Source organism: Lasiosphaeria miniovina (genome assembly GCF_030549165.1).
Source record: "Lasiosphaeria miniovina strain SMH2392-1A chromosome Unknown B0T26scaffold_2, whole genome shotgun sequence".
Lineage (NCBI taxonomy): Eukaryota > Fungi > Ascomycota > Sordariomycetes > Sordariales > Lasiosphaeriaceae > Lasiosphaeria > Lasiosphaeria miniovina.
In genome coordinates, this window is record NW_026848221.1 from 5,959,055 (window position 1) to 6,482,594 (window position 523,540).

Below are 523,540 nucleotides of genomic sequence, written 5' to 3' on the forward strand. Positions count from 1 at the left end.
GCACTTACACACACACACACACACACACACACACACACACACGCACACACACACACATACCACGCCCCCTCCTTTTTCATTTTATTTTATTTTCGCTCCAAGCACTAGAGCCATCTCACCTATCCCCCTCTCCCTGAAAAAAAAAACCAAACCATGGCTATCCAAAGCAAAACAGCCGCGGCCGCGGTGGTAGCAGCAGCAGCAGCAGCAGTAGACCTGGACGCGCCCTTCACGCGCGATACGCTGCTCGAGGTGCGCGCCGGCAAGATGCGGCCCATGCCGGGGCTGCCCAACGTGCTGTCGGGCATCGACAAGACGGTGTGCGGCAGCAGCCCTGTACACATCTCGCGGCTGGGCATTGACGGCGACGAGCACGACCTGACGTTCCACGGCGGGCCGGAGAAGGCGATTCATGGGTGTAAGTCAAGTCCATTTACCTTGGCCATTCTTGTTTATTTGGTTCATTCCCATGCAATTCCCCTGTCTTTGGCAGAAAAAGAAAAAAAAAGGGGGGGAGAACAGCGAAGGGTTTTTTTTTTTTGGTTTGCTTGGTTTGGGTTTTGAGCGTGCGTGCGCGCATCGTCGCGACAGATTGGCATTACACTACACACACACACACACACACACACACACACACACACACACAAACAAACAAGACAAACCACCAACCAACCAACCGAGAGAAATAAAATATAGACTGCTCCTCGCACTACGCCGCGTGGAGGGCCGAGTTCCCCGCCGCGGCCGACCGGTTCGTGCCGGGCGCGTTCGGCGAGAACTTTGTCACGGCGCAAATGAACGAGAGGAACGTGTGCATTGGGGACGTGATGGCCGTGGGGGGCAGCAGCGATGACAACGCCGTGCTGCTCGAGGTCAGCCTGCCGCGGCAGCCGTGGTAAGGGCCCCCAACTTCTCTTCTAATCGCTACGTACTACTACTACTACTACTTAATGGCACACGTCCTACCCCTATTGTCTTTTTTTGTTTCATTTTCGTCTGACGTACCGTGTGTATGTATGCTTTCTCCCTCTCATGTTTTAATGCTTTGCCGAGGTAACCGCCCTTTGCGAGGCACGAGGAACGTGTAACGGTACCCGAGCGGGGGAGAGAAAAAAGGGGTACAAGGAGAGAGTGAAACTTGCGGCTGACGCGCACACGCGCAAATGGCACAGCTACAAGCTCAACCACCGCTTCCAGCACAAGAACTTTGCGCCCAACACATGGAAGACGAGCAGGACGGGCTGGTACTTCCGCGTGAGGCGCGACGGCACGGTCAAGGCCGGCGACGAGATCAGGCTCGTCGAGCGCAAGCACCCCAAGTGGACCCTCGAGCGCGTGCAGGAGTACCTGCACCGCACGCAGGACGACGCGGCCATGAACGAGGAGCTGGCGGGCATCGAGGCACTGGGCCCTGAAAGCCGCAACGTCTTCAAGGGGCGGATGGAGAAGCAGCAGAAGCAGGCCCTCAGGGACAAGACGCCGGCGCCCAAGCTGCGCGACTTCCGCGTGGTGGAGAAGAAGCGGCAGGCGGCGCGCATCTCCTCGTTTGTGCTCGAGGCCGTGGAGCCCATAGCCGACGAGGAGGACGCGGACCTCGACACGGGCGCCCACGCCAGCATCAAGCTGGGCAACGGGCTGGTGCGCGCGTACTCGGTCGTCGACGGAGACCGCAACAGGTTCCAGCTAGGCGTCGCGCTAGCCAGTGGCCCCGCGAGCCGCGGCGGGTCGCGATACATGCACAACGAGGTCGAGGTGGGCAGCGTGCTGCAGGTATCCGCCATGACGGCGGCGGTGCCCTTTGCGGGCGACGCCAGCCACCGCGTCTTTGTGGCCGCGGGCGTCGGGCTCACGGCCTTCCTGGCGCAGGTCGAGCTGTGCAAGAGCATCAACTACAGCGCCACGCTGCACTACGCGGTGCGGTCGGCCGAGGACGTGCCCTTCCGGGAGCGCCTCGACAAGCTGGGCGACTGGGTCGTGCTCTACGACAAGTCGGCAGGCCAGCGGCTCGACGTGGGCAGCATCATTGCCGACCGCAAGTGGAACTCGAAGCTGTACTTTTGCGGCCCAAAGCTCCTCATGGAGGAGGCCGCTAGGGAGACGCGGGTACGTGGCATCCCCGAGAGCGAAGTGCACTTTGAGGCCTTCTCGGCAGATGTCTCGGGCGACCCGTTCGAGGCCGTGGTAGCGAACAAAGGGGGCAAGGTTCTCCAGGTCGGAGAGGAAGAGACACTGCTCGAGGCTCTGCAAAAGTGCTTCGATGTACCCTCAAGCTGCTCAGTTGGGAATTGCGGAACGTGCAAGATCAGCCTTCAGGGGGGGCGTGTCGACCACCGCGGAACAGCGTTGACGGTAGACGAAAAGGCCACTTCTATGCTGTCGTGCGTTAGCCGCGGCATTGGGCGCATAACTATTGAAATATGAATATGTCGGTCTGGGAGGACTAGGTCTGGGACTCGGGTGCAGGGAAGCAAGGCACTGCGAAGGGTGTCTCGATGAAGTGAGGGCAGAGCCGACGGTTCCTGCCACACGAAACTCCAGCCTTCCCACCACACCTTGCTGCCGGGCACACTTGTACGCCGACTGACCTGTCGTTCCTTGGCTTCTGTTCTATATGAGCTTGGTTTGCACAGCATTGGGTTGCTCGGGTTTCGACACATCCTTAAATATCACAGCCGCTCTTGCCGCGTACTAGAGGGGGAGGCTTGATACTACCGTTCCTGTGAGAGATGAGGATTCCATCGAAATCACCTTGATGGTGCTTTAGGCTGTAGAGGGAATTTTCTCCTGGATGGGGCATTCTCTTGGCTTGCGGATTTCGAGGAAGCAGGAAGCGAAGTTGAAGCATACCGTCGACAGCCACGCAGCCAGTGTACTGTGCCGTATGTACACTGCGGGCCCCCGCTCAAGCGGATGCCATGCACTCGGATAGTCAATAAGCTGTAAGAGACAACGCCAACACAAGTCCGTGACAATGAGGGGGCCAGGAGAGAAGCTATGAGCAAGACTTACCCTATAAGTGCTAAACCGGCATGGGGCTAGCGTGCAGAGTGCAGGACTAAGGCAAGGGTCTCCTTACACTTTCTCGACTATTTTACCCTAGTATAGACGACTTTGGGAGGAGCGGGGATTCAGGGCGGCGGTCTCTGCGCTGCAGTATGCAATGGGGCTCCGGGGAGTGCAGCCGGAAGCCGTCTCAACTCTCAAGAGACGGCGAGGCTGGGAATCGGGTTCAATACTTACTTCACTGCCGCGCACTCACTCACACCTTGGACGGTCTGGGCCCGACTAGCTCGACCGCTTAGGCACCATTCATTGATCGACCCCCAAAGGTTGATATCCTTGGTTTCAAGCTATAGTCCAGAGAGTATTCCTGTCAAGCGAAAGAGCCGCAGCAGTGTAGAGTAAGGTAGGGTAGGAAGAGAGGCTTACTCGAGCGATATCGCACAACCAAGAGTCAGGACTAAGAAGGGAATGCCGTCTAATGCAGGGAATGTCGTTTAACTAGTGCCCCGTACGTACCAATAATCTGCAGGTGCATGGCGTTGACAAGAGTTGATTGGCCATCAGGAGCCGAACCCTCTGAGGTAGCCGATGAAGCTTCTGTCCAAAGACCATTCGTACACAGCACACAGCACAGAGATCGCACCGAAAACTCGAGACCGAGGCCATTGGAACGACGAGAATGCCCAACCTCGTCCCTCACCCCGGAATTGTGACTGTAGCACAAGCCAGCTGCGGTGAGAATGCCGAGGGTGGCATAACGGTCGGTCTGAGTAACGTGAAAATTGAACCACCCACACAGCCGGGTGCGTTGTACCCCAATCCTTCCCTAGTTGTCAAAGCCTCAGATGGAGACACCGAGGCTCGGCCGTAGCACTTCGTTGCCGTCTAATGCTGCGCTTTGTCCCCGAGCACACCCACTCACCAGAAGACAGCTGGTGGCTCAACGAGAGTCGGATTGTCGGTGAAGTGAGGATTTTCAGAGTGTTACACCAAAACAAACAACTTGTGTGAGATGTGACAATGTCTTGTTTTATCGCTTCTCGCGACTCCGAAAACGGACGCGGGTGCCATTTATCTTGTCCGACTTGTCTTGTAGGAGTCCATGTTGTACGAGGAGGAGGAAAGCGAGGGAGGAAGAAAGGTTCTGCCTTGGGATGGACGCCAGCAAGCTCTGGAACCGATTGGCGCTTGCTAGCTAGCCTACAATGGGCTGTGGTGGGAATCAACGGTCAGTGCTTCGAGTAGGCAAGAGTAAATCGGCAAAAACGAGGGGGGAAGGTGATTCGGTGGCGGAAAACAACATCAGTAATTCAAGAAGAAGAGAAACCGAAGACGAGAACAGGATACGCAAAAATTCGAAACAGAGAATAGGCGGACAAGAGGAGCAAATGCAAGACTGAAGGAGGGAATTGAGAACCTGCTATTCTTTACATGGACGCATGAGGCAATGACAGACAGGAGGGATTGAGACCTGAATGGGCAATTGCCAGCGGGACTTGTCTGCGGCACTGTTCCGCAGCCCACTAAACCTGCCGGGGAAACCCCACCATCAGCCTCGCCCAGCTTTTAGCTGGAAGCGACCACTTAACGACCCCACATCTCGTTGGCAGTCTGCAAGGCTGATTAATTCCGTAGGTAATGAGTGGGGCGGCACAAGATTTGGGGAAGTAATTCCTTTTTTTTTTTCCTGCCGTTAAAAATTAAGATTTTGCGACGAACCTTTCATCAACAAACCCGCAAAAAACCGCCCAACATGGTCGTCTACTGTCCTGCCACAATCAGCGACTTCTCCGTTCTCCCAATCTCAATACCGCCGTTACCTTCATTCCCCAAAACCGTTGTGCACCATGTCTATGTGCGGCGGAACTCGCCCAAGGTGCCGACTGCCGACGACTCGAGGAGTCTGTTCCTGACAAACGTGCCCGTCGACAGCACCGAACTTCACCTGCGCGGCCTTTTCACCGCGCTGATCGGCGCTGGCCGGTTCGAGAGTGCCACATTTGACGACGAGCGCAACGCGTTGCACTCTTTAGCGGACGCGACGCCCGCCCAGCTCGCTCGGCAGCTGGTGTTTCATATGAATAACAACGGCGGGGCCAACAAGAAGCGAAAGCGCGAGGAAGACGCCGAGGCGGAGCGGGCCAGGGAAGAGGCTGCATCGCGGCTCCCCGGCACGTGGACGCGGACGCTGCGGCGAAGCGGGTCGGCGGCCGTGGTGCTGCTGGCCGACGAGAAGAGCGTCGAGCAGGTGCTCAAGGCCATCGCCAAGCTGCACAAATCGAAGCGGTACCCGACGTGGGGCGAGGGCGTGGGCGACCGCGTGCCGGCGCTCGGCTCCGCGTGGCTAAAAGCGCACAACCGGCTCTCGTACCCCGACCGCGACGCCGTGCAGGCGGCCATCGACGCCTTCTCGACGCTGTTCGCCCGCAAGGAGCAGGAGGCGGCCGACACCGCCAAGCGGCTGCGCGGTGAGCCCGACGAGGACGGCTTCGTGACGGTGACGCGCGGCGGCCGCAACGCGCCGGCCAGCCGCAACGAGGCCGAGGAGGCCAAGAGGAAGATGCTAGAGAAGGCGGAGAAGAAGAAGGCCGAGCTTACAGACTTTTACCGCTTCCAGCTCAAGGACCGCCAGAAGGACGAGCAGGAAGAGCTGCTGAAGCGCTTCGACCAGGACAGGAAGAAGGTGTGGGCCATGCGCGAGCAGCGCTCCAAGTTCGTTCCCGAGAAATGAGCGCGCAGTGCCACGACGACGCAGTGCCACGACGACGCATTGCACACTGGCGAGCCGCGAGGGTTCCTTCTCGTCTTGGGTTCTGCCCTGCGCAATGCTTTTTGCTGCTGCGCACAGGCATTTGGCTGTGCCGTACCTACCGGCTCACAGGCCGACATGGCCCTTGAAAGAACAAGAAGCGGCGGGTCTATGTTCGCGTCTGTACTGCAGCAGAAGCCACACCCCCTGGAGAGAGATTTCCAGTCGAGATACTGGGGATGGTATCAAGAGTCCGCCGTACCGCAGTTTGGTGAGTCTTTTTTCATGTCCATGTTACGAGCCTTGTTCCATGCCCGCTGCTATACATATCATGATGACGCACGCGGGGCCATCAGAGCAATTGGTCTTGTTGCTTGAGGTCCTCTCACATGGGGGTTCTCTTTGCTTGGGGATGTCTTCCTTTGGGAGGCCCCTCTTTGCTCGGGATACTCTCGCAATGGGGCTTGAGTGCTGACAAACACCGCGCTAAAAATAATCTTCTCACCATGTCTGAAAACTGTATCTGGGTCTTCTGTCTCGAGTGTATCTCCAATACTGTTACAGTGATATTGTGCTGACACAAGATACCTATCAGGATTGGTGGGGCGTCAGCCCCGGTGGTGGTTTTTAAAGAGAGGCTTCAGCTACATATACCGACGGCATGGATTTACAGCCTTCTTTGCAGGTTAGGTGGGGTAGCCTGATCGTAGATGGCCTGAACTTGAGATGACCGAGATAGGGTCCTGACATGACATGCAAGTTGGGGAGCTCCCTCGTGGACGGGACAGCACAGGAGGGCTAGAATAGGTCAACATGCCAACTTTTTATTCAAGTTGCCCGTTGATAGGCAATAATTGATGCTGTCTAGAGCATATTCTGGGTGTTCGTCTGCACAGTATCTGTCGGAGCAAGTGTCCAAGCAAGTGAAGGAGGAGTAGATGGGATCCGAGGGTTAGGGTTGTAGGTAGGTGGGGCCCCTCAGTGCCAGCTGTCACGGATGCTACAGCAACGCCCCGCCAAATAAACAAGGCAGCGGGCCGAGATTGCGCTGCAGTGCGAATTGGGTCAGCAAACCAGGTCACACACGCGGGGGACGGTAGACCAATCTCCAAATAATGATAATAATAATAATAGTCGAACACGATAATTACACCTCTGGGAAAGCGTCGATACTGTACATTGGTGCACATGCGTTGCAACTGACTTTGGCGCAACCGACTTGTCGGCATTTTCGCAAAATATCGCGGTCTTTTGTTTACTTTTAACTACTCTTTTTTATTTTTTCCTAACTTTGGTCTTTAACCTACCCTAACTTTGTCCCCTCCACCTCACCTCACCTGCGTCGCCTCTCTCATCGACACCGACACCGGGAATGCCACCGCCATGATGGAGACGGAAAACCTGCGGACGGCGTCCCTGTACATCAACAACCAGCTGCTCTCGCGCGGCCTCCTCCGCGATGGCCAGACCATCGACTTCACCCACCCTGGCGACAGCCCCGGCGAGGTTGCCACCACCATGAGCCGCGTCATGGCCGTGGTCAACGACCTGATTCTACGACGCGATGTGCGCATTTTCTTTTTTTCTGTCTTCTGTCTGCTCCTCCTCTGACACGGGTGTCTTGTGCTAACCCCTCCTGCGCACTTCCAGCGCGACGCCGAACACCGCGAGGCCCTGGCGACGACGCTGCGAACGGTGCGGGCCGAGTCGCTGCGGCAGGCCAACGACGTGCAGCGGCTGCAGGAGAAGCACGCCGAGGCGCAGCGCAAGGTTGGCATCAGTGAGGCGGCCGAGGCGGCGCTGCAGGCGAGCCTCAAGACGGCCGACGCCGTCATCCACCGCCTCAAGGACGAGGCCGCGCGCATCAAGGCGCTCGCCGCGCAGACCCGCACCGCCTGCGCCAACGAGGTCCGCAAGCGCGACCGCCAGATCGACGGCCTGCGCAAGGCCGTTGTCGATGCTGGCAGGGCCCGCGGAGGCGCAAAGAGCATTGGTGTCACCTCTATTACTGTTGCCGGCGAGATCTTGGGTGCTGCTGCCGACGACCATGCCGAGGGCGGAGGGGGAGACACGACTGCTGGCGACAGCGGCTACGACCTGCGCGCCGAGACCAACGCGTTCCTGGCCGAGCTGGCCAAGGGCCTCAGCGCCGAGAATGAGACGCTGCTGGGCCTAGTGCGCACGACGACGGAGCAGCTGTGGGAGATGAGCGGGTGGGACAGTGACAACACCAACAGCAACACGGACAACGGCCAGGCGCTGGGCAGCTGCGCGGAGCTGGCCGGCGACCTCGAGGCGGTGGTGGCGCACATGCGCACCATCCTGACCAACCCGTCGTTTGTGCCCATTGAGGAGGTGGTGGTGCGCGAGGACGAGATCCACCGCCTGCGCGACGGCTGGGAGAAGATGGAGACGCGCTGGCGCGAGGCCGTCCACCTCATCGACGGCTGGCGCCGCCGCATGCAGGCCAGCGGCCGCCCCGTCAACGTCGAGGATCTCAAGATGGGCCTGCGCCTGAGCCCCGTCCGCGTCCACAACGTCGAAGAGACTGCCCAGGGCCACGGCCACGGCCACGGCCTCGGCCTCCTCGGCCTGCGCCTGCCTGCCGTCGGCGAAGACGTCGAAGACAGCCCCAGCGGCATGCGCCACCGCCACCGGCAGCAGTCGCCGACTCCGGCTGTGCCGCGGCAGCAGCTGGACTTGGTCCCGACACTGGATTTTGCCGACGACCTCGACCTCGACCTTGACCTCGACGACAGCGACTGCGCGTCGAGCATTTTCATCGACGACGACGACGGCGACGACGACGACGACGACGACGACGACGACATTGATGTCGACGAGCTCGACGTCGAGGAGCCCAACGTCGAGATCCTGCAGCAGTCCACCATGCTCGAATCATCACCGCTGCCTGCGCCGCCACAGCTGTCGCCCCTCCGGGACTCGTACACGGCTGGGAACCGCGGCCCGGCAGCCGGCGTCAACCCCCGGAAGCGCGCGCGCGGCGAATTTCCTGCAATCGCCGAGGAGAGGACGTGGGAGGACCTCGCGCGCGACGACGGCGCCCCACTGCCGCCGCCGCACCTCGAGAAGCCCCAGCCCCAGCCCCGGCAATCGCCGCGCAAGAAGAGAGTCCAGCCGCCGCCGCCGCCGCCACCACTGCATCGCCCGGTGCAGCAACAGGAACCCGACGCCGAGCGTGACCTCTCGGCGTCCGAGTCGCCGCTCGACAGCATCCTCCTCGTCAAGCCGCCAGCTAGCAGCGAGCCGGCCAAGACGGGGCAGAGGGTTCGTAATCGCGTGTCCCCCGCGACAGCCCAGCCACGCCGCGACGAGGCGGCAGCAGCAGCAGCAGCGACGACATGGTCCAAGCAGGACCGCGCCCCGTCGGTCAAGAAGCTCCAGCGCTCGCCGGGCACAGCACCAGCAGCGACGCGGAGCAGGCCGCAGTCGCGACAGGACGGCGATAGCGACAACTCTACTACCAAACAGCAGCAGCAGCAGCAGCAGCAGACGGTGCGGACCGTGTCCGGCTCGTCCAATGCCAGCGCCAGCGCCAGCGCCAGCGCGACAAACACAGCCACAGTCACAAACAGCATGCCGCCGCCACCAACACCAAACACTGGCGGCGCCAACAACAACCGCTCCCCGAAGCGTGTCAACTCGCGGCTGCCGCTGCCCCGGCCCGGCCCCGGCCCTGGCAATGTTCTCCCGCCGCCGCAGCAGTCGCCGCTGTCCATGGCCACCATCGCCGCCAAGCTGGCCGCGTCGGAGCGCGAGGCCGATGCAGCCCGCGTTCGTGCAAAGCTCAAGGCTGCAAGGCTTGGGAGGCAGGGACAGGCGCAGGCGCAGGCGCGGACTGTGTCGGCTGCTAGTAGTAACAGTAATGGGAACGGGAGTGAGGTTGCTGGGTCGGGTTCCAGCGGCGGTGGTGGGCGTGGGCGTGGGCGTGGGTGTGGGAGTAGTGTGGAATCTCGGGACGAACCACCGCAGCTGCCGGACCAGGACCGTGATTGTGACCGTGATAGCCATGACGCGGATAATGACCACCACCAGCAGCAACAAGCGGTGCAAGTATACCCAGAACGAGACCAACAACGAGGCCGCGAGAGAGAAGAAGGAAGAGAAAGAGAAAGAGAAAGAGAAAGAGAAAGAGAAAGAGAAAGAGAAAGAGAAAGAGAAGAAGAGGAAGACGAACTCGCCGGCCCCGCCGCCCTAGTCCCAGTCCTCCCACCACCATCACTGCAGCCACGGAAACGCGACCGCGACCGCGACCGCGGCGACATGAAAACGCGGCGAACCAGCCGCGTCGCCTCGCGGAGGCGCAGCACCCTCAACGCCCGCGAGCTCGAGACGTTGATTTCCCAGGGGGCTAGGTAGAATGTGAAAACATGAGGGGCATGAAGAGCATGTAGTTAGTCAGATGTGTGATGGCGATGGCGATGGCGATGGCGATGGCGATGGCGATGGCGATGGCGAGAATAGCGAGGATTGCGCTGCCTTGGCTAGGATGGGATGGCATGGCATGGTTTTAGATGCAACTACAATGCCCTTTGGAGGTGGATATGGTCTGTCTGTCTCCTTGTCTGTTTAGGAGATGGACAGAGATGGGGAGACAGACGAGCACCTCCCCTTTTAACCCTTTCTTCCTTATTTTTCTTTTCTTTTCTTTTGTACACGTCAGGCATGGTTCACTTTCTTCAAGATGCTGTCCAAATTCGTTCTTCGTCCATAATATATATACCAGGAGGACCGGTCAGTCGAGGGAGAGACGACGAGAGGCGGAGAGAGGGAGGGATCTGAGAACCTTAACTGCCATGTAATGACACGGGGACAAGTCTGGGGGTCTTTTTTATTTATTCTTCTTTTCTCCTTTTTTCTGTTCCTGTTCAACGCAATAAACTGCAGTTTTTTTTAATAATAAAAACAGACGTTGAAGATGAAAAACACTGCCACCAAAACATGGCAGAACCCCCGACCGCAGCTACAGTTTTTTAGCCTTGTGATATCGATCACCAGTCACCGCTTCCTTTCTATCCCCGTTCTGGCATACACGTAAGGGGAATAGACCATATATGAAGTACGCCGTAGGCCGCGATGAAGACAATGTTCTGAATCGAATGGACGGCCGTAACAGCATCAAAGGCAAGATACACATAGTCAAGCGTCTTCGGTCTCGAAACCGCGATTGAGAATGGGACGAGTGATAAACATAAACCCGAACTAGTAGACCCAATGTAACTAACTCGTTACCCTGCCTGATCAAAGCATCAACATTACTAGTTGCGATATCATAAGACAACAGCATCGATCCCATCCAGCCACAGTAAAACACTACAGTCCATCCCTTCTGAATTTCAAAGTCGACGAAGTTTTAGAGCCCCCACTCGTTAACTTTTTCTGAAGCCCCCCTTGGCATGACTCGACGGCAACGAGACTGCTCTGGCAGAACATCACCCGCTCGCCGGCACACGTGTGTGCGTGCGTGCTTGCTCTTCAGGGATTCAAGAGACTGGGACGGGCATGGTTTTCTTCAGGTGGTTCGTCCTCGTATCAATCACTCGACGGTGTATACGGAGCACATTATCGACAAGTCCAGCCACCAGTAAAGTCTATTTCCCCGTGGAAAGCCTGAGCTGCGTGCGCGCGCTGTCTACCACACTCACACACAAGAAGACAATGCCACACAGCTACGACCTTACAGCGAGTGCACACCGAGGAGATACTCGGTCAGGCAACCAACAATCAACCAACAATCAGCCAGCAGCCAACCAACCAGTCGAGCAAATAGACAAACTAGAGGCGAGGCAGGTTGCCAAATTGCATTTCCCTACCGCTGGTGCAGCTACCTGCTCTGTTCAATATACCCTCGACGCCGACGCCCCAGCTGAGCCCCCTTTCAGTTAGGACGCAGAGACATGGAAAACGGAACATGCATTATCTAGACTAGCAGCAAAACGGTAGGCGGCTATAGATGTCTACCTGGCACACACATGTGCGTGGCTGGCGCGCGAGGCCCCCTACTTCCCGAGTGACATAGCCGATACACGTTGGCTGACGCGAGGTCTGACGCGCGATCCCTCCTCCCATCCCCTTGCTAGTACCGTTCCGAGTATATAGATCCTATGGGTACTGGAAGCGGCACTGCCGCGGCCCTTGCGAGGCAGTCATATGTTTTCTTCCTTCCCGTAAGGGTTTGGGGGTGGCGCCTTCGACGGGGAAGGGGGCCGCACGGGAATTCCGTCGGGATCAAGGACATTCGTAAGGGGAAATAAACAAGATGGGGAAGGACGAGGGAAGCCCCCTAGGCTTCCCCTCTCACGGTCCGGGCCGCCTATTGCCAACGTGTCGTCACTTCCTTGCTCCTCAACGGGGAAGTCAGCGGGGGTCAGCAAGGGGTTCGGGGGTCAGCGGGGGCGCTGGAGGCAGAAGACGGCCCTTAACAAGAAGGTCCTCAGGATAGGGGCCCCTCTCGCCACTCGCGAACTCGGGCTACGGGAGTGAAGGGCAGGGAAAAAGGGGTAGAGCCGACAAGGGGGTTAGCTGACGCGTCTGCCTCACGGAGTGCCTATGCTGTTTCGTGCCTCTCCTCGCACCTTGGATCGCCATGTAGCAATATGGCAAAACTCAGGAGATTTCAGATAGACTACAGCATGCCCGTCGCTTCTGAGGTAGGAGGACAAAGACCGAACCAAAAGTGACGATGTCGAAACGAAGGCCAAGGAGCCATGACGGGTCAGCCGCAGTTTCGAATCTCTATTGATAGACTAGGCAGTCGCAAAATCCCAGAGTCCATGCCAGCCATGGGGTCCGCATTGTTCTGCGATGAAAGGTTTGGGTCCAAGATGCAAAGCCCTTTTGCGACAGGTCTATTGCCTCGTGATTTTGTCTTAGCACACAGGTCAGGTCGGCTCAAAGGCGGGTAGGCGACTTGGAAGACGAGCCCCTGAGATGCTTAGCGCTAGGCTTTTTTTCTCTTTCTCCTCCACCTCTGAGAATTCTGTCAACAAGACTTGAGTTCCGTGAATCATCCATCTTTTGGCCCCATAGATGCCGTAAAACTGGCCCCGATTGCCCACCGTCCAACGGCGGGACACGGCAACACATGGTCTGTGGGGGCAGGATTTGGGGGCTGATGTGATGGGGGCGGCTTGGGGGGGCGGCAGACGACTGACTGAACCACACCCCAAGAAAATGCGCCTCACTAACCTAGATCCCCCCGAGGGGTTATTCGCGTGCGCCAAGACACGGATCAGCTTGATCCAGCGCAGCGCCATACTGACGCCAAGGTAGTGTAAACATTTGGAGGGTTGGACGAGTTCCGCGAGTTCCGTACTAGGTTGTGAATGGCGCAATCTCGAGTTCCCAACCAAACATCAACCAACATACGAGAAGCAACCAGCGCACTGCGGCTACGAAGGAAGAAGCAGCACCGGCAGCGTCTGTTTCAACGGCTTGATGGTTGTGCGGGTCGCTGTCCCTCCGACAGGGTTCGGAGGCGAGTGATGACAACCGAGTACTCGCTCGGTAGGTATCTGGTCTGGGTCTGGGCTCGATCCAGACTCTCGGAATATTGGCAAGGGGGGCGTAAGATGGGGGGAGGGAGGGGGGAGGGTTCGTGATAGGGTGGGTTGAGAGGGAGCCCAGTTTGGGCCCCGACACGCCACGCGACAATCGTCAACGGCTTCACGCCGGCACGACGGTGGAATCTGGGGCAGACACAGGGGGGGGGAGCAATCGGGAGGGAGTGAATTGCATCCAAGAAAACCAAGGATGGATAGACGTCTTTGGTCAGCACAAGATGACTCCTCCGGGGACAATGCCTAGCCCCAGCCGCGCTGCGCTGCTCTGCTGTTGCAATCGTATTACACGTTATTCCAGATAATCATCGCTGCTGACCGAGTGTCGCCGTCGGTCTGCGAGAACCGGAGAAGTAGGAAACAAAAAATGACGTCTTGCCCGCGGGCAGCCCAGTGCCTCGGGCCTACTTCATGTCGCTGATGCTGCTGCTGCTGCAGATGATGATGCTGATGGTGATGCTGAGGATGACTCGGTCTTGGTGAGACAAACAACCGAGCGAGAGCGGGATATGGAAGGTGGCTCAGAGCACTGCAAAACCACCCAAGGTAACGGAAACAATAACGGAGCTGGGTGGAGTCGAGTGGAATCCTTCCGTTGCGAGTCAAGAAGATAAACGGAATAATAAACGAGGGAATGGACTAGAAGTTCAACTAGTAGTCAAGGCGACATTGCTTGAGGTTGATTACAATGTATGTGGTGATTTGTCAAGTCTCTCCAAATGTGATGGAAGAAACCAAAGGTGCTAAGCTGTAACCTAGCAGCGGGGGAATTCGCTAAACCACCATTCGAATGGTTACCGTCAGGCCTAACCGCACCCACTCACCGAATCCGAAGTCCCCAATATAGCGCGATTTAGCGGTTTACTCACTATAACAAATCGATGTTGGTTCCCGTGTTCTTCCAAGTCCACTGGATGGAAGGTCCAAACCTGATTTTGGGGGCATGGAATCTAATTACTGAGTCAATGGCCTGAGGCGGAATTTGGAATTTGGAATTTGGAATTGCGATCCCGGGGAATTCCAGTGGCCTCGAACACAATCGTATCTCGGGCTCTCGGTCAAGTCGCTCCTTCCAGACTCTTCGAGTCCTACTCGGGCAGTCTCGGGGCAGGAATTACTCGGTGATCCATGGAATCTCCAATTGAAGTCTAGGGCCTAGAAACTCGGAGGGCGGGACTGCTGCCTAAACTCTAACAAACTAGAAGCCACCTTAGGCATCTCCTCCGTAGACGCGGAAGGCGCTACCGCAGCCGCTGGTCTGGCACGATGCCCCATGCACCGTGAAGTCATATTCTCGTGAGAATAACGCGGTCGTGATGCAGTGCAGTGCCTGAGGTGGTTTCTCACTCTACCGGCCACTCCGTTGTCTCGCGGCAGCGCGCGTGTCGATTCGTTGCAGCGACAATTGATGAGGTGAGTGATGGTGAGGATCGGGCGGGTCAGTGTCAGCCATCTTGAGGCGGTGCAGCCCGGGGGGGCCCCTCGAGTGGGCGGGCATGGGTCGGGGTGGGCGGGTCTCGTAAGGGCGGGAGACCAAGCGATTGGCTGGCGTGCGAGACAATGTCTCGCGAGATCCCGCACCGTCGCATCCCGACTGGCACGCTGGTCCGATAGTACAAAAGCACCCCCCTACAGTACCCCCCTCCATCGACAACGGACACCACTTCACGTGCAGTGCAGTACACTACTGCAACTGCGAAGTTCCTCTTCCAACCCACCGAACCCCGTGCTCGCATATCATGAGATGTGTGTAGTCCGCCATGCTTTCTGAGCGGATAGACTTGAGAACTGCAGCACCCCACCGAACTTGGTGGGCTTTATGGGGCATCGCTCGTCGGGCGTACTGCTGGGCGAACTGCGAACTGCTTCGTCAGAGGAAGCAATATAGGACTGCCCTGTATGTCTTGCCCTCCCGAAGCCCTCCGCCCAGGCACTGGATACCTAGGACCTAAGGCCCTGCAGCTTGGATACCTGAGCAGGCAGAGGCAAGCATCCAGCGGGCTTAGGTGCAGTATAATACGGAGTATGCTGTAAGTTTCATGTCCTTGGTCCGCTCGGTGAGTGATGCGGCCGACGCGCGTGAGGTGCCAAGGGAAGTACCATTGTAGTCAGTCAGTCACATGTTCTCGGTCTGATGAATGTCTGCCTTTTGTACCACGTATGCCGTATGAGGTGTCCTTTTTTTTTTTTTTTTTTTTATTGCCCGGGTAGTTTAGGGGTGGGGGGATGGACGGTTCCAATCGAATCGCCAGGCATTATTTTGCCGGCTTGGAATTTGAAGAGCCAAGTTAACGGGCTCCGAAAAACATGGCAATGTTGTCGGCTCGAGGTGCGGACGGGCGACCACTTACCACCTGCCGCGCTTCATCGGTCGGCCTGGAGGCGGGCCTCCGCTATTTGCGCCCCGCCGGAGACCCCCCAAAAATCATACCTACCTTACAGCAAAAGGTGCTCAGGTCGCATCACCCATCACCCAATGAATGTGCGGTACTTTTGTTTGACGCTGTGCTACCTCCCCACCAGATGACTCCCCCTGGGACCTACCTGAGGGATGTGTCTTTACACGTGTAGATTGGAAATTCCGCACTCGCCAATTTCCAATGGCGTGGCATCGCAACCTAATTACAACGAAGCCCGCTCGCAGCATCGTTCAGGTTCCTGGGGAGCGAAGTGTCTCGAGTACTGCATGTACATACATACATTATAGTACCCAAGGTACTTCGTAGGTTCAGCAAAATGCATGGTCCTGAAAATAGAGCCGAATGGCACCCGCCTAGCGACATTTCTTTTGCCCTGATGTGTCTCGAATCCCTCCTCCGAACTTCCATTCCCCCCCAACCCCCAAACCTCTCTAGGCTGGGGCTGAAGAAGTTGCTATTTCTTGTGCGAAGCACTCAGCGAACAAATTCGTGGCGTTACTGGCCCGGATTTGAGGGTCAATCGCCCCTAGTGAAATGTAGCGCCTATACAAGGTATCCGGACAGGGGGGAAACGGAATGGTGCCAAAAATGGAAGCAAATGGGGACGGCGGGGACCTGGGTTTTCCCAAGCGTGTGGTCGAGGGGAGAGTCGGGCAGCCACACTCACTGGCGATGGTGAGGAACTGGTTTCACACATGGAAGCAATGTAACCTTGCGCAAGTGAGTCTTGACGACTTCCAGTCTCAACTGCATATACCGTAAGGTAGGTAGATAGGTAAATCGGATCCTGTGGCTCGTTCAATTTATTATTGGGGGTTTGCTGTACATACCTTAGTTAAAATCCTCCGTGCCTTATTGCTGTTGTGCGTAGCTCCGTACATGTGGAAATTTCCCGCGTTTCTACGACTACCTTACCTTGTTCTTGTTCTAGGCAAGGGCCAGACATTGCATGGAACCAAAGCCATGCAGCACCTTGAGGCTGTCCGAGTGTCAGACGAATACTCTGTAAGTGCAAACATGATTGTTGGATTAGCAACCTCTTGCCAAACTACCTACCTAAGCTTCACATGTCAAATGCAGATGTTACATCGATGGGTTGAATACGCGCGGATATTGCAGAGGCAGGTAGGCAGTAAGGCAGGCATGGAACTATGCTAGAAGCTAGGTTAGCTAGCGCCATCCGTGGACTTGTCTCTGTGTTGATGTGATGCTAAATTCATCCTCGTTGACTTGATTTGGATAGAGCATGCTCACGACGACCACGAAAGCCCCAATTAACCTGGCATCTTATTGCATTAGATTGAGGGCTCGTCCTCCGCTTTGGGATTACAGCTATCCACGCGCAAACAAGCCATTCAACTAGGCCGAGGTCCGTCTCCTCTCGTCTCTCTGGTGCAGGGGTGGTATCGCGATGCTCCCCGTCTGATAGCCACGGGCCTGATCCCTTGGCCACCCTCCACGATCGTTTGGGGACGTGCGGACCGTTGTCGATGCTTGGGACGACTTGCTACTGGCCGAAGACATGGCGTGGCTATCTGCCCGGCCGCCGTAACATACCTAATGAAGCCATCTTAGTGGTCTGTTTGTCTGGTCCGACACGGCCGGGTTGTCAGTCCTCCGGCATAGCCCTACCCGCCCTTGTCGTCGTGGATGTCAGCAGAGGCCGCCGTGGTCTGTGAGGGACAAGAGTGGCTTGCCTTCCCCTTGTAACTTACAACTGCAGCCGACTAGCGCGCCCAATCACATCCCCTACCGACCCACTTTACCCGCTCTTCGATCTCTTGGCAACCGTTTCCATCTCGCCCGTTTTGGCCTTTCCCCGGGCCCCAGGTCCTTGTTTCGCCATTTTCCCAATTGGCCTCCGTTTGATCTCCCCGAAATCTCACATCTCACCCTTCAATTCGTCCCGGCATTGAAGATCGCATCCATGGCTCATCGAAGTCGTCAACATCCCTGTAGGACGCCTGGGCCCACTGATGATGTCGTCCCGTCTGCCCCGGCCGGATCGTAGGACGCCCAGGGCAAAGGGCCTTGGCCGTCCGGAGAGCCCACCGCTCTTCGACCTCCACTCAACTCACCTTCGCATCAACTCGAACCCGTGCTCACTGCTCATGCTCGCATTCAACCTTGTGCTCGTGCTAGTCTTCGTCTCTTGCTGCGTCTACCCTTGCTGAAGCGCCCCGCCTGCACTGGAAGGAACTGTCTTGACCGAGCCAGCCACGTCTGCCAAATTAAAGCTGAGGCGCCAATACGGGATTCGCTCTCGTGTGCCTGGCCGGTGAGGATACCGCGCCACAATACGGTTGAATCCGGGGCTCCAGCGTCGGGAATAGCGCAGCAGCAGCATCACCGTACAATAAGCTGCTGATGGCTTGCGCGGAAAAGCTTACCAGACCGAAATTGGAAGGCGTAGATGCTGCTGCTTGAGGTACGAAGTACCTGGGCAGGTACGGTAGCCACAACAGGGCAGTTCCATCTGAGCACTTGTCCTCGCTTTTTGGCCGAAGGGCGCCGAAGGGAAGGGCCGCTCCTTCCCCCAGCGTGGAGACACGGGCTTCGGGAATCACCCGTGTCACGTAACCAGGTACCTACCTTACCTCAATGTCAAGCAAATTGGCTGCTGCACGGCGTCGGAATGTGTTGCTAGTCTTGTCGACGCCTGTTGTGAAACGAGCTGGAAGCCAACGGGCTCGCCCTGCCTGTCCCTTTCTGGCGGGTGCAGACTGCCATCTTGGGTACATACCAGGACCTGCCAACCAAACCGGGCGCAGAGCCATTGCGGTCCGTCGGAGATACGTCGAATAGGCTCTACGTTGTTACCTTAACTGCTTGCCTGCCTACCCAGGGACCTGAATTTCATTGTCGCTGCCGTCACGAGTACTCGTCAAAAAAGACCAAAATCGGAAGTACCTAGGGAAACAAAATAGTCCGTGTTTCAACCACTCCTCAGCGCGGCGTTGCTGTTGCAACTGTCGCTTTCTTTAGAAACTCGTAACTCGGCGGCGCGCCTCTCGTCAAGTAGCAAGGCATCCATGGACATACTTGGAGTGACGCAGATTTCGCGTACGCCGCTTCAGTCTCTCGTCCGGATCCTCCTCTATCCTCGCGGCGAGTCCTGGTGAGATCTGAACTGGGAATGGCCCGGACGGTCTGCAGCAAGCTGACTCGGGGCCAAGCCCAGACAGTTGCTGGGCTTCGTTGAGCGAGAGGTCGCAGCAGAGCAAAACAAACACACGTCGAAATAAGACGGTGACCCAAGGATCTCTGTACACGGGTGAGATCGACGGTTCGACACGCTGGCTTCCATGCATCCCGCCTCCGTCCACAGCCCTACGAGGACGTTGCAGAGTGCAGGCCCGCCCGCAGGTAGGTCTCGCTCGAGGGCACGGTACATTACAGTCCTAATGGTACGACACAGTACAGGTCGTGTGGTGCGAGTTCCACAACGGCCGGAAGTCGCATTTGGAGGTGCTTCAGGTTGTGGAATGCCAATTTGACGTCAGCTTCTGGTCCTGAGGCAGGTGTGCCCTTGCCAGACCGGGAATCTTGCAGCTCGAGATGGAGGGGTGGAGTCGTGGTTCGCTGCGTGGGAGGGTTTGGAGAGAAGGTACGGAGGGCATAACATTCAGAACGGGCTCCAACGGTAACGGCAAGTGTTAGTCACGCCGCCGTCCAGCGCATCGAGTCCGGCCCTCCGTTTTTAATCGAGGGTGTATGGAATTGGGGGACTACTGGACCTAGCAAAAACGGACGATGTGGACATTTCCAATGACATTTGGGTCCCGTCGTCAGCCCGTTGGGGGGAGGTGCGCATTCCACCAGCACCCGCCGCCCGCGGCTGCCCGGTCTACTGGAGCACTACCTACCTACCCGACATTTGGACGGTGCGTGCTGCCGCTTGCTCGCAGGCAGGCCCGGGCTACAGCAGTAGCACCTCACCCTCTGGACCGCCCGCCCCCAGCGCCGTTTTTGGGTCCTTTGGGCGGGGGCGTTTGGCGCACGCAGCCCAGCCCTGAGCACTTCCTAGACAGGTCCCCCCCTCCACCACCCTTGTCCACTAGACCGTTTAGCCCGCTGGCCGACGCCGACTTTTTCGCAGGTGCGGCGAACGAAGCTGCACGCTGTACACTTAGGTCTCCCTTGGAGCCGTCGGTTCCTGCTTTTCGAGTCACGCCCAGTCGAGTGGACGGGCGGGCTGCGCCTTTGGCATCCGCAGAAACACCAAACCATGCCAAACAAAGCAGTACCGGTTGCAGGGCCCCTCCTTCCCAGCCTGCGCCTTCTCGCAGACTGCATTGTGCGCATTAGCTTGCATGTACACCAAGATGAGCCTTAGTCACTCTGGACCTGCGGTGCAGTGGTGGTCACTCAGTCGCGGTGAGAAGGCCGAAAGGGCCCCTGGCGTCACTGCTGCCTCCACGCCGCAAGGGCTGTCAACCACTCCTGTCCCGATGACGACGGGGAACCACGGTTGCCAGGCTGCAAGGCCTATAAGGCTGCCATGATGCCCTCTCGTTTCGGAGGCATGGATGAGTCGATATCCAGTTCACTGCATGACCGGTGTAGTGCCTAATTACTTTACTCATTCTCTCTTGGTCTCCATCTCCATCTCTCTATCTCTCGCTCGCAGTCTAGCTTGCTTCGGTCTCGTTAGTCGCTTCTTTTTTATTCCTTCCTTAGGTTGGCCTTGCTTGCCTGGGCTTGTCCTTTTCGGCCGGTGGCCTCGAAACCCTTATTGCTCTCATATATTTCCTTGTTTGGCACGTCTGTTCGAGCTCTTGACTTCTCCGTTTGTGCTCTTCACAAGCCTGTCTGCATAAGAACATCACATCACCCCGGACACCCAGTCGACCATCGTTTCGTTGTTGGATATTGTTCACCTCGCCATCCCTCAAGGCCCCCCCGCCCTTGTCTATCACACCGCACCACCCACTTGGCTCTTGGTCACCCTAGGACTAGACTGCCGCCGCCGCACATCACCTGACGACATCGACAGCAACAACAGCAGTCACAACTACCTCTTCCAAGGCGGTCCTCGACCCTTGCCTTGCCCACCAACTACCCTAGTCGTCAACCCAACACAACAGTCACCATGTGCTTTCAGCTGGTCGAGCTTTACTCGGCATGCAGGTGTCTTTACTACCAACACGCTGTTGATCGGTGTGCTGCGTACGGGCAAAGTGGCCATGGCATCCAGAGGCGGACGTTATTAGTCGGATATGCATGCTCCGATCACTCATCGTCCCGCTCCGGCGGGTACGACTACGCCCATGCACAATACTCCGACTCGGGCTACCACTCGAGCCGGTCCCACAAGAGCTCCTCGCGCGGCCATTACCGGTGAAACATATTGTCTTCGAAGATGGGCTGCTGTGCTTGGCATTCACCGCCAGTCGAACGCTTTGACTTTACGGACTGGGTCGCCTATCTCTACTCGTTCCGAGTGAGATCCTCATCTCTCGCCCAGCCCCCGTCCCAGCTTTCCTACCTTTTCGTGGGCCACGATCGTCTGCTGTCCTCGTCGGCGCCTCCCGACATCCGTTGACTAGGGGGCACCGAACCCGACAAACCGACGACCTTGGCCCTGCTGTATTTGTACCCGACGAATGCCAACCTGCCAACCGGATCAGCGGAGCTATCATCGAAGACGACGAGCTGCACTCGGAGGATAACAAGAAGAGCCGACAACCGCGCAGCTAGCTACCTGGCGCGACCGAGTCCACTTACTACACCTAGGCTGGCGACTTTTTTCTTTACGCGGGTCCGACGAGGTACCCTCTCGCCCCGCACATGAAGTCCCAGCATACCCTCGAACTTGACATTGGATGATTGCGCCGACACTTTTCTTCTCTTGACGGTTCGATCTTTAGCGATTGGCTTTTTTCCCTTTCATTTTTCTTATTACTACTCTTTTTTCTCTTTTATTTAAAACAGAAAACCTCACGGAAGCATGGCGTCGGCTTGGGAACTGCATTGGGAACGGGGCATAGCGCGTATTGTACAACATTTCGTTCGACATATACCATCCGCCACAGGTCTGGATTTTGGTGGGGGACTCCCCCTTTGTCTCTACTTACTTTGCTTCCTGGCTTTTTTTTCCCTACGTTTCTGGGATATCATTTGGGCACGGACGGGAGATGAGACAAATCTTGCATACAGGGCACGATACCAGGCGTTTTTCTTTTTGGGTGCGGAACACCGGGCGACCGGGAGTACCATTACCTTCGGCGGGCAGCCTTGCAGGCGCTCTGGATTTTTGTCAAGTTTATTTTCTTTTTATTTTCTTTTTCTGCCAAGTTTATTCTCATCCACCTTTTTCACTATCCCAACTCATCAAATCTGTCTTGGCTTTCTACTGCCGTTTGAACCTTCAATCTGTGTCCGCTCGTCTTTTTATTGCGAATCATCTCCCCCTTCACATAAATCCCTGCGCTGGCAGCAGCATGTCACGTCACTCAGCCTAAGGCAACACCGAGACTAGGATGGAATTGAAGAGGAGCAGTGGGCCGGGCCATTCTACAATAAGGCAGGGCGTTGGCACTATGAGATGAGGCCGAGTTAAATTGTTTCGAGGCTCATCTCGATCCTAGCCAGGCTGGTTGTCCACCATGTTGGGCGGGAACACCGCTGGTGGCTACTGGGGATGGATCTTGATGGAAGCCTATTGAGTATTGGCGAGTTTGGGAATCCATAGCATAACTCACACACCATAGAGAAGGAATGAAAAAAAAAATCAGAAGACAAGGAATACCAAAATACGACCAAATCTCGAAAGATGAATCCCGATTTGGCCTTTGCTGATGTGACATTTCCTTGCCGAGTGCACCAACATTGGATGTCTCACTGACACGACCACAACAAGACTAGCGAGACAGGGGTTGGGTGCACGGCCTAGACTAGACTTTCGGCGCTGTCGTCGTGGTCTAACGTGTGCGGGTATTAAGCGCGATAACTGCGCGTCTTGCGGGAAACAGAGAGTGGGGCCCTGGTAAGTTGCAACAGTTGCAATGCCATCCATGGATGTATCCCGCCGGCTGCCAGGGGGGGATTTCCCGGTGTCAATGCCGACCAGCGTGGTCAGCTCGACATGGGACAATATTACACTTACTGCGTGGGTTGGGAGGGAAAAACGTCGATTGACTGACAAGGGGTGCCCAAAGCCTTGTTGAGCCGTTGCCAACTGTTGTGTACAGCCTTGCAGGTCAGCATCATAAACCACAAACCAGCCGCGAATCAGAACAACCCCAGGTTCCTGGTCTCGGGTCGATAAAAATAGAAGGGGTGGGTGGGTGGGCGGGGGGGAAGATCTCGGCATGCTCGGGGCCAGGGTCAAGGAGCCTTTCAGAGGGCCGGTCAAGCTACTCCAGCGCGTTGATAGGCTGCTCGCCCGCAGTCTTTTGACTTTCTTTCTTGAGAGCTGGGGTCAGAAATACCGACTTTTTTTTTTTTTCCCTCGCCAAGCAACCGACTTAACACGCGCGTACTGCCTACACTTTACGTACGCTCACTTTTTAAACAACACGTAATCCGGACAATTGCACGCGATGCAGAAGCAGATGTAGTTAGTAGATGGACAAAAGTAGAAATGCCCTTCCAAGAACGGCCTGCCATGTGCTCTTGCACACGTCCCGATTGGGGACCCCGGCCGCCCGTCCCCACCCCCCCTCCCCACACCCTCTTTCCCGGAGTTTCCTCCTGGGCCTGGGATGGCGTCAGCCGTCCAGCCGCCCTGACGCGATTGCCGCGCAACCCCGTCCAAGGGTTCTTCTGCCGAGGTGAGATAGGTAAAAGGGCTATGCATAATTCCGTCCCGGTTAAGTTGTTAGATACCCTAGCCTAGGCCATTCGTTTTGGGTGCTGTCATGTCATCTGCGAGCCCGGCTGGTTGGGCGCAGCCCGGCTTGCGGCTTGCGCAGGTCCCGACCAGATGTCGTCAGGCGTCAGGCGGCAGGCATGACTGAGGTGACTGACTTACCTTACCTTACCTTACTTCCGTCTAATTGGTATGACCTACAGGCAGGCAGGCAGGCAGGCAGGCAGGCAGGACCCAGGACAAGCCGTCGGGACCTGCGGACCACGGCAATCGCACCCACACCCACACCACCCTGTCCACCCTGTCCCTAGTCCCCTGGCATCCGCAGCTTTCCATGAACATGGACAGCATGTGTTGTACAGAGCGCACACTTCCGTTGCACCTTCCGCTTCCTAACGTGACCCGCTGCGGCCAGCGGCGCGGACAGTCGATGAGATCCCTTCCGCGGTCTACACAGTGCCCGATCAAGCAGCGTTAGGTACCTTTGGGAGGTACGTAGCGTATTAAACACGAACCTTCCACTGCCCCCCCAAGGATTATCTACCCCATGTTTTCCGGAACGGGTTCCTCCTCCCTTAGGTTCTTCCCCATCGAAGCGTTGCGGTAGGGCAGATTTCCCACGTTACCCAAGGTTGGGTACTAGTCAAGGGAGATGCCGAACATTCCCGCCCGCAGTTCCCTTCCCGGTGAGGGGCCACCTCAGACAGGCCTGGGGGAATCGCCTGCCGTTGCGCTGCGCGCGCGCGCCGCTGTGTGGGTGTGTGCGCGTGTGCAACGGCCTGGGAGCCTTCAACCCACTCACACACCGAAGTACGTAGGTTGCTCGTGGCACACACGACGTCGTAGCTCCATGTACGGAGGACACGTACCTTTCTTCTCTTTGCATGTATGTACGTCAGAGCTGCAAGGTCCCATTCCCCACCTGCACACCACCACACACCACTACACACGCACTCGCATACACAGTACATACACACACACGCGCCACTACACACGAAGACACACACACATACGCACACACACACTGGGACAAACAAACCACTCACATGAGCGGGTTCCGACTTTCTCGCTCTCTCTCGACTTGGACGAGCCCCGCTCCCCTCTTCCCCTTCCCCCCCTTTCAGAAACCATCCCATCTTCTTTCTATCTTTCCTCTTTCCCCCTTCCTTAGGGAGACAGCGAAAAACGGCGGCGGGAGGCTGCTGCATGATGCGTGCGCATCTGCCATGCCATGCCATCGGGAAAAAAGCTACCTACCTTACGTCTCGTCATGCAATGCGAGATGAGATGAGATGAGATGTGCGACGTGCATGCTGCTGCCGTTTGCTGCTGCTGGTTGCAAACATTTGAAAGAAGAAAAAGAAGAGAATACACTCTGCGTATCTGTGTGTATGCGCGCCGATCGCTTTCATATCTCTCCGTTCCGTCCCGTCCCGTCCCGTCGTGTCTCGTCTCATCTTCGGCTCCAACGGAAGGACATTCGAAACGGATGGAATGTTGATTAAGTTTGTCGTTACTGCATATGTACCCATGTTATGATTTGCTTGGTTGAAAATTGCCATTATTGCTCGTTGGTGGTTGACTGAATGTAACGCGTCGTCGTACGACTTACCTGTTCGTTGGATATTAGATGTGATGAGAATGGCGTTGGTGGTGGTGACGGGCGAATTAAGAACCCCGGTGCCCGTCCCCCACCCCTCTCCCGCCCGAAACACCCGCCAGCCGCCGCGGCCGCAGTGCAGTCGGCTAGGCTGTCAGTAAATATGGAAACTCCGTAACCTCGACCTATGGAGAATGCCCCGGCGAATTGTATCCATAGTAGCCCGCGCGATTCTTATACCTCGTCCGAACGAAAAACAACTAACGAACAAAGTAGAGCCATAATAATAATAAAATTGATTTGAGAGAAACGGCCCTTTTATTTGCTTTTTGACTTTACAGCGCGGCTGCGGCAACGAACCCGAAAACGGGAAAAGGAATCCTGGAAGAAGAAGAAACGAAAAGCCCCAATCTCTCCTCTCCCAATTGCCGCGAAGCATGGATCATACCCGATCGACCTTATGCTTGAATGTGCCGCCCACCGGCGTCGTCGCTCTCTCGCTTTAACTTCCTCCTTTTCTTTTCTAGGCAGCTCTCTCTCCTCCGTCACTCGGCCGAGTGTACGGAGTAGCCTGTAGCTTGTCTTGTTTTGTGTTTTCTTTTTCTTTTCCTGTCTGCCTGCTTGCGCATATCGCATCGCATCTCTAAAATATGTCAAGTAACCGAAGGTATAGATACGCATTAAATTTTTATTTTTCATTCGGGTTTAATATAGTTCGTTTTGATTTCTCGAGACGGAGAGTAAGTGTTGAAATCCGATTATTAGTCTTGTCAGGCAGAGCCGCGTGCCCTGTCCGTACTAGGTGATAGGGAGTTCAACGAAGACTGTCTTGCCCAAGGCACAAACGGTAAATGTCCAACTTCAAACGGAATTGCCACCATATCGGGTTTGAGAAAATAATAACCCCTTTTCTCAGACAATCAACTTGCAAGTGACGATAATAAACGGAACGGAGATGCGGGCCTAAGAAAAAAAAACAAGCATTGCCAAACACACACACTCTCTCACAAGAACCGTTCGTCTTCGGGTAAGGTAAACGAAATGACAAGGGTAACTTAAAAAGCGCCGGCAGCCGTGCCGCGGGCCCAGCAGCTTAGGTAGCATTAGGGGTTTCCGGCGGAAAGGGACCGCTTAAGACGGAGAGCGCCGCGGCGGCACAAACAAACAACAAGGAAAGAAAAGCCTTCTTTCACGGTGCCGCGCCGCCCAATTGCCGAACGCCAAGGGATGGAACTCGACACCGACGGACCACACCACACAAGAGCAACAGCCAGCCCTAGGAAGCGAGCTGTAAAAAACCGCCTCACCCTTACACGCCGTTTGAAACAGCTCACACATACATGCACACACACACACACCAGTACCTTGCATCTTGGGGGCCATCTTTGCCTTGTTTCAAGTTGTTCAGCCGCCTTTTCGTCTCTTTTTGGGTAAAATTTTCCCCTTACTTCTTTTTATTCTTCTTCTTCCATGCAGTGGAACAGAAAACAATGCAGCACGCACCTCGTTTCTCTTGCAGCAAGCAAGCAGCGTTCCATGCGGTGCGACGCTGAGAACCAACGTCTGAGTTTTTTTTTGCTCTTCTTTTCTTCTTTTCTTCTTTTCTTCTTTTCTTCTTTTCTTCTTTTCTTCTTTTCTTCTTTTCTTTTTCCTCTTACGGCCAAACAACCTACCTACCTAGGTGCGTGACACCGTCGTTCCGTGGAAGATCCCCAACGACAGCGTGCGCCAGGCTGCTGACTTTTTTGGAAGGAGAACGAGGAAAACGGTCCGTTGATTTTTGTCCCACCTCATCCATGTCACTGGGCTGGGCCTGGGCTGAGCTGTAGGAATGAGGCGGAGGAAGCTGATCAACCTCCCCCTACCTACTACTTGCCTTACTTGCCTAACTGGTGGTCGCGGACATGGCCGCGTGGTTTTAGGGTTGATTGTTTCCCGAAAGCGTCGGAAAGATGTGAGGTACGGTACTTGCTGCTAGACGGTACTTGCTGCCAGACGGTACTTGCGCCAGACGGTACTTGCTGCCAGGTGATGTTATGTTCATACGTACGGGGCTGGCATCGACTGCGGTTTTGGCGAATGCGAGGTCCGACGCCGTAGTGAAGCGTGCGTAGTCAACATGCACTAGTGTAGGCAGGGACAATGGGCCCTTTCAATCATGCAGAGCAAGATATCTAGTGCCGCCGTGGATTTTGAGAAACGTTGCACGAAAAGGGCTGTTAATCAACTCAGTCGGTGTGGCGGAGGGAGGTTCTGTAAGTGAGGAAGGTGCCCTGGTTAGGTAAAGACTCGGAAGGGGTTCCAGGGCACATGACATCCTGTAATGATGGCACCCAATTGTCGCGTCTTGCCCCGCCCACTTTCGACGCCTCCCACCCCTCGACGCGTCTCCCGACCTGACCACGACACGACGCGTCCAAGACATTTTTTATTGTCTTTGGTGAGGCCGAAAGTAATCGATATTGCATGATTGATTGATTGATTGACCTGCACGTGCAAGACACTTAATCACCACTTCAGTGATCAATCGTGGCCTCTTTTCCTTCTCCTTGGCCCCCTAAAATCCAATATTTTCCTGTTCCGCTTTTGACTTCCCGCTCCAGCGACATTTGGTAGAGGGACAGTACCTGACCTCTGATATATTTCCGTCTTCGCAAGTGAAGTGACCGACAGCCGCTGCTATTGCTGGGCCGCGATGGAATCAAGGCTCAGCGCGGTGGGCGTGCAAATGGCAAAGGGCGAGTACTCGGCCGCCCTAACCCCGTTGCTGCAGGCAAGTTTCCGTATCCCCTTTTGGGTACCAAATGGCCAAAACACACAACACACGCTGACCAGCGCAACGCCGGCGGCAGGCCATCAGTGCATGCCAATGCGCCCCGACCACCCACGGCAAGGACAAGTCTTGCAACATGCTGCAGTGTATTGAAGCCGCCAACGACCCTGACCGTCCCGATGCACTCGTCATCGTGGCCAAGAGTCCCTGCTCTTGCGGCTTCTCCTGGCCTTCCTGCACCGACCCCCTTCACATCAAAGCCGTCGATCTGTTGGCCGAGTGTCTGGGGCGGGCCGAGCACTATGCCGCCGCATTCTCCACCGGCCTGGGCCTTATCCGTCTGGATCCTGCCTCGCCTACCGTAAGTGTCTTAATTTTATCTACCTCGTGGCAGCCGACTGACTAGGCCACACAGGGCTACTGTCGAGTCATCAAGATTCTCCGTCACCTCTTAAGAAACTACCGTGGCTCCAATCCCAACGTGGCTCGTTCTCTTGCCGTCGTCCTTCGAGACGGCAAACTGTCGTCGGTGAACCAGCTGCGCGAGTTGATCCGCTCCTTTGTCAAGGCTGGCATCTACAATATGAACAAGTACCGCTATAGCCCCGACGATAAATATCATGTAAGCTCCTGTCGTGTGGCACACAACTGTCTGCCATCTTGAGCTGACCGTCGTCTCAGTTCATTATCCGAGCAATGGCCCACAAGCTGGACATGCCCGAGGCTCGGCAGGATCCCGTGAGCAAACTTCCACGCGAGATTCTCGGCATGGTGCTCTCATACCTAGATTCCACCGCCGTCCTGTCAGTGAGCCCCCTTTCCCTATCTATGCTGGGAGACATGAACTGAGCCTGATGTGCGCCCTGCCCTAGCCGCTGTGTCCGTGTCAGCAAGCAGTGGAACGAAGTATTCGTGTCAGACAAGACGCTATGGCGTGAGTTTAGACTCGGGAAACCACGAAGTCCAGGGCGCTTCCTCGGCAACTTTCTGAAAAATCACGGCCAAATCAGGACCCTTGTGATCAATGACGCTGCCAAGTTTGCTCCGACATCGCTCAAGATGAGCATGCTCTGTCGAGGGCTGCCCGACCTAGAACGCTTATCCCTCGGCTGTGACGTGCTGCCCGCCGAGTCGATAAAGTTGGACTGTGTTGCGGGAAAGCATTTGACCAAACTAACTCACCTCACCTTGAAGGGGGGGGCACTCGTCGTGGCTGTATTCGGAGCATTTGCTCAGCTTGCAAGTCGGACTCTTGAGGCGCTACACCTTTTCGAGTTTGAAACCCACATTGATAGCATATTTGCCAGCAACCCGATGCCCAGGCTGAAGAGACTACGGCTCAGTCATCAGGTTAACCTGACAAAGAGCTACCTCAACGAGGCAACCCTCAGACTAGTTCGTGACTTGGCAGCCTAGAGGGTGGAATAGTAATGTGGTGCTAACTTCTCCAGGAATGGGTTACGAAAGCCACACCCAATCTTGAAGCCTTCTTCATTGACCACTCGCTCTTCTCGGGGTGCCAATCAACTTCAAGCTTTGACGGCGCCCAGGGCTGGCCTTGCCTCCGGTCTCTTGTCATCGGCTCCGGCACCATCTTGATTCAACAACAACGCATCCAGCTACGCTGCCTTCCGCCGTTCCCCAAAAACTTGCGGTCCTTGGAGATTCTCTCGACAGATGTTCCTCTCACTCAAAACATGCTCTTCACCGCCCACTCGGCAAATGGCCTCATGTACAAGCGCCCGGGCTTGTCTGAAGAAAGCTTTCCGTCCGAATTACTGGGCTTACCAGAGCTGCAAGTCTTTCGATGCAGGGTCGCAATCACCCCGGAACTTCTTGAGCATGTTATAGGACCAGCGGCGAAAAGCGGCATCCTCGAGATTCTCGAGCTGACTGCGTCGTCGAGCGGGAACAGCTCGACTCCCGTCTTTGGCGGCGGCTTTCCGAGTCTAGGCATCGACAAGCCGGCCGTCGAGCTCGCGTTTACCTACTCGGACAAGATCCGCTGGCTGGGGCTCAGTAACTTCAACTGGTCTGTCTACTACTCGGGCTTCGACGGCCAGCCCTTCCTCGACTGGCTGGCCGGCTTCCCCAACGTCGACACCGTCGCCGTCTACCCCGGCAACTACGGAAACACGGCGCCCTTCATCCTGAAACTCATCAGCGCCGGCGGCGCGCTGAAGACGGTCTACCAGGAATGCTGCAGGGGCACCGACTTTGACGAGGCCCAGAAGCTGGCCGCTGAGCGCGGCGTCACGCTGTACCACGTCGCCGGATACGTGCCTCCCGAGTGGCCTACTGTCTAGTGTCGATCTGTGTTATATCAATGTGCATAATGAGGATATGGCTAGACGGTTGGTATGTATCTCTTGGGTCTTTACTTGGTCTGGAGGAATGCAGAGGAACTAGCGTCATAATGCAGCTCAAGAATACGCTAGTTTAGATGGACGATATTGTGCCAATGGAAGTTGATAATTCTGAAGATGATAAAAACGAAATCAGGAAGGGGATATTCTCTAAATGTCTAATAGCAACACTAAAATGCCCCCTCCTCCACGCCGCCTTCCATATTATTTTATATTCAAGGTACGTATAGAATATATTTAGCATTCATACAGGCAGAAAAAAGGGACCGGAAAGAAAGAAGACCACTCTGATTGGAGGTCAGCCGCCGGGAACCAAACGTGTGTGTAAGAGAGAAAGAGAAAGGAGGAAGGGAGAAAGGTATCTAAAAAAGAAAGAAAAAATACCACCACCCTGTACAAGAATCGCGGTAGTAGTAATGAAGATGATAATACGGTGTTGGGAGGAGGTTGGGGGTTCCTTGGTTCGTTATTCGAACTATGTATACATATACAAATACACAAATACACAATCAACTCTGCCATCGTTTGATCAAGCCTTACAAGCCTTACAAGCACTCAAAGACGTTCGATACAACACAACTTGGTGCCCGCATCGACACTCCTTATTTTCTCTACATCCATCCACCAATCAACCCATACAGACACGGAAAGCAAGAATACACATGACCACAACTAAACAGTACAGTTGCAAGGTAGGTAGGTAATCGCGGTGTGCACGAGACAAAGAGACAAAGAGAAGTGATGTGAGAATGAGAGAGCGAGGGATAGTGAGAGTGAATATAAAGGTGAGAATGCCAAAAGACCAGGGAACAATCGGGGGACGAAAGACCAATGGACAAAACAGGACAGCAACACGCGACGCCATGCAATGCAATGCAATACCATGCAAAAAAAGATTGTGTGGTATCGTGCATCCATCAATCAGCCCACCCCCTATCCATCGTCACGTCAATCTCATAAATCACCGACTGGCCGACTGACCGACCGACAAAACCACGCACATATACACCAAGGCTGGCTCGCCGACATGACTTTCTTTCCCCTCCCACCCCCTTTATACCGTCTCCTCCGGCTCTTTTCTCCTCCATCTCTATGCCACCCCCCACCCTTCATATCTCCCTCCTACGGGGGACAAGACCTTCAAAAAAAGAAGACACCATTTCTTCATCACTGCTCTTCTCTCTAGGGGCTCATCTGCCACTTTTGCTCAAAAATGTTGGTCGTTAGGGTTTTCGGTGAGATATGGCTAGCGCTGAGCAAAAGACAGACCAAAAAGAAGAAGAAAAGAGAAAACAAAAACAAGAAAAACAGAAAACTAGGTCGACTTCATTCGTAACATATCGGTCCATTCCCCCTATCCTGATCGGACCTATTAATCATCCCCAGTCGTCCCGGTACCGGCTTGCGCGGAGGGACCATACGCGTCCCTATCCCAACAGCACCAGCTCTCGGTTGAATCCTGCCTTCGTCCAAAACCTTCCAGCCACCACTAGCCTGGCCCGGGTACCGCACGCGGGGAACCGGGGCTGGAGATCTCAGCGCTGTTGTTGGCGTCGCTAACACATTTCCTGGCGCCGGGTGCCCCTCCTAGGCCCGTCTGCTCATGGCAGCCGTAGCACCGGCAGCGGCTAGGTCCTGCTTCGCGCTCACACTACGGACGGCTGCTCTGGGAAGGCTGCTGCCGCCAAGGGAGCCAGCAGCGGGGGTGAAGCTGGCGGTCGTGCCCGTGCTCGTTCGTTTTGCGCCGACCGTGTTGCCCGATATGCTAGACGTAGTGCTCACGCCCGACGTCCTTCGTGAGGCGGGGAGGACTGGCGGCTTCATGGGGCTGATGTTGGCGACTCCCGACGCATCGCGCGGCCGCAGGGAGGTGTTGGCTTTCGCGGCTGCCGGGGGCTCTGGTAATGGCCGGGGCGCCACGCTAATGCTATTAGATCGCTTGCTGGGGGACGAGTCGCGGACCGAGGCTCGGGGTACGGGAACCGAAGTCTTCTGGCCTGTGATGAATTCGTGCCGGATGGCCTCATCAGGTTTCATGCGGCGGTCGGGGTCCCAGCGCAGACAGCGAGAAAGGAAGTCGAGGAAAGCCTCGTCGTCGCACTTGAGGACCTGCTGGAGAGTCTTCGACGACGGCCGTCGGCGTCGGCCCTTGGACGAGACTGTGAGGCGGGGCTTCCCCATGCTGTCGAAGAACAGCTTCTTACGCGTCGATTTTTCGATGAGATGCTTCTCTGGCGGCCCGAAAACCTCCATGATGCAGGCCAATTGCTCCTGCTCATTCTCGCCGGGGAAGATGGGCACGCCAGTGTAGAGTTCGGCGAGGATGCAGCCAAGCGACCACATGTCGATCGGCATTCCATACGTCATGCCGAGGATGACTTCAGGAGAGCGGTAGAACCGAGACTGTATATAAGTGTAGACCTTCTCGTTTTCAAAACAACTCGACCCAAAGTCGATAACCTTGATTTCAGAATGCAGCGGATGCCGTAAAAGAATATTCTCTGGCTTCAGGTCACAGTGGATGACCTTGTGTTGCTTCAACAGCATCAAGGAGCTGAGAAGCTGCTTGGTAAACCGTCGAATCAGTTTCAAGGAAAACCCGCGGAAGGCGTTAGACTTGATGAATTCGTAGAGGTTCATGTCCAGGAGCTCGGTAGAGATGCAAAGATGTCCACGAAAGTAGAAGCTGTGGGTGAAGTTGACCATGCTGTGCTTGTTTTTGGGGTCCTGCGCAGTTTGTCAGTAAAACGGATAATAACAAACGCCCAGAGGGCTGCACCCACCCATTCGCGGAGCTTTTGTAGAATGTTGACTTCGACAAGAGCCTGTTGATGGAACCGCTTCTTGTTGCGGATGATCTTGACGGCAACAAGCACGCCCGTCTTGTGGTCGATACACCTGACAACCTGCCCAAAGCTGCCCTTTCCGAGGACATCGATAATCTCGTACCGGTACGAGAGATGGTCGCCGGGGACAATTGTGTAGTCGCCCCGCTCGTCGTCGTAGCCGAAGTTGGGGCTGTCCGACTGTGCATCGCCCACGACCTTGGCTGCGTTCTGGGTACCACAGAAATAGACGTCCTTATAATCCACAATCTCGCCACGCTCGTAGATGTTGAGTACGGCGATTCGAATGGCATCCTGGGCGCTGACACGTTCCTTAGCCGTGGCACGCTTCCGGAGCGCATCCAGTGTTCTCGCAGCTAGTTCTGTCTCCTTGCGCCGCGCCCCTAGCTTCTTCATCTCGTCCTCGGCATACAGGTCGTCCTTGTCTAAGTCGGCCGTCCAGACGTCGTGGTGACGCAGCGTAGCCGTCGAGCTCTTGGGCTTCAAGATCTTCTGCACCACTGACGAGTTGTACGCAAGCGTTGAGCGCTCCGCCACAGTGTCGAGCATTGTCTCTCGCTTGGCCATGGCTTGCCCGTCGCTTCGGGTACGGTCCTGGGCGATGATGGCGTTGAGACTCGAGGCCGAGCTCTTACGCCTCCTCGATTCTAAGTAGGTTCCAGTCCCGCTGGACTTGGCGGAGGGGGTGGGGCTCGGGGGCTTCGACGTGCTGAGGCTGTTCAGCGTTGCCGAGACGGGAATCCTGGGCGGCGGCATAGAGTCATGCCTAATGCTGCCTAGATCGCCTCGTTCCCCCGTGGGCTGGCTGATACTGTTCTTGGAAGCGCTTCGTTTCCAAGACAGGCTCAATTTCCTTCGGAGGGAGCTAATGGACGAGGGTGTGGGCGGCTCGTCCGGGCTGGAAAGCGGAGGCGGAGACTTTGATGGTGCAGGCTTAGTTGCGATAGACTTCGGTGCCCGCGGTCCCGAAGGTTTATGTTGCGGCACAGGCACATCGGCAACTGTGTCTAACGGAAGAGTAAAGTCCCCGCCCGTTTTCGATCGCTTCATAAAAGCGCGTTCCATATTTCCTCCCTTTGGCACAGAAGACGACAAGAATGGCGACATTCCAGATCTCTGGTACCCGGGCTTAGGCGCAGCAGCCATGAACGACTCCGAGGAGCTGGTGGCGTCTGCCGCAGACGGGCTCTCCCGCGTCGCGTGGTGGACTGAGCTGCTACTCCTGAGATGTTGGACGTCGGGCCTCTCGTCGACTCGGTTTCTGGTGAAGAAGGAACCCTTGGACGCCGTCATTGGCGTCGTGGGGGTCTTGGCCATCTGTCTTGCTGGTGGAGGGGAAAGATTTTTGTCCGAGAAACCCAGATCCTGCAAAGCTGCTATCTTCGCAGCAGTCGGGGTGCTCAGCGGCCCCAACGTTATTGGGGGCAGCCTCAGCGGCTGCAAATTCTTCTTTGTCTGTGGTCCAGACGCCTTCTTATCCATATCCAGCTTCGAAGTATGAACCGACTTACGATTGCTAGCCCTGCGCTGGACCTTGGCGGGCGGCGGATCGGTAAGCTGCATCCCCGATACGCTTCCCGTCGAAGTGCTATTAACACTGCTTGCATCGAATGCAAGGTTCGACTTTCTCTTGTCTAGGAATGTCATCTCGGCGGGTGAGTCTTTGGGCGATTCATACACCTTGGGTATTGCTGGAACTGGCGGGACGTCCTCTTCGTCTTCAGCACTTGTGGGGTTATGAAGGTTCAGGGCCTTGGGCGCGGGCAGCCTGGAACTTCCGCCTTGCGAGATCCGCTGCTGCATCGAGCCGGTCGAAGTCCGCACCGTATTAAAGCTGTTGATGGAGCCAACCGAGAGGCCCGAGCTATACGATTTCCGATTCAAGTCGGGTGTGGTCCGAGACGAGGAAGGCGTCGAGATCTTGCGGGGAAGCATTGAGGGAGAGCGCGACGAAGAGCGGACTTCGGTTGCTGCCGGCATCGGGTCTGCCGGCACCTGGGGCGTGCCCATGGTCTGGTGCATGGCCGACATGCGCTTCATCCGTCTGGTGTCCGTAGGACTGATGGTCCTCGCACCTAGCCCCGTGGCATGCGAGGCATGGGGGACCCCTGGCATCACCGACATGCGTTTCCCAGAGCCGGGGGGGTTCGAGACCTTGGTGCTGAGACGCGGCGACCTTGGGAAGGTGATTGTTAACTGGCTGTGATCTGGCGTCAGAGTGCCGACGTCGGGAGACAGCATGGCCTGGCTGGCCCGTGGTGGCGGTTGCACGGATCTCGCCTTTGCTGCTCGCGAACCCGTGAGGTTTCGAGTCGTATCCCCCACAATGGGACGGGAGCCTCCATCGACCGAAGAGCGCGTAGACTCTAGACCGACTCTATCGGATGCCACGCTCGGTCTCCGCTTCCGAGCCTCATAGTCACCTCCATCAAAGCTACCCGGCCCGACCGACTTCCTGGGCGGCTGCTTCGCAGCGTTGGGATTGGAGACTGGGGGATAGTGGCTCTGGCGGCGCGGACGCATGGCGGCCGGGGCGGTGGGAGCATTCGGCACGCCAGAGTTGCTTGACACGGTGGACGACATGCTCGTCTGCCTGCTCGACGAGCTCGGCCTCCGCAAGATGGATCCGGCGCGTGCGGGCCGTGTCGCGAGGGGCTGCTGAACAACGGCACGCGTGGCGCCCACCGTGTGGGCAACATCTGGACGCTCAACCATGTTGTCGGACGGGAGACGGCGGTCGCCCAGAATCGAGCCCTGGCCGGTCGGGTTGGGAAACTGCGTGAGCTTGAAGTCGGTCGAGGCCGACTCGAGGCTGCTCTGCAGGTCGTCGAAGCTGACCGACGGCAGAAAATCGAACGAATTAGAAGTAGTGTTGCCTATGTCGTCCGACACGCCATCCCTAACCCCAAAGGAAAACAATGAACGGTTGTTGGAGGCTGAGGCGCTGAGCATTGGAGCGTCGAGGGTGGGCCGGCGGAGAGAACCGAACTTGGCAGAGCTAGTAGTGGCCTTGCTCCTGTATGCAGAAAATAAACAATGTTAGCCTGCTGCCGCTAGGGGCATTCCGGGGACGCGAAGGCGACGAGGGCGACGAGGGTGACGAGGGCGACGAGGGCGAGGCGGCTGATAGAGCCAGAGAGTCGACAAGAGGACCGCAGGGCAGAGGTAACGCGCCCAGGATGCACTCTGTCCGCTTCAATGTGCACGGCTCGGCTCGACTCGATTCCAATGTAGGCACTTGGCTCGAGGACGGGGCAGGAGGTAGTGCAAGGCAACGAGGGGGGGGTGCAATGGGGGCGACTACCTGGTGGGCGGCTGGTTTTCCCGTCTGGGGCCAGTGGGGACGCGATGCTCCTTGTTCATAGATGGGTTCGCGCGACCTGACTGTCGGCGAGCGGAAGACGCGCCTCAATGAGCCGGAGTCGACGGGGTGGAGATGCGACAGACGGCGAGAGGCTGTGGATGGGGGGTGGCCGCTTCCCTTCGGAAGGCCTGAGAATTGAGGGCGACTTGCACGACGACAGGACGTGCCAAAAAAGAAACCCAGACTCAGTCCGCGGCAGGGGAGCTGAGAGCAGTCCCAGGGTTACCTCATTCCGGAAAACGCGATGGGTGAATCGGACGTGTCTTGGACACGTTTGGAAACGAACAGGTCCGGCGTGGCACTTCGCGCTGCTCGGTGACAGTCGAGTCGGGTTGTTCGTTGAGTTGCAATGGCAGTACAGTGCAGTGTCAGTCGGGTGTGCAGCGAAGCGGCGGCGGCAGCGGCAGCAGCAGCAGCAGCAGCAGCAGCAGCAGCAGCAGCAAGCAGCAACAGCAGGCACTGGGGGCGTGGGCTTGGTGTTTTCGGAGTGGGAGATGGGCTCTAGCAGGTGGCAGATCCACCTATGGGTGCACCAGCAACAGCGGTAGGGAGGATCCTGCACCTAAGCGGGCCCGCAATTATGCATATATCAAAGCATCTTGCACTTTACACAACATGGGCAAGACCGCCTAAGCGCATCTTTCACTGGGCAACCACTGCCCCAGACCCCTAAACTGGCGAGAACGTGCTGGCTCGCGAGGTATCGCTGGCTGGCCAAGGGAAACTGTAGGGCGGGGCGACTGGAAAAGGGGACAGCCGCTTTCTCATTCAGGACTCCACGATACCACCACCAGAGCCCACCTTTGATCTCCGCGTGGCTATTGCGAGAACTCCAGGAATCAACATTCGCATCCCGTCTCGTGGCCTCCACAATCTCGCGGCGCACCCAACAAACACATGGGAGTCGCCCTTGCATGGCAGATGCAAAAATACCCGACCTTGCCTGCGCTTGAGCCACGTCAGAAGTTCAAACCGCGTGTACGAAGTTGACTCCAGCAACGGGACTTAGGCGCTGCGTTGGTCCACAATTGCGTGCAACCAGAGCCATGTATATAAGGTGTCTACTTCCATGGCATGTATGTACAGTACGCCGTGCTGTGCATACCCTCTCGTGGTGTTTCCATGTGAGCCTAGACGCACCGAATACCCGTGGACATGCGCACATCACCACCTCTTTGAAAGGCATTGGCTGCATGTATGTACCGTAGCACCTTCACACCATACCTCCTGTACTTCGTACCTTGCCTTAGGGCGGCCACCACTAGGCGCTTTCGTCGGATGCAGCAGCCGGCCGCCCCTGGCAGGAGCTCTTTTTTATTTTTATTTTTTTATATAAGGCTAGCTGCAGCCTGTCGTTGAGCGGCATCATCTATCGTGGTGTGCGGAGATACTATGTAAGTTTCTGCTCTCATGACGCCGGCGAACTCTCTTGTTTTGGGCCGTGTGCAATCAGTTTAAAAAACGAGGGCGCGACATGGCATGGCGAACCCATTTCAAATGCGTCAGAGGACGCATGCAGCGCGTTGCAGCAGCGGAGCCAAAAGACCGGGGGGATTTGCCAGTGTTTCGCAAACGACCCGACGTTCCTGTCTGCCCGTCCGTCCGTCTCTGCCCGTCTCGTCTGCAATTCTTTTTTTTTGAGGATTCTGTTGTCCTGTTGGTCCAAGACCGCCAGGCAGATGAACGCTTGGCACCTGTCAATTTCCCCCCAAGGTGCATTGTCCAGGGCGATTCCATCTTATTGCCTTACGGAATACGGATATTCGTGGCTCCTTTCGATTCACCACGGGCAGCTCGTGCGCCTTGCAGGATGCAGCCAGCCAACATGGAATGCCGTTCGTAATGAGCCAGTTGCATCACGACGTCTCCGACTGCCGGCAGAAACAACCCAAGGTGAGGAAGTCATCCAACAAAAAACAGACGGGCCATTGCGACGAGCTCGAGCTGGGCGAACCAACCACGATCCAAGACTCGAGCCGCCAAATAATGTTATTGTTTGCTTAACAGACGGGCATTGCGATGGTTTAGTCTAGGGAACCGCCCCAGCAACCCGCCCCCCCTTGTAGTACATGAAGTTTATTAGGTGCATATCTCGCGCATCTCTGGGTACCTGATTAAGTACGCCATATGCGGCAATGAAATCGGGACCAAAAGCCTGAATGCCGGGGTTTTGGCCAATAAGTATTGATGCAGGAGCCGCCCGCCAGCCGTGCGAGGTGGCGCGCATATGGCGTCTTCTCTTCTCTTCTTTTGATATATATTTCGGAAATGGATGAATCCCCATGGCATGCGCACGTCTTGATGTGTGCAGTACTCCGTATATAGTAATAATACGGGATTATCGCACCGAGGGCCAGGGATGCAGTGAGAGAGGATCTGCTGCAACTTTGCGCGCTTCTGCTTTCCTCCTTCTGCAGCTCGGCCCCTGCTGGTCGTTTTTCTGTCTCTTCTACAATTTCGGATTTGCCACTCCTTTTCTGTCTCTGGATCCATTTTCCTCAATTCCCATTTCCCATCTGACGCGCGCCCCTCCACCGTCTCCTTTTAGCTGCAGGCGTCACGGAATATTAGCTAGCGGCTCTCATTTCCAGCAACGTCACGGTTTCTCTTTGTTTCCTGCCCTGCCCAGTTTACAGATATGTCTCTACTGATATCTGCCTCGAATCCGAGCGAGCGACGGCCCCTGACAAGGACCCTTTGGATAGGACACGACGCATAGGATGGACATAGGACGGCATTGGCGCATGGGGTGTGCCGGCCTGCGCAATTAAGCTGGCGAAGCCCACATTTTGTCCGCTGGACAAGGACGGTCACTTTTTCAGACTCCTATAGATGAATGCGGACAGAATGTCTATAAAGGAACGTCTCCCCCATCCTGCTTGTCAGTCGTCTTGTTCGTGTTCGTCACGCCATGGCTTGTATTCGACGACGAAGAAAAGCTGGCCCGGAGGCCGTGATCGCGGCAGCCCTGTCTAAAGGGCTGTCGGACCGGTCGACGATCGATGCAAAACCGGTCTGGCGAAAGCTGAGACCAAAGACAAAGGCGCTGTATAGGCAAGAGTTACAGTTGTGGGAAGCGTATGTGGCTATTGTCTCTCTTTTTTCGTTGCCGTAGTTTGGATCCCTTTTTTGACTCATAGATACCTAAAGCAATTCCCCGGCGCTGATCCGCGAAATATGGTGATATTAAAGCATTATGTCGAGACGATCTGGCTGGGCATCGAAGGGCTGCTTGACCAAGAGAAAGGACTGGCGACGCCGCGGACGATGCGAATCAAGACGCGCCGTTTTGGCAATGCCTGAGAGCGCAAGCACGACACGCGGATCTCCGACGACGTCAAATACTCGATGGCTCCAGTAAGTAATAGCCGCCTTTTTTTCTGGTTTTTTAATCTTCTTCTGACCAGACAGTTCATCGAAGGCGAGCTTAAAGACAAGGTTGGAGCGCGCAACCTAAAGCGGCCGGTGACGTTTTTGACGATCCAAAACTACGACCACATGCAAGAGTTTCTTTGGCTGCCGGACTGCCATGCCTACGTGCACGAGGGCGAGCGCGTCGACAATGCAAACTTGTTAAATACGCACTGCTTTACCTCTGCTCGACTCCAGGAGGTGTGCCAAGCCCGGTATCAGGACCTAAAAGTGTTGGTGGCCTGGAAACTCGGCATCGCCTCGGCTTCCGCCGCGAGTACTGCAAGGGGATGGACGAAAAACAGTAAGTAAACCAAGGTAAGACCAGGAGAGGGTAACCGGTCTAAAGAGAAAAAGAAAAAGGGAATAGAGAAGACCGCACAGTTCCTCGCACCTAGTTTTGTATCTAAATCAACAAATTAGCTTTCTTTTCCTACGATTCAATTGCTTGACTCTTGACCACGACATTTAACTGACGTTCTCAGCGTGGTAGCGTACTTGCCTGTAATCGAACGAAAAAGCAGATATTACAATCAACACGGCAATTTGAAAATGAGCTGACGACTTCATTAGGTCGAACAACAAGATAAAACATTATAAAGCAGCTACTCGAGGGCAAGGGCAGACGTGAAATATACGTGGCTTTCGATTAAACGTCTACGAAGAAAAAAAGCATCCATAACAAAAATCAACTTTCTATTAAAACCAAACCCACTGCATCTCTCAGCTATCTCAAGTACGGGTCTGCGAGGCGTGGTGGCCCCAGGCTGGCGTTGGACAGCCCTGGCCCCGGCGCGCCGCCGGGTAGGCGGCGGCCGCCTCCACGTCGGCGATGGTTTTGCGCCTCGCCTGCTCTAGCGTGCGAAGCGAGCAGGCGAGCAGGCGCGCCTCAGCCAGCGCGCCTTAAAAGTCGAGGCCCTCAAAGGTGTCGCGCGCTTGCTGCAGCGCCGCGTGAACGTGGGCTTGGCCCACGGCTAGCCGCGCTAGCTGACAGGGACCATTCGACAATGAATCACGTCCGCTGCCGTTTCATAGTATCATACTAGACGGCAGCGTCTTCGCGTATCCTCTTTCCCAGAAACACCGCTTTGCCCACCACTTGCGTGACCGTCTTCGACGGCAGCGGCGACACCTCGCACGGCCCGTCCATGAGAAACGCGCGGTCAAAGTCCAAGGCCATGACCTGCTTGAGCTCCTTGTTCCACGCCAGGTTGGCCAGGCGAATGTCGGCGTGAACAATGCTGTGGCGATATAACGAGTCCTCAATATCCTGAACGATGCTTTCGACGTCGTCGATGGCCTCCGGTATACGCCGCTCGAGCGAGATACCAGCCCACGACAGCAGCATCAGGTGCCACACGCAGGCGCCCGAAGGCAGAATGTAGGGCCCTCCAGCTCCACCCAGCCGAGGTAGACGGGGATCAGCACGCCCTGCACGCGCTGCGTGACGGGGCTGGCGTAGAAGGCGGCCTCGCGTTTGAGCGCCAGCTCGTCGGCGTCCTGGACGCCTTTGGCCACGAAGGTGTAGCCATAGCCGCAGAGCGTAATATTGAATAGCGTGCCGATGGCTCCAAATAGGCCGAACTTCATCAGACACTCGATGCCGGCGCTGAGGCTGCCTGTCAGCTGCTTCAGCAGTATCGTGCAGAGCTCCGCCGTGTTGGTAGCGTGGTGTTGCTGTCGGCCGTCTGCTCCGGTCCTCTGGCGCTCAGCACGTGCGTGCTCCGACGTGTTCGGACAGGCTGGGTCGAGGGGGCCGCCGCGGCGGAGGCCGAGTAGGCATGCCTGTGTGCAGTATTCTTGCCGGGCATGTTCGATAAGCACAACCGGCCGGGACGACCTGCTGTCTCTGTTTGCATTGCCGCCAGCACCACCAGCACCGTCAGCATCATCAGCACTGCGGTCTGGTGGTGGGGGTGGTGGCATATCGGTAGAGCGATCATTTCCACCACCCGTGTTGTCGTCGTCGCCGTCTCTTCTCGGCGGCCTTCCGCGTTGTGGAGGCTTTATACTGAGGACTTTTTTTGCGGAGACGGCCAACGCGGAAGGTCGGTGAATAAGGCCGTAGTAATTCCCTGGTCGCGTAAATCCGTAACAAGCGCCTCGAGAATCAGCGTGGCCATTTGGGCGGCTGGCACGCGCAGTGGGTCATCCTCCGTCTGCAAAAATACCGCGTGGTCGATAAAATGATAGAGTAGGGCATCAGGGCTCTTGGGCACGATCATGAAAAAGACCGTGCCCTCGCCCGACGTGACGTAGCCGTACTTGGTGCCGTAGACAATCATATAGTGGTAGGTCTGGCAGATAACTTCGGCAATAGTCATCTCGTCTTTTTGGCGCCAGATGGCTGTCAGGGCGGCGTCGGCGGTGGCAGCAGTTTTTTGCTTTCCGTCGACGCTGCCGCTGTTGTCGCTTTCGTCACCGGTATCACTGCTGATACCGATACCGCTGTTGCCGGCAATGCGACGGCGTTCTGCGCAAACGCCGACGAGTGCCTCGGCCGGAGGCACGTCGGGGTTGCCCAAGATGTTGCGGATGTGGTCACCGCGGATTTTGTGCGCAGCTTTGTACTCGCCCGGCAGAATGCTCTCGGAGAACTCGGCGTCGTCGTCGTCGGACTCGTTTCGTCGCAGACGCAGGCCCCAGCGGTCGGGCACCAGCGCTGTCGCACTGTCGAACTTGCGTTTGGAGGGAGACGGGCTGCTATGGAGGCTGTGGCTGTGGCTGTGGCTGTGGCTGCGGCTGCGGCTAAGGCTTTGGCTGCGGCTACGGCGTTCGACGTCGGGTTCGTCGACGTCGGGCACGCTGCTCGTCTTCTTCCGCGCAGACGTGCCGTAGGCATTGTTGCCGAACTGGAACTCGAGCCCGCGGTACTGGGGGTCGTCGGTGAGCCGTAGGAACGTGTTGACAATCAGCATTGAGGGCGTCTCGAGGTACGCGCGCACAGACGGCCGGATATATTGCTCGTCTCGCCGCTTGCCGGGCGACAGGTTTTTCGCGACGGACTTGGAGTCGTTGAAGGACGGGAAGTGAAAGGCGTCGCCGAAGAGAATCTGCAGCCTGGCAGCGTGGCGGCGGTGCAGCGCAGAGAAGTCCTCCCACCGGCGCAGGACCCGCGGTTACATCTTGCCGTTCGCGTTGGCGGCCTTGCCGAGTGCCGCTCGCTGGCGGTTCGTCTCGACGCGGAGGATCGGGGGGATGTGCGTCTGGATGTTGTGCAGGTACCTTAGGTAGGCCGTGTTCTCGTTTTTTGCCACTTCGTCGTCGGCGCGTTTCTTTTCAGCCAGACGAGCTGCCTCCTCGTCGTCGGCGCGTTTTTTCTGCCTCGCGATCTCGGCACGTGCCTCCGCCAAGTCTTTCTGGAGCCTGCGGGTTGTTTCTTCGTCCATATTGTGCTTGGAGAGTCGTTAATGATGATGTGTTGTGAAAGACTTGGGGGTGTTATACGATTGTGGTGGGATACGTATATTTTATCTCAGCAAGCTCAGACCAGTACCGTGGGTCAAAGAGGGGCCCCCAGTGGAGGGCCTGCGGCCCCGATTTTTTAGATTTGCAGGGGGGTAGACCCACAAATACACATTCCAACCAATCACAACACATGAAGAAAAGAGCCACTGTACTGGTCTGAGTGCATAATGCGCATCGAACCGTCAAGGCCTCCTCAGACCTGCAACCGGCGGTCGAATGCGCATGCATAACAACGGCAAAAGCGATCATAACAACACGCCGTTAGTACTGTTCGAATGCGCGGGATTTTCTGATCATTTTAGTACTAATAATTTCAATAGAACATGTCGGGCGCGTCAAAAAATGACGAATCGGGCCTTTCTGGTGGCAGCCAAGCATTGCCCCTGCGTGGGCATGCAGGGTCGAGCTCACAGCTTACTAGCCTGGGCAGCACCCCTGACCTCTCCTCTCCTACCAAGGCTATAGAAGCCTCACAACAAGAAGACTATGACGAAGATGACGAAAATGACGTTGAAGACGACGATTCAGACGAGTCTGTACATCCAGCAGACGATATTTTACAGAAAACAATCCGATTTTGGGAACAACTGCGCAAGAACAACAACAACCAGGTACGACGGCAAGGAGCTGAGCGTCAGAGGTACAACCTCGATGCCTTCCTCTTCAAGCTCACGAGCGAGGGCACCCCGAATCACATTGCCATGAATTCCCGGCGGCTTGGAGAAGTTCTGATGAGCCCTTCTGTTCGTGATGCCCTCAAATCACAAGGCATTACTATCACAAGTGACGATCATGTTGCCGAGGCAGGCTCCTTCAGCCACGTTATACGTAAGGAAATGAGGGTTCTTATCGATTAACCGGCTTTTGGAGTATTTGAGCCATTCAAGGGCCAGGCTTCAGTGCGTGCCTACGATTATTGCACAAGTCTGTGACACTGCTTGGCTTGAAAATACCCTCAAAGAAGCCTGGCCAACGCTCAAGAAATACGCCCCGAATTTGGTCACCTTTTTATCACAGGTCCTCCAGAATCAGGTACGTTTGTTTCCCCATGGGTCTTCATCCTATTCCTATGGGTCTCTCTCCTATTCCTATAGCTCTTTCTCCCATTCCTATGAGCCTCTCTTCCATTATGGTACTAATGTTGAGACAGCGTACGACCCAGAAAGAGCTGGCCAATATGGACTTTGACGATGACAAAAGCCCCCAAATCTTGCTACTCGCCTCCCTATTTACAGGCGGCTACGCACGCAACAACAGCTCCTTTTTGAGAGATATTCTCGGCCTCTATATGCTCGCAAACGGTACACCAAGGCGTGCGGTAGAAACCCTCGCTCATATCGGCTTGATTCCTTCGTATTGGACCCTGAATAAAATGCTCAACGACATGGCAGCTAGAGCGAAGGAAAATATCAAGAAAGTCGCCAGGGATCCGAACGGGCTTCTTGTTTATGATAACTTCAACTTCATGAACCGTACAAGAGAGCTAGTTGGCGGGAAGAAAGACGAGATGATCAACCTTACAACGGCTTGTATTGTTTCGTGCCCAGAACTCGGGGGAGCGGTGCAGAAGGCCAATTTCCGGCCTCGAACGAAGGTTACAAAGGGAATGGTCATCGATTACATCCTTCCACGCCGCCAGACTATCAATAACGCGTCAAAATGGCTAGTCAAACAGGCCCTCATGAAGATATTCACAAAGGACAATATTCCCGGCATGCCTGTCGTCAAGAGAGTTGTATACGACAACTCCCCATACCTATAGCTAGGGGCCATATTTGAGGATGAAGGAACTATCGACGGCGTATACAAACTATACGAAGAGCTCTTCAAACGCAGGCTTGGACTGGATCAACAGTCTGACATCGATGAACGCCTCACCCTTGTTTATGGCGACATGAAAACAACCTCCTTTATTCGCCGCATTAAGCTCTCGCAGCTAGAGGCTAGCGAGAAGTGGGAGCAGAAGAAGTGGCTTGTCCCTGTGCCTGCTTTCTTCCATATTGAACTTAATTATATTAAGTTTCTTTTCCCGGTTTTTTGGGACACTGGTGACGATAAAAATAACGTCACAAACGCTATTATTTCTTCTGATGTGCAATTCTTCCACCGGGGCAAGAACATCAAGAAAAGCAATATCAAATATCACCAGGTCATGCCTCTATTGATGCACGGCTATAGTGTACGAATTCTGGCATTTGTTCTTGGTGAATTGGTGGAGAAAGAATATATTAACACCAACAGCCTCAATGTCGAAACCGTCCTCGAGAAATTGAAGGGCCTAGACCCCGATATTCTTGACGATGCCGTCAACTCTGTTTGGGAGAAACTATTCACATATAATGCCTGGACTGGGCGTTATTCAGACCTTGCAGAGGGCGAATTCGTTGACAAGGAGTTCCGAAGCCAGTGCCGCCTTCTTCAATGTACTGAGATTCTCTTCGTCATACATGAAGCTATTCGCTGCCGCGACTGGGGAACTCTCAGGGACATTATACCGACTTTGCCTTTGTTATTCTGGGGAGGAAAGTCGTCAAATTACGGCCCTGAGATGTTGTATTTTGCCTTGCTTCTACACCCTCGTGTCAGCGAAGATCACACAATGCGGGCCATTCCGAAAGGCGGCCTTATTCGCTGTACAACAGCTGGAAGTGGCTACAAAGCCATAGATCTAATGCTTGAGCATATCAATGCCTCATATGCCCTTGATATCAAATACAATAAGAATTCCACGCATGACGTACATGCTACCTTCTCGCGCCTCGCCCTGAACGGTAATTTCCTTACAACTATTCGCAAGTCGGTCAAGACTCTCTTTGTGAGTAAACAGAAGGGAACTCACAAGGCTGGCGACCCTACTGCAGACATTATTTTGTACGCATGTAAGCTGTATAACGATGGCATTACTAAGCGGAATAATAAGGAGGAGCGCCCCGAAGCATTCGATGCCCCTAATGTCTTCGAGAGTGGGCAAAGAATACTGCTAGAAAAGCTTGATAACCTCAATGAAGCTGTTGTTGAGCCTGAGGACCTTGTAGACCAGCGTGTTATTCCGGGAACTGTACTAGGTGGCACAGAGGATGGAGAGGTTGATTGGGGCGAGGAGGGCTTGCGTTTATTTGACGCCGAAGACGACTTCTGGGTACAGGCTGTTGATCTTACGAGCGATTAATTAGTAGCGGTTAGCAGCGGTTAGTATGAAGTTATGCTATATGTAAATAAGCTTAACCGGCCACTTTGAGACGATTAGTAGCAGTTATGTGTAGGGGATCCCTTTTGGCGCCTAGGGAGCCCCTTTTTACACTCAGGGGCTCCCTTTTGGCCCACCCGGAGCCGCATTTTGATCTATATAGAGCCTCATATTATGGGGAATTACATATAAAATTGACAATCTAATAAGCTACAGAGTTGTGCTCAAAGCAGTTAATTCAGCTAGGTAGGTAGCCAAATATATAGCCGCTTAAATGCGGCATTCCTGCGTTGCATATGCGCCCACGCAGCGGCATATATACGCCCTATGTGCGAGACCGCGAGGCAGGAGGGGAGTCAATAGAGGGCTCTCTAAACTGCTTACGTGAGGCATCAGGGGAAATGCTGGCTTCTGAAGCCCTTGAGGCCATACGAAGGTCTGCTTTCTTCTTCTTTTGAGCACCCCAAATCTCATGAATCTTATCAACAGATTCTAGTAAAAACATATTACAAACCACTCGACTGTTAGGGTCGTCTGTCTGTAAGGGAGCACGGGCTCCACAGAATGCTGGGGTTGGTAATTATGAAGATAGAACAAAGGGCAAGCTCCTATCGCACGGGTAATACAGTCAAATTGGAATGCCACTCAAAGTGTATGAGTGCAGTGAATGTGTATTGCTTGCTTGAAGAACCAAGCAAGAACTATCTAAGACCGTGGATACGGTCATCGTATTTATTTAATTATGGCTGGCCAGTAAGAGCGCAGCTCTTACTTGCCCGACAGGAAGGAGCTGCCCGGCGCTGGGCACTGCTAGCGTGCCGGGCCATTTGCCTGGTGCCAAGACCCTTCTTGGCACCGGGCCACCCCTGATTGGCCGCCCTTCCGTTTGCCTTGTGCAAAGAGCCCTCTTGGCACCGGGCACCGTCTGATTGGTCCTCGACAAGCGGGGCCCCCTGTCTTGCCTGAGGCGCCCGCCTTCTGCAGCCGGTCCAGTACGAACCAGGCTCGTCACAAAACATCACTAGTTGCTCCCCGTGTTCGTCCTGGTGCTCCCAGTCGTTGAGCGCCGGAACCTTTGTAACCAGGCCCTCCCAGTTAGTAAAAGGAAGCTCCTTTTTACCTCGGGCCTTATACAGCCTCGTAATAGCAACCTGGAGCTTCTCATCCATCTATATCTCTGAGATTACATCAACCCGCTTTCTTTCGGGAGACACGAGGGCCTGGGCCTGCTCCTTGCACCACGTAGACAACTAATCTAACGCAATGCCGGAAAAAGAGCCGGCTTGAGGTTTATTTTCGCCCTGTTGGCGAGGGGGCAACGGAGCGATTCGACCAAGGGATTGGTTACAACTGTTGCAGCATAATTCTTTGTTGACTGGGCGCTTGTATTCGAGCTGGGGGGCTTCCATAGGCTCCTGAAGGTATTTGAGTATATAATCCCGGAAGCATGTGGCGCTGAGAAAACCGAGGATATTTTGATCCATTTTTTCCCGGGCAACGATGTCAGGTTTGGACCATTTTAGCCGCTCACGGTAGTCGAATAAACCCCTGAATTCCTCATCGACTGGCTCAGGAATAACAGCTTGAGAGACATCACTAGCCTGCGAAGTAACAGATGCCTCACTGCCGGCCTCGCTCATGGCATCGTCATCCCGTTCAATAAGCTGTAGTTGGTTCTGAAGACGACTAGGTATAGCCGGTATGTGAGGCTGACGACGGCCTCTTCCTCTCGGCTTCGGGAGTGGTTTATTGAGGGTTCCAAGCTGATCAAATAGGTAGTACGGCGCAAATAAAATTGCCTCCCCCTGACCTTCACACTTTCGCATTGCTCTTCTAAAACGCTGCCAAATATCTGAAAGGCTTTGGCCCGGTGGAATGCCGAACTGAATAACGCGCTCAACATCGGGTATGTCCATCCCCATACCTAGGGATACAGAGGCGAGGACAATACGGCGGTCGGTATCTCTATTCGGGAAGTCTTTGAACATAATCTCTTGGTCGGTAGGGCTCACATCTGCATCATACCGGCGTATGACTTTGGCTGCAAACTAGCTTGTGAAGCCACAGGACTTTTGAAGGTATTTGAGAAGAATATACCGGGCTAGGATGAGCTTGGGCTTACTATTAATGTAAATGATTGTCTTTTTAATCCGCCGGGCTTCGTTAGGCTTTGATCCCTCTATAAGAAAATGTAGGCGCCTAAAATCCGTAATGACCTTTCTCATCAACGGTAGTAGGATGACTATAATCTCGGGCCTGTCGATTGATATGCGGATTATTTGGAGGTTTCTCTGATCGAAGCCGGCATGCCTGAGTATGTATGCCTGGTTATCCTTGTCCAGCGTTGCCGTACAGCCAAAGAACGGAATCCTCCTTGGCATCAACGCCCTCAACGTGTATATGTGTGTAAATTCCTCCCGGAACTCTCTCCATTCGTTAATCATGTGAAGTTCGTCTATGGCGAAGAGTCCAAGCTTGCTGTGGAAGTCAGGATCACGAAGGACCGCTTTAAACTTCGGGTTTATAGCTTGTTCGGGGCTTAGAAGCATATGAATGTATTCGCCAGCTTTGACTTCATTCCAAACGTTAGGGTTCTAGATAAAATTAGTTAGCCGTACATTCAGGGGCCAGGGGTAAGGGGTAAAAGGAGCCAACCTTGAGGAATGTATTACTGTCAATCCACACAGGCTTCGAAGAAGCGACAGCCCGGGCGATGTCATCGCGCTGATTCTTGCCCAGCTTCGTGAGAGGTACGATTTGTATCGTAGTGAGCTTCGTAATCGCTGAGAAGGCGTAGAGTACAGCACTTTTTCCGTATCCTGTAGCTGCAACAAGCACTGTATCGTTCCGCTGATGAACAAGGCGATAAACCGCGTCGATCTGACCCTGGCGCGCTTCCCTGGCGCCTGTGATCTCGCAGATCACATCATTGATGCGTTTTTTCTGCTTGTTTTCTTCCATTTTAGCGCGCAGGAGGGCTTCTGGAAGGGCGAAAATGAAAGGTAGGTTATAGGAGGAAAAAATTACATGCTGAGGATGCCCCGCGCGAGCGTATTCTATATACAAATTTTCAAATTTTTTGGCCCTTTTTTGGCTGCATAGTTGGGATGAAGCTGTCGATAAAAAGACGGAGAGGTCTTGATCTTTTTTCGTTTGACGCTAAAAAAGTCACTTCCAGACAAACGTGCATAATAAAAACTACACCATTAGATTTCTGAGCGTCTCAGCATCTTCAGACATATATTTATGTAGTTTTACAATATGCGGTTGTTATACAATTGAAGGAAAACAAATCTGCATTTTTTCCATTTGTATGGCGGTTGACACGCCCTTGACGACTACCGCAACATTACTCTCTCAGACCTCTTTTTCAGGCGTTCTGTGCAATGTGGGTCCAAGTGGGTCTATCTGAGCCACAGCAAAAATTTGCGGGTCACAGGATACGAATGCGGTCTAGGGTGCCTTCTTTTATGGCGGGGCCGCAGGCCCCAGGGCTCCTTCCACGCCTGAAAAAGAGGTCTGAGCTTGCTGAGATAACGTATATTGAAGTTGCGTAAGAAGTGAGAAATCTCTGCGCAAAGCACGGCACTTCAAAGGGAGGAGCAAGCCCTGATTACGTGGATCCACCGGCCATACCACGTGATGTGACGGATAATTGTGGGCCCGTAATAAGGGGCTCTCAATCAAAACATCTTTTGGTCTAGAAAGGACCTTAGTGCGCAGCTGGTTCTATACCGGCTCTTACGTCAGCTAGCCCAGCAGCAACGACAGCGTCCGCCGAGCGGCTGCCGATGCTCAGATAGTACTTCAGCGCGTTGTTGACGTTGGCCTCGTTCTCGAGCATCGTCTCGTACACGTAGTTGCAGCTCGGCGGCAACATCATCTTGCGTTATACCGGTCACTCGATCTACGACAACGCCCACGGCTTCAGCGTCGACTCCACCATGTCCGTCAAACACAACGCGTCCTCCTTATCTATATTACCGTACACCGGGCCTCCGGCCCATCATAAAACCAAGGATTAAAAAGAAAGGTCCACTGCGATTGGGGTATGCGACGTGCTCTGTCACACGCCTGCTTTTTTTACTCGACCATTTTTGACAGCCTTCTTTTCTGGGATGGTCTAAAAGCGGACCCTAAAATAACCGCGCGAGAACGAACGAAAACAAACGTTTTGGCTAAAGCCTATTTCGCGTCTCTTATAGCTTGTGTCTTTCGTGCCTGGGACAGAGACCAGTTTTGGCCCCTTTATGGCTTACGCGTGGGACCAGATTTGGTTCTTTCCAATCGAGGCAGGATTTGATCCGTCAGTGTGTTAAATATGACGTGGCCCCCAAGGCGTATACGTAAAAGCGAAGTGTCAGATCGATATAGCCCAAGCAAGACGGAGCACGACGGAAAGACGGCGCGAACGAGATAAGTGCCGCGAGGCGCTTTCCAATCATATCCGTAAGTTATGCCTGGGTCAGAATTTTTTAGGTCTCGTGTGGCGCTAAGAGCTTGTCAGAGGAGAAGTTGGGCGTGACAGTCGAACCGCTGGAGATTCTTTGAGCGACCACTCGATCAGCACCTACCGATGTTTGTGTAAAGAAGTCGGGAAAACATTTAAAGTAGTATTCTCAGCTATACAATGCCCGGCACGTTTAAGCGCCGTTGCTGTAGCGGGCTGTCACGGTCTGGCAAGCTGATCAGCAGGTAGGCGGGGACGAGCAGGTAACGGGCGATAGATCAACAGAAGATAGTCTTGCAGGTAGATATCGGATTGAAGGCGAAGACGTGGCCCACTTGTTTTTTCCAATCTGTTTCCTTCCCGGTCTGTTTTCCATTTTAGGCTTGTGTGAGAATCATGTATTTAAAAGCTTAAATGTACCACCATCTGCATAAAGCAACCGAAACCGTGTGATAAAACAAAAACAAACCCAACCAACCCCGATGAATGCAGCATGGTCATAAACAGAAAAGAAACCAAGAACCCAAATAACTAAAAAGAAAAAAAAGAAAAACCAAAACCAAAACCAAAAAAAAAAAAAAAAAAAATCATGTCATATTGGTATAATAAAGTACACAAATATTCTGGTAGAAAGATGTACTGGAAAATACAGTGACTGGTACAAAGATATACTGGTACACATAATGGATGGTACAGAGATCAAAGTACTGGTATGTTTCCACGTCCGCAGCACTCACGTGCCTCCTTCCCAAGTCTGGTCCCAACAAGTGACAAAGGAATATATCGATACAAGAGAATGGAAATACGCCCAGGCATGGTAAGCAGCTAGAGGGAAGAAGAAAAGAAAAAAGTGAAAGGGACGTGTCTGAAAATGAGAAACTAGCTTCACGGCTTTCAAGAAATAAATACAAATTCCAAGCAAGATCAGCGTCCGTCGCGAACACAAGTCTGTTTTGATAAACTCGAAGAAGATTGCCGTGTCTCAAAACAAAGACAGGTTCACGAGAGCGCCGGCAAGAAACCATACAGTGTAGGGCCACCGAGACCAGACGCCGCCTGTAGATAACAGAATGATGTTGTATCGGTACGTGGTCAGCCGCCACCGTATGCATTTGCGTAGAAATGTAGACGGCTCGCCGAAGTTCGTCTCTACCGTGGCATCTTCTGTATCGAGATACTGGGTCAGATGCTATGGCGAGATGTAGTTCGTGATGAAATTGTCATCGCCAATCCTGGTATACTCCGGGACGGAGAAACCCAAGCAACCGAGGCTAGCACGCATACGAGGCCAGATGACACTCTCGTAAAGAAAAGACTGACGGAAGGCATCTGTCTGGACGAGCGAGGTTCGAACAGCCAGAGCGCGACCAGAAATCACAAAGACTCCCCCATCTAGACTACTGGTGCCACGGAGCTCAAAGTTGTGCCGGGCGAGGTAGGCGATACCAAGAAAATTCCAATAGGCAAGCCAGTATTGCATGGCAAGACGGACAGGAACATCCCAAAATGCATGCCACGACGGCCGCGGAAGTGAGGTGAGGGCACGCGTCCATCGAACTCGTTTTCGTGTACCGCAGATTCCTACTTTTGGATTGTTGAACACTGCCGTAACGGCGGAGAGAAAACAGGGCTTGAGAAAGACGTGGTCGTCGAGGAGGATGAGAATCTTCGAGTCGGTCTGAGCTATGCCGCGTACAATTTGAGCACCTTTGTTGGCGGCACCTGTAGTGATGACTTCCACCAAAACACCGCGAGCAGATGTAAACGAGCTACCCCGGAGCGTATGTTTGATTTCCGCACACCGAGCTTCCGCCTCGCTCGCCCGTTCTGCCGTGTCGGTGACAATGACAACCTTGGCCGGCAAGTTGAATAAGCACGACGTAAGGCACTCTTCAAAGTCCCAGTTGCTCAGGATAGAGATGGTCGTTAATACAATCCTTGAATCTTGCGGGCATAAGTCGGCAGAGAGTGGAGAGGTTGGACGTTTGTAGTGGCAGTGTCCGCACAGGCCGATGGCAAGTCGAAAGTAACGGCAGATAAAGAGAAGGGCAAAGCGAGATGAAGAGGCATCGTACGTCCGGACAACAATGTATGCTGCACATACCAGCGCAGGTGCTAAAAGTGCAGAAATTGGGAGACTCAAAAACAGCATTTGAAGTGAGAGACGAGGCTGAAGCCGTGCTTGATATGAGTCGTCTGTGTTGACAAGTCTGGAAGAAAAGTTGGTCCTGCCGCACAAAATCTAGGCCACCAGTTCGACGGACAAGAAATGAGGCCCTATCTGTTAAGCTAAACAAAAAGCAGGACGATCAAAAAACAATTTCCCACCAACTACCTTTTTAGTTCTTTCACCAAAAGAATCATGCATTGCACACGTGGAAAACAATGTTTTTATCGGAGAGGGAAACCCCTCTTTTTTTTTTTTTTTTACGAGTTTTTTTTTCCGTTTCGTCCAAGCCTGAGTACCGTATCAAACTTGTTTATTTACATGTTTAATCGGATTTCAATCTTTTCAATTTGTACATTCGCTAACAACGACAGTTGCCAAATCTTCCAGTGTCAAAACTCTCACGCCCTCGACTCCCAAATCTGCAAGCTGACGCAGAAGCCGATCCTTGAAAGTATTAGTTAATAAATTGCAGTTAATGATCAGCCTAGCCAGACGTAAAAGAGACTTCTCGACACTGTGAAAGTCGTAACCCGCAGTCGTCGACATATAGCGTTCTTTTCGTAGGGCAGGGCTTTTCAGCGCATTGAGAACTTTCTCTTTCGGTGGAAGCGAGCCAAAAGGTGGAATGGGTATCGTCCAGCTATACCGTACAAGAATTAACCGCTCGTTGTCCGTCACGCTCACTTTGTCAAACTCCTCTTGCGGAAGAAAAGCGAGAAGTCGCCGAAACGCAAGCGTTTCGACCGGGCTGCCAGTAATGGTTGTTCTCCTTTCAACGGCCGCAATATGTCTTTCCATGGCTGTATTCTGCTGCGCGTTGTGTCTTACTGTGTTTGTGGTGTCTCGTTAAAAATCCTACGCGTTACGAATAATCGGCAGGGTAAGGTACACGGTCTTTTATCTTCGCCCGGTGTGCGGCTTAAAAACTGCTTTCGTCTCGCTCTTTCCAGCACTCTAGCCCTTCCAAACGACCAAAAACGTAAACCCTTCATGCCAATCTTCTCGTGCTAGCTGTCAAAAGAGTTGTAAAACACCCGCTGCTCGTATTTGACGCTATTCTGTAAGGGTAAGACCTGGCTCCTCCCGCCTCTTTACAGTCCACCTCGGCCATTTCAAACGTCGTCTCTATTAACTCATCGTATATAACGAACACACACGCCGCCACGCCTTACTGGCCTGTCTCCGTACCGGAGGACGATTTTCTCTATTAAAAAGACATACTTTGCTTTTTTGAACGGTTTTTTGCGTTTGATGCTTTTCATTATTTAAGCAATTATGAATTTCACTGAATTATTCACGTCGCGAACGATTGTTATTTACGGGACTTATTTTACCGGTAGTTATTTGTTGTATTCTAGCCCCTTTCTTCTCTTTCCTCATCTCTCACATTTCATCCTTCTTCAACTTAGGAAAATCCTCGACGTTATGTCGATGGCACGTTCGACACGGAGTACTTCACTACTATAATAAATACTTTTACGAGAGGCATTCATTATAAAAGCAAGAGTATGACAATACAATTTGTCGACACCGCTGTTCTTCCTGATATAGATGAATACAGCAACCTCGACCCCTGTCATATCATAGAAACCCATAGCTGTATGCTCGTTTACTCCGTCACATCCAGGGCATCCTTCAACATGATTGAGGTTATTTATAAAAAGTTGAAAGACAACAGGGGTGTCTCGATTCCTTGTGTGATTGTTGGTAATAAGAGCGACCTGGAACATCAACGGAAAGTCACTGCTGAGGAGGCCAGAAAGCTTGCAGAGAAGCTGCGCTGCTCCTTTCAGGAGGCGAGTGTAAAAACCAACACAAATACAACGAGTGCATTTAAACTTTTATTTGAACAAATTAAAGACATTTGAAGCTTTATTTCGTTTTTCGAAGCTATGACAAAAGAAAGAGTCTTTTTGTCATTTTATATCTGAGATAACAAAAGCTGCTGGTGCTAGACTTAAAAAAAATTGTGTTTTGGGCAAAGAGTAGATGAGAGAGACTTTCTTAAATAACTACTTGAATAACCACTTCAAACGACTCCTGCACTTATATACTAGGCCCGTCTTTTGTTCTCATAATATAAAGTGCAGCTGTTACTTGTCCGACAAAGGTCACTCGGGCAGTTTTACACGCCATTCGTATTTTATTTCCAATCACCCTTCACATTGTTATGCCGGTCCTCACAGGAAAAGCGGCTGTGGTTATAATAATCTTTTAAACAATGAAACATTCCGCGCGCGTTGTAATTCTACTCTTGCTGTGGCAGCTAGTCGTTGCAAATGCTTTTGATTTTTCCGCTGCACTCTTAGACAATTGTGTTTGGGCCCACGTTTTCCCTCACACATCAAAGACTTTGAACGCCCTTAGGTGTAACGTAACGTAGCGGAAAGTACTCGTAGTTCAACATAAGGTTATTTTGGGAAGACTGGTCTGTAATAAAGGAGCCTGAAATCTTATTCATAGCGGCGGGTGAGTTTGAAAAACAGCTAGAGATATACACGCCGCTGTATAGTTCATGTGCGTGTAACAAAAGTGGAAAATAAGGCTTCTGGATTGTGAGCCCAGAGAACTCAATTGCTTCTGTTGTGTTGAGATCGGCCGATGATAAGGTCGAGACAGAGACGGTGAGCGGGGAACCGTCACGGACAATGTTCAGAGACACAGGCTCGGAGTCCTCAAACCGTTGTAGCAGGGAAAGATCACGAAGCGGCAGTTCACCTAGACGCAAAACGATGTCTCCTGGTTGTATGCTGCTGGTCCCACAGGCCACGCGGGAAACTTTGTAAAGGGCCGTGGCGCCATGCCGAATCAGAGCGGTCCATTCCTCTTGTGGAACGTCAGAGGCAGCATCCTTCAGCGGGATGGCGGTGAAATCCAATGGTAAAATACGGATGTCATAGCAGCCCGTCTCCTGCACCATGCGAAGGGGAGTCGCCACACGCGAGACGGGGATGGCACCCGACGAAGAAGAGAAAAAGCCCAGTGCAAGTCGTTCTTCATCCACAATCACGCCAGCAAAGCCCTGTTTGCCGATAGAGCTTCCATTCGAAATCTCAGCAACGTTTCTGATCCTGTTCTGTGGAGCAGCAGGAGGCGTCCAATCTTTTGGCAATTTTATCCCCGTGATAGTTGTTGCCTCGACAAAGACACCGTCAGTTTCGTTTGCGACACCAGCAACAAAGACCTCGCGATTGATGTCTGGGTCTTCTTTCGCCAGTCCAACCGCCTGGATCGGAGCCTTGACTCTAGATGAGTCATATTTTATGAGGACAAAATCGCCCAGGTGGTCAGTGTGAGCCACCGAAGCTTCGATGCTGACTTGTGCGACCTTCACATAAATCTTGGCCATGCTATGGTGAACGATGTCTCTATGGACAAGCACGATACCTCTTTGTGTGTCTAGGACCACTCCATAGGCGGAGCCACTAATATTGGTCCGGCAGTCGACGAGGCTGCCATAGTAGCATTCGACCAGAACAAAGCAACTTGGAAGAGAGCATAGTGCAGCCGGAAGGTTCGGTAAAATGGGGAAAGGAGTTTCGTAAGTTGGCACGTTCTCGGTGATAGAGATCATAGAGCCGAGTGTTTCTTGCTTTCACTGGAACTCGGCATTGCGGAGGCCACGAGTAATTGGGGAGAAGACTGAGATATATCGAAAGACGGTAGACGCCAGCGTTCTACACCCATCCAGTTTCATGAAATCAATTGACACCTTGGTGCCGCTGGCGATATTTACTAAGACGTCCTTAAGCACCTCTATCGAGGTGATGGGCTTCCCGTTGATTGATTTCACGAGTCCAGGACCAACTTTTGCAGACTTATGGCAGTAGACACCCTCGAGTGGCCAAAAGAAAGAAAGGGCCTGTTGGTATAAGAGGAGATGAAACATGATCCTACCGGCGTGCAAAGTCCTGGTGGGCACCATGTCGAACAGATCACAAACATAGATCTGACATTCTTTCTTTGTCTTGTGACCGTTTTCGAGGCTGAAAATGGTAAGACAGGCTTTGCCTCAGACAATTTCGTCGAAAATCTCGTCCAGCTTGAGTAAGCTATCGACAAACTGGCCATTGATGTTGAACAAAATGTTGCCTGTGCGCAATTTGTCAAACGAGGGGCCACCTTCCACCACCTGTTTAACAGTAACCATTTGTTCCAATGTAAAGTGTTCTAAGCGTATTTGGGTTTGAACTTCGTCGGGGAGCCCGAGTGCGGAGCAGTCTGAGAAGCCACGGTAAGAGAAGGAACACTGGATATCACCACGTGTGATTTTTCTGTCGTCAAGGAGGAATTAGAGTGCACGATTTATCCGGTTGGTCGGTAAGAAAAAGGCAGATCCATTGTTGACACTCCCTACCGCATTGAGAGCGACCACTTGCGCATCGATATTATATACCGGGCTACCAGAGCTTCCTCCAGACGTGTTCATATTCGCCAGGAAGTAGGGCGTGTTGTGGTCATTGTAGACGCCACCGCAGTCGGGGGGATTGCGATCCAGATGAGCCAAGACACCAGAGATGACGGTGTGTGACTTGCAGTCGTCGTTACCAGCTATCCGGATCTCGAGGTGAAGATATGCCTTTTCCGGCGAGAGCTCTAGTTCACAAACACTAGTATGTTTGAGTTCGTTCGGCTTGAACTAGATAATAGCAAAATCATGCAAGGGATCGACATAAGACACAGTGACGGCTGCGTCTTCCCCTGATTTGAACTTGACCTTTCCGAAAAACGATCCCTGGGAACAAACGTGCTGATTTTTTACGATGTACCTATGTGCTGTAAGCGAGTGGAAGAATACAAATGTTTCGGGAAATGCCTACTCATTTTTCGCGCTGGCGACGAATCCTGTCGCCTCGCCCCATCGAGCGCTCTCACAATCCGTCCGTTTAGGCCGATAGAAGTGTACTGAGACAACGGCTTGGTAAACCCTTCCATCCGCAGTTTCCCAAGCAGTGCCTGGACCGGCTGGATGTCATTCGTTAGCTGTCGTAGGATTATTGGATAACATTGGATGGGAGATCATACCGGGAAGCGGGAGAGTATCTGATGTCATGGAGATGGACAATTTGTTAAGTTTTAAGGGCAATAAACAGTAAAAAGGAGAGTCTGTGCGTTGTTTCGGCTGAGTGATGACAACTGGGGCAGGTGTGCCATTTATAAATCACACTGGCCAGACTTCTTCTGCTTCGTATTATTTGTCACCCAATAGGGGATTCTCTAAAGTTGTACACCGCTTGTCTATTAAAGGGCACTTGTAAGATGCCCTAGAAAGGAAATCACGTCCTTTCGGCTGCAGCCGGTGTAATACGTATGCTGAAATTTTGGGCTGAAAACGCATCAATTGCCCAACCATGCGAAATAACCTTGCTCTGAGTTGAGCTACACGAAGACAATGTTTTGTTTACCGGGGAGCGAGACATGTCGGTTGCGCAATTCTTGGTTTTGTATTACTATTCTACTTTTGATAGATTGTTAAACGTAACGATTTCTTGCCTGATGAATAAATATGGAAAAATATTTGCTATATATATTATGTCGGCAATTCCTAGCACAGATCTAGTAATACACCTGTCTTTATCACTCGAAGTTAACGTCGAAATTGTTTCATATTTCGATAAGAAAAACAATTCAAACGCATCCTTGTTCTATTATACTCCGAAGAACTGCCTCTACTTTCTTTTGAATCATCGCTTGGGCAAAGGCAAGTTCTGGTTTTTGATTACCAGAAAGTAACGACGCCGAAAACAAATCGCGGCTGAGACTACATATTTTCGCAGAAACAGTGCCGTGTCTAGGGCACACCTGATCGTTTGGATACACGCGGAGGTACCTGCCAAGTGTCAACTTTCAAGTTTGTGAATAATTCAGTAGAAATAAAACTCACATTACGAAGCTTTGGATGTGGAAACAGTGCTCTCCAGGACTGATGTCTGGCACAACAAAACCTTCAAATGCTTGGGGTAAAGGAGAACAAAGAAGCGATGGGGCGATTGGAGCAGTTAGGGTACTGCCACTTATAAAGTTGTCGCCTGTGCGAATGATTATGTAGTCGTAGAACAGATCTGGTTCATCCGAGACTAATGGTTGTAATCCATAAGCAAAATGGCCGAATGCCGAGGGGTGAGAACCAGCGCCCGTTGACGAAAAGACCGCCCTTTCCATGTTTGCGCGTTGGGTGAAGAGCACATAGCAGTTGTAAGAACTGCGGAACCGGTCTATTATAGTTTGTAAGCCTACCACCCTGAACAGGTCGGCGACTATACACTGACACTCGAGTCATCTCGTTTCCGTCGTATACCGCACCTCCTTGCCAGCCAACTCGGTTTTGGTTGCGATCTTGAGACACACGACGTAAGCAATACGAGGGACTGCCACGACGACGGAACTAGCGAAACGAGCCTTCACCTGGCCAATAATACAACCAAGGGATGGCTGCCCACGTCTTCGTCACAGCTGCTAACCAATAAGGGGAGTCCTATAGACGCCGGGTAGCCACTTTTTTGTGATATGAGTCCGAGAATTTTCTCAAGAGGTGGTTGGCTGTAACTGTTCGTATGTGTCCGAATAGGAGTAGCGATTTTGACTAGCGTGGGGTTCATGACAAGTCATGATACATAGACAAAGCTTTATTAAGTATAGACTACGACTAATTTTGAGAGTAAAGTAAAGAAAAATAAAGTATAGCTACAAAAATAATGGAAGAAAATAAAATACTTGGGGCGCCCCAAGCATTTATTTTCAACTCACCCCGTACAACATTTTTTTTGATTTATTTAACTACTTTTACTTCTTCATTACTTCTTCTTTTTTTCTTTTTCATTCTATTCTTTACACTTTTTTCGGCTCATCATTAAACATGGCAAGACGGAAACACACGACTATAAAGACGTCGGTGAACGAATTTTATCTTGATGATTTAAGTTTTTTTAACCCTCGAGTGGTTGCCGCGATTAAAGAAGAGAAGAAGAGAGCACAAGAGGAACGAAAGGGTGCTGAAGCAAGACTTGCCCGTGTGTTGCCACTGCTGGTCGCTGCCCTCGCTGCAAGACACCTCCTCGGTAAAGCTTCGGACGATACAGATGGAAGTAACATTGGCGAACTTGCAATCAACTTTGTCTACCGCCGGCGGGTTCGCAATGAGTGGGGATCTGAGGTTGTTTTGTTCTACGAGTGGTGGCGTCGTGGTAAAGAATTTTGCAGTGAACTGCGTTCACTGGCGGTGCAGATGAGATTGCTAATGTTTTTTCCGTGCGCCTGTCGGGTTTTGTTGCAAGAGGATGTCGCTGACAATTCCAAACTTGACTTCGAGACCAAGCTGAAATTCAGCCTACAGCTTCGTCATTTACAAAAAACTCGAAAAAACCTCAAAGACCTTCCGCCTCTCAAAAGCCTGGGCGATCTGCCGTCAAGTCTCCGTGACAATTACGAATTCGACGAGAACAACCTCTTACGGAGGTCACCAATCAGGATACGAAGGATACTGCAGCAAAAGGAGCTTGGACTTGTACGACTAGGACAAACACACGTTAATCACTTGACCAACCTCGATTTCGCTGAAGCGGTCGTCAACCTCTCTATGAGAAGGCACCTTCGGAAAAACGCAAAACTTTTGTTTCGAAAGGCGATAATGAAGAATATAAACATTACGAGTGTCTTTGCCGTTAGCGACATTGAAAAGAGCTCTATAGACTCTATCGCCGTACCGTTTCGCTCACATGGCTGGTGGGATGTCGCTGTCAGGCCTAATATCCAAAAGCAAGAATGGCTTGTCTTTCTCCTTTCTAGCGATGCACCGAGGCCACCAAATTGTCGAGGCGCGGAATTTCTCCGAGTCCCCAATGCTCACAACAAAGCTAACAAAAACTTCTTCATTTTCCCTTGTCTACGGGCCATTTCAAACGACCTGTCTCAGTTATGCAACACGATACGACAACGCCAGAGTTGTTTTAATACAGACGTGCAGACAGTGGCGGCAGAGGTTAAGAAGATGGTGGAAACCACTATTTTAAGATCTCGACATAGCAAGACTTCAGAAAGCAAAGGCCTCAACGGAGACACGGTGGACACCAATCCGAAGACGAAGGATTGGGGCGGTGAGAGTGGGGACAAAGCAAGCATGGTAAAGAAGACACAAGAAGCGGCAGAAACACTGACAGGTTTACACGGCTCGTTATCGAAGCAGTCCGGCGCTGTCAAAACAGCTGACGTGGTGAGGCGGGAAGACCATCTCAGGCTTGTTTCGCGTATGCTGTTAACCGAGTGCGACATTAAGACGCTCGACAACGGTGCGTTTCTAAACGACAACATTATCCAGTTCTGCCTCTTCACTTTGAGTGAAAAATACTACTGTCGCAAGGTCTATATGTTCAACACGTTCCTGGTCAAAAACTTGAGACAAGGTATATCTTGCGACAACTGGTCGAAAACTGCGAATCCAGCCGAGTACGAGTTTATTTTCGTGCCGATTCACAACAGAGGCAACCACTGGAACGGCGCGATACTATGGCACGACGCGTTGGCTACCGCCGGCTCCGACCGGCGTACGTTTTCTCTCGCCTTTGTTGATTCCCTTCACAGGTTTGCGGACAATCGCGATAGCCGTTTGTTGCAGGACAATTTTTCGCGACTTCACATCGATGTCATCGTCAAAGCACCCCCAAAAGACCTGCCCAAACAAGACAACGATTGTGATTGTGGAGTTTTTGTCCTTGCCTTTTTTGAACATTTCTTACAAGATCTGATCCAGTTTAAACGTGCAGTGGAAGAAGAGACGAGCCTCGACTGCGTTGTGTACGCCGACATCTTACGAAGTGTCATCAGGGAAAGGGCAGAGGCGGCAAAAAGAGCAAAAGATGCGGAAGAGTCCAAAAAATTGGATTCGGCCTCGCCAGCTGATGGTTGGGAGGAGCGGGGCGTATCAGCTCCCCCGTCTCAAAGACTGCTGACAATAAGCTCTGAGGAGGCAACTGTTCAATTCGGTACGCAGTTTTAAAACACAATTCTCGTCCCTTCATTTCAATGACTAACAATGCCAAGCCCGCTTTATACGAGGTATCCAGGACCAAATGGAGCCTACTGACTGGCCAGTCTTCGTGCAAAAAGTGCCGGACTTGGTCAGATCAATAGATCCCTGTTTTGTGCCAGACGACAGCCTCATCGCAGCCGGCGATCGTTCCCTGTCCAAAGATGCTCAAGAGTCCAAGCCATGGCCCATAGACATAAGCTCCTCGCCTCCGATTATCACCGAACCCCTTTTCGAAACGCAAGCCTACCACGTCGTCGCAAGTACGGTTCCCCTACCGCCCATCGATACACAAGTTTCATGTACGCAGTCAAGTATATGGGCTGCCGGCTTCAACGAAAGCGATATCTTCTCAGGGCGCGATTCTAAGACAGACTCATACGACACCCCTGCCACTAGTGTCAGCTCCCCAGATTTTACGTCAGTCGCCGTTAGCTTGAAGCGGAAGGCTCCCGAAGAGCCTCTTCTATCTACGCCGTCGCCAAAGAGGTTTGCGGGGTCCGCTGCCACGGCGAGAGACGTTTCTTTCTCTCTGCTCAGGACACCGGACATGGCACTTTTGGACGTGTTCACAACGGGTTTTAGCGACGCATTATTCGTAGGCAGGAGAGGTAAGGAATTTCACTAAAGTTTTTATCAACAACAATGCTGACGAAGATAGTCTTAGGAGAAACCTCACCCATGACAGACGCGCATTTACCACCGAACGCCACCATTCAAGTAAGGACTAGTTTCAACGCTCATAGTCTTATCTTGATGCTGACTTTTTATAGCCAGTCGACTTTTACCACTCGTCTGCCCATAGGTAAGATATTACTATGTTTCGTCTTGTATTTAACGCCCGGCTAATAAAGTCAGGCTTTGAGAACAGTCTGCCAAAAGCCGGTCGGTTTAACACCCCGCATCCGATAACCGACACAACACGTAAGCCCATATTCAATTACCCCTCAGTCGCTTTTAGCCGTCGCTCACCGCTTTAGGATCAAATGGCACAATCCTAGCAGAACTCTACAAGCCACAAAGGCATATTCTTCAACATAACCACAACACCGAGTTTCTTATTTCCCTACCATACAAATGGGAAGACGAAGTACAAAACTGTTTTTGTACCAATCTGTCTACTAGAGTGCCGTGCTCAGGTGTATCTTGTGTAGTCAGCGCTTGCGCAGGCTGCGAGAGCTGTTGGTTTTGGCAACGTAAAAAAGAACGTATGCTTCCATACCTATAGGGTGAGCTGCAATCCGCTTTGGCTAAAGCTAAACTCTACTGTTTTCATGTCAGCATTCAACCAGGTATAATCCACCTGTTTTTGCGTCTCAAAGACACAGAACGAAAAGTGCAGAAGGCGTTCAAGGAACGGCCTAAGAATCAGTTTAATTGGGAGCTTAAAAGATATGTACAGGGCCATGAATGTTGCGTTAAGGGCGATGTCTTCACCGTCTGTTTGCATTTACCTTTATACAGGCAGTCGATAAGAAGGTTTGTAGTTGGTTTATGTCTTAGACCTCTATAGCCTTTTTATACAGACCCATGACTATAAAATAACGACTTCACATCCTTCAGCAACTTGAACTTATCCATCCACACGATCATAAGGCGTGATCGACTCAAGAATCGACTCCTCGTTTAAAACCTGTATGGTAGCCAGGAATGTGTATTCGATGATTATATCGTAGGTCGTAATAAAAGCAACATCCGCCCAACCCCATTCGTTTTCTTTCGGCCGCTGGAGGGAGAAGTTAGAGAGAGGTATTAGATGAAGCGAAATATCTTACATACCATAGCTGTGTGGCAGAATTCTGTACGGCAGAGTGCACCATACACGCCTCATCTGCAGCGAGGTTCGTTCTTAGAGTCTTAAGACTTTGCGTTATCAGGAAGGGGAAGAGGGGAAAGAAAATAATGCCAACTCGGTTGAAAAAAGTAAGTTTGTTTGAGAGGGGTTAAGTTGTCTACCCGACGGAGCCCGAGTCTTTAGCTAATTAGGCATCAACGGCTTTATAGCGGGGCAGTCCGAAATTCCGAACCTCGGAAAAACTTCAATTTACGAAAATGGTCAGTTTGAGCTGTCAACTATTTTAAAGCAACAGTAACGAGGCTTTTGGGAATAAAAGATGTTTGTAGTATCTCACGATCTGTGGTCAATCCGCTGCTAGCCCTGTGTATAGTTTGCCGTTCTGCGGCTGACTGGCAGTTGCTCGTGCATTGCATAATGTCTTAGACATAGGCGGTGAAATGGTCGCAAGGGTGGTTTAATCCAATCGGGTCACTTGAATTTATACAACCTGGGAACTGCCCAGATATATGGGACATGTCGACTGGGCGCCAGAAGGACAAAATGTACAAATACCGCTGGTTCGCACCAGTTTGCACACCGCTCGAAACTGCACATTCCCATGCTTGTCGCCTCGTCTGCCTTTTTGCAGGACTGTCTACGCAACGTAAAGCATCTTTTTCGGCCTGATGCCCACTTGCTCCCTGTACTCTCTTTTGATCATGCGGTTCTCTCGTTCGCCTTCTCCAATAGGAACGTTTGGTCTCCCACCGTCCCCTACCTCGACGGTAGAAACCTCGACAGTATTTTTAGATGAGGTAAGTCAAAATGAAGACGAACATGGTGCAAGATAATATTAAATCTCGTCTCGGCTTATTATATAGAGTTTGCTTGAAACAGCAAACCCACCCTTTACACTGCTCGATGAGGAAGAGTGGATAGGCTTCTCTTGCCGGCCGAGTGCCTCGCAGACACGCTTTTTGCGGAGGCGATCAACATCCTGCCTTCTATTTATGTGGTCGGCCAGACTCCCCGTGGTGAGAGTTACGTCGTAGTTCCTTGGTCTCGTCAAAAGGGCCTTCGTGAGAGCGGCATTTCACTTCAGAATCTGCCTGACAACGTCCTCGCAGACGCTTGGCAGGCCAGCGAAGGGGCGATACGAATTCACGGTATAGTGGAAGCGGAGCGACAGTCTCAGATTGCATTTGCCAGCAGTGCAGCCGACACCGCCAGGTCTGGGTGTCCCAAGGGAGTCATTCGATTTTACCGGTACCATGTGGACGCGGAGCACAAGCACCTCTTGGTGGGGATGGTTTGGGCGGAATAGATTAAGAACCTTGAAGTACGTGTTGCTTGAAAGAAAACCCAACTCTGGCACTATCAAAAGACTAACATGTCTAGGATTCTTCTATCGACGTTCAACATCGATTTACGACGTTCTGCCGCTGTCTTGGCCTGCGTCTCCTTGAGCGTGTGGACAACTTGACCACGGCGACGGTTGAGGTGCTACTGAAACGGGAACCGAAAGAATGGATCGAGAAGCTTAAGGTCAGAGAAAGCTTGCGCGCGACGATATTGAACGGAGTAGATGCAAAACTAGAGCTACACGTCTGCTTTCTGGTTCGTATTATAGTGGAACTCGCCGGCGGTCCACACAATGAGAACCATAGCGACATGGACGGAGAGAGATCTGCAAACGAGAACCTAGCTGCTCTGGGAGCCCTTTTCGGCGTCGATACCGAACCAGGGCCGGTGTCCGTTGGCGGATCTGACGCAAAGCATGCGAAGGAGCTTCTTTTACAACACCTGGAAGGGGCGAGAGATGAGGATGAATTGGACTTGGACAAATTGATGCACTGGCTCGGGTTTCCCATAGACTAGAGCCTACCCTAGGGCTTGCTGACCTGTCTGCCGCACAATACAGTTGAGGATTGCTGGCCAAGGTAAGAACCTTCCGAGCCGGGCTGTTGTTGTTCTTGGACTAACAGAAACAAAACAGAGACCTATCCTTCATGAAAACAGACGGGCTTCAAAGCCTCCAAAACGGGGTACTGTGGTTTCTTTGTGAACATGCCAAGCGGAGATTGAACGACGCCTCGCTGAGAGTATGGCTGGACACAAAGGAAGGCAGGAGCGAGGAGAAGCAGATCACAGAGACGCTATGCAAAAGCGAGAGATGGGATGAGATGGCGCTGTGTCTCTCGGCCTTGTACTACATACAAGTTCTTCGAAGCACAGATACGCACGACGAACCTGCGCACGGAAGCCACTTTTGCGACTTTGTCTGTCACTTGAAGGGCTATCACTTGGAGGGCCATCAACCGGGCAGCCGGGCGATGTGGGAACATGTCGCTTGCTCTTTCCTCCGTGTTACTACTGGCCACAGTCTAACCGGGCCAGCGACTCGCGGCGGGCGCGGCTGCGGCGGCTCGACGACAGCATCGGCGACGCGGGACCCCGGCAAAAGCCTGCGGCTGTGTCGGGCGCTGCTGCGGGACCTGGCCGACGAGTTCGGCCCAGGAAACGCCTTGCTGGTGCGGGCTTACTACGACACCTTCTAGGTCTGCGTGGCCCATGGCGACTGCGCTAGGGCCGCCGTGTTCGCGCGGCGCGCGTGCGAGGCGCGCGTCGTGCGAAGGCTCGGACAGCCCCGACACGCAGCGGGTAGCGGCGCTGGCGTCCGACCCGGCGGGCCACGCCATCTTCAAGGCGTTCGGCAGCGCGTGGCAGACGGCGAAGGACTCGGTCCGTCCCCCTGAGCAAGACGAGGCGCGATTCAACAAGTGGTCGTTTTGAGAATAGATAGAGGGATTTGAAAGTACCAGTCGATTTTCCAAATGAAAGTCCTAAATTGGACAGATCTAGAAGCTCGGTTTTGGTGTCATGGCGGGAAATTCTCCGAGCGTTGACTTGACTCACACCAGCAGGACCCGGCTCTCTGGGTCGGAATTAATCACTAGCATTCCCGGGCATGGTGGGCACACCTTTTGGGGCCATCGTGGCACAGATGGGAAACCTGAAACCTCTCGACCGAGAATTGCAGCTGATGAGGGGAAGGGGCTCTGGATCCTAGAGGTTGTCTGGTACATACCAAAGGTACCTAATAAAACTTTGGAATGCAGACTGGACATGATGCAGTGGGCCGTGCGGCGGGCGGCAGTCAGTAGAGTAAAGTGGTTGCGCCGCCTTGACCACCCGCCCGTATTAGCATGTGACGCAATCGCCGTGGCTGGCTTCGGAGCTAGCTTACCTACTAAGGTGAAGCGATCGTTCCTGCGCCATCAGATGGCTCCCATCACCAGCCCTCCTTTCTGCAAAAGGCCATCCTAATGTTTTGTTGGCCGAGGGCTTGCGCATTTTCTACCCTACCTGTGCTGCGATACAAGTCCACGGCGATTATTTCGAGTGCGCAGAGACAACAGCAGCCTCGAGACTTGGTCGGCGGCGCATTCCAAATTCGATTGGGTACCCGACTTGCGCCCCCCCCCCCCCAAAGTTGACCTCCATGGTGGGGCTCGGGTGACGCTCTCTCGTGGCAAGGCCTCGCTCTCTCTGCCTCTCTTCCTGGCGGCCACTTCACTCACATGGTCCCCCTCCACTTCCACTGTCGTTGCCGCTACACCAGCTCATCGCCATGGAAGATTTAGCCTCGGAATTTCTCAGCACGGTGGAGGAAGCCGTGCTGCGCGGCGCCGTTGATGACCGCGACGATGAGACACTGCACGAGGCCGTCGCGGCCACCGACTCGGCCAAGAAGGGGACGAGCCTCCGCCAGAATTTGTTCAAAGCTGCCAGCCTGCAAGACAAGCTTTTAGAAAAGTAAGATGCTGTCCTGCCGTGCCATACCCGCCATGCCCTGTCTTTGCCATGCCCTGTGCCAATCTCACACCATGCTCTCTCTTGCCAGGCTCATCTCCCAGATGATACCCGTCGACGATGCGGCGCCCGACCAAGTCCCCGGCATCGCAGGCGCTGACGACCACCACATGCCCACCTTTGGCGAGCGTCCGGGCTTTACCGTGACTGCCATGTCCAACAACTTCCGCCGCTTCAACGCACGCATCGGCGTCATGTTCAAGTTCCAGGCCCGCGTGCTGCGCGTCTTGTCCTGGCGCCGGCCCTCGCACACGCTGTCGCTGCTGGCCGTCTACACCTTTGTCTGCCTCGACCCCTATCTGCTGTGCGTGCTGCCCTTGGCCATCGCCCTCTTCGGAATATTCGTGCCCTCGTTTGTGGCTCGCCATCCCGCCCCCTCCTCGGACCCCGACCGCGTCCGCAACCTGGGCTACTCGCCGCGCGGCCCCCCGCTAGCCCCCGCCCGCACCGTCAAACCCGCAAAGGAGCTCTCTCGCGACTTCTTCCACAACCTCGGCGAGCTGCAGAACACCATGGACGACTTCAGCGTCGCACACGACAAGATTGTGGCCCTGGTGGTGCCCACGACCAACTTCTCAGACGAGGCTCTGTCATCGGCTATCTTCGTCCTGCTCTTCGCCGCCTGCGTCTTCATGATGCTCGCTGCCCACCTCCTGCCGTGGCGTCTGCTTGCCCTGGCCGGCGGCTGGGCTGCCATCTGGTCTTTCCATCCGAGCGTGGCACGTCTGATCCACCAGGCGAAGCGCCACTATATGCTACCCGGGGACGGAAAGCCCGGCGACGGCGGCAAGACCGGCAAGCCCGACATCACCAAGCCCATAAACAAGAATGTAGAGGGCATATTTGACGACTGGGTCCGCTCCGACATCATCCTGGACGAGGCGCCCGAGACGCGCGAGGTCGAGATCTTTGAGCTCCAGCGCGTCGACAGTTCGAGCGGCGAATGGGAGCCCTGGATGTTCAGCCCATCGCCCTACGACCCGCTCTCGGCCCCGCGCATAGCCGGCGAGCGCCCGCGCGGCACCCGCTTCTTCGAGGACGTGCTGGCCCCCGACGGCTGGGAGTGGAGCGAGAAGAAATGGGCCCTCGACCTGTGGAGTCGCGAGTGGGTCGAGGAGCGCATCATCACGGGCGTCGAGGTCGAGACGGAGGGCGAGCGCTGGGTCTACGACATCTACAGCGAGAGCGACGCCGCCGCCACCGCCGGCATGATCAGCGTCGTCGTCGACGCCCAGTCGCCGCCCGTCCGGAATCCGAACGGCCACGGAGGAGCCGCCGCCGCCAGCCATCATCACCTGCCGAACGTGAGCTGGGAGGAGGGCGAGGAGGGCATGGGCAGGCGCGGCGAGTGGAGGAGGCGCCGCTGGGTGCGCATGGTGAAGCGTAAGAATGTGAGCTGAGGTACTGTCTATTATAATATGTCTAGGTATCTTGTCTGGAGCACCAGGCAAGTGTGTAAAAGAAACCCCTAAAAATTTGAAAACAAAATTATAGCAGATAAGCAAATGCACACCCACTGTAGAAACATGTATTGTACATGTATCGCACAACTTGCTGTAACAGCACTGGCTCGGGCTCATCGATATATGTTCTACCACCAATCGCTCATGACAAGTCCGAGAATGCCTGTCAACCGATCGGGTAGATATGAAGCAGATCTGGTTTATAGGCATAAGAACAGTTAAGATGGAAGCGTGGATAATGTATCATTTAGCCGGTAGTAATAATGGGCAAAGAGGGAGAAAAGCTTCTCAGGAGAAGTACAGAGAGAGAAACAAAAAGATATCAACAAAACCTTAAAGAACAAAAAGGAAGCGAGGATCACCAATAAAGCAATAAACCAAAAGGGACTGGGAAACCATGCTCGATATATTTAGATACCCAACCACTATCGCTCCAACTACGGGCTACATATAAATACCCTGCTTTACCCAATGACCAAATATCACATAACCCACTCCTAGTAGTAGCACCCGCCATCGCTTCGAGAAATGCATCTCTCTTCTTCTTCAAGAGGCTAACTGGAACCCATCGCGAAAGAAAAGGGCCCCTGAATGGTTGCCCAGACTGACTCGCTAGAACAAAAAGAAATACCAGAAGCTCGCTCTTCCATTTCCCATGCGCCGTGCGCCGTGGACAAGCTAGACGAAAAGGGTATTCGTCCACAGTGGCACCGGCAGAAAGAAAGGGGAGTTTAAAAAAAAAAGAAAATAATCCATGCTTGCAATGAAATGCTTCAAGTTGTGTCAGAGAGAGAGATGGATAACCGGAAAAGAACCCCCCGAGATGAACCAGCGCGGCCAAGGTTATTCCTTTAGAACCATGCGGTCGAGAATCTTGTGGACGCCTTTGCTCTTGCCCCTGCCGTCGTCAATCTCGTCGGCCATCTTGCGGGCGCGCTCGATGAGGGTGGCGATGACCTTGCGTGTGTACTCGAAGCTCTTGGTGCTCTCCATGTAGGCCACAGCATAGCGCTTGATCTCCTCGTTGCTAGTCTTCTGCTTGAGGATGTTGAGCAGCTGGAGATTGGTCGGGTTGCAGCGGATGCTGTGGATGACAGGGAAGCTGAACTTCCCCTCGGTCAGGTCCTCGCACATGCCCTTGTTGGCCGTGTACTCCTTGCTGAAGAGGTTCTGGTAGTCGTCGGCGATCTGGAAGATGAGGCCGATGATGTTGACCAGCGGCACGCAGTCGATCAGGCTCCGCGACTCGGCCTGCATCAGCTTGATGCCCAGCCGGAATAGCCCGCCCGTCTTGTTGCTCACCATCTCCAGGTAGTCGTCCTCGGTCGGGCACGTCAGCGTGTCGCGCCAGAACAGATCCATGCCCTGCCCGCGGTGCAGGTTCACGAGCTCCTCGCAGTAGACGTTGATGGTCCGCTGGTTCTTGAGCTTCTGGAGCTCCTGCAGCGCGAGGAAGTAGACGTAGTTGGAGCTGTTAATAGTCTGCGGCACGCCAAAGATGGTGTGTGCAACTGGAAAGCCTCGCCGGAGGAGACTGTTATCCTCAACATCGTCGACCAGCAGCGAGGCTGAGTGCAGCATGCCCACCACCTTTGTGATGACCTCGAGACTATCAGACGGCACCTCGAGCCAGGCGTCAAACGCCTTCACCAGCATGGACCGAAAGTCCTTGCCTGGGTGGTCGTTCAGGTAGTCAAACGGGCCTGTGAGCACCTTCTCCTTCTCGTCCGACCATGTCCGCCTCGAATGAGAGAAGAAGTCTTCCGTGGCGAAGCGGCTGGGGTCGGGCGGGGGCTGTGCCATGGCGCCTGGGAGGAATGAGGTTGTCGATATTGACGTCTTGCGGCTCTTCTGTCGTGCGTGCCCCAAATGTGACGGGCCTGCGGGTGACTCGCCTTCAGGAACCGTTTTAAGGGGTGCTTTGGACTGGAGGGGCTGGTTTAGGAGAGACTGACTGAAAGAGACTGAGTAGGTGGACGAGGTCCGGGGAGGTATAGAGGCAGGCAAGACGGCAGGGTTTGGGTTTGGGTTTGGGTTCGGTGTCGGTGTCGGTGTCGTCGGGTTGGGGGTTGAGCTTGATGAAGACGGATCCGCCATGGTGACGCGGTCCTTTTCCGACGACTGCCTACCTAGGTAGAGACGGTCGCCGACCGCAGCGGGGTACTTTACCCAAGGTTCGAAGGTTGACGGGTCGGGCGGCGGGGCCAGAGTCTATCCGTATCACCTGGTAACGAGGTAAGGTTGCAGTTGTGATAACTACCGACGACCCAGCTCTATTAGCCCCCACCCAAGTGGACAACTCGACCTCTGGGGTGCATGGTAAGTAGAGAGGGAAAGAGAAGGCTGCGTCAGGATATGTCGGTGAGGTGAGGGGTACAAACGAGGTAGCTAGCTATGAGTAAGTGTAGTGCCTAGGGCGAGCTTGGGAGCCTGCTCGTGTTTGACGGGATGGTGTTGTGTTGTGGCCGGCGGGGCTGTTTGCTGCCGAGAGCTACCTGGAGCTTGCTGCCTACGACGGTAGCGTGCCTTGTGGTGGGGAAGATCGATGCGGGGAGCTTTATCGTCCGCGGCGATAACCACTGGCGCGGCGATGGGCACCAGGTCGACAGCTGCTCCAAATCGCAATCGCCAAAAAGAGAGAACGAGTGCGAATGCAAGAGCGAAAGCTGGTCTTCTTCACGTCATGGAAACCACCCCGCGTCAGATGGAGCAGTCCTGTATTGGCCGCGAAAGCAATGCTGGAAACGGTAATGAAGGGCGAATCCGACAAGAAGGAAAGTAAGCTGGCCAAGCCTGTGGAATAGAAGACAAGAGAATGAATATGCCAATTGCATGTAACTGAAGAAAGGGAAGACTCCTAGCTTCCAATGAAGGTGTTGGTTGAGGCGAAGACCCGTCCTGGCCGAGGCTGCCTGCCTGGAGATTACTACCTTGACATCCAACGATATCTGCGGAAGGTAGTATGGAGGAAAGGCAAGAATAGCAAGAGTACTCCAGAGCTGTTAATGTGTTCACTACCAGGTACGATAGGATGACAGGAGGAATGATCATTCCTGAAGAAGGCCCCGCCCGTCCGGTCTACGCCGTCGAACAACTTTGACCACCTCAACACCGCGGTATCCGTGACCTACATTGATGCAATCTAGCTAGGGGTTGGCTGTGTCGACTGGGGTCCCCACCAAACCGAGAACTTGACAGTTTGATAAGCAGAGGGGCGGGTAGAGCAGAAGTTACAACGAGAGGTAATCATTGAAGAAGTCTAAAAGACTTTATTGGGCGTTTTCTCGTTTATTAATGTATTAATGAATGTATATCATTATTTGGTCAAGGTGGAGCAGTTGGAGGCATGGAAGTTGGCAGACAAGCAATCTTCAGCCTCGTGTTACCTGACACTAAGCAGTGCTGGATTGTATCCTCAGGACAGAACGGAGCACACGTGTACTTTCCACGATGAACGCCGCCGCGATCTGGTTTCAGGGCCTAGGGATCTATGCATGTGTCGCCTTGACTGTTGTATCGGTTCCAAGGAAAGGCACCTTGCGTTTGCATGTCCAGGCTGGGACGATGTTTCGAACCTTGTCTATGAACCTAGTGTCGGGTCCGCCCATCACTACCAAGCGAGCCTGGAATCTAGCAGCTCAGGCGAGCGGTGCTAGTGCCTAAGCAATGAGCACGAGCGCACCACTTTCCCCGGTTTCATCTCTGCCGATTTCCAGCGCGCCTGCATGTGCCTGCGTGCCTGCGTTGCGTTCCCGCGCCATCTTTTATCGAACGTTGTTATCAGCGACCGGGGTTGCGCTTATCGGCGCCGTTGCTGTGGCACCGCGTGCAATAGCGGAAATGGTAAACCAGCCCAGTGGTATCGCTGAGTCGCTGGCTAAGGGGAACAAAAGGTCTAACGGGCTGGTTTGGGAAATCTCGAGTCAATACTCTGCCGAGACAAGATTGACTGTTTGTCCATCGACGTAAAAAACCCCACTCCGGTTTTTCCTTCTCTTGTTCCTTGTTTCTTCTCCATTTATGTTAGCACATCCCGCATCGGCAACAGCCTTCACCATCACATCTTCAGCGTGCCTTCCATTCCCGACAGGCCAAAAACATCGCCAGCTTGCTGCGCATCTCGTTTGCCCCGAACCGCCGCGACACACTGTAAATTGCACGGGGACCCCAATTGGCATCCTGACGTGAGACAGGACACTAGACAGTGGGAACTGATTGAGCATTCCGGCATCTGGGCGCAATCGATCGCATTAGATCGCATCGAAGTCAACAGTGGACGGGCGCATTGCGACGCAGAGAGCGCAAAGAGTTGCGACATCGGGATCGCATCGCGCACCTGGCCGCCCTCGTCTTCTATTCTCAGCTCGCTCTCCACAGCAACACTCACACACATAACACACCTCCACAATGGAATCTCTCCTCTCACTCGCCTTCGACAACCTGTCGTCGTTTGACGGCGCCAAGATCAAGAAGGGTCTCAAGCAGGTGGAAGGGCTCCTCGCGCAGATCTGCCTTTCGGGGCCGAGCAGTTCGCGGAAGCCAGCAGCAGCAGCAGCGCCGGCCACTGGACAGCAGCAGGAAGACAAGACGTCGTCGGCGGCCCCAACATCGCCGCCGCGCAAGGTGCTCTCGGACCTGCCCGGCGACCCGGCGTTCCGGGAGTTCTTCAAGCTGCAGGAGGGCTTCGAGTGGAACGTGGCGCAGCGCGTGCTGACGACGCTCGACTGGCTGGTCGCGCGCGGTGGCGACGGCAAGTACGACCTACTGATCGTCAACGCGCTGGACCTGATCCAGGGCGTGCTGTTGCTGCACCCGCCGAGCAAGTCGCTCTTCTCGCGGAGCGTGCACATGAATGTGTGTTCTTTATCTCTACCTACTCTGAAGAAACCTGGGAAACCCCCCCCCCCCCCCCGCTGACATTTCCCTCAGCTCCTCCTCGACCTCATCGAACCCATCAACTGCCCGGCGATCCAGAGCGCGACCATCATCACGCTGGTGGTGGCGCTGCTCGACGCGCCGCACAACATCCGCATCTTCGAGCAGCTCGACGGCCTGCTGACCATTACGTCGCTGTTCAAGAGCCGCGACACGGGCCGCGAGGTAAAGTTCCGCCTGACCGAGTTCCTGTACTTCTACCTGACCCCCGAGACCCCGTCCATCCCGCGCGCCAACCCGGCCGCCGGCCCCGGACTGCTGCAGCGCAGCCCCAGTAAGCTGGCCAAGGTTTTCGGAGGTGGTGCTGGCCGCGTCGCTGCAAGTTCCAATTCCAACGCTGCGGCAGAGGCCGCCGCCGGCCGCGACAGGGCCGCCAGCGAGAGCAACGGCAACACCCTGTCCGTCGAGACCAAGAAGCACTACGTCGACCGCTACCTGCCCGGCGTCGTCGACGAGCTGCTCAAGGACCTGGATACGTACAAGCCGTTTGACGGGGTGGCGCTGTGAAAAAATTTGCGGAGCAGAAAAGAAATCAAGGACAGAGGGGCGCTGGTTTTGTGTGTGTGTGTGTGTAATACCCGTTTCTTTCCTTCTTTCTTCACTTCTTTCTTCACTTCTTATTCTGTCAATAAAGCCCCCTTATCTGCACATACCTCCCTTATTTCTTCTTATTTCTTATTTCTGTCACGGTTCTGGCGCGGCGCATTTTCCTTTTATTCAAGACGAAGAAATAGAAGGGCAATAGGGAGAAACAGGGCGGTAGGTGATGGGGATGGGGATGAGGGTAGGCAGGCGAAGGGGGTGAAATGGACTGCTCTTTTTTTTTTTTTTTTTTTTCAATTCTGGAGTCATCATGTCCGTGTACAACTATTGTATTTCTCATCTCTCTCTCTCTCTCTCTCTGTCTATCGTCATTCATCTTTCATTTGTCAGCCAGGCCTTTCCAAGCAGCAGCAGTGGGAGTCTACAAAAAGTCCAAGGGCATACATATAGAAGGGATAACGGCGTTTGGGCAAAAATTGCTTTCACAGGAATAGGTCGGTCCGCTATCGATAGGTGCGGCGGCGGGGGGGGGGCTGAACACAGTTCCCTCTTGTACTTTTTACAGAGAGGGTGTGTGTGGTGTGTGTGTGGTGTGGAGTATATGTCTCTCAGGAGGAAAAATCAAGGGGCGTTTCTCTCTCTCTCTCTCCCTCAAACACGAAGGCGTGATACACTCACTGTTTTGACCATTCAGGTGTCTCAAATCTGGCATGTATGGTATTTACTTTTATATTCACACATTCGAGAATGCATATATGCAAGCCAACTATATTCATGAACGTCATCAGACAGGCCCAGTTGTGACGCCCGCCCTGAAAAAAAAGCACCCGCCTTGGATCCTCGCCTGCACCCTCACCGCGCCCTGTCGTCGGGCGGTTCCGGCGAGGTTGGAGACACGTACTCCGTCGGGCTGGAGCCGTACAGTTCGAACCGCCCGCCGGAGGGGTAGTGGGGCTGTGGCACAACAGGCGGCGGCGCCGCGGGGGAGATGTCGCCTGGCGGTTCCGACGGCAGCGGCGGCAGCGGCGGCGGCTGCTGCTGCTGCTGCTGCTGCTGCTGCTGCTGCTGCTGCTGCCGCTGGGACGGGCTGATGCGCGAGTCGATCTCGACGGGCACGGCGATGTCGTCGGGGTCGTGGGGCTGGAAGGCGCCGAGCCTGTCCCTGTGCTCGACGCCCGGGGTGGTGACGGCCGACGTGTCGGGCGGCGTGTTGTCGGTGTAGGGGCCCGGCACGGCGTCGGGGCCGAAGTAGTCGTGCGCCATGCCGGGCAGCGGGCCGCCGCGCGACACGATGTCGGTCGTGTCGTTGTCCGACATCTCGCCCCTCCCGACTCCGTTGGGCCCGCCGCCGACCAGCGCGCCGATGACGCCCGTCGGCCGCGGCCGGTGCGAGCTGCTCGAGCTGTCGCTCCGCCGTCTTCGTCGCAGGCACCACCACGTGGCGGCGCCGATCAGCAGCCCAAAGGCTACGACAACGCCGACGCCCACGCCGGCCTTGGCGCCGGTGCTCAGCCCGCCGGTGCTGCCGGGCTCGACCTCGGTTATGCCGCTGCCGGTTGGCGTCGTGGTGACGTCGGCGCAGTGGGCCGAGGAGCTGAAGAGGGTGCACGACTGTGTAACGGCGCAGCAGCCTCCCCCGAGACTGGAGGCGCACGAGATCTGGCTGGTGGTGCAGCCGGCGGGGATCATAGGCACCAGGGGGCTCGACGACGAGGTCGGCATGACGGTGGACACGCACTGGCGGTTGGAGCGGCACACCGAGTCGTAGGAGCAGCAGCCGCCGCCGAGCGACGAGGGGCAGCCGTACATGGACGTCGCCGTGCACTGGCGCGAGCAGCACGCCGGCTCCACCGACGTGATGGTCGACCCGGCCGACGTGATGGTGGCCGTGCTGGCGCAGATGTACTGGTTCTCGTTGCACGGGGAAGCGCCGCACGTGGCGCCGATCTGGCAGCATCCCGCCTGAGACGTGGCGGTAGGGTTCACGATGCAGCTGTTCGGATCAAGTTAGCGCTTCTGATGGATGGATGAATGCGTGTATCTATTCCGTAGTATCGCACTCACTATTCGGTGTTGGCGCAGCAGAAGCTGTCGCCGACAGCTCCAATCTCGTTGCCTACACGGAGTAAGGTAGTTAGTGAGGGGGCGGCTCATTAGAAGCGGCAGAAGCCGTGTGGAACGTACATGGGTGGAGGCCGGCGGCGCATTGGAACTGGCGGTTCCGGAGTGGGACGGCCGGCGAGGCATGGTAGAGGCGCGGCGACAAGGCCGGGCCCGTCTCCATGGCGCCGAACTGGAAGCGGTCCTGGACAGCCGCAGCACTGGCAAGCAGCCACCAGCCGACCAGGACTCGAGGAGCGAGGGCGGCCATGGCGAGAAGCGAGGCGCGCGGCAGGTCCTCGACGAGGACTGGAGCAGGAGGCCGGTTCAGAGGCGGGCGTGAGGCGAGGGCACGGGCGGGTGAGGCGCACGAGGCGACGAAACCATGGCTGGCGATGCGATACGATGCGATGCGATGCAATCGATCAATGGGTGCAGCGCAGCGCAGTCAAGGTAGGCACGGCACCCGTCGAGCTGAGGCTGAGGATGGGGATGGGGATGGGGATGGGGATGGCCAAGCAGGACAGGGCAGGGCAGGGCAGGGCAGGGCAGGCTGGTGACAAAGACAAAGACGGCGCCTCCCGTCTTTCTCCTCTTTGCTCTTCTTCACACAAGGAGAAGTGAGCAGTGAGCGAGAGCCAATCCGCCCGCCTTTTCGCAATGTTGCAGTGCTACCCTTGGCACGACAGACTTGACTGTCGGCCTGGCCTGGGATGGATCGCCGACTGGGGGGGGGAGTAAACGCATGCAAACTACCTAACAAGAAGGCACCGCCGATTTGCGCTCGTTCGCCCGCCTACCCAGTGTTGTCTGCCTATTCATGGTGCAAGTCACCACCCTCCCTTTGGGAACTCTTGAAGGATCGGCATTATTAGGATGTACTTCATAGTATACGTGTAGGGACCAGGTGCCATCCCGCTGTGCGGGGTTGCATTTTCCTGGCAAGCTCAGCTGCCCTTCGCCTGCTGATCGCCCGCTTGCCCCAAGCAGAGCAGAGAACGTACCCGTGGGATGCTGCTTGTCATCATCGACGGATCTCTCGGGAGACCTCCCCGTAAAGAGCCGCATCCTAAATGCTTCCTGGTTACCTCCGTTTTTGTTACCAGTTACCAGGTCGAGAAACCCACAGAGAAGGAAGGAGGTCCCCATGGCCGAGTACTTATCTCTTTCTTTTTATCTTTTTGTTCACCTTGTCGTTTGTGGCACTATCGGTCTCGCTTGAACCAGTGTAGCTAGAGCTAATGCCCCACATCCCGCAATCTAAACCATTCCCGGCCAGAACACAAGGGAAGGTGTAACCAACTCCAATCCGAGCACACCACCTCGGAGGGGAACTTTTCAGACTGAGTTACCTGAGTATTGCTGCAGGTGTGTGTGTGCAACAACATGCCGCCAGCTCCCGGCCACACCCATTTATTATCTTCTTAGGAATTTGGCAAGACGTGAAGGAAAGGCTGACATTACAAGGACGGAAGGTGTTCCCTACGACGGTGTAACGGTGTTGAAATAGCTAGGGATCTTATTGGGATTTGTAAGGAAGGCGCTGGCGATTCCATCAATTAAGGTGGAGAGAGGGTCGAACGGCTCGGGTCAGACGGTGGGACTGCATACACGAATGAGACTCTTGCTTGCATAAGATACAAGTGCGTGATTCTTTCCCGTTGCGGAAGCTGCTCCCCAAGAATGGCCCAAGTTCTATTTGTTGGAGATCCTAGTGAATCCTTGACCGTCGCCCCACAGAGCTTCTCAACTAGATAGCCAAGTCTTGTCTAAATCAAAAACAAAGCCTTCTTCTTTCATCTTTTTGATTTCTTTCTTTCTTTTCTCCGTGGCTTCACCCTCGCTCACTTGTACTTTTGATATACTCTCACAACTTATCATAACTACTCAAGGTATTTAGGCATGGCCACTTTTACCAACCTGGCAACATGTCTTATAACATCCCCGACAGGTCCTCGACCCGCTCGTGCTCAAGCACACCTTTCATCAAACCCCAGGCGCTGTCGAGTCTCGCTCGACATGTTGCCACCCCGAGTTTCCGCGCGTAGAACACATCGCGACGTCCTCGACTCCCTCAGTTCATCGGATCCGACATCCTCGGACGACTACCCCCTAATTACCCGCGACCCCTCTCACAGCCCACAGGAGCCAGCGTCCGCGAGGGACAGACAGACCCTGAGCAGAAGCTGCTGCTGGCCAGAGAAACACGGATTTCAATTACTGGAAAGAGGCTATGAGACGTATGGTAGTAGATAATACCTCGTCATGACCCCCAACAATGACATCACGACGAGATTAATTAATAAACAAAATTCCCCTCTGCCCCAGGCGGCGGCCACGCATTCTCCGGCTCATCCTCGTGGACGATCATCTCGTCCTCCTCAACCACTGTTAACTCGCTGCCCATCAGCATCTCTCCCAGCTCGTCCATGGCCATTGCAGCCACAACATCGCCTCGGGCTCTCGCCGCCCCCAGCCGCTCCCGGCGCTCCCCAGTGTAAGCCGAATTTCGGAACTGTTCCTTCATGGCTCCTTGAGGCTGGGGGAGGTAGTACGAATTCGCGCGCTGCTCTTGGAGAGTCAAAGGCCGGGTGATACTTCCGGTGTCGAGGTCAAGCTCTGGCCCCATATTTGTCTGCTCGACGGGCGTACTATCGGGAGTATCAGCCGTAGTAATAGTAGGCGGGACGGCGACTAGGGCTAGTCCCCATTTAGGGGTGTGATAGGTACGTGTGCGGTTCATGTTCGCGGCTTTTCCTTTATCCGAGTCCCAGATACCGATGAGCTCGTCCTCGTTTGAGCCTTTGGTATAGACATGGTCCGTGGTGCGCCGCAGCCCAGGTTCGATTTTCGTTGGCCTTGGACTCAGCAATCCAAAGCCAACAGAATACATGTGAATGACTATGGTGCTGGTCTTGTATGGGCGAGGTGAGGCTGATTGCACGGCAACACGACAGCCTGTCACCAATTTACTTTCTTTCTCCTTGTCTGAATCTCGAGATAGCACACACAGCTGAATGAGAGCGTCCATTCTCACGTGTTATATTCCTATTCCCAATCTACGCATTCTTGCCATGGGCGCGGTAAGTTGAAATTGACGAAGTGCTCCTAAAAGAGCCCCCTAGTAACTCTTCGTTCCCTACAGCAGCGCATCAAACGCTCCCAACACAAGCGCCGAGCGTCCCGCAAGTCCGATTTCAACTCCAACCTCCCAAGCGTCTCCGAGGACAGCGTCAGCGCGGGCATCTCTAACGACAACACGGCCGCTGGATCTGCAGACAGCGCCGCTGACCAGGACAAGCCTCGCTCGGATGCAGACCGCGAGTTTTTCCAGGGCACGGGAAAAGATCCAAGCTGCGTTGAGACTCTGCAGAAGCAGGTGACTTGTATGGAGTGTCTAGGGGCTCAGAAGACCGTTCGTCAACAGGAACGTGTCACGACAATAGGGATTAGTGAGCAAAAGAAGGGCCTAGAAGCTGCCACTTGATTCTTCGCCACCAGATTTTGCATCAAATGCTTCATTTCCGTTGCCCTGTGAATGCGCGTGACAGAATGTCTAAGATGTTTTGGAAATAGATGCGATTATTGCGATTTCATAGGCCAAGTGCAGGTTAATCGCCCTTGTCAAATATGCAAGGGATCCGGATCTCTTATTACGACAGCGAAGGACGAGTTCATTTACGAGGAGGCCTGTTGATGCCTTGATGAGAACTTGGCGACGAGTCAACGGGCTTGAGCTGGTACCTCATTGCACGTCTTGTCTGTCTTCCATTAGGTAGTTAGTTACCTAGTTAGTTCAACGAGTCAAGAAAGTCCAGTCCAAACCCAATTTATGGAATAAACGTGTGCCATGAAGTGCTTGTATCGTCGAAACGTAATTGTTTATCCTAGATCAGAAACCAAACCTGCGCCGCTTCGAACGGCGTCACATTCAAATAGCAAGAGCTCTGGATGTACCGTGCACATTTGTGTACACACTATATCCCGTACAGTGCGCCGCGAGACTCGTACGCGACCGCCTCGCCTAAAATGGTGGACCACAACCAAATGTCCACTCATCCGATGTTAAACCCTAATAATCCCGCCTTCTCCCATGCTTCTATCGCCTGCAACGCAACGCAGACGCAAGCGACAAGGCAAGGTGCCGAGCCAAGAGACGCTTGCTCACTCTAGTCGAAGCACCCCAGATCAGATCTGCAACATCTCGCGGGAGCGACACATCTATCTCTGGCGCGCCATGAAGGTGCAGGTGGCGCCTTTGGGATAGACTATATCCCGTTTAGGGCTTCTCGCACCCAACACACTCTCTTCAAATATACCGTCTCGCCGTCAAGCACCTTAGGGCTTGCCCCTTCCCTTACCTGATTATAGTGCAAGCAGTGACGCCCAAAGCAAGTGCCATGGGGGTTTATTCTGCAGATCGCCTTCAGGTCTTGGCACCCAGCTCTCGACTGCTGGCAGCGGGACTTGCGACTCCGCGTGCATGTCAATGCCGGCAAAAACGGCACTCGTATGCCATCTCGCAGCCTTCTGCCTCTTCTCCCTCTTTCCCTGCGACCCGAGAGCGGGTGAAAACCCAATCAATCGACGCGGCAAGCCCACCAAAGCGCGGTCCCAGATAAGTTGCATAGATGGGGTCCTGGTAAGCCTAGGGCGAACGCGGTTGGTCGTGCCACCGGAGTTCGCGATGGCACTCCGCCCAGCTGCTTAAGCAAACGGACCACAAACAACAAGAAACAAAATACCCGACTTGTGCGCGCTCGACTCGCCCTATCCGCTTGCTTGGGTCTTATAAGGTAGGCAGAGACATCTGAAGTCGGACGAGTCCCCCCCCCAAATCCTCCCTTCTCGCGCCTGGTCTTGCCTTGACTCCTTTTCCTTCCCTCCCTACCTCCCTGGATTTCGAAATTGTGCATCATGAAGTTCAGGTAGCACAGAACCCCCTCCCTCTCCTGGTACATTCGATCCGTTTCGAGGAGTTCGAGCGAGATCAACGACGGCCACCCAGTCTCTTGCTTGACCCGGATATTCTCGAGCGGCAAAAGTGGGAACGCTGTCTGTGCTTGCACTCTGTCCCTCCTTCCGTCATCCCGGACATCAGAACGGCCACCGTCAACCAGGGGCTGCTCATCGGCCCCCCCTCCCAAGCGAGCAGACTGGCCTCGGGCAACGATGCGATCTTCTTGCCCCGGATTGCCGGTGCTCCTAATCTCCATCTTCGCCTCTCAAACGCTTGCGTTTCCCAGTCCCAATGGTGCAGCGTCGTCGTTGTCGATCCTCTTCCGTTCCGACTATGAGGACGAGGTGTGCGACCCAATGACCTTGCGCGGCTCCGACACCGTGCCCCCGTGTCTGGAGATCCGGGCCATCGAGACAATATGCACGCCTAACGGGACTTCGCCCTTGGCCCTCAAGGCCCATCAGGAGTGTAAGTAGATTCCGGCAAAGCTGGGGCCTGTGTGCCATCTTTGCTCCCCCCCCCAGAAGAGGACGTGGGGAACATGCCTCAAGGAGCCCCTCGACACGAAAGAAAAAAAAACCCATTTCACTGACGTGCTGGCGTGTCCGTGGGGGCGTATTAAAGGCATGTGCGAAGGGTCCTTTTTTGACGAGTGGCCGTTCTGTCTGCAGTGCCTCTACCTGCACGGCCTGCGGACGCAGCGCGAGGTAGCCTTCTACGAGAGCGTGCTCTCGGCGGCGTCGACAACACTCTGCCACGTGCCGACGCCGGCCGACGTGTTCGCGTCCGTGTTCAGCAGCGCCAAGGCCGCGGCGCCGTCCCCGACGACGGGCGACACGGTGAGCAGCGACCAGGCCGTCGGCCAGACCGCCGTCAGCCTCTACTTCACGGCCCCTAGCGGCCACAGCCAGGGCCCCGGCCGCATCACGGGCGAGGCTGCCGCCGCGACGGCGACGCGGCTGTTCACCGCCCCGCCGCACACGCCGACCACTGCTGCCGCGTCGCAGCAGTCGTGCGCCGCCGCAACCACAGCCCGGCCATCGGCGACGGGCGCGGCATCTAGTGCAATTGCAGGCTCTTCGGTTGCTACGAGCCGGGGGCCCAGGGCCCGAGCCGGAAGAAAGGGCTTGTTGTTTGCGGCGGTCGCGGCGGTCGCATGTGCGGCGCTGTGAAAACAGCGCCCACGAGAGAAAGAGAGAGAGAGAGAGTTAGACTGACTACTACTGCGATCGATACCATGAATTGTTCTCATTTTCTTTTTGTATATACAACACCCACCCAAGCCTAACCTGACCTGACCTGCAATATGATATCCCCCCTAAATTTTCTTTTTACTTTTTTGCCCCCACCCCCCAAAATGAATCGTATGATAAAGAATAATGCAGTGCCATAATCCAGTGTCACGTGGCACACATGGTACCTACGGGATAGGTATCTTGTTAGGCACAAGTGCACACATACACAAGGGGGGGAAGGAACACGGCATTTGCCTGTCCAGATCGAGCGAGCAGCTGCATGCATCAATCCATCCATCCCACGATATAATAAGACATTCGACACGACGTTGGTTAATTTGGCGATAAACCATCCATACATACATGGCATGCAGAGTGAGATATGTCCATGGGCCATCGTTTAAAGCAGGTCTCGTCTCACCTCGCAGCGAGGAAGGAACAAAAAATTGGATTCTGTATATATTGCCGAGAGAAAGAAGACATCTCCAAGAAATAAGTTGGGCATGATGCGTGATGATGTGAACGAATATGAAAATATCTACGTAACCTCGTTATATCTCTCCTGTTCTCGTTTTTTTATGTCATGTTCCCGAAGCCACCTGTCCATGTCCATGTCCATGTCCGTGTCCGTAACCCTCGTCTGCTCCCCCGGTCCCCGACGTCATGCCAAATCAGCCTGTGTGTATGAACCTGACTGTGAATGGTTCCTAGGACGGCATCATTGCGAGCTAGCTATCCCCTACAATCTCTCTATCTCTGTCTCCTTCTAGTGACAGACGTCTAAGGTGAGGGTTTGTAGGAGGCGTCACTGGTTGTTGTGCTGCTATGCACGAGGATCTGCTTTCACTCTGATTGTCGTATTCGCCGGGGTCGGGACGGGACAGGACGAAAAGGCTCGGAAGGACTATGGCTTTGTTTCACGTCTGATGGCCATCTACGAGGGGGGCATGTGCTCGAAGGGGTGGGCCAGGCTCTCCTGGCAGAAGGGGAGCTTGCCGACGGTCCAGATCTCGACGTCCTTTATTGATAGGGCACAGATCATGTTAGTGTTTATATATAAAGTTTACGGCTTTTTTTACACCCATAAGGGGGAAAGGGGGTGGAGGGGAAGGGATCAAAACTAACAGGCTTCAACGTCTTCTTGATCTCTGTGTCGAGCGAGCCGCCCTTAAGGGCAATGATCTCGGGCGCGGCATCGGGGTCGTGGGCAATGGGCGAGCCGCACTCCTCGCAGAACCAGCGGTACACGGCGTTTCCGGAAGAGCCCATGCCCTTGTACTTCTTGACGGGGCCCTCGACCTTGAGCAGCGCCTTGGGGACGACGCAGACCAGCGCTGGAGGGGACAATCGGTTAGTTTCTTGTCCTGGCCATGCTCAATTGCAGCCGTTTCATTTTTATTTTGCCATGCGTCTTGCCGTCCTTGTTATCTTCGTGGCAGTTTCTCATCTTCACGTGCAATAGGGACGGAATGTGGTATCAAAACGGAACATTCCCAATCCTTCTAAAAAGGTGACGTCGTCGGTGGCGGTGCCCACTTTAAAGCTAAGATCGGACGGGTTGCGGATGTAGGGGCGGGGTAGACGAAGAGCTCTCGATCTCACTTGGGGGGAGAGCGGGCGACACGGCATTGGCATTGATTTGGGCTTGGTGGTATCACGAAGGGCGAGGAGAAATAACCCACAGTAGGTAGAGCCAGACTGGCGCTGGCAGTCGTCACAGTGATCGTAGCCCGTCACTAGAGGGGCATCGATGTCGACCGTGTAGGTGACGGCCTTGCAGAGGCAGTGGCCCGAGAGAGGCATCTTGGACAGAGTTTGGTGTTGGGTGGGTTGAAGCTAGGTGGATGGTCTGCGATTGACTGATCTCGAAGTATGTGCGGTAGAGTGAAGTCGGAGTCTGTTGGAGTTGTTGGTCTGGAAAGTCGGGAGAGTCTTGTTGGCAAGAGGGAGATGTTTAAATACTTCCGGAGAGGGTCTGTGGTTCATCCGATCGAGACTGGCAGGGCAATTGCAAATAAATATCCATGGGTGCTATTTGATTTTGGCCCTCTCATTACGCATGCGGGCGGCGTGCTAGCTCGCCTGCACCTGAGGGCAAGGTACCTGAGGGTGGGCGACGCTCTCCGGAGCGGAGGGAAGGTACGAGGCGGGGTTCATTCAGTCCGGCTCGATGCACGCCGCATACTTACCATCCAGGAACTTGGGTGGGGCAGCCCCACTATCCCCTCCGAGACCCAACAGGGCCGATTAATAAGGCAAGAGGAGGCGGTCGGGTCCTCTGACGTGAATATCCTGCCTTGCAGGTGTCCGAGCCTCCGATAAACGCAAGTTCCATGTTGTTACCGAGTCCGCCCGACGAATACGTAGATAGGTCCCAAAACAGTTCGAGCCTATCTCGTCTGGTTAGATCTTTGGTCTTCCCCACGCGGCCAGGATCGGGTCTCTTACTCAGCCCATCCCGCTAATATCCAGGTAGAGAGCTCCAGCCGAGAGCAACAGCTGGGTGATATGGCCTCCCTTGCGATTCTGAATACGCCGGAAGGTGCTACAAATCATCCCGTCTCGTTACTGAGTGCCAAGAGATGCTAGCTAGTGCTAGCTGACTTGCCTAACCCGGCCCTGCGACAAGCTCGTCTCTACTTAACGGCATCGGGCTACCGTATCTCGGCGTTGTCACTGGGGATTACTAAACTCTTGCGGGGGGGATCTATGGCGGGGTCAAGCAAGCGTCACTACCCAGATTGTGCTACAGCTTCGATAGCTCCCTGAAATGTTGGCCAGACTCGTCAATTGGGAGATCAAACAACAAAAAGTGTACGATGTAGCCTATGGCATGCCGGTTTTCAGTGAGGATCAGGGAGCTGCGGGTCTTGGAGTTTGGTGGTTAGGAAGTGTATTTGGAATTGCCCCCCCTCCCAACCACAGCAGATTCGTTGGTGCTTCCCGAATTCCCAGAGCTCCAACCCGCAATACCTCCATACCCTGCTCCAAGCGCGCGCGCGCGAGGTCGCCGAGGTCGCGTATTTGGAATCGGGTAATGCTCGTACTACATGTACCTACGCCCGACGACAGATAGTCTTTGATAAGAACCTAGACTAACGGCACCAACAGCATCCCGCTGTCTTTGTCACTCTCGTGGTGCTACAGTACCATACGAAGTGTGCTTTGCGCTTTCAGCGGCATCGGGCCACATCGGGGCCGTTGCGGCCGGGAACACCCTGGTAGCCGCCATAGAAGAGTTGCAGCCGAATTTGCGGCATATGGACCTCGCTCAGCCCTTTAAGCCTAGAACAACCGAATACATACCCTCGTTTCGCAAGCAGCCCACATCAGACTAAGTTTAGGTTCGGAGTCATGTTTCTGGCTAATAAAAATTAAGCTCTCACTGCCAAGGCCGTTGGCGTCGCTGCCTATTCCTTCTATATCCCTAATGTATGCATCATCCCCTTTCTCGCTTGGATACAACCCAGTCCTGATTCAACTCCACGTAGGCTGTTAACGTCCAATACTTACAGCTGGACCTTGGGACTTTTTTAAGCTTCGTCTTGACGGACGAGATAACCACGTTGAATCTAGAAACAAGAAGACGCTGGTAAACCCATTTGATAATCTTTTCATTTTCCCGATTTAGATGGCTCTCAAGACTAAAAACTGCGAGGTCCTTTATCCTAGGAAGTGACCTACAGGCCCCCTCGCCAGATCCAGGAAACTGACCAAAGCCAGATTGTCTAAATTGCCGCCCCCCTGTGATGGTCTGGGACGTGCTAGTTGGGTGGGGTTTATCAGTTTTCAGACTAGTACACGCATCTCTCAAGGACTCCTTGATCAAAAGACAGCAGGCTTTTGCCATATTCTCGTTAAGCACACCGCCGTGTTGCTGTTGCCGGTTGTTGGCAGTGAACTAACATGTGCCAATTTGGAATAGCTTAAATAAGCTAAACTCTGTGACGCGCGCCAATGCTCACCAAGGCAATGGACAGGCTCGGGAGGGATAGACGTTACACCCATGGCATCCGTGCTTCCGTCAACGTTCTTTCGATTTGCCGGAAGCTTGGGGGACAACTCGTCTTGCCGTGTATGATAATAGCAGCGCGCATGTTGCGAGGTTGGACGAAGAGACAAGCCAGGCCAACCCTGCCTGTAGTATGAGACGCTGAGACTCAAGCAGCGGCACAAGGCCCCAAGCAACCCTGTCTGCAAGGAACAGTTTCAGAACACAGCTCCTGTAAACCCTCTTGATTTGAGAGCTCTCATGGGCCAAAACGTAGCCATCCATGGAAGAGATGCGAAAGCCCCGGATGTCGGTGGCTTGAGGCGCCAGGTTTGGCGCTGCGCTGGACGTCAATGGCCGCTCAATCCGCTCAGGTCTCACGCGCAGGCTTTGTATAATCTTAAAAATGGCAAACTCTGCAGGGCTTGATGACGCCAGTGTTGGCGAAGGCTTTTTGAGAGCAAACTTGGGTAACAGATCGGGATGGGATACCCAGATGGTGCAGCTTTCGTTAAGCTCACAAAAGAAGGCCTCGAGATCATGAGCATAGTGGATGAACCTCGAGTAGAAGACGGGGGTGAGGACCTTGAACTCTAGTTCTTCTGCCGCCGTCGTTCCCTCCCGAGCTGTTGGCGAAAGCATAAACTCGGACGAACCTTGCGATAGCCCGCCAGGGGTGTACTTTACTGCGAGCGGTGCGGTTGACTGCTCGACAAGATACCGCAGATAGCTCTTGAATATAGGCTCTAGATCGCGCTCAATCGGGTCTGCCTCTCGGCTGATGCTTTCCTTCAGGGGCTCTGGCCTGAACCACACGTGGAGCTTGCGCCTAAAGAAGAGAGCAGCGGCCTCCTTGACAATTCTGGGGAACGTGAGAAAACCCACCCACCACCAGGCACTCAGGAATTTGAGTTTCCCAAACATGGTCATCGAGGACGGGTCAATGGCATCACCGTCCTGGATCAACCTGGCGACTAGCTTCCCATGCCCTTTGGACGAAACCAAGTTGATTGTATTGGCGAGGGGGCCCATGCCTTGCATGGAGGGGCTCAAGGGGTCACTTGCCGTCAATGAATAAGACCCTTTGCGGGAGTTGAATGGCGACACATGAAAGTCTTTTGGCCATGACTGCTTCAACGCAGTTCTCAGAGGGGCACTTTGGCGCTCACTCGCCGCCTGCTCTGCCACGCCAAGAGCCGGCCGTGGGGTAAGGTCGATCCGGGCGGCCAAATCATCGTCTGGAACCAACAAGTACATACGACGCTCGCCAAAGGTGTTGTTGACCTCGAGGATCATGGCAGCCAGTGACTTTGTGGCATCGTACAAATACCAGAAGGAGACGGGATTGAAATGATAGCCGAGAAACCGAGCAGCAGTGACCAAGTAGGCATGCGGATACGTTCTCGGGTCGACCCCCTAACAGAGTTAGCCGAGGGGAATAGTTGGAGGGATGCAAATGGGGGCTCCGGCTGCGTACCTGATTTCGGAGATATTCGTCCAGCTTTCCCCGCAAGCCGAGTCTGGCTTTGCCGCGCTCGAGGTAGTCACCGGCGTCAATACTGTACCACCCCTTTCGGGCCGATGAAAACGGCGACAGCCATGAGAGTGTCCAACCTTGGTCGACTCCGACCGAAACCATGCCCCCCGCAGTGCCCTCCCAGCCCACAGGGACCCCGACAGCCAGGTAGGAGTAGGAGAATGAGTGCTTCTGCGGGAACATCCGAGAGTGAGTCGTCCGGCACGGGAAAAAGAGGGCCTTCCCAGGGCCATCCTGGCGCGGTGTGGCGGACCCACTTGCCGATTTCACCGGCCTCAACGAGACCACGAGCAGTAAGACAGTGAGAGCCCCAACTACTGCAGCTGTCGTCGGTCGGTGAGACATGACGATCTTATCGACGAGATCGACGAGCGCGTGGACAAAGATGCGGCCACGGCCATGGCGAATGGTCGTGAATAGAGCCAGCAGGATCGCATCAAGGAGGCCCCCAGAGAGGGCCGCGAAGCAAGCGGCCACGGGTAAGAGGGCCAAACCCAAGGAGGACGTTGATGGACCAGCCATCGAAAATGGAAAATGAAGATGCGGGGAAGGGGAGGGGAGGGAAGAAAGGAACCTGGAAGGTATCCGTAGCGTAGTGGGGCCCTGATCTGGTATGATCTCTCATTCTCCCATGTTTTACAGACTATCTTTGCTCGCCACTGAGAACAGCTCGAACTGGCGATGCTAAAAGTCTGAGAGATGGGAAGATTCCCTGGATGCGGTGAAGGACGGGGAAGTCCAGCATCTGATGTTAAGGCCCGTGGTGCCAGAGGCAAGTGAAACTAAGTGGGCCGGAAATGGAAGACGGGAGACGGCGCCACAGTGCACAGTGCATAGTGCCCGGGCGTCGCCAGGTTACCGTGGCTCGTTCAAAAGAGGGATGAAGGAATTCTTAGCTAAGCCAGCGCCACGGCCCGGCACGGCGATCTCGCGCGTTCCAGGTTGGCCAGCCCCAGGGGGCCGGTTTGCCCAACGCCGCAGGCAGGCAAGCAGGGATTCCACAGGGGAGGCAACCCGCCTAAGTTTCCTCTCGTCCCCCACACAGCCCAAAGTGTGGCGCGGCGGTAGCGGTCTCGGGCTCTCGCCGCTCGAGTCATCAGCCTGGGCTTTCGCTGGCTTCTCAATCCCGCCCGGGCCTTTTTCGACAGTGGCCCATCGCCTTCCAACACCCCTCCACTCCACCGTTTTGCTGAGGTACTCCGCTCTTTTAAACCCCTCCGGTCCTCCAGCCTTCCTCCCACCGAACTGCCACCCTACCCACTCGCCCAGTCGACATCATCAAACCCGCTCGTCACAAACAAGCAGTTTTCTCTTCGCATTTCACTTTTACGCCCTCTTCCCTCATAAACAGTCGCCAACTCGCAAAGCTACAAAAACTAGCCGCCAGCAAAACCTGCAAGGAAACCCGTCATCTTGCCACCTCACCGATTCGCTTTTGCAGCAACCAGCTCACTCAACGATAGCCAAGCCACCCCGCAACAACAAAAAGAACAAACCGTCAAGATGTCTGGAGCCGCCTGGGATACCGAGGCTGTCAAGATTGGCAAGAATGCCCACAATGGCGCCGGCGGCCCGCGCGAGAAGGTGATCAAGAGCCAGTCGGCGCTCAATGCCGCGAAGCGGTCTGGCGCGGCCGTGGCCACGGAGAAGAAGTACACAACCGGCAATGCGGTATGTCCCCCCCATCCCCAATCCTAAAGAGCAAAATCAAGAAAAAAAGAAACCACCCCAATCCCAAAATGAAACTAACCACCCCCAACAGGCCACAAAGCCCGCCGTCGAGGGCCAGCGGCTGACAATGGTCGACCGGTCGGACGACGTGGTGCCGGTGAAGAAGGTCAGCAAGGAGGTGTCGGACGCGCTCAAGGCGGCGCGCAAGGCGTTCGTGACGGCCGACGGCAAGGAGCTCACACAGAAGGAGCTGGCGACCAAGGCCAGCACGGCCGTGGCCAACATCATCGCGATAGAGTCTGGCAAGGCGACGCCCGACCAGAAGGTGCTGACAGCCCTGGAGCGCGCTCTCAACACCAAGCTGCGCGGCAAGAACATGGGCCAGCCCCTGCACGCGCCAAAGGCGGCCCCGGCCGCGGCGGCGGCTAAGAAGTGAAAGGGGGGGTTATTTTCTAGCACTTCTCCCTCCCTCTCTCACGGTCTTGGTCAAACAGGGCGGGGGAGATGTTGGCAGGAAACAGTAATGGGTACGAAGCAGCAGCAGCAGCAGCAGGCAGCGGCAGTACCACAAAGCGAATGGTTCTGTTTTGTTTTTTGCATGATGGATGAAGGTGGGGGAGGGAACGGAAGGCCCGGTGGAAATGGTACAAAACAGAGGCATCACAACTAACGCAGTGCTTTTTTTCTGTTTGGCCATGGTTTTGCTTCTAAACGCACATTTCAGCGAAGAACGGGTAGAATATGGTACTCCTGTGTTTCCCACGGCTAGATGACTGGACTGGACCTTTTTCCAAGTCAACGAAACGGCTTTTGGGGGAGTGGTGGTGGCGTTTGCAAAGAAAGCCTGAGAGACTTTTTTTTAAATTTTTTAAAGAAACGGTTCTTTATTTGCGAATAGACATGACGCCTGGGCAAAAAAAAAACAAGACAAAAGTGTGGACAATAAGGTCTTCAAACCTTGGTATCCCTCTTCTCTTGATTCCGTCCAACCCCTCCAACCCTGATCAAAGAAACAAGAAACAAAAAAACAAAAACAAAAGACAGAATGTCTTGTAATGCAGTGCTAAACCCCCTTCCCTTCCCCAAACTCGTGCCAGACAGTGTGACGACATTAGGTATATACCCATCTCTGCATAAAAAGGGACCGTGTCCAGGTTTCAACTCTCACAAACCAACAACTCTTACAAACTAACAACTCCCTCAACTCTACAACTCGTATGTCCGCCTGCAAACATGCCCGCAAACACCAGCCAAGTAAGATAATCATTTACCCCAAAAGGGCCCTGACACGCTCCTGCACCTGAGCCCTGCTAGGCTGGAACCCCGTCTGCACGACCACGTTCTCCCTGCCGCCGACCGTGACAATACGCAGCCACTGGGGCGCGATCTCAGAGGCCAGGAGCCGCACGCACGCGGCGCCGTCTTCCTGCGAGATGGCGTTGCGCAGCGAGTCGTTGAGCTTGATCAGCACCGCCGCCAGCGTGAACGAGATGCGCGCCTGGCCGTGGCCGCCTGTCGCCGTGCACAGCATGCCGACCACGCCGGCTACTTCGTCCACGCGGTGTAGCGCCGCTTCGCGCTGCAGTTGTGCGGCTGTGGGTGCCGTCTGTCCGCTCTGTGCGGCCGCTTGCTCCTTGCGCCGGATGCGGTCGAGGAGTGTCATCTTGGTGCCGTCGGGGTTGAGGAGGGCGGGGATTGCTGCTGTAGTGGTGGTGGTGGCCTGCTGCCGCGCCTGCAGCTTGTCCTGCTTCTCCTGCAGCTTGCGGACGACGCCGTTCTTGAGCTCCTCGAGCGTGCGCTGGCCGCGGGCGAGCATGGGCGCGGCCTTGGCGACCGACGCGCACGTCTTGACGGCGGCCTTGGGCAGCGTGGCCAGGAATAGCTGCGTCGCTTGGCCGCGGCCGCGGCTTTGCTGCCACAGCGCCCGCAGGCCGGCCTCGAACATGGCGTTGAGCGCCGCCTCGCGCAGCGGGCCGCGCTCGGCGTCGGCGTGGAACTCGACGCAGATCTTGCCGCGGCCGTAGTCGGAGAGGAAGAAGGGGAGTTGTTGTGTTGTGGTTGTTGTTGTCCGCTTGCCCACTGCTGGGGGCCACGTCATGACGCCGACGCAGATGCGGATGTCGTCGGCCGTCACCTTGCGCTTGCCCCAGGCCTGCGTGGCCGATGGGCAGAGCGTGCGCAGGTCGATGGGCGAGTTGCTGCTGTTGTGCGCGTACTGCATGCTGAGCGTCTTGAGGAACGCCGCCTGGAGGTCGACGAGGTCGAGGAGCTCTCGCGGCAGGCTGAGGTTGCCATCGGGCCCGTCGCTCTGGGCTACGCAGGTCTTGGTCCGCTTGCGAGAGGGCGAGGCTTGCAGGTTCAGGCGCTCGAATAGAGCCTCGGCTTCTGAGGAGTCGCTGTCGGGTGGCGTGAGCTGAGCAGGCTCGTCTGGCTGGAAATGGCGCTTCCTGCTCGACGAGGGTGTGCGTGTAGGGGTGTGGTGAACTGGCGAGCTGGTGACGGCTTCGGGCTCCGCAAATGTCACCGTCTTCCTCTTGCGTGGTAACAAAGTGGCAGACACGACTGGCGTCGACTCGGCCTCTTGGCGGGGTCGCTTGGGAGCTTTGTTCGTGATGGAAGGCACCAGCTCGAAGTCATTGTCCACCTTCCTCTTCCTTGTCGACAAGACAATCTCGATTGAGGATGTGCGTCGAGTCTCGAGCGAGGCTCCCTTATCACCGGGCTCCTTCCCGACGTTCTGGGCCTTTGAGACGCGGGTGAACTTGGCGATGCCTGCTGCGGGGAGCTTGGAGGCGGCCAGCTTTCCACGAGCTGGCCGCGCGGGCCGGGCAATCGCGCCTGGCATGGTTGCAGGGAACCGATGATTTATTCTTCTTGAGGTGGAGGACGGGAAAGATCGAAGGGGCTGGCTGGCTGGGTGGACCGGAGAGAAGAAATGGAAAGTGCAATTGCAGAACTACGGCGATGGAGTTGTGGAAGCAGGAGCAGACAAGCAACAAGCAAGACGCGGGAAAAGTCGGCCTGGAAAGGGCAACCTAAGAGGGACCAGGATTGCTGGCTGGGCGGGACGCGTCCTAGCGCGTAAAGTGCAACGCGAAAACGCGCACAGTCTAGCGGGGCTCCACAAACGCCCCGTTTGGCCTCCATTTGCGGCTTTTCAGTGGACGGCGACCAATCGTCAGGGGCCCGCCCACTTGGTGCTGTTAACATGGAAACGGACGGGGCCCTCTCGCGAGCCCCTGTAAGACGTGAAAATGCCTCCATCGTGAAGGAGACCATCGCAGCGCTTGCACTGGCCGGTCCCACCAAGTCACGCGTCAAACAGCAGAGCCTGATGCAATCACATGGTTACCCGGAACTCCAGGATCAGAGGGATAGCAAGCAAGAAGAAGTGATGCCATTGCCTATATTTGTTGGGTCGGACGGCTTTTCGTCGCGGCTTTCGTAGGGCAACAAATAAACTTGAAGCTTCCGGACAGCGGAGTTAAAATCGAAGTATCCGTGCCTCGGTGAGACTGACTCGTTGATACGTGGAGTTTACACAGAGCCCTCACAACAAAAGCCTCGGAATCGAGCAACAAAGGCGTGGTGGCAGAGTAGAAATCTTGTTCCTTCGGGAGAGTCTGTTCAAATCAGGCCCACGTCGACACCCTAACCTTTTGCCGTTCTTGCCAATCCCGCGTGAACTTCTGTTTACATTTTTTTTGGGTCTGCCTCACCCCCTGAGCATCAGATGCCTCGTCATTCCTCATGCACACAGGTTCCGGCTTAAAACAGCAATCAAGTATATATAGATTAGTGTTGGCCACGAAAAAAATCCAATACCCGGCGGAAGCACGTAGCACAAAGTCCAACAAGGTTCTCGGATCCGGCTGCAACTGTCTGTTCCTATTTACGTACCTAGGTCTAAATCATACATGCCGTGCATTAAATGCCATGGGCTGCCCCTCCGCCTATTTCAGAGAGGCACACCACATGACAAAGCAAAATGAACGTCGACGGCATGATAAATCGCCACGATGCAATGTTCACCCCATCCCATTTCATCCCTAAACGTTCATTAGCTTGATCAAGTCAGCAAGCTTGTGCGCTTCGGACTTGTAGTCCAACAACGAGGCACCAAGAACTTGGTAGCGAATCCTGCACCACATAACGTCAGTATACATGTCCAGCCGATACGGGACGAGGACAAATCAAAACAAGACAAAACATACCGCTGCTGGTCGCCATACGTGTCCATCTTGGCGCGGCATCGAAAGTTGAGCTTTCTGCAGTTTGCCGCCTCAAACTCGGCGACAAAGCGGCCGTCGTCCAGTTCGCGGAGCTCCACCATCTCGTCGGCCGACCTGCCGCCCATGATGAGTCTGGCCGTTTCGTCGAAGCAGCTGAGCCACAGCTGGCCGGTATGGTCGTTGATGTTTACACTCATAATGTAGCGGTACTCGGGCCGGTCGTGGCTGACGTTGCACTTCTCGCAGCGCCATGTGCCGTCGCCCATGTCTGTCACCTTCTTGTTGCAGCCCTCGCTGCGGCAGGCCGGGTAGCAAAAGTTCTCCTGCCGGATGTGAACAACGGTCGCCTTGAGCGAGAAAAATGCCGGCTCATCCATGCCCAGATTCTCGTCTTTCACCTCCGAGATTGTCTTGAGGTCGTCCTTGCGGCCGGTGGCGGCGCCCATAGATGCCAAGTTGCTGTGCGTCGCGTAGCTGTTGCTCCGGCCCGAGGCATCGTACCAACCCTTCAGACGGTGTGCTTCGGGAATGTCCGGGTCGACCGACATGGTGCCCGACGAGAGCAGCGACAAGCTGCGGCCGCCAAAGTCGCTGACGCGAGTGCCCTTGAAGGCGACGATGGACTCCAGGCCGGCATCAAAGTTAGTCGCCGTTTTTCCCCAGATGGTCACGCGCACCGAGTAGCCCGTGTCGTCCACCAAGACGAGCTCCCGCTTGTCGTACGGCTTCTGCGTCGTCTTGGACACGATTTGCGTCACATCCTCCACCTCCTTCAACACGCCAACTATGTCAACCGTGGCGTCCTTCTCCACATCCTTTAGCTCCTCGATGTTGCAAAAGTTGAAGCGGATCTGCGGCACGTTGGCTTGATCCTCGGCCTTCTCGATGACCGTGTCGCGCTCAAACGTGAGCTCGTAGTCGTTAGGCAGATTGCTGAACTGCTTCTTGGCAAGCTGAACCTTGCACGGGCTGGAGATGTAGTAAACATTACCCTCCTGCAGCAGCTCGTAGAACGAGTCCAGTTGGTCGTTGAAGCCCGTCGCCCGAATCTCGCCGCTCTCGTCCAGCAAGTTGACGCTGAAGAGCTTGCCTTCGCCGCTTGCCTTGTGCCATGTCTTGATATCCGATTTGCTCGTGACCCGCGCCTTGATGGTCCACTTGTGTGCATACGGAGAGAGTGCCTCAATGGGGTAGATTACGTTCGCTGCGCCAGGGCCGCCTGCGCCGCCTCCTCCAGCGCCGGCACGCGAGGGAAGCTGCTTCGGCACTTGCGGCTTCACTTCCTGTGTGGTAGACTCCTCCTTCGCGCCGTAGAAGCCGGAACCGCCGATGGTGGTGGTATGCGGCTCGGTGGCTCTGGTCTCGACAGCTACCGGGTCGCCGATCTTTTCCGGCGCGCCGAGGGACTCAATGATGTCGAGATCCAGGATGATCAGGACGCTGAAATTTGCTTAGTAAGCGGACTGGGCAGACGGGGCAGACGGGGCAGAAGGGGCAGACGGGACAGAAGGGGCAGACGGGGCAGAAGGGGCAGACGGGGCAGACGAGTGCTCGGCGACGTACTTCTTGCCCTTGAGAGATTGCGCCTGGTATGACTTCATGCGCACAATGCATCCACGCTGGAGAAGGCCGTCATGCACGACACGGTTCGCCTGCGTCGCCAACATGCACTGCACGTAGTTGCGGATGTCGCTGAGGACGACGCGGTACCGCTCAGCCGGGCCGCCGCCCTGGGCTTTCGCCTCGAGCGTCTTGATCTGGAGGCATTGCAGAATGGGGACTGGGAAACGCGTCGTGGCATGATTGGGATCGTTGAATATGGCGCTGGTAGAGGCAGTTTAGTCAGATACCGTCAGAGTTAAATGGCCGAGTCTGGAGGGAATGGTACTCACTCTATCGCGCCCTGTGTGACTTGTGATTCGGCCATCTTGTCTGTATGTGAAAAGATGGATATGCGAATTCCGCTTCTTCTTTTGGCAACAACAGCGGGTCAAAAGTGTAGGTCGGCACGGTCGCGATATTCGTTCTTGTCGCAGCGATGCGAGGGTGGAAACACAGGTAGTTTGGAGGGGTCGCGTTAGGTTGTAATGGCACTGGGCGCGAAGCGCGTCGAGGGGCAAGGCCATTAATTGCGGTTTAGTCACGGACAGTACATATAGTGGTTCTACACTGTATTTTCACACTGTTCTTCTATCTCGATCCTTCCTGCAAGTTCCTGGTCCCGCCGTTTAAAGGTGGCTCCTCCCTACGTGGTTCTCTAAGTAGGTAGGTACCTGGGTAGTAGGCAGCTAGCCTTACCTATCTTGCAACGGGAAAATGCTACAGCATCAGAACGAAAGACCCATCCATATAGGTACTAATTACTAGATTAGATTTAGATCGTTACTCGGGTGATATGTTCCCGAGCGGGCTCAACTCCTTCCATTCCGCCTTGGGCAGGAGTTACCGGAAATGGTGTGGGGTTGATTGGAGTTCCTCACGTTGATGAAGGGAATTTTTCCCAGGAACCGCCAATTCCATCCAGTCTTCTTTATTTTCCATTTTAGTCCCTTGCCTTAAAAGTTGTTACTGAACAGTACTCCACAATATACGAGTTATTTGGTCGAGAGACTACATCTCGTGTTGTCTTGCTTCGCGCGCCAAGAACTCGCTCGCGTCACTATATACCTAGCACATCCGCCGAGGAGTCAAATAAGAGACTTCTAGTTTCCCAGTCCACTTCTCCGCTTCTTCCTCTTCGCCTCGTTGCCGTCTTTGCCGAGTTCATCTCACCGCCATGAGCCGAATCTATATCTCCGCCCCGGGCTCGATTCAAGTTCCAGACGATCGGCCAAGGGCCCCCATCATCGACTCGCACGTCCATCTTTACCCTGCATCCGAGCAGACGTCGCTCGCATGGTACATTCCCGGTAGTCCGTTGTCAGGCCAATACTCTGTCGAGCAATATCACCAAGACACGTCATCGAATGACCCTGCTCCCGAGGGGCTGATCTTTATCGAGGCTGATCGCAGGAATGACCACTCGAAAAACTGGGCACGTCCTCTGGACGAGGTTCTCTGGGCACGGCGCATCGTCACCGGGCAGCCGAAGCCCAATGAAGGCCACAATCTCGGGGACGCCGACTTGTGTCTCGCCATCATCCCCTGGGCTCCCATGGACCAAGGCCCTGAGGAGCTCGAAAGATATCTCAATTTAGTACAGAATTTAGCTGGGCCTGCTTGGCCCAAGGTGAAGGGCTTTCGGTTCCTCCTACAGGACAAGAATAACGGCACTGGTCTGACCGACAAGTTCATCGGCAGCTTGAAGCTTCTGGGAAAGAAGAAATTCGTGTTTGAAGTGGGCATTGACGCTCACCAAAGGGATCTTAAGCAGATGGAAGAAGCGCTGGAGATGATAAAGCGTGCTCATGACGTGGAAGAGGGCAAAGAGGATGAGAAAGTAGTCTTCATACTAGGTAAGGATGCCGGAACTCCCACTATCACCTCGCTGACATGATCCCTCAAACTTGTGGCCTCTCGTGCGAACTTTAACCCATTACCTCCTGATACATTAGACCACATGTGCAAGCCCGACTTATCCGCTTCCGATGAATGGCGTTATAACTTTGTCAGAATCTTGTGCAACCTCAGCGATTGCGGGGGGAGCAACATATACATGAAGCTAAGCGGCGGCTTTTCCGAGCTCCCCGTCGACGAGAGAACATTGCCGGACGAGAAAGTATACGGCATCCTCTCAAGATGGTTACCCATGTACAGTGCATTTGGCCCAGCGAGAGTCATGTTCGGCAGCGACTGGCCCGTGTGCAACTTGGGCACTGGCCGCGGCGCATGGAGGAAGTGGTAGGTTTCCCGCAATCCATATTAAGGCAACTATTTTCTCACATCATTTAGGTATAACATGATCCGGATGATGTGTTATCACTCGAAACTGTCTTTGGAAGAAGAAACGATGATTTTCAGCGGCACTGCGAGAAAGGCGTACAAGCTCGACGATGAGACCCCAGTTGTGGTGGTCTAAAGCCTTGTTCTTGTGATTTTTGTGACGACTTTTTAGCCTAGCGTCTTCTTGAGTCGCGGGCATAGCAAATAGAGCTTACCAGCGGGTGGTTAACAGGATACACACTCGTATTGAGTAAGCTTATTAGCACGAGAATACGTCGTAAGAGGTTGAACCAGCACCCCTGTTCCGATATGTGCTGGCCGGAGAAGAGTTTTCTTATCCCTGACTGTCCACAGTGAAACAGCGCAAAGCAAGGAATCGGAGACCGAGGGCCACTGACGTGTTGCAAGATAATTGCCGACGGTGTAGTTTCAGCCGCTCAGAATTCACGCAGGGTGTTGCTGATACAAATAGCCGGCCCTGACGGTCGCCGCCTCCGCCAAACGACGCCGTGGCAAACGGAGGACGCCGATCTCTACCGGCCCCCAAACCGGCCGCGTGGCCCGGGCCGAAACACTCTCGTTTTGAAACAAAAGCCTCTCGGCGGCACATCCCCACAGCCACAGGCAGTATTGGGCCAACAAGCTCATAGGAACGGCCGGGGCCCCGTCGGTCATCTCAGCGAGAAGCTTACTTTCTTCAGTCCTGGGGCGGCTGAAACTACGCACAACGTTCTGTACCACAGCACGACGGTGAGTCGAGGTAGTCGCGCAGGCTTCCTTACGCCAAGCCATGACTGTACACTAGAATCTTCTGTTCCCCAGCGAGCATGGCAATGGCAGGCCGTGATTTATCCGTTATTGGCCGGGGCCGCAATGGGCCAGGTCCAGTGGACCACGGGCGACTCGATTGAGAGGCAGCAGGGTGGGTCGTTAGGCCGGCAGCAAAACCAGGAATTATTAGGCTTCATGCTTCGGGCGCATCATCGACGGAGCCGGAATGGTGCAATCATTCCAACATGACACACGGTAATTGCGTTTGCGGGAGCCATGGCGGGCTAGTCACCTAGTGTAGCAGTCTCTTCAATTCCGTTCATGTTCTGTGACAGACGAAAAAGCCTTGGAACGTACAGAAAGCAGCTGCCGGTGGCTCAGGCTTTTTGACTAACGAAGCGAAGTCAAATGACGTGGCGCTTCTGCGTGAAGACACGGGATCACAGCGATCAACCGCCAGCCGTCGCGGGCGGGCGGGCTGGCATTGCAAGCCTCTAGATCTGATTCTTGGCAGCGCTACCACGAGGGCGGAAAATCTGGGGAAAGCCAAGCCCTGAAATAACTAGCCGGAAATCTGCGCCGATATCCGAACAAGGATGATCAGGGGGCTGCAGGCCTTGCAGGGAGCCACCTGGGGCCAGCGGGCAATTGCCTGGTTCCAGAAGGTTTTTTGAAACGACCGAGCAACGGGACGAAGCAAGGATGCGAGCGGAGGTTGTGGACATCGGACGACGGAGCGGTAATGAGACAGCCTCGCCTAGAAAGAGCGGTGGGAGCAAATTCGTCCGTGTGTCATGATGGCATGAAGGCATGCGCGCATTTCCTTGATGCAAGCAGAGCAACAGCAGAGGCAGAAGGAGAAGCAGAAGCAAACATTGGCGGCACATCCAGACCTAGTGCAGCTACCAGTCCGAGCAGCATGGCCACGCCGCCTCAACATGCTCAGCTCATCGGAAACGATGACTCAGATCGATCGAGAAACTTCGAGAGCAGCGAGGGCAGCGAGGGCGGCCAGGCGGTAAGTCGGGTTGTAACGAAGACATTCGGCAGCCCCCACGCAGCTGCGACCTCCGGCCGCACACAACTCCGACGGTGGTGGCAGTTGAGAGCCAATTGTTGGGTTGCACGGCGTGGCCTAGTATGCTTCGCCGCCTTCAGAACACAGCTAGCATTGGCACAGAGACACAGGTGCGGAAACCCGCCGTACGAGTATGACTTGGAGCGTTTTGGGGCCGGCCTGGGCGCTAGATCAAGGTAGCATCACCTCTGCTTATGCAAGGACCCTTCTTGAATGGCGGATGGATGCCTGACATTTTCGACACCCTGTTGCTTTGTTTGTCCTACAAACAACGAGTGAGCACCTACTAAGTAAGGTACGTGAGAGGAGGCAAATAAAAGAAACAAGCGGCCCGGAGCAAAGGTTCCACTAGACGGGAAGACCTCTAGACCGCCTCGACGCCCTTGGGAATGGAAATGATAGAAAGGGAAAGAGGAGAAGGCAAGCAAACAAGAAAAAGAAAAAAGAAAAGTGAGGCGTGAGCAATGGGAAGGAACGTATGCTAATGGAGCTGGCAAATCTCGGCGGTATACTCGAAACTTTGACGCCGCGCGACAGGCAACGACTGGGGCTAAAAGAAACCCCAAGGGGAAGTTCCCGTTGGATTTCTGGTGTGATGTGATGTTGGGAGGGAAGCTGAGTCAAAAGTGGGTACGTATTCAGACGAATCGAGCCAACATTTACCCCACACAACTCGACCCCAGCAGAGATTTCCGTGGGCGTGGGCTGGACTCTCCGTGGAGCCCCAAACGGCCCCCCCCAGAGACAGTGCCCAAACAAGGAAAGTGCGAGTGTGCCCCACGGGGAGAAATATTGCAATCGGTGCCCCAAAGGTACAGCACTGTAAGGAGGAGTCTCGCCCTGTAGCTGCCCAGCCGGCACACCACACCGGTGAGCGACCAGAGTGACACCTTCTGCGGGCGGGATTGGGAGACGGACGGGGGGGCAAAGCACTTTGCACCTTGCACCATCCTCTTCCCGTCGCGTCCGTCGCCCACCGCTTGTTCAAGTTGCCATGACCAACGATGATGTTCCAGGCTGCAATAAAGGAGCTTACCACCTGGCTTCTTGGCATCTCGCCGTCCCCGTCGTTCCCGACGGATCCTAGCTTGGGAGCCGATTACCACTTATCTCCCTTTTTTTCCCCTACTGAACACGTAATTTCCCAGCGGACCAGCCAGTTCTTTGTCATCCCACGTAATCTACGGCCTTGCTGGATATTCTGACGCAGGTATCCCCGACGCCGTATCCCATCCACGGGCCTAACAGGCGGGCAGTCTCACACACAAGGCAGAGGTGCAGTTCTGCAATTTGGAAGGTGTCGGCCGCCAACGAGGCGTCTCCAGCCTTGTTGGTGAACGGAGTATTACCTGGTACCTTAGTGCCGGGTGTAATCCATCCATCCACGGATACACATTAGGGTACCTTGCTAGCGGGCCCCCCACAGGGCCGCGGCCCAAATACGCCAGGGGGGAGCTGACAGGTACTGAGCGTATTCTGGTATCGGCCACTTTTCATTCTTTTTTTTTTTTTGCGGTAGGAGTATCCATACCTCCCCGTCTTGGTGCATTGCTTTTCCCGAGGTAGTTCCTGGGGGCATTCCTCTGCCAGGCACTGCCCGCTTCTGGGCCGATAGACGGCGAATTTTATTACATGCCTCGTTCCCGTCTTTGGCACACACGTCAGTCGGCGTGTCCTTGTCCTAGGCTTGTGGTTCGTCAGGGATGGAAATGGCAAGCACTTGAGGAAGTCCACTGCCCCGGGCAAGCAACCAAGCAAGCACGCACGCACGCAACACATGGAGGCCAAGGGCCCGCTGGGACACGCCACGCCAGCACCGTGCCTTGCCTGTCTTTTTGTCCTAGGTTGTTGGACTTTCGTCCCATTCTCACGCTCCCTAGCGGTACAGCTGGAGCCCTGCCCTGGCTCGGCTCGTCTATTCGTTTGCTTTCCACGCCCTCTCCGTGCGCACGCAGCTGAGCGGCATGTGCCCTCAGCATTTATCAAGCAAGGCTCCCCCAGCGGCACTTTGAGATGTGCCAGAACCGCCCACGCATCCTTTTCTACAACCTAGACACAAGCACCTCAGTCTCGCTCCTCCCAAAGTCCGGGGTAAGGCAGGTGCCGAGTTGGTTGTACAATACTGCGTACAAATACCTTGGGTTCCCGCCTTTTCCCCAGAATTCTCCTTGGGCCGCACCCAAGGTTGTTGCTTCGTTTCGTCCGCACCCCTGCTCCTGGCCGCCTTCTCCCCCTTCCCCCTTCCCCCTGCTCCTGTTAAACCGCCGGCCCGGTCTCTCGGGCTCCCTGGTCTAATATCCTGCCCTGCTCTGCTACACCTGTACTTAAACATCGAGTCGGCCTTGCAAAGACCTGCCCGCCTGCCTTCCTGCCCGCCTGCTTTCCTGCCCGCCCGCCTGCCTGCCCGGCTTCCTTCTCTGTCTCCGTCTTCCGACTACTGGCGTCATCGCTCACTCAGTCTGCCCACTCCGAGGTCTTGTTGACAAGCACAAGCCGATTCTCCCGGCCATCCCCCGGGAACGAAAACCTTGGGCAGCAAGTTTCACAGCCGAACGCAGGCCAACAGCCTCTTCTCGGTGCGCCGCGAGCTCCCGAGTATTAATATCGCCATTATTGGTCTTGCATTTGCCCTCCGCCTTGGCTCCGTGCATATATCTTGCCAGCCCGCCCGCCTGCCTTGGAACCTCGGCAGACCTCGAACACGCAACCTCACGCAGCCCACACTCTCACACCAACCAAAAGGCCTTTGCCTGTGCATTCAAATACTCGACCATTCCAAACACCGGTCTGACCCGACCTCGACCTCACTCACAATGCCTTCTACCCAAGTCGCATCGCCCATTCCTGTGCCGGCCCCTCGCGAGAGCCTGGCTATCATCACCTCGCAAGACCTCTTCGCCAGCCTGAACGCGACCCTTGCGTCCAAGTCGGGACAGCTGGTTACCCCCATCCACGCCATCCAGGAGGACGACTACTCGGTCCCGGCGCCTCCGCCGCCGAGCCCCGTCAGCTTCCGGGACCACTGGCCCGCGTCGATGCGCCGTTGATCACTTCTTCGAGCTCCGTCCTCCAGCATTCCATTTTCAGGCGTTATATTAGCAAGGGCATGGGTTTTCATCATATCACCAGCTCTATGTACACGGACATGTACTAAGCACGTTTTTCTCGGCGCGCGCGTTTTGCATTTCTCTTTCCGCGTCCATCTCCGAAAACGTTTGAGCGAGGAGGTCAGAAAAGCAGGGTCAGGGGCGCTACACAAAAGTAACGGGGGCATTTTAGGGTAACCGCGTTCGCATCACATCACTTGGGAGGCTCATTGTGTGTACGGATGGACCAAAGGGGAAAAAAGCAGTATCTGTTGTTTCTCTTCTCTTTTTTCTTTTCCTGAATTATTACTGTACTTTTACGTCGAGGGTCTGTGTGTGTAGTTGGAAAAGGGGGGAGCGGGGGTGGGCCCCCTCCCCTGAATATTCGATGTGTTGCTAGTTTGACACGAGAGAGCTGCTGTCTAGTCTGGCATGGCATGTCACGGAGCTCTCGTGAAAAAAGGGGAATATATCAGTTATCGCCCGTACTTACAATCAATCCCCGTGGCTTTCATTTTCATTCTTTTTTTTCTTTTTTTCAGGTGAGAGCTAGCGTGCCCTTTGCGACCTATGACTAGTGTATCACAGCCAATTTCATCGCTCGGGTTCTTTTTATCGTGGTTGAGCGGGCTGCTAGTACGCGCATGTGATAAGGCGCTGGATTGGTTTGTTCTTAACGAGATGCGCGGAAACTAATAAGGCAAGAACCTATCAGAGACCAGATAGGGGCAAAAGATTGCGGGTGATGGGCGAGCGAATTGGGGCCGCCCGTCGCTCCGTCCGTCAAAAGAAAAGAGGAAAGAGAGAGTGTGTATGATTGAGGTGGTGTAAATAAGCAAGCAAGGTAAGTAACCGAGATCTCCGAGCCCGGGCCGGCGCGAGCCCGTCCTTCTGCGATGGGTGTGTGTTACGTGCGAGCCCTTTTCCTTTTTTGGCTCTTGGTTCTTGGAGGGGAAGAATTGGAGAAGAGGGTGGGAAGGGGAGCTAGCTGCTAGCGTGGCTAGAGGAGGTGAGGTACGGGACGGGATGGAATTGGTTTCCTGTTTCTGGAAACAATGAGTTTCTGTCGTCTTCTGTTTGGATGCTAGCCATGCCCGTATTTCACGACAACATTTTCGACAACTTGGCTTTGCACACAGCATGCGGCGCGCACGTGGGAAAAGGAGAAAGGGGGTATACGGATGTCGGGATAGGGGGACTAAGGTAGCTGGTGTCTAGCGGGTTGCGTCTGGCTCACTAATTCTAGAAACAAAAAAAAAAGTATTATTTTCACTACTTGTGTAAGTAGGTGTGGCGGTACAGAACTCTCTCTCTTTCTGTGTGTGGGGATGTTTCGGACGTAGGGTGCGGACGACGTGGCATGTGTATATCTAGTGTGTCCTTACATGCATACCTACATGCATACCTACATGCATACCTACATGCCTAGCGAGTAAGGCAGTTTGCTCCGTGTGTAACACAAAAAACCACGGCTGCCGTACAGGCACTTATTACTTACCCATCGGGTTTGTCAGGACAGAGAAATAAGCAATACCTACCTTGGCCTTTGGAAACTGCCAGGTAGGTAGGTATACGGAGGGCGTCGCGGTATTGTAACCATGCAACAAACAACCCGGGTCCCTTAGTACGCAGTATCTAACGGCGTGAGTCATACTCCGTATAAGCCCACACCCCGTCCTTCGGATCCGAACGGTGCGAGCCGGAGAAAGAAAGGAAACCCGAAACAGGTTTGCCATTTACATATTGTCCGTTGCCGGCCCATGCTTTTAATGGGAGATTCGCACCACTAGGTACTCACAGCAGCACAACTAGCTCCCATGCGCGCGGCTCGGAGGGGTCGGAATGAATGGATGGATAGATGAGTAGAGTCGTTCCCTTGCAACATCACTCCCTAGGTACCTATGTAGGCAAAGCTATGACCATGCACGGATGTAGAAGGGACCCAGAAGAAGCAGAACGCTGCTGGCCCGTTTGCGTGAGTGAGTCGGTGTGCAGTCGTTAACATGTCACAAAAATATTATCGTCGGTTTTCTTTTAGACTGGTCTCACCTTAATGATTATTATTGGCAAGAAAAGCGGCTGGCCGGGCTTGGCTTGGCTACATGTCTAACCAAAACAAGCAACCAGTCCTCATCGTCGAGGAAGGCTGAGAAGTGAATGAGACAGGAAGTTGACGGACAAACTTGTTTCTGCATGTGAACAGCAATCCGAGAATACGTACATGAAAAAGGGGGTGGGAGGGTGGTGGGGGGCGTCTTTGTTTCCTATCCCGCGCCGGGTTTGTCCTGTCCGTGGTGCGGGCCAGCCCAAAACATTTCAGCCCCAGCTCTCACAGCACGCAATCCTTGTGTTTTCTTTTTGACATGTAACGTTCAAGTTCGGGCTGTTTCTTCTAGAACCGGAGCACTGCCGCGCAGTCTCGCTCACTGCCAATGAGCAGGATCCATTCCGCAGTACCGAGTACCCAGTTAGAACACCGAGGCCAAGCCGTGCTGGGGACCCGAAGAGAGGGATCAAATGGTCTCTTTGGGCTACCTTGGTTCTGGGTTGTGGGCAAGAGTTAGAAATCTCAGGTATGGACACAAGGTAGCTCAAAATACGAAATCTGCATTGCTGCAATGACATGCAATAGTATCAACGCTATGCTGCGCTTCAACAGCCGGCGAGCCTCTAAACCAGCTCCGCTCCCATGAACCAACCGCCTCTAAATAGCACACACGAAAAGAAACTATGCAAGCCCGACACTGCTATCTATCTGCCCACCAGCCAAATATTCAACTCCCAGATAGCTCCGCGTCTCCGACTGCAACGCCCGCTCGGGTATACACACACACACACACATGCACTCCCTCCCTATGACGTCAGGGCTGCTGACACCGAGGCTCAAGGCCCCCTCCCTTTCCCCGAGGCCTCCCTTTCCCCGAGGAGAGAAAACATGCAATCCCTTAACCACGGAATCCCCCCACCTCTCAGACAGAGACAGACATAGCCACCAGGTAGGCAGGCAAGGCATCTATAACTTGGCCGTCTCGGCGAGGGTGCCGACCTTGAGCTTGTCGCCGTACTTGTCGAGCACGTTCTTGCCGTGGTATTTCCAGAACTGCTTGGTGGCGTCCTTGCCGGCCATGCGCTTGAGGATCTTGGCGCCGCCGGGGTGTTCGTCGAGGAAGCCTTGGGAAGTGTTAGTCACCCATACGCATTACATCTACAGAATAGAAACTGTGCGCGGGAGGGAAGTACCTGTGATGTCGTATACGCCCGTGTCGACGATAATGTACAGCCCCTCACTCTCGTCCGTGTGCTTGGCCACGTCGGCCTTGGTGAATGTTTTGGACATTGCCGCGTGATGTCTGGTGCTGGCCAACAGTCGGATCGGATCGGATGAACGGAGGGAAGATGAGAGAAATAGAGGTCAATTGGCTTCGTTGCGGCGACGAGCAAATCAACAGTTGCGGGATTCTACCGGCATGTACAGTTCAGCGTGTAAGTGCAGGCGTGGGCGTAGGCATAGGCGCAGGCGCGTGAAGCAACGGCAGCGACAGCGAGGATGACGACGGGGAGATGATGGGATTGGGGGCCATGGTGGAGCCGGCGGATTGTCAATTGTCGACTGACAAGTGGTCCGTCGCCCTGCTTGAACCTCGGCTCGTTCGTCGGTGGGGATGGACAGGGGGAGGGGTTGGGGTTGTTCCCCGCAGACGTCATTCCCGACACTTCGGGGTGCGGAGGACGCTAGACCGATTTTACCCTAGACTGACTGTCGTAGGTGTGTTCTCGTATCGTCAAAGGCTAGCGAGGAAGTGAGGATGAATGTTGAGTTTCTTTTTTTTTCTTTTTTTTTTTTGCGGGCTACACAGGCTCTTTTCTCTTATCGACTCCCCATAAACCTGCATTATACATAAGAGAAACAGACAGTAGACAGCATACAGCATGCTCAGCAGCGCTCTACGCTTCGAGTTCTCGCGGCATGGCAACCGCTACGGACGACATCCATGCTTCAAGTTACAACAACCCGGACCAAGTCTGCGCCTAGGTTATATTCATGAACAAGCCAAGGACCTAACCCGACAGATATAACATTGTGTCTTTCTTGACTAGAAAAAAACATAGACACATTGTCAAGGAAATCCCATCCCGACAAATAGCTAGGTAAGGTAGGAACTGCAATCAGTTCTCCCAGGCTGCCGGGAGGCAGACACGGCACCTGCAGTCACTGTGGTACCCCCCCGCTATATTTCACGCATTAGAAGCCGCTTCAATAACTTCTTGCGGCCGAGGTATATAGACGCCTAGGTACCTAGGGATGGGGGGATTTCACAAAGAGGCTGGCTGAGGTGGCTTACATCTGCAATGTCTGCATTCGCAACCTTCGATGCAGCCTAGAACTGGACATCGGCGAGTGCTTTCCCGCAGGAGTCTCTCAAATCTTGGGTAATTGTGTGATAAAGGGATTATGTCAGGGCGAGACCCACCGTTGTCGTCCTCCTGCACCGGCTCTGGCTTCGACTCTCCACTGCCGCGGTTGCGAAGTTCCTGCTTGGGGCCTTGCATTCTGTCTCGAGTTCTTGGATTTTTGAGTGGCTGGGTAGTCGAGGGCGGGTGACCGACTCGAACGGGAACAGTCTGTCCCTGATTTGTCACCTCGAGATGGTTGATTAGGTCTTGTCAAAATGGGATTATTTCGTCAGAGACCAACGGCAGCAGGAGCTGAGCGCCACGCTGCTCATCAGCCTAGCCCCTATAACGCAATATCTGTAACTACATTGTGTTAACATCCTTCAAAGCCACTCCGTGACACAAAATGACACACGGATAACTGGTCTCAGGATGCTGGCGATAGATAAGAGGGCACCACTTGGGAACAGGCCCAGAGCACGTAAACTTTGGAAAACACCCAATTGTTCAACCTCTTTCCGCAGCTAGCTGAGTCGTTCTCTCAGTAGTAGTTGCTCAGACTGAGACTTGGCAGTGCCGTACTGAACTGGCAAATATTCAGGGGCTGGAGTGTGAGCTGGAAAGGTAGGTAGGTACCTGTATTTAAACCACGCCGCCTCCTTCCACAACCACATCCTCAATCACGTCGTGGTAATAACTATACTATTTTAAGGCGCGTAACTGGGTATTTACAGTGTACGATTTGGACCTTGGGGCTACCCACAACGGGGAAGAGAGGACATCACAAAGACTTTGAGGCAGCACAGTATTTCTTCAAACTACGAGGGCCGACATATAAGAATGCTGTAGCTCTGGCAATAACCTGGCGTGCCCGTGCCTGGTATAATGGTCATGCGGCTATATATATAGCGTTTTTGAAGAGAAAAAAGCCTGGAAGGTATCTAGATCTTTTCCTGGTTAGCTCAAAGTCACTCTCTGGACCTACGGTGCGGAATGACGCCTCCTACGGTCCGAACAGACCTCCTATGTATCATATTAGGTAACCTGAGCTCCGCCCCCAGCACCTCCTAACTAACCGGGTATTGTTTTCTATTTGCACATAAAAGGAGAAACAAGTTAACAATTCAACCACGCCGTAAAAACCGTCAACGCCGCGCAATGCTCCTCATATCCACCGGAAATGGCCTGCCAGAACAAAATAAACGCATGAAACACGCTAAACCATCGCCCAGAAGACGGCCGCCCACGCCAAAGATGCGACCCACAGCAGGGGAGACACGGCGGCGGCCGGCACCCTCGCGGCAGCCGACGACTTGCCGCAGCAGGGCCTGTTGTACGTGACGTTGTTCATGCGGGCGGCGACCTCGAAGACGCTGCCGGGGAAGCCGCCGTAGTTGTAGTAGTCGACGTTGAGGACGGTGGGGGGGCGGCCCCAGTCGGCGTCGCAGCCGGCGGCGGCGGCGCCGAGGCTGCCGTAGCCGGTGGCGTTGTTGGTCTGGTTGAGCTGGGACACCGCGGGCACGAGGACCGAGGCGCCGAGCAGCGAGACCTCGACGTTGAGGTTGTGGTTCATCAGGTACAGGCGCTTGCGGGCGTTGGCGGGCGCGAGGTCGGGCGGCCGCTGCACGGTGCACGGGAACGTCTGGTTGGTGGGGTCGAAGGGCGTCTCCCACATCTGCGAAAACTCGTCCATGAGCCAGGGGTACGCCTTCTGGTCGGCCATGTAGTCGAGGAGCATGACGACGCGCTGGCCCGACAGGATCATGGACGCCAGCGTCGGCCAGCTGTCGACCGACATGGGCACCACGGGCGGCGTGTACACATACTGCAGCAGGCCCGTCGACTCGATGAAGGGCACGTAGTGGGCCGGCGTCGAGTAGTTGCCGTTGCCCAGCAGGATGGTCACGACGTCGTACGGGTGGGCGGCGACCCAGTCCTTGACCGTGGTCAGCCAGTCCGTGATGGGCCCGGCGTCGAACAGGTCGCAGGTGGTGTGGCAAAAGTGGGGGACGGAGCCGTTCTTGGGCCACTGGATCTGGGCCTGGAGGAAGCGGACGCCGTCGTTGAGCTGGTCGACGACGGTATACTGCTGGTTGGCAGCGGCGCTGCCGGGGCGCACAAAAGGGCTGTTGTGGCAGCCGACGACGGTGATGTTGCTGTACTTGCGCTCGCAGAACTCGGGGTAGTTGTTGCAGGGCCGCGTGTTGGTGGGCTTGGGGGCAGGCGACTCGACGGTGGTCGAGACGTTGCCTGCGGCGGGGCTCGAGGTGGGGACGGAGCCGGTGAGGTATGTCACTGTCTGCTCGGGAGGAGCAACGGTCGACGTGGACACGGTGCCGTTGGCGGCGATGGTGGTTTCGAGGGCCGACGACAGCGACGTCGTGGCCAGCGTGATTGTTGTTGAGAAAGTCTGGTAGGAGCCGGTGGGCGTCTTGGCCTCGGACGTGGTCTCTGACTGCGACTCTCCCGCCTTGGTTCCCGTCAAGACGGTCAGGCCTGACGATGTTGTGTCCGCCGAGGCCTGGCAGCGGGCCACGCGGGCGCTGAGGCCGAGAGCCCAGAGCAGGCAGCCGAAGCGCCGAAGCGATCTCGACGCCATGATCGACAAGGGCGAAGAGGGAGAAGGAGAAAAGAAAGAAAAGGAAAAAAGAGCAGCCCAGCACTGCACTGAACCTTCTGCACTATACTACACAACGGCGAAGAGAAAAGCAGTTGCCAAGATGGAGCTTGGAAAGGGAAAGCACAGAAGCCAAAAGAACGATCGATTTGATTCACCCTCCAGCAAGCTCAGGTCACGCAGGACCCGGTGGCTGCTGGGCCCAGTCCCCAAGTGGATATAAGAAGTGTCAAAAGCAGCTTCAATAAATGCATGTTCAGCCAGCCAAGAAATCCTCAAGCAGGTGCTTGGCATGGCCTGCCCAATGATTGCCGGCCCCACCCACCCCGAGACGCAACGCTACCTGCGCTCTGCCGCAGTCTCGAAAAGGCAAGAGCTGACCTAGGCCCTGAGGTGCCCTGACAACCGCGCACTCTATCCTGCCCTCAGTCCCAGCCCTAGCGGCAACCCAATGGCAAGCACAGCTGACGCGCGCTTGCAACCAATCCCAGTCGTCACAGGATTCCCCAGTCTCACTCGCCAGCCACAGAAGACTCTCTCTCGCGCTCGGCAATTGCTTCAGGCCCCTTCTCTCAGAAGGCATATCGTGTGTAGTCCTGTGTTTAGTCAAGACTCTTGTCTGGGGTTCGATTCCAAGTTCACGTCCTCGACGTGGGTACAATGACGTCTGGACTTCAGACCAAACCCGCCTTTCGTGTAGCAGCTAGCGATGCCAAGTCGCAGTTCGGCAGGCCGGGACTCCGCGCTAAAGCTCCTAGCTAAACCCGCAATCCGAACAATGCTCCGTCCGTTGTGGCACCACTGCCGGACGGACGTGTAAAACCGTTTAATCCATCCACACTGACTTTTCCAGAATGACGACGGGAAGAAAGGAAAGGGAAGGGACGCAGAGGATCGGATGGCCGGCCAATTTTGAACTTTGAACTTTGTTTCCGCGGATCGCTTTCCCAAAACGGAACCCTCAGCTGTCTCCACTGCCATCCGGCTCCCGTCATGGTGAAATGGTAAAAAGAGGGTGTAGGGGCCCGGGAGCTAATGGACGCCCAGTCTAGGCACGACTCCTCGACTCCGCCAGATGCAGGCGCTGCTCCCAAGCCCAGCCAGAGCCAGCCCAGCCCAGGTCCCACGCGCGCCAAAAAGGCTCCAGCTGGGCGCAGATGTGTGATGGGTCCTGTAAGGTCCCCTAACAGGCGACATCATTCATCGCCTCCAGGAAGGAATAAGTTTTTTTTGGTATTGACTTTGGGAATCCTTGACTTTTTCTTTCTTTGAAACCACGATATCCACATCTTTGTATCCGGGTGTGCCTGGATCTGTGTTTCTCGACCACCCTGCTATGCTCTTGGCTGGCAGTGCCGAGTACCTGGCAATAAGTCATTGCAATCAGGAGCAGCGGCTTTAGCTTCCCCCCAATCTCCACAAACACCCTCCTGGATTGCTGTGGTGATCTGTGATCTGATCTGACCTGATCTGATCTGATCTGGTCTGATTTGGGCCGGGCTGGCCCTCTCGGTGACCTTTTTCGTATTGGATACAAAAACGGCCAAGAAAAAAAATAAAGGCTAAATAGGAGAAAGCCTAACATGGCTTTGCCGTCGATTCTGCGGATCCGGAGGAGAAACCAAACAGAAAAGGCGTCTTCGCCAGCGGCGAGCGCACCTCCGCCGCCGCGGCCGTCAACGTCAAAGGAAGAAGAGCTGCAGTCTCCAGCACCACCACTCAACCCACATGTCACCAAGGACGACATCAGGCGCGCGACGAAGCTGCGTCGCGGCTTCGCCATCAGCGCCTCTGTGTCCTATGTCCTGTCGTTCATCTTCCTCATGCTTGCAAGTTGACCTCCCCTCCCCCCGGTTTACTGGCTCCCAACTAACACCAACCACAGGTCATCATCGGCAACACGTTCAACAAGCCCGTGCTGAGGGACATCTACTTCTACACGCTGGACCTGACCGACATCGTGCCCAAGTCGGTCCCCAATGCCAGCCTGATCAACAGCATCGCCCAGAGCATCGGCCTGCACGACTTCTACCAGGTCGGCCTGTGGAACTTTTGCGAGGGCTACCAGAATGAGTGCGCACCCCATCTGCCCCCCTTTCATATCCTCAGCCAGCTGATATGTGCGTCTCAGGGGCATCACGTACTGCTCCCCGCCGCAGAACCTGTACTGGTTCAACCCCGTCGCGGTGCTCATGAACGAGCTGCTGGCGGGCGCCACCATCGCTCTCCCAACACAAGTGCTGACCATCCTCGACGTGCTGCGCATCACGTCGCAGATCATGTTCGGCTTCTTCGTCACGGGCGCCGTGCTCAACTTTTGTCTTGTCTTCGCCTCGCCGCTGGCCGTGCGCTCGCGCTGGTGGAGCCTGCCGCTGGCCGGGTTTGCCGGGCTGTCGACCGTGTTCGTGGTCGCTGCCGCCATCGCCGTCAGCGTCATCAGCTTCGCCTTCAAGTACGCCGTTACCGCCCAGCAGGACCTCAACATCCGCGCCCATGTCGGCGTTAGGATGTTTGTCTTCATGTGGCTCGCCGCCGGGTTTACGATCTACTCGTCGCTCGTCCACGCCGCCATGGGCTGCTGCTGTGCGTCGCGCCGCGATATCGAGACGGGCCGCAGGGTCCTGCGCAGCGACGGCGTCATTGTGCAGGGCGGTTAGCAGCCGCGCGGGGTTCTGTGACCATGTTTTTGTTTGTCCTTTCCTTTTCGAATCAAGGCGTCGTGGTCGTGTAGATACTGCCTTTCTGGTTCGGCACATAGACGGCGGGCTGGCTTATATTGACTTGGTAGACTTTGGTTTGGGTCTCGTTTCTGCTGGGTATTGTTTGTCATGTTGTTAGCTGCAGGGTTTCTGTTACTAAAGCACACTCGCCCCCCTTCTTTATGATAGCCTCGCTCACTTGAGTAGCGGCATCTATAAAGACAACAGAACCTCGCTCAACCAACCCGCTCAACCTAGCAAGGCGACATGCACTACACCTGCAGGGCACTTCATCGGCCAAGCATGTTCACAGTCATCTATATAGGTGAGCCAATCAGCGATGTCCCCTGGTCCCGAGGCCCCGGGCCCGAGCTCTCGGCCGTTCGCCCTCGTCCCGGGGTCCCGCGTACTCCAGTGTACGGGGCCCTGAGACCCTCCTGATTAGGCAACCCCAAATAGAATGTGCTCTACTACCGTGCATTTCTCTAGGGACTCGTAACATAGTAATCTAGTTTGATTATATTACCCGCGCGATAGGAGCTTGCTCTCTATTTACTATATTACACTAACCTAGCAACCCCTTTTGTGGTGCCCGTGCACCCTTATAGATAGACGACTCAAACAATCGAGTAGTTTGTAATATCTTACTCGAATCTTCTAAATAGTCTAGTTCCTCTAACCCCTATAATCCTTCTAATACCCCCGGGCTAGTATCTTCGTCCTCGTCCTCGTCCTTATCTTAGACGTTAAGATTATCCATTATATACGTAAGCCAACCTTCCGAGGCTAGCCGGTCCGGGTGCGTCTCGATAAGTGTTTGCTCCCGTATCGCTAAGACCTTCTCGAGAAGGGCCACCGCTTCCGTAACCTGGCCGTTAGCCTGGTAGGCGACGGCAAGCGTATGCTGCGATCCAAGCCGGTCCGGGTGCGTCTCGACAAGTGTTTGCTCCCGTATCGCTACGACCTTCTCGAGAAGGGCCACCGCTTCCGTAACCTGGCCGTTAGCCTGGTAGGCGACGGCAAGCTCATGCTGCGATGTAAGCCGGTCCGGGTGCGTCTCGATAAGTATTTGCTCCCGTATCGCTACGACCTTCTCGAGAAGGACCACCGCTTCAGTAACCTGGCCGTTAGCCCGGTAGGCGACGGCAAGCGTATGCTGCGATGTAAGCCGGTCCGGGTGCGTCTCGATAAGTATTTGCTCCCGTATCGCTAAGACCTTCTCGAGAAGGACCACCGCTTCCGTAACTTGACCGTTAGCCTGGTAGGCGACGGCAAGCGTATGCTGCGATATAAGCCGCGACGGGCGCGTCTCGACAAGTGTTGTTTCCTCCCAGAAACAACACCTCTCAAGACAATCTACGCTTTCCCGGATCCGACCATCTACCCGCAAGTAACGGCCTATCTAGAAGTAGAGATCGTACCGCTCCTCTATATCGAATTCTCTATTCCCTTGAGCAAGCTTTAGCGCGTGCGGCATATACTCTCGCCACAGGTTACGATTCTCGTAGTCGTCCGTCGGAAACACCTTAGCAACATGCCGGATCGCTTTCGCCACCGCTTCTTCTACAAGCCTATGCTTCTGTATCTATACCCGTGTCGCTAAGTGGACTAGGCTATGTATATCGTAAGTCTCACCCTGCTCGCGCCGGTTAAGAAACGCGTATGAATATAGGGTTCCGATCGCATGCACCATCTCCTCCTGTGACTCCGCACTCGGTAGGATCGACCGCGGTATGCCCTTAGGTTCGATATGCGACATGAACATCAGGAGATCGGCCGCCGCGGTGTCCAATTTGCGGATCTGGTCGAACGACACGAGCCACGTAGTAGCCACAGCATTCCCTGTGCCCCTGTAGCGATTGTCGTCGTGGAAGTCCCTACTCATTAACCGTATCGTGTCTTGTGCGGTCCCTCGTAGAAGTCCTAGGTATTCCGAAATAGATTTCTGGTTCCGATTTAGGTAGGCCGCTGCTTGCGTGATTGCAAGGGGTATAAGCAAGCTCTTTTAGAAGCTCGGTTGTGGACGTCTTGTCGGAAAGCAGGTCTCGTCGCTGGAGGCACTTTTCTAGTAGATCCAGCGCTTCTCGGCCATCCATATCCGCCAGCTTAATCACGCCACCCTCGGCAACCGCCTCCGCCACCTCCACCGAACGTGTTGTGAACATAATTTTGCCATGCTCGCTTCGGGGCAAGCAGTCAATTAATCCAAGGCTATCCAAGCCCCCAAGGACCATGTCCAAATCGTCGGCGTTATCTACAACAAGGAGCCACGGCCTAGCCTTGTCCGAGCTCAGGTACTGCTGCACCGTTTCTTTGATATCCCAGTCGTCGGCTCGACGGATGCCTAGCCTCTTCGCAATCTCCGTGCAGGCTTGCTCGAACGTGGTGTTGCTAAGTGCCGGCAACCAGAGGACCGAGTATTGCGGGCGGTTCTTCTTCGCCCAGTTCGCCACCTGCAGCGCAACCTGGGTCTTGCCGATGCCGCCGAGCCCGACGACGGCGATCCTGCCGCGGCTGTGCGCCGGGCCAAACAGCCTCTGCTGCACGTAGAGCAGCGCGGCCTCCCGTCCAACGAAACGGCTATTCTCGGGTAGCGGGATGTAGTGGCAAGGCGAGGGGAAGTGGTCTGCAGACCGTTAACAGTTGAGACGTAGCATAAGTCTATTTTAATACTAACTAGTACTTGTTCCGCCTAGTTCGGCCTGTCCTGCCTGCACGTCGTTTGATGCCGATGGTGGCGCTTCGTGAGGAACTCTGCGCCCATTCCCAGCTCCAATAAGAACTGCTCTCCCCGGCAGTTCTTGGCTTCCTTCGGCAACCGCAGCCTGCTCAGCCGGTGCTATGCCGCTGCGGGATCCATATTCGGTCTCCACCAAGAAGTTCTTCACAAACTTCTTAACCGACCGCTGGTTCTCTCGGAGATAGTTATGTGTATGAGCCGAGATCGTGCTCCGCTTTTCCCAATCTGACAACGTAATATCCTCGAGGCCCCTTTCGACGTTAAACCGAGAGTACTGGCTAGTGTCGCCAAATTGGCCATCTAGCCTCTGCGCAACCTTCTTCGAGGACGTGGCCATGTCCTTCAGCGCTTTGAGGATCGATAGTCGCTTATCTTTGATGGCCACGACGTCACCGAGTCCTGTACCAATGCTAAGGACGCGCATCTATTCTCGGCTGGGGAACTGCCACTTGGCCTCATCGATGAGGATTTCGCATGGATTGTTGTATCCGAACCCGGCGTCAACGAATTCAATGTCATCACGCCCGATTTTGATCGACTTGAAGGTCGCGGCCGTCGATGTCGCCCGAGCCACCTGCCAAATTTTACAACCCAGGAAGGAGGAAGACGTGTCTTATGTTGTGAAAAGCGTAGGAAGCGTATCCACGTTGTCCTTTGTAATGGCCAACACGACCCTGCAGTGCATTAGCTAGGCTTATCTGTTGTCATGTTTGTCTCTCGCCAACGTACGTCTTAGAACAGGTCTCACTACGGAATTCCATCCCGCTGTGCAGACACGTCTCGACCGTAGTGTGCCCCTGCTGCCGCCTTTCGGCACACTCCACTTCGCTACAAAACTCTCGAACGGTTTGCTTGATCGCGCCCTCTAGGGCCGTCGCAGAGAATGCGCCGCTGGGGCTTGCCGGAAGTTTGAATAATCTCTGCTTGGGTGTGAAAGCTTGTTCGGCAATTTTCTTATATGCCGATATACACTCTTCGACGGTCATGCCTAGTCTCCCCAGCATGATCGCGGTGATGCTTCGCAAGGGTTAGCCGAATCCTCCACGGAGTAACTAACACTTACCCCCCCGTGCTCGTGCCGCCGATGAGATCGAAATGCTCGCATGGCCTCGGCGTGTGCTCGAGTCGGCGAGCTTCGCGAATCTTTTCCATTATATCGCCGAGGATTTGAAGGCTAGAGATGCCGCGGATCCCCCCTCCATCTACGCCCCGTCAGCGTCAGGGCCAGCGTCAGCAACCGAACGTCGGAGCCTTACCGAGCGAGAGAATCCTCAGAGGCCGAGAGGCACTAGCGCTATTTCTTTGCTCCATAGTCTATCCGCGGAGCTCTGTCCGAAGCAGGAACTAAGGTTTATTGGAAAGTTTATTTTATGGATCGCGGGGCAAGAGACAATTGCGGGATTTCCAGCCAGCCAGCCTCAGCCTCACATTCTACTACAGACGAGTTTTGCCGAGGTTTTTCTAGGTCGAGATACTATCATATGAACTTATTCTGCATTGCCTTTGTTTTTCTTGGAACAAAATAAACAACTCCACCGCCAGCACGGTCCCGACCGCACGCTTCGTGAAGCTGGCGCGATGCTCGTCGGATATCGGCGCAGTCGTCGTCAATTTGGGCTTTTCGGTCGACAGCTAACCGGAAGACCTGGTTTTATTGATTACTATTATAGCGATGTGGCTTGTGTGTGTGTGTGCATGTTCACGTATGTAAGTTTTGGCTAAAGATGGAGAAGGAGCGGATACAACAATAGTAAACCCGTTTATTTACTACGAGCAAACTACCAGGGTAAGAAACGCAGGTTGTTGTATTCTTGGTTTCCGGAGGAGTACTTGCTTTCTCTAAGTGTCTTCAACGGGCATCTATCTATCTGCCTTGCCCACTTCCCGGGAATATTTAACGTAATTCCTAGTTGGCTTGTCTTACCTCTCTTGTACAACTAGAGGAAATATATAGAGGGAAGATATAGAAGAAAGACTCTCAGCCCACTGAACTAGTCTGTCTCACACGAGCAGGGGCAGCTACAAGCACGATACAGTCAATACGCCGATCGACACCACCTTGCCCAACCTGCTCAACCCAACAAGACGACATGCCTGCACCTGCAGGACACTATTGGCCAAGTACGTTCACAGTCATAGCCACATCTAGTCACACGCAGAAACAGCTCGAGCAAATCAGTCGAAGTTTTCCAATGAATAGATTCAATTATCGTCATCTACCCATTCTTCTCTCCTCCATCCTCGTCGACGGCAGTTTAGCTTCCTCAAAGGTGAAAAAGCCCCGACCTGGCCCTCGTGGATCTTGACAATAGAACAGTAATGGCTAGGCTTGGACCTTCCGCGTCATCGGGCCAGTCCAAGGCCACCGAGCTTGACAAAATTTCCCCCCAAAAAACAGGCTGTGCGTTCCTCCTGAAAAAGAGCTGGACCCCGACTCCCCGCCGGGAGGAGCCAGGGTACTCTGGGGGCATGGGCTATACAACAAAAAAAAGTTGGAGTGCATGCAAAGTAAGTTATACATCTCAAGAAAAGTTTCGACACGAGCAACAAGAGTAAAAAAGGGGAAAAGTTCCCCCCTAACCCTCGCTGCTCGGGGCCGCAGCACCGACCCACTAGTGGATTTCAAGCAGGCGGACAAGGGCCAAGTTGCGAGCACAACCGGCTCGACTCTCTCCTCTCTCAAATCTCTCTCGGCACGAACCCAGACCAGCCAAGCTGTGTCGGGAGAGATCTGTTGCGGGAATCGAGAGAAGAGAGAACCGACGTCGTGCCCAGCAATTTGATTTTGCTGAAAACCCTTCGTCCGCCCGCCCACATTCAACAACAAAGTGAGTGAACGGCCATATTCTCTCTCAACATTCCATGGAGCAGGGGCCTGGACGTCGATACGTTCTCGGTTTCCGGGCATGGAAGAAAGGGGGGCAATTAAAAAAAAAAAGGCAGATTGCCTAGGGTTGGCCCCCCCCGCATCTCCCACACCAAGTTTCTTCGTGAAAAAAAAGTTCTTCCCTCACCCGAGGCTAGGGGTGAAACTCAATCAGTGGCGGACGACGATACCGTTGCGGCGGGAGCTGCGCTCGACGTATTCCTCCTCCTCGGACGAGCAGGAGTCCTCGTAGCTGCAGCGGGAGCCGCCGCAGTCGATACGGACGCGCTCGCCCTTGCGGGTGATTCCGTAGCGCTCGCAGGTGCACGAGGAGCAGTCTGAGCCCGGGGTGCTGTAGCCCGACATTGACGAGTTGGGGCTGGAGCTGTCGGAGCGGTACGAGACCGAGGAGCCGGAAGAGGCGGACGAGGCGCGGCCGAAGTCGGTGATGACGTCCTCGTCGTACTCGTCGTAGATGCCGGTCGAGGCAAAGCGGGTGCTGAGCTCATCCTCGTCAAAGTCAACATCGAGGATGTGGCGGGTGGCATTCGGCGACACGGGCTTGGGAGCCTTGATCTGAGAGACGGACAGGGGACGGCCCTTGGCGACGTCGCCCGAGAGGCTGGAGCGGCCCTTGTGGGACGAGGTCGACGACTTGTGGGACTCACGGGAGTGGCGGGACGAGGTCTTGGAGGAAGAAGACTTGGAAGACGACTTGGCGACGTCGAGGATGTTCAGTGAGCGGCCAGTGGTGGGCTCGACGGTGAAGTCCTCGCTAGGGTTGTGCGAAACGTGGTAGCCATCGATGATGAAGTAGTACCAGTAGCGCTGACCCGGCTCGACGACGTTGGACTGGAAGCGGAAGGTGCCCTTCCACGAACCCTTGGAGGAGCTACGGTCCTTGGACAGGGGAAGCTGGCCAGAGTAGTTGTCCCAAGAGCCGAGGAGATGGACGGTCTTGACGCCGGAAGAAACACGGAGAGAGAAGGTTTGCTGAATAGCGGACGACATGTTGAAAATGTGATGGTTATTAGGCGAAAGTGCTGAAATATTAAAAAGATTCCGAGATGTAGAGCTTTGCCGTGCAAAAGCGCTTGAGCAAGTAAAACCAGGTAAATGTCCTTGTGAGGATAATCGTGGATGGATTAGACAGGAGGGGAGCAGCGAGACCAGCAAGCCACTGTTGTTTTTTGGTATTAGTTTTTGATTTGATTAGTAGAGCACAGCTCTATAAAGGGACAATAAAAAGAAGAGGGAAAGAGGAAGAACAGGAACTGGTTTTGGAGATTGAGAGCTTGCTGAGGAAAGAAAAAGGGAAAGGATGTAAAGAGGCGCGAGGAGGCAGAGCCTTATATGATTTGGACCCCATCCGGGCATCCATCGAGGGAGCGGGTGGGCGTGGTGCCTTGGTTACCCAAGCACCAAGCCGAAGCCCAACTGCACCGCTCGCTGCACCGCTCGCTGCACCGCTGCATCGCTGCACTATCGGACTTGGACAGGGACTGGCCACCTCAGGTCGAGGGCGGGACGTGCATCGACTTGGGGTTGCCCTGACGTCCCTCGCCATGCTGCTTCCATTGCTGTTCGCCCGCTGCTTGGCGCACACAAGCAATGGAAGCAAGCCCCCTCCCGCAGGGCCAATTACGAGGCCAACTTCCGGGGAAAGGGGCTTGAGTGGACGACGGCGGAGACCACCTCAGGCAGGTGTGCGCGCAATGTGGGCAGCAGCCAATATCACGAACCGGGCAGGCGTGACCCCAGTAAAATCTGCCAGCCCGCAGCCGGCTCTCTCCCTGGCTCCCTGCCTCGTCACGTTGGATACGTGCAGCCGTCGAAGAGAGCACTAAAGCAGCAGAACCAGACTGCCTCCTGCAAGATGGGCGGTTAAGCAGCACGGACGCCCGCGCTGTCTTTTGCTGAGATCAAAGTACCGGAGTCAAAAGGTTACGATATTCTGAACAATACAGGTTTTTGTCTGTCTGCCCAAGTCGTCCTTTGTCTTTTGCCTGCCGCCGGCTGCCCACATCTTCTTTCCATGTTCCCACACTGAGGCGGAAAAGTTGCAGTGGTGTGTAGAAGCCGGCGCGAATGTGTGGCAGGCGCGCAGAGATGCAGGTCTGCAGGTGTGGAGGTACAGCACCTCAGCAGCAACAAGCGAAGAAAGAGCGTCGTGTGTAGTCGTCGACTTTGGCAAGGGTCGAGGGGGGTCGGTCCCCCGCAGACTTCAACTTGTCGCCCGCTCTTCTCCACTCTGTAGCTGAGGGGCACCGCACCTGTGGGGACGGGCTTGCGGTGATCACTGAGGGCGCTAGGCGAATTCGGGGATGGCCGGGCGTCTAAATCCCTGCGCCAATTGGCGAATCATGGCAAACCAGGCGCCCCGATTTCGCATGCTCCATTTTTCTCTCTCTCATCACACCCGCCGTCACCTTGGGCGGACGGCAGCCAGCTCCCGCCAATTATCGCAATCTTCTCTCCCCGGCATGCATGACGCCGGCGGCCGGTCGATCTCGTCACCGAGCCAGGAGAATTTTCTATTGGTTCGACGTACCAGAACGAGAGTCAAAGGTCCGGCTGTCACCGAGAAAATAAGAAACTCGAGCATTTCTTTTTTTTCGAGAGAATATTCGAGCCGAGTCTCGCGGGTCGAGTGACATAATGGAAATGGCAGAACTTCAATACTCCTGAATCGTGCTTGAGTCTATTCGGATGGTCTCGTCAATTGTCTGACTTAGATCTTACACTAGGCGTTGCAGCAGCAGCAGCAGAAGCAACACCACCCACTCAACCACCGCCATTGCAGCACAAGTGGCCGCAGTTTGGGCCGGCCTGGCTGCTGTTGCTGGCCGGCTGGCCTGCTTTCTCTCCGCTCTCGACCAGTCGAGCACATGGTGGAAAGTTCGAAAGCTCCACCCCTCAATCGGAATCGGCCGAGTCTCTTCCCAGTTGTTCCGCCATCCATCCCATCTCTCCGCCTTGGAGAATGTTGCCGTACGGCGCAACGGTGCAGCACGCACTGGGCATGTCCTGCAAGGCGCTTCCTTCGAAGCAAGGTAAAATGCCCGGCTGCCGGCTCCCTTGTTACGGGCCGTCCTGGTGGGGTTCGGCGCTATGATTTCTGTCCATGTCGAGCGCGTCCATCAACCAGAGAGGGGCCTCGGTCAGTACCCACTTACTACTCTGTAGAGTACGGAGCATGTCTGCATGCACCCTGTGCCATCGTGACCGCTCTCTGCCTGTTTGCCTGCCTGCCAGTTGCCTGCTAGCTACTGTCGCCTTCCATATCAGCCCTCGCTCCAGCGGGTCCCAGGCGCGTTGTCGGTAGAGTCGAGCATATACCCAGGCGAGGACAGCCTAATGCATGCAAGCGATTCACCACCTTCGCACTCTGTCCAACTAGCTCCGGCGGGTATGTGAGGAACGGTCACAGTCGCATTCGGAACAGAGCATCGCCCCACGGAACTCAATATCGAGAGAAGTGTCTAATTGATTCAGATGGTCAAAAGCCCTCGTTCTTGTCGATGTGATGTAAAGAGCCATCCGTGATGGGAGAACAGGACACGTCCGCCACATTCTCTCTTCTACGTCTCAGTGGCCGGAGCTTGCACGTGGATTGCTACTCATGCCCCTGCGCCGCCGCGTAAAATAGCCGCCGAGCATGGATGCGCATTGAAGGGTACCCTGACCAAGGCGGAAGCTTAACGGCACAACCCCAAGAGTCTCGAACAGCAACTCGTCATCTGCCAAGAGCGAAGTTGATCAGAGATGGTACTCGCCAGTCTTCCCCCTATTCACGAACCAGGAGTCTTTCTATGCCCCTGACGCGAAAGGGACATGGAGGGTTGGAGAAACGCCCATCCCAAAATGAAGCAAGGTATTGATTGACTGCTTCAGCTTTGCTTCAAGTTCATCGATATCCAGCTACCCTCCATATCTTGACCAAACGATTGACTCGTATGTGATTATGATAGATATGGTGAGAGGGGAGCCGAATGAAAAGCAACAAGCGAGCCTATATGATCGTGACGGCCCGGGTTTCCCACGACGTGCAAAACTTCAGTCCTCCGTGAGGAAAATGCTTGGCGGGCTGAGAGTTGAACGTGCCAATGCGATAGAACGTGCCATCTCGTGCCCGGGCCGGGCAAAGGAGAAGGCCGTAGGCGGTTCGGGTTTCTACTGGTTCAGAGCATTTGGTACAGTGCCGATCACCGTCTCCATCCATAGCCTCTTGAACATTGCTGTCCTCTTGGTCTGGCGGGCGACTGCCTCCCCCTTCTGTAGGCAACGGCCTTGAATCCCCTCCACAGATGCAACGTTCAGCTGAATTGTCGATGCAACATCCTAATAGAAGCAGAAGTGGCTCATGGTGGCTGACAACTTTGCTGGACGTAGTCCAGTCCAAACCAAACTCTACCACTGGCACATCATCTATGTGAGCTTGCCACATTTGATAAGCGAAAAGCTGTTGGTCGGTTTCGGCCAAGTCGAGTTCGAGGGTTGATACCTTGGCAGAAACGATTATAAACCCCCTCTCTACCTCTCCAAAGGGATTTAGTCCGGTAGCAACACACCCGGCATCAAGTATTTTGCAGAGAGGTTGTGGTTGTCTGGTCCATTCGCCGCTTGGGCAGAAGGTGCTAAACGAATAGGCCGAATAGCACATGTCTCGGGCCCAGCTCCAGGACGGCGCCAGGTATGGATTAGGTGATTCCTGTGAATCTACCAGCGCAGAGAGGCTATCATGTTTCAGTGGTTGCTTTTTCCAGAAGAGAGAACTCCATAGATCTCTCCTCCACATGCCGGCGAGATATTGGTCTCCTGTGGCTTCGGCAAAAAATCTGGCCACGCCAGATATTGCCTGAAGTCTGTCCTTGTCAAATGTCAACAGGCAAGCGCTGTAACATTCCGTCACTCCCCGCCAAAAGGAATAACTGACTGGCGTCTCTTCGCCCAATCTCTGGAATATGGTGATCTTGCTTCCGAACTCGGCCCGTATACTGGTTGCACCAAACAGCAGTAGACGACGTGCCAAAGTTTTTTCTTGAACCACCTAACCACGTTCCATCCACGATCCCTCGATATCCTCGAAACCTTTCTCCGGGATGTAGGGTACCAAACTCACGCCTCTTGCCACAGCTCTGTAAGTGCCCTTGACTGCAGGATTTATGGATGACGAAAACAGGAACTCGATGGTCGAAAGGGTCTCGAGAGAAAGCTGTCGTGACACGAATTTGAGGAAGCCACGCATTTGGTAAAGTAGGCGTTCCTAAATATTTTGCCCATTACAGCCGACTCTCGCTGCCAGTCTTGGCTGCCATCTTGAATGATGCAAAGTGCATCGAGCCAGAGGTATCGCATCCGGAATTTCCGGCAAACAGCCACTGCGTCTCGGATGACCATCGAGGCCGTTTGCAAGTCGATATCTGACATCCTGGCCTGGATGTTCCCGCTTCTTGTTATTGACTGGGTTGAAGCTTGTTCAGGAGGGCCCCAGCAGTAGCTCAAAGCTACATATGGTGGCTGTCCACTCCCCTCCCCGAGCACCTCTTCTCGAGGTGCTAGCCTCACTCGGCTCTTCACAGGCCCCTCCTCTTCGTGCTTTGGCCGGTACTCCAAGTCTAGGACTCTGGTTGGGAAGAATGACGTGTGTTTTGGAGTTTCCGATTTTGGCAGAAGCGCGGTGATCCTGGAGACATTCTCTTCGCTGAGAAACTCATTGGGAGATGTGGGCTGTATCCTCAACCACTGCCGACACGGCCCGTCATCGGCATCGATAACGAAGCGAAGTAGGGCCAAGTGCTGTGTCTTCTCTTCCTCGCCGTCTCGGAATCCATCTACAGCGGCGTTGAGACCAAATAGGGCAAAGCGGCGGCCAATGCATCTCCAAGCATAGCTGAGTTCGATGCTTATCTTACCAGATTCGAATTTGACCTTGATTGCGGCTTCCCTCAACGACTGCCGCAACATGTGGCAGAATTAACATACTGCAGTGGAGGCTGAGAGCACTTGCAGGTCGGGCCATGAGTCGACGAAGTCAAAGTCGACGGGCAGAAATTTCCATTCGTCGTCGTGGTCCAATTTGAGGTAGTCAAATCCCAGATCTGATCGAGCTGCAAAGCCCCCGTACTTTGCATCTTCGAATGGTACGTTCTGGCATCGTTCACACAGCTTTGCGGCAGCGCCTGCTTTGTCAAGCGACGGCTGTCTTGACGCCATGACGCTGAGCTGGGGAAAAGTGTCAAGAACAGGCCGGCAGGAGTGTTAAGCTAAAGAATTTATAAATATTGGGGAATTTCCGTCAGCCCGGATGTTGCGATGTAATTTCTAGCCTTGGAAATCCCTCTTCGCGACTGCCAAGTAGTTCAACGGGAGAAGTCAGGCTGCTGCCTTACACACCGCCGGATCTAATTGGTCATCACGAACTCTTCCTTCCTTGTGGATACCTACCTAGGCAGTATCAAGAGACGAACTACAGCAATGCGGAAGGAGCAACCTGCTCACTACCGGAATTCGGGCGAGACCTTGAAATGATGCGCTCGCTGTCAGGTCAGTCCCTTCCAGGTTGGGAATTAAGCCAAATAGATATGCCCTTGAATCGGTGTCGACTTTCCATATTCGGAGTTCAAGTCATAGGATCTTCCACTGCAGCTAGACTATTGAGCTAACGGCAGGTCGAAAAAGGATACTAACATAGTCTTTCACGCTGTGATTACCCTGAAAGAGTTGCCTGATAACCAGGTAAGTACATCCTCTGGAAAACAAGATAGAGCCACGTTTTTGTTAAAAAAAAAGAAATTTACAGATTGCAAATATCGGAGTGAGCGAGATGCTAATAGCTCGCGGCCACCAAGCACCACGTCCACACTAGTGGGTTCTCGCCACGATGCCAACCAGCTAGTCCTCCCTCACCCAGCTGGATACGTATTAGTCTTGTAATTCCGAGTCTTCAGCAATGTCTTTAGCTAGATACCGCCCCAGCTCCGAACTCTGTCCCTTGCCCGACCGCCGGTGCATCCAGAACGAAACCCCGGTGACTCTTGAGGCCCTCTTCCGGACAGCCTCGACCGTATCATCCGAGACGGCAGCGCCGACGCGGGCACTCCACAGCTCGTGCAGCCCGTAGAGCACAAAGTGCTGGCAGTTGTTGGTGAGCGGCCGGTACGGCTGCAGCTGGCCCGTGGCCGGGTCCACGAAGCGGCCGTCGAGGATCTGCTTGGCGTCGGAGAGGCTGATGACGGCCCCCGGGATGGCGTAAGTGTCTGCGACGGCCGGGTGCGTCGCGTGATCGATGCGGCTCACTTTGGTCTGACGCATGTCGCCGTGGGTGCGGCGCGGCCCGACGTGCAGGAGTGATCCTTTGGTATCCCATTTGTTATCGGGGTGGATGAGGCCCCAGTGGGTGACGCCAAGGCTGCTTGCTTCGTCTGAAGCAGACATACTTGAGAATCGTCGCGCGGTCTTCGGTTGGTGGAGGGGGCTTGACTCGGGGGATTGCGGGACGCTGCTGGAAGAACATGGGCTTGGCCAGAGAACGAAGACTGGAAAGTAAACGGCGAGACGACTGAACTGTTAATTAAGCTTCTGGTCCAAGATGTGTTTTCTATTGACATCAGGTCGATGTGAATCCAAGTCGGTAGTCTCAATGCAGACAAAAGAGCCGAATTATAAGGAACCCTTGGTCTTGTATTTGGCAGCACACGCCTCCTGTCAGTCTTCAGTCTAGATAACTACACGCATCTCTTGATCGGCACCGGCGAGACGTCTTTCGAACAAGACAGGAACTTGTAAGACTAGGGCTTACCGAGATGGAATGGCTCCTGTGCCCGGCTATTGTGAAGAATGGCAGTCGGGAGACCAGACCGAACAAAATATTACAAGTAAGTAGGTGGATAGGTACCTACCTAGGCATGTAAGTGATGACAAAGACACATTCCTAGGCGCATACCTACGTGCAGAGCAACCGAGTCTAGTTATATTTCCACGACAATGTATCCTGGAGGTTGTGCCGTGCCTGGATAACTATCGTTTGGCTTGCTTTTCCGAGGAAGGCCGGACGTCGATGCCGAGACCGAAAACAAGGCCGGGTGGGGCCGCGGGGCAATAGCGCCGGCCGGGGTTAACGGGGCGGGCAATAGCACCGGGCTTATACGGAAAGAGAGCTAAACAGCCGCAAATCTCGCTGGTACTGAAATTTTCCCGGAGACATTGCAGCATCGCGTCATCCACAATTTCATATGTAGCTCGTTGTGGCAGATTGGTCAAAGCATCGCTTTCTAATGCGGGAAACTGCCCGGCTCGCAGCCTTCAACTTCCCTCCCCCTAACTGGGCAACTCTCGACTGCCGTTCTGACCGAATACGGCCGTCTTTCTGATCCTGCAGCAAAGCCAGCGCCGCCGTGAAGGTGTGAGTTGACAAATGCAAAGGGTTGTTGTTAGGGGTCGAGTCGGATCGTCGTATTGTGAGATGCGTGCCGGATTGGCGCCCCGAGAGGGGAAATGAGCAATCCGATAACAAGAAGATTCGTCTCATCATCCCGAAACCCATCAACCTCGTTCCCAGTCGACGTTGGGACGGAAGGGGGACCGTTGGTCGTTGGAGGATGATGGCGCCCCGCAGCACGTCCTCGGCATGACTCACCTCACCGCCTAACTGCTTGTGGCAGGAGAGTAAACACGAAACATGGATGGCCTGTGTGAAATAAAATATCTTGGCCCTCTCTCTCCTATGTATCATCATCTCGGGCTGTTACCCCTCAAACTTTTCGTTCCCCACGACGAAATCACCAGACACCTGAGAAAAAAGTCAAAGACAAGACTCCGCAGAAACAACACCACCGCCAACCCACCAATTTAGCCCAAAAAAAAAGCACCAAACCCGCAGCCATGGCCGCCGCGCTGGACACCTTCGCCGACGACGCGCTCGTGCAGTCAATAACAACATACGTGCAGGCGTACATGGGCAAGTACGACGCGTCGCACAGCTGGGACCACATCGAGCGGGTGGTCGGACTATCACGGCGCATCTTCGCGGCCGCCGACAACCAGGCCGCGCTCGACCTGCGCGTGGTCCAGCTCGCGGCGCTGCTGCACGACGTCGGCGACCGCAAGTACCTAGCGCCCGGTGAGGACGGCACGACCATGGTGGCGGCGGTGCTCGAGGCGCACGGCGCGGCGCCCGCGCTCGCCGCCCGCGTGCAGGCCATTTGCTTGGGTGTCAGCTACAGCAGCGAGGTCAAGGATCCGGCGCGCGTGACGGCGCTGGTTGCGGAGTATCCGGAGCTGGCCATCGTGCAGGACGCCGATCGGATTGACGCTATTGGTGCTGTGGGGATTGGTCGCGTGTTCACGTTCAGCGGTGCCCGCGGCGCGCCTGCGATGGCTGATGCCATGGCCCATGTTGATGAGAAGTTGTTGCGCCTTGAGTCTATGACTAAATCGGGCCCCGGCCGCGCCATCGCCCGCGAGCGCACCGAGCGCCTGCAGACGTTCAAGCAGTGGTGGCTGGACGAGGTGGCTTTCTCTGCGGGCGGCAGCGAGAAATAGGGGAGGAAAAAGGGGGGTTGCTTTTTTTGTCTTGGGCATCATTCAACATGCGGAGCACGGCGTAATAGGGGGGGGGGTTGTATTTTAGGCGGATAAGAAAATCGCAATCTCAACATGTTTGTCTTTATTAGCTTCCAAAGCGGTCGGAGGAATATGAGAAGCTGTCACTGGGCTGGTATCATCCTTACGAGCAATACCGCTACTTGACACGGGCACAATAAGAGAAGACGGGGCCGACGTTGTCAGTTTACACTCCGTAGTTGATTTTCCCTATTTCAGCTACCTGGTTGATAGCCACTCGCAACTCTTCTCATCCTAAAAGATGGAACCCGTTGGGAGTACGCCAGACCCGAATAACAAACTCCCTATTTCCCATCCCGGCGCCCCAAACAAAACACAGCAACCAACAAGCTCTGTGCCTTTGCTGAAAGCACTGCCGCATCATCATTATCATCCATCTCACATCTTTGCCTCCCTGTTACCTATCCAACCACCCCGTACCCCCGACCAAAACAGAAAGAGCATTAAAAACTCCAAACCATCCCCTTTTCACTCCTTTCTTTCGTTTCACCCTTCCGAGTAAAAAGAGAACAGGAAAAGGACATCCAAGCCCACCCATAACCACCCCGGCATAAATTGCCCTCCCAACACCAACCAAGATCGACTGACTGTATAGAAAATTAAGGGTATTAAACAATATGACAAAAGTATTAAAAAGAATCTAAGGTATATAGAGCCTGTGCTGTGTTGTGCATGCTGTCCATAATGACAACAACAACAACAACAACAACAACAACAACAAGAACGAGAACGACTCGTCTAATCTCACTCGACAGAGAAGAAGATTGGAGAAAAGATGTAAGATGAATGAGAGACGTGAAAGAGGTTGATGTCAGGGTGTGTAGGATAGAGTCAGATGATGTAATAGGGTGACAACAAGGGAGCGCGAATGCTGCTTCTTTATTTCTTCGGTCTTTTTTCCTTAGTTCTTGTGTACAGATAGAGAGAAAATGAGGTACTATGAGAATGATCGAGCCACTTCAAGCCAGGCAAAATCTAGAAGAAAAAGGCAACCCCGCCGACCAGAGCCAGGGCGCCGGCAGCGGCACCGCGGTGGTTGGCGACGGCCGCACCGGCAGTGGACACGGACCCGGCCTGCGTGGTAGTAGTCGGGCCGACGGGGATCGCGCCGCCGCCGCCGCCGTTGGTGGCAGTGGTCAGCGTCAGCGTGGTGTCGCCCCGGGTGATGGTATAGGTGCCGTTGCCGTTGGGCGGCGGCACGACGGTCGTGCCGCCGGTGCCCGTACCGCCGGTGACGGTTATGATTGAGTGAGGAGGGTGGGTCCTAGTGGAGGTGGTGGTGAGGGTGGTGCTGGCCGTGGTGCTAGCCGTGCTGGCTGTGGTGCTAGCCGTGCTGGTGGTGCTGGCCGTGCTGGTAGTGCTGGCCGTGCTGGTGGTGCTGGCCGTGCTGGTGGTGCTGGCAGTGCTGGTGGTGGTGGTGCTTCTCGTTGACGTCGTTGAAGTCGACGACGACGACGAGGCCGTGTACGTCGGGGTGCACACGCTGGCGGGCAGGGTGAAGGAGCCCGTGCTGGCGTAGACGACGCAGTTCTTCTCGCAGGCCGCGTCGCCGCTGGTCTCGGACGTCTGCCAGCAGAGAGCGGGCAGCACGCCGAGCGGAGGCTCGCCGGCGAGGTTCTGTTTTCATGTAAAAATTAGCCGTGGCACTTGCTGTAGGGGTTAATATGGAAAGGGGGGCGTACGTCGGAGCAGCGGCCGGGCTGGCCTGTGGTCCCGGTGCAGCGGATGATGATGTCGGTGCCGAGAGAGGGGCCGGCGCAGTAGGCTGCGTTGAGCCGCGCGCAGGTGAAGTTCCCGTTGCTGGATGAGACCTGGGCACTGGCGAGAGCGGCCGAGGCCACGAGGTAGCCGAGGACGGCCGTGTTCTTCATGGCTGGATGGCGGTAGAGGGTAAGCAGGGGGGGGCGGGTTTGGTCAGGTTATACCGGCGGACGATACGATATCACGCAGCAGCCAGCAACAAGCAAAGCGAGCGACTTGACGAACAGAAAACGGCTGTTTCGGCAACTGACACAGAATGAGGTGACGAGGGGATGGCAGAGTGGAGTGGCCACGGCTTTAAGCGGCCCCCTCTTCTCTTTATACACACACCAAAACACCACGAGCTCGTGCGAGGACGCCGGGAGGCTGCCTTGGACACGAACTCAGAGGCAGTTCTTGCCGGCTAGCTAGCACTGGACCATTAACTGCCAGGTCGGTCAGGCCATGGCCACAAAGCACAGTCGTCGTGAGCGGAACCCTAGTCCGCAAACGTTGGGAGTGGTCGTGGGGACAAAGCCACAGCGGGCAGACAGGGGTGAGAGGCTGGAAACTTCTCGTGTTCGCCCCCAGCCCAGCCTTTTCCGCTGCGACGCCGTGTGTAAGTACCTATCCTCATGTACCTATCTTCACAGATACACGCAGACAGACAGACACAGACTAGCCGGGCAGCCGAGTGACACAGCACCTTGCCATGACATGACATGCGAGCATCCCGAGGGCGCCGTACCTACTGAGGTGCTAGACACACGGATAAACTAGGTGCTCACACCAGATCGTGTGGTGTGTGTGTGTGTGTGTGTTGTGTGTGTGCGTGATGAGTTGAGCGAGGAGACGGGGAGGGGCAACACGAGCCAAGAGGCAAGACACTCCCGTTCGAGGGTTGGCGGCCAATTAGAGGCGGCGGCTGGCCCCAAAACCACGGCAAGCCACGATTTTCCCTGAACGAATACACCCCGTATTCCCACGTTTATCCCAGCCCGCCCAGCAGAAACCTCTTAAGAGCAAACAGTAGCCAAAGACACTGGGAGAGAACGAGAATTGCATCGAGACATGTCTGACCGAGCCTGAATCATTGGTTTGGATTAGGTTTGGGCGAAAATAAAAAGAGGGGAGCATGCAAAATCGGAAGCCGGACCCTCGAATACGAGGATGGTCTGGTCGTCGGGTCGACTGGACTGCAGCCAGTCAGGCAGTATTGGGAAAGAATCCCTCCTTGAGTGATCGAGTTGCAGGGGAAAGAGAGAGGGGAGAGGGAGCCGTTACGTGACGTTACTTCCCATCCAACCAAGCCCCCGCGAGAACCCCTCCACTCCTGCAACCGGCCACTCGGGAAGCCAAAAGGGCGGGGTGGCGTTTGTGGGGTCGTGGACAACCCCACCACCCCTCTGCGCAGTAGTGTAGTAGGCCCTTTGCTTCACTGGAATGTTGTTGGAATGCATCCAATGTATTTCCAAGAGGTTGAAAAAACCTTCTTCATTGTCCCACGGCGCTACTGCGGCGGCAGAAAAAGGGCTCGACAGTTCGCTGCGGAATCCTGCAGGAACCAACCGACCCGCGGCCATCCATGTCCATCTAGCGGGCGGATGAGGTGAGGTGAGCCTACCTTAGATCAGACAAACAGACAGTCAGGTCAGGTCAGTCAGTCTGGCTTCACCTCAGCGGCCCTTTAAAGGGCCGGCCCACAACCCAAGCAAAAGCACCAAAACCAACACGATGGGTGCCTGTGTGTGCCTGGCAGCTCAGACGACGGTTGCGGGCGGCTGCTGGTTCTAAATTAAGAGCCCGGGCCGTCAAGGACTCACTGGACGTCATATAATGAATGCTAGCGGCACCTCGGTAATGTATGTACGGAGGAGACGAATATGCACTCTTCCACCCCGGCTTTCTCAGCCTTGCCTTCTTTGTCGGAGGCGTTAGTTGCGGAATACTAGTATACGCGCCAGCCCGACCGAGTCTGATTCAAGACAAGACAAGATGGTCAGGGTAGGAAAGGTAGGTAGGTATACGGGCTTGCTGGCTCGGTGGGTGCTCGCTACGACGAGGCAAAAAAAAAAGGGTTACTCAAATCACTTCATTGACTGACTCACTCGCTCGCTAGTCGGTGATAACGAGCTCCTGAAGAAGAAATGAAAAATAATTTAGGGCAAAGGGGGGAAAGTTCTAGATCATCAAGATCTCCTCTTGATCCTCAAATAATCTGAAAGCTCTCAAATCACTCACTAGCATATTCCCAAACCCCTCCAAATTGAACCAAAGTTGCCCTGTCATGCTTTCCGATCTTGGCCCTCGTGTTCCAAGACACTGGGACAGACGTACGAACTGGCACAGAGCTGAGCTCGCCTTTGTCATCGAAGCCGAGTTGCCTCACTCATCTCATACATGCGCTTCGCTGTTCACTCTGCCACCATTCATCCACACGATCTGCACTATACCAAGACATGGATATGCCTTCATTATAATGGTATTTACGTAGGTAATGTAGGTAGCAAAAAAAAAAAATCATGAGCCCAACCATCGCCGGGTCTAGAATTTCAAGAAAAGAGAAGGACAAAAAAAAATACATGCATCGTGACACGCGACCCGACCTTCCATCTTGGTAATTTTACTGTACTGTATGTATATCCTCTCACCTTGCCTTCAAGAGGATACCCTCGCCCCTGCCGCCCTCCGCGCTCCTCGCCCTCACGCGCGATGGCCCGGGCTGCATGGCGACCCACTCGCCCTTTGCGTTCCATGTGCCAGCTTTCGTGTAGTCCTCGCTGCCGCTGCCCTGCATCCACGCAAAGCGAAAGTACTCGTTCTCCTCGAGCCCGGCGCGGCGGGTCCAGGTGAAGTTTGGCGAGCTGTCGAACTCATCGGCAAAATACGTGCGGAAGCGCTCGACGTCGTTGACTAGCACGCTGAGCCCGTCGAGCTCGGGGCCCGGCGACAGGCCCCACGTGAAGGTGATGCTCGACAGCGCGCTGCCAAGCGTGATGTTGGGCGCCGGGATCGACGGGAGCGGCGACCCCAGCTGCGCGTCCCCTTGCAGCGCGGCCGCCGTCTGCAAGAACGAGTCCCACCCCCAGCGCGCGATGCCGTTGAGGAACAGCCCGACCAGGATGCCCTGGTACAGCAGCGACGGGCGCGTCTGCATGCTCGTGCCCGGCAGGAGGAGCAGCGCGAGGATGTAGTGGTGGATGCGCAGCGAGAGGCCCGGGAGCACCACCGAGATGACGATGGCCGCCACTAGGAGCGCGTAGAGCTTCAGGTACTTGACTAGCCGGCCCTCCTGGCGGAAGAACCAGATCTGCGAGACGGCCACGACGGCCAAGACGATGATGATGATGGCGAGGGCCGCCCTAGCCCCGGGCTGCTGGTCCAGATCGTGCGGCGTGAGTCGCTGGATGGGGATGAAATCGAACGTGTAGTTGGTCAGCGCGCCGACCCAGCAGCCGCCGAGCCACAGCACCGACTTTTCGACCTGGGCTGTCAGGCCCTTGAGCGTCCGCCTCACGCCCATCTTGTCGTACATGACCCAGGCGGTGAACACGGCGGGCAAGAAGTTCCCGAGCTCGTTGGAGAACAGGCCCGCGATGCTTGAGTAGCCCGGCGGGTCTGTGGCGAGGCCAACCGTCCAGTAGATGCCCGTAAAGACGGGAAAGAAGAACAGGGCCGGGGACGTGACGAAGAGCGCCAGGACGGTGGAGAAGACCACCGAGACAGCGAGCAGCGGCCACCTCGTGTCCCGCGAGACACACTGGGTCCCCGTCTCGAAAGTGAACGAGAGGGGGAAGTACGAGTCGAAGCCCACGCTCGATATGCCGTTCTGCGTCGAGCTGTTAAAGTCCCTCTGCAGCCCGATCAGCTTGACGACCCCGCACCCGCCGACCGTGTTCGAGATGACGCCGGCGTGTATCGCGGCTCCGCAGATGAACGAATCCCCCCGGTATACCGCGCTGCCGTTGCTCCCCGGCCCGCCGATGACGAGCGGCTGGTAGACGACCTCGGTGGCGCCGACGGCGTGCGGGTTGAGCACCTGGTAGCTCTCGCAGCTCGCGGGGCACTTGAAGGCAAAGCCGCCGCCGTCAAAGGGGCGGCAGTCGTTGCCGTCCAGGCCGCAGCCGTTGTCGGCGGCCCAGTACGTGTTGCCGCATCCTATCGCGCTGGGCGTGCCCCACCCGTCGATTTCCGTCGCAGATTGGCCCTGGCGCATCACCAGCGCGAAGGTGACGATCCAGATAGACAGGTAGAAAAACACGAGCCATGCCCTGTGCGATTTCCGGGGCAGGAACTTGTCGAGCAGCCGGACGGGGGCGCGCTGCACGCTAGGGAGGAGAGGTTGGATCTTGAAGTTGTTCGGGCTGGGCGGTCCCTGGGCCCATTTGTAGACGGCGATTGTGAGGCGGCGCACAGGGTACGGCACCCATTTCCACCTCTTCCATGACCGCTCGTCCTGGATGAAGCGCGGCGTCGGCGGCCTGCTATCGTCGTTCTGGTTCACGAGGGCGGCTTCGACGATGGGGGCATCCGGATGCTCGGGTACTACGACGTTGGTGGAGCTGGCGCTGGCGCTGGTGCTTGTGCTCTCTTGGCCCTCGACATCGCGGGCCTGTGAGCGCACCTCGGTGCCATTTTCGCCCATGGTGCGGCCGGTCCCGAGCGGGCGCCGGCGGCGATGGCTGGAGTTGTCGCTGGGATCGCGATGACGACGCGCGTTGGCTGGGTCCCTGGGCGTTCTACTGCGGGGAGAAACGTGGGAATGGCGGATGCAGATGCAGATGCAGGTGCCGATGTGGAGGCGGGCGTTGGAGAGTTTGACTCAAAAACTAACATTCATGAAAGACAAAGTAAACGAAAGTAGCCCAAAAAGGGAAAACAGACAAACCAACAATTGCGGCACAAGAGAATGGGGTGGGCAGTCAGAGAGAGTCAACCCATGAGAACGCCAAGGCCGTGATGATGTGGACGGTTGATCGTAAAATCGTCTGGAACTCCCGCCTTGTTTCGTCTCACCTCCAGCACCAGAAGGGACTAGCCGCTCGGCCTCCACTGCCCTGTGGAGCCGGCCCACTGCGTATCCACGTCTTGGCAATGTAGGTCTAACCCGATTAAGAACACATGGCAAGCGTTAAACTCGTGGGGACCTGCTTGCAGTCGCCCTGTGGTCGTCCCATGTCGCAGGGCACCACGTCCCCAAACGGCTGTACGAGGACCTTATTTCGTAGCCCAAACTTTGGACGTGTTTTACAGTATAAACCCTTGGAGAAACTCGGACCGCGAACACTGCGGTGCTATTTTCCGTGTAGGTCTAAGCTCGACAGTCACCACCCCATCGCCTCGAGCGTCTGACTTGGCACCTCTCCAAACTGCAAGAGAACATGCGGTCCCCTCCAAACGTCTTGTCCACAGCAGATCTTTGCGCCATTTTAGCAAGGCTAGGTAGCCACTGCCATCCACCAAGTCGGAATCAGGCTCTCGACTGAGGTGGTCACGGATTCTCGAAGTCGGGTGTTCCGAGGACGTATTCGTGAGCCCTCGATCACTGGACCTAATAGGAGTCGGCGATAGGGACAGGGGTTCGATCAGCACTGCAATTTTTAGCTCCAAGGAGGCCTTGAACGCTCCCTTCCGCGCCGCTCCCCTATCAAGACTCAAGGCTTGTTCTCCTATTGACGATATGTATGTTTGTGCTGGAATTTTCGGCTCCAGGTTGGGGAAACGCGAATAGCATCTTTATGCCCTTTTTTCTCTATATATTCTATCTACTGTCGTTGGACCCAATAGAGGCGATTCCAACTAGTGATGGGATATCGCTTCCATCTTCTGTCGGATGCTCATACCTGTGAGTAATACAGCGGGCGTCGCAAGTTGTGATTTCACGTTGTGGTGTACGTTGAGGCTTGAGGAAAGTAGCTGGGATTGGTCATCGAATATAACACCATCACCAAATGGTATATGAATAGATAGGGATACAGCAACTCTGGATGGTCAACTCTATCACTAGTTCTGTTTACCACCTGCTTGTGTGGCATAGGCCCGGGGGAGTGATATTCATTACGATGCATGCATGTCCGACCCTCGACCCAGTATTGCAGCGGTCGTAGAACTACAGAGCTTACCCGGGGTATGTCTCCGTTCAGTCTCGGGGGACTGCGGTCAACGGTTTCCCCACTTCCCCGGGCACGGCAGCTCAGTCTACAGGAAAGGAGCATCCGACGCCGGCACGTCCACCGCGTCGCACGCTAAGTCCTTCGGCCCCCGGGCCGCATGTGGATGCCGGATTTGCCAGCTTGACCGATCCTACCCTGCAAATGGCAGATCTGAAAAAGTGAATGGTAGGCTGGTTGTCGGCGCGGGGGTAAGCGGGCTGGTTCATCGCACAGTTATTTAGTGGGCCGGCAATTAAGCCGGTGCCACTCCGTAACTCCGTATAGTAGTTTTCCCCATTTACCCTAATATCCTGCCACATCCCCCAGGTGCCATTGTTAATATCGAGACATGAACCCTCTTGGGCGGCGATACGACGGATCAAAGCCTCGGACCCCCCCAGAATTGGCGTGCTGTTTCCTGTAACGGCGGCTGGTTTCTATGCACACGCTGATTGCAATGCCGCCTTTGTGCTGGCCACGAGGACGGCTCTTGATGACACCCTCGCCCCGAACCGACAACGTATAGCGCCAGTCTTGGCGCCGGGGTGATGCAACACTCGCTGCTTTCGTCTCTCCCCATAACCCGGGGAGTCCCCAGACCAGGGACGCGGAATCGTGGACACAACCTTCCTTGTTACAAATTCTCTGGGCCAGGGCCAACATGCGGCGGCACCCGCATCCGCCCCTACGATGACGACGAACTTCCGGGGTCTGCTTGCTAGCCTGTGGGCGGTCTTGTTCTTAGTCTTTGGCTGGGCTGAGGCAGACTTTACAAACTCGTTTGACGGCGTCGCGGCCGGGTCGACGCTCTCGTTGGCCTGGAGCGGAGTAGATGCCCAGAGCTACCCACTGTCCATCACCGTCCAGCTCATCGACAAGAGCGCAGACGGCACCAAGGCGAACGCGTATAGGGCGAACATCACCAGTACGTTCCCACGACTGCATGACATGACAGCAAAGGCTTGGGGCCGAAGCTTGGCGCTCAGATACAGCTATTGGCTCAGCTCTGCCGTGATGCCGTCGAGGCTAACTATGAAAAACAGCAAGTATCAGCAGCGATTCCTTCTCATGGACAGGCATTCCATACCCGGTGCGCTGGATTGAGACTGGGCTCTACCAACTCGAGCTGCGCCCATCGACTCCAACAAGCGGCGGCGATACCCCGTTGTTGGCAAAATCACCTTTCTTCAAGGTGCAGAACCAGGCTGTCGAACCGGCGACGTCTTCGTCGCCCTCGCCATCACCGGTAAGCCTGGCTCTCTCTTTCTCGCTCGTGCCTTGACTCTCTCTTTCTCGCTCGTGCCTTGACTCTCTCTCTCTCTCTCTCTGTTCTTGCAGGGCGTTGTAACCAGTGCACTAACACGGAGCTTCGGCAGCCCCCAACCTTGATACAGGTCCCGAGCAGCGACGCGTCCGGGGTGAACAAGCCCTTGGCGATCGGGCTCGGGGTGGCTATCGGCCTCCCGTCGGTGGTGGCGCTCGTGGTCGTGAGCTGGTGCTTCAGGAAACGGCAGCGCAGGGCGGCCCTGGAGAAGCGGAGGTTAATGAGGAGGGACTTCATCATACACTGAGAGGCGCCAATCCACCTTCCGCCGCCGAGCGTAGGAGCATGATTGAGCGGAAATGATTGAGCGGAAAGAGGAGAAAGACGGCCTTCGTGTTCGACATATCTATTCTGTCGCCGTTCCGAGTCCCTACTACACTACCTAGTTACCACATACTATGTAGGTACCTAACAGCCCGTCCTAAAAGGAACGGTTGTCTTGTGCGATATTCCGCACTTGGGTTGCATTGCAATGATACCTATAAACCGTTTAATACTCATGCCTCGGACTGAAAGAGCTTTTAGGTTAGCGTAACGGACCAACTGCGCTTTCAGTTACGCAGCAGACAACTCTGACTCCACTTGTGGCCGTGAACGACTGACCTTCTTCTGAAGAGTGGCAGGTGGGGGCGGTGACACGGAAGGTGCGGCTTTGAGGGTTACTCCTTGTGTTTTCCGAAAAGCGCGATAAGAAAAGTTTGCTAATTACTAGCAGTACTTGGCAGTTGCTGTTTTCGAAAGGGGTATCTCAGTAGTGGCCCGTACTTGGTTCGGCGCGTCACTTGGCTTCCAAGTTGTGCCCAAAGACGTCAAGTTCTCTTTCGCTTTCGAGGAATAAAATAGATGCAGGACGATCCTTTTGTCTATTCAAGTACGTATTGGCCCGCCACCAAGCAAGCCACCTGCAAGCCTCACCGTTTTACTCCTTCGTCCTTGGATTAAGGTTAATCAGCCCGTCAGACGAGGCGCTTGTTCTAGCAATGATCTGGGAAATCATCGACCTGGTCGGGAGGGGCGGCGCCACGCCCCCGCTGCGCGCAACACAGCGCGATGTGGAATTACGCTAGACCCTCCTGCCAGGACACGTAAGCTATCAGCACTCAGCAACACGGTCGAGAGCATCCCGGGCAGCAGCAGGATCACCATCACCACAAGGCTGAGGGCATCCATCCGATGAATGGCGTTGGACCTCTAACCAACCGCCTTTCTCGGTCGCGACCTGACGGTCCAACGCGATCTCGCTGGACGCTACCTGTCTCCGTGGCGAGGCGGATTGTTGGAGAACCGGAAATTAACATGGTTCGAAATCTGCGCCCGCCGCGATCCAATGAGACCACAGAGAAGCCATTTTTTACTTCTGGGTACCTGCGTACACCGATTCCTTCCCCTGGGCCGCACAGCCGCGCTAAAAGGCCTAGGGTGTTTGGGAAGGTCGCGACCCCGGTTCGGACTCCTCGTCGCCCGCGTCGTACAAGAATTCTGACATCGATTTTTGCTCGCTCGCCCATCTTGTCTAGGCGGCCGAGAGGATTCTGCGTTACCAACACATTTTTTCTGCTTCGGTATGGCACCAGAAGTTGAAAATTTCGAAGAAAGCCCCAAGGTACATCGCACTGGACGCTGGGCTCTGGGCGCTGGGCTCTGGGCGCTGGGCTCTGGGCCCTTAGCCTTGGGTCCAGGCGCTGGGGTTGCACAAACCATTGCGATCTTAGCATGGGGGGGATCCCTGCCATCTCCCCTTTTGACGATTGAGTACGGATACGCACTGGTATGGCTCGTGGGAACCAATTACGAGTCTCAATCCCGCGTATTTAATCTCGACAGCACATGGCTAGTAGTCCATTCCTGACTAGACGAAGCGAAGGAGCCAAGAAAGCTTGGAGTTAGAATGCAGATAGACAGCTGGGAACATGGCAGGCCCATCGTCTAACAGCCCAGTATTCTCTCACTAACGCTAGCCCAAGCTCTATCGATTCCCCTCTTGGGAACATGCCTCCACGGTGTCGGACCCGGCGCTACCGAGGGCGTGGCCAGCATGGCCCACGAGCTTGTCCACGGTGGTGGAGGGGAGGTTATGGGTACGTGAGTGGCAGATCTGCGTCAGTGGCTGCCCGGCTGGCTGATGAGTGCCGCCATAACAACAAAAGTGCCGCCACCATGGCCATGCTCCCCTTCTCCTTCTTCCCTCTTGCTTGATGTTCCTCCAGCCAAGCCTTCCATGCTGCTTCTCCAGCCTGTTTAGAGCATCTTTTTTGCTCGTCCTCTGACGTATCGCACGTCGACTCACTCGTTACTTCACCCTCATTATTGTCATTCTTTTATCCCCTACTAACACCCCTAATTTTGCCCTCATGGCTCCGTCTTTCGTTAAGCTAGGCGCGGCCGCCTTGGCCTATGCTTCCGGCGTCGCTGCCGTCAAGTCATACCAACTCACCGAGCACTACGACGCTACAAACTTCTTTGACAAGTTTGAGTTTTTTGTGGTAAGATACAACCGGGCTGGACGACTCGACCCGACCCGACTCGACAGGGATATGTACAGAGTATAGGGACTGACAGGCCATCTAGTCTGATTATAACAGCGCCGACCCTATGGCCATTGACCCAACGCATGGATTCGTCGACTACAAATCCCAGACCGATGCGTTTGGTTCCGGCCTGATCTCTGGGCCGGGAGAGGCCATCTACGTTGGTGTCGACAGCAGCTCGAATGACGTGAGAGGAAGGGGCAGTGTGAGGCTCGAGAGTCACAGTCGCTACAACTCGGGCCTGATCATTGCCCACTTCACCCACTTTCCTGAGCCGGTTTGCGGAGCGTGGGTGAGTCTATGGATATATACGAGTCCATTCCTTGGAGCAGGGCACACGCTGACAACTCTCTAGCCGGCTTTTTGGATGTACGGGCCTAACTGGCCAACTAGTGGCGAGCTTGACATCTACGAGCAGTGGAACTTGTCTCCTACAAATTCCATCACAGCTCACACCGACAACCCCAACAACGTTGGAGGCTGCACTATTGACAATTCTTTTCATCCCAACACGCCCGACTGTTGGGTAGATTCACCCACGCAGTGGCCTAACGAGGGCTGTGCTATATCCGAGGCGAACGGTCAATGGGGAAAATCAGATGGTGGCGTGTGTAAGGAGTCTCGTGCCTGGCTCGCTTGGTTGGGTGCATATGCTAATTGAGACTCTACGCAGATGCTACCGAGTGGACTGACACTGCCTTGAAAGTGTGGAGCTGGCCGGTTGGGAACATTCCTACTGATATTAGCTCGGGAACCCCAAACCCGTCGAGCTGGGGAACGCCTCATTTCCTCCTAGGCGACGGCGGATGTAACGTCCATGAAGCTTTCAAGGATATGAGATTGGTCTTGGACATCACCTTCTGCGGAGACGCCGCTGGCAACTCGGGGATTTGGGGCAGCAACCCGCTCGACAGTGACAAATGCTTCGCTCAGACCGGCTACGGATGGTGCCCCGACTATGTCAACTCGCACGCCGCAGCATACGATGATGTGTACTGGGGGATCGAGGACATCAAGTATTATCAGTTCCAGGAACCTGCACCCCCTGCTAGCTCGTCGGCCCCTGCCAGCTCGTCGGCACCTGCCAGCTCGTCTGCCGCCAGCTCGTCTGCTCCTATCAGCTCGACAATTACAAGCTCGACCATTCCAAGCTCCACTGCCAGTTCGTCAACTTCAACAGACAATGATGAGGACTGCTCGGATGAGCCGGAGTCGTCTACTGTCCCCCCGAGCTCATCTGCTGCTTCGACCGCGTCGTCTACAACCGACGCGAGCTCGGCCGCTTCTTCAACCCCTGCTTCTTCAGCCGCATCATCGATTGCGTCTAGCACTGCCTCGTCTGCTGCCTCGTCTGCTGCTTCGTCTGCTACCTCGTCTGCTGCTTCGTCTGCTACCTCGTCAGCTGATCCGGCTGGCGGGTCTAGTGCTCCCGCTTCGTCTACGGCGAGCGTCCCGGCTTCTTCGGGAGTCCCCAGCTCGTCATTGCCAGCTAGCTCTTCGTCGCCGGCTAGCTCTTCGTCGCCAGCTGGATCTTCCGGATCTTCGGGAATCCCCAGCTCATCATTGCCAGCTAGCTCTTCCGGTTCTGCGTCAGCCTCGAGCGCATCCAGCGGTGCGGACCCAGCCAGCTCAGGCGCGGTGTCTTCCACAGCCGCAGGCTCCTCAGGTAGCCCCGGCTCCGCTTCTGCTTCTGGCTCGTCGTCAGAAATTTTGGCCACATCGACCATCTACTCGACAACTACATACACGATCACGTCATGCGCTGCTACTGTCACGAACTGCCCTATTGGACAAGTAACGACAGAGGTGATTGCTGTCACGACGACGGTCTGCCCCGTAACCGCTACAGCAACGGCCTCTGCGACAGCCTTGGCCAGCTCGTCGACCGAGTCATCACTTCCCGAGGGCTGGACGACTTCGACCATTTACGCAACCACAACGTACACGATCACATCGTGTGCACCCACCGTCACCAACTGCCCTGCCCTCGTTGGGAAGGTGACTACCGAAGTCATTGCAGTCACGACAACCGTCTGCCCCATTGCAGACGAGACGGGCAGCGTGACCGTGAGCCCAAGCGTGGTTCCCACCACATACATCACGAGCTACACAACACTGCAGCTAGTCCCCACAGTCTCCAAGCCGGCCTCGGTGGCCACTGGTTACTCGAGCTATTATCCGGCTGGCAGCAACAGCACTGCGCCGGTGAAGCCTCTTCCCGTGAAGTCTAGCTCGGGTACCGCCGCCGCCGCTGCTCCGACGAGCACGCTGGTGACCGTGAACGGCGGCACCAGAGTCGGAGCCAGTCTGGTGCTCATGGCCGCCGGAGTTGCGTTGGTGTTCGGATTGTGAAGGTGCTAGTGTCTTGCACAACACGCCAGGGGGGACGTACCGAGTTGGGTGGAAAGAAATTAATTTAATGATTGGACAAGTTGACGGCTTTTGGATACCGATAGATAATCTTGGGGTTGTATAAGGGTCGGCTATTTTGATTTACGGATAGCCGTCGTGGTTTGGTGGCTTCTTCGCTTCTTTAAACGGCTTCTCGCACTCGAGGTCTCATTGCTCGGCGTTATGGTTTCTTCGGTCATACTAAACATATATTGACATTTATACTTTGGTCAAGCATGTATTAACAACGCCGCTGAGCAAAAGGAGGATCGAAGTGAAGCTGGGATATCTTGTTTTGCATATGATACCTACCTAACTATTCTTCTACTTTTTTGCTCTCTTGGATACTAGAGAGAAGAGAGTCTCGGATCAATGGTAAAGAAAATTACGGACGGGGATAGGGATGACAAATGTTGGATATGACATGCGGTGCAGGTACCTTGTCCAGTAGACCTGCTTGCCTTTTGTCATGAAAAGGGGAGCCTCTCCCCTCCCTCCCTCTTTCCAAGACCCTTTGACACTAAAGGCTAGTGGATAAATGCCCACATTGGTTGGTTCATTGCCACTCCCTGCCAGGTGCATGACAGACAACAAAACCGTATAGTGGAAACTGGGAAAGCAAGGCTAGAATGTCTCTACTTCCCAAGGAATGGGTGGCTTTTGAAGATGCCAGCCAGCTAGTTAGGGTATTCTACAGTCGAGAAACAAACAAACAAAGCTAGTTGTCATTTCAGAGTCAGCTTGGCATCTGGGTAACCGCCTGGTAAAGTGACTGTAATACGGAGTACATCACAAACACTCACATATTCTCACACATAACACACACTCACGCTCACACCACCCACACTCACGCTCACACACACTCACGCTCACACACACCCACACTCACGCTCACACACACACACACACACACACACACACACACAGAGGAGAACCTTAGTCGAATTAACCAAATAAATATTTCTGTCTCTATGTCGCCCGCCCGCAACCAAACCCGTTTTGCTCTCACAAGAAACAAAATATACACAATCCCCCCCGTTGCTGACAGCTATGTTTTGCTGACACCCGACAAGGAGAAAAAAAACCGCTCTCGTCCCCAGTCCGGCTGTTGATGTTGTTAGTATTGTTGCCATCATCCAGATGGGTATTTCCCTCCCCTCCTCCGTCTCTCCATTCCTTTTCCGTATGCGGGGAGTATATACACGAGAGGTTGGTGGGCGGCGTGGCAGGTGGATGGGTGCAGACCGCTCTGCTTGGGATCCCTTTGGAGACTCACGAAGACAATAGACACAGACTACGGAATTATAAAAAAAAAATGAATATCGTGGTTTTGTGAGCTCGAAAGAATTGAAAAACCGGATAGCCCTATCCCTGCCTCTGTTGTCATCTGTTCCTGTTGTAGGACGCCTTGTCATGCCTTGAAGTGACAAAGGAAAAGAAATGTGAAAAAGATGCTGATGTGTAGCAGACAGTAGCCGACAGCGCGTGTATCCAACACGGCAACCTGTAAAACAGCTGAGGTGGTAGATGATGACGTGCCGGATAGCTCGTTCCGCTGCAGGGCCTTGTCGTTCCGTGCCGAACCAGAATGCCACCTCAGTTAAGAAAATTGTTCGTGAATGGTAAACCCCGGAAAAGACAAATTAACACCGTATCCCATTGGTCGTGAGTGGGATGATGCAGAGATAAGGACAAGCCCTGTTAAGACATGTCTCCCAAATGATCCCATTATTAATCGTAGCCGGCACCTCGTTGCCAGGGACTGGAAGAATGTTAGTTTGATGTCATGGCAAAGAGCTTCGAGTCTGCTTACCTCGCTGACCTGAATCCTGCCGGACTCGAGTTGTTCTGTGCTCTGAACGCAGGCGTCAGATTCGCGCCCTGGTTCCCAAACGGGCTGGGCGCGCGGTCCTGGTACGCCCGTGGATATCCGGGTGCCGGACTGCTGCGGCCATCTGCAGGGAACAGAGGCATTGCAGGGTCGATCGGGGACCGCGGTGGGTTCCCGTAGTGGCTGTTTACCGACGCGGCGCCAGCCCGTTCGTTGCGACGGATGGATTCGGATGAAATAGAGTCGGCGTCATCGTCCAAGTCAAGGCCGGCCTTGGCGCCACGTGCTGTTGCCGCGAGTGCGTCCAGCTCAGTCGTCGCCGTAAGGTGCGTCTGGGACTTCATGAACGATGTGCGGTCGTCCATCATGGACTGATACCGGCCGTCGGGGTTCTCGCGGAAGAACACAATAATGGTAGTAACAATAAGCATGATCAACAGGACTAGCGCAAACGCGGCGTTGGCAATCCACAAGACGACACCTACGACTCCTGTGACGAGTGCTGGCTGGTTAAACACCTCGGTGAAGATCAGGAGGAAAATCGAGTTCAAGAAGTTCATGACACAAATGGCGATATTGAACGTGTTGGTGCTCTTGTCCATCCAGGGGCGCAGGACACTGGCCCCTATCAGGGCAGCGGCTTCAACGATGATGAAGCCAACTGCCTGGGCAGTGCCCGCCGACTGCGCGAAGGCGATGAACATGGACTTGACGAGGATGTAGATGAGGAATGGGACGATAAAGTAGTAGGCCGACGCTCGGAATTGGACGTAAAGGAAGCCCCACTTGTTCAGAGCCTGAGGGTCTGAGAACAGGATGTAGGCCGGGTTCCTGTGCATCACGACGGAGCGGCGCGCAATTAGAATGACCTTGCTAGCAGCCCAGCCGAGCGTAATGCTCATGCCAAAGAAGAAAAACACGGCCAACACCATCTCGGCGGCCGAGTCGTTCTGAGTAAACTCCCAAAGACAAAGAATGGCCATTTGCGGGAATCCGATGAGGGTGATCCGGAACAGAATACCTTTCAGGACGGTGAACCAGCCGTTGCGGAAATCAAGGAACGTGTCGCCCTTCATCCAGCCCCTCTTCACTGCCAATTCGCAGAGGCCCTTAAACGCTGCGACGCAAAGCGTGGTGAAGATGACAAGAATGACAAAGAAGATGAGGCTGGTCATGAACAGGTTCGTCGACTCGATGCCGGCACGGAAGGCCACGCGCTGAATGCCTTTGACGATAAAGCTACCGGAGCCGGTCTGGATGTTACCGCGCTTGGCCAAGCTGCGCGTCATAACCGAGACGGGCTCGGTGACGCTGCGAGGCATCATGGCGATGGAACGCTTCGCCAAACTCATACTGATATCGGCAAAGTCAACTGCACGCTTCTCGACCTGGACTGAGACGGTCGTCAAGGAGTCGAAAAGTGTCGAAGGAGTACCACCCGTAGCCCGCTGGTACCACGTGAATATATCCTGCATGAACTCGACGCGAATGATGCCCACGCTCCATTGGAAATCCTGGGTCCAAGACATCACCACGGGCGGCAGAGGAATGGCGGTAAGCCCGAGCATGGCCTGGGCCTGGAAGTAACCGAAGAGCGACAGTGCGTTGGCAGCGACGTGCGAGGCCGCATTTGCATGACCTAACCCGGACACAAAAGCTGACGAGGTCAACGCGAGGCCGGCAATAAGAGCAGTGGCCCACTTTACGCCCAGCAAGTCGACCGTCTTTCCGTTGGAGATGTCCGCCTCCACGCAGGCGACACTCTGCCCGGCGTTGGTGCCGTCCGTCAGGTTGATGAATACCCTGACCTTGGCGTCCAGGTCCGGGAACGAGTAGGCAATTCCGGGGATCTGCCTGGCGGCATCGGCGCTAACTGGGAGGTTAAAGTTGAGGGGAATCTTGCCGGCCGTCATGGGACACAGGCCGGCTAGGCCGACTTTACACGGGTCGACCTTTTGCCGAATGAACTCGTAGCCGTACGCCGAAATGGCCACATCGAAGATGACGCTGCCCTGAATGGACGAGACGGCCACAATATCGACATTTGCCGTGTTGTTGTTTGGTGTGTACACGACGTTGAACAAACTGGCCCTGAAGCCCGAGTTGTCCTGGCATGTGTTTAGAGAGTTGGAACTGAGGATGGGTTCGGCAAGGACGGGGGAAGCGAGAGCAGCGAGCGATGCGATGGCCGCAAGAGGCCTCGCCGCTAAGAACCGCATCTTGAACGAGACCGTCGGACGAGCGACGACGTCTTGGAGTGTCGGGGAGGCGGTGTTGATCCCCACGAGAGCGGGTTGGACGGACGGTTCGCGGTCGGATCGGTCGGTAAGTCACGTCAGTCGACGACGCTCTGCGTGAAAATCGGTGATGCTTGTGGATGAAGTAGCGACAGCAGTTTAAAAAAGGCAGCGAGCGAGTCGATGCTGTTGATTCTCTTGTGCCCGTTGGAGAACAATGGCAGGAATGGACCGAAATACAGAAGGGAAATTGAATGTAAGCGCGGAATATTGGTCTCGGGAGGCACGGGGGCCAGGGGGTGGTCGCCTTTGTCGCGGCGTTGGTTCGAGTCGTGGCAGGAAGAAAAAGCGAGAGTATTCTGCCGACGACGACGAGAGACGGGATGTCAGTAGTGCAGATTCAACAAGGCCCAGATCCAGCCTTTGCCACGGTGTGTGCAGCAAACGAAGGCGATGAAGAGATTCCTCTGGCTGGAGAGAAATTGCAGATTTGGGATGCGGGAGCGTAGGCGGCACAGAGATAGGGAGGATTGCGTGCCGGCGTCGAGGTGATGCAGGAGCGCCGTGGTAGTGCGTCGTCCACTGGGGGGGTCCTGGGGTCCTCGTGGAGAGCGAGGCAGTGCAGCGGGACTGGCGTAATGATGGGAATGGCCAAGCTGGGAGGACGGGGGTTGGACACACCCCCTTCCCCTCTCCCTGGCATGGAGGAGGCCAGGTCACGTCAGATAGTGCGTACAGGGGAGATGAGGTCAACGCGCTAGCACAGTACATTTATTCATGCGCTTCGCTGACCGGATGGCAGGTACAGCTCTATGCGGTTAGCCGTGCGCTCCCCCACTGAGACAAACAGTGGCACTTCTAGCGTTGAACGGATGGCCCCAAGTCCATACGGGCTGCGAACTACGAAATACCTCGTACTCCATGAATCACCACTTGGCTAAAATACACTCCTGACTCAGGCCGCTAGAACGAAAGATGCATTCCACAGAGAGAGAAGGCCTCTGTCAAAATCTATCAATATTGTGGACGATGCGGGCCCGGAATTCCGGTGGAAAACCGGGCTGGGAAAGCGAGAGAAGAGGGCGGCCGGAAAGTGTTGGCCAAGCAGGCCAGGTCGGGTCTTTGCCTGGCGGTTGCCGCCCTGAAGAATTTGTATTTCGTCACCTCCTTCAGTCAGCAAGGAAGGTGGGTTGAAATCAGGGTCCAACGCGTCTGTTACGTAGGCGCTGGGCTTGCGGCAAACCAGTTCCGATCGGCGACTTTTCTCTTTTTCGTCAGGTTCGATTTCACCTCGAATCGATAAATCAATCGGTTATGATCCGCCGGTTTGCCACAACGCACAGAAAGAAACAAAGCTGTCCTAACACCAGTAACATTTGCACATTGGCATCATCTACATTACTTACAGTGGTGCGACGTATTATTGCCTGGGCTCTTTCTGAAAAAGGGTCGCCACGAAATAGTTAAAAGGGGCGGGGAGCCCAAAGTGTCAACCGCCCTGGGCAGAAGCCGCCGAGCCAATCGGCAGCCAGCGGGCGTTCCTTGTCCTGGGAATGCAACGGACAGCGTTTCCTCTGTTAGGCCGTGGTAGAGAAAGCGGACTGCACAGCCTCCCTCGCCAATGAAACCCGACACGGCGTATGCGGACTCCTGTAACAGGAGTTGTGGGGTTGATGATTGACACTGGAACTCAGGTTCGGCAATCAATTGAGGAGGGGTTCTGGTGATGCGCGCAGCTGATCGCAGGCAGGCACGCGGGTGCCAGAGGTTGGCACACAAAAGGGTTTAAGGGATGCTGATTTGTTTGCCATTCTTGGATGACTGACTCTGTAACGCTGTGTTGTGTTGTGTGTTTGTGGCTTGGAGCTGCAGGCGAGCGTCCTCATGACAGCCGGGAAGCACGGGGCAACGCGCGATGCAGCGTTCGTGTTTCCTTTTGACAGATGGGTGCGGGAGATCCAGATCTTGGGCAGCTGCGGGATGGCCCATGGCAGCTGGGAGAAGATCGCATTAGGCTGCGCACTTGCATCGCGGGCCAGGCACACAAGGCACGTTAACGGTGCGACACGACGCCGTCAAAAAGGAGGGAAGCGCCAAGCCTTGGATCTACATCGTTTATCTAGTCCGTCGGGAGCGCAGCGGCCTTGATCCTTTCAATGAGGAAAGAGAAATGCTCTCTTTCTGTCTCAAACACCGACAAGAAATAATCTTGCTTCTCGTCCACAAAAAGAGTAAAGAGCAGCACCCAAGCTGCGTGTGTTTTGCCGATCTGCTCGGTTCGCGCAACTGAAACCCAAACAACTGGCGCCTGTGTTGCAGTTGCGAAACATCGCCTACCTGCTGCCCTGCCGTCTATCGCCCTTTTTTGTATGTTCATACTGTACGCACGTGCAGTAATGATGGACAATAGACAAAGCCAAAATCCATCCGACGAACACGTTCCATTGCATGGCATGTCGCATCCTCAAGAAAGAAGATGAGAGACAACCATACCACCAAAAAGAAAAGAGAAGTGCCAAGTTGAGAGATACGAAAAGAGAAGACGAAAAAAACCGTATACCGTATACGGGAGAACCCAGCCACACACACGTCAAGCCCATTAAGGTAAGGTAAGGTAACTCAACCAAATAGCCTCAATACATATATACGCATGCTCCGTACTGCGTTCCGTACACGAAGAGCCACCTTGCTTGGCCAACTTGCTTGGCTGCCAGAGAGGGACGCGACCTGCGTGCGTATTCGGTGCAAGTATCCAGCAAAGAACAACGGACGGGGTGGCCCAACAAGACGGAGACGGAGACGGAGCGAAGAGCCAACAAACACTAACAAAAAGATCGGATGGGCCGGACACCAAGAATCGCCAACGCGCCAGCCCAGTCGGCCAAGCCAAGCTAAGCCAAGGCATGGCATGGCATGCGGAACGGGCTCTGGACAGGTCCGGTCAATCGGTTCACTGTCTGTCTCTTGTATCTCTCTCTCACTCACACATTTAGGTTCGTACATCCAGTTGCCGATCAGGAACCGTGTTGCCTCTAGTTTGATTCCGGCTGCACGGCAGTTTACATCGGTAATAACTTGCTCAGGTTTCTGTAAATTTTTCCAAAAAGGACCATGTCTCTCTCTCTTTCAACAAATAGGTAAAGTACTCTGTTCAAGTGCGTATCTACCGACCAGCAGGCATGCATATGCATATATAACGTATATGTTTACATATTTGGCAACTCGACATTACTCGGTGTTAAACTGGCCCGTCCCCCATTCCCCGGGCGCCAAAATGCAGAATGTATCCATCCGTCCATCTATCTAGCCAGCCAGCTGAATATAAATGCCCAATCCATTCAAGCGCTCACAACACCACCATGTCATATCATTCGTAGGTAACTTGTTGTACAAAGTAATACATCATCACACCCCAAACCCAGGATCGGTTCTTAAGGAGCAGAAGACACAGCCATCAGAGCCAATCGACAGCCGTCTCCTCCCACGGCTTGGTGGCGCGCGAGTAGTCGTAGCCAAACTTGTAGCCGCTCAGCAGCTCCTCCTCGTCGACGCCGCAGTGCGACTGGCCGTCGCGGCCCTGGAACCAGCCGAGGCCGTACGTCTTGCCGAGGCCGGCGAGGCGGTCGGCCATGGCGGCGTTGGACAGCTTGGCCGTGTTGACAAAGTTGTACAGCATCTTGCTCTGGTGGATGAAGGCGAGCACGCTGGCAATTGTGTTCGGCTGGCGCGGCAAGAAGACGCGGCGGCGGCGCACGTACACGACGAGCGCCACCACGCCCATGTACAACAGCACAAAGTCGGCGAGCGCGAACGAGATCCAGAAGCTGGCCACCGTCTCCTCGCCGGCGTTGATGTCGTCGTCCATGCCCGAGCTATTGGCCGGTGACGGCGATGAGTCTGGAGCCCCGACCTTGTCGACAAACACGCGCCCTTCGACCGTCGCGAGCGACGTCACGAGCACCGTCAGCAGCTCCGTCAGGACGGTGCCAAAGCCGACAAAGAAGACCAGCCAGTGCCGGTTCAGCAGGCCCTGCAGCGCGACCCACCCAAAGGGCATGGCCGTGTAGTCGAGCGTGAGCGTCTTCGGAGGTGCGTGCCGCCGCCAGAGGATGTAGTAGGGCTCCATCATGCGCACGTCCGTCTCGAGGGCGCCCCAGCTGAGCTTGATACAGACTGCGAGGAGCGTCACCACCCACGGCGCCCGGTCAGTCAGCACGTTGGCGGGCGTGAATAGAAAGACGGGAATCAGCGCCGAAAACATGACGATGCCGAGGATGAACGGGACGGCGCCCTTGGCGCGCAGCATGAGGGGGTGCGGGTTCTCCGAGAGGTAGTTCTTTGTGTACTTTTCCCGCTCCTGTTTCGAGGGAGGGTTGAGGTCGTCGGGGGTGAGCGACGAGTTGCGCAGGGCATAGCGGTGGTCCTTGAGCTTGTGATGGATGTCCCCGTGTGTGGCGACGTCCATGTCCTTGAAATCCATCAGAATGTGGCTAACGGTAGCCATGGATGCGAGGCCAGCGATGCCTTTGACGTCGCCCAGCAGGCCCGACCGCCGCCTCTGGAGCAGGAAAAAGAGCACGCAGCCGAGCAAGGCGATGACGAGGAAGGTGACAGTCAGTAAACGGGACCAAACGGCGTGGACCAGGATGAACTTTTCGTTTCCGGGATACCTGATGCGAGTATCTCTGTCTGGCGAGAGGATGATGGAGGCGGCTCCGAGGGTTGGGACAACCGTGTTGGCCAGCAGAGTCGCGATAGATGACACGGCTACGGCGTAATGGCCGCACCTGAAGGCTCGGATTGGCCGGAGGAAGCTGAAATCGGTTATGTAGTCGACATTGATCGACTCTGCGGCCAGGGCCCCGGTCTCCTTTGACAGCTGGTAGAAGGCCTCGAGACGTCTGACTTCGAAATTGGTGAGCTGCCACAGCACACCGTACGAGACGGTGATGAGAGTGGGCAGGAACTTGAAGGCAAAGTACTGAAACGTCGGGATTTCCGAAGGCGTGCGGAAGGTGACAAGCGGGCTGCGGGCAGATGTCTGGTACAGGACTTCCTGGCCGCCTCCCAAGACCATGGACAGCAGGATTATGAACAGAAGATACGGCCACCTCATGGAGAAGGGCTTCCAGTCGGGCTGCGGGTAAAAGACCTGTGTCAGGCTCAGGCCCGTCTTGGTAGAAGTGATGGTTGGCCACGTGCCGGACTTGATGGGAGGAAGCCCCGGCTCGGGGGCAGCCATGATACTCAAGTCGTCGTCGGAATCAGCCGGGGTGGGGAGCGTCTCCATGACGACCTCGATAACCTCGCCCCTCTTGTTCGCCTCGCTCTGTCCGAGCTGCTTGACCGTGTCACTCAGGGGCCGGCCGGGGCGAGAAAAGGAGAAGGAGCGGGCCAGTGGGGAGCGCTCGACCACCGGACTCGTGGCCAACAATGCCGACTCGGTCAAGACGGCGTCTGTCCTGATGCCGAGCCCCAGGCCGCCCGTCAGCTTCCCTTGGGCCTCCTGCTGCTGTAGAGCCCTGATAAAGTCCTCGTCTGCCCGCGTGGTTGGCCCCAGGGTACTGCTTAAGTCGAAAGTGAGATTGGGGGTTACTGGGGGATCTAGAGGCCGTTGCACCTGGTGCTGGATGGGGGCGGCTGAGTAGATGAGACTAAGATCGATGCCCTCTTCCTCTTCCTCTTCCAGGATGGGCTCGTGGTGTATCCGTGACGTTAGTGCGCGCTGAGCAAAACTGCGGCCCTGTTGTGGCTGTTGTTGTGGCTGTTGTTGTTGTTGCTGCTCTGGGAGTGGCAGCGGGAGTGACGTGGGCCCAAGCGGTGGTATTGGGCCGTGAGCCGGACCGGGAGAAGAGGTTACAGGATCGGGCCATGCGGCGGCTGGGAGCCCGGGGTAGGGCTGTCTGGCCGTGGCCGGGGCCGGGCTGGAGTCGGAGCGGGCCCGTGCCTCGTCATCGGACCGAAGCGAGACGAGAGACGGGCGGCCTAACAAAGGCGTAACCGGGGCGATATCGGGGAAGCCCTCAAAATCGGTAATGTCGGACACGGTCGAGATGCGACTCAGCGAGCTCGACGAGACGGCGGACTGGAGAGGCGGCTGCTGCCACCTCGGCGTGTTGGAGTAGGACATGGCTGCTTCACCGCATGGCTATGGCTATGGCCGGCGACAACGAACAGTACCTCGGTATTCGGTCGGTGCTCGGTGGGTGTTGATGAGTTCAAGAGACGGGATTGTACACAGTAAAAATGGAAAGAGAAGAGGCCCGACGAGGCTCTGGAAAACGCTAGAACCAGGATCAAGCAACCCTTGTCTGGTTGCACATGTGCTCCGGACGGCTGAGGCGGGGAGTGACCAATGCCATGCACCGACAGCAGAGGACTTAAAAGTGCCAATGCGACGAGGCTGTGGAAGTGCTGGCGGGCGGGCGCTTGAAAGCTAATGCGCTCTCGTCGACGTCGGTCTAGAATTTCGGAATAACTTGATTCGACCCAACTTGAGGCGGACAGAAAAACCAAGAGAGAAAGAAGACGAGAGCGGCCCGCAATTAGGATGAGGTAGGTATTAACTACCTCGACAGCCTAGTAGATACTGGTAGAGAGGCGGCCAGATGGCTGGGGCTGGCACCTACCTATTCTTAATGGGGTCCCGTCTTCCCAAGAGCCTGGCATAGGTAGACGGACCTAAGGTAAGGTAATACCATGCGGCGGCGGCGGCGTCCCATCGCGGGGGCGGCGAAGGCGGCAAGAGGGTCCGTCCACGTTGTAGTCTAAGGCAAGGTGGTGTAATAAGGCCGTGCAGCACCCGTCGTCCCACGCGCTTGGCGCTGACGAGAGCTGGGAACTGACTGCCACCTCAGTGGAAGCTGCCGACTCGCCGCCGACTTGCCTGAGACCTGACATGAGGTGGGAGGTTGGGGGCTAAGGCCCGGGCCTCTTGCTGCCTTGTCCTGCTTTGCTTAGTGCTCACCCACGCCCCCAAGGCATCCACCATTCGCTCCAGGAGGCCTAGGGCGTTCCTTCCCACAACTCTCCTGCCCCGCTCCCGCTCGCTGGCAGAGAAAGAGCAAATCCATGGATCCCAGATCTCGTCGTTGTCAGACTTTCGGGTGTCTTCAACTACGTACATCAAAAAAACCTCACCGCACCGAGTGTAAACACAACATGGAAACAAGAAGCAACTGCCGATTCTCGTCAACCGAACCGACGAGACCAAGACAGTGGCTGTGCCTGGGCTCGCCCGAGTTAGGCTCGGTCGGCAGCGTCTATCCGAATCGTAGGTACTTCCCTCGTAAAGGACGTGCTCTTCTACCGACTATTAATAGCGACGAGGTGGAGGATGCAACCTGGAACCGACTGGCTTCTCCACTAGCAAGTGCCGCTGAGAATAAGGTTCCCTTCCCCGAGCGCCGTGGCCCAATGATGGCGATAGATCCATGGCGGTGGATAACGATAACCTACCCTTAAAACATGCCCGCGCTTGCATCCGCCATGCATCTTCTCTTGCTGCACCTTGTCAGTTGGCAGACAGCTTGACCCGATGCAAATATAGCTCATGAAGGCCTTACCTACACAGGTCATTGTGCCCTTTTGGGACGATTTTACACAGTAGCTGGGAATGTCGTCCTGCATACCTAACCATGCACAGCAGCTACAGGGCTGCTTCGCTTGTCGGCCTCGACCTGGATGGACCTGGATGGACGTAGACGACGGCGTCAGGAGCATCGATCGAGGTTCGAGAAGGCGTGCATGCCTACACTAGTCCTGGGTCTAGACTAGGGTGCAGTCTTTGCCGGTATCAAGTGATGCAGGTGTGTGGAAGAGCCCGTCTTGTTCCTCCTTCTGATTACTCTTGCCCTACGGATATTGTGCCGCCCTCTCCTCTTGTGCCATCGCCGATCCCATCAACCCAAGTGCGGGCCTTGGCAACGGCGCGCCTTACAGTAAGGTTGTGTGGTACTGTGACTGTGGTGGCCATGGATTCCCGCCGACATGTCTCCCAGCGCGCGCGTGGGCATCCATGACGTGAGCGATCGTGGCTACTACCTCAGCCAAGGTAGGAAGGTATGCCGTAAGTAGGCGAACTTGGGGTATCGCGCCACATCGCATCGCATCGCACCGCATCTGATCTGATCTGCCGGCACCCAACTCTTTCTGCCCGCTAGGTACTGGTCGCGCGCCAGCCAACGCCTCAAACGCTTCTCTCTGGTTCCGTGCAGGTATATACTCCGTGCCTGGAGTGCAGTCAGTCGGCGCTGCACATACATATTCCAGCCGAGGCTGATCACCTGCATCTCGCTGTCCATCAGGAACAGTATGTGCATCCACACGGCGGCCAATCGAGGGTGTAAACCTTGAGCTACCTTCGATTCTCTCGCGAGATTCTCGACGCAGGCTAGCCAAGCGGATGCCGGTTGCCCGAGTCGGTCCCTAAAATCGCCCATGAGCTCTCCCGTCTTTTTGTTTTCCCTTCTCTCCGCAAGTACGGAGTAGCTCGTTTGGGACGCCATGATAAAACGTATCTATAGCGCGGGCGATCGTATCATCCTCACCCCTCGGAAAACCACCCAACTTGTGACACAGTTCACATTTTGCCAGAATTCGGGGCCCAGCCATTCTTTTCTCATGTTCATCCCACGATGACGACTGGCCCTGCCTCCATGGCGAGGGCGAGCCCATCCATGGCTGAACACCCGCCATAATGCCCTGCTCTTTATCTACTTTTGTCATGCCATTTTTTTTCTACTTGCACTTCTAGGCCAAAAAGTAAGCCGCTGACCTCCTGCGCTGGTGCTTACTTGGGTTCACGAGCAGGCAGCCAAGACAAGTCGAGAGCTTTATTTATGTTGGCCAGCTTTCCTGACCATCTGCCCGCTGTTGATCACATGAAACAGCCGTCTTTGCGCACCAACTAGTTTTGGGGTCCCTTGGGTTTTTAACTGCTGATTTTACTATTGTTGCAAAACACCTTCAATTTCCCTCTCGCGTTTTCATCAGTCGAGGCCATTCCCGGACTGCCAAGCATGGTGAACTCCGTTGTCTGGACGGCAGAAGAAGCGAAGTACCTCAAGGCCCTGCTGCGTTGGCAGGATGCTGCGCCGCCTCGTCACCCTGAAGACGACAGACGACCACGGACGGCTGCAGCAGCACCGGTCACGGCATCCGAGATGGAGCGAAGGAGGCAAAAGCAGCAACAATCAGAACAAGTGCCGCGCCCGATACCACAGTCGCAGCAAAAGTCACAGCAACCAGTCGGCGAGTTCCGCGTCCTGGTCGTCGGCGCCAGGGGCACGGGGAAGACGGCAATCCTAACACGGGTGAGTTCTGTTCACTGGAGCAGCAGCTCTGAAGAATGCGTGGAGCGATAGCTGTCTGGGACGTATACGCGTGTGTCCGTATAAGCCACATGCGTACTAACACCACACGCCTCCAGTTCGGCCAAGACACATTTCGCGGCTCCGGCAAGCCGCCCGACCCCTTCTATGAGCGTGGATGCCGCCACCCGTTGACCCTCGAGGACGGGCGCGTCTACGTGGTGGACGCCCTGGAGATGCCGTCGAAGCACTTGCTGAGCAACCCCATGCTGGCGCAGGCAGTCGACATTACCGAGGCGGCCGTGCTGGTCTACGACGTGGGCAACGCGGCGTCGCTCCGGCTGGCCGAGGGCCTCGCCGAGTTTGTGCTCGACCACATCACGTCGTCCGGGCCCGGGGGGCGGCACTACGGCCTGCTGCTGGTGGGCAACAAGAGCGACCTCGACGACAGCATAGCCGTCGACGACAAGGACATCGGGCTGGCAAGCGAGCGCGAGCTGTCGCTGGCCGACGGCACCGCCGCGGCAGCCAGGATCAGACTGCCACCGCCGTCGCCGCCGCCGTCCTCGTCGGCCTTCTCTCCCGAGACCAAGACCGCGGCGCCGTGCCCGTTCCTCGAGGTCTCGGCCAAGACGGGCGCCAACGTCGACGCCATCTTCAAGCTCGTCGCCTACGACATCCTGCGCCTGCGCCGCCTCAACATGCTGCGCTACCACGAGCGCGCCGAGCACGACCGCCGCCTGAAGCTGCTCACGCACCAGTCGCAACTGCCGCAGCCGCCGGCGCCGGCCGCGCGGCGCACCGCCAGCAGGGGCGCCGCCAGCACCACGCCGAGCAGGAAGCGCGCCGGTCTGTGGAAAGGGCTGTTTTCGCGCCGCCGGAGCGAGAGCGCTTACTGAGCGTTGGGTCGGGCCGAGTGCGTGCCGGGGGCCTTATTTAATGATTCCATTTGTCTTGTGTCGGGTTGGTCGGTCAATCATCATCTTCGGGGCCAGGTCGGTTGCGTGCTTTGAGGAGCGCAACAAGGAAAGAAAGAAGGGGAACTGTAAGATAAAGAATGAAGAGAGAGAGGGGGCAGGGCTAAACAAAATACCGGGCTGTCAGGTTAGGTTCCGGTAGGTGGGCATGATATCCAAAATTTGCTTGTTAGAAGGACGAATTAGTAATGAGACATGAGGCTTTTTTATTGCCAGATCCTTGTATCAGCTACTTTTTCTCAGGTCGTTTCGATGTTTGTTTCATGGTTATTTCCCCGGCGACGCTTGGGAATACCGTCCCATGTGGTGCGATCGACCCGATGTGAGCGAGCCAACAAACCAAAATTAATGGTGAATGGAGCTTTCGTAGGTAGGTAGTCAATATCCCATCTAACGCCTAACCCCCAAAAAGTCATGAATGTGTGCTCCTTGGTGTATTCCAATCCGTCCCGTTTCCTTCTGCCAGAAATTCTATGCACCTCATGCAGAAACCTCACGTAGGTCGGTAGCTAGACCTTACCTAACCACGATACATTGTGCCAAAACAAGAACGAAAATCAATAAAAACCCCCCAAACATGCTATGAGCCGCCAGACATCCATCCGACCGGTAGGATATTCGGTCTTCCCAACCTCACCCACCCTTGAAAGTATGTAATCCAAAGAAAACACCAAACACCAAACACCGTAGGCACCTAGAAAAGCCCCCAATGCTATATATATATGAGATGTGTGTGAGATGTGAGATAAGATGAGATGAGACGTGAGATAAGATGAGATGAGACGTAAGCTGAGATATGGCATATACATGTTCGATACTATATCATATTACCTCCCTACTCAAGACAGCAAGAGCTCAAGGCAGCAGGAGCAGGAGCAGGAGCAGTTTCTCGTTCTAGACAACCACGATGCCCAGCGACAGGGCGCGCTTGAAGCGGTCCGCAAACGCCGACGTGGTGTAGCAGTCGCTGGCGGCGCGCTTCTCAAGGGCGGCGGGCAGCCAGCCCTGGATCTTCTTGATCCGTGTTTCGTTCTACGGCGGGTCTGTTAGTTGGGATGTTCTTCTTCGTCTTATAATACCATGGACAGTAACTCACCGAGGGGTGGGTGCTCAGCCACTCGGGGGGCTGGCTGTCGCCGGCGGCGGCTTCCATGCGGGCCCAGAAGGCGGGAGCCTCTTCGGGGTCGTAGCAGGCCTCGGCCATCATCATCAGACCGATGTAGTCGGCCTCGGTCTCCTGCTTGCGGCTCATGGGATGGGAGAAGACGACGTCGAGGACGCGGTTGACGAGGGCGCCGGTGAGGACGGGCAGTATGCCGAAGGGGGCGAGGGCGATGATGGAGGCGTACAGCAGAATGTTAGTGCCGATCTGCTGGCTCATGCGCTCGCCGACGTGGCCGGCGACGTTGTGGGCGATCTCGTGGCCCAGTACCGTGGCCACGGCGCTATCAGAGCGAGCGACGTTGAGGATGCCGCTGAACACAAAGACCTTGCCGCCGGGCAGCACGAAGGCGTTGGCCGTCTTGGGGTCCTCGATGACGAAGATCTCCCAGTGCTCGTCGTCGCCCATGCCCGAGAAGGGGATCAGCTTGCGCATGACGCGCTTGACGCGGCGGGTGCGCGGGTCGTGATCGGGCAGGAAGCGGGCGCCCTGGCGCTGCAGGTCGGCGAGCATAGCGCGGTACTGCAGGTCGGCCGTCTCGCGCACTGTCTTGGCGCTGTAGGCGTTGAAGCGCGTGCGCCCGCTGACGGGCACCGTCTCGAGGTTGGCGAAGTAGAAGGCCAGCGCGGCGCCTATGCAGGCCAGCACGAAACCGTGCGTGATGGGGCTGCGCACGAAGCGCACGACGCGGTGCCGGGGCAGCAGGGTCTCGGCCTGGCGCCGCCGCGAGCCATCGGGGTCATGGTAGAAGTGCCCTTGGTGGTATACTCGGCGCTGCTGCTGCTGCTGCTGCTGCTGCTGTTGTTGTTGTTGTCGCGACCGGGCGGGGAGAGGCCAGGCGGGTCGGGAGAGGTTGGCACCTGGCCGTGTTGCCGTCGCCGTCGCTGGCGCCGCGGGTATCCGAGGTCTCGGGTAGCGGCAGGTAATCGGGCGGGCAGTAGAGACAGCTGCAAACGGCCGCCGAGCGGGCACCCGTAGGACCAGAGCACGGGCCGGGATGGGGATGCGGAACAGGCTGGCCTTGAACATGGCTGATCCCGTCATTGACCCTTTGCCCAAGGCAAGGCACGTAAGGTGGCTGGCTAGCTAGGCCAACGGTACGTAGCCAGCCCCAGAGCGCGGCCGTTGGGGCGGATTAACGGCGTGGCATCAAAGTCGATTTGGAACTGTTAAATTGGTGGATGTCGGTGTTCGGTACCTAACTCGAAACTAATGTACGTGTAAAGTTCTCGGTCCGGATGACAGACAGCTGGACCCTTGAATGAGGTCATCCTTTTAGCGGCCCGGGTGGGCCGGGTGGACCCCTGCCTGGAGATTGTTCCAGGCCCCCACCCCCGGCACCTAGGGGAAGCGGGCGCCTCGAACAAACTCCATCAGGAGTGGGAACAATTCCATCCACCAGCCTCGGCCAAAGAGTCATCCACAAAAGAGAGTCTCCCACCCGGATTTTCAACAAAGAAAAGCAATAAACTCCCTGTGGTGTAGTTGGATATCACGTTCGGCTGTAAATGTCTAGTTTGTTTACCGAAAGGTCACCGGCTCGATTCCGGTCGGGGAGAGTTTATCCATCTTTTTGTCTCTTTGCCATTTCTCATCCTCTTTCATTTTTTTTTAAAAAAAATCTTTCTTTTATTTTTCCTTAGCATTCTTGTTTGTCTGTTGTCTTTTACCCCTTCAAGTTGCGAGCCTCCAATTCCTTCCTATATATGGGTACCTAGGTAGTAGGAAGGTACACTTCCTCTGTTTCAGGCTCTTTGCCTCTTACTTTACCTGCTCGAGTGTTATACCGCACTCACTCATCTGTAGATGTAATTGTTTCATTGGCGTTGTGGTGGTGCTGTGGAAATATGGCACTTGGCTTGTAGCATAGATTAGAACAACGTTGGATGAGAGTAAACAGGTGCGTTAGGCGTCTAATGCGTGAGACTTGGCCATGTCACTCCCGGATTTGATTTCTTGTAAAAGACGCATCCGTGTTAATTCACCGCCGGCAGGATATTGCTGCAGTATAGACAGGTAGGCTGACGCGGGAGAGTAAGTTCTCTGCCATGTTAAAAGACAATAGTATTGTTGTTGCCGTTTCTGACAGCTGCCACAACGCCATCCGTTGTGCCGAGGCGGCTGGCTGTCTTGATCCTAATCAAGGTACGGGCATGGTTGGGGGAATTATAGACATTCATGGATCACCACGACCGTCCTTACAGCAGGAGGGAGCAAAGTGAAAGGCTGACCACAGCTGATGGCCCCTTGATGCATTGCTCGCCTGTGTCTTTGGCCCAGGCCTCCAAGACTCTTGCCTCGGCACGTTCTCCCGGCCTCACAGAGAGCCCCCAAACGTGTTTCCCCTGTTCCCGCTCGGCGTCCTTACCCAAGTGCCCAGCCCACTCGCCCAGCCCACCCACAGGGACAGAAACATCTAGTCGGCCTCGTCACGGCCAGCCGCTGTTCAACCTCTCGGCGAAGAACTGCATCAGCGGCAGGACCTCGTCCCTGCTGCGGGGCATGCCGTCGTCGGGGCGGGTCCAGACCACGGCCTTGACGTCGGCGAACTCGCGGCGCAGCAGGTCGACGGCGTCGTCGTCGACGAGCTCGCTGCGGCTGCCGTAGCACACCAGCACGGGCGTACGGGCCTTGGCGCGCGCCTCGAGCGTCGGCACCATGGACGGCGGCAGCGGCCCGCCGATGGAAACGACGCCCTTGAACGCCGTCTGCTCTTCTCTGCTGGGCTCCGCCTCCGCCGTCTCTTCCAGGACCTCGCTCACGCGCGGAGACGAGGGAAGGCGCACGCGCGACGCCAGGCCGAGGGCAAGCGACGCGCCCTCGCCGAAGCCGAACAGCAGCATGTCGCTCAGGGCCCAGCCGCAGCGGCGCACGAGCACGTCGTGTACGAGGCGGTCGAGGACGAGGCGCTGGGCCTTGGCGAAGCCCGGGTCGGGGTCGAGGTCGCCGCTACCGTCGGCGGCGAGCGTGATGTCGTCGCCCCAGTAGAAGTGGCGCGTGCCCTCCCCCGTGGCGGCGGCGTCGTCCTCGGAGAGGCCGAGCAGCGCCGGCGGCAGCGGGCTCGTGCCGCGCACCGCGATGCCCAGCACGCCCGGCAGCGCCAGCCCCCGCGCGAACCCCGCAAACGGCTCCTCCCAGTCGCCCAGCCCGTGGAACAGCAGCAGTAGCGCCGTCGTCGACTCGCGCGGCGACGGGTACGCTAGTTTTACCACCAGCCCATCGATGCCGGCAAAGTCCTCCTCGGTCGGGATGCGCGTCGGCGGCGCCATCTTTTTCTTTCCTTTCCTTTTTAATTGTCTGTGGATAGAAATGTTAAATAAATAGGACGGTAGAGGGCAGTAGTTAGTTCGGGGTCGTACAGTACCTTCCCTGGCTGGAAAGCGTGTGGAGTTTGGGTGCCGTTGCTGGAAAACGTAATGAAATGAATTTAGAGTTGAAACTCTTACTTGTGAATGCATGCATACATGCGCAGCCAGCCGCCACCGCGCCGGATCTGCAGCCAGCCATCTTCACTTGGTATCTAGGGATCAACACCGCGGCATTCACAGACAGGGGCAACTGTCATGCAATTTGGCGAATTGTAGCAAATGCAGCTTGATGTTCATAAGTAACCGCAACGCCAGGCTGGACAGAACCAAGAGCCTTCAATGCGCCCACTGAGTACTCCATCAACAAAATTGATCATTACCACTCAAACCTCATGACTACCTCCACACTCCGCAAATACCTTGAGAATCACGCGAACTCGCTCTCAAAGCCTCGAGTAAAAAGCGATATTTGCAAACCGCCTACACAGGAAGACACAAAACCCGCCTTTCCCACGTCCGCACGTGAAAAAATCCTTGTCGCCAGTCCCAACCGACCAGCTCGCCCGCTCATTTATTGCCTACTTGCCTGCCAGCTATCCTAGAGATCATCGCCGGCCTCAACCTCAAGCCCGCTGAGGGGTCTGTGGATGGGGCGAGTTCGTTCGTGTCAGCAACTGAGTAGGCGCGTGGCACCCTTAGCTTGTGCAAGGGGCAGAATGGAAACCAACTCACCCCTTCTTGACCATGATACTCATGATTTCGTACAGGGCGTCGGCGGCGGCCATGGTCGTGAGCTCGGCGTTGGTGTCGTATGCGGGCTATAATAATTATTAGCACCGATCTCAGCTTCTCGTCAGGTATACGTGGTCAACACCAGTCAGTCGCAAGATGCCCCCGTGTCTTGCAGACCGAGAATACCCTTGCGGGAGAAAAGAGAAGAACAAAAAAACTAACGGCAACCTCGACAATGTCAGCCGCAACCAGATTGATGCCGTCGAGCCCTCTCAGGATCGTCCGGAGCTCTCGCGTCGACCAGCCGCCAGTCTCAGGGGTGCCGGTTGCCGGGGCAACTACAACCATCCAGACCGTGTCAGTCAGTCTCGTGTCATCACGCCCATCAGAAGCAACGCGAGTCCCCGACAAATCACATACAGGCCGGGTCCAGCGTGTCAATGTCGAGCGACAGGTAGACGGGATTCTCGGTGCCGACGCGGTCGCGGATCTTCTTGATGATGCCGTCGGTGCCGATGGTGTCGATCTCGCGGGCCTCGACAATCTCGAAGCCACAGTACCCGTCGTTCTCGTAGTCGCTGGGTCCGCTGAGCGTCGTGCGGATGCCCGCGTGGATGTTGGAGTCGTTGCGCAGCAGCCCCTCCTGCGCCGCGTGGTAGAAGTACGTGCCGTGGTTGACGCTGGCCACCTCGGACGGCGAGCCGCCGAACACCTTGGGCCGCCCTGGTTGGTGGTGGCCACCTTCGTCAGCTGCTGGGGAGAAAGGGACATTACAGGCAGACGGCGGTACGGCCCGCCCGCCCGCCCCTCGGTCGTCTCCAAGACAAACGTACATGTGTCAAGATGGCTGTCGAAATGAATCACCGTAACCGGGCCGTACGCGCGGTTGATGGACCGCAGCAGCGGGAGCGTGATGGTGTGGTCTCCGCCGAGCGTGATGACCCTAGGCAGCGTCTTGCCCTGCAGCGAGGGGCCCTTCTTGTCCGCGTCCGTAGCGGGCGATCTCGACAGGATGCTGTAGTGGCCCTCTTCGATCTGGTGGAGCGCATACGTATTGTCGTACCTTGGAAGAGACTTAATAAGTAACGAAGTCCCTCGGCCTATTGGAGCACATCTCTCTTCGATATAACCTACGAGGTCACCGGAATGTCGCCACAGTCGATGACAGTGGCCCAGCTGTTGAAAGGGTTCGTCTCGAGGGGCACGTTGTACCCTCCGCTGGAGAGAGAGAGAGCCTTATCAGTATACGCGCCGGCCAAGCGGACAGTTCATCACCAAGGATGTGATGGACCCGGCATACTAGAGGTTGAGACGCCGGGACCCCTGCCGGATTCCCGAAGGGCCGAACCGGGCACCTGGCCTGTATGACGTGCCCGTGTCAAACGGGGCGCCTAGAAACAACAAACCCGAATCAGCCACGGATAAGACGCGCCGCCGGTAGACGCCATCAGCGAGAGCGTGGTGGCAAACACGCACCAATGAAGGCAATGTCGTATGTGATATCCTTGTGCGAGAGGCATGGCAAGTAAGGGAGGCGGCCAAAGGTTGATATTCCAGAGAAGACGGAATCAGCCTGCTCGAGCCATCAGTAACCAAACACGGGCCGGGATTTTTGTGCCCCCCCCCGCGAGGACGGACCTGGGTGCCTCCGTCTCCGGGCAGCCTGTTGTACCACAGCGACTGGAGGGGGCCGGCTATGATCTTCTGCTCGCCGTGATCGCCGTGTGCTGCAGCAACGGCCGCGAGGCAGAGAGCGAGCAAGCTTCGGGCCACCATATTCAAGATTGGAGTTTTCAGAACACGTCCCTGGGTGTTTTCTACCTACTCTAGCGAGAATATCAAAAGAGAGAGAGAACCCCCAAGGCGAGGACATTGGGACGGGCTATGAGGCCTATATGAGGCTTATGATTTTAGATTTCCTGCTGCAGCTACAGCATGCGGCGGGGCGGTACGATATGGGATTGGCAGAGCGCCCGCCTTTCCATCATCATCATCACTTGCAGTAGCTTCATCGGCGCGATAGGCATCCCTTCGCCCCGGCTTATCGCCGACGGATCGCAGGCATTTGCCAAAAGGTATTTCCGGACCATCTACTGGCCAAGTCGACCGGCGGACGACCTGGGGCCTGGGGCCGGCATGTCACGGCAGTGGTTACTCTTAGGTAACGTTCTGCGTGCCCGGCGTGATGGGCGCTCGCTGCTGTTTCGATATGCGGGAGGCGCATGGGAGATAAAGCAAGAAGCCTAGTTGCCAGTTGGCGACGCATGGCCCTAAGCCAATTGAAGTCCCTTTTGCCGTCAGCAATTGCAACCTGCCTTCTTGCTGCCTCGGCGTCCCACGCTGCGGCCGTGCTGTGGTGGTCATTGGCACCACTAATGAAATCTCAAGGAATGAAGACATCAGATCGGACCCGGCGAGAAAGAGGGGGTTACGGGGGTCCCTCGTCCTGATTCTGCGTGGTCCGGAGCGGGGCTTTTCAGCCATCAACGGCGTCCATTCCCGACTTGGTCTCAGGTTCTGCATTTGATATATCGCCGGCAGACGGCCTCTCTTCCTATGTGGTTGGCTTGTCCTGGACAAAATTTTACTGTCCAGGAGCCGCTGGCCAGATCTCGTCTCGTTTTTATCTCGCGTGGTTCAGACCGGCCTCAGTCGAGATTGTGCAGCTTGAAGCGGATCGCAATTGGCTACAGTGAAAATGGGAATGCACTCGCTTCCGTTACTGCAGACACCCGTGTCTAAAGCCAATGGGGACTGTATGTACGCGGGCTCTTGTTCCTTTCAACCTCGGCAGCCTACTCTACATTGCGTTGGTACTGGGCTGGCTGTATCGAGATGTGTTGGGGCTCCCAGCGTCGTTCAAGTTCAAGACGTGAACTTTGGTTGGAACACGCAGTGACCGACGTCTTGCAAACCCAAGCTGCTTTACTGTAATTTCTTAAGATGCTTGACTGAGACTTTGAAAGAGAAAAGTGCGAAGGATCAGTTTTGACCCCCTCCATAGACCGCCCGGTTTCCTTGTCACGACACCTGACGCCGGGTTGGGTCTTCTTCAAGTTCCCAAACTTCAGACCAAAAAGTGCCAAGAAATAGGGAAATGGAAACAGAAAAGAGAGTAGGCAACGGCTGCTTGCCATCAGTCGCGCAAGGAGGACTTTGGAGCACTTAGAGCACTTGTTCCAATTGGAAAGAGGGCCCCCGAGAACACTCAACCAGCCGCAATTGAAGTCATGACGTGGGCAGAGGGACTCAAGTCGCCCGAGTCGGACAGGCGTGGGCCGCTGGCCCCAAGCCTCTCCCCCCACTCGGCCAGAAGGGGCCTGGGGGCAATCAGGAACCACTTGGGAAAGCAATTGCACTGCAATTGCCCTTCTGGTATGTGCTTGGTACGAGTCCCATACGTAACCCACCAAGCAAGCAGGAGGCAGTCGGTGATTCGCCGCAGTACATACCTACTCATGCGGGTCCTGTCAAGGGTCGAACAGGAACAAGCGGCCAACTCGTCCTCTGATTTGGCCGTACTGTATCTGTATAGGTACTGCTGCGCTGCACAGTCGTGTCTCTCTTGGGGTCGATTCTTGTCTTGCCGTCGAAACCGTCTCTCGTCAAAGGCCGAAGCGACAGCAGCCTGCAGTGTGTTCAGCAGCTCGAGTGGCCAGTGGCGCGTGCGGGACAGTAGAGGCCCCTTTCTTGGTCGTCTTGGGGCGGGGTGAGAAGCAGGCAAGACGCAGGCAAGATGCAGAGCCACGGATCATGGCCGGGCAAACTCATGTGCCGAGACAACGCAAGCCGCGCAGGGCACAGCAACATCATCGGGGAGGGGAGGGACAAGTTGAAAAGGCAGGCGAGCAGCCGAAGCTGTCGCCTTTTATCTTTCTTGCAGGGTCCGAGAATCTCTCCGTTTCCCCCTGCCATGGTATGTGGACGGTGCGCAACATCCATGGAATCCCAGCCCCCCGGGACGATGGGTATGGGAGGGAAAGGTAGGTGGGTGGAAGAAGGAAGGGATGGGCAAACAGTTCGCATCCTACCTAATTCCCCGCCCGCCTGCCTGCCCACCAGCACCAGCCCGCCAGTATGGGCAAGCCATTGGATGGATGCTTGGCGCGGAAGGCACTCTCGATGCGTACTGCAATTGCGGTCCCATCTGCTCTTGCCTTGCCTCTGCTGGCGGGTGCGGATACACATCGAAGGTACTGCGTAAGGAAGTGGAGGCAAGCATTGAACCTGGAGGACACGATGGCACCAGGCAGGTAGGAAGTGGACCTTCCATTCCTTGCTGCTGCAAGTGCGGCCAGTCCAACAGGAGGTCCTCCTTCCAAAGTTTTCGTTTTGAGATGGTACTGTACCTTTATTAGAAGGGCCTGCAGAGAAGGGACAAGCGAGCCCAGCCCGCCTATTTTGTGCTGCATCTGGGCCGGGCCAATCGTTAGCGATAGGCCCGCCAAACCCCCCTACCTGCGCCAGGTCGACGCTTCCTGATCCGGCATCCACTCGCTGACCGAACGGCGTGGTCCCTTCCTTGTGGCCATCATCATCATCGGCAGCGTCTCTACAGCCCAGGTCTCTCTGTCTCTGGCCATTGCAGGTGTCGCCAGGCGCTGGCAGTTACTTGGCTTCCCCCTAGGTAATCTCATCATCGGCCATTTCCACGCCGCTCGGGCTCAAACCTGTCCCCCCCCCTTTCGCGCGCCAGAACAGAACATCAGATCAGCAGACCGAGCCCTCTGGAGTCTGCGGTCCCCCGAACCATGTGCCCGAGTCTCGCTGTCTCGTCGAGTGCGACATAATAGCTCCGCTCAACCCCAAGCGCTAGCCTGATTGGTGAATAGCCGCACACACCAACCGTCAACCGCACCCGCCTGGAGCAGGGAATGCTAGGTAGGTAGCCTCTTTTGCGTGCCCGGGACCCAGGCCGACAAGTCGAGTCGGGACGTGACAGCTGCGATACCTGCCAACTTGCGCCCACTCGCACAACCGCTCTCTCGCTGGCGGACAAGATCTCGGAGGCCACTTGTCGATGTCTCAGATAGCCCGCTGGCATTTGTTTCCTCGCAATCCGGCCGCAACCCCACGTTGTACCACAGCCAGCTCTGACGCTCTTTTCTGCTTGGCCACCCGCACCCGGCGAAATACTCGTGACCTCCTTTTCGATCCGCCGCTTCTCGCCGTTGTCGCTGTCTCCCAGTCTCTCGTAACCGCCACCAATATGCGAAGTCCCTTGCGCCCGCCGCCCCCTTCAACCTGTTAGTAAATAAAACACTGGAAGATCCCCGGTCTGCCAGGTATCGCGGGCCCATGCCGCCGCCTTCAATGACGACGGGCGCCGAGTTCAAGCCGGCGCTGTCCAAAATGGGCACGTCCCAGCTCCGTGACCCTTTCGGCGCGGATTCGGGCCGCCTAGGCACCCAGCCGCGCATGTTCAAGAAGCATAAGGTTCTCCCGCACCCCCGGAAAGATGGACAAGTGGGGATTCAACCATCGGGGCCGAGAAAGTTTGATGTTAGAACCAAGGCGCCACTGTCGCGAAGTTCTGGCCCACCCGGCTCAAGCCCTCAAAGCCAGAAATCAATAAGGGCAGGGGGAGGCCCTGAGCCTCCTCCGACGCCGCCAGCGCATTCCCGAACATCGTCGTCGAGTCATTCTGTCAAGCTTACGAGCCCGACCTATGTTAGCAGTCCTCTGCAAAGCGCCGAGAATGTTTCGTCGCGTCCGCCGGCGACGCCAACAAACCAGGAAACCCCGCCGACCCCTAACCTGACTCCCGACCGAACGCCACCAGGGCCCTCTGAGCGCCGCGCTAACAAGCCACGGCCGCCGATAAGCGATCGCATACCGTCAAAGGTGACCATCGACTCGAGAACCGAGTCGTTCAGAACCGCCCCCGAGAACCCGTATTCGTCGGATGATGAAGACGATGGCAGGTCGACCTTGCGTCCGATAATACCGTCTGCAAAGACGTCCCAAAGCACCGTGCGCCAAGTCAACGCAGAAGTAAAGACAAAACCGCAACCGATAGGCCTAGGGCTCGGGCTAGAATCGAGTCCGGGAGGGGAACTGACACCCAAAACCGCAAAGGAATTTAACACTTTTGATGGTGACTGGGGCGAAGGCGGAGGCTCGAGTAGCGAGGTGGAGGAAGAGTGGGACTACAACTTAGGCCGGAACGTAATAGTCAAGAAACGACGACCGACAAAGCAAGCGAGCGGGTTTAAGGATGAGGTCTTTGAGGACCAAGCGACGGCCACTCTGACAAATGCCACCAAGGCTCTGCGGTCGATCTCTCTACAAGAGAGCCCGCTAGTCTACCCTTCTCGCAGGGTTGTTTCGGACCAACTTCCAGCTCGGACTGCTCCCTCGAACTCGGAGTCGTCTATCAGCATCGACTTGAGACGATCTTCAATCATGTCCACCAAGTCAACAGCGTCGACTGTAGTCGAAGCAATTCTCGTCGAGACAGTTCCTCAACGACGCAAGACTTTGCGCCATGTGAGAAAGCAGATTACGTTGCGAGACTCGAGCTCGGACCTGTCTCCAGCCAGCTCCGCTCCAACTTCCATCTCAGCAACCGTCGACGACAATCGTCGGCCACGCCTATCGAGCACCAAAGTGGGAGAAGCCCCGAGGCAAAGCTATACTTCCATCAACTCGGTCAATTCAGTCTCGAGCCGCAAGGCGCGAAGGGAGGTATGGAAGAATGGCGGCATACCTGTTGTAGTGGTCCCAGACCGCCGCTCCTCGGTCAAATCGAACAGCAAGGAACCCTCTCTCCGGTCCGTGAGTAGCCGGAAGTCTAAGCGAAGCCAGAGCTTGAACTCTGTCTCGGTATCACAGGTTTCAAAACCCAAAGACAACGTTCCTATATTCGAGAGGCCCGTCCGCCGGAGTCGGACACTCTCCGAGTCGGACGGGTCTCGCTCAGGGGATCAGCGGACAATCGATTTCCCACCAACTATCCCCACGCGCTCGTCCTCGCTTTCGGCTCCCACAAGCCGAAACGCCTCTCGAACAGGCTCTCTGACCACGGAAAGCTTGAGGGCTCATAATGCTTTCCAGGTGCAACAGGCGCACCATGCGCTACAGAAAGCTCATGAAGAGATTGAGACCCTCCAAGGCGAAACACCACTGCTCAAACGTGATGACAACACCCATGACGACCAGCAGTCTGATCGAGAGTCCACCGAGACGCCCCTGCCCATTCAGGTCGAGCGCCCCCAACCCGAAGTTACGATTCAGCGTGTTCCTTCAACTGAATCAAAAAAGTCCAGAGATGAACCTCAGCCGCAGTCTTCCAATGAACCTGAGGTTAATGAGGATCATGGGCACCGGCTTAGCGTTGACCGTTATGGAGACCCCTTTTTTGGAAAGAGGCTGTCTGTTCAGAACACGCCCTTTTCTCTAGCTTCTGTGGACACGACTGGGACTTCCCACGCTGAGGTGTCCGAGGCTATGGCAGTCAACATCTATCCGCACCAGAACAAGTCGCTTATGATAGTCGAGCACTCTGCTCGGCCATCAGAGAGCTCCTCCCTCGAACGCTACAAGACATCGGAGACTGAGACTCCCACGATCCGGGCGATTGACGTAGACAGCGGCAGCGGCATCCCGGTCACTCCGCCACAAACCTTTTCGATGGATGATGTGGACTCTCCTCTGAGGAACCCAAGAGCACCTCCCGAGCCGCCCTCTCTTCAGTTTATTCCAGCAACCCCATCTGGACTGACACCCACGACGGAGAAGGAGAAAATGCTAGGAAACTTCTTTGAGATGGCCGAGGAAGAGCCAAAACGCGGTTTATCGCTTTTGCGGCGTACCCTGGGCCGTCGCCGGACCTCGGAATATGGACCTTCTCCTCCCCGTCCCGTTGGCCTTCTCACGAGAACCTTTTCTCTGTCTAGGAGTATTAGGAAGGGCCGCGAAGGCGAGAAAGACGAAGGGCCCGGGCTGAGGAGACACTCTACTACGGACGACGGACCGGCAGACGAAAACAGGCTCCATCCTTTCTGGCAGCCGGCCTACATTGAAGACTCCGACTCTGACCCGGAAGATTGGTATGAGGAGACACCCGTCGACCGAACGTACAAATACCCGACCATTGATAACCGCCCGGCTTTACCCCGCCGGGGCTTGAGCGCTCGCATGAAGAAAACTTTCGCCATACTACCCTCTCGAGACGAGTACGAGGACACCAGTGCCACACGCGATGCCCCGGAGCGTAGGACGATCCGGCGCACGCCGAGCGGTAATCTGCGTGTGATGAAGTTTCGGAGGAGCATGGAGTCCCTGACACGACCCCCGTTGCATGACGAGAGGCCGTATACAGCGCCGGAGCAGAAAGATGGCGGCGGCCGACACCTTCGTTTCTGGCGATCGCCAAGTCTCTCTAGGGCGGCAAGGGGCCCAAAGAAGAGGGCGTCAGCTGAGTCGGTGAAGAAGAGTGGAAGCGATTTCTTGCCTTCGCTCGGCAAGCGCATCAACTTTCCCCGCCGGATGAGCGAGCGTCGGCGTGTGAAGAGAACCGAAGAGCTGCGCCGAATGATAAGCGGGCCTCGGGAGGTTAGGGACGGTGTAGGAGACGTGATTCGCCGGACTAGCTACCGGGAGACGTATTATGAGCAGCAGCAGAAGCAACAACTGCTACTGCTGCAGGAACAGCAGGAGCGACGTTTCTGAATGTCCCTGCCAGCCGCGGAGGAAGAAATGGTGCAGAGAGTGTCGAGCTGACTGGACCTCACTCATGACGAATTACGCGTAAATGACTGGAATTTCATGACGCATTTCCGGACTAGCCAAGAGGAAAAGATTACAGACTTGCCGATTATTTTGTATTTCTCCCATTCCTGTTTCTCTATATTACGTGGTGTTTAAGCTTGATGTTGTTGGTTTACTTTTTGTTCCGATTTTTTTCTTCGGATACCACGAGACCTTGTTATGAGCAATGATTTTATGCCTTTGTTGACTGCGAGAAGATGACGAAGAGGAGGTGGAGTGGAGGAGTGTAGGAGAGATGAAGAGAGAAGAGATGTATTGACGATTGAAGACGAATGAGATAAATGAGAAAAAGTATCAGCTTGTTCACAACTGTGCTGTTGATTATGGTTCGCTATTGGGGCTGTATATGGTAATCAAGGGAGGTAGGGAGGGCTCGTAGAATGTACAAGAGGAGAACGTAGTGGAGCCAGGGGGACATTTATTTACACTATGTGTGTTTTCTACCTGTCTCGCTCAACCCAGAGCTACCTGGGCCACTCGGTTGACCTGAGATCATATATTTGACATGTAAGAACCAAGTCACAGGTGTCAGACAGCATGGCACACCACCTGTGGGGAGCATGGTAGTGGTAGCGGTAGCAGAAGAAAAACTCGTGGGCAGTAACACTTCGTAATAGCACAGGGCGCTCCTGTGCGTTTGTTTAAGAGGCACGTATAGATGGATATTCACGTAAGAAATGAATTCTCTTTTGGGCTTGCATTTTTTTTATTTCGCTCTCTCTCTGTGTCTCTCTCTTCCAGGACATGTATATACGCACGCACGCACGCACGCACGCACGCACGCACGGATGTACTAGACCGGGTGGAAGAAGACGCCAGGGCTACCCAGAACTACGGTGGAGGAGAGTAGAGAGAACATCCCCCCCCATCCCCATGTAGTAATAATAAAATAAAACAAAGTAACCGGAAACGCCCGTTTTGCGCCACCGCAGTGCCCACCTTTTTGGTCCCGCCCAAACAAAAAGAAAGCCAAATAACAGCTCGAGGGCCAGTAGAGTAGATACATGAAGGGACACAAGGTTGCTGAACCGGGATTTTTTTTCTTTTGCCGATTGCGGAATTTCTGGGGATTTGGTGTCCATTCTTCGTTTCCTTTGATCGCTGGCACGACGTTCATCTGTTGTCGTTGCCTCCTCCAGGTGGACCAAGCCCGAAAGGCGGCGGCATCGGCGGGAAGCCACCAGGGGCGCCGCCTGGCGAGGCACCAGGCATTGGAGGCGGGAAGGGGAATGCGCCGGGGGCTCCAGGAGGCGGGGGGAACGGCAGGCCACCTGGCGGGGGCGGGAACGGGATGCCGTTGGGGGGCATGGGCGGCATTCCAGCTGCGCCGCCGGGGAAGGGCGGCATCGGCATGCCACCGCGGCCGCCGGCAAAAGGAGGCGGGATCATGCCGGGGAAGGGCGGCGGTATCGAAGAGGGCGGCGCGCCGCCGGGTCCCGATGCTCCTGGCGGGGGCGGCATGCCTGGGAAGGGAGGCATGGGCATTCCGGGAAAGGCGCCAAAGGGTGGCGCGCCCGGGGGTGGGAAGCCCCTGCCGGGTCCGCCGGGGAATCCGCCGTCCATGCCGGGCGCGCCGCGGGCGCCGGGCTGGTTCTGTGGCAGCATGGGGTTGTTGTGGGCCTGGCCTTCGGCAGCATAGGATGACGTGATACTATCAATGACGGACTGTGCCTTCTCGTGTCCGACCTCTGTTGTCCGGCAACGAAGCAGTTAGTATACCTTTCTCGGCGGGGGAGAAGATGAAGGGCAAAGAAACGGGCGGGACACGTTATCGCGGACTGGAAGCCAGAGAGAGGCTTCTCTGGGGGCGCGGCGGCTTACGTTGGTAGTACTCGACGACATTGCGGAGGTGGTTGCGGCCCGTGTTGTGCGCCTTGCGCACGCTCATCGAGTCGTGCGTGAGGTAGACATCGCAGTAGTCGCAGAAGACTGTGGGACACGTGGGTTGTTAGCACAGAGTCTGAGGAAGCGCGACCTCAGCTTCAGCCCCTCCCCCGCTGGATTTGTTCGACGCCGCGGAGGGGAGGAGAGAGGAAATTGATCAGGAAATGAAAATAACGCTTCGCACATTTTGGCATCTTGAACTTTGTTGGTCAGTCCTGTCGCCGATGCAATCGAGATGCGTGCAGAGAGAGTCCGCCTTTGCGGTTGGGTGGTGTGGACGAAGGTTGCGGAATGCGACGGCGACAGCGAGGTTGGAAATGGTCGAGGTGAATGAGGGAGCTGCGAATTGGTCAAAGCTAGCAGTTGTTCCCGTCAGTCGCGAGGCTGAGAATTTGACGCGCCTACCTGCGCTGTGGGGCTTGTGGCAGTTAGAGTGGAGACGCTGCAAGGCTCGCATCTTTTTGAGTCGGCAGCGGCCGTTGATTGGCCCCGTCGACGGCTGCGCTAAAATCCCAGGGCAGGAGAAGGCGACAGATTTCCCTTTTGCCAGGGCAGTGGAGAGCGAGCACGAGCAGTAGATGCCTGTATCCATCCAGTGCCTGCTCTCTGCTCGCAGCTAGCATCTGCATCTGGGCAAAACACTCTCGCAACCAACGCTCGCCCCGTCGACGACATTCACATCCCAGCCAGCCAGCGACCATGGCACGGCTGCAATTGTTTCTGGGCCATGTGTCGAGCCTGTTGCTGCTCTTGGCGGCCGTCTCGCACGCGCTGAGGTTCGACATCGCCGCAGTACCCCAGCACACGACCCACGGCCGCCGATGCATACGCAACTTTGTGAGCAAGGACACGCTGGTCGTCGTGACGGCCACTGTCGACGGCTTCCAGGGCGATGGCATGCAGGTCAACATGCACGTGAGTATCTAGTACCTACTAGCTAGCTGGCTACCCAGGCCGACCCCAGAGAGCGGTCAGCCCGCCCGGGCCCTGCATCGACACCCCATTGACGAGCTGGACAGATCACGGACGCATCGGGCAACGAGTACGGAAAGCCCAAGGACATCGCCGGCGAGAAGCGCGTCGTCTTCACATCCCTCGCCGACGCTGCGTTTGACGTGTGCTTCGACAACTATCTGACTGGTTGTGTGTGCCCCTTTATCCTTGGTGGCGGAGGGCCGGTTAGCTGACGGGCAGCGCAACAGCGAAATACGTCGAGAACCCGTCGCGCCACATTGAGCTGGACATCGACATTGGCGCCGATGCCAAGGACTGGTCGGCCATCCAGGCCCAGGAGAAGCTGAAGCCCGTCGAGACGGAGCTGCGCCGCATCGAGGAGCTGGTGGCCGAGATTGTCGGCGAGATGGACTACCTACGCATCCGCGAGCAGAAGCTGCGCGACACCAACGAGAGCACCAACACGCGCGTCAAGTGGTTTGGCTTCGGTACCACCTTCCTGCTCATCGGGCTCTGGGCGTGGCAGATCATGTACTTGAGGGCGTACTTCAGGTGGGTAACCCTCCACCCTCTCGAATCTTTCTGGCTGTCTACTAACCAGGTGCGGCTGCAGATCGAAGCATCTCATCTAAGGAACGACGTACGCGAGGACGCGGCATGGCTGCTGTCATTTATCCTAGAATTTGTTTGGCTTTACAACGAGCAGGAGTGAGCTCTCGCTCAGAGTTACTGCAATTACGCAACGAAAGCGAGCATGGGATTATGAGGGGATATTCGGTGTACTGTACATGGGACTATTATTTTTTGGTGAAAGGCATGGAAAATTGACTTGCATAACCACCTCCTCGGAGCTTGTTGTCTGGTGTCTTGGAGCATATAAAGGGGCGGGAAAGGGGTGAGGCTTCTCGTCCGTATCCGTGGTATGTAGGCGCAAACTCGACATTCTAACCAGTAAACTACAGAAGATCCCGGCGGCGTGGTTGACCCAAGGTATTCTTTATTGTCAATGAGGCCTAATTCCAATTCGATAATGTGATATGGATCCGCAGATCTGGTTCTAGCGTGAACGCACCGACCGGAGCTCGCCCCCCTGCACACGCACACAGTTCGGCAACTATTTTTCGGCCTCGGCTCAGGTGGTCCAGCGCAGATCCGCCGTGCTAAACCGCCTGAAAACGAGCCGGCGCCGGACTTTAGTGCGTAGTGACAAACTCTCAAGACGGCATCTTTCCGCCACATCCAACCGTTTCGAGAACAAGACCAGCAATTCCCGCCCCTCCACAACCTGGGCTCTCCACCAGCCAACCCATCAATTGCTCTCTACTCTTCTTCGCCCAGCACAAGACGATTTGACCAGAACGACAGCACCACTACCGCCTCCTCCAAAAGCCAGCCGAGTCGGCGATTCCATTCTATTTACCATGGCATCGCCATCCTTCTCCCTGCGGCCCGCAGCCCGCGCCGTCGCCCAGGCAGTCACATCACGCACCGGCACCGGTAGCATCAGCAACGGCAGGCTCGCCGTCCGCGCGTGGGGCGGTCAACACAGCGCATCACGGTACCAGAGCAGCAGCACCAGCCAGCCGACCCAGAACGCTCCCGGCGCTGCCCGGCAGGACCTCGAGGTCGGCGAGCTGCAGGGCGCCTCGTTCAAGGTCGAGCCGCTGCGGCGGACGGGCGAGACCCCCGCGACGATGCGCGCGCGCCTTCTCTGTATGCCTCGCTCTGTCCATGGCACTGTGAAACCAGCGACGAATCACTGACAAAAAGAATCCCAGACCAGTCCCGCAAGCGCGGCATCCTCGAGTCGGACCTGCTGCTCTCGACCTTTGCCGCCGCGCAGCTAGAGCACATGACGCCCGCACAGCTGGTGCAGTACGACCTGTTTCTCGACGAGAACGACTGGGACATTTACTACTGGGCCACACAGGACGCACCCCCATCTTCATCCTCGGAAAAAACACCGCCAGGCGTGCACCACGAAGGCGCTAAGGATAGCAATGATGTCGTGGCCCCGCCGAACCCGCGCGCCGGCGAGTGGGCGCAGACGGTCGGCACGTTCAAGCCGGCGTACCGGCCGGTGCCGGCGCGCTGGGCCGGCAGCGAGGTGCTGGCGCTGCTGCGCGCGCACGTCAAGGCGCGGTCGGCGGCGGGCCGCGGCGGCATGGCGTTCATGCCCAGCTTGGATAAGTACGGCGGGCCTACCGTCGATGGTGTCTAAATCATGATGTGGCAAGGTTAATGGTTTTTTGTTGTTGGCTGTGAGGTGTGTTTGTACTGGTGTTATGACTTATATAATACGCACGGCGGTGTACCTTATTTCTCTCTCTCTCTCTCTCTATATATATATATATATATGCGTGTGTGTGTGTGTGTGTGTGTGTGTGATATGTGTACGAAAATATAAAATAGCTTCTATGGATAGGATGGAAGCAAGAAAAGGGGGTTAGATTCTCCATTGACCGCCAAGTATTTTGGCCACAGCTAGTTGCCTCTTCAAATGTATCATTTATATATATAGCAGCAAAAGACGAAAGTCTATTTATATTTTATTTCGTCTGCTTCAATAAGGCTCTGCTCAAGCAGGGACTTCCACAGTTATATTTATCGCAAAAGTGAAATAGCTCATATCCCTGAAGAGATGATGGGAATGGGACCCCGAAGTTTGGTATTGACCAATTAAAAGGGACCCACAGACCCGGGCAGTAGGCACGGGTCACCGGGCCAAAGAACGAGCGGCCGTGGACCCGGTGGCGGGTCCCCGGGTCCCTGGGTCCTCGGGTTCTTCGTGAATGGCTCGCTTATATAGATATACGGTATATAAAGACCGTGTCTACGGTCCTAGATAGAGCTTGCTTGGTCCTTCAAGCAAGCAATACATATTCTTTGTACTCATACCCGAAATAGTGGCCCCGTTGGTTACTCTTTACGCGCCTCGCTCACCCCGAGCTTCAGATAGCGTGTCATCTTAGGAACCAACCGCAGAGGTGAAACTACGAAGTCCCCTATTTCACGTACCTATTGTATATCACATGCAAACTGCAAGATTGTATTCGACGCTGGATATCGGCCGACTCGCTCAGCATTAGTTTGATAGATGTATACCTTACCTCCTATATACTGGCGCCGACACGTTCGACTTACGACCTTGCACCTCTGCCGCTGTGCAATAGATGGAGCCGGTGATGTAGCGCGACGGCCCCAGCGGAGCTTCACCTTCTGTACCAGGGACTTACCTATCACGTGCGCGTTTTTCTTAGTACTAGAAATCTCAGGAATGGTACGTCTCGCCAAGAAGGATATAGGAATCAAGCTGGCCGCGACGCTTTTATAATTTGCTAGAAACTGTGAGCAGCCAGCCAGGCTGTAAGGAAAGAACCCCAACCCACACACACAACCAGCGGGCCAAGACCTCACTCCTTTGTCATAACCTCTCACCCGCTGGCCCAAGCACTCCGTCATGTATATAAGTAGTGGCCCTCGTGCCCTTCCTTTGCGAGGGCCAGGTTGAAGTCTCACACCAATACCAGTCATTGCCCACATCGTGACCGCCTTAATCAGGCGTACCTGCCCTCACTTACACAGGCACTTGCCGGCAGAAAGGCATCGAAGGCACTAGAAGGTGCTAGATAGAATAAGATGATGCCTATATAGTAACCCGCCCTCCCAGAGCCTTCCTGTGGCGCGCTATGAAAAGAAAAATAAAGAGAATAAGAGAGAGCAAGTTAACCAGTAGATGAATGTGCCTTAGGCTAGGAATCGGAACTAACCCTTCACCTTCTGGCTCTGAGACAGGCAGCAAGATTATTCTTACTGGTAAGCGTCGAGGGATGCTCCTTGCCCAATACCTTCTCCTTCAGCTGCAGCGCCTGCCGATGCATCTGCTCGGCCTCTTCGTACTTCCCCTGCCTATCAAGTACAATCGCGAGGTTATTCATGCTATCAAGCGTCGAGGGATGCTCCTTGCCCAATACCTTCTCCCTCAGCTGTAGCGCCTGCCGATCCATCTGCTTGGCCTCCTCGTACTTCCCCTGCCTATCAAGCATATTCGCGAAGTTATTCATGCTATTAAGCGTCGAGGGATGCTCCTTGCCCAATACCTTCTCCGTCAGCTGTAGCGCCTGCCGATATATCTGCTCGGCCTCCTCGTACTTCCCCTGGTTATCAATCACAATCGCGAGGTTGCTCATGCTGGCAAGCGTCGAGGGATGCTCCTTGCCTAATACTTTATATAGTTGTAGCGCTTGCCGATGCATCTGCTCGGCCTCCTCGTATTTTCCTAACATGTAAAAGCTCCATCCTACTTTAAACAGAAGACTTGGTAGTGCCTTATCATCTGTCCTCTTCCGTAGTTGAAGAACATGTTTCGTATGTGGAAGATACCTCATCTATTCTTCTCTGTTGTTATGTTCCGGAAAAGGAAACACATCGTCAAGCCGTTGGAACACATTAGCGGTCCATCCACTGTGCTCTCCATTTCGAGCTAACCAGCTTAGCATCGATATTTGAACCAGCCGATGGATATCGTAGGTATCTGACTCATTCCGTTGGGAGATAAATGCGTACGCCTTCAAAGTCCCGATTGCGTCCACAGCCTCTAGTCTCCCGGCCGGCGGCAGCAGAGATCGTGGAATATCCTTCCCAGCTAGGAAGCACATAAATTTGAGATAATTAGCCGCCAGCGGGTCGTGATCCGAGATGTTCCGGAATGAAATCAGCCATGTTGTAGCTACAGGATTTTGAATGCTTTTGTATCGGTGTCGGTCCTCAAAGTCCCTGCTCAACAGCTCGATCATGTCCTCGTCACTAGATTCGCACAGCTCAAGGTATTGCGCAGTCGAGATCTGCTTTTTGGCCATATAAGCAGAGGTCTGCTGTATCGCCAGAGGGAGGTTGGCAAGAAACTCTAGCAGCGCTTCGTTACTTCTTATATCGCTCATCTGATCACTCTTCAAGTTTTTCTGTAACAGCTTAAGGGCCTCGTCTTTGCTCATTTCTTCAACTGAGATAATATGACTTTCAGACTCAACTAGCCTTACTCCAAGTTCGTGATCTCGCGTTGTGAATAGGATAGAACCTTTCCGGCTGAATGGAAGATAGTCGGTAAGGGCAGTGTTGCCGAAGAGTAGCTCTGTGTCGTCGGTGTTGTCGATGATCAAAAGCCAGTTGCCCGCACTCTGGTGGCTTAAGGCAGCCTTAACAAGTGCCTTGACATCTGCTTTCTCTTCGTCGATTCTCGGTACCTTAAGCTGCTGGCCGATAGCGCGGTACGCATTCTCAAAAGTGGTGGCATCCACAGCGGGAACCCAAAAGACGGAGCAGTCCGGATGCGCGTCGCCGATGCGAAAGGCGGCCTCGAGAGCTATCTGCGTCTTTCCAATCCCTCCCAGACCTTCGATGGCGGTCCGCTGGCAATCATGTTCGTTTCTACTAGGGAGGATCCTCGCAAGGAGATCGGTGAGAATCGTTTCGCGGCCGACGAATTCCTTGTTACGTCCGAACGGGACGATCCAGTGCCGCTCCACGGCGGCTTCACCATGTTGGCAGGACTCTGGGCGTAATAGCCCGCCTAGGAGAGAGATTGCCGGCTTATAGTTCGTCCGGCATATCAAAAGGGCCGATGCGTTTCCAGCGAATTGCTTGACAGCATCTTTAACGAGTTTGAAGCTGGGGCATTCTGGACCCTGGAATTTATTCATGCCCGAATGCGTCGCGTCAAGGCCTTTCCGTGGAAAGGTATCAAGGCAGGCTGACAACTCGGTAACGAGCTATAAAAGGTTAGCGCCGCAAGCATGTCTAAGAAGGGCGGCGTACGATCTTGTTGGTAAGTGCATTAGAAAATCTGTTTGCTAAGCTTGGCGAGAGCAGCCGTCTCATCATCTCAGTCTTCTTGGTTTCGTAAAAGCAATAGAGAGGCAACTAGACCAAGTCACTCCTGGCGAGTTCGGCAAAGGACTGGGTCAACTTCTGGAGCTCTCTGTCGCTCTTATTGAGGGCGGCGATGAGCCGTTTTGATGTTTGCTTCCCCATAATACCGCCGACGACGACTTGCCACTGAGCCAGTTCAGCCGCATCACTACCGCGGAATGGAGTGGCAAGAAACACAGCTCCAACTGTAGAAAGCAGAATTTGTCTGTAGACGCTGCCTTCTTGGGCCGCTCGGTTCATAGCCTGGAGATGTCAACCGCCGTCCGCCGTCGTCGATACATCTGGGGGGGGGGGCCATACCTCGGCCAGGATAAGCCCGCCAAAACAAGACGCGACGAAGATGATAGGTCGCGTTTGAGAGCCACGACCTTCGGCGATGAGACCGAGCAGCGCGTCGGCATGGCCGAGCAGCGTTTGCACGGACGCATTTGCAAAGTAGTTTGCATTCCAGTCGTAGGTGAATATGCGGGCCTTTGGTAGGGCTGCTGGCAGCATGTCGCGGTCCGACAGCCACTTCACAACCCTGCCTCCTCCTTTCGTCTTGAACTCCCATGTCCGCGGCGACTCGGTGCCCAAGCCGTGGATTGCAATAATACTGCCCGGTTAGACGTGCTTCGGAGCGTTAGACTGGGTGGAACGTACTCGATGGTCGTATCGTCGGGAGCGTCGCCGACTGGGGCGATCTGGCGAAGTCCCGTGCGAGGCTAAGGACGGAATGGCGGCAGTTAGCGTCCGGTCGCCTATTACACCTCCGCCGGGGTTTAAGACCTTAGTGCGGTACAGCCAAGCCGCTAGGCAGGGGGGTAGTCATGGGGGGTCTCCTATAGAAAATAAGGCTTTTGACAGCGAAGAATTCATATATATTGTACCGAAATAAAGAAAGATTAATTGCAAAAAAATACAATAGTTAAAAATTGATGGTTTTCCCCCTGAAGCAATACACAATTCCAAGCGCTTAGGAACCGAATGAGCCAAACGTAGTAGTGAATCCTCCGGTATTTCCTCCCAAGCTTCTTCAACCTTGACCTTCAATTCTCGAAGAGACAGGGCTTGAAGATCTGTATTTTGTTCAAGCCAGGCTTTCATCCAGGGCCATAGATTCTCAATAGGGGAGAGGTCAGGGGAGTAGGGCGGCCATTTGAGCATAACGATGCCTCTGTCCTGAAGGGCTTTTGTTGTCTTCTTAGACTTGTGAGAAGGAGCATTATCCTGTTGGAAAATGACTCCCGGATTCTCGGTCACGAAGTCATCGATCAGGGGCACGGTGTGTTGAATATATTTAGCTGAGTTAATACCCCCGTAATCCTTCTCCCAGACGAATGAAGGACCCTTTCTTCGGCCAGCGAACATCCCCCAAAACATCCAACCAACGAGCTTTCTTTTCCTCAGAGGGAAATCGGCCTTGGTTTCTTCTTCCTGAAAATTCATAACCCTTTTCTTCCACATAGGGTCATTGGTAGCCCAGGTTTCGTCAGAAAGCCGATTTCCTCCCAGTCTTCCGGGCGAGGGCGAAGCTGTAATTGATGACGGCACCAGGCGACTCTTTCTTCTTCATTCTCTCTGGTCCGGACTATTTCCCGGGGCCGGATTACAGAGACGATGCCAAGCTCACGAAGTGCCCGGTTAATAGCCGCATCACCGTAATAACTAAGAGGTGGAGGGAGGAACTGGCGTAAGGAATACATAGGCTTAAAGCGGTTATTTCCATCCTTGAGTCAAGTGCTTAAAAGGTGCCGTTCAGGGGTACGGATTACTCCTTTCCTCTATCTTTTCTTTGGCGTAGCTGGCTATGTGCAAGTGGACTGTACCTGCCACCAGGAAAAGCCTGTCTTTTTCATGATCTCTTCGTAAGACCAACCGGTATATTGACGTAAAGTTTGAACGATGAGCCGCTGATCACGCGTGAGGTGCTTCCGAGGCGGCGTATAGGGCGTTGTGGAAGAAAGAGAAGAAGGTAATGTTTGTTGACTTAGTTGTGTTAAAAGGAGGTCTTCAGGGTCAGGGGATTGGCTGAGTTGCAAGTCCACTAATAAGGACGCAGGGGGTACCTGCCAGGCCTGCAACTGGCTCTCAGTCACCTGCCTGTTAGGGGACTCAGGTGCCTGTAAGTCCTGCCAGCCCTGTAATGGGCTGTTAGACGACTGGCTGGCAGTTGACGTAGTTGATTGAGTGGCCATTGTGGTTTTTTTTGGCGGATTTGGCGGATTTGGTTGTGTTGACTTGGCTTGTGGTTGACTTGGTGGATTGACTTGATAGATTTGGTGGACTTGGTGGATTGAGTTGGTGTAAGACTTTGAGGTTTTTGAATTTAGGTACAAATATACTAGAAACTACTAGAAAAGGTACTTCGCTTCGAAAGTTGCGTATGTAGCTGACAAAGCTGAGAAATCCCTGTCCAGAACCCTGCCAACCACCCCTGTAAGTCACCGCACTAAGGTCTTAAACCCCGGCGGAGGTGTACTTATGTGGAGAGGGGATCTCACCTCCATCGTGGTCATCCCGGGAATATTCTGAGAAGCGGGGCTTGCATCGGACCCACCTGCGCATCAGGCTAGCAAGGGTCCGGCTCGATCGGGGCACAGATGGACTACTGTGTAAGTATATTAAGCTCGCCGTCAAAGTAAACGGGATATGGAGAGGAATGTTTAGACTAAGCGGGTCCTGAGTGAGGCGCTTCGTGCCCTTTGTGTGCGATGGGTTGGCAAGGGAAGAAGAATATCAATATCGATCATTCTTATGGACGAAATGCCCGGCGCTCGAAACGCCACGAAGCGCCACGAAGCGATCACATCCAATTACCTTGGCCCCCCCCCCCCCAATTTCAGACAGCAACACCAGCCGTAGCCAACGGTGTCTCGCGTCAGAGACACGACGCAACTAGACAAGTGTTCACAACGCCCAACAAACCGCAGACGATCAAGCGTCAAGTCGTGCCCACGAACGTGGAACCCTTGGCTCACGTTACGACGCTCCCAAACGGGTCAAGACCAACGGCGGAGAAATCAAAACGGAGGGGGTAAGGTGTGGCAACAGGACTGAGCAATCTCCCACAGTCATGGCTGGCGGGTTTGGCTAACAGAGTGCGTACAGCGGCCTCCGTGTGTCATCTGGCTCCGAAAAGCGGTCGACGTGCCGACCCGTCCCGTTCCGACAACCGACCTTCCGTCGCTCCTGCGTCTTACATGGCCCCACCACATCCCCCGCTCTGGCCGGTGCGCTAGCAGACCACCCGCCGTACAAGTGTGCATGTGCATACTCTCTGACAACAGCATATGTAGCTCGAGACCAAGGTGCTTGGGAGCCGACAAGAGAAGAGCACTACGGATGGCTTGCCGGCTATCTATCGCTACTACGAGGCCCCTCGAAAGCGCGTCGTCGGTAACCCGGCCGATGACATACCGGCCTTCTTACGGAGCGAACTTTCTCTCGGCGGCCTGGCCGACATGCTGAAGCATCTATGGCTTGCTGGTGCAGAGCGTCCTGCCACCCCGCTGCACTTTCATGCCGCCATGGGCCGGGAGATCGCCATCGCCGACCGGATGGACCTGCACCTGCTCTGGGCCGACAAAGGGAGACTCTTCGTCAAGCCCGTCCCGCGCTTTCTTCTTGATCTGGCCCTTTGTCGCAGCAACCTACGGTGTCCTGATGGCTGTGCGTGTTGCAGCCCTCTGGCAGACACGTGCCGGGGGATCGCGCGGAAAGTCGCCTTGGGTTTCCTCTACACGTACGCCTGTCTTGTCTCGTCCGAAAGCGACTTCCACGTCGCCAACGAAAAGCGCCTCCTGCCTCGCAATGAAGACGGCACGCCAATCGAATGGGCAGACTGGAAGACCTTGGCCAGGGAACTCCTCAGAATGCACGAGCGTGACCCAGATGTGATCCACCCACGCTTTCTGCGCGCCGAGCTCCGCCTCTCTCGCGTCAACATGATCCATCGCTTCACCCGCCTCCCTCCCTTCCGTCCCTACCTCCGCGGCCGGCACAACTATAGCAGCCTCTTCCGCGATAACCTTGCCTGGTTGGCCGCTGCCGCCGTCTTCGTGGCCCTGGTGCTTACCGCGATGCAGGTTGGCCTCGCCACGGAGCGGCTCCAAAGAAACGCCACATTCCAGCAGGCGTCGTACGGCTTCACTGTCTTTGCCATCCTAGGACCTATCTGCGCGTTCGGCCTGGTAGCCCTAGGCGCGCTGTTCAACCTCGCCAATGACCTACCGCCGCTCATCCGAGGACAGCGCAACCGCACATCCGAGGACAGCGCAACCGCACATCCGAGGACAGCGCAACCGCACAGGCGCGAGATCCCGTGGTGAAGTTGGCCAATCGGCGCCCTGACTGCCAAAATGAAAGACATCGAGCTAGAGTTGAAATACTTGCTAGGCAGGAGTTAGAGTGCGTGTCATCCTTGGAGCAACTCGATATGCAAGAGCGAAGGCTCAAACTTACCGTCGAAGAGCTATTTTCCAAGGTTGAGTAACTCAAAGTTGATGAAAATACTATCCAACTTAAAAGATTGAGCAGTATTTACCGGCGGAACTGGGTATGCTAGGCTCCGCTTCCTCCTTATCACTCTCGGGTATCTCACCTATTATTCGGCACCTACACAACCTCGCGTCCCCCCGTGAAATCAAGCTAACAAGTTATTACTACGGGCAGGCCACGCAAACCGGCCCATCTGTCCGGATAGGCTAAGCCGGTAGCAAGTACTCGTTAGTTTGTCTCGGGACCCAGTCGGGATTGAAGATTTGCGTAACGAACCGGTACTTACCTTTATGATCATAAGTTAGACTAATAGCCTGCAGTACGGCGACTGCACTATCTTGGCAAACAACCGAGAGCCTCATAGCCTAGGAAGAGACATCCCATAAGATGATTAGAGACGTCTAGAATGGTGTTCAGGTACGCCTCAATGTAGCGATCAATATGGAAGTCCACAGCCCTCGTCGCCTCGTCCGGGTCGGCGATCGCCAATGGGATGCCGTATATCTTGTTGCTCTTTGTGATCTTGTGCCTGAGATATGGAGGCCTTGCTATCCTGGGAGCCGTTCTTATGTGGGTAAGGTACGGCCTATCAAGGTTATGTGGGTTGGGAGGCCTGGGTCATGCACGGTTGGATGCGGTACTTGCAAGAGACTTGTGCGATTGGTGTTAAAGTCGCCGAAAATGGCAGCATGCGCCAGCTAAATTCGGCGGCCAGAACACCGCTTTCTCTGTTTCTAGTGAAAGATGAAAGTATATCTACAAAGACGCGCTTTTTCTCTCTGTATATATACGGATACACCTACCTGACATAGAGTGGGCAGGTACTCAAAAGACGATGTCTTAGGGGAGGGGATATCGAACCCCCCCGTCTTAAATTCACAAGACAACCAAGAAAGCGTCTGCAACCAAGTGTTGATGGATTCTCTTTACAACCCGACAGATATTCTACCTCTAAGAGTCCCTAGGTAGGTGGGTAGCTCAGCTCATGCACAGCAACATCAACAACAACGGCAACAGCCAAAGACCGCCTCACTCGCCGCCATCATATTCGTCTGCTCTGCTTACTTTGATTTGCTTGATGGGTATATAACGTGCAATTGCCTGCCTGCCTGCCTGCCTGCCTCTTGGTGCGCTCCCATAATGCAAGCATCCTGGGCTCTTTACGAGTCCGGTTCTTTTCCTTCTGGCCGGGCTGCATTTCGCACCACGAACCCAACCAATGAGCCCATGCCAAACCTCATTCCTTCCCTAGTCCCGACAATCAAGGGACCAGTCCTTGGGCAAGCAGGTGAGGTAGGTAAGGTAGGTGTAGGCAGTTTAGAGCATTCATTGCCCACACGAACCACCACCACACATGCCACCACACACACGCGCCTCCCACGCCGGAATTAATCCCTAGAATCAAAAGAACAAGAAAAAGAAAAAGAAAAAGGATATACAACATCACACCCACAACCTCCCGGCCGCCAAACCTCCATGGAAACCCCGGACCCAAGCCCGTCCGTATAAAAACGCCCCAAGATGATGAAGGAAGGAAAGAGAAAAGACGAGGCAGCGTTTCCCTCGTCTGCTGTTCTTCCTCTCTTTCCTTTTCACTCCCCCTCTCCGCTGCTCCCAACAGTATGGCAAACAAGAAAAGCAAAAGTGAAAAGAGAAAACAGAAAACATCATTTCCCGCATGTCATTATGTCGTAGCCGGAAAAAGGAGAGAGAGACAAGGTTAAAAGAAAACAAGGCAAAGTTTAATCCCCCCTCGTCATCCATCACCCGCCCTCGGGCAGTATCCTGCCCAGACTCCGCAGGACCTCCATGGTGGGCAGGTCTCTTGTGCCGAGGGCGCGCTTCTCCCTGTCGTCGCGCTGCCTGAGGCGGGCGGCGCTGGCGGCGAGGACCGTGTCGGCCTCGCGGCCGGCCGTGGCCACGCGCTGGTCGAGCTTGTGCACGCCGTCGGCGAGGTGGTCGACGGCAAACTCGAGCGCCGACTGGAGGTTCTGGAGGCGCGCGCGCGTCTGCCGGCGGAAGGACGCAAACGCCGCGTCGGGCGCCGTGAGCGACGCCAGGATCTTGGCGTCGTCCGCGTCCAGCAGCGCCTCGTCGGGCGCTGTCTTTCCACTGCTGCTGCTGTCGCCTCCGACTTCCGGATACAGTGGTTCCACCTCGGGCAGGGGCTTCGCCAGGGCTTGCCATGCCTTCTTTTCCTCTTTTAATCTGTATAAAAACAAACTGGTCAGCGCAAAGAACACGCGGTGCCCCGGAGAGCGAAGAAAAGGATTTACCTTGCGATCTTGGCCTCGTATTCTGCCACCCTGACATCGTGCTCGATATTCCGCGGGTTGGGTTTCAGCACCACGGGCGGCCTGGGCGCATCCTCTCTGGAGAACCAGTCCGAGAACTCGGAGCGCGCCCCAAAGTCTTTTAGTAATTGGTCTTGTATTGCACGTGCTGTTGACGTATACATCGTTAGCCATAGGAGAAACAAAGCAAGCTTGCAAGTGGCTACTTCACTTACCTCCGAGAACTGCGCTCGACCCGTGACTCCCGTGCGGCGGTTTCTCACTAAGAGCCCGCTCTCCACACCAAATCAGGAGCTGCTTCATCCGCCGTGGCTCACTAGGGCCGTCGGCCTCGATATGCTTGTAGAACTCTGCCGGGTCGACCTCGCGGTGCGGTAGGGCGCTGTGCCCGTTGTCGATCAGCGAGCTCGCCCTCCGGCCTCGCATCCCCAGACTGCTGCGTCGGCCGCCACTCGCCCCGCCCTTCTTCCTCAGCTCCTTATTTCGATTGATGATAGGAGTGTCGCTAAAGGGTAACGCAATCTGCCGCGACTCGAAGCTTGCTTGGTCTGGGTCAATCGCCTCTTCTGCTGCCGCTGCCGCTGCCGCTGTTCCCTCTCTTCTCCGATCCACATTCTTTGGCGTTGTCCTTCTCGCGACAAGATCAGGCCTTCCATCGCTACCATCGTCGTCGTCGTCGTCGTGATCTTCGTCGTCCGGCCGCCTATCGCCTCTCCCCCTGGCGCTTACTCCGCCGTTGGCTGGTTTCGGCTTGGGCTCGCCGCGCGCGGAGGTTCGCGTGTCTGCCGAGTCGCGCGCCTTCCGCCGTCCTCTGTTCTTTGGGACGACGAGCTCCTCGTCTTGCGCCGGCGCCGGTGGTGGGGCAGGACCAGCCAAGCTCGACGTCCGCCTCCTCCCTGTCCTCCTCGGTAATGGCGCGGCGTTCTGAGAGTGCGCAGAGGCTGCAGCCGGAGGAGGTGCAGGCGGTTGCGGCGGTGGTGACGCGCGTCTTTTTGTTCCCGCCTTGGGGGGTCGGCCCGCGGTTCTCTTTGGAGGCGCCAGCGGCTTCTGCTGCTCGGGGGTTGCTTCATCATCGGTCGCCGTCTTCACCCGTTTGGACCCGCGCGTAAAGAGGAAGTCGCCATCCTGCTCGTCGTACACCGATGTGGCTGCGAGGGTCATTCTTGTCAGTACTTGTCCGTCTGCTTGCCTATCGCTGCCGCGCAAATCGTCCAAGGGGAAGGGGGAACAGTCCGTACCGGCGAGGCGTTTGCTGTACCGGCGCTCGGGCTGGTTGCTCATGCTCAGGACTTGTAGCGGTTGACGAGTCCGTACAAGAGTCGTCATGGATGGCGGGTCGGGGAGTGCATCAATGAGGTGAATGCGTAATATTTTTTTAGTGGCGGCCGTCCAAAAGTCTCGTGTCGCAGTATAATGCGCTGATCGGCCGTGCCCAGGAAGTAGCAGTGGTGTTTGGATTAAAATGGAGTGCTGTTTTGCGACGGATGAGCTGGCCGGGCGCGTCGTCGATTTCGACGGGTTGCGGGTGCAGGGTTCGCCAACAAGGCCAAGGACCGGACGGGGCAGGGCACAGGGCGCAGGGGCGACGGACGGGCTTGCTGCGACTCAAAACGCGTCAATTCGGCTTCGATTCTCGTGCTGTGCCGCGTTGTCGGGCGTTCGGGACTGAATCGGCGAGAGGGGCGACGAATTGACGGCTACAAGGCCCGCGTAAGTGATGCTATCTGTGGTGTGCTGTGGGCGAGCAGAATAATCCCTGATGCGGACCGTTCTGTTACTAGGCAAGTCGCGAGGGAAGTTGCGCCTCGTTTGTTTACCCGTGCGTGCGTGCACGCAAAAGTCGATGCAGAAACGCACGGGCCCCACATGCTGTCCCCCTCACCCTCATCCTGAATCCTCATAGCTCGGCCCCTAGCCTGGCCCACCCGCCTCAATGGCCCCTCCTCGCCTCTCCGGAGCCCAGCCATCATCACAAATAAATACACAATCGATAAGAACGCTCGCTGTCTTTTTGGGCCATGTCTTGACTCTCTATGTCATATAAGTTGTAACCGCAATAATGAGCCTTTCTTTATTAAAGGTCTCCTTTTTTTTTAATCTCCATTGTCCATGGTACTCTCGCGGCGACGAATGACATTTTCAAGTCCACCTTAACAAAACATGAATCTGAAATTGACATGAAATATAGCCGTCTCAACTACACTACCACGCGGTTATTTTCGAGATTTACTGTAGGTGAGGTAGGTGTGGTCCATGTGCCCAATGCCGCATCACTTGGAGGCTCCCTCGTCACCCGAGCTTCTCTCGAATCCGTCTCACTTGCCATACCCAGCACCAAGACAGACTGTAAACAATAGCAATAGCCATCAGGTGGCCGTTGCAATAGTCCACATGGGACGATATATATCTGCACTGCTGATTTGACCGCTTTGAATTTTATTCCTATAATGTTTCCTCGTTATCAAATGTAGCGATATTGTTGCCTTGTTAGCTACATATTCCCTCCTCCCAGTCTCGTACCAGGGGACGACGATTGGCTTGTCCGACTCAAAGATAGCTTCGTGCCTCTTGTTCATCTCCCTGTGCTGTGTTGCCCAACGCCTCCACCGGAGCTTAAAAAGAGAACCCCTCCTCAACCCAAAAGCCAAGCCAAGCCAAGCCAGCCCAGACAAAAAAACCCAGAGCGCCATTTTGATGTATGCCCCTGTTGCCAAATATACAGACGAGACACCGAACCCACAGAGGGACGAGCCGCCATCTCGACGCCGCGCAGCCCTTTCGCTCCATCACGGAAGCAAAGACTGTATCCTCTTACTGTACAGCCTGACCCGTCTTCAAAATACCAGTCGTGTTCCCTATCCGCCGTTGCGAATGTCGGCGAATGACAGCGACGAGAGAGGGACCCCGGATCCTCCACGGAACACCGAAACAACCCATGGATTTCCAACCGTCGCCGTGCCATAAATCGTGTCGTGCGCCGTCCGCATTAACGACTCCTCCAAAGCATACCCGAGCCAGCCAGTAATGCCTGGCATTCAGGCTTCCCAACTCCCAAATAAAATCATTACATGTCATCAACACATAGTCGACGCATACGCAAGGTTGTTTCCGCCGCTGTAAAAGATTGCCACCCTTAGTCTTCGGGCTTAACGGCAGATCTAGTCATCACGGTGTCGACGCCGAGGCGCAGTCTATGAGAATCGGCGATTGACGCCCTGGCCTGCTATAACCGGTTGGCTCTGGACGGGTCCGCCCAGGCCATAAGAGTTCATCTGAGGGTTGAAGGGCTCCATTGACTGTTGCATATATGCCCCGTGGAGGCCCTGCTGTTGCGTGACAGGGCAGTCTTTGTGCGCGAGCAATAGTGTTTTGAGGTTGACAACTTCGTCGCGAAGCTGCGAGATCTGTTGCGTCAAAGCATCATTTTCCGAGCTGAAAATCTCAACTTTAGTCTGAAGATTGGCTAGCCACTGCTTTTTTCGCTGACGACATTTCAACGCAGCAACCCTAAAAGGTGGTCAGTACTTGGTAGTCAAGTGGAACTAGAATAACGAATGAGAGTTTACTCACCTGTTGCGCTCAAGAAAGTTTTTACGCTTCTCCTCGTCTGTCATCTTTGTTCTTGTGCCATTTTCGTTGATCTTCATGTCGTCGTCCGAGTCACCCATATCCATACTGTCGATAGACGGCGCACCGCCGCCGTTGGTCTTGGCCTTTTTACTTGCAGGCGCCTTGGCCGGTGTATCGTCAGCCTTACGACGCGTCCCGGCACCTCCAGAATTCCTTTTTCCCTTGGTGCGAGGGGGCGGGCGCACTGCAGTCTCGCTCTCGTCCGAACCGGCGCTTAATGCTTCACTTACGCCACGCGCCGAACTCCCTGCAACCGATCCGTTGCCATTCATCTGTGGTGACGTATTTACGGGCTGCACGGCCGGGGCGGGCTGGGCTGCGGGCTGGGCGTGTATCTGGACCGGAGGTATCACGGCGAACTGCTGGCTCTGCTGTTGCGATCCGTTTCGTCCCTGTGCTAACATGAAAAGGCCATTCGCTGCGTCGTTGTCGTGCGGGTCGAACGGTCCTGCAGGCGGCTTTGTCTCGAGCTTCAGAAGCGCAACACCATTGCCGTTCTCCTGAGGCTGTGTATTGGCCGGCTGTTGCGCCTGCGCCTGCGCCTGTGCCTGCTCGCGCTTGGCGGCGGCTGCACTGAGGGCGGTCCGATGGAAGTCGAGAGTGCTTGGAGTAGGGGCAGAAGCGGTGAGCTGCGCAAATAGAGCCTGCGAGTTTGGGCTGGGGGCCGGGAACATAGACCCGCTGCCGCCTGGAGTAAGTCCCGTCCTCAGAGAAGACTCGTTCGGGGTGGGAAATCCGCCACGGATGTGGTGAGTGTCGCCAAAGTAGTCATTCGTCGTCGGCCCCGAGAGCATCGCCGGGCTCAATGGACCCGTCCTAAGAGAACTAGGTCCCCAGGGGAATGGTGTGGCGCCGGGGCCGGGAAGCAGAGACGAGGGGGACGTCAGGGCGGCGACGGACGGGAGCTTGGTGGCGCCGGGGGTCTCTGGGGGCGCGCCGCCAAAAGACTGCTCGAAAGGGTTTGGTTCCAGGCTCAGTGAGCCGCCGAGGGGGTTTGAGAAGTAGTCGGGAGTGTTTGCGCCGAGCTGCTGGCCGGGACGGGGCGGAGGCGCGAGCGGTTTGGTGGCTTCGGCATTGGACGACGAGTCGGGCTTTAGGGGGGCATCGTTTTTGGACTCAGGCTGGGCGTCTAGGAGAAAATGGTTGTTGGCAACGACATTCCCAATGCAATTACATTGCTAGAACTTAGGCGACGGCGACGTGAAGGCGCGAAAAAAAGTATATACTTACCGGTTTGGGGTGGGGATGGATTGCTGAATTGTTTGGGCGACTTCGACTCACCTCGGCCGGACGCTCCAGAGGACGACCCCATGATGTCAATCAAAATCTTGCGGCGCCTTCCTGCTAGGGCGGGCGAGGGCTAGAGGAAAGGCTAGAGGAAAAGGAAAAGCGACGATTATGAGGTCACAAAAACATAAAAACCCATAAAAAGATTGCTGCTACGCTACTATGCAGCGTCGTTCGCCTCGCGCGGGCTGCTGGCGTCGAACGACGGTCGTAAATACCTTACGTCGTTCCTGAGACAATGTGGTCGTGGGTGTGTGGCAGGAGAGAAGGACAGGACCGGGAAAGACGTCAGGTATGACGTTGGGGAAAAGAGATGGCGCAAGAGAGGAAATAATAATGGGGCGCCCCAGCGCTGCTGCCAAAGAAACCGAGCACACGCTCCGGGGCCACTGCGCGGCCCCCCCCTCCATGTATCTCCACCTGATTGTACACACATAATATAGGAGACTTGCTCCCTACACTTACACTCACCAAACTCAAACCCTCTCTTGTTGCCCTCCCCCATCTGATTCTGCGGGCGAGCATTATCGATCTCGGGCGAAAAAAAGCATCGCTCAAAGTGAGGGAGGGTGTAATTACCAAGCAAGGCAAAAGTTTTTCTCTCCCCTCTCTCCGCCCAGGCAAAGCGATCTTCGTATCTTTCTTTCTCGCCCTTTTCGATCGCATCCAACCCCGACGATTTAGTTCCCAAGGCGGCTTTACGTTACAGACGGTCTCCAAGATATTCAAACCATTCTCGATTCGCCGCCATTGTCCCTTTTCTTTCTGTTCTTCCATGCTGGAACTGCCAGTGTGTGCCAGTTGCCATTCACAGTTCGTCCTTTCCCAGCACTGCTGTGGAGATGCGGCAGCTAGGTAGCTTACTGTGCTGGGCACTGTGCAGGCTTGTCGCATTCAAGCATCCGACTCCACTCTTGGCTGCAGCGAAAGGGGAAGGGGGAGAACGCAACGGGTTCAAGCTTCATTCACCGTGCTGCCCCCTGCATGAGGTGGTCGAGTCGCCTGTAAGTAGTGCGCCTGTTGAGGGCACGCGACGGCATTTGTTTTCGCGAACAGCCACCGCGATACCAGCTATAACTAACCAACGCCAGTTGCGGTGCGAAGATTCAACTAGAGAATAATAAACAACAGCAAAATCCCGTCATGCAAGCACCCCGCCGGTGTGAGCCTCCACGGCGCTTGTCTGTGACTCTGTGTTTCCGAGACTGAGACGGAGCGTGGACGGGAACGCTTGGTCTCGTCGATCGGGCCCCATCTCAACACCAGTCTAGACGCCTACCGGAGACGGACTCCGGCTAGTCAAGATCAAAATTCCCCTATCACATATCACCTGCTAGTCAACCGGTCCGGATCGGCCAACTACATCTGACTGTCAAGAAGCGGCGCCTTATTTTCAGGTGTTTCTGGACTCAGCTCATCCGATCGACGCGGACCTAGACTCGAAACGCTGAGGGGGATGCGTGCGCGTCTCCAACATCGTGTGGTGTGTGTGCTCGTCTGCCGCCAACAACGGCGGTCTCGAACCTAGACGGATCAAGAAGGAAGGGCTCGAGCCGGCTGTCAAGGTCACCCACCTCACCGCTTTGGGTGGATGAATGGAACGGAACAATAATTATTGGTGAGTGGGGCTGTTTGTGGCAAAATTGGTCGCCTGCGTCGAATCACAACGCTTAAGTCGCTTCCCCGACTCGCTCACCTAGCAAGCGAGGAGATATTGCGTCAGAGCACTAGGCCGGCCGCAATCTGACATGGCCTGAGTGCGGCGTCCTATTTTTCCCACCCGCTAGTCGGCGCGAGCCCACCCAGCCTGCACCTCCCCTGTCACGCAACCGTGCCCCATGCCCATTTTTTCTTTCTCGCAAAGAATGAAAAACGAAGGAAATGGCATTCGACACCGCTTGACAGCTCGTGCCAGTTGCCCAAGGCGATCGCCAGAGCATTCGCCCCTAGCGCCAGATCAGAAATGGGCCGTATCCGGTGTCGGGCATTGGAGAGAAAGGGGATCGAAGGCTGGGGTAGGGGCTCGATTGTCCGACCTTTTCAGTGCCGATGACGTAACTGTGAGGATGGATGGAATGATGTCTCGGTGGGCGGGAGGCTGCTTATGTAGCCAGTACGATGTTCGTACTGTGCTGGCAGGTTCTCCGCCGATGCACAATCTCTCCCACCCCCGTTTTTTGTTCTAGCGGGTGCGACGGCGCGGCTCTTTGCTCCCTTGAGCAATTCGTCCCATCTCCAGCACTGGTCCATTGGATATCAGCGCAACGATGCCGGCTTTCTCGAGAGCTGATTAGAGTGTCGCGGAGTTCTGGGGTGGCGGTGTTGAAGCTGGCAGGCTGCACACGTGTTTCCTCCCTTTCTAGAAACTGTAGTGTCGTGCTCTGCTTCTGCAGTTCCCCTTGTCACGGTCCCAAAGCCCCCCCCAATGACGCACTTTGGCCAGGACCAGACGGCACAGGAGGCGCCACCTAGCCCGTCCCCAGGCTTACCCGCGCCGCCGGCGCCTCTCCAGATTCCAAGGTTAAGCACCAATCTGAATCCCGAGATAAAGAGAAAGGGATAGAAATTATTGCATGTCGATGGTCTGTTTCGCCGAGTAGAGAAACAGACAGTCAAGGCGTTTGGTAAGGCGGTAAAAACCCCCCCCTCTCCCCCGACAGATTCGGTTAACGCTGTTGCATGAGCCTAGCCCACAGTGTGATAAGAATCGGAAGGCACTACGGGAAGAATCCCCGGGCATTGAAGGGGGGGAGTGGGCCGGCCCAGAAAAATGGGTTAGGACCAGGGGGTGTCTTTCTGCCGACCAGCCAGTTACAGTAGCCAGCAAACACGGCGGCGAAGCCAAAACCTCGTTTCTTTTTGCAACAATTTTTCTTTTCGACGCGCTCGGGACCCATTGGCTAGCCGGGTCCTGTTTGCGGGGGGGAGGGATATGGAGTTATCGACCGGCTCCCCGACCGCAGCCAACCTTTTAGAGCCAACAAGCAGCCAACGAGCTACAGAAGGCGTTAAACACGTCAACAACCTATTGCTGATGTATATACGGATACCTCTTTTTCAATGTTGTTCCCCCAACCAAAATCACACCTTACCCGGGCTGCCGAAACAGGTGGCCAGTTCCGCATTGGGAGATAAGGTTTTTGCTGAGGATTGTTGTACTTACAAATCAAAAATCCTTCCCCCTTCGGTTCCTAGGTAGGTACTGCAAACCTTCAATGTATGGGATCTTTCCAATCGTGAAACTCGAGCTCACGTCAGACAGACAGAGAGGAACTGATGCATTGCTGTGTAACCCTGCCCTCGCCCCCCATTCATCTACTTACATACGATCGCGCCATCAACGCGATGGGTTTTGATTTGTGGTGACTGGTGAGATGCCTATCTTTTCTGTCAAGATGGGGGTGCGTATCAATATTGGCTGCCAAGCCACACACATCTGAATCCAAAAGCCGTTGCTAGCGCTGCCTATCAGTTCCGTCGGGGTTATGTTTGCTTCCGGCGCACACAGTTACGTTTATTGTTAATTGGTGAGGTATCTGTCTCTTTTGGAAATATTGTAGAGTATTAAGTCCAACAGAGAGGAAGTTTATTGGTTCAGTGACTTGCCAATACTTTTTCTCTCTTCCGACACCCATATTCCGTGCTCTCAATGTATTCAAATAGCTGCTTAACATCGGAAACAAGACCACATCTCATATATCCATCCATATGCGCTCAGGTGGTGATTATGCTCTTCACGATCCTTACCTACCTTAGAAAGAATAGAGAGGTAATCCTCCGTCTCATGCCCTAATAATCCATGGATGTAGAGGCTGATCACGAAAGGGCGAAAATAAAAGTATGGAGTACCGCAGCGCCAATACCAGTCAGTCCACCAAGCCCGGCATGCAGTTACGGTGCGGGGGAGGCGTCGACAAAAAAGAAAGTGCTGGGGCGGGCGCGCAGAAGTGAGACATTCGCTGCGCCTCCATAATCACCCCCGCTGTCCGGGGATTTGATCGTGAGGGGCTGCCTTGGAGCAGAGCCGCCGGCGTGAACTTTGCTTTACTCTACTTTTTGAGGCTTCAAGATATGTACATAGCTGCGACGGGCGAGGGCAAAGGAGGGTTTGTGGTCGCGTCATTGACGCCCGATACTTTTCTTGTTGATTCCTCTTGTGTGGGGCTCCCTGAGCCGATGGCTTCCTGTTTGTGATGTTTGTTTTGGTTTTCCTTTTTAGATTCTCTCAACATGCTTCAACAAAACCCAATGCCTTACACTATCTTAGACAACTCCCACCATTCATTCCCCTCCTTCTTACTTACAGCCATGTCAACAAAAACAGGATGCGTTGTCTGTGTCAACGGAAAAAACCTCGGATACTACACCTCACTCCCTGGGTAAGCACCTCCTTGTGCTGAGGGTATGAGCGAGCTACTACGCGCATGTGTGTAAATTGAGTTTCTGGCTTGCAGCTCGCATGCAAAAGCATACACGCAAGGTTTATACAGTACTCAAAGGGTCCAAATTTCCACGGCGCCCGTGCAGTAGTAGTACCTCAAGTTTGAGAGCCAACGAACATGTCGAAAACAAAGTTGCACTGTTTCGTGACTAGTTGACCAAATGAAGCTTAGGGGGGGGGACGTTGCAAGGAGGGAAACCAATGTTCATTAAAAATCCTTGTCTATACAAACAACACACGGCATCCCTATCTCTATTTACTATTGGGATGTGAAAGAGGCTGTTGCGAAAGGCTACAGAGAGGCCGTCTGGTCGGCAGGGCGAAGCCGGAAGCCGTGCCTCGGGGCGTGCAGCCGCACTCCGGCGTCTGTCTCAACGACAACCTCCTTGTCGCCCAGCCCCGAGAGCCTGCCCGTATCTCTGTGGGCCGTGCCCGAGTCTGTGGGCCACAACTCCACTTGCCGGCCCCTGCTGAGGCCGTGGAACTGCGCGGCGGGGTCGCTGCAGTCGACGTCCATCTCTGGCTCGTGGAATGGGGACTCGAGGATGAGCCGGCGCGCCTCTTCCCCGGACACGGCCTTTGGGGGAATGGCTGGCGCGGGCTGCTCCTTCGTGGCCTTGTGGAAGCGCGAGATCCACGCAAAGACGCGCGGGAACTGCTCCGCGGAGACTTGGTCGGCGGGGAGGGCTCCGGGGAGACTGTTGAGCCAGTGCAGCGGCCACACGGCCTCGATGTCGGCGAGGCTGGGCTGCGCCGTCTTGAGGATCCAGTCTCGGCCGTCGGCCAGGAGAGTTGTCTCGAGGAGTTCCATGGAATTCCTGACCTCGTTGACGGCCTCGGGCCGCAGCGCCGCGGCCGCCTCCCGGGACACCTTGGCGCCGAAGTAGTCGGCGCGGTCCTTTTGGAACCTGGGGTCCCGCAGCAGAGGCAGGTCCGTGGGCAGGAGCTGGGCGGCCCTGACAAACAGGCCGCCGTCGATGGCGTAGGCTTCGAGCAGGCGCTCAATGGCCTTGTGCTCGGTCCCGGCGGCGGCGCCCAGCTTGGGGCGGCCGGGGTACAGGAGCTCGAGCTTCTGGATGATTAGCCGCGTGTCGAGGTAGACATCGCGGCCGATGGACAGAATGGGGATCCGGCGGTATTTGATGCCCAGCTGTGCAATGTCTGGGCGCGGCATGATGGGCGGTTGAAGCTGTGTGTTTACGTGCGCGCGGGGCTCGAGGGTTACTAAACTGGCAAAATCACATGCGCGCCCTCTCACGAACTACCAATACGTACACATTGGAAATATGGGATGCCGCGCAGGCGCAGATACCAAACTACCCGTTTCGCATAGGGCGAGTAGGGGTAGTGGAATAGCACAACGGGAAGTTGCTCGGCGTGCGAGTCGGCCATGGCTCGAGTGTATTGGGCAGTCTGTAGTCTTGTCGGTGAGATGTCAGGCCGCCGCTGTGAGACGTCGTCGTGTGAGATGCGGGTACTTATGAGTGAGGCGTGATACGGATACTTTGTACAGGAAGGAGATCAATGGGTTGGCAAAGCTCTCGTGAGATGTTCGTCCTGCCTCTCGGAACGGACTATAATAATAGTATTGCACATTACGGAGCAGACGGCTCTGATATGCCACCGACATGGCATGTTGCCTCGGCTCCTTCTGTCGGGCTGTCACCGTAGCGGGGCTCGGATTGAATGGATGGGGAATGGAAGGGCGCACGCTTGTCTTTCCCGAAAGAGACGTTTTGACGGGACGGGAGGGGGAGGTGTGGGCGGCGAATTGAATGCGAGACCTCTAGCGCACAATCTGAGGCCCAGAGGCCCCCTTTTCCCCGCGACCAGCCCAGACCAGGCCCTTAACCCAACGTCGGTTCAAAAGCTTGGCCCGATGTCCCGCTTGTTGACGACGTGTTTACCTGGTGTTATTATTGTTGCTAGCGAACGTCAAAAACATGCTGCCGCCAACTGCTAGTGTCAACTGAGGGCAACTCGAGACTGGTAGTTGGACAGGCACGGCTCGCACCAGCGAAATGGAAATACAGAGGACGGAAGCTATTCATCCGTTGTGCAAAGTTGCACAGCACCAGCATTGTATGATACATGGTTTGTAGTTGATACGGTAGTAGTATCTCATTCGCAGTTGCCCCTGGACGGCGTTTGCTGGTCAAAGTGCTCCTTCCTCTGCTAGCCGTCGAAGATGGCATCGTACGACCCATCAAGCCGAAACTCTATTCCTGACATGTCAAGACTGCCAGGTTGGAAATTGCACCAAGCTCAGGCACCCTGGTTGATTGCCTAGATCGTGCTTTCCCTTGGGCCTTCACAAAGAGAGATGGACACTCATTGAAGATTGGTAGCTCTGCAACACGCGCCAATTGTGCAGATACTGGGACTGTAATTATCACGGGCATGCATGGCATTTAGATAGTGAGCAACGAGCCGTCGGAGCATATCTGCTTCCATGGAGTCGTCTACCAGTCGCTCTTTTCCTCCCCCCCCCAATCGCATAGAATGGGCATCTAGACAGGCAACCCGAAGTTGAGGGGGCCTCTAGCAGAGGGAGGGAAAAGATGGAAGGAGGACAGGCGGGACTCAGGCTCGGCTCCTCCTCCCACTTGCCATGGCCGCCGCGGGCTGTACAGACAGATAGATGGTTCCTCTAGAGGGATAACAACGTCTCGAACCACACAGCCTGACCCGCTCGGACATCTGACGCGACATGGTGATACCTTGCCCTAGACTGGACGGTGTGAAGGAGACGTGGCTCGCGGAATGGGTTGGTGCTCGTAACTAGCCGCCTTCGTCCTCCTCTGGCTTGTATTCCTGGCGGCAGCCGTCTCCCGCCCCCTTTCCCATCCCCTTTTCTTCCTGACCCTTCATCGCTACCTGGTCTCCCTCTTGCGGCGTCCAAAGGCCCTCCATAGCAAGAGCTTCGACGAACAAAACATAGGCCAGTCTCACCTCGACGAGGAAGCCAAGATCGAGGGCGCCGATGGCGAAGCCCTCACCACCACCACCTCCGACAGCTCGCCAAGCAATGGGCCGGCTGTAGTGGTAGCAGAAGCAGCAGCAGCAGCAACAAAAACACGGCCCGAGGGGATCCTGGCCAAGCTGCGCCGCTACGAGGCCATCCTGGACGCCAAGCTCGGCGTCGAGGCGCACGCCGTCGACCGCAAGCGGGCCGAGGACCGCGATCCCAGCTTCGCGAGCTGGCACAACCAGGCCGTCATGTTCCTGCTGTGGATGAGCTCGACCCTCAATTTAGGCTGCTTCGCCGTCGGGTTTTTGGGTATGGAGATGGGCCTGGACCTGCGGCGGACCCTGGTCATCATCGTCTTTGGCACCCTCGTCGGGAGCGCCGTCACTGTGAGTTTTGAAGACGCACCCAAGATGACTCGCTAAACCCCTATCGCCGAGCAGGGCTGGTGTGCCACCATAGGCCCCAAGACGGGGCTCCGCCAGGTGTCCATCTCGCGCTATTCAATGGGCTGGTGGCCGTCCAAGCTCATCGCGGCGCTCAACGTCGTCGAGCAAGTCGGCTGGTCGGCCATCGGGTCCATCACGGGCGGGCTGGCGCTGTCAGCCGTGTCGGACGGCGGCGTGGGCTCGGCACTCGGCGTCGTCATCGCGTCGGTGCTGGGCTTCGTCGTGTCCTTTGTCGGCCTCAAAGCCGTCTTCCAGTACGAGAAGTTTGCCGGCCTGCTGCTGGTCGTCGTCTTCGTCGTCATGTACGCCGAGACGGGCCGCTTCGCCGACATGGCCGCCACCACAGAGCTCCAGGGCCCCGCGCTCTCGGCCGCCACCCTCAGCTTGTTCTCCGTCGTCTACGGCTCGTCGGCCTCGTGGAGCTCCATCGTAGCCGATTACTACGTCGAGTATCCCGTCGACACGTCGAGCCTCAAAGTCTTTGTCTTGACTACCCTAGGCATATGTACACATACCCCTTACCTCTTGTCCCATTGTCTTGCTATTTTCGCCGACTAACTCCCCCAAAAAGGCCTCCCGACGGTTTTCGGAATGTGTCTCGGCGCGGTCGTCGCGTCGGCGCTGCACAACCACCCGCGGTGGGAAGCGGCGTACGCAAAGGGCATCGGGTTCCTTGTGCAGGCGGCGATCCGGCCGACGGGGTTCGCCAAGCTGCTGCTCGTGCTACTGGCGCTGTCGGGCATCGCGACCAACGCCGTGTCCATCTACAGCGCCAGCCTCTCGATGCAGCAGATGGGCCGGCCGCTGGGCGTCGTGCCGCGCTTCTTCTGGACGTCGCTCATGTTCGTCGCCGTCGTGCTGCTGTCGCTCGTCGGCCGCGACAAGTTCGTCGGTTTCCTCGAGAACTTCCTCTCGCTGCTCGGCTACTGGGTCACGTCCTTCTTCGTCATCATCTTCTGCGAGCACTACGTCTTCCGCCGCGGCAGCTACCAGCTCTACGACCTCGACGCCTGGAATACGCCCAGCCTGATGCCTGTGGGCCTCGCTGGTGCCTGGCGTTCGCCGCCGGCGTCGGCGCCTCGGTGGCCGGCATCTCCGAAGAGGGCTACGTGGGCGCGCTGGCCGCTCTGATCGGCGACCCCAAGCACGGCGGCGACCTGGGCAACGAGCTGGCCTTTGTGTCCACCTTGGTCGTGTACGTGCCTGCACGGTGGCTCGAGTACCGCTTCCCGAAGCGGTGATCACGGCCAGGGACTAGAGGGTCGGAGGCAACAGGGGCGGCGGCGGGTATTTAGAGAAACAAGGACGTCGGATGCGATTCTCATGATGAGAGAGGCTAATTCATTCTCTGTTAGCGACTTCTGCTAAATTGTAACTCTACGAACCGCATTTCTTGCTTCTCATTAGGCATTGCCGCATGTAGCTATCTAAATAGACAAATAGAGCTCAAACAACAAAAAAATGGGGTATTTACTGCCCGAGGTTAGATAGCTCAGGTAGGTAAGGTAGGTTAGGTACCCAAATGTCTGTCTTGACCGAGCAAATCCGGACTTCTCTCTTTTTTTCTTCTAGAAGACGCGAAGCAAGAAAAAACCCAGACAATAATATTCACTATTTTGCTGCCCTCTCAAGGTTTCATTTTAGAAAAGAAAATAGAACTGTAGACACAAAGCTATGTTTCGGATGGGTATCTCGAAGAATTAAAAGGGGAAGATAAACTAAAAGAAAATGAGTGGACGACTGGTTAGCAGCAAAATGCCCCAGTCATCTAGGAAAGACCCAGTCTCGAGACGAAATATTAATAGGGCGGATAGAAATGCGCAGGTACATCTGTGTAATATCTTGGTATTGACAAATAGCTAAATAGACGTTTCTCATAATCGTTCCAAGCTCTTGGGGTTTGTTCCGAGCCGAATATTCATCACTACAAGCAAGGAGTGTACCTCTCTTCTTCAACGGCTAGTTCGCTGCGTAGAGCTAAACCCACCCAAAAATACCGCTTACATTGCTTAGTGCTAGACACGAATCACCCGACAGCCTGGCCGGACAGTTTTTATTGATGATATCGATGTTGATGTCAGTGCTCCCAGACTGTGGTTACTGAGGAGCCCCAGCTGTACTCGTGGCTACGACAGGAGAGACAGGGGCGGGCACGGATAAAGGTGCCTGCATAGGTGCTGACATAGGTACTGGTGCTGGTGCTGGTGTTGTTGTCGGTCCAGGTTGCGGTGACGGTGCAGGTGCAGGTGCAAGTGCCAGAGCTGGTGTCGGAGCTGGTGCCAGTGCAGGTGGCGGTGCAGATGCAGGTGGCGGTGCAGATGCAGGTGGCGGTGTAGGTGTAGGTGGCGGTGCAGGTGCAAGTACCGGCGTAGGGGCTGGTGCCGGTGAAGGTGCTGGGGCTGGAGCTGGTGCAGGCGGCGGTGCGGGATTCATATATATCAACTTCTGGTGTTCGCTTACGACCTTCTTGATGGCAATGATGAGGGCACTTTCTGCACTCTCTAGTTGCTTCTTCTCGGCCTCGGTGCCTGGGACGGTGCTCTTGTCTGTAAAGCCCAGTACACGATCCACGGCTGACAGTATCAGGCGTTCTGCCCACAGAGGGCCCACGCTTGGCTCCAGTGTCTTTATCATAGAATGCTTGAAGGCTAGAAGCGCCTGAACCAATTTTGGATGGAGGAACTGATTCACGCCGAGCTTCTTCCCGCTGTGGTTAAAGACACCAAGTATGGTTTTCTCTAGCCCCTCGTCGCCGGGGACCATGGTCTTTGCCGCTAAGCCTAGACCTCGATTGACAACGGACATGGCGACGGCCTCGCCCGCCGTCGTCCTGTTGGCTAGCATCCCGGCAACTAATCCCTTGAACTCGATTATATAGTTGAAGAGGTCTGGGTGTACGGCTGGCTGGAGAGGCAGTGTGTTGGGGGTTGGCTGTGGCGGCTGAGGGTGTCTGGTAATAGGGGTTCTAGGGGTTCCTGAGGTTGGGGGTAGTGTAGCGACCCGGGGCAAGCCATTGACTGGGCTTATCCCGTTGGGAGGCTGGGTGGGCTGCTTTGCCATATTATGTAGAGGGGCAATAGGTTGCCCCCCAACCACTGGCGGAGGCTTTGTTGCGTATGGCGAAGAGTATGATATTAATTGCGACGGTGTTGGCTGGGAGCGTGCCGCACTTGGTGGCGCTCCGTGCCCAGGAGCTTGGGCGGGCAAAGACCCCTGAGGAGGATTCGGGTATGCCTGACGGAGATTCTGCTGCTGCTGCTGCTGCTGCTGGGCCTGGACTCCGGTGTGCTGGAGGTTGAGATGGTGCTGGTACGGCTGTGTGCCAATGCTAGGCTGGCTGTGGCTAAGTGAAAAGGCCGGCCGTGGGGGCATCGAGCTAGGGCTTCGCGATGACCCGTGCCCGCCGTGGAACATGGCCGGATGTGGGGCCGAAGCCGCTGGATAGTGTTGACCAAAGCCGTGCAAAGATGCCGTCTGGTCGGGCGAGGCTGCCTTGCGCTTTTTGCCAGCGTCGATGTCTATGCCAGGCACCCTGCTCCAGAGATGGGTCTCCTCGTTTTTCTTGAACGCGTCATTGCCGATGAGATTATGCCGAACACTGCTCTCCCACCCTTTCGTGTCAACCGTAAAGTAGTAGAAGGGATATTTCATCTGAATCCTCTTGTAGATCTGCTTTAGCGTAAGCCCGTCAGGTGCGGCAGTCAAGACCTCGTCTATCAGGACGCCGTAGTTCTTGTTCGGTTTTTGTAGCCGGTCCTCGGTATAGTCTTCTCTCCTCAGCTCAAGCGGCGGAGTCTTTGGTTTTTCTCGTCTCTTTTCCTTGACCATCTTTTCGACATCGGACATGTCCCCGCCCTCTTCGCCGCTCTTGATCTTACGCGGCTTGTATTTGCGTTTCTCGGGCCTTTCTTGGGAGGCGTCCTCAGGCAGGGGGTGTTTGCGAGGCCGGCCGACCTTCCTCTTGACGGGCGGCTCTCCCGCGGGCGGTTGCGGCATCGTCTTCTTGGCCAACTCCATGGCAGCCTTCTTGCGCAGCCTCTCTTCTCTCTTGGACATGATGCCATTCTTGGGCGGCCTCCCTGGCCCTCGTTTCTTGGGTGGCATTGGCGGAAACTCCACGTCGCCAAAGTGCCCAGCCCCCGCTTCTGGTTTGATGGATTGTATCTCTCCAGGATCTCGTTCCACAGTCTCCCTGACTTCGTTGTCGCCGGTACTATCGTCGCCGTCGTCGTCGTCGTCCTGCTCGGGATCCTCGTCCTGTTCGGACATGTCGCTTTGGCTTTCTTCGTTGGCAACCGGGACCGGGACATCCTCGACGCTGGTGCTCCGCCTGTCGGCGTTGTGCGAGCTCTCAAACTCGAAACTCATCTCCTTTCCGCCTTCCGAGTACTTTCGGCTGGATGGAGCTCCATCTTTGGACGCGGTTTCGTTTTCCAAGACCTCTCTCTCGGCACCCGTCTTGCCGCGAGGAACGCCGTTGATAATGAAGACGAAATCAACATCCTTGATTTGAAGATGGCAACCGCTTTTCAGCACAACCTTGTCCTCTTTATAGTGGACGTCTTCGTAGAAGAAGCCGTTTTTATGCAGAGGAATTGCCTCGAAAACGTTGGTCGCCTGGTTAAACTGGATTTTCAAGTGCTCTCGGGAGATACCCTTGGTCCTACTTGCGATATTCGGTCCCGGCGAGTGAATCCCGATAAAGGGCACATGGTAAGGCGAGGGCCGGAGAGCGCTGAGATTAACAGCTGCAGCCCCTGGAGTGTGGGATATGTACTGCCTCTCGACAATAAGGTTTGTGTCGTCCTGCGCGGCTTGCTCTACGGCGGGTGCGGCCGCCTCTTGGGCGGGTGCATGCGACTCGCCCGACCCGGAGCCAGCACCACTTGTCTTCAACCTCTTGGATGGGCGCGGGTCGGGCTCGCCATCTGACTCGGGTCCCAGCATTCCGCCCTCCTCGCTAACGTACGACTTACTGTACTTGCCTCGATCCTGAGACGGGGGAGAAGGGGGCGGAAGGCCCTGGGCCGCGTGCTCGTCCACCCTGCGCTGGTACTCGCCATTGCGACGCTCGTCTCTCCTGGCCTGTTCCAACGCCCGCTGGTCACGCCCGATGATGACGGCGTACGTGGTCATCTGAAAGGTGCTGTCGGCAAACTCAATCTTGGCAAAAGATTGCAGGGAAGGCTCAGCGCCTTGGGTGGGATATATCTGGCCAGTATCGTTGGCATGCGATAGGGAGCTGTTGTAGGGCAGCGTGACCTGCGAGGGACGGACGGTTGATGGCGGGAGCGGCACGATGGGCTGCTGACCCTGCTGTTGCGAGATGTGGGCAAGCGTCATGAGCAACTGGGTGGTCTGCTGCTGGTATATCTCAAAATCCATTGAGGGGTGGCCAAAGCCATAGCCATTGCTGCCATCCATGGCGACTCCGTTGACGCCGTCGGCAGCAGAAGATGCTGATGCTGGGAACCGCGAGGCGAGCGCGTCGGCCGAAGTCAGGGTGGACAAGGCATGCTCGGGAGCGGCGGTAGATGCAAAGGCAAAAGTCTGAGTCTGGGCCGGGGATGGAGCTTGGTCGTCAAGAAGTGGTAGATTAACCTCGGAAAGTTCGCGATTTTCAGGGTCGGCAGGGTCTGTAAGGGGAGAAAAGGCAGGCGGCGCCGGCGACTGGGCGCCAGCGCCGTCCAGCACGGACGAGCTCATCGCTTGCTGCTCACGGCGCACTGCAAGCTCCTTCGTCAAGCGGCGACAGGCCTGGGGGGAGGGGGCGCGACCTCTGGCAGGAGGTTGACAGTTGCGATGGGAAGGCAGAACGTAAAGTTCAACACTTCCCAATTCAGGGCGGTCACAAACCCAGGAAGCCCGAATGCGCCTACCTGAACCGTGAACAGGACCTACTAGCGCAGAGCCTAATTTTTGATGGCTCGCTGCAAGCGCAGATGCTGGTTGGCCACAAAGCTCCTTAGCCCCGCACTGTCTCTACCCCAGCCTGGCAGGTTCGAGCCTGGTTGGCTGGGATGGCTGAGATGGGTTTTTGTCTCTGACTGCGGCATCCGCTGCGCTGTGGCATCCACCCGTGCCTGTGGAGTCTGGACCTCTCCTCACTGTGAACGAGCAGGCAGTTGGCTGGCGGGCAGGTGCGGTGCGCCTGGATGCGGTGCTGGGCGACGACTTCCTCTCCTCGACAGACAACCGGCGGCGACAGCCATTGGACTCGTTGGAACCTTGGAGCAACAGGTACTCCGCTCGATTACAATAATGCAGGGAAAGGGCAGTTGCATATTGCGTCATCCTTCCATTCCCGTTCAACCTGCAAGTTCACGTCTCCTCCTTTACCGCTCTCTTGTCATTGCATCGTTGCTGCTGCTGCTGCTGCACCCACCACTTAGCTCTTAGGAAGCTCCGAGTACCGTCTAGTCCAGCTGCCTAGGTGGAACTCGATCTTCTTTCTCTCTGGCCAGGTAAAGTTGGCCGTCGTATTTGACTCTTACCGCGCGCGCGACGTGGCATTTGGTTGTCGTCTTCTATTTCCTCCAAATGCCTATTTCTCGCAGAGGCAGAGAACGAAAAGGGAGGGAAGTTGGGGGGACAAAAGGAGCAAAAGAGAGAGACCGATACACGATGCACGATGCACGATGCACGACGCTCGACAGACGACGGTCAATGGCCAAGGTCAATGGCCAATGGTATATGGTCAATGAAGGCCGAACAAAGCTCTGTTTCTTTTTCGTCTTTTGTCCTTCATCCGATCAATTGGAACCAACTCTTCTCTTCATGAGCCTGGACCTGGTTTGGCTGGGCTGAGTCTGCCTATGCATGTTCATGTGTTGGCTGGTAACGAGTATTGCTGCTTCAAAGAGCAGAGGCAGAAGCTGCAAAGACGAGATCGCCTTGGGCAGCAGTAAAGACCATGTCAAGATGGGTTGGGTCTGCGCCGGTTGAAAAGGTTTCAAACACTGCGGCTCAACGCTATCAGGTAATCACTGTTGACCAGCATCCATGGCCGGGGCCGCGTCTGCGCCGCCCGCGAAGACGATCGGCGTTGTGTTTCGCACCCGGCCCAGGGCAGGCCGCCCGCCGACAGTTGGGCATCTCGGCCACGCAGCCGTTTGTTTCTATTGCTGTGCGTCTGCTGCGTCCTTCTGGCCCGTGTTTTTGCTGTCCTCTGGCCCTGTCCTGCTTCCCCCGTGAACAAAACGTTGCCTACCAGGGTCATTCACACAGGGCCGGATGGTGTTTCTGACCCGGCCCGGAGCCATGGCTACGAGGGCCGATTTGGCGGTTTCTACGCCTGTCGTTTGTTTGGGCCCTGTTTGTTCTTGTTGCTGATCTGTGTTATATTGTGCCTGCGGCCGTCCGGACTGCTTCGTTTCTGTCCTTTGCGACTCTTGCCTGCCGACCCATCGCCCAAGGTAGGGGGCTGTTGAAATCTTCGTTCCCGCTCTTTGTCAGCGAGCGCGCTCGAGGCCCCGGCAAACAGCCTCGACATGAACTCGTCGTCGACCCTCCAACCAGGAGGAGGAGGTGGTGGTGGTGGTGGTGGTGCGGGAGGAGGAAATGGGAGAGGGGAGGGAGCGGGAGATGCTCGTCAGCCGTCTGCAAAGCAACCACCACCCGCAGCAGAGGTGTCGCCAGTGTCGCCATGGCCCTTTGTCCAGAAACAGGGCCCGCCAGTGCAGGAAGCACCACCAAAGGCTCAGCTCAGTGTGCCAAAAGCAAGTCAGAACCGTGCAGCTCCTGCCCAGAAGGGGTCCGGGCAGCCTGGCGAGAGGACAACGGCCCGATACTCGTGGATCCCTCCTCCCCGCCCGGATCCGGCATCACGGAGACCGCCTCCCGTCCCGGCGGTCCCCGTGGCCTCGGCTTCGGACCGCCCGACATATCCGGGTCCACTCCGACCGAGACAAGGCGTCGAGCAGTCTACCGGAACAGCCCGAGCAAACCCAGCAAACTCACGCTCTCCGAACCCGCCTTTCTTCTTCTTGGATCCTTCGTTGGATGGTAGTTTCATGAAAGAAAGCTCGATAAAGAGCCCAGAGGGTCTAAAACTCAATCTTCCCGGCCCGCTCTCTCTTTTGCCATCACCCGTGTCCTCGGCACGAAGCGAAGGAGAATCCGAGGATGGCGCAGAAAAGGACCCAAACAGCTTGGAGGCTACATTTTCATTTTGGAACCTTCCCGCACGGAATGGCCCGTCGGGCACGGTTAGTTTTAGGCCGACTCCAGAGGCGCTGTTCTTTTCGGTGCCAATAGCGCCGACACCTCTTCTCACTACGACCGAGCCATCGCCAATTCTGGAGTTTCGCCCTCAGCCGGTTGGAGATCTTCCTCGGCCATTAGCAGCTCGCCCTCCGCCGACAGCGGAACCCCCTTCGCCGGTTGAAGATCTCCCTCTGTTGTCTGCATCTCGCTATCAGCCACCCGAGAATCCCCATCCGCCGGTCACCTATCGCCCTCAACGGGTTGCATCTCCGGACCCGGAGCCGTCTCCAGCTCCAGCTCCAGCTCCAGCTCCAGCTTCAGCTCAAGCTCCAGCTCCAGCTCCAGTTCTAGCTCCAGCTCCAGTTCTAGCTCCGGCTCCAGCTCCCCCTCCGCCGAATCCAGATGCCCCTGCATCTAATAAAGCTCTCCCCCCGCCTGATAAATCTCGCCGTAAACCTGCGCCGGCTCCCCCTCCACCGACTATTAGTATTCCCCCGCCAGCTAAAGAAATCTCTTCGCCGGCTGAGGATGTTCCCCCAGCGGACAATGATGCTCCCCCGCCGGCCGACGATGTCTCTTCGCCGGCTGAAAATGTACCTTCTCCAACTAAAGATGTCCCTCCTCCAGCCGAAAATGTCCCCATATTGGTTGAAAATGCCCCTCCGCTGGCTAAAGATGGCCCCTCGCGGGTCAAATCTCGAATCCCAACGCCCATACGCCCTGCCACCCCGTACCGGAGAGCGGCCACCCCAGTTCCTCCACCAACCACGCCCCTTCCGGTACCGCCTACCCCGGATCCGTTCCGTGATCCGTTCCGTGCGCCGCATTCCAGACCGGTGACTCCTACTCCTCCCACTCCCCCACCAACGACTGCGCTCCCGCCGCCACCAGTCTCAGGCTTAGCCCGCTCAGCAACGCCGCCGCGCAAGCCAGTCGCTCCAACTCGCCCTCCGCCACCTCCAGCCATTCCAGCGCAGCCCGTAGAGGACCCTTTTCGCCCAGTCCCTCCACAACGCAAGCCTGTTGGCGCACCCCATGCACGGTATATGCCACAGCAAAATCCTGTTGATCCGACAATTGCTTTTCCTTTCGCGAACCAGCCACAAAGGACGGATGTCGTTCAGCATCGTATTTCTGCCAGATCCTATTCAAGGCCTGTTCCTCCCGGGCAGTATTCTGAAGTGCCCGATGTCCCCAAACTTCCACCGCCGGCGGCCTTCATGGTCCCGCCTAACGAGAACCCGTTTCAGCAATACTCGTCGGAGGGTGTCCAGGACCCAAACTATATGGTACAGCAAGCGTATTCCAGGTCGCCTCCGAGGCGTCCGCGGCGTAAAGATGTTGCCAGGGCGAATACGACAGCAAGCCAAGAAAGCCAGGGTGGGAATAGAAATCCCCAGAGCCCCCCGCGGCGCAAAATGCCTCCGAACACGCAAAACACGACGTTCCCATTTTCGGATCTTGTGCCTGGAAGAGGTACGGCGATACCGACATGGGACCGGAATCGAACGTATCCGCAGCCGCAGGCACCGCCGCAATCGCAGCAGCATTCCCAACCACAGCCGTACCCGCAACAGCAGCAGTACCCGCAACAGCAGCCGTATCACCCACCGCAGCTATATTCTCAACAGCAGCCGTATCGTCAACTGCAGCAGCATCCTCAACCACAGCCGTATCCGCAACCACAGCCATATCCGCAACAGTCGTATCCGCAACCGCCTATCCCTTCGTTTCAAGGACCGGTCTCTTCCAACCCTGTGTTGGGTAGGGATGCGGCTCCGTCTCAAAATCAGGCACCTTCGAGTTTCCCCAGTGCAGATACGATTATCCCCGACACAGTAGACCGGTCAAGTAGTGTATACCGCCAGAGTGTATACCGCCAGAGCACCAGTCCGCCCAAGGTGCAGCCTCCTAAAGGATCGCCTCCCGATGAATCACTCGCCAAGGAACCGGTACCTGATAGTTCAGCCCCCCGAGAACCTGCTGCTAGAGGATCACCTCCTAGGAAATCACCTCCTAAACCACCCCCGCCAAGAGGCTCACCACCAAGGCCGGCGCCCCCCCAAGGGTCACCTCTCCAGTCGTTGCCCCTTAAGTCAGCCCTTCGGTCGTCACCTCCTCGGTCATCACCGCCGGTTCCAGAGGTCAAGCACTCGCCTTCAAACTCGGCCGACTCGTCTGCCACGGCCGTCAGCACGCAGCCCCTTCTTGCACAATCACGACAAGACAATGGCTTCTCCAACCCGTCGCGGCAGACCACCGGGGGGTTCTCTAACCCGTCACGACAAACCACTGGGGGATTCTCTAATCCGTCGCGGCAGACAACCGGCTTCTCCAACCCTTCGCGACAGACCACCAACCTGGGGAGCGTCTCGCGGCCGAACTCGGACTACTTCAGCGAGAAGAGGCAGCGGCGCAGCAGGCTCGACTCGCGGACGCTGTACATGAACATGCTGCTAGCGCTGGAGAAGATCCCGCGGCTGCACAACATCCTGGTGTCGTTCTTCACGTGGATCCTGCTAATCGGCTTCATCGTCATGACGGGCTCGTTCATGAGCGGGCCGCTAGACCCCAGCGAGGACAGCACGCTGGGGTCGGCGGCCAACGCCTCGACGCTGGTGGTCGGCACCGTGAGCATGGGCATGGGCCTGCTGGGCGTGGGCTGGCTGGCCTTCCGCTGGCGCAAGAACTACGTGTGGCTGCTGAATAAACTGTACCTGCCGCTCGTGCTCAACTCGCTGGCCGGCTTCATTGCCACGTTTGTCAGCATCTACGCCCAGCAGAGTGGCGAGTGGCACATGCAGGCCATCATCACCATCTCCGTCGAGGCCTTCGTGCTCGTAACGTCGAGCGTCCTATTCTGTGTCTATAATTTCTGGTTCTCCGTCCGCGTCGGCGCCAAGAGCAGTAGCAGCAGCAGCAGCAGCGCGAGGTATCAGGACACTAGCTACTTTTCCACCGGCGACGGCGTCGGCGGCGGCGGCAGTCTCTCTCGCAAATCGCTCGCTCACAGAGTCTACAGCGTCCGCAAGGCACCGTCGCTGGCTCCCGGGAGCGTAGTCTGATTGATTGTGGCTATAATCTTTTTTTCTTTCTCGTTTTCTTTCTTTTTGGTATTTATGCTAAGTGTAGTTAGTTCTAAGGGGCGGTGAGGTTTTTTTGTTGTTTCTTTTCATCTTTTTTTTGTCTATCTTAATAAATTGTATTGTATAAATCATTTGGTTATTGGAGAGAGAGAGAGAGCATATCTGGCAATGATATAGTGACACCCCAAAATTATACCATAAATTGATCATATGTATCACCTGTAATCATGATCAACCAAACCCGACACGTTGGGACGATGTGTGCGACTTTGTAGAGTGGCAGAGATGAGTTGACTAGAGAATTTAACACTCGGGCCACTATCACTCCTACTCCTACTCTTACTCTTACCCTTACTCTTACTCTTACTCTTACTCTTACTCTTACTCTTACTCTTACTCTTACTCTTACTCTGACTCTGACTCTCCATTCCCTAAGTCGTGCCATATACTCATGTCCGGCTGGCTGCCCTTTTCCTCTGCCATCTATTCTCCCAGCCAAACAACGATATTCCTGCCGATTTCATCGTGTCTCAGGGAGGGGTTCGTAGGGCATGAAAGTGCAGTACACATTACCAAGTGTCACTCTCGATTTCGACACTGTGCTGCACCATGATACACAACGTAGTCCATGACACGCTCCTTCTTGCTTAAGATAGTTGAGAATACGATAGAGAATTTGGATGCAAAAGGGACTTACCTATGCCACTTACTTCATTAATACCGCTCACTCAAGGCTTACGTATATCTCCTCTCTCAACTTGTATCAAGGCACTCATTCTGAAACAGGCACGACAATGCAAGTAACGTGAGTTTGGGGGAAGAGACTCGATTTTCTGTCTGTCTGTCTGTTTGCCTGTCTACTCCACCTAGCCAGGCAACAGAAGAACAGAAGACGGCTGTATATAGTTATAAAACGAGCGACACAGCCAAAACCCCCCCCCCTTTCTCTCGAAAAATCTCTCATCCTGAAATGGGGATTTTACCCAGAGACAGAAACGCAGATTCTTACAAAAAACAAAAAACCAACGCCCACGAGACCGGCCCTGGCGATAGCGCGACAGCATTTTCGCCTAGCCACGTCTCGGCCCAACACACCGTCCCAGCGATGGCGTAAAAGCACTTTCGCTGTCGAGTGGCGACGAACCTCGGTTACGACAGCGTATCTAAACACGGATGGGTATCATAGAAAGCAAACAGCCACAAAGAAATTGCAATAAAAAGTCCAGACATTTACCACTCCCCGACTCCCAGTAAATCAGACCAAGAGGCGATAGCGCAGAAGCATTGTCGCCCCGGTCCGCACCCGGAGTCTCGCATTGCGCCGTTTCCCAGCGATGGCGTAGCGGCACTGTCGCTGTCGAGTAGTCTAGCCTCGTTGTTGTTTTCCGAGGGGTTCCCAGTTTCCCCAGCCAGCCCATCGCCATGGAGACGGGGCGGGAACGTGCGTACCCTTCCTCGTCTGAAAAGACGCATGTAAAACCCCAGACTGGGATATGAATCGAAGACGTGTGTATCCGAAATGTCGGAAGTGGTCCGAATATAGTTGCTGAACGAGAGTCGAGAAACGAACCTTTCAGGGGTCGGGACGATTACCGCTGAATCGACCAAAACCCCCCCTTTACCTCCCATGGTGACACCACACCTGTCACCCGCATAGCCCCCCAATCCGCACCACTAAGACCGACCATTCCACCACATGCGCTTGAATCCCCGTTGCTCGGCTTCGCGGCGAGCGGCTCCGTCCTGAAACTCGCCTGCAGAATCAACCGCCGAGCTGTTGCTGCTCGAGACTTTGTGATGCTTGGGCTTGTTCCCAAAGATCCGCAGGAGAATGGTCATCGCAATGCTGCTAGCAATGCTGAGGCAGAGGATCCCAATCATGGTAAAGTTGCTCCGTCTGTACTGGTGCGGCCCTTTGACGGCGTCCTCTGGCCATCCTGTGTACAGCGCGTAGGTAGTGGTGATGCTCCCCAAATTCCCGAGGCCCGAAACCAAGGCAGATGCGGCTGCGACGCCGACCTCGCCGTGGCGTCTCTGGAATATCTCGTTTGTCCACGTCATGCATATCGGGACCGTGGGTCCCAGTCCGAATCCAATCAGCAGTAGTCCACCGTATCTGGCCCACCGGTCAGACAGGGCGAAGGTGACCGTGAGGAGGCCGGCGATCTGGATGCACACAGCGGCGGAAAAGAAGACGGCACGGTGCCGGTGGAACCTGTCTGAAATAGGGGTAACCAGGAGGATTGCACAGAAGTCCATCTAACTACCGGTTAGCTTGCCTGTCAAATCAATACACATGAACCAAAATTTCTCACCATCCAGATCGGCGCGAACAGCAGGCTGATCTGCACACCAGTAAATGTGGGATCGATGGAGGCGATGATGACGTTCCCGTACAGCTGAGTGCCGATTCCGACGCCAACAACTCCAAAATACATGAGCACCAAGGGCCACAGGCGCCAGTCGATCAGCACGTGCCACAGGTCCTTGAGATTCCAGGGGCGCGAATGGTAGACTCTCCGGAGGTCGTGATAGTGCACCAAGGCGTCCTCGCCCTTGAGAGCTTCGGGGCTTGCGGGAAACCACTTCATCCAGGAGCTCCTCACGCGCGTCTCTCCGGGCGCCAGAGGTCGGTCAGGCAGCCACCAGAGAAGGATTACGCCGAGGATGACGCCCAAAAGGCCGTAGACGAGGAACATCCACCGGAAGCCGACCAGGCCGCCGAGGCCGTCCATCTGCTGGAAGCCGGCAGACACGAGGCCGACGACGGCAGCCGAGACCTGGGAAGCGGTGAAGTACATGCCGATGCGCTTGCCGGTGCGCGAGGGTGGGTAGAATAGGGTCAGATAGTAGGCCATGCCGGGCCACATGCCGGCAATGACGACGCCCAGCAGGAAGCGCAGCAGCTTGACGCTCCAGGCGGCCTGGACAGCGGTGAAGCAGGTGCCGATGACGCCGACGGCGAAGACGATGCGGGCCATCCAGACGCGCGGGCTGAGCCGGCTCATGATGAGGTTGGAGGGGAGATCGAAGATGACATACGACACGTAGAAGAGGGCTAGGGCGGTCGACGTGTCTCGGGCGTTCATGCCAAGCACCGACATCAGGTCGTGTCTGGCGCTCTGGTTCATGGTCTGGGCGATGCCAATGTTGGATCGGATGGCCGAGCAGAGGAAGTAGAGCACCCAAAAGGCCGGAATGATGCGGAGATCGAGCTTCCTGATTGTCAGGGGCACCACGGCTGTGTGAGTTTTGCTCTCTCCTTTTCCTTCTCGTTATTCAAGACGGGACTAGACACACCTGTAGACCTTTTCGACTCTCTCAACCTCATATTCGGGGTCATCGCCGCGTCTATTGTCGTCCTCCAGCCGAGCCACCTCGTCCAAGGCCGCCTTAAGGCCGTCAGCAGACGCATCCTGAGCCATACTGGGACCGACAAGCAATGGAAGCGCGTGCTAGCCGTCTTTTCTGGGCTCAGGTCTGGTCCAGCACCTGCGAGATGGCCTCCAAGAAGCCAATTTCACTCTCAGCAAGCGGGATAGGGTTGTGGGAAAATGTGGGCCGAGGTCGGAGGGTCCAAAACTCTGGACCCAGCAACCAAGGAAAAATGAAGATCGGGCAGTCAGGAAGGAGAGCCAAGGGGGAAGGGGTGAAGGAGGGAAAGGTGAAGGAGGGGGAGCACAGGGAAGAGGATATTTGCGAGCAAGGCAAGCAAAAAAAGATTTCGCAGGCCGAATGTGAAAAGGGTTACTGGGGCACCCGAGAGTGGATTCGAATTGAGTTTTGGATTTCAATTAACCTCCGGAATAGTTCACACCGTCGGATCATTCACTCTGCAGCCCGGAGCAGCAAGAACAGCCCGCCCGCCGCTATCGACTGCGGAGTCGTCCTTTCTCCAGAACCATGGGACTGACTGCATGAGGGCGATGCAACCCAAGGAGGAAAGAGCTAGCTCAGTCAACCGAAAAATTGCCTCATCACAACCCCTCCCTCCATCCGGATGGAAAGCTTCTAGGCTTTTAGGTAGAGGTTGTGCCACCACCCAACTCGAGCATTTTTGGACAGGACATGCACCTATTACTAACTCGATGCCGGTGATTTGCACCTCGTCCCAACCCACATGCACATGGAACACGACATGGCCGAGGAGATGCAGCAAGAGAGAAAACGGACCCTTTCTTGCTGGCAAATCTCGCAGGTTCTAGCACCCTACCCATCTATTTATTCATTGACCAGTCTTCTCCCATCTGCCCGGCCACCCGAGGAGTAGGTAGCTTCCAGTCTCATGCAAGAGTCGAGTAGGCGTTGAGGGCCAGCTGGCCGCCGAGGTGCGCGTACAGCACGTTGCTGCCGTCGGCAATCTCGCCATTGCGGATCATGTCCATCATGCCGGCTAGGCTCTTGCCCTCGTAGACGGGGTCGGTGATGAAGGCCTCGGTGCGGGCGCCGAACCTGATGGCCTCGATGGTGCGCGCGTCGGGGATGCCGTAGGTGCCGCCGTGGTAGCGGTCGTCGAGGATGATGTCGGCCGCGGTGATGTCGTCGTCGCTGGCCAGCCCGATGCGGGCGCCCGTGAACTTTGCGATGCGCAGCACCTGGTCAAATGTCTGCTGCACCTTGGCCGACGCGTCGATGCCCACGACGCGCCGCCGCCGCGCCCCGAGCGCCTTCTCGGCCAGCTTGAAGCCCGCCACCATGCCCGCCATCGTCGACCCCGTGACGGCGCACACGACGACCGTGTCGAAGAAGACGCCCAGCTCCTTCTCCTGCGCCGCCACCTCGAACGCCCACCGCGCGAACCCCAGCCCGCCCAGCGGGTGGTCCGAGGCCCCAGCGGGGATGTAGTACGGCTTGGCCCCGGCCGCCGCCAGCTCCTGCTTGAGCTCCGCCAGCGTCGGCTTGTGCTCGATGCCAAAGGTCGACGGGTCGAGCCGCACGTCGGCGCCCATCAGCCGCGACAGCTGGATGTTGCCAACCTTCTCGTAGCCCGCGTCGCTCCAGTCGACCCAGTGCTCTTGCACCAGCGCAACTTTGAGTCCTAGCTTGGCCGCCGCCGCTGCCACCTGACGCGTGTGGTTTGACTGGACACCGCCGATACTGACCAACGTATCGCATCCCTGGGAGAGCGCCTCGGCCACGAGGTATCTAGAAGGGTGGGGGAAGCATGCCGTGTTACATCGCCTGTGCCGACTCACTGGAAGGGTAGGTTCATAAAAGGGTGGGGGTGGGGGAGAGGAGGAAGGCGGGAGTGGGTGACGAGAACGAGAACGAACAGGAGAGACTCACTCAAGCTTTCGTGTCTTGTTGCCTCCATAGGCCAGGCCCGAGTTGCAGTCCTCGCGCTTGGCGTAGACGTTGACCTTGCCCCCGAGAGCCTGCGAGATGCGGGGCAGGTGCTGGATCGGCGACGGCCCAAAGGTCAGCACCTCGCGTGGGATGCTCGCAAACGGCTCCGGAAGCTCGAGAGTCGTCGCCATGGTCGCTAAAAATTGTTTCCTCTTTCGTCGAGTGAAACAGGTTCCAAAAGTAGGCAGGCCAGGGCCGCAAATGGTAACTCTAGTACAGCTCGCAGCAAGGAGCAGCAGCAGCAGCAGCAGTACCATCGCTGCCTTCTTATGGTCCCCGCCCTGGGCAATGTCTCTCCTCACCTCATCCCCTAAAACCTACCTTACCCTCCGGCTGTGGGGTCACCTTAGATTGCGTGTAATAAGTCGTTCTCCTCTTGTTTTTGTCATCTCGGCCTCTTATCATGCTGTGTATTACTAGCTTGGGAGCTGCCCCCGAGCGCTCCTTTCCTGAAGCAGACTCAAGCCCTGCCTCATCATCATCGTACCAATCACGGGCCCGCGAGAGCTGCCGTAAGAACTACCGTAGTAAGGCATTGGCATGGCCGTTTACGCCCTTTACGCAGCAGGGGGGGTAAGTACCCAGTAAAGTAAGCACTTCCTTCTTGCATGTGCTCCATCCCATTTTTGACATGGGCAGGCGATATATGGAGGCTGCTGTTTCTGGTTGAACAAGGCCTCGTTGGGTTTCATTTTGCAGGTCTATGACAGAATACCAGGTTGCCAAGTTTGGTGGTCAGTTAACATGCGTGTGTGTGTGTAAATGCGGGGTGAGAAGTAAGATGCGGGCTGATGGCACGATGGCACAGAGAAGATCTTTTCGATGGGTAGGTCCGAACTTCGGGCCGTGGGTGACGTCCAGGCGTGGAATTAACTTGTCTGACAGACCCTGGGGGGTTTTTTTTTGGCTGGCTAGCTAGCCGCGCTGCCGCAGACGTAGCGTCAGGCGACGACTTCGGCGTTGGCGTTTCTTTTTGGCTGTTTTGTGTGGGGTGGTGGTAGGAGGGGGGGCTGTCTCATGGTCAGCACTTTATGCCTTGTTGCCTCGTTGCCCTCCTGGCATCCAAGGCTTCGAGGCAATTTAGAACCTGAATTCAATGGGGGAGGGGCGCTTTTCAAAATGGGGCTGTTGTTTTTTCTTCTTCTTTTACACAATCGGAATTCTAGTGCCGTGCCCGTCAACCCCCCCCCAAAAAGAACGTACGCCGCCCTTACATTGCTGAGTCGCCGTCTTCGACAGCGACCAATGGAATGAAGCGACAATGCAATTTGCCTCTTGACAAGCCCGAGAACAACCAACACTGACGGCGAGACCAAGGGCCTCGTCGCCTCGGGACAGTCAGGACCTACCTAGGCGCCCACGACGTAATACGCAAGCGTGTCGTTGTCAATCTTAGGCACTCCACAATCTGTCCAAATCGCGTACCTTGGCCGAGTATCACGAGCCATGTCAGCGTCGATTGGCAAGCGACAGGCACCCTCTTTTCTCACTTCACTTCTCTCTTCTTTGACATCAGAGACGGGGGTTCAGTGACTCCGGGTGACTCACCGGAGCCGGTGCACGCCTTCTCATCGACACACTACCTAGGTTGCGGGAGGGTGCGCTCTGTGACTAGTTGATATTGAGTTGCAAGCGTGAGGCGCATCTCACCTTTTACTCTGCACACCCAAAGTCCTCAGTGCTTGGAAATCTGCGGCACCCCTTGGCGGGCTAGGCGTGAATCTCGGAAGACGCGATGCAGTGTTGAACGACGCATTGGGGAAAGGAAGTCCTACCCGCTCGGTTGCAGCAGGCGGCAAGAGGCCCGACAGCCGTCTGGGTTATGCCATGTCTGTCTATGACTTACTTCATGCTGATACACGGAAACAAACGTCTGGATTCTGAGGCCTCATCGGGACTTTTTGTTCAGACCCCTGTCTTTCTAGCCACCCAAGCCTCTAAGTCTTGGTGCTAGTAGCACACGATTGTGCTATACTACTCAATATGGGTCATACCGGGTCATACCGACCGGTAACCCCTTGAACAGCCTCCAACGTCCTCTCAATATTCCATTCCATTCCAAAAGGCTCGAGGTGGAGGCAGACACTGGACGTTTGGTTTTCATAGTTCCAGGGGCCGGAAAGGCCCCAACGTCTTGTGCAGACGCGTCAAAAGGAACCATTTACACACTATCGGCCAGCCACAGGACAAGGGACAAATTGTTGCCCGGGGCGAAGCTTGCAGCCTGCGGGTTCTGCAGCAAAAACGGTTTCAAGCAATGGCGTCGTTGACGTCTGCACGTCTTGGAGTTGGGACTTTCTGTGTTGTTGGCTAATATCTCCCTCCCCCCGCCCGCCCGCCCGCCCGCCCCCCTGCCTGCGGCTCGACGCCGTTGGCCGACACCGAGCGGCTTCAATATCGATGTCTTCGGAATACTCGAAACCCGGGCGCCTTCCTGTTGTTGGTTGGCAGAGGACGGGTTTCGTTTCCAGGTTTGTCCACCTTACCTCCGCAGCCCGCCCGGCCTCGGCGCGAGCGAGGGCGGGTAGGACTACCGATTCGCCATACCTTTCATTATGGATAGGGGCCGCGCCCGGCTGCCTGCTGAATCTTAAATCTTAAACATGGAAGTGGCTGCCAAACAAATGCGAAAGCACTGCCAGGTCTGACGTGCAGAACTGGCCTGAAGCGAGCTGCCGACTGGCCCTCGTTGCATCTTTCTGGGCCTGCATTGCGAGGGGCGACGGTCGGAAAGAACGCGACCGAGAGGCTGACGACCCGAAGTGCGGGTTTGGCGGGAGGACGGCTTGGACTTGCACTTTTGGGGAGGGGGGGGGGGGGAGGGGAGGCTGCAGCCTTGCCAGTAAACTTAACCTGAGCCGTCAACCCTTGTGACTCACGGCTGCCTCACTTCCTTTCCCTGGCATTTCGTATCGAGTCGGGCAGCTCCAATCGAGTCACGCCAGCTGCCTGCCTAAGTCGCAGAGACAATACTAATAGGCCTGCAGCCCGCCTCGGGCCATGTCGAGCGACTCTAGGAGGATCTTCCGGACTGATCTCAATCCATTCCATTCACGGTTCCAACCTACCTACGCTACAACGAATATGTGCAGGTAGTGAGCGAGACACCAAAACCAATACCAGTTGAGCTTACATCATGCACTCGCGGACCAATCACGTGTAGGCAAGTTGTAATCCCAGATTCTTGGAAGCTTCGCTGTGTCAGGCTCTGATGACAAAGCTGAGCTCTGTGGCCCCACATTTCCTTCCCCACTCCCGCCGTCGTCAGGCGTCAAAGCTGCGCCACCCCAGACCTTGCCTTGTCTGCCTGCCCTGTTGTTTTTGGGCTCCCACCTCAATTTTCAGGCACGTCTCCTAATTCTCCCGCCTTCCACAATAGGACCCTTCTCAAACCCATCTACCCAAGAGCTTGGTTCAAGACGCCGACCTCGTCCGTGAGGCGTGGAATATTTGAATACACGTACCCCTGCGTTCCATTTGGCTCGTCCAGTTCATATATTGTCTGGGCCTGCTCTCCGTCATTTTTTCGTCGCAAACCGTCCCTCCCTGCGCTTTCCAAGTTGGCTATCCTCAGCGGAGGCCCGGAGCTCTTCGTCGCGCACGGCGACGTGTTTCCCGGCAAGATGAGCGTCGTCTTCGAGACTCGCAACTTTATCCACGATGGCAACTATCCGCCCATGGATGAGCACCACCACGATCCTAACCCCGACCCCGACCGCTTCTCAGATCCGACAGACGCTGTTGTCAACGAGTTGGCCACGGTCGCAACGTTTAATGCTCCGCCACCCAACTTCGTTGACACATCGGAGCCCCGTCTCGACCTCGGTGCTCCGCCACTGTCAAAAGAGGACTCGCCTACCGCGACAACGCCCCAGCGCATCAAGGCGATACCGAAGCCGGACCGCGAGGTGACCAAAAATATCGACGGCAAATATGTGTGTACCTGGCCGGGGTGCAGCGAAGACATGAAGGAGTTTGGTCGCAAATGCGAGTGGAAGTAAGTTTGCCCCTGCCCCTCTGGTGGTCGTGGTACTGCTGCTGCTGCTGCTGCTGTACATTGTGTGTGTGTGCGCCGACTAACAGGGTGTTACAGCAAACACATGGACAAGCATGATCGCCCATATAAGTGCGCCGCCATAGGTTGCGAGAAGCTTCCTGGTTTCACATACTCGGGCGGGCTGCTGCGGCACGAGCGAGAGGTGCACGGGAAGCACGGCGGTCCCAAAAACTCGTTCAACTGTCCGCACGTCAACTGCAAGCGCCACACGAACAAGGGCTTCTCTCGACTGGAGAACCTGAACGAGCATCTGCGGCGAGTGCACACGCAAAATGGGGCGCCAAACGGAACCGAGGGCGAGACCGATGACGCGGCCAGCGACGCTGCGGCGGGTCCAAAACGCAAGCGCGAGCCCGAGGAGGGCGCGGACTTGCGTGAGGAGATCAAGCGAGTGCGGCTCGAAAACGAGGAGCTGCGCCGGCAGGTCGATGCGCAGAACCGGCAGACGGTGTCAATGATGCATAAGATTGCTCAGCTCCAGGAGGCTTTGCAGCCGCGCCTTGCGCCTCAGGCTCCTATGGCGGCCGCAACAATGATTTAGGAAGCATTTCCGACCGACGCATAGGCTGTGCCATCTTCACCCTGCAACCCTGACACCCCCCATACCGGCTCAGTACGACACGCAGTCCCATCTTGAGATTTCCTTGCATTTTTTCCTTCATCTGCATTCGAACATGATCCCCCCTCTTTTCATTTTGTCATTTTGTCGACCACAGATGAGCATAGCATGGACGAGGAGTTTGACATTTTCGGGCTGGTTGAGCGATTCCGGCGGGCACCTTTGGCTTTTCTTTACCCTTTAGTCTTTTTGAATCGGCGTTGGGACACTGGCGGGGCGAGATATACCAAATACATAACGAACCCAAGGTAGATTTTAGGACAGGGAATATGGCGTTTTTTTAGGTTGCGAAACGTTTTTCGAGGATATTTACTACCTCCTTTTGCCTCGTCTCGTCTTTTGGGGGTTTGTTTGGGGTGTGTTCGGCGGAGGGGAGGGGAGGGGGCGGATGGGGTTTGTTTCCCTCGCAACACACAAATGTTACAGCTTTATTATTTGTCTGTCTGTCTGTTGGCACGAAGTCATGAAATCAAACTTCACGCAACTCATGCGCGGCTTTTCTGCTTGTTGGGGGAAGCAATCTATCCCTACCTCTACTTAGCTATCTACCTCTCTCTATCCACTCACCTCACCTCACCTCACCTACTTCTTACCATCTCGTCTCTATTATGGAATATGTATAAAGTATTGACAAAATTAGTTATCTAACAGCGCATGTCTTAGGAGTTGTATCTATATTTGTTCACGCTCTGTCTAGGTGTCTATTTCTAGGATAGGATAGGTAGAGGATGGCTAGGTAGGTAGGGATGCACCCTCTCCACCACGCCTTGCCTTGCCGTCCCTCTCCTTGCCTGCACAGTATGTATGTATGTATGTGTGTATTACTTGGGTTACCTTGCTGTTGCTGTCCCATCCCCGTCTACCCTATAACGCAGAAGCCTCCTGCTAAGACACATAGAATATATTGCTCTCGGGCACGGTCGTAAAGGCGCGACTCGCCGAGAACTTGACGTGTGTGTTTGGGTGGGAACATCAACATCAGGCAGCTGCAAGCTGCACGGTGGGCTGTTTTTCCTTTTTTCGGCCTCGGCTTCTTGTGGTTGGCTATCTGGTCGATATTACGGTATTTACATACATCTTCTTACGCGAGGGGGGTTCTTCGTTTCTTCTCTCTCTTTTTTCTCTTTTTCATTATTTGCCACTCAGTGACTAGACGCTGAAGGCAAAGCAAAGCAGAATACCAAGGCTCCAGCCTCACTACCCGTGAAGACGCACGCTTCTTCAGCCGTCTCTCTAAGTTGATCTAGTGATTATTCCGCAGTAGTCGCGCGCAGCTAATAAACGAGGGAACGATGACTGACGGAAAGGCTTTTTTGCCTCCTTTTTTTCTTCTTCTTCTTGTATTTTGCCGCCCTTCATTTCTCTCTTCCTTGGTTCTGGTTTTTTTTTAGGCACCGAAGTACGTACCAAGAAGAGAAAGGCTCCAGGAATGGAAGGCAAGAACAGCATGTCCACATCATCAGACCACGCGTCCCGGAAAAAAAAAAAGAAGGGAAATGCTTAAATAACATCCCTGCCCCTGTCTGCTGCCCCGCCACTTAGCATGGCTTGTCGTCTGAACTAATTTTCATTTCTTTTTCTCTTCTTTCTTTTGAAAAACAAAACTTAAGCGATTGGAGGCCCTTGCTTCTGTGCCGTGCGACGGCGCCTGGCGCGCTAGGTGGGCTGTTTTGGGTTGTCTCATGCGTAAGGTTGAACATGTACAATTGCCTTAGGCGGAGACAGATTGGACGCCTCGCGATTTCAGGCAGACTCGCTCTCCCGGTTTTCGGTCTTTTTTTTGGGGGGGGGGAGGGCCTCGGGATAGTGACGTCGTTTCGTCGGATCTATTTTGGGGCTACTGCTGCGGCTACTTAGGTATCCCCTCAGCCGTTCAAGAGATGGATTTAACATGGGAACGGCGCGAGGCCGATTTGCTTGGCTGTCACTTTGTTGCTGAGCTGGAAGCCGCATGTAGTAACTCTTGGGTGCCTGATGGATCGCTTTTCCGTGGTAATTTCTCGTCATTAGCTTTGCTGCAGATCTTGAAGGCCCTCCCCTCCAGGGACCTCCGATCTGGCTGATGGAGCTTTTCGAACCCCTGTGGGGATCCATGTGGGATCGCGGGGTACCCCGGCCTGTCCTAGTTTCAGCCTTTCAGGCACCTTTTTTTTAAGCCATTGTTGTGTTGTCCCATCAGTGTGTGATTACACGGCGGATTGCTTCAACTGGAGTTCTTATTCACCATTTCGATCCCCAGTCGCGCAGTAAGAAGAATACTTGGGTAGGAAAGCACGGCCAAGTGCTAGCTGCAATCCATCCAAGGTGAAGCCGGCTTGGCAAAAGGGGAAAAAACAACGACTTCGTGTCGACAATCACATCCCACAAAAATGACCAAGGAAGAACAAACCGTGGTCCCGGCGATCCCCGCGCCGCCGGCTGTGTCGGTGCGCACGGTGCACATGGCCGGGCTGCTCGTCGACGTGTACGGACTCGACGAGGTGGCGACGTCTAGCGTGTCACGCATATCGTGTCTGTGGCTGCACCACCCCCGCCTGCGGAAGAAGGAGGTCATGGCCGACATTGCGGCGCGATGCGTCGATGCGTGGTGGAAGGAGAACGCCGCCAGCGGCGCCACCGGTGAAGCGTCGTCAGATGTGTCCTCTAGCGGCGGTGGCGGTGGTGGTCGCGGCCTGATCGCCCTGGCTTTCGACCAGCGCAACCACGGCACCCGCCTCGTGCACGAGCCCGCCAACGGCGCCTGGCGCGAGGGGAACCAAACTCACGCCCAGGACATGTTTGGCACGATTGCGGGCACAGTGGCGGACCAGGTTGTTTTGCTGTGCGTTTCCCGCCCTTTTCTCTCTTTCTCACCTTCCGTGTGTATGCATTTCGGCAGCCAGGCATGCTGACCCTGCCCTAGCGACTCGGTAGGCAGCTATCTCTTCCACGATGGCGAGGATGGAGGGCAGCCAAGGACAATCGACCACCATGTGGCACTCGGGATATCCCTGGGAGGCCACAGCGTGTGGCAGCTAATGTTTGCCGACCCGAGGGTGCGCACCGGTGTAGTCGTCGTGGGCTGCCCTGATTTCCAGTGTGAGTCTCACCCCAATGCCCCGAGTAAGAATTGCACGTGCTCAAAAGTCACCAAACAGATCTCATCGCGGACCGGGCCAAAAAGTCAAAGAGAGCGACATATCTCTCCGCCTGGGAAGGGACCGGAGACGACGGGGCGCCGTCTTTCTTCGGCAGCCGCGACTTCCCGCTGGCCCTGGTAGAGTCGTGCCGCAAGGCGGACCCCAAGGGCATCCTGTTCGGGACGTCCAGCGTGCCGGCCCCAACAGCGCCGGCGTCGCCACCAGAAGCGGCCGACAACGGCGACGCTCTGAGGCAGGCGCTGCACGACCGTCTGCGCGGCAAGAAGTTCCTGCTCTGCTCCGGCGGCGACGACAAGCTAGTGCCGTACCGGTGCTCAGAGCCCTTCCTGCAGTGGTTCAAGGAGGCGACGGGATCTCTATTCCAGGACGAGGGCATCTCGGTCGACGACCGCGTCTACCCGGGCGTTGGCCACACGTTTAGTCCGGCAATGGTCAAGGACTCGATCCGGTTCGTCGTGGACGCGGTTGCGAGCGCGGGCCGGGGCGACCCTGCTGCGGCGGCGGACGGGACTGCGAGCGACGAACAGCGGGCTTCCAAGATCTGATATCTTGACCACAATATTTAGAGGGGGCGGGTCCCACCCGATGCAGACCGACTGCGTGGTGTTTTTGTTACTTTGGCTGCGTGCTTGTGATTCTACGCTACTACCTAGCCTCTATATCATCCCCCATCGTCCCCCAAGGCGTCACTCCGTTATCTCCCAGTGCCTCGCTCCCATCGCCCAGCACCCGAGTGCCAACACCACTGCGTACCCGCTCCTCCTCGCTGAAGAAAAGCCGCTGGTCCACGGCCCAGCAGTTCCGCGCGCGCCTCTTCCCCGCGAGCGCCTCTCCCACGCCGTGGGGGTCGTCAGCCCACTGGCCCACCACCAGCTGGACGCCCTGCATAGCCTCGGCCTTTTCCCGCGAGATATGTGCGCCGCCGCCATCGCCAGACACCCCCGTGCTCTCCGGCAGGCGGCTCTCCCCCACCCCTGGCGGGTTGATGCCGACAAACCCAACACGGTCCAGCGGGAGAAACCCTATGGCGGCGCAGTGGGCGTCGACGAGGCGCGCGCGCTTAAAGGCGTGGCTGACGATGGTGAGGCGCTCGGGCCAGGCGGCGTGCGCGCGCCAGAACTCGACGACGGAGAAGAGGATGTTGTAGTACGAGTCCAGCGCGCGCTCCTCGAGCAGGATCCTGCTGGTACTAGCAAGGGGGAGGAGCTCGAAGAAGCCGTTCGCCGCCGCCAGGTTGTAGTAACTCCGGGCCTCGGACAGCTGTGTCTCGCTGCGCGTCGGGCCGCTGGAGGGAGAGGACGGCGCCGGGTTAAATAAGCAAATGAATTCGCACGGAAAGCAAGCAACATCATCTCATGATTTATGAACAAAGTACAACGAGAGGGAGAAACCCAAAAAAAAAGAATTGGAATCGAAATAGCAAGACAATGAAAAAGAAAATATTCACACCCACCCAGAAAACACCAAAACAGCGCGCTCGTCGCCGGCCAGCACGCGCACGCCGGCGCGGATGTGTTCGATAAAGGTGGGGGTCTCGCCGCGCTTGTAGCTCTCGATCAGCCACTCGCGCTCGTCCCAGCCGTTCGCCGGGCCGTCGGTCCAGATGGCATGCCCGCAGACGACGACCAGGTGGTTTGGTGGAGGAGAGGGCATGATGGCTTGTTTCTATTTATGCCCTTTTTGGTCTTTGACGGGTTTTGTTGTTTATTCTTGCCGGGGGTTGAGAGGATAGCGAGGATCAATGGAGTGAGGTTGGAACTAAAGCCACCTGGATGAACCGTGCCCAAGCCGGAACAAAAACCGATATTTAAACCTCAAATCCGTCGGCCAGAAAAGACAGCATTTTGGACAGCTTTTCCGGGATATATTAAATTACGATGAATTGAGTAATGAAGTTGAATAGATTTTGCTAAAATTATAGTTGATATATATCCAAGTATATAAACGAATTCCGTAGTCTTTTATTCAGCCGTCTAACTACTGCGAATTCTATTCCGTCTAGGGCTGTTGAAACCCCTCTACGGCCTGATGAGCTGACCGATATTTATTTATTTTATCCTATATCATTACCTTTACGAGGCCCGGAGCAGCCGCAGGACGCTGGAGACCAGATAGAGACTGCCGGCGATGACCAGGGGACCACCGGCGGCGCTCGCCGACGCCCAGGCCAGGGCATCCTTGACGCTGTCGCCCGCATTGTACAGCCCGGCGGCAGGGTCCGCGCCGTGGCGGCCCGCCACCTGCAGGATCTCGGCCGGGTCCGTGGCTTTGACCCAGGGCATCCCGTCTACGGGCTCAAAGCGGACGGCGGCCACCCGGTCTCCGGACTGGAGCAGCAGCGCGAGGATGCCGTCCATGTCCTTGCCCTGGGTCGCGGCCAGGACCCAGGTGACGGGCTGGCCTTGTTGTGCGCGCAGGTGTTTTTGCACGTAGGCGGCCAGGACCTCGGCGGACTGGGTGTTGTGGGCCCCATCTAGGAGGACCTTTGGCTGGCGGTCCGTGATCTTGCGAATGTCGAGCATCTGCAGCCGGCCCGGCCACTGCAGCTGTCTGACTGCTGGGAGAAGGCCGGCCAGCGAGCTGTCGTGGTCGGGACGTGCTAGACGGAAGGCCAGATGGGCGCAAGCCAGGTTTTGGATCTGGTGCGGCTCGAAACCCGCCCCTGAGAGAGACTCGGCAACACTGGCCACGTTGGGGTAGTGCACCTCAACGCCGACGTCCCTCGCGTGCTGTTCGATGACGGCGCGGACTGACGGCTGGTTGGATGCGTCGACGACACAGGGCACGCCGGGGCGCATGATGCCGGCCTTGTGCAGGGCGATGTCGTCGAGGGTAGTGCCGAGGAAGGACTGGTGGTCGAGGCCGATCTTGGCGATGACGGTAACGGCCTTGTGGTGCATGGCGTTTGTGGCGTCGAGCTTGCCGCCGAGACCCACCTCGATGACGCCGAACTCGACGCTGTGGCGGTGGAAGATCTCAAAGGCGGTGGCCGTCAGGAGCTCAAACTCGGTGGCGCCGACGCGGTCGTCGCTGTCGCGCTGCTTGACCACGTCCTCGGCGGCGCGGAACACGGTCTCGGGCACGGGCTTCTCGTCGACCGTGATGCAGTCCCAGCGATCCACGAGATGGGGCGACGTGAAGCGCGCGCACGACGCGCCGCTGGCGCTGAGCATGGCTGACAGCGACGCACATATCGAGCCCTTGCCATTGGTCCCGGCGACGTGGATCGCCTTCCACGTCTGCGGTGTGTGCTGCAGCAGCCGGCCAATGCGAGCCAGTCCGAGGTCAATCATTCTGTCTGTTTCTCTCTCACTCCGACTCTTCTGTTTGATTTAATTTGCCTTATCTTGTCTTTCGCTGGCGTGCGCGCAGACACTTGTAAGCAGCGCCGTCACCGCTCCACTGTCATGTTGTGGAACGGTTGACCGTTGCCTGGCCGCTCGCGACACCTTGCAGCAGAACCACGAGTTGAGGATCCAGTGAGGGACGATGGTGTCAAATGAATCTCATGACGCCCGGCACACCTCAACGCACCTGCCTCGGTCGGCACTGCAATTACTGCAAGGTGGACCCGTGGCTTCCAGTTGATGACGTCGATTCGTTTTGGCACGTCGCGACTTCCACGTACCGAGCAGTACTGTGCAGTATGCAGGGCAGCGTGCAGCCTGGAACGTGACTCACGTCGTTCGCAGGGAAAGAAGCTCTCGTTCTCTCCTGCCAAGGCTTCGGATTAGGTTCAACTTTGCCGAGCCTGAACCTGTCGATTTTAGCGCTTCCTTCCTTCCCTCTGGAATCGATCCGATCGGGCCCAGCAAGAGCCCCTACGCTGTAAAAGAAGCTTGCCCGATAGGTGCATATACTCCGTAAGTCAGCTGCGATAAAAGTTATGGCATTTAATTCGTCCGCACACTGAGTGGCTCTGTGGCCGTTAGTGCCGTTAGCGCAGCAAGTCCATTGCAGTGTACGGATAAACTCAAGATTGATTAAGCATAACCGCACAAAAATCTTAGCGCATGCATTTATCCAATACTCCCAAGCCACTCAGCCCCTAGCGGAGGCTCCCTACGGACCGCCTGGAGCAACAAGGGGTCCCTCCGTAGCCTCCTGTGTAGAGAACGGAAGCCGCGTCCAAAAAGGCAATCACGCATTTTTCGCCGCCCGCCTCTTCCTTTCTCCCTTCAAATCATCCGCAACCCCACGACTCCTGTGCGAGGGTCCGAATCGACACGTTGGTGCATCAACCCCAACATCGAATTCCCATCGATTGACGAGTCAACGCTATCGCACCCGTTGTTGCGACTGCACTCGTCTTCGTTTTCACCCTCGTTGCGCATTCAATTTCGCAGGAATCCGGCTCAAGCCTTGTCTTGCGACCAAAATCGAGGAAGATGGGTCTTCGGTAAGTTCCTCCTCTCCTCCACACCCCCGTGTTTTGCCCACCTTAATTTTGCCCTTCGGTCGTTGCGCGCGTGCGCGCGCACGCTTATCCCCCGCGATCCTTTTTTTTTCATCGCGCGTTTGTCGGCTTTTGGCCGCCAAACCCGCGCCGCATCGTTTCTTCATCAATTTCGCATTGTATTATCGAGACGGCAACTTTTTTCCTTTGCGCGCCTGCCAAGTCAGCAAGGCCTTGTGCGCTAACTTGCCCATTTCCTCCTATCAGATTGTATGAGCCGCCAGTCGAATCCGACACCCAATTGCGACCCGCAGCCGACAAGAGCCCCGCGCAAGCGCGCTCAACCATCCGTCGAGCCCGCCTCGTCCGGCTCAATCCCGACCAGATCCGTGACCGTCGCCGTCGCGCTCTAGACGCTACTGCAGCGTATACTAGTTACGACCCGCCACCTAGACGCATTTCGTCATCGCCCGATTCAACCTCGGCGGCCTCGGCCACGGGCGACAACAATGACATGGGACCGGACTCGGAAGCCGGACGCCGAGCGTTGCGCGACGTCGCCAGTCGCATGGGAATACTGGACGACCGCGTCGTTGCCCTCTTTGGCGAGCGCTGGGCCCACCTGCATGCCGGAGCTCAGAACCTCGATTATGAAACGTCTCGGTTTCTCCCCTCTACCATAGGCCCGGGCCTTGATTCCGACTACTTGCCCCAGAGGCGGCTCGGACGGCCGCCTCCGGCCGAGCAGTATACCATGGTGTCTAACATCAGGTCTACCCAAGCTCCCGATCACCCTGTATGCACCCACTTACCCCTCCGCATTACATCGTTAGTCCAGGTGCGAAATGCCTGGATTCAGCTGAAGAACTATAACAACTAACTGGTACTGTCGATGTAGTCTCGCGCCGGGACACGATCTCCTGCGGCCCTTCATCGGATCCGCATGGCTAACAGCATGCGCCAGATGCGTGAGTCGCGATTCGCTACCGAGACCAGGCCAGCCCTGGGTCCCAGTCGCCGCCGCACCGCGCGGGCGCCACCGTACACCATCGGTCCAGCTCCACGCCCAGCTCCAGCTCCAGCTTCAGCTCCAGAGCCATCCCCGGGTGCGGGCCCGGCCTCTGCCACAGTCGACGGCCTGGGTGACCGCAACAGGAGTCTCAGTCCTGAAGAAAATGCATGGGACACTTTGTTGTCCACTCTGACGCCCGACCCTCAACCACCGAGCGTGGGGTCTTCTTTTGCGTCTGCTTCCGCTCTCGCCTCGGCAACGACCTCCCAAAGCGCTGCCGCCGCTTCTTCCAGAACTTCGTTCACTAACCCAGATGCGGCTGAAGAGTCTCCATTCGAGCCTCCGTGCGAGTCGGGATGTGAAAATTCCGAGACGGAGGGTGACGAGGATGACGAGATGGAGCACAACCATCTCACGCGCTTTCACCGGACCGTTCGCGACGGCGGCGGTGACCGTTCGTACGCTGATATCGTACGCGATACCGGCCTAGCCGTCCCCGGTGGCGGTGATGGTCTCCTCGAGCTTCTGGGCGGCATTGAGGACATGCAGCACATTGTGCGCAACCTTGCTCGGCGAGAGGATATCCCCGACGAGTGGTGGGCCGAGGCCGGCCTCTCTCGGACTCTTTCACGAGAGGCGTCGTCGAACTAATTCCGAGAAACGAACCGGGAAATCCATTTCTTTTAGTTCTTTTCTTATGTTTCCTTCTCTCCTTGGATATGGTGAAACCAGAGGGGGGTTTCACTTGCTCGACATGGGGCGGGGTGGAAACTTTTTCCTTTCACGAACGATTTTCTGGAGAAAAGGCATGCGAAGTGCGTAATTCCTTGCGTTCTAGCGGAAGGCGTTTTGGATATTTTATTGGCTTTGTTATCTCAATGGCCATGGCTTGTCTTTTTGGGAGTTAAATTATGTGGGACTTGATCTGGGTTTTCTTTTTTCCCACTTTGTGACTGGGCACGAAAACGCTTTCTCTTATCTATTACCGGGCTGATATTGCCCGGCAGATTTCCTCCTAACGAGGTGGAATATGTCTGCTGTTTCGAGGGGAGGGGGGCCCTTTTTGGGTGGTAGATTTTGCTACCTTATGACTGATATGAGGGGGAAGTCCAAAGTGGCCGAACCAGCCGAGCATGCCGTTTTTTTCGGTATGTGTAAGAATACTCTGTATATAAAACGTTCCGATTTCTGAAGAGACCCAAGGCGAGCCAAGGTGGCTGGCTTTCTCTAGTCTTTTCTTCTGGCAATAGAGCAAGCGTTTTGCCCCGGCGAGGGTTCTCTGGCTGTATGAGATGATATATATCTATTATGTAGTGGATTGGCGTGCTTGTCTCGTTTCTCGATGTCTCGTCGAAACGCAGGATGGGTGCTCTGCTAAAGGTCCCATCCAACCCCTCACCCGAACCAGATCTGTAAGTAGGCTTCCCCAGTTTCAAGGCGTCCAAGATTCTGGGCGAACGTTACCTGCTTGGTTCCCTGCCTGCCTTATTGGGCCAGGAAGGCAACTTTCCCCTCGCGGCTCCTTGCTGAGTCCCCAGGATTAGCGTTGCATCCGAATGAGACGCATTAGTGTGCATCGATTCCGTAAGACTGTACCAGAGAAGGCTCCCAATCGTTTGCATTGAGATGTCTGGTCGGTTTCTTCCATGCCACGGCCTTTTTCTTGTCTCTCTTGTTTTTTTCTTGACATGGACGAATGTATACCTCTCACTGCCCTCAAAGCGGAATGTATGGGGTAGCATGTACTTGCATCAGGTCCCGTTTTGGTAAGGTACGGATACAGTATGCCTGACAACAGGCTGACGCTGCTTGCCCCCACTAACTTGGCGCCGGACAACAGGGCACCAAGGGCCCGCTAGTGTAAGCCCAAAGCAAGCCCGGCCGGTTGCGCGCACGGCACGACACGCCTTCCAGTCGACCGCTCCACTGCAGGCACGGCACGGTCAGCAGTGGACTGTGGATTGTGGACTGTGAGCTGTGGACGGCCGCCATTGGGGAGACATCGTGTATCCATCGCGTGCTGCGTCCGCAAATATACCCAACCTGGACCTTAGTTCCAGCATTTTGCGGCTAGATTGTCGTCTTGTTCTCGCCCATTCCCGGCGGTACGGAATCGCGACGTGAAACAAGCTGCGCCTTGACCTTTTTTTTCTCTATTCCGGCTTTTTTGTGCCCATTACCTTACCTGAATTCTTCCCCCTCCTTTCCTCCCGACTGTCTATCCCTTCCTCCCCGCCGCCGCCGCCGCCGTGTCTTTCTTTGGCTGGGAACGGCAACGGCCCAACGAAGGGACCTATGGGTGAGGTGGTCGATCCTCTCTCCGTGTTCAAGACGACCCCGCGACCCGAACCCCAACCAGACCAGACCAGACCAGACGATATCAATTATTACCAGCCCAGGCCCGCGGAATAGAGCGACCCGCTGCCGGCGGCTGGCCTGTTTGTCTGGCCTAGGAATACTTACCTCCCGACCTATCCATAATCCACAACTTCGCTCCTCGGACAGGCCAGAACAGACCAGGCCCGCATATCAACACACGTCGACGGCGGCCATTCTCCCCATTCGTTTGAGTCCCCACGCCTGTTTCCAGGACGAACGGAACGTCAACAAAGGCACTCGCTGTGCCGCATCGATCGCGAACATATCTCCAACCCCACTCCAGCGAGACGCGACTCCACCCGTGCCCGACCTCTGTACCTGCCTCTATACCTACCCTAACCTACCTTCCAGGTTAGCTGCATACCTAACTATCCAGGTCTTTGGTCAGGCGAGAGGGAGCGTCTGTCGGGGCGGGAATGACCAGCACGATTCTCCGCCGACATCCTCCGTCCTCTACCCTCCGTCGCCCGCTTGCCGCCCGGCATCCCTCGCCGCCGTGACGTGCAGCTTCTCCCACACACCCCCGGCCTCGAGAGAGCGGACAGATACAGCAGCCGCCTACACGAGCACCAGCGGCAACACACGCCAGCAGCACCAGGAGCTCTGCACATTCGGTGGCGGGGCATCTCAGACTCGGGCTGAGGCGCTCACCCAACCCCGGCCGCAGGCATGGCGCCGAACCCGCCAGGGCCCCCCGCTGCCGAACGGCCGTACCATGGCGTCAATGGCGGCAAGACGGCTGCGCCGCCCAATGTCCCGGGGACGCCGCGCCGCGAGCCGAGCCATGCGCGAGAAAGGGCGGTGCAAGACCCAGGACTGAAAGACTACGTATGTCTCGGTTTTCCTTATCATTCCTCCCATGCGATGCCCGTGTCCGTGTTGTACGGGGATTCTATGTTCAGCAGAAAGCCCCACGCGATCTCATCCCGTCCGGGCTGCTCCTAGGCCAGCCCGCATCTTTTTTGTGCGGGATGGGGCTGTGCACGGCCCGCCCCTTCGTACATGTACATATATTTATATATATATTTGCGTCTGTTCATACGCACGTGTACATACGCACCACTCCCTCTTTTTGCCCCATTGGGCTTGGCAGATCTGCTTTCTCCTTTGTTCTGTTCGGATGGCGAAAATGTGTTGCAACCCCCACGATTTGATGTAAGACATGGCTGACCATATGGCGACCTGGTTGGGCGTCACTAGCGACTCGGCGACTGCATCGGGAAAGGAGCCTTCGGAACCGTCTACAAGGCTTTCAATTGGGGAACTGGTGAGGCCGTGGCCGTCAAGCAAATCAAACTGGTCGATGTGCCAAAGAGCGAGCTGCGCATGATTGAGGTGAGCTGCTGCCAACCTGACTACCTACCTGCTCTCCTACCAGGGCTGCCGGCAACAGGAAATGCGGCCTAGTTTTGGAGGAGAGAGCTTTGATGCTGACAAAATGTATGCATGTAGGCCGAGATTGACCTCTTGAAAAACCTCCATGTTAGTATTGTCCAAGATAGGAAACGCGCCGTGCCCCTAATCCCCAGGCCAAAGCTGTCGGATTTGCTGACCTCTTGCTAGCATGACAATATCGTGAAATACATTGGCTTTGTCAAGTCTGTTGACTGTCTGAACATCATCCTCGAGTCTGTCCTACCCTTGCCCTTTAAAACAAGGCCCGCAGGCAGACGCTGACACGGCATTCGTTGGGCAGGTTTTGCGAAAATGGATCGTTACACTCCATATGTAAAGCCTACGGCAAGTTCCCCGAGAACCTGGTCGGCGTGTACATGACCCAGGTGCTTCAGGGGCTGCAGTACCTGCACGAACAGGGTGTTATCCACAGGGATATCAAGGGCGCCAACATCTTGACCACCAAGGACGGCACAGTAAAGCTCGCTGATTTTGGCGTGTCGACAAGCACCCTGGCAGGTCCGGACAAGGAGGCCCAGGTAGTAGGGACGCCGTATTGGATGGCCCCCGAGATCATCCAGCTTTCTGGCGCCACGTCGTCCTCAGACATCTGGAGTGTCGGATGCACCGTAATAGAGCTGCTCCAGGGAAAACCGCCATACCACAATCTCGCGGCCATGCCCGCCTTGTTTGCCATTGTCAATGACGACCACCCACCGCTTCCAGAAGGTGTCTCTCCAGTCTGTTGTCCCGCGTCCGGAGCATGAGAATATGATGTGGAATGCTGATGTCAAGGACAGGCCGCCCGTGATTTCCTCATGCAATGTTTTCAGAAGGACCCCAACCTTAGAGTTTCGGCAAGAAAGCTGTTGCGGCACCCGTGGATAACGGGCTGCCGGAGAAGCGATGCCCCCGTCTCCAAGGCGCCAGCAAACTTTAGCCAAGCCGTCGAGGAGGTCAAGCAGTGGAACAGGGCTCTCAAGTCGTCCGAGAACAACCTCAGAGCTTCCACCGGCTCCGAAAGCATCGGCCCGCCCGTGCAGGCGCATTACGGGAGCCGTTTCAACCCTTCGGACGCTCACCGCTCAAACCTTACCACCCCTGCAAAGGGGCCACTTGTTCTGGCAAAGCCAAAGCCCACCGCAGAGGCCTTCCGGTCTCCTGAGCTTGCTGGTAAGTCGTCGGGCTGTGCTGTTGCGGCTGCTTGCTTAGACTGATTTTCTTTAGACGACGATAACTGGGACAATGATTTTGCCACTACCATCTCGCCAAGCGCGCTTAATCTTCCCCATATCAAGGGCCAGGATAATTTCGGGGGTCTTCTTTCTGGCGACCGGCTGAAGGCGTTCGCGTCTATCGACGGCCAGCGAGAGAATTCGGAAAACTGGGATGAAAATTTTGACGGCGAGCTCTTGACTATCAAGGGGCTGAGGCATTGGTCTGAGCCTGACCCCCAGGAACAGACCATCAGGCCTTTGCCCCGGAAGACGGAGAAAAACGCCGAGCCGAAGGCCCAGCAGGGCCACAGGCGACAGCGCAGCAAAGCCTCCGTGCCAGGCGCGCCACATCCCAAGTCGCCCGTTAAGCCGCATTTTGCGAACAAATTCGAGCTTCCCCCGCGTCCTGATGTTATTTATCGCGAGCAGTCCGTCGAGGACTACTCGGACCTGTTCGCCGATAATGATGGCGTGTTCAACAACAGGTTGAACTTGATCGGCAAGGTAAGGCCCGTCTGGCTCCACAACCCGGCTGAGACATGGATGCTTATCTCAGTCAACAAACAGGACGTTCCGCAACTCTTCCACCCCTCCGATCTCACAAGTTTGCCACGGTCGATGCAGTCGCCGGCTGCGGGGAGCATGCGACGGCAGAACCCATCGCGCCCGTTGGTGCTTCCGGAGCAGCCAGTAAGGAGGACGAGGTCGACCGTCGAGATCACCAAGTTTGCCGAGAACGAGGGCGACGAGGACTTTTCCGATATCTTCGGCACCGGGGACGCTTTTGCCGAATCGGAGGAAAGCGACCGCGGGTCCGAGGACGGCGGCCAACTCATGCTGCTTTCCAAGCTGTCCAACAGCTCCTGGCTCGGAGACGATGAGGAGGAAGACGACCCCTTCGCCATGATGGATCCTGGCTGGGACGAGATGGACCTCGAGGCGAATATTGCCCGTGACCGGCACGCCAGGTTAGCAGAGAAGGTGGAGGAGCTGGTGAGGTCGATGAAGACGACGGAAGGGGAAGACACATTATCCGACCTGGCAGAAGATCTAGTACGTTTTGTACATCGCTTTGTGACGTGGGTGGAAATATTGCTAACTGGAGCGGTGACACAGCTTAACCTCTTGTGGGAGAATAACGAGGTCAAGGATCTCATCATCAGTGCCCACGGCCTGCTTCCGATTCTCGAGATTCTTGAGCCCTGCACGGTGAAGAGCCGCCAGCACATGATCCTGCAGCTGCTCAAGATTGTCAACGCGGTATGTGCCCTTTTCGGTTTACCGGGGCACTGGGCGTTCGGGCTGACCAAAGTACAGATTATCCTGGATGATGTCGAGTTGCAAGAAAACCTCTGCTTCGTCGGCGGAATCCCCATCATTACCAAATTTGCCGCCCGGCAATACTCAAACGAAATCCGTCTAGAAGCGGCCGCATTTGTGAGGCAAATGTACCAGACATCTACGCTGACCCTGCAGATGTTTGTCAGCGCCGGTGGTCTCAATGTCCTGGTGGAATTCCTGGACGAAGACTACGATAGCTCCCAAAGCCTTGTCTTGATTGGTGTCAACGGTATCTGGAACGTCTTTGAACTGCAGGTAAGTGCTTTCCGATGATGGATGGCAAATGCAGGGGTTAGATTGTTGACTTCTTTCAGGGGCCAACTCCCAAGAACGACTTCTGCAGGATTTTCTCGCGCAGCAAAATCCTCGACCCTCTTGCGGCGGTTCTCCACAAGGTCCTGGATGAAGACGACAAGAACGAGCTCTCCGAACTGGTGGAAGGCCGCATCGTCAACATATTTTACCTATTCTCACAGGCGGAGAACTATGTCAAGGAGGTTGTGGCTGACCGCCAGGTTCTTAAAAGTCTGTTTACCTCGTAGTCCCTTTTTGGTTTGGAACCAGTCGCTAACAATAATCTCTAGCCGTGCTCAAGGACCTGAGGCGAATGACAGCGTCTCACCAGATCACCATGCTCAAGTTTATAAAAAACCTATCTATGCTCTCGACCACGCTCGAGGCATTGCATTCGGCCGACGCAATCGACTTCTTGATCGACGTGCTGAGTAGCTCGATGAAGAAAGGACAGAATCACTTTCGAGAAATCGCCAACCAGGTCCTCAACACCATGTTTAACCTCTGCCGGCTCAGCAAAGAGCGGCAAGAATACGCGGCCAGCAACGGCATCATACCCCTATTGCTCAAGATCTTAAAGACGGACAGGCCGCCCAAGGAATTTGTACTCCCTATCCTCTGCGACATGGCGCATTCGGGCAGCAAGGGGAGGCGTTATCTCTGGCAGAACAGTGGCCTGGCCTTTTACGTGTCGCTCCTAGCGGACCAGTACTGGCAGGTTACGGCGCTTGATGCCATCTTCGTGTGGCTTCAGGAAGAGACGGCCAAGGTGGAGAGCCACCTCTTGGACGGCCAGTTCACGGCAGCCATTACGTCGTGCTTCAACACGAACAAGGCCAACGCCTTCGACACGAACCTCCTCGAGCCGCTGCTCAAGGTTCTCCGGCTGAGTCCGGCCGTGGCGGCATCGCTGGCCAAGGCGGAAATGTATGCCGGCATCTCGCAGAAGCTCAACCACAAGAAGGCCATCGTCCGCCTCAACCTACTACGTCTCGTGCGCAACATCATGGACGGCTGCGAGGCTAACAGCTCGTCCATGGCGTCGGTGCGGGCATCCAGCACGGGCCGCCAGCTTCGCATCCTGTTTGACGACATCCAAACCCTGGCGGATAAGGACCCGGCGGTGTTGGTACGCAACTTGGCGTCGGAGCTCGTGCGGAGCCACATCGACACGGACCTGCAGCACGACGCTATGATGTCCCTGAGCGCGCTCGGGCTCGGAGGCGGCGGTGGCGGTGGCCCCGGAAGCGGGAGCGGAGGTGTCATGGGCGGCCCGAACGCAGCCGGGTCCGGCCCGCGCTCGCGCTCCGGCCCCCGGCGCAACACCAGCTATACGCCACCGGGGCTCGCTCACTCGAGCATGTCGATGCCGCCAACGCCCACTCATGCCCACCCAGGCCACCACCGGCTAGCACACTCGTCGTCGGCATTCATCGAAGTCGCGACCACTCCGAAACGGTCGGCTGTCGCACTGGCCCACGAGCGCGACGCGGCGCTCTACCGCCCGCGCAGTCGGGACGGCGGCATCGGCGTCGCAACCAGCATCCCCCGCCGGGTCAGCAGCGACGCGGGTTCGTCTTCGTCCCTGGGCAACGCTGCGTTGGCGCCGGCTGCCAAGAGCAGACTGCCACGCACGTCGACGCAGTTCTCGCGGCCAAGTCTTTCTTCTGGGACGTCGGCGCCGCCCGTCTCCATGTCAAACGTGTCCCGGAGCGACAGCTCCCACAGTAACAAGGAGAACTATTCCCAGCGCATGCGCTCAGGCTCGTCGGTCACGGGGTCCGGGTATACGGGCTCGCCTAGCACGACGGCTGGCGGCGGAGGTGGGCCTGGCGGACCTGCACAGGGAGGAGCAGGAAATACTGGTGGCGGCGGTGTTGGTGCCGGCCCCCCGCCGAGCTTTAGCAGCAGGGAGACGTCCGTCACGAGTGGCAGCGCCAAGCGCCGCAGCCGAGCGCCCAGCTCGGATCTCCGGTGGTCTTAGGAGGACAGCCCCGGATCCAAGTCCAGGTCGGGCAGGGGGCGCAGCGCTGCGGCGGTAGCTCTTGGGAGCCCGGCCGCGACTGGCACTGCCATTGCCGATCGTGGGAGTGGAAGCGTAAGCGGAAGCGGAAACGGAAACAGCGGGAGCGGTAATTGGGGCAGCAGTGGTGACAGCAATAAGAGGGGTGGGAGTAGACGCCAGATCAGGAGAGGAAAGTGAATAGGTATGGATGGAGTGGGAAAAAAGAAATATTAGGAATAAGAGCAGAGAACAACACCTCAAAAAGGTGCCGACCGCCCGACTTTTATTGTCTTATCAAGGTAGGTACCTTGCATATTCTAGACATGGATAACATGGGATTGATGGTTAGACAACGGGATGGCTAGACTTTTTTTTTGTTTTTGTTCATGGTTCTTTATTTATCATCTAACCTTTTTCTATGAGCGAGTCTGTGTTGAGCCAGGGGGGAAAAGAAAAGAAAATAAAAGGCGAGATCTGATTGCTTTATTACATTAAAAGTTGCGTTACATTGCGTTGGGTTGCATTGCACTGTGTTGTCTTGTTTTTGTGTGTTTACGTGGTGCTGTTGGTTTTGTTGTCTTGCATGGTATCTTACATGGTGTTTTTGTCTTGCAGCACCAAGTAGATTTATTTTGCTACTTGGTATTTATCTACGGAGGTAACTCTACTCTATTCTGTTCTGCGCTGCTCTGCTCTGATATTTTGAATTGAGAGATATGCCTCTAGAATTCCAGAGTAGGGATTGCAATAGCTGCTACCTCCTTTAGCGGAAAACCTTTAGAGCCAGCCGTGAGGTATTGAGGCCTTTCAACCCTTCCATAGTTCAGAAAGTCCCCCGCTAATAAACATTCAGTAATTGGGTTGAGAGCTGGGATCAGTGCTCGCTCCAGGGATTTGAACATCAGCGACAGGCCCGGGAAATCGTGCGAGACCAGAAGTTCCGAGCAGTCCAACGTCGCTAGCAACGTATTTTGGAACAAACTTTTCAAGGCGGTCCTAGCCGCACTTAAAAATGTGCTTGTCCAACTCTCGGAAAGAGCTCTCAAGCTACCGGCCTAAAGTATTCGACACGAACGACGTCTCTTTCTTATCCAGCACATCCTATCGAGTGTTGGCAAAGAAAGTCAAATCTAACGGCTCTAATAGCGGGGGACTACAGAAAGTTAGCGATTACTAATCGGATACGGGAGATTGGAAAGGAGAAGCTTACACGGAACGACAAGAATAACCGCTCGCACAACGATCACAGCGCTCTCCGGTCTCACTCCCGGCATTCACTCATCGACCGTTTTGCGACACAAGGACGCGTGCATCTCAGGCAAGAGTTAATATGTAATCGCCCAGTTACCACGTCAAGTACAAGGGCAACGGATAGCCTACTTGAAGACTCTGCACAATGGTGGTGCGACATGGGCTGACCTCACAGATTAAAAAGGGGGTGTTCAGCTCCTCCTTGTCACGTCGTGCTCGGGTTCACCACTGGGGAACGGACAACCCACGGGGGCCGTAATTGGTTACCAACATGCCGGGTTTTAGCTGATGCTGTGTGCTTCCTATGTCCCAGTCGATATGATGGAAAAGCAAAAAGGGGGTGTGGGGGGGCGGCCGCCCCGGGGGCATGGGCCGGCCCGTCTTATTCCGCTCACCCCGGAAGCTGACGACAGCGCAGAGTGGCAAAAGTAAGAAGGTTATCGTGCTAGCCTTTCCGTTTGCTCCCATAGCTCTCGTGTTGTCCGTTACAGGGGGGGTGGGGATTGTATGTAACGGAGCCGTCACTGGGGCACCAGACGCAGACAGCCCGTTGACAACAGAAAGACCCAAGCTAAACGGTAGATGTAGTACAATGCTTGTAACGTGACGACAGCGCCACAAAACCGCATAAAGAGGCTCTGTTATCCACTATCAACCACCTACCTAGACTAGATTTTCTCCGAGTACCCTGACTAAACCCGGCAGCCAGCCCCGGGTCTCGTGGTCTCTTAAATATCTACGGTTAGCACAACTTTGCATGCGAATTAGAGGGAAAGAGAGGGAGACGAGAATAACCTAACCAGACAGAGAAGGCCCTCCTCATGTTCCAAGAGATCCTGAGAGGGCCCGAGCAAACAAGGTGCAAATAATCTCACCATCACCTCAACAATAATACAAAAGCAGTGTCTGCCTTAGGATTGCCATAGTATTTTTAGTTTGCCCACAGAACGGAGGGTGTATAGATAAAAGCCAACATAGTCTTCCAGGCAAAGCTACAATGTATGCCAAGGCGCAACCCGCGCAAGCCGCTTGCTACCTACCTTGACTGTCCAGGCATGTAGGTGTGCGCAGTAACACCCCTTCACGCACAAAAACCACCCGCGGTATCCGTCCTAGTCTAGCTGGCAGTCAGCTCTCCCACTTGGCCCTCGCCCGTTTGGCTTTCCTTTTTTCACCGTTAGCTACATACATACCTAGATAGCAAGTCAGCAAGCATCAGACAAACTCTCGAAAAAGAGCCTGACAGCTGAGCCCCTTTTTTTCACCACACTCACTGCCACCAGTTCAGTCTTTGTGTCCACGAGACAATACATACTAGTAAAAGACACACACCACTATTAGCCCATCCATCAACTTCGTGTGTGGAGACGAGCACGTTTTTTCCCACCCTTAACATTCATCCCCAGGGCGGGAGGGATCGTATTCGCTAACTAGTGTCTCAATCCCTAGGGGCCGGGACCGGTTCAGCATTTTTAATTCCTCGCGCTCCCTCCCTCCCCCCCTCTCTTTCTCTCTCTCTTTCTCTCAATCTATGTAGAAATTCTCAGGGACGGTGATAAATTGGGAAGCCGGTTCAGACCAGCACCACGACGGCGAAAGCCCACTCACAGGCACCATTAAGGGGCAATAGAAACTTCATAAACAGACACCAGCACGACAGTACCAATAGGACATAAGATAGCTAGAGTGCCCATTCAACATAGACATGCCAATCCGAAGATGCTAGGGGGCAGGCAGGCTTTAGAATCGCGAGGAAGCAAGCCGAAGCCGAAGCCGAAGCCCCCGGTCCAGCCAGACCAAGACAGGCCAGGCCAGAGCAGGAACCCCAGCAAAATGAGAAGAAGCGCCCCCAACACATAAAAAACTTGGTAATATTATCGTAGCCCACATAGTAGATCGATTTGGGATACGTTTACAGGCAGCCCGGGAGACGAGATCTGGGAACAATTTCAGGCGGAGGGGCCTGGCGCTCGCTACTCAAAGCAGTTATTTACCTTTACCTACCTTACCTACGTCTTCAGGTCATGTAGCCGCCTAGATATAACCACCCGGCAGGCGATGACGACGACAATACAGTCCAGTCCCTGAATGTTTGCTAGCGAGGGGACTGTTCCAAGATCTGAAAGGCGTCAAAGCCGTACGGCTCGCTCCAAAGGGTTTTCGCCGAGGGAGGTGAAAGCTAGGTGTTGGAATCCCTGTTTTGGAATTCTAGAGGCCTATCTCTCAAGTTCCACGCTAACAAGCATTCAGGGATCAGATTGTAACAAACCTCCGGCAGCAAAGACTCGCCTTGAGACTACCATGTCTTTTAGCGTGTAATGACACCAATGTTAGAGAAACCCAGTCTGTGCAAACTCGCTTTCTCGCCTCATCATTTGGGTACGCGAGGGGCGTCTCGGGTGTTATTAGTACGTAAATGGGGTTTAAGACGGGAGTATGAAAGACTAATTCCAGGTAGTGGGGAGAAGCTGCTCCGCTAACATCTCCCATCTCTTCGTCCGCCTGGGTTTCTGGACTGTGGACGAGTCTGAACTCGCCCGCAACATCGTCTCGACGAGCTGAGGAGTCAAAGAGATCTGACACTGCACAAGCCGCTTAGCGTTCAAAAAATCGCCGCAACTAATCAGGCATACGAGCTTCAAGATGCCCGGTCTTGACAAGAGCGCCTCCCTGCTGACAAGGCAGTGGCCGCACAGCAGGCTAAATACGCCCATCATCGTGAGACAACCAATAACCCACTCCCAGATTTACCACGCCGACGGTGCCAAGACAGATCACCTATACGACGCGTCCCCCCCGGCGCACTTTGTCCATGGATCCGGCCTCTCACATCCATCATGTTGGCATCAACTAGGTTAGCCGCATACCAAGGTCGCATGCGGTGCAAGGATAGTTGGGCATGACAGTCGCTGAGTGGAGAGATGTCGAGAGAGCTGATTCAGCGCCCAGCACCAAGCACCCGTCATATGAGTGATCCGTTTTGAAGATGCGCGAAAACTTGCAGGGGACCAGGCAATTCCCTCCTCTCTGCCTGGCCACATAAGAGCGGTCCTCCGCAGTCACCGGGCCTCAGCTGCCTCAGATTTCAAGCAATATCGTCGAAATTGTTAGCGACGTCTCCAACTATCAATGCTGGCCTCAACCCCCGTTCGATCGACAAGCCGACTCCCTTCGGGGCTGCGCTGGTACGGGAAACGCGGCAGCGAGTTCTCCCAGACCCGCAGGAAGCTCTGCCACAGAACCTCGCTCTGCGAGTTTCCCTTTGCGATGTGGCCCCTCTCCATATCGCACTTGACCACCTCCATCCAGGCTCCCGGCATCTAGCTTCACGACCCGGGGGTCCGACCCCGCTCTGAACGGGGAACCGGGCACCGACGTGCTGACCTGGAGACCATGGTGTTCGGATTTAGGAAGGCTGCGCGGCCATGCAGATACAGTTGCAACCAGCAGGCTTCTGCTGGAAAGGGCAGAGGGATGCTCGGACAGGGCCAACTTGCCACTGGTTTCTGATGCACAGCAGCGCATTCGAACACGCTCGCCCAGCCGCCCCTTGATCACCTCGATTTCCAAGGAGCCTCGATGCACTGTTGATACCATGGCCGGGATTGGTGACCTTCTGCCCGAGTCAGGGGCATCGGGTCTCCGAGGGATGAAGCTATGGCAGCAGGACCAGGCGGGTGTTATAACTCTTGCCGGCGTGCACCCTGTTTTAATCTTAAAGGGGGAGAGAGGTTGGGATAGGAGTCTGTCCCATGTGTGGCGTCGGCTAAACACCAGAGAAGCAGATATCTGCACCACACCACACACGACGCGCAGAAGGAAGGTCTTCGGAACAGGAACCTTTTCAGAGCCAGCAGATCCGAGACCGCGACCAACCGCGGAGCAGAGTTGGCTAGGTTATTGCAAGGGCGTGGTCCAAGAACTTGGTCTGCAGCTTTGAAAGAAAAAAAACCAAGACCCGTCTTTCGCAACAGGCGGTCTGCGTCGTCCAAAGAGATTGCACGCCGACTCAATGCCACGTCTTGAACCCGCTGAAACTTCGTCATGTTCTTAGTGATGCCCCTAGACGTGAGCTTCTTTACCAAGGCCAGAGCGGCGATTGCTGGGATGGCGTCACCCAATAGTCATGCCGGTGACCCGTCATGCAGGAAACATTGCCCAGGTTGTCAACTGTTGACAAGCAGAGAGGAGAGAGACCGTGGCCGGGGCTATCTGGTTCTGGTTCTGGCTGCTAATCTCGCGATAATGACCCCCGAGGCTGATACAATCCAATCCCTGAATGTTTGTTAGTGGGGGAGTTTCCAAAATTTAGAAGGCCTTAATAACTTACGGCTCGTCCTGAAGGTTTTTCGCCGAGGGAGGTAGTCGTTATTACGGTCCCTATTATAGAATCTTGAAGGAATTTCTCTATCCTAGAAATACCTATCAAAGGCTTTCCTAGCCGGTGTGCTTGCTGTGATCTTTACTCTCCCGTCTGTAAGTATTTAGGTACCACGCTAACAAACATTCAGGGATTGGACTGTACTATTGTTGGCAAAGTATCTTGGACTGAGGTGGGAGTAGGGGGGTCGTGCCATCGTTGCTCCCTTCCGGGAACCACGCTTTGACGTCCTTGCAGCCGCTGAACCGCGACTTTGGGGGTTCTGGTCTGGGATTGGGCCAGCGCACAAGATATCCAAGATATGCATGTGATACCCAAGGGAGGGAAGGAAATGTAGGATGGTTGTTGAGCTGGAAGGCGCGTATTGCGTATCGAGCGTTGCGTATGATGTATTCGTATTGTTGAAAGAGGCGTTGTGTATCCGTCATGGAGGGGAGATGGCCATCAACGTTTTGGATACGGAGCAACCCTAACCTGCCAACATGTGGTTGAGTTGCATGAGTTACAACCCGGAAGCTTCCGTCTGAGCCACGTCGGAATCCAGAGCTACAGCTGCCGCCGAGTTGCGTTGGCCCATAGTGCGGCAATTCCAAGCAATGCGCAACCACGTCTACCAAGGAAACTCGACTGGAAGCTTCCTGGGGAGAGAAACACCATGGGTCAGATGGAGCAGACCAAAACCAAGACATGCCAATGATGACTCATAGGTCACCGACTTGGCAAAGGCCAAGCAAGACGAAGGGCAGGCTCGGAAATACGTGCAGAAAGTCGGAACTAGGGACTCTGTTGGAGGCGGAGTCAGAACCACCTCAGTTACTCCAGAACTTGAATCAGAAGGGGCATAACTGTCGGGCGTATGGGGGAAGATCGAGATCGCAACTGATGTTTGTGATAAGGCAAGGTGCCTAGGGAGGGCATAGGAACAAGTTAGGTTGGGAAGTTGCGTTTGTGGAACATAACCCTCAGAATTCAATTTGTGGAAGTTCTAGCGGGCACTATCCTTTTTGGGGTTCATACATTAGGTGAGGTAACTTTGTTCGCCCTCGAAGGGAGGTGTAGCCACGGAGGCATTCCTTCAGGAAAATGTACCTAGGCAAGCACGACTGGTGTTAGCGGGTCTGGAGTCTGGAGCTCGTTGGATCGAGCCGTCGAGTCTGGAACAGAAGGACCAGCCTGCACATGGATGCACCACACTTTCCTCAAATCCGATCTCTCCAGCACTCCCTTGTGTGACGCCCAAAGTCCACTGGGCGCCAAGACATTTCCATCGATCTAGGGCAAACAGCGGAATGTTTCTTAACTCGACATCGTCCACAACAGGCAAGCTGACGCCGCCAGACTCAACGGCAGTGCATGCCAAGGAGAACGCTAAGAAGTGCGCCAAGCCGATCCGCCTTTGGTGGAACCCACAGCACAAGATGCGAGCCCAGGCCGTTCGGATATCGATATCGAAACAAACCACACAACCGACCGAATCATGCCAATAGCTATCTCTAAGCTGCACCTCTTGTTCGTCTTTCTGATACCTTCCGTCACAATACTTCTTCCGCCTTCCTTTCCAAACTGCTGCCGCCCACTATAACATTGGCAGGTACTCTAAGCGCATCCGCACCCTTGTTAGACTAACATGACATCATATTCAACCCAACAACTGCGAGGCTAGCCCACACCACACAGACCCCTTTTTTGTGTCAGTTATCACATGTCTAGTGATGTTTACAGCCCGTGTAACAACTACCCCCGCGTCCAAGAGAGGGCCCAAAACCCGCTGTTCTCCTTCACGTTGCCATGTTGCACACTAGCTAAACCGAATTTACGGGGACCGGTGCCAAAAACCTCTCCTATTCCGTCGCCCCTGAAAACTAATATCTCAGAATCGAGCATCGGGCTCCTTTTCACCCCGCGGCATTCTGCCAGTTAGGCTGCTACTAACCGTTGGCATTCTCGACGGATTCTGACCATCTTGGCTAAGGCAATGCAATTTATACAGCCTTGCCAGTTTTGGAATGGGCCAATGCCGACTTACAGTTCTCACCAGCGAGCTACTGGTTGCAAACGTCTTGAACCGTACTGATGGGCAACTTGCTATGCTCCCTGTTTTTCTGGGTGTTTAAACATGTTTCTGACCGTGCATCGTCGCTACGGTTACACGAACTGGTACGTTAACTGTGAAGTTCCTGAAACATGTTTGCCTAGGTACCAAAGTTGCAACATATTTACCATGAGCTTTTACTTGATAAATTGGGGCCACTGGGGCATTTGCAGCCAACTACATAACGTGAGCACCTTGTTCCTGTTCCCAAGAACTCAGAGCCAGAGGCCGGGTTGGGAAGTTGGTACCGAAAGTGGCACCGTCTGAGCTTATTGTTGAGAACGCCAATGCGTGTCACACGTGTCAACGCCTGGCGCGCTATATCTTCCTCTCTTTATTTTCCCCTCTCTCTTCAGATGTCGTGATTGCCCCGGCATCGACTTTGGTTCTTCCCCCTCACCATGACTTACTCCTCTCCTCACTTGGCGCTGGAGTTGTAGCGCATGCCCAACGAGTCAGCACTCTTTCTAGATCAGGTAATTTGCCGAGATCAGACAGATGTACGCGTCTGCCCACTCTTACCAGCCCACGAGACCCTGCCGTGCCCCCTACCCATTCGCGGATCAAGAGGACCGGGGAGGCAGGGAAGCTGCATGCCATATCTGCACCGCATGCGTAGCACGCAGCTCTACGGTACACTAGTCTAGTTACAGGCCGTCCGGACAGTCTACAATAAGACGTTGCAGGAGACGAGGAGAGCCGGACCGAAACAAAGCTGTGCAGTGTCGCTTCCCCCACACTTCAACGGCTGGCGGGTTTTGTAAGCCCTCACTTGGATGAAGACTAGGTGGGAAGGTAAGATACAGACGCGATGCCACGACCCCGCAACGTACACGAGAAAGAGTCGGAAGAGTCAAGGCGGCATCGTCATGAAGTCTTGCAGACAACATAGCTGAGATGGGGAGAAACAACGGGGCTTTTTGCCAAGCCGGCCTCGACTCTTTGATGGCAGTTCGGACCATTTCTCCCTTTGAAACTTTACTATTGGCTCAAAGCCTTTACTTGGTAAAGCAGAGCTGCATAGCATACGTGGTGCACTTTTTCACCAAAGAAACCATCTAACCAAGGGTTTAGGACCTGTCTGGTGGGGGAGGAGATGCTCTCATTCTGGGGCGTAGGTAAGCCCACGAGTCAAAAGGGGTAGGTGAGACTCTTTCGGATACCTCTCACCTCATGTCTTGATGCGAAACAAACAACATCTGTCACAAGAGCAACAAGCAAACTGTAAAGAGCTGACCAAGAGCTGACCAAGATTCCACCACAAATTCGGAAATAGGTGTTGCTGCTTTGTTGAGGTGAGGAGGGGGTTCTTGTGTTTATTATTCTCACCATTTAACTTGGCTACGTTGGATAACCACACACTTCTCATCACGAGCCAGCCAGTGTGGCCTGATTTTCTGCCCAGCCTTAGTAAAACCTCGTTGCTTCTCCATCTCTCTCATCGGCAATATTCGCGAGACCCTCACTGTTTTCCTGTAGCTGTCTGCTTCTTGGCACAGCCCAGATTCGTTGTTTGCAAGTGGAAGGCAGATAGGAAAGTAGCCACAACCACTTGCTGGCAGTCCCTTGTCCCTTGTCCCCATCGTCGTCAATTCCCTCCTCACCCCCCCCCCCTTTTTTTTTCATTTAAGCACAAACAGAGAAAGAAGGAAAAGCGGTAAAGAGCGGGGGATTTTGCGGGTTGTTTCGAAAAAGCTAAGCTCTATTCGATCTAGCTTACGCGGCTAAGGTGTACCTAAGGTAATCAATTTTTGTTCAAGACGTGCGCTCGCGGGGACTTGGCGTATCGTTGTGTGTAAGCAACCACGGGATTGAGATTGTGTGATTGAACACGAACATGGAAGGAACGACGACAACGACAACTTGAACTGAATGCGAGCCAACACCAAACTGCACATTCCAGGGGGTTATGTGCGTTACCTAAGATACGTTAGGTAAGGTGCCTCTTTTCGCGGTGGTGTTGGGGGGTTGAAAAAGACAAAGCAGCGTCACCAATCCTTCACACAACCACAGCCCCCCCTTTTTTTCCCGGGGTCAGACCCAGAAATACATATGATAATATTTTAAAGCTTCAAGAGTCAACAATCCCAACGCCAACTCCTGCTTTTTGCCACCCCCAACCAAGAAGAAATCTGAAACGGCACTAAAACATTAAGGTAAGGAAGGTAAGGAAGGTAAGGTGGGTTTTCCGGTAGGTAGCAAGTAAGCAACAAGAGAGAGATGGAAGAGAGGAAGCATGGTGAGAAGCTGAAAAGCTCGAAAAGGAAAGAAAGGTCAAATGATGCTATTTTGATATAATCATCCCCAATTCTCCCGGCCCATCTCCCAGAAGCTCCGCAAGCCTGCCGCTTGCCTCGCCGCTAGCGTATCTCTTTTCTGTTCCTTGTCTTCTTCCGCTCGTTCGCTTCAGCGGGGTTTTTTGTGTCTTTTGGTTTTCTGCTTCGCCACTGCCGCTGCCGCTGCTCGTCTCCCCCTGTCAGGTAGCTCAATTGCCGTAACGTATTTCGGAGGACCGTCCGTTGCCGGCACCGCGGTGCTCCCTCCCCCCTGTCTGTGGACACCTCACTGCCGGCCGGGAACGGCTTCGAACCAGACCAGCCAGACGTTGGGGGACGGGACCCGCTACGATTATTTGTTTCTTCTCTCTTCAACTACGCCACACGCCAGACCAGGCGAGACCACTTCCACCCACAAGGCCCATGGCAGATCATGACAGATGGTAAACACCTGACTGACCATTTGTGGTGGTTAACTGGATGCGGTTTGGTGGTTTTGCGTATCGGTTTCGGTTTCGGGAGTTCTTCGCTTCCTCTTTTTCTTTGTTGTTGGCATCCCCACCGCCACATGTTTTCAGGTGTCTATGTATGTATGTACATGTACAATACAATCCTACTGTTTGTGCAATGCCGAATATATACGCGGCGGCGGGGTGGAAGGCAGTGTGTGGAAAGATATCTCGGAAAGAGTCTCAGAAACAGAACATGACACCCGATTGGTCGGCGTTGATGGTAGAAAAAGCTTAATGGGCGGGCTTTGTTCTTTCTCTGATAAGAAAAAAACTGACCTTCTTGAATCCACTTCCCTTCCCCCACCTAACATCAACGGCACTGTAAGAGAAGGTAGGTACGCCTGATCAAGGTGGTCACAATGCAGGCAAGAAGGTAGGGGAGGAATGACTTGTATTGGTGTAAGACTTCAACCTGGCCCTCGCAAAGGAAGATGGGCGAGGGCCATTGTTTATATACCTGCTCAGGGGTTCGGCCCGGGCATCAGTCTGCGGTCGTGGCGCCACGGCGTAGCGTATGCCAGCTGGCAGTGTTCTAGCCAGTTGGTGACAAGTGGTGGGCGCGCACCCTGTGCGCGCAGTTGGTGTTTGGGGTGTCCTTTTCCTTACAGGCACTACGTTGAAAGATCAAGTACCGCCCCGGCTCTAGTTTGGCTTCCGAATAAGAATGGCAGGAAGAAAAAAAAAGGTCCAGGCAGGCAACGTCAAAAGGCGGCTGCTAGTCTGGCATCACGTTACGTTGCTTGTTTGCTGGGGTAGGTAAGGTAGGTACGGATATTCGTCCATTGTTCCAACAGCCCGGACAGGGCAATGATACTAGCACCCGGGCAGTGCAACGGCTCTGTACGCACTACACACTAAATAATTATCGCCGCGGCGGACAAGTGGCGGTTAATTATCCCGAGAGGAGTCACTTGGCCTGTGGTTTTTGTCTTTGCCTCAAAGTGTCTCTTGTGCCCGAGTTGGCCTGCGCTTGCGGCAAAAAGTCGGCCGTCGTTGACTTGGCATGCGTCTCTTCTTATTAGTTCCTACCCTTGCTTGCGCTTGTCTGGTCGGCGACCTCTAGGATAGGACGCGGACGGAACACCGCCAATCGATCATCGGCGGGGGTGGGGTGTGTAGTGTGGTATGGGCCCCAAGGTGAGGTCTTTCGTCCCAAATGGAAGAGGGCCCGGGGGCACGGACGTTCCTTGGTGAGGCGGGCAGCAGCCACGACCACACACACAACAGATATCCATGCAGACAACACAGGGAAAAAGACAAGTCAAAATAATTATTTAGACAGAGCCATTATATCGATTGCGTTTGTTCGCTCAGTAGCAGTTCCCGAGTGAGTGATCGCCGACTTTCTGCACTCTACAGAGCTTAGCCCATCATCCGTGGATGCCATCGCCGTCTCGCATTCGTTCCCCTCACACCACGTGTAACCTCGAAAGTCTCGAAAGGGAAGTCTACCATGCGCTCACCTTGCATACTTTCACAGGTACGAACGGTATTGGCTCATCGATATTTGATGCAAAAGCAACTGAATTCCTGAGCCCCACCCCCGCCCGGCTCTCTTCCTCCCCCGTATCTCTGCGGGTTCCTCCTTCGCGGTTCCTTCCTCCCTGCTCGGTGGTGGTCCCCATTCCCCTCCTCAACGTAGACCTTGTGGTTCGCTTGCGCAACGAATCTAAGGTAGGTAGCCTGCCCCACAGAAAGGAGCACCGAATAGTGAAAAAAAAAAATTAAAAAATTGAAACAAAAAATATATAGTGTAAATCCGTAAGCTAGCCCCCAAACCCTTTACTCCTTTCCTGTCCACGGACCACGGACTTAGGTCCGGATGTTGTCCCATCTATATAGATGTATTGTTGAACGCGGCAATGACACAAGAGGGACAATTAGAGAGAAGCCCGAAGAAGAAAAAACCGGAAGCGCACGAGCAAGAAAAGTAGTTAGAGATTTCCCAAGATTTGCACCCAACCCAGTTAGTCAACCACCCTCCACACCAGATCACGCACATGGCATACACAGACACACACCCTCCCTTCCACCCCGCTTCCGTCCGAACTTTGTTCGATAAGGCTTCGCTGCTTTTTCTTAAAATCCCCTGACGCTGCCTGCCTGCCTGCCTCCCCTTCCCATGCCTTCCTTGGCTTAGCTCTTGGCTCTTGGCTCTTGGCTTAGTTAAGGTGTATGCAGCCAACTAATGTAGTGTAGCTGGCTACCCGCAGGAGACAGGGCTTGGGGCCTCGTGGCCAAGGCAACCACTTCGCTCCTCACCCCCCCCCCATCCGTCATGGCGATCTATCAGCCACTTGAGCGGCTTGGGACATTTGAATGCGTGAAGATGTGTGAGTGTGTGAGAGGGTGAGAGTGTGAAGAGTGTGCAAAACGGGGATCGCCGTCGCCGCTGGCCCCCCCTTCTCTCTTCGGATTTGGCTTTTTGTCTTTTCTTTTTTTCCCCCTCTGTGACAACCTGCCCGACAGAGGCAAGCAGGCAACTGAGACAGACATGGGAAAAAAAAATACGCGGTAGGCAAAAGCACGCAGACTGTGGCTTGTCCCCCGAGCAGGGAAAGAAAGACAGGGAAAAGACGGAAGGAGCTTTCGACGACAATTGCCCCCCCTCCTTCCCCGCTCTAAGCCAAACCAAAGTTCCAATGCTCTTTTTTTCTTTGTTCTTTCTACAAAAAATAAAATAAAAAAAGGACAGAGGAATTAGCAGGGGAAGGTGGTATTTTTTGTGTGTTGCGGTTTCGTTGCTTGCTTTGCTGTTCCCCTCATAGCGTGTAGGCGGCGTTCATGTCCGAGTAGACGTAGAGATCGAGGTCGAGCCCCTCGCTGCCGTCGGGCAGGCCGCCCATTGCGGGGTGCCGGTAGCCCATCTCGGCGGCCTGGTAGCTCTGGTCCTTGATCTGCGCCGCCTTGAGCGACATGTACTCGGCATGCAGTGTCGCGTAGGCGTTGCCGAGCACGTCGTTGCGCTGCTTGGCTTCGTTGAGCATCTGCTCGAGGTCCTTGATCCTCTGGTCCTTGCGCTCGCGGTATGCCCTCTGTGATGCGCGGTTTTGCGCTCGCCGCCTCTGTATTAGTGCAGACTGGGTTAGTTTGGCTGTGTCTCTCCGTTTGGGGTGGGCTGGTTGGGGAAGGAAGAGGAGGGGGAAGGTGTACTGTACGTACCGACAGAACGGAGGGAGGGGCGTTCTTGTACCGGTTCTCCCGTTTCCTCTTGACGGCTGGCTTTTGCTGAGAACTAGGTTGAGACGAGTCCTCATCGTCCCGCTCGGGACTCGGGTAGACGCTAGACGTATTGCTGAGCTCCGCTGCGTATGTCATATCGTACTGGGGGAAAGGAGCGGCCAATGTCAGCACCACCTGTCACGACGACCACCGTTCACACCAAAAACACACGGCAAAACTTACTGCTGAGCTGCTTGGGCTGTGCGACTCGGACGTGTTGGAGTCAAGATATTGCTCTGATTCTCCGTAGACATAATAGAGCGAGTTGGAGGGAGAAGGAACGTCGACGACGCTGCCGTAGTCTTCCATTGCGGGTGCGGTGGGCGGTTGTTGTGGGGAAGCCCAGGAAAGCGATGCGGCGAGGGGAGTGGGTTGGGAGGCGTCTAAGTGGTATCGTATATAGGTGGGTACGAGCTACTACCTTGTCTTTGTGTATGGACCGTCTGACTGGCGAGGCCGGGCTGGGGCGTTGCGATGGGACGAGAGTGGTCGTGGAGTGGGTGGAAGTAACACTGACTGACTGGGGGTAAGAGCCGGGTGTCTGGTGTGGTGGTGTTGTAGGCGAAAGGCTCTTTGACGAGACGAGGTGAGATTGGGGATCCGGGCCAGTTGACGAGCCTCGGGGCGGCGCGTCGTGGATGTTATATCTCCAGCGAGGAGGGGGGACCGGCTCCAGCAACGGAAGGCCAAGCCATGTGTGGTCCACATCCCAGCGACCCCAAAACACCAAGAAAGTAAAAAAAAATAAAAAATAAAAAAAAATACACCATCAACCTGTCTCGATCAGGACGACTGGCAACGCTGTGGCATCTCAAGGGTAGATAGGTAGGTAGTGTAGGTACTAGGTAGCCCTTGGCCCTGCATGTACGTGTACATAATATCCCCACGCGCACCGACAGGGGGGGTGGTTGACCAGCGGGAGGTCACGTATTTCGACCATGGCTGCAGGTGTCTGGCGTGAAAGGCCAGGGTGCCGAGTGCAGGGTTCGAACGACCCGACCGACCTAGCCTACCGACCGTTCCAGCTTGCCTGTAACAAAGTACATTCACATCTACACACCGCAGTACATGCACGGATACCTTGTACGGACAATACATCCATCCGTACCTTAGTTCTGGTCTCAACGTTCTCCTTCCCTTCCATCCCCCATCTCAGAGCCGAGCCGATCTACGGGGGCACCTCACGGATCACGACCACTTGTCTTTTTGTCTAGAACCCGGCCCAGCCAGGATTGGGCCGTGTCGGATGTCGAAGAATTTCTCGGGTCGAGGTATGCCGCACAAACCGAGTCCATGTAAGTACCTCATGTACACACAGACTTGTTATTGTGTGTACATACGTCGAGGTCCTCTACCGCCCTTTCTGCGCCGGCTCTCGTCTCGCCTCCTTTGTCGGGGACGGGGTCGGGGAGGAGGGCGTCAGCTTTTGCCAATTGGGGTCTTGCAGTCCCGAGCTCTTTCGTCTTGTCTTGAGTCTGTGATAGCTGGCAAGAGATAAAAAAAGCCACAAGGTCGATCTCGGTCTGGGACCAGGTCTGGGGCTAGGTCTGGGACGTGTGCACTTTGCTTGTTGGGGCTCGACAGCCGATACATACAGAGCTATGCGGTACCTAGCTTACCTAGGCTAAGGTAAGGCAAGCAATAAGTGAGGTGGTGTGAAGGTCCCCGCCCCCGTCTGTCTATGTGTATGGATGTTTGTAGGAATGTACATATCATACACAGATGTTTCTATCCTTTTCTCAACAGCTGCACGATTGGGGCCCGATCGATTTCAATGGCGTGGGCTGGCTGATTAAGATGTCACAGTGTGTAGCCCGGGCTTTTTCTTTTGCGGGCGGGTAGGCTTTTTGGCAGGTGCTGTCGGATAGCAGCCAGGGCGCGGGCAGTTAGAGAGAAACAACGGAAGTCACACTTACCCGTTGTATCGTTCCAAGCCCGCCATCCGCCGTCTTGCCGAGTTGCCTCCGCACGAGACTTTTTGGGGCCCCGTTCATTTCTATTGGCAGCATTGGCATTGACCTCAAAAGCTGGCAGCGTTGCCAATATTCGAGTCACCTATCTGCAGTAGATGCGAAGGTGCGAAGGTGCGAATGGAACAAGCCATCGGGCCTTCGGCATCTCGCTCGATCAAAAGCTGGCATTGACGTCAGGAGCGGCATTTAAGCCAGGTTCACTCGAGTCCCAGGCAACACGCGTTTTGGGGGGCGGTAGAGATCCGGAGTTTCCAGGTTACCTTTTTCCCTCTCAAGATCATGTATGTACAGTACGGTACGTCCGGTAACGAAGCCTTGGCAAGTGCGTATGGCGTGTGTAGGTTGCTTCAACGTTTCCAAGTTTGGTGACTTTTGCCACTGAACGGCGCCGCCGACGCCCTACAAGGCTCCAGGGTTCAAGGGGCGCCTGTTGCGCTGTGCCCTTCAAGCTGTGCAGGGTACATACATCATGTTCCGTACGTACAGCGTAACTCCGCCATGGGCCGAAAAGCCTACGAGATCGTCATTCCTGCGGCAGGTATGTATGTACCTTACCTAGTGTGGTCGGGGAAGATTGAGATACGTGTTGTGGCAGCCCGAAACGGACCGTTATCAGCCCCGAGCGGTGCGCACTCACTCACTGGCCGGGCCTTTCAACTTTCAATAGAAGTCGTGAGTTAGTTGGCACTAATTAGAGCTTCCTACCCGCGGAGTTAAGCCCTGCCAGCAGAAAGACGGAAATTACACTCAAGAGGTTCGGATGGTGTCCCACACCACCACCCACCCTCAATCCGGCCTGGACCTTGGGGCCCGTTGGCGTGGTGGTGGTGCACACGTTATTGGGTTCAATTGTATTGTCAGCATTGGATCTCAGCCTCCCCTTCAGATGCCAGGCTGCCAGGCTGCTGTAATTAGACTGGCTGGCCTTCATTGCCAATACGGTGGCCGTTAATTGGCGGAAGAAGAACCGAGCGCTCTTCGCTTGGGTCGATCGATGACATCTGAGCTTCTTAACACGCTACCTACCATACCTTGCCAGCATTCCTCCCTGGTATTTTATCACGCGCCCGACCAGTTCCGATGCCAATGCTCTCTCTCGCGGGAAGAGCAGGATGGAAGCCAGGAGCAAGAGTTGGAGTAGGGTAGTTCGTCCGCGAGCTCAGACTCTGACCGCTGCTTTTCTTTCGTCAACCTAGAGCTTTTCCATGTCGCCCATGACTCTCCCGCCGCGTCTAAGGATTAGCTCCTGCCCAAAACACTCTTTCGCCAATCTACGAGCGGCAGCACATGTACTTGGGTATGTAGTCAGTCATTACATACGTGCGAGAGCTATCCCGTACGAAGGTAAGGTAGGCAGCTAGGTAGGTGTGAGAGAGAGAGAGAGGCTTGGACTTGTGCCGGATGTATTGGAGGTAAAACTGCGTATTCTAATACTGGCGCTATGTCCTGTTTAGGCCGAGAAAACGAAGGTTGGCCGCCACACCATTTAGGGTGGATTCGGTCGTCGTCGACGAAACTACCCTAAGGAAATGTTAGTGCAGATGATGCTGACGGCAGGCATGGAATCGAAGGCCTAGCGGCCCGGAGGCAACATGAAAAAAAGTTCCAACTACGACGTCCCTGTGGCAAGATAACTTGCAATCTAAATGCTGGTTGTGCAAGCATGGAAAGGTGTAAAGAAAGATCGGGTTCTCCGTATCATATGATGGAATGGATGATAAATGCGCGTAGACTCCATCCCGGTCATTGTAACTACCGTGTGGCGCACAACAGCCCATCACCGAAGTAACAGAGATCTCTGGCACTTAATTACCCGTAAATCCAAGAAAGGGAGCCGGCCGGCGGGCGTGTGCGTTTTCTCATCTCTCGCCCGACGGGCCCCCGAGCCGACAAGTGTGGGATTGAGTTCCGTACCCTGGCAGTCCAACGGTTTCCTGAAAAAGGCGGCCGGGCCTGTTCGCGCCCGCCGTTCGGATGTGGGTCTTCGTTAGCGCACATCTAAACCTTGCCGAGGCTTTTGGTGGCCCTTTCTCATCCCATTCGTGGGTCTCGAATTTCGTCTCCGTGGTCCGTTTCTAGCCAGTCCCTTCCCCCCTCTCCCCCCCCCCCGCCGTTTTGGATCCCTACCTAGCGGCACTTGCCATGCAGCGGGAAGAGAAGCTGCCAAGGACTTGGATTCTTGGCGTTTGCCGTCTGGGAAAAGAGAAACTGGGGTCGGCCCCCTCTCCACTGTGCTGTGCCCAGCGGATGGTCCAGTCGGTGGTTGTTCTGCATGTAGCTTTTTTGGCGAGCTGTTCGTGGCGCCGCCTTCCCCCAAGGCAGCCTCGATAAGCGCGGCTCCCATTCGCCAGGCGGGCTTGACGGCCAACATGATCTCTGCGCTACGCTGCGCGCCAAGCGCCACCGTGCTGCCCGCCAACAGCCAAAAATGCTTCGAGAAACCCTTCTGAAACCTTCTACGCATGCCTCTTTTTTCAGCTATCGTGTCTTTTTTGGTCTTCCCTCCCACCCCTTCCTAGGCAAATGCTGTGTGCGCCTCCTTTTTTCGAAGCTACTGGTGGTGTTAGCTGCAAGCACACGGCCTGCAGCAATTCGGACGAAATCCAGACGAAGGCGAAAGAGTTGAAACATGCATCTGACATGAGATGACTTGCAGCCCCAGAACCGCCTGCTTTGATATCCGTGCTGTGTCGTACTAGTAAGTGCGCGCCGGGAAGGTAGAGAAAAGAGGTGTGTTAGTCACCTCATCACCTCACCGTCCCATAATCCTGGCGGGCAAGGTCAGGAACCGCAGTAGGTGAAGAAGAAGATGACAACGAAAAAGTTGTTATCGGGTGGGACAATAATTCTAAATCAAAGCCAAAAATGAAGAATAAGATTATTCCGCGATGCTGCTGCTGATGGTGTGTGCCCATGCTGCAGGCCCCTTCTCGCATGTCGAGGAAAAGCAACCCAAACCAGCGGTATATCGAAGACGGCATGTCTCGGCTGAGGCCGGGGATAAGGCGGCACGGTGTGAACATTCACCACGGGGACTCCAATTGCTGCACCAAGCCCAAAATCACCTAGTTTTCTAAGTACGTAAGGCATGTTGTTCTGTAGGTACAGAGCCAAGTCCGCCAAGTTGAGTATATTTTGAAGATGGTTCGAACGGCGAGAACCGAAAACGTGGTTGTTAGCGAATCTAAACAAGTTTGAGAGACGACGGCCTCAGTCTCAATTCGTGCATTTGGGGCGGTGGCCCATGTGTTTCGTCCAGTTCGAGTTCAGCGCGCACGCCGTAGTTTTACCTTAACACTTGGCATAGGGCGCCATCTGTTGAGGGTGGGGGGTGCTCAAAGCTGCTGCCTTGCCGGCTTCATTTTGGCGCACATGCGGGTCGTTTGGGAGCTGACGCGAATTCGGAGCCGGGGAGATAAGAAAGACATATGGGGGGAAATGTCATCGGAACGGCGGCTTTGAGTTCCTGTCTCGTACCTACCTGCCTGTTCAAGTGTTAGCCGTGTAAGTCGGTGTAAACCTAAAAAGAAACACGAGATTTGGCAGTGGATCTGATAGCTAATCTCATTGGGCGAACCCGCCCAGAGCAACAAAAGAAAAAAAGAGAAGAAATTGCGGCTGTCCGTCATATCACGTGGCCAGCGCCTGTCAAAGTAGCATTGCGGCTACGAGCAAGCGAACCGAATCGCGGCCCCTCGACTTCCATGTTACCACGGTAGCTTATTTTTAGGAACAGCTCTGACGGTGCCTAGGCTAGGGGCATCGCCGAAGCTTGGTGTCTGCGCGGGCTTGGCAGCTGGTCTCGGGCTGTCCTCTTCTCCTGATATCGGCGAAGGTCTGATCTCTCGGCGCGTTTTCACCCTTTCTAGAGTTGTCCATGCATTATTCTGTATGTTGTCCTGCGACTCTCCTATCTCTTTCTGTCTCCCCTTTTTCTTGGCAAATGCCGAAATGGTCGTGGGAACGGGGACAACGCACTGCGCTGAGTGCATCTGGTTAGTCAGGCATGATCAACCCAAGGCCGGCCGCCTAGATTGTGAAGTGTCGGGGAGAAGAAATCGGTGCAGCCGTGTTTTTTGCATAGGATTATACGTTTACGTTGTCCTCGCAGTGAAGCCGCCGAGTCAGGAACGCAGTTCGTACTGCGTAATCTTCCGTACGCTACATTAGGTATGAAGTACCTCAACGCCCCGTATCGTATCGTGCCTTACATCAGGGGAAAGCATCCGCACGTGGGGCCAGCCCCAACGCCAAGCAACGGTCTTGGCATCGATCTTGGCAGAAAACACTCAAAATTGACAGCGCTGGGCCACTGAAGCAGCAGAGGATCTGATGTAAGCCGTACTCGCTTGTTTTGCCCCCAAAAAGGGGAGGGAGCAAAAGGTTCGCGCCTTCTTCCAAAGGCCACCTCGGACAAAGATCGATCTTAGCGAAAACAAGCCCCCTTTTTGATTGAGTACTACCCAGGCTAAGCTACTAGCCCTATTTTCCCCGGATTTAGTTTCGCAAGCCACTACATCAAAACGACTAATCCGAATAATCAAACTTACAATTCGCGGTCGGCCCGCCCGCTTTTCTTCTTCAATATTATTAAAAAGGGTTATAATGTTGCGAGCGAGCTCATCGACGACGCACCACACTATTAGACATCCGAAACGAGGAGAATACTTGATTCAGCAGTGGAAGAATCGCGAACCCTTTTCTTGAAATTAACAGAAAAATGGAACAAACAAACTCCCACCTTCCTTCTTTTGGCGAATAGCTCACCTCCCGGGCAACATGAAGCTGACACATGACACCACTCCATTCTCATCCGGCCCCCTTCTCACCCCTGTTCTCACAAGCCTCTGCAGAATATGTTTACTTGTTTGAGCCCTCTCTAGATTCGATATATCAGATATTCGTGAGACAAGGGTCAGCGTTCGCCAAGAAATACCAAGAACTGCCCCAAATGGTGGAGAAGAGGGGTAGCAAGGAGGAGGGGCCGCCGACAGGCTGGTCAGCCACCACAACCACCAAAACCACCTGCTGTCATCACCCCCATCCATCCATGCCCCTGGGGAAAGGAGAAGAACCAAGAAAAGAAAATAGGGGGGCGGGGACCACGCTGCAAAACTAACATTCTCACCTAGCGCGGCCCGTATGTCTGTCAGACTGCGTGCTTGCTGGTCCAAGATATGCCACATCCCTCTCAAACAAGCGAAAGGCAAAGGCAAACGCACGCACAAGTTCCTACCTTACTTTACCTTACCTTACCATAAGCCCAGCCTCCACCGCTCGTCTACCGCCTCGGGTCTGTTGTTTATTTGCGCGTGCGTGTGTGTGTAGGCTACAACGTGATGCAGAGATAGCCGGCCGGAAACAAGAATTCCCCTCACCGTTGTTGACGGCGGGCTGCGCAGGCAAAGCAGCAAAAATTCCCGGGCCGTGCTAGATCCGAGACAGAGCATAGCATAGGGTAGATTGCCGATCGGATGATGATGGACTTTTACGGGCTTACTCGGTAACAGTGGAGGGGGAGACATGCAGACAGACAGTGAGTTGCTCTACTCCTATTTTCCTGTCTTTCTGCACGTATTGTGTGTTGTTGTCATACGAGTGTCGTTGTTTCAGAAAGCAGCGGAAAGGTACTTACGTACCTAGGCATGGAGGGTTGCGTTGCGTTGGGCCGGGTCGGGGGCCGGCTAGGTACTGCAACTGACTTATCTCCTTTTTTCTGTCTCTTGTTCAAACTGACTGCGGATATGGAATGGATGGTATGTTTTTGGGTCGTCACTTTTTTATCGGGCCTGCCTCCCGCCTCCCGCCGCCCACCCTCCAAGCCGAACTCGGTAGCCGCGTCCATCGACCGGGCGGTTTCTGGGCGAGCCAGATGCTAGCGTGCGGAGGCGGTTGCCTCCCTTAGGCCTCTTGTGTGTGTGTGTGCCTGAAGATATGCCCCGAGTTGCCCTGTGTGTGGTGCCGTCAAATGCATTGCGTGTGAGTGAGTGAGCGGCGTCGTCGAATATCTCTCTATATCCTGCCAACCACTGCTGAGCTGTACCTTGCAGTTGTCCGCGAAAAGCAAACAGGATCCCAAATATTTCAGACTTGCGCGTTTAGGTTGTGTGTTGCGTGCAGCGGCGGCCGCGGCAGCATCGCTAGCATCATTAGCGAGCGGATATATAATTAGCGAGCAAAATTGTATAGATAATCAACAAATAAAACCGCCTATTAGTTCAAATAACGTCAATCAGTAAAATTACCGGGCCGTTTTACGGAGATTTGTTTACACAGTAGAAAGCAAACCCCTTTTCTCCTTACTACCTGCTGCGTGCAGTACAGCATATAGAGGGGAGATGGTATGCGGCATTCTCTGCTTGCAGCACAACAACAGCAGCATCTCAGAGACGAAAGAATTTGCCGGAGAGCGCTCAAAGAGTCCAGAACACCACCAAAAACGCCAAGACCAAACACGAGGGGGAAAAAACAGTGTGCGGGCCGCACACACACATAAGACGGGCCCCTCTGGGTGGGTGCACAACAGCTCCGTTCGATTTAAGCTTAAGTGAGTGGGGCAGCGACGAGCCAAAGAGCCAAGACTCCGACTTTTGGGTGAGGCAGCCAATGAGAAACGGGCCTCATACCCCATGTTTGGTGTGAATCCCGACTGTGGGAATCACCGTGTCCGTAAGGTTAGGCACGGTGCGCACTTTCCCTGAGCGCGCCCTCTCTTCTCTGTTCTTGCTGTCTAATGGTAATTTGTGTACATCGATACACGTATCTCGCACTCGAGTGAACGGACCGTATTTTGGGTGGTGATGGTGCCATCGGATCTCTGTCTTGTCAGTCCATCCGTCTGCCTGTATGCCTTCAATGTCTGATCCGATGGCATGGCAGGTCATTGCCGACTGAGGTGTTTTTCTCCCCCTCTTGCGTCGGTAGTGAGGTATGCACATTACGCGTGCGGCATTGGGTACTTCTCGCGGTACTTGCGCTTGGGCGTGCGGGACTGCGTGAGGTACAAGACAGATCGGAGCGACTGCTCCAGACCCAAGACCCCTCGCTGCTCAGAGGCCCAGAGACCCTAATTTTCGCTCGCTGGCTGGCGGCCGTGTGTTGGTTAGGCCAAAGTGCCAACATGTACTCCTCGCTTCTCCAATCCCCATTCAGATGATCATCTCCACGATACCCATCTCTTATCGGGCTTGACAAGTGGACATTGGACAAGGGGAGGCTCCTCCGCTGTTGGCTAAGAGTGGAGTGCCTAGGTGCCCCGGGGGTGGGGTACTGTACCTACTGCCTAGCAATGCAATGGACACATGGAGCCGCAGCACCTCTCCCCCCCCCCAGCAGCACTGATGCCCCTGAAGCCACCGGCTTTCAGTGGACGACCAAACTCTGACAGGGCACAGCAAGTGGTGGGATCACCTGCGCTACTGTAAATCCGGTATACCCCCGCATGGTTACACAAGTGTCTGGCCGATTATCTCTCCGCCTTGGCGGGTGCGAGACATCCATGCCGCCAATCATGTCCCTTGTAAATCCACTTTTGCTTTTGTCGCGATCTGGCCCGGCTCACTTCCCCCTCGCACGGGGAGCATCCATGGATATCAATGCGACATCACCAGCATCCTTTGTATTGAATACCTTCTAGATGGCGCAAGACGAGCGGGCGGATGTTTTCCTCTGATGATAAGAACTCGCATCCCCGGATGCAAGTTGATGATGCGATGCAGAATGAAACACTTCACAACGTCGTGCCGAAAGTTCCATGTTGGATGCCGAGTTGTCCGCTGCGCGGGGGGAACGAGTTGTTCGCCAGACACCAAGGCCAGCACTCCCTTCCCTGCCAGAGACGTCCCAGAGCTGAGGAGTGCTGAGAGCCTGAAGAGAGAGAGAGGCCGTTGTTTCCCGATTCATGACGTAGTATCTTCTCCAGCGAATCCAAAGCGCCCCCGATTACTTATCGTCAGCACGTAGATGAGGTGGATGAAGAGGATTCCGATCCCCGAAATAGCCCGCAGGTGGGCCATGCGAAACGGCGGCGTTCACGAGCCTCACCTGTGCCGCTCCGTTCGATCTCCGTTTCCCTAAATAACTCCCAGGACCCTGACGATTGCTGTGAACCACCACTTCAAGCGTTCTCTAGCCATTGGCTGGCTGCATCCTGCGCACATCGCCAATGCAACCCACCCCGGCAGCAACCCCTGCAAAACGACACGTGCACGGGGCACACAAGTTGGACGAAGCGGTGTGGTTAACATTTTACCCTCGTCGACTCGGCCACCGCAATGGGCTTCGCTCGGGAATCAGAGGCTGCGGGAATGGTCTGATCATTTCGTCATGCCGCGCTCTGAGCTGTGTACACCCACTTGCCATCAAGCGCTGTTGCTGCTGCCGCCTTTTGACCTCCAACCTCATTTCCGCGCTGTATAGAGATGCCATTTCGAGCTTTGCTTCTCTAACGAACACATACTTCGGTACTCATGGAGAGAATATGGCGTATCGCCCTGTTTTCCGAGCTGGATCTCTTCCGCGCGTCCCCAGATTTGGACATCACCATCGGCATGGCCGCCTTTACACAAGCCGACGCACAGTCAAGCCACGTCCAGCACGTCCTCAAGCCCAAGCAGAAACGCCGTCCTGCCATGGCCAGCAGCGCCGTATTCTCAACCGCACAATGCACAGTGGCAGCCAGGCACCGGGGGATTGATTGGCGTGCTCAACTCATGCCGCTACCGCCACGGGGCCGCTCTGCGACAGCGCTCGTAGCCCGCCTTCGGCTTGCGTGATCCCAGCTTCGAACCCAATCTTTTTGCTCATGGCAATGGCTTGTTCAAACATCCGGCGCGCCCTGGTAAGGTCGCCTGTTAGGCTTGCGATGTCGCCCAGATTGGCAAGCGAGACAGCGCAGGCCTCGTCGCACTCTGCAGTCCGTTTGTCACCTTGCGGCTCCGTCGCGTGCTGATTGGCATTCGATGCCCAGCGACGGGCTGCTGCCAGATAAGAAGCCCTCTGCTCTGCCGCTGTGGCTGCTTCCTTGGGTTGCTCCATCAGCCCATCCACCGGGGCATCGCCAATTGCCAATAGCGGGTGCTGAGCGAATGAAGTCGCAATGTTGTTCACTTGTAACCATGTCAGTGCAGTCACCATGTCAGTGTAGTCAATAGGCAGGGTCGGCCGCTTCGGATGGAATCACTGCAGCCATCCGACGCCTGCAAAACATCCGAAGGGGATTACTTACTCAAGACGGCAATGTGGCATGGCTCTTTGCACAGTTGGAGAGCGCGGAAGAAGAGGGGAAGTGCCAGGTGAAATTGCGACTTTGCTTCGTAGCTATGACCAAGCGCTGCAAGTTCCCAGTCAGCATCACCAACTCTGAGAGCTGGCAGACAGAGGTAGCTAGCGAGGTGGCTCTTACCTTCTAACGCTCCTCCCAACTCCTCTGAACTCATCCAGACGCCCTCTCCCTTCTTGAGACCTTCTGCGGTCCGTCTCCGTAGTTCACCAAGGCCTGTTTCGACGGCCCAAACAAGCCGCTCGTGGGCAAGTTCATCTTCGCGCATATGCTCATCCGAGTAGAGATCCGCAAGCTTGACGCTGATGGCAACTGACTTGGCCAGAATTCGGGTTCGTTTCCCCCAGAGCGTCTCTGTCACCTCGTCGAGGTTCTGTGGGTCCAACAGCGTCTTTGGTGCAGTTCCCTCCTTGACCTCCTTCTCCATGACCTGTACCCAACGCCTGCAATCCGCCAACAGCGCTTCCAGAGTCTTGGCGGCGTTCTCATAACTCTCGAGCTTCTCCAGCCATGCGGCAATCTGGATCCTGATCCCCATGACTTCGTCCGAGAAGGGATCGAGATTCATCTCGTTACATAGGTCCAAGGCCTTTTGGTAGTATTTCAGGGCGCGCTGGGGGTCTGGCGCGTAGTTGCTGTAGTACAGGGCTCTCCGCAAGGCCTGGGCAATGGGCTCGGGGAAGCGGGTGAACTGCTCGGCGTAGAAGTAGGTAAAGATTAGCACAATGGCGTAGCCAAAGATGGCAGTTATAGCTATCAGGCTGCGCGAACAGATTGTTAGCATCGGGGCGAGAGAGCAAGGGGCTCTGGTGCCGGGCAGCAAGCCAAACCAAGACCACGTACCCAACAAGAGCGGCAATGACCTCCTCGGGGTTCGTCCGATAAGCCTCCCTCAAGGCATCGCTACGAGCCAAGCCCACAAGATTCTTCAGGCTGTCCCAGAATAATCGGAATATCTGGCGATAGCTAGGCGGGTTGCGAGGACGCGGTTGCTCAGGGGCGCCCCTGACGTGGCTGGCATTTTGGGTCGTGCCGCCTCTCAAGGTCGACTGGCTGGACTTAAACCGGGATTGACGGCCAGTGGAGAGGATCATAGAACGGGTGCCCCTGAGCTGGCGGGTGGCGGCGAGCTCCAATTGCAACAGTAGCCAAGGCGGAGGCGAAGAATTGAGGCATCGCGGAGCTACAAGCCGGGCAAGCTGCTTCGCCGTCGCGGGCTGTCGTCGGGCTGTCGTGCACCTCGCGGCCGACATTGTGTTGGCTGGCTGGGCTGGGCGGGCGCTTTTATCTCGGGCGGGGCATCGAAATGGGATTCGGAATGCTTTGAAATTAGTCCGGGTGTGTCGTGACTGTGGTTGTTGCCGTCGGTTGTAACTCCGCTGTCGTCAAGATCTCCCGGTTTGAAGCTCTGGCCGAGCGCGGTCCTAAAAAAAACTAGGTACACCAATGCGCCTTGGAAGCTGTCGAGCTCGAGCCTTTCTGGATGCCTGAGGCCGTTAATTGTGTATATTATACGGCAGTTGCATCAGCCCCGGTCCACAAGTCATCCAATGGATTGCTCATCCCTGCGCCTTCCGCAAAGACACCAACCACAGTTGCACAGATACAGCTCGCGCCTGCCTCTTGTCTATCAAAACTTCGTCACAAGACGAATACGTACCTGCCCTGGTTATATCGAGTGATTGCATTTTCCCGCCTATAATCAATCAGCTCACCTTGATTCCCTCAACTCCGGCATCGGTGGGTCAATCATGATCAATATTTCTGCGTGGCTTTCAGATATGCTAGAGAACCCTGCACTTACACGCCAGGCCCCGAAGCAAATATCTCATCATGGCTGGCAAATTCGAGCCCAAGACGCCCGTGATCCTCGACCCTCCCAACTACGATCCCATTTCCCTTGAGGATCTGGCCCTGGCAAACGGTATGCAGACGGTCCTCGTCTCTCGTCCCTTGAGGGATAAACCGCTGTCTGGGATTACATGCCGGTCGGACGGCCTCTCCCTCTCGGTCTCTCAGGCGCCTAAGGCCTGTCTGGTCTGATGAAAAGAGACCCCCCGGGCTGGTGGTCACCAATCTTGTTGCGTTGTCGATGCAGGAAGCTGACACCCAACCTACCGTCGTCACAGGGGCTGAGGGCGGTAAATGCTATGTTGCTATCAAGGTACATGCCGCCTCGCCTCGAGAACCTCCTCAGACGACCACCTGACAGTTCGCTGCTGTGTTCGCCGTGGTGTCTTCTGTTCGTCTTGTGGTTGTTAACCTGGGCATGGGCCGCTTTCTCTAGGGGGTCGTCTACGACGTGACGGGAAACAAGGCTTACCAGCCAGGCGGCTCTTATAATGGTGAGTTTAGGCCGTGAAGATGCCATGATTCTTTGTGTGCTTTTCCTTCTCTCTCACACACACTTCCTCGCGGTATCCTTGTCACCGAGGGAGGCGGTCAGGAGGACTCTCCCGCGTCTGTGACCAGGGGGGTGTCCCAGCGAGGCCGGAGCAAGGGAAGCCTCTGCTGGTGGTTTACTGTAACCAACATGACGGTCAAGGGCGGACTGTTTGCTGGTTACGGAGACAGCTGGTTACGGAGACAGCTGGTCACGGAGAGTGCAGGGGGCATATATGGGATATATGTGATCAAAAGGCCCCCTCGGATCAGATATAAATATCTGCTCGGATCCCAAGGCCGTCCATCCAGTCTTCGTGCTAACCCCAACACCCCTGCTACATAGCATTCGCCGGAAAAGACGCCTCGCACGCCCTCGCCAAGACATCAACCAAGCCAGAGGACGTCAAGCCCGAGTGGCAGCACCTCGACGACAAGGAGAAGTCGACCCTCAACGACTGGGCCACCTTCTTCTCCAAGCGGTACAATATCATTGGCACAGTAGAGGGCGCCACCAATCGGGAGGAGGAATAGGAGAACGGCTGTCTTTTTTTCTTTTTTTTCTTTTTTTTCTTTCCCTTTCTCCTTCCAGCGATATCGACTCGAGATCTGCTCCGGGGAGACAATGTTTGTCTGTGTTTTGTGTGTTGTGCGTGCTGGGTTCATTACTGGTCTAAGCACAAAGCGTTGAACTGCAAGCAAACGTTGGGTTGCGATATTCTCTCCGTTCTTCGGCAGTCATGTTTCTCGACCGCGCGATCTTCTCGTTCTCGGCGGTTGAAGCCGATCGATCGATCAGCGCGAACGGTCTCGTTCGCTTTTCCCGGGGGAACGATTTGCCGGTGAAGTGGAAAGAGAACTAGTGGTCAGTGCAGAGAGTCGAAAAAGAAAGAGAGAAACCCCCAAAAAATATTTCCCGAAACTCGACACGAAAACTTTTCGCTGTGTGTGTTTGTGTGTTCACCAGGCCGCAAATTGTGGCCTAGGGGTGGGTGAAGAAAAGGGGGCCGCAAGCTTCGACGCCCCGTCCTGTCGTGCTTTGTTGGGGGGACGTACGTTTTGGACAAGGGCAAGGTTTGAGGGCAGTTGCGTTTGGGTTTGGGTTTTTGTACATACATACAGCTTTCGCTCTTTCCCCCCTCGAGAGGAGAGCTGGCCCGCTTCTCTACTACTATCATTTCCGTCTCGAGTATGACAAGGATATGAGGTTGCCATGTCATCGCCCGCAAACCCACCCCCCCCAGCTTCCCGTTCCCGTTGAGACAGAGAGGTGCACACACCCTTCATTCCCTTCTTTTTTTTTTTTTTGGCCCGTTGAGAAACATGCCCCGTCTGTACACATACATGACCTGTATGGCCTCTACCTATGTAGGTATATATTACCTACCACCGCCCCCTCCCTCCTTGTTGGCCCTATACTCGTCTTCTTCCCAACAAACCCCTGCGTACGTGCTTTCCCTTCCACGTGGCACCCGCTGCCGCTCGGTCTGCATCGTGTGTCACACCGAGAGGAGAGAGTACCTCCAGGGGGGTGGGTGGATGAGTGGGTGTGCAGCATGTATGTTCCTTAGGTTAGGTATGTATCCTTTTCTTTTCCCTTCTTATTTAGTTACAGGTAACTTTGGACAACAGACTTAAGAGATGGGTGAGAAGGACTCTCCTGATTTGACAGAAGGGTAGCGCAGCTTTTCTTTCTGCCCACACACTGGCACGAAACCGCACTGCTGTGGACGGGGAGAATACGCTAGGGAGGTAGGTAGTGTGTGTGTATGCGTGTGTATGTGTGTATGTGTATGTGCATATGCGTGCTTGTCCTCTGAGCCTTGCCTCTCGTGCTGAGTTGAGAGGGTGTTGACATACACACACCCCCTGTTCTTGAACCCCCCCTCGCGTTCAGTCTCTCGCTCCCCCTGCTTATGCCATGTCAGGCCCCGGCCGATCCCGCCCGCTGCCACGCAGCCTGCCAACCAGCATACCGATGCCATCACGTCTCTTGCTGTGCTGCCGTAGATCTGTATGAGTATGTGTGCGTGGAGTAGAGTGGTTTTCCATGTGTGTTGGCCGTATGTGCTGTATGATCAATGCCTCTCCTGCTATTGTATACATGGGATGGCCATGGCTTGCATGCAATTCTTCAGATATATATATGTATATATTACGTGTACATCAGGACAGGGAGCAGGCCTGGAACAACTTTCTGCCATTTTCTACAAAACAAACTCCGTCTTCAAGCGCATGAGCACAGTACGTAAACAGGGTACTTACCTATTGTTCCTTCCCGGCAGGCAGGCGGGTAGGCCGAGTGGTGTAGTGTGGCTATGGTAGCTTCGTTCTAAGTGTTGTGGAATAGTCTTCCTGTTCTATCCCAGCCAAGGCGGGGGGAAGAGGTGGCGCATAACGTGTTTCCGATTCTTGGGTGAGGTGAGTGTTGCAGATGGCGTGTCTCGTGGTAGAGAAAGCTCCCTAGAGAACAGGTGGAGAACGACGGTTGGATAAGCCCGACCGAGGGCTGGTACAGGCTACGTGCTGATGGACAACGTCACGTAGAAAGGACCCACGGGCAACGGTCACAGATGAGAGACGGAAATAGGAGTAGAGAGAGTCGGGTCTAAGCACGTGTACTATGTACCCATCTGTCTATGGCGCTTGACAGTTACAAGCTAACTAGGTTGCTCCGCCTTGCTGTGATATGCGATTGCTGTACGAATAGAGAAAGAAAGATTATTGTCAACCCCTTAGTCTACGGACCGCCACCAACAGAGAAGATAGGCGCAGAGAATTCTATCGCAAAACAAGCAAAGACAGGCATGTATGTGAAATCCGTCAATAGTAGATAACCCGTCGTCTAGAACCCTGGCGTCCCCTCACTATCTATTACACAGACGAGTTAGTTATTTGGAAGATCAGACAATAGAGAGTGAGTTCCAGTTACGCCCTCGACAAGAAGGAAAGGAAGGGTCTGGGTGGAAAGGGAAACACCAACCATGGATGCCCTTGACCTCTTCGACCCTTTAGAAACTGAAAGAGCCGTTGCTAGTGGCGGTCGGTGTATGGGCCTGGGCCTGGGCGACATGCTGTTGCTGGTTCATCTCGACAAGCCTGGAGCGGCAGTCGTCGCAGGGATAGTCTTGGTCCCAGACGTTGCGGAGCTTCTTGACGCGCCTGCACCGGTGCCCCTCGGTGTTCCGCGCTTGGTGGCAATGCGACTTGAGCCTGTAGACCGAGTGCCCGCAGGTGAATATGAACTCTTCAAAGTCGCACATGTTGAGAGGCCGTGAGAGGCGTAGGAGGTCTCTATGAGCAAGGTAGCTTGAGCCTCGATTCTGAACAGCGGGCACGCTCCTTCAGAGAGCGACCGTTGGTGTTGTATTGGCGACTGGGCGTGTGTTTATTGGAGACTTGGTGTACAAGAGAGCATAGAAGTTGAGATGCCAAGGATGAGTTGTCGGGTTGAGGTGCTCTTTGAGATGAAAACTGAAGAGGCCGAGTGTCGAGACAGCCAGTGAAGACTGGCGGCGAGAGCAACATATATATAGGTATATATTTTATACGTCTTGCCGCCGTAGTGGCTGGCTGTTTGTTTGAGAAGTGTGGCCATTGCAGACAGATGGAAAAGCTTATGTCTAGACAGTCTCCATTCCCAACATGATGCATCAACACAGCTACCAGGCCAATTCGCACTCCTGCAAACTCGTGCTGACGAATAGCCGGAAGGCACGCCTCGGTTAGACAAATGCAGAAGAACAGGATGTCGTGATGGAAGGAAGCCAACAAGAAATAGTCAACTGTTGTCTGCGAACGACAGATCACATCCTGGCGCGTGGGCTAGGACGAAGAGTGCCTGGAGGTTTGATCTTGATGTAGATGGTGCGCCGGCCACGGATGATGACTTGACGACCTTGAGATGGGACAGGGGAATCAGCAGCAGTGGCAAGAAGCAAGTGTCCTACAACTGGATACTGCATCTGCACATGGCAAACAGAAGGACAGGTGGGGACAGTATTGGCCAAATCGCTGGACCATGAGCATGAGAGCTACTTGCAAGAGCAATAGGTAGGCCATCATGGTGTATGATGCGAGACGGCGTCAAGACTGCTTGCCGAGCGCCACAAAGACCTTGATGGTAAAGACCGGACGAAGAGGCTAGGCGAAACGCTTGATCAAGCGACCAAAACAGTTCCTACAAGAGCAAGAGTACCTGCTTGTACGTAGTTTTGGACGAGGGCATATAAGAAATGGCTTGATTCATCTTCGAAGCCATGTTTAGCTTGCAGTTTCGCGGCCAAACAAGTTTATCCTATCTGTCTATCTAAGTGGGCCACAGTTGTCAATAGAAGTCGCAGAAAAAAGCCAACGGCGTCAAAACATCGGATGGAACCGGACGGTCTGTGAAAGGACGAGGCCACGCTGTGTTCCTCCCCCAGCACGTTTAGGATGTGCTGTGCACTCTCCGCTCCGAAGCAAACAAGCCGGGTATGACACAGGACAGTTGTGGAATACCAGTCTCTGGGGACGTGGAGCCGCCACGCCGGTCTACATCTCCACGGCCTACTTGCCACGGCATCCATGCCCGGTCTCCTTTCGGAAGTGGAAAATGACATGTTTCTGCAGTGGACGGCGGATTACCCAGACAGGAGAGCCAAGCCAGCAAGAGCTTCTTCAATGTTTGCTGCATTGCCGAATTCGCAGGCCGGAAAAAGCGGGTTGAGGTCAGGGTACGTTCCACAACAGCTGGTAGCGGCCTTCATCCAAATCAACGAGGGAGCCGCGAGCCTAGGCGTCATGCAACCAACTACAAATCCCAAGCGCAGATTTTTATCTGGCCCAAGAGCACAGCTAGGAGAAACCTCTAGCCGCGTAGCTCATCGGCTCGGGAATCTGATCGCAGTCTGCCGGGAAGCTTTGGAGGGGTGCTGCAGAAGCCGCATATGTTTTGGAGGGGGATCTGCGAAGTTGAACCTCCAAAAAGGGGCCCAGCAGAGGCCGCCCACCCGGCCTGCCACGTACATACCAACCCTCCGTGATGTAATGGAAACGCTCCGTCACTGACTTGCAAATTCCATCAGCTGAAACGCGTAGAGGTCGTAATACTAGAGTGAGGCATCATCTGGAGAATGAACTTAAAAGAGTAAAAATAATCCGAGTTGAGGGCTTAGAATTGTCCCTTCTCTATCAGTGGAGGCAGCCGACCCGCACCGGCTAGGTGTAATAGAAAGTCAGGCTCAGGTACATGTATGCCTTTGCGAAATAAATAAAGAAAAGAAAAAAAAAGAAAAAAAAAAGAAAGAAAGAAAAAACGCCAGGGATTTGAAGGACGATGGGACGGTTGTCGCCGCCGAAGTCGGGGTTCCCAGTAGTACACAACCAGATTTGATCGTCGTGATATTTGTACGGGTAATAGCAAAATATAGGACACGAAAAAAGATAGACCGGCAAAAGAGGTGGAAATAAAACCAAAACTATTAATAATTTGATGGATGCAAGAGCAGCTTCAATTAGTAAGGGAGCAGAGAATCCAGAAAAAGCCTCCAGAAAAAGGAAAGAAGGGAAAAGACGAAACCGCTAAGATACAAACGAGGAAAAAGGAACTCAAAGTTCTATGAAATAGGTACGTACATGTAATAGTGTAATAGGAACGAGACGTCTGGAAGAGGAAGGAGAGGAGGCGCAGCACGTGACGCGGCCAGCAAAGAGGCCGCTCAATCACAGGGCAGCTTGTCTTGGCTCGCACCATGCCTGCACCTGACACTGGACTCGCTGTTGGTTGCCTTCCTGTGCTCGTCGTGCTTGCCAATCTCAGCACTCACCGACACCAGTTAAGATCCCGAAGCCGGCTGACGAGCCGTGATTGGCTTAAACTCCCCCCTCGTCACCGAAAAAACCGACGAGGGCTAGTAAGGAGTCGATGAGGGACGGGAATGAGGCGGACAGCCGAGACTTTGGTTGCCTACTCAGTACTGCCCACTACCGCCGGTTCCAGCTTGCTCTACAATCCGGGAGTCTGTCTGACGTGAACGCACCCGTCTGCATCCGTAACCACGCCCACACACCCGTGCTCTCTATCGCTATCGCTGTCGCTGTCGTTGCCGCTGTCTAGCGCTGGGATCTGACCCTGTCTTCAACTAAACCACATACCTAGCTTACCCACGGGGCACCCGCTTTGCTGGGTCTTGCCTCTTTTAATCGCACCTCGCCGAGTCTTATCGACTAAGCTGCATCATTTCCATTTCCATTTCCATCGCCGTCGCCCATCGCCCATCGCCCCATCGCCCCGTCCTCACGCCAGCCCGTTGCATCTTTCCCGCGTGCATCTTTCGCCCGCCGGGCAATTTCCAACCGATTCAATCAGCAGGCATCCATCCATCCCAACGGAGCCGGAGACAGACCAGAGCCAGAGCCTTGGTCGGGCCGTGACGAATGCTTTGCCTCGCCTTACGCTTTTCGCACCCAAATAAAGAGTAGACTGCAGATATCGATCGAGACGCCGCTCGCCCAATATTTGGCCCGCCTCGAGATCTGCCTCCAGCTGCCGATATGTTCTGCGTCAGCCAGGGACACTGAGGTCGGGTGTTTTTGTGTCCAATTTGCAATCCTCAGGCAGACCGCCAGTCCGCAGTCTGCGTCGTCCACCACCACTTGCCCACCACCACACCACCATCTAGAACTCTGTCGACCAAAATTTCATCTGCAAGCCCCGATTTGTCCGCCGTGTGCCCAGCTCGACTCAGCTCACTCGGCTCAGTCTCGGGCCCCTTTGTTATTTTGCCTGTTAGTACCCAACAGCTCTCTGCCTTTTCCCATTTCTTTCGTGCCATTCCCTTCGCCTGCCTGCCTTATGAGTCGTCGTTCCTTGTCATCTCTCCTCTCCTTCCATCTATCCGTCTCTGTCATCTCTCCTATCTCTGCCTCGGGCTTCCCACTGTTCACTACAAAGACCTGTCTGCCGCCCTTGCGCTGGCTCGCACCGTGTTTGCTCTGCCGCCGACTTGGACCGTAGTCGGCCTTTTGTTCCTCTGGCATGCTATCCCGGTAGTTGCCTTGCTAATATCTGCCCAAAGATCCGGACACTGCATATCTCCATCGCACTAGCGGCGGGGCTGCCTGAGCAAGTGTTGGTTTGTTGAATTTGACAACTGGGCGACCCAGAGCTGGCGGCTGGCTGGCTCTTACCTTTGCGTCATGTCGCAACATTTGCAATTTACAGGTCTGGTATGACGAGCCCCCATCTCCTGGACTCCATGTATTGCCGTTGTCTAGCACAGTTTCCTGTTGCGTGGGGACTGACTCGGTACATAGCCATTCCACCCGCCAGGCGTTTCCGCTCCTCCCCCAACTTCGCCTGGCTCTCCTGAATCTATCACCATGGATGGAATTCCACAGCCGGCGGACTTGGACATGCGCTCGTTTGGAAACTATGCCCACTTTTCTACGCCCAGCCCGGGCAGCCAGGAGACTTTGGGTGGACTTCAGCCGTTTGGCGGTTCTCAGGATGTCCTGCATGATAATAATCTCGCTCTGAACAAGTTCATTCATGACTTCAAGAATGAATCTTGGAACCCTCTCAGAGCCAACTCTCACGGATTCGGAGGTAGGCAGCCCCTCGGGGTTCCCATGAATTTTACAACTCTAAATTTTCCTGCCATCTATCGTAACACCACGGTGCCTTCCGAGTGTAGCACTGTTGTTCCCTCCGATTCTGGCTATGGCACTTTGGCAAACCCCTCGGTATCTGGCGATACGGACCATAACACAGAGACTCAGAGTCTCATTGTGCCACTTTCAAACCTCCAGCTCCCAGCCGGGTCAAACACAGATGCCATGCCATCCGCGGATAAGCATCGCCAGAGGAGAGCCTGGAACCGCGGCGCTGCCACTAACTTGGGCACCAATCCTCTTATTTGCCCATCCTGCGACGCGGCCGTCAGGACACAATCAGAACTAACGTGAGTCTTGCACATGACCCCCTGCATCGTGTGTCGACTAAAAACAGACATCAGAAAACACGAGCAGCGCCACGCAAAACCCTTCCGTTGTGACGAGCCTGGGTGCTTGCGCAGCAAAGAAGGATCTGGATTCAGCACCAACAACGATCTTCTTCGACACAAGCAGTCTGTCCACCGTGCCGATGGAACCAAATACCGATGTGACATTTCGCAGTGCAGGACCAGGTTCAAGGCGTGGCCCAGGGCGGATAATTTCAGATCGCATCTCAAGAAGATTCACAACTATCTTGTTGGCCCCAACGATGATTTAGAGAGATTTATCTTGCAGTAAGCCCTCCCACCCGAAGCAGTCGGTCTTGGCTAACGTTTGTGTGTGTACTTTCCAGACCGCCCATGCGCTCAGAGTCTGTCAGTCTTCATTCTTCCGAGGCGATTGCACCAGATATGGACACGCACCCCCATTTGGATTCTACACCTCATATGCCTTGGGTTGGATTAGAGCCAAGTCGGCTTGACTCGATGGCATCCCCAGGCGGATTTACCGGACAAATGGGCAGCATGATGCAACTCACGAGCCACCCACGTCTTATGGATGAACAGGATTTTTCCACCCTGACTGGTGCTGGCGGAATTCAAGTTCAGGACCAGGCGTCTTTGGATAATATTAATTTGCAGCTTGATATGGATCCCGTCATGTCTGAGTTGAATACTCCCCAAGGTCACCTTCCAGTGGTAGAAGTTGAACCCCCTCTGCCTGAAGAGTCAGCCCCTGGAAGCCATTCGTGCATCGCCCCGGATATGTTGAGCCGTTCTGGCATGCAAAGCCGTCATTCGTCGGGCCAACGGGATATCGGACGCCAGCAGGAGGCGGATGAAGACCGCGACTCCACTTTTGCCCAAGAAGAGGATCGGACCGGACAGGAGGACGAGCCCAATGTCCTTCAGCAACCAGGCGAGCTTGAACGAGACGCCGCCATTGAGGATGCTTCCTTGGATGCTGATGCAGATGATGACCTCGAGGACACGCATAGTCCCTATGAAGTCCATTATGACAAGCACATCACGCTCCCCCCGCTACGAGACACGTCGGAAGGTGTCCTTGAGGGCTTCACCCCGCTCAAATACAGCGGCAGCCCACAAACAACTAAAGCTACGGACTCTTACGAAGAGATGGCGGATCATGAGACTGACGCGCGCGACTTGATCAAGAGGTTGACGTTGATGAATCCAAGTGTGCTTGACAAGGTCATACTAGAACTTGGATATCAAAAGTCGAAAGAAGCAGAAGCCAAGTCCAAGAAGAACCAGGCTAGCCTCACCCCCCTAGCCGCAAACACGGTGCCTTGTCCAACCTGTGGCAAGTCGTTCCAGCGGCCCTGCGAGCTCAAGTACGTCTAGCCAGCAACACATATGTCTCTCCTAGATGCAAAATGCTGATTCGTTCTCTAGGAAACACGAAAAACGACATATTAAACCTTACGCGTGCACCTTTCCGCGATGCGGGAAAAGTTTTGGAAGCAAAAACGACTGGAAGCGGCACGAAAACAGTCAGCACTTCCAACTCGAAGTCTGGAGATGCGATATGAAGTCCAACAACGAGGAATGCGGGAGGGTCTGCCACCGGAGAGAGACTCTCAAGTTGCATCTGGAAAAGGATCACGAAATCACGGATCAGAAGAATATCGAGGAGAAGTGGAACAGCTGCCGCATCGGCCGCAACTGCGAGACACGTTTCTGGTGTGGATTTTGCGAGAAGACGATCGAGTTCAAGAACAACGGCGCCTTTGCTTGGACTGAGCGCTTTGACCATATCGACGATCACTACAGCGGACGAGCGGAGCCGAAGATGGACATCTCAAAGTGGAAGGACGTTGACGCCGACATCACACTCAACGCCTTCGAGTTGGCGCCAGGCAAGAACGCGAGGCGGGCCAAACAGAGTCCCGAAGACTCGGGGCCGCCGACCCGGCACTCAGATAAACCTCAAAAACGAAGCGCCGAGTCGAGTGACGACGACTTTTCGCAGCGAGCCAAACGTGCCAAAGCTGGGAATGACGTGTTTTGGTCCTGTGTAAGATTGGTCCCCGCTGCCCCCTGAACCTACCCGTTGTCGACTCAGCTGACCCTCCCGTCTTAGTGTGCCTGCAAAAACTATTGGAGTCCAGACATGACGGCTACGTGTTTGGAATCACAGTGTGGCCATAGGCGATGCGATACTTGCCGAGTGAGGACACACAATATCACCGAGGAAAAGCGGGCTTGAATGTCCTCCTGATGACTTGAGTCTTGATGGCTCGAGTCCTAATGACTTGAGATTTTACACGACTTGCGTATATATTCTCGGTTCTCGTGTTTTATAAGTGGAATGATATTTTTGGCATAATACCCCTGGGAAAGAGGTAGCGGGCTTCAACAGACACGACTTTGGGATTACTACAGCGGATGGAATGGTTGGGATTCTGCATGTTTTGGCGCTCTGGAGGTGGCGTTTGTTGGGTTCTTTTTTGATTTTTTTTCAGCACAGCTAGCAGTGCAGGTTTACGAGCAATGAACACGATTCGGATGTACTATACAGTACTTGCAAAGACGCCTACTTGCGGATGGATGCGCTGCAGGACAAGTCTGAAGTTTAGATCTTGGTACTTTCAACCGGCCATCCTGCCTTAGGTAGGTATGCAATCCTTTTTTTTTCTCCGTTCGTCTCTCCGAAGTCCGCCTCCCTGCCGAAAACCGCGCGCTTAGCTTAGCTTAGCGAACCAAAATCCCACGACGACGACGACTCATGCAGGGGGGAGGTAGACTGAAACAGAGCAGAAAGGAAAGATTTATTTCGTCAAAGAGGAAAGAGGGAGGAGAGAGTGGCAAGAAAAATGATGAGACCTACGGATCAGCTGCGGCTGATGACGAGGGTGGTGATTATGGGATGATGATGATGGGAGGTGGAGGGATGGAGGGGAGAGCGGATGGCTTGCCAGATGGAGGGACGGATGTTAGGTAGGTAGCTCAGCTGAGTTAGTTATTGTTATTATTACCTACAGTTGGGATGTGTGTGTATGTTATGTAGGTCCCGTCGGACGGCGGCTGCCAAGTAAGGAAGATAGGCCACGCAGGCAGACCTGCAGAAATATGGAATTTACTTACTTACTTGCGTACGTAGGAGGGCCAGGCGATGGTGGTGGTGGTGGCGGCAACGAGAGGACTACGTACTGAGACGGGGACATGTGGGCGCGGTGGTGATGGCGGTGGTTGGTTAATTCTCTGTTTTATTTTTATCCGTAGGCAAGGTATTGTATTGTATTATATTAGTACCTTAGTAGTGTAGAGGTCTTCATGTTTCCGGGCTTCTTTGTAAATATGTACATTATAGCCAATGGAGGGTAGGTAATTCCGTAGGCAACTGTTCCGTTGTATTGCCGACTCGAGACTTCCACATGGCTGGCTACGTTTCCTTGGGTTTACGTTGAGGGCTTTTGGCATATACAGCACTAGTGAATCTCGGCGAAGAGGCAAATGGGAGAGAGCAGGAGGTGGGGAGGAGACCGAAAACCGCAGTGCCACCGCATTTTCCGTCTGTCTGGAATAGGATGGGAGAAGTTTACCGTACTGTCGTCACCATACTTGATCACATGAAAGACAAATGGGGTTTTGTCTTCTTCAGAGTGTTTTTATCGAATAAGAACGAGGCGTCAAATCGTCTTGTCTTTATTTAGCCCAGTCTTTTTTGAGATTTGGAAAGAGGTGGCTTTTTGGGGGAGTCGAGCTAACAGAACATGCATACGGGGAAGCAAGCAGCCGGGAGGACGACCGTCAAGACGGGGGAGAACGCAGCCTGCAGCAAACTAGAGCAGAGAGCCATTTGGCATTTCCCAAACTCGTTCGCCTCAGCCAAGCTGGGCTGGGCTGGGATGGGCAAGACAAGCATGGGCTTGGCTGCGTGTGTTCCGGCCTGTAAGATGATGAGATGGAAGGAATGAAAGGAATTGCATGGCAAAGGGAGTGACAAAGTGAAGCTTTCTTCAGGTCCGCTGTCAAGCAAGGTACGGATAGGTGGGAAAGCCTATTCGGCAGCCGCCGGTCATCCCGTCGACATCTCATCCCATTCGTCAAAAAGATGACGCTCGAGTCGAGACAGCCACCCAGGGAAGGCGAGCATAGGGTAAAAGAGCAGTGGGTGAGACGATCTTTTCTTTTTCTCGACTTCTTCCCGCAAGGTCAAGCGAAGAAGCATCGTTGAGGCGTTGGCGTCGCGTGTTTCAACGAATGGAGGTGCAGAAACCACCCATAAGCACCGATTAGGAACTGGCCCGGGGATGCAGGGGGTGCGCGTGTGGAGACTGGACGGTTGTCTGTCTGTCTGTCTTCTTCTTATTGCCACGCCAAAGTACGGTACGTACTATGTAGCTTGGTAAGGTTTTTAACGAAACACTGAGGATCTGGAGTAGAAGTAGAGTGTACTTACCTAGGCACCCACTAAAAACGAGGCAACCATGGCCGCTGCGACACTAACGCTCCGACCCGGACGCCTTACCAGGCTTAATCTGTTTGGTCAATTACGGCTTTGGGCCAATTACCCGATGGGACGCTCACCGAGGCAGGCACAGCCTAGAAGGCGACTCGAAAGAAAGCAGAATGCCTGAATGCCTGATTAGTTGGGCGCCCAGCCCAAGCTCCATCCGGACGTTAGTCTCTTGCGGCTGTGAAACGGCTTTTGCTGCTTTCCTCGTCTTGAACTAGTTCTCGATTCCAGAATTAAAAATGCCCGCGCTAGAGGGCGTTTGCCCAACGGTAATGCGTGGTGTTGGTGGGTTACATGTTGTAATTGGTGGCTGGGCGTCCTGAGCGATCCGATCCGCTTACCTTGTTCAGGATACCGAATCGGGATTGAATGACGACTTCAGCGACGACATCACTACCTACGTAGGTATGTAAACCTGAGACCCAGATAGAACCAGCAAGAAGTAGTGGCATTGTTGCTCGCTCCGAGGTGGGTTCGGGGCGGGTGATGTAGGTTCGGTGTCGGTCGACCCCACCGTCGGTATTGTTTCCAGCTTGTCGGTGGTGTCAAGGCCCGGAGAGGGCGCTGTGGCACCAGACACATATTGCTCAGGGCACATGGACGAGAACGGGCGGGACGGGGTACGCAACGCAAACCTAGACCGTGAGGCCTACGAGGGCCCAAGAGATGTAAGGTATGTACTATACATACACGGTTCGGCTTTTGCAATCTAGCTAAGCTAGCGGTATCTATGAAGCGGCAACTGGCTAGGCTCGTCGACCTAGACGGTCCCGAATGACGGGGAGCTTCCTTTGGGAATAGCCGCTGCGGGTTGAGAAAAAGCCATTTCGTTTTGTTCAGCTCGTTAGGTATCGATTAGCCCTAGCTAGACGGCACTTCGCGACCGCCCACACCTTTCTGGCTCTGTCGCTTCTAGATCGGGTACAGGAGGAGAAGCGATTGAGAAGCGGCCCAAGCGGCCCAAGCGGCCAAGCACTTGGGCCCTTGGGAGGCTTGGGGGCGGGCCGAGCAGATGCTTCCTCCACTAGCGACGCTACCTAGACAAGAAATAGAGATTGAATGATGACAGACAGGAACCTGGGCTGAGGTGGAAGGAGGCGGCGGGGACGGACGTCGGGCAGCGGAGTCGTAGGTAAATTGACCATCTGATCGAATCAGCGTCCTGGTCGGCTGGGGCCGGCCACTGGCGGGCAAGGACGATGAGGTTCTGCTGGGCAAGAGTGTTGCTCGGATAGAAATTACATCTCACTTGGAGGGTATACTTTGAGTTTCCAGTGCTTCCTACATGCGAATACCACCCGCACGGCAAGCAAGGGACCTGTGGGACGAAAAGCAAATGGGACCCAATGTGACCAGTCCGACGACACGACTGGCTTGAGGGTAGCGAGTGTGCATGAAGTACGCATTCATTCACACACACCGCGGAGCAGTGCGTGCTGCCCACTTATTACAGTGGAGGTACAGTGCAGCGGCGCGTGTCATTGAAGGAAGGTACGGTCGAGTGTCGATCCTCGATCACTTGCGTTCCCAAAAAGCTTGGGTCCAGATGGGGCGCCGCGCCCGGTCAAAGAGAGAAAGAGCAATCGAGGAGACAGGGGTAGGGGGTAGGGACTAGGGCGTCAAGCAGCGGTGTTCCACCACTTACGAACGCGGCTTCCATTCCAAAGTTGCTTTTGTTGCAGTTCACCTGAAATCTGAAATCAGGTCTCAAGGTCAGGCCACTCTCCGAAGCCCTCTCGACGCCTACCGCTGCACTGGTGGCTACTGGTCGGCCATCCAAGATGCCAACCGCGTGTCTCTATCTTTCGCGTCTATTCAGCCCAAGTTGCGGATGATGTCTTGGTGTGCGGACTGTAGAGTTGTTCGTTCTTTCATTCCCAGGGCCCCACGCCGTCCACCAACGCAAAGAAAGGTACGGGCAGTATCCATATCTTCAAGGCTATTCATCTTCTTGGCAACGTGGAATCCCATGCTCGGGGCCTCTAATAAAGGTCTCGCAGCAGGGTAGACATGCCGTCATCTTTACATGCCGCCTCCCATGGGGGTGACCGCATTCCCGAAACATAAACATGCGCAGGGCAAGTCGATCAGCCTCGGCACTGCGCTAGTGGCATCGAGGAGACCGGCGACGGCGCGATAATGAGCCGCTCCGTCCGACTTCGAACCATAAGTCCAAACTGGGAATCACGGCAGTCGACGCAGAGCAACACAGCGAGCCCAGACCCGCTGGCATCCTAGAATTACCAGGACGCATTATAGCACATGCCAGGCTGTTTCCAAATTGACAGGACGCAACCCAAAGCTCAGCTGGAAAGGGCCCGCCGAGAAGCTCGAGACGGAAGCTAAAAGCGACGGCAAATGCCGCCGGCCTAATGCCACCCCGGCGATCAGCGCAGCGCCAAACAGAGAGCTGGGTGGGCTGGGTCGCCATTGAAGGCGTTCTAGTGTCTGGTGGCTTTCAGGTTTTCAGGCTTGCAGCAGAGCGGTCAGGCATTCCACGTTCGCAACCACCGCCCACCCAATCCGAGAGGACCGACCTCAATCTGCCTAGCTGGGGCCCATGAAGAATTGAAGTGGTGGCTTTTGAAGTTCTGGGGGAGGGGGAGAGGGAGGGGTAGAGTCTAGCGGAGGAAAGGTAGAGCGGAGGGGCGTAGACGGGGTCTTGATGCCTGGGCAAACGCCTCACCTGCCATGAGTGCGCCTATTTTCACGTCGAGACCGATCTAACCTCTGTCTAGACCTGACCTCGTCCACACCTGGCTTCTCCCCTTTCGGTATTTTAAGCATCGCCGAGTACATTTCGCTGTCCGGTGGCTTGCCGTGCCCGCCACATTGCTACAAGGGCTAAATAATACGTTTGTCCGTATCAGACTATTAGAACGTCAGGTCACCGGACGGGCTGATGGGACTGAGTAGAGTTTCTTGATGAATCGAGTCGTCCGTTGCAGCATGCCATGCCATGCCATGTCATCGTGTCGTTGCCAAGCTGTGCCAGGACGGGTGCTTGTCAAGTTCCCGCTGTTGAATCAGTGGGAGCTCGCAGTCGGCCCCCAGCCTTTGTTCTGGCAGCAGAGCCTCAACCTTCTCACTTCTCAGGCCCTCGCAGGTGATTTTGTTATCGGTGCGTGGGTAGCAGACGGAATGGGCAAATCGGTGGGGTAAATTGGCGAAACCGGCGGACGGATGGCGTGGGCGTACAGACGGCAAGACAAGACAAGCTGCTGAGTGCTGCGCTACTTGGTGCTTTTGTTGCGCACCCGCAGTCCCCTCTTTGGAGGGTGCCAAGCCAAGCGGGGCGCGAACGACTTACACCCACTGCCAAAGCAAGCGACGGCCAGCCGGGGCTTGCTGGGGGGCGTGGAGGCAAGAAGGTGTGGAGGATGAACTAGCGGGTCTGAGACTTCCACTGTTGTGGCAGGTCAGTTTCCCCCATCGCGGGACACTCAAGTGTACGGAGTACCTACCATCTCTCGACTCTCTCGGCTCTCGAGAGTCTGTCGCACTGCTCACGAGTCCTATACAGCGCGTATGTACAGAGTACTACCAGCGACTTCTCACAGACACGACACCCAGGATACAGCACCCCCCCTGGTCCCCTATTCCCACACGCGCAGCACCTGTGAGGCGCAGGGACTCCACACAACGGGACGAAGGACTCTCTTGCCTGCCAGCGCGGCTTACATAAAATTAAGCTCGACTCTCGCTCTGGCAACGTCAAGAAGGGCGAGCCAGGGGTGCAGACCGCCAAGACCGCCAGCGGGGGCCCTTGCTCGAATGGGCTTGGTTCTGGCAAAAGCGAAAGACGGGCATCTTCCCAGCCCCTACTAGCGCCAACCAGCCCCTGCTTGTACTCTCGCGCCTACAGGCAGAGTGAGTGACTTGTTGAGGCTCTGCTGGTCTTTGCTGCGAAGACGCGAAGGGGAGAACCGGAAAGCTGCCAAGCTCGCCATGCCAGGAGCGCCCATCCCATGCCAGGAGCGCCCATCCCATGCCATGCCATGCCCACGGCCATCCTGACGGCCCTAGCTTTCTCTGCTGCTGCCATGGGCAGGGCCATGCCATGCCATGCCATACCATGCCATGGCCGATGGAGGGGAGATAGACACCCTCTGCCAGCTCTTCCGCTCCGCTCAACGACACCATCGAGCCTGGTCAGGTACTGTACATACACTACATACATACTCTGCTTCTACAATACGAGTCCTCTCATTTATCTTCCCGCCTTCCCACTCTCGCCGGCCCAGACTTTTGTCTGCACCTCCATCAACACTATGTGTGGCTTTTTTGTTGTCCTCTTCCACTCACTCACCCGGGTCGAGTTTAAGCCTTGAGGCCTTCCTTATATAGTCGCCAATGACTTGAACCTACCTTGTGGTTCTTGTTGCTGTTGCTGCTGCTGTTATATTTGCTTGCTTCCCCCCCCCCCCCTGCCCGCTCTGACCGACCTCCCAAGCGGTTTGCTCTGTCGCACCCGCCCCCCTACCAGCCTGCCCACCTACCTACCTGCCCTACCTTATTACTCACCTAATAAACTACGCCCTGCCTTCCCGACTGGGACCTTGCGGCGCTGCCTTCTCCCCACGCCTCATCGCCTCACCTCACCTCGTCCAGTCTCGCACAGGCAAGGCTGAATAGGCTTTAGTCTGGTTTTGCCTTGCAGCTCCCAGGACCTTCCGTCTTTATTCTTTAACACATCCAGCGCCGCCCGACCAACGCCGGGCGAGCCTCGGCCTCGGTGACTGACGCCTTTTTCCCTCGCTCTCGCAAAATGGACGACCCTTTCATGTTTACGGGCGCTGCCTATCCCTTCGTCGAGGACATGGCCTACCATAACACCCCATTTGGGCATACAGAAGAGGGTCTCATGGGCGTCCCCATGAGCTACATCGACCCGAGCCTCCAGAGCCCGTCACCTTCGGCCCCGTATCTCAGCAAGTGGAATCCTCCCCAGCTAGTCCAGCGCTACCTTGAAGACACCCAGAAGACTGCCTTTTTCAACGCCGATGTTCCCTCACACATGTCGGCGAGCCGTGGACATATGCGCCCAACAGTTGGCATCCCCCCTGTCCCGCCGCCGTCGCAGTCGGCCCGCTACACCAGTCCCATATCGTCTGTCGAACATTCCTCTTCGGAGAGCAGTGCCCTGAGCCCTCCAGCCGACACCGAGTCGCACTTCGACAGTAACTTCCCCAGCACGCCTCCAGACACTACCCTGCTCTCGCCGTACCAGCATCATAGCGGCTTCGAACATTGGAATGCCCCCGCCCACGCCATCCAGTTCATGAGCATGGGACCTACCGAGAGCTTCGTCAACCCCATTGATGTAAACCCCAGCCAGCAACTAGAGTACTGCGAAAACGAGAGCGCCGTAAACGATTTCAGTCTATCCTCGCGAGGCTACAGCTTCGAGAGCTGCAACTCGGCCGCCAGCCAGTGCGACCGTGAGCCTGTAAACAACCAGATCATCCTCGACGTCCGCACAAAGCGAATGGCGAGCCCCGACGAGTTAGCGCCTGCCGTCAAGGAAGAAATCGAGGCAGAAGCCCCCCAGTACCCGCCGCTACCAAAGGGTGGCAATCACGAAGACTGCGAATCGGATGAGGAGCCCGCGCCCCCAATTCTCAAGAGGCCGAACGAAGACGGAGACGGCGAGTACCAACCGGGCAAGCGGCTTAAGCCAAACCAGCGAACGCCAACACGACGAGCATCAAGAACAAAGCAAGCCACAACCGCCAGCGTATCGCCTTCGCGTTCGATGCCTTCTGTGTCCAAGAAGGGAAGCAAGCCAACACGCACCGCCAGTGGTGCCAATCAACAGTCGACGCCTAAGGCGCTCCCTCCTACATCTAGCAATGCCAAAGGCCTTTTCACTTGTCGCGAATGCCCACAGCAACACTTCAAAGATCAAGCTACCCTAGATAGCCATGTCAAGAAGCAGCACACGCGGGCCTTTATCTGCGTCTTCCACTTTGCCGGCTGCGACTCGACATTCGCGAGCAAGAACGAGTGGAAGCGCCACGTCAGTTCCCAGCACTTGCTCCTGCACTACTGGCTGTGCCAAGAGGGGATATGTGCAAAGACTTGCAACCCACACCCTGCTTCGACGACGGCCGGATCCAAGAGCAAGGCCCGAGGTAGCAGCAGTGCCTCTAACCCAACGCCTTCTTCCACACCCAATCTTCCTAACGGGTCCATCTTCAATCGCAAGGACCTCTACACTCAGCACCTGCGCCGCATGCACACGCCGCCTAACATCAAGAAGAAGCAAGCTGCGGCCAAGAAATCCGGGGGCAGCAGCGCTGCGCCGTCCGCCAATGTCGGCAACGCTGGCAGCGCCAGCAGTAACCCGTCAATGCTCGAGTGGGAGGATCACCTCCGCAACCTGCAGCAGCGGGCCATTCAGGAACGCTGCAAGCTCCCAATCAACATGCAGTGCCCGGCGCGGGACTGCACCCAGGCGTTCCAAGGCACCGACGCCTGGGACCAGCGCATGGAGCATGTTGCGAAGCACCTCGAGAAGGCGGCCGTCGGCAAGGAGGATTCCGTCGTCTTTGGCGGCGACAACGACCCCACGCTCGTGCAGTGGGCCTCGCGCCCCGACGTGGGCATTATCAAGCCCGCGCCGGCCGGTCGCGCCGGCGCATGGGAGCTGAACACGCCCATCAGGCGCGGCCCCGGCGGGGCGACGCTCGTGGTGGCCGCCGCCCCCGTGGTCATTACTCCTACTCCTATGCCTGCTACTCTGCTGCCTGTGCAACCTGCTACCGCTGGCAACGCGGCGCTGCACAGTGACGACGAGGAAGAGGGAGAGGAGGAGATTGTGGTGACGGGGGAGGAAATGGACGAAGACGACAACGAGGAGGAAGAGGAAGATGACGACGACTTGCGCGACGGAGAAGGCGAGGAGGACGACGATGGGTGCTAAACGGAAGCTCCTTGTTTCACCAATCCTGTCCCTTTTTTTTTCTCATTTTATTTTTCCTATATTTTTTCCTTTTACATGTATCACACACTACTAATGATCGTTACGATGGATGAAATGGTTCCTTGGGCGCGCACATACAACACATATACAACATACACCACTAGGACACCACTAAGCTATTTTCACTGGAGAGAATTATGGTCATCTTTTGATACCTTGGATAGCTAGCTACCGACTACAGAGGTGTGCTGTTCTGGTTTATTTTTTTGGGAGCCAATTCAATAATGTCCTTGTCTGTACTGCTTGCTGGTCGGCACTGCACATTTCTGTCAGCAAAGCATGCATGCAATGTTTCTTTCTCAGCAAGGAAAAATCAGACCAATCAACAACTAAAATCTAGACTACCTACATGTCTACATTCACAGCGCACTTACAAGACTGTGTTTCTGTTCTTTGTTCTTGAAATCTTCTCTTGGGACAATGTATTAAGGGGGGATATAAACGGCTTCGTATTTTGTATTACCTACGGATACTCAGACCATCGAGATCAGCACTTTCACCGAATTATTCCTCTTTATTTGGCCTGGAGCGTCCTGTCCTGCTTGCTCGTGTGTTATTTGCCCAGGACTTACTCACCAACTGCTAACTTGAAAACGGGATGGGCTCTCTGGATGCTGTGAGGCCGCCCGGTCTCTATCTAGGCAGGTAGCTATTGGGGACAGACATGCATCTCCTTGGGTGGCACATTGCAGCTAAGGTAAGGCACTGAAGGTAGGCATTTTGCTGTTATGCATGCATAGAGGGCGAGCAAAGACGAGACGAGACGGAGAGCAAGGCCGATGTATGGATGGATGGATGGATGGCAGGTCCCAGGTCACCATCGGTCTCGGCCACCGGCCCCAAACAAACCCAGCAAAGCAGCCAAGCAAGCAGAGAGAATCCGCAGCCCGTAATTCGCGATTGGCATTACAGCCCTGTTGCTCGCGGATATCCATACCGGGTCTGATAATGGGTCATGTGGATGGAAACTTGTAATGACAGGAGGAGCGGGGAGGCAAATGAGGAAATACATATGCCGAATTGGGAAATTGGAAGTGTGGTGATTCTGCTTGGACGGACGGGTCTTGGATGTCCATGGACATGTACCGTGACATTGTCTGAAGAAGTGCGGTTTTGGTTCACTGCACGGAGGCCAGCCCCCCCTTCGGACCCCCGCTCATTGAACACTAAACTCCGCTGTCTGTCTCTCCCCACTGGAAGATGGCGGGAGCGTGACGACGGGTCTGGTTTCGGCTAACAGCTATCGGGCATGACTGGCGATGGGGTTTGGAACTTGCTGCTTGCTGCAGTGTTCCGCTGCGCCCCATGCAGCGATATACCCCCCCAGCCAAGGCTGATTTTCCTTTTCGTGTCCCCCAAGACAGTGGCTTGATCGAAGGTCCCTCACGCGTTCCAGAAGACAGGTGTGGTTGGCTTGGTCGGGAAGCTTAGAGCTAGGGACCTACGGAAGACGGCTTCTAAGAATTTGACTCTCTAGTGTGGCACACACACACGGCGTGCAGCAGCAAGCAGTGAGCAGCGAGCGAGTGAGTGAGTGAGTGCTTGGCAGACCGGGCAGACGGGGAGAGTGAGAAGCTTCAAAATGCGGCCGGGTTCCAATTTTGCCTAAAACGACATCGGGTTCGTCCCAGCAATCAGCGATGACACTACGATTGTGGCTGGATGCGAGCATGACGGATCATGTAATGGGGGAACTGGGGAAGTCGAATCAGCCCCCCAGTCCATCCTGGTCATGGGTGAGGGGGATTGGAGATAAAAAGCCACAGTTACTAGCGCCTTGGGAGATCGGCTCCCCGCCTACCGAGGACGGGAATGCGGTGAACGGATCAGGAAATGCGGCAAGGTGCCTGGGGTTAGTGCAAAACGAAATAGTGAGGGGGTTAGCTCGGCTTTTCAGCTCGCCGACGCTGCGACACTGGCCACGCAAGCCGATAACTAAAGAAAAAGAAAAGAAAGAAGCGAAAATGTAAAAGCGGCGTGGAGCAGCCGCACGGCCAAGGGTCGAAAGAATGACAAAGGAAAATCCAGGTTGCATCGGGCATGTGCTCCTGTCCTTTCGGGGCGAGGCCGGCGCCGGCCCATCCCATATTCAATGTGGTTGTGTCTGCTTATTCCACTTGGACGTTTCCACACACCCACATCGTCATGTTTCGCCCAGATTGTGTACGAGATAGATACTGGAGGATGGGATGCATAAACCAACCGAGTGCGCCCCCAAGTCTTACGCCGAGCTCTCTCCTGGGCCGCCGGCCGAGGGGCACAGCAGCGGGAAACACGTCCACAGTCCGTCCCACCAAGTGGCCCGATCTCGCGCCGCTCGGCAGCCGGGATCGTTTTGAGGGGTGGTGGGCTGTGGGCAGCGGGCATCATCATGTTCATGGGCGCCGTGGTGGCACAGCCTCCCCCGTCGTTTGCTGTTGTTTGTTTCTGGCCTCGTGCTGGCAGTAGCATGCATCAATGCCGGCGGAGATAAAGAGCACGGCGCAGCATTTGTCGCCACCGCGGTCGCCAGCTGCTGGGGGCCCCGTATTGCCAGGGATGATGGATATTAATGGGGCCCAGCGAAGCGCCAGGACCTCTGAAGGATTTGGACCCGGGAACTGTACCCATTTGTTGGTTTGGCCGCTTCGCTGCATCTCGGACTGTCATGTCAGGGCCAACCGTTACCCGATTGCATCGACATGTGAGACGGAGTGTCAACGGGGTCCTTGCAGATGCAAGCGAATCCTCCTCGTTGTCCGTCTTGGTAGAGCACTGCTTCGGAAGCGTCCATACTACTAGCAGTAAGAATCACGAGGGAGAGGAAGGGGCAGTGAGGAGTGGCAGGAAGGTGCGTTAGGTAATTCGAGATCACTTGAAGTAGTAGCGACATCGTCAACCAAGAAGGTGCGACACCCGGAGTGCTATTAGTGGTGCCAGTAGTGTAAGTCGGGCCGTCTAGATCTCCCAACATGGAAGCAGGTGCCTTCCTCCTGGACCCGACCAACACAAGCATGGAACTAGAAGGTACGATGCGTAATGTCTATTACCTACCAGGAGGATGATACCATACCCATACCCGTGCCCTGGCATCAATCAACCCGAACCCAGCAACGGGCTGTGTTCGCTTTGCATCCGCGCCAGTCTGTTCTTCTGCCTCGTGGCCTCGACGTAGTCGGCTAGCCGGTAGGCACCGTGGCATAGCATCCCCAATACGAAGCCCACGCCGTCGTTCTTGAAGGCGAGGATGCCTGCCGCCGTGACCAGCATGACGGTCCACCGTTCCTCGCGCCGTGCCATAGCTATCTCCACGCCATCGACACTGCCCGCGGCATCATCCAAGCTGGCGGCCCCCACGCGCGCCAGTTCCAGACCCGCCACGGCCACCATGACCCCCAGGAGGCTGCGCGGGAACCTGTGCAGCAAACCGCGCAGAGAATCGCCCCAGACCAGTCCGACGATGGCTTTGAAGGCGCCGAGCAGCACCACGGAAGCCCCGCTGCGCGCTCCGAAGCGGTGCTGCGCGGCGAGGCCACCAGCACCGTGACAGACGGGCATGGCACCGAACCAGCACCCGACCAGGTTCATGGCACCCACGGACAGCCCGAGAGCCGTGGTAGACGGCGGCGGCACGCTGTCAGCATGGCCTGCAGTCAACAGGTCGGCAGCCAACGCCGCAGCAGCGATGATGGAGTTGAGCGTCGTGAGTGGAAGCTGGGCGAGGGCCATGCCGATGGCATCGCGGTGGCCCCAGGCTGGGACGACGAGACGCGGATTCCAAGGCGAGAAATGCGGCAGCTCTTCGTACTCGCTGTCTGACCTTCGCTGGAGAAGCATGATGCTGACCATGGCACCGAGCAAGCCCAAGATGAAGACGGCCAGGGCAAACGGGAAGCGCCGATACATGCGCTGGGTGAGGACGAGGACGGCAAACACGACCAGCGCGCAGAGACGGCTGTCGAGGGGGGACGCCGCCGACCACGACAGCCACGGCAGCGGCGCGACCAGGGACGAGCCAGCCGAGATGGCCAGGCTGAAGCCGGCGCCGACCTGGATGCCCTTCACGATGGGCGCGGGGATGTAGGCCGTGAGCAGACGCAGCAGGCCCGAGACGCTGAGGAACAGCACCGCGGCGCCGACCCACGCGCCCGCGGCGACAGTGTCCCGGAGCGACGCGCCGCTGGCAATGGCGGCTGCCGCGATAGCCTAGATAGAAGAAAAAACCACGTCAGCACAGCACATGGGTCATTTGTCTTCATTGTCCATGGTTTCCATGTCATGTGATAACACGAGCATGACGAGAGTCAGGCATGTGCGGACCTTCATGGGCTGCACAGGCAAGGGAATGCCAAACACAGCGCCAGTGACAATGTTGAAGACGCCCGAGAACACCAGCGTCGACGGTAGGTCGATAGACCCCTGTAGGGCTAGGGTGATCATGAGCGGTAGTAGCGTGCCGAGATCGCCGAGGGCGCCCGAGATCTCGGCGGCGGGCGCGCCCCGGAGCGTTGCGACGTTGTGCCGATTGACGCGCCCGAGCCGCCGGCCCGTGGCCCGCACGTACACGGCCACCTGCTGCATGGCTGGCTACCTTTTAGTGTCGGTATCACTTTGACGCAGTATTTGGGTTTTGTTGTGTCGAGATGAGATACAATTGAGGAGGTGACAAGCGCCAGAGTCATAAGGATCGAGATGACAACAGCAAATCACGAGACCCGCTACTTCGGAGCTACTGTACAACGTCGTCAGCCAGCCACCATCTCATCTTGACAACAGCAACAACACAACGCCGCTTGGACATTTGACATATAGATGAACTATGGAAATATATATATATATACATTTTTTTTTTAAAAAAAAAAAAAAAAAAAAAAAAAGTAAACATACGACGTTGACCAGGGATTCGCTGGTCGTCACCAACTCCTAGCTACTAGTCTGGCCCTCATTGGTTTGTCTGACTGGGAGAGCGGACGGGATCCCGAATTTTCCAATTGGTATGGTCGTATGTGTCTGTCGGATCAGCAAAAGCTCGTTATATCGGAAAGGGGGGCATGTTGTGGAGGTGGGTTGGGCTGTCGAGACAAGAAATAAAACGAACGGGGATAGATCAACTTCCGTGTCCACGAACAAGGCCAGCTAGGCAATCATTGCTAACACAAAGTTTCACGATTACAAGAAAATGCGGATTACAATAGCAGTTCGGCGGCACAAAGAGGATATTGACATCTGCCATGGAAGACAACCCCTTTCTTCCCCGTTGCCAGGTTGACCAACAGTCCCTTTCTTCCGATCGACTATTTTATTGATTGACCAACCCCACCAGTGCAACTACAGCCCCCTCGTAGGTTTTTGTCATGTATCCCCCGTTATTGGTGATACAATAACAACTGAGTCGTTTAAGAAAAGGTCTGCTTAGACATCTCAAAAACGGCTGCCCCCGCCGAAGGGGTTTCTCTGAAAGAGGCAACAGCCGTTAAGGCCCTAATATAGAATCCCAAAGATCCCTAGTATATCTATCTTTTTGCAAATGCGTTGCTAGGCTTTCCCAGGCTGGTATTCTTTTCCAATAATTCCTGCCGTATTGACTACCGAAGCACACAAGTATTGCGCGAACAATGAGGTCTGGGAAGCGTCCTGCTTGGCGCTTGCCATACTCACATGAGAGAGTTCGTGTGGCTCCGAGCCGGTCATATTCCTTTCTGACATCCGAGCTTTGAGCTGGTGTATGTGCTGTGCATTTCTACCTTGCTAGGCAATGTCAGTTACAACCATGGAAGTTGAGGCCCAAGGGCCCGTCATTTCTGGGAGGCAGGCTTTGCAGCCCCAACTTCTGGCGGGTTTTGTTGCCTCATCTAGAGATGTGTCTTAATTCTTCAATTCTTCTGACAAGTTGGCTTGCAGCAAAAGGCCGGCAAAGGGGTTCCACTGACACTCATGTTTACCACAGCCTCCTTGACTCCCATCAATAAGACTTTAACTTTCTTATCTACGGATGTGCATAGAAAAAAAACTTGCACTGCAATTTTTAGCTCCAAGGGGGCCATCGAGATCAAAGCACGCGTTGAGCAACTGTTGTCGCCACACTGCAATTTCTAGCTCCAAGGAGGCCATCGAATTCTTACCTCCTCTGCGCTCCTCTATGGACCTATCGGAAGGCACCGCGACGCGGCACTGCGATTTTTAGCCCCAAGGAGGGCTCTCAAGTTCTACTTGTACGTAATGGCCCAACAAGCCCTTCGGGTGTAAGTGCTTTGAGGTCGATGGTCTCGTTGGAGCTAAAAATTGCGGTGCAGTGCAACAGGCTGCGCATCAGGTATTGTGTTTGTGTTTGTGTTTGTCCTACGAGAATATCGACAAGGCCAAGGATGATTCAAAACTTAAAAATGTCCGCCGTATGTGCATACGTATAGCTTATAGAGCGGAGTAGAGTATTAAAGGGTCACCTCCGTAGATAAACATCAGCAAGACAGGACAACAACACACCTTCCACCTCTCCAGGTGGCCCTTCTCTTCAGAATCTTGTCTAGTTCGAAGAGCCCCTTGTCCTCGTCGTCCGTGTCCTCAATGATCTTTCCTGGGACGAGTTTCAGACGCTAGTAAGGGTCCTCCTCAGGTCCCAGCATAAGCTGCGTGATTGACGCCGTTGGGTGGATCTTCCATGTGGGTGGGAGTTCAAGTTTGCATGGTAGTGGGCCCTCCATTCCGTTGGATGGCGTCACAACATAGCGGCAGGCTAGGCCATCTACTTCGGATAGGCGGTCGTCGAGTTATTATGATGTGAAGACCTATCGTACCGACCGTCGTGATCTACGAAGGCGCCCCATAACGTATGTCCGTGACGTGGTAGTAAGGGTATGAGCTTCTAGTTGACGATATCATGCAGCAGTAGGGGGAGCTGGTTCCGCCAGAGTTTGCTAACATTCAGAGTTGAATAGGTAGATGGGTGGATATATTATCAAAAGGATATTCTTTTTAGAAGCCCCAATTACCTGGCGCACTCCTAGACCTCGACTTAGGACCGGAAGACGGGAGAGACAGACGAAGAAAGGACGGGGTACAAAAGGAGCGAATGTTGAAACAATATCTGTAAAAAGGATCACCCACAACCACAGCGCCAACACAAGCACCCACACCAACACCAACATCTACACCAACCAGACGGACAGGAAGAGATTACAAAGCACCATCAAACATTCAGCAGAATCCCGTCCTCCTCCAGCTTGCGCGCGTCGCCGCCGGCCGCGGCAATGGCCTTTTGTATAGTCTCGCGCAGCTTGCGCTGCTTCTCCTGGGCCTCGCGGTCGCGGCGGGCCTTCGTCTTGCTGCTGCCGCTGGGCGCGACGCCAGTCATGAGCAGGTTGTGGTCGCTGGGCGTGTAGTTGACGAACGCGCTATTTCCTCCACCGCCACCACCGCCACCGCCGCCGCCGCCGCCGTCGCTGGCTTGTCGGTTGTGGTGGTGGCTGGCGCTGCTGTTGGCGCTGCCGCGGCGGCTACTGCCCGTGGCGGCCGACGACGACGGCTTGCGCGCGTGGTGGCGCGTGTAGTGCGGGCTGTCTATCGCATCGAAATTCAGTTCGGCGGCGGCGTTGGCATTGCCATTAACATTACCGCGGCGGCCCGTCCACGACCGCCGCTTGCGCACGGCGGTGGGGTTGCTTGGGCCACCATCGAGCGCGCTCCCGGCCGCCGGCGTGCTCCGCAGCATCTGCATCGACGCGCTGCGCCGCTGGAGCCGCCCGGGGGTCGGGCTGGGCGACGACGTGGAGCCACCGCTGGCCGTGCGCGCTTTGCGCGGGCTGGTCATGGCGCCGCTGCCGCTGCCCGAGGCGTTGCGCTGGTGCGCCCGGGGTTGGTGGCGGGCGCCCGACGACGGCGCCTTGGGCTTGGGACGCCGCTGCTGCTGTGATGGCGGCGGTGGGGGGTGGTAAAGCTGCTGCTCGGAGCGGGTGCGCCGGAAGGCGTTGCCGGCGTGGTGCGGGTGGTGGTGTTGGTGGTGGCCGTTGATGTCGTCGAGGTGGAACTGGTGCGGAGCAGCTGAAGGAAGCTCGCCGTGGTTGCGGTGCAGCACGGCAGGCCCCGTCGGGCTCCTCGGCTGCGGCATGTGCATCGGCAGCTGGGCGAACTGGAACCCCTGCAGGGCCAGGTTGAAGGCGGCCTGCCGGCTCTCGGCTGTCTGGTAAGACACGGCGTCCGTGTCCATGGCATCGCCCGCGTCCCACCAGCCGTTGGTGTCCTGGCCGCCGGGCGTGACAAATGACGGCGACGACGACACCGCCGCTGACGACGACGGCCAGCCCATCTTGCCGGCGTCGGGGTTGTTGTCGGCAGAAGCGTCAAACTGCCAGGTGGCCGACTGAGCAGTGTTGTTGGCTGGCGGGAAGTTGGCGAGATGAGGCGTCTGCAGCGACGTGCTGGGGATGGCGGCTCTACTGATGCCCTGGGGTGGTTGTATGGGCATCGAGTGGGGGTCAATGCCGGTAGTATTTGCAAACGGGAGCCCAGAGGTCTCGAAGAAGGGGTTGTCGAGGTAGTTGTTGATATAGCCCATGCTGTTGCTGCTGCTGCTGCTGCTTGTGCCCAGCGGCTGCTGCGACGTGTCCGAGAGGGGCCCGGTGACCGGCCGAGACAGGGGCATGTGTGACTTGGAAAGTTGGAGGTTAAACGGTCGCGGCCGGCTCCCCATGCCAGCCGACTCCATCTTGATGGTCGACATGGCTGGGGCCGGAACAAGCACAAGGGGCTGTGCCAGTGGCTGCTGTTGCTGTTGCTGCGGTCTTGGCTTGCCGTGGAAGTTGTCACGAATTCGAGTATACAGAGTTTCCAGACGGTTGGCCTTGCGGGGGCTCGTCGACCAGGTAGGAGGCGACGCGGGCACAGAGGCAGACGCTGGGGGCACTTGGACGCGAGGAGAACGCATCGTTAGCCCCTCGAGCTTGAGCAGCTCCGAGTCGGAAATAGAGCCACCGCTAGGTGCCTCATGGCGGGCAAATAGGCCATCGTCTCTTTGTCCTCGATTTCCGGCGGGGTGGTCTGTCAGGTCTGTCAGGTCTGTCATGGGCGGCGCGCCTCGACCGTGCCAATACTGCTGTTGCGGGGGGAACTTGGCAGTGGAGGCGGTGTGTAAGCTCGAGCTGCTGCCGCTGGTGGGTAGAGTAGGCGGCACTGCGTCGGCTGCAAGAGCGTGTGGCGAGATGGGCATGTCAGTAGCTCCGTATAACTGGCCGAAGCCCTCTCCCGCGGTCGAGTCAGCGTCGTCGAGGACCACAAATTGGTCAAAGAGATCCGCCGATCCTACATCGTCCTCTGGGTCCATTGGGTCCTGCCAGTAGAGGGCGTCGCTTCCTTTGTTCTCGAGCGAGAGCCCGCCAGCTGGGAAAGCCACGCCTTCGATGCCCACCATTTCCAAGCGAAACGTCGCACCGTGGTTTGCAAGATTGTTGTGATGCGCGGAGAAGTTGAAGGTGGAGGTTTGGGTCGTGTCTCCCGGGGTCCATGATGCTGGCGGAAAAAAACGAGGGGCGTAGGAGCGTTTAGGGACGGCGGTTGTGTAGAGTCAACAAACCGCCCAGACTGCTATAGCAACAGAAAATATGAGACGGGGGGGGGGGGGGGGGGGGGATGAGAAGAGAGGGGGGCATGTGCTAGACATTTGTAGGTGATGGCAATATCGATGCGAGCCCGAGTCTGCCGAGGAATGGCATGTCGGTTTCCAACGATGATCCATTCCAGTAACGTGGACTTGCTGTCCTGTCACTTCCACAGCTTTGCGACTGTGTGTTCTGACCATGACATGACAGGAAGCTCGAGGTGGCCCCCCACAAGCACAAAGAGATGCCTTCTCTCTTTGTGATTGTTATGTGACCCGGCTGAGCTTAGGTGGGTGGGACCCATCTTCGAGGACAAAGAGACGAGCTCAGGTCTCTGGAATGCGGAGCTACTGCGGCCAGGTACGGCCACAACAGCAACAGGACCGTTGTTGCGTCCTTGTTGAGGCTAACATGGTTATCTTTGGCACATAACGACGAGAGAGCCAAGCCCTGCAAGAAGAGGCGGGACTGCGGCATGTAAGCTAGTAGCGCCGGTGCATCTCGATCCAAGCAGGCGCTTACCTTTCTCGCCAGCTGTTAGTGTCACACAACTTCCCGGAACATTCCGCTTCCCGAGCGCTCTCCATCCAAGTCAGCTGCCACAACAAGAGAACAGAAGAATCGAGCACCGAAACCGAGGTCAAAATCAGCGAGGGCTGATCTCCTGAAGATTAAATCGTGATGGATTGCGTGTTCCAAAATCCAAAGTAGATGCCTTGTGAATAATAAGCACCACCAGCCTGTTTCAGACGGCCGATTTGGACCTGGCAGACAAACAAGCAGGCAAACAAACAACCAGCAAGCCAACCCACTATCCCTCCTCCCCGTCAAGAATGGAAAATGGAAAATGAAACACAAGAATAAGCGCTTGAAAGGACCTGCGAGGTCAACCAAAACCCGCTTGACCCCCCTCCCCCCAAATCTAGAATGCCCCGTTTTAATGCAATGTTTCTTTGTGATCGGACAAGAGTGGAACGCCTCAGTATGCACCGATGCTGGGGGCCCGTCTCTCGTCTTTCGCCTACTCCGTGAAAAGCCGATTCGAAAATGTACTCATCTCCAAACTCCTGTAATTGACCAACAGATAGACAAGAAAGAAAAGAAGAAAAAAGAGCAATACTCCAAACCGAATTTCCGAGGATATAACCACCTGCCGCATCTGAGAACAAAGCACATCGTACATGGGAAACCCCTGCTATAATTCAGGATGGAGTTGGGGTGAGAGGAGAGGCGAGGGGATCGACGGCGGTGTTCTCAGCGAAGACATGACCGACGCGACTCCGGACGACGCGACGCTCTCGGGGCGCCGCTTGTCCCTCCTTCGCATTCTCGGCCGGCTCAGCACCACGTTTTGACAGCTCAGGGCTGCATCCGCAGATAACCGAAACCGCAGCGGGTAGCCCGCACCGTTCATGCCGACGTGCTTCCGGATGCCGCCGGGGTGGCCAGTGCGCCGCAGGGATAGGAGGGACTCGTTGAAGGCCCTTTCCTCCTCCTCGATATCAGCCGTGCCGTTGGTATAGGCATCGTCAACCTCGAGGCCAAGCGGGGGGCTCGCCCTGGGTTCGAGGATCGGCGCCAGCCGCATTGGCGACAATGACGACGCCGCCGGCTGGGGTCCACTGTACACGGTACACTGCATCTCGCTTGCTATCATGTTCTCCAGCCGCGAGTCTATCACGGCCGTGCTGCTTCTTTGCCGGCCCCACAGGGTGGATTCGGGCGCGGGGGGCGATGGCTGATCAACCTCGATCGGCGAGCCGGGATCTGGTGGCGGAGAGGACAACATCAACTCATCCTCAACATGCGGTTTGTCTTCGACATGCGGCCTGTCCTCGATGTACAGGCCAGACCACCACGACTGAATGGTGCCTGGTGCATCTAGTTGCAGTGGTTCACGGCCTCGGCCGTTAAGTTTCAGGTTCTGCCTGCTCAGTGAGTGGTGAGAGGTGGCAAAGACGGATGTCAATGGCGAGGGCGGTAATGGTGGCGGTTGTGGTTGTGGTTGTGGTTGTGGTAATGGATGCTGGCGGCTTAGTATGGAGGGCTCCAGCCTCGCCGGTCTCGCGACATCGTCCTGATCTTCGGCTGGAAGTGCTAGGCCATCATCGCAAGTGCTCGCCGCAGGTATTCCCACTGGGGTTCCTGTTCGCCGCTCCCCCAGTGCTGATGCCGGAATTGGCGGCATTCCGCCAGGATAGTATCTGAACATGACGTGTCAGGGACGATTTATTGTGCCCGGCTGGATCGTCAAGGACGCGGGCGGCCTCTGCCTAGAGCAAGAGGCAGCGCGACCGAGAGAAGATGGCCAGAGGACCCGGCAGTCAAAGGGGAGTCATTGGCGCCGGCGGGTAGCTGCACGGGCTCGTGTAATGGGTTAAAGGCTGTGGCGGCCACATGGGCAGATGTCGTCCGATGATGGGCAGCCAACTAACTGTCGTCCGTAGCGAGACGAAAGCGAGGCGAGGTGAGCTTATATTGTAAGTACGGTATTTACGGATACACTGACAGTGTACAACGCGGCGGGCTCAGAGAGCTGTTGCGGACGAATTGGTGACGACGGCGACGATGGCGACACGACGACGGGGCAGCCCGCTCACGGCGTGTCTACGTCTTGGGTTGTTGTGGATGTGAACACGACAGGAGGAGAAATCGAGCGTCTCCGCCCTGAATGGCCATGCCTGCCCCAAGCAGAGTGCAGAGTGCAAAGTGCAGAGCGCAGACAGACGCACGCACGCTGCTGAACGGCCCTAAGCTGTGTCGAGCCAAGTCTACGGTCCCGTCTTTGAGTGTGCGCCCGCGCCCGCGCCCGTGTCAGATGGTCCTGGGCCAGGGAATGGGAGCTGCGAATAAGAACCCCTGGGCTCCGGGGATTGGGGCCTTGAGCTGGCGTGATTGGCCGGTTGCGGCCCACGACTTCACACTGTCTGGGAACTCTTTGGGAACTGGGCTTGCTGGGCCGCCTGTGGTTGGCTGATGGGCGCCGTGCGTGGGCCCAGGCGTCCTGGGAGGGGTGCCTGCCGTGAGGCGCGGAGGAGCACAGCACCCAGACCCAAGCCCTCGGAGACGGCCTGCGAGAGGCGAGATAGACACGCCGGGAGCGGAGCGCAGCTGGAGCTGGGCGCTGACAGCTGCCACCTCCGTAGGAGTAGCGAGAAACACCGTCGCTACTTGGCTCTCCGCGTATGGTTAGGTCTTGCTAAATTCCGTGTATAATTAGTTTGTAATTGAAATTCTCTTCAAATAGCCATTTCTGAGCGGGATCCTCAAAACCCGGTCGCTTCAGTTCCATGAGATGTTGCATGCAAATTACAGTCACACTCGGTGGGTGACGTGCTGTGCCTTGTGCCTTGCTGCTCTGTGAGTGTGTCGGAAGCTGCAACGCCAGGTGCGTGCCCACTCTGCCCGCTCTGCCCGACAGGCGCACTCGGCGGGCAGAAAGAATGGCAGCCCAGCATTTGGAGGATGCGCCAATGCAGGCGAGTGTTCCGCGTAGCCCTCACCAACTCCGCTCCAGCGCTGCGCGGCAAACCCGAGGCCCGCAACTGCAACTGGGGCTGCTCCTCCCCAAACCGCCCAAAATTGGTGCAGCCCGTTCGTCCAGACCAGACCCCAACTCTTGGAACTGGGGACCTAGCAGCCACTCACAGCGCGCCTTCCAATCCTTCCAAGGCACCCGGGCCCGGCTCAAGGTCCCAGCGCACTTAAAAAATTTTTTTGGAAGGGCCTGGCCCCATTCGTACTGTGCTGCCGACTTGCCCGTCGCCCAAATTCCCTTTCCCCAGCCGGCTACAGCCAATCTCGACGAGCGGCGGATTCTTGCGCGCCGTACAGTTCACGCACTGTGATTGGTCTTACCAACCCGTTGGGTCCGTCCAAGGATCAGGAAGAAATACTCTAATCAAGCTGTGCTCCGTACGGAGTAAGCACTTCACCCCTTCCATTCGTTGTGTCATACCTTAGCAACCAAACGCCCTAGGCGCTCAGACGGCTGAGGGACGTTTAAAGGCACAGTGCAAGCCTCGAGTTGCCTTCAACTTACACCGAACTTACAAGTATTTTGGGTTCCTTTCGCGTTTTCGCGTTTGGGTTTTGTAATGATGTCTCATTTGTTCGTTGACGAAGTCACGAAATGTGATTGCGTCAAGATGATGCTCGGCTGCATCTCATTCTCACGACGTGGACCACCTTGAGAGACGAGTTCTCAGCTCCCCGCTGCCCGTGCCCCTTACGACAATCGACCACGTGCTGTCCGTTCTGAGAGCACAGACATGACACATGTGTATTCATCGTCCTCGCATCCCTCAGAGGTCAGATGTGTGAGCTGTGAACGTCTCTCACACTCCTACGGAATATTGACTCTGTGCTCCACTGCTTAGCTGTCCCCTTGCCCATCACATCCATCGTTGTGACAACGGAATTGCTGCGCAATCGAGCAGCAGGGATGGGGCTGCCGCTCCGGCTCAGCAGCCTGACATCCGGCACGCATTGTGCCGAATGTCATGCCGCGAAGAAACCTCCGCCAAGCCCACTTCCGATTAACAGGCGAGCCCCCACACAAGCTTTCTAATCACAAGCTTAAAGGAATCCATCTCGCGGACTTAATTCTGCACGGCGGAGGGATCCGATTCCTGTAATATCCGATGGCATTCTGTGTTGGACCCCAGGGACCTTTGCTGTTAGAACCCGAGCCACGGCAAGCTCCAGACTCGTGCGACCACAATCGTGAGACCGAGAGAGAAGGCTTCCATTCCGAGTACCCGTGGAAGTCAAGAAAATATGTTGGGCTTTTTCTTGTGCCCCCTGACTAACCTTGAGCCTCGACGGCTGTGACGGCATCGTTCAGATTACGGGCGAGATAATGATTACCTCACTGGCACACGAAAGGCGACGATTTGACCCGAGGCCGTCGGAGTGTACAAATCGAACCTCGCAGGCCGCAGCCCCCCCTAGCCTTTGACTTGCTTACGGGTAGGTGCCTTAGCTGATCGGCATCCTTAGCTTTGCTGCGCTGGGTGGCCGTTTCCCAGAGCCCGATTTAGCAGATCTGCCGATGCAGCATCCCACGACCGCCATCTCACTGCATCCAGGAACTAGTAGTGTAATTTCTTTCCGAGTCTAGAATACAATCCCAACTTTAAATGTTTCATCAGGTTGTTAGAAGGTCTCCCCACTCTGCTCCTCCAAAGCGGGGGAGGGGGGATGGGCCCGTCTTACGGACCCGAGAGAAGAGCTCAGACCGTGTCTTGGTTTGTGCGACAAGCGAAGCTTCGCTCACCCATCGACCAGAACGCTGGGCCGTGGGTGGACGGTAGCCAGAGCCTTGATAGGTCCCGACTTGCAGCCGCGAACTTGATATTTGACGATCTTTTTGGAGGGGGGGGGGGGGCCAATCCACCCCTCCGGTCGGGGAAGCTGAAACAGAGGGCCGCAGTTCGGCTCCGCAAACCCACCAACGGGAGACCCCGCCTGACCTGCCGGGCTGGGGCAAATCTGTTTGCTTCTTCTGCAAGCCGTGGGATTGGACTGAACGGCCGTCTCAAGTGAGTTTGCTGGAGTCGTTTGTTTGACGCACCTGCATTTTGGCGGCAGACAGCATGATGGCAATGTGTCAGATTTTGACAGGAGGAGCTGCTAGCATCAACCATTATTGCTCGAGGGTCGCCGGATCTATTTTCCGCATTTCGAGCTGCAGCCGCGATCCCTGCCTTCACAGTGCGCCTCGAATTCCACTTTAGGTTTGCAAACGCCCAGACACTCGCGTTGCCGGTGGGAAGCGAAGGCGCCTTTTTCAGGGCGCTTCGGCTCGCCTTACCCATTTTCCTTTAGAGGCTTGCTTCCCCGGCCTCATCCACAAAACTGCATTGGAACCCAACGAGAAGCACTGCAACGTGTTTGAATTGAAGAAAACTGGCCCACTCGGATCGCGACCGGCACTTCCCGGCCTGCGCTATCTAGGACCGCCGACCGATTATCGTTGCTCTTGAATTAGAAACTGCAACTCTGGTTGTCTATTTTGGTGATGCTACTCCGCACCATGGACCCCAGAGAGTGGATGGAAGAGGTAAAAAGGTGCCGCTCCCGCCCCCCCCCCCCCCTCCCCCCTCCTCCCCCGTCCGCGGACCCGACCCGAGCCCGAGCGGGGCGCTCACGTATCGGTTCCATGGGTCCTCAACGGCCACTGTAGGCGCGCGCCGCTCCTAGGAATCCTTTTTTCCCCTACGCCCCCCCGGGCGTGTGTGGGTACTGACAGGAATACTCGCTCAATAGAAGTGGGCGGGCGCCATAAGAGACAACCTGCCCTGGATTTTCAGGGCGAAAACGTCAACGCGCCCCTCAAACTCAACCACAAGAAACAATAAGATGGAACAAGGTTTTAACTTTAGAACCTCGACGTAGCATTCCGAGCCGCTTTGCCAAGTTTCCACAAACTCCTTTTCCTCTCCCAGCCGGCCAAAATGCGGCTAGGAAGGCTGCGCGCGCTTGCCGAAGGTAGGTACCTACCTGCCTGCGTAGCCTCTCCGCGTTGGTAGAGGGCGGTTGAGGCAATACAGGTACCAGTGACTCCAATACGTAGGTATGTGACGTAGATAGCTAGCTATTGCACCTCTCGGAGAGAACATTTAAGGCCAGTTACAAGGCAGTTAGGCCTTTCACGTCTTGAACAGTCCCTCATCCCCCTCTACTGAGTAACAAACATTCAGGGGTTAGATTTTGTGTATGCAAGGTAGCTAGAGGCACTCCCCGTTCCTTCATTATTGGGAGGACGAGAGACAGTAACCTGCTATACTCTTATCAGTAGGTATGTGCTCAAATCAACTCGACTCAACCTATCCACAAAATCGACTCGAATTCTTTTGGGGGGTTCTCGTTCCAAACGGGAGAACGCAGTCTCTGGTCTATAGAGGATAAGCCGGGCTGTTGGTTCAAGAAGGAATTCAAAATAAAATAAAAGAGTTGCGAGGATATCTTGTCCGTCATCTCAGGGTTTTTTGCTCACGGCGGCGGCCGTATGCTGGCTGCCCTTCCCTCGTCCCCATTTTGGGACGAAGGATTCTACATCTTGGAAACATCACGACCCAGCCGCAGCCCCTAACATTTTTCGTCTCTCGGCAGTTCACTTTTGCTCGCGCGTATCTTTCTTGAAGTCCGCGGAAGTGTTTCCGAATTCGAAAAGGGAGTATAATTATTCACTATCATAGCGCGGGGTTTGCTGTGGTCTCGCTTCATGCCTACCTAGGTACCTAGAAACTATTTTGTTCCTTTGTTCTCCTTTATTTCTAGTGTGTGTTCGGTTCGTCTCGTCAAAGCTGTTGTTCGGTGCTACCCTACCCAGGAGGCAGAGAGAGAGGGAGAGAGGGAGAGAGGGAGAGAGGGAGAGAGGGAGAGAGGGAGAGAGGGAGAGAGGCTTCCGGCTGTGCGAGTTGTGAATTCAGAGTTAGAGCAAAATACAAGTGATGGCTGCTTGACGTCGTCACCGGAAGCCGTGCTCTTGTCTTAAAGACTGAAGAGAGGATTTCCCCTTCTTCAGATGTCAATATGGATACTACGAAGCTCAAGAGTAAGCCACTTACGATGTTCTAGATACCAGACAAAGGGAAGATGGTTCTGCGTCGCTGGGAGCAGTGCAAAACTTTTAGAGACCTATTAGAGAACGTGCTCGTCGTGGATGTGATGGCATCATTGGGTAAAGCTTATGAGGTAAGGTAGCTTAGGGCTTGGCCATTATTGCTCTCAACTCGGAATGATGAACCCGGGGAAGAATACCGCCAGTTCCACCACCCGTTATTGGGTTATTATTGTCCAACTCCACACACAGACTTCAGCTGACGACAGGACTTGATGTAAGATTCGACCTGGCAATCGCCCATGTTGAGGCGTCGGTTTCTACTTTCTTTCCGGAGGTAAATGACAGCTACGTGGGAACCTGGAGATCTCCAAAGGCATTATAGCTTCATGTTTCAGAAGTGTTCATAAATTCAGAGACAACCAAAAATCGGATCCGTCAAGCCAAAGTTTACTTCCAGAGGGTTAAGGTATATTTTAACTTGCAACGCCTAAGTTGGAGGCTGCAATGCAGGCCGCCAAAGCCCTGACAGGGGAGGTTACTGAGTAGACGTGCAGACGCAGACAGTCCCCACTTCGGATTGCAGGCCGATGGGGCCCGCGAAACCCTCCATCGCAAACAACCTCACTCACTTCGGTTGGCGGCGTCAATTGTGCAACTGCGCGGCAATCCACGCGACAAAGCGCTGCGCCCTTGGAGCAGCCCGGGACATGGCTCACGCGCCGCGGGCGCTGCTGTCGCGGGCGACGTGGGCGGCCCCAGTGGAGGCGATCGCGCTCCGGTCGCTGTACGTTCGGGTCAAGCCCGCGCCCATCAACCTATCGGAGCGCCGCGCGGTCCTGGCAGCCCTGAAGCAGCACGCCCTGGGCGACCTGCAGGTCTTTAAGCAGCTCCAGGTCAGTCGGTAGTCGGACGAGCATCAGAAGAAGACGCGGCCTGCCCGCTGACACGTTTGGCCGTCTTAGGATCCCTCGTCGTTCATTGCCGTCGTCAAGACTAGCACGAGGGCCCGGCTCATGGTTAGCCGCTGCCCTCTGCAGTTCGACCACATCCCGGAACGGTCCGGCGTGCACCCCGACCCGCGGGTGCTTGGGAATGGTGCTGCTACAGAATCAACTACAGACGATGCTGCCGATGCCGATGCCGATGCCGATGCCGGTGGCCCTGCGAGCGATGGCGGCGAAAAGACGTTTACGATCGGGGCGTCCCTCGCGCCGGGCTACCAGCACCACGTGCACATCGAGCAGTCGCCGCTGCACGGCCCGTGGCCCGGCAGGAACTACGATGCGAGGCCCGGCTGGCAGCAAGACCCGCGGCCCGTCAGGAAGGACGACCCGCTCGCCAACGCCACGTTTGCGACCGAGGCGCTGCGGTCCATCATACCGAACATGGCGGGCTCCAGCGCCCTGGCGGACTGGGAGATTGGCGTCGGCGCTGGCGGCATAGACGGGGGCCTTTCTCCCAGGATACCGGCGTCGGCGAGGATCAGCAGCAGCCCAGATGCCGCTGCCGCTGCTGCGTCCAACGACGCCGTCAAGATGGACCATATCAGGCGCCGCAAGCTGCGGCAGGCCAGCCGAGACGAGATCACGAGCCTACTTGGGGGCGCCGATGACGTAAGCGCGGTAGAGAATAAAACTAAATAAACCGCAGCCGCTTAGTCGCAGGTGACTGTTTATACCGTGGCGTGGCCGCTAGCGCGCTAGCGGTGGCCAGAAAAAAAAGGCATGGATGAGGGGCCTACGGAGTTTTTTGCCATTTTTTCTTTTTTTCTTTTTGGGCGTCTACTCGGGTGCCAGAAAAGTAGGATTTGTTTATTCTATGCTAGGTACGGTTGAGCCGTCGCGCTCAGTTGCCAGCCATCTCTCGTCCGTGAACGGTGACGAGTTTGTCGAGACGAGAGAAGACGAGCTCCAATCTCTTTAGTAGAGGGGGCTGGCGGAGGTGAGCCTAGCCTACCAAGCTCCCCGGGGAACTACCAAGGCAACAAGCGGGGTGAAAAACCCAGGTCGGCGTGTTTGAATAGCAAGAAAGGACAAATGATTTGCCAATTTACTACCTGGCGAATTCGCATCGCTAGAGCTTCTCTTTCCAGAACGTTTTGCCTAGATAATTTTCCGAACGAACTAGAGGCCAGATTCAACATGGAAGACGGGTTCTGGAAATGACAGGAAAGAGCTGTGGCTTCCTAGATCTAGTATAGTGTAATGCAATTCCTGATTTCGGGTCTTGGACAAGCAAGTTCGAGTAGGAAGGAACCTACCTGACAAAACCCGGATGGACCTGCCCAACCCCGGTGCGTGTGAGCGGCGATGGGCTGTTCCGTCATGTCATCACACCACCACAGGGCGAGGAGATGAGGAATGGCACCAAAACAGGATGTGGCTTGCAAGTTGCTTGGCATTGCGGCTGCCGAGGCCCGCTTGCTGCATGCCGGCGTTACGTCATGGACGCAGGGGCCCAACGGCGGGGCCCGCGACACCTGTCGTCGACGCAATTCGCCCCGACTTCATGTCTCCTGCCGTCCCGTCACCTGCGCTTTCTCTCCTTTAGCCGTTTGAAACTTGGCTTTTGCGGATTGGAGCGGCAGCGCCAGCAGCTAGTAGCATGTGCGAGAGGTATTTGCGCCCTACCTAGACTAAGTAGGTATCCCAGCCACCCAAAGAAGGTCCCGGAGGAAGGAGCTAGGGAGCTAAAGAGCTGTTAGCTTGTGTGGGAAGGAAGCTGCCCCAGACTCCCTCCGCAGTCCACGCATCAGACGGCGATCTTGGTTGCGGGATGGGTGCCAGGGCAGATGACGTCGCTGGTCGATCCGGGGGAGGCCACCCAACGAGAAATAGTCAAAAAGCCGTCGCCCTATTATATCTCCTCGTCCCCGGGCTTCCTCTACTTCTGCTTTTGAATACTCTCCAGTGACCGCAATCTGTTATTTTCCGAGTCTCGAGACTAGATCCTCGACGCGGAACCCAACCACCTCCTCACTTGACTTACATACTCCCGGGTATCAAACCGCCGCCATGGCTCAGACGGGCTTCTTCCACCACATCGGCACGTTCCTGCTGTTTGTGTCGACGATCCTGCTCATCATCGTGTGCATCTCGGCGCCCGTCGTCCACGACATTGCCATCCTCAAGGTCGAGCTGGGCAACCGGCCGACGTCGCAGCACGCCACTGTCACCTTTGGCACCTTTGGCTGGTGCATCAACAATGTCGACGGGTGAGTTTTTCCCTCAGTGAAAAAAAAAAAAAAAAAAAAATACTGACACAACAACACAGCGACACGTGCTCCAGCTCGCACGTCGGCTACTCGCCGGCCGACGTCATCAACTCGCAGGACAACACGCAGTTCTCCGACTACGCGCGCGACACGACGCGCGCCCTGACTAAGGCCATGGTGCTGCACCCCATCGCCTGCGGCATCAGCTTCATCGCCTTCCTGCTGGCGCTCGGCGCCGGCGTGCTGGGCTCATTCCTGGCCTCGGTCGTCGCCTTCCTGGCCTTCTTGCTCACGGCCATCATCACCATTATCGACTTTGTCGCCTTCGCCGTCGTGCGCAACAATATCAACGATAACGGTACTGGTGCGGCAGCGTACTTTAGCACCGCCATCTGGTGCCTGCTCGCCGCAGCGATTTTGCTGTTGCTCGCTACAATCGTCGTCTTCCTCACCTGCTGCTCCGGCCGCCGCCATCACCGCACCGCTGCCACAACCAAGACCGAGTACATCTCTCCTCCGCGCACCCAGCCCGTCTACGGCCGCCGCCGCTGGTGGTCCCGACGCCAGTACTAAGGCCCGTCGGTCTGCTGTCTGACGCATGAGTAATGTCTTTTTGTGCTGTTGCCGCGTGACTTCTGTATATGCCCCTAGGGCTAACCGCGTTATAAGAGACGGACGGCGACTATAATGCACCGGGAGGCGTGTACGTGCTGCTATTTGTCGGCGGGAAAATTTTTATGAAACGGAATTGGAGCGAGCACGAATATTTTTCATCATTCCTTTTAGGGGGCGGCTTTTCTACTCTCTCTGTGTCTACAACATGAAGGGGGAAGGAGGGCTAGGGACAAAAACTACTTACTTGTATATCCATACCACATCTTGCCGCACATGAAGTCGACGATTATATCTATACCCATACCCATCCTATATCTATATCTATATACCTTACTAGTCTATTTCACATTTTTATGTTGCGATTGCTCGTATGCCTGCCGGGATGGTGTTGTCTATTGTGAGTTTTTCCAGATGTTAAAACTCCTCCACGGTTGTCGGAAGGTAGTGGTCACAAAGCAAAGCACACCAGTCGAGTAGATCGTTACCGGCAGAGAAGAGGCTGTGGTGATGGTGAAAATGTTCTTCCAAGACATGATCTCGGGCGCCTAGCCACGGTGCCGCCCAAAAGCATATTCGCTCGAGGTCAAGCCGAAGGATGCATCGAGTCCATCTTGGATGCCGCTGACAATGTTCAAGTGTCTTTGCCGTTCCTTTCTCCGACCATGGCAGCCTTCCTTCCTGCTGTCGCGTCGGGAATGCCCAGACGTTGTGAGCACTCTGCATTTTATCTGGAGAGATATCCCGCGCACATATGAGAATAGGCTTAGGGAATTCATTCGACCGAATTCCAGGCTGGCCAGAGCCAGTAAGGCTGAGCTTCTATAGGTGCTCATTCCATCACAAATAATAGTTGCTAAGTCGCTGTTCTCCACATATACCTGCTTCACCTCAAATCCTTCCTTCTTATAAGTAGAAACTACAACTATTTCCTTATATCGGAATCTAACATCTTAATATACCTCACCCGACGGGATTTCCGTATTACGGATATCCCCGTCCTCCACTATCTCGTGTAAGAGAGGGCAGGTATGCCTGATCAAGGTGGTCACAATGAAGGTAACAAGGAAGGTGAGCAATGACTGGTATTGGTGTAAGACTTCAACCTGGCCCTCGCAAAGGAAGGGGGCGAGGGCCACTGTTATATACATGCTCAGGAGCTCAGTCCCGTGTGTGTTTGTGAAGGCGTGGCGCCATAGTGTAGCTTAGTAGCTAGGCCAACTGGCAGTGGTCTAACCAGTTGGTGACGGGTAGTAGACGCGCACAAGGTGTGCGCGCGTTGGCAGGTGCTTAGGGTGCTCTTTCCTTACATCCACGATTACTAGGGTCGTCGCGCCTCTTTTCTCCAAGGATCGTGTTGTCCGCCTCCGAAACCAAGTTCTTCTAATACGTAATTACGGTCTTCATACCGGTAATCGTCTAGATACTCTAGTCTTCGTCGTTTCCATCCCCGAGGGCCAGGCAGGTTATCTACGATAACTCAACATAATCTCGAAATTACGACTTTATTATAGTCTTTTCTCGTTTCTAGTCGCTATAAAGACCTAACCAAATCCGGTCAAAGTCCCCGCCCTTATGGTTCTTAATAAATCTAATATTTTATCGTTAACGAGAGTAAATAATATAACCTAGGAGATTACTTATAGCCGTATCGATTGCTATACGCGAACCCGCTCTTATTGCAGACGAGAACCTACTTTCCGCTTTCTATCGATATTATTAAGTACGAGTAAATCATCGTCCTCGTCCGCTTTTCGTTATCGCTCTTTGCGGTTACGCGACTTGATAGGTTTACTGAGAATAATAACGGGGCGTAGGAATATTTTGGCGCGACTCGGATGCTTTTTGCGAAGTGCACGCGTTACGAAATGTTTGCGACAGCGAGGGTCGCCAATAAGAGGGAGGCCCAGCTCCCCTTAAATAAATTACGCCGCCGGCGCAACGGCGAAGCTGGCGAAACGGTCATCTTAACAGTGTGCCGCAAATTCAACGGCGTTTTCGTCTACCCGCTAGATCCGGTCGCTGGCTTGTCTATGGGAGAGCGGACGGGATCCCGAATTTTCCGGTCGTATGTGATAGTTTACGAGGGAAACGGACTCCATATCGGGTGGTTACACGCACCAGTGGGAACAAATTATTACGACTCCTACATTTAGAAGAAATGCCAACTACCACTACCTTACCATGTACCTGAAAAGATATCACTACTGCCGCTAGAACACTTTTTTTTAATACGAAGTACCAAGTATTTAATTAATTCCAAACTTGGAAAACATGTAGCTGGGAACCTTCGGCCGTGTTCTCGTTCAAGGATCTGGTGATTAAAGGTAGGTGAAGGTGAAGAAACTGGAGTAAAGCTGAGCTACGTCTGGACAGGTTGATTTTAGGGGAATATTAGGCGATGCTAGAATTGGGGCGGCCAAGGAAACAATATTAATATATCTGGACAAGCTCTCATGTGTGCGCCGACAAATTCAAACAAGTCCGCTCGTGTGGTCAAACACCTCGTTCTAAACCATTTATCATTCTTCTGGGCCTGGTAAACAAGAGACAAGCTGGTTTTCCCTTGGACCGCTGTGATATGTACGTCTAATTACGAGTGCGAAAGACGAGATACGCCGGGATAAAGGTCGGCATTCCCAATATGATATGTCTCGGACTCCTCAGAATTACATCACATATTCAGCCTTGCCTCACTTTTCCGTTACCACCTACTGATACTGTGAGCATAATAGGCACCGGAAGACCGTGGAGCCACCCGTCAATAAATAAAAGTGTTCCTATGATCCCCCGTGCTCCTATTATTCATCTGATGTTTAGACAGCTCAGCTGCGGTCGAGGCGGACCCACCGGGCACCTGGACGGCCGTTTCCTCTCTGCATAAATACCTGACCTCTCCCGGGCCTCTTCCTCTTTCCTTCCTCTTTCAACCTCCAGTCTTGACCTGCATAGTTTCGGCCGACGATTTCGACCAGAGAATTCCGGTAAGTCATTTCGCCGCGGCCAAGACAGCCACTACGCCTCCCTCTTCGCCCCCACCTTCATCTCTTTCTCGCTGTCTTTTTTGTCGGTCGGCCAGGGCCTATCGTCTCAACACCCTCTCTCCCGCCCGCCTTCTTTGCTCATTTGTTTATCTGCTTCTTTGCTCCTCTGCCCCTCTCTCTCTGCCCTTCCACGAAAAACTCCAACGCATCACTCTCTCTGCCCCTCTCCCTCTCCCTCTCCCTCTCCCTCTCCCTCTCCCTCTCCATCTCCATCTCCCTTTCCCCACCTCGTCCTCGCCTTGACCTCGCCTGATTTACGTTCGGCACGGAGAGTTAATTTGCAGGTAAATAACAACTGCATGAGACCACATAAGCCATCTCTCACTTTCGTCTCACTTGTCCATATTTGCTAATAATTACTCGCCCTAGAAGCAGCAAGACACCATGGACAAGGGCAAGGGCAAGGGCAATGAAGAGCCTAAGACGTCGGGGGCGCAGGAGGCGCTCCTGAAGAAGAAGCTGGGTACCAAGGTGCCGGTCGACGCAAAGCTCGTCGGCCAAGAGCGGGTAAGAAGCAAGCCCTGTCGCGAGGCACCGCCCTCGGCCCAGAAAGCCCAGCCCCGCCGCGTCCGCTTCGACGAAGACGAGGAAGACGCGCTGAACTTTCTCGAATACAAGGCCTATTTGGCAACCTCGGCCCTGGGCCGATCCCTGGACCAGAGCCAGGAACCAGCTGCTGCCGCCGGTGAGTCGGCATCCGGGGCTCGAGACCCCCCCACCGAGCTCAGCGAGCTCGACAAGCTGATCGAGGAGCTCCAAGCCCTCACAGCAGAGGCAAGCGGCACTGCCGCCGACGACACCACCACGCCTGGACAGCAGGCCGAGAAAGAGACCACGCCTCAAAAGGAGGCAGAGGAGAAGCGGGACCCCGAGGAGGTCAAGGCCTTTTGGGCCAGCGTGCGCGCCCAGCTGTACATCAGCGACGACGAGATCTACGGATCAGACGACGAGGACGATGATGAGGACGACGGCGACGACGCCAAGGCTAAGAAGGGCAAGGGCGAGGACGAGGACGAGGACGAGGGTAAACCATCAAAACTATCTCCTCGCGCGCGGAACTAGGGCCCCGTCACTAAACACTAGATAAGAAGAAGCAGCGCAGCGCCGCCAGCCATAGGAGGCTGCGGGCCGTCGTCCCTTCCCGGCCAGAGAGGGCCAACCCAGGTTCTTTCCGGGTCGCCGATACCAGAACTCCCCACCGCCGCCACCCTTATCATCATCATCTCCGTCGCCGCCTTCTTCGTCGTCGCCCTCGCGGCTGCGCCCGTTTTTGCTCTCTCCGTTTGTGTCTCGCCGAGCCCGCTCCCTCTCGGTTGTCCCCCCCATTCCCGCCGCTTTTGCGGGCGACGTCGTCGCCCATCCTGGCCTTGTTCGTGGCCCGCACCCTCTTTCTTCTTCATCGCCCGTGACGCCTGCTAGTTTTGGCGTCGAAGCCATAATGGGTCTCGAGCCCGCGCTCCTGCCCGCCAGCGGCGATGGCTGTGGAAGCAGCAGCAGAGCCACCACTACTCCTTTTATCGGCGACCCCTATTTTTCTTTTCCAGCTGCCGCAGCAGCAGCAGAGTCGACACCAGAGGCGGCTCCTACCGTTGCCGAGTGGCACCAGCGCTTCCCGCTCTTCTGCGAGGCGCCCCCCGCCGGCGCGCTCTTCCTGCCGTCGCGCCTGACGAGCAGAGACCTTGGCGGCCGCGCTTCTTCTATTGCTGCTCCCGTCCCCGCTCTTATCGAAGAGGAGGACGACGAGTACGAGCACGACGACACGCTCCGCCAGCAGCAGTCTCTCTTGGCACAGGATTCTTTCAGCGTCGCAGCCCCTGCCTCTCCCATCGACGTCGAAGAGGAAGAGGAAGAAGAAGACGATGAGACGCGCTACCGACTGTTCCTCGAGGCGCTCGACTTTTCCGCGTTCCAGGACCGCTTCCCGTTCCAGCTAGCCACTAACCCGGCCGACGTAGTCACCTTCCGAACCGCCGCCGCCGCGCCTTAGCCAGAGCCATCCACCCCATCCTGATGCTCGCCCTCGGTTTCGTCTCCATCGTCGCCGCTGGCCCCGTGCTCGCCGCCCAACCCGTCGCTGCGCTACCTGCAGCGGCAGCACGTGCGCATCTCGGCGCAGCGCCGCCGCCACGACGTGCAGCAGCAGGTTCTGGCCTCGAAGCAGCAGGAACTCGACGAGCGGCAGCAATACCTGAACGCGGAGCAGCAGCGCCTCGACGACGAGCGCCAGTCTCTGCAGCAGGAGCGCTAGTCGCTGGAGCAGGAGTGCCAGTCAACAGAGTAGGCCCCCGAGCAGTACACGCTGGCGCTGGAGCGGTTCGAGCAGCAGCAGCAGGCGCGCGCCTGGTTTGAACAGGAGCAGCAGGAGCAGCAGCAGCAGCAGCAGCACGTGCCGCGCCTGCACGCCATTCAGCAGCAGTACGACTAGCGGCTGCGCGCCCATCTGATGCTCCACCACCACTAGACTGATTAGCAGCAGCAGCAGCAGTTCTACGACGAGCCGTACATGCAGCGGCAGTCCCAAGGCCTGGCCAAGCAGGAGCAGCACCAGGCCACCGGCGGATACGAGCCCTACGAGCCCTACGAGCCATACGAACCCTACGAGTACGACCAGGCGCGCCGCATCGACCGCGCCATGCACCGCCAGCGCCAGCAGTACAGCCAACTGAGCCCATCGCGACCTCCGTGCGGAGGAGGCGGGGGCTGCGGTCCCGCGCTGGAACTGATCCGCGAGGAGGACGAGGATGGCGGCCAGGGCGACGAGGAGAGTGGTGGGTATCTCCTTGGTCCGCGGGGCTGGAGCCGGCGTGGCTGATTTTCTTTTTTCTTTTATTATTTTAATAGCGGCTAGAGGGCTTTTTTTTTTACCGGCTATAAGGCCTTATTCTTTAATTTCAAGGCGTGGGGGTTCTCGCGATAGGTGTTGTGGTTGTTTACTTAGGGCTAGGTCTTTTCGCTCGGGGCGTCTATTTTTGAGGCATAGGGCATTTTTCTTTCCTTTCGAGGCGCATGGGTTCGGGGCGTGGGGCATTTTTCCTCTTTCTCTACGGCTACGGGGTACGGCGTTATAGGTGACGATGAATTCTATACGAGTGAATAAGTTATGTATATATGCGAATCCCAAAATAAAAGCAGGTAGGAGCACAGCCCATTCACGGGGTGTGCGGCTAGTTATGTTACGTCGTCATTGTGGGGTTGCTATGCTGACTTAGGGGGCCCGTAAATAGAGGTCTGATGCCGTGCGCGGGCTGGTGGGGCGAACGCGGCTGTTTGAACAAATATTTGCAGCTCATATCATCATCAGATGGGGGTGATTGTGGGCAGTACGGGGCTTTGTAGTGGCTTTGGCCGTGTCTTTTCTGACTTCTTGGGTTGAAATCAGCCGCGAGCAACTCAGGGGCGGAGTAAACAAAGCCGGCAGCTGCTGGGGCAACCTCTGGCACCACCACCCGGACGCTCAAAACCGACAGTTCCTGTGTTGGTAGCTTCTCCAAAGCAACATCTCCCAAAATTTGCATTCCGATTGCTAGCATCATCCCCTCAGCTCTAGATTCAAACTGAGTCTACTATGTCTCGATACCCCGCCCTGCTTAGGGTTGCGTCTGCTCCCAGCCCAGGTTTCTTCCAGGTATTTTAGTATGAGAGCTGCGCCCTGGCTGGCTGGCTGGTTTAAATATGACTAGACATGCAGTTACCAGTTACTTGTTGCCTTCAGACCGCCGCGATACTGCCGAGGAGGTATACGTATAAAACCCACAAGGACATTCAAAATACCCCCTTTAGCAGGACATGTAGGCATCCCCGACTTGAGATTTTAGTCTTCCGTCCGGGCGACTTTGTCATATATGCCTGTGATAAACTTTCCTACAACGCTGGCCAAAGGAAACTGTTGCAGTGAGTCTAGCGGCGTGGCGGCTGGGTCGACTCTATCACCCGGCGCATCTAGACCGCCCAGTCGGTCGACAAGGTTGAGAATTCGTAGATAGTATTTGATTGGCCCTCGACCGCACAAGTCAAGGGCGTCTACGCCCTATGCGAGGGAAACATCAAGGACTCGTCTTAAGACATGCTGGAAAGAACCAAGCTCGAGCCGATGATCTAAGACGATGACAACCGCGTGCACAACAGGTTCAGGAAGGGGCCTCTTCCTCATCCATCCGCACAACTCGCAAGGACAAGAAAGACGATGTACCAACCAGCTTGCTCGCCCAGGGGACATGGCGTCCTCAACGCGCAACCCAGTGAATATGTCTAAAGCCTGGTGCGTCGCCGCTCAGGACGCTGAGCGGCCACACAAGACCTCCCGCTAATCACGGCACTACTGGCGATGGCCGTAGCGTAGTGCTGCCAGTTGACTGCCCGGGTGAAAAAGAATGAACGGGGGAGGGTTGTCACGGCACGGCGGTAGGCGCTGAGGCCCTACGGATGCGTGACCATACTATAACCCACTATAGAATTGCAGCCTGACGGCTTGTAATTCTGGCATCCTTTTGGAAGGTGTGGTGCAGCGGTAGTGGGTGTTGCTAAACGCCGTCACAATTACAAGCCGCCCTACGGCTGCGGGTTCGAGCCCTGCAGTTGCAAATGAGTCCTTTTGTGAATAAAGGTAGTTTGGGGATCCCTATAGTATGCCCTAGCCCGCGTAGAGCTCCCGAACCGTAGTGCTCGAGGTTCCGGGGTAGTCAGACCTCTACGCGCCCCGCGGGGCCGAGGGGGGGGTGATGTCACGGCACGGCGGTAGGCGCTGAGGCCCTACGGATGCGTGACCATACTATAACCCACTATAGAATTGCAGCCTGACGGCTTGTAATTCTGGCATCCTTTTGGAAGGTGTGGTGCAGCGGTAGTGGGTGTTGCTAAACGCCGTCACAAGGGTATGGTGTCGAGTTCTGCCCCCCTTGTACGATGAAACATTGCTCCGGCCAGCTATCGACATCACCATCTACACCAAGACTATAAACCAAGGGAGCAGTAATAGAAGGGGGTGGTTGGCACCAGGGCAATGTATAAGCAAATATAGCTACTAATTAGATAGTCACCTAGATAGACAGAAGCCTATTAGCGAATAGATACCCGACTTTATTTAGTTATTCATGACTCTTTGCAAGCGGGTATCTACATATATATATATATATATATATTTAGGTCCATGGATTTATTCTATACGCTTCAAATCCCACCCCCTTCTTTTAAATACAAATACAGTGGTTCTTGCCCGTCTAAATCCGTCTATAATGGGTAAGTAGCCAACCTCCTGCTCCAAACCATGCAGATGCAGGTATGACGACGACGACGAGAATGACGATACTATGTAGTAATAATAACAACAACAGGGTATATACACGGAAGTGATGCACATTTCGAGCGGTCGTGTGCCTGGACAGAGAGGCGAGTTTTCATTACATGTATGCCTATTGCCTGGGAGTGTCTCCTGTGGCCTGGGGAAAACGAGAGGGGGCCAGTGGGAAGGTGTCGATAGCGGGTTTCTTGCCCGCCGACGGGAGACGCTTTGCTGCTTCCCTTGGTGCTGCTTCTGTAGCAGACAACTGGGAGAAGGGGTCCGAAGACGGGTCCTCGGTCGACAATTGCTCCTCCAGCTTCGAGAATTGGTTCTTTGCCCACCGATGCGCCCGAGGGCCTCTTTTCTGCTTCGGCAGGACGGGCTGCGCCTCTCGGCCCGAAACCTGTCGCTGCAGGTCTGGTGCCTCTTCCGGTGCCGCTTCTAGTGCCTCTTCTGGTGCCGCCTCTGCGGCAGGTGGCACATTTCCCACCATCGTGTCCATCATTTCGTACGCAGCTGTCCGGTCAACGCCATGTAGGAACCTAAATGCGCTTCCCGTGCGCCTGTCGGGGACGCAGCCGGCAAGCTCCATGTTCTGCATGGTCTTTACTGTCTCTACAATGTTCCCCCTGATGGCGTGGCCGGTTATGAGGCTGTTCCACGTGACAATGTTGGGCTCGATGCCGTTCTTGCGCATCAAGTCTAGGAGGGCCTCGCTGTTAGCCGACTCTCGACTCCGCGCGAAGGCGTCGAGCAAGATGTTGTACGTGTAGATGCTGGGCGCCGGGTGCCGCGGCGTCTTGTCGCCGGGGCCTGCCGCGGCGCCCGCTGCCGAATCCTGGAGCATTTCATCAAAGACGTCGAGCGCAAACCGCAGCCGGCCGTCTATCTCGGTCGCCCGCTTGATGACGGAATCGTACACAATTGTCTGGGGGAAGGCGTCGCTGCCCTTGACAAGTATGAGTGCCACGGGGTCGCCGCTCTTGAGCAGCGCCCGAAAGTGCGCGTACCAGGTGATGATGGTGTATGTGTGAGATATGTCCTTGACGAAGCTAAGGACCATGACTGCGAGTGTGTAGTTGTCGGGATCAAAGAGGCTTCGGGGCGGTGTAGAGGATGGCAACTCGTCGACCACCCGCCTCACCTTTGTGAACCAGAGCGAAGCTGGCCGCGTGCCTTTGAGGGTCTCTGTGACGGACTCGAGCATTCTATCCAGGTGGTAAGACGGAATGAGCTTTCTCAGCATATCCATCTTGAAGATCTTCGAATAGGCGAAAAGCATCACCTCGAAGCTGCGGACATCGCGCCGAGGGCTCCGGAGGAACTTGACCTCGCGCCACGCGCTCAAGTAGATGGCGTGGAGCACATCGTTCCAGAAGATTAGCGATCCCCCCCGGATGCCACCCTCGGACACCATGCCAATGATCCTGGCCATCAACCACGGGTTCCCGCCGAGTTTTATGGCGTGAAACATGGTCGAGTACAGGAACTTGTCGGGCTCGATGCCTTGTTCTAACGCCAACTTGAACACCTTCATCGCCGTGCGCGAGTCTTTGTTGATGCCAAACCCCCTGATGATGGCCGTGAAGTTGGCGAGATTCGGCCGCAGCCCGGCCTCGATGAGGGCTTGGTACACACCTACGCGGAGGACCACTTGGGCTGGGTCATTGGGGTCTGCCCGGCCAAACGATAAGAGGGACGTGGCCAGGGCGCCGCCGACGTGGGTCTCGAAAAAAGATACACCTTTTTTTTTCGCATCTGCGACCAAGTCCCCAAGCATGTCGAGAACCATTTGCTTGTGTGCCACAATCGGCGCCAGCCGGTTGGCAAACCGGAGCCTGGTGAAGAATTTAAGCGGGTGGTAGTTGCTTTCGAGGGCCGAGTACAGCTCGGCCACGGTCTTGGGCTGATCCAAGAGACCTATCAAGCACGAGATTGCTTCATCTTTGAACCTGATGCGCCGTGCGGAACGTTGAGACAACATCTGGACAGCCAGACGAGTAACAGCCGCAGCGCGTTCCGGCCGGGCGCCGGGGGGTAGCAGCTCTAGACTATGACATAGAAAAGTGACGACATCCCTCAGCGCGTATTGTGGCGCGGCGGAGTCCGCCCATATGGCCTCGAACACCTCGCAGGCTATGTGAGGAGTGTACCGGAGGGTCAGTGCCACGACATTGCACCACTCTACACTCCTGTACACGATTCTGGGGCGAGCCTCCCATTCTTCCCTCATTTCTAAAACGCTCTTTTTGCTGTCGGCCCACCGGCGCCATAATCCAAAAGCAGGCGTGCGTTCCAGCTTCGTGGGAAACTCGGGCGGCTTCCACGGCTCCATACCCAAGGATGTGTTGCCTCGAGTGTAGAGGTGCCAATAGGCAGCCTCGAAGCCATCCCTCCAATCTCGGAACAGTGCCGCATCCTGTGCCTGAGTCCGGGACCATGTCTTGCGAGCGAGCATCTGGAACATCAAGGACCGATCTAGTTCGAAAATCTCTCGAGCATGTTGGTGTCGCGTTTTCCACCTCGTGGCTGGGTCTACTATGTGCCGGCTGCCTCCTGGCCCGTTTATCCATTGACTTGCTCCATCTTGCAGCACTTCCAAGACCTTGTTTTCTCGGTCAACGTGGCGAGGTATGGCACTAGCGAGGTCGGTTTGGGGGGTTGTTTGGCGCGCCGAGGCCGAGGCCGAGGCCGATGCTGGTTCTGGCGCTGGAACTGATGCTAGCGCTAGCTGTCTGCCTCTGCCAATGTCGTGGGCGAGAGGCGGCGTCAGGGTACTGGACTGTCGCAGGCGCTGTCCATTCCCATGGTCGTTCTCGTTCTGGGCATAGAGGCGGACACGCAGGCCGGCTCGAGCAAGACAGGACCGGCAGACGAAAGCGGACCGCTGCATTTTACTTTGCAACGGGCGAATTGGTGAATCGCGGCAGGATACCGCTCTGATCGGATCTTCTCATCTGTCGCGCATTGCGTAGAGGCGTTAGAATGTGCCCGCCTGAGCGGCGCTCCGAGAAAAAGGAAAAGTTTGTAAAGTAGTCGTCGAGCTTTTTTAGTGATCCGTTTTAGCCAGCGCCTCAGTACAAAAATGCCCCCTGTCAGGATGCAGCCCAGTGGTAGTGCGATATGCGCCCGCTATGGTCTGTGCTGTGCCCGCCCACTACAGGCAAAAGGACGCCAAGACAACTTTTACCGCTTCAAGCTCCTAGGTACCAAAATTACCTACGGATACGGAATACCACTTCTCAACGTCCAGCACTCATTGAATTTACGACACGCTGAATCACAACAACAACAACAAGAATTCAACAGGAATCCTCGCTTTCGCCAAACACCAAGCAGGGACACCGCACACAATCCCGCCACACATGTCGTCACACGCAACACTGAGCGCAGCGGCCGACGACCGCAAGGCCCGGCTCGCCAAGCTCAAGAGCCTCAAGCGCAAACAGCCCGGCGAGGACCACGACAACGACGGCGGCGACAGCGCGGCTCCGTCCCACGACCACAACGACGATACCACCGCCACCACCAACACCAACAACAACAATGACAACAACGACAACGGCGAGGCCCCCCCCAGCCCGCCATCCAACGACGTAGCGCGGCTACACCTGTCGGGGCGCAACTACGACGTCGCGGCGCGGGGGCCGAAGCTGGGGTTCGAGGCGCCGCCGACGCTGGGCCTGGAGACGGCGACGCTGGAGGAGCAGGCGGCGTCGCTGGAGGAGGCGTCGCGGCGGCAGGCGGCGGCGGACGCGGCGGACGACAAGGGCATCGACCTGTTCAAGTTGCAGCCCAAGAAGCCTAACTGGGACCTCAAGCGGGAGCTGGGCCGCAAGCTCGAGGTGCTCAACGCGCGCACCGACAACGCCATTGCGCGGCTCGTGCGCGAGCGGCTGGCTGCAAAGAAGGCTGTCGCGTCGTCGTCGTCGTCTCAATCGCAGAGCAGCGAGAAGGCGGCGGCGGCAGGTGGAGATTTGCTGGACGGCGCTGCGCTTGTCGAGGGCATGCGACTGCGGGAGAAGGAGGAGGAGGAAGAGACGAGACGGGAGCGAGAGCTGGAGGAGGCGGACTTGGCCTGAAGTTGCCCAAGGCCGAGGTATGAGCCCGCCCGCGGCGGCACCCAAACCCGAGGTTCTAAAAGCAAGGACACATTGAGCGGGAAAAGGGGTCAGGATTTGACGTTTCTGACTGGCACACGAGGATCTTTTTTTGCTTTGTTTGGAAAACGCAATCAAGTATGCATACATTTTGATACCCGTGTCCTATCAGCCCATCCTATCTACCCATATTCATCGACTGCGTTAGCGCTAACCTCTTGCTAAAGGGGCTCAGACTTCGCTCCCTGGGCGGCGGAGAGGGCTCCCGCCGAGGCGGAAGTCTTGTTCCCTGCTGGCTATGATTGTCTCGATCTCGATAATTGGGCCTCTGCTGCTGGTCTCTCCTACCAACTGGAGACCGTGTTGGCGATCTGGATCTAGAATAATGCCGCTCGGCCGGTGCTGCTCTCCCATAGTCTCTGCCCGAGTGTCCACCGCGGCGTGACCGCTTGGAAACCCGTACCGGAGGAGGTGAGGGCGAACGGGCGCCTGGCGGGGCTCTGCGTGAATAGCCCCTCTCTGGGCTCTCTGGGCTGCGCGACAGCTGGCTGGAGTGGCCGTCACTGGACGCAGTAGAACGCCGGCGGCTGTGCGATGGTCTGGGAGAAAGCGAAAGGTCACGAGCCTTGACTCTGGGCGGAGATCGGGAAACACGTCTCGGTGGCGGCGCGGGAGACGGCGAGCGCGTGGAAATGGTAGACACTGAGTCGTAGGAGTGAGACCTCCGTCGCTTCGGTGGCGAGTCGTTGGGGGCCGTATCCTCTTCGTCTTCTTCCTCAAGTGCGCGCTTCTTTGCCCGCTCAGCCTCCTTCTTGGCCAACTCCTCGTCGGCTACACCTTTCCTGAGCAGCATGTTAGCTAGATTGTATACACTAATAACACAACGAGCTTGCGACTTACTTCCGCTGAAGAGCATCGGGCACCTCGTTTGAGAGCTTTGGCAGTAGCTTGGGGTTAAAGAGCTGCTGAGTGCGAGAAGGCCTGGCTATATAGGGTCTCTCCTGAGGAGCTGCCTTGCACTCATATGAGTAGTGCCGTGCTGAGACTGAATGTTAGTCTAGGCTCACACATGGCTATGAAGTGGGGGTTACATATCTTTCTTCAGGCATTTCTGGCACTGAACATTTGCTGGTGCTGCCCTGGACGCGTCGCCGCGTCTCGAAGAGAACATGATGTGTGTGGGTGGTTGTGAAGGGGCTAAAGGCCAGAGGATCAAGCACGACAAGCTGAGATAATGCACTCGGGAATGGTAAGGATATGCACTGGTGATGATGTGCGTTTCCGTACAACGTGAAAATGGAACGACAATAAGGACAAGCTCGGTGCTTTGAAATCGCGAGGATCCAGCGGCGGCAGACTGGCTTGGCTGGCTGGCGAGGCAGCAATCAGGCAATCAGGCAATCCGGGAAGTCCCGTCCTGGTCAAACGTCGAAACCGGAGCCGAAACGCTGCTGTCCTCGAGAGTGTCAGTGCCTGAAGGTGCACTTTTGGTTTAGGTAGACCAAGCTTCCGAACCGAGACCCGTACTCGCAGTTCTCACGACTGTGACAATGAATTAAGTAGGTCTCGATGTCGTCTGGGTCTGAGGTGGGATACGCGGCGACTTCACTAATCTGGAAGTCTGGAACGGACCCGGCTGATTGGACGATCGCGCCTCCTGTGAGCGCCGCGGGAATGGTGCATGCACGTGATTGATTCAGCGACACCCGTAAAATCTGAGTGCAAATACCCGTGCTCCGCCCCACCTTTTACATGTTCAGGGAACCTGACCTAGCGGCCGTTCCCAACATGGCCAGCGACATCATGAAGCTGTCCTTTGCAAAGGTAGGCCGCCGTTTAGTGCCCTCTAGGCGCTGCTTGTTCTCCGACAGCCCGCTCAAGCCCCAAATATCCGGCACCTGATACTTGAGATTGACGCCGACACTGACACTGCCTTTTGCATCCAGGTCGCCGCCGCCTCTGCATCCAAGGATCCGACCTCCATCACTGCCATCGCTCGAGCGCCCGTCCCCGCTGCTGCCAGGGACAGGCGAGACCCGAATCCGCATTCTTCTGCGGCGATGCCCGCCCCTGTGCCAGTGGCTGCCCCAGTAGTCTCACTGTCTGCGGTCCCAGCTGTCGTCGGGGAATCCCCGCTGGTTGCTCCCGAGAGTGCCCAGCTCGCCGAGAGCAAGGTTGTTGCCGGGCTGAAGGAGCTCAAACTGGAGACGAAGACATCCAACCTAGTCATCAACGGGTCCGTGTCGAGCGCCACTGACAGGTCGGGCAAGACAGGCACCAGCCAGACGCCGTCCGACGACAATTCTCAGAGAGCCGACTCGAGCTCCGAGCTGGGCACCAAGCCCCCCAGCCTGGATGGCAAGAGCATCGCATCTGGTACAACGTTTGCCCTCGACGAAAAGGAGTCGCTACGCCCCGATGACAGTGCCAGCGTTAAGGCCGCTGCCGACGACGACGATACTTTCTCTATGCGAGGGTCGTATATTGCGGGCTCCCGCATGGGCTCTGATGTTGCCGCGCGCATTCACCGCATCCAGATTGGCGACATGCCCCCGAGGACAATAACCTCGCATGCCCTGACGGGGAGCAGCCAGAGTCAGGGAATCGTGACGCCGCAGAGCGGAGTCTCGGACAAGCAGCCGGCCGAGGAAGCAAAGCTGCCTCTGGTCGGAGCCAATGTGGCGCCCGACGTTATGGCTGCCCCTAACTTCCTGAGCCAGAACCCCGATGAGAAACTTCTCGAGGCCATGCAATCTCCCAAGGACCGGATATTCCTGTTGCGGCTTGAACAGCAAGTTATTGACTTTGCACAGGCATCTGAGTATGCCAGCTTTATCCGCAGACATTCCGTTCGTGATAGCTGACATGGTCCTTGACAGAGAGCCATTTATGGACTTGCCTCCGAGCAACTCGTTTTGTAGAATGTTGACTCACAAACTAGCAGACTACTATCACATGACGCATCAGTTTGAGGCGACAGCAGGAGCAGTGCGCATTTTCAAAACCCCATTCTGTAGAATTCCGCCTTCTTTGTCTAGCATCGCCGCAAGCACTCCAAGTAGCAGCTCCCCTGCTCCTGCACTCCTGCCGCGGAAGATCATGCGGCGAGGCGAGGACGGTGAGTTTGGTTTTATGAGTGCTGGCGCCTCCAAGGCCACGTCTGAGGCAGGCAGTGACGGAAAGGACAAAGCTGGGTCGAGAGAAAAGTACGCTCCTAGCCGCTCGCCACTAAAAGGACCTAATAGCTAACCAGGTGATCTGCACAGACTCACTAGAGAAGAGCGCGAGGAAGCTTATAATCGAGCGCGGCTACGCATTTTTGCGAGTATTGAGAAAACCGAGTCTTCTACCCCAGGTTCGTAGTCCGACAATCCTCCCCTTCTAATGGCTGCTGACCATAGCGCAGAGGGTGAAGACGCGAATGATATCTCTCGGACGAGCTCTGTTTCTGCCAAGGATCGGTCGAACGGCGCTACCAAGAGGAAACCAAACAAGCAGCGTCGCGATGATTCGGAAAGTTTTGATTCGCGATCTCAATATGTTGCCTGGTGTGGACCTCAACAATCAACTTGGGCACAGGCGCCGGCGGCCCCTCAGTATTTTCCCGTTAGCGGGTCTCCGTATACTGCGCCATACCAGCAGCCATACCAGAACTCGCTGCAAACGGCGTACGGGCCCAACCAGGCCTATCCGCAAATGGCTGCAAGTGGCGCGTTCGCCCCTCAGTATAATGGGATACCTAGCGTAAGTCAGATGTTGCCGGTGCGATTTATCCAACGCACTCTTCTAACTACTAGTACCCAGTATCCGAGTCCACCCGTAGCAGCTCAGGCAGCGCCGCCGCAGCAACCGCGCTACCCGCCGCCTTCGAACCCCCCCATGCCTGCACCGTACAGCAGCCCTGTGCCAAGTTTATCACAACCTGCCTGGTCGCAGCAGCAACCCTTTAACCAAAACACATTCCCGGGCCGGGGCAGTCCTTCGACTAACGGGGTTCCGTACCTCTATGGACAGCTGCCCGTCAATGTTAACCCGAACGACCCTAAGAGTCAGCACCCTATTCCGGGCAGCTACAACCGTCAGGCATTCAACCCAAAGACGCAATCCTTCGTGCCTGGAAACGGCATGGGCCCGATACCCTCGGCTTCAGGCCCTGGACCGGTTTCGGCCCCTTATGGGAGTTCTAGCTCTCACCATGGCAGCCCTCAGTTCAACTCGCAACACATGAGCTACACCGGCTACCAGCTGCAGCCAATACCTCAGCCGGGCTACGCACCCGGGCCGGGGCCCTATAGCATGACAAGGCAGGGCTCAAGCAGCTCTATGGGTCCGTACCACGCAGCATATCAGCCTTCCCACCTGCTGCCGCATGGGCCGCATCACTTCCAACAGAATCCGACATCCAATCTATCTAACAAGTCAGCTGGGCCTCCCGGGCCCATCGGAGCGGGACTCGGCCAGACTTTCAGTCATCTACCAAATTACGGGAATCCTGCCACCTTACCGCAGAAACCATCCACTTAGGAGTTTGAGCATCGGGCGGTGTCTATGTGCGACGGGATACTAGGTCACGAGGCGCAATGGATTAGGGCATGGATCGGGGCGTTCTAGGAGCAAGTTGCTAGGTCATGAAAGCGCGCCTGGCTGGCTGTCTGTCTGTCTCTGTCAAATGGTGAGAAATAATGCACTTGGTAATGAGTTTGAGCTGCGAGCAACGACAGACACCACCAAGGAAGGAAGGAGTCGGGTGAAAGGTGTGAAAAGATTATGGCCGTAAACTTCTTCATGACACACTCACAGACAGACGGACAGGCCGCCAGGGGTTTTTTATAGAGATGTGTTAGAATAGGAATTAAAAACGGTTATGTGTCAGCCTTCGTTCCTTTTCACTTGTACTCTTGTCTTTGCGGTTGGTCTACCTAAGACGCCTGTCTAAGCCCGTCTTCCTCGACCGCCTGTTAGGCCCTCTGTATGTGATCTCGTGTCCTAGGCGTCAGAGAAAGGGCTCCCATACAGTAGGGAAAGTTTCTCCAAAACGCAAAATAAATAAACCCCCAGAGCAAATATATGCTGTCAGGCACATTCAGCATGTTGTGGAAGGTCTTTATTATCAGCGGCACAACACAACATGGACCAAGTTAGAGCGCTGTTTAATGGTTTTTTTTTGTTTGGCCTTTTCAGCTTAAATGAGATATGAGAAACAAGAATTTCCCCCTCCCTCTCTTCTTGCCCGGTAGCGGAGAAAGCAGAAGAAACCCCTTTCTCCGGCGTAAGAAAGAAGATTTGTGACGACGATAGTAGCGTTGATGACATGATGATGGTAGTCTTTTTTTTTGTCTCCCTTTCTCATTCATTCACTCTCATTCACTTTCTCTCATTCTCTCTACTCGCCGTTTTCTCTGGGCTCCCTCGGCTCTCTCTGCTGGCCGCCGCCCCTTCCACCGCCGCGGCCACGACCGCCGCGTCCGCCCCGTCCGCCGCGACCCCCGCCGCCGCCCTCCTTGTTACCGCCCTCCTCACCGTCCTTGCCCTTCTCGCCACCCTCCTTCTCGCTGGCCACCAGCGGGGCCGTGGCCAGGCGCTGGGCTAGGTCGATCTGGGTGCGGATGGTGTTTGCTAGGTACGAGACCATCAGCACGTCCTGGATGTGGTTGTTGAAGTCGTGCTCGATGGCCGTGTTGGACACCTTTGGCGCCAGCGACAGCGCGTTCATCAGGTACTGGCCCAGCGCGTGGTTGCCGTCGCGCTCCTCGTCGAGCACCTCGCCGACGAAGCCGCTGACGCGCTCCAGCAGGTCCGACACCGTCTCAAAGGCCTGCACGAGCCCCTCGATGTCGGTGCCTAGGGGCGCGGCGCGCGTCTCCGTCTCGGCGGCGGCGGCCACGCCGCCCAGGGCGACGCGCTCGGCGTCGGTGAAGTTGAGCTTGTGCGGCACCTCGATGAAGAGGCACGACTCGGCGGCGCGCTCGGCGTTGACGGCGACGGGCGCCGAGATGTACGTCTTGGTCTCGATGGCGCGGCCGGCCTCGGTGCTCATGGTCAGGTGCACTGCCGGGTGCGGGAAGGTGCCCGTCTCGGGCGAGGCGAAGAAGTTCTGGATCAGCGCGCTGAAGCTGTTGAGCTCGTGCGACGTCGTGTACCAGCCCAGCAGCGTCTCGCGCGGGCTCGCCTTGAGCGTTAGCGCTAGCATGTTCTTCTGGTACTCGACGTCCACCTCGACCTGGTCCTCGTTCTCCGTGTGTGGGATCGCGAAGCACGACCGCACCTCGACGTCGCTGCCGTCCTCGCTGCGCACCCCCACCAGCGCCCCGATCACCCGCGTCGACTGCGTGTCCTTGGTGTCCCGCCGCACCGCATGGTCGATGATGGAGAAGATGGCCTAGAGAGAGAGGGCGAGGGAGAGGTAAGCTTGGGGTCCACGAGTATTGTTAGTTGTTCAGGGGGGATGTATGTAGTCAACCACCTCTCCACTAAGACGTGCATCGTGAAGCACATGTTGGGGCGGGGGGGTGGGGTTTATGTGTTTATGAATAATGAATGATTCTGCTTCTACAGCACATGATCGGCTAGAACGACGGCGTATCTTGGAGGGGCAATAGGGGCGCGAAACAATTGGGTTGAGAAAGGCGAAGATGGAGAGGAGGGGGAGGGGGGGCTTTCGTACTTGAGGCTGGATATTAACGGTAAGCGGGGCAGTATTGGCGCTGAACCCGATAGCGCTCGGCGCGAGTGGCCGAGCGAGATGGACGAAATGTTCTTGGTCGACTGCCATATTTGCAGTAGGTGTGTTGCGTGTATTGTTCGGTCTGTCCTGTCTGGTCTGTCTCAACACTGAAGAGAGGTTGTGGCGGGCAGGTAGGGGTGGGGGGATCTTGGTGGGTTCGAGAGGGAAAAGAAAGAAGCGGAAAATCCAAGGGCAAAAAAAAAAGGGCCGCGGATTGGCAAAGTTCTGTCGAGTCGGGGCGAATCGGCAGTAAACTTTTGGCGCAACTCCGTTTCTTTCTCACTACCCGTCGTCGCTGTTCTTTCAACCAAAAGCCAGGCCAGTTTCCCCTGTGTGGAGTGCCGCCCGCTTTCGAATTTTTGGTTTTGGCCCATTGCGGGTACGTAACTTGGGATGTGTGTAGTTGTGCGCGCTAAGATAAGCAGTCTTGGCAGATTGCGATAAGAGCATAACCCCACCTTGTGCGGCCTCTGGCGTGCAAGGCTGACCGTTTCAATGGTGCCGTTTTGGCGGGGTCCAAGTCCAAGGTCCAATAACTCCTATTTTCAGTGGGCTTGGCAGACAAGGCTGAAGAACAATTATCTGCAACTTTTTTTTTGCTCGTCGAGTTCGAAGTCGACGGCTCAAATTGTCCACCAACGCAACCATTTTCTACCGTGATATAACCGCGCCTAACCAAAATTGGCAGGCAGTAGTTTGCAATCAAGATATGGCACCTAGAGGCCGTGGTGGACTACGAGGCCGGTCGGGAGCGCCGAGAGGCAGAGGAGGTCCCCGGGGAGGATCCGGAGGAGGCTCGAGAGGAGGCTTTAGGGGCGGCAGAGGCAGCGGCAGCTTTGACGGCGGGAGAGGCAGCTCTAGGGGTAGGGGCAGAGGAAGGGGCAGGGGCGCCACCACATATGCACGCGCAGGGCCCCGTTCGCGCTTCGACACGGAACGGCTCGCCGCAAAGGAAGAGTACCCACGCATGCCTCCATTCCCCCTGCTGTACCTGTTCTTGGGTAGCCTGGCAATTTCAATGCTGACTGCGAAAACAGCGAGGATGGAGATGAGGAAATGAACTCGGCCGAGGACACGTCCGAGGATGGGCCCGGCGCCGACTCGGACGACGACGTGATCGACTCGGACGACGACGACGATGTGCAGACTGGCGCATCTGGGAAGCCCTATCTGAGCCTTATGCAAAGTCTTGTGGAAAGCGCCCCTCACAAAGCAAAAAGGCGGAAGCTGGACCACCCCTCGGCCGAGGACAGGACTGAACAGCCCACCCCAGAGTCTGCCGTAAACGCCGCCGGAGAGGACGACGACGAAAATTCTGAAGACGTCGACCGAGTCGAGGAAGCCGAGGAGGATCCTGCCGATGTGAAGCCAGAAGACTTGTTTGACTACGACGACGAAGAAGCCGATGCTGAGGATCCCTTCGAGACGCACTTTGTCGACCTAGACCAAGCGCTGCTGCTCCCGCGGCTCAAGGCCATCCAGGAGGACAAATGGCGTACGCACCGAGTTGTCGCCAAACCCATGAGGACTCTCATACACACGCCCGGCGTAGGGGATCCCAGTGACTCGGGCGACTCGGCGCTTCTCCCGAGACCCGTGTCTGGAATTAGCGGCCTCAAGCTCAAGAAGAAGCTGAGCGAGACCATGGGGCCCAAGCACGCCACATTCGATCCCACTGAGCAGACAATCGCGCCGCTCCTCTTCAACTACTCGGATCTGCTCTACTGCAACCGGACTGTTGCTGGGGCCGAGAGTGTGAGGAGGATGGCCTGTCTGCATGCGCTCAATCACATTTTCAAGTACGTGAAAACAAGGGATGGAAGCAATTTTGTGCATATCAACTAACGGGACACTAGGACGCGCGACCGGGTGGTCAAGAACAACGACAGGCTGTCACGGCAACAGCCGGGCAGCGAGGACCTAGAGCTGCGGGACCAAGGCTTCACGCGGCCCAAGGTGTTGATAATCCTGCCGACACGGCAGTCGTGCGTAAAGATGGTAGAGATGATCTGCAACATCATCGAGCCGACGCAGCAGGAGAACAGGAAGCGCTTCGACGACGGATACACGGACAAGCAGTCCAAGTTCTCCGACGACAAGCCCGACGACTTCCAGGACCTCTTCGCCGGCAACGACGACGACATGTTCCGGCTAGGCATAAAGTTCACGCGCAAGACCATCAAGTACTTTTCTCAGTTCTACAACTCGGACATCATCTTTGCCAGCCCGCTAGGGCTGCGCATGGCCATCGGGTCCGAGGAGGAGAAGAAGATGGACTACGACTTCCTCAGCTCCATCGAGGTGGTGATTGTCGACCAGGCTGACGCGCTGCTGATGCAGAACTGGGAGCACGTCGAGTACGTCTTTGAGCACCTCAACATCCAGCCCAAGGACGCCCACAGCTGCGACTTCAGCCGGGTGCGGACGTGGTACCTGGACGACCAGGCCAAGTACTTCCGCCAGACGGTGGTGCTCAGCGCCTTCAACACGCCCGAGCTGACAGAGCTGCTCCGCGTGCACTGCCACAACTGGGCCGGCAAGGCGCGGCTGCAGCAGGAGTGCGCGGGCGTGCTGCAGCAGCTCGGCGTCAAGGCCAAGCAGACCTTTAGCCGCTTCGAGGTGCCGTCGGTGGCCGGCGACCCGGACGCGCGCTTCGCCTACTTCACCAAGGCCATCGTGCCGGCGCTGGCCAAGCGCGGCGCCAAGGACGCCGGCGGCACCCTCATCTTCGTCCCGTCGTACCTCGACTTTGTGCGCGTGCGCAACTACTTCGCCAACGACGCCGCCGCCGAGAGCATCACGTTTGGCACCATCTCCGAGTACGCCGACGTGCCCGAGGCGTCGCGCGCGCGCTCGCACTTTTTGACGGGCCGCCACCGCGTCCTGCTCTACACGGAGCGCGCCCACCACTTCCGCCGCTACCAGGTCAAGGGCGTCCGCCGCGTCGTCTTCTACGCCCTGCCCGACAACCCGCTGTTCTACGCCGAGATCGCCGGCGGTTTCCTGCAGCGCAGCGAGCAGGCCCTGCTGCTCGACCCCTCGCGCGGCGCCGTCCGCGCCATGTTCTCCCGCTACGACGTCATGAAGCTCGAGCGCATCGTCGGCACCCAGCGCGTCGCCAAGATGCTCAACGACCAGGGCGACACGTTTGACTTTGTGTGATGGGTAGGTATATATATATTTGTGTAAAAGGGCTGTTTATAAGTTTGGTGGTGATAAAAATGGAGAGAGCAAGGATTTGTGGCCTTCTCCCGCGATTCCGGGCGTTGTTAGCTAATTAGTGGTTTGGAGACGGATGGGTGTGTAGTTCTATATTAATTTATTGTGTTGAATTTATCTTTCTTTCTTTTTTTTTTGTATGAAGGGTAGCAACAATACTTACACAAACTCTGCCAGGTCTATTTCCCCGTCCAAGTCTCGAGAAAGAAGAGAAAGACCCGAGAATTGCCTCTATGTTCGGGCCGGGCTTGTATTCTAACAGCAGCCATGAGTGTTTTTTTTTTAAAAAAAAAAATGAAAGAGACAAGAAAATGAGGATCACACCATAGATACAAACATTTACATACATATACACGCCTCCATGCCTACCTGCCTTGCCTTGCTTGCTCTTGCTCGGCTGCGGCGGGCTTGCAACTTACAACCACCCCTTTTTTTCGTTCTTATTGGGTTTATTCTTTTATTCTTATTTTTTTAGCGTTGACCTCACCGACATGACTAGAGCGCAAGCTTGCTGACGCGCTTGACCATGTCCTCCAAGGCCTGCTTGCCGCCGGGGCGGTAGCGCGTGACCTTGTCCACGTTCTTGAGCGTCAGCCGCGAGTGCTCGACGCCCATGCGGCGGTCGCGCGCCACGGCCGCCGCCGTCACGGCGAACCGCATGTCCTTGGGCCCGTCGACCAGCTCCAGGATCGCCGACGGCGCCTGCGAGTACGTGTCCTTGGGCTCCGTGCGCAGCACCCGCGTGCACCCGCCCGCGCGGTCGGCGTAGCGCTCACGCAGCTCGCCGAGGACCTTGGGCATGAGTTCTTGTGGTGTCTGCCCGTTTTGTTAGAGTTGGTCGGAGGGACGGGGGGGGGGGGGGGGGGGATTCAAACCCACAAAGAGCATGCCCTGGATCTTGCGGCGCGACGTCTCGTTGTTCTTCTTAGCTAGCGTGATCAACTTCTCGGCCATGCGCTGGGCTTCCTTGGCCTTGGGCCACGTCGTTTGGATGCTCTCGTCGCGGATCAGCGACGTGACCAGGTTGCGCAGCAGGGCCTGGCGATGGGCCGAGTCGCGGCCGAGATGCCGGTACGCTGTGCCGCCGCCCGCCATCGTGTGTCTCTTTCTCTGTTCAGTCTCGTCTGTTGAGAGGTCCTCGTCGCCGGTTGGAGGTGCGGCGGGGCGGCAATTGGCCGGCGGAGATGGGAATGTGGTCGTATCGTTCGTTCGTTACTCGTAACAAGAACTAAGGCTCGCTTGACACGCTTCGGCTGCCGCTGCAGATGGCCGCTGCAGATGGCCGCTGCTTCCCATTGAAAATTTGCCCCCACTCAAGCTGATGCTACTGGGCAAAACTTTAACCCTAACCCCGATCTCAAAATCTCAATGCGCTGGGATCCAACTTGGCGATGCAGAAATGCAGGGGTAATAATGGCACTGGCTAAACTCCACCCGCCTCTTGTTCGACGACGCTCGAAACGAAGAGGCATTCCACGAGAACTACGTCACCCGCCAACACTTAATCGCAAAATCAGCAATCATGTCCGACCAGCCAACAGTGGGCGCTCGCATATAAGTCTTGCAAAACTACGCCGCGCGCAGCAGAAGCAGACATAATTAGCCCTCAATTGGACTTACCCATTCATTTCTCAGCATCTCCCGGACCGTCGCCATTCAGATTCCCAAATCCCGCAGCGTGTTCCTTGTATTCGTCCACTCAGCGTCTATCCAAAGACAGAGACAGACTAATTTAAAGAGTAGCCATGGGCTTCCTCGCAGGCCTTGTATGTTTCCTCCCTTTGTCCCATCCCGATTGATGGCCGCCCGCTTCGTGCCCATATCCCGTTCCAAACTCCCGTGGCTAACCAACCCCTCACCACAGACGGGCGGCGTCACGCTCACGCTGGGCGCAACCTACCTCGCGCTCGCAGCGCACGAGCGCAACCGGCAGGCGCAGGCCGACGTGCTGCGCGCCCAGGCGCTGGTGCTGCACGGCCTGGCGACGCCGTCGTCGCCGTACTCGGACGCGAGCAGCCGGGCCGCGGCCGACGCGCTGCTGCCGCGGCCGACGCGGCGGGAGCTGGCCGCCCAGGAGCGCGCGCACTTTGTCGAGAGCGCCAAGGACCGCTGGAACGCCGAGATCGAGGGCGCCGTGCGCTGGGCCCAGAACAAGGACTGGACCGCCGCCGTCGAGACCGCCGAGGATGCGGCCGCGCGGCTGCTCGGCCTCGAGAGGAGCGCCGCCTCCGCCGCCGACAGCACCAGCGGCAACACGACAACGACGCGAGACGTGGTCGGCGGGGCGGCCGCGCGCCAGGCCAGGGAGGACGCGCAGGCCGCCGCCGCGGGGATCCGGAGCCGCGTGGACGGGGCCAAGGCGTGGGCGGGCGAGGCGGCGGACGGAGCCAAGGCGCGAGCGGGCGAGGCGGCGCACGCGGTGCGGGAGGAATCGCGCGCCGTGGCGGGGGAGCTGAAATCGCGGGCGGCGTCGGCACGCGCGCAGGCCGTGGAGACGGCGCACGCGGTGCAGGAGGAGGCGAGCGCGGCCCGGGGCGTCGTGGGCAAGACGATCGAGCGCGGCATCGAGAAGGGCCGGCAGATGATCGGGCGGGCACAGGCGGCGGTGCTGCTGGCCGAGGAGCGTGCCGAGGCGAAGGTCGACGCCAAGCTGATGCACCTGTCCGACGTCGAGAAGGCACTGGCCGAGCGCTACGAGAAGAAGGACCCCGACGCTATCATGAGCCAGAGCGTCGACGAGCTCCTGCGGGCCCGCTACACGCCCATAGACAAGCGGGACAACACGAGGTTACGGGGGATATAATCCCCTTGGCTAGCATGTTTTTGAGGGGGAGACGCCCTCCTTGTCCAGCAAGACTAATTACCCTCCCTGCTCAAATCCCACTCCCTGCTGCAGCGGTCGAGCACACCCTGTCTTGCTTGTTGTACTGCAGATAATACCTCTCACACACACATACACATACTTTCTTTTCTTTCTCTTTAGACCACTTGCCCTGAGACGGAAAGTGAAAGGGCGCTCAACAGACAGAGGTGAATTGTATTTCAGTAGTGTGCAATTCCTGCATCGGAAGCAAATTGTTAAAACAGGAACGAACGGTAAATGGAAAATAGAGTGGGCTGTTCATTCGGCAGCGTAAATAAACATGCGCCCTTTTACAATGTAGACTAGGTAGTCCCGAATGTGATATCGGTATTGCAGTCATCCAACCAGCAAGCTCTCGAAGCATAACGAGAAGCTTTGTATATCTTGTATGCCTACGGCCAACCGTCGTCTTACCTATGATTTCCTGTCCCGCCACCTATATGTCAGTGCCCGATAATATCGGCGTGCATCAAAGGGGGTGCGTACGAGCCGCGATCCATTGCAAAGTACGTTAATGTACAGATATGGCTCGGAAAGGCGAAAGACATTCACCCCCTTAAGCAAAGCAGCCACCCACATGCTCGGTAGGACGTCTCATGAGGCAAGCATCTCAGAACGTATTGTTGTTGATCTTACACTGTAGAAGCGGTAGTTTCTTGCCCTTGGTTGTTGCCTATTGTTTCCGCAAGCAATGAGGAGCTAGACTTTGAGTTCAACCCTGATTCTTTTAGAAACAGAATCAAATCGGAAGGCTCAGCTAAGTACCCAGTCCATTTAAGGGGGAGAAGGTGGAAGAAGGGCGGGATACGTTCTTTGTCAGTTACATGCAGGGGGTGCTGTAGTTACAATGCAAAGCGGGATATGCAGGCGGCCACGAGCGCCATCGGAGCACAAAAGGGGTCTTTGTCTTTGTGCAGGCACGGTGCAAACCGTTATGCCCGAGCTGCAGGCAAGAATACGTAGGTTACTGATAGGCAGGCAGGCTGAGACGCCTCCCTCGTACCATCAAGATCTAGGTCCCGACCATTTTAGGACCCGAGAAAGACATCTGCGTCAACCTAGTTCTCTCAAAGTAAGTCAGGGCGTTTAAGGGATATCTAACTCTGACCCGACCGGCCCTTTCCCGCCATCGGAGCACAAAAGGCGGTCTTTGTACAGGCAAGATGCAAACCATTATGCTCGAGCTGATGGCGGGCGGGCTGAGACGCCTCCGTTGAACTACCTAGACCTAGGTCCTTACTATGTCATGATCTAGCAAGGGGGCGTCTGCGTCAACCTGGGTCCCTCTCAAAGTGGTGCAGACGCTTAATGGATACCGAACTCTGACCCGGCCGGCCGCTTCCGGTGTTGCCTCTCCTTTCTTCCCTCCGCTTAAATAGGAGGCACCAATCCGGAGAGATTGGTACTTCCTTATGGTTACCATCATCAACTCGTTCGAGACTCTTACCTAGGTACTACCTTGCGCCTTAGCTTAGGTATTGGTCATGAGTTGGCAAAACCAGGTGCTGATCTCGCGGCCCAAAAACCGACATGGCTCGGACGACGAAGATGAAGTAATGGTAATTGGGATAGACTTCGGAACGACGTGCGTACATGTACTCCTCCTAACAACCTAGGCTCGAGAACGCAGAACTAACGTCTCGCTACCTAGTTTTTCGGGCGCGGTGTGGGCCACAGCGGCCGATCTCAAGAGCAACCAGGTCAACCTGATCACGGACTGGCCCGGAACCGACGAAGAGGACGCCAAGGCGCCGACGGAGCTGTTTTACGAGGACGACAAAGTCCTCTGGGGTTACGAAATCCCCGCCGATGCAGACCCCATCCGCTGGTTCAAGCTTCTTCTGCTAAAAGACGAAGACCTTCACAAGAATCTGAAGTCCTCCGAGTTGCTCCTGCGCGCTCGGCGGATGCTGCGGGAGAACGGCAAAACTGCAATCGACCTCATCAGTGACTACCTCCGCCTCCTGTGGCAGCACATCCTCGAGAGCATCCACAAAGTCTACGGCGAGCCGGTTGTTGACGCCATGCCTTTCCACGTCGTGCTCACGGTGCCTGCCATCTGGAAGAACTACGCTCGCCAGGGCATGCAGCGGGCTGCCAAGGCGGCAGGCATCCTGGACCACCGCCCTGCCGGTCCGACGAAGCTGTCGTTTGCCCCAGAGCCCGAAGCGGCCGCCATGTCCACGTTTTGCGAGCCAAACTGCAGGGCAAAGCCCGGCGAGGTTTACGTCATTTGCGACGCTGGAGGCGGCACAGTCGACCTGATCAGCTACAAAATCGACCGGGTAGATCCCGTCGCTATGAAGGAGGCCGTCGTGGGCACTGGTCAGTTAGCTTTGAGTGGAGCCCCCCCTGCTTGATGAAAGCATATATACCTAACAAGCCGCCAAACATCTAGGGGGCCTCTATGGCGCCATCTTCGTTGACGAGGCCTTTGAGTCCATATGCAAGGCACGATTAGGCCGCAGTTGGGACCACCTCAGCAAGGCCGGTATCAAGGAGATCATGAAAGGAGACTGGGAACAGATCATCAAGGCCCGGTTCAAACCGGGGAATGCAAACAAGGAGTATATTATCCGAATCCCAGTCGAAGCTTTCGCCAACTCCAGTCAGGATGACACCTCGAGGAAGCCGTTTATAAAATACGGTTGTATCCACTTCGGCAGGCAAGTCACACAGAACTACAGCCGTCGCTGTTTTCTAGAGATTTCTAATGCAAGTCGGCAGTGATGACATCCAAAAGGCCTTCGCCCAAGTCTTTGAAGGAATCAAACGGCTGATAACCGCACAGATCAACGAAGTCAAGTCCCAACGGCTGACCGTCTCTGTGGGTTCCTTCGATCCTCCAAAACCGACTTTGTGCAAGGGTAGCTAACGGGCTGGCTGGATGAAGAAAATCATCCTGGTGGGCGGTCTGGGCAGCAGCCCGTATCTCTACGAGTGTCTCAAGCAGAAATACGCGAGGTCAAATATCACCGTCGTACAGCCGGGCGGCATCAGGCCGTGAGTGAACTTCCATGGCAACCGACTCCGCGCCCCTGCCGTCGCATTAAGTGCGTGCTGACCCAAGCTTGATGATCAGCCGCGCCGCCATCTGCATAGGAGCCGTCATCAAAGGATTCTTGGAAGACCGAGGCAGAGAAGACAGAGGCGGAGAAGATAGAGCAAATGCTTTGATCAGAGTCTCCTCCACCATATCCCGAGAAAATATCGGCGTTGTATCTAACTGGCCATTCGACCCAGAGGTGCACGATATCAGGGACAAGTTCTTTGACAATCGTGAAAACGAGTGGAAGGCCAAGGGCCAAATGGATTGGTTTATCAAGCGGGTGAGTTCGTCCAATACTCAACCCTCTCCATTTCCTTTTGACTCCACAACACGAACTGCTTTGGCTGGGGCCGCTAACATGTTTTGCAAAAAAGGGGGACAATGTTGCCACCAACGAACCCGTCAGCCACTCGTTTTACCAGCTCTTCGGGCGATCTGAGTACACCCGTAAGTTCACTAGGGAGCTGTATCAATGCGGCAACCAAGAGCCTCCCTCACGCTTCGGCCCGCAGATGAAGAAACTCTGCAAAATCACCGTCAATCTCAACGTTGATTACTCCCAGCTGGAGGATTTCACGAACCCTGTAACGGGACAACGACTCGAGATTCTCATGTATAATCTAGAGCTGAGGTCATCGGAGGCTTCTGCCGAATTCGCCGTCGTCGTGAACGGCAATCGTTTGGGGGCTAAGAACGTAGACATGGCTTTCCTGTAGGGGGGCGACGATTTCACCCACCTTTCCGGCAGGACTCTACCAGTTCATGCATGGGCTTCTTTTGGGCAGGTAGGCTTCTAGGAAAGGCAGACCACACACCTTTGTTGTAACGCAACTCTCACAAAAGGGGGCTTGAGAGCAAGCCCTGGGGGGTTGTGGGATAGATGGACACAAGCGCAAGCATGTAGAAAGTAGTAATTACCTTCCATGTGACGAAGTTGTTGTATCTAGAAGAGGCAATAGACAAGGGAAAGCTCGCAGGATATTTAGACAAATACTTCGGAAGAAACCTACCCAAGTACGAATACTTCGTACAAGTCAATAATATTCCAAGTAAGAGGAGAGGTAGATTTTGGCGTCTTACTCGTGTTAGTTTCGATTCTCTCTGAACGAGCCAGGTTCCCATCACTCAAGGGCAGCAAGGTACGTGAGACGAGATACACGACATACGCAACGCAATGCATCTGCATCTGCGTATAGAATAAATGCAGACAGACGAACTAACCAACCAAATCTATTTCAATTTCGCAGAAACAAGGTTCTTGCTTTCCTTATGTCTGCCAACAGGCGATGTCCGTTTTATCTTTTTCCTTGGCGCTACCTACACCTATACTACGGATTCATAGGACAAGCGCAGCATAAAAGAAAACAACACCCCCCTTGCCAAGCTCTCCCTCTCGCAACTAGACCTCTTTCGTCTTCTTCTACTATATTATGTATTATAAAGGAAATAATGTGAACCCCCGAAATACCGAACCGCATGGGCCTTGGGAAACCCGAAATCAAGAGGAGAGAAAAATGGGAGAACGACAGAAAAAAGCTAAGATATCCCATGCCCGGTTTCTTGGTATTGATGGAAAAGACAGGAGATATATACACACACGCGCACACATGCGCGGCCCCATCCCAAACCGAACCCACTAGAACAGCTATTAATTATGGGCAAAAAACGGCCCAACCAATAACCAAAAGCCAAAAACCTGTTCCTACTGTGGTATTCCAGAAAGCAAACAACACCCCCTCCGTTTTTTTTTTTGGTTCCGTGGATTTGAACGCCTCGAGAAAAATAGACCAGGCCCGACCAATGAATAGCAAAAGCAAGTAATTCTTACGCCGTCCCATGTCTAACAAAAGAAAACCGTTTCCAGCATACACAACCCAGTCCAAACCAAGAGACAAAGGAAAAAAGGGGGGTTAATCCGACGCCGCCGAGGGCGGCATAGAGCAGCGGGCCTCGAGCCAGCGAGAGAACCTGACCACGGGCGCGTCGACGGCGCGCCAGAAGAGGTCCGCCGCGGAAATGACCGAGAAGATGACAAACACGGACGCAATCATGAAGCCGGTCACATAGGCGAACTCGGACTGCACGCCCGTGATGTGCGTCCAGACGGCGCGCTCGAACGCGTAGCCGAGTGTGTGCATGACGGGGCCGTGGACGAGGTACACGGCGTAGCTGATGCGGCCGAGGTACTGGGCGGCGGGGTGCGAGAAGACTTGCTGCCAGTCGCGGCGGGGCACGCCGCGGGCGACGGCGCCGACGAACAGCACGGCGCCCACCGACTGCCAGTACCGGTAGCGGTCGTGCGGCGGCCACCACCCCGGGATCAGATTGCATAGCATTACGAAGCCCGGCGTCGTCTCGCTGCCAACGTCTGGCTGTGACATCAGGTACAGCCCCACGGCGCTAAGGGCCAGCCACAGCATGCGGTTGGCTTCGCCGGTGGTGGTGATGGCAGTACTGTTGTTCTTGCTGGGTGGCGTTGTAGTTCCCGCCGATTCCGGTGTGGAGCCGCCGTCGTGGAGGTTTAGTAGGGTCGGCGGGGTGCTGTCGGGTGCTGACAGGGGGAGCAGCGAGGCCGTTGCTGACGTTGGGCTGCTGCTGCTGCCGCCGGTGGCATGGGCGTCGCGGATTACGTCGATCTCGGCGAGGGCCATACCGCTGAAGAAGAGTAGCATCTCCCAGCGGACGCTGCGATAAGTAAACGTCATAATCATAGCAAGCACGAGAAAGCGGATGGCGGTGCGCAGGCGGGCGGTACCGATGAGGGTCAGGAACAACATCATGGAGCAGCGGAACTCGACGGGAATGGTCCACAGATGCACGTCGAGCCCCGTAGAGCCGCCGAAGGGGTCCCAGTCCCAGACGTGGACGAAGTTGACGACGGCCCAGAACCAGTCCTCGAGCTGGGCGTGCAGCGTGGGCAGGCGACCGTAGTGCGGCTCGCGCACGTTGCGCAGGTAGGTGGGGTCGTTGGCAAAGTCACGCGTCCACTCGTACAGGCCTAAACGCAGTAGCAGCACGATAATGAGCGTCGAGATGGCCGTGGGCAGGAACAGGCGCAGGCCGCGGCGGAAGACGAACGACGACATGGTAGACGCAAAGGCAGCAGAGCTGCGGGCCCTCGCCAGCCGGAGCGGCTTGAGGCTCAGGGCGTAGCCCGAGATGACGAAGAAGACGCACACCATGGGCGGGCCAGAGTAGACGAGGCGCACAAACGGTAACCTGAGAAACCAGAAGCGGTCGCCGTCGTTGCCCCAGCCGCCGGCGATGTGGAAACACGTGTAGAAGTAGTGGCAGAAGAAGACGAAGAAGGCGGCGAGCCCGCGCATGCCGTCGAGGTAGGCCGTCGGGCCCAGCCGCTCAGGCGCCGCCGCCGCCCTCGACGACGACAGCCTCCGGTGATCGCGCGAGATGCGGGCCTGGACGAAGCTGGGAATCAGGAAGAAGCCGGCGCGGAGCAGGGAGGCGCGCCATGCCGTTGACCCGCGCATGAGGCCGCCCAGGACGTGGGACCCGGCCTGCGAGGACCATTTCGCCGCCTGACTCAAGAAACGAGACTCGATATCGGCCCTCCCGGCGTCGCTCTCGACATCGGACAACGACTTTTCCTCCAACAAGACCATATTCTCCTCGAAGTTTCGGGAGTGGTTTGACCCAGCATGGCCGTTCATCGTCTGGCATATAAGAATATGACTCTGGCTGGCTGGCTGGCGGGGGGGAAAGCCAGCAAGCGACCAGTGGATGCTCGGGGCACGGTACCGTAGTGGCCCCCCGGGGACTAGGACTGCTTTCCCTAGGGAGAGGCGCAGGGGGACACGTGCAGACGCAGACGCAGACGCACACTCGCACTCGCACTCGCACTCGCACTCACAAACCGGCGGCCGCCGGTATAGTCGGGAGACCCGTTTTGGATGTGTAAGATCCTTCCCTGGCGGGCGGCCCGGGTTTCCTGGGAGCTGCAGACCCGAAAGGCTGGGTGGCCCTCGTAGTTCGCCGACAGAGTAAGACGGATGCGATGATGGCTGGCCAGGTCAAGGCAAGCACGGCAGCCCGCCGACTGGGAACGACAACACGGGGAGGATATACGAGCAGAGGGTGGGCTAGCGGGCTGGCAGACGGTGGCAGCCGAAACCTCGAGCCGCAGACTTTTTGGTGGATGGATGCAGTTAGGGAGGCGGCGGGACGACTAAACCAGACCGGACTAGCACCGGTACCAGACCAGACCAGTCCAGACCAGATGGCGAGGGGGGGGGGGGGGGGGGGGGGGGAGGGAGGAGGAGAGGATAATAGAAGAGACGAGGCAAAGCCAGGGGTGGCGGAATACCGTGACGAGAAGGAATAAGCAAAAGCAACACCACGCAGAAGAAAAGGGAAAGAAAGAAAACCAGAAGGAGGAGAGTAAGAGAAACGAGATGAAATGAACAAGGTGCAGTAGCGCGGCCTTTTCCCCTTCATCTTTCCCTCCACTGCTTGTCCAGTCTAGTCCTGCAACTTTGCAGGTCTCCTGTTGGAAACACACAGGCTTGGATCGAGACCGCGTCCTGGCCCGCCCGGCCGCCCATGGGCATGGGCATGGGCATGGGGTGGGTAGGTACCCCCCGAGTTCGCCCCAGGGCAGCATTGGCGAGGAATAGGAAGAGGAGAGCCTCCCGAGCCCCCAAGTTCCGTCGCCTCCAAACAAGACTTGCCGTGCAGGCTGCAGTCAGTGGCTGGGATTGGACGTTGTGGGTGGGCATGATCAATGATCAATGATCATCAGCCCTTCTAAGGCAGGGCTTCGATGCCGGAAACGCACGTACGCGTAAAAAAGCCTAGCTCGTCAGCTCAGGTCGTGCGTGCTTGAAATTAGCAAGCAGCGGCGCGAGGGGAACTTGGAAAGGACTATTAGTGTCCTAAGTAAGGTAAGCGGTCCATGCGTGCATGGCCACCTGTTGGGTTTTGAATGAATGCCCTGGCAATTGGCGAGCTGTGCACTGTGCACATCTGAGGACTGACAGGTCCAGTTAGGCAAGGTAGCCGAAGGTCGGGTGCATGTTCATTGATGAGAGAAACCAGAGCAGAGCGGCCTTCGTTGGGCGGCCACCAGGCCAACATTGAGGACCCTATTCTTAATTCGGGGCTATGGATGGATGTTTACAAGGCAGCACCATCCAACAAGCAGGTTTATCGAGTTGCCGCTCACGTCGCATTCAAAGTCGCATTCGCAGTCGCAGATCAGATGCTTCTTTGGTTTTGGGTTGCCAAGACATGAAGCAGCAACTGCGGCAGGAATGCGGCTGTTTCCTTTCTCCAATTTGCCTTTTCTTCCCTTCGACGTCCGTTCGCTGGAAGGTTGGGGGAGAGCATATCTGCAGGGGGCGTTGGGTCCCAGAAACAGGGATCTCTCCGAATCTGGCGGGCGAGGGAAACGATAGCCGAGATGCGGCAGCGTGCCCGAACCGACCGATCCACATCTCCGATCCAACACACACTACCACCTTGGCAGGCACACACCCGTCCATGGCTTTTGATCTCAAGGCCAATCGAATTGATTTTCCGGAGAATGAGCCGGCTACTAGGTCAATATCTACTACGAAGGTCTCGAGGAGAATTCAAAGTAGAAAAGAAGAAGAGAACATGAAAAGAAGCATGACAATATTCCCACTCCAGTAACAGTTTCCCGTCGGAGACCCATCTCATTGCGCTGCAGCAGACGAGACCAACCGAGCCCGGCCAGCATCTAGGCCGTCCTGACTTGCCCTAGACTCCTTGCGGCCTTGCATCTCGATCTTTCTCCACATGGGAGTAACTCTCCAAAACCTTCCCCAAGTTCCAACCAAACCCTGATTTGCTAAGATGCGGCGCCGCAGAGCATGTGTGGGCGGGTGGCTGCCGGTGCGTTGGGCCAGCTGGGTTCCCGTGTCTCAAGGACGGGAGTTGGTGGGGGTCGGTCGGTTCGTTTATCAACGCCACTTTCAAGTTCCGATGCGGCTGTTCCTTCTGCCGCTGTTTGAGAAATGCAGGCACAGTTGACTAATTGGGAGTAGATCTGCCCTCTACTCGGATCGTATAATTGTGCCTTTTGGCTGCCTATAGTCCGAGTAGGCACTTTGCCAACATAGCACAGCACATCTAGAAAAAAAGAAGTGTTTTACTTCCCCATAGGACTATCGAGTAAAGGGGAGGAGGAGGCGCGGCCCCCGACGTCACTGACGACCTCTCTCAATCCACCTCCACCAAACGGTACCTGTTGCCTGTTCGCAAGAGAGAGGAAGAGAAAACACCCGACGCAGCCAATTGAGACGCGCGGAGCAGGACAAATTAACATTTGCGCCGGCTTGAAACGACGCGGCCGGCCGACGTCATCCATGTCTGGAGACGTACGTGCCACCCGTTCCCCTTCCCCGAGGAATTGGGAAGAGGCGTCCAACACAACGCAGTCAGACGCAAACAACCACACACATGTGCAATACACATGTGGCCTAGTATAAAAATAGGTATCTATGTGTGCATGCACGGGTTTGCATGCATGCAGCCTCACAAACGGGGCACAGCGCACGGCCTCGCCGCCGTCCATGTCAGAAACGCACCAACCATCAGTGGCCAAGATGGAGGAAAGCTAGTGTTGGTTTGTTTTCCAATTCTACTTAACCTTTTTTCCTGAGTTGTGATTCTGTTGCTTTTTTCTTTACCCTCTTGAGCTAATCTTGGACGGCCCGGCCCGGCCCCCGGCTCGCTTGCTCGTCTTTGCCCTTTCTCCCAAAAAAAAATCGTATGTGCCCGTCCCCCGAAGGGAAAAAAAAAACGCCGAAAAACGCCACGCAATCCGCAAATCCGAGCTTATTCGATCCAATCCAAAAACTCGGGGGTAAAGTAGGTGATGAGGATTGTGGCACCAGCCCGGAGGATGCCTTGGGCAGTCTCGAACGCCATTTCCTTGAGATCAAACACGCCGGCCTTCGCCGCCGCGTGAATCATGGCAAATTCGCCGCTCACCTGATACGCCGCAATTGGCAAATCTTTGCCCAGGTCCTTGGCGTCACTGATAATGTCCAGGTACTGGCTTGCGGGCTTGACCATGATGATGTCCGCGCCTTCATTGATGTCACGGATGATTGCTCGGCGAGCCAAGCCGCGACCGCCAGGGGGTAGTTGGTAGCACCTCCGGTCACCAAACGCAGGAGCTGAGCCGGCCGCGTCGCGAAATGGGCCGTACAGGCAGCCCGAGAACTTCGCAGCGTACGACATGAGCGTGACATTGTGGGCAATGCCCTCCTCAATCAGCTTGAGCTTGATGGCACGGATCCGGCCGTCATTCATGTCAGAAGGTGCAACGCAATGGGCGCCAGCTCGCGCGTATGCAATGGCGACGTCCGAGATGCGGTCGACCGACAGCTGGTTGTTCAAACTCCCGTCATCGCGCAGAATACCACAATGGCCGTGTGACGTGTACTCGCACAGGCAGACGTCTACAACGATGAAGAGCTGCGGAAACCTCTGCCTCAAGAGGCGGATGCTGCGAATGACCGGCCCTTCCGGGTCGTCGGCGGCGGTGCCCAGCGCATCTTTGGTGCCCTGCCTCAACGGCACTCCGAAGAGGATAACAGACCGTAGCCCCTTGTGAACGAGCGGCTCGAGGAAGGGCACCAGCTTGTTGATGCCGCGGCGGTATTGGTTCGGGAGCGAGGGGATGAGGACTTCCTCGTCATCCTGGTCGGACATGAACAGCGGGTAGATGAGCATGGACTGGAAGCCGTAAGCGTCAGCATTTAAATCTAGACGGACAGCCCTGTCAGCATGCCCACCTTTGTGAGCTGGCGCTCGGCTTGCCATGACCGTGCCAGCGGATGGCTATATCCGGCGTGGAGCTGGCTCGAGATGTCGCCCGACACGCTGACGCTGGTGGCAGCGGTGCTGGCGTATGACATGGCGCGCGAGATGTGCGACGTGCGGGATGCGCGGTCGTCGACGGTGGAAACTGATGCTTCTCCGCGTCGCCGCGGCGCGCTAGAATCGCGGAGCGTGAGGTCCTGGACGAGGCTTGAGAAGGACATTTTTGCGTGCAGCTAGGGGCGGCGGTGTGCGGAAATCAGACCGGGGCGGGCGTCGGTATAGTCGGGCTGGCTTCAATCGACCAGAATCACAGCGAAACCAGTTCGGGGGGGCAAGGTCTGCACATAAATCAACAGCACCGGCGCACTAGAAAAGAAGCCGAGGCGGTTCGATGTCGAGCATCCGGGAGAAAGGTGGAATGTCGGCGACTCGGACTTTTTGGTCTCGTAGTTGTAGGTAGGTGCGGAGATGTACACTTCAGTTTTCGAAGTCGCCACAGTTTTCTCAACGTCAATTGCTGGATAGATGGATGGGATCGCCGGCCTGCCTATGCAATGCAGCACTCGGAGGAAAAGTCAGTCAATCTAGGGCTATATAAGAGGGGGAAAAAATCGCCGCCGGAGTGCTCAATCGGGAAGCGAGCAGGCGGGCCAGGACACACGATGGGCTTCAGGACTTGGAGATGCTGATGCCGAGTGGGGGAACTGTCCTCGGCAAGATGCTAGCGAGCGAGGGGTTCGCGTCCCACCTTTATTTTCCTCTCTCTCGAATTCGCCAATCAAAGCATAAGGATTTCCAAAGCAGGCTTGGCAAGGAACCATGTCGGAAACGCTTGGCACTGGCAGTCTTGCTGAGGTAATCGCCCCTTCCCATCTCGACGTCAACCCTTCTTGGCCTCACAAACAACATCAAATCACTACAGCTATTTTATTAGAAAAAATTCGATCCTGTTTAACCATTTGGTATCTGACTTGTAAATTCTGGTCTCTTGGTATCAAAGCGAAGTATTAACAAGGTATCACCCTACAAAGACTACATGTACCTGACAAGAGCTGGCCCTGCTTTCTCTGTGGATGTCGAGAGAGCTGCAGTCAACAGCTTCGGGATATCAAGACACAACAGTTAACTAAAACGAGAATATAACATTTTGTCGAGGCTCATCATTTTCTTGTTTGCTCTTTGATGGTCAGAGCTGTGGCGGTAGCTGCCTCGTGTATCCTCCACCAGATATGCTTCTTGGCAATTCACACACAATGTCGTCTGGATGACACTTGCACTTCTTTTTGCACATTCCGAAACAGCCTTACCCGTAGTTCAGGAGACAGCTACCCCGGGTGTATTCTGTTCGGATAAACTTGAAACAAAGACCGACTTGCTCAGTTGCTGCGGTTACCCGGCCTCGAAAGCCCTCCCTACATAATTCTGCGGCTTTCAAACCAAGATTTTGAAGAACGTCTCTGCTTTTGTGGTTTGGCTGAGTGGTAACAGTAGGCAGCAGTAAGAACGTGAGCCATAGTTGATGAAGCAGAACCATCTTTTTAGTCACCGGGGCGAGCAAGGTCCCTCAAGGTCGGGAGGCAGGTATCGCTGCGTAAGCCCTCGCTACACAATTCGATATATATTCCATCTGAATCTCTTTCTTTTCTCTGCATCTGCTAATAAGGGACGAGCTTGCCCAACCGCCACGTCATCCCTCAGCCCCGAAATTTGGCAGTCAGGGAGACTACCCTAGGGTATAGGTACCTTAGTCGGGTGGGTGTCTTCCCACCCACGGCCTCGTCATTCACCATCCCACCCGACCTCATCCAATCAATTCCGCATTCACCTCAAGTGCCTGGCCGCACCACCTGCCTATCTTCCAGGTCGCTCTTTCCTCGTCAACCTCGTCAACCTAAGGTAGGCAGGCAGTCCACCTACCCTGCACCTTACCTTGTGCACGCTAAGCCCGGCTCCCTTACCTGCTGCACCTTCCTCGTCCGTTACCTCTCCATCTCAAATTTCTTCCAGGCCGCACCAAAGTAGACAGTCCCAGGCGGCAACCCCCTACCCCCCGGGCCTGTGCTAGTTTATTACCTTACCTACCGTACCTTAGGTCCCTCTTCAGCTTCGACACTCTACCTAATCTATCTACTTAGTCGGACAGGCGAATTCTGTCGCAAGTTCGGCAAGTTTATTTGCTTGTCTCTTTTTTGGCAAGATTTCTGGTCTTTGGGAACAGCCTGACACACAGGCAAACATCGTCGCATATCCTATTGCCCGATAGTTTCCACCAACCTTGCCTGAAACGCAAGGGTCGGGTAGGCGCGGATTTAATTGCATCGGAAACTCGACATCGGCTCATGGAAGCCACGAAACCGACTGGTATGTCGATTGCCCTCGCCACCACCACACTCCCGACATCACTACTAACATGGCTCGGCTTCAGCAGAGGACTAGGCAATCTCGGTGACTCACCGTGCACCTCTTGTAGGGCTGTCTCGCCCTACAAAGCCCGGGTTTCCCGCCGTCTAGATTTGCTGCCGCCTTGGGATGTCCTCGTTGGACCCTCTTCTCCCTCCCCCTCGCGTCGATCGGGAAATCGCCAGCTCGCAAGTCAGCATGTCGTTGACCGCAGTAACCCACACCAAGAAGAAGTCGATCCTGTCTTCTTTTGCACTTCGGCGATCTGGAAGTGAAATGAGCTTCCCAACACAAGCCGGCCGCAGTGGTACGTGGATCCCACCCGTCAAGACGTCCTTTCGCAGTCCATATTGAGAAATACGATCGTGAAATACATTAACCGCTACCCCTCCTGCTCTAAATTTACCAGTGCTGATAAGTCTTCTCGCTAGCCTCGTCTTCTCTCACTCACAAAGAGGAGCCCGCGATCCGAATTATTTCATACGACCCGCCAAACCAGTTGCGCGCACGAGGCTCTACCGCACGCCACCAACCCAGCATTGATGAGATGGCAAGCGCTCTGCTCGACGATACGACGGTTATATCCGGCGACCGGGCTGCTCGGTACAGTCTTCGCTCTGCAGCAGGCAGTCACAGCGTCAGCTCTTGCCCATACAATATTGCAGCCGCGAGTAACTCAAGCAATGTCCCAGGAAAAGGCGAGGAGGCCCGTGTCATATCCTTCCAGAAGGCTACTCAAATCCAGGTTCCCGAGAGATCCTCCCCGCCGATTCCCAGGAAATCTTCGAGACGCAATCGTCGGGGCGACATTCAGCAGAGACGAATGTCGTCGCAGCGCGAAAATGCCAGCCTGGCGAAAGTTCTGCCCAAGTCAAGAACGGTGGCGCTCAATCCTCTTCCAATGAATCCCCTCAGGATGAACCCGGTGAGACTATCATCATCGACCTCGATGCCTCTAACCAGGATATCCGAGCAAGCCGACCGTCAGTCAAATGACCAGCCAGATGGTCCGTCCAGTGGCCCAGACGGCGGTCAAACCCATATTCACTTGCCACAGGATGCCAAGATTATGCCCGATGAGAAGCACATTTCCCAGAAGCCCGATGAGAAGCATATTGCCCACAAACTGGACATGATGCTTGCTCAGACAATGGCCCTGAAGCCTGTGCCATTACCGCAGCCTGCGCGCATCCCATCGAGCAGCACCAGTTCCAAGATGACTCGGCTTGTGAAACAGAACCTGTTCAAGAAGATGTCAAATGCTCTAGCAGATCGACTCCACTCTAAGAGCCATGCAAAGGAGCCACGGACAAGGACACAAGACAATCACAAGCAAGTTGATGTCTTCATTGAACCCCGGCCACAGGTTCCGATACCAGAGAAACTGTCTTCAGTGCCGACAGTCAGAATCGGTCTCAAAGAGAGCGCCAACTTCAGCAAGGACCAAGACGAGAATACTGTAGGCGAACATGTCCCGCGCACCAATCTTCCTGAAAACCGCGAGTCTCTTTTGCAGCCCAAACTGTCTGAGGATCCCTTCTCGGAGGCTCCCACCGTCAAGCGACCCGTGACTGAGTTTGAGAACCGGCTCCGGACCAACTCGCTAGACGATTCTATCACAGGTGCTCCTTTAAGGACTAATCCCTTTGAGACGGAGAAGCTATTCGAGAGCAAGATTGACTCAATGCTCCCCTCGCCGCCTGTTGCCTCGTCAACACCTCGAAGCAAGTATGGGCGATTCCAGCCTTTGAATGAGAGCCCAACAAAGAGATCCCGGGGCATGGCTACACGGGATGGTTCGTCGTCCGAGTCTGGTGCTTCTCCTGCAAGTGAATCCAAGGATGCGCTGGTCCAGAAATTTGACTCGTGGGAAAAGAAGAGAAAACCTGGGAGCAACAAACGGCTGAAGCCACACCTTGCTCTTTCATATATCCCAGTCATTGATAGCGCGGACCGGAAGAAGCACCCCTCACCAGCCAAGAGAGATCTCGAACTTATGGAAAAGGAACTCCGTCTACAATACCCCGGTATCAATTTTGGGTTTGCGAAAGAGAATGACGACACTGACGAGCTAGCGAGCAGCATAGTGACTTCACCGATCATGTCCCGTGCTGAGGCGGGAGTACTAAGACGCCTTGGGGTTTGCAAGGTTTCGAATGCCCGTAATGGCCCTAACGATGGTGATGGACTTGACACACAGAGCAATAACGGCAATAAGATGCTGAAGCGCATGTCTAATCAGAGAAAGCCGAGTCATACCACGCGGCCAGCGGGGATGCCCCGTTCTCATACCGAGAGCCGCTTTCCCGTTGCCAACTTCGATTCTCACATGGACCTGGACGAGTTGCAGATTGACGCTCCGGTAATGTCGTATGGATTTACGCAGATTGGTTCTCAGGCGGTGTTTTAATGAGGCTACCTGGCGGTCATAACGAGAAGAAGACGCATGACGGTGTGTAGGATATTGTCGGTCACCTATTGCTAGATGGTTGTCATAGCTTGCGACATTCTCCAAACTCTGTCCCTAGAACGAGTTGGGGGAAAATGCTCTAGTACCACGATATCGGTCTTGCCTGTGTCTCGAGGGACAACACTATAGGCTACGATAGGGGGTGGTAAGAGGTCGGTCATGTCTACACATGTGGCGTTCGGGGCCAATCTTTCAGCAGGCGATAGTTTATGGACATGGTTGCCTTATCAGAGTATAATTCCCTAGAGAGATACCATATTGCGAGCTTTTGTGTTGCGCTTCGGTGGTTATCTTTCTTGTCTTGGGCACGGATTGTCTTGGCAGTTGTAAGATTAGAATGTCGTGGTTTATGGATGTAATAGGTATAGTTTTGTAGCCGGAGCTACCTGCTACGAGTGGACATGTCTCGTTGTTATTGAGGCTAATGCGGTGGGAAGAGACTCGGAGCAAGTACATTCGGCATTTGTCATGCCGCAAGGTAGTCTGGATGTGCTACAGAAATGGTATTGGTTTTCTCATTATATACGGGACTTTGGTCGAGACGTCTATCTTGTTATTGGATCCCCGTCTCCCCCTTTTTACATTGTTATATATATTTTTTTTAATTTACGAAGCTGATACTGCCTCCCCTACCGCCGCGGCGGAATTGGCTTCGACCGCGAGGGTAGTCAAGACGCGCTTGATGACGGCAAAGTCGGCGTCGACGTCGACGCGCCAGCTCGACACGGCGATGCGCGCGGCCTTGCGGCCGGCCCAGCTTGTGCCGCTGACGAAGACGGCGCGCGTCGCGTTGACGCGGTCGACGAGCACCTCGTTCAGCGCCGCGTCGCGCGCCCGGAACAGGACGATGATGTGCGTGCTCTCGAGCAGCGCGTTTGGGTCTGGCAGCCACTCGTAGTCGGGCGAGTCCCGCACGAAGCTGGCCACCGCGCGCGCCAGCCGCACCATGTGCACCAGCATCTCGGCCGTGCCGGCGCGGCCGGCACTCAGCAGCGTCGCGTACACAGGCAGCGCGCGGAAGCGCCGTGAGTTCTCGAGGCCCATATTCAGAGGGCTGTGGATTGGTGTTGTAGTCGGGGTTGTAGTTGTGGTTTTGTTGGTCTGTGCCGGCGGTGGTGTTGCAAGGTAGGCGGCGTTTGGGTTGCTGAAGACCTGCGTCTGGATGGCCGCGTCGCGGCACAGGAAGATTCCCGCGTCGTATGGCTAGAATTTGGTTAATGGGGGTGGGGGCGAGGAAGGGTAGTGATGAAACTAGTCCCTAGCGATAAGTGCTGGCTTGGGAAGGATGATGATGCGTGACATACCACGTTGAGCAGCTTGTGTCCGTCTGCAGTGATGCTGTCGGCCAGCTCCAGGCCTGCCGTGTTGGCGCGGAGGCTCAAAAACTCGTCCGTCTGCGGGAGAGCTCGGGCGAAGATGCCAAAGGCTGCAGAAGAGATCCCATGTGGGGGGTGGTCAGCCAGGAGAACTCGGAGAAAAAAAATGAACACTGCAACAACGCACCGCCGTCGACGTGGAGCCAGGCGCCGTAGCGGTTGGCTAGGCTGCGCAGCTTGGGCATGTCGAGGGCGTTGGTGGCAAAGCGGCCCGTGTTGACCTCGCCAGCACTCACGGCGATGATGCTCGCGACGGCCGGGTCGCGCGCCAGCTCGCGCTCCACGGCGTCTAGGTCCAACCGCCACGGCTCGTCGGCGCTCGCCGACAGCTCCTTGACGGCCGTGTGCCCGAGTCCCAGCACGCTGGCCGCCTTGACCAGCGACGAGTGGGCCATGCTGGTCAGCACCTGAATCTCGCGCACACCCGCCGCCTGGCACGCCGCCAGCAGCCCCGCCTCGGCCACCGTCACGGGAGCGGGGGCAGGGCTGGTAGAGGAGGCTGTTACTGCAGCGCTGTGGAAGCGCGCGGCAATGACGGCCTCGCGCCCGCACGCCAGGCCCAGGATGTTGCTGGCGGTGGCGCCCGTGGTGAAGGTGCGGCCGGGCCAGGCAGCGTCGTCGCCCAGGCCCAGCAGGGCGACCAGCATGCCGAGAGCGGCGTGCTCGACGGCGGTGCTCGCCGAGTGGGCGGGCAGGTGCACGCCGACGTTCTGGTCGAGGGCGCTGACGATGTTGTCGGCGGCCTCGGCCACGGGCAGGATGCCGCCAGTGACGAAGCCCAGATAACGGCCGCTGAGGGCCTGGCCGTTGAGCGCCGGCACGATGGTGTCGAGGATGTGGCTCAGCGCCGCCTCGGGGCCGCGGCCCTCGAGGAAGCCGGGCTGTCCAGCGCGGGGCAGTGCCGAGAGCGCCCTAGCCAGCACGGCGGGCGCCGGCTCGGTGCTGTCGCCCCGGGCTGCGACGGCCTGGCGCAGGCGCTGGTGGGCCTGCGCGAGGAAGGCATCGGCATCGGCATCGACGCTGCTATCCGGAGTAGCCATTCTGTTCACGTCCACGTGCTTTGGTTCTGTCCGTAGAGGGGACGAAACAATTGGTCTTTTCTGTTGCTGAGGGTTGCACTTGCGGGTGGTGCCAAGCTGCGCGTCAACGCATCGGCCGCGTCTCCCGGCGTTAATGCATCCGGATACGTATACGCTCAGCCCGAGGCTCCGCCGACCTTGACTACAAGGCCTGGCAAGGCAGATACTAGTAGCCGAGCTGATGGTCATTACCAATCTCGCATTTGAAATCGCGAAAAAAGGACAATTGCTTCCACTGCTGGACACCACCTACTAGTACTAGTAGTCGCAATGGAGTAAGCATTGAGTTCAGAGTTGCTGGCAGCCTGGCAATTTGCGGGAAGCGCGCTTCCCCTCTTCCCGAAAGAAGAAGAGAAAACATTGGATGGAAGGAGCAAGCCATGGCAGGGAAGGCACCACCGCTCTCTCTTTCTTCAATTCATGTTTCTTTAACCATGTTAGGTAAGGCAAGGTGGTTGCACCAAAAAAAGACCGACCCATTTCCTTCCGAGTCCGAGTCTCTTTCTCCAATGGAATTCGACCTCTTACAACCAGACCGCGACTTGCAAGATGAAGGGCGTACGGTTAGAGGACCGGAATCACGAAAGGGATGTCTCGCCACGGCCCCGCTGCAGTCCGTCCTTCCTCGCAGCCAGTCAGAAAGAAGACATTTTGCAGAATGGACTTCTTTTTATTATTTTCTGCCAGTCCCGCGCGGTTGCTCCTCTAAGAACGATATCGCCGGGGCGCCTCAGTGTGACGTGGGATATAGATAATTATACCCAAGGAACTAGGAGGCGCCCAGGCGGCCGCCCAGTCGAGCATCTTACCTTTTTCTTGTTTTGATTTTCCGACTTTCCGACTTTCCAGGTTTGCTCTCCTGACTGCTCTTATTCGGGCTAAATGTCCTTTCTGGTCCTTTCGAGCCGAAGCTACTGTGAATCGGGAACTGCCTTTCGTTCTGAAATACTAAACTCGGAGATGCCCCCACTGCTGACTGTATTGGGCTTCAACAAACCGGCCTGGATATTGTTCTGGAGCTAACCACACCTGCAGTTAACTCATGTTGTTCGCAAACAACAAGAACCAAGCCGAGACAGATAACAACCGGCGTCTTTGCTTCCCGGCCCCAGTCCTCTCCCACTCATGGATCCCACAAGTCTTAGCTAAGCCTTCTATCGCACATGCAGCATCGCCGACCATACCTTGGATGACGCTAACCTCGAGACGCGATGTCCTCTAGACGACGGCCAATATGGAAACAATCCTCGATACACCATAGGCACTCTCGACGAGCTGCCGTCTGAAATCATCATCAACGTGCTTCTCAGATTGGATGTCCCGACCTTGACGTTGCTCCGCCGAGTGAACCGCCGCGCCATGGCCATCGTCAGTTCGCTGTATCCGTACCGCATGATCCGGCAGTACTGCCCCGACGTGCTCCGCGCCGTCATCAGCCTCAACGCCAGTAGCTACGACTACCAGACGCTGTGGGACGCCCTGCCAGTCTGCAGCAAGTGTGACGGCTGCGACCTGTTCGGCAGCTACCTCTACATTGTCACCGGCAAGCGCGTGTGCTACCTTTGCTTCACGAGCGGCTGGAAATACATCCCCACCATGCCGCCGATGGCCTGGGATGCCGGGCTCTCGCAGGATGCTGTTGGGGAGCTGCCCAGCGTCCTGAGCCTACCCGGGCTCTACACCCAGAGCCGCGATCAGTCCTTCAACAGGATCGTGCTCATCGACCGTCAAGCCGCCGTTGCGCTTGCCGAGGCGATGGGGATGCCCTAGGTTGACTACGACGTTTTGTTGGGCCAACAAAGGCTACAGGCTCGGCGGTTCATGGCCGTAATATCGGCGCCCTTCTTCCGCTCGTGTGCCGGCCAGCCGCCCGCGGTCGACTGGGGCGTCTTTTGCGGCACTTGCAGAGACAAGATGGACCCGGACGATATGTACTTTAGGATCAAGTACACCATGGACCAAGTGGCTCATCATGCTCAACAACACGAAGGAAGCAAAACAAAGGATCAAGTCAGCCAACTTCCCGAGCTTGACCAAGCTAGCTTTTGAGAAAGTTACAGCCGAGAGCGAGCGCGAGGCCGAACCCCGGATCTCGGTGTCGAGAAACAAATGATCATGCTGATGAAGAAACTCTTTGAAAGACGCTTTGTCAAACTAAAGTAGTATCACTCCCCCTGAGCGACTAGAACGAGGCCGTGTCTCTGGGGACCCGGGCATGTCATCTCGAGGCTCTTGCGGAGCGTCGTGCCGGCGTCAAATCCATCTCGCACCTGCGGCGCATCAACAATCGGAACTAACCAGGTTCGGCCGCTTCCGACAGAACATCCACCTCGTTAGGCACCCGCTCTTGGACGGGCCCGTCGTCGCCAAGTTCGCCGAGCTACTCTGGCAGAAACCCCACTTTGAGGCCGAAACGGCTATACCCCCAGTAAATCCAACACCAGCAGATCGGGCCCGCCTTCGCCACTTGACCGAAGATGGGCACGCACTCCGCATTTTTTTGGCGGCGGACGCGCGAGAGCAGCAGAGAGCAAGGACCCTAACGGCGTGCCGTCGTCTCCTGAATAGGCTTCACGCGCTGGGCATCAAGCATGAGAATCGCAATAAACTCAACTTTCTTTTTCGGTCGAATAGCCTGTAAGATGAAGATGATGGTAGCGAAGCGTAGCTTGTTGGGGACGGTAGTGAAGTGCGATAAGGTCCGGCTCAGGCTCAAGATCTAGGGCTTAGGTCCCCAAGGTTTCAGGATTCAGGGTTTCTGAGTATAAGTCAGGAAAGCCCACTTTGAAAAGGGAAAAATAACCTATGACAGATGATTCGTCAACCCGAACATCAACCAGCTAACTACTGCCGAGTTCGTTGAGATACTGGGAATGTATTTAAATGTCTTGGGTTGTCCCAATGAGGTTGTCAATCAGCCGCTAATCTCTCCATCGAACTTGTAGTCTCGAAACTTGAGTCCTTAATTAAGGCAGCTGCATTGAAGGTGTCATTGGGTTGTCTACCAGGCTTGGCAGCAGCTCCGAGCTATCCGGTGCTTCGCATTTGCTGGAACCGGTGGTAGCGTGTAGGTAGGCATATATTCGCAGCCGAGGTTCTGCGGTGTCTCGTCTGCATCCTAGTGCTGCTGTTGGTCCGGGACGGCCCAGGCGAGGTTGAGAAGGATCGAGGCTAATGAATGGTGTTTGGGATTTATTGAAACTTTTGTGGGCCGTGCTAAGACATGAGTAGTCCACGTCACTGTGTACCGCCTCGTCGGGTCGCTCTTGCTGGTGTGAATTTGCTGAACCTGGTTTCCATATCGCAAGCTCCCTCACCTTAGCGCCTTTACTGTGGCGGTTCCAGGTCAGCATTGATAACGTTCTGTCCGGGGATAAGAACTATCCCGTGCCCCCCAGAGGCATGAGGTGAGGTGGCTGGGCGGCGCGGCGGACAAGTGCCGAGGACGGCGGAATGAGAGCCACACGGGAGACGGGACTTATTACGGAACAATCCGTCAGCTTCAGGCTTTCACGAATCGGGAAGGTCCCGTCAAAATAGAGCTCGGAGGGTCCATATATGCCGCCAACGCCCGTACGACTATGGAGTCGGGACAATCTGGGTGGCACGAGCATCAGTCGGTATGCTCTGCTACCCAGTAAAGAAAGAAGCACGAAAGCAAGAACACTCGAGGCAGGAGCAAGAAAGAAGGAACTGGCGAGCGAGCGTTGAGCCACAGGCTTTGGAAGGAACGACTTGCCCAGGCCATCCCATTGGCCTGGCATTGTGTGCTGGGGTATGGTGATGTGCTTTCCGCAGCTAGCAGCCAGGCTGGTACTGACCACACCGCCTGAAGGCTCATTTTTGGGGAACCCCAAGACTTCTGTAACTCTCAACTGTGTAAATCGGGTTGCCTTTCGAAGAGTCTAGCCGCAACCTGGGCTCCCTAGTGTACACCTCCTGCCTGTGATTAGCGAGCAGACAAACCGGTGAGAGAGACGGGGGCGTTTTTCTTTAGTGCCAGCAGGTCGGCCAAGGTCCTGCAAGCCATACTTATCCTCACGCGTGACGCATCAAACCGATAGTCTCAGACGGTATCCGCGATAGCCCGTGCCTTCCCAGGTTTAATATACCCAGCAAAAAAATGACAGACGGCCCGCCCCAGCCCTTTTTCTCTCTCTTCGAGGGTGGGGTGAGACGTGATACGCTGAGACAAAGACATTGGTTTCCATTTGGGGGAAGGGAGAGTGGGGGTAGCACGAACAATTGGAATGGATCCGCTGGTGTGGTCCAATCTCTCGGGTCAAGTTCCGTACGCTGCACAGTCCAAAACCCACTTGCCGTCTCCCTCCAAGGGAAGGGGGAGGTGTGGTGACCGCTGATCCAGACTGCTGGGACCGCGACCCGTAGCAGCCGAAATCCCGCCTTTTTTCCCAGGTTCGGGCTAGGGAGGCGGGCTACCTACCTTGGCTCTACTTGGCTCGGCCCTTCATTTGATTGCCAAACAGCGTTCGCGGAGATTGGCGCGGGGTGGGGGAAGGAAGGGGGGAAGAAGAATAAGCCATGGCTCCAGCCCTCAGGTCGCCGACGAGTTGAGTCCCATCCATCCCGTCTGGGTCTGGGTCTTCGACGGCTCTGTTGTTCCTTCGCAGTACGAGTACGGACGGAGTAATATTCGGTTCGACTTGGTTCGTACTTTATATACTGTTTTGCACTTGGTCCCTATTTCGCACCCCTTGTCAATATCCCCGCGGCTCTAAGGTGAGGTAGGGGGGCACTCTGTCATATGCCGGGCCATCTGCGCGCGGGCATACTACTTACTGGATGTATCTTCCCGAACCTGAACCCATCGTGCCTACCGTACCTTGGCTTCTCCTCTCATTTCCCGCCCTCACCTTGTTGCCTTGCTTCACACTCACCGCCCGGAACAAGGAACGTGCATCACCTTCGAGTTGAAGGTTGGAATTGGTAGAGCAGCGAATTATTTCCGGGGCACCCAGGGCTCCGCCGTCTAAATAAGTCGAGTTTGCCGACGGGTTCACGCGGACGCAGCAGGCCGTTCGTTCGCCATCATGCTAGCCGACAGCCCCAGCGCCCAGACGCTCAACAGCTTCCAGTTCACCTTTGAGGCCTATCTCGACCATGCGTCACGCATTGAGCCCGATGTGAGCCTTTCTTTTTGGGCCTATTATTTATTTCCATGCCGTGTGCCTAGCAAAACACCATGATGGTCTTGTCGCGTTGGCCACTCACTCACTGTGAGCAATTGTCGGATGAAACTGGGCTAACTGAAGTGTGTCTCAGCCAAATCCCACGGAATAGTTGGTTGAACCCCTCTCTCCCCCTTCCTCATATCTGGAGAAGCCAACCTCGGTTTTAGAGGCGTCTGGGCTGACGCCTGTTGCTAGTGACTCGCACTCTTTGTCGGACAGCATCGGCAGGTTTCAAGAAGAGTTTGGGCGCACGTACCATTCGTACCGCGCGGGCTGTAAGTCGCCAAGCCATCCATCATGGCGTGCTGCTAGTTCTTCGTCCCAGCAATCAATTGCTGAGAAAATGCGGCTCTGACAAACGATGCAGCCTATCACTTTCCCAATGACCCCACAGAGAACGAGCGCCAGGAGGAGCAGTTTGAGATCCTCAAGATAGTCATGGACAAGAGGAACTACCTCTCGCCGTTTTCGGCCAGCGACCCCCCTAGAAAAGTGCTCGACCTTGCCACTGGGACCGGCACGTGGGCCATTGAGATGGGGGATGAGTTCCCTGACGCTCAGATTATCGGCACTGACCTCTCGCCCATTCAGCCGCCCTTCGTTCCGCCCAACGTGAGGTTCTACGTTGAAGACTCGTGAGTGCGGCTCTCTCATGGCGTTAAATTCAGACCTACCGCAAACTGCAATGACGTAGTCAACATGACAAGTGAATCTAACTTGGCGGCTCGCGACAGGACCGAGGACTGGGACTTTGCTACTGATTTTGACTTTATCCACACTCGGATCACCATTGGCTGCTGGTCAGACATGAAGACGCAGGTCGTGCAACGTGCCTTTGAACATCTCAAGCCAGGCGGCTGGTTTGAGATGCAGGAGGTGGATATCGTCCCTACCTCGGACGACGGCACCATCACCGACGACTTCCCCTGGAGGCGCTGGGCTCACGATCTCATAGCTGCTGGCAAGTATGCCAATCGGCAGCTGAACCTGGGCGGCGAGCCCCTGGCCGCGTGGCTTCGCGAGGCCGGGTTCGAGGACGTGCACGAGGTCGTGTTCAAGATCCCCATCAACGGCTGGCCGAGGGACACCTTTCTGAAGCATGTTGGTATGCTGTGGCAGCGCACCCTGATGATCGGCGTCAGCGGTTTCAGCCTCAGCTTATTTCACCACTACCTAGGCAAAACCGTCGAGGAGATTGAGGTGAGCGGCGGCTGTGCTCAAACGAGTTGTGAGAATCAAGCTGACATGTATCGACATCAGGTGTCGTTGGTCGACGTGCGCCGATGCTTGTTCGACCAAAAAGTACACGGCCATATGAATTTCGTCGTCGTCTACGGGCGGAAACCAGAAACTAGTGCTTTCGGGGTTTGAAGAGAAACTCACATGAGACCCGCCTACGAAGGGCTTGTCAACACGAAAATGGATTCTCAAAAAGTATTCGCATAATCTAACGAAATGGCCTTGGGGATACGTGGCCGGGCTAGGGGCCCTGCCTCTTGATCTGCTCTGGACGCGCCAGCCACTCCAGCTCCCTCGCGTCGTCGTTGCGCAAGAGCTTCCTCAGCCCGTCCCGGTCCAGGAACTCGCGGTCGGAAGCGCTGTCGACCAACCCCGGCACCGACGTCTCCGAGACCAACAGCCCCGCCTTGCTCTCCATCTCTCCGTCGCGGTCCGGCAGCAAGAAGCTGGCCCTGTACTTGCCCGCCTCGACGACCCATTGCAGCCTCTCCCCCGCGGCGACGTTGTGTCCGACGACAAACGACTCGACTCGGTACCCCACGCCACCACTCCTCGCCCCTGTCTTGGTGCTCTCGTCGGCGTCGTGGATCACCACGATGCGGCCTCGCCCGCGATGCAGCGTGTGCATGGTGCGCTCGCGGGTGCGGTGCAAGTAGGACTGCGGCGAGTTAGGCGTGATGAGGTAGAGACTAGTCGACGAGGCGCTGCGGAGCTTCGAGGAGGGGGAGGAGGGGGCCTCGTCTGGCGGGAACTCGCTGCCCCCCGCCACGACAGAGGACGGGTGGCGGTCCGTCTCGGCACGGTATCCGCCCCCGCCCCTACTATGCGGCTGCATCCTCAGCGTGTCGATCACGATCTGGATCTCGGGCTTCTCGAGCGAGCCGTGCCGCGCTTCTGGCACGGCGAAGCACGGCTTGAGGTGTGCCAGTTCGGCCATTTTAAGAGTCGCTTTCCTGTTGGGTCGGTTACTATTCGGTGTGCGCGTGTGTGTATCCTTGTCTAAGAGCACAGTGAAGAGATAGGGAGCGTGAGAGAGAGAGAGAAAAGAGAGAGAGAGAGAGGCTGTAATAGCTAATCAATGGCTCTGGCTGGCCTTATCACGGCCCGGCTATAACGCAACAGAGGCAGCCCATTTAAACAAGGGTCCCGGGCCAGATATCAATCAACCCTAATAATAATAATAATAATAATGATAAAACGTCTGAGCGGTATTGTACCATATTACTATCTGCCGATCATGTCTGTCTCTGTGCAACTAGCATGTGTGTACGTATCTTAATTGCGGCGGGCGGGGATTGAAGCTTGGAAAGGGAATTGCTTGGCGGGCGGGCGGCCAGCCCGTCAGCCGATGACGACGATGACGATCCCCCGTGCGTGACAGGACATGCACAAATAACGCCACTTTCTTGGCGTTTTTTTCTCTCTCGGCTCTTGTCCTTTTCACAATGGGGCGGGAAGTTAGATTGGGGATCAAGTCATCGACTGACTGATTGTGTCTTATCTAGGCAGGTATATATCTGAAACATGTCAGGTCGGACTGGTCCGTTACACACCTACCATCGTACGTGCTGTCTCTCCACTGTCTAATTTGTGACGCGCGTGTTGGTTGATACGTAGGGGTCTTAGGCCTGGGGCCTGGGGCCTGCGACCTGTCTGTCGGTCTGACTCTGACAGGTCGATCAATCTGTCGATCAGCTGGCTATCTATGTATTATACGTATCTATCTATCTATCTAGTGTGGGTATCTATCGTTGGTTTGCCGGTGAGGTTGTGCGACCCCTGTGGTGGGCTGTCATTGGATTTATGTCATTTCGTGTTTATCGGCTATTGTTGGTCTATCGGTTAGCTATGGTTAACGTTTCGTCGCAGCAACGGTCGTCGGGGTTTGTTTGTCGATTGTTTTCTTGGCCATCTGTGTTCGCAACCACCGCTTCGTCCTTTAGATAGCCTTGGTTTTTGTCCAGACGGGGGATCTCTGTCACCAATATAAATATACACAAAAACAAATACTTAGAGACTGAACTTGACTGGCTGACACAACCTGCCAGGTTACGCCTCATTGCCGCGGTATCACTCAAGGAGCAGTTGTTCCCATCATCTGATGTATCGTATTTGGTGGGGGATAAGGGGTGCCACACGAACGACCCCTGAGCAAGTAAGCAGCCGGTGTAAATAGTTGGCAAAGAAAGAAAAACAAAACAATAGTCAATATGATGACTTAAAAACAGATCAGATAGGTTCAGATCAGATGGCATCTCTCACATTTCTCAGATCGACGACCCGCTCGAAATCGGACAAGGCAAGGCAAGGAGAGAAACCCCCGACGACAACACGGGCGCAGCTCTATACCTTCAACCGCGCCGACAAAAGGAGGGAGCCTCTATTTACTTCCTCAGCAAGAGACCGTAGTTCTTGCAATGTACTGCACAGAGCCATCTGCCAACAACAGCCATATACGCAACCATCATCTCCCGTTTAGAGGAAGGGAGGAAGGAATGCCAACAGACAAAGAATATTGCCAAGATGAGGCTGAGCAAGCATCTGGCACTAACACTGCCGCCGCCGCCTATTGCCCAATGCTGCAGGGCGACAGACAGACTGTTTCGGGGACCGAAATAAATACAACGCAACAAGTGACAAGACAGACAGAGAGAAGAAAAGAGAGATACGTAGATAGATGGACAGCCTGATTGATTCAAACCCAGCGCTTGGTTTGGTTGGCCCGTCGGTCGCGCAGGTCTCCCGGGCTGGCATGGCGAGACCGAGCCCTCTCTTGGCATTCGTCTGCGCTCAGCCTCTTGTATGGACGGGACGACGGGACTAGTCATGAGACTGACGCATGGCGTCGATAGTGTTCACGGTTTGGGAGAGGATTAGATAGACAGACAAGACACAGCAAGCAGGTCGATATGTATATACATATAATATATAACACAGAGCCTTGCGGCTCGCGTGTAATCTTTTTGAGCGCAACACGATTCATTTTGTCATTTCCTGCCATCTCTTCGCTGTTACGTTATTGTCTGTCGCCATCTATTCACCCCCTTTCCCCCCCAAATATTCGACGCCATGTGCGACACGGTCCTCGCATTTGGCGAGAATGACAGCTCCTACCTTGAATGCCCGACGCGCATGGCCTTGTAAGCTGGTTCTCTTGCACCATATATTTTCATTTTTGGTTTGGCTCCTACTGACATTCGACGTGCCGGATCAAAGTGACAATCTGCCAGCAGACGTGCAAGGACAGCTCAGCAACGGCGTCGTCGCCGAGACTTACTCCATGGCACTCGGGCCCAACGGCAGCTATGTATGGTGCTACAAGCACAAGACAACGGGGAAGACGATGATGGGTATGTTACTCCGTGGATGAGAATCTCTCCCTCCGTTACCAACACGAGAGTGGGCACAGCAACCAACGGAATCCCTGACTCTCTCAAGGAGTGGATCTGGAAAAAAGACGCGGGCGGCGCGTTCGAGCGCACCTTCCAGAAGATCCGAGTCAACCTGCACCCGAACGGAACCAGCTTCTACGCCGTCGACGGCGTGGCGCACCAGTGGAAGGGGCTCCAGGACCCCTTGTCGGCAGAGCTCACAGGGCTCATCAAGGATGGCCAGTTCACCGACACGCCGCGCATCGTCACGTTCGGCGCCGGCGCCGACTACCTCGTCATCACCCACGGCGGAAAGGGATTCTGGCGCTTGAACGGCCACCGGGAGCTGAGGGAGGTGCTGGACCAGTGGAGGAAGGAGGGAGTCCTCGGTCGAATCACGGTTCGTTCTCTTTCTTGAATTCTTCTCGTTGCAGGAACCAAATAATACGTGGACGAGCTCCTCGAACGGCCGGATAAGATTGTCGAATCTCACTTCAACCTAGAACCTAGCACTCTCGCCGTTCAAGCCCGAAGTGAGCGCCATCTTAGTCGAGACGGGCCTGCTGATCGTCAGCGGGCTGCCAGACCGCACCAAACAGCCAGTGGACCTGCTCGTGGAGGCGACCAAGGCAGACACGGCGAGGATCCAGGAGCAGCGCGAACAGGCCGAGTACGAGCAGGCGGCGGCAAAGATTCGGTCGAACCAGAGGAAGATTGATCTCCTCAACATGGCGACGGCTCAGGCCGATGCGCAGACGAGGTGGAACATGGAGTCGTCCGCCTTCATGGGCAGCATCGGAACCCGATGCAACCGATGCTACGGGCCCTATTGCACGTGTTCCTATCGGTATTAGGTCTGCCCGTCAACTGCGCCGTAACACAAATGAGTCGGCGTCGCCGTCTGTAATCCGTCATCTGCAATTTCCTGTCAGGATGGATTGATAGAGTTGGATGGGAGATGATTCCCATTGAGCTTCAGTTGATGCCATCATTGTAGAGGGCCATCTTTCTTTTCGTCGCGAGTTGGCGTGGACACTGATTGGAGGCTGCCGTCTCAGTACGCGCTTGGGCTTGGCCGGCAAAAAAGAACATGGTCCAGGCCTAAGGGCAGACCCGCATGTTACGGATTGAAACTTTTGCTGAGGGGAATCCTAGTAGCGGGTCTGTCTCGTTGGAATTAGAGAGAATAACGGCGGGTTCGGTTATGGGCCCAATGTTCAAGGCAGGGGAGGTAGGCACGAAGGGGATGGAATGCTTAAGCTCCTTCTAAAGTCGGCCGCGCGAGGCATGCCAAGCCAAGGATCGGATGGGCCGCAAGAGCGTCAGATCGATAGCGCATTTTACAACCCGCCGGAACCCCCTCTTCGGGCGTTTATTAAACATCAGCAATTGATTCCAGTACGAATCGTGGTGAGCCAGTGCAACTTCCCAGGAGAGAAGGGCCTTGGAACTCGGGTGGAAACCAGGAAACATGGCTGCCAAGGAGGCACAGATGTGCTTGGTAGGCACTGTGCCGCAGCCATCATCTTAAACGTTTTTCAATGGCTTTTGGTTCTTTCCATGTGGCAATCGGATGTTATCCATATCGGCCAGTGCAGTGCATGAATTGGGGGGCTGCAAAAAGCCTAAAACTCACCTCAGGTTGCCCACCTCCCATCATGCTGCCCGGGGATTCTTGCCAAAATTCAAGAACAACCTTTTGGAACCAAGGCATCCAGCACTTCGGGTTGCGAATTCCGGGTCTCGACGTCGCCTGGATATTAATCGACCAAAACTTGCAAAAGTGCGGTCCCAGCCTTTGATTAGATTCCCCCGCCTCCATCCCTCCCCCCCCCTGTTCCCCGTAGCGGGTCGGGCTGTCGCTAGCTTGGCTGCACTTGGTCTGGCTGGGGACCGCCTGTCGGGTGGCTGCGCTGGCTCTGGTTCGCTCCCAACCTTGGATTCTCCGGGAGCCCAGAAGGGAACAACCGTACCGTCCACAGAACCGAAACCGAAAACCTACCTCGAGACTTGGCTGCGAATCGCAACCTTAACTTTGGGATGCCAGTTTGATTCCACACCTCACGCGACATGTCGGGAGCTCTAAGCAAGCGCCAGCAGGCGCGCAACGAGAAGGTTCTGCAGGAATTGGTCCAGAGCGTGCCCGGAAACAACTTTTGCGCCGACTGTCAAACTCGGAATCCTGGTGCGTCCCCCTCACTCCCTATTCCTTCCAGATGCTGTCATTCGACTCTACTTTTGACATATTGTTGTCGTCGACTAACAACGCGCTCGACTTGATCTAGGCTGGGCATCATGGAGCGTACGTCGAATCCCATTGGGGCCCCCCCTTTTTTCCCGTCGAAGCACGCGACGCTCTCCCGTTGCCGTTTCCTGCACCTCCGCGACCCCGTCCTCAAGCTGATTGGTACTGCAGTTGGGCATCTTCCTTTGCATGCGGTGCGCCACGATCCACCGCAAATTGGGCACCCATGTCTCCAAGGTGAAGTCGCTGAGCATGGACAGCTGGTCCAACGAGCAAGTCGAGGTACGTGGCAGGCGCGCTTGGTATACTGCGATGCCCCGCTTGCAGGTGCTGACTGTTGTTCACAGAACATGAAGAAGGTCGGCAACGTCGCCTCCAACAAGAGCTACAACCCCCAGAATAAGAAGCCCAACATCCCGGTCGACACGGACGAGGCCGACGGGGCCATGGAGAAATTCATCCGCCAAAAGTACATGAACCGCGTTCTCGCGTCCACAAAGCGCCACAACACTGGCAGCACCGAGTCCGACGAGACCCCCCCGCCCCTCCCCCCCAAGACGCCCAGCCGCTTCGGCATCCGATCCGCCTCGTCCATATTCCCCCTCGGGTCCAAGGCGAAGAAGGCGGCCGCTGCACAAGAAGCCTCTCTCGGCGCCCACTTCCACCAGCCTCAGCAGTCGCCTCGGAACAAGGCCTCGCAAGTGTTTGGCGCCTCCGTGCAGTACGATACCGGAGATGGAGCCGACGAAACCGACCGGAAGCTGGCCAAGCTCCGCGACATGGGCTTCGCAGACGAGCAGCGGAACCAGGCGGTCATGAAGGGCGTCGGCGGAAACCTGGAGAAGACGATAGAGGCTCTTGTCCGGCTTGGCGAGGGTGAAGGACGGTCGTTGACATCGGCCAGAGAATCGTCCATGCCGATAAACCGGGGCTTGAGTCTGACTCCCGCGGCGTCCAACTCGGGCCGCGATATGGGGCGTGGCCGGCCCCTGAGCCCGGCGAGCAGCAACCCCTTCGACATGCTGGACGCGGTACCGGCGCCGCCGCTCTCGTCGCAGTCGACGGGAACTCTACAAAACAAGAACCCCTACTTGTCGGCTAATCCCTTCGGCCCGCCTCCCCAGCAGACGGCAAGTGCATTTGACATGGCCTTTCAAAACATGTCTCTAGCGCCGCCGTCGCAGCCCCTATTTCCACATCATACCGGGGGGATGGTTGTGCCTCAGCACCAAAACGCCCAGCCGTTATATCAGCAGCCCATGACGCCTCCGGTTTCGTCGACGGCACAACACTACCCCTCAGTGCCCTCCCACAGCAGCCAAACTTACCCTCAGCCTGCGCAACAAGCCGTAGTTAGCTACAACCCCTTTTATGCCAACCAGCCCCAGCAGCCCCAACAGCCCCAACAACCCCAACAGCAGCCCCTTTCAGTCAACACTGCTGCCTTCCCTGGCAATTATGGCAACAATCCCTTTACACGGTCCCCAACATGGATCCAGTCGCCAACCCTCACGCAAATACCCGAGCAGTCGCAGCCAAGCTTTTATACGCCACCAACTTCGCAATCACACTCTATGAACCCATTTTTCACGCAGATGTCGGCGCAACAGCAGCAACAGCCGGTCCAGATGCAACCCCAGCAGCAGCAGCAGGCGTATATCCCGCAGCGACCCGATAAAGCCTCCATTATGGCACTATACAACTACCCGCAGCTCGCGCCGACCACGTCACCGTACCAGCAGGCCCCGCAGGGCGCCCCCGTAGCGAGCCCCCCACCGATCCAGCAGCAGCTGCTGCAGCAACAGGGCTCGAACCCGTTTTTCAGGGCTCAGACTTTCCCGCTGGCTCATCAGCAACAGCAGACGCAGCAGCTGCAGCAACTACAGCAGCAATCCCCGCAAGTGCAATATCAGCAATCCCCGCAAGCACAATATCAGCAACCTTCCCCACAGGGAGGCGTAGCAGTAGGCCCTGCCCCTCCCGTGAGCAACAACCCGTTCATGATGAGCATGGGAATGGGGCCGGCGGTGGGAGGAGGAGCAGCGGGTATGCAGGCGGTACCAGCCGCCAGTGGTAATATCAAGCCGAAATACAACACGAGCCGGGAGAGCATGATGGCGGTGGGCCTAGAGTGGTCCAATGGGCGGCACAGTCCGGATGCATTTTCGAGCCTGAGCGCGAGGGATATGCGGTGATGAAGAAATTGGGGGGGGGGGGGGTTACTGTGGTTGCGGTTGTGGTTAGTTGATTCTTATCATGTTTTTTTCTGGCATGTTTCAAGAGGTTTTGGCATGTTGTACATGTTTCTTTTTTTATTTCCTCTTTCTGATTACTTTGGCTTTTTGACGGTGGGAAGCTGAAGGAGGATCATCATATATCGCCGCACCCGCACCCTTTTCCCCTCATCACCATCTTCTTGTATATAGATAATATCTCCCCATTCCTCCCGCCGCATTTTGAGTTGCTTGTGGACGACATTATTCATCATTATTGTTGCTGCTGCTGCTGTTGTTCTTTTTGGTCATACTTAGTACGTACCGACTATGTACGTACTGCCGAGGGCGAGCAGCATGCACACACTCACATATATATAGGTACGCACGCGCAACATTTCATATTTCGTTTTTTTGTTGTCTTTTGTCGGCTGCTTTTGTTAGGTTGTATATGATAGGTACGGTTGAGCTGGTGATAGGTTTAGTATTTAATCAAGGTATGGATAGTAGTTAGGTAGGTAAGTAAGGCAGCAAAACATAGGTGAGGTAATTAATACTCCGTAATTAATTCCAGGTCGATCGGCTTTTTCTTGATTTGAACCTGTTTTTTTTTTTGACATTTTTGCTCAAAGGACTTTGGGTTCCATTCGAAATTTTGTCCGTAGGAATGAATTACCGATCAATCAGGTCAGCGCACGGGCCACATACGCCCACCACGTGGTGCAGCACGTGACCGCGGGGCACCCTGACTGAGCGCCTTCGTGTCCCCGTAGTTCGTGATCCTTTTGGTAGACATAAAAGAATACAAGTAACACAACCACCCCACCCTTTCGCAGCGGTTACTATAGTGACTAGCACGAATGACCTTGTCATTCCAACATGTCGGGTTTACCTGTTTTTTTGGGCCCTAGATAAGGTAGGTGGTTCTGACTTAAATATGTCCCTTCAGCGTGTACTGGTATCTGGTGGTGGTTATGAATATGCGGATACTCCGTAAGCAATATCTTGGGTTACTGTGGTCGGTTTAACACTGTGGAAGCTCGTTCATCGACAGAGTCGATAAACAAACAAATACCTCTTTCTATACCTGACCTCCTTGAAGCAGCTGGGACGAGTGACTGAATGAGATCCTATTAATAGATGGTATATGCATACATGCAGCAACTCTCCATCTTTGTCTATCCTTCGCAGTTTCTCGATGTGTGTCTGACTGTCTGAATATTAGACCGACTCGGAGTTCTTGGGGTAAGTGAGTCTTGGCGATGGAAATTGTATGTTTGTGCCGCCAGGGAACAGCTGGTGATAATCAAGGTTTTTTTCCCGCGTATATATGGGTAGCGGGACGTTCGGTCGCCTCCAGCGGCTTAAACGCGAGTGTGAAGGATTTAGGTATGCGGGCTGTGTGTGAAAGTGTAGTTAGGACAGAGTCACCTAGGTCACTACCAGGTACTCGGTAGACGGGAATGGGTGTAACATGGAACCTATCGCGTGTTGGATGTCGCATCACCGAGGAATGCGGCCGTCTAGCTCTCTGCCCGACGACATCATTACACCGAAAAGTATTGCTCGCGTCACGGTGACTGCCTAAAGGATTTATCGTATTGGATGTAGTTGTTGCAATGTCGGAAGTTATGACCGTTGCCGAGGCTTGGCTTGGCTTCAGTTGTATCCGTAGCTGAGCTGAGCTGAGCTGAGCTCGAGATTTGAACATGAAGCAAATCCCTGCCATTATTCGCTCACCGAAGGAATACCTCCCCAAAACGAATGGCGCGCGGACTATCTGACAGCATTATTCAGCACGGTTTAAACGTTCATGCCGCTCACCCTGTCCGTCCGTCCCTCTGTCTGGTTGGCTGGCTGTTTGCCTTCCTGCCTGGAAGATGGCGCACACTTCAGCCCTGCAAATGGTCCTTGGCCGCTGCTGGCGTGGGATGACTCTGGGTTACACAAGCGGGCATCGTGGCCAGCAGCGAGCGAACGGACGGCGGTAGCACATTGGGCCCCTCTTTGGAATCTTATTGGAATACCCACGCTGCAGCATGTCGGCAGCGTCAACGAGGCTGAGCAGAGAAGCACGGCGCTACGGAGGACACTGTCCCAGCTAATCAAGTCGCTGTAGCTGTCAACGGACGGGGCCGCTGAGGACGGTCCGTCGCCGCCACCGCCCGCTACGAGTGGACATTCCCTAAGTTGGGAACGGCCACCGATCCAACTTGTGAAGTCTACCTGCAGGACAAAGCCCCAAGTGCTGGCTATTTGCCGCGATGCGCTGCGCTGCGCGTCGGTCAGTTCAGGTTAGGTCAGGTCAGATCGCGTCTCTTGTGACCGGCGTTGGTTGTGCGTGCGTCCATTGCCCGGGGCTTTGGGATTGGGGGTTCTGGGCTGGGCTGGTTCGAGTGAGGGCGGGTGAGGAGAGTGGAGGGGGCTAAAGATTGCTTCAAGCGGGCGACTGTGACACTACGTAGAACAGGGTCGCGCCTCCCCGATCAAGATCGTAGGCTCGCAGCTGGGGCGTGCATTTCATTTTACCCCTCTCCCGTTGCGCCTTCCTTCTTGAACCCCCCCTTCCCCTTCAGGATCTTCAGGACTTTAGCATTATTCTGTTCAATAAGGCATTGGTTGCCTATCTCAGCTCTTGCGCCCCCTTTCCCCCTAGATCTCCTTGTCGTCCAAGTTCCAGAACTACCGTACCTTGGGTCACCTACTTTACCTAGGTTGACTTGCACCCGCGGAGGGAATGGAGTGTGACTGACTGAGCTGTGTTGCCAAGCCAAGCCAAGCCTAGCCGCGACGGGACGGGGACCCCTCTTCGGAGCTTGTCTCTATTGTTGCTGTTACTGTTACCTCACTCAAGGCAGCGGGTGTCTAGCGCGAGGCTGCCATCACTTTTGTGTCGTGCTGATGTTCGTGCTGCCTGCCAGCCATTTCGCTATTTCAGCTTCGCTTTCTGCCTTAATTTTCTCTCCCCGGACTTTCTCCAGTCTTTCTCCTCTCTTTCGCCTCTTAGCCTATTCCTCCAGAGTCAGAGTCTAGACTGCCTGAAGTCTGGCTCTTAACCCGGGCCTGGTTCTAGGGGCTAGCCGCCTTGAGGATTGAGATAGGAGTAACAATATCAACAACAGACGGAAGCCCTCAAAAGACATCGCCGCCACCACTAGCCACGTACCCTCGCTGTCATTGCCATGTCCCCCTCCGGGTCCATCATAGCCGATGGCCGTCGTGGCAGGACCGTCATGGCCGAGATGCCTGTCCGTGTCCAGCGAAGTCACAAATCCAGACAGAGGTCGCCCCAGGGAAAGGTGGACGAGTTTTGGAGGAAGTTTACCACCACAGCTCCAGGCAAAGGTAAGCCTCGCCACAGGCATTTCTAAAACCAAGGCGCTAGACCAATCGCTGATGAAAATAGCCACCACCCTCCTCCCAAAGAACGAGTACGCTGAGAGGCTAGCCAGGCGCAATGCTTCAAAGGAGGTGGGCGGCGGCACCGCTGCCCAGGCCTCGTTCGAGGAAGCGGCCGCCCTGTGCCGTGCCAAGGTCGAAAAGATCGTCGCCGAGTGCCGCCGCGTCAACCAAAAGTACCGTGACCCCCACTTCGACCTCGAGTTCGATCTCAAGACGGGCCGCCGCGAATGTCTTGAGTCGCTGAACAACATCAAGGACGAGTCGTCCGACAGCGACGAGAGCTCTTACCCGCCTCCACCCCGGCCCAGGGGCTCACCCTATCGCCAGCGAAAGACCCGCGGTGCTACCCAAAGGGCCAGCCGGCCCGATGCGAGACGGAGGCCGACCGAGCTCCTCGCCGACGGTGTCGGCGGAGCTCCTCATGCCAGCAACGATCTTCATAATAACGGCAATGATGAGCCGCCCCTATCACCGCAGGGCCGCATACCCGGCTCCAAGTTCTCGCCCAAGTCGGTCAAGCGTGTCGGCGAGATCTTCGACGACCCCAAGTTCTACATCGACGGCCCTACTGCCAACGACGTGCGTCAGGGCCGAGACGGCGACTGCTGGTTGATGGCGGCTCTGTGCACCCTTAGCAACAAGGCTGGCCTGATCGAGCGCATTTGCGTGGCTCACAACCAGGACGTGGGCGTTTACGGCTTCGTCTTCCATCGCGACGGCGAGTGGTTCAGCGAGATCATCGACGACAAGCTATATCTGACCAAGCCCGACTACGATGAAGCCATGGCCGAGGGCATCAACATTGAGCGCCTGCTGTGGGAGGATCGCGAGCGCCCAGATTCGGAGGAAATTTACCGCAAAACGTACCAGTCCAACAGCGGCGCCCTGTACTTTGCCCAGTGCGAGCATCCCAACGAGACTTGGCTGCCCCTGCTCGAGAAGGCCTACGCCAAAGCCCACGGCGACTACGCGGCCATCGAGGGCGGGTTCACCGGCGAGGGCATCGAAGATCTCACCGGCGGCGTCACCTCTGGTTTGTTTACGACGGACATTCTCGACAAGGTTAGTGTCGTTCTGCACTAAACATGGAGGCGAAGGCTAACCCAGAGGATAGGAGTATTTCTGGAAGGAGGAGTTGATGAAAGTTAATCAGCAGTTTCTCTTTGGCTGCTCAACCGGTCTATGGTAAGTGTTATCTCGAGGTCTAATTGTCGAGTAACTTAGTAAGCTGACACAAAAAGGGGCCGGGGCTGGGGCGACAGAAAAGGCATCATGGAGTTGCACGCTTATTCGGTTATGAGGGCGGTAGAGATGGACGGCGAGCGTCTGCTCCTCCTCAAGAACCCCTGGGGCAAGGGCGAATGGAAGGGTCCCTGGAGTATGGCTCATTTAACCCCCCCTGGTTCGAATTTTGCTGACGGCACTTCTCAGGCGACGGCTCCAAGGAATGGACATCGGAATGGCTACAAAAGCTCGGCCACCGTTTCGGCGACGACGGAGCCTTTTGGATATCGTACAAGGATCTCCTTCGCAAATACCAAGCGTTTGACCGCACGCGGCTCTTTGGGCCTGAGTGGAAAATCACCAGCATCTGGACGACGCTCAATGTGCCGTGGACAGTCGAGTACCACGACACCAAGTTCTCCTTCACGTTGAAGCGGACGGGTCCTGTCGTGATCGCGCTCTCGCAGCTCGACGACCGCTACTTTAGGGGGCTCGAGGGTCAATACAAGTTCGGGCTCAGTTTCCGAGTGCACAAGGCCGGCGAGGAGGACTATCTAGTGCGCACGCAGAGCACGTATCGGATGACACGGTCGGTCAACGTGGAGCTTGAACTCGAGGCCGGCGAGTATCACGTTTTGGTCAAGCTCGATGCGCGCCGTCGCTCCTACATCATGCCCGTTGAAGATGTCGTGCGCGAGAACGCAAAGGAACGCCGCGAAAAGCTGCTCCGGATTGGACTTGCCTACGACCTCGCCCACTCCAAGTCCAAGCACACCGCTTCGCCCGAGGAGAAGACCGCCTGGGAGGCTTACCGGAAGCACAAACACCAGAAGAGCCGCGAGCGCATGCGCAAGAACATCAAGGAGGAGAAGCAGCGCAAGCACTATGAGAACGTCTTGGTCATGAGAAAGGATCGGCGCAGATTCGAGCGCGACAAGGAGCGCAAGAAGGCCAAGGCTGAGAAGAAGGAGGCGGAAAGGAAAGAAGCAGAGGAGGCTGAGAAGAAGGAAGCCGAGAAGAAGGAAGCAGAACCGAAAGAAGCCGAGCACCAGGAAACCGGCAAGATGGCCGAGGAACCAGAGCCAGCAGTTCCGGCTGGCTCGACAGATGAAACGGCAAAGGAAAGCCAGGACGGCGGGACCAAGATTGAAACTGATGCTGCTCCAACGGAAAGCCAAACGCAACCCGATCTCGAGACGTCTACCGATGGTGGAGACGATACGCCCTCGGCTTCTACTTCCTTCAAGACAGCCTCCGAGTCTTCTCTGAACGAAGAGAAACTTTCAGTTCCCGAAGAAGTTCATAAGGAAGATGAGACCTCCGAGGAACAGAAAACCCCCACAGCTGAGGATAAGGTTGCCGAGGAGAAGGCTATCATTGAGGATGAAGCACCCAAGGAGACGGCTTCCACGGAGAACAAAGCGGAACCTACCACTGTCGCTGATATCACAGAGGCACCGAAGCCGACTTTGCTCGGCGCGGAGGAGGGCAAGGCCGCTGTAGACAATCCGCCGGCTGGCAAAAAGGAATCCCAAGGAGGGGGGTCCGGCTCCAAAGATGCACAAGCTGAGGGCAAAGTCGAAACTGTAAAGCCCAAAGAGGATCCGGTTGAATCCGTCAGTCCTGGGATACGGGCCAAGCTCCAGAAGGCACTTGGCATGGTTTCCACCTTCCAGGATGAGCTCAAGGCCATGCTCGGCGATGACATGGGTAACATGGCAAACCTAGACGACGCGACGGGCACGGAGTCTGATGGCGATGATGAAGCAGAGCAGATGGGCCAGCATGCAGGCCGTAGTGGGGAACGCGAGAGGGACCGGAACAGGGACAGGGTACGGGTCCGCGAAAGACCGGGCGTCCCTCCACCACGCATGTCTTCGCGACAGCGGGGCTTCCACCCGCAACAGCCTCTGCCAGGCCGTTACCCGCCGCCGCCACCTCCCGGCTGGCGGCCTCCGCCTGTCAACATCCGTGTGAACACAAACCAACCTTACCACCAGCCGCATCTCGGCCAGTTCCGCGGGCCGCCGCCACGGCCACAACCGCAGCGCGGCGGCTCCGACTCAGAGGGCTACGTCAACGACGTCGAGTCCGCCGCCTATGAGACACTCGATTCGGCCGCCAGCGAGTCGGAGCTCTCGGATCGCGAAGTCGACTACCATATTTCGGAAGAGAAGCAACGCAACATGATGGACCGTGGCGACCGCGGCGGGCAGCGTGGGCCGCCTGGTGGAGGCTCGTTCGACAACAACAACTCTGACAACGACGAGTTTGTCAGGGACCCATGGAATGCTGTCGCCGTCGTGGGATTGCGGGTGTACTACAAAATCACGGACGAGGAGAAGGCTAGCGAGGCCGAAAAGGACACGGAGGGGGATATCGTCACGCTGAAGGTGGTGAAGCCCAACTATTGGGACCCGGAGCTGTACAGCAGCGACGAGAACGACAAGAAGAAGCAGGAAGAGGAGAAGAAGGACGGCGAGAACGAGGCCAAGGTGCTGGATGTGGACGACAGCGCCAAGGACGCCACGGTCGGAGGGGAGAAGAGGAAGGCCGTGGTTGAGGGCAGCGGCGCGGAGGCGAAGGTCTAAGCGGGTTATTTGGGTATGATTTGTTATGTTTGTACGCCGTGTTAGGTTGGATATTTGGTAAGATTGCACAGACGGATGGTTCTGCGGGGGAAGCGAGGATATAATAGCGTGGCGTTGGGAGGGGTACAAGCAAGCAACAAGGATGTATTTGATTGCGGATTTTGATTTCGGGAGCCATTGGGTGGAGAGTTGTATATCGAGGAATATTCTACGTAATTTGGTATCATGAGAAGACAAATGAAATGACGTTTGACCAGCCTATCCGTCCGTCCGTCCGTCCGTGTCCGTGTCCGTGTCCATGTCCATGTCCGTGTCCGTGTCCGTGTCCGTGTCCGTGTCCGTGTCCGTGTCCGTGTCCGTGTCCGTGTCCGAGTCCGAGTCCGACGCCTTTCCCCCAGCCCAACTGCATGACCCAAACCTGCTCAACCGTGGTAGGCCTGCCTCATCAAATGCAACAGAAAGAAAAAGGAAGTCTATGATGGGCTGTGCGGTCATGTGTAACCGCACAAACCATCTGTCTTTGACCTTAGGACAATGGGGGTGTTCCGACCGCCCTATCCTTGCAGCCTCTGCAAGATACCAGAGCACGTATAAGTAAAGTAGGGATTTGTAAGAGAAGTCCCTTGTTAAAAATGGGAGAAAGAGTAAAAGAAAGAAACCTCCAACCCCTTTTCCCCCCAGCGCCCAAAAAAGACAACAAAAGAAAAGGGGTATCAGAACCGATCGAGCAGCATCCCCACGCGCCTCTGCTGCTCGGCCGTACTCCCTTCATCCACATCCACGTCCACGTCCATGGCATCATCATCGCCATCACTGGTCGTCGCCGTCGTCGTAGGTTCAGGCACAGACGCAGGCACAGTCGCAAGCTGGCCGACGCGGCCGCCGACGCGTGCTAGGAGCATGCGCATGCGCTGTAGCTCGGCCTCGACGTCGCCGTTGCGCGTCACGAGGTTGTCTTGCACTGCACCACCATCGCCACCATCACCATCATCACTACCACTAGGGGTGCTGGTGGCAAATGGCTGCAGCAGCGTGTGCAGCCGCCGCAGCCGGGCGACGCGCGCTAGCGCGCGCTGCCGCTCGCCGTCGAGCGTTTGTAGCTGTGTTGCTAGCTCGCTATACCGCTCCGCTTCGGATGGGTAGGCGGCTGTCTCGCGCGCGTGCCGCGGCGGCGCGGCGTCATCCCATGATAACGGCAGGGTGATGATTGTTTCGTGCGCGGCTGGAGGGGGTGTTAGTGTTTTGTTCTTTTTTTTCATCGTTTGGGGTGGGGGGCTGTGGGAGTGTAGATATATATAGAGGTGTATATATCTGGGCTGGCTGGCTGGCTTGAGGAGTGTTGAAAGGGGGAGGGGATAACAAAAATAGAGAAAAAAGTAGAAAAGGGGGAAATATGAAGTTAGAACAAGTGGTGACACCAAGTCATAGATAGCAGCCTTTCGTGAGAGCAAGAAATAGACGAAGATAAGAAGCCGAGAGAGAGAGAGAGAGAGAGAGAGAGAGAGAGAGACGCAAAAACAAACCTAGATCGGCACCCACGCCCAACCCAACCGCAACACTCCCCCCCCCATCACCCTCACCTTCACCCTCACCCTCAGCACCGCCATCCAGAACCTCGCCAGCAGCGTTCCAGTACAGCCCGTCAATCTGCTCGGCGACGTGGCGGGTGGCCTGGGGCGCGTACACGCGGCGCACGTGCTGCTGCAGCGCGTGGTTGAGCCGGAACAGCGCGTCGTCGACAGCCTTGTCGGGCAGCCTACTATTACTGCCGCCGCCGGTTTCGTTCTCGTTGATGTCGGGGTCGGCCTGTGCGGGCGACGTGCGCCACGCGCGCGACGGCGCTAGCGGCTGCGAGAGAGCGCGCGTTTGCGTTCCTAGGAACCGCTGCTTGAGCGCCACTACTGTGGGCGGGGGCGCCATGTTGTTTGCTTTGCTGGTTGTTTTTTTTTTTTTTCCCTCGGGGTAGTGGGTTTTGAGGTCTATGAGAAGGCTAGGTGAGGTGGTGATACGCGCGCGCGATGAACTGAGAAGGTGTAATGGTGTTTCGCGGCTTGGTATTTAGCAGAGGACACGCGCGGGGGAGGGGCGATCGAAATAAGTCTGCGAGTAAAGCGTGAATGGCTCTCTGTTGGTCAAACTCAAGCTCTCTTTGGCTACTCGCTTCTTTCGGTTGTTGTGACAACTATTTCATCGTCTCTGCTAATTGTTGTCGTTTGGCTCTCGTCTCATTGACACAAGACGTCCGTCCCTCTGGTTCGTTCTGCGCCTAGGGTTAGGGTTGTACAATACCAACATTGACACTTCAAAGTCTAATTAACGAAACTGTCAGTCTCTTAAATGGAATGCTAATTCACACAAGTCCGTGTTAATATCTTAAACAAGAGCCCAGCTTTAGTTTCAAAACACTTGTCAAACAGCATCCCTGCTCCTTCCCGACTGAGAGAGACAGTCAACTCTCGGGAGATTCTCGGCCGAGAGCTTGGGCCTCAGTGGGGGGTTGCAGACCCACCGCAAACTGGCAGCTCCTGTAGCTCCAGCCGCGCGACAGCAAATTATTGAGGTCATCAATTGAAAAGCTTCAAGACGACGGAAAGAAAAAGGGTGCAAAAAAACCACAGGCGTCGCTCCACAACCACTACAGCCGTCACCGACACGCCGCAACATGATCAGGTGCGCAGCGACCGCCCAGCCCGCTTCCACCACCCAATTAGTTCCCATCGGCTAACAACAGGCGGATATCGGCACGCGAGCACGAGCAGGACTGGCTAGCATTAGTCGTCTCCCACCATGCGGTCGCAGTTGACACGCCATGTCTATCGTCAATTGCTGGCAGGCCGTGGCTTTCTGCAGCCCTGTCCCCCGGCCCTCCTCCCCGGCCGCTGCCGCTGTCTCTCGACGACGACATTAACGACATCGCCGTCGCCATCGCCACTGACGTGCGCCGCCCCCCGCCCGCTCCAGCTCGTCGTCCGCCACCCCTCGCGCAGGACCTTCTTCGGCGTCTTCAAGAAGCCCCCGCGCCAGCTGAAGGAACCCGATCTCGAGCCCGGCTACGATGTACTCCTCAAGTTTGGCAGCATGGAACACGAGGGCGCCCGCCTCCCCGCCCCGGGCACCCTCCTCGTTGGCTTGAGACGCCACATCGAATTCAAGAAGAAATCCCAAAAACCCCTAACCCCGACCCAGGCATCTCTGGCTGCCAGCCTGACCCGCCACTTGGTTGACACAGCACCCGAAGGCGACGAGGCAGGTAGTCTCACGCTTGCAGACCTAAGGCTGGCTCTGGAAGTAGCTACCGACCCCCCGAAGGGGAGCACTGAGGATCATTTAGAGCTTGCAGAGTTATTATACGGGGAGATCCGGCGGAGGACCCAGAGCCTACCCGATTCTGCTGATCTTTGCGAGCATGTTGAGCCAGCCCAGGAGAGCCCTGCCGACAGTTCTATCCATAGCGACTTCTCGTTGTATCTCACAGCCCTGGCCCAGTATGAAGCCCCGGTCAAAGCCGCCGAGCTTCTGTCTGAGCACTGCGCCAAGCTCCGGGGCGACAAGGCGAGGTACAAAGAGGCCAAATCTCTATGGCCAATCGTCTTACAAGGCCTCGCCAACGAAGGCCTGGAAGAGGAACTTCTCCAAACGTTGGAGAAGGCAACCGAGGCCGGGGTCGAGTTCAAGCCAATCGTCCATGAAATCATGACCACATTCTTCGCTGAACGGGACAGGGTTCAAGAAACGAAGCAGTGGTTTAAGAAGCCAATCTTTTCCAAAGTGTCGCCCACGCCCGAAACATACGCGGAGTTGGTGGGGTTCGCGGTGCGCAACAACGAGCAGCAATGGATACGGCCCATCTTCGAGGGCCTGATCAGCTCAGACGTGCCAAAGGCAACATGGGACGTCATCCTCCAATGGGCCGTGCTCGCCATGGACAAAGGCGTCGAGGACATTAGGCAACTGATCAATGTGATGAGTACGAAGCGGTATTCCGGCAACGCCAAGAGGCGCCCAGCGCCCGACTCGACCACCATCGACCTCTTGATCCAAGCAGCCATCGAGAAAAACGACTCGTACCTTGCAGAGCGCTTTCTGTCCCTGGGCTCGGAGCTGGGCATACCACAGGAGTCGTCTACCTATCTTCTTCAGATGGATTATCGCCTTGGCGCAAAAGACTTTGGCGGAGCCGATGTCATCTACCAAAAGCTCAAGACTGGGGAGATCCAATGCTGGAACAACGAGCATTTCCCCATTCTGAACAAATATATCCGGGCATTATGCACCGAAGCCGAGCCAGACCTCGAGCAGATCATGGACGTCACCAGCGAGCTCGAGCACCGCCACGCCGTCCTGGAGCCCGAGACTGTCGTCGATCTCTGCATGGTCTTGATGCGATGTGAGCAGCACTACGAGGTGATTGACACGCTGGCACTCCATACCGCGTCGTACAGCCTAGAAGAGCGCGGCGAGGTGCGCAACGCCTTTGTGCAGTACTGCCTCGACAAAAAGACCAGCACGGCGCGCGTGTGGGACGCCTACTCGCTACTGCGGCAGTTCTTCCCCGAGATGGAGGCGGCGGAGCGAGTTCAGCTCATGGAAGCTTTCTTCAATCGTAAGCGCCCCGACATGGCCTGCCACATATTCGGGCACATGCGCGCCCAAGGCAACACGGCGCTGCGGCCCACTGAGGAGGTGTACGTGATGTGCCTCGAGGGGCTCGGCCGCTACCCCGACGCCGAGAGCTTGCGCATGGTGCACAACATGCTGAAGATGGACGCGACGGTCCAGATGAGCACCAAGCTGTACAACGCCCTCATGGTCGCCTACGCGGCCGGCGACGACGCGCCCGCAGCCCTCCAGTTCTGGAGCGACATCACCAACTCGGCCGAAGGGCCCACATACAACAGCCTGGCCGCCGTCTTCTGGGTCTGCGAGCAGCTGCCCTGGTCTGGAGATAAGACGGCGCGCGAGATCTGGCGCAAGATGCAGCGCATGGACCTCGAGGTCCCCCCGGCCGTGTTCTGGTCGTACTGCGGCGCCCTCGCCGGCCAGGGCTTCCTGGAGGAGGTCAAGCGGCTGATACGGGACATGGAGACGAGCGTCGGCTACGCGCCAGCCGCAATGACGTGAGTGTTGATCTGTTCTACTGTCAAATTATGCTTGCAACTAACGCCCCCCCTCTAGGCTCGGAGTGACGTACAACGCCCTGCGAGAGTACGACAAGAAGGAAGAATTCGAAGCGTGGGCCAAGGACGAGTTTCCAGACGTGTGGGCCAGCCTCGCCCGGAGAGGCGTCCAGGTAACACTCAACGGGCCCAAGTTCAAGATACAACGACCGATAGAAGCGTGATGAGCATATCTCGGTCCCATCTAAAAGTATGTATTTACTTGTATGCGGACATGTATATTGTATATATAAACAAGCCTTAGAGAGAGACAGAGAAAAGGCCGTGTTCGATTTGGTAGACTAGGGTATGTACAGTGGCGGACAGGCATGGCATTGCGGTCGTACACAAATAGACGCGCATATATTAACGCCATATATATATCACCATATATACCTACTTGTATACAGATGGTTCTGTAAAGAGGATGCTCTTTGGATTTATAGCATTAATGGCAGAAGACTTGATCATAAATTGCAGCCCTGTATCCCAATTCTAGAAGCTAGCCAAGTCGACTCGTGTGCTGCGCATTCGTATAGATACAAAAATGCAAAAACAGTCAGGTCCCCTCGAATCAGTCAATTGGTGCATTCATCACACCATGGACCATCCCTCTGATTTTGGTGGGAATGAGGGACGGATGCATCACCCGCATTTTAACAATATATATTGCTAAGGTCAAGTAGGCAAGTAAGGTAGGTGTGCCTAGGTAGGTAGTCAGATACACATTTGCGTGTTTGTTGTGTCCGAGGTATTGTTACAGTACATTTATATATAGGTATGTATCCACCCATCCATCTTTCCATCTCCACCTATATCTCGTGGCGGGCGAGCGGGACGGAGGGATATACTTCGTTTTTAATAGTTATTGTGTTTTTCTATTGATACAAGGCCGCCGTCCGGCGCGAGCCGCGCGCCTGCAGCACCGTCTTCTTGAGCAGCTCCGGGTGCCGGTGCACGCTCGGGTGCAGGCCCATGCCGATAGCGCGACGGATCGCCTTGGCCATGCGCCGCTGGTTCACAGCCCGCAGCCCCGTCTCCGTCGCCGGCCTGATGCGCCCCGCCGACGTCATGAACTCGGAGATGACGGAGAAGTTCTGCGTTGGTCAGTTTTTTATTCCAAAGGAAAAAAAAGGGATTGGGTTTGTTTTTTGTGGTAAGGGATGATGGAGAGCACAACAGACCTTGTAGTTGTCAAGCGGGTTTATATTCAGAATGTCAAAGATGTCCTCGCGGGGTCGCTGGACGTTGGCGTACTTCTTCTGGGAGGCGGAGCCCAGGTCCTTGGGCGCGTACACGTCGCCGGCCCTCCACCGGCGTGGCATCAGCCTCAGGAACGCCTCGCTGTCGGCGTAGGCCTTGGAGTCGCGCATCGAGTGCCGCTCCGTCTTGCTGCCGGCGACCGCGCCGATCCAGTTGGTCGCGTTGATCCCGCCGCCGGCGCCGTCGCTAGCGGCGCTGCTGGCCGGGCTGCCACTCTCGAGCCGCTTCGACGACCGCATCGCCCCGTCGACCAGCATCGAGATCATGTCCGCTTCGGCTCCCCCCTTGGCGGGCGCACGCTTGTCCGACGACAGCAGCGACGACAGCCCTTCGTTGATGGCGCTGCTCGCCCCAGCGCTGCCGTCGCTGCTTCTACCGCCCGACAGTAGGGACTGTCTGTGGCCCCTGCCCGGAAGAGAGATTAAAGCTGTGTCGTTCCAGGTCAGTCAAGTTCCTTGGTTGATGTCGAGGGGAAAACGAAATCATGCGAGTAACGAGGAGAGGGGGGAGCTGTGGCTTACAGGGCGACGATGTCGAGAATAGGAGCTTCTGGACACGCTGGAGTGATGGTACCGGCGTTGTTGCTGCGGCGGCTATTTGTCGTTGAAGCTGCGAGAGCAGGCCGGTCGATTGGTGTTGCTGCTGCCGCTGGCACTGGCGCAGCGCCGACGACGCCCATTGCCGGCACGAGGACGACATTGTTGTCTGTCTTCCTTGCTCTGCGCAGAGGGTCAAATCTGGCTTCTCCCCGCTCTCGAAAATAGGGCGATCAGTCGTCGTCGGGGGTGTCGCCAAAATGGGCCAGATCCCAAGATTCGATCGGGTTAAATTGTCCTCGCGACTTTTTGGCCCGAACATTTTCAATTGCAGACCAGCACCTGCCGCGCAGCTGCCAGCAACCGTCAGCCCGTGCCCACACGGCCCAAGCTCCGCGGGTGGGCCGTTGCAGGGGCTGAATTTCAGTCTGGGCTGCCGGCAGGCAAAACCTAGAAAATGGGTTTGGGGGGGTGGGGCAACTCTGTCGCTTGGCAGCCGTTGAGAGCAGGCTAGCAAAAATTCAAGAGCTCATCGTCAACCGTAGCCACCTTCAGGTACACGAGAAAAGACAACCCAGCAGCACTTTACTGCTCATCTCGCCCCCCGACTATTTCGTTCGCGCGGCAAGCAAAACACGCCGCCATGGTCAGGAAACTCAAGTTCCACGAGTCCAAGCTCCTCAAGAAGCACGACTTTGTCAACTACAAGCAAGACAACCAGCACAGAGACCACGATGTCGCCAGGTGAGCGCTCACTCATCCATTAATACACGTTTACCATCTAGCCCGCTTCCTAACTTTACGACTCAGACGGTACATGATTCAGAAGCCAGAGGACTATGTATGTCTCTAAATTATTTTATCTCGTGCTGTAGAACTTCGGTTCTCTGAGAGTCTTGTGCTCAGGGGCTTCGAACAAGCGTTCAGGCTCATTGTGATGATTGCATATTCGGCTCGATGGCTTACTAACTGTCAAACAGCACAAGTACAACAGAATATGCGGCGTAAGTCACTACCGCCGCAAGAGTCGACGTCCTGCGCGATTCCAGTGGCGCAGGAAGCTAACAAGGGCATAGTCTTTGCGACAATTGGCGCATCGCCTAAGTGTATGTAGACAACCCCCCCCCCCCCCATTCCACCCGAAGGAAGGCGAATATTGATGGTGCAAAACAGCTTCTCCCCCCAGAGAACGAGGTGAGACGCAAGCACGAGGAGCTGCTCCTCGACAAGCTGTACGACATGGGCATCCTGTCGGTATGTACACCGCTTGCTTATTACCACCATCAGAACACTGACACGCCATGTTCAGACCAAGTCGAAGCTGTCACAGGTCGAGAAAGGCGTCACAGTATCCGCCATGGCTCGTCGGCGGTTGCCAGTAGTAATGACTCGGTAAAAATCCCACAAACTCCTCCGCTCGCGCTTCCTACCCTGCGAGGTACCTCTGACTGCCAGTATGTTGCGCTAACACTGCCCAGGCTGCGCATGGCCGAGACAGTACAGGCGGCCACCAAGCTCATTGAGCAAGGGCACGTACGGGTCGGAGTGGAAGAGATTCGGGACCCGGCCTTCCTAGTGACCAGGAGCATGGAGGATTTCGTCACGTGGACCGTGGGCAGCAAGATCAAGCAGAACATTATGAAGTACCGCGACAAGCTGGACGACTTTGAGCTGCTCTAATCTGGGTTGGCCATGGCAGCCTCGCGCAACATGTGGGGGCTCCGCTCGAGCAGACCAAGAGTTTATGACGGGAACCGACCGGCCTGCGGAGACTGCCGAGTACGGTGGAGAAAGCATTTTGCGGAAAGGTTTTCAGCATGGAAGGCGGCGTTTGGTTTATTTTCAGTCTGGTGCCCGTGTACAAAAATATCATGGACGGCAGGGACTAACAGGCGGACACTGCCACTTGTCCCACCTTGGCTTGGGACGGTCTCAGCACCGAGTACCAGTACTCGTGCCAACGGAAAGCCTAGATACGGCACAAGGGTCTTGGCAGGTGTTGAAGTGGCAGTTTGGCAGGGCAATACCATGTTTAATGGGACGCCTGGTGATTGGGCCCGCCATCTCAAAATTGAACTGGATAGTTGCCAGTCTCCTGAGATCTGGGCCGGAAAAAACTACCTTCAGTACCTGGTAGGTAATACTACTAGTAAGAGTACGTTTACCTTAACGTACCGTATTTACTACCTGGCACTACTTGGTCGCTCTTTCTCTCCGTCCCATCCCTTCCCACACGGCCCAGTTCCTAAGGAACTATCCTACCTAGACCCTACTATAGTTCATCTACAACGCGCCTTCCTAGTACACGTCGGGTGTCTTTCAGCCCTCCCTCGTCTCCCCAGACCCGAGTATGTACTGGTGGATGCCAAGCTTGTCTGTTCCAAACCTCACTTCGCCTCCAACTAACTCCCGAATCTGTAGCCTCGAACCAACATCATTCGAAATCATTACTACCGACCTAGACACCCCTTAAACAGCCACAGCCCTTTTCAATGCCCTTAGTTCTATTCGAGTTCTCGACTTCCAATCTCTGATAGCCCTTCTTCATTTTGTCGAGTTTGCTTTGCTCGGGCCCCCTGATGCCCACGCCGATTGACATCCACCTCGGGCGCCACCTACAAAGGCCAGTCGTCCGACAGAACCTCTCTGTCACCACTACTGGCTAAAACACTCCTAGAATCGTCCATTGGTCGAGACCAGACACTTTTGGCGTAACTGTCTGTTCCTCTCTCGCCGATTCCGTGAACGAAGGCGAGGAATCCGACAGAACCTATGGGCCTAGTCGGGCGGCTGCGTGGAACCCGGGCACCGTCTTCCAAAGCCGAAGAGTCTATTCCGTGCTGCTCTTTAGCATCGCCTGCATCTTGGCCGCCTGCCAGCGATGACACGTCTCTGACTGGGACTATCGAAAGCGCAACCTACCGGCAGGCAATTCTGCAGTTATCAGCCACGCATTCGCCTTTAGTCGACAGCAGCTTCCCCTTGCCATCGCTTGTCGTTGAGTCTCCCAAGGTGTCCAGCCCAGTTGCCTTCTCAGATATCAACACAACACCAGCCTCAGTTCCAAATCCTGCCGCGAGCACTTCAAGAATGCCACCCCCTCGTCTGGACTCGGCCATCGGCCCCCTCGATCCGAACCCTGTAGTCAGGCTACCTAGCTACGCCAACACAGCCTTCAGCCGGCCCTGTTCGCCTGGCAGGATACAGCGGCTTGTCTGCATCGACCCTCAGATGCACAGTGCTGAATCGCACGCCGAAATACACCATCCGGGCTTGCTGAGGGGCGCAGATTTTTGCGACTCGGGCGTCGAGATGGCGCCGGATATCAGCATCGAGCTCCCTGACAAGGGCTGGCACCTCTTCCCCTTTGGCGAGAAGACGCTAGAGCCCGAGGCTGAGAAACCGACGATCGGCCGCATATATCGGACGTTGACGGGAGGCGATATCTGCGAGGAGCTGGTTGACGTCTCGGCCCACAAGCACTTTGGACACAGCTCGGCTGTCAAAGTGCGCCCTACAATCGGCGTGCCTTCTTTCACGCCTCCCCACAGGGGTCACCACGCAATCTCAAAGATTGGCCCAATCTACAGGCTACCGCCCTTCAAGTACTCAGAGGGAATCTTGGAGATTCCAAAATCCCCAAAAAACCGGATCGATCCCGTCCCTCTAGTCGATCAAGATCAGCTAGACCTGGACCCTGATACTACACACCTACCCCTTGGCATGGGGCAGCAGGAGGCTGTGGTAGACCAAGGAAATCAAGACACTGCCGATTCCGTGATCTTTAACAATCGTGGGCAAATCTCCCAGGTTGCCTCCCGGGTTACCTCCCGGTTTGCCTCTCCGGCTGCCTCTCCGGCCGCTTCTCCGGCTGCCTCTCCGGTTGCCTCTCCAAGCCACCGAGCCGATAGCACTGCTTCTACCTTCTCCCTATGGAAACCTTTTCCAAGCCGATCCTCAAGTTTCAAGGCACACGTGTCTACGGCCGAAAAGCCAGCCGAGCATCTACACGACGGACACAGCGGCATCTCCAAAGTCAGAGAGGTGCCCGTCAGCTTCTATAACGTTGGCCCTAGCAAAGACATTATTTTCTCGTTTCCGAACATCGAGGCACCGCCGACCATCTCACATGTACCTTACGAGCACTTTCTCCGGTCCGTACATCAGGGGCACTGTGCCACATCAAAAGTTCAACCGTACAGTGGCGATGACCCCGGAGACCCAATCCTGAGATTCGGGCTTCATCGGGCAGACCGGGACGACAGACGAGGCTCGAGTCGACGTCGCCTCAATAGCTCAAGATCGGCATCAGAACTGGTCGCATATTAGGAATCTCTATGCGACAACGGAAGCCGGTTAGAGCGAACCGCCAGTGGGAGACATCTGTCCCGCCTGGTCAGGACTCCGACACACAAGGATGGCCCTGGATACGTAGAGCGTATTTCTCGCGAGTTCTCAAAGAGTCGCACAGTCACCCCAAAGGGATCGTTCGAGTACGACTCCGGAGGCTTTCGGAGCAGTCTTCGTTCTGGCGGATCCTCGCTGTCCGGTAAGCTCCATCTCAAGCGGACAGCGGATTGGTTTCGCGACTTGATCAAACCTCACGAGCCGTACAAGACAAAACTGACAGACTTGCCGGATAAAAAGTCAGCACGTGGCGCCGCTGGTAGCCACAGCCTGGATCAGGTCACCCCCGAGACAGAATCTCCCGTCTTTCGGACACTGACACGGAGATTAACGACACCTGCCTCGATTGACAATAAATTCAAGCAAACCGTTAGCGATCTTGAGAAACTCATCAGCGAAGCTATAGTGCTGGCGACAGAGGTTGCCGAATGCGAAGAGAATCAACACACTGGCAACTTTGAGCTTGACGAGATTTGCCGCCATGATGCCACATATCCGCCGCCAAGCGTCCACGAGAGCCTCCCGAGCATGGACGAGTCGAGCAGTGACGAAATAATTGCGCCCATTTCTCGCGGTGGATTGGCTGGAAATGTTACTGGGCAGATCAAGCTTGTCAACAACGCTACCACGAGCCATCTCCCAAAACGATACCGGTCAGCCCCTGGAATGCGCAGTAGGAACGTCGCGTTTAGCATCCCAGAGAGGACTTCTAGCCTGAAATCGTCTACCCCGGATCCAGAGCACGAGTTGCCAGTTGCAAACCCTAAGAGGGATCGGTTCCAGGAACAGCGCCGGACCGCCCTACACCCTAATCGTCAGACCAAGAGACAGGCCTCATTCCAGGCTCTCGAGGAATACCCCGAGCAAGATTCTGGAGACGATTCCCTTCCACCATCGGGATGCCTGCCCAACATGAAGTTTGTCAGAAAGATTGGAAGCTGTGGTAGCTGCCATATCCCCCTGATATCCCACCGCAGAAGCTTCCAGCATCACAAAGTTGACGGGGCTCCAAGCAACCCGGAAGAAGGGAGAACCCGGGAAGCTGGTTCTTCCAGCTTCGATGGTGCTGACGACGAAGAGTATGACCGGGGAACTGGACACCTCCACCAAAGCTCCGACGGTGCTAGGGGATCAGACGAACGACCGTTACAGCTTTCTCATTCCCTATATTCGGGACAGCAAGACGAGCTTCCGCAAGCCGAAGAGCCAGAGGATGGCCGACCGGCTCATGGTAACTCACGTATTAGCCTTCATGGAAGATCACACATCAGTATACGGGAGAACCAAAGGTTCAGTCTGGCAAGGGCCTATCGAAGGCAACCCATCGCTCGAGACTGGTCTTCGGTCCGAAAGAGATTTGTAGCGGCGGTCGCCTGCTTGAGCACGGCGTCTATTGGGATGCTGGTTGGAATTTACGCGGGACTGGTGCCTTCGATACAGTATTGGATTGCCGACCTCGAGCACTACGCCATCCTGGGAAACGTCTTCTTCTTTGTCGGGCTCGCAATTCCGACCTTCTTCTTCTGGCCGCTTCCTCTCTTGCATGGACGGAAACCGTACATCCTGTCGAGCCTCGTCATTGCAATGCCTCTGCTTTTCCCGCAGGCCATATCCGTCAGCGTGCAGCGGTCGCCCTATGTTAGCACGTGGAGATGGGCTCTCCTCAGCTCGCGTGCCTTCATGGGTCTTACACTTGGCTTCGCGAGCATGAACTTTCACTCGATCCTAACCGATCTCTTTGGCGCATCCTTGATGAGTGGTAACCCGCACCAGGAGATTGTTGACAAGTACGACGTGCGCAGACACGGTGGTGGTATGGGTGTCTGGCTCGGAATCTGGACCTGGTGCTTCACAGGTTCCCTTGGCATCGGGTTTGCCATCGGGGCAACCATCATCAACACGCTCAACCCGTCGTGGGGGTTCTATATCAGCATCGTGCTGATCGCGGCGGTTCTGCTTCTCAATGTCGTCTGCCCCGAGGTCCGACGTTCGCCGTTCAGGAGATCTGTGGCCGAAGTCAGAAAAGGTGACCACGTGTCTCGAAGAGTTGCCCGAGGCGAGGTCATGATGCACCGTGTAAAGGATGGCCCGACGTGGTGGGGGCAGGAGGTGTACCACGGAGTCTTTTTGTCGCTAGAGATGCTTCGACAGCCCGGATTCATGGTCGTGGCCGTCTATACGGGCTGGATATACGCACAGGTGGTGCTGATTATCGTCCTGCTGGGGTCACTCACGTCGCGGTACTACATGCTCAAGTCGCCCATGGTCGGGCTTTCGGTAGCCTTCGTCTCGATCGGGGCTCTAGTCGCCGTTCCTTTCCAAAAGGCGAACATCTTCTCGCGGGGAAGACACCACCAGCAACAGACAAGCGAAGACACATTGACAACCAGGTTCGCGTGGACATCTCGCCTTCTTAGACGCGCGATATTCTGCATCTTTCTGCCTCTTGTCGGAACCGCATACACGGCGGCCTCGGCGGGGCCACCGGTCCCTGTCGAGGTGCCCGTCCTGCTGGCAGCGCTGATTGGCAACCTCTCGGGGCTCGCGATATCCGAGTGCAACGGGCTCATCATGGAGACATTTGACTGTTCGGATCTCCAGCCCGGCATGACGGGGAGACCGCGTGGCTCGTCGAACAAGTCGCCAAAGCGGACAAATTACTCGTCGTTTCCACGAGTGACGGCGGGGTTTGCCGTCTGCCACACGCTTGGCTTTCTCTTCGCGGCTCTGGCCACGGGGATTGGAGGCATGGCTCAGCGCAACCTTGGACAGCGGGTAGCGACGGGTGGTGTAGCGGGAATACTGCTGGTGCTGACGGTGCTCCTGCTTGCGGTGCTCATCCGGTTCAAGGAGGTGCAAATCATCCCGAGGTCCAAGACTCTGGAGATGGAAAAGTGGACGCAGATACGCAGGGAGAGCATCCGGCGGCGGTCGAGCGGGCCTGGGCTGGGGGGCAACCAGCACGGCATGACGGAAGAGGAGATGTGGCGCCCGATTCTCGTGGGCAACCCGTCATCCAAGATGCGGCGAGTCAACATCCTGGAGCTCGGTGCCATGACTCGCTGGACGGAAATCCGCAAGAAGAACCGGCTGATCGACGAGAGGGCGGCCCACTTGAACCGGGCGGCTCTCGAGTCGGCAGCCGAGGCGGTGGAGGAGGCAACAGGCATCGGGGCCAAGGCGGCGGACCTCGTCCGCAGAGTCAGTGGCCGCAGAAGCAACCGCGCCGCATCGCCAAGGCATTTTCACAGCGGCAGCCCCGGACCGTCGAGCGCCAACAGGGGCCAGACAATAGAGCTAGACGTGCTGCACGGGGGCGGGCAAGCAGGGCCAGGGCCAGGGCCGGGGCCGGGGCACACGGTCCCGGACCATTTCAAGACTCGAGGGGCAGGCCAGGGGTTTTCGGAGCGCGAGTGTGTGATGGGGCAGACGGTGCTCGAGGAGAGCGAGGGTGCGGAGCACGACCGGGTAGTTTTGGGGTCCGAGGACGGCGACGGGCACGCGGGACACTTGTGGCCGCCGACCCAGACACGGACCGGGCGTGAATTCCAACGGGGTTATGCATCGGACTGACGGCCGGCGGTGCACGACGCTGTGTGTTGGACTAGAAGCAGACTGATTGCAGAATGCAGATGGATAATACCTAGGTAGCCAGACCTATGAAGTAGCCTTATAAATTGTACTTTATGATATTGGTATTGTCGTTGAGCAGGGGCCCCGGTTGACCGTTGTTAGCTAGACATGTTCGTTCTGAATGCATGTTACTTTACAGTTTACGGTTCGGTGACAGGTCACACAGTAACGGGTTAGAGACACCCTGCATCAGTCGCGGCAAGATAGTGTAGTAGTAGCGGGAAGGGAGAGGGGACGGGAAGCAGGGATTCTGTGGGGTGCGGTGGTGGTCTGGTACGATGCTACAGATCTTCTTCAACGACACAAGTTCCCCTCCCTGGCGGAGGGGTTCCTTCTCTCATCGGTGTATAGATGCTTGGGCCTGCTTCTCTGTTTTCCGCAAGTCCAGTCTGCAAGTGCAGTGTACCTACAATACAATACAAATACCCTAGTTCATAATAGCAGAGCCGTTGCAATTGGCAACGGCAACAGCGACGACGACAGCAAGACCACCAGCATTACCGTTCTCGCCTGCCTTGACAAAACTGACCTCAGGTTCCCACACCAGCTGGATACCTCGCATCTCATCTCACCTTGTCATAAACACACATACTCTCGGTACTTTACCTTGGGTAATAATAATAGCCAACATGGCGGCAACATCCCCCGCCGACCTCGCCGCACTGGCTGCCACCGACGTCGCCGTGCCCATCCCCAAGGCCCAGCTGTACGCCGCCCTGCAGAGCCCGCCTTTTGCATACGTCCCGGGCACGTTCAACACGCGCGACATTGGCCGCCAGCAGCAGCAGCAGCAAAACGCACAAACAACCAGCGACGGCAACAGCAGCAGTGTTGATGGCATCCGGCCGGGCTACGCGTTCCGCTCTGGCGGGTTCCTGCTCGGGCCCGGGCTCAGCGACGACGCCAAGGCGGTGCTGACGCGGCGGCTGGGGATCACCAAGATCTTCGACTTCCGCTCCGTCGAGGAACACACCGCGCAGCCGGACCCGTCAGTGCCCGGGATCGAGAACGTATGGACGCCGGCCGTCGAGCTCGAGGCGGTTGTCGAGGTGCGCGATTTCGTCGATGGCGGCGGAGAAAAAGGGTACGAGGCCATGTACCTCGACGTGCTGCGGCTGTATGGAGCGAATTTGAAGGTTTTGCTGGAGCACGTGCGCGACGAGCCGGCGAAGGGGTTTCTGTTTCATTGCACTGGTGGGGTTTCATTCTCGTTTTCCCCCTTCCTCTTCTCCTTTTGTTCAACTGACTGACACAAGACCGGCAGCCGGGCGCGACCGCACGGGCGTCGTGGCGGGGCTGCTGATGGCGCTGGCGGGGGCGGCGGCCGACGACATCGCGCACGACTACCTGCTGTCGCGCATCGGCACGGAGCCGGCGCGCGAGCAGCTCATCGCCTTTGCGCTCAAGGGGTCGGGCGCGGCCGGGCCTGACGCGCCGGGGTTCCACAACCTCATCAGCCTGCGCGGGGCGTGCTGGGCGGCTTTTGTGGCCGCCGTCGACCGCGAGTACGGCGGCTTCGAGGGCTACGTGAGGCACACGCTCGGCTTCTCGGCCGAGGACGTCGCGGTGATCAAGAAGAATCTCGTTGAGGGCTGAGGGCGGCCTTTGTGTGTTTGTCGTTCTTTAATTTTTGTTTGACCCCACGTATCGTTTTCAAGGCCGCACTTTGCATCACGCGTCTTTGGCCTGAGGTGCAGAGAGTACATGCATACCCGGCCAGCGTCCTGCAATGAAAATTTGGTCGCCGCCAAAATGGCAAAACCAATTCTTGATTTGTTTTTTTTTTCCTTCATTACACGCATGCAGCCTCTAGGGCTATGGTGTGATTGATTTGTTTTACTTACTGAATATTTCCCTGCGGCCTCCTAGCCTTGCACTCGTGAATGAGCATGGTACGTACATGTACGGAGGCGCCTCGAGCTGGTTCGGTCCCACGACGCCGGGGCCTCAGGGGTTAGAAAATTAATTAAACAAAAACGGGCGCAGGCCCACCGCCGTCCCGGACTCTTGGTCCGCGAAGTGGGCCCGTACCTCGGCATGGGCGCGTCGTTGAATGGCCCGTCCGTCGTCCAGTCGCGATTCCGCTCAGAATTCCAGAGCCCCGGAAAGCAGGCAAAGCGCCGATCCTGGCGATGGTGAAGAAAGACCACTTGGTCATTATACGTGGTGTTCAACAACAACAACAACAACAAATCATTTTTCTATTGAAACTCGGGCCTGCGGTGCCAATTTCCCTCGTGCTAGGCGGGGCCGCACGCGGTCTAGACCGGCGGCTTAGTCCAAGCTGAATGGGCCACCCCGGTTTAGCCTCCGTCTAGGCGATCGATAGTGCGGCTCTGGCAGCCAATCCAGCCACTGACGTGGATCCAGAGCTTTGGGACCAGATCGGCAGAGCCAATAGTGCGTGCCGAGCGACGCGAGAAAGGGGTTGTCGACATGTACAATAAAGAATAAACCCCGTCCTGATATATAGGGTAGCGCCCCCGATCTGTTGTTGCATCTGGATCTCCCGCCGAAAGCCTCTTCCGGCGCCACTCATTTTTTCTTTTTTCCCCTTACCGTCGTTCGTTTCGTCGTCCGTTTCGGGCGCACCACACTCGTTTATACGCCCTATTGAAAGAAAAGTATGAAATCTTGGACGGTCTGCCTGGGCGTCGGCCTCCTGGCCGGCGTGGCCAACGCGGGCTGCAAAATTCCCACCACGTGCGGATCCCCGAGGTGCTTCGGCGCCCTCGGGGCGGACCCAACGGCCGGAGAGTCGTTTTGTTCTTCATGGCTGTCCCTGGCGCCCGTCACGACCACCGTCACCGAGCTCACGACGGCCGTGTCAACACAGGTCACCGTCCAGACCGCCTTGACGACGCTCACGACGACGACAGGGACCACAACGCAGTAAGTCGTGTTCCTGTTCCGGAGGAGAAGCGGACCGCTCACCCATTGCCTCGACTGCAGGACCGGCGTGGTTGGCACCACCATTTTCCAGAAGCGCGTGGCGAGCGTCTCCACCTCCACGATGGAACCGGCAGATGCCATCATCTCGCAGTGCTCGACCAAGGAGGCGCGCATCAGCAGCGCCTGCAGCTGCTTCCTGTCGACGGCCACGGCGTCAACCGTGACCGTGGTTGAGACTTCGGTCTCGACGGTCCTTGTCGAGGCTACCGTGCGTGAAATCCTTTCCCTTCCTTCCTTTGGCGCTAACTGCGGGCTAGGTGGAGGAGCTGACTTGACTTGTGCGTTTGCCAAACAGAGCACGGCCGTTTCGACGGTGACGAGCAAGGCGGTAGCAACGGTATCGGTAGCGGCACCGGCGACAACCATCTCAGCCAACCCGGTGGTCAACGGCAATTTCGAGACTTATTCGAAGACGGGCAACATCTTGCCGTGGAGCAACACGGGGACGACTACGGGCGGGCGGCTCGAGGTCATAAACGGGGTCAATCCCTGCACGGCTGGGGCGGCGTATTGTGCCGGGGGAACTGTTGTTATCCGCGTGTACCCACCCACCACAGGCGGCGGCTACCTGGGCATCGCCGAGACGTTTCAGGCGCGGCCGTCGACGGCGTATTCATTGTCGTTCATGTTCCGGTGCCTCAACTTCGACGCGTACTCTCGAATCGATGTCTGGTACGCGGGCGTCAAGGTCGGCACCGTCGCGTGCCCGCAGACGTCCAGCTCCGCCTTCACCCGCGCCACGGGCATACCGTTCACCACCGACTCGATTGGCAGCGGCGCGCTTGAAATCCGCTTCTACAACCCCTCCAACCTGGCCTATCTGTACTTTTACGCCGACGATTTCCAAGCCTCGCACGCCTAGGCGCCGTGTTGTATCGTGTCGTGTCGCACCGTCGCGTTAATGTGGCCTCGGTGGGTGCGTTTGCGGAATACTTAGCTAATTATTCAATTCAATTTAAATCCTCGGAATACCCTCGCGCATTTCTTTTAGCTGCGTCTGGTCCAAGCTTGGATTTGAAATGGTTCAGGTAGGGGTCACGCTCCGCCTATCTCACGTGACTCGGTGGCTGTTGCATCCGGCCAGATTCAGTGTCACGGCGACACCATAGCGTTCAAGCCGCAATTGGGTGCCGAGGACCCCTGCTACCCCAGAACCACCAGCCAAGCCCCAATGAACGGCGGTCCCAGGACGCCGCCACTGACGACGACGCCGCGGGGCTGACCTTTGTGGCCAAGTTTTGTCGAGACACACCAAGGGTTCATCGTCATCGTGGACACACGCGAGCTTGGCGAAGCGACAGCAGCCATCACAAATCGCTGTAGCGCATCTGGGCTGCGAAGTGGTGGCAGATGGCTGGCTGTTGCAAGGAACATGTTCAACAATTGATGTCATAGACCTGCCAGCTTCCTTTCACCTCCCCTCACCGTCACTAGCCCTCCAGCGTAGATCAAATACCAAACCGTGTATATAACAAGCTGTGATATCCCGCCTGCTTCACAATTATCATTATCATTACCATTCACTATCTTATCATCTGCTGCACATAACCAGTGAAACAAGCACAACATCAAAACCGGTAACAAACCACACAAATCTTCAACAAGCCACAGTACAATGCCTCTCTTCTCCCGCACACACCGCGCCACTCCCATGGCCACCACCCCGGCCACGGCTACCCACGGCCGCGGCGGCATCTTCAACCACCGCCGCCGCGTCGCCGTCGCCCCCGCCCACCACATTCACCACACTCATCACACCCACACAGCCGTCGTGGCGCCCGTCCACCACCAGAAGCGCCACGCCTCGCTCGGCGACAAGCTCTCCGGCGCGCTGCTGCGGCTCAAGGGCTCGCTGACGGGCCGCCCGGGGCAAAAGGTAATCACATGCATATATAATCTGTACCTGCTTCGTTAGTACTGACCTTGATCGTGTTAGGCTGCCGGCACTCGTCGCATGCGCGGCACCGACGGGCGGGGCTCGAGGCGCGCGCGGAGACGCTTCTTTTAGAGTTCCTCTCTCGTAGCCTATGAGAGAGAGAGAGAGAGCGGTCTAAGATGCGGTTTTTGTTAATGTAACGATGTCATGACGAGAATGGCTGGCTAAGCTAGCTAAGATGCGATACCTGATTTGAATTTTATTTCTTTTACTGGTTGACATACCGGGCTGTATCATCATCATTATGTACAACAACAGAACTAAACTTGTCCTACCATCCATCGGCTGTCGAGTGTGGGGGAATGGAACAAGAAGAAATTTAGATACAAAAGATACCCTAGGCAAATAACTTGGCGGAGGAAACTATTTACTTATCTAACGGCAAGTGCCTGTGTTAACCTTTAATTTGTACGTGGTGATGAGTATGAGCCATTTCACTTTTCTGATAAATCTAATTTTAGAAGTCCCTCCTTGAGGCAAGCCTTATTGAAGCAGACGAAATATAACATTTACTTAGTGCCCAATTCTGTCTCTGGTGACTTACATACCACGAGCTTGCTATAACCACACAGTGTCCCTGTTGCGCTTGTCGAAAGGTGTCAATCTTGCTCTTGCTGCCGGTAGCGAATTTAGGAACCGCCCTTATCTACCCACATCGATTTCATTCACTTCGGAGAAGAAATCCGCCGAAAGTCGAATCAACCCACAATCAAACCGACTCTCACCTCACACCTATCTTTACGGCATCTGAATTGGCAGAGCCACACAGACACACAGAACCATATCTTGGGGATAGATACGGCGGGCAGTAAATCACATAACAGATAATACAACTGGCTAGAGCCTTGGGTAGTTGTTTCAAGATTTTTATTTTGTTTTGTTTTCCCCGAAAAGAAACAAATCCCCCCCACCACGCAGACCGACCGAGAAACCAACCCAAACCCAAACCTAAACCCAAAACGCCTGGATCGCTCCCCCGATGATGATGATGATGACGAAGACGATGATAGATGCCAAGCAAGCAATTGGAATAAAACAGACTCTCTTTTTTCCCCCATCTCGCGCCTTTTCCCAGGGCGTTGGCGGTGGAGTTTTCGGGTTCCGGGCAGGACCGCCCGTGTCTGGTGGGAGGATTTCGTCTGTCTCAAGCACCAAGAGAGGAATTCGGACAAACAGACAGGCCAAGACAGAGAAGGATTTGGTGTTGTGTCGCCGTTGTCGTTGCCGTGTAGCCCAGTCGCGCGCAGCCGTGGTGAGGGCTCGTTGCTCACTTTTGAGTCTGCCCTTGGATGGGCCGAAGCGCACGCATGCATTGTTCCAGAGGCTGCCGTCGTCCGACCGCCTTGTTTCGCACCACGACACAACACAAGATGATTTCCGCAGCAATTTGTTTCACTCGCTGGTTTGTGTCGTCCGTCCCTCGCCTCGCCTCGCCTCGCCTCCCCATAAAGACACAAAAGCCTTAGCCAAACTTGCGCGTGCCGCCCTTGACCTTGACGGCCTCCTTCTTGTCCTTCTTCCACACCTTGTCGATGAGCTCGAGGTGGCCGACGCGCGCGGCCAGCATCTTCTCCGTCTTGCCGACCATGCCGCCCGTGTACTTCTTCTGCAGCTTGTCGGCGGCCGTGCGCACAGTCTTTGGCTTGGTGATGGCGCCGCGCTTGGCGTGGCGCGACGGCTTGGTCTTGCCCGGGTTGGGCGTGGCCGTCTTCTTGAGGCTGCCCTGCGCCATTTTCTGGATTCTCTTCTTTCTCCCCTGTTGGGCAGGGGCGTTTTCGTTGGGTTTGTTTCGAGGCTGCGGAGAGGTTGGCGAGCTCGTGAAGTGGGTGGGGGGGGAGATTTGTCGATAAGTGAAAAAAAAAGGACCGAAAAGCAGAATTGGTCGAGTTGAATAGATTGTGCCGCCTCTAACCGCCTTTGATAGCTGCCTTATCTTATCGCCCCTCCAGGTTACTTACCTTACACCGCCCAGCAGCCAATAAGAACACGGGGGCCACTCAGACAAGGCTGAGAGCAGATGAGAACCGCAACTACCGTCTATATTATTTCAGGACGAATGACCGGGAATTAGGGATGAATACCATTAAACGGCCGTACTTGAACAGAAACGGGTAGAGGTCGGGGAACAAAACAAACCCCCAGAAAGCTGCTGCCAAGTAATGCGTTGGACGGAGACACAGCTAAAAAGCAACCTTTCCAATACCGACACTTCACACGTCGTGCATGCAATAAATGAATACAATACAACACAAGCCCACGCGATGCAACGCAAAATACCACACAGAAACACGACCATCCACCAGACAAGATAGAAATGCGACTCGGATTCAAACAGCAAGAAGCCGCCACCACTACTTCAAAGGCAGGAAACAACTCCGAGCCTAAGTGCCAAACGGAAAAAAAAAAACTCCCTCCCCGATAGCCAACGGCGATGTGATACAAATGCACCCATTTCCCATGTGTCCCGTGATGCTTCCACCCACCCAACCCTTGGAATGCCCGCCTTTAGTCTGGGCTAGAGAATGACGCCCTCACCCTCCTCCTCGGCCTCTTCCTCCTCGCTCCACTCCACCTCTCCCGCGGCCGCCTCGGCCAGCCGCTGCACCTCGGCAAGGCCGCTGAGCTCGGCGACGTAGTCGCGCGACTCGAGCGCCCTCTGGACAAAGTCCCAGCCGTCCTTGTGGTAGGCGTCGACGATGGGCTTGCTGCAGGCGCTGCACTGCGAGAACGAGCGGCCGCGGATGAGCATGTTCTGGAACGTTGACAGGAAGCCGCGGATCTGGTGCGGCACGATGCCGAGCGGGTGGTCCGGCGGGTCGCGTTCGTAGTCCGACGACTTGTTGTGTACGGGCGCCGGCGCGTGCTCCTTCTGCGGGTGCTGCAGGATGCTGGTAAGGAGCTCGACGAGCAGCGCCGACGCGATGGCCGCCACTCCCGGCCGCGTGACGGTGCACTGCTGGTCCAGGGTCTGGTCTTTGACCGACTAAAAGGAAAGAAACTGTCAGTAACCGGAAAAATAGAGATAAAAAGGGACGTTGCGTCTTACATCTGCCGCCACGACGACGTCGTTGCAAAAGTAACACCCAAGAGTGTCCTCGGTCCCGTCCTTGGGCGCCGCTCCGTGCCGCATCACAACGTACGTGTCGAAGCCGAGAGCCGCGTTCAGGACGATCTTTTTTGACGCCTTGCCCATCAGCGTCGGCAGCCACCTCGACTCGCGAGTGTCCATGAGGAGGAATATGACGTCGTGCGCCTCGACCAGCTCCTGCAGTTTCATAAAATCAGCCTTCACCTTGGCCGCGTCTGTGAATGGGTGCCCGAGCATCGGCACCGACAGCACGTGGCCTTCGGCCTCGACGCCCGGGTAGATCTGCTTGAGCGCCTCGGCCGCCTGTATCGCCTTGGCCTTGCCGCCGTTCAGGCAGTCCTCGAACGAGAACAGCGGTTGGCGCACGGGGTTTGAGAAGGACACTGCGCCGTAGTCGACAAAGGTGATCTTGCGCACGCCCCATCCCATCAGATTCCTAGAAACATAGCTCCCTAGGGTACCGGCGCCGAGCAAGAGACACTTTGTGTTCTTGATGGCATCGAGGTCGAGATTCGGGGACAGCCGCCACTTCATCAACTTCAAGTTTAGATCGACTGCCTGGTCTGCAAGGCGAGCGGGATCCATGTACTCGCCCAGGTTCGCGGAGCGGGACCTCAAGTCACCGCTGGTGTTTCTCTCCCAGCCCGTCACCTTGGGCACCTCGGTAATCTCCATCTTCTCCACTGCGTCCATGGCCAGGGGCATGATGATGCTCCGCGCCTCGTGCCTCCTGGCCTGCGTGTCCCGGTAACACAGGATCTGGACTTCCCTAAGCTGATACCGATGCCTAATCAGAACCAGCAAATTGCGCAGAGGCCAAGACGGAGATTCGGGATAGTTTGAGGGGTCGACAAAGGAGATATATCTGTCCTCGGCCGGTATGTCATTGAAGAACCCCGTCTCAAAGTCTCTCAGGGAGCCAATCTCCCACCGGTAGCCAATGTCAGCGCCGGGGTCGTCCGACGGGATCTTCGTCGCATCCTCGCCCCGCACCTTTTTGGCGAGGAAGAAGCCGTGCTCCCTGTTGTCGACAATGTACCGCCACGTCCCGATCTTCTCGGCCAGCGCCGTGCTCTCTTTCGAGTCCAGCCGGCCGATGGGGCCCGTCCGCTTCCACGAGGGATCCGAGTGGAGGGCCGGGAAGGCGAACCAGTACTTAAACTGGTACTTCTTGAGGTTGGCGAACGAGAGGATCTTGAAGGACGAGAGAAGCGACGGGATAGAGTAGATGGTGCCGTCTTGGATCGCGTCCCAGATCTGCCCGTCGCAAGAAAGCGCAAATTAGCCCTGGCACGCGACAAAAGCAGCCGCCTGCGGAGGGAGCTTGGGGACACTAACTTGGCGCCCGGCATCTGTGATGAGGGCAGACTTGTCGGTATTATTGAATTCCTCCACCGTGTTGACGTTCTTGATGAAGCCCTCGGCGCGGCTTAGACCAAGAGGCACACTGTCGCAGGGCGTTAGACATGCTTATGCTATTGTGCGCGCGAAGCGACTGGGGGAGATGACAAGAAGCTTACTGGGTACTAGTCAATGCGCTCCCGAGGATCTGCATCTTGGTGCTCGCCTCGGGGTCGGCTTGGGGGCGCGGCTCATAGAGGCCGATGACGGGGCGGGCAGAGTCGTCGAGCTTGTCATGCTCGAGCTTGGACGAGAAGAGGGCCGAGTAGAAGGGCAGTTCGATCTCCGAAGAGAAGGTCGCAAACTTGAGAGCAGCCATGGTGTGCGACTATGCGACTGTGCGCCCGCGACGACGATGCTATCACGGGGTTTGTGCGTGGTTGCGGAGGAAGGAAGGTGGAGGCGGCTTCTTAGCTGGCGTGGGGACTCGGAAGCTGAAGTCCGTATGCAGTGTGGATATATATATATACGCGGGGAGCGGGCGCTTTCGGATCGCAGACCCAGACAGATACGAGTCTAGAGTGAGAGTGGTTGTGAAGTGACAGTGACAGCTGTCGGCGACCTCTCTTGAAACCAAACCTGGGCGCAAGTGGTGCTTTGTCTGCGCAGAGACGAGTGAACAATTCAGCACGCAGCCAACCTAGAGTACCTAACCGGCACGAGTAACAGCCCGAATTTTAGAATAAGCCTTTGTCAGGGAGGACCGTTGTGCAGGAGGGAGGGCGCAGAGTTAAAAGTCAAAATAGAAGTCGAAGCGCAGTCAGCCGTTGTGTCATAGCCTGTAAAGTATGCGTCATAGGATCAAACAGAAGGGAAAGCTGGGTGAGGCTGGTGATTGACAACCCAAGTCCATTTTGAGGACCGAAGGAAATACAAGGCAACCACTCTCACCTCCTACCGTTTTCTGTCTGCCGCGGGGTCCATGTCCCACCCGTGGGTGTTGGTGAGCGCAAGCTGCTGCCGCTGCTGCTGCCGCCGCTCAGCCCACTGCGCTGTGCCCCGCACTAATGTTTCGGAGCTGGGGCGCCTTTCGTCACTGACCTGACAGGCATCAAGCTGCAACTACTGGCTCACCTTACCCCTCCGGCTGATCTTCGGCGGCTTCCGCGCCGAGCTTGACGCGTTAATTGTGTCTTGGCTCTTTGCGGACGTGTCTGGCCTGAGCGTTGCACACCAAGTTGAATGGTTATGAGCTTCAGCCTTCAAGCAGCAACCGACTTGCAAATTGGATTGCTGTTAAAACTTGAGGGAAAACTCACACGGCTAAAAACAAGCGACAAACATACCGCAAAAAACTAAACAGCCTTCCCCCCCCTTTTTTATTTTTATTTTTGAAAAAGAAGACAAAAAAGAATTTGTCATGTTCATCGGCATATGCGGGAGTAATTAGCCACCCACCCTCTCACCCTTCCCTTTCATTCATTCTCATACACATAAAAAAAAGCCATTCATCTTTCTCAAACCGGGACGTACACGATTTTGACTCGAGAGGTGGCCAGGCATTTGCGCGGGCAAGACCACCATCGCGCAGTATCTCGTTGACCACCATGGCTTCACGCGTCTGCATCTCGGCTCCTCGACAGGAGGAGAGGGAACTCACGCGCCTCCGAGTAAGGAAGCAGCCGCAGCCGCAGCAGGACCAGTGAGCAGCAAAGCCAACGGGGGAGGAGAAGAAGAAGTCGGCGACAATGACGAGCTCGGCGGGTCTTCGGCAGAGACTCGGCAGGTCTTTGCGACGGCCGACGAACTGCTCGACCTGGTCACGGCGCGCTGGCGCGACCGGTGGGTGACGACCGACATCCCCAGCGAGGCCGTGCTAGACATGTACAGCCGGCGGCCGTTCTTCCTGCTGGTCAGCGTGGACGCGCCGGTGGGGCTGCGGTGGCGGCGGTTTCAGGGGCGGGAGGAGCAGCGGCGGCGCCGACTTGACAACGACACAGCAGTAGCGTCCCGGGACGACATGCCACTGGCCGACTTCGTGGCGCTGTCGGACGCGTACCTGTACGACGCGGCGACGGGGCAGCTGCCGCTGATGTCGCGGGCGGGGGTTCGGCTGCTCAACACGTCGGGGTCGGTGGCGCAGCTGTTCGGGACGCTGGGGGCGCTGGACCTGCTAGACGAGGACCGGCTGCGACCGTCGTGGGACTCGTACTTTATGGCGCTGGCGTCGCTGGCGGCGCAGCGGAGCAACTGCATGAAGCGGCGCGTGGGGTGCGTGGTGGTGCGCGACAAGCGCGTCATTAGCACGGGGTACAACGGCACGCCGCGGGGCCTGCTCAACTGCGGCGAGGGCGGCTGCGGCCGCTGCAACGACGCCTCGGCCCACCGCTCCGGCCACGGCCTTGCCACGTGCCTGTGCATCCACGCCGAAGAGAACGCGCTGCTCGAGGCCGGCCGCGAGCGCGTCGGCGGCGGCGCCGTGCTCTACTGCGACACGTGCCCCTGTCTGACCTGCAGCATCAAGATTGCCCAGGTCGGCATCAACGAGGTCGTCTACAGCCAGGGCTACAGCATGGACAGCGCCACGGCCGCCGTGTTCCTCCAGGCCGGCGTGCGGTTGAGGCAACTTGTGCCGGTGAGTCGGGCCCGCCTTTCACACCCGTTGCCGTAATTTTAGGCCCCGCCATCAAGACTGCCTCTGAGCATGTAAAAAGGAAGTCGAATGCTAACCATGTCCATGTTATCTAGCCCGCAAGCGGTCTGATACACCTGGAAAAGACAGAGTTGTACAAGTAAATAGATAGGCGGCCCCGAGGAGCTGAACGGAGATAGAATGCTATCCCAAGAAACGGCCTGTGGTTGTTGTGTGCATAGATATGGCGTAATCGGAAGTCGGCCGGCTATAGCTGAAAGCCGGTCTTAATATGACCCTCCGCTGGACTCGCTCGTATTTGCGCCTTGCTACTGTAAACCAAGTCAAAGAATGTCTGCTGCCTCACCGTGTCAGTTTCGCCGCAATAAAAGAAGCACTAGCCATGCATGTACTCTTATACAATGGTAAGATTGTCGATTCTATGTCCATGTTGTTGGTATTTTTGGCGCTCGGCTGTGTCATGGCCGGCATACCGAATCCTGCACGGGCAAGAGACAAAATCCGCACCCAGCGGCGTGCACCGCCAGGAGGTCCAACCGTGTAGGAGGTATCAAAAATAGTATTAAGGAGAAAAAAATAAATAGGAAGAACAGCAACATGCTCGTCGCTAGTCCCATGAAATTGTTGCCAACTGCAACACACCCGTCCTTCGTCCGCAATATGTGTTCCTTTTCTCGCCCTAGCCAGTTGCACGGCGAGTTGCTGAAACGATCGATGCGGTCATGTGATGACGGCCACCACCACAACACCCCCTATCTCTTGTCCACCAACTCTCATCCATAATACTTTTCCAAAGCGCCGGAAATTGAATAACTTCGCAAGCAGATCTGGTCCGCCATTGCGAGAATTAGGTCAAGGTAGGAGGTAGGTATCGGCGCAAAAAGTTGATCGGATTCCCTCCCCCCATTAGTCGTTGCGAACGAGACTCGGCTGCCACGCCGTGAACATGTGGCAACCGTGCTTCAAGAGCTTAATCGAGGCCTGATCCACCGCACCCCGTTCACAATCAGGTCCCGTTCCCAAACACTTTCACTCATTAACGTCCCCGGTCGTTCTTCGTCCTCTCACTGCCATCGTGTGCCCGTTCCTTTGCCTGGGGGCCGAGTTTGCAGCAAGAGCTGTTTAGACGGTGGAGGCCTGTTTCGCGGCCTTGCGACGGGAAAACCATCTCGAGATGAAGAGAGACGCCAAGCCGACGGCGACGACGAAGACAATTGCGAACACGACAATGACACCGGCCTCTTGGGAAGCCCAGTTCTCCCGCTTGGCGAGGTGGGACATGCTGTCGCGAGCGACGAGAGCGGTCTTGATGGAAGGCATTTTAGGGGCTGGTAGGGTGGAAACGTTAGCAAATTGAATTATTGCTTAATGCGACGGCCAATTGATAAATGTTGTCGAGGGTGATGAGCGGTTTAAAGGTTTGCAGGCAATCGGCGTGCTCGGTACGATCGCGGTGTTTATCGGCGATTGGCTTGAAAATCTCCCCGCTAGAAGCTGAGTGAGCTCAGGCTTTTCCCGTGGGGCGGTACTTGGCATCCGTCATTCAGGTAAGGTACCGCCGCAGCATCCGGATACGCAGGGAGCTCCGAGACGGCCGAACGGGTATCCCGATCTCTTAAAATCGCGCAGTAGAGGAGGCGTCGAGCGATTGAATCAATTGAAGTACAGGTCAGGCAATGCTTACTTTTTGGTAGGTAATGCGGTGTAGGTGAAGTGATTAGATAGAGTCAGGGCCGAGAGAGGATGAGCGCCACTGATGCGGCTTGGGGTGGTCAGTTTCGAGGTAAAGCTTCGGAGCGCCAAGAGTGGTCCTGTACAAGCCGTGTAGAGTAAAACGGAAGAGAGAAAATAGGAAGTAGGAGTGCGGACAACCACAAGACGACTTGGCAGAGACGAATTGAGAATTGGGCGGGACCAATTGGGATTGATTGGATATTAGAGGACGAGAAAGGGGAAGAGGGAGAAGAACGACGAAAACAAACGGGCAGCAGGGGCAGGCGCGAGCAAGAAACAAAATAATGGCCCGTAGAGCTCGGTGCTCGACAAACAAAAAAAGCTTGACCCACGCGGAGCGGCGAGCACGGCAACAGCAGCAGGGCCTTCCCTTTCAATGCGCGAATTTCCAATGGCCACCCACCACAGCCGGCCGTGACCTGCCTGTGGATTGCGCGAGATAGACAGGGCGGGCAGGGATACAGCCGCGGGGAATGCTCGGTGATTGGGAAGAAAGAGCGCGGGCGAAGGACGAATCGTCCGCGCTTTCGCCGCGACGACTCGTCGCTGCCAGCTCGCACGGAGACGGACACGGGGGGCTTGAATTCGACGGTGGGGAACTGAGCAAAGTGGCTTACCGGTTCTGGATAGAATTTATAGGTTGTAAAGCTTCTATCACGGCGAGCAGTCTGCGGGAGCGTCTTTGTGAGGGTGAGGGTTTTGAGGGCGGCCGGGTAGAGTTCGATCTTGGATTGGGTGAGCAATGGAAGCGAGGCCGATATCAATCCGCAGGAGCAGTTGAGATGCATGACGGAATGCACGGTGCACCTCGAGCCCACTGTGTTACTTATAGATTATCGCGCAGCGTAGCGCTACACTCGACCAAATCACGCCCGCGGCCAGTGGATCGGACTAGCGGTATACACTGTACCTACAGATGGAAGGCCCCGGGCTAGCAGTGGCACAGGGATCGGCTGTCGAGGTGACGGACAGAGCGGGGCAGGCGGACCAAGCTTTCATCACACCAAGACCAACCTTGGCAGCAACCGGGGCTCGACAAGATGAGGGTGAGCACAGATCGCCAGCCCCGGAGCTGAGTAAGACCAAATGCGGAAGTAGCAGCTGGCACTCCGTCGTCTGACCCCGCGGATGGCAACAGTTGAGCCGCTCAAGCCTGCGCTCCAAGGCGACGAGTTGCGTGTTTTTGTCTTTCACACAGAGCACTGTGGCCAGGCCAGGCGGGCTCGACTCTGCATTCAACACCACAAGCAGGCAATCCGAGAGATTCCGGCCCGCGGAAGATTCCTGACTAGGGGTGGCTCGACTTGTGAATATGACGCGGAATTAGTCGCGGGATTTTTTCATCCACTCTGTGGTGCGCAAACTGTAAAGCTTGTCTTCTAGCTTGGATTCCTGCTTATGCGGCGCTTCCGAAGCTTCCATGTGCGCGCTACAACGTGAAGACTCCACACAATTATAGACGGTGGATATCGAGGCGCCAATTCCGAGATGGGAATCTCCATTATGGATATTCTTCATCTTTGACGATGTGAGAAGGCCACTCGCCGTTGGTCGCCAGACAGCAGACTACGCAATCCAATCCCTGAATCTTTGTTAGCGGGGGACTTTCCAAGATTTGAAGTGCCTCAGTTCCTTACTATTCGCCCTACAAGTTTTTTTTTACCAGGGGAGGTAATAACTATTAGAACCCCTATTCTAGAATCCCAGAGGCCTATCTCTTCTCTAAAAGTACCTATTATAGGCCATTTCTGCCGATTTATTCCGTATTTGCGATAACCTTCTCCTTGTTCCCCAATACCAGGCCAACATACATTCAGGGATTAGAGTGTACAGCGAGCGCGACGCCTTTCTTGAACAAGAGAGTCAAGAGAGTGTTTTTGGAGATGTTGACAGGGCATGCTAACGTAGTGTATTTACATACAAGAAAGGGTTCCGGCTGCAGAGACGGTGAAGAATGCCTATCCCTGGTCTCTGCCGCTGTGAGCTGGCCCGCCTGGGCTGCCCCTAGCAAAGCCGTGCTTAAATCCCAAAAATTCCTTACCAGCGCATGCCCCACATGCCCTACACTCATATACTCGCTGTGTATACGGCGTGTGTGAATCAACCATGATCGATGATCTATGAACCCCGAAGTTTCCTCGTCCGGCACCAGCGGTATCCTCGCAGCAGCGAGTTTCCCTGGCAACAGCGACATACTTTGAAACAACCTGAAAAGGAGACTCGTCATGTTTCGGTCCAACTCAACCCAGCCCAGCTCAGCACGAAATGGGTGCCGGGCCCGGAGCGGTGTACGGCTTGCCGTCCATATCGGGGACACCCTTCAGGCCGTAGATGTTGATCAAGATGCCGGGGTCGTTGGCCTTGTACGCGCCCGGGAAGCTGACGGTGGACGAGGGCAAAAGCGTGCCAGAGCCCGACACGTTGATCTGAGCGCAGCTCTGGTAGAACTGGGCTGCGCCCTGGGTTTTGGCTGAGTGCAGGGCGAGCGTTTCCATGCGCAGGAGGTACTGCCCCGGGGCGATACATGTGGGGAGGTTGAAGTATACCCACCCATTGTTGGACATCATATTGTCAACGCCCCATTTCCTACTGCTAGTGTCGAATGTGTCCTGCCAGACCTTGAACCTAATCGACTGCATCAGCCCCTTTTCTTCAGAGGACCCGGGACAACGTTGGAAGAGCCGAGAGTGGCAACGTGCAAAAGAAACCTGGAAGCCGAGTACTCACCACTTGAGGCCGCTCAACCCGACCGAGGCTGCGTTGTCGACCTTGGCAAGGTACGCCATCACAGGGCCCTTATGAGACTTGGCGATCGGGTTGTCTGGGTCTCCTGCGAACTGGGCACCGCCGATGACATGCTGCCAGTATGATCCGATACGGTCGCCCGCCGCCACATTGATGATAGACGACGATTTCGACCCCGACTGGCCGCAAATCATATTCTGGCTGGTAACATCCTGGACGGGGTTGTTGTTGCCCGGGGCACGCAGGCCGGTGAGCTGGCCGTTGTCTTTGCCGTTGACGGAGACTTTCTGTAGCGGCCGGTCAGTCTCTGTTACTCTACCACCGCGTTAACCAACACTCATCACATACCTGGAAGATGGTGTGAGCATCTACGGCGAGGCCGTATGCTAGAAGCGAAGCCAGTGAGAACCTCATAGTGGCGCGTTGGCGAGATCAGATGCGTCGAAATATGTTGCCTTGCCTACTGCTATTGTGATGGACATACCCATGGACGGGGCCACGGGTATTTATACAAGTTGGACACACTGAGATGAGCCCTCTTGATCGTACCAAGCCGGGAATGCGGCCATCAACAAGTCGAGCACGACCTGTTCGTCCGAAAAGGCACCGAGTGCCCCCGTCTTGGACAAGTCACGACAGACGCGCATATTGCGGAGGAGAGCAGCCCTGTTTCCTGCGAGCAACTGTGACAAATGGGCCGCCCATGGCTGCGTTGCCGATGGTGGCTTGCATGGCCGGTAGTCTAAAAGGCGAGCGCCATGGCGGGGACCCCGGACTTCAAGAAGGCGATTAATCTATTCAGATAGACTGTGCTCTATATTGCCGTGGCTTGTCACGGTAAATGCGCTGGGGGCCAGCACTGGCTGCTCGCCGCCTAGTAGCGCCCACGTCAATGCCGCTCCCTGACCCCTTTGGCCTGCACTTTAGGCACTATCCTGTCTGGTCACGGGGAAACCTAGCAGAGGCCAAGAACCTACCAAATGACACCAAGTCATAATAAAGACAAAAAGACGGAGGGCCTCCCATTTGAGCTGGGCAACGAATGAAGTCGAGACATGGTACTCTCGGTTGGGGCTTGGAAAGCTGGAGATGGCTGCCGATCGGAAGTCGGCAGGCCCTTACAGATGGACAAACCGGGCACGGCGAAAAATGCCATTGGCGCAGAAATTATGTTGCGGCGCCGCCGTGGCCCCTCGGGCTTTCGAGTTGAAAGCCTTTAGAGCACCGAGAGTGATGACGTGAATAAAAAGAATCATGGAGAACCCGGAATCTCAGATTACGGTAGCGACGAGGGCGACGCCGCTATGCGTCGTAGATAGAGAAGACGATGGGCTGTGCGGAAGAGAGCCGGGCTTCCGAGAGAAGAAAAAAGAAAAAAGAAAGCCCGGGATCATTTGCCACTAGCAAAGGATATGCCACTAGCAGAGGATATACCTATAGCTCAATGGCATACAAATACTTGGCCAGCAACAAGCCTTGCGTAGACGTATCGAACAGGTTGGAATTGTCGGCGGTGTTTGTTGAGCATAGCACTTGATGGCGGGTAATAACAACTTGAAAGTGCACGTGCAGAGAAGAGCAGGCAGAGAGAAAGCCAAAGCCAAGGAAATAGATACAGCTAGCTCTCCGCACCTGTATCACAGAGAGTGCAGCGCCGTCGAAATTCAGGCCAGCATTTTGCGCGTGCGGATCCGTAAATCGAACGTTTCCAAGACCTGCTGGTGTTTGCATGGCATCAGTGTTGGGAAAAGACATACACAATCAACAAGATTGAATGAAGTCGGAATTGAAGGCAGTCGGTTAAACGCACAGACCGAGCTCCGGGCGCGCCAGCCAATCAATCCCGCCCAAATTGTCAGTGCAAGCAGAGAAGCAAGCAAATCGGGAGTGGGGACTGGGGTGCCGGGGCCCAAGCTTCAGCGTTTGTGTGTTTGACGGCTTCCAAGTCAGTCGACGACAACGCCGCCCCAGACTCAACCTCGACCCCCAAGTTTTGGCAATTGAATTCTGCCATTGCTCGACCAGCCAGCCCGATCGCAGCTATGGCGAGCAAACTAGCTCCAATGTTCTTGCGGACAACCCTGCGCACGGCGGCGGGCCGGGTATCGCGGCCACAGGCCCGCACAATTTCCCTGTCGGCGGCGAGGCGAAGCGACACTCTGATGGTGGTGAGTTATTTTTTTGGGAGTGCATCAAATCAATTCAATTGGTTCCCAATTGAGGAGGGCGATGAGCAAAAAAAAGAAAGACTGCGCGGGGTTGGGACCTGGAAACAAGATCCAGAAAGAGACGAGAAAGCGCCCGTGATATGACATGACGAGACACACAAACACTGACAACACCACCGCCTGCCCCAGCACCGCAACACGCCCGACAACAACCCCAGCCTGCCGTTCAAGTTCACGGCGGACAACGAGGCCATCATCGCCGAGGTGCTCAAGCGGTACCCGCCGCAGTACAAGAAGGCGGCGGTGATGCCGCTGCTGGACCTGGGCCAGCGCCAGCACGGCTTCACCAGCATCAGCGTCATGAACGAGGTGGCGCGCATCCTCGAGATGCCGCCTATGCGCGTCTACGAGGTCGCCTCCTTCTATACTATGTACAACCGGACGCCCGTGGGCAAGTTCCACGTGCAGGCCTGCACCACGGTATATTATCCTCTTCTTCCCCCCCCCCCCCCCATCGTAGTGTCCCTCTCACATGAAAAACTAACACCGAAAAGACACCATGCCAGCTCGGCGGCTGCGGCAGCGACGTCATCGTGCAGGCTATCAAGGAGCAGCTGGGGATCAAGCAGGGCGAAACGACGGCGGACGGGTTGTTCACCTTCATCGAGGTCGAGTGCTTAGGCGCGTGCGTCAACGCGCCCATGGTGCAGATCAACGACGACTACTACGAGGACCTGACGCCCGAGACGGTCAAGTCGCTGCTGGCGGCGCTCAAGGAGAGCGTGACGGATGTCGGCAAGGCAGCATCTTCAAAGGTGCCCGCGCCCGGCCCCCTGAGCGGCCGCGACACGTGCGAGAACAGCAACGGCCTGACCAACCTGACCAGCGAGCCCTGGGGCACAGAGACGACGAGGCAGGATTTGTAGATGGACGTGGGGGAGAGGCGAGACGAGACTGTATATAAAAACAGGTGGCAGATTCGGAACGGGCCGAGGGAGAAGTCTGATCTGATCTGCCTGAGTGTGTACAATTTAGAAACCTCCCGGGAGAAAATAGAGCAGAGACCCCCCCCCCCCCCCCCAAAAAAAAAGACATGAAACCATCTACATTCTAGCCATTTTCGGTCATGGCAATTGCGTGATCCTAATTGGGTGTACTAAGGCGTTGTATACCATAGCGTCGCTTAATCTTGCTAATAACGCGAGAGAAATATTTGCAGACGAACACTCCGTAGAATCCTGAGCTTCCTTTTCCGTTGCCTTTTTACACTTCTTGCTAATTTCCCTTTCTCGGCATATCTCAGAAACCGGGCAGTATCTCGCAATTCAATTGCCTGCCTGCCTGCCTGCCTGCTTGGTTCTGTTTTTCCCTTTATTTTTACTTCATTTGGTTGATTAAACCGCAAAAGGGGAAAGAGGAGGCAATTCTTCCACCAAGCAATGTATCAACCACCTCCCCCCCCTTTCTGGTTTTTAACAAGTCACCCCCACACGCACGTACGCAAAACTTAATCCAGCCGAAAGATCCAACCATCCCCGAGGCGCCTGCCCTGCGCGTCCATGCCACCCCAGACGACGATGCCGTTCTCCTCGAGGTCGCCCATGGTAGCACTAGCAAGGTAGGCGCGCGGGCCGGGGCCGGCAGCCGAGACGTCGTCCTCGTGGTCGTGGGGGCGGACGGTGACGCGCGACCACCGGCCCTCGGCACCACCTCCACGGCGACCGCCAGTACCGGGCCCGCGACGCCCGACCACGGAAAACACCGTGTCGGCCAGGCTGGCTGGCGACATGCCCTGCGACGGCACCTGGAACGCCCACACGTCGTCGTAGAATCGCTGCTGCTGCGTGTCTGACGATGACGCCTTCTCGCCGAGCATCAGCACGAGAAACTCGCGGCCGCCGCCCACGGTGATGGCCTCGAGCACGGCGGCGCTGCGTCGTCCGGGCCACACGTCGCCACCGCCACCGCCACCGCCACCCTCGTACCCTGAGGCGGCGGTGGCGGCGGCGAACGGGGTCTCGGCCGGGTCCGTCTCCTTGTACCCGACATTTTCCTTACCCTGAATCAGGCTCTGCCAGCCGCCACGCGCGGCGATGGAGACCTCGCCGGCGCTGAACTCGTCGTTGAAGCTGTCGACGACGAGCTCGAGGTAGTCGAGCTGACCGCTCTCGGCAGACGTAGCGTCAACACCGCCCGAGAACCGGTACAGCCTGCTCCGGCTCAGAGCCAGAGCCGGCGCGGCCTGCCCGGCACCCGGCGCGTCGGGCAGCTTCTGCCAGACCCTGCTGTGGATATCAAAGGCCCACACGTCGCTGGTACGCCGGCCGTCAGCTAGACACCCGCCGTGGACGATCAGCGTGCCATATCCGTCCGAATCAGCGTCGGTCGCGCGCTCCGCCACGTTGCCGACGATGGGCCGCTGCGGCGTGCCCACCTCGTCGGTGTCGCCCAGCGCCCACTCGCGCCACGTCTCGCCGGGTGCCCCCTGGCTGTGGTGCTGCTGCCGCCGCCGCGCCGCCGCCGTCGTGTCGAAGTCGCGCGGCTTGTCCGTCGCCACGGACGCGTGGTGGCTGCGCGGCGCTGGCACCTCCACCGTCGACGTCGTGCGCGCTGGGTCCAGGTACGACCACAGCCTCGTGCGCGTGTCGAATATCCACACGCGCCCGCCCTCGTCCAGCGGCGCCATGCTATTGTCGTCGCCACTGTCGCCACCACCGCCGCCGTGCCGGCCCCCAAACATGAAGATGCGGTGCCCGATCACCGCCGACGCGTGGCCCACGCGCGCCGCAGGGACGTTGCCCAGCGCTAGGGCCGCCGCCGCCGCGCCTTCGACACCCTTGCCTTTCCCCTCGCCCTCGCTGCTCTTCTTGTCACCAGGTGCCGCCGCCGCCACAGGCTTGGCTGGTATGACGTAGTAGTCGGCGGGGGCGCCGCTCGAGGGCAGTGCGACGGCGTGCATGGCATTCCCTGCTGCCCCTGCTTGGCCCGGCCGGCGGGGTTTGGTGCTGGCGCCGCCGTCCTCGCCGCCAAAGATGTACAAGGTGCCGGCGACCACGTTGGCCGAGGCCGACGAGCGCGGCACGGCCGGCACGTCGGCGATCTTCTCCCACGTGCCCTTCATCTTGTGGTCGGCCGTCAGGGCCTTGGGCAGCGACGGCATGGACGGCATGGCGGGCATGGCGGGCATGGACGGCATGGACGGCATGGACGGCATTGTGGGCATAGTCGGCATAGTCGGCATAGTCGGCATAGTCGGCATAGTCGGCAGCGACTGCAGCAGGTCCGTCGTGCGGCGCTTGAGCAGCTTGAACGAGTCCATGGTTGCCTCCATTGTCGGTTCTGTAGGTAATGTGTTTTAAGGAGGTACCTTCTTGCTAGAGAAGAAGTAGAGTATTAAACTCCGTATTAGTATAGAAAAAGGCTGAAGACTCGAAGCAGGTAGGTAGCTATGAGGTTGGCAATGGTACGGTGGGGATGGACGCCGTGCGAGGTTACTTACCTTGGCCCGTCGAGACAATGCGTATGTACTGTATGTGCCGTAAATCCGTTGGGGTCGAGTCTGCTAGGTTGCTGCTTTTGGCCGGGCGAGCAAGCTATAGGTGTAGAAGGTAAAATGCTAGAAAGACAAAGGGCCAAATTGGCTAGCAGGAAGGGTTCGGATTTATCAAGGGAATCTCGTATGTTCGGGTCCAATTGCCCGCCGTTGGATGCTGCCATCCGCGGATCCTCCTTTCATCCTGTGAGAGAGAAGAGGAGGTGGTGGGCTGGCTGTGTTGCGTCACCGCGTCACCAAGATGCAGCGGGGTAGCTCCCCTCCCCTCCCCAAACGCCGTCGTATGAGCTTGAGTGTGGCCACGCTTGCTTTCTTGTCTGCAATTACGTAGGTATGTAAATATTCAGACCAATAGTATCGATTACCTCGGTTAGATATTTCGTATCTAGAGATATACTCCGTACTCCAACCCATTGTCTCACCCCTGAAATAGCTTGTGAAAGGAAACCAACTGTCAACATCTTTACTACCTGCAAATACAGTAATTCACCTTGCTATAACACAGCCGGGAAAAGCAACAAACAGACCCGCGAATGAGAAATACAAATACCCAGAATACAATCTTGCACAACTTAGTACTACAAAAGCAATCGCTTGAACCCAAGAGACAGAAAATCCAAAACCAACGCTCTCTTACAAGCCATCCATCCGCAACCTACCCAGCAACGCCTGCCGTAATCTCACTCGACCCAACTAATGATATCCGAGCAACCATCCGTGTATATAGCCATGCCCCCCAGAAATGCAACTCTGCCGTTCGTATGCCATCCAATTCCATCAGAGTCCGATCCATACCTTACCGTCCCCCCATCCTTATCACCAAAACAAGGTAAAAGCCTTGCTGGCGCCCTCAAACGGCGTAAGGGTCCCGCCGAGGCTCTTGGCGTCGCCATAGTATCTGAGGCGGTAGACGCCCGGGTCGGGCACGTGCGGGCCCGCGTCCGGCTCCCAGACGAGGTCGACCTCGCTGGACCCGAGCACTTCGCTTGTGCGGCGCCAGTGGAAAACCAGCGCCCAGTCAGCGTCGTCGCGCACCTGGCACCACTCGCCGTTCGGGGGGGACAGCCGCTCGACCGCGGCGTACGTGCCCTCGAGATGGAGGTTGTTGCGTGGATTGGCGCCCACGAACGTGGCCCGCACGCGCGCGCCTTGGCCAAGGCGGTACACACTATCCACGTCGGCGAGCACGTCGCCAAACGACTTGAACAGCGGCGTGCCGTCGCGCACCACACCAGGGATGAATGAAAGGGATCGGTTCGAGTTGTCGGGCGGGAAGACGCTGCCGTCTTGGTGGCTAGTGGGTGGCGGTGCCGTGCATTGGCTGCCGCTGCTGCCGAGGTAGGGCAGGAACGACAGCGTCACGTTGATGTAGGCGGCAAGCGTGTGCGGGCCGTACAGGGTCGACGCGCCCTCGTAGCGCTGGATGGTGTATTCCTCCTCGGTCGTGATGTAGTGCGTGTAGCTGTTGGCCGGCCCGCCGAGGACGGCCACGGGCGCTACTGACGGCAACCTGCCGCCAGTTTCTTGCTCGAACAAGGCAGCCGAGGCGCTCTCGACGGCTTCTTTCCAGCGCCGGCCCGCCATGGTCGTGGCCTCGCCCGGGCTGACAATGATGACCAGCTGGCCGACGCGGAGCACTTGCACATCGACGACGTTGGGCGTCCACTGGTACGGGCTGTACATCTCGCCGACATCTAAAAGAATGGGCTTGGGGCTGTGGCAGGCGCGCTGCTCGTCCGTGGGCTCGTTGAGGAGGCGCGAGACCACGCGCCACATTGGCGACGTCGTGTCTTCGTTGCCGTCGTGCTGCGTAAAGTCAAACGCTCCGGGGCCGTCCGACGTGCCCGCCGCGAACGAGTAACCCAGGGCTGCCGGGCATGTCCGCGCTACCGACCCATTAGGGAGAATAAAGGAAAAGCCCGACATGTTGTGAAAGGTGTGAAAGGACTTGACCGACGACCCGCGCACGGGGTTGGGGTCGCTCTCGAGCGCGTGGTAGAGATCCCGGGCGGGCTCGAACTGGCGCTTGCCAATCTCAAAGCACGAACTCGCCCCGTTGTCGGGCACCCTGAAAAGGGGGCCCCGGGCGTGGCAGGCCTGCGACTTGCCATCGCTGCACGTGCTGTTCTCGAAAGTGCACATGTCGCCCGAGCCGTCCTCGCACCAGGCCCCTAGAACATTAGGGCTGGTGTCACCGACATTTGCCTGCGAAAAGCCCGCCACAAAGCCCTCTGCCGCGCCGTCATCGCCGCGCATACTCTGTTCAAACAGGTACGCCGCGACGCCCTTGTTGTCCCCGGCTATGAGGGTGTTGTTGCCCAGCATCGAGGTGCCGTGTGTGGGGAACCACGTCAGCACGCCGATATTCTTGCGGTCCGAGGCGCGCTTGAACTTAAGTAGCGTCAGGTCCTTCTCGACTGACCCGTCGTCGTCTGCGCTGGCATTGTATCTAGCGCGCTCCTCGTGCGGGTTGGCGAGGTAGGCAAACAGGCTGCGGTTGATGTTGGCGCCGTGCACCTTTGTGGTGCCGAGGCTCAGATATCCCGGCTGCAGGCTCTCGTGTGCGCGGCGGATGGACAGGACGGCACCGTCCACGATGGCCTGGAAGCTCTGGCGGTCGAAACCTTTGCTGGTGATCTGGGGTAGTAGGTAGTTGAGCCAGCCGGCGGGCCCAGCGTGGGAGTGGGTGCCGGTAACGGCCAGGTTTTGGTGGCCGTAGGCCGCGTAGGCGGGCCCGAGGCCGCGGAGAGCGTTCAGGATGGCGTACCTGACGGCCGTGTCGCCAGACTGCGTGTCCAGCACCAGGTAGACGAAGCGGTCGTCGGGACGGTCGACGTCGCCGACGATGAAGGCGCGGGAGAACAGGCGTTGGCGTAGGCCGGTGCCGAGTTGCTTGGGGTCGGCGTAGCCCATCAGGTTGACCTCGACCACGGGCCCCGTGATATCGGCCTTACCCACGCCGACCAGGTACTGGTCTCCGTCCGAGTTGGTGGCGGCTGGCGCAAACCAGGGCAGCTGCCAGTGCGAGACAGCCAGAAAGTTTGGCGCGACGGTCATGAGCAGCAATCCCACGACAACATTCACGCCAAGGATGGCCAACAGGAAATCCCATCGGCGAGAGCGGCCCGCAGCCGACCTCGCGCGGCTGCCGCGGCTGCGGGAGCTGAGGAGCCGGTCTCCGACCTTTGGATCCCAATCGCGCTCGCCGTCGCCATCGCCGTCATCCCGGTCAAGGCCGCCGCCTTCTTTTTCACGATGCATGCCGTCTGCTGTTTGCATCCTGCTGCCGAATATGCCGAGAAACAAGGTAAGTCGCAGGTCTAGAGACGTAACATTGCAGACAAATCGCAAATCTCTCTCAACTTCAAGGCTCGGGTCAGCGTCGGCGCCGTCTTGGAAGTTGTTGGTGTTGGGCCAGCATTGGCACTGGCACTGGCACGGTAGTGTTGTACTCCGGGGGCTGTCCTTTCCTCGGATCCTCTGGCTGTGTCGTCATGCAAACGTCCGATTGGGAGTCGACAAAGACGTGGGGTCAGTAAGCTGCCTGCCACATCTGGGCTGCGTTAGGCATAGGAGCCTAGCTGGCTGCAGAAAATCCGAAATAATCGTTTTAAAATGGCCAAACTGCAGAACCTACTTTCCTTTGACGTGGCCTATGTCTAACAATCTGCATACGCTGTGTTTACATTCTCGGTAGTCAAAGACAGGGGGCGGCTTTGCGTCGACGCATCCGCACCTTGTCGCTTCGCATCTTCCGTGAGGCATCTATGCGATCTTGCCTTATCGGCAGTTACAGCGCTACAGCGACGCCCCAGGGGTGCAAGCCTTTCCCCCACAGTGAGGCGAGGTGAAGAGTGGAGACCGACTTTTCGCATTCAAGCTTCCCCCATTTACAATTACGCGTGGAAATGAATGTGCGCGCGTTGCGGTTGCGGTTGCATCCCGAAACCCTCCATTTGCAAAACCGACGGCCGAATCGCAACAACCCGGACACTCACCGGGAAACCCTATTCACTTCGCGCTGCCAGAAACGCAATCCCGAGCAAGAAACACACATACAATAATTCTCCTTCGCATAGCGACAAACGCAGCCGTCCTTCGCATCAGCACCACGAAACCGCCAGCTTCACCACAAGCTTCAGGACAAGCAAAACCAAAAGAGAAAGAAGCAACATCGCCCAAAATGCCCGCCATAACCACCGTCCACGAGTCCCTCCCGTGTACGCGCGCCTCACTTCCCCCCTCCCTCTCTACCTCTATGAAGAATCATGACAACTAATGCGCAATCCATCCCCTGCAGACATCGACACGGAGCCGACAGCAGCCGAGCGCGCAGCAGCAACAGCACTGATCGACGCAGAGCGCGCCTCCTCAGGGCCCGACGACGCCTTCCACGCGCTGCTGCCGCCCCTGCCCAGTACATCATCACTAACGCCGCTTCTCGAAGCGGAACTAGCACGCGTGCAAGCCTCACCGTCCTCAAAACTCTCCGCACTAGACCTATCACGCTACGAAGCGCCCGAGCTCCCCAGCGGCCTCACCTCCCTCCCCGCTTCCGACGCACGCGCCGCGCTGTCCGCGGCGCTGGCGCGGGCGTACGCGTCTCAGGGGTACATCGCTGGGCGGCGGACGCACCTTGCGCTGCTGGACAGCTACGGCAAGAACGCGTGGCTGGTGGGCAACTGGCAGCTGGAGGGGTGTGTGCGTGCGGTGGAGCGGGAGCTGGCGTCGGCGCGGCGGGCCATCGACGTGGTGGCGCTGCAGCGGCAGCGGGCGCAGGACGAGGCCGGGCCCGAGCTCAAGGGGCTCGACGAAACGTGGCGGCGCGGCGTCAGCCGCGTGCTGGAGACGGAGGCCGCCGCCGAGGGCTTGCGGCGCGAGATTCTCGAAGTCCGGAGGCAGAGGGCCGAAGGGGGGCACGCACAGTCATAACTGGCTCTCTCTCCAGGTCAGTGGCACGCGCGGAAAAGAAAAAAAAACGAATTTATACCCAAAGACTGGACAGCAAAACCAACCAGCAAGCATTATAAAAGGAGAATGGCAAGGACGTCATGGGTCTCTACGACTTTATGATTTAATCGGAGTTAAGGGAACCATCCTCGGCAGATAACCGATGGCATAGGCCGCAATCGAGTAGCATATGAATGGATGTTATTGTAGCCATGTTCGTACTACGTCTTTCCAGGTATCAGATGACCGTTAGGAGCAATTCCCCTTGATAGAGGTAAAGGTTCGGTGAATCCAGAACGCCGTCCCGACCAAACAACAACCCTCGTCTTTGCGTCCTTCCGCCCTCCGCACCCTGGTTACGGCAGCTGCAACATCGTCTAAAAAACACGCCGTCCTCAAGGCACCTGCAGTGGATCCATCTCTTCGACGCCAGACTTGACGCCCACGTACTTGGTCCTCCTCATAATGCCCTCAACCGGGCCAAGCAGTCGCTGGAAGGCCGACTTCCCCAACGTGGCCACCTTGACCTCGGTCTCGCTGACAACACTGGCCGCACGGGGCGCGTCATTCAACAACGCAAGCTCGCCAAAGAAATCACCCTTCTTGTAGCGCTTGACCGGGGTCGGGTTGTCGCTCCTATGCGCAACCGCCTCGCCAGCTTCCAGCAAGAAGAACGAATGTCCCGGGTCGCCCTCCCGGATGATGGTGTAGCCCGCCGGGAACTTCTGGCTCTCCAGCGCGTCGGCAATCTTGGATCGCTCGTACGGGGTCAGGCTCGACAGAAGAGGGACCTCCTCTAGAAAGTTCTCGTACATGCGCCTGCGGGCAAACGTCGACTCCATCAAGATCCGGCGGAATGTCAGGCGGTCCAAAGCCCATAGCGTGCAGTGCGGCTCGGCCGAGATGACAGTGGCTGCGCGCGGAGCGTTGTACATGAGCGCCAGTTCGCCAAAAGATCCACCTGCCTCGATCAGGCCCACATTTTGGCCCATCCCATCAGGTCCCGGCTGCAGCGAACCGCTGCTGTTGACATAAACATCAAATGATCCTTTCTCGACAACGTAGAAGAAATCGCCAGCATCACCTTGAGTAATTACCTACAGTTTGCGTTAGCGGAAAGCCTTCGCTTTGCGTACGAGACATGACAATGATAGGGGCGCTGCTCACCTTGATTCCCTTGGTGGGAATTGGTTTCTCTACCAACGCGCCGAGAATCTGATAGCTTTGTTCCTCGTCCAGATGGCTAAACAGGAAGTTGCCGCTAATGGATTTCTTCAGGCGCTCCAGCTGTTCTTGCGACTTGGGGTACACCGGAGGTGACCAGTTATCGTAGGTATCGGCAACAGGCTTGAGAGACTCTGCCGAGACCGAAGTTCGACGAGCAAAGTTATACTGAGCCGGGTAGCTGTCGGGGTTTGGCGGATTTCTCAAAGCCGAAACGGGCGAATCCGCCGAGGCATCAGCACCAAAGGGTCCCCTAAAACCACCGCCTCCGGTGAGTCCAAAGCTCGGAGTTGTTGGGGAAGTAACCGTGTCGTTCTCGTCCTCCTCAACGAGCCTGTGCATAGGCCCGGCTTCAGCTCTTGAGGAGCCAAATGGGTTGGCATTCGCCCCGAAGGGACTGGTGAAGCCAGCGCTCGACATGTCTCCGTCGCAGAGATACTCTAGTAACTAGTAATAAATCCGAAAACCGGGTGGAGGTGCCTTCCTTTCGACCAGTTAACACACTGACAACGTGGATGTTGGGGTCAGTTGGCGGTATTCCAAAGCTTGATCGGGGTGGCTCACCTTGTGACACAGGACTAGTAGTCCAAACCCAGCACTTGTTCCGGCACGCGATCGAGAGGATCAACCACCGGCGGACGCGTGACCCGGAAAGATGCTACTTGTATCCACCAGCTTCCCGGATGCGAGGGTTGGCCGATCAATGGAGGGCAGGGCGAATATAAGTAGTACTTAGGGGGAAAGGAACCAAGCCCGAGCCTTCGTCTCTTTGGTCGCAGATGACGTTGATATGAGTCCTTGGAAACCCTGCAGGAGGCCGTTAGAAAGACGGATCACGTAAATATTTGCAGGCTTGGTCTCAAGTATGTGAGAAGGAGAGAGGGGCAGTTCGAGACAAGTGGTCTGCGGTGACGCGGGGGGCTGCAGGTTTTCGGCGGAAAGCTGCCTCTGCAACAAGGAAACTTGGGATGATTTGTGACCGGCATTCCATCCGGACCCATGCAATGCTTCGTTTGGGACGATGCAGAGCGCCTCCCCTAGAAACACGACGGCCAAAGTCCTAGCCAGTCTCTACACGGGGAGAAGACAATCGAGAGAGCGACGACGAGCAGCCAAGGCGGTGGAACACCAAGCCAAGTTGAAGCTCGGAACGAAACGTTTGAACTTGCCTTTGCGATTTGCAGGCTCCGGGTGGTTTCAAATACGGCCCAGAGGGAGCGATAAGGGCATTTGTATACAGCCAAGTCTCTAGTTACGGGGGTGTTAATACAGGGCGAAGTCGGACGTGGGTGGAAGAGCGAGCAGGCGAGAAGGAGCGGCCGAAGGAAGTATGCCGCCGCGTGATAAAGAATATGAATGTCCCTGGGCAGGTAAGGTAGGCAAAGGTAGGCAAAGGTAGACAGGGAGGGCTGAGATGGCGGGCTCGCAAGAGAGACACGGGCGTGGGCACGACAGGGAATAAAGGCTGAGACAAGGCGACTCGGGCGCGGCGACAAGAATTGGAGTGCCCTGATCGGCCAAGAGCGTTGAGCTGCTGCGAGACAAGACGACACACCGGTGGGCGACTGTCGATGGGCGGGGGGCGACTGCGGGAGATGGAGCGGTGGTGGGTGGTGACGACGCGAGGGAAGCGGGAAACGGGCAGTGATAGGGACCTTGGAAGGCGAGGAGGGGAGAGGTGGTGATGGAAAGCTACCTAGGTTTAGGTTTGGCGAGTGGGGTGGTTTCGTTTCCGCCCTACCTTACTTTATTACCCCATACCTACCTACCTCGCCTTCATTTCCATTACACACTCACTCTCGCCCGGCCTACTTTACCTTACCTACTACTGTACTGTAAGTACCTAGTTGCATGAACTATATGTTTTGTACCGGCATGAACACCACCTCACACAGTCAAAGGCGGTCTTCACCACATTGATTTCATGTCCCAGTTGCGGTATTGCGGAATATGTAGGCTGCCTGGCGATTGGTGACTCTAGATGGTCGTGCATTACCTGCATTTCATCGCCCTAGGCTGGATGACTTGTTTGGATACTAGAACTGCCTAGTATTGTTACCCAGATAACCTACCTTTCCCTCCGCCTTCACCTACCTCCTGCGGAATACCAAAGACAGCAACGCCCCTCTGGGCGGGCAGTTCCTGAGCCTGCCCTGCCGGCCTTGCAGCAGCGGCGGCGTCGCAGCGTCGTTCGTGGCTGCAGCAGTCCGAAACCTTGGTTACCAGTCAAGATGCGCATATGCCAGCGACTCTTGAGCCTCTTTTGCTCCCCCGACAGCGTGTTATCTTAGCAACCTGTTCAACTGGCGGGAATTGTTGGGTGTCGAGGCCGTAGATACCAATAACCCACCTCCAGGTACAGTGCAGCGTTGGAAACACGGGCACCTCCAGGTACAGTGCAGCGTTGGAAACACGGGCACCTCCTCCCCCTCCCTCAACCCCCCGCAACCAGGTCCCCCCCTCGCCCTTTTCTCCACAGGCCGCCGCTAAGCAGGGCCAGTAACCTTTGTCGAACAGTTCTAGAAAGACGCACGGACTCCCTAGTAGCCCTGCCTCCGGACCCAAGCAGTACTTGGGCGGGGACCGTGGTTGGCTAGCAGTGGCCGACCTACCTGGCATTGACGTGCTCTAAGCTTCACCCGATCTTCTCCTGAGCTTCTCTTGCAGATCTGCCGCAAGCTGTGAGAGCAGGTGGCGACACGAGGCAGCCAGCACTTGGCGCTATTACTGCATGCTCCACGTCTGTATGTAATGTAAGCACATACATACGTGTATGATCTGCAGCGTAATTATGCCGCCCGTAATTATTACACGCAAAGCGTGCGGGAGGCGACGAGGACACATGTATCCAAGTCCCGTCACATCGACACAGCTTGTTTGTGTACTGTACTGTATCGGCGTACCTTATTCGCTGATCCCAATCGGGAATCGACCGCGTAATGTCTCGGAATAGACATACGCCAGCGTGTTTGTCGGCTGTCGCTCCAAGACCGCTTTAGATATTTGGCGGGCTTTGTGCAAGGCGTGCTGAGGATGTGGAAGGGCCGTACCTGTACGTGTACGGCTGCACTGGCCTTTCCGGATCCGAGTTGATAATGAAAGGGAAGTCGAGCATACCGATACAGGTTTGCCAGGCTGTACGGACTACGGAGTGTTCCGTGAACCCCGGCACTCAGTAAGAAACACCGAAACCACCTCACTCCGTGCATTTGGTTACTACGGTACTCAAATCGAGGTGAGTACGGGTTAGGGTTGGCCGAGCAGTGAACTCTGCACGTGCTCGGCTGCGTGACTCTGTCCATCGACGCTGGGGGCTGAGGTTGGGCTGGCTGCTGACTGGCAGCGAGACAGCCGCTCCTGGTCTGAGCCTCGCTGCGAACAGGGGCTGCACGGGCCCCTTTTGGCAAGGCCAGCAGGGAGAAGCGAATTGCACCGCCGAAGGGTCCGCGACTACGAAACGCTCCTTACTTTGTAGGTTCTCACTTGCTCTCCCGGCTATTCTCGACGACGACGCAGAGAAGCAACTCTCGCCGCCAACCAAATTGACAACCCCCATCTCATCCCCATCATGGCACCTCGCCGTCGTCGTGGCGCCGACCAAGATGCCGCCGGCCAAGACGACGCCGTCGACGCCGACGCTCTCGCCAACGCGCCCAAGAACCGCCCCCCCAATACTGCCTTCCGTCAGCAGCGCATGCGCGCCTGGCAGTGCGTCCTGACTCCCAAACTCATCGTCACCATATTTTCCATCCTCGCCGCCATCTATCTCGGCTTCGGCGCCTATCTGACATACCTGGCCCACACCGTACGCTTTTCCATTCATTCCGCCCTCTCTCTCTCTCTAGTACTTGCTTAGCCGATCCCGGCAGACGCATACTAACCAAAACTCCACCGCAGGTTCGAGACTTCAGCTTCGACTACACCGACTGCCAGAAACAAGCTCCCCAGGATGGCGGGCCTGACAATTTCAAAGCCGTGCCCGATGGCCTCATTTCGGCCCATTTCTCCGTCCCTGAAGGCAGCACCCTCGACCCTAACAAGGCCTTCTGGCGCGTCGAGAAGCGGCCCTTCGAATTCGGTAACGAGTCGCTGAATATTGACGTGTGCCTGGTGCGCTTCAACATTCCCGAGGACCTCAAGCCCACCGTCAGCTTCTTCTACTACCTCGAGAACTTCTATCAGAACCACCGCCGCTATGTCAACTCGTTCAACGCCAAGCAGTTGCTGGGCGACGCTGTCGACGGCGCCACCATCAACGGCTCGACGTGCGACCCGCTCGCCCACGATCCGCTGGGCTCGGGCAAGATCGTCTTCCCCTGCGGCATCGTCGCCAATTCCATGTTCAACGACACCTTCTCGAGCCCCGTCTGGCTCAACGTGGCCGTTTCCCCCAATAACGCCCGCCGCGCCGACGACAACAGCAACCGAACCTACACCATGAAGGACACGGGCATCACCTGGCCGGGCAACAAGGACCTGTACGGCCAGACCAAGTACAAGAACGACCAGATCGTGCCGCCGCCCAACTGGCGCGACCGCTACCCCAATGGCTACAATGACAAGAACCCCGCGCCCAACCTGCAGACGTGGGAGGCCTTTCAGAACTGGATGATGCTGGCCGCCTCGCCCAATTTCTACAAGCTGTACCAGCGCAACGACGTCGACGTCATGGATCGCGGCACGTACCAGGTCGACATTGCCCTCAACTTCGACACCACCCTCTACAACGGCCGCAAGTCCTTTGTCATCACCACCCTCTCCACCATGGGCTCCCGCAACATCTGGCCCGGCATCATCTTCCTCATCGTCGGCGGCATCTGCCTCTTGCTCGACATCTACTTCATCTTGTCCTTTTTCCTGTGGAAGCCCCGCAAGCTCGGCGACCCCTCGTACCTGTCATGGAACCAGCCGTCTGCCCCCGGCGCCAACACGCAAACACACGCCCCGGGCGGCTTGTGATTTTCCTTTTCACGGTGACATCTTGAATGCGTGCGTGCGTGCGTGTGTGTGTGTGTGTGTGTGTGTGTTTTAGGGAGCATGCATAGGGGATAGGAGTCAGCGAGTGGTAGAAAGAAAACGGGGATCAAATGTCGAAATTAGCGACGAATTTTTTTTATTCCTTGTTTTCTTACGGCTTTCTGTCATGTCCTGGGATTTCTTTCCTCAGGACGTGTGGTCGAGATGTCTCTGTGTGCGTGTAGGTGAGAGAAGAGAGCGCGCGTCTGTGTTTTCTTGGGTTGCTGTCTCCTTTTTTTTGCCTTTTTTTTCTTTTTCTTGTACTTTTTCCGGAATCCATGTCAAAGGCGTAAAACGGAGTTTTTTTGTTAGCTGGCAAATCAATTTATATGGATACTCTCTCTCCTTTCCGTTTCGTTTCCTTTTTTTTCTCTCTTGATAGCCGTCTGTCTCCCTTTTCATTCCCCCATAAGTAAAACACCCCCGCCACCCAACTTTCCGTGATAGAGAGTGAAAAATGGAAAAGGGGCTACGTATCCATGTTCAAACAAGCCACTGCAGCAGTACAACCAGCCATTACGATGTGATCTCGTCTCATTTACCTATGGAGCAGGGCCAATAGCCTAAAGGCGGATGACATATCACTTGTATGGTATCTAAGGAGAGTGAGTGAGAGGGTGATGCATGCACACACAGCACAAACCCATCCCCATAAAAAGTAGGTACTAACAGAGGAGTTAACGAGACGAGAGATAAAACAAACCATGTACTGTCCACATAAATACAGTCTTGTCCTACATTCAGTCACATAACACACGCACACACACACACACACACACACACACATACATACACACACGGAGAGAGAGAGAGGAGCTATATCCGCCAAGTGAGTGAGTGGGTTTAAAATTTCTGCAAAAAACCCCTTCATCCCACCTTTTTAACGAATTCTTCCCATCCGATGAACAAAAGAAGAGTGAAAAAACGTCACAAGTGGGTAACACTTAGACACGTCCCGATGCATTCATTCCATATTGTTTGTAGGAAGAAAGAAAAGGCTCCCGTTCCCGTTGTTGGTCTATCTAACCTAGACTTTCCCTGCCCAAACTACAAAAAAAGACATTGCAGCAACAAAAAGAAAGAAAAGCCCGGTAATAGACTATACATGCCAACAGAAAGTCAAACACCCATAAATATTAAAGAGTCGGCTAGTCAGACTCCGTAGACAATGGGCAAAGAAGACTTGCAACCGTGCCCTACGCAAAGAAGCGAAGAGAGACAAGGCAAGGCAAATACACGTCAAGGCCCGCCCGCCGCTCATCTCTTCCGCTGCTTCTTCTTGTTCCCGCCACGCTGCTGCTCCTCTTCCTCGAGTCCACTCTCGCGATCGCGCTTCTTCGCCTTGCGCTCCAGCTCATCCCAATCCTCGCCCTCCTCCTCGTCACTAGCATCTGCGTCGTCGCTAGCTTCGGCCGACGCCTGGGAATCGAAATCGGAATCCTCCTCGCTAGACTCTGAAGCTTCCTCGAGCTCACTCTCGCTGATCTCAAAGTTACTCTCCTCGGACATCTCTTCCCCGTCGTCCTCGTTGTCGGACTCGTTTTGCAAGAAGCCCCAGCCACCATCGATGAAGAACTGGTGAGTATCGGCAGTGACCGTCTTCATGATGACGGACCAGTTGAGGTTGAGAGGACCTTCCGAGAAAGCGATGTCAGAAGAGTCGAGGAACTCTTTCACGTCTTCCAGAGACTCGACTGGAATGGTGTTGATGTGGGATGGGGTACGTGTGAAGTCTTTAAAGATGAAGACCAGATCAAAGTTCTTCAAACCGAACTGGACACGTTCCAAATGGGCAACCTCGATGTCCTCCAGGGTAATCACCATGAAGGGCGGCTCCGTAATTTGGATGAGGCATTCTGTAGTCGGCTGGATGTAGACGTTGCTGCGGAATGGAACCCCCTGGAATCCAAGATCTCGGACAGGCATGTCCACCTCAATGCCCTCGTTGCGACCAGCCTCGGCAATCTTCTCGGCGAAACCCTTGAAGAGGCGGTCGAGGTCCGCCCTCCTGCGGCGCTCCTCCTGTTCAGCCTCAAACTCATCCTCGTCACCATACCGATACTTCCGCTTCCGATTTCCAGTCTCATCAAACTGGATATCTGTGGCTTCGCGGTAGAACTGAACATCCTTAGTCTTCTTCTTGTTGCCAATAATGATGGGATCCTTCAAGTGGATGTGAATGATAACAATCAACTCGTGCGTGCACGGCTGGAAGAAGAGGTGGCGAACGTTGGAAAAGAGAATGTCGACGCGTTGCGTAGTGCTGAGCGGGGATTGGTAGCGAATACCGTTTTGGTGAATCTCTACCTTGCCAGGAACGCGTTTTCCTTCCATTGCAGGCCGTATGAAGACATTGTCCAGCACGGCAGGGCGTCGATCTAGGTGTCCGGTTAGTCAGGGCCCAAACTGCAATCTTGCGAGAACATTTACTTCTTATCTCGACGAGTTTGTCTTGCTCCACTACATCTTCCATGTCCTTCTTTTCTTGCTCCTTTTTCACCGCGTCTCTCTTCATGTTGGATATCTGATTCGTAATCTCGCCATAGCGCTCGCCATCGAGAGACCGGAAAGTCAAGCTCCTAACAAAGTGGGCCGAGGCGTCCTCGAAGGGCTGGTCGTCTTTGCGCCCAACGCCTTGGCCGGGGGAGAGAAAGTTGATTCGGAGGAAGGACCAATCTCCCTCTTCACTCTTGCCCGCGTTCTTGATAGTGTTGATGTGGAAGGGAACAGGCCGCCCCATGACTGGGAGAATGACGGTTGCGTTCTTCTGATCGACCACAATACCCATATCCCGAATCTTGGGGGGGAACTGGTTGTCACGCTTATAGGACTCGAAGCGCTTGAACTTCTTCATCTCTACACCGTTCTCGTCGGCAGTCGACTCGGAATACTTGGCTAGGCCCTCCTTCTGCTTCTTCGTGGCGAGTTCTTTCTGGTGGGCTCGGCGCTTCTTGTCCGCATCATCGACCACTGTGGTTGTGCGCTCGGACCGCAGTCGAGTGCTGGTGATATTCTTAGTTGCTACAGCACCGACTCGCGAGTCTCGCTTCTCCTTCTTAGGAGTTGGCTGGGCCTCCTCGTCATCCTTGAAGAAGAAAGAGGTGGCGTCAACGTCGACTGGTGCCTCGCCAGTGAAGACGACAGGCTCAGACGTGGTGACACGGATAGTATCGGTGAGGACGAGAGAGTAGACCTTGCTGTTCTTGTCTTGCGCACTGGGGTTCTGGATGTCGTTGAACCCGGTGGTGACACAGAGCGTCATGCCGTCCTTGAGGGCGCGGGAATTCTTGCTGTTGAGGATAAGAGTAGGGTCTTTGTTCTCGAGGCCGATGCCGTAGCCAACGTTCTTGAGGAAATGCTTCTCGAGGTCCGGTTTCTTGGACCTCACTAGAGCAAGGGCCTTGGCGTAGACGTCTTTGACAACAACTCCGTCCCGTATCTCCTTCAGAATCAGGTTGTGGACGGCGAGAAGGAATTTATAGTTGCTCTCCTGCGACTTGTTGGGGTCCACCATAAAGGTCCTGGCAACCTGCGAGCAGTACGACTTGTACCGGAGGCCCATGGCTGCAATAATGACTCCGGGGTGAAGAACATCGTTATCCGAGTCTGATTGCCATTTAAGGTCAAACTTTCCGCCGCTCTGCACCACAGGCCCCAGGATCCAGTCCAGCTGCTCGGGGTCGAGGTCTGCAGGTAGCTTCTGCCTGTTCGGAAGCTCGACCGTCTTCCAGAACTTGACGTCCTCGAGCTTGTTGTACACTTTGTCGGCGAGTGCGCTGTGCTTGATTTTCTTTTCTTGGTCGAGAATGTTGGACATCTCGTCGAGAAAGTAGGGCGTCAGGAGTGCGACGCAAGCCTTGGACGAAGTTCGCATGGCTCGGAGCTCGCCCTCGTCCTTGACCGAGAATGCGCCAACCGACAGGGCATGGGATACGTCGACCTCCTCGGCATCCTTGCAATTCTCGGCGAACAATTTCTTCCACTCGTCGATGAAGGGGCCCTTGGACGCATCCTTGCTGAGCACGCCAACCTTTTTCTAAGCGTGGCAGCCTAGTTAGCCTGTAGGAGCCCCGCACAGAAAGGGACCAGAATGACTCACGCCTGCTGCCTTGATGGCATCTGTAATCTTGACAAATAGCATCTCGTTCTCAGTGCTGTCCTTGCCGCGGACAAGCACCTCGACGGGGAATCGGCCGCCCTTGATTTGGTCGAGATATTTCGCTGTCTAGGTCAGCCACCGAGCGAGGGGGTCAGAGAGCGGGGTAAGAACAAACCCTTCTTCTGTGTTGTGAGGATGTAGATGGTGTCGAGAGTGAGAAGCATCAAGGTAGTGGGGAACTCGTAGCCGAGGAGCCAGAACTGCGAAGCTGTCAGCGAAAGGACCGGGCACAACGATTGTCTCGCGGTCGCGCATTTGAGCGAGACAGAGACGGCGATGACTCACGTGCATGGCATTGTTCTTGTGGAATTCGGGGTTCGTGTCGTCGACCTTGCCCATCAGGATGAGGATGGAGGAGACGCCATTGAAAAGCGCGTCGCCGGAGCGCTTGTCAGCCTTCCAGGCGTTGATAAAGTGCGAGATGCGCTCCTGGAAGACCTTGCCGTCGATTTTGATTTCGGCCATGATGGGCGCCTGCGAGAGCCGCGCGATTGACGATGCGAAGAAGCCCGGACAGCGCGGGGTTGATGTAGGAGGAAAGTGCTGTCGTCACGATCGGAGGTGCTGCGGCAGCAAATAAACGGGTTTGCTAAATGAAGCACCCTCAAGGCTAGTCGGCCAAGGCTTAAAAATTCCGGTCGCGTCGACTCACTCACCCCTGTCTCTTTGGCGCGCGTTGTGGGGTTTTTGATGCCTGGGTTTAATATTTCTGCCTCAGGCTAAAATAATTTCACCCTTCCCATGAAATGGAAAGAATGTTGACGACTAAAACCGAAGATGACGAGACAGGGTAATGGATTCAAGATATCTTGATTCACCGCAGCCAGAGAGTATGTGCAGGAATTTGCTGATATTTAGTGGGTAGGCTTTGTTCAATTTGGTAGGAATGGTGACAAAGCCAACAAAAGATACAAATTGGTGGAAGGAGCGAATGGATCAGGCTCTAGCTAGGAAAGAACCAAGATTGACTGTAACTTCCAATGGCAGGTGTGGAAGCTCGCTGGATTGAACACATTATACCCCTTGCAAGTTTAAGGTAGTTCCCGAAACAGACTCAAACTCACCTAGAAAGGATGAAAAACCACTCGGCTTATCTGTCAAATCTCGATGTCATGTTATACCGGGAGCCGCATTTCTCATTCCTACTTCGGCGATAAACCCTTATAAACCTCGAGTCTGCTGATGCTCTTGGCCCAACTACAATATGGTTATTCCGATTACCAATTCTAAATTTCTAGCGAGCTTCGACGTCGAGACAGAGACCTAGATATTGACATGAGGCCAGCAAGCACAATGTTTATAAAGACGTGCCTTGTTTCTCAATCTCGCCATGTCACAGTCATGTATGCTGATGAAGAACACAGTTTCAATCACGAGGTCCCCCCGAATATAATACAAGAGGCGCGGCGGAGATGAAGCCGGCGAAGGGAGACCACAAGCTACGTCCATTGCCGACTGCGCTTGAGTATCCCGAGAATCTTCGCTTTTACACGTTAAGCCTACTTGTTTACTCATGAATACGTCTTGAACACGTCAGCTGTGTCCCATCTGGCTTAGAATGAGAAGAGGTAAACTATTGGCCAAATACACAGACTAGCCTTAGGGACAAATGCTTCATCACATCTTCTAGAAGATGCTGCGCTCAGTCGAGGGTATCAAGCATCTAACTTCATACTAGCAACTGCTAAGGCCATATGACAAGTTCACCGTTGTCCACGTATTTCAGATGTGAATTAGACCGGACGGTACTGAGCTCCTTCCGTTATGAGTACTGCGCAAGTATATTGAGAAATTTCCATTACAATATAGGCATGTATGTTCCGAACAGCGGGATATGGCATGGTTGCTTCAGGGATATCTCACGTCACTGCCCCTTCAAATCCCAGGCATCAAACCGGGTCAGGAGGGAACTGAAAAAGGGGTGAGACTACAGCAATGGCGGCGGGGTCTCTTGGCTCCTATTCCTATCTGTGCCGTCTCTCGAGACCGGGTGGTTGTGTCCCGGCTGACTCGGCCAAGCTGCCACACTGCCGACGAAAACTAGTCAAGTCTAAACATAATTCGGCTTTGGGGCTTTTGACACAAGGCCTCGTCGTAATGACTTCCGGAGTATCTCTCTTGGAGCAGTCTAGTCGTCTGAGATAACCTTAGAGGCCTCCCATCTGCTGGGCAAAAGAATCGAGGCCGGCTCAGTCTCGGCTCAGTTAGGTTTACACCCCAGAAACACAAGCAGCGTTGTCAGTTTAGTGTCGATGGGATAACACTGAGAAATATATGTCACGACAAGTATTAAAGCAGGCTGTTGTATCGAGCAAACAACCTCGGTCAGCCTGGTCAGCCTGGTCAGCTGCTTGCTTGACTACGATACAAGCTGTTTCCTCCACGGATGACTTGATAAGGATTCCCAAAACTCTAGCTCAGAACCTAAGCAGGGCATCGCTCTGGGAGACGCTAGATTGCACACCTACCGCCCAAACATTCCATGTTGGCCAAGGTTGTGGCCTCGGCATGACGATGATAAACTGTAAGTGAATGGGCACATAAAGAAAGAAAGCGGAGGGAGAGCTGAAAGAGCCGTTCCAGCCCGCGAGTCCCGACGTGGTTTTAATAGGGGGTGAGCGATTGGTTGGTTGGTTGGTTAGCTGGCTGGTTGGTTAGTTGGCTGGTCAGTTGGTTTCAGGAAGCGCTCTATGATAAGTACTAGCATGGCAACAACAACTAACTGCCCCGATTCTCTACATCCGTCTGTCTGTATGTCTGCTTGTTATCTGCCTTGTCTGGCTCCTTGGCAAAACTTGCTTCTGAATATCCAAATCACGGACAGGCAAAACAAACATCACTGCACGGCTTACCTTCCAGCCCGACGCAGAGAGTCTGGCAGTTGACTCTAAGACAGAAAGGTGGGAATAGGAAAGAGTCAGTCAGCCAAAGATCAAGAGACCTCGGCTCTCGCAACACGCAGCCTCAAGAACCAACAGCAAGCCACCAACGTCCAGAAGGTAGCTACCCCTCAGATAGCACATATCTGGATAACAATCGCCCTTTACCCTTACCATCTACTTTCTCGCATGCCTCCCTCCCGAGTGCAGTACATACATGTGTAGATGCAATGCATACATGCCGATACCAACATGTAATTGAAATCCCGGGCAAGCCCCCGGAGGAAGAGAATCCCCGGCTAGAACACACTCACATGTATACACACTCCCTCGCCTGTTTCTCCGACAATAAAAGGCTCGGGGGCTACTTGGTGAACTGGCTAGGAAAAGGGGCTCCCGGACTAGGTGGTAGCTTCTAGGACCCTATCTGTACCTGCCTATGTAGCACTGGGGCACCGATCAAGTAGCAGAATTTGGTATTAAAAATCGAAGAAGCAGAAGTCAATCTCAATAATTTACATGCTATCACCGAGTCCCGCAGCATCCGTGAAGATACGGAGAGAAATGACTCCCCTCCTCCCCCTCATCCCTCGTTCTCATCCCTCCCAAGAAAGGAAATTTCCTTGTTACGGAATAGCCCAGAGGCCACACCCCAAAAAGAAGACAAAGATATCAACCCTCTGTGTATCAACGAAGCACATCCGTCTCATCAACCCCGGATCTACGAACAAACCATGTACCCTACCTACATAGAACTTACTTCGTACATGTACGGGATACCGCTTCGCAATGGGGGGTAAGCAAGCAGCCCCCCAGTTCCATGCCTGCCTACCTATATAGTACGTACATGGTTCTTCGTATGTAGTTGTGCGTAGATATCACGGAACGTGCATCCATCCATACTAGGTATCTTGGCAGTTACTTACCTACTTATTTACGGTTCCTCCCAGTGGCAAACACTGGAAACGGGAAAAAAAAGGGCGAAACTAAGAAACGAAGAAAAGACCATCCCCCCTTTCTCACCAAAGAGCAGCAGAGGGATTTATTTGCCTTTGCCTTTTCTTTTTGTTTGGGAGGTTTTTAAAAACGGAGAGAATTTGCCCCATCGACGGTCAGCATGGACGAGCGTACATGCTTAGTCTATCTCCAAGAGCAAATTAAATCGTTCTCGTGTCTCACATACCTCTCCTCTCCTCTCTTCTGTCTCTTTCTTTCCAGCTTCTAGCATTTCTCACCGCTCCACGTCTTTCATCAACTACACAGTACTGTACTGCCCGGCGTCCGCTCTCGTAAGAAATCTCACGTACTTTGACATCACAGTACAGCACAGTCGATGGATGTGATGCGTTGTTATTAGCGGCGGGGAGCGGCTCGAGCAGGGCCGGCCAGCGAGACCATGTCTCAGAGCGGCCACACACCGCGCGCGCACATTTCGACGCTAAAAACCATGCAACATGCATGCTGCGCTGCAGTCTGTCCTGAAATTCTCGCTGCTGAACGGAGTACATATTGATACGTACTGTGCAGTGCTGAACAGTACACAGTGGGAGACAAATCGTAGCGTCGATGGGCTTGCTTGCTTGGGCCTGGGGTTAAAACGGCCTAGCTGCACCGCCTCCTGCTCCCCCACGCAGGAGCACTGTCCAGAGTTCGGGAGGGGACGGCGGGACGCCGTTCGGATTCCGTCGGTCTGGGGGGGAAGGTCCGTCACTCCACTTTCCCTGGGGCAAGAAATAACGGGGAGGAGGACACGGCCTTCCTGTAAGCTTAACTCGACCTTCGATCATCTCGTTTCGCACCAGCCCGAACTTCAAGCCTTTTTTTCTCACTTGACAAGGGCTGAGAACTTCTCCAAGACAACTTCAGGGGTAAGAGCAGCACGACAGAGAGATCGACACAATTCAGCTGGGGATAGCAACCAGAGGAGCGCGGTCCGACCCCTCCGGAAGCTTGTCGAGGTCGCACCTTGTCGCCATTGCCAGCCAAGCATGCTCGATAAAGGGCGGTACTTCCCATGGTCCCAGGACCGCCCGTCGCCCAGTCAGCTTGGGGCAAGCCCCCGGCTGTGACGGAAAGGGTTAACAGGAGAAAAGGAAACCGGAAAGGGTCCATGCTTCTTGTCGCGTGCTTTCTGGGTGACGGCAAAAAAAAAGCAAAAACAAAAGCACCCCCAAAAACGTTAGCTCTCCGAAGCAGGTAAGGCGCAGAGTGCGAAGGAGGGGGGGAAAGCCACCCGCGAAAGAACCGCCCTTCGCACACACAACAACCCCCGGTACTCTGTTGGTCCATCAATCAAGATGGGCTTCCGCCCTCCCAGGGGCAGATGCCAGGCTTGTGCAAATTTGATAATGAAATGAACCTCTGACTCTGTCTTCCCGCCTGTGAGGAGGTTTTTTTTCTTTTTGGAGATTAACCAAGGAAGAAGCAAACACGAAAACACAAAATTTTGGCCTGGAGCGCCTCGAAGAGAAACGAGATCCGCTCCATCGCTCTCTGCTTTCGCGCTCGCCCTCGCCTCGACAAGCAGCACGCAAGCCCTCGATCAACTGGCGCGCTTTGGGCGGAAATGGTGAAAACCCCCTTTTGCGTGTCCTTGAAAGTGAAAATGACAGGTCAGTTTAACTTGTCGCTTGTTGCGCCGTCTTTTCGACCTAGTGCAATTCGTAAAGTCCTTTAGCTTTAGTGTAGGTGAACCCCCGGTGCCGGGCCCAACCGTTTGTGGTGCCCGCCTCATGGGGAAAAAAAGGGGTGGAATAAGCAATGTGTTGGTGAGATAGTGGCTAAAGTCTCCTTTCACTTCGCACAGTACGGACTGCACACGGCTGCCAGGTGGCGATCGGGTTGATCTGGTGATCTGGTGGAAATGTGACTTGTTGTGCATATGTGTGGCTTGGGGCTGGGTCAAGGGCAACGCTGAGACATGACAGGAAATGGGGAAAAAGGAAAAAAAAAGACGCCACTTCTTAGCTTCACCAAAGCCGAGGCGAGAACATCGAGAACGACGAAAACGGGACATGGTCTGGATCGTCGCTATCATGCCGTGTTGGATTCCGACCGGTGAGGGGATAGAAGGCTTCCGGATGGACTGAAGGTGATGGAAATGCCAACCGCAGCTCAATGAGCCTATCCATGTCGCCCTGCATGGGAGGAGTCAGTTCTCCAACCGACCAACTCTCACTTGACACAAAAAACACCGCCTGCAGCATCAGCATCAATGAGCTGCAAGATCTGAGGACTCTCTCCTGTGAGTCAGCCTCGCACTCAAAGTCGGATTAGTGTACTAGGAGCCATCATCTCGTGCCAAAGCTGCGAAGCAAATGTGCTGGAGAGCCTCGAGATGTGCCCACGACAAGGGACCATACTCTTCAGGGACAGGCAAAGTATTGCACTGCTTTGGGCTGATCTAGAGCTGGTGGGACTTGAAAAAACAACGTCGTCCAGAAGGCTCAATCATCTCTGTGTAGGTGATACGTCAGGCGGTTACTGTCGTTGAACCAAGGTTGTATTTCGGGTGCATGCTGCTGGTTTCCGCTCCTGTCGCCTTCCACATTGACTAGTCACCTTAGACGTTGACACACGAGCCCTGGAAGAATGACAGGCAATGAATGCTCAGTCTATGCTTGGTTGCCCTCGCACGGCATTGCTCAAATCCCCGTCGTTGGCCAAATGATCAAGACAGTTGTTTGTTGTACCACATTGGCCTAACAACGGGAATATCACAAGCCATGATAGTGCCCATGCTGGTTCGCCTGTGGATGTTGACACTGTACACTCGGCAAGCGCCACGAGATTTGGGGCCTAAAGATAGCCATTTTAAGCTGCCGGTATTGGTGGTGCAATGCGTTCGTACGAGGCAAGTTTCCAATCATATGGCTGCCGAAAGACAAGTGCTTTGCGAAAAAAAAGCAACACTGGCCATGACGGCGCAGCCCGGCGAGTGAGAGTAAGTTCCCAAAGCATGGACGGGCGGGGCTTCATGCAGTTAATCTATGCAATCGCCGACCTTTGGAGGCGGATCTGGAAATGCTCAGGCCAAACGATCGGAACCGCAGGATACTCAGTGGGGGCGCGAACCAGACCGGGGCAGGATCTCGGGGGCATTGGCAGACGGGGTGCTGATATAACTCCCCTAGGTATCCCGTGTTCAGGCTGAAATACCGAGGACCGATGCCCAAGAATACACGCGAGGAACAGTTTAAATACCAGGCGTGTTTGTGTGCTCCGATAGCTCCGTACTTGGTACCTCCACTCGGTAAACTGCGAGTCATCGGTAGGCGACAAAACCAACACCGAGGTTTCCCAACTTTTGAAAGGCTGGGAAATAAAGCGAGACATGCAGACAAAAAGAGAATCTAGGCTTATTGGGCATATAAATCGGCCCACTTGTGTTCCGCTCGTCCAGCGGATTGGGAGCTATATGTGCGAAGTTGAATGCACATAACGTTCGAGGGAAGACATCCACCGTGGGACAGGGGCGGGCAGGCAGCTGCCTCGCGCGCGCTTGAGGGCCGTATTATATATATCAGATCCGAAGATGACACAGCCTTGCACATCTTGACCATGATTGCCGACACTTGATAGGATTTGACGGGGCTACTTGGCAGTCTAGGAGCAAGCTCGAGGCAGCAGAGATGTTCTCGTTGTCGTCCTGCAGTTGTCACCACTGTTGAATAGGTATGTACTGTAGTGTGCCAAAAGCCGCCCTTTACTCAGGAGGGTCCGCCACATGGCAGGGTTTTGAAGCTTCTGGCAACCGCCATCCCTCGGGAATAGGTAGGACCAAACTTGCAGATGCGGGGACGACAACAGGGCAAGTCTGAATATTTAGTGGGCAGCCGGCTGTGCACCCTCGGGACCGGTGATGGGATCTCGTCCTACGGATGATGTGATATGATAAATCAGACAAATTGATGCCCAGCTACATGAGAAGGCGGTTATCCAGGGCGATAGCGACCATCTCACATCCGACCCAGAAGATCGATACCCCCTTCTGTCTTCTCAGCCTAGGGAGTGACAGTGAATGGCCGAAGTTTGCCCCGTACACAGGCTTCTTTGGCCCGTGAGATCTCGAGGTCCGACGAAAACAGCTGCTTTGTCTGTCATGAGGGTATGAACGGGACATGCTCACCAGTGCAGGATCTGGTCGAACATCAAACCCCCAGCCAAGCAGCGGGGAGTGGGAAGTGGGCAAAATACACGAGTTGGAGTAGTGCGCTGTGGACGGAATGGACAGTAAATACAGGGGCTGTAAAGTGTGAGCAGAGAGCAACATCGGTGTCCCGACCCGTCCCGATGAGCCCAGAGGAAAGGTTGTGAGATGTGATTTCCTGCAGTCATCGCCTGATCTCGTCCGCGGCTATGGTCCCGTAGCCAATGACAGGACGGGCCCATGCTTGGTTCTGTCGTGGGTTCGTGTTGGCCGCATGCTTGGGTGTGTTTGCCTGGAGAGAAACCATTCCCGATCGAGTCATGCCCCGACAGGGTCACCAGTCACCAGTGAGGCCTGGCGGCTTCGCACAGGGAGGGGTATTTGGTGTGTTCCGTGAAGGCCGGGGATGTAATCAATCAACCCTGCCTCCACCTCCCCGGCTGCCGTCAACTAGAGGCATGGAACCTCCGGCATGGCGTGGGCTCTCGTGAGTTGAGTTGCCCCAAGGCTTAGAGTAGGCTACCCAGACTTCTAGACTGACGATTCAAGGTCGCCAAATGGTTGATAGGAGAAAGAGCAAAGGTGAGGCTCTTAGACCAATTGGCAGGACTGGAAGTCATTACGTTAACCTTTGCTTCTATGCCACCCGGCCCGTCGCGGATCGGAAGCCGTTCGAGCTGCTAAAACAGTCGTAATTAACTGCCGGCCCGCATCGAGTGGTCTCAATGTCGATCTCTCCAACGGCTGGCAAAGGGGGGGGCTTCCACTAGAGGCAACGGCGCCGCCCACACCTTGGCAACCTTTCGCCATCAAGCAAAGGACTCCAGTATGCTTATGGTGTGTCTGTGCACATTTCGTGAGCTCTGGTTCAATTCGTCGAATTGTGCGCAGCTGAGAGGGAGCGAGAGCGAGAGCCTAATGCAAGAGACACCGATATGGGCTGGGGATGAGAGAAGTTTGGGGGGCGTTAAGGCTATGCCGGCTCGCGCAGCCTGCTCCCCATCGGAGAAGCCCGGCCGTGTCTGTAGTCTTGGACTCGGCCAGTCCAGCGTGTCAATGGAACAAGAACAAGCCTCCATATCCGCAGATGCTGTGTAGTCCATGGTTTCGCAGAACCGTCCAGTGTTGTGCGTTTGTGATTCGCTCCCCGCCGTCGAATAGTGCGCCGTCTTTGGGGGCCGGATGTGCTTCCGTCAACCGGTTCCCCCAACCTTCGACGCCAGCTGTTTTTGGTCTGCCTCTGAGGGCGGAGCTGGAAGAACCGAAGGGCGTCATCACAGACAAGTGTTGGTGATCAGATGCATCTGGAGCAATGTGACGAGACACAGATCGCTCGAGGATTTCCCCCACCGAGCGTGCGTGCTCTAATATTTGACAGGCGTAAGTTAGGTCGGGTTGGTTCCATTTCAGCAGGACACCCTCCGTCCTTCCCTCCTCGGGTACAGTACAGTACATCGGGACGGCAGGCACGAAGGGAGCCAGCTCGAGGCATGCCCCTGAAAGGCAGGCACTCAGGTAATAGGCAACATCCAGGGGGTGTTTTTTCGGAGGAGGAAAGAACGAGACGGGAATATTCCGGGGACTAGCTGGAAATTATCTCCAAATTACTATCGGTACTAGTACTACCTCACACTTACCATAAGGAGTGCCCTCTTGGTGATAAGTGAAGAGACCACCATGTTGAGTGTGTCGACGCATTTTAGTTTTGTCCAATAGTATGGAGGTATGTGTACGTACGCTCGCCATCTCCTCGGTCAGCCGGGGCCTGATGTAGTAGCAGCGGTATTTTACTGCGCTAGAACAATGCAGAATTGACAGCGAACGCTTTAGGTGGTCCCGAAATGAAGATGCCCGCTCGCCTGTGGATGGATGGTGGTTCGATCCGGAGATTCCAGATTGATTGACCTCGGGTGTCCTTTAATTGTGGATATACGGATATTCTCGCTTCGCCGCCCAGGGCCACCAGTGACCACTGTCTCGATCAGACTCTCGATTGCGAGATCGCTGTCTCTGAATCTGGGATTTCCAGGAACAGGCCCCCGAAAGGAATCAATAACCGACTTCAGGTAAGCAAGATGATTGATTGCTTGGGTTCCTTTTATCATGTTCAAAACCTAACCCGTACGGAGTAGGCATTGTGCAATCCGCCCATACTTGCATGCTGAAGGTGCTGTAATCTGTATCGCTGCACGACATTTGTTGTAGACACGACTTCGTCTGGAGACCCCAAAATAGCAACAACCTTGGGCTGTCTCTCTTTTGATCGACGGCGAAACAAATGAACCTAGAAACCCCCGTTTCGGAGGGTAATGCCTGAGAAACAAACCTCATCTTTGGTCGCCGGGCGAGCGAGATGCGCATTGAGCATCGTCATGCAGCGGCAATTAGGTTGCGACCCAAACACGGGGAATTGTCAGCGCCGTGATGACATCCGATCAGAGTGTGATCAGGTCCGCGTGGGCTGCCCGCCCATTGGTAGAAACTACCCCGAGCTCCGGTGACGTGCCCTTTGACAGCCCTCCGCTTGCACGCCGTTGGCTTAGACCATAGTCCTCTTTGGGGCATCTGCACGGTGGCATCGCGGAGCTTTGGCGCGTTTCATCGAGACATCAAGACCGAAGAGGCAATCGAATTCGCCGAGCTGCGCAGCGTCGCATCGTCGCAGCGTCGAGATCGATCCGCACGTTTTATTTCCAAGAATCTTGTTTCTGCCCCGGCGGATAGGCTGGGGCCGGGGCTGCCGCTGGAGGCGAGAGAGAGATAGAGAAGGGGAGAAGGATGATGGGCCCTTGGTTTGAGATCTGCATGAAACAAAATGAAAAAAGGGCAGGCCCGATTCGTCTCATTACTGCCAACGACTACACACGGTCCTTGCACGCCGTTGTCGCCATCTTTTTCTTGGCTTTCGGGTGACGACCAACTCCTCACGAATTGCCAACTCTTCTTGCTCGCTCATGGATGGGCACGCCCTGGGCTTGACGTGACCGATCACTGCTGCTGTTGTGCGTAGCGGGGGTTAGGTTCTCCACTCCACGAATCTGGTTGGCGAGCGGGGAAGATTAGCGCGATATTATTAGCGGCCCCTGTGGATGGAAGCATCCATCCTTCGGCAAGGGGATCCTGCAAGCACGTTGCTTGGGAATCTGCCAGTCCTTTGTTTCGATGAACCCCCAAACCCGATGCAACTACTCGATTAGCGAGACACCCGCTCCCGAACACGTCGTGAAGCACACAATTATTTGTATTTCTCCCGCTCACCGTCGGGGCTTGGCGCTGAGCTTCGATTTCTTGGCCAGGTTAGAAGCGCCGAGCAATAGTTAAGGTAGCCTTGTCGGGGGATAAATCCATCTGTCGGTTAGGGCAAACGTCAAAAGAATCCTGGCCTGAGTTGCGACTTTCACGGTGTCGTTCTCGTAGGGGAATACAGTACATACCGCGAGGGCGTAGATACGGTACCCTGGAGGCAGTTTGAGATTACAACCTACACACCTGGGGAGTTTGCGTCACAACCCCTGGTTCGGTGGGCGGGTCGTCTCGTTCTCAACACTTAAAGTTCATACATACTAGGTACGGTACGTTCTGCCAATGGTCGTTCGGAATGGCGGAAAGAACCGCGCGCGAGGCGTTCGAGGAGACGTCTCTTAGGCATATTGGCATCTATATATCTAGTTATCGGATTCGGGATGTGAGTCTCGGAGATTTGGAGGACCGAAGGATGGGGGCCGATTTGAATTCTTTTACAATTTACATTGTACACAGGCCAGACATTGTTGCTAGTAAACCGGTGGGAAACATTCAGAAAAACGGGCAGGGGTTAGACGAGATGGGATGTTGCATAAATCGGGGCTAAGGGCCCGGTCTCACCCTAAATCCATTGGCTGACAACGCATGCCAGACAACGGGAGGAAGGATGAGTGTGAGCTCTCTTGACACACATGGACGGACATCTCTTATCTCGGCATTTGGTCTGGTTTCTAACGGAAGGTCTGAGATCTCTGGGAATTCTGTTCGTCATTTACTGTGTATAACGGAAAATACGAACAAAGGGTAAGAGATACATTTATTCGTGAAGAGAGAAGGGAAACTACGTGAGAAAAGAGTCGTACACAGCATAGTACTCCTCTATCTTAATTAGAAACAACGCGTTTACGTCGAACCATCGGTGCTCCAGAGACAGAGGGGTTAAAGTTATTAGTAAGTTATCTCAGCGGCGAAGCAGCGCACACCTTACGGCACATGGAGATTAGAGATTACAGAAGGGTGAATGCCAAGGCTAGCAACTTGGGGCCATGCATGCTACATAACACTCTTGGGGGATGATTGCCGTTTTGGAGAAACGAATCCACCCGATGGAACGGGCCTTGGCTTGTCGCGACACGTGTGCGTACTAGCGCGACCGAATCTCGATCTAATAAGTCCAGTGCTCCGGCGGGCGACAATCACGAGACACATGAGGTTACCTTCTAGAAGGTGGTGCCAACCTTATTAGCCGAGTTATGGAGAACCTAATTAACTCAGAAAGCAGCCCGCCCCAGATTCTTTTTTGACATGGTGGGATGAACCGTTTGCGGCCAGGTCCATATTGTCCAACCATGCCTCCAGAGTCCAGACAAGCCCGTCACCCGAGCAAGTATACAGATCACAGAAATCATGAAAGAGAATGGTACCTAAGGCTTTAATTGACCAAGTTATCGCAGACAACCTGAGAAACTCTTTACTCAGCACGCCCACACTGTGTAGATAGCAGTTTCTATAGTATAGGTAAGGTATGCCAGAACTGGTGTTATCTCCGTTGCGGATGTATCTAACTTACCATTATATCCATGGATGGAATGAAATAAGACGTCCGTGGTAGTTGCACACTGGCCACTCTCGTCACTGTATTCCATAGATTGCATACAAGATCGAAGCCATGGAATATGGCACTGCCCGAGATTTGAGATCGGCCCCCCGTTTCGGATCAGCCAACGGCATCGGCTTGTACCAAACAAACCGTACAAGTCCAAACCCAGGCTAATGCATCCCATTCGAGAAAGACTATAACCTGTAGTCTATGACATTGCCCTTAGCACAGGGCGTGCTTCCAACAATCTGTTGGATGGTCGGGAATAAATAACGATCGACTAGTAGCCCTTTCAGTTGCGTCTTTCTGTCACTCAAAGATACTGCACGGCGCACTAACGAAAGCCACTGCTGCAGCCTCCGGCAACCGGCTTGCTGAGTTCGCTCTTGGATATACGCTGCCGCCTTCACTGCCGCGTCATTAAGGACCAAATAGCGTCCGGAATTCACGCCAGAGTGCTTAGATGGAATGGATGGCAGGAGTGCGCACGTTGGCCTTTTCTTGACGGCCCTTTCATGGACGTGAACCGCTGGACAGATGAGGCACAGCGCTTAATGTAATTCTGCTAACCCAAATATTCAATCGCCCAGCCTTCCACACGGCGCACAGTCATCTCAACCTCTCGTCTCCACTGCCCCACGTTGCCCGCCTCCCGTCTGGAATCTTAACGGGCTAATACAAACTGACGGAAGCTGCACAGATCACACACGCGATCTGCTTAATACATATGCCCTTATGCATTATGCTCTTCTCCGTGCGAGTCCAGCAATGAACGCCGACTAGGCTACAGGACAATATTGACGGGAAGAGCAGGTGTTTGGAACTCGTGCGCTGAGCTGCTAAACTGGGCGACGGTATGATGATCCTATGCCTCAGCAGCTTTATGCATGATACGTACCGGTTTCGCTATGACTACCTACCTTAGGTAGTAAATAGGAATGCCCCAAGTATGCTAGTATCCCCTACCGCATAGCCGCGAGAGCTCCCCGGGCCGCTAGCTGCGACCGCTTCGCACTCACCGCATCGGGCTCCTTGCGCCCCCGCCATGTAAGTGTACTGTACCAGGATCCTGGCGGGCCAAATCCCAGCATCGGCAAGGCCCCAGCTGGGTGGTACCCCAGGCGTCCCAGCACCCACTTAGCTCGAGATTGTGCCCCCTCGTCCCGCACGAAGTTTCTCACCCCTTCCAAGGATCCCCCCACCCGCACGCCAATCTCATCAGGAAATCTGGGTTGCATTTCCTGACTTTCCAGATGGCACCCCTCGGCCCAAATCTCACACCCTTGCGCTTGGAACGATCTTAAGTGGGACGGTTATCGCTAAGACCCAGAGAGGTGTACCAACACACGTGTACGTACAAACTACAGGCATGTATGCATTGGGTGGATGTACCTTACCTGCCATAGATGTATTTTGCATCCATGGTGAGCGGGGGCGTATGTCCCAGCCCTGAATTACCAAGGGCAGATTTTGGGCGGGTGCGACGTGCCCGGATTCGCTCTGTCATCCGCTCTTTGACCTTGGAGTTGAACACCTCAGTCCGATGGGAGACGTACTCAGAGTCAGTAGTAGGACGGGTAGCAGCACACTTGTCGCCAAATCTCCCAGCAGCAGCAGATTCACCGCGGCCGTGTCCCGTCCGTCCCGCTCTTTGGTCCTGTTTCTCATAGTACTGTACTGTACCGCAGGTATTGTGCCAGCCTTCCACACTGATTGATTGCCCTTGTCGTCGCGAGCAGTCCCGATCGCTTTTTCTCCGACTGGTACATCCCGACCACGATGCACATGGACCGCAGGTTTCCACAAGGGAACACATTCTACCAAAGATAATTGGCTCTATTGTGCTGCAGCCCAGCTCTCCCGTCTCCGTCAGAATACGGGCGTGGTCGCCTTATTATACAACATCTTGCCACCCGCCTGAGAGGTAACCCTTCTCTCCCTTTCCCTCTTCTTTTCCCCCTCTCTCCCTTCTCTCGAGTCTCGCTCCAACGACATTCAAACCGTCCTCAACGGTGTGGTCGGAGGCGCGATTGCCGACGACGGTAGCCTGCAACGGGGCCTAATCAAACTGCATCTATTTGTGATCTCCGCTGTCTCTCCACACGTTCCTGACCCACTCACGCCCGACGCCCAAGAGTCGGTTCGTGCGTGTGCGTGTGCGCGTGCTCGCTCTGTGCAGTTGGGACGAGCTCTCTGGGGGACCCGACATTCCAGCTTGGGGCTTGGGCCAACCAGCACCCCCGACGGCGAGCAGCGAGGCGCCCCCATTTCGTGTTTATTCGCTCGATCTGCGACATTCACCCCGGCCCACAGCCCAGGGCAGGGCCTCGAGACGGGCAAACCAGGCTTGGCCACCAGTCTCCCACGCGCCCATTTCTCACTGACACGGCACGTTACGGAAGAGGGCGAGGCGCTGGAACGCCAAGTCAAGTATTATAGGCCAAAGGTAAGGGTACAGTACATACAGACCTTAGCTGCCCTGTGTGCTGCACAGTACGCAGTACACAGCGGTGTACGGTACGCACATACTAGGTCTAGTCTAGTACATGCAGACACACAGCTTCCCCGAGCGCCTTACCTGACCGGGCTGGTCTTTGAGGAACCCACAGCTCAGCGAGCGAGCCCAGGATCCCACAATCCGTTTTCGCGGGACCGCAGCCGACCCACTCCGCGCGATCTGCCCCAAACCAGCTCTGTCAATCCATGCCCCCCCTCCTCGGCGGCGACTGCCTGTCAAGCCTGGGGCTATCTTATTGAAAAGCAGGGAAAAGACGGGAAACTGTGACCCAAAACGCCCACCTCGCTCACCATAACCCTCCAGTTCGCAGCTCGTGCGTCTCTACCACCACCCTTTCGAGGATTATTAGATCGCTCGGGTGCTGCTAGATCTCGCCTCTGCTGGCTTTTGGGGTTTACGGCCTTTTTTCGAGTTGATGACCAAAAGGAACCTTAGGCGTCTCATTACAAGCAAGAAGAAAGAACTAGGCCTGTCAGCATCGACTGCCCGCCACATCGCCCCCCCGTCCATCCCATCTCGATTGGATCTTAGTCAAACCTCGAGTACCCCTTGGGTCGCGCTGACCTGAGAACATCTGCCCACCACCACCTTGGCCAAGGACGTCAGCCAGCTTCCGTTCCGACCAGGCAGTGAAGCCAGCCCCACGTCTACCTACCTCTACCTACCTTACCTACCTACACCTACCTAGCCTTGATGCAGCACTCCATACACCCACCCGGATTCCACGCAGCATCCTCTCGCGCCCCCTTGTAGCAAAACAGCAGCGCTGGCCACTCGGTTGCTGTGCCCGTCGTCCTCGGCAGAACCACGCATTCTGAACGTCAACGTCCCAAGTCGTTGCGCCTGCGCCGTACCGCCGTCCCGCGACTCACTCAATCTGTATCCTTGATGAGCTCCTCTTGCTCACCTCGGGTACTGACACCAAGATTTGACAAGTCCCGCTATGGATGTGGGCGATTCTAGCGCTAGGCAAAGGTGCGTCCGGTCCCTCGCGCTCGTTTTTGAACAAAGACACGGCCCGTCCGTTTCGTCTGTATCTAACTGCTGTGTTGCATCTGTGCAGTGGGAACCCAACTGCCAATCACCCTGACCAGTTTGATAGACGGCGCCCTACTAGAGAACGTATAGAGACATCATATCGAGAAGGGCCCAGCATGGCGACCGCAGCGTTGATCAGCCCTAGCGGGCCATACCATTCTCATCACGCCTTCTCTGGCTATCCTCATTCCGCCCCTACCACAAGTGTCCCGGGTATGATCTCGCCCGTCGATTCCCGCCGAACTTCGGATGGCTCAGAGACGCCTCATCGGCAGTCCTTGCCTTCCATCTCGGAGGTGTTTTCGGGGGCAAAACAGTCGTCTTTTGCTTCTCCAGCTCCAAACCAGATTGCCCCTACCCAGAGCCTCCCTTCGCCTTTTGGGTCTTCGACGCCGTCCAGGCCCTTTGGAGACGTAGGCCCAGACAAAAACCCATCACCGAGGGCTCTCCATCCCACGTCAGGGTATCCGCGACCCGAGCCTTTGGCGGCCTTTTCTGACCCGTCAAGACCCGTCATGTCGAGCCGGCCTGTGCCCCCTCCGCTAAATACCTTCTCGGGGCCACATCCGTCGCCTCCCGTAAAGATGGAGCAGCTCGAGGCCGAGCATAGACACACGGAAACCTCGCCGTATAGTGCCGGTCACCAACATCCTTCCTCTCAACCACACTCGGCTCACTTTAGCCAGTCCGGTCGACTGCCGCCTGGGCAACTACCTCTGTCCGCGTACCCTGTCTCTCCACGCCATAGCGGACCTTCCCTTCCATCGCCGTTTGAGTCACGATCGTCGATTTACGGCGAAGATGCAGACTATGCGCACGTTCGGGGAAACGAGCAGAAATCATCGGTTGATAAGAACTTTGAGTCGTGGGGCTATGACGAATGCATGCGCACAGTAAGCTACCCACACGTGCACTAGTTTGCACTCCCATAATTAATTTGGGTGCTACAGATTGCAACCACTGCGCGAAGCCTCGTCGGATTTTCCGAGGGCTATATGGCTGCGGCACGAGAGCAACACGGTTCGCCGCCTATCATGTCGCGACTGCCTACAGAAACCGAGCTCGACGTTCTGATCGGCAATACCCTTCTCATCTCGAAGAAGCTGGAAAACATTCGGGGGATGGTGCAACAAAATAGGCTTATGAACGAAAGAGCCCGGGAAAACGGCGGACGCAAGGCGATGGACGACGACGATGTTCCCATGTACGGAGATGGAATGAAGCAGCCGTACAGCATCACAGAAGTGAAGAAACGACGTGGTGTAGGTCATGCCAGCGAATACCCATGCCATGTGAGTGGAAACTTACGCTCGACACAGCGCGCAGCTCCGCCTGGGCGGTGCCATAGCTGCAACAGGATCGACACGCCAGAGTGGAGACGCGGTCCTGACGGCGCAAGAACGCTCTGCAACGCCTGTGGGCTTCACTACGCAAAACTAGAACGCAAACGACAACTCGACCAGAGATCAATGCGCCCCAAACAACCAGACGAACGAAACTAGCTAAGCTTTCGGTTTCGTCTATACTCTTTTTGACATTTCATCTCTACTAAGACGTCATTTCCGAATATGGGCGCGGTGGCTATACATTTCTTCCCATTTTTCTTATATCTATTCTCGAAGTTCCTCACCGGTGGGACATATACGGCTGCCGCAGAAGCACGGCCCTCTTATGTGCAGCACTGAAGCAGGTCAAGCGCGATTTTCATTTTGCATCATCTACAAAAATGTTTGTTTTCTAATACCCGGGGTGTCTGGACTAAATTTCTGACGCGGCCAGCGGAGGTCGGCAAAATCTCTTGTGTATATATACCCCCATGTTCGGTATCTGGGCTGGCTGGTTGGACGGTATTCCTAGGCATCATCATGGCGTCGCCTGTTCTTTTTCTCTCTATTTCCTCTTGTTTTTATTTCCATCACTTATAGATCAGCTTCTAGGTAGCTGACTTAGAAGGAGCGATACAGCGGTTGTGGCTGGGGTTGAAGTTCCAGATTTATGCTTGGGTTATCGCAGGACGGAAAGGGGTCATGCCGATTGCAGGCGGTCTGTTTACTCTAGAGGGGTAGGGTGATGTCGTAGTGCTGGGCCTGGGCTGTCGAACCCACCACAAGCACTGCAGACGTGTCAAGTTATAAGATGGAGGTCTTGCTCAGAGTTCCTTTTCTGTGTACGAGACCGGAAAAGGAGAAGGGATGGCTTTCCTAACTTGAGAGCGGAGGCTGGGGTACACACGGGCCTCGCCATGACGAGCCTCGTCCGCTGGCGGTTACTCGACGCCCCACAAGCAACAAATATGGAGCTGGGGAGGGTGTAGACAAGCGCGTGCCGGCGCCATCTCTATACCGATGAAATGTGTTTGAGCAGCAGCTTTGTTTGGGACGAGCGAAGAGAAAAAACAGTTTCCCGAACTGCGTGTTTTCTGCCATCTACCTACCTACCTACCTTACCTCTGCCTACCTCTACTGTTTACTACCTACTAACTTGCCCTCGCCAAAGACACGGGGCGGGGGAGGCGAAACCCAGTTCAAATTAAACTCTGTTTCTTGGTATTCTGATCTCAGATGTTCTGATGTGTGGTGTGGTGTGGTGTGATGTGACAAGACTCAAGACGGACACACCCACCCAGTGAGCGAACTGCCTCGACCTACTCCGTAACTAAAGTAGGTAGGAAGTTGTTACCATTCTTCTTATCCATGGGATAGGCGGACGGAAGGACGGGTACGAGCATACAGCCAGCAAGCGAGCGGGCTACTAGCCGGCCCGCGTGGAATCTCTACTAATATTACCTTGCCTACCAACCGCCTTGGAGTAAGTAGGTATATAATTGTATTTATCTCCATATTGTATGTATGTGGTATGCTCTCTTCGCTCTCTTCGTAGTCAGTCAGTCACTTATCCATCCTATCCACCTATTAACTGCTAAATGAAGCTCGCATGGCATGGCATGATATGTTGGTTAAGCCAGGTAAGGTATCTTATGTAGCATGGCGTAGCGTATATTGAGGTATCTAGGTGCAGTACAGGACAGTACGTGTCGGGCTGGATCCACTGAGAGAGACAGGCTTTTCTTTCTCTCGCCCGAGGCTGAGATATATTGACATCTAGACATCCGACATCTAACATCCAGTATCCCATTCCGCAACCAGTGTTTTCCCAGGCACGGGGAAAAGTAGAAGTTCTCTTGCCGTGCCAACAAAACCAAACGATAGGCGGGGTAATAACGACGATGCCATTTTATTTGCTGCTCAACCTTCTTCCCTGAACCCGGCCACATTCCCGCCGCTGCTTCGCATCCCGAACGCCCTGCGTTTCGCGTAACATGTTCGCGGCGGCTTCCCTCCCCACACACTCAGAGAGAGCACTTTACCCCATCCACCGACAACGACCTCGCTTCCCTACCCCCCCTTCGCATGTTCCTCCCAAACTGGTATTATAAAAATAGAGAGGGCAGGGGAAGGCAGAGGGAAGCACGAAAGAGACACCCAAGTGCCAAGATCACCTCGTCACCCTGTACCCTCCGCCGGCGACGGACTAGAGTAGCAACTACAAGACGCTGTGCGACATGACCATTTCATATTCTCCCTTGGACGGCGCTGCGGGCAGCCGTCCAATGCACACACAACATGACATGACATAGCACAGCACGTATCATGTAATCCCTGGCAAATGTGTCGAGGCCCTGCGGCAGGCAGAGAGAAAGCCAGCCGGCCAGCCCAAGCAGAGAGGGGGGGAAAAGGGGGGAACAGGTCGAGGCCGACAGTGGCGTCTCACGAATAGGTCGTGATGTACATCAAAACGGAGAAGGGGGGCTGGTAGTGGGTTAGTGGCCCCTATGCTCCCGGCCAACGAAGAGAGGAACGAAATATGACTACGGCGGGAAAGAGGAGACTGCTAGCTCTCTCGTCTGCAACATTGGCTGCTCCGTGAACAAAGAGAAATACCATGACTGCCCCGACGTTGGATGCTAGTCTCGTCCATGGAGCCCGAGTGTTTCTGGGGGAGGGGAGTAGAATGTGATATATGATAGCGAGATGGCGCTTTCAGGTTTGCGGCGCCTTTTTCGCGGCCAAGGGGGGGAGGGGAGGGGAGGGGGGAAGGAAACGGTAGGACCCTTTGTGGTGTCACAGAGTTCGCCCTTTTCCCTGGTTTTCTTGTGCTCTGGTCGGAGTCGGAGTCGGGGGGAAAGAAAAGAACTCGAGTCTGAAAAAGTAACCATGGAGATCTGATATTCCGGCGTGTATCTACGCAACTTCCACGCCCAGTATGTCCCAAGGCATACACTGTAGTACAGTACCTAGGTAGGTAGGGGGTGCGGGAGCGCAGGGCAGGCGGCGAATAACACGCGCAAATGCATATTCCAACACCACCAACGACTACCCTAAACCTGACAGCGGCACTTGGTCTAGGTGTGGTGGGCTTGGAGGCAGTGAATGGGATAGGTACCTCGGCACAGCCCGGTAGAGGCATCTCATATCGAAGGCCAGAAAAGCAAAGAAAAGCCCACGAAAACGAAGCATAATCTAGACCGTCCCGGCCGGCGAGAAGAGACAGCTAAGCCATGGCGGAAGTCGGGGCCAGTGGAGAGAAGAGACATGAGAAATGAGGCTACCTTACACGTGCAAAAGAGGGGAGGAAATGCTCCTGTTTGGTGGCTTGCTGTGTGCAGAGAAGACAGTAAAAAAGAAAAAGGAAAAGAGACCCCTCACACGCCTCTCGACCTGTACGGGCACCTGCAGCATCAGCCCACGACTCTTGTCGCCGGCTATCTAGATTGCTTTTAGTGCGAGAAGGCGCGTTTTGGCCCAATTATGTCTAGGTATAGGCCTCTCGGCTGGACCTGCCTAGGTTGCATAGGCCTCATCCTGGGATGGAAAGACGAAAAGAAAGGAAGCAATGCCCTGCAACGAGAATCACGCTCCTTCTTACCGCTGGGCTGTGACCTAGTATCTATCGGATACCTGGCTTGTTCTAGGTGTGGTGGAGTACATGTGCCTACCGTACTGTAGTCGTGATGGTCCCTAGGGCGCCTTCCGCTTTTGAAGCCGGTGTGGGTCAAAGGCTCAAAAGGGAGTAAACACGATGAGGAGAGAGAGCAAGGGAGGAGCCAAATGGCGAGTCTAGAACTTTGGTTGCTTCTTTCCGTCCCGGTTTCGGGCCAATAGCCAGCCCATTCTATTTCAATAACCTGGAAGATGGTTCTCTTTTGCTGCCCAGTTGTCGGGGTTTCAGTGCTGGGCACCCGAGCCGGGTGGGAGGGGAGTGCAGGACGGATCGGAGACGACGAGATCCAGGGCAGATCTCCGCAGCCGAGAAAGGGCTTCCTTTGTTTCCCAAGAAGGACGCAAGAAGCACATAGGAAGCCCAGCCGCGGGGGAGGGAGGGGTGGAAAGCGGAGAGCGAGGAAGGAGGTGCGGGGTCTGGCTTGTCAAACCGAGATGGGCTCTCTCTGGATTATGCACGTAGGCGGTATTGGATCTGAGGATCCCGATTTGCCCCCAACTCCAAGCCCCTCCATCCCAAACCGGGCCCACCACTGGCTCAAGCAGCCAGTACGCCAAGACAAGACGCGCACTGGTCGACACGTGTATGTACTGTACATGTGCGCTGCACTGCTGCATGCAACCAGAAACCTTTCCATTTTCTCCTCCTCAGAACGGAACTGCCCGTCCAGTGTCAGACCCAGCCTGGAGTCCAACCAATATGTGTGGCCCGTATGGACGTCATCCCATCTCAGCCAGCCAGCCAGCCAATCCATCTCTGGTCTCCAGACTCCAGACCGAAGAGTGCCTGCCAGACTGGGGCGCAATGCGTTATTTTCCACATTCGGGGACCCCCAGCAAGAGGCTTCTCTTTGGCTCGAGACGGGCGCCCCCTGACGTCACGCTGGCCTGGCCTGAACGGGCTGGCTTTGGTGGCCGACACACGGCAGCGAGGAGCCGGGGGGAGCAGGGTGGTTGATTTGTAAAAGATATCCGTATGCGCAATAGCCTCTCGAGTCTCGTCGGCCGCGTGTCTAATCCTTTTGCCGGAACTTAACGTCTGGGCCGTCACGGACTCCTCGCGCATATCGATCTGGCATGAGAGATTGACGCCGACCAACCAGGTACAGTACCTACCTAATTATAACACTGACGCTCAATACGCACCGCGCGGGTATCCGTCCAAATGTCCGGGAGTGAATATTGGCGCAGTGAGGGCACTCGCTTCTCAACCGCCAACCATTGAACGAGCACCAGGTGAGCCTCGCCTCGTGTGCGCGCGAGATGCAACACATGCAAGGCACATATGCGGTCACGCGACGGCGAAACCCATACAGAAATAACGGTCCAGACTAGTCAGGCAAGTCGCTGGAACACGCGCAGAGATAAGACACACTATTGCCCAGGCTAGCCGAACTGTGGCTGGTTGGCTGGCTGACAAGTGTCGGAGTGTATCGGAGTGTGTTGGAGCCAACATCCAAATCTCTGCACTTGAGAGGGCTTGCATCTGCATGGCAACGCCGAAGCCGCGCCAGGATGGGGAAGAAGGCATTCAGCTGCCCACCAACTAGGGCCATTGCCTGGTACAGTACCATCTTATGCCTTGGAGAAGTCGCCGGCCATGATAGGACACGCTAATTGTGTTACGCCAGCCACATACGAGAACGGGCCGTCGTAAATGTGGAAGGAGGATAGGAGTGGTGCCGGTCGAAGGCGGGAGACCTTTTCCAAAACGCATGATTTACACTGGGTTGCTTCTGCACAATATCGGCCAGACTATAGTCCAGGTCTAGTGGTGGCTTCCAAACCCCGGCGAGTGTGCATGGCACGCCAGGCTGTCGAAATACACGGCATGTTTTTTTGCTCGTTTCTTTTTTCGTGGATATTCCATATTTTCGCTTGACCAACCCGACCTGTTCTAGGCTCTAAGACATGGCACCCTGACGGCGACGTCATTCCAGAGAACTGCCCAGCCACGACAGCATGAGCGGTGTGGACTATGTGGCAGTTGTGGACCACATGGCATGCTTCATGACACCAAGAATACGTCAAGCGTCGTGCTAGAGAGCCGATGAGAGCGGCTTGCGGCTTGCGGCGCTGTCGGTACCGAGGCCAAGGCGCGTTTCTCGTTGCGGCGCAAAGGCAGCTTGGCCTAAGGTAGGCTATCCCGGCCTACTCCGCTTCCGTGCCCGCTCTAGGATCTCCTGGGATCAGCCTAAGAGAGGCTCCCGCAAACGCCTAGACAGGGACACCTGGGCGAGAAGCCCTCGGATGCCGCTAACCCAGACCCGCCGATTTACGGAAAGCCGAGACCGAGGGCCCAGATCGGTTCCCTAACTGGCCGCCCTGGACAAAGTTAGAAACATGTCGGCCGGCCGACTTGCTGCTGTCCTTGGGCACCTGGCATCTGACAGGACCCTCCTTGCCTACAAGTCAGTCACAGCGTGAGTGAGATGGGCCGTGTCCGATGGAAGAAATATGCAGTACTTCCCAGGGGTGCGGGCATCAAACGTCACTCGCCGAGCCCGCACAAACAAGAAGATGGGCTCGCGGACGGCCCGGATGGGTTCCTCCGGTGACAGCAGGCGATGGCAGCCAGCTCATCGACAGACTCGCCGAGAGGCGCATGTCAGGCATGCGTCCTCCAGTGTCACCGCCCTTCTAACTGTTCGACGTCCATGCAACATGCGAGTGCAGGAAGCGTGCTTCCAAAGTCCGGAGCGGGTGTCTCGGCAGCTGTCCCCTGGTTGCGGCCGCGTGGAACTATGGCTATGGCCAACTCGGTTCAAAATCTTTGTCATCTAGTTATCTGGTGATATTATCAGCAAGGCTGGCACAAGACGATCCAACCTCGAGAACATTAGTAAAGTGCTAATCATGGCTCTCTGTCTTAGGTGGGGGTCGTGTCTTGTCGTCTCACCTTCTAGAAGGCCTCTCTCGTCTTCGGGAGCACCAAGCCCCCGGCGGATGACATAACACGTGAGACACGGAAGTTTCGTTTCCCTTGGTCCCTTGTTTCTGTCTGTCCAACTCTCGGTGCGAAGGGAACTGGTAGCCAGGAGCCGTGGCAATAAGGGTCGCTGCACTGCTCGATAAGGGTACATGCGTGGTGTCGGGCGAGTCGCCGGACCGACACTGCACAGCAACACGGCGGAGCACGAGTAAGCAACACGTTGCGTTTCCCAGTAGGACCCTAGATTTCCTTTTGGAGAGAGGGTTCCTTCGTCCTTGCTTGAGGGCCCAGTTCAGACCCAGGGTCCTCGGCGGGATGGACAACCAGTCTTTTTTTTTTTTTTTTTTTCTCAGAGTTGTACACACACATGGGCCTCCCTAGATCGAGAGGTCTGTCTCATCTTCGCGTTTTTTTGGGAGGTATGTATGAACACGGTGCGATCTCCATCTCTGCGCTCGTCGCGGTACATCGGCCCAATGAGCACCCGCTCCCGCCACCAGCCAGGGCCGCCGCGGTCTCAGACCCTGCGTGCACAGCTATGTCATCGGTTTCTTGTTCCTGGTGTTTTGCTGTCAGGGTCCTCGCCCTCGCCCAGGAGGGCGGGGTATGGTTAGCAGGGGTGTTGCAGCAAGGGACCCTGCAGGTAGGCGTTGTCGCTGTGCAAGCAAGCGGCTAACTAGTTCTTTTCCCTTTTTTATTCCCTTCAGCTCGGAAATGCGCTATGGCCGTGGTGATGCGGCATCTGGGTCGGCTGGCCTTGGCCTGGGCGACACCAAATGGCTCAAGTAGCGATGCGCGAGTATGAGCTGTTTTTGTGTGTTCGGGGTTGGCAGAGAATATTCTTACCGCCTAGACGAATTTCATTTCATCTTGTGGCATACGGGGGTGTTAAGACATACGATGGAGTATCCAAAGTGACTGAACTGTTATGGTTGCTAGGCTGGCTGCCTAAGGCGAGCAAACAAATAGGGGCTAGGGGGGGTTGGGAGAACGTCGTAAACAATACCAGCAAGCAAACGGGTCGCGTTTACAACACCGACCGACCTTCAAACGCTCTCGCCAGTCAGCCAACCACCAGCAGCCTAAATCGCATCGCAAAGCAAAGCAAGCTCCGTATCCACCTGCGCCCGCCCCCTTTTCCATGTCATGCCCCTTGTCCCCACAACACCATCGCTGAAAAAAAGGAGGAAAAAGGGAAGAAACCCTAGGGCAGGGCACTCCCCACACGCAAAAGCGCATGCAACTTATTTACCGCAATTACCGCAATCCTCTCCATCAAAAGCACACAACTCGTCGTTAATAAACGGTTATGGGCGTGTGGCTCAGTTGGTAGAGCGTTCGCTTAGCAATCCACCCACCCAGTGTTGTCCCCAAGATCATCCTGGGCCTTGGTCCACATTGCGAAAGGTCCTGGGTTCGATTCCCAGCCCGTCCAGAATTCCCACGACGAGTTGTGTGCACTCTTGTTTTCCCTTTCCCTTCAATCTCGGGCTTTTTCCTTTTTTTTTTCCTTTTTTATCTTTTGTCAAAAAGAAAGGGAATTCCTCGCGATATTATCTGCGTAATTATACCGTAGGGCATGTGCATAGGTAGTTTTGTCTATGCTTGCTTAGACTATTCTACGACTGACTGGGAACCCTTCTCTACCTTGGTGAATGATAATGAAGGAAAAGAATTCCTCAAGTCACCTGTTTGGGCTACCTCTTGAGTGAGGACTTGTTCACATGAAGACATGCCAGGCATTACTTACCTGACATTTCTATATCTACTTGTAGATGCTCGGCATCCCTTCACCTTACTACGCCATGCGTTGCATGGCATGTGTTTTTCCCGCCTGCTACTTATAACCAAGCCGGACACGTCGGACCCTCCTTCCACCTAGTAAATCAAACAAAAAAGGGAGAGGAACAGAAACAAAAAATATACAGCATCTGAGATTCGTTGGTCGTCACCGGCCCAGCTACTAGTCAGACGATCAGTAACTTGTGTAGGGGAGAGCGGACGGGATCCCGAAGTCTTCACTGTCTATGGCCGTATGTGTCTGTCGTCTGCCATGCTGGCGCATATCACGTCCCGGACTGCTGCGGAAGTGCACTCAGGGATAGAGATGACGACCGAATGAATAAATGCTAGATAAGGTAGAGGCTCAGTCCATGTGTATTACTTGGCGCTTCATATAATATAGCGACGTGTTGTCTAGTGCGTAGATGCGGGGAAGTATATATATATGTAATCTAGGGTGCTTTTCTTGCTGTTGAACCCATGAGAAATGTCGTTCTCGTGACTCTAAAGTGAAAACAACCTACTGCTCCAGGTAAATATCACGGCTGTGAACATCGGTTTTTTCCTGGTTTGTGTAGAAGCTAAACTGCCCGTAAACATCAAGACCACCCCCCCCCCCCCCCCCCCCCCCCAAAAAAAAAAAAATCAAAACTGTTTCTGGAGCGAATCAGAAACGTATAAAGGCATAGACCAACCTATCTACCTACCTAGTACGCACTACCCAGCCAGCATACACTTGGAAGGAAGGAAGATAGCAGACGTTGGTAACAAAGCGCGGGAAAGGAGACCACACGCACTTCTAGGCATGAATATCTCATAACTAACTACCTAGGTAGGCAAGGCAAGGCAGGTGAAAGAAGCAAGACCGAGACGCAGTTGAGAAGTCAATATAAATAGATAGAGAAGACAGTAGATAGATAACTAGACGGATGTGACCTTGTCCTTCGTCAGTACCTAGGCAAGTAGGCAGGGGACCAAGTAGATACAAAATCTCTCTCTCTCAATGGGAGAAAATAAAACATAATGTAGCAGTAAACATACTCGGTCAGTCAGTAACCCGCCTACTTAGCAATGAAGCGGCCTAAGTGCAGCGAGGTAAGTAAGTAGTTAAGTAAGTAAATAAGTAGCAAGGCAGGTAACTGTAAGGGTAAGGGTAAGGGTAAAGGCAATAAGTAGCTATAATAAAGCCAACCAGCCGCCGCCGCCGTCTCTTTCTCTTCTGCATACCAAACGGGCAAAGCAAGATGCGCACAACACACAGCACATAGCACACACAGGCATACGAGCACACAAAAGAAGCAGTGCATACTTCCCCCCGGTATTATTGAAAAAAAAGGAAGAGGAGAACACAAACACGGAACCACCACCACCAATAAAAACACCCCCACAGCCCCTCTTGCCATGCCATGCCATGCCATGTAATAACACTACCATAGCACCATCACGCCCCGCCCCTCCTAAACGGGCCCAGAAACCGCTCGAGGCCAGGGACGCCGGCTGCAGCCCAGCCGCGGCCCGCCTGCTCGCTCTCGCCGACGGCGATGACGGCGGCGACGAGGTCCTTGGTGATCTCGTCCGAGACGACGCTGTCGCGGGCGTAGGCGGGGTGGGCAGCGACAAAGGCGCGGATCCACGCGGCGGCGGTGCACAGCTCGCCCGAGGCGCGCATGCGGATGAGGTCGAGGTAGGTGGCGAGGCGGCAGCGGGTCAGCACGTCGACGTTGACCGAGTCGAGGTACGACTCGACGATGGGGATCAGGCCGGGGAAGAATTCGTCGCCTTCGTCAGAGGACTGTTGTTCTTGTTGGGCTCCAGAAGAAGAGCGGGCTGCGTACGCCGTGCCGTTGATGATCTCGTTGACCGACATTAGGCGGTACTCGTCCTCGACGGGGCCGGCGGGCGGGGTGGCGGGGCGGCTGCCGGGGCCGACGGGGGTGTTTGCGCCCGAGGACGAGGCCGAGGCTGCGCGGCGGGGCGGGCGGGCGGGGAACAGGTTGCGGCGGAAGTAGAACTTGCGGTCGAGCACGGCGTCGCGGGCGTGGGCCGTCTCCATGTTGGCGTCGACCTTGACGATGGGGATGTAGAAGTTGAGGTCGAAGCTGAGGATGGCGCGCGTGATGAGCACCATGAAGACGGCGAAGGCGGCGTTCTCAAAGTCGGTCATCTGGATCTCCATGGGGCGGAACTCGACGCGCCAGCCGATGCTGTTGTCGGCCGGCGGCGGCTTGAAGCGCATGTGCTGCCAGTTGGTGCTCTGGATGTTCTCAAAGTGGTCCGTCTTGCTGAGGTCGAGCGTCTCGAGGTCCTCGGCGAAGATGACGATGGGGTCGCGGATGAACAGGTGGGCAAAGTGCGTCGCCAGCCGCGAGTCCATGCCGCCCTCCTCGAGCTCCTGCTTGATGGCCTCGTCGATGACCAGGTTCGGGTCCATGTACTCGGGCCGCAGTCGCGCGTCCGTCGAGATGTACGTCGAGTTGGACGCGTACCGTGACTTTGGTATCCGCCACCGGTTGTTTTGCAGCGGCTGCCGCATGAGTCAGCACTCGCCCTCAGGGCGGGATGGAATGTCTTACCTTGTCGCCCAGCTCCTCGGCCGTCCTGTCGTCGACGGCCTTGCTGATCTGGTTCCACCGCACGTCCGTGTCGGCCAGGAAGCCCTTGTAGATGGGCGTAGCGGCGGTCAGGGCGAGCAGGATGGGGCCGAGCGGGCTCAGCTGGTCGTACATCTGGCGGCCCTCGGTGATGTTCTTGGCCTGGAAGGTGATCTGCAGGCAGCAGCTGCCCATGCCAAAGGCCATGGCGTCCATGTGGATGAAATTGTCGGGTGCGGCGCCGCCGGTGCGCACGTCCTCATCCTCGGGCCACTGGTGCAGGTCGCAGTTGACCGTCGGGTCCTTCCACGGCCACGACGTCTTTTCGTCACGGAACACGGGCACGTTGACCTGCACCTTGCGCCCGCGCCGCGAGCGGATGTTCGCCGCTAGGGTGGGGAAGCGGATGTGTGGGTTCGCGATCTCGTCGGGCACGAACTGGGACCGCAGCTTGGGCCCCGACACGGGGTATGCCGGGTCCGTGAACACGCCGGGGCTGCCGAGCCGCGGGAACGTCGTCAGCGTGATGGGGAACTCGGTCGGCAGCATGTGGTCCTTGGCGATGCGTCTCCTGTCGTCGGCCGATTCATGTTAGACTGACGGCACATCGAGACAATGACGAACGATACACGATGTGCAAGACGAGCATTACCTCAGCTTCATGTCTGGCTCGACATTCAGCAGCTCCTTGAACTCGATGCCCCACGGCTTGCCCGGCGTGGCTTCGAGCATGAACCTCCCAAACTCTGGGTGGAAGACGGGAAACGGGTCGTCAGTCCTGTAGAGCAGCAGAGCAGGCATTGTGAGCACGAGGTCGGCATCGCGATGCATGGCCGAGAATCCTCTTACCGAGACGCGACATGGCCTTGGATGTCAGGGACGCCGCCCCCTTTGGCGGCCAGGCTCTTGTCATTAGCCAAGGCCTCGAGGATGTCTGCCTGCCTCAGGGACAGCAGCACTTTGGGGTCTTCCTTTGAGTAGGTCACGACGAGGTACTCGACCTAGGAGAGGGACAGGCGTCAGTCAGGGTTTGCTAGGCCGAAGCGGAGTAGGGTGGTGCGTGGTTACCTCGTCGCCCCAGAGCATGGCATCCCGTTCTTTCCCCTTGGCCCTGTTCCATATCTCGAGTAATTGCTACGCCGAGTGTCAGCCAACCTCGTCCTTGGGTGACTTGACTTGGGCACGTGCGCCGTGCGGAAGACGCGGCCCCTCTTCGGCAAGGGCCGTCTTGGGATCCGAAAAGGGGGTGTGGACGAGGGTCTTGGTCTCACCTTGATGCCCCAGGCCCGGACCAGATGTGACTGCTTTTTGGCATCGGGCCAATCCAGAGCGGTTCCCTGGGCGCTTTACATGTGGTAAATCAGCATGGCGTCACGGACGGCCGAGAGGTCTGCCTGCCTGGCCGTCCCGGCATTGGTTCCCCCACGGGGTGGTAAGTAAGGGGCAAGGGGATACATACAGGAGACCCATTTTGTGCGTCTTTGTTACGGACGAGTCGGGTCGGGGTTGTCTATTCCTTTATCACAGATCCGGCTTTCTCCCCTGCGTGGTGTTCCGTCCCACGGGGATCGGTGGCGGGATGACACCTCACACGCCCTGCTAGCACCTGGACAGAACAGATTGGCGAGGTGTAAGCAGGCGGCTGCGGGCACGGCAGAGACACCACACGACAAACACAACCACCAACACCTTTGGCCGCCCTGAACCGGACTGTACTGGCTTTCTCCCTTTTTCTCTCTTCCTGTTTGCTCGGCCTTGCTCTCCCTTGGATCTCGGTGGGCCTGGCTAAGAGAGAATTAACAGACCGGCCGTAACTAAGACGGTAACAAGTGCGGCGATGAAGGGTAGACTTGAATTGAGTGAAACAAGGAGGAGCGAGTGAGTAAATGATCAAGGGGTGAGTGACAGCGGGCAGCTCGATGGCAAGACAGCCTGAGAGTGCTCCCTTCGAGACAAAGGCAAGTGAAGCCTTTCTGCCTTGCTTGGTTCAACAATCAGCGTGAATGTAGCTTGGCATGCCTTGCCTGTCCGACAATTTTCTTTCTCTCTTTCGTCCTAGAAGAATCGGAGAGATGCAAGGCACAGCACAGCAGAGCAACAAACATAGCACGCACAGCAAGCAGTGCAGTGCAGTGCAGTGCAGCCAGCACACACTTTCAGCACACCCTCTTTCTTGTCTTTCTTTCTCTTCTCTTGCAGTTGCAATCACTCACTCACTCACACGCAAAAAAAGCATCAAGGTTGCCGCCAACCATCCCCCACCACCTCATCCCCTCACCTCACTCACGAGAGCAGCCCCCCACGTTTTTCATGGTTTCAAAGAGGCTTTCGTGGGTAGGTTTTGTTGTGGGTTTAGCTTTGCTGGCTTGGCTCGGGCGGAGAAACCGAATCACAGGATGAGATGCAGATGCAAGCTTGGGGGGAGCAAAAAGGCGTCATCGCGTCCACGCAATCGTTCTGGGCTCCCAGTGGACGAGAGAAAGCATGCGTTTTGAGGCTGCTTGCTGTTGCTTGCTCGTGCTGCTGCGGGGGACAGGGATGACATTGGCACCACCCAAGCACGAGGCGTGCTTGGCAGGCCGGATTGGAATGACTTTCGAACCCTTGTTGCAAACAGTGGGAGGCGGAGGAAAAAGAGAAAGGAAAATGATATATAAAAATGCAAGTTACCTTTACTAATTTTATTGTCAGTCGTGTGAAGCCGAAAGCCCTTTGTCTGGCTGGGGGTGAAATCTTTTTGATGCTGTGTGATGGTTCGGCTTGACGGAGGGGGGGGATAGGTGGTACTTTTACTATTTGTGAGCGCTTGAAAGTGACCCGATTATCGCTGCGGTGTGTATGGGGGAAGAGTCCTCTGTACGGAAATGCACGGTGCCCGCGTACAGATATGTACGTCTGTAGAAATAAGAGCGGGCGTGGAATAGACGGAATAGATTTTTCGTTTTTGCTTTTCTCCTTTAACCTAGGCCTTTTTTTTTTTTTTTTTTTTTTCAAAGTGATAAGCAAAGTACCGAGCGAGTAAGTTTGGCAGATTAGAAACCCCCGTCATTCTCACCTCCAGGTTTCCCTGCGGACAAAAACCCCGTCAAAGAGTCTCCACACCCCGCTCCCCTATTTAAAGAAAGGAGATCAGACGAGGTAAAAAAAAATCGAGTAAGCTTAGTTCCGACAGCGGGAAGCGAATATGGGACCGTAGGGAGCTGCCGGCTGTGGATATCAGTACTCTATCCAAGCCACGCTACCTCGCCCCCTCGTCGAGTCCGTCCATCGGATGTGCCTGACACATTGGTTTTCGTCGCAAGAAAATGGCCTTGACTCTTTGCTGCCGCTGCTGCTACTAGTTTGCGGGGAAATCTACGGTAGCCACTTCCTGTCCGATGTCCAGCATCGCCTTGATTAGAAATACGCACATAGCCATCGTCCACCGTCCATCGTCGCCTCCACTAATAATAAAGCCGCCTGGTCTATCAGGTCCATCTCGCTCGCTGCTCCCAAGTAAGGCAGGGCAATTACTGTACTGCGCCTGGCTCACTGGACCTTCTTTTTTTTTTTTTTAATTTGAGTATCAGCCGGCTGTCGTCGGGAAGCCGAGGTGGATTGGCTCGAACGACGGGCTAATAATGCATCTGCGTTGCAAAACGTGCGTGCTTTGCAGCAGCGGCTTAGGAAGCAGACGCACGCTTTTTCTGTACCGAAAAGAGAATTCCGGAAATCTGCCGCTACGTTGCGTCACAGTTAGTCTCCTTCTCTCCGGTGTATTAATAACCCGACCGAAAGGAACTGCGCCCGACTTCTTACCCGGCCCGGTGCACTTCCGCCAAGCCACAACAACACCCCAGATAAGAATATAACTGACGTGGAATAAGCGTTGATATGACGAGTGAAGAGTTTTGGTAAAAAGCACCCTCAAGACTCAACTCAAGACTCAACAAACGGAATTGTTTCTATCCAACGCTCACAATAGAAATGTTTGATCTTTATTTTCCTCTTTTGAGAAGCGGCATCAAAAGTAACAGATAGCAAAATATTACAAAGAAGCGACACGGTTTTTAAAACACGGTCCTACCTATAAAAACGTAAATGTATATATATGTGTGCCGGCGTCTTCCGAGCGCCGGCAACGCAGCCCAAACAATGCAAAAACGCCGCTCTTGTATGCATCCCCCCTTTCTCTTGGTTACCGAGTTGCTTTTTGTGTTGCTTTCGTAACCCGTCCCCCCTCGTATCCAAGAAATAGAAAAGTCTCGGATGCCCTCTCTCTATGCCAACCCGATGCGTTTGTCGTTTTTTGTACAAGAAGAGTTCGGCCCGTGTTTGTGGTGGTACAGAAGATAAAAAGGAAACGAGATATGGGTATGAGAAATGAGAGATGATTAAATCATCAGATATAAAACAGACATGGTTCGTCGCCGCCAAAATGCAGGAGATAAAAATAAAATAGACTAAAGAAAAACAGTTCATCGCGGTACGAGCGGATCACCGCACATTGAGAAACAAATCGTCACCTCGCCGGGTTGGCGTCAGTTCCGGCCTCCATCCAAACGCCGGAGACGCGGGCCCGGCAGCCGCAGGAGGGGCATACCCCGGACGCATCGACGCAGGAGGAGCCAGGCCCTGAGGCCCGAGGCTTTCCCGCGCCCATCCCGTTTTGTTCTTCTTCAGGGCAGCATCTTGGCCACCAAGCTGGAGCGCTGCCGCCTTATCTGCGCCCAGACGCTTGGCCAACAACGAACTCTGCGCTATATTGTCTGCAACGTGGGCAGCCTGGCGAGACTGGGGATGGGGCGGGCGCCATTCCTGCTGCGGAGGTGTGGTATAGTATCCCTGTTGCGTAGGACGCGCGCCTGGATGTTGCGCCGGGGGGTATGGCCGCCGCTGTTGCTGGGCTTGAGGTGGTGGCTGCTGTTGACCCCAGTAACGAGATGTGTATTTTGCCTCTTGCTGTCGTTGCTGCGGACCCCTCTGCTGCTCGATTGCAGGGATGTTGCCCAGCCTAGTTTCGGGGGAGCCTGATCTTAGCTGGGCGGGATTGCGGTTTGGATTTGGGTTTAGAGTCGGGCCAGCAAGGGGTCTCTTTGGGCCTGAAATTTGAGCTATTGGTGGCGCTCCCATTCTTTTGGCCGGGACTGATCCCCCAAGTGTAGGGCTGGGTTGCTCCATCGGGCTCACGCTGGGGTATCTGGGAGGTTGGAGAAACCCGTTTGCATTTTGGACATTACCGCGGCCGGAAATCGTGGGATATTGAACAGGTGGCCTTCCCGGAGGGATGGGCGACTCTGCAACGGGAGACAGTTCGCCTTGAGAATCATCATCGATGATGTCGTCATCTTCGAACGGCCCTGACGGCGCTGAGTCGATCGATGTTGCTGAATCTTGGGACCTCCGACGGCTTGTCCTTCGTGACTTCCTCCTGGACTTGCTGCTAGCCAGCTCGCGGGCCCCTCTGACCGTAGTGAAATAGTTATCTGGGACTGCTTGTTTGGCGGGTACGATGTTCCTTGGACTAGCTGAAGCGGGTTGACCCACCCCATTGGAGGTTTTGGGGGAGGCCATTCTGGGCCCTTGGCGATCTCTGAACACAATCGGGGAGCCCAGCTTCCCCTGCCCAGGCTTTTGCGGAAGGCGGAGCGGGGAGACTGCGGCATCAGGCGACAGTTCAGCAAATGCTTCCCGGGCTCTTTCGGCCTTTGTTTTGTCTTCGGGGCTCGGTAGTTCAAGTTGTGGAATGCCCGGCGCGGCTAGCATCGGCGGCGTGTTGTTAGCCTCGGGTTTCCGAGTTGACGTATTGCGCAGCACCCAATTGCCCCCTTTGTCCGCAAAATAATATGCTGTTGCTGACTGGGGATCAGTAGGTGGTGGTCGCCATACTGCAGTTCCGGATGCGCTTTCTCCCTCCCCGTCCTCGGCAAACTCGGTGACTATGCTGTCTCGTCTATTGGTCGAAGCTTGGGTCATTTTGCCGGCCGCTTTTGGTATGTCAATGGTCAGCATCGGCTTCGGCGGGCTCGGCACCGTCCGTTGCGGCGTCTGAAGATGTGGGGGAGGGGCCGTCGCCATCGCCATAGCCGAGCCAACCCTCTGAACCATCCTGGGGCCATTCGTCCTGCCGACTGTCGGCGAACTCGTCCGAGGCGAGCCTGCGAGTGCACCAAAGGCAGGGGCTGGTCGGCCGATGGCGGGTGCCTGCGAGCTGTAGTAAGGTCTGGATCGAAGAGGAGTATCCATTTCTGTAGGGCGGTGAATAGGGTTTGAGATCTGGAGTACATGAGGGTCAATCTGGTTACGACCTATGCTCCAGGTATCGCTCATTTTGGAGAAGCCCGATTCAGGCTCGCCGGCCCTCTTCCGTCGCAGATATCTGACCAAACACACGATAAAAATGGCAAAAACTACGATGGCAGCAACTCCGAGCACAATGCCGGCGATCTGTGGACTAGTGAGAGCTGGACGACTACTTGTGGCCGCGGCTTGGTCGAGACTACCCGTGGATGCCGGTGGTGGTGGCGGCGGCGCAGTGGTCGTGCTGGAAGTAGAACTACCGGCACTCGAAGCCGTCGAGGACTCGGGATCTAATGTCGCCGTGCTAGTAGTCGTGCCCGGTGAACTAGTTGTCCGGGTCGCCGAGGTACTGGCCTTTGTAGCACTGGTCGTCGGCGTTGGTGTAGGGACAAGAAGGGGGCCAGTTCCCGAAGGCACGACCAGTGTCGCCAAGATGGTCGCGTGAGTCCTCGGCGCTGCGCTGGATATACCAACACACATGTTATAAGCAGTCGACGTGCGTTGCTCTACCCAACAGTTAATACGTGGCGCTGGTTGCAAGCTGAGCAGCAACCACTCACGGGTTCCATCTGCCCCTTGGCACCTTCCGATGCTCTTCTCGGCAATCATGCACGACACGGCGCCCTCGCCTACCGTGTAGCCCAAGCTTCCCGTCTGACTGCACAGACATGCTAGCGATGGAGAGTTACCGCATGTCTTGAAGTCAAAGTTGGCCACGATAAATGACTGGAAGCATTCCTGGGCACAGGGGGGCACGAAGTTGAGGACCTCGGCCGGGACGGTAGGCGATGATGCCGCGCCAGCAAAGGCGCCGAACGTCGTCCATAGTAACGTGAGGCATAGGAATGGCCTGAATGCCATCCTCTGGAACAACATCTGCCGTGGCTGTTAGTGACATGGGCCCGGGCCTACGAAGGCTTCATAGAAGTAGGCAGTAGTAAGGGAAGGGAAGGCTGTGGTACCACCTACCTCATCGCATTTGCGTCTGGAAAACCACGCCGGAAGGTAGCCTCGGGCGGGCCAGGAAGATAAGATGAAGGGAGAGCCGCCGGCCTAGTGGGTGTATTTAAACATTAAGAGAGATGGCCAGCATCTCGCTCCTGGTTGGGTGGTGTATGGGTATTGCTGAAACGGGGAGGCTGCTGGGCTGTGGGAAGGAGGAAGGAGAGGAGAAGGGCGGGAGAAGACGAACAACAACAAACACGGAGGAGGGGAAACCGGCCAGAGAAGGGGAAACCGAAACAAGAAGAGACGAGAACCCGGGACAGAAAATGCAGAGACGATAGATGAGATACGCAGAGAGATACAAGATGAAAGGAGCAATGAACAGGGGGGAGGGGGAGCACGAGGGAGAAAAGAGATGGACTGGTCTCGAGGTTCCATTTCGAGATGCCGCCTATGAGCGGCCACCCTTTTCCTTTTGGGCCTCTTGGTCCCCCCTAATGGATCTATGGGTCCATGTCGCCTTTGTCGCCTCGCGGTATTGTAAAACTCCAGCCATGTCACTCTGCCTGCCGAGACCGAGCCAATTCAGCGACGAGACTCTGGGCAAGCACTCACACACTGCACGATAAAGACAGCCCTAGGTGCTGCTTGCTTACCTTACTTACTGTGTAGTCGACGCGGCGACGCGGCGTGCGTGCCGCGGTGGCGGAGAGGCGCTGCGCTTGCGAGCTGCCGTCGACCTGGGGGGGCTCCGATTATGGATGCGCCGTTGTGACCACACACTACGGCTGTCTGGGTTGCTGCTGCCAATGCGAGAGCTGGCCATGCCGCGCGCCCGCAGAGCGCCCTCGGGTCGAAACTGTCACTAAGGCACTGGAGAGCGCTTGGAATGCGTACTAAGGTTCCAGTAGCCCTTCCAGGTTGGGGTGCCACGACTTGGGGTACAGTACGGCTACCGAAGGCAGGAATCCGCCAGTTGCGTCATTCCCTTGATGGGGTGCACTGAGGTGGCCGGCGAGTCGAACTCCATCTATTGCTCCTGCTTATCGAGCCTCGGTGGGCAAAACCGTGCCTGCCCTGAGAAGGTGGCCACTGGCCTGGTGCAGGTGGTGTGGTGCGCTGGCAACCGGAGCTCTTCTGGAGATCTTGAGAAGGAAAGAGCGCTGGGGAAGCAAGCACGCACCCGCGCACCCGCGCACCCGCTGCTGCTCACCGATCTGGGGATGGTGGCAGTGCGGCGCCGGCAGCTTTCCCGCCGTGTCATTGGACAGGGGCGCATATTTCGAGGCACTCGAGCTTCGAAGGGGTCTAAAGACTTCCCGATACGGCCCCGATTGTGGGCGAGGCGGTTCCTGCGAGCGGCATCCGGCAAGCCGCCGACATTGCACCCAAGGTTTAAAGACTGGCCTGGCGGCTGCAAGTGCAGGGAAACTGCCCACATGCAAACGAATGGCTCAGAGCCTCAGAGGGTTGCGACCCAGGCAAGCACGCGCTTGCCCGGCGCCTAAAATTGGCATCGCTGGGCCCCGGCGCCAATCTGGCCGGGAGCGCAACGGCTGGCCTTCAGCTCGCGCTGCAGCGCTGCTTGATATGACCCTAATCACGTGGGACAGCCTGGCATCCAATCGCTGGCGGGCTCATCTCGCCGGGGCTCCACTCTATTCTCGCCCAGAAATTCGTTCAAAATCAAATCGAGGCTCTCGCCGTTGACGCACAGCCACTCAGCCACCCCGCTGAACGCCCGGCCTGAGAACCACCCCAGGTTCTGGTCTGCACGACGGAGTAATACGGAAGGAAGCAGCTGGGCAGCAAAAATACAAATTCCGGGCTGCGACGCTGACCATTTCCCTTTTATCCTGCGCTGCCATTGCAATATAGAGTATGTTCGAGGACGTAAATAGAGCTGTCGCTTCTGTCCATGGCCGCGATAATGGAACAGCTGCGACACAGCCTCCTCCATATCTCGGCTTTACTTTGGACGGTAAGATGTATTCGTAAGTCCGCGGGATTATGGAGCATAAGTATTCGTACCTATTTGTATTTTCAGGCAGAATCAATCTCTCTATTTGAGATCACGTCCAAGGGCTCACGTCGCGCACAAGCCACACATGACCGCTTGTGGTGGACACTGGACCAGTGGACATGAAATTCGGTCAGGTCGTCAGGAGGCGTTGTCTAGCCGCGGGCGGGCATAGAGTCATACACAAGCAAGCGCCCAAGCATGCGAGTAGCGCAATCTAAAACAAGATGCACTTGGGACTTGTGATAGGTACCAACTCTGAAACGCTATCCTAGCGCCAAACCATCGAACCTCTCGTCGTTCCGATCCGCTACGTTATGAATTGATTTTATGTGAAGGAAACTCGCGGCTCTCCGCCTTTTTTGGTATCTATCTGACAACTCCATCCTGACAACGAGCACCTAACAACTAGAGCTTAAAAGCTCTCAAGCGACGCCTGCCCATTGCTGCAGATTTTCGTTTCTTGTTCATATGGCAACGCCAAATCCTTTATCTGTGCTGCTTCTCAGAACAGGCTTTAAACTCCGACGACATTGGAGGCAACACTAAGCCGCCATCTCAAATCAGTCCAGTGCCTCCAGCAGACCCAGCCAAATAGTCCTTCGCGAGCTCACCTCTTACACGCATGCGCTCAAGCAAGCACGTTGGGTGCGTAATCGGGCTTCGCTCGGCTTGACTTGATCACGTCCTGCACCTTCTTCTCTGTCATATCCCAGTCGTCGGGGCTCAGCTGGATCAAATCGATTTCGTAGACATTGGCGATCTGGGTCAAGGCATTGTAGCTCTTGCGGTCGTAGACGAAGCTGATACTGACACCGACACGCCCAAACCGGCCAGTTCGGCCAATACGGTGCAGGTACGTCTCGGCGTCGGGCTCTCTGTCGCCAAAGCCCTTCATCGGGATGTCATAGTTGATCACCATGGAGACGCTAGACACATCAATGCCGCGCGCCAGCACGTTCGTGGTGATGAGCACCTTGGAGCGGCCAGAGCGGAAATCATCTAGGAGGGCGTCGCGATCGGCACCCTCGTTGCCACCGTGGAGGACCGAAACCTTGTGCCCGTCCGCCTCCATTCGCTTCTTGATCTCGTCGGCGCTCTCTCTCGTCTGTACCAGGCCGTTAGCACATTCAGCGAAACAGACATGGGGGCAGGATTCAACGTACTCTGACGAAAATAACAGAAGATCCGATGGTCATGAGACCATACAGCTTGCAGAGCACGTCGTACTTCTTCTGCTCATCCGGGCAGTCCATGTACATCTGGGATATTCCCTTGACCGTAAGTTCCTGCTGCTTCAGTTTGATCTGGTTCGCATTCGGTGCGTAACGTTCAGCGTAAGCCATGACCTTGTCTGGAAAAGTTGCAGAGAACAAGAGGATTTGCGTGGACTTCGGAACCAGACTGCTTGGCGTCAGTATCGCATCCCTGGCAATATTACTGCTCGGGCTCACTTACGTCCTGACTCGGTTGCACTGCTCACCCATGCCCTGCTGGTCGAGCATGTTATCGGCTTCATCAATGACCAGAACCTGGAGCTTCGATACATCGAACTGGCGACGGCGGATAAGGTCTATGACAGTTCCTGGAGTTCCTACCACAACGCTGCCCTTGACGCCCGTGTCGCGCGAGATGGAGCCGGGGATGGCAGCCTCGACAATGAGGTTTTCGCAAAACTGGCCGATGGTCTGGATGACACCTTGGATCTGGCGAGCAAGCTCTCGGCTGGGCGCAAGCACTAGAGCCTGTGGCTGCGTGGGCTGGGTAAGATCGACTCGCGAGAGAACCGTGAGGACAAAGGCGGCCGTCTTGCCAGTGCCAGACTGCGACTGCGCAATCATGTTGCGGGGCGGGTTGCCTATCATGAGGGGAAGGGCTTTCTCTTGGATCTTGGAGGGCTTCTTGAAGTTCATAGCGAGGAGGCCGTCATTGATTGGCTTGGGGAGACCGAGCTCTTCGAAGGAGTGGAGCGAAGAGAGGGGGCTGTCAGTGTCATTCTGCAGGTCGCTCAACTTGACTTCGACATCGTAATTCGATTCGACAAGACCTGGGACTCCTTTGGCTCCGGCCACCGGAGCCTCAGCATTGCCAGCAGCAGCAGCGGGAGGAAGGGTGATGCGACTCGCTAGGTCTGCCATTATCGGAAGTTGGAGTGGGCTGTGAGAAGGGAAAAGGCTGGGTATGCTGTCAGCTAGAGTACGGTTTATCTAGCGGGAACTTTAGAGTCTTTCAGGTAGAGACGAGGACTGGAAATGAACGAGGTTTCGAAAGCAAGCAAAAAATAGGGAAAATCCCGGAGTGGTGAGGGCCTCGATCGCAAGGCTGAAGCCCAAGCTTGGGTTACAGGAGTGGCAGAAAGGCAAAATTGGGCGATGCAGGATCGAGAATGACTTACGCGGTGGAGAGTAACGAGAGAAAAGTCGGCAATAGAGCTTTGGGTAGAGAAGGCTCGAGCCCTGTAGCAGGCTGGCAGGTAAGGGGACGATATGCGCGTCAACTTGTGGTGAAGGTTTCCGTCCCGCTGCACAAAGAAATCACGACCGTCTGCAGCGATCGTGAAAGGTAAAGCACCTCTTTGGCAGCAGCATGCCTTAGCAGCATTGAGCACGGCAGCATGGTGGGGCTGATGAGTGGCTCGCCGGACAGAGGTTTGGAGGGGTGGTTTCTGCCTTATAACCAAGGCCGTTATGCATTGAATGGCGTTCGGGTTCTAGCACCCTGGCGGGTGATGTGGACTTGCGCTCTGGGCGACTTCCTTATTTGTATTGGCTGTGGATGTAAACGTACCTATCCTTTCGTATTCAGGTGCTGATCAAGCTAGCAAGCAGAAGAAGTCATGTGAGACCAAATCACCAAATGCTCACCTAAATACCAGTACTGCAGCATATACAGAATACAGGTACATGTGCATGCAGTACATAACGTATATAAAGAATTCGTGGTACGGGATACTTGATAGTCCTGTGAGGTGTCAGGGTCTCAGCTTCTGCCATCCAATTAGCCTTGCCGCCACACTCATCGCAGGGCTTATCCAAGCTTCCAAGTTCGATTTGAATATATGTAAGATGGTAGTTCGGAAGAGGAAGGCACGCGTGTACGCCCCCCCGTCCAGGTCGTTGTGGGCTAGAAGGAACGGCGGCCAGCAAGGCCCCCGTCGGGTCTGTCCCAAGACCAAGCGGCTGGGCTGTCACCCCAGCCAGCCAGGAAACTCTCAATCATTGGAGGGGTTACACTAAACTCGCGCTGCTCCCCGCCACGAATCCCGAATTCTAGCGTCGGTCATGAGCGGAATTTGTGGGCAGCAAGACCATCCCCTCTATCCTGTTGTCCCAAGATAGCATTTTTGCAGGTTTATATTTGCTTGTACTACCGTGCATGGTTAGATATAGGAATCGCGTTGTACTGGAAAAGCAAGGGACACCATGGCCGAGGTGGATGTTGCGCCGACTTTCGGCTCTGAACTCAAGGTCTGGCCTCTTTTCGCCTCCCTCTGCCCCCTCACTCACTGCCTTGGCCCTATCGCCCGCGCGCGCCTGCTGCGTCCACGACATACAGCTATTTTCACTCGGCTGACACTAGAGATGAAATCATTAGGATGGCTTCAAACCCGCCAGCGCATGGGCCGCCAATGGCATCTCCTGGCTCGACGACATCCAGGCCTTCTACCGCGAACGGAGTGCCATCGAGAAGGAGTATAGCGCCAAGCTCAATGCGTTGGCCAAGAAGTACTTTGAGAAGAAGACCAGGAAGTCGGCAAGCCTGAGTGTTGGCGACAGCCCGACAATGACGCCCGGCTCACTGGAAAGGTACCCTCTCCCTCTTCGCTCGGCTTCGAGGCTGGCGGGCCGTGGCCGCTGCGCTGCTGACATGCGCCCTCTCTTAGTGCCTCCCTCACGACGTGGACAACGCTCCTCACGACGCTAGAAGCGCGAGCGGACGAGCACGAGCGTTACGGCAACGACCTGGTCACCAAGGTGGCCGAGCCGCTCAAGCAGATTGCCACGCGCTTCGAGGACGTGCGCAAGCGCCATGCCGAATACGCCGAGAAGCTCGAGAAGGAACGGGAATCGTCGTACGCCGACCTGCGCAAGGTGAAGGCCAAGTATGATGCGACGTGCCAGGAGGTCGAGAGCAAGCGCAAGAAGACCGAGTCTGCCTTTGACAAGGCCAAGGCACAGAGCGCGTTCCAGCAGCAGACTCTCGAAATGAACAACATGAAAAACACGTATATAATCGCCGTCAATGTGACCAACAAGCACAAGGAGAAGTACTATCATGAATATCTGCCCGAGGTCATGGACAGCCTCCAGGACCTCTCGGAATTCCGCACACTCAGACTGAACGGGCTGTGGTCCCTAGCTGCCCAGCTCGAGGGCACCCTGCTTCAGCAGAGCACAGGCCAGGTCGAGCGCTTGTCGCAGGAGATCACCCGGAACCAGCCCCATCTGGACTCGATGATGTACATCACGCACAACATGGGCGGTTTCCAAGAGCCTCCTGACAAAGTGTTCGAGCCGAGCCCGGTGTGGCACGACGACGATGCGATGGTGGTGGACGAGCCAGCCAAGATCTTCCTGCGGAACGTGCTCAACAAGTCCAAGAGCCAGCTCGGAGACTTGCGGCGCGAAGTCGACCGGAAGAGGCGAGAGGTGGAGTCAATGAAGCGCGTGAAACAGAAGATCCGGGACGGGACAGAGAACAAGGATGAAATTGCGGTGGTGTCGCAAGTGTTCGCGATGCAGGAAGAGCTGCACCAGGTGGACCGGAAGCGCCTGACATCGGAGGTCGAGACGTCGACCATCACGTCGGCCGTGGGCGATGTTACGCTTGGCGCCAAAAGCCACAACTTCAAGTCGCAGACGTTCAAGATCCCAACAAACTGTGACTTGTGCGGCGAGAGAATATGGGGTCTGTCGGCAAAGGGGTTTGACTGCCGCGATTGTGGGTATACGTGCCACAGCAAATGTGAGATGAAGGTGCCGGCCGAATGTCCGGGCGAACAGTCGAAGGAGGAGCGAAAGAAGTTGAAACAAGAGCGCCAGGAGGCGGCAAACGCCCTGCTCAAGCCGGCCGGGACCCCTGACCATGCCGCCGAGCTGCCCAACCTTAGTCGGACCAATACGATGAATTCGCTGAGCTCTGGATACGCAGCGAGCGCGCAGAGGTCCATGACGGGACCTCTATCGCCCGCCGAGGACACGACGCCGGAGCTGCCGGCGGCACCGATTTCTCGGCCAACGCCCGCAAGCACACTGACGGCGAGCACGCTTCGCAAGAACCGCGTCGTAGCTCCTCCGCCCTCCGAGTACATTAGTGAGTTGCCGGGTAGCGCTCCCAACGGTCCGCCGGTATCTCGGACGTCGGAGCAGAAGGGGAAAATGATGTATACTTTTGAAGCCGGCGGGGACGGCGAGGTATCTGTGCCAGAGGGGCGCGAGGTTGTTGTTTTAGAACCCGACAGTGAGCACCCCCTCTATGTTTCTGTATAGCGCCTGCTGACCATGACGCGCACTGTAGCTGGATCCGGCTGGGTCAAAGTCCGGGCTGGCTACAAAGAGGGCCTAGTGCCCGCGTCTTATATCGAGGTGTCGGCGCCCTCGGCCATCGCGCCCCAGCACACGGGGCAGTCGGCGCGCCCGGCGTCGACGTACTCCAACAGCGGGTCGTCGATCGGCACCACGGCGCCGGCCAAGAAGAAGGGCCCCGCGGTGGCGCCGAGACGGGGGGCCAAAAAGCTGAGATATGCCGAGGCCCTGTACGATTACACGGCGCAGAGCGACTCAGAGCACAGCATGGCCGAGGGCGAGCGCTTCGTCCTCATCAAGGAGGACCAGGGCGACGGCTGGGCCGATGTCGAAAAGGGCGGCGTCACCAAAAGCGTGCCGGCGAGCTATATACAAGTTGTCTAGCATATGTATGTCGTGGGTTGGTCGGCTGCATTGTAGGGTCTGGTGTATATACGCGTCCCGCCCATGTTGAGAGGGTGATGCTTAAAACGGTAGCTCCTATCGAGTCTACAATATTTGGCTATCAACTCTATGCAGCCCTGCTGCTGTTTACGTTTAAACGTGTATTCTGACTTGGTCCTAAGAGGATTCATTATGTCAAGTTGATATCCACACTTGAACGGCGCAGATATGTTTTTATTCTTATTTTCTCTACGGGCAGAAATAGATTGGGTAGATGGATGGATGGATGAAATAAGGAGGGCGTAAGATATCGTCATCGAACCTAGAGAAGCCGGCTAGCCTATCACTTAAGATACCTATATATGCATGACTAGGTATGCCGTACGCAATAAACTCTTGTGCGTTTGGTTTTTTAGACAAAAGGAGTAACAACTAAAACAGTGGAAAGGAAGAGAAAACCGAAGAGAGATACCAAGAAAAGGACATAAATCAGATCTTGAAGCGAAACGGGTTGACGGGCTCACCGGGGCGCGAGTTGATGGCGCCGTCGACAAAGACGCCGGCGGCGAGCTTGCGGTTGAGGCCGACGAGAATGAAGCGCATGACGGTGGCAGCGCACACGGCGATGGCGGCCGTGACGCAGTTGACGACCATGGCCGTCGTGTAGTGAGGGCCGGCGCTGGTCGGGTACAGGTAGCTGGCGTAGATGCTGCTGCAGTTGCTGACGGCGTTGATGAAGGCCAAGGCGGCGGCGCGCTTGGCCGGCGGCCGCGGCATGGTGTTGCTAATCCACGCCAGCGCGACCACGAAGCCCGAGTAGACGGACGGGACCTGTTTTGCGTGGTGAGACAGGGTTAGTGTCGAGAGATGGCAAAAGGGGAGGGGGGAAGACGGACCATCAGCATCATGCTAAAGTAGCGCGGCCCCGTCGCCGTCGTGGTGGCGGCGATGATGTAGGCAATGATGGCTACCCACATAGGAATAGCAATGTGCCAGTAGCGCTCGCCGGTGCGGTCAGCATGGGCGGCGTTGGCGTACGTCACGATGACGGCCAGCACGTACGGCGGCGTGGTCAGCAGCAGCGACACAACGGAGCTGTAGCCGATGGTGTTGACCACAGTCGGAAAGAAGTTGGTCACGGTGCCGCTGGCCACGATGCAAAACAGGAGCAGCATCTGTCGGTGGTCGTGTGCCATTCAGTTAGCAACTATAGCAAGTAGATTGGTTGAAACAACGGGCGAGAAGAGAACGTACCAGCACATAGATCTTAGGGTCTAGGAAGGCCAGCTTGGCGCCCTGCCAGAAGGTCTGGTCCGAGCTGCCAGTCCAGTCGTCCTCGCCAATGTCTTCATCAAGCCGCCTGGAGGGAGAGAGGGCTCGTGTCAGCACGCACATCTAAGAAAAAGACAGGCCGGTGGCAGACATACCAAACGGCGAGAATACGCTCCTCCTCAGTTAGCCACGTCGTGGTGCGCGGGAAGTTGGGCAGAACAAAAAACGCGCCAAAGGCGATGAAGACAGTGGCGACACCCTCGATGATGAACAGCCACTGCCAGGCGCCGAGGCCGCGCGTGCCGTCCATGCCCCACGTCACGCCGGCCGAGATGAAGCCCGAGAAGGCGCCCGAGATGAGTGCGCCCGAGTACAGCACAGCCGTGCGGAACCCGAGCTCGGCGCGCGTGTACCAGCAAGACAGATAGTAGAGGCATCCCGGGCTGTGCCGTCGTGTTAGTCGCGGGGCCGAGTGCAGCTCGAGATTCAACAGAAAGACACTCACAAATACGCTGCTTCGACAAAACCCAAAAAGAAGCGGTTTGCCAGCAGACCGCCGGCCGTCGTACACGCCGCGGTTGCTGCCGAGATCATGCCCCAGACGATCATCTGCCGCGCGGCGTCGGGTTCATGTCAGCACAGCTGTCCCTCCCCTTTCCGAGGCCCCCTTTCGCAGCACAACACCAGGCCAAGTAGATATTGTATCTACTTACGCATGCGGGGAGGTAGATGGCCGGCTTGCCGATCTTGTTCAGGAAGAGATTCGACGGGATCTGCATGAGCAGATACCTGTAGGCCGTAGGAACAACGACGAGCAAGAGTTAGCATGGGCCTTATAACCCCCCTTTTCCCTTCCTTCTCCCTCTTGCACTTTTCTCTTCTTGGTAGACAGAAGCAAGCAGCAGAGATGCGAGTCAGGGGCCTTATGTCTGATACGTACCCAACAAAGAGGATGCTGACAGCCGTCTGGAACTCGACCGACGACAGATGGAGATCTCGCTCCAGGCCGGCCAGTCTGGCTGCGGCAATGTTGTTTCTGTGCCCAGGCCGCTGTGTTAGTTAAGGTCCATGTATGCCTGGTCTAGTTTCTCCTTTCCCCGAGCCCGAACACACACACACACACACACATCTATACTATACCCTATCCACATCTCATCCTCCCCAAAGACAACAAGCCGACTCTCGCAACTCTAGCCCCTTTTTTCTCTTTCCCTTTCCCCCCTTTCAACAAACACATGGAGAGAAGGAAAATGCTCACCGGTCAATGTAGTTTAGGATGTACATGACAATAATGGCAGGCAGCAAACGCGTGTCAATCTTGCGCTTGAGCTGCTTCTCGAGCTCGGCGCGGCGCTCGGGCGCCAGGCTGCGCACAAACTCAGGGGCCTCGAGCAAGCGGCCGCGGAGCACGACGGCGTTGGCAGCCTTGGCGTCGGCCGTGTTGGCGCCGGCAGCAGCAGCGGCAGCAGCAGTGGCATTCTCGACGTTGGTGGCCGTGACCTTCTCGTCGGTTGCGCTAGCTGCGGGCGACGACTCGTCGTAGTTTGGCAGCAGCTGCTGCTGCTGCTTCTCGACGTCGTCGTCGCTGCTCGGGACGGCGCCGGCCCTGGGGTTCACCACGACGGGGGCCATGGTATGACGATACGGCGGGGGGTGTAGGGGCGCGTTATTCCCTTTCTCCCTTATGGAAATATTTCTTAGAGAAAATATTGCTCGACGCGTTTACGGCCGAGGTTTGTCTTTTTTAACGGGACGGTGAGGAGGGGCAGAGGTAAATGTAATAACAACAAAACGGGCAAGACAGGGCAGGGCGGGTAGAGAGAGACGGGAGCGTGTGCCGGTCTCACGCAGGTAAGGCACCCAGCTAGCTGGCTACCGTGTAAGCAAGGTACTGCACCTTAGCCACTTACCGCGCCTGCCGTGCCTATACCTACGGTGTCTACTTTACGTCCAGCTGGTGGATGGGAAGGGGGGAGAGAGAACAGAAGGAAAAGAGGGGAGGGTGGTGAGCGAGAGTGTTCTTGGAACCATGCGAGGACCGGCTGGACGGACTACGGGGAAAGGGCAAATTCATCAACAGCCCCCCCTCCCTCTCCCTTTCCCCAGTCCTCCCCCCTCGAACTGGGACGGCTTTTCATTCGTGCCAAAGTGCCCGAGCTAAGGGTGTGTGCAATATACGTTTGAATTGAGCCCGGGGTAGCTAGCCTAGCTAGAGTAGCTACCTGAGGTAGCGAGGTGGGCGAGTCCCAAGGTCGAAATCTAGAGCGGCGGAGTAGGTGGTAATTGCCACGGTGGGCAGCAGCAGCAGCAGTAGTAGTAGCCGCATCCCACCCAGGCTCTCCATATCGCCTCATGGGAGCGTAAATTCCATAGTACGTCGTCATACCTTATCAGGCAAGGATGGTAAAGTAGAGAGTGGTGCTTGGGCGGATTGGGTCCCGGGGATGGTGAAGACATGCATCCGACCTTGTGTGTAAAACCCTGGTCGTCGTGGAGTACGACAGGCCGGGCAACACAAGCTGGTTTGCTGCTGCTGCTAGATACCTTGGATAGAGAGAGAAGACAAGGAGCCCGAGACAGAGTTAGATGGAAGGACGGACGGGTGGGACGGCGGGCGGGCGGGCCATACCTATTACTCCTACGGGCACCCGAAGACACAGCAAAAAAAAACATGATATATGATACTACCAGATGATAAGTAGTTGATGGGTAGGAAGGAATGGCAGGCTGCGAGGCAAGGGGCGTTTGCGTGGAGGGCAGTCTCTCGCGGGGTAATAGGTCAACTTCAATCCTACGAAAGGCAAGAGGTATAGTCCCACGTCCGTAATAGTCCCGGGCCGTAGCCTGCCATTGGCTGCGGGTGAATGAACTTGGCCCTTGCGCTGCTTTGGCAGAATGGGCGGATGTGGGAATGGGGAAGGAACCGACCTATCTACCACCTAACCTGGCGGGCAGACAAGCAAGCAAACATGGGGAAAGAGCTACCGACTTGACCCAATATCCATCAATGCTTTGTTCACGCCTGGCTTCCACTTGGTTGCCCAGCTTGGGCGGCGCAGTTGGCAGCCCCGAAAACACTATGAGTAGCCTAGTTGTGTTTTCCCCTAGATGTAATGTTTCGCTACTTGGTGAACAGGCCGTTTCCGTGTTAGTTTTACCGGCTGCCCTGTAATGTTTGCTGATGGGAGCGAATGATGACTGCGCCGATGGTGGCTTGCTTGGCATCTCACTCCGGCAGTGGGAAGGTGCGCCTCTAAAAGCTTAGTACCGACGTCGGCCGTCGACTCCGACCGACTCTGGGCCCCGTTCTTGGCGGATAGGTAATCTGCAGCTCTCAAGACATCCATGAAGAGGGAGAACTGCAAACCGAGCAGCGACTCGCTCGGGACCGAGTATCTTGGCGACTGAGGCAAGTACTGTAGACAAAACCCACCACCACCACCCAATGTTTGCCGTCCGTCGGATTTTTTTTGTATAGGGCGGAAGAAAGCGAAGTCCAGGTCTTGAACCATCCATAGGTGATAATTACTACAGACCCCCGAGAGTTGTCTGTTACATCCCCGATAGCAAACTGAGAACTCGGGCCAGCCACTTGCACAGGATGTGGACGTGTACAATAATACCACTCACCAGCTACATGGCCCCCAAGTCATGAGAGACGGCGTCCAACACCTACGGCGTGGATTCGGCTGCATTGCAGAATTCTATAATCCCTATCGTCTCAATAAATACTTCATATAGAAACCCTTTCTTCCCGCCTGGTTTATTACATGTACTAGAGAAACACCGAAGCCAGACTCGGCCAAGCCCAGTCTTTCTGCGAGAGAAGCAGAAGGGCAAACACCTTGATCGCCGTCAACGCTGTTTTCCCTCTCACGTCTCCCTTCTTTCTGCGCCACTGGAAATATAGATAGGTGGGAGGGCCACCTCGGCCACCGCCGCGCCAATGCACCGACCGATATATATTCATACATACAGACCAAAACAAAACGGCAAACGCTCGCATACCCCGTCATGACGTGTAATGATTATAGGCGTTCGTTGTATTTCATGGTTGCTCTCCGCATCAATGCGTAATCGTCCTCACCGCCTGCAGCATGATGCCAAACATCAGACCCCTGGCCACCTCCTCGACCTGCAGGCAGTCAAAGAGCCGACCCAGAGCATCAGAAGTGGCCGCCTGGCCCATGACTCCCATTAGCGCCGCCGGCACACCGCTCTCGATCAGCAGCTTCCTTGCTTTGACCCGTAGCTTCTCCTTATCGTCGCTGCTCATTTCCGCCGGCCATGCAGCCCGCTCTTGCTCCGTCGGCAGCACGTTCTCCCGGAGCTTCTTGAAGTGCGCCGCGAGGGCGCTGTCCGCCACGTTGGCATCGATAACCGACGACTGGATCAGATTCTGGATCGAGAGGAGCGAAGGATTCCCCGGCCGCAGCAGAAACGACTTGGCTGCCGCAAGCAGAGTGCGTCGGATGTTCCATGCCGACGACAGAGTGTACAACTCGTTGATAACGGCGAAGAGAAGCTCGACGGCCACTCGCGTCTCCTGCTCCGACAGCCTGGAGAATTGCTTGGCAGACCTTGATTGGGCGCCGTTGTTGCGTTGCCCGCTGAGGGCCGGCATCGTGAGCGAGCGCGAGTGCGACTGAAATTCGTGCGATCTGCCAAGGGCCGGGCTGGTGGGGGACTGGTAGTCGTCGGGCATCGTGTCCGGCGGCGGCGGAAGCCTGAACCCCTCCAGGCTTAGAGCCGAAGGTGATCGGGCCGGCGCCAAGCTTGACGCCCGGCTATGTTCGCGACTGTTCCTGGCCGAGTTTCGTGACAGGCGCACGCTCTCAGTCTCAGCCTCGCCGCGGGAATCGTAGCTGGGACGACGCTCCATGGGCGCGATTTTGGTAGGCTGCATGGCGACGACCGACGACTGCTGACTGTCCATGCTGTCTCGTGCTCTGCGGGACCCATTGATGGATGTGGTGCTGTCCGCCCGTGGCAGGGTCGACATGGAGAGGCGACTAGCCGCAGTCACGTCTTGCAAGGTTGAGGGCGTTGGCGGAAGAGCGACGACAGAGGCGGGTGCCTTGCGCGGGACTAGGCCAATGTTCCCCAGCATGCCCGTTACGCCGCCGACGACGGCTTTCGAGCCTTCCATGGGGGCGCTCGTCAGCACGTCAAAGACATTCTTGCCGAGCTTCTCAATTGCCTGGAACCCCATTTTCGAACCGGCCGGCATGTTGGCTTGGTCCCTTTCCAAAAACCGTTTCATCCCCTCGCTTTCTGCTAGGCTCTGGTACCAACACGCGTCCCGGACATATCGTTCCAGCTCGCCTCGCAGAGACGACCGCGTGTGGACTTTCCACGAGGGCAGCGCGTTATGCTGCTCTGTGAAGGCGCTGGCTCCGGTGATGGCAGCGATTCGTCTTAGCACCTCGTGGAGCCGCTCAAAGTCCGTGTACTTCCTGATAATCATCCACCCCGGGTAGTCCGACGTTGCCGGCTCGATCTGCACTAGGTAGTCCCAGGTAGGCCTTGCTTTCATCCGTCCCTTGTCGCCTGGCTCGTCCAGAACGGTGATTGTCGCATTGTGCAGAGTCAGTGGGGCCGGCTTGCGAGGCCCGTCCGTAACGCTCTCGGCTTCTTCCCGCAAGGGGGGGGCGATTTGACTAAAATGCGTAAACTGAGCTGTCGTATTGTGCGTTGGTGATGGCTCTTGACTGGACGTAGTCATGGGCGAATGCGGCGTTAATGGCGTGTGGATAATGTCGTTCCCGCTAGATGCTGAATCGCTAGATCTCGCCTCCTTGGCAAAATCCCTAGGCGAGAGCTCGAGGGAATGCTGCTCTCTGCGAGCGGCTATGTGCTTTTCGAGAGACTCGTTTTGGATGTCCAACTCGTCCGCGTTGCGCTTGAATGCGTCGGCAAGCCTCTCCGAAGCCTCGGCTGCGCTCTTTGAATCTCTAGATTCCTGATGCACCGACCCGACACTGACAGGGATCGCCCCAGAAGAAGTCTGCGAGCCGGTTCGTCGTGCATCTTCTTTCTCAATCATCTGGTTGAGCCGCTTGACCTCTTCCATGGCCATTTCCATTTCTTCTTCGGCTTTGCTAAGCTTCTTCTTATGCACCATGGACTCCTTGCGACGCGCTTTCTCCATCTCAAAGGAGTTCCTATTTCCCTTGGTAAGGCCGATATTACCCACGTTGCCGTCTATATCGGCAAAGGTAATATCTGTCGACGGCCGCGTTTGCATTCCCTCGTCGATAACTTGACTAAAGTCGGGCTCCCCTGCCTCTAGCAGGTGAACTATCCACGAGTTGATCCACTCGGGCTTTGAACATGTCTGGAGCGTCTTTTCTAGAACGACCCCGGCCAGAATCTCTCTCAAAAAGACCTTGGCGGGATCGCATTCGTACGTTGTTTTATCCAAGAAACCCAGTATATCTTCGGCAACCATTCTAAACTTGCCGGCCTGTTGCCTCTCGTTCAGAAGGTTGGACAGGTTCGAGTCGGGATGCGCAACCAGGTAGTTGTACACGGCGTCTGACGCTGGCAGCTTGGACTCCGAGGGCAATTCAGAAAAGACATTCGACAGCTCGGAGAAGAAGACGATGACGATGGAAGACGAATTGGTAAGAAAGTCCAAGAAGGCGTCTACCGGCCGCTTCCTACTCAGGTGGCCGGCGACGGTTGAGATAAACGAGGTGAGAGTTTTGCGGCAAGCCAAGGGGAAGAACTTGTCCGAGGGCACAATCGGCGCATACCACCACTTGATGTAGTCGCGAACAACGGCGTCGACAAGCCCGTCCAGCGCCTCGCGGGTCTCAGGCTCGAATTCGTCAAAGGCGCGGTCCCACATCTCTTGCTGGTCGTCTGCGCCCAGAGCGCCCGGCGACGCCGTCCCCTGGCCCTTTCTCGCATCGAGCAGTCTCGCCAGAATATCAATACCCCTCTCCCCCTGAACGATACGGGAAACCTCGGCGTTCCGCTGCTCCCACTGCACGAACAACAATATGCCTCCGAATGCGCCGATCAAGACAAGGCCAATCTGGCCGAGTATGAAGTAAGTGACGGCCGCAAGGGCCGCAGCGACTCCCCCCAGAGTACCGGGGGTGGCAGTCGCAAGGAATTGGAAGATCTTGGCCTTGAAATCCTCCTCCTCTTGCGGGCTCGGGAGGGCCGGACTGTGGCTGACTAGTTCCGGTTTCGCAATTGGCTCGGCCGCGTCGGCGTCTGTTGTGCGCTTTTCTTCCATGTTGTCGGGTGTGGCGCCCAGAGTATGTGCATCTTCTTGGGTCATAAATGCGCAAGCGCTGTCTAGATAATCGCAGCCGTAATTGGGAAGGTGGATGTTGTATAATGGCGTTTGTCTCGGTGGTTTCGGTTGGTCTGTCGAGCAAACGACAGCCGGCGTTGGAACAAACGGGAGCCGCCCCGGATCGGACTACCTGGGTCAATCCAACGGCCTGTGAACGGTGTATCGGAATTGAGCGGGGGAGGACGCCGCTTTTTCGTTGGCTTTCGGCAAGACGGGTGTCAAGTGAGACCCGGGTCGTAGCGATAGAAATTGGCAGCAGAAAAGGAAGCAAGAGGCTGATGATGTGTTCGGTGTTTCGAGAAGTCCCCGGATCGCCAAACAGCCCTATTTTTAAGGGGCGTCCTTCAGCACTTCCGAACCCCTGGTCGGTTTTGCTCTCTTAATTGCTTGGCACCCATCTGACATCTCAAACACGGGCTGTCTAGCCGTTTCCAACCAGCTGGCCCGTGCAGGAGTAAATTACGTGACGATCGACAGATTGACTAGGTCACGTGCACTCGCGTTGAGAATTGGCGGAAGGTTCGACCCAACGCCACAGCTAGCCATTGTCGCGTCCAATACAGCTGTACCTGGTATCCATCAAGGTGCACTTCCTTATGCCAGGCGCACACTTAATTTCTTCCTGGCGTGGCACCTTTCATTCCCTCCCAAAATCGAGCCATAAAACCAACAACTTAGAGTAGTTCTACCAATATTGGAACACACATTCCAGTCACGTGAACCACCTGAGAAGCGCTCACTCGACCTTTCACACCTTTCTCAGTCTAACTTTCATCTTTTATCTCAAGTCTCGTCATCCATACCAGTTGCGCGCCATGCCTCCCAAAAAGCGGCAGATTGAGTACGAGAGCGAGAAAGAGAGGCCCCAGGTCAAGAAGTCCAAGGGCGCAAACAGCAAAGCCGCCGCCAAAGGGCAGCCGCTAGGAAAAGGTTCCGACGCCGAAGGCAATACCTACTGGGAGGTCAGATTTCCCTTCGGTCTTGTCATTGCATAAACCGCCCGCCGCTGAGACTCTGCGAATTTCTCTAGATTGCCAAGAACCGGCGCATTGGCTCGTCGACTTTCAAGGGCAACACGTTGATTAACATTCGCGAGTACTACACCGACGCTAACGGCGAGGCGAAGCCTGGCAAGAAGGTAAGCCGTCCGCCCCATCTACCGCTATCTCCGGTCGCGTAGCATGTCGCTGCACATTGCGTGCAAGTGTTTGGCTACTAACCGCTCGCTCCCTTTATGTGCAGGGCATTTCTCTTTCTCTGGAGCAGTACAACAACCTCCTCAGCATCATCCCGGAGCTCAACGCTAGCCTTCTCTCAAATGGCCTTGCCATTGTCAGTCAGGAGACAACCTCTGCAGCTCCGGCGGCGGCGGCCCCAGCCAAAAAGCCAACAGCCAAGAGCGCCAAGAAGAAAAAGGCTAACATCGAGGAGACGAGCGACGAAGAAGTCGACGAGGAGGAGGACTAGTCAGAAGCAGCTGTGATTGCTGGGTTCCATGGACTTGGAATGGAAAATTGAGAGCTTCGCATTTCCGGATTGAGGCATTCTTGAGCTGTTTCATTTTGCTTGTTCTTTTACTCCTCGGCAGGATGGTGGTTAGGGTCTACGGGTCACGAGGTAACGAACGATTGTACAATAATGGTTGGCGCTTTCACTTGCACATATTGCCTAGAATTGGGGCCATAAATGTAGTCTTCATAAGCAACTTGTGAGGGGTGTATTCACTTCAGGAGGTGTCCATATGAGACCGTTCAACATGATAGCAGCAATATGTTATAATTGTCGGACTACCAGGACGGTCCACTCGCTCCACTCGGCTGCGTCGGAGCTATCGGCCCTCAAGTGCGTGGTCCAGTGAATCGCCGTGAACTAGTCGCAGGATTCCCAGAGAGGCAGGAGGAAGAGCGAGTGTGGAGGTTGTAGTGCTATAGCACTGAGCCGACTCAATTGGGTGAAGGATTCAAAATGTCGCAGTGCAACTTCGCCAGACTGACTCACGGTCTTGTACGACCAGCGTGTAAGAGCGTATAGAACAAATATCTTGGCTCACTCCTCGCAAGGTCGACGTCTTGATCTGCTATTGATATTCATTTTTCTACCGGTTCTAGTTCCTCGCCTTTCAGGTTATTACCGTTTCAGTAAGTTGTGTACCCAACTCCACGCAGGCTATCAAGAAGCCACACTGACATGCAGTCTGGCAGGCCAGCAAGCGCATCTCTTGGAAGAGGCGAAACATGGTGAAGGAAACAGAAAAAGGGCAAGTTTCGGGCACGGCGGCGTCTTTTGCGCACGTCTGGCAGAGCGAGCGGCTCGTGTTCCGGGCAATTGAAGACGACAACGAGGACAAGACGTTCCTCTGGAAACACATTGACAACGACCCCGTCATCGCGACGCTCGGCTTCGGGCGCCTCTGCGCGCCGTCGACTAAGAGCTCGCTGGCGCAGTCGGTGAACTCCAACAGCATACTGAGGGTGTGTTTCTGTCTGAAGCCCGCCGCCGAGGATGCGGCGGCGGCAGCAGACCAGAGGCTTGCGCCCATAGGCATCCTCAACATGTGGCCCAAGTACCACGCGCACAACCGCGGCGGCGAGATCTCCGTTAGCGTGTCGGCGCCGTTCCGCGGCAAGGGCTACGGCGGCGAGGCCATCAACTGGGCGCTCGATTGGGGCTTCCAGCGCGGTAACCTGCACTGCATCAGCCTCGCGGCGTTTGACTTCAACCCAGGCGCCCTCGCGCTGTACCGCAAGCTCGGCTTCGTCGAGGAGGGCCGCAACCGCGACGCCGTCTACTTTGAGCGCAAGTGGCACGACATCATCTTGTTCAGCATTTTGGAGGGCGAGTGGGAGCAGCTCAGGGCCCTTGGCAAAGACGGGGGCAGTCGGTAGCGGACTTAGCCGGCAAGCTCCGAGCCGGAGCGGCCGACTGCGAGTCCATGACTCGGCATTTTTATATCATTAATAGTTTTGTAGAAAAATATATCAACTCCTCTGGCCGCGTTGGACCAGATTTATAGTCCAAAGACAACAGATGAAAAAGACTCAAACGTCGCTGCAGATCAGCGATGCCAAGATCAATTGCCCACCCCTAAAAGCGGCATTTGGCTGATCGGTGATCATGCCCGACGGCTAGGGAGGTGGGGTAAGGACATGTCACTGGACCCGATCGGCAGCCGGGCCCTTGGACATGCCCCGCCGACGGCCGGAACCTGGGACGAACAATGGCATCCAACGGCGATATAAAAGCGACTCGGTCCATGGGATCGAAGGGAGTATTTCTGGCAACCCTTTTCTTCTTCTTCCGTCCTGCAGCTTGTACTCGCAATTTTTCATCTTTTTTTTCTTTTTCTTTTTTTATTAGGTATCCATTACAGAATTTGGGGGATATCAGACAAAGAGGGCACAAGGCAACAGCCCCACACTCACACCACCACATCTAGATACACTTTCCTCGTGTGTCACGAAGTCTAATCCGGGAAGGCACGAGGTGGAAAGAATTGCGCCTACCTAGAGTGAGACAGTGGAGGCTCCTTGCACAATGGGCTCAGCCGGTGCAGAAAATGACCGGGGCATCAGGATTGCCATTGACCGTGGCGGCACCTTTACCGACTGCGTGGGCAACTTCAACGGCGAGGATGTCGTCATCAAGCTGCTCTCCGAGGACCCGGCCAACTACAGCGATGCGCCGCTCGAGGGCATCCGCCGCATCATGTCGCACTTTCTGCAGCGCGACATTCCGCGCGGCGAGCCCCTCGACACGGCCCAGATCGACTCGATCCGCATGGGCACCACCGTCGCCACCAATGCCCTGCTCGAGCGCAAGGGCGAGACCATCGCCCTCGTCGTCACCAAGGGCTTCAAGGACTGCCTCGTCATCGGCAACCAGTCGCGCCCCGACATCTTCGACCTGGCCATCAAGAAGCCCCAGGTCCTCTACTCGGCCGTCGTCGAGATCAACGAGCGAGTCACCCTCGAGGACTATGCCGAGGATCCCGAGCGCCACCTCACAAAGTCCGACGCCCGCGCCGGCACCGCCGAGGCCAGGACTGCCGACATAGTCATGGGCTTGTCGGGCGAGGCTGTACGCATTCTACAGCGACCCCAGCGAGACACGATCCGCAGCCAGCTGCAGCAGATATTCGACAGTGGCATCAAGAGCATAGCCGTCTGTCTGATGCACGCGTACACGTTCCCGGACCACGAAGCCCTCGTCGGCGAGGTCGCCAGGGAGATTGGGTTTGGCCACGTCTCGCTCAGCCACGAGCTGATGCCCATGATTAAGCTGGTTTCACGGGCCACTTCTGTGTGCGCCGATGCGTACCTGACCCCCACCATCAAAAAGTACATCTCCGGCTTTCAGCAGGGCTTCGAGGGCGGCCTGGGATCTAAGAGTGTGAAGCAGAAGGGCGCCCGCGGTGCTCGCTGCGAGTTCATGCAGAGCGACGGCGGCCTGGTGGATGTCGAAAAGTTCACGGGCCTAAAAGCCATCCTGTCGGGTCCGGCAGGCGGCGTCGTCGGCTATGCCACCACATCTTACGATGCGAACACCAGAATCCCCGTCATCGGCTTCGACATGGGCGGCACCAGCACCGACGTCTCGCGCTACGGCGAAGGCCGATATGACCACACTTTTGAGACCACCACAGCGGGCGTCACGATACAATCTCCCCAGCTAGATATCAACACGGTTGCCGCAGGCGGCGGGTCGATGCTGTTTTTCCGAAACGGGCTCTTTGTGGTCGGCCCGGACTCGGCCGGCGCTCACCCCGGGCCAGCCTGCTATAGAAAGGGGGGCCCTGCCACCGTTACCGATGCAAACTTGTATCTGGGGCGGCTGCTGCCCGAGTTCTTTCCAAAGATCTTTGGCAAGAATGAAGACGAGGGCCTGGATCCGGAAGCTAGCAAGCGGGCGCTCCAGGAACTGGCAGATCAGATCAACAAGGAGACGGGAAAGCAGATGGACGTCGATGAAGTCGCCTACGGATTCCTCACTGTGGCAAACGAGGCCATGACACGGCCTATCCGAAGCATTACAGAGGCCAAGGGGCACGACTCGTCCAAGCACCGCCTGGCGACGTTTGGAGGTGCAGGCGGCCAGCACGCTGTGGCCATTGCCGAGGCTCTAGGCATCAAGCAGATTCTCATCCACCGATACTCGTCCGTCCTTTCCGCCTACGGCATGGCCCTAGCCGATGTGGTGGACGAAAGGCAGGAACCGGATTCCAAGATCTGGAAGGACGAGGGCGACGCAGTGGGCGAGCTCAAGACTAAGATGGGTGCACTCAAGGACAAGTCTCGCCACACCCTGAGAGACCAGGGCTTCGAGGACAGTGAGATTGTGTTTGAGGAGTACCTGAACATGAGATACCGCGGCACCGAGTCTGCTCTCATGATCATCAAACCCAGCAAGGAAGGTGCCGACGACTGGAGTTTTGGGAAGGCGTTTGTGGAGCACCACCGCTATGAATTCGGCTTCACACTGGACGACAGGGACATTATTGTCGATGATGTTCGGGTCCGGGGTATTGGCAAGAGTTTCCGATACAGTGAGAAGACTGTAGACGAGCAACTAAAAACTGTTAGTCGACATGAAGTGTCGGCCGAGAAGCAGCACTCTGAGGCAAAGGTCTTCTTCCAAGGCGGCCGCCTAGACACCCCAATCTACAAGCTTGGGGATCTTGCGGTCGGGACTTCTATCAAAGGTCCCGCTATGTTAGCAGATGGCACTCAGACCATTGTCGTTACCCCTGGATCCACCGCGTTGATACTTGAAACGCACGTCGTCATTGACATACAGAACACAGAGGGGGAGAAGGACACGTACGAAACCATTCTTGGCTAGGATTTCTACCGAGCTCAGCTAACATTTGACAGATCCTCGACAGCGACAGGCGAGTATGAGGTGGATCCTATCAAGCTCAGCATCTTCGGCCACAGGTTCATGGCCATTGCCGAGCAAATGGGCAGGGCGCTCCAGAAGACGAGTGTAAGCACAAACGTGAAAGAGCGGCTCGACTTTTCGTGCGCCATCTTCGACGCCACTGGCGGTCTGGTGGCCAATGCTCCTCATTTACCAGTACATCTTGGTACGTCTTTACACAGCATTATCTGCTCTACAAACGATGTCTAATCGGTCCTCGCCAGGTTCCATGTCGACTTGTGTTCGACGCCAGGCAGAGATCTGGAGGGGCAAGTTGAGCAAAGGAGATGTCATCATCTCGAACCATCCATCATACGGCGGGACGCATCTGCCGGATATCACCCTGCTGATGCCTGCATTTAACGAGGCTGGAGACAAGATCCTCTTCTATGCGGCGTCGCGAGCACATCACGCAGACATTGGTGGCATCACAGCCGGTAGCATGCCGCCGCACTCTCGCGAACTTTACCAAGAGGGTGCGGCGATCAAGAGTGAAAAGTTGGTCAGCGAGGGTAAATTCAACGAGCAGAGGGTAGTCGAGCTTCTGTACAAGGAGCCGGCGCAGTATCCGGGCTGCAGCGGGACTAGATGCTTGGCGGATAACATTAACGACCTTCGGGCGCAGGTTTCGGCCAACCAGAAGGGTATCTCGCTCATCGAGACACTCATCGACGAGTACGGCGAGGACACGGTCCAGTTCTACATGGTGGCAATCCAGAACAACGCCGAGCTGCAGGTTCGGAGCCTGCTCAAGACGGTATCCAAGCGGTTCGAGGGCAAGGAACTCTCGGCGGTCGACTTTATGGACGACGGCAGCCCGATCCGTCTCAAGATCACCATTGACGCCGAGAAGGGCGAGGCCGTCTTCGACTTTGAGGGCACCGGCCCGGAGGTCTACGGCAACATCAATGCCCCTGAAGCCGTGTCGTATAGCGCCATAATCTACACGCTCCGCTGCATGATCTCTGAGGACATCCCGCTCAACCAGGGATGCCTCAAGCCCATCACGGTTAAGATCCCACCCCAGAGCCTGCTGTCGCCGTCAGACAACGCCGCCGTTGTGGGCGGTAACGTCTTGACCAGCCAGCGCGTGACTGACGTCATATTCAAGGCGTTTGAGGCTTGCGCTGCCAGCCAGGGCGACTGCAACAACCTGACGTTTGGCTTTGGCGGCAATGTAACGGGCGAGGCCGAGGTGCGCGGCTTTGGCTACTACGAGACCATTGCGGGCGGCAGCGGCGCCGGCTCGTACTGGGAGGGCACAGACGGAGTGCACACGCACATGACCAACACACGCATCACAGACTCGGAAGTATTTGAGAGGCGGTACCCCATCCTGCTGCGAAATTTCTCGATCCGCAAAGGGTCTGGCGGCCGCGGCCAGCACCACGGCGGCGACGGCGTCGTGCGCGACATTGAGTTCCGCATCCCCGTGCAGGTGTCGATCCTCAGCGAGCGGCGTGTCTACCGGCCTTACGGCATGGCTGGTGGCGAGGACGCCGAGTGCGGCCTCAACCTGTGGGTGTGCAAGGTGCAGAAGGCGAGCTGGGAGACGAGCCTGCGGAGGCTCCAGCAGAGCGAGGCTGGCGCGGAAGAGCAAGGGTTCGAGGAGCGCTTCATCAACCTCGGCGCCAAGAACAGCGCCCCAATGAAGGCGGGCGACCGTATCATCATTAACACGCCGGGCGGCGGTGGCTGGGGCAAGGTCGGCGACGAGCCGGCGCTCGGCAAGGGGAACAACCCGACTCTGGCGTGGAAGAAGGGGTCACATGCGGCGCGGGAGGAGATGGCGCTACAGGCGTGATGATGGGGTTCTGAAGGGTGAAAATAGACTTGAATATGTCCCACGAGGTAATGGATTCGTAATTTTGTCATTATGTTTTCTTTCGTCGGAGCGCTTTCATCTGTCACCAAGGTCAAATGGCCTATACCCATCACCATGTACACAATGACATGAACGTTTATAATTATGTCATGACCGAATGTACTGGTAATGTTAATTGATAGACATTTATGCTGTTTCTTCGTTTTATTTTTCTATGACATTCCCTCTACAGTCGCGTATTGTCGTTCTTGATATAACACCTCCCTCTATCCTACCCCAAGCAAGATACAATAAGTAGCCACGTTGGCGATCGGGCTCTCCCCCGTCCCAAATAAACAACCCAATTAACAACCAAGCAAACACACAACAGCCTAACTAAGGTGCTTGAGATAGTCGCGTACAGTGAGAACATCTAGGTGGAAAGGGGATTCCAGGTTCGAGAAAAAGCCAGCAGACAAGAAAGTGTATTCCTGCACCTTTTTTCACGGAGATCTTGGGGTGCTGGCATCTGTCTCATTTACAAATTCTCCCCTTTTTTGGTTAATTGGTTGTCTCTCGAGACTGGATTCTCCAGGCGGGTTAGTTTGTTCTGCCATGTTTGGTTACATGTCCTAGCCTTGCTTCTTTATTTATTTATTTCCTTCTTTCTTTCCATCCATCACTTGTTTATTTATCTATTCGTTTGTTCGTTTGTTAGTTTGTTTGCCATCTCTATCCAGGCAGTGACTTCCTCCACAGTATAGTCCAGTCCAGTGTTGTATTTATTTTTATTGCATTATGCCCATCACCATGCACTTGGGTAATTACCTTCTGAAAGGAACAAAGTCGAGTTTATTGTTCTATACTACCAAGTAGTAGTTGACGATTTACTATTTAGAGATATCCAAGGTGCTGTGCTGTGCTGTGCTGTTCCAACCATACCTTCTCTCGGTGATTGTGTTAGCGTTCAGAGTTCAGAGCTTTTCTCTTCCTGTTAGTTGTTGGTGGCGTCGCGTGCGGCTGAGGATGGATGCCTGGGCAGTTGAGGGACTAATTATTCGTTGCTCAAGATCCCAAGATTCCCCGTGAGGCTGTACACTTCCAAGATAGTAGCGTAGACTGTCTTCTGGCCTTTACACAAACCTAAATCATTTGTTTTTTTCTTGTAGACCATCGCGTATATTCATAAAGGGCTTGAAAGGGCTCCTTTGGGAATCTACCAGGTCCCTAGCTGACATTTCGTTGAGTGACCGTCATCTATTTCACCCGACGTAGAAAAAGAGATGAACACCGTAGGCAAGCCACGACTCCCCGCCTCGCGGCCGCCGCTTCAGACCTGCCAAAACTGACCAGCATGCCAATAAAACAGACGCCCCCCAGACAGTACCGTGGCAGACGGCCTACTGGGCCCTGGCAGCTGTGGCCTTCAGCGCCATGATCTAGCCGGCCGGGCGCTTCTGCAGTCTCGATCCCGCGCTGCGCCTGTTCCTGCGCAGCAGCCCCGTCTTCTGCGCCGCCGATGTCCTAGCGCTGCTGGTGCGGCTTGCAGCCCGGAGCGTCGCGCAGCGGTCGGTCCGTGGCGGCTTCCTCCTCACGCTGCAAGACCGGAGTCTGCTGGACTAGCAGGCGTCTGCCACCACGGGCCCTGCCCCGCTGCCCCGGCCGCTGCAGGAGCACACGTAGGTCCGGGTCGCCGTCTTCGTCTTCCTCGGCGCCCCACAGGCCTTGAATCTCTTTGCCTTGCAGGGCTTGCTGTGGACGCAGGCGCTGGGGGGCTGCTACGTGGCGTCGTTCGTGCTCTACGAGGCCGCCGCCATTTCACTCGCGGCAGTCCCGGCGGTTTCCCGATGGCCGGACCTGTCGGTTGCCAGGCCCCCGGATTTGCGGGTGCTAGACTTAGCTGATAGTACGGCTGTGGCCCTGGCTGCACTGGGGAACTGCGTGCTTCTCTTTTGGGCCGCCGCGCACGCTGTACTCTACTCGAGATGGACAGAAGTCGGCTGTATTTCCTGTAAGCAATTTTCGGGCAGCCTGCCCGTTTTGTTCGCCTACTCCAGCGTGTGGGTGATCAGATTCATCTCGGCCGGTCTACTCGTAGCGTTCATCATGGCGCTTCCTGCACTCGCCTGCTTGATCGTGTTCGAGGATAGGTTGAAGAGGTTGGGGTTGGTCCGGATGAGACGGGTAGAGATGCCGCTGCTACTATGGGTGAGAATGTGTATGTTCTTTGTTTTGTCTTCAAATTCTATAACCCTCCACCAATTTTTGATCTCGATTGGCCTCACCGCCGTATCTTGTGGGCTTCTTTCGCTGTTAGTCTACCTGTGTTACGTTGGGTTGGCTTACCTCTCGCGGCGGTTTACGTTTGTGCACAGGCTGCTTCTCATTGAGAACGCAGACTTGAGTGCAGAGAAACTGCGGTGGAGTGTTCTATCGTTTCTGTCACTTCTCTTCACCTTCTTGTTGGGTACTTGCTGGTACGGCCTGGTCTATGAGCCTTCCAGTACAGGAAAGACCGGCTGGCTCGAACAACTTGGGTGATGTCATATCTTCTTTGGCTGTGGAGCTGTGCAAGCAGCTCTCGCCGTGATGGGATTCTAGCGCTTGACTAGCGAGTATTTGGAATCAGTCTTTCCTCTGCTGCAAACCTCGAGATAGAGTTTCGTAGACTCGCGGCTCGCACCTCGCACCTCGCATCGGGGAACTTGGAGAAGCCGAAGTGCTAACTCGTCTCTTGCTCTTTGCTACAACCCAGACAGCTACCGAATTCTGTGCCGAGTTCCATGTTGTGAGCATATCTTGGCACTTCCACGGAGGTTGTAACCGACCGCTCCTTGGACTGTGTATCTGATTGGTTGGAGGGTGAGACAGCCTAGATCACTATTGATGGTAACGGTGAGATATATGTCTAATTAGGGTACGTACCGGAGTGGGCCGATTTTAATGCGCCGAGAGTAAACAATGACATTATGGCTATGCAAGCATGTATTGTCTCGTCTCGTCCAGTGTCTAGAACAAGGCCTAGCCTCATAAACTCCGAGGCCGGAGATGCAGAGCGAAATGAGCCCGACACTAGGCGGTGAGCTTCATCGGCCTGCTATTCTGAGTACAGGGTCTGTTCTGGCTGCCGCCGCCCCAATGTGGCCCACGCGCCGTGGTGTTGAACCCAGATAATACAATACCGCAAAGTAGTTAGGCAGACAGATAAAAGACCCGGAAGTCTGTCTCGAGACTGGGTAGTGAACTCTGTACACGGGCAACTGTCGATGGCTGGTGCAAGTTTTCAGCTTATCTTGAAGATTATCATGTTTCATGATTCGGGAGGGTTGCGAGAGACTGTGCCGTATTCGACTCCAAAGGTATGACCACACCGGCCGGGACCCTGTGCGGTTCCGAAGCGAGGACTCTCAGTGAGTGACACAAAGCTTCCAGTGTCCTGTCACTCTCCTTCCATGACCCTGCCACCTGACTATCGTGGCGGCTGCATACAGGCTGCAGCAAAGGAGAACAGCATGCTTCATCCTGTGTTTATATTTGCTGTTTCTCGTATCGCGGGACCCTAGCTTGAGGAGGCCTGGATACAAGCGGCCCGTCCGTCCGAACCGGAGTGATTCTCGCTAATCACAGAAGGTCAGCATGACCTCACATGTGCTTTCTGTATGTCTGATAAACATCGTCTTGTCTAATTGAGTCTGGCAGATGGAATGTCGTATTGTATTCGCCAAGACTGGCGCAGCGTGGCTGCCATGGCAGCACTATTTCCTAGTTTATGACAATCTCAGCACTCTGAGGTAAGTGAGCGAGTGGGCGGATGATTGCTGGAGGGCTGGACGGTTAACCCTTTGCAGACGAAGGCAAAGTGCGGGCGTGCAATTACTATCTATAACTAGGCACCATGAATGGGCGATGGGCCCGAGAAGGGCGTCTGGTGGTTGTGATTGTGACGTGCGACACTGGCCGCAAGCAAGCAAAGAGGGCGCAGGGGTTCGCTAAAGCGCCGAGACGAGATCTGCTTGCTGGTGGGACGCAGTGGCCGATAATAGTAAAGTGACGATGCGATCGAGACAACCGAGACAATCGAGATGATCGATACATGGAAGCCCTCCCTTGCCTCTCGCTCTTCACTAACTTCTGAGAGAAATGGGAAGAAGAGGGAGTGGGGGATAGCAGTCGAGACTTGGATGGGATACCTAATTAGGGTGATGGACTCGGCGGCATGAAGGTGTGGCGGCAGCGAGACACAAGCCTGGCCTGGGTTTCTGTTGTCGGGAGCGACAGCAACCACCAGACTGCGACGTTTGAGGAAAAAAAGCCTCCCTAGAGTTCCTGTCGGGTATCAGTGAAGCCCTAGGTCCCGTCGGTCGAAATATTTGGGTCCTGCCCGCCTGAAAAACCGGCTGCAGCTGATCACCGTTGGAACTCTAAGTGATGGAATAGGAAAGCAGCCTCGTGCCACCTTCGGCAAGTGCCCCCTTGTCTGCCGCTTCGTTGCCCCTTGCTGCGGCCCCTTTTCTCCTTCTTACTGCCACTCAGTGGCGCCCACTCTGGCTTGGATACTTGCTTCTTTCAACGTCATCTCTTGGTGGCTCTTTCCGAATTCAGGTCGACTTTCCAGGTCTCACCCACGATTCACGACTACTAACAGCGGGCAATTTCTTGGTTGCACCAACCGCTCTCAAGGGCCAATTTAGTCGACCTACATCTTCTTGGATACATGCAAGGCCGCGAGCAACCCTTGTTCGTTGAAGCATCCTGGAGGTCGCAACACGCGAACAAATTCGGCTGCATCTCCGCTGAATGTTTACGTTTTGTTCCTTGTCGTTCGACGAGATATGCCAATATTTGAGCATCTCGTCTCTTTTCTCCCTCTTCGTTCCCTCCTCTTCCTGCTAGCGCTTCGTCTCCGCCTTTGCTTAGGCCACGGTCTGCCTTGGTGTTTGCCTAGGGATCTTAGACTGTCCACTTCTTTAGTAAATCCCTGGTAGGCAAGATATGGAACATGGCCTCAATGGGTAAGGTGTCAAGACGAGACGCTGCAGCAAACAATCGAAGTCCAGAGTCCTCAGCATGAGAAGCACGACGGTCAGGGCCTGCCTAGGACCACCTATCTCATGATCGCCCTAATTCGCCTGCCTCTCGCCCGTATAGTTCTTCTTGATCTGCCTCAGCTCATCTGCCTGGCTTCTCTCTTCCCGTCTCTCTTCTTCCATCCGATTCCCGAAGGGCCAACCAAGATGCAGGAAGCCGAACGGCCCCGACCCTGCCTATATCAGCAAGCATAAGCGCAAGAGTACCTAGATATTGGTTCTCTAGGTGCTCTGCCTCCCCCTGGCCCTGGCGCCTCGCCCTCTTGGGTGGGTGGCCGGTCAACCATCAGCTCTCTAATGTCGGACTACGGGCAAGCGCACTAGCTAGATACCTAGCTTCAACCTTGGCGACGCCGGCCTGGTCCCGTTCTCTTAGCATTCTGCACGCAGATTTCGGGCTGGTCTTTTTCCGTCTCTGGCTCTCTGGCAAAACGCACAGCCGTGGATGGGGTGGCCACGGTGCTCGCTCTCTCTTTGCTCCGAGACGCCCTCGACTTCTGCCCCGCGGGCTTACCTATCTCATACCTACCTACCTAGGCGAGAGAGCCGCCACGCTAGTTGGCCAGTAGGGAGCTTCGAACTACTTACGTACTAAGGATCTGTACTTTGTTGCGCCCCTGGGATTGGAATTCTATGCACGGTCGCCATAAGATCGGCGCTGATGCTAATTGCACGCGCGCTGACATGGGTCCAAAGAATCATGCTGCATATCCAATTACACGTACACCCAATTTTTGCCCCATGACAGAGAGCCTCCCTGCGGCTGTCTTGGCTTCGCTTCCAATGCTGTGCTCACGTCTTGATGAGACCAGTTGTTGCCACTGATTCGTCGTCTATGGCCATGGCCTAGCCTTTCATGGCCCGTCTTTCATTACCCTTGTTGCCACGCTGCAACGCCATCAAACCATTGGGCGTTTTCGATGCTATACTAGGTCCTGTTGCTGTCAGGAACCGAGGATGGAGGATGGAAGCTTGAACAATCTCCAACGCCTCGGATACCACTAGTCCGTCCTCCAACCGCCATGGAATTCTCACCAGCCGTCCTAGTCGGCCTAGCAGAGCAGAGCAGGGTCGGAGAAACGGCAAGAGACAGAGGCCGCGCCAGAGAGCTAAAGGACGAGCCGCCTGTTTCCCGACCACATGGGCTTGATTCTACCATAGTTTGCTAGACTCTTAGTAGCTGCATTTGCAGCCTCGTGGTCCCAATCTAACGCGTACGTGTGCGTCTCAGAGACGTTATAACCCCTTCCCCCGGTCTCGTCTGGGATACACATCTCTTCAACGACCTGTTGGCACCGCTACCCATACCTTCCATCTCTGTGCAGATTTCATCCAGCCTTGGCATCTTTTGAATAACTTCCAGCACCATTTTCTCTCTGTCATCTACTTGCTAGTGCCCCAAGCCTAGTTGTCTAGCCCCTAGAGTCGGAGCCATGCTCGCGTCCGGTGTTTTGTCAGCCGGGTTCCTGTCATTGGCGACCCTCGTCCGGGCTGGGACCGTTACGTACAACTGGAACGCGACATGGGTTTGGGCCAGTCCAGATGGCTTTGCAAGGCCGGTTATTGGTATCAATGGCCAGTGGCCGTGCCCCCTTCTAAACGCCACCCTGAACGACACCGTCATCGTCAACTTCAGTAACAATCTTGTCAACGAGACCTCTGGCCTGCATTTCCATGGCCTCAACCAGCTGGGAACCGAAGACATGGATGGGCCAACCGGAGTCACGCAGTGCCCCGTCCCTCCTGGGTCCACGATCCAGTATCGGTTTACGGTATGTCTGCATTAGACATGCCCTCTCTGTGTTGTACACGACTAAATCAACAGTACTGGTGCTGACTATCTTTTTTTAGGTTCCCAACGCCGGCTCCTACTGGTGTATGTCTCTCAGCTACCCCCTGATAACCGAATCAAAATGTCGATTGAAGTTGTGCTAATGATGATGGCGAGATAACAGATCACTCACACGACCTGGGACAATATCCCGATGGCTTGCGAGGGCCTCTTGTTGTCCACGACCCCAATGACCCATACATCGGCCAGTATGACGAGGAGATTATCTTGGGTGTTTCGGATTGGTAGGTTGAACAGCTGCTGTCACTGTATGAGCCCGCTTGACTAACATTTGACAGGTACCACAACCAAAGCATCGAACTCGGCCGCCAGATGCTTACTCCAACCAATACTCACTTCGCGCCCCCCTTTCCGGACGCCCTCCTTATCAACGACGGAAAGGGTGCCGATATCAATTTCGTCAAGGGCAAGACATACCGGATTCGAATGATTTGCTACTCCGCCCTGTCGTCCGCCTTCATCCACTTCGAAAAACACGTCATGAATGTCATCATGACTGATGCATCCTATATCCAAGAGCAGGAAGCCGACATGCTGCGTATCGCTCCTGCCCAGCGCTACGACTTTCTCCTCACGGCCGGCGACAACGATTCGGGAAACTATCCATTCTTGATATCGCTCGACACCAACCGGGACTACACCAACGCCAGCCTTGGAGTTTCCTTCCCGCACAATTATACGGGCTATCTGGTTATGGACAACTCGAAACGTCTCGACAATACCCTTACCGTGAGCAAGTGGGAGCCTTATGATGATTCGAAGTTCAAGGGCAAAGATGGCGCCGGGCCTTTGTCGCCCCGCAACGAGCTAGTCGAGCTCGACTTCAAGTTTTGTTTTGACAAGAATGGCGATCCTCGGTAAGAACGTGTTGGATCAATATCTAATTAAACGCTAACCTTTTTTTTGTCCCTTCCAGTTCGTGCCTCAATGGCTTGACGTACCTCACCCAGCCAGTACCGACCTTGTACACCGCTACCACTACGGGAGAAAACAATACGAACCCCCTTATCTATGGGCAAGTCAACCCTGCCATCGTTAATTACGGCGACGTGGTCCAGATAGTTCTCAACAACTATGACGAAGCACTTCACCCTTTCCATCTACACGGGCATCAGTTCCAGGTCTTGGACCGACCCTTGAGCGGCGCCGGCAAGTGGTCCGGTCAAGACATAAATTATTCCAGCGAGCCACTTTCGCGCGACACAGTTACCGTGTACGCCAACTCGTACGTCGTGATTCGCTTCAAGGCCACCAATCCCGGCGTCTGGCTCTTCCACTGTCACATCGAGTGGCATGTCGAGATGGGCCTTACCGCTACAATTATCGAGGCGCCCGACCATCTGCGCGGCTTCACCTTCCCCGACGAGTTCCTCAACATCTGCAAGCTGCAGAACATCCCGTACGAGGGCAATGCTGCGGGTAACACGGATAACTATACCGATACCTCCGGGTTCGTTACCTTGGCGCCAAAACAATACAATGGGTGAGCTTTCTTTTTGTCCTTCTCCAGTCCTAGGGCCGCCGGAAGTTGCGTGTGCTGACACATTGTCCCTGGAAGTGCCTTGTATATCGCTCCCTCATAGTACCTGCGCATTTTCTGCTTTTTGAGCAGTCGCTAGTGTCATCTTGCGGGTGTCGCCTTTGATACGACAAAGAGTGTCAGAGCGGCAGTAAGCTAGATTGTAGTTAAGAGTCTTTCTTTAGTCAACACTTTTTCTTTTCGTTGGAGATGTAATACTCGTGTCTCAAGTCGTGCATGCTGGGCTGCCTTGCTGGGGGCGTTAGTTTAGGGGGCGAGATAGACATGGTTTGCCCCGTTTGGCAGTTTGTGTTTTTACCTCTTTCCTTTCAATGGAGTCGGTGAGGGTGATATATAGAGGGAGCAAATGCAAATTAGAATAGTAACTTGAAGAAAGCAATATTTGGTAAGGAGCAGGTTGGTTCTAGTTTTTGCTGCTGTCATCCTAGCTCAGGTCTGAGGTCGTTATTGGGGAAGAACATGGGATACACAAGAAGATTGAGTTAATATAACTTTTAATGAAGAACGAGGGCTCATTTTGTGATTTCAACTTGTGGGAAGAAGGAGACGTGATGATGATCAACCGCGCTATGTGATCAACACACAAGCAGATTCGAGAAAAAAGAGACAAGAACAGCAGGGGAGAACTGTAGACTGACACGTGGTACAATGAGGTATTTGAGTGTCGGCGGGTTGGTGTCAAACTGGAATTTTTGACATATGAGTGTTGTTTGGTTGTTGGCTTGGTCAAATCTACCGAACATTTGTCGCGCCGGACGGCTGACGAAGTGACAAATATGTGAGTGTAGATGAGGCTACGTAACCAGCGCCACATGGACCATAGCATGTGCGGTCGTTTTGCTAAACAGTAAGACGGAGGTTTGTTGGACGAAAGGTGAGATCTGACAAGAATGAAAGGGGGCGTGAGAAGATCATTATTTTTGGGTACCTACCTAGGTGTCTAGGGAGTTGGAACAATGTTTATATGCCCTTGCGGGGTTGGCATGCCACAGTCGATAGATAGCACACCGCGAGCCTCGACAAGACGGTGGAGATGGCCCCATTCTGGCCGCGAGCGGATGAGGTTCTAGGTAACAATTCTTCTCCGGATAGTTAGGAGAATGATGGATTCCTAACCTCGCAGGAAGAGAAGAGAGACATTTTGTGAAGAAGAGGAAAAAAAAAAAAGGGGGGGGGGGGGTGGGGGGGGGGGGGTTCAGAAACATAGAGGAGGGAAGGGAGGGAAAAGAGAGAATGAACTGTTAGGCTGGCGCAAAATAACGCCGTCACGCCACCTCGGCTCCCATTTGTGAAAGGAAGCAGGGAGAAAACGACTTCGCTCCATTCACCAAGGGCCAGAGAATAGAAACAATAAAATGACACAAGGATTGAATTGGTCCAAAGGGAGAAACCCAGGGGGAAACAAGAAAAGAAGGGGGGGGAAGAAAAAGAAAGGAGACAAGAAACAACAGATCTGGAAATTCGCATTGGCGACGAGGGACGGACGCCAAACAAAGTTATATGCCACGCACTGGGTAGGTAGTAGAGGAGGAGAAAGGACGAGAGTCCTTGCCTTGCATTATTTACTCGCTCATTCTCGCGCGGTCACAAACACCTACCTAGCATGGAATACGAAATAAACGCAATACAAAACTCCCTCGTCTTAAAACCACAGCCCCCCTCTTTTTCTCTTTGGTTGGCTACCTAATTAGCTGGCATCTAGTAAACCCGACCGGCCGGCCGGCGTCCCTCTCTCCCAAAACGCCACCGCTTACTCCGGCGCCCGAACAATAACCAAAAAAAGGCGCCCAAAATAACTCACTTGGCCTTCTTAATTCTTTTCGCCTCCCCCCCGCAACAATGTCAATACGCAACAGAAACTAGCATGCACGTTTAATAAATACCTAAACCCCGAGCGAACAACGATTTAGAATCCTCGCCAACCGGAAACAACATTTCGGGATGAGAGATGGAACGGAGAAAGGGTGTACACACAAGGGCGGGAAGAAGGCAGGTGACTGGTGTATGTGTGTGATAACCCCCTAATTAAGGCAAGGCAAGTTCGATAGGTCTTCTATATTTATAGGCTTGCCTGCGATCTAATGTTGCTTCTACGGGTGCGGACGCGGTTAGTAGTTGCAGGGCTGATGGTTGTGGCTTCTGTCCTACTGTGTACACAACTGTCGTCTGGTTGGCGTCGCATAATCGCGGCTTGCTCTCAATTCGGCCAATCTCTCACAGCCCGGAGCGCTCGCTCGTATAGCCAGCCAGCCTTGCAGCATGGTTTTGTTCCGTGACATGTTATTTTCGTCTTGGGGGAAATGATCAGGGTGTGAGCCATTTTCATTTCACGACCTCATCATAAGGATCCCGTGGTCTTTCGAGTCTTCTGATCAGACAAGTATGCTTTTTCCTTTCGCCCAGAAAAATAGTCGCTGTTGTGGCACTGCATTCCCATGCGAAACGGCAATGAGCAGCACTCTCACCATCTCTTGATTGCCGTATGACGCGATGGGGAAATGTGACGAAGTTCATTCTTCAGACTATAAAAAGTAGAAGAAAAAAAAATATACTTACATGTTTCTGGCATCGGTGCACGTTATCTGTCCATGCCTCCGCACAGACACTTCAAACCTGATATTGCTGCTAACTCATCCATCCGGACAGGTGGTAAATACTTTCTGAAGCGACATGTGAGAAGTCCGGCTTCAAGCGGTAGGGGAGATGTACAAGTCCCGGCGCGGCGAGCATGTTATCTTGGCGAGTCTAGAAATGTACGACGTATCCGAGACACTCGACTTCCTGAAAAGGGTGATCCAGTTTGCCTCTCGGAGAAAAAACAGGATCAGAGTCCGTGGGGAAGATGAAGACTCACACCCCAAGATGATAGATGCCGCCACAGATCGGACGTTGATCCCCGGAACTACCCGCAGACAGAACAAGTCAAACTGGCAGTGCTGGTGCCACAATGGCGGAATAGAACAATTAACGCCGTGATAGAAGGTTGGCGAAGAAGAGAATAAGGGGGAGAACCCCGGCCGACAAGTCTCACATGTCTCACAGAATATACCTTACCTCTGTCAAAAGAAGAAACGATAAGCCCCGGATGGCGCTCCGTACACGTCTCGCCCCGTGAAACATGTCACACAACCACATCTCAGCTAGCTTCAGAATAGTTGGCTACCTAGGCAGGCAGGTATGTAGCTCGGCCGGGCTCACGACGGGGCGTTCTTCTCCCTCTCGAGTCAGCTGAGTTGTGTTGATCGGCTGTGTTCAAGCTGCGGTTCCTCGATGGCAGTAAGACGTGATAGGGCTATTAGGAAGCACCTGCGGCGCATACTGGCTGCCCCATGATAGAGGATGGCATATGGCACGGCAGGGGTTTGGTTGCCTTTTGGGACAGCCAGGGTCAGGCAGCTCGTATGATACCAATCGTGGGGGAGAGCGTGGCTATCTACCTTACCGACGACGTACCAGGTGGGCCCATATCTGGTCCAAAAGAAAACTCGTAAGTCTTGGGCAAGCCAAGACTTGGCCCGTTGGCGATGCTGCGATGCCGCAGTCCGTTGTTGGATTGCATGATACCTTAGGTAGCCTGCAGCAGAGTCGCTGACAACCCAAGTCCGGAGTCCGGTGGTGTTTGGAAATGGATGTAGGGAGTACCGGAAGCTGCGGCAAGTATCAGATAGGAAAGCAGAGTCGGATGCTGGACTTGATAAATCTTCTTGGAGAGCCATGGAAGCGAGTCCGGAACTATGGGCAGTGAGTGATTTGGAAGGCATGGAAGACGACGTAGTAGCAGAAGGCACACTGAGACGTCGACAGAGTTACCTTCAAGTTACCTTACCTACCTTGGCAGTTGCGACTGTTCTTCAAGTCTGCCAGCGCTCAGGTAATGCCTGCCTTGCCTGTCCCCAATTTAGCGTAGCAGGCAAGTACGTCTCATAGAAGCTTTTAGTAAAAACCCGACTCCGGCCGAGCACCTCACCGGAGCTGTGCCGAGGCAAGGGTGACTGTAAAATCCAGAGGCGGATTAGAAGAAGGACCGACCGGAATGAGACAGATCTTACTTACCATAGTTACAGCCTCTGCTCCTAGTAATGCCAGCCTAGGAAGTAGCAGGCTGCCAGTTTCATTACCAACACTCCACTAGGCATCTAAAGTCCTTACCTATGTTCCTCTCGCAGATGTCTGGTCTTGACGCAAGGCGCTCTTGGACTGCGATTGTCAAATATCAAGACACACAGTTTGAAGCCAACGGCGGGCGGTGAGCGGTGGGCACGTGGGATCAAACTGTAGTGTGAACATTTGAGTGTACTCCACCACCGGTGGAGGTACACATCTCCGTCACCAAGAAGGCTCGAGTCTAAGGATATCCGGACGGGAATTTGCTGGGCCGAGACCCCGAAAGAGGGTAAGGCATGTAGTATAGTGTGGGCGGAAAGGTACATACGGTGGTAGACGCATAGTTGAAGCTGAAACCGAAGGAGGCTAGGTAGCAGTGCTGGCTGCTCCTGCCTTGAAGCTGCGTCCCAACTGCCCCGAGAGCGGGTAGGTGATGACGATACGCTTTGGGGATTGACGTTTACTCCTATCTCGTTTCCGGTCGCCCGAGATGGGCGTGAGCGAGGTGGCTGCTGAACTGGCTTGCAGACGCTCCCGTTTCGGGCGTTGCGCCTGCAGCATTGTTTCGAGAAGGCGCAAAGTGGTTGAGGTACGGCAGGTAAGGTACATACAGATTGCGGATTACCTTATAGCCTGTGGTGTACTTAGTTAGGGATGCATGAATGACATAACCCGCAATCGCCGAGACGGTCCGCCTGTGTCTTGGCGCTTGGCGCTCTTCAAATGGCACGAGCTAACGGCAGCCATTGCCTGGTCAGCGGGTTTTAGCGTCTCCCAGCATTACTGGACATTTGGTACAGTGTTTAGGTGCATACATACAGGATGTACCTTGCCTAGATGGGTGCCGTGGGGTTTTGATCGCGGGGGGGCCGGGGGCACATCCCCCCCCTAGGTCCCCGGACCCAGCCGAGAACGAAGCCCCGCTCATCTTTTGCCCCAGTCGTCCCTCCCGCATCCGTCAAGGCCAACCAGAGGCATCTAGACAGGGCAAGAGCAACAAGAACTGCAAGTGCAAGTGCAAGTGCAAGTGCAAGTGCAAGCGCAAGTGCAAGTGCAACTGGAACTGGAACTGGAATAGGAACAGGAACAGGAACAAGAACTGGAACTGGAACTGGAACTGGAACTGGAACTGGAACTGGAACTGGAACCGCAACTGCCCTGCAACTTGAGTTCCATGCAATGAGACACTTCCGCCAATTTATGAATGTTCTTGAAAGTCTTTCCCTTTTCTCGCCGAGTCGAGCGGCGGCGGAGACTCGGCTTGCTCAATGGAGGCTTGGCCTGCTTCCATCCAAACTTCGCGACCCAACTACTACAGATAACAGCCCTGTATCGACTCTCGTTACACTCACAGACAGACACACGGCACTGCCGATCCAGACTCTCAAGAGCATCCCAGCACCGTGGTTGCCGCCGCTGGACCGGGAGGGTTGGACTGTGCTCGACTCCGACTACCTTAGGTACGGATGCCTTACCTAGCTCGGTGCTACGATGGTTCTTCATCGCGCTTTAGACTTGGACGGACGACAAAATCTTCTATTCCTTTAGCTCCAGGTTTTTAGTTAGTTGGGACGAAGTGGTACCGGCAGCGTATCATCAACTAAGCTTCAAGATTCGAGATACGAGATGTCACGGAACTCGGCACCCAGTTCAATTCACGATTCGGCATTCGACGGGCTGCATTCAGGCGTTCAACCAATGTTGGCTTGCCTTGAATGACATCAAACACCCTTAGCTAGCCCCGACGCCCGGGGCTTGTAACCGTCTCGGCTTGTATGCTCCGTGTCGAGCATCTCACCAACCTGCTCTTTAGTATCAGTCGCTCGCGTATGCCCCTTCTCTGCACAATGGTTGCTCCATTCCATGCCGCCACCGCCACCACCACCATCACCACCACCACGGACCACGACATTGCCGGCAGGATAGGGTATGCTGCACTGCTGCACACCTTACCTACTTACCAGAAGTTGCCTTCTAGCCGCACACCCTTCGATCACCCCGCCCCCTGAGGATCTGAATCGCGTAGCAGATGGCCAAATTGGGTCTAAGGTTTGTCTTGGTCGCGTTGCTGTATCTCTAGGACAGCTCAGCACGGCAGTACTACTATTCCCGCAGCGCTGGTTCGCCTCCAATCTACAATCTAGGCAGTAGCGACCTAATGGTATGAGACAATCCGTACCCCGTTCGAGGCAGACTCGGGAGGGAGCTCCCTCCCTGCTTCATGGCATTCTTGCCACGGGCCAAGGGTTCGGATGGCGCCCGCCGTGGCCACCGTGCCTGAAGGGAGCAGGGAAGTTGCCCGCGCCGCGCCGCAATATACCCGATCAATCTCAGCTTGACGACCTGGTAAATCTGGCCAGACTAGCAACCGTGCCCTGCTGCTCATCACAGCAGATGGGCTGTTGTGGGGATTTCTAAGCAAGCTCAAATTGCTCCAGGACGCACGCACACGCACGCGGCTGGCTCGCATATGTGCGGCATCTCGATCACCACACCCCCAGATATTCCGTACCTCCGCTGCGCTATCCGTATTTACGTATGCGCACAGTCTTACTGGCCGGCCTTGCCTTGCCTTTGTTCATTGTCGTCGTCGTCGTATGGACACGGCTGCCGTTGATCCGCTTACACAGTATTGCCCTTGACCCCCGTCGGAGCTTGTGCGTCTCGAACTAGACCTATCCAGTCAAATAGCTTATTCTGGGCCCAGTACGGAATAGCTGGGTTACCTTCTTTCGACATCATAGCCCAGCCAGGCCAGTCTGCCTCGGCGAGTCGAGTTCTATAACCCTGCTAACCCTAGATGCTCCGCGCTCTTGCATTGTGCAGTGCAGTGCAGTGCAGCGCAGTGCAGCGCAGCGGTGCAGCACAGCATTGCAACATCGAAACATTGCAGGAGATAGACACCCCCCCATGGTTTCTGATAGCGTGCAGCGCCAGAAGCATATCGGGACCCAGTGGGCCAGTTGGCCAGTTGGCCAACACGGCAGCAACAGTATCCGTGTACATACCGGCCCTGCTCCGGGGCGGTGTCTTCTTGTTCTCCGTTACCTTAGCAGTGGCTAGGACATCCTAGAGCTGCTAGACCAGTCGACAGTTTGTGCACGATTCCGATTAGCGCCCCCGCCGCGTATGTATGTATGTACATACAAGCCATTCAGTGTCGAACTAGTAGCAGGCGCACTTGGGGTTTGAAGATTGCCCTTGGTGCCTTTTCGGTACAGCGTTGTGTGTCCGTTGGCGTTGACGGGATGGGGGGATAATTGTTGCTCGTTTATTCGCCATCTGAGATCCCGCAGATCCCTCCCTGGCAGCTGTGGGCGTTTCCTTGTGGGGGGCTGTCTGGACCTATGGCGTTGCTCAACAGCCCACGTTGCAGCAGCCATGTCGATGAGGCTCACCCCTCTGCCAGCTGGCGGCGACGACACATGGCTTGCCCGTCGCCATTCGCACCGCAATCGCAGCACCACCAACAACAACAACATCCTGCGACGCCGTCATGGCGGGACGCAGAAGGTCGATGCCTCAGAATGGCATGATCCCCAGCATCCGCGGCTAAATCCAGTGCAATTGGCTGCGGGTGCGCGAGCCGCTCTGGGTCAATTATTTGCTATGGTGGCTCGCCGTCCGTGTCGTGGGGGAGTCCGTCCGGACAGTCCGATGGACCACGGGCGACCAGGCTCAGCATGCGACCCACCTCCCACCTCACCTCCTTCTGTCCACTGTCCCTGTCCCTCAGCTAGCAGGCGGATAGTCAGTGGACAGCGGACAGATCAGCAAGTACGTATGTAGGTAGCGGACAGAAACTCGGACTCATTTCATTTGACTCGAAACAGGACGGACTTTGCTGGAAATGGCGGGGGTTAGCTGGCTGCTAACATGCGCTTTGTCTCGCATCAGAGTTTGAACCGTTGCTGCTCCCTTGCCAGCCTGGGCCGTCGAGAGACGATCTGCTAGCGCAGGCCTCGCAGTCTGTTCCTGGCCTTATTCCATTTCCCTGTTTGGGGACCCCGCTGGGCAGCTAGTGCTGGAAACAGCTTTCCACAGCCTCCTGCCCCTGGGTAGACGTCTTTCGTCGTGGGAAAAGAAAAAGCCCCGGCCGCATCTTAGCTCGCGACCCTTGCTTGGAGTGTCCTGCTACATGACTGAGCGGCCTGCCAGGCCAAGCTTTGGTAGCCTCCTAGCGACCCTCGCGAGTCGCGGTACCAATCACCTGCTATGGACGTCCCCAAAAAGGGAACCCCCAAGATTATCAATGATTCTTCGGTCACCGAAGACTAGCAACACCGGACACTGGACTTATTCCCACCGGCAAAAAGGATCACGGATTGGGAGCTGGAAGTGGAGGGGGTGGACATACCATGCTTGACTCTCCTGTTGTCGTACACGCCCCCCTACCCCCCTCCCCTGGAGCGGACTGGGAGGCCATGGATACCGGTTAGCTTTTTCACATGGAACGAGAGCCAGGGCTGCCAGTTCTGGTATTTTTAGTTTTGAATATTAGCCCTACATTGCCCATCTCGTTCTTATAAGATAAAGCCTGCTTCTGTCCGTACCAGGAATTCTTCGAGATCACATCACACCCGACAATTTCATGTCACCAGTACCATAAGATGGCTGACAAGCTGGCATTTCTCCTCTTCGGAGACCAGTCACTTGACACCCATAGCTTTCTCTCCGAGTTCTATCGCCAAGAGAAGCGGGGCCTTCTCGCGAATGCCTTCCTCGAGCAAGCTGGACATGCCTTGAAGACAGAGGTCGAGCAACTGACACGCTTGGAGCGGTCGCGGCTGCCAGTCTTCCGCACCCTACAGCAGCTCAACGAGAGATACTACGGCCAGAAGCTCAAGCACCCCGGCATCGACGGCGCTCTGCTCTGCGTTTCCCAGCTCGCACACTATATCGAGTAAGTCCCAACGCCCTCTTCTGGACCCCCGGTTTGGGGTGGCACCGCGTCCGGCGGCCTAACGTCTGTCTTAGTCATGCCGAGAAGAATTACGAGGATGTCACCAGACACGACCGCACACTTCTCGTCGGCCTGTGCTCGGGGCTTTTCGCGGCGTCTGCCATTGCGTCCACGCCGTCGCTTTCTGCCCTCGTCCCGTTTGCTGTTCAGGTGGTTCTCATGGCGTTCAGAACTGGGACGCACGTCCAGACACTCGCCGAGCGGTTAAGCCCAGCCTTCGACCAGTCTGATAGCTGGACCTACATATTTCCGGGCCCGAAGGAGGAGGACGCTTCTGCGGTTCTGAGCAGTTTTCACAAGAGTAATGTGAGTTTTTGCGAGCAAAACGAATAACTCCCGGCCGTTCAACTAGCAGGCGACTAACAATGCGCAGGGAATTCCGCAAGCCAGCCGCGCCTACGTCAGTGCCGCTTCAGTCAGCAGCATTGCCATCTCAGGCCCTCCGAGTACCCTGAAGTCGTTGGTGAACAGCGGAATTTTGTCCGCCAAGCCGACCTCTATTCCCGTCTACGGGCCGTATCACGCTGCCCATTTACATGCCTCGGCCAATATCGACAAGATATTGCGGTTGGACGACGCCAAGGTTGTTGATGCTCTTTACGGCACTCGCCCAAGATCCGCAGTCATGTCGTGCACTACGGGCACATGGTTCTCCGAGAAGGATACAGCCGCACTGCTGAAGTCGATTGTGCACGAAATTCTGAACGAGACTTTGATGTTTAACAAGGTCCTAGACGGGTGCCTCGAGCGAGCCCGCGAATTCAAGGGGAAAAGCTGCCTCATCCTCCCCCTCGGCCCAACTCAGAACGCGGCCACGCTCGCAAACCTCCTTAAGGCGCAGACCAATTTGGAGGTCGTGCTCCGCAAGTCGCCCTCGGTTTCGGCAGAGAGCACTGGCTCTCGCATCGGGAACCACGGTCCTAGCGGCAAGTGCAGGTTAGCCATAGTTGGTATGGCCGGGCGGTTCCCGGATGCTGCTAGCCACGAGAAGCTCTGGGAGATGCTCGAGAAAGGCCTCGACGTTCACAGGGTGGTCCCGCCAGACAGGTTCAATGTCGAGACGCACTACGACCCCACGGGGAAGATCATCAATACTAGCCACACGCCGTATGGTTGCTGGATTGAAAACCCGGGTTTCTTCGACCCCCGCTTCTTCAACATGTCGCCTCGCGAGGCCTTCCAGACGGACCCAATGCAGCGCATGGCGCTGACCACAGCCTACGAAGCTCTGGAGATGTCTGGCTACGTTCCCAACAGAACGCCGTCTACCAGGCTAGACCGCATTGGCACATTCTACGGCCAGACTTCGGACGATTGGCGTGAGATCAACGCCGCCCAGGAGGTCGACACGTACTTCATCACGGGAGGTGTCCGGGCCTTTGGACCCGGCCGTATCAACTACCATTTCGGCTTCAGCGGGCCCAGTCTAAATATCGACACGGCATGCTCTTCCAGTGCCGCTGCCATGCAGGTGGCTTGCACGGCCCTGTGGGCGCGGGATTGCGACACAGCGGTCGTTGGTGGTCTGTCCTGCATGACCAACCCCGACATTTTCTCCGGTCTCAGCCGAGGACAATTCTTGTCCAAGAAAGGGCCTTGCGCGACTTTTGATAATGAGGCAGATGGTTATTGCCGTGGCGACAGCTGCGCGTCGGTCGTGGTCAAGCGCCTCGAAGACGCCGAGGCGGATGGAGACAGAATCCTGGCTGTCATCCTAGGCACCTCGACAAATCACTCAGCGGACGCCATCTCCATCACACATCCCCACGGCCCAACACAGTCAATTCTGTCCACTGCCATCTTGGACGAGGCTGGTGTTGATCCCCATGATGTGGACTACGTTGAGATGCACGGCACTGGCACACAGGCCGGAGACGGCACCGAGATGGTTTCGGTCACCAGCATCTTCGCACCTGCTGAACGCAAGAGACCCGCCGACAGGCCGCTCTATCTCGGCGCCGTTAAAGCGAACATCGGCCACGGTGAAGCGGCATCTGGAGTGTCGGCCCTGATCAAGGTGCTCATGATGCTCCAGAAAAACGCGATCCCGCCCCACGTCGGCATCAAGTCGGGGTCCGTCATCAACAAGACCTTCCCCAAGGACCTGTCGGATCGCAACGTCAATATCGCATTCCACACAACCCCGTTCAGACGCAAGGACGGCAAGCCGAGAAAGATATTCGTGAACAATTTCAGTGCGGCCGGCGGCAACACTGGTTTGCTGATCGAGGAAGCCCCCAAGCTTGAGCCCGCAGAACAGGACCCCCGCAGCCAGCACATTGTTACATTGACGGGCAAGTCCAAGGCTGCCATGATCCGCAATGCCGAGAGACTTGTGGCCTGGATGGAAAAGAACCCAGGTACGCCTCTGTCGCATGTTGCCTACTCAACAACTGCTCGCAAGATCCAGCACTACTGGCGCATGAATGTGGCTGCCAGCGACCTCGCCGAGGCTCAGAGGGCCATCGCAGACCGTCTCAAGGAGAACTTTGTGCCTGTTCTTCCCGAGCAGCCAAAGGTCGCTTTCATGTTCACCGGCCAAGGCTCTCACTATGCCGGCCTGGGCAACGAGTTCTACCAGCACTACACCATCTTCCGCCAGAACATTGATGAGTTTAACCGCCTTGCGCAGATCCACGGTTTCCCCTCATTCCTGCCTCTGATCGATGGCAGCGAGCTAGATGTGTCCAAGTTGTCGCCTGTCGTGGTGCAGCTTGGTCTGGCCTGCTTTGAGATGGCGCTGGCCCGGCTCTGGGCCTCGTGGGGCATCAAGCCAGCCGTGGTTCTCGGCCACAGCCTGGGAGAGTATGCCGCTCTCAACATTGCTGGTGTTCTGTCTGCGAGCGACACCATCTACCTGGTCGGCGCTCGTGCGCAGCTTCTGGTAGACAAGTGCACAGCTGGCACACACACCATGCTGGCCACGCAGGGTTCCGTCGAGACCGTGACCGAGGCTCTCGGCTCCAAGGCGGAAAACGTCAACGTTGCCTGCATGAACGGCCCTCGCGAGACGGTTCTCAGCGGCGAGGCGAGCCAGATGGCCGAGATCGCCCAAGATCTCGCGGGCGCGGGCTTCAAGTGCACTCAGCTCCGCGTGCCTTTTGCCTTCCACTCGGCGCAGGTCGAGCCAATCTTGGACGACTTCGAGAAGCTCGCGCAGTCGGTGCAGTTCAACGCTCCCAAGGTTCCCATCATCTCGCCGCTCCTGGGCAAACTGGTCGAGGGAGAGCCGATCAACGCGGCCTACCTCCGCAACCATGCCCGAGAGTCTGTCAACTTCCTTGGCGGTCTCGTCTCGGCCCAGCAGTCGAGCGCCATCGACGAGAAGACGGTCTGGCTCGAGGTCGGCCCGCATCCCGTCTGTGCCGGCATGGTCAAGGCCGCCTTTGGTGGTACTACTGTCGCGGTCCCGACGCTGCGCCGGAACGAGAACTGCTATAAGACGCTCACCGCAAGCCTCTGCACGCTGCACACGGCAGGTCTCAACATCGACTTCAACGAGTATCACCACGACTTCGGCCGGTCGGTCCGCCTTCTAGATCTACCCAGCTACTCTTTCGACGAGAAGAACTACTGGCTGCAGTACTCTGGCGACTGGTGTCTGTCAAAGAACCGTGTTGGCACCTCGGCCCCCCCCAAAGCCATCCAAGCCGCGAAGCCCAAGCTGGCGACGACGACAGTGCAGAAGATCATCCGAGAGGAGGTCAAGGGCGATATTGCCATCGTCGAGATCGAATCTGATCTCTGCCAGCCACAGCTTCGCAACGCCGTCTCGGGTCACTTGGTCAACGGCGCTCCCCTGTGCCCGTCGTCGCTGTACGGAGACATGGCGATCACCGTTTGCGACTATGCCTACAAGCTCCTGCGGCCCGACTCGGAGAAGATCGGCTGCAATGTCGCGCACATGGAGGTGCCCAAGACGCTGATCTTCAACGACACAGCCAAGAGCCACATCTTGAGACTCACCGTGACCGCCAATGCCAAGACTAGCCAAGCAGACCTTGTCTTCCACACCGGTGAAGGCGCCAAGAGGATCGATCATGCCAACTGCAAGGTCTACTTCAATCCCATCGATGAGTGGCAGGACGAGTTTGACCGCGTCGCCTACCTGATCAAGTCGCGCATTGACGCCTTGAAGCAGGCCGAGCTGCGTGGCGAGGCTTCAAAGATCGGCCGTGGGCTTGCCTACAAGCTGTTCTGTGCCCTCGTCGACTACAATCCTCGCTACCAGGGAATGGAAGAGGTCATCCTTGACAGTTCTGCCTGCGAGGCGACGGCCAAGATCCGCTTCCAGACCACAGAGGAGGATGGCAATTATCACTTTAGCCCCTACCACATTGACAGTCTCTGCCACATCTCGGGCTTCATCATCAATGGCACCGACGCTGTTGACTCGCGCGAGCAAGTCTTCATCTCGCACGGCTGGGGCTCTTTGAGGTTCACCGAGATTCCCCAGCGTGGCAAAGAATACCGAAGCTACATCCGCATGCAGCCTGTCAAGGGCAGCAAGGTGTATGCTGGCAATGTTTATGTCTTTGACGGCGAGAAGATCATCGGCATGACTGGAGACCTCAAGTTCCAGGCCATCCCACGCAAGGTTCTCAACATGATGCTTCCTCCCCGTGGTGCCCTCGCTGCTGCATCTGCCGCGCCGGCTCGCTCTGCACCAGCTATCAAGGCCGCCCCTACCAAGCCTGCCGCCCCTGCCAAGAAGGACAAGAAGAAGGAGACGGTGACACCGTCAAACATTGGCAAGGTCAACCAGAAGTTGAAGAGCGTGGTCTCGGACATCATGGACATCCTTGCCAAGGAAGTCGGGTGCAGCCACGACGAGCTGGCGGACAACATCGCCTTTACTGATCTCGGCGTCGACTCTCTGATGTCATTGACTGTTAGCGGTAGAATCCGTGAAGAACTGGACCTGGACCTCCACTCCAACGCCTTTGTTGACTATCCCACCATCGGCTCCTTCAAGGGCTACCTCGCTCAGTTCGAGACACCAGGTCGGAAGAAGAGCATCTCTTCTAATGACTCAGATGATTCGTCTGACGACGAGTCACCTGAGATGGAGTCGGATTCCAACATCACGACTCCTCTAGACGAGAGTGAGACCAATTCGGTCAAGGGCGATGCCAAGGCAGAGTCGGGTAGCGCTGGCGGCTCTGAGCTCCAGTCCATCATCCGCAACACCATTGCCACCGAAATGGGCGTCGAGGTTGACGAGATCCTGGCTGCCCCTGATCTTGCCAACCTCGGCATGGACTCTTTGATGAGCCTGTCGATTCTCGGCACACTACGAGAGAAGTCGGGAATGGCCATTCCATCAGATCTCTTCGTTTCTAACCCCTCGCTGAAGGATGTCGAGCGTGCCCTGGGCGTCAGCGATGCGCCGAAGCGGCCCGCTGCTCCTAAGCAGTCCAAGGCCCAGGCACCCGCTGCTCCCAAGCACCCAAGGATCGGATTGGAGGAGCCGGCGCCCCCTAAGCCGCCTAGGCCGACCAACATCGTCGACAATTACCCGAACCGTAAGGCATCGTCGGTTCTTCTGTCTGGAAGCCATAGGACCGCGACCAAGCACCTTTTCATGATCCCCGACGGAAGCGGTTCTGCTACCTCGTACACCGAGATCGCCGATGTTGGCGGCCAGTGGGCGGTTTGGGGTCTTTTCTCGCCTTTCATGAAGACGCCAGACGAGTACCACTGCGGCGTTTACGGCATGGCCACCAAGTTCATCGAGGAGATCAAGCGTCGCCAGCCTTCGGGACCCTACTCGGTAGCCGGCTGGAGCGCTGGAGGTGTGATCGCCTACGAGATTGTTAACCAGCTGACCAGAGCTGGCGAAAATGTCGACAATCTCGTAATCATCGACGCACCCTGCCCTGTCACTATCGAGCCTCTCCCGCAAGGTCTCCATGCTTGGTTCGCCTCTATCGGCCTCCTCGGCGATGGAGATGACAAGAAGATTCCATCGTGGCTTCTCCCTCACTTCGCCGCCTCGGTTAGTGCCCTCAGCAACTACGACGCGGAGCCAATCGCCAAGGACAAGTGCCCCAACGTGATGGCCATCTGGTGCGAGGATGGAGTTTGCAAGCTCCCGACGGACCCGCGCCCGGAGCCATACCCCAAGGGCCATGCTCTGTTCCTGCTCGACAACCGGTCAGACTTTGGCCCCAACCGCTGGGACGAGTATCTAGATGTCAACAAGATGAATTTTAGGCACATGCCTGGAAACCACTTCTCCATGATGCACGACGATCTGGTATGTACCCTCCTCTTGAATCGCCAGTAATGCGTGAATCCCCGCTAACATGATTTTCTTGCAGGCCAAGACCCTTGCTGGCTTCCTCAAGGAGGCGCTGTTGTAAATTTGACGCCGCATCGGAGTTACAGCAAGTCGCGCGGTCGACTATGTCGGAATGCCTGAATGTTTTTGATGGCTCTCTTGTTAAACCACCTTCGTTTTACCATGCATCTGCCCCTACGGTCAGTAAATACAAGTTGTAATTCCTTATACTTGCTACTTCCCTTTCTATCGTCGGATACGGAGGTATGGCCATTGTCATTGTTTACTCTTTCCTCCAGTCTTTTTCACTTGTACTGTTCAAATTACTACCTAAGTCGGGGAGATTGTTGCGCGAGATGTTTGCTTGTTTCATTTGTGTGGCACTGCTAGCATTGCAAGATTGGGTTTTTCATAGAATATTGCTTGTTTCCTTTTTTTTCCTTTGAGTAAGAGACTGTTCTCTCTCTATCAGAGCTCGCCGGCTAGCCGGCCTGGCAGCTCTTCTTGTACACCTAAAAGAGGCTCCTGAGCCCGTTTCCATAGACCAGAATGATATAGCTACTGTTAGAAGCTTGCCCGTCTATTCGTTGAGGTTGATGCCTATGAAATACATCGTATAGCTTATGAAAAGCTGGTCAATATAATCTGTGCTATCTTTTCTTTTGTTCTTTATTCTTTCAGTTTCTCTTTGTTGTTTGTTGTGAATTAAACAGCAACCTTCAGCAGATCGGTGCACAACGGCCAGTCATGGTACTTGTTCCTTAGTCTGCCCTTGTCTCTCTTTTCTTCTTTCATTCTTTCATACTTTCTTTTCTCCCTAATACCTCGACTTGGACTTCCGTCTATTCTTTTTTATATAGAGTTATCTATGTATGTCTGTGAACTTAATAAGAGGGTACATTAAGTTGAAGCATCTTGTTTATTGCTCTCCTGCACCCCCTTCCCCTTTTAGGCAATGGCCTGTCTCCAAGAAGGGCTTCTATTTCTTTTTGGACTTGTTCTTGTTCTTGGTCTTGTCATTAGTTTTCTAATCCTATTGCTATTTACTTGCCTCCCCGTCCTTCCTTCTCTCTCCCATTCTGTCTTTCTCTTTCCCTCTACAACACGCACATCTCTCTCTCTCCTAATTGCTCTTGCCCTTTTCACTCCCACTCTCTGGTTTGCTGCAGAGGAACGTATATCTACCTTATCTGTCTAACCAAGTCTAAACCGAATCATGTCTCATTTGACTTCCATAGTTTCTGATTTCTTTTCCTCTGTCCGCACCCGCCTCCATTTTCTGTTCTTGTCTTTTGCGCCAAGCGCGAAAAGGTATTTTTGGGTCTCGTTTTTCTTGTCTGGTGATTATCATTAACACACACACACACACGCGCGCGCGCGGTTTTTGAGAACGGTGGTGGAAATATCTGGGTTCCAAAACGACGCGACAAAACTGTAGTCTGTATTTCTTGTGCATAGTCCCTGTGTTTGTGGTGGTCTAATCGTCTTCTCTAACTCTGGCGATAGTTCTAGCTCTTATTTGGTCTCCTCCAGTCCCTCACCCAGCAGTCAACTCAATACATGCTTCTCTGTCTGCCCTGTCCGCTGCTGCCTGTGTGTATGAGTGCATGTGTGTGTGTGCTATTGTTGGATGTCGTTGGGTTCTGACTTGGATGTGTGTCAACAAGGTATCCCCCAAAGCAGAAAATCCACCGTCGTTGGTTACCAATAAGGGGCGTGTTCATGTAGCATGATATGTTCGTTCTCGCGAGTAAGCACTTGCGCGGTACTATACGTAGGATTGTTGTCTTTCCTCCTTCTTTTACGCCTGACTTCAACTCTTTGAAAACATTACACTATATCATGTCTATACATACGCATAGCTAAGGTACCTACATAGGCATGTTATGGTGTGCTGACACGATGCACACCACGCAAAGGTCTTATTAGACCCTTGCTTATACTGATAGTTTTTCTCTGGCGTGGCTGTTGCGAAGGGTAATAGCAAAAAAGAAAATGATGGTGGGTGTTGAGTAAATGCGGGATGCGGGTGCGAGGGAGGTAATCCGTACACACAGCTGAGGTAGTAACCAAAATGGCTGCAGCCCTGAAAGACAAGACCTAGAAGGGCTACCCTGGTGCCACTTTGAGAGGAAGAACCCGGGCAGCTGGTAATGGATGCATTCCATTCCCCAAACCGTGGTTGGTGGTCAGCAAGTTGCTGTCTACCATTTTGGTAAGTTCCTAAATACCTAGCCAAGCGCACCTTCTCAACTAGACTGTTCCTTCCTCAATCCTTGAAATTCCCTGGTTTCCATGTTAAGTCCTGAACCGTCAATTGTGCTCCTTGGTGCCTGCCTCCTGGCCCTCGGGTGTTGATCAGTTGGAGCCTTGAACTCCAGGAGTGCGGGGACTCGGGGAACTGAGACAAGAGATTGCCATTGAAGTTGCGTGATGCAAGTTTGTCCTCGTTCAATCCCAACGTCGACCTCCACGCCTCCCTCACGCACACACAGCCCAAGTGTGTGTGGGCGTGTGTAACCCCCAACATGGGAACTAGATGCAGCAATGGGGCAGGCAGAGCAGGACAGCTAGCTGTAAAGGAGAGGAAAGAAAAGGCAACCCGCTAGATAGCTTAGAGGAAAAGGATTTTGTGTGTGTGTGTGTGTGTGTGTGTGTGTGTGTGTGTGTTTTGTCTCCCCCTTTCTTTTTTCTTTTTCTTTTCTTTTTCTCTTCTATGCCATTAAACATGCGCGCGCGCGCGCAGCTACCAATTGCACATCGCTCCCGCGTCGTAGCACAGCAGCTCGTCACGAGACATCAGCACACATAGCCAATATATTTATATTTATATGGTCTTGTCTTACAGCGCGCGGACATCATATATCAACACAGATGGAAGACGAAGAAGGGAGAGAGCGAGCACAAGATCCCGACAGCGTAGTGCGAGCAGTCAGGCAAGGCCCGTATTACAGCTTTCGGAAATTCAATCGTTGTCTTGGGTCCCAGGCGTCAAACAAAAGGTCCGAGCACGCCGTAATTGGTAATCCATGCTCGCTATGCGACTCTTAGCCCCCTTCGCAGCTTTTCTTCTGGTATTACAGCAAGAATTCCTCCGACCACGGGGGAGACAGAACCCAAATCAACTCTCTTGGTAGAGACAATGAATCACCTGCTGCCCGAGTTGCCATAGACATGTGCGACGTGCATCGGTATGAACACAACCCGCAAAGACCCGGGTGTTGCCAGGTAATCTTGGGATGGCGCCAAACCTCTGAAAGGGGGACGCTGCTGCCCGCGCATATCACCATGTTATCGTCTTGACGTATGTTCATCTTTCACATGCCCGCCCTATTTCCGCCTAAGGCATTTGTCGTCCTCGATCGACCTTGTATGTGGAGGGAGAGGCCGAACTAAAGACTCTGCAAGCCAGGCAAGCTCGGGGACTATGAGATATCTTTTTCTTCTTTCGTTCGATGCGGCCATCCGTCACACGGCGAGCGCCCATCGCAGCTGCAACAACCCTTCAACTAGCCCCATGCAACTTGCCTGGATAGGACCTGGGGGCGTTCGACGTATTCTAGAATGCATCATGTAAGCCTGACGAGGACAAGCCGAGAAATATATCCGTATCCGTGTGCACGCAGGGCGGCTTAGGGCGGGAGAGAGGCGGTGGGAAGTAGGGGCAGCCAGAACAGGCCATGCCATGCTGCCGCCATGTTTCGCAGTCCCGAAGCTAGCAGTTTCCTCAGACCTGCTTGTGCTCGGAACCCATCTCTGATCCGAAAACCAGAGAGAGCCTCCCGCGAATCGCAGCGCCCGGTGTTCCACGGCCTTGGTCTATCCTTACTGCGAGCACTGCTAGTACTGCGAGCCCCATGTCTGGTCTTCTCGTATGTGCACGGGCCTGGGCCGTATTCTCCTGCCAGCTCAGTTCCAGGCATCCGCCCTAGGGGTTCGGGACGGGCGGCTGCATGGTGTAACTTTCCACGTTCGGATAGCATGTTGCACCACCTCGTGGCCGCGGATCTGGCAGGCTCGAGGTGGAGGAGCTCTTCGGAATTTGTCTTTGACTTCTGTTATCCCGCTGTCCGAGTGCAGCCCACGTCTGACACAGAGCCCAGCCAAGGGTTACTCAGGGATGGCCGTTGGACCTTTGACCATGTAAATAAACCCGTGACCGATGGACAGCATAGATTCGATCCCCTGAGCGCAGGCCCCAGTTAACCTTTTGCGGCGCGCAGGGGCGGCTGGCGGTGAGGTTATGGAGTAATGCACGTCGAGAAGCACCTTCCAAGCTCGCTTTGTTTATTAGTTTCAAGGGAAAACCCGGGATGCCGATGGAAAAGGTTGGCTGCACTCTGTCTGCCTCGCGGCGCCTCAAACTCCGAGGCCCATCTGAGGAAAATAACATGTGCACCATCGAGGACCCAGAGCTAATGGGTGCAGTCAAGCTTGAGACCTGTGTTTTCTCTGATCTGGTTAGCTTTATTATAGCCTGAAGCAGAACCTCTCTGTGTTTCTGTTGGGGGGAGGAGATATTTCACCGTTGAGAGGGTAGGTTCCGGCGTGCATGTCATCTCTTATTAGCACGTACCTGGGAGGACGGGGAAGTTCCTGCAGTTCTGTGGCAAATAGACATCATCGACGTCCAGTCCAGGATATCCTGTCAAAATGCTTGGGCAGCGGAATATAGTATCTGGTTGTACGGCGAGTGCTATTTCAGGTGCAACGGGGATGGAGAGCGATGACTGGCCCACGATGTTCGGCCGAGGCGCTAATTTCTATTCGCCTGGAATTCGTATAAGCGAGAAAACAGAAAATAATGCAAGTAAAAGAAATACGCAAATGGAATGAATCCCACACATGGCACATGACTCACAGAAGTATGGAGTAATCACAAGGGCAAAGTTGTGGAAGTGTATAGGGGTCAAATGTATCGTCAGTAATATCCCTCACAACAAATTATTTCGTACAGCAGCTTAGCCCGGGGTCGATAAGCTGTTGACTAACCGCATTATGAATTGTGGGTAGTTGGTTGGATACTGGAGCCTGTGATTTCTGTGACATTATCATGACGACTGAAGGGAGGGACTGTCGATATGTTTTACGGGAACATCAGGAGCCGAGAACGAAGGCTACCGCGGGGCCTCGTGGACTGTATGTTCCCGCTCGGCGAAGGGGCTGATGGGAAGCTGAGAGTTCTGGACCTGGAAATGTCCCTTGCCATGCCAATTCAAGGCTGGCTTCAGCTGTTCGATTGAGATTGCGGGCTCGGCGCTTGTCGATCTGCTCCAGAAATTGGCTTGAAACACAGCGTTGGCGGTGTGTGTGCGTGGTCTCAGGGACCCTTGGGACCCTTGGGATCCTTGGGACCCTGGACGCCAGGCAATTCCGGGCGCTGATGGGCTGGGTAACGGCAGCATTATCCAAGCTCTAAACCCAACCAGCCAAGGTATCTAGAGAAGTGAGAGTGTGGGGCTCCTGTCGATCGTTCTCGAAAGTGACCTTTGACGCCACTTTGTACATACATACGCAGTAAACTCTGACCGGCGACGTGTAAAGCACGCAGTAGTCGTATAGTGGTTCCTGGCTGTGATCTCTGCTGTTAGAGGGACAATCTTTGGTGACGTGCTCGCAGTTTCTGTTCTTCTTCTGTTTCTTTTGGGCGTTTTTGTCTAATGTAGGCTGAGACTACTAGGTACTTATAGACTGCCTTGTAAGTTGCGGCCTCATGTTGGTGTCTTGGGGTATTCTAATGTGACTAACCTCCGCTCTGGGGAGTCTCTTTCCAGGGAAAGGGAAAAAAACCGATCCTTCGATGAAGGTATTCCGGGCTGCAGGCGCCTAGCGATCCAATGCCAGTGGCTAAGTTGTTCAAGCTACCGTGCCCCTGCTGCCTTCGACTGTGAGATATAAGACAATCCGTGGAGACAGGAAGTGTTCAACGAATAGAGGGGGGGAGGGGCCAGACGGCGATGTGCGGCTTGCAATGAGTCTCGATATCTGTTTAGGTAGGTAGGTAGGCGGGCAATTCTAGGTCTTGGTTATCCATTCCGAATTTAATGCTCTAACAAACGTTGGAAGTTGGGAATTCTTCTCCCAGCGCACTTTCCTCCACTAATAGCACCTAAGCTCTGCAATGGAACATCAATGGATTCACTTGTAGAATTTAAACGTTTATGATCGCCAACTTACCTACCTTAAATACCCTGCTCGTTCCTTCTCAGATCTGAAGCTGCGGCGGCTGGGTGCAACTTCTCATAAAACGGCAGGCATTTCGGGGTATTCCATTCAGAAACAGCCTGGAGACAGTTGATAATGACCGCCTGAACTAGAAACGCACCTTCCGGGTTGACCCGCACGAACAATAACCTATCTGGACAACGTTGCGACACATCAATGGAACTTGAAGTTCGCAACGCGGGACTGCTTCATTGTGTTAACCTGTTGCCTTCTTAGTGCTTTGGTGGCTACTCAATTTTGGTAGCTAAACGACCCGATCATTTGCGCCACAGGCAGCAGCCCTACTTATTAGGCACAAACCCCCCTGAACTGAACGCATGTGACCTGCAGTGGACTAATGTAGGCGTAGTGCAAGTAAGGTAGGCACGCCCTTACCCCGTCATTTCACGCGCATCAGGACTTGGAGATTTTCGATTTTGGTTGGCCCCCGTCCTGAACACTGAACACCACTAGAAAACGAATAGCTCTAGGTAGAGCAAGATGCCTTGGCTAACCACCAAGCATTGTTTTGTTTCACCTTTCAACTTATCCTTTTCTCTTACTTTTCGCTCTCCTTGCACCCACCTGCGGCACGAGCGGCCTTAAATTTAACGCACATCGACCTGGACATCATCCACACGCACACGCACACGCACAAGCGCGTTTAGCTCAGCTCTCGGGGACCTGAAGGATCTTCCATCCCGCACCGCACCGCACCGTAGCCCCCGCCGTACTCTCTGCCAGCAAACAGCGGCGTAAATGGAGGTGCAGTTTATTCTCCCAACAAGCCAGCCACATGTCTCTCAACCGTCCCAATCCCCATCCCTGTACGGTAAATGCACCTATCCCCATCCATATCTGGGCACCTTTGCCGCCTCCCATGCCTGAGATGATCGGACTCTGAGAGGTGTCCGTACCAGCCCAGCTGTCCGACCCTACCTTGTACTGTACATAGATAGGTACAGTACACTGATGATTGGGTGTTGAAGTTCTCGACACAGTTGGCTAGGCGGCGCTAAGAGTTTGGCTACAGCGATACTGATACTGATACTGCCTCACTTCGTCTAGATGTCTCCGTGGCCAGCATGATGCCGTTTGCGCCTGGTCTTGTTCTGTCTTGCCTTGGCTTGGCGGAAACATGGCCAATTCAACCGCCTGCCATGTGTGTCTTTGCCGCTACGGTGGTTGGAGGGCCCCTCCAAACCCCGTGGTGGGCCTGGCCTGCCTTGCAGGCGTTCTATTTGCAGGATGCATGTAACTTGCGTCGTACTTCAAGTGGCGCCCCAGAGCCAGAATCGTCGTAACTGCAGGACGAGCGTCGTTGAGCTCGAGCCAGCTGCTGCTGCTGGCTTGGCATCCATGTTATGGCCTTTCACACACGGTCAAGCTTTTCGTGCCTCGGGCTGCGTGCGAGCGCCCGTGCTCTGACTCTGGCTCTGGCTCTGGTTCTGGCTCTGGCTCTGGCTCTCGCTCGCCCCGACTTTTGCGCATCGAGTGTGGCCTTCACAATTGCGTATCGAGTGTGGCCTTCACAATTGCGTAGGCCTGCCTGGGTAGGTTGCCCGCTCAGTGCCAGGCCAGGCCTGAGGCCGCCAGCCAGCTCTTGCTTCCATGGTTGCAGCTCGAATTCGCCTCCTGTGCGCCGCTAACGTGCTTTGCCCGTGTATCGAATACTCGAGGTCGACCACGCCGGCACGCATGTGTTAGGTGACAAGCAAACAAGCCCATGAACGCCGTCGGTGCGTCATCCATCCGCCAGGCCTGGCTCTAGGTAGCTCTAGCTCTCCATGGCTCGATGCTTGCTTGCTCGCTCTAGGTACCCGGCAGACTTCTTGCCTGTCCTCCTATCTCTTCCGTCGAGCAGTTAGCTAGTTTCGACGTCTTCCCCGACTTCTTCCTTGATCCTGCCAGCTTACGGTTTCCATACCTCATATCGCCTGAGCTCGCTTTCTCGTCTTCTGTCTTGCGTCTCCCGGCGCATGTCATCAGCGCGCTCCCCGTCCGCAGGGATAGATACTTGGTGGGCTCGCTCTGATATCTGTTTGGCCAACCCGGCATCTCCTCTTCTCGCCGCGTCCCATGCGGCTGGCGCTGAGATCTGGGATCCCCCCTCTGCCAGTCTTTCTCCCTGGTACAGCACTGTACATACATGCTCGTGAAAGGTTCCTATGTCCTCGCGGCAGAGGACAACCTGGCTTCCGCCCAGTGTCTCACACAGCTCAGTCTGTCTGTCACCCAAGTGGGTCGTGGGTCGCGTCTCCTAAATCACACTCGGGTTTTAGCGCGACGGCTTCTTTTAACCGGGGCTCCCTTGTTCCCCCTTTAAGCATTTCGCTATTCACTTCTTTCCCTCCCGCTTCTCCAAGCTTAATTGTCCCAAGGAAGCTTCCTCTTTCCCCAGGGTCAGCTTCCTGCTCGCTCCTGTTACCTCTTGGTGTCCGTCGTGTAATGAAGCTTTGGGGAAACACTTTGTGGCTCTCTCCATTTCTTCTTTGGCCTGGCTGCAGCTAATCTGCTCGCTAATACGTTGGCATTTTTTTTCGTTGTTGCCATACGCGAACAGTAATACGTAGTTCGTGCTGCAGGCATTTCCAACCGCCAAACGTTATATTATAATCCATCCCCACCCGACACACACACTTTTCCGCTAGTACAACCCTCGTCGGCATCCACCTATATACACACTCCTGCGTTGTCTCCCCGGCCTCCTTCCAGACACTGGACTTGTTTTCTTTCCCATACCATGTCCACTACCGTTTCGGCCCCAGCCATCGCCTGCATCTAAAACTCGCAGCCTGGTGATCCGTTTATACAGAAAGCACGCGCCGCCAAGCCAACCTTCTATACACCATGTCGTCCTCGAAACCTCGCCAGCCTCGGCTACGCGCATCCTGCGACGGATGTTTTCTTGCGAAGGTCAAATGCTCGAAGGCGAGGCCGATTTGCTCGCGGTGTCTTGCCTGCGGCATTGAATGCCGATATTCGCCATCAAGCCGGGCAGGAAAGCCAAAGTCAGACACCAGCTCCAGCATGCAGAGCGCCGTCCCAACAGACATGTCGAGCATGTCGCCCGTCTCCGACGACAGGGGCATGGTCTATTCGGCCCACCAAGCAGTCCCAGGGCTGTATAAGCTGGAGACGGGCTGGAGCACACCCCCTACAAGCGTTGATGGGGGGCTGAGTCGCAGTCACTCCATGTCGGGTCTGGCTCTGATGGGCATTGAGACGGGGTCCGCTGGCCATGCCAACCCAACAGTCGCCGGCGACATGTACTCGGCCGGTATGCCGTGGACACCTCCAAACGACATGGCTGCGCATTATGTCGAATCCCCCGCCATGTTAGGACAACTCGGCCAGGGCCACGGCCGATCTCAATCATACGACTATTCCATGTCGGCATCCGTGGCCACTTGGGCGGATCCCAATGCCCACGACATGTACGCTTACGGCCAGTCGCAGCTGCCTAACCCCGGTAGCGTACCGGCAAACTTCTTCCCCAGCCCGACCGCGACACCCCATTCGAGGCCCTCTCCGAGGCACAAATCGTCGTCAACTGGTTCTGGAGGCCCCTGCACGTGTTTTACAGCCTGTCTGCAGTCGCTTCAGGCCCTTCATAACGCCTCCTCGCCGGCATCGCCACCCTCGTTTGATATGGTGCTCTCCCTAAACAGAAAAGCGGTTGAGGGGTGCGCCTCAATGCTTAGCTGCTCGAGGTGCATGAGCCGCTCGGGAACCCACACGGCAGCTATGCTCCTGGCGACCGTCATTGGCAAGATCACATCCTTTTACAAACATGCTTCGCATACCTACTTCGAGAACGGCGCTATCAGTAGCGCGGCGTCCCCTACTGCTCTCGGGGTAAGCCTCGGAGCATATACTCTGATCGGGGAAGAGGGCAGGTGGCTCGAATTGGAAATACTGGCACGGGAACTGCGGAAACTCGAAGAGGTTTACGCACAGTTCCGAGAGGTCTGTGCAGATCTCTCAGAAGACCCAGAAGTCAGCAAGGCCATGATTGGGTATCTCGGGCACACGCTCGGGTCGACCCTAGAAGTCATCCATCACAGAAAAGGCGACATTCCCTATTCATAACAACTTTGTTCCAAAAATTTCTACACGACATGAACCAATACACCACGCGTCACCGCCAAGGACGATGGGGGATTTTGTACGAGATGGAGCCTCGGCAATGGTTCTAATGACCGTTTATGACGAATTCAGATAATTTCACCTCTGTCGCCTTCATTCAGCGCCCATTCAGCGCCGTTCGGCCAGTATTTCGAGATTTTCTACAGTCTTGTTACAGTTTGGTTGCATTTTGGCGAATCAGGCGTTTATGGCACTTCTTTTGGGCTGCAGGCGGTGACCCACGACGACCCTCAAGAACATAGGCCAAGCTGCGAGAGTCGGTCGATCTGGTTGAGAGGAAAAGTGCGTAAGCGGGTTTTGGTAAAAGTCTAGGGGGGTTTCTTTTCTTTCTTTTCTTTCTTTTCTTCGGTCACGGATATCTCTGTCGAGTGAGCCTTGGTGGCTAACCGCTATTTTTTCCACGGCGTTTTCGTTGTCATCTTCACACAGCATGGAAGTTCTGGTTACCATGCCGGACGGTTTGGGGCTATTGTCTTCATCTTTCCCCACGGGGCAAAGAAACGATATTTGGAGTTTGTTTTTGGCATCTTATTTGCGCCATTATCGCGTTCTGTACAACAACTGGAAGATATCACACAAAGAGCAATGACGAGACCTTGCTTCACACACGTCACCCGGCACATGGCACATGGCACACCACAGTTGATTGGCAGACAATTGGTCTGCAGAGGTCGTATTATGGCCCATCTACCGGCCTGTGGGCTCTCCAGTGATCAAGACGGGGCCCCTGTTTCTAGCGTGCGTGAACTTGGCCGTGGTCGCGGCAACAAGTTTTGAGGAGGCCCAGAGTGGGGTTCTCCGGAGACCATCAAAGCGACTGGATTGGGCGCGTGCCGTCTGAACTGTTTCGTTGCTGGAGACTAACAGACACACTCTCAGCCTTGCAACCCCGATTGGGCATTGTCTGGACCAGGCCAAGGGGTAAATGACGCTCCCGAACGGCAAAGCCAACCCGTCCAGGCCAGAATCTCACCCACAGCGGAGACCGACGAGGGCCCCGCCCTCGCCCATTTCCATGGCCTACTTACCTGGCCCGCCGCGGGCCCATATCACGACCTCAGATCGGTATAATATGGCAGCCCGAAGATCCGGGCCACGTGCCAAGTTGAAGAACACTTGACGCGAGCAACGCACGGACGGCTTTGTCTTTTTCGTCGTGAAGCCAGCGGCGCTGCTGGACAGTCCGAGATTCCGTAGTCCAGCTCGCAAGTTAGTCAAAGCACAATTTAGCTTTTTGTTTAGGCTCATTTCCACTCTCTTTTTCGTCTCATTCCAATTCTAAGAACCGAGAGTCGAAATGGGCTGGCTGTAAATAAAGTATAGTATCCATGGTGGTAGCAGAGAACAAAAGACGAGCGTAAGACAGACGAGATCATTGGGCCCGCTAGATCTTGCCTTGAATAGGCACTGCTTGCTACCTGTGTCGCCCGCTGCAAACCCGCAGCGTCCAAGGGCTTAGACGGCAAGGTACCTATAGAAGGTAGAGTAGGTGACGCATGACGACAGGCCAAGAACCCCCCCCCCCCCATCTAGAGAAAGGGAAAAAAGTCCCCGAGACCCCAAGACCCTAGAATTCACGGCAAGTTGGTGGTACGAAATAATGTAGGTCGCCCACCACTTACTTCCACAACGGATGTTGTCATGTCAAGGTGCAACGAAATGAAGTGAACAAAAGTGAATGAAAAGAGGAAAACTTTCTAAGACCACATATCTTTCGATACAATCTACTGCTAGCACACCTGTGAGTATTATAAAGCCTCACCTAACCCGTGAGCCGAGAGGCGAGGGAGGTATGGGAGGCAGGTGACCTTGCTTTCCCCACGCGATCATCACAATGGATGATGATGATGATGATGATGCTATTTTGTTCCTCTCTTTCTTGTTTTCTTCCGTTGTCACTCCGTGGATTGCTGACTCCGACGTTGAATGTCCGCCACAGTCCTGCCGCTTCTTGGCTGACCTACTGTATGGTGGCCCTGACGACGATGGCGGTAGGAAATTCCCAGCAGGGACTGCATTTAGGTACGGCTAATCTAGTTGTATATAAATCCCCAAAGAATGGCGCCATGCCCGAGATAATCAGAGATCGTAAACAATCTCTTTTCAAGGCGGCTACCAAACTTTGGCAGCGAAATCTGAGATAAGCGCGGGAAGAGAGGAGAGAATTCCAGTGCGCGCTCGTTGCTGGTACATACCTTGCCTTAGCCTTGGAGCCAAAGTGCTGACCTGGAAAAGTTAGGTTGGCACACCTGAGTATATGACGAAAATCTAGGCCTTATTACTCACACCGTCACTCTGCAGTTGTTGGTCATCTTGGAGTCTAGTACCGTAGGTAAGGTAACCTGCTAGATGGTTCTGGAGCATGGAAAATCGGGGCATCTCCTTCAACCCTATACAAGGAATAGAACGGCATCAAGTACTACTCCGGAGCAACAGAAGACGAAAGAAACCCACGCGGCTTTGTCGGGCCCAGTTCCGTCCCTGCCGTGCACACTGTGATTATGGCAACCAACAATGTTTATATTCGTCATGAAAACAACGGCACCTCGCCTTCCATACGTCTCTTGAGCCACTCAATACTCCAGGAATAAATGTCGTAGCCAATTAGCTGCTAGGTGAGTTCCCGACCAACAATGGGAAGTCCGTTGGACGGAACAAAACGAAGCGTTAAGAGCTAACTTGAACCTAACCTAAGAGGGGCACGGGGGTTGTCGGGATACCCTTGCTCCCTGGTCCTGCCTGATTAGGAATCCAAACATGCCCACCAGCCTATCGCCGTCCTCAGAGCGTTTTGCCCCTGCCGTCCACTTGGGAGGGGAGGAGGGTTTGCCTGAACACGCCTGAACGCGCAAATTCTCGATTTGCGCTTTCGTTGGTTCGTTCCACGCAAACCCTCGGCAGCCGCTCCCCTCTTTTTTATACATTGGCCAATGTTCTTTTTGTTCTTTAAAAGTCGCTACACTTCCACGTTTGGTCGCCGTTGGCCAAAAGCAATTATACCCGGCGCTCCTTCCGTGCTTGTCTTATTTTTATTTCTCTGTTATTTTTTTTCGTAGCGTACTGCCTCTCTTTCCATCCCGTCTCCGATTCCCCCGCTTAGAACGAGTCTGCTATTGATTCATTCGTCAAGCCTATGTATTTAAATGAAGCGAACCAAACAACACCCGGATGGGCCCATCGATCGTAGAAACAGATTAAGCATTCCTGTTCTATTCTGGGAGACAATCGTCGATGAACCAAGCTTCCCAAATGGCAAGCTAGCCAGGAAGGGCCTTGTTAATTAGTCTATACTCAGTCGATCTTTAGGAAAGTGTATAGGGCGGTGCGAGAGCCGACTGCGGGGGAGGGAGCTCCTGCTCCTTGGCCTCTCGGGAGTTTAGAGCTTTCCCTAGTGCTAGGGTCCAGGGGGTCCCTGCCCTGCCCTGGAGCATGCTCTTCCCCAAGCGACAGGGGCGCAGGGTGGCCTGTTCGCAAAAGCTTGGCCATTTCCCGACATCCCGACAGCGCACCGCCCAACAACCACTCGCTCGCTCACCTTTCACCCACTTAACGAAAAAGTCGGACTTTTAGTCCCCCATCCCAAGTTGATTCCCTCCGCGCGGGAAGCTTATCAAGCTTATCTGAAGATGGCGACTGCTGATCGTGGCCTTCTATCTTGGCTTGTCTCTGCCACCCGAGATGCCCACCCTTTTCTATCTTTTTTTCTGTTTACGCGACTTGCAAGCGTGAATATCCGTCCACTGGCGGACCGTCGTTTTGCCGTCTCTCTGCTGGGGCCCAGAAGACGGGCACCTAGATAGAGAATTTGCTGAGGTATCTATGGAGCCATTGCCTTCTCCATCTGTCCCGCCCCGAGCAGAGGCGCAATGGCAATGCACGTCGCAGTGCGACCTCGGGCCTGTCCGCATGCCCCCCGCCTCGCTTAGCCATCTTCTCTCGCCGCCCCCTCCCCGCACACAACATATTTTCGTCTTTCGGGTGCAAGACGGCGGCTTGATCCTCTCGGAGTCTAGGGAAAGAGAATCTTATCAATTACCAGGTCTAGAATAGGTCGGCTTCTTTCTCGCGGTCCCTAAGATTAGCGCCATCATGATTCCCGCTTCTCGTCTCCTCCCTTTTCATCTCTCGACTCTCAATTCCCTCTCCTCCACAATGCAGATGTAGACTAAATATATCTTCATTTATCTTTTTATCAGTTTCAGTTATCAGCGCGGACATAAGCTGACAACGGAACGGCTATTAGAGGCCTGGCAATGTACCTCGACTATCTAACCGTCTGACATTGTGAGAAATGCGGCAATGTCTTGGGTGGAGACTCTACAAGTCTGCCAGCCAGCAACTAGAGCCCCAGTCGAGCCGGTTCGGCCTCGTCAAACATGACAAATAACCAGCCTTGGCAGCCAGAGAGTAGTATCATGTTGCCGCTGTACGCTGTTGCAAACAGAGCCGCTGGGACTGTCTGCCTATGCGGCTGCAGACAGGCGGCGAGGGGCGTCATCGTCATCTCACTCTTGCCGGTCCAATGGATTGCAACATGCGACTTGCTGAGTCTGGTATTACAAGAGAATGCAACGACACAGCTGCCTCGCCCACCTAGTCAACCGATGCGACCGAGGCAGAGTGCAGAGCCAAGAATTTACACTCAACTCTAACTTCTAGGTGAATAGCTCTCCAAGTAAGATTGCAGCACCCTTACATTCCCAAATTCGGCCTAGGCGTACTCGGCTCGGAGCTAGGTCGTCGAATGTGAAGCCATCAGAGAGGCCATCAAAGGCCAGAACATTCATTCCGACCCGATCATGAGCTGGCCCGCTGACAGTCTTCGGAAGTCTGCCGCTAGATACAATACGAGGCTGGCCCTTTGCACTGCTTGGTGCGTCAACAAATACGTGTACGCCACCCGCATTTTGACTTGGGGCGTCTTGTGGATCCGCGCGGCAGCCAGCAGTTTTGCATACATGCATTTCGCGCTTTGCGTCAGGTGCCAAGCGACGATAGCGGTAGGTGTTTCTGGTCAGCCGCACCGGCGCGTTGGTCTCTGCTTTGGGATGGGTTACTTGATGCTCTCCCAGAATGTACCCCCCAGGGCCGGTATTCAACTGGAACCCACGCTCGAGAAGAACACACTAGCCGACAACCCGAGACGGGAACAGGTACCTATCAGAGGGCAACAAAGCTGAAATCTTGAACCAGAGCGCTCTGCAGTCGGGTCTCCGGTCTTGGCCTCTCCCGGACGGACCGACAAGACGGCTCCAGATCCACCAATCCGTACGTCTTACCCCACACCTAGCCTAACCAGCTTGCACAGATATCAACTACTCCGACGCGCACAATGCTGCCTTTATCTTGGCTCCCCCAGGATCCCGGTGGCCCAGCCAGTTGCTGCTTTCCTACGCTAGTGGCGCTCTCGAGGCAGAGCAGACAGATTTCTCGGGACCGAAAGAGATTCTTCTGTAGCCAGTCAAGATGTCTTCCATTCTTGGGAGCGGACCCTCCCCAACCCCATTGCTTAGCCCACCACCTCCCGGAGCGTTCTGGCTTCCGTTGTGCGCCGGCCTCTGCACGGTGAGGTGGCCGAAGCCGGATATCGTGTCTCTGCCCTCCTTCGGACTTCTTTTGCCGTACGGCTCAGGACTTGGTGCTCCGAGGCAGCCACACCCCCGCGCTTGTATCAACTTAGTAAAGACTTCGGGGCTTGTTACCACGAGACGTTCGGCGTGCTCGGGATTAACTCAGAGTGCCGGCAAAATACTGTCACGTCTCTGTTGATGCCACCAGCTCATTGCAATGGGTTCGGATATGTTGAATAGTGATCAAGTACCTACGTTTTCAGCATCCAAAACTGGCCACGTAGTGCGGAGCATCGCCATGTTTCCAACTTACATACAAGTATGGTAAACACCATTGGCCAATGTGCGCCGATCTTTACTGGGCACGGCCTCACGGTATGCAAGTCTACACCGACCCCAACCCTTGGTGGTCTGACCATGAGCAGACAGGGCTTCCAGGCTTCTACGCTCCTGTTTCCAAGATAATGTGACAGACCACCCCCCACAGCTCGGAGATGCAACCGAGAAACGCATGTCCAACGGGTACTAAGGAAATTAAGTATCCGATTCGTTCAATCCACAGGGGGAATCACGTTCTTTTGGGACTAGAAGAAGCGATCATTGTCGAGGCAACGGGGGCTGCTGGGAGGCGCCGATACGGCCTGTGAGATACGGAATCGGCGGAACAAGCCGCGGACGGCGGACGCCTCGGGATCGGCTGTGGGCACCCCGCCTGGTGATGGAACACTGGTGGGTGGTATTAGCCCGCGAAATCTTCTAATTGCTACCGCCCGTTCAAGACCTTTCTAGAAATGCGTCCAATCCCGGCTACGCACGAGGCCACTGTATAGACACGACGACTGAAAGAACGG

At 55.5% G+C, this 523,540-nt stretch overlaps 155 protein-coding genes and 2 non-coding genes across 157 annotated transcripts; 82 read left to right on the forward strand and 75 right to left on the reverse strand.

Moving 5' to 3' along the window:
• Nucleotides 1–153: 153 nt before the first annotated feature.
• B0T26DRAFT_748724 (pyruvate kinase-like protein) lies at nt 154–2,421 on the forward strand (the record flags this gene model as incomplete). Its single annotated transcript, XM_060444998.1, has 3 exons — nt 154–418; nt 697–895; nt 1,173–2,421. The coding sequence occupies 3 exons, from the start codon at nt 154–156 to the stop codon at nt 2,419–2,421; spliced, it is 1,713 nt and encodes a 570-aa protein (XP_060301371.1).
• Nucleotides 2,422–4,756: 2,335 nt separating this feature from the next.
• Nucleotides 4,757–5,734, forward strand: B0T26DRAFT_673034 (ribosomal RNA-processing protein 7-domain-containing protein; the record flags this gene model as incomplete). The annotated part of the gene is made up of 1 exon (XM_060439542.1): nt 4,757–5,734. The coding sequence occupies one exon, from the start codon at nt 4,757–4,759 to the stop codon at nt 5,732–5,734; it is 978 nt and encodes a 325-aa protein (XP_060301372.1).
• Nucleotides 5,735–7,135: 1,401 nt separating this feature from the next.
• On the forward strand, nt 7,136–8,269 carry B0T26DRAFT_600010 (Afadin and alpha-actinin-binding-domain-containing protein; the record flags this gene model as incomplete). Its single annotated transcript, XM_060435704.1, has 2 exons — nt 7,136–7,318; nt 7,403–8,269. Coding segments are annotated over 2 exons (1,050 nt in total), but the record flags the coding sequence as incomplete, so codon positions are not given.
• An 8,842-nt stretch (nt 8,270–17,111) lies between these two features.
• On the reverse strand, nt 17,112–18,529 carry B0T26DRAFT_673037 (uncharacterized protein; the record flags this gene model as incomplete). The annotated part of the gene is made up of 7 exons (XM_060439543.1): nt 17,112–17,287; nt 17,468–17,469; nt 17,514–17,585; nt 17,831–17,913; nt 18,143–18,191; nt 18,350–18,475; nt 18,510–18,529. The coding sequence occupies 7 exons, from the start codon at nt 18,527–18,529 to the stop codon at nt 17,112–17,114; spliced, it is 528 nt and encodes a 175-aa protein (XP_060301374.1).
• Nucleotides 18,530–20,171: 1,642 nt separating this feature from the next.
• B0T26DRAFT_175499 (uncharacterized protein) lies at nt 20,172–20,708 on the forward strand. The gene has a single exon (XM_060433584.1). The coding sequence runs from the start codon at nt 20,282–20,284 to the stop codon at nt 20,570–20,572; it is 291 nt and encodes a 96-aa protein (XP_060301375.1). The 5' UTR covers nt 20,172–20,281; the 3' UTR covers nt 20,573–20,708.
• Nucleotides 20,709–20,844: 136 nt separating this feature from the next.
• Nucleotides 20,845–21,096, forward strand: B0T26DRAFT_738847 (uncharacterized protein; the record flags this gene model as incomplete). The annotated part of the gene is made up of 1 exon (XM_060443640.1): nt 20,845–21,096. One exon carries the CDS (start codon nt 20,845–20,847, stop codon nt 21,094–21,096), a length of 252 nt encoding a protein of 83 aa, XP_060301376.1.
• A 303-nt stretch (nt 21,097–21,399) lies between these two features.
• B0T26DRAFT_175501 (uncharacterized protein) lies at nt 21,400–22,280 on the forward strand. The gene has a single exon (XM_060433585.1). The coding sequence runs from the start codon at nt 21,703–21,705 to the stop codon at nt 22,231–22,233; it is 531 nt and encodes a 176-aa protein (XP_060301377.1). The 5' UTR covers nt 21,400–21,702; the 3' UTR covers nt 22,234–22,280.
• A 2,082-nt stretch (nt 22,281–24,362) lies between these two features.
• B0T26DRAFT_698319 (uncharacterized protein) lies at nt 24,363–25,246 on the forward strand. Its single transcript, XM_060441427.1, has one exon. It carries the CDS (start codon nt 24,450–24,452, stop codon nt 24,849–24,851), a length of 402 nt encoding a protein of 133 aa, XP_060301378.1. The 5' UTR covers nt 24,363–24,449; the 3' UTR covers nt 24,852–25,246.
• Nucleotides 25,247–25,769, reverse strand: B0T26DRAFT_698320 (uncharacterized protein). The gene has a single exon (XM_060441428.1). The coding sequence runs from the start codon at nt 25,602–25,604 to the stop codon at nt 25,320–25,322; it is 285 nt and encodes a 94-aa protein (XP_060301379.1). The 5' UTR covers nt 25,605–25,769; the 3' UTR covers nt 25,247–25,319.
• Nucleotides 25,770–27,525: 1,756 nt separating this feature from the next.
• B0T26DRAFT_698323 (uncharacterized protein) lies at nt 27,526–30,738 on the forward strand. The gene is made up of 6 exons (XM_060441429.1): nt 27,526–27,938; nt 28,018–28,299; nt 28,354–28,560; nt 28,620–28,741; nt 28,811–29,333; nt 29,390–30,738. The coding sequence occupies exons 1-6, from the start codon at nt 27,861–27,863 to the stop codon at nt 30,242–30,244; spliced, it is 2,067 nt and encodes a 688-aa protein (XP_060301380.1). The 5' UTR covers nt 27,526–27,860; the 3' UTR covers nt 30,245–30,738.
• Nucleotides 30,739–31,891: 1,153 nt separating this feature from the next.
• B0T26DRAFT_748729 (uncharacterized protein) lies at nt 31,892–36,102 on the reverse strand (the record flags this gene model as incomplete). The annotated part of the gene is made up of 2 exons (XM_060444999.1): nt 31,892–33,031; nt 33,088–36,102. The coding sequence occupies 2 exons, from the start codon at nt 36,100–36,102 to the stop codon at nt 31,892–31,894; spliced, it is 4,155 nt and encodes a 1,384-aa protein (XP_060301381.1).
• Nucleotides 36,103–39,425: 3,323 nt separating this feature from the next.
• Nucleotides 39,426–40,515, forward strand: B0T26DRAFT_673041 (uncharacterized protein; the record flags this gene model as incomplete). The annotated part of the gene is made up of 4 exons (XM_060439544.1): nt 39,426–39,592; nt 39,707–39,871; nt 39,922–40,229; nt 40,499–40,515. 4 exons carry the CDS (start codon nt 39,426–39,428, stop codon nt 40,513–40,515), a joined length of 657 nt encoding a protein of 218 aa, XP_060301382.1.
• Nucleotides 40,516–40,828: 313 nt separating this feature from the next.
• Nucleotides 40,829–43,314, reverse strand: B0T26DRAFT_748730 (uncharacterized protein; the record flags this gene model as incomplete). Its single annotated transcript, XM_060445000.1, has 5 exons — nt 40,829–40,912; nt 40,974–41,240; nt 41,327–41,829; nt 41,967–42,985; nt 43,049–43,314. The coding sequence occupies 5 exons, from the start codon at nt 43,312–43,314 to the stop codon at nt 40,829–40,831; spliced, it is 2,139 nt and encodes a 712-aa protein (XP_060301383.1).
• A 402-nt stretch (nt 43,315–43,716) lies between these two features.
• On the forward strand, nt 43,717–46,562 carry B0T26DRAFT_738849 (uncharacterized protein; the record flags this gene model as incomplete). Its single annotated transcript, XM_060443641.1, has 5 exons — nt 43,717–44,221; nt 44,319–44,425; nt 44,556–45,128; nt 45,174–45,698; nt 45,825–46,562. The coding sequence occupies 5 exons, from the start codon at nt 43,717–43,719 to the stop codon at nt 46,560–46,562; spliced, it is 2,448 nt and encodes an 815-aa protein (XP_060301384.1).
• A 132-nt stretch (nt 46,563–46,694) lies between these two features.
• B0T26DRAFT_738850 (uncharacterized protein) lies at nt 46,695–50,463 on the reverse strand (the record flags this gene model as incomplete). Its single annotated transcript, XM_060443642.1, has 7 exons — nt 46,695–46,735; nt 46,965–47,072; nt 47,581–47,717; nt 47,841–48,621; nt 48,934–49,174; nt 49,236–49,430; nt 50,326–50,463. The coding sequence occupies 7 exons, from the start codon at nt 50,461–50,463 to the stop codon at nt 46,695–46,697; spliced, it is 1,641 nt and encodes a 546-aa protein (XP_060301385.1).
• A 4,158-nt stretch (nt 50,464–54,621) lies between these two features.
• On the forward strand, nt 54,622–55,068 carry B0T26DRAFT_640110 (GTP-binding protein of the ras family; the record flags this gene model as incomplete). Its single annotated transcript, XM_060437198.1, has 1 exon — nt 54,622–55,068. A coding segment is annotated over one exon (447 nt), but the record flags the coding sequence as incomplete, so codon positions are not given.
• Nucleotides 55,069–55,544: 476 nt separating this feature from the next.
• On the reverse strand, nt 55,545–56,549 carry B0T26DRAFT_673046 (uncharacterized protein; the record flags this gene model as incomplete). The annotated part of the gene is made up of 2 exons (XM_060439545.1): nt 55,545–55,625; nt 55,848–56,549. 2 exons carry the CDS (start codon nt 56,547–56,549, stop codon nt 55,545–55,547), a joined length of 783 nt encoding a protein of 260 aa, XP_060301387.1.
• A 663-nt stretch (nt 56,550–57,212) lies between these two features.
• On the reverse strand, nt 57,213–58,620 carry B0T26DRAFT_673047 (uncharacterized protein; the record flags this gene model as incomplete). The annotated part of the gene is made up of 5 exons (XM_060439546.1): nt 57,213–57,332; nt 57,558–57,796; nt 58,021–58,183; nt 58,226–58,243; nt 58,606–58,620. 5 exons carry the CDS (start codon nt 58,618–58,620, stop codon nt 57,213–57,215), a joined length of 555 nt encoding a protein of 184 aa, XP_060301388.1.
• Nucleotides 58,621–60,932: 2,312 nt separating this feature from the next.
• Nucleotides 60,933–62,330, forward strand: B0T26DRAFT_175740 (uncharacterized protein). Its single transcript, XM_060433586.1, has one exon. It carries the CDS (start codon nt 61,188–61,190, stop codon nt 62,190–62,192), a length of 1,005 nt encoding a protein of 334 aa, XP_060301389.1. The 5' UTR covers nt 60,933–61,187; the 3' UTR covers nt 62,193–62,330.
• On the forward strand, nt 62,168–63,430 carry B0T26DRAFT_698345 (uncharacterized protein). Its single transcript, XM_060441430.1, has 5 exons — nt 62,168–62,833; nt 62,884–62,942; nt 62,996–63,027; nt 63,081–63,146; nt 63,227–63,430. Exons 1-4 carry the CDS (start codon nt 62,266–62,268, stop codon nt 63,085–63,087), a joined length of 666 nt encoding a protein of 221 aa, XP_060301390.1. The 5' UTR covers nt 62,168–62,265; the 3' UTR covers nt 63,088–63,146; nt 63,227–63,430.
• A 694-nt stretch (nt 63,431–64,124) lies between these two features.
• On the forward strand, nt 64,125–66,792 carry B0T26DRAFT_673049 (uncharacterized protein; the record flags this gene model as incomplete). Its single annotated transcript, XM_060439547.1, has 9 exons — nt 64,125–64,145; nt 64,235–64,277; nt 64,523–64,562; nt 64,939–65,299; nt 65,398–65,544; nt 65,921–65,939; nt 66,019–66,344; nt 66,383–66,474; nt 66,558–66,792. The coding sequence occupies 9 exons, from the start codon at nt 64,125–64,127 to the stop codon at nt 66,790–66,792; spliced, it is 1,284 nt and encodes a 427-aa protein (XP_060301391.1).
• Nucleotides 66,793–67,630: 838 nt separating this feature from the next.
• On the forward strand, nt 67,631–69,272 carry B0T26DRAFT_748734 (Peroxin/Dysferlin domain-containing protein; the record flags this gene model as incomplete). The annotated part of the gene is made up of 2 exons (XM_060445001.1): nt 67,631–67,815; nt 67,904–69,272. 2 exons carry the CDS (start codon nt 67,631–67,633, stop codon nt 69,270–69,272), a joined length of 1,554 nt encoding a protein of 517 aa, XP_060301392.1.
• Nucleotides 69,273–70,178: 906 nt separating this feature from the next.
• On the reverse strand, nt 70,179–71,138 carry B0T26DRAFT_748735 (geranylgeranyl diphosphate synthase; the record flags this gene model as incomplete). The annotated part of the gene is made up of 1 exon (XM_060445002.1): nt 70,179–71,138. The coding sequence occupies one exon, from the start codon at nt 71,136–71,138 to the stop codon at nt 70,179–70,181; it is 960 nt and encodes a 319-aa protein (XP_060301393.1).
• Nucleotides 71,139–73,742: 2,604 nt separating this feature from the next.
• On the forward strand, nt 73,743–74,777 carry B0T26DRAFT_636638 (cell division protein Cdc14; the record flags this gene model as incomplete). The annotated part of the gene is made up of 2 exons (XM_060436846.1): nt 73,743–74,189; nt 74,265–74,777. The coding sequence occupies 2 exons, from the start codon at nt 73,743–73,745 to the stop codon at nt 74,775–74,777; spliced, it is 960 nt and encodes a 319-aa protein (XP_060301394.1).
• Nucleotides 74,778–75,665: 888 nt separating this feature from the next.
• B0T26DRAFT_738854 (uncharacterized protein) lies at nt 75,666–77,184 on the reverse strand (the record flags this gene model as incomplete). The annotated part of the gene is made up of 3 exons (XM_060443643.1): nt 75,666–76,806; nt 76,878–76,929; nt 76,998–77,184. The coding sequence occupies 3 exons, from the start codon at nt 77,182–77,184 to the stop codon at nt 75,666–75,668; spliced, it is 1,380 nt and encodes a 459-aa protein (XP_060301395.1).
• A 3,190-nt stretch (nt 77,185–80,374) lies between these two features.
• B0T26DRAFT_698379 (uncharacterized protein) lies at nt 80,375–80,783 on the forward strand. The gene is made up of 2 exons (XM_060441431.1): nt 80,375–80,674; nt 80,739–80,783. Exon 1 carries the CDS (start codon nt 80,452–80,454, stop codon nt 80,608–80,610), a length of 159 nt encoding a protein of 52 aa, XP_060301396.1. The 5' UTR covers nt 80,375–80,451; the 3' UTR covers nt 80,611–80,674; nt 80,739–80,783.
• A 1,302-nt stretch (nt 80,784–82,085) lies between these two features.
• Nucleotides 82,086–83,045, forward strand: B0T26DRAFT_748739 (uncharacterized protein; the record flags this gene model as incomplete). Its single annotated transcript, XM_060445003.1, has 2 exons — nt 82,086–82,341; nt 82,498–83,045. The coding sequence occupies 2 exons, from the start codon at nt 82,086–82,088 to the stop codon at nt 83,043–83,045; spliced, it is 804 nt and encodes a 267-aa protein (XP_060301397.1).
• Nucleotides 83,046–84,042: 997 nt separating this feature from the next.
• B0T26DRAFT_640028 (Mss4-like protein) lies at nt 84,043–84,911 on the reverse strand (the record flags this gene model as incomplete). Its single annotated transcript, XM_060437187.1, has 3 exons — nt 84,043–84,126; nt 84,234–84,442; nt 84,791–84,911. 3 exons carry the CDS (start codon nt 84,909–84,911, stop codon nt 84,043–84,045), a joined length of 414 nt encoding a protein of 137 aa, XP_060301398.1.
• A 2,134-nt stretch (nt 84,912–87,045) lies between these two features.
• B0T26DRAFT_176204 (uncharacterized protein) lies at nt 87,046–89,271 on the reverse strand. Its single transcript, XM_060433587.1, has 2 exons — nt 88,577–89,271; nt 87,046–88,515 (listed from the first exon to the last, which is right to left on the reverse strand). Exons 1-2 carry the CDS (start codon nt 89,156–89,158, stop codon nt 87,133–87,135), a joined length of 1,965 nt encoding a protein of 654 aa, XP_060301399.1. The 5' UTR covers nt 89,159–89,271; the 3' UTR covers nt 87,046–87,132.
• An 868-nt stretch (nt 89,272–90,139) lies between these two features.
• B0T26DRAFT_640312 (multi protein bridging factor 1-domain-containing protein) lies at nt 90,140–90,743 on the forward strand (the record flags this gene model as incomplete). The annotated part of the gene is made up of 2 exons (XM_060437222.1): nt 90,140–90,307; nt 90,399–90,743. 2 exons carry the CDS (start codon nt 90,140–90,142, stop codon nt 90,741–90,743), a joined length of 513 nt encoding a protein of 170 aa, XP_060301400.1.
• Nucleotides 90,744–91,574: 831 nt separating this feature from the next.
• Nucleotides 91,575–93,152, reverse strand: B0T26DRAFT_748743 (uncharacterized protein; the record flags this gene model as incomplete). Its single annotated transcript, XM_060445004.1, has 1 exon — nt 91,575–93,152. The coding sequence occupies one exon, from the start codon at nt 93,150–93,152 to the stop codon at nt 91,575–91,577; it is 1,578 nt and encodes a 525-aa protein (XP_060301401.1).
• Nucleotides 93,153–94,356: 1,204 nt separating this feature from the next.
• B0T26DRAFT_673061 (putative single-stranded DNA-binding protein 68k chain) lies at nt 94,357–96,466 on the reverse strand (the record flags this gene model as incomplete). Its single annotated transcript, XM_060439549.1, has 4 exons — nt 94,357–94,447; nt 94,522–95,979; nt 96,103–96,363; nt 96,432–96,466. The coding sequence occupies 4 exons, from the start codon at nt 96,464–96,466 to the stop codon at nt 94,357–94,359; spliced, it is 1,845 nt and encodes a 614-aa protein (XP_060301402.1).
• An 849-nt stretch (nt 96,467–97,315) lies between these two features.
• On the forward strand, nt 97,316–98,557 carry B0T26DRAFT_673062 (uncharacterized protein; the record flags this gene model as incomplete). Its single annotated transcript, XM_060439550.1, has 3 exons — nt 97,316–97,994; nt 98,094–98,379; nt 98,431–98,557. The coding sequence occupies 3 exons, from the start codon at nt 97,316–97,318 to the stop codon at nt 98,555–98,557; spliced, it is 1,092 nt and encodes a 363-aa protein (XP_060301403.1).
• Nucleotides 98,558–103,083: 4,526 nt separating this feature from the next.
• Nucleotides 103,084–103,317, forward strand: B0T26DRAFT_638927 (uncharacterized protein; the record flags this gene model as incomplete). Its single annotated transcript, XM_060437088.1, has 1 exon — nt 103,084–103,317. One exon carries the CDS (start codon nt 103,084–103,086, stop codon nt 103,315–103,317), a length of 234 nt encoding a protein of 77 aa, XP_060301404.1.
• Nucleotides 103,318–105,930: 2,613 nt separating this feature from the next.
• Nucleotides 105,931–107,084, reverse strand: B0T26DRAFT_698400 (putative cytochrome b5 protein). Its single transcript, XM_060441432.1, has 2 exons — nt 106,597–107,084; nt 105,931–106,527 (listed from the first exon to the last, which is right to left on the reverse strand). The coding sequence occupies exons 1-2, from the start codon at nt 106,691–106,693 to the stop codon at nt 106,370–106,372; spliced, it is 255 nt and encodes an 84-aa protein (XP_060301405.1). The 5' UTR covers nt 106,694–107,084; the 3' UTR covers nt 105,931–106,369.
• A 1,734-nt stretch (nt 107,085–108,818) lies between these two features.
• On the reverse strand, nt 108,819–110,350 carry B0T26DRAFT_738864 (PLC-like phosphodiesterase; the record flags this gene model as incomplete). The annotated part of the gene is made up of 2 exons (XM_060443644.1): nt 108,819–108,840; nt 109,017–110,350. The coding sequence occupies 2 exons, from the start codon at nt 110,348–110,350 to the stop codon at nt 108,819–108,821; spliced, it is 1,356 nt and encodes a 451-aa protein (XP_060301406.1).
• A 1,300-nt stretch (nt 110,351–111,650) lies between these two features.
• Nucleotides 111,651–113,180, forward strand: B0T26DRAFT_176413 (SUR7/PalI family-domain-containing protein). The gene is made up of 3 exons (XM_060433588.1): nt 111,651–112,197; nt 112,254–112,441; nt 112,500–113,180. The coding sequence occupies exons 1-3, from the start codon at nt 111,952–111,954 to the stop codon at nt 113,023–113,025; spliced, it is 960 nt and encodes a 319-aa protein (XP_060301407.1). The 5' UTR covers nt 111,651–111,951; the 3' UTR covers nt 113,026–113,180.
• Nucleotides 113,181–113,806: 626 nt separating this feature from the next.
• On the reverse strand, nt 113,807–116,231 carry B0T26DRAFT_748750 (P-loop containing nucleoside triphosphate hydrolase protein; the record flags this gene model as incomplete). Its single annotated transcript, XM_060445005.1, has 4 exons — nt 113,807–114,303; nt 114,703–114,917; nt 115,093–115,693; nt 115,751–116,231. The coding sequence occupies 4 exons, from the start codon at nt 116,229–116,231 to the stop codon at nt 113,807–113,809; spliced, it is 1,794 nt and encodes a 597-aa protein (XP_060301408.1).
• A 2,613-nt stretch (nt 116,232–118,844) lies between these two features.
• Nucleotides 118,845–119,684, reverse strand: B0T26DRAFT_673066 (uncharacterized protein; the record flags this gene model as incomplete). Its single annotated transcript, XM_060439551.1, has 1 exon — nt 118,845–119,684. The coding sequence occupies one exon, from the start codon at nt 119,682–119,684 to the stop codon at nt 118,845–118,847; it is 840 nt and encodes a 279-aa protein (XP_060301409.1).
• A 3,691-nt stretch (nt 119,685–123,375) lies between these two features.
• B0T26DRAFT_637662 (uncharacterized protein) lies at nt 123,376–124,103 on the reverse strand (the record flags this gene model as incomplete). The annotated part of the gene is made up of 2 exons (XM_060436948.1): nt 123,376–123,723; nt 123,918–124,103. Coding segments are annotated over 2 exons (534 nt in total), but the record flags the coding sequence as incomplete, so codon positions are not given.
• Nucleotides 124,104–125,882: 1,779 nt separating this feature from the next.
• B0T26DRAFT_176663 (uncharacterized protein) lies at nt 125,883–126,524 on the reverse strand. Its single transcript, XM_060433590.1, has 2 exons — nt 126,475–126,524; nt 125,883–126,353 (listed from the first exon to the last, which is right to left on the reverse strand). The coding sequence occupies exon 2, from the start codon at nt 126,281–126,283 to the stop codon at nt 125,969–125,971; it is 315 nt and encodes a 104-aa protein (XP_060301411.1). The 5' UTR covers nt 126,284–126,353; nt 126,475–126,524; the 3' UTR covers nt 125,883–125,968.
• A 1,032-nt stretch (nt 126,525–127,556) lies between these two features.
• B0T26DRAFT_640348 (uncharacterized protein) lies at nt 127,557–128,216 on the forward strand (the record flags this gene model as incomplete). Its single annotated transcript, XM_060437226.1, has 1 exon — nt 127,557–128,216. One exon carries the CDS (start codon nt 127,557–127,559, stop codon nt 128,214–128,216), a length of 660 nt encoding a protein of 219 aa, XP_060301412.1.
• A 1,056-nt stretch (nt 128,217–129,272) lies between these two features.
• Nucleotides 129,273–130,168, reverse strand: B0T26DRAFT_673069 (uncharacterized protein; the record flags this gene model as incomplete). The annotated part of the gene is made up of 2 exons (XM_060439552.1): nt 129,273–129,914; nt 129,980–130,168. 2 exons carry the CDS (start codon nt 130,166–130,168, stop codon nt 129,273–129,275), a joined length of 831 nt encoding a protein of 276 aa, XP_060301413.1.
• A 2,439-nt stretch (nt 130,169–132,607) lies between these two features.
• Nucleotides 132,608–135,011, reverse strand: B0T26DRAFT_176551 (uncharacterized protein). The gene has a single exon (XM_060433589.1). It carries the CDS (start codon nt 134,680–134,682, stop codon nt 132,685–132,687), a length of 1,998 nt encoding a protein of 665 aa, XP_060301414.1. The 5' UTR covers nt 134,683–135,011; the 3' UTR covers nt 132,608–132,684.
• Nucleotides 135,012–136,879: 1,868 nt separating this feature from the next.
• Nucleotides 136,880–137,760, forward strand: B0T26DRAFT_673071 (uncharacterized protein; the record flags this gene model as incomplete). The annotated part of the gene is made up of 3 exons (XM_060439553.1): nt 136,880–137,114; nt 137,233–137,435; nt 137,584–137,760. The coding sequence occupies 3 exons, from the start codon at nt 136,880–136,882 to the stop codon at nt 137,758–137,760; spliced, it is 615 nt and encodes a 204-aa protein (XP_060301415.1).
• A 2,104-nt stretch (nt 137,761–139,864) lies between these two features.
• Nucleotides 139,865–142,393, forward strand: B0T26DRAFT_748757 (uncharacterized protein; the record flags this gene model as incomplete). Its single annotated transcript, XM_060445006.1, has 4 exons — nt 139,865–139,996; nt 140,082–140,333; nt 140,397–140,652; nt 140,715–142,393. The coding sequence occupies 4 exons, from the start codon at nt 139,865–139,867 to the stop codon at nt 142,391–142,393; spliced, it is 2,319 nt and encodes a 772-aa protein (XP_060301416.1).
• Nucleotides 142,394–144,163: 1,770 nt separating this feature from the next.
• B0T26DRAFT_673073 (uncharacterized protein) lies at nt 144,164–146,482 on the reverse strand (the record flags this gene model as incomplete). The annotated part of the gene is made up of 2 exons (XM_060439554.1): nt 144,164–144,194; nt 144,246–146,482. 2 exons carry the CDS (start codon nt 146,480–146,482, stop codon nt 144,164–144,166), a joined length of 2,268 nt encoding a protein of 755 aa, XP_060301417.1.
• Nucleotides 146,483–148,502: 2,020 nt separating this feature from the next.
• On the reverse strand, nt 148,503–149,052 carry B0T26DRAFT_177211 (uncharacterized protein). The gene has a single exon (XM_060433593.1). The coding sequence runs from the start codon at nt 148,953–148,955 to the stop codon at nt 148,620–148,622; it is 336 nt and encodes a 111-aa protein (XP_060301418.1). The 5' UTR covers nt 148,956–149,052; the 3' UTR covers nt 148,503–148,619.
• B0T26DRAFT_177210 (uncharacterized protein) lies at nt 149,053–149,880 on the forward strand. The gene has a single exon (XM_060433592.1). It carries the CDS (start codon nt 149,151–149,153, stop codon nt 149,805–149,807), a length of 657 nt encoding a protein of 218 aa, XP_060301419.1. The 5' UTR covers nt 149,053–149,150; the 3' UTR covers nt 149,808–149,880.
• A 74-nt stretch (nt 149,881–149,954) lies between these two features.
• Nucleotides 149,955–152,078, reverse strand: B0T26DRAFT_639205 (uncharacterized protein; the record flags this gene model as incomplete). Its single annotated transcript, XM_060437113.1, has 1 exon — nt 149,955–152,078. A coding segment is annotated over one exon (2,124 nt), but the record flags the coding sequence as incomplete, so codon positions are not given.
• Nucleotides 152,079–155,520: 3,442 nt separating this feature from the next.
• Nucleotides 155,521–156,710, forward strand: B0T26DRAFT_637688 (uncharacterized protein; the record flags this gene model as incomplete). The annotated part of the gene is made up of 4 exons (XM_060436954.1): nt 155,521–155,703; nt 155,743–155,823; nt 156,015–156,269; nt 156,399–156,710. 4 exons carry the CDS (start codon nt 155,521–155,523, stop codon nt 156,708–156,710), a joined length of 831 nt encoding a protein of 276 aa, XP_060301421.1.
• B0T26DRAFT_698472 (uncharacterized protein) lies at nt 156,591–157,006 on the forward strand. The gene has a single exon (XM_060441433.1). It carries the CDS (start codon nt 156,751–156,753, stop codon nt 156,928–156,930), a length of 180 nt encoding a protein of 59 aa, XP_060301422.1. The 5' UTR covers nt 156,591–156,750; the 3' UTR covers nt 156,931–157,006.
• Nucleotides 157,007–157,682: 676 nt separating this feature from the next.
• B0T26DRAFT_639573 (peptidase family M48-domain-containing protein) lies at nt 157,683–158,979 on the reverse strand (the record flags this gene model as incomplete). The annotated part of the gene is made up of 2 exons (XM_060437148.1): nt 157,683–157,820; nt 157,885–158,979. The coding sequence occupies 2 exons, from the start codon at nt 158,977–158,979 to the stop codon at nt 157,683–157,685; spliced, it is 1,233 nt and encodes a 410-aa protein (XP_060301423.1).
• Nucleotides 158,980–159,420: 441 nt separating this feature from the next.
• On the forward strand, nt 159,421–159,509 carry B0T26DRAFT_t61. The gene has a single exon. It is a non-coding gene; the product is annotated as a tRNA-Tyr (tRNA).
• An 870-nt stretch (nt 159,510–160,379) lies between these two features.
• B0T26DRAFT_673077 (Alpha/Beta hydrolase protein) lies at nt 160,380–161,457 on the reverse strand (the record flags this gene model as incomplete). The annotated part of the gene is made up of 3 exons (XM_060439555.1): nt 160,380–161,235; nt 161,315–161,354; nt 161,397–161,457. 3 exons carry the CDS (start codon nt 161,455–161,457, stop codon nt 160,380–160,382), a joined length of 957 nt encoding a protein of 318 aa, XP_060301424.1.
• Nucleotides 161,458–161,636: 179 nt separating this feature from the next.
• Nucleotides 161,637–163,956, reverse strand: B0T26DRAFT_177284 (arginase family-domain-containing protein). The gene is made up of 9 exons (XM_060433594.1): nt 163,629–163,956; nt 163,467–163,563; nt 163,291–163,381; nt 163,125–163,208; nt 162,824–163,053; nt 162,411–162,713; nt 162,213–162,328; nt 161,991–162,076; nt 161,637–161,899 (listed from the first exon to the last, which is right to left on the reverse strand). The coding sequence occupies exons 1-9, from the start codon at nt 163,764–163,766 to the stop codon at nt 161,857–161,859; spliced, it is 1,188 nt and encodes a 395-aa protein (XP_060301425.1). The 5' UTR covers nt 163,767–163,956; the 3' UTR covers nt 161,637–161,856.
• A 3,347-nt stretch (nt 163,957–167,303) lies between these two features.
• B0T26DRAFT_640371 (uncharacterized protein) lies at nt 167,304–170,663 on the forward strand (the record flags this gene model as incomplete). The annotated part of the gene is made up of 1 exon (XM_060437228.1): nt 167,304–170,663. The coding sequence occupies one exon, from the start codon at nt 167,304–167,306 to the stop codon at nt 170,661–170,663; it is 3,360 nt and encodes a 1,119-aa protein (XP_060301426.1).
• An 851-nt stretch (nt 170,664–171,514) lies between these two features.
• On the reverse strand, nt 171,515–173,007 carry B0T26DRAFT_698511 (U1 zinc finger-domain-containing protein). The gene is made up of 4 exons (XM_060441434.1): nt 172,831–173,007; nt 172,584–172,691; nt 172,346–172,450; nt 171,515–172,274 (listed from the first exon to the last, which is right to left on the reverse strand). The coding sequence occupies exons 1-4, from the start codon at nt 172,838–172,840 to the stop codon at nt 171,556–171,558; spliced, it is 942 nt and encodes a 313-aa protein (XP_060301427.1). The 5' UTR covers nt 172,841–173,007; the 3' UTR covers nt 171,515–171,555.
• A 338-nt stretch (nt 173,008–173,345) lies between these two features.
• B0T26DRAFT_738879 (emp24/gp25L/p24 family/GOLD-domain-containing protein) lies at nt 173,346–174,232 on the forward strand (the record flags this gene model as incomplete). Its single annotated transcript, XM_060443645.1, has 4 exons — nt 173,346–173,561; nt 173,666–173,789; nt 173,849–174,152; nt 174,214–174,232. The coding sequence occupies 4 exons, from the start codon at nt 173,346–173,348 to the stop codon at nt 174,230–174,232; spliced, it is 663 nt and encodes a 220-aa protein (XP_060301428.1).
• A 918-nt stretch (nt 174,233–175,150) lies between these two features.
• B0T26DRAFT_610415 (Flavinator of succinate dehydrogenase-domain-containing protein) lies at nt 175,151–175,794 on the forward strand (the record flags this gene model as incomplete). Its single annotated transcript, XM_060435889.1, has 2 exons — nt 175,151–175,313; nt 175,379–175,794. Coding segments are annotated over 2 exons (579 nt in total), but the record flags the coding sequence as incomplete, so codon positions are not given.
• Nucleotides 175,795–177,084: 1,290 nt separating this feature from the next.
• B0T26DRAFT_869597 (uncharacterized protein) lies at nt 177,085–180,339 on the reverse strand (the record flags this gene model as incomplete). Its single annotated transcript, XM_060447890.1, has 6 exons — nt 177,085–177,791; nt 178,167–179,368; nt 179,526–179,771; nt 179,829–180,123; nt 180,171–180,232; nt 180,310–180,339. The coding sequence occupies 6 exons, from the start codon at nt 180,337–180,339 to the stop codon at nt 177,374–177,376; spliced, it is 2,253 nt and encodes a 750-aa protein (XP_060301430.1). The 3' UTR covers nt 177,085–177,373.
• A 1,771-nt stretch (nt 180,340–182,110) lies between these two features.
• Nucleotides 182,111–183,838, forward strand: B0T26DRAFT_673085 (uncharacterized protein; the record flags this gene model as incomplete). Its single annotated transcript, XM_060439556.1, has 4 exons — nt 182,111–182,122; nt 182,178–182,193; nt 182,441–182,544; nt 182,807–183,838. 4 exons carry the CDS (start codon nt 182,111–182,113, stop codon nt 183,836–183,838), a joined length of 1,164 nt encoding a protein of 387 aa, XP_060301431.1.
• Nucleotides 183,839–185,584: 1,746 nt separating this feature from the next.
• B0T26DRAFT_177558 (Mis12-Mtw1 protein family-domain-containing protein) lies at nt 185,585–187,766 on the reverse strand. The gene is made up of 4 exons (XM_060433595.1): nt 187,540–187,766; nt 186,517–187,449; nt 186,284–186,449; nt 185,585–186,215 (listed from the first exon to the last, which is right to left on the reverse strand). Exons 1-4 carry the CDS (start codon nt 187,625–187,627, stop codon nt 185,771–185,773), a joined length of 1,632 nt encoding a protein of 543 aa, XP_060301432.1. The 5' UTR covers nt 187,628–187,766; the 3' UTR covers nt 185,585–185,770.
• Nucleotides 187,767–189,492: 1,726 nt separating this feature from the next.
• Nucleotides 189,493–191,243, reverse strand: B0T26DRAFT_636334 (Aft1 HRA domain-containing protein; the record flags this gene model as incomplete). The annotated part of the gene is made up of 3 exons (XM_060436820.1): nt 189,493–189,808; nt 189,872–191,060; nt 191,162–191,243. The coding sequence occupies 3 exons, from the start codon at nt 191,241–191,243 to the stop codon at nt 189,493–189,495; spliced, it is 1,587 nt and encodes a 528-aa protein (XP_060301433.1).
• Nucleotides 191,244–195,951: 4,708 nt separating this feature from the next.
• Nucleotides 195,952–197,051, reverse strand: B0T26DRAFT_738885 (glutathione S-transferase; the record flags this gene model as incomplete). The annotated part of the gene is made up of 2 exons (XM_060443646.1): nt 195,952–196,848; nt 196,935–197,051. The coding sequence occupies 2 exons, from the start codon at nt 197,049–197,051 to the stop codon at nt 195,952–195,954; spliced, it is 1,014 nt and encodes a 337-aa protein (XP_060301434.1).
• A 1,318-nt stretch (nt 197,052–198,369) lies between these two features.
• On the forward strand, nt 198,370–200,317 carry B0T26DRAFT_768242 (purine-cytosine permease FCY21; the record flags this gene model as incomplete). Its single annotated transcript, XM_060446495.1, has 5 exons — nt 198,370–198,426; nt 198,606–199,016; nt 199,071–199,581; nt 199,648–200,124; nt 200,178–200,317. The coding sequence occupies 5 exons, from the start codon at nt 198,370–198,372 to the stop codon at nt 200,315–200,317; spliced, it is 1,596 nt and encodes a 531-aa protein (XP_060301435.1).
• A 666-nt stretch (nt 200,318–200,983) lies between these two features.
• B0T26DRAFT_177740 (uncharacterized protein) lies at nt 200,984–204,885 on the reverse strand. Its single transcript, XM_060433596.1, has one exon. The coding sequence runs from the start codon at nt 204,780–204,782 to the stop codon at nt 201,174–201,176; it is 3,609 nt and encodes a 1,202-aa protein (XP_060301436.1). The 5' UTR covers nt 204,783–204,885; the 3' UTR covers nt 200,984–201,173.
• A 4,555-nt stretch (nt 204,886–209,440) lies between these two features.
• Nucleotides 209,441–210,346, forward strand: B0T26DRAFT_636284 (uncharacterized protein; the record flags this gene model as incomplete). The annotated part of the gene is made up of 2 exons (XM_060436814.1): nt 209,441–209,526; nt 209,650–210,346. Coding segments are annotated over 2 exons (783 nt in total), but the record flags the coding sequence as incomplete, so codon positions are not given.
• Nucleotides 210,347–211,812: 1,466 nt separating this feature from the next.
• On the reverse strand, nt 211,813–213,653 carry B0T26DRAFT_177777 (major facilitator superfamily domain-containing protein). Its single transcript, XM_060433597.1, has 2 exons — nt 212,683–213,653; nt 211,813–212,626 (listed from the first exon to the last, which is right to left on the reverse strand). The coding sequence occupies exons 1-2, from the start codon at nt 213,496–213,498 to the stop codon at nt 212,042–212,044; spliced, it is 1,401 nt and encodes a 466-aa protein (XP_060301438.1). The 5' UTR covers nt 213,499–213,653; the 3' UTR covers nt 211,813–212,041.
• A 6-nt stretch (nt 213,654–213,659) lies between these two features.
• B0T26DRAFT_177781 (uncharacterized protein) lies at nt 213,660–214,611 on the forward strand. The gene is made up of 2 exons (XM_060433598.1): nt 213,660–214,074; nt 214,178–214,611. Exons 1-2 carry the CDS (start codon nt 213,810–213,812, stop codon nt 214,570–214,572), a joined length of 660 nt encoding a protein of 219 aa, XP_060301439.1. The 5' UTR covers nt 213,660–213,809; the 3' UTR covers nt 214,573–214,611.
• Nucleotides 214,612–214,650: 39 nt separating this feature from the next.
• Nucleotides 214,651–215,844, reverse strand: B0T26DRAFT_638898 (tryptophan synthase beta subunit-like PLP-dependent enzyme; the record flags this gene model as incomplete). Its single annotated transcript, XM_060437086.1, has 2 exons — nt 214,651–215,512; nt 215,654–215,844. The coding sequence occupies 2 exons, from the start codon at nt 215,842–215,844 to the stop codon at nt 214,651–214,653; spliced, it is 1,053 nt and encodes a 350-aa protein (XP_060301440.1).
• Nucleotides 215,845–219,336: 3,492 nt separating this feature from the next.
• Nucleotides 219,337–220,311, forward strand: B0T26DRAFT_640177 (uncharacterized protein; the record flags this gene model as incomplete). The annotated part of the gene is made up of 2 exons (XM_060437205.1): nt 219,337–219,710; nt 219,807–220,311. 2 exons carry the CDS (start codon nt 219,337–219,339, stop codon nt 220,309–220,311), a joined length of 879 nt encoding a protein of 292 aa, XP_060301441.1.
• Nucleotides 220,312–222,758: 2,447 nt separating this feature from the next.
• Nucleotides 222,759–224,074, forward strand: B0T26DRAFT_639553 (uncharacterized protein; the record flags this gene model as incomplete). Its single annotated transcript, XM_060437146.1, has 3 exons — nt 222,759–223,210; nt 223,292–223,467; nt 223,527–224,074. The coding sequence occupies 3 exons, from the start codon at nt 222,759–222,761 to the stop codon at nt 224,072–224,074; spliced, it is 1,176 nt and encodes a 391-aa protein (XP_060301442.1).
• A 100-nt stretch (nt 224,075–224,174) lies between these two features.
• B0T26DRAFT_635922 (uncharacterized protein) lies at nt 224,175–225,182 on the reverse strand (the record flags this gene model as incomplete). Its single annotated transcript, XM_060436775.1, has 2 exons — nt 224,175–224,814; nt 224,983–225,182. The coding sequence occupies 2 exons, from the start codon at nt 225,180–225,182 to the stop codon at nt 224,175–224,177; spliced, it is 840 nt and encodes a 279-aa protein (XP_060301443.1).
• A 209-nt stretch (nt 225,183–225,391) lies between these two features.
• On the reverse strand, nt 225,392–227,310 carry B0T26DRAFT_698596 (Mur ligase). The gene has a single exon (XM_060441435.1). The coding sequence runs from the start codon at nt 226,820–226,822 to the stop codon at nt 225,602–225,604; it is 1,221 nt and encodes a 406-aa protein (XP_060301444.1). The 5' UTR covers nt 226,823–227,310; the 3' UTR covers nt 225,392–225,601.
• Nucleotides 227,311–227,526: 216 nt separating this feature from the next.
• B0T26DRAFT_177838 (uncharacterized protein) lies at nt 227,527–229,909 on the forward strand. Its single transcript, XM_060433599.1, has 3 exons — nt 227,527–227,928; nt 228,193–228,721; nt 228,824–229,909. The coding sequence occupies exons 1-3, from the start codon at nt 227,918–227,920 to the stop codon at nt 229,586–229,588; spliced, it is 1,305 nt and encodes a 434-aa protein (XP_060301445.1). The 5' UTR covers nt 227,527–227,917; the 3' UTR covers nt 229,589–229,909.
• Nucleotides 229,910–232,739: 2,830 nt separating this feature from the next.
• B0T26DRAFT_178050 (uncharacterized protein) lies at nt 232,740–237,919 on the forward strand. Its single transcript, XM_060433600.1, has 9 exons — nt 232,740–232,798; nt 232,880–233,451; nt 233,512–233,884; nt 233,939–234,432; nt 234,496–234,981; nt 235,045–235,188; nt 235,246–235,524; nt 235,584–235,794; nt 235,854–237,919. The coding sequence occupies exons 2-9, from the start codon at nt 233,089–233,091 to the stop codon at nt 237,545–237,547; spliced, it is 4,044 nt and encodes a 1,347-aa protein (XP_060301446.1). The 5' UTR covers nt 232,740–232,798; nt 232,880–233,088; the 3' UTR covers nt 237,548–237,919.
• Nucleotides 237,920–248,439: 10,520 nt separating this feature from the next.
• B0T26DRAFT_698623 (uncharacterized protein) lies at nt 248,440–248,688 on the forward strand (the record flags this gene model as incomplete). Its single annotated transcript, XM_060441436.1, has 1 exon — nt 248,440–248,688. A coding segment is annotated over exon 1 (224 nt), but the record flags the coding sequence as incomplete, so codon positions are not given.
• A 2,021-nt stretch (nt 248,689–250,709) lies between these two features.
• On the reverse strand, nt 250,710–251,777 carry B0T26DRAFT_178174 (uncharacterized protein). The gene is made up of 3 exons (XM_060433601.1): nt 251,486–251,777; nt 251,243–251,404; nt 250,710–251,145 (listed from the first exon to the last, which is right to left on the reverse strand). Exons 1-3 carry the CDS (start codon nt 251,609–251,611, stop codon nt 250,843–250,845), a joined length of 591 nt encoding a protein of 196 aa, XP_060301448.1. The 5' UTR covers nt 251,612–251,777; the 3' UTR covers nt 250,710–250,842.
• On the reverse strand, nt 251,562–252,123 carry B0T26DRAFT_178192 (uncharacterized protein). Its single transcript, XM_060433602.1, has one exon. It carries the CDS (start codon nt 252,008–252,010, stop codon nt 251,720–251,722), a length of 291 nt encoding a protein of 96 aa, XP_060301449.1. The 5' UTR covers nt 252,011–252,123; the 3' UTR covers nt 251,562–251,719.
• A 9,861-nt stretch (nt 252,124–261,984) lies between these two features.
• Nucleotides 261,985–263,649, reverse strand: B0T26DRAFT_636943 (uncharacterized protein; the record flags this gene model as incomplete). Its single annotated transcript, XM_060436883.1, has 4 exons — nt 261,985–262,382; nt 262,502–262,606; nt 262,679–263,316; nt 263,399–263,649. 4 exons carry the CDS (start codon nt 263,647–263,649, stop codon nt 261,985–261,987), a joined length of 1,392 nt encoding a protein of 463 aa, XP_060301450.1.
• A 739-nt stretch (nt 263,650–264,388) lies between these two features.
• B0T26DRAFT_738898 (cytochrome b5-like heme/steroid binding domain-containing protein) lies at nt 264,389–265,471 on the forward strand (the record flags this gene model as incomplete). The annotated part of the gene is made up of 4 exons (XM_060443647.1): nt 264,389–264,479; nt 264,685–264,719; nt 264,843–264,900; nt 265,284–265,471. 4 exons carry the CDS (start codon nt 264,389–264,391, stop codon nt 265,469–265,471), a joined length of 372 nt encoding a protein of 123 aa, XP_060301451.1.
• A 2,561-nt stretch (nt 265,472–268,032) lies between these two features.
• On the reverse strand, nt 268,033–268,200 carry B0T26DRAFT_609918 (uncharacterized protein; the record flags this gene model as incomplete). Its single annotated transcript, XM_060435884.1, has 1 exon — nt 268,033–268,200. A coding segment is annotated over one exon (168 nt), but the record flags the coding sequence as incomplete, so codon positions are not given.
• A 3,913-nt stretch (nt 268,201–272,113) lies between these two features.
• Nucleotides 272,114–275,280, forward strand: B0T26DRAFT_178543 (uncharacterized protein). The gene is made up of 5 exons (XM_060433603.1): nt 272,114–272,141; nt 272,234–272,880; nt 272,935–273,207; nt 273,267–274,268; nt 274,330–275,280. The coding sequence occupies exons 2-5, from the start codon at nt 272,300–272,302 to the stop codon at nt 274,976–274,978; spliced, it is 2,505 nt and encodes an 834-aa protein (XP_060301453.1). The 5' UTR covers nt 272,114–272,141; nt 272,234–272,299; the 3' UTR covers nt 274,979–275,280.
• A 5,422-nt stretch (nt 275,281–280,702) lies between these two features.
• Nucleotides 280,703–281,408, reverse strand: B0T26DRAFT_673104 (uncharacterized protein; the record flags this gene model as incomplete). Its single annotated transcript, XM_060439557.1, has 4 exons — nt 280,703–280,802; nt 280,861–280,911; nt 281,078–281,182; nt 281,260–281,408. The coding sequence occupies 4 exons, from the start codon at nt 281,406–281,408 to the stop codon at nt 280,703–280,705; spliced, it is 405 nt and encodes a 134-aa protein (XP_060301454.1).
• Nucleotides 281,409–282,164: 756 nt separating this feature from the next.
• Nucleotides 282,165–284,321, forward strand: B0T26DRAFT_638447 (uncharacterized protein; the record flags this gene model as incomplete). Its single annotated transcript, XM_060437035.1, has 2 exons — nt 282,165–282,914; nt 283,524–284,321. The coding sequence occupies 2 exons, from the start codon at nt 282,165–282,167 to the stop codon at nt 284,319–284,321; spliced, it is 1,548 nt and encodes a 515-aa protein (XP_060301455.1).
• Nucleotides 284,322–284,463: 142 nt separating this feature from the next.
• B0T26DRAFT_178657 (uncharacterized protein) lies at nt 284,464–285,169 on the forward strand. The gene has a single exon (XM_060433604.1). The coding sequence runs from the start codon at nt 284,606–284,608 to the stop codon at nt 284,999–285,001; it is 396 nt and encodes a 131-aa protein (XP_060301456.1). The 5' UTR covers nt 284,464–284,605; the 3' UTR covers nt 285,002–285,169.
• Nucleotides 285,170–287,534: 2,365 nt separating this feature from the next.
• On the reverse strand, nt 287,535–288,905 carry B0T26DRAFT_597642 (uncharacterized protein; the record flags this gene model as incomplete). The annotated part of the gene is made up of 2 exons (XM_060435651.1): nt 287,535–288,566; nt 288,681–288,905. Coding segments are annotated over 2 exons (1,257 nt in total), but the record flags the coding sequence as incomplete, so codon positions are not given.
• A 2,641-nt stretch (nt 288,906–291,546) lies between these two features.
• B0T26DRAFT_748792 (uncharacterized protein) lies at nt 291,547–293,763 on the reverse strand (the record flags this gene model as incomplete). Its single annotated transcript, XM_060445007.1, has 1 exon — nt 291,547–293,763. One exon carries the CDS (start codon nt 293,761–293,763, stop codon nt 291,547–291,549), a length of 2,217 nt encoding a protein of 738 aa, XP_060301458.1.
• Nucleotides 293,764–294,786: 1,023 nt separating this feature from the next.
• B0T26DRAFT_178738 (uncharacterized protein) lies at nt 294,787–296,532 on the reverse strand. Its single transcript, XM_060433606.1, has 3 exons — nt 296,460–296,532; nt 295,245–296,154; nt 294,787–295,184 (listed from the first exon to the last, which is right to left on the reverse strand). Exons 2-3 carry the CDS (start codon nt 296,136–296,138, stop codon nt 295,146–295,148), a joined length of 933 nt encoding a protein of 310 aa, XP_060301459.1. The 5' UTR covers nt 296,139–296,154; nt 296,460–296,532; the 3' UTR covers nt 294,787–295,145.
• A 2,548-nt stretch (nt 296,533–299,080) lies between these two features.
• On the reverse strand, nt 299,081–299,682 carry B0T26DRAFT_698677 (uncharacterized protein). The gene has a single exon (XM_060441437.1). It carries the CDS (start codon nt 299,596–299,598, stop codon nt 299,185–299,187), a length of 414 nt encoding a protein of 137 aa, XP_060301460.1. The 5' UTR covers nt 299,599–299,682; the 3' UTR covers nt 299,081–299,184.
• A 2,545-nt stretch (nt 299,683–302,227) lies between these two features.
• B0T26DRAFT_748794 (uncharacterized protein) lies at nt 302,228–303,223 on the forward strand (the record flags this gene model as incomplete). The annotated part of the gene is made up of 3 exons (XM_060445008.1): nt 302,228–302,413; nt 302,483–303,133; nt 303,179–303,223. 3 exons carry the CDS (start codon nt 302,228–302,230, stop codon nt 303,221–303,223), a joined length of 882 nt encoding a protein of 293 aa, XP_060301461.1.
• A 1,311-nt stretch (nt 303,224–304,534) lies between these two features.
• On the forward strand, nt 304,535–305,256 carry B0T26DRAFT_615440 (actin cortical patch SUR7/pH-response regulator pali; the record flags this gene model as incomplete). Its single annotated transcript, XM_060435973.1, has 2 exons — nt 304,535–304,734; nt 304,794–305,256. Coding segments are annotated over 2 exons (663 nt in total), but the record flags the coding sequence as incomplete, so codon positions are not given.
• Nucleotides 305,257–308,774: 3,518 nt separating this feature from the next.
• B0T26DRAFT_748796 (uncharacterized protein) lies at nt 308,775–309,452 on the forward strand (the record flags this gene model as incomplete). Its single annotated transcript, XM_060445009.1, has 1 exon — nt 308,775–309,452. One exon carries the CDS (start codon nt 308,775–308,777, stop codon nt 309,450–309,452), a length of 678 nt encoding a protein of 225 aa, XP_060301463.1.
• Nucleotides 309,453–309,828: 376 nt separating this feature from the next.
• B0T26DRAFT_673112 (uncharacterized protein) lies at nt 309,829–311,202 on the forward strand (the record flags this gene model as incomplete). Its single annotated transcript, XM_060439558.1, has 3 exons — nt 309,829–310,341; nt 310,672–310,776; nt 310,864–311,202. The coding sequence occupies 3 exons, from the start codon at nt 309,829–309,831 to the stop codon at nt 311,200–311,202; spliced, it is 957 nt and encodes a 318-aa protein (XP_060301464.1).
• Nucleotides 311,203–313,481: 2,279 nt separating this feature from the next.
• Nucleotides 313,482–316,702, reverse strand: B0T26DRAFT_698685 (uncharacterized protein). Its single transcript, XM_060441438.1, has one exon. The coding sequence runs from the start codon at nt 316,559–316,561 to the stop codon at nt 313,799–313,801; it is 2,763 nt and encodes a 920-aa protein (XP_060301465.1). The 5' UTR covers nt 316,562–316,702; the 3' UTR covers nt 313,482–313,798.
• Nucleotides 316,703–317,033: 331 nt separating this feature from the next.
• Nucleotides 317,034–317,750, forward strand: B0T26DRAFT_673114 (cwf18 pre-mRNA splicing factor-domain-containing protein; the record flags this gene model as incomplete). The annotated part of the gene is made up of 1 exon (XM_060439559.1): nt 317,034–317,750. The coding sequence occupies one exon, from the start codon at nt 317,034–317,036 to the stop codon at nt 317,748–317,750; it is 717 nt and encodes a 238-aa protein (XP_060301466.1).
• A 98-nt stretch (nt 317,751–317,848) lies between these two features.
• On the reverse strand, nt 317,849–319,386 carry B0T26DRAFT_178799 (zinc knuckle-domain-containing protein). Its single transcript, XM_060433607.1, has 3 exons — nt 318,864–319,386; nt 318,669–318,804; nt 317,849–318,610 (listed from the first exon to the last, which is right to left on the reverse strand). Exons 1-3 carry the CDS (start codon nt 318,937–318,939, stop codon nt 317,947–317,949), a joined length of 876 nt encoding a protein of 291 aa, XP_060301467.1. The 5' UTR covers nt 318,940–319,386; the 3' UTR covers nt 317,849–317,946.
• Nucleotides 319,387–319,533: 147 nt separating this feature from the next.
• Nucleotides 319,534–322,640, forward strand: B0T26DRAFT_698693 (uncharacterized protein). The gene is made up of 6 exons (XM_060441439.1): nt 319,534–319,592; nt 319,715–320,589; nt 320,648–320,974; nt 321,035–321,123; nt 321,175–321,512; nt 321,573–322,640. Exons 1-6 carry the CDS (start codon nt 319,557–319,559, stop codon nt 322,290–322,292), a joined length of 2,385 nt encoding a protein of 794 aa, XP_060301468.1. The 5' UTR covers nt 319,534–319,556; the 3' UTR covers nt 322,293–322,640.
• A 174-nt stretch (nt 322,641–322,814) lies between these two features.
• Nucleotides 322,815–324,875, reverse strand: B0T26DRAFT_849117 (eukaryotic translation initiation factor 3 subunit F). Its single transcript, XM_060447617.1, has 2 exons — nt 324,433–324,875; nt 322,815–324,147 (listed from the first exon to the last, which is right to left on the reverse strand). The coding sequence occupies exons 1-2, from the start codon at nt 324,538–324,540 to the stop codon at nt 323,152–323,154; spliced, it is 1,104 nt and encodes a 367-aa protein (XP_060301469.1). The 5' UTR covers nt 324,541–324,875; the 3' UTR covers nt 322,815–323,151.
• Nucleotides 324,876–325,548: 673 nt separating this feature from the next.
• B0T26DRAFT_636794 (uncharacterized protein) lies at nt 325,549–327,654 on the forward strand (the record flags this gene model as incomplete). Its single annotated transcript, XM_060436866.1, has 2 exons — nt 325,549–326,291; nt 326,349–327,654. 2 exons carry the CDS (start codon nt 325,549–325,551, stop codon nt 327,652–327,654), a joined length of 2,049 nt encoding a protein of 682 aa, XP_060301470.1.
• Nucleotides 327,655–327,795: 141 nt separating this feature from the next.
• B0T26DRAFT_849122 (ribosomal protein L17) lies at nt 327,796–328,965 on the reverse strand. The gene is made up of 2 exons (XM_060447618.1): nt 328,591–328,965; nt 327,796–328,527 (listed from the first exon to the last, which is right to left on the reverse strand). Exons 1-2 carry the CDS (start codon nt 328,804–328,806, stop codon nt 328,207–328,209), a joined length of 537 nt encoding a protein of 178 aa, XP_060301471.1. The 5' UTR covers nt 328,807–328,965; the 3' UTR covers nt 327,796–328,206.
• A 1,080-nt stretch (nt 328,966–330,045) lies between these two features.
• On the forward strand, nt 330,046–330,919 carry B0T26DRAFT_698703 (uncharacterized protein). Its single transcript, XM_060441440.1, has one exon. It carries the CDS (start codon nt 330,293–330,295, stop codon nt 330,512–330,514), a length of 222 nt encoding a protein of 73 aa, XP_060301472.1. The 5' UTR covers nt 330,046–330,292; the 3' UTR covers nt 330,515–330,919.
• A 1,211-nt stretch (nt 330,920–332,130) lies between these two features.
• B0T26DRAFT_768300 (uncharacterized protein) lies at nt 332,131–334,436 on the forward strand (the record flags this gene model as incomplete). Its single annotated transcript, XM_060446496.1, has 7 exons — nt 332,131–332,159; nt 332,226–332,899; nt 332,973–333,240; nt 333,302–333,401; nt 333,468–333,577; nt 333,657–333,903; nt 333,998–334,436. 7 exons carry the CDS (start codon nt 332,131–332,133, stop codon nt 334,337–334,339), a joined length of 1,770 nt encoding a protein of 589 aa, XP_060301473.1. The 3' UTR covers nt 334,340–334,436.
• A 404-nt stretch (nt 334,437–334,840) lies between these two features.
• B0T26DRAFT_179010 (uncharacterized protein) lies at nt 334,841–335,488 on the forward strand. The gene has a single exon (XM_060433608.1). It carries the CDS (start codon nt 335,100–335,102, stop codon nt 335,442–335,444), a length of 345 nt encoding a protein of 114 aa, XP_060301474.1. The 5' UTR covers nt 334,841–335,099; the 3' UTR covers nt 335,445–335,488.
• Nucleotides 335,489–335,563: 75 nt separating this feature from the next.
• Nucleotides 335,564–337,291, reverse strand: B0T26DRAFT_599306 (acyltransferase family-domain-containing protein; the record flags this gene model as incomplete). The annotated part of the gene is made up of 2 exons (XM_060435690.1): nt 335,564–336,077; nt 336,207–337,291. Coding segments are annotated over 2 exons (1,599 nt in total), but the record flags the coding sequence as incomplete, so codon positions are not given.
• A 3,148-nt stretch (nt 337,292–340,439) lies between these two features.
• B0T26DRAFT_637492 (delta-aminolevulinic acid dehydratase) lies at nt 340,440–341,653 on the reverse strand (the record flags this gene model as incomplete). Its single annotated transcript, XM_060436930.1, has 2 exons — nt 340,440–341,345; nt 341,405–341,653. 2 exons carry the CDS (start codon nt 341,651–341,653, stop codon nt 340,440–340,442), a joined length of 1,155 nt encoding a protein of 384 aa, XP_060301476.1.
• A 2,377-nt stretch (nt 341,654–344,030) lies between these two features.
• B0T26DRAFT_768305 (uncharacterized protein) lies at nt 344,031–346,504 on the forward strand (the record flags this gene model as incomplete). The annotated part of the gene is made up of 2 exons (XM_060446497.1): nt 344,031–344,139; nt 344,525–346,504. The coding sequence occupies 2 exons, from the start codon at nt 344,031–344,033 to the stop codon at nt 346,240–346,242; spliced, it is 1,827 nt and encodes a 608-aa protein (XP_060301477.1). The 3' UTR covers nt 346,243–346,504.
• A 291-nt stretch (nt 346,505–346,795) lies between these two features.
• On the reverse strand, nt 346,796–348,444 carry B0T26DRAFT_698712 (pyridoxal phosphate-dependent transferase). The gene is made up of 3 exons (XM_060441441.1): nt 347,806–348,444; nt 347,607–347,728; nt 346,796–347,505 (listed from the first exon to the last, which is right to left on the reverse strand). Exons 1-3 carry the CDS (start codon nt 348,323–348,325, stop codon nt 346,909–346,911), a joined length of 1,239 nt encoding a protein of 412 aa, XP_060301478.1. The 5' UTR covers nt 348,326–348,444; the 3' UTR covers nt 346,796–346,908.
• A 1,468-nt stretch (nt 348,445–349,912) lies between these two features.
• On the forward strand, nt 349,913–350,806 carry B0T26DRAFT_638091 (uncharacterized protein; the record flags this gene model as incomplete). The annotated part of the gene is made up of 2 exons (XM_060436995.1): nt 349,913–350,494; nt 350,528–350,806. Coding segments are annotated over 2 exons (861 nt in total), but the record flags the coding sequence as incomplete, so codon positions are not given.
• B0T26DRAFT_179061 (uncharacterized protein) lies at nt 350,751–351,561 on the forward strand. The gene has a single exon (XM_060433609.1). The coding sequence runs from the start codon at nt 350,973–350,975 to the stop codon at nt 351,396–351,398; it is 426 nt and encodes a 141-aa protein (XP_060301480.1). The 5' UTR covers nt 350,751–350,972; the 3' UTR covers nt 351,399–351,561.
• A 2,247-nt stretch (nt 351,562–353,808) lies between these two features.
• B0T26DRAFT_748812 (S-adenosyl-L-methionine-dependent methyltransferase) lies at nt 353,809–355,320 on the forward strand (the record flags this gene model as incomplete). The annotated part of the gene is made up of 6 exons (XM_060445010.1): nt 353,809–353,901; nt 354,041–354,057; nt 354,145–354,224; nt 354,317–354,584; nt 354,684–355,149; nt 355,210–355,320. The coding sequence occupies 6 exons, from the start codon at nt 353,809–353,811 to the stop codon at nt 355,318–355,320; spliced, it is 1,035 nt and encodes a 344-aa protein (XP_060301481.1).
• A 109-nt stretch (nt 355,321–355,429) lies between these two features.
• B0T26DRAFT_748813 (RmlC-like cupin domain-containing protein) lies at nt 355,430–356,125 on the reverse strand (the record flags this gene model as incomplete). Its single annotated transcript, XM_060445011.1, has 1 exon — nt 355,430–356,125. The coding sequence occupies one exon, from the start codon at nt 356,123–356,125 to the stop codon at nt 355,430–355,432; it is 696 nt and encodes a 231-aa protein (XP_060301482.1).
• Nucleotides 356,126–358,257: 2,132 nt separating this feature from the next.
• On the forward strand, nt 358,258–359,830 carry B0T26DRAFT_768319 (uncharacterized protein; the record flags this gene model as incomplete). Its single annotated transcript, XM_060446498.1, has 4 exons — nt 358,258–358,328; nt 358,405–358,538; nt 358,598–358,959; nt 359,063–359,830. The coding sequence occupies 4 exons, from the start codon at nt 358,258–358,260 to the stop codon at nt 359,411–359,413; spliced, it is 918 nt and encodes a 305-aa protein (XP_060301483.1). The 3' UTR covers nt 359,414–359,830.
• Nucleotides 359,831–360,722: 892 nt separating this feature from the next.
• Nucleotides 360,723–363,025, forward strand: B0T26DRAFT_698719 (putative GTPase activating protein for Arf-domain-containing protein). Its single transcript, XM_060441442.1, has 2 exons — nt 360,723–361,086; nt 361,152–363,025. Exons 1-2 carry the CDS (start codon nt 360,994–360,996, stop codon nt 362,997–362,999), a joined length of 1,941 nt encoding a protein of 646 aa, XP_060301484.1. The 5' UTR covers nt 360,723–360,993; the 3' UTR covers nt 363,000–363,025.
• Nucleotides 363,026–366,199: 3,174 nt separating this feature from the next.
• B0T26DRAFT_673131 (uncharacterized protein) lies at nt 366,200–370,234 on the forward strand (the record flags this gene model as incomplete). The annotated part of the gene is made up of 5 exons (XM_060439560.1): nt 366,200–366,362; nt 366,424–367,481; nt 367,534–367,604; nt 367,661–367,797; nt 367,851–370,234. 5 exons carry the CDS (start codon nt 366,200–366,202, stop codon nt 370,232–370,234), a joined length of 3,813 nt encoding a protein of 1,270 aa, XP_060301485.1.
• Nucleotides 370,235–370,492: 258 nt separating this feature from the next.
• Nucleotides 370,493–372,154, reverse strand: B0T26DRAFT_748817 (kinetochore complex Fta4 of Sim4 subunit, or CENP-50-domain-containing protein; the record flags this gene model as incomplete). Its single annotated transcript, XM_060445012.1, has 3 exons — nt 370,493–370,652; nt 370,955–371,456; nt 371,815–372,154. The coding sequence occupies 3 exons, from the start codon at nt 372,152–372,154 to the stop codon at nt 370,493–370,495; spliced, it is 1,002 nt and encodes a 333-aa protein (XP_060301486.1).
• Nucleotides 372,155–373,021: 867 nt separating this feature from the next.
• On the forward strand, nt 373,022–375,575 carry B0T26DRAFT_636515 (uncharacterized protein; the record flags this gene model as incomplete). Its single annotated transcript, XM_060436836.1, has 2 exons — nt 373,022–375,351; nt 375,410–375,575. 2 exons carry the CDS (start codon nt 373,022–373,024, stop codon nt 375,573–375,575), a joined length of 2,496 nt encoding a protein of 831 aa, XP_060301487.1.
• A 735-nt stretch (nt 375,576–376,310) lies between these two features.
• On the reverse strand, nt 376,311–376,829 carry B0T26DRAFT_603597 (ribosomal protein S18; the record flags this gene model as incomplete). The annotated part of the gene is made up of 2 exons (XM_060435787.1): nt 376,311–376,487; nt 376,575–376,829. Coding segments are annotated over 2 exons (432 nt in total), but the record flags the coding sequence as incomplete, so codon positions are not given.
• Nucleotides 376,830–377,832: 1,003 nt separating this feature from the next.
• On the forward strand, nt 377,833–378,869 carry B0T26DRAFT_738918 (uncharacterized protein; the record flags this gene model as incomplete). Its single annotated transcript, XM_060443648.1, has 7 exons — nt 377,833–377,933; nt 378,000–378,030; nt 378,170–378,193; nt 378,266–378,295; nt 378,363–378,443; nt 378,499–378,581; nt 378,668–378,869. The coding sequence occupies 7 exons, from the start codon at nt 377,833–377,835 to the stop codon at nt 378,867–378,869; spliced, it is 552 nt and encodes a 183-aa protein (XP_060301489.1).
• B0T26DRAFT_180060 (uncharacterized protein) lies at nt 378,678–379,891 on the forward strand. Its single transcript, XM_060433610.1, has one exon. It carries the CDS (start codon nt 378,882–378,884, stop codon nt 379,593–379,595), a length of 714 nt encoding a protein of 237 aa, XP_060301490.1. The 5' UTR covers nt 378,678–378,881; the 3' UTR covers nt 379,596–379,891.
• Nucleotides 379,892–380,279: 388 nt separating this feature from the next.
• B0T26DRAFT_849158 (uncharacterized protein) lies at nt 380,280–385,169 on the forward strand (the record flags this gene model as incomplete). The annotated part of the gene is made up of 4 exons (XM_060447619.1): nt 380,280–380,742; nt 381,187–381,506; nt 381,744–382,592; nt 382,776–385,169. The coding sequence occupies 4 exons, from the start codon at nt 380,280–380,282 to the stop codon at nt 385,167–385,169; spliced, it is 4,026 nt and encodes a 1,341-aa protein (XP_060301491.1).
• Nucleotides 385,170–385,858: 689 nt separating this feature from the next.
• On the forward strand, nt 385,859–386,825 carry B0T26DRAFT_639533 (protein-tyrosine phosphatase-like protein; the record flags this gene model as incomplete). Its single annotated transcript, XM_060437144.1, has 2 exons — nt 385,859–386,423; nt 386,494–386,825. 2 exons carry the CDS (start codon nt 385,859–385,861, stop codon nt 386,823–386,825), a joined length of 897 nt encoding a protein of 298 aa, XP_060301492.1.
• A 1,030-nt stretch (nt 386,826–387,855) lies between these two features.
• B0T26DRAFT_748823 (uncharacterized protein) lies at nt 387,856–389,043 on the forward strand (the record flags this gene model as incomplete). The annotated part of the gene is made up of 3 exons (XM_060445013.1): nt 387,856–388,121; nt 388,182–388,389; nt 388,477–389,043. The coding sequence occupies 3 exons, from the start codon at nt 387,856–387,858 to the stop codon at nt 389,041–389,043; spliced, it is 1,041 nt and encodes a 346-aa protein (XP_060301493.1).
• A 789-nt stretch (nt 389,044–389,832) lies between these two features.
• B0T26DRAFT_748824 (uncharacterized protein) lies at nt 389,833–390,189 on the forward strand (the record flags this gene model as incomplete). Its single annotated transcript, XM_060445014.1, has 2 exons — nt 389,833–390,057; nt 390,118–390,189. 2 exons carry the CDS (start codon nt 389,833–389,835, stop codon nt 390,187–390,189), a joined length of 297 nt encoding a protein of 98 aa, XP_060301494.1.
• A 1,390-nt stretch (nt 390,190–391,579) lies between these two features.
• On the reverse strand, nt 391,580–391,849 carry B0T26DRAFT_639291 (uncharacterized protein; the record flags this gene model as incomplete). Its single annotated transcript, XM_060437124.1, has 1 exon — nt 391,580–391,849. The coding sequence occupies one exon, from the start codon at nt 391,847–391,849 to the stop codon at nt 391,580–391,582; it is 270 nt and encodes an 89-aa protein (XP_060301495.1).
• Nucleotides 391,850–392,131: 282 nt separating this feature from the next.
• Nucleotides 392,132–392,522, reverse strand: B0T26DRAFT_180155 (uncharacterized protein). Its single transcript, XM_060433611.1, has one exon. The coding sequence runs from the start codon at nt 392,411–392,413 to the stop codon at nt 392,201–392,203; it is 213 nt and encodes a 70-aa protein (XP_060301496.1). The 5' UTR covers nt 392,414–392,522; the 3' UTR covers nt 392,132–392,200.
• A 110-nt stretch (nt 392,523–392,632) lies between these two features.
• Nucleotides 392,633–394,925, reverse strand: B0T26DRAFT_637883 (ubiquitin-like modifier-activating enzyme atg-7; the record flags this gene model as incomplete). The annotated part of the gene is made up of 4 exons (XM_060436969.1): nt 392,633–393,100; nt 393,164–394,462; nt 394,544–394,674; nt 394,733–394,925. 4 exons carry the CDS (start codon nt 394,923–394,925, stop codon nt 392,633–392,635), a joined length of 2,091 nt encoding a protein of 696 aa, XP_060301497.1.
• A 1,041-nt stretch (nt 394,926–395,966) lies between these two features.
• B0T26DRAFT_638588 (cytidine deaminase-like protein) lies at nt 395,967–397,342 on the forward strand (the record flags this gene model as incomplete). Its single annotated transcript, XM_060437054.1, has 4 exons — nt 395,967–395,988; nt 396,106–396,284; nt 396,333–397,181; nt 397,295–397,342. 4 exons carry the CDS (start codon nt 395,967–395,969, stop codon nt 397,340–397,342), a joined length of 1,098 nt encoding a protein of 365 aa, XP_060301498.1.
• A 1,403-nt stretch (nt 397,343–398,745) lies between these two features.
• Nucleotides 398,746–399,891, reverse strand: B0T26DRAFT_180330 (uncharacterized protein). The gene has a single exon (XM_060433614.1). It carries the CDS (start codon nt 399,719–399,721, stop codon nt 398,972–398,974), a length of 750 nt encoding a protein of 249 aa, XP_060301499.1. The 5' UTR covers nt 399,722–399,891; the 3' UTR covers nt 398,746–398,971.
• Nucleotides 399,892–400,531: 640 nt separating this feature from the next.
• Nucleotides 400,532–401,293, reverse strand: B0T26DRAFT_180266 (uncharacterized protein). Its single transcript, XM_060433613.1, has one exon. The coding sequence runs from the start codon at nt 401,158–401,160 to the stop codon at nt 400,747–400,749; it is 414 nt and encodes a 137-aa protein (XP_060301500.1). The 5' UTR covers nt 401,161–401,293; the 3' UTR covers nt 400,532–400,746.
• On the reverse strand, nt 400,753–402,406 carry B0T26DRAFT_180163 (glycoside hydrolase). The gene is made up of 3 exons (XM_060433612.1): nt 402,027–402,406; nt 401,661–401,965; nt 400,753–401,558 (listed from the first exon to the last, which is right to left on the reverse strand). The coding sequence occupies exons 1-3, from the start codon at nt 402,090–402,092 to the stop codon at nt 401,189–401,191; spliced, it is 741 nt and encodes a 246-aa protein (XP_060301501.1). The 5' UTR covers nt 402,093–402,406; the 3' UTR covers nt 400,753–401,188.
• A 1,124-nt stretch (nt 402,407–403,530) lies between these two features.
• Nucleotides 403,531–404,924, forward strand: B0T26DRAFT_698797 (NADH-ubiquinone oxidoreductase 24 kDa subunit). Its single transcript, XM_060441443.1, has 3 exons — nt 403,531–403,846; nt 404,036–404,326; nt 404,401–404,924. The coding sequence occupies exons 1-3, from the start codon at nt 403,721–403,723 to the stop codon at nt 404,770–404,772; spliced, it is 789 nt and encodes a 262-aa protein (XP_060301502.1). The 5' UTR covers nt 403,531–403,720; the 3' UTR covers nt 404,773–404,924.
• A 429-nt stretch (nt 404,925–405,353) lies between these two features.
• On the reverse strand, nt 405,354–406,967 carry B0T26DRAFT_636625 (uncharacterized protein; the record flags this gene model as incomplete). Its single annotated transcript, XM_060436844.1, has 1 exon — nt 405,354–406,967. One exon carries the CDS (start codon nt 406,965–406,967, stop codon nt 405,354–405,356), a length of 1,614 nt encoding a protein of 537 aa, XP_060301503.1.
• A 774-nt stretch (nt 406,968–407,741) lies between these two features.
• B0T26DRAFT_698803 (Neutral/alkaline nonlysosomal ceramidase) lies at nt 407,742–411,086 on the reverse strand. Its single transcript, XM_060441444.1, has one exon. It carries the CDS (start codon nt 410,676–410,678, stop codon nt 408,216–408,218), a length of 2,463 nt encoding a protein of 820 aa, XP_060301504.1. The 5' UTR covers nt 410,679–411,086; the 3' UTR covers nt 407,742–408,215.
• Nucleotides 411,087–411,582: 496 nt separating this feature from the next.
• Nucleotides 411,583–412,331, forward strand: B0T26DRAFT_738928 (Pre-mRNA-splicing factor SPF27; the record flags this gene model as incomplete). Its single annotated transcript, XM_060443649.1, has 2 exons — nt 411,583–411,619; nt 411,700–412,331. 2 exons carry the CDS (start codon nt 411,583–411,585, stop codon nt 412,329–412,331), a joined length of 669 nt encoding a protein of 222 aa, XP_060301505.1.
• A 255-nt stretch (nt 412,332–412,586) lies between these two features.
• On the reverse strand, nt 412,587–414,179 carry B0T26DRAFT_180526 (camp-dependent protein kinase regulatory subunit-like protein). Its single transcript, XM_060433615.1, has 3 exons — nt 414,138–414,179; nt 413,517–414,076; nt 412,587–413,446 (listed from the first exon to the last, which is right to left on the reverse strand). Exons 2-3 carry the CDS (start codon nt 413,991–413,993, stop codon nt 412,745–412,747), a joined length of 1,179 nt encoding a protein of 392 aa, XP_060301506.1. The 5' UTR covers nt 413,994–414,076; nt 414,138–414,179; the 3' UTR covers nt 412,587–412,744.
• A 2,178-nt stretch (nt 414,180–416,357) lies between these two features.
• On the reverse strand, nt 416,358–416,873 carry B0T26DRAFT_698811 (uncharacterized protein). The gene has a single exon (XM_060441445.1). The coding sequence runs from the start codon at nt 416,780–416,782 to the stop codon at nt 416,432–416,434; it is 351 nt and encodes a 116-aa protein (XP_060301507.1). The 5' UTR covers nt 416,783–416,873; the 3' UTR covers nt 416,358–416,431.
• Nucleotides 416,874–417,141: 268 nt separating this feature from the next.
• On the forward strand, nt 417,142–418,532 carry B0T26DRAFT_637528 (ligand-effect modulator 3 family; the record flags this gene model as incomplete). Its single annotated transcript, XM_060436934.1, has 2 exons — nt 417,142–417,378; nt 417,471–418,532. The coding sequence occupies 2 exons, from the start codon at nt 417,142–417,144 to the stop codon at nt 418,530–418,532; spliced, it is 1,299 nt and encodes a 432-aa protein (XP_060301508.1).
• Nucleotides 418,533–419,450: 918 nt separating this feature from the next.
• Nucleotides 419,451–423,366, reverse strand: B0T26DRAFT_698815 (FACT complex subunit-domain-containing protein). The gene is made up of 5 exons (XM_060441446.1): nt 423,034–423,366; nt 422,864–422,948; nt 422,689–422,810; nt 421,020–422,625; nt 419,451–420,967 (listed from the first exon to the last, which is right to left on the reverse strand). Exons 1-5 carry the CDS (start codon nt 423,211–423,213, stop codon nt 419,847–419,849), a joined length of 3,114 nt encoding a protein of 1,037 aa, XP_060301509.1. The 5' UTR covers nt 423,214–423,366; the 3' UTR covers nt 419,451–419,846.
• Nucleotides 423,367–427,932: 4,566 nt separating this feature from the next.
• On the reverse strand, nt 427,933–429,015 carry B0T26DRAFT_180588 (uncharacterized protein). Its single transcript, XM_060433616.1, has 2 exons — nt 428,990–429,015; nt 427,933–428,855 (listed from the first exon to the last, which is right to left on the reverse strand). Exon 2 carries the CDS (start codon nt 428,662–428,664, stop codon nt 428,170–428,172), a length of 495 nt encoding a protein of 164 aa, XP_060301510.1. The 5' UTR covers nt 428,665–428,855; nt 428,990–429,015; the 3' UTR covers nt 427,933–428,169.
• A 10,276-nt stretch (nt 429,016–439,291) lies between these two features.
• On the forward strand, nt 439,292–440,677 carry B0T26DRAFT_635990 (uncharacterized protein; the record flags this gene model as incomplete). The annotated part of the gene is made up of 3 exons (XM_060436784.1): nt 439,292–440,068; nt 440,126–440,437; nt 440,495–440,677. 3 exons carry the CDS (start codon nt 439,292–439,294, stop codon nt 440,675–440,677), a joined length of 1,272 nt encoding a protein of 423 aa, XP_060301511.1.
• A 7,741-nt stretch (nt 440,678–448,418) lies between these two features.
• On the forward strand, nt 448,419–448,542 carry B0T26DRAFT_t62. The gene has a single exon. It is a non-coding gene; the product is annotated as a tRNA-Ala (tRNA).
• A 1,788-nt stretch (nt 448,543–450,330) lies between these two features.
• Nucleotides 450,331–452,950, reverse strand: B0T26DRAFT_673151 (glutamate-cysteine ligase; the record flags this gene model as incomplete). The annotated part of the gene is made up of 7 exons (XM_060439561.1): nt 450,331–451,413; nt 451,463–452,051; nt 452,133–452,258; nt 452,330–452,481; nt 452,549–452,614; nt 452,752–452,824; nt 452,940–452,950. 7 exons carry the CDS (start codon nt 452,948–452,950, stop codon nt 450,331–450,333), a joined length of 2,100 nt encoding a protein of 699 aa, XP_060301512.1.
• Nucleotides 452,951–455,956: 3,006 nt separating this feature from the next.
• B0T26DRAFT_673152 (uncharacterized protein) lies at nt 455,957–458,620 on the reverse strand (the record flags this gene model as incomplete). The annotated part of the gene is made up of 4 exons (XM_060439562.1): nt 455,957–456,499; nt 456,650–457,663; nt 457,853–458,214; nt 458,320–458,620. 4 exons carry the CDS (start codon nt 458,618–458,620, stop codon nt 455,957–455,959), a joined length of 2,220 nt encoding a protein of 739 aa, XP_060301513.1.
• Nucleotides 458,621–461,355: 2,735 nt separating this feature from the next.
• On the reverse strand, nt 461,356–462,862 carry B0T26DRAFT_639330 (P-loop containing nucleoside triphosphate hydrolase protein; the record flags this gene model as incomplete). Its single annotated transcript, XM_060437126.1, has 3 exons — nt 461,356–461,832; nt 461,891–462,128; nt 462,183–462,862. 3 exons carry the CDS (start codon nt 462,860–462,862, stop codon nt 461,356–461,358), a joined length of 1,395 nt encoding a protein of 464 aa, XP_060301514.1.
• A 1,284-nt stretch (nt 462,863–464,146) lies between these two features.
• B0T26DRAFT_738938 (uncharacterized protein) lies at nt 464,147–466,633 on the forward strand (the record flags this gene model as incomplete). The annotated part of the gene is made up of 4 exons (XM_060443650.1): nt 464,147–464,191; nt 464,319–464,530; nt 464,608–466,184; nt 466,242–466,633. 4 exons carry the CDS (start codon nt 464,147–464,149, stop codon nt 466,631–466,633), a joined length of 2,226 nt encoding a protein of 741 aa, XP_060301515.1.
• Nucleotides 466,634–467,122: 489 nt separating this feature from the next.
• On the reverse strand, nt 467,123–469,537 carry B0T26DRAFT_748841 (major facilitator superfamily domain-containing protein; the record flags this gene model as incomplete). The annotated part of the gene is made up of 8 exons (XM_060445015.1): nt 467,123–467,464; nt 467,530–467,808; nt 467,888–467,993; nt 468,061–468,348; nt 468,411–468,514; nt 468,619–468,694; nt 468,846–468,941; nt 469,164–469,537. The coding sequence occupies 8 exons, from the start codon at nt 469,535–469,537 to the stop codon at nt 467,123–467,125; spliced, it is 1,665 nt and encodes a 554-aa protein (XP_060301516.1).
• Nucleotides 469,538–471,544: 2,007 nt separating this feature from the next.
• Nucleotides 471,545–475,549, reverse strand: B0T26DRAFT_698851 (PXA domain-containing protein). The gene has a single exon (XM_060441447.1). It carries the CDS (start codon nt 475,197–475,199, stop codon nt 471,972–471,974), a length of 3,228 nt encoding a protein of 1,075 aa, XP_060301517.1. The 5' UTR covers nt 475,200–475,549; the 3' UTR covers nt 471,545–471,971.
• Nucleotides 475,550–475,613: 64 nt separating this feature from the next.
• Nucleotides 475,614–477,126, forward strand: B0T26DRAFT_698854 (transcriptional Coactivator p15-domain-containing protein). The gene is made up of 3 exons (XM_060441448.1): nt 475,614–476,179; nt 476,248–476,355; nt 476,460–477,126. The coding sequence occupies exons 1-3, from the start codon at nt 476,033–476,035 to the stop codon at nt 476,682–476,684; spliced, it is 480 nt and encodes a 159-aa protein (XP_060301518.1). The 5' UTR covers nt 475,614–476,032; the 3' UTR covers nt 476,685–477,126.
• Nucleotides 477,127–478,319, forward strand: B0T26DRAFT_698856 (acyl-CoA N-acyltransferase). The gene is made up of 2 exons (XM_060441449.1): nt 477,127–477,355; nt 477,419–478,319. The coding sequence occupies exon 2, from the start codon at nt 477,452–477,454 to the stop codon at nt 478,100–478,102; it is 651 nt and encodes a 216-aa protein (XP_060301519.1). The 5' UTR covers nt 477,127–477,355; nt 477,419–477,451; the 3' UTR covers nt 478,103–478,319.
• Nucleotides 478,320–478,424: 105 nt separating this feature from the next.
• Nucleotides 478,425–483,310, forward strand: B0T26DRAFT_810563 (Hydantoinase B/oxoprolinase-domain-containing protein). Its single transcript, XM_060447268.1, has 3 exons — nt 478,425–481,033; nt 481,088–481,299; nt 481,358–483,310. Exons 1-3 carry the CDS (start codon nt 478,752–478,754, stop codon nt 482,935–482,937), a joined length of 4,074 nt encoding a protein of 1,357 aa, XP_060301520.1. The 5' UTR covers nt 478,425–478,751; the 3' UTR covers nt 482,938–483,310.
• A 1,151-nt stretch (nt 483,311–484,461) lies between these two features.
• B0T26DRAFT_748846 (uncharacterized protein) lies at nt 484,462–485,324 on the reverse strand (the record flags this gene model as incomplete). The annotated part of the gene is made up of 4 exons (XM_060445016.1): nt 484,462–484,715; nt 484,906–484,937; nt 484,990–485,139; nt 485,284–485,324. 4 exons carry the CDS (start codon nt 485,322–485,324, stop codon nt 484,462–484,464), a joined length of 477 nt encoding a protein of 158 aa, XP_060301521.1.
• A 4,133-nt stretch (nt 485,325–489,457) lies between these two features.
• Nucleotides 489,458–491,602, forward strand: B0T26DRAFT_768358 (multicopper oxidase like protein; the record flags this gene model as incomplete). The annotated part of the gene is made up of 5 exons (XM_060446499.1): nt 489,458–489,796; nt 489,876–489,900; nt 489,980–490,100; nt 490,170–490,733; nt 490,793–491,602. The coding sequence occupies 5 exons, from the start codon at nt 489,458–489,460 to the stop codon at nt 491,361–491,363; spliced, it is 1,620 nt and encodes a 539-aa protein (XP_060301522.1). The 3' UTR covers nt 491,364–491,602.
• Nucleotides 491,603–492,375, reverse strand: B0T26DRAFT_181286 (uncharacterized protein). Its single transcript, XM_060433617.1, has one exon. It carries the CDS (start codon nt 492,240–492,242, stop codon nt 491,841–491,843), a length of 402 nt encoding a protein of 133 aa, XP_060301523.1. The 5' UTR covers nt 492,243–492,375; the 3' UTR covers nt 491,603–491,840.
• A 7,755-nt stretch (nt 492,376–500,130) lies between these two features.
• On the forward strand, nt 500,131–506,848 carry B0T26DRAFT_748848 (uncharacterized protein; the record flags this gene model as incomplete). Its single annotated transcript, XM_060445017.1, has 4 exons — nt 500,131–500,423; nt 500,498–500,789; nt 500,857–506,742; nt 506,807–506,848. The coding sequence occupies 4 exons, from the start codon at nt 500,131–500,133 to the stop codon at nt 506,846–506,848; spliced, it is 6,513 nt and encodes a 2,170-aa protein (XP_060301524.1).
• Nucleotides 506,849–515,820: 8,972 nt separating this feature from the next.
• On the forward strand, nt 515,821–517,062 carry B0T26DRAFT_738946 (uncharacterized protein; the record flags this gene model as incomplete). Its single annotated transcript, XM_060443651.1, has 1 exon — nt 515,821–517,062. One exon carries the CDS (start codon nt 515,821–515,823, stop codon nt 517,060–517,062), a length of 1,242 nt encoding a protein of 413 aa, XP_060301525.1.
• Between the last annotated feature and the right edge of the window lie 6,478 nt (nt 517,063–523,540).

Bases quoted from the DNA above. Each gene is read 5' to 3' on its own strand.
- B0T26DRAFT_175499 (XM_060433584.1), top strand. From the start codon at position 20,282: ATGAGTCGATATCCAGTTCACTGCATGACCGGTGTAGTGCCTAATTAC.
- B0T26DRAFT_175501 (XM_060433585.1), top strand. From the start codon at position 21,703: ATGGCGTCGGCTTGGGAACTGCATTGGGAACGGGGCATAGCGCGTATT.
- B0T26DRAFT_698319 (XM_060441427.1), top strand. From the start codon at position 24,450: ATGTATGTACGTCAGAGCTGCAAGGTCCCATTCCCCACCTGCACACCA.
- B0T26DRAFT_698320 (XM_060441428.1), bottom strand. From the start codon at position 25,604: ATGCTTCGCGGCAATTGGGAGAGGAGAGATTGGGGCTTTTCGTTTCTT.
- B0T26DRAFT_698323 (XM_060441429.1), top strand. From the start codon at position 27,861: ATGGAATCAAGGCTCAGCGCGGTGGGCGTGCAAATGGCAAAGGGCGAG. The intron at 27,939-28,017 runs GCAAGTTTCCGT...CGCCGGCGGCAG, and splicing joins CCCTAACCCCGTTGCTGCAG to GCCATCAGTGCATGCCAATG. The intron at 28,300-28,353 runs GTAAGTGTCTTA...TAGGCCACACAG, and splicing joins TGGATCCTGCCTCGCCTACC to GGCTACTGTCGAGTCATCAA.
- B0T26DRAFT_175740 (XM_060433586.1), top strand. From the start codon at position 61,188: ATGGTGGAAACCACTATTTTAAGATCTCGACATAGCAAGACTTCAGAA.
- B0T26DRAFT_698345 (XM_060441430.1), top strand. From the start codon at position 62,266: ATGGAGCCTACTGACTGGCCAGTCTTCGTGCAAAAAGTGCCGGACTTG. The intron at 62,834-62,883 runs GTAAGGAATTTC...TGACGAAGATAG, and splicing joins ATTATTCGTAGGCAGGAGAG to TCTTAGGAGAAACCTCACCC. The intron at 62,943-62,995 runs GTAAGGACTAGT...GACTTTTTATAG, and splicing joins CACCGAACGCCACCATTCAA to CCAGTCGACTTTTACCACTC.
- B0T26DRAFT_698379 (XM_060441431.1), top strand. From the start codon at position 80,452: ATGCGCGTGACAGAATGTCTAAGATGTTTTGGAAATAGATGCGATTAT.
- B0T26DRAFT_176204 (XM_060433587.1), bottom strand. From the start codon at position 89,158: ATGGCTGGTCCATCAACGTCCTCCTTGGGTTTGGCCCTCTTACCCGTG. The intron at 88,516-88,576 runs GTACGCAGCCGG...TAACTCTGTTAG, and splicing joins ACGAATATCTCCGAAATCAG to GGGGTCGACCCGAGAACGTA.
- B0T26DRAFT_698400 (XM_060441432.1), bottom strand. From the start codon at position 106,693: ATGTCCAAAACATTCACCAAGGCCGACGTGGCCAAGCACACGGACGAG. The intron at 106,528-106,596 runs GTACTTCCCTCC...ACACTTCCCAAG, and splicing joins GGGCGTATACGACATCACAG to GCTTCCTCGACGAACACCCC.
- B0T26DRAFT_176413 (XM_060433588.1), top strand. From the start codon at position 111,952: ATGGCTTTGCCGTCGATTCTGCGGATCCGGAGGAGAAACCAAACAGAA. The intron at 112,198-112,253 runs GCAAGTTGACCT...CACCAACCACAG, and splicing joins CGTTCATCTTCCTCATGCTT to GTCATCATCGGCAACACGTT. The intron at 112,442-112,499 runs GTGCGCACCCCA...TGTGCGTCTCAG, and splicing joins TGCGAGGGCTACCAGAATGA to GGGCATCACGTACTGCTCCC.
- B0T26DRAFT_176663 (XM_060433590.1), bottom strand. From the start codon at position 126,283: ATGTCAATAGAAAACACATCTTGGACCAGAAGCTTAATTAACAGTTCA.
- B0T26DRAFT_176551 (XM_060433589.1), bottom strand. From the start codon at position 134,682: ATGGGCGAAAATGGCACCGAGGTGCGCTCACAGGCCCGCGATGTCGAG.
- B0T26DRAFT_177211 (XM_060433593.1), bottom strand. From the start codon at position 148,955: ATGCCATGCAATGGAACGTGTTCGTCGGATGGATTTTGGCTTTGTCTA.
- B0T26DRAFT_177210 (XM_060433592.1), top strand. From the start codon at position 149,151: ATGCTCCGTACTGCGTTCCGTACACGAAGAGCCACCTTGCTTGGCCAA.
- B0T26DRAFT_698472 (XM_060441433.1), top strand. From the start codon at position 156,751: ATGATTCCATTTGTCTTGTGTCGGGTTGGTCGGTCAATCATCATCTTC.
- B0T26DRAFT_177284 (XM_060433594.1), bottom strand. From the start codon at position 163,766: ATGGTGGCCCGAAGCTTGCTCGCTCTCTGCCTCGCGGCCGTTGCTGCA. The intron at 163,382-163,466 runs GTGCGTGTTTGC...TGTTGTTTCTAG, and splicing joins ATACGACATTGCCTTCATTG to GCGCCCCGTTTGACACGGGC. The intron at 163,209-163,290 runs GTATGCCGGGTC...CTCTCTCTCCAG, and splicing joins TCCCGGCGTCTCAACCTCTA to CGGAGGGTACAACGTGCCCC.
- B0T26DRAFT_698511 (XM_060441434.1), bottom strand. The intron at 172,451-172,583 runs GTAAGCCGCCGC...GCCGGACAACAG, and splicing joins TGTCGTCGAGTACTACCAAC to AGGTCGGACACGAGAAGGCA. The intron at 172,275-172,345 runs GCGCCCGCGGCG...CCACCCCCGGGC, and splicing joins GCTGCCACAGAACCAGCCCG to GCGCCACCCTTTGGCGCCTT.
- B0T26DRAFT_177558 (XM_060433595.1), bottom strand. From the start codon at position 187,627: ATGACGACTCTTGTACGGACTCGTCAACCGCTACAAGTCCTGAGCATG. The intron at 186,450-186,516 runs GTAAGTGAAGTA...ATACGTCAACAG, and splicing joins GTCGAGCGCAGTTCTCGGAG to CACGTGCAATACAAGACCAA. The intron at 186,216-186,283 runs GTAAATCCTTTT...GTTTTTATACAG, and splicing joins TACGAGGCCAAGATCGCAAG to ATTAAAAGAGGAAAAGAAGG.
- B0T26DRAFT_177740 (XM_060433596.1), bottom strand. From the start codon at position 204,782: ATGAGCTCGTCCGTGCTGGACGGCGCTGGCGCCCAGTCGCCGGCGCCG.
- B0T26DRAFT_177777 (XM_060433597.1), bottom strand. From the start codon at position 213,498: ATGAACCAGAGCGCCAGACACGACCTGATGTCGGTGCTTGGCATGAAC. The intron at 212,627-212,682 runs GTGAGAAATTTT...ACCGGTAGTTAG, and splicing joins TGTTCGCGCCGATCTGGATG to ATGGACTTCTGTGCAATCCT.
- B0T26DRAFT_177781 (XM_060433598.1), top strand. From the start codon at position 213,810: ATGGAAGCGCGTGCTAGCCGTCTTTTCTGGGCTCAGGTCTGGTCCAGC. The intron at 214,075-214,177 runs GCAAGCAAAAAA...CCTCCGGAATAG, and splicing joins AGAGGATATTTGCGAGCAAG to TTCACACCGTCGGATCATTC.
- B0T26DRAFT_698596 (XM_060441435.1), bottom strand. From the start codon at position 226,822: ATGATTGACCTCGGACTGGCTCGCATTGGCCGGCTGCTGCAGCACACA.
- B0T26DRAFT_177838 (XM_060433599.1), top strand. The intron at 228,722-228,823 runs GTATGCACCCAC...CTGTCGATGTAG, and splicing joins CCCAAGCTCCCGATCACCCT to TCTCGCGCCGGGACACGATC.
- B0T26DRAFT_178050 (XM_060433600.1), top strand. From the start codon at position 233,089: ATGACCCAGGTGCTTCAGGGGCTGCAGTACCTGCACGAACAGGGTGTT. The intron at 234,433-234,495 runs GTAAGGCCCGTC...GTCAACAAACAG, and splicing joins GGTTGAACTTGATCGGCAAG to GACGTTCCGCAACTCTTCCA. The intron at 235,795-235,853 runs GTCTGTTTACCT...AATAATCTCTAG, and splicing joins TGACCGCCAGGTTCTTAAAA to CCGTGCTCAAGGACCTGAGG.
- B0T26DRAFT_178174 (XM_060433601.1), bottom strand. From the start codon at position 251,611: ATGGAAGACTACGGCAGCGTCGTCGACGTTCCTTCTCCCTCCAACTCG. The intron at 251,405-251,485 runs GTAAGTTTTGCC...CCTTTCCCCCAG, and splicing joins ACAGCCCAAGCAGCTCAGCA to TACGATATGACATACGCAGC. The intron at 251,146-251,242 runs GTACGTACAGTA...GCACTAATACAG, and splicing joins CCCCTCCCTCCGTTCTGTCG to AGGCGGCGAGCGCAAAACCG.
- B0T26DRAFT_178192 (XM_060433602.1), bottom strand. From the start codon at position 252,010: ATGTGGACCACACATGGCTTGGCCTTCCGTTGCTGGAGCCGGTCCCCC.
- B0T26DRAFT_178543 (XM_060433603.1), top strand. From the start codon at position 272,300: ATGGATGGAATTCCACAGCCGGCGGACTTGGACATGCGCTCGTTTGGA. The intron at 273,208-273,266 runs GTAAGCCCTCCC...TGTACTTTCCAG, and splicing joins TTAGAGAGATTTATCTTGCA to ACCGCCCATGCGCTCAGAGT. The intron at 274,269-274,329 runs GTACGTCTAGCC...TTCGTTCTCTAG, and splicing joins CAGCGGCCCTGCGAGCTCAA to GAAACACGAAAAACGACATA.
- B0T26DRAFT_178657 (XM_060433604.1), top strand. From the start codon at position 284,606: ATGTCCTTGTCTGTACTGCTTGCTGGTCGGCACTGCACATTTCTGTCA.
- B0T26DRAFT_178738 (XM_060433606.1), bottom strand. From the start codon at position 296,138: ATGCCGCCAATTCCGGCATCAGCACTGGGGGAGCGGCGAACAGGAACC. The intron at 295,185-295,244 runs GTCGCGTCGTCC...CCGTCGATCCCC, and splicing joins ACAAGCGGCGCCCCGAGAGC to TCGCCTCTCCTCTCACCCCA.
- B0T26DRAFT_698677 (XM_060441437.1), bottom strand. From the start codon at position 299,598: ATGGTTGATGCTAGCAGCTCCTCCTGTCAAAATCTGACACATTGCCAT.
- B0T26DRAFT_698685 (XM_060441438.1), bottom strand. From the start codon at position 316,561: ATGCAGCGGTCCGCTTTCGTCTGCCGGTCCTGTCTTGCTCGAGCCGGC.
- B0T26DRAFT_178799 (XM_060433607.1), bottom strand. From the start codon at position 318,939: ATGTTCTCTTCGAGACGCGGCGACGCGTCCAGGGCAGCACCAGCAAAT. The intron at 318,805-318,863 runs ATATGTAACCCC...CAGTCTCAGCAC, and splicing joins CCAGAAATGCCTGAAGAAAG to GGCACTACTCATATGAGTGC. The intron at 318,611-318,668 runs GTAAGTCGCAAG...CATGCTGCTCAG, and splicing joins CCCGATGCTCTTCAGCGGAA to GAAAGGTGTAGCCGACGAGG.
- B0T26DRAFT_698693 (XM_060441439.1), top strand. From the start codon at position 319,557: ATGGCCAGCGACATCATGAAGCTGTCCTTTGCAAAG. The intron at 320,975-321,034 runs GTACGCTCCTAG...TGATCTGCACAG, and splicing joins AAAGCTGGGTCGAGAGAAAA to ACTCACTAGAGAAGAGCGCG. The intron at 321,124-321,174 runs GTTCGTAGTCCG...ACCATAGCGCAG, and splicing joins AACCGAGTCTTCTACCCCAG to AGGGTGAAGACGCGAATGAT.
- B0T26DRAFT_849117 (XM_060447617.1), bottom strand. From the start codon at position 324,540: ATGGCAGTCGACCAAGAACATTTCGTCCATCTCGCTCGGCCACTCGCG. The intron at 324,148-324,432 runs GTACGAAAGCCC...CTCTCTCTCTAG, and splicing joins CCGTTAATATCCAGCCTCAA to GCCATCTTCTCCATCATCGA.
- B0T26DRAFT_849122 (XM_060447618.1), bottom strand. From the start codon at position 328,806: ATGGCGGGCGGCGGCACAGCGTACCGGCATCTCGGCCGCGACTCGGCC. The intron at 328,528-328,590 runs GTGGGTTTGAAT...CAAAACGGGCAG, and splicing joins AGATCCAGGGCATGCTCTTT to ACACCACAAGAACTCATGCC.
- B0T26DRAFT_698703 (XM_060441440.1), top strand. From the start codon at position 330,293: ATGATCGGGCGGGCACAGGCGGCGGTGCTGCTGGCCGAGGAGCGTGCC.
- B0T26DRAFT_179010 (XM_060433608.1), top strand. From the start codon at position 335,100: ATGGGCCTTGGGAAACCCGAAATCAAGAGGAGAGAAAAATGGGAGAAC.
- B0T26DRAFT_698712 (XM_060441441.1), bottom strand. From the start codon at position 348,325: ATGCTGGTCGCCCTGCTGGGCCTGGGCGACGACGCTGCCTGGCCCGGC. The intron at 347,729-347,805 runs GTGCGTTGTTGC...TCTCTTCTGCAG, and splicing joins CTGGCTCCACGTCGACGGCG to CCTTTGGCATCTTCGCCCGA. The intron at 347,506-347,606 runs GTATGTCACGCA...ACCAAATTCTAG, and splicing joins GACACAAGCTGCTCAACGTG to CCATACGACGCGGGAATCTT.
- B0T26DRAFT_179061 (XM_060433609.1), top strand. From the start codon at position 350,973: ATGTCATCTCGAGGCTCTTGCGGAGCGTCGTGCCGGCGTCAAATCCAT.
- B0T26DRAFT_698719 (XM_060441442.1), top strand. From the start codon at position 360,994: ATGCGGTGCGCCACGATCCACCGCAAATTGGGCACCCATGTCTCCAAG. The intron at 361,087-361,151 runs GTACGTGGCAGG...TGTTGTTCACAG, and splicing joins GGTCCAACGAGCAAGTCGAG to AACATGAAGAAGGTCGGCAA.
- B0T26DRAFT_180060 (XM_060433610.1), top strand. From the start codon at position 378,882: ATGGCAGCCTCGCGCAACATGTGGGGGCTCCGCTCGAGCAGACCAAGA.
- B0T26DRAFT_180155 (XM_060433611.1), bottom strand. From the start codon at position 392,413: ATGGTCGTGTTTCTGTGTGGTATTTTGCGTTGCATCGCGTGGGCTTGT.
- B0T26DRAFT_180330 (XM_060433614.1), bottom strand. From the start codon at position 399,721: ATGCATCTCAACTGCTCCTGCGGATTGATATCGGCCTCGCTTCCATTG.
- B0T26DRAFT_180266 (XM_060433613.1), bottom strand. From the start codon at position 401,160: ATGACGAGTCTCCTTTTCAGGTTGTTTCAAAGTATGTCGCTGTTGCCA.
- B0T26DRAFT_180163 (XM_060433612.1), bottom strand. From the start codon at position 402,092: ATGAGGTTCTCACTGGCTTCGCTTCTAGCATACGGCCTCGCCGTAGAT. The intron at 401,966-402,026 runs GTATGTGATGAG...CGGCCGCTACAG, and splicing joins ATGCTCACACCATCTTCCAG to AAAGTCTCCGTCAACGGCAA. The intron at 401,559-401,660 runs GTGAGTACTCGG...GCAGTCGATTAG, and splicing joins GGGTTGAGCGGCCTCAAGTG to GTTCAAGGTCTGGCAGGACA.
- B0T26DRAFT_698797 (XM_060441443.1), top strand. From the start codon at position 403,721: ATGGCGAGCAAACTAGCTCCAATGTTCTTGCGGACAACCCTGCGCACG. The intron at 403,847-404,035 runs GTGAGTTATTTT...CGCCTGCCCCAG, and splicing joins GAAGCGACACTCTGATGGTG to CACCGCAACACGCCCGACAA. The intron at 404,327-404,400 runs GTATATTATCCT...AACACCGAAAAG, and splicing joins ACGTGCAGGCCTGCACCACG to ACACCATGCCAGCTCGGCGG.
- B0T26DRAFT_698803 (XM_060441444.1), bottom strand. From the start codon at position 410,678: ATGCAAACAGCAGACGGCATGCATCGTGAAAAAGAAGGCGGCGGCCTT.
- B0T26DRAFT_180526 (XM_060433615.1), bottom strand. From the start codon at position 413,993: ATGTCGAGCGCTGGCTTCACCAGTCCCTTCGGGGCGAATGCCAACCCA. The intron at 413,447-413,516 runs GTGAGCAGCGCC...CGCAAACTGTAG, and splicing joins TTCCCACCAAGGGAATCAAG to GTAATTACTCAAGGTGATGC.
- B0T26DRAFT_698811 (XM_060441445.1), bottom strand. From the start codon at position 416,782: ATGCACGGAGTGAGGTGGTTTCGGTGTTTCTTACTGAGTGCCGGGGTT.
- B0T26DRAFT_698815 (XM_060441446.1), bottom strand. From the start codon at position 423,213: ATGGCCGAAATCAAAATCGACGGCAAGGTCTTCCAGGAGCGCATCTCG. The intron at 422,949-423,033 runs GTGAGTCATCGC...ACAGCTTCGCAG, and splicing joins ACAAGAACAATGCCATGCAC to TTCTGGCTCCTCGGCTACGA. The intron at 422,626-422,688 runs GTGAGTCATTCT...TGCCACGCTTAG, and splicing joins ATGCCATCAAGGCAGCAGGC to AAAAAGGTTGGCGTGCTCAG.
- B0T26DRAFT_180588 (XM_060433616.1), bottom strand. From the start codon at position 428,664: ATGATAGCGACGATCCAGACCATGTCCCGTTTTCGTCGTTCTCGATGT.
- B0T26DRAFT_698851 (XM_060441447.1), bottom strand. From the start codon at position 475,199: ATGACCCAAGAAGATGCACATACTCTGGGCGCCACACCCGACAACATG.
- B0T26DRAFT_698854 (XM_060441448.1), top strand. From the start codon at position 476,033: ATGCCTCCCAAAAAGCGGCAGATTGAGTACGAGAGCGAGAAAGAGAGG. The intron at 476,180-476,247 runs GTCAGATTTCCC...GAATTTCTCTAG, and splicing joins AAGGCAATACCTACTGGGAG to ATTGCCAAGAACCGGCGCAT. The intron at 476,356-476,459 runs GTAAGCCGTCCG...CTTTATGTGCAG, and splicing joins AGGCGAAGCCTGGCAAGAAG to GGCATTTCTCTTTCTCTGGA.
- B0T26DRAFT_698856 (XM_060441449.1), top strand. From the start codon at position 477,452: ATGGTGAAGGAAACAGAAAAAGGGCAAGTTTCGGGCACGGCGGCGTCT.
- B0T26DRAFT_810563 (XM_060447268.1), top strand. From the start codon at position 478,752: ATGGGCTCAGCCGGTGCAGAAAATGACCGGGGCATCAGGATTGCCATT. The intron at 481,034-481,087 runs GTACGAAACCAT...AACATTTGACAG, and splicing joins ACAGAGGGGGAGAAGGACAC to ATCCTCGACAGCGACAGGCG. The intron at 481,300-481,357 runs GTACGTCTTTAC...GGTCCTCGCCAG, and splicing joins TCATTTACCAGTACATCTTG to GTTCCATGTCGACTTGTGTT.
- B0T26DRAFT_181286 (XM_060433617.1), bottom strand. From the start codon at position 492,242: ATGCTATGGTCCATGTGGCGCTGGTTACGTAGCCTCATCTACACTCAC.